Source organism: Haemorhous mexicanus, chromosome 1 (genome assembly GCF_027477595.1).
Source record: "Haemorhous mexicanus isolate bHaeMex1 chromosome 1, bHaeMex1.pri, whole genome shotgun sequence".
NCBI classification, from domain to species: domain Eukaryota; kingdom Metazoa; phylum Chordata; class Aves; order Passeriformes; family Fringillidae; genus Haemorhous; species Haemorhous mexicanus.
In genome coordinates, this window is record NC_082341.1 from 2,363,479 (window position 1) to 2,929,110 (window position 565,632).

The following is a 565,632-nucleotide window of genomic DNA, read 5'->3' on the forward strand; positions in this document are numbered from 1 at the left end:
GAGATTCCCAGGGGAATCTCCCCTGCAGAGAAATAAGGATAAAGGGGTCAGGTTGTCTGTGTCCCTGTCCACTCCAGCTCCAAACTGTTGCAGGAAGGGATTTGGGCTCAATATCGAGCCCACAGAGGTTTCTGGGATCATTGGAATGAAAATTCACAGTCTGGGGGAGTACCTGCTCAGCAGCCCCCACATCCAACCCCAGCACTGGGAATTCCAGGAGAGGAGGAGCTGCTCAACCCCTCTGTGGGACTCTGGAGATCCCCTCTCAGGATTAGTGTTGCTGGAATGGCTCCTGAAATATTAAAAAGTCTTTTTTCCCAGCTCTGCAACTGCAGAAGAAGTTGAGATTGCTCAGGTCTGCTTTTCAAGGCTGTTTATTTTCTCTTATTTATTCCATTCCTTCTCTGCCCTGCTGAGGTCTGTCCAGCAGGTCGGGTTGTGGCACAGTCCCTGCCCTTGGTGTTGGCTTTTTATGCTAAGAACTACCTGTACTTTATTTACAATAATTTTCCAATACCTATCACCTGTGCTAGACAGTCTGTCTCTGCTCTAAACCAATCCAGAAGTGTCACCATCACCAGAAGATGGAGGAGAAGAAGGAGGAGGAGGAGGAGGAGGAGGAGGAGAAGGAGAAGGAGAAGGAGAAGGAGAAGGAGAAGGAGAAGGAGAAGGAGAAGGAGAAGGAGAAGGAGAAGGAGGAGAAGGAGAAGGAGAAGGAGAAGGAGAAGGAGAAGGAGAAGGAGAAGGAGAAGGAGAAGGAGAAGGAGAAGGAGAAGGAGAAGGAGAAGGAGAAGGAGAAGGAGAAGGAGAAGGAGAAGGAGAAGGAGAAGGAGAAGGAGAAGGAGAAGGAGAAGGAGAAGGAGAAGGAGAAGGAGAAGGAGAAGGAGAAGGAGAAGGAGAAGGAGAAGGAGGAGAAGGAGAAGGAGAAGGAGAAGGAGAAGGAGAAGGAGAAGGAGAAGGAGAAGGAGAAGGAGAAGGAGAAGGAGAAGGAGAAGGAGAAGGAGAAGGAGAAGGAGAAGGAGAAGGAGAAGGAGAAGGAGAAGGAGAAGGAGAAGGAGAAGGGGACATGCCCAGATTGCTCCATCTTGCCTCTTGAACCCCCATTCTAAATCCCCAAAATTCTACTTTTTCACCCTGTGACAAATTCACTGAGCCCCCTGCCAGGGTCTGGAGTCCTCCAGGGCAGCCAGAGGGATGTCCTGGGTTCTGACATCCCCCCACACCCCAGCAGCTGGGGTTGGATGTTTTGCTGTGGGATGCAGAGGTTGTGGGATCATGGGTGGGACATTTCCCTCCCAAAATCCCTGCTGGAATCCCTGGGGACTGTCAGGACCCGGCTCCAGTGGCTTCTCCAACCTGCTGCTGCCATCTGCTGCAAGAGACCTCCCTGGGAGCCAAAACTGGGGCTGGAAAACCTTCCCTGAGCCCATCTCGTGGCTGTCACAGCTGGGCAGGTGCCAGTGCCTCAGTTTACCTGCAGGGAGGGTCCACCCTGACCCAAACAGATCCACAGAGCTGATGGCAGCGTCAGCCCCGTTGGGGATGGGCTGCCACAGCCCAAACACGGCATGGTTGTTCTTTCTGGGGCATTCAAATATCATCACTCCCCCTCCAGGAGGAAATACAGAGACTTTCCAATGGGACAAATTCTCCCCTGTGAGGTTGTAACTCATGGAAAGCAAAAAAAGCAGAAAAAGGTCACGTTTGAGGCTGTTTCTCCCTGGAGAAGAGTGGTCAAAACATTCCCAGTTGACTTTTGTTTTTCAACTGCCCATTTGTTTTACTTTTTTCCCCCAATTTTCCATAGTTTCCTACTTGATCTCAAGCCAGCTGGGACCAGAATGTGCCCTCTGGCATTGCAAAGAGCTGCCAGTCGTTATTATTTGGCCCCCAAATTTAAATTTTATCCCGAGAGTTTTGCTTTTGCTTTCATTTCAGTTGGAAAGGGAATAAAAGAAAGGAAACAACAAAAAAAAAAAAAAGGAAGAAGAAGAAGAAATGAAACTACCAAAAGCTTCTCAGAGAAGAGCAAGTCCTGCTCTTGTCCTGCACTAATGCAAAGAGCAGCTGGGGCTGGACCAAGGACTTAAACAATATTTATGATCACAGATTTATGATCTCCTTAAAATGAGGGGAGCAGCCCAAATCATCCCAGCACAGCTTTCAGTTCCCTGCAAACAGGACTGGACCTCAAACCTGGATTTGGGACCATTGTGGGGTACCAGCAGAAAAATCAGGATGATGGTTCCTGGTTTAGGAGATGTTCTGGAAAGTTCTTTAATCCAGCACCTCTAGGAGCAGCTGCTGGAGGGATTTCCAGCCAAGGAAAGTCACTGCTGTAGTTTGTTCCTTGGAAAATGAGGATTTGGGCCCAGACTCCTCCTGGGAGGTGTTGAACTGGAGTCAGTGAGAGCTGGAGCAGGAGCCAGAGGGGTGGAGAAACTTCCAGGGTGACTCAGACTCTGGAGCTCACAGATCAGCAGCTGCTCCTGTGGTGGCCAGAGGGGACTTTCCCTCACCAGAAGTCTGCACCCAAGGAGAGGAGTCTTTCAGGGAACCAGAGGCTGGGATTGAGCATTGTACAGCTGAAGAAATTCCAGGTGGCACATCCCAAACCCAGGTCTTCCACTCTGCTGAAGCCACCAAACCAGGAGAAGAAGACCCCTGCAGCCCTGGGAGGTCATTCTGCCCTGCCCTGGGCACTGCTGGGGTCACACCTGGAGTGCTGTGCCCAGCTCTGGGCCCTCAGCTTGGGAAGGACCTTGGGACACTGAGCACATCCAGAGGGGACAGCGAGGCTGGAGAGGGGCTGGGAACACAAACCCTGAGAGGAGCCCCTGAGGGAGCTGGGGGTGCTCAGCCTGGAGAAAAGGAGACTCAGGGGTGCCCCCATCACTCTCACAGCTCCTGAAAGGTGCCTGTGCTCAGCTGGGGCTGGGCTCTGTCTGCAGCAGCACTGACACAACCAGAGCTCACAGCCTCCAGCTGCACCAAGGGAAATACAGGTTGGATAGCAGGGAAAAGTTTTTCCCAGAAAGAGTGATAAAGTTCTGGAATGGCTGCCCAGGGAGGTGGTGCAGTCCCCATCCCTGGGTGTGTTTGACAAAGCCTGGATGTGGCACTGGGTGCCAGGGTTGAGTTGAGCTGTTGGGGCTGGGTTGGACTGGATGACCATGAAGGTCTCTTCCAACCTGGTCATTCTGGGAATTCTGTGAAGAAAAGCTGTTCCCAGCAGAGCTTCACCTCCAGGCAGCAGCCAAGGGACTCATCCCAAACCCACATCCCCACCACGCTCAAGCCATGCCCAAAATCCACCTGGAAATGGTGTTTTCCTTACCTGGTCATAATTACCTCCAGAAATCTGTGGCTTCAGGTCCTGGATGCTGGCTGCCAGTGATTTAGGAGAGCTGCTCTCCAGTTCAGGGCCTCAGATCTCCATTTTTCCCCCCATTTTCCCATTCTTGCCTCTCACACACTGATGGGAAGAGGTGCTTGGTCCCCTCCAGCCTCTCCACCCCAGCACCTGACCCCTGTGGTGGGCTCACATAAGAATAAAACAGGGAACCAACCTCTATTTTGACAAGTTTATTGCCACATCCATTTTAATCAGTGACCAGCACCTGCTCCCCAGAGCCTGGCCAGTGGATCAGGGAAAGGTGGAGCTGTTCTGGCAGCTCTGGAATCAGTGATAGCATTTTCTGCTGTGTGCCCAGCACCCACCAGGGTGAGTTCATGATTAAAAACCTGATTCATTATATTGCTTTTGTAGCTGCAGCTTGGGCACGGCCTTAAATGTGAATTGCAATCTATCTCTCGAGGATAAATCAGCTGTTTCCCTAGAGATGAGTGTGGCACAAGCCCTGAAAATGTAAAGAAAGTGGGTGTTTTTCCAAGGGATGCAGAACCCCAGGGGACAGATTTTAGGTTTTCCCCTGAATCCCTGAGGTGGGAGGAAAAAGACACCCCAGGACCACGAGGTTGTCCCTTGGCCAGTCCTTGCTGATAGGTCAAGCCCTTCCCCTCTGCCCTGTGGTTTTGGGCAAGGAGATGTCCTGGAGGTGATTCCTGAGCTCCAGAGACCTTTCAAGGTCCTCATTTGTGATGTTTGTAGGTGTCACATGGAGCTAATGATAAATGTGATGGCCAGCTGCTGTCCTTGAGGGCTTTTTCCACCTTGGAATTCTGATGGGTCTCTGGGAACTCCCAGCACTGGCAGATTCCACCCTCCCCTGCAGTGAATGGGAAGATGCTCAGGCTCTCCTGCACCACACAAGCTGTGAGTCCTGGTTATTTCATACCTGAATTTGCCTTTGACTTCAGCAGATTCACCTTTGCTCAGAGGAAATCCTCCTGATCCAGGCTGCTGAGTGAGCCAAGCACACCCCTGCCACCCCGGCAGCTCCTTTGCCCCATGCCCAGGGAAAGAAAGCAAAAAATGTCCTCAGCTTTGGGTCAGTGGGAAGGTGCAAGAAATTTAGAACAGGGAGAGGGATCTCTGCTCCTGAGGGCAGCTCTGAGAGCCCTCAGATGTCACCACGGCAAGGAGAGACTCAGCCCAGGGCCTCTGTCGTGCCTCTGGTCATTCTCCTTCTTCTCCTGGCACAGAGCTCTGCCAAAGGAGGATGGAGATGGCCTGGAAACACTCAGGATCATGTTGGACAGGGCTCTGAGCAGCCTGATGGGCTTGAAGGTGCCCCTGCTCGCTGCAGGGCTGCACTAAGTGTTCTTTAAAGACCCTTCTGACCCAAACTATTCCATTTTTCTGCGATTCAAAGGGAATGAACTTGTCAGGGGATTGCTCAAAATGAGATTAAATGACCCTGCCCTGCTGTGAGTTAGACATTCACCACTTTTTGACCTGCACACCTTTCTCCTCCCCCCAAACCCTCCTCCATTTGATGGTTTGCATAAATTGAATCATTAGCACATAATCAGTGATCCATTAATTCTGCAAGGAAAACTTAGGGATTTCTGAGGGAGGCCTGGATTTCTGCAACTTTTGAATAAAGAAGGAAGCTGGATACACAAATGTTGCAAAACTGAAGGTACAAATAGCAACATTTAGAGATTAATCAGCTTCTCCATGCTCTTTCCCAGCCCAACTCCTCCTGCCTTGCAAACCAACCCTTCCATGCTGGAATTCCCCCCTCCTGCATCCTCAGCCTTCCACAAAACCCACGCTGCCTGAACAAAGCCCCTCAAGGTGACATTTTTCCAGCCTGGAAACAGAAGCTGGACCCCAATCACCACTGCCTGGGAGTTTTTTCCCCTCTCCACCAGGCAGGTGTCCAGTGGGGGGCTGTGACCTGACATTGATGTTATAATTAGGCTGCTCTCCATCTCTGCCCTCCAGAAGGAACAATTCCAGCATTCTTGCCGGCGGTCAGAGTTCACCCAGGGCCAGGGACAGCTGTGACATTGATTGGCAGGTCCCAGGGCAGCCACCATCTCCTCCTTGTCAGGTTTGGGCTTATCAATTAGTGGTTGCACAGCTTAATGAGGTTTTGATGATGGAGGGCGGGCGAGGTTTCATTCCCACCCAGGCAAACACTGTGGCAATAACTTTGCTCCCTCTGGTGTGATGTTCTCTTCCACAGCAGTGACTTCAGAGGGAAAGGAGGAGCCTTTCTCCTTTTTTCCAAGGAATCCTGGCTGGAAAAGTGTCCTGAGTGACAGGCTGCAACATTTAGAGTTTCTGAGGTGGCAGCTTTGCTGGGGTTTCAGAGCACTCTGCTGATGGAGGGCAAATATTCCAGCTGAGCTTTAAAAATCCAGATTTTCTGTCAGGGGGCATTAAAAGCAGGAGGATTCATGCCACAAGAAATCCTGCACAGCAGCGTGGTGCCCTGGGGATGGTCAGACAGCTTTGCCTGATGGAGCTCTGGGAAACTGCTCAGAGATCTCCAAATGGGATTTTTAATGCTCCCGCCTTTGGGTTTAATGCTCCCACCTTTGGTTTTAATGCTTCCACCTCCAGGGGTGGGATGGGGAATATTGAAAATTCCCTCCAACCCATTCTGTGATTCTGTGACAGCACAAAAATCAATCTTTCCTGTCCAAGCCACCTTGCCTGGGTACCAAAAGGCACCACCAAGGCTGCCCAAACAGGGCATCACCCTCATGCCTTGTGCAGGCTGAGCTGGAACAGAGGCTGGGCAGAGCTAAAGAATAAAGCAGGGATTGATTCCAAGGATCTCCTCCATGGATGCACCTTGGGCAGCAGCAGAGCCCAGCCAGGGCTGCACCCAAGATGACCCAAAATGGCCCCAAAATGCACGAGCGCTCCCGGGGTCTCTCCCTGGGATCAGCTCTGCTCCATTGGCACCTTGCAGTTCATTGTCCCAGCCCAGCTTTAGCCCAGGCACTCCCACCCTGCTTGTTTTTCTCTCTCCAGCCCACGGGGTTTGTGCTCCTGGGCTGAGATTTGGCTCATTTGTCCTTTATAGTAAAATCAGGACCCCTGATGAAGGAATGATTGGCATCTGACTCCAGGGCTTTGGAATGCTGAACACTCACTTTATTAAAACTACTCTATATTCAATTACAACTATATTAAAGAGAGATACTATACTATATCATACTTATTACTAAGAATACTAAAGAATACTAAAGAAAACTCGTGACTGTCTCCTGACAGTCAGGATACAGCTTTGTGTGATTGGTTAAGGAAACAAAACAATCTTCAGTAGAATCTAATTATCAAATTCTTTCAGGTAAATAATCTTCTAGCACATTCTACATGTTCACAAGCACAAGAGTAGTAAATGAGAAAATAATTGGTTTAATTATTCTTTTTAATTATTCTTTTCTCTACTGTTCTTATAGCTTCTCTCTGTTCAGAGGGGATGTAAATACCACAGTCCTTGGTGCCCAGCTGGAGCAGGAATTTTGTCTCCCTGCTCTGTGCACAGAGCTCACCATGCCCTGATTTGAAGCCCAGACCCACACACTAAAGCAGCACAGAATGTGAAAAATACAGAAGTTAAAACCTGAGGCATCACCCCACGGCTGCTGCAGCTCCCTCCCAAGGTGCCAGCATCAGCAGTGCTGAGGTGAAACATCTCCTCACTGCCAGGTGACCCTGCAGGCCACAGAGCCACCAAGTGCAGCTGCTTCCAAGTGAAGGAGGACAAAAAATGAGGCAGAGAGAGCTGAGGCAATTTTCCCAACATCCCTGGGGGTGGTGTCAGGAGCACAGGGCTGATCTGCTCCCTCTGCTCTCCAGAGGCTCTCAAAGGTGCTCCAGCTGAGTGGATCCTTCTGCCACCTAAATCAGCTCTGAGAGGAGAAACCACAGTAAAATAAAAGCTCTGGTTGTGAATATTCTTGATTTTTCTGCCTCTCCATGCAGCTGTGTAGAGTTGTTCTTGCTTTTCTCCTCTTCCCACCTTCCCTTCTCTTCCAGGATGGTGAGACATGAGCAGCAACTTTAGATCTGTCATCTTTTCAACAGCCCCAGCCCATCTAGAGGTGACCCCAGGACCACAAATCCCAGGAATCATGGCTATTTTTGGTAGGCAACATAGCAAATTGCTGGAGGGGTGGAGGCTGGTGTAATTTCTCAGCTCCTGAGCATAATTGCAATTCTCACCTCGAGGTGAGAGACTCCGAGGTGAGAAATCCTCAACCTGACAGCAGCCAGGAGCTCCAGGGCAGCAGAAAATGAAGCAGTGCTGGGTCCCCATGTCCTTCAGTCCCTTCCACCCTTTTGGGATGGGTCTCCACCCCAAAACTACTTTCCCATCACCACCAGGAGGTATTTAATGCTTAGACATCTCTGCCACCTGCCCAGGGGTCTCCACCACCCCTTTATCCCAAATATTCTCATCAAGGAATCCTCAACCTGACAGCAGAGCTTCAGTGCAGCAGAATTCAGAGCAGTGATGGGTCCTGATGTCCTTCAGCCCCTTCCACCCTTTTGGGGTCAGTGTCCACCCCAAAACTACTTTTCCATCACCACCAGGAGGTATTTAATGCTTGGACATCACTGCCACCTGCCCAGGGGTCTCCACCACCCCTTTACCCCAAATATTCTCACCAAGGAATCCTCAACCTGACAGCAGCCAGGAGCTCCAGGGCAGCAGAAAATGAAGCAGTGCTGGGCCCCCATGTCCTTCAGCCCCTTCCACCCTTTTGGGATGGGTCTCCACCCCAAAACTACTTTCCCATCACCACCAGGAGGGATTTAATGCTTGGACATCTCTGCCACCTGCCCAGGGGTCTCCACCACCCCTTTATCCCAAAAATTCTCACCAAGAATCTTCTCAATAAAGACAGCTTGCCCACACTTTGGAGAAAAGATTATTTTGGGGGACCCTGAAGCAAGAGCCAATCCAGCCTGTGGTGATTTTCCCTGGGGGAAGATGCAGAAGGAGAAGCACATCCTGGGAAGTGCTTTGAGACTCCAAGTGATATTTTTATAACCTCAGAAATCGCCTTGCACAAACACTTCTTTTTTTCTTTTTTTTTTTTTTTTTAATCCAAAAGGGCAGTGAGAACAGGGTGTAGTTCAGCTGCAGATTTGTCACCAGAGGCTCCCAGCAGGGAGGAAAACTCTCCAGCTCCAGAGGGGCCATCCAGGAAAAGCCAAGGGGTTTTCTGGAACCCTGGGAGCACCCAGAAAATGAGCTGAGCTGCCCTGTTTTGTCCTTCTCCCACATGGGATTTTTTTCTTAGGATGGAGGAAGCAAAGGGGCACTTCTGCTCCCTCAGCTGAAAAAGAAACTGAGGCCTCTTTTCTTTCCACAAATGCTGTGAGTCACAGGGCAGAGGGTTCCAGCTGCAGCCCAGGGATGAATCAGAGGGATGAGACCTCGAGCTCAGCGTCCACTCAGGTCTCCAGAGGATGAGGATAATGAAATCAGATCTCCCTGGTGATGTGCCATGGGTGATAATATGAAATAACCTCCCCTGGGTTGCCCTGTGGCTGGATTTTCACCCCAGTGGGGTGGTGGGGTTGAGCATCTTCTCCCCTGAGTGAGCTAAAAGGAGGAGTTGCTCTGGGTTAAAAATAAAGCAAAAGGGAGAAAAAAAAAAAAAAAAAGGCAAAGCAAAGGAGAGAAGGGTTATTTTTAACTCAGAGCAGCCCTGATCTGGTTCACTGCCCGGGCATGGAGACAGGGCTGTGAAACAGGGGCTGCTCAGCTCAGCTGTGCCCAGGAGGGGGTTTGGGCATGGGGAGAAATTTGGGTTTTTTGCTGTTGACTTGGAAGCAGCTTCCTCCTGTCACAGACACCCAGAGGCACCCAGCTCAGCTCCTGCCCCAGGGCTCACCCAAAATATCCAGCAAGGACAGAGGCAGATCCTCCCCAGGAGCCCTGAGCAAGTGCAAAATCTCCTTTTTCTCCTTAAATCTCACCGGGTATTTTTGGTTCAACTCAGGCTCTCTTACAGCAGGTCCTGGAGGCTGCTGTGTCCCAAACAGGTCCCAAAGCCAGGGCTGCACCAGGGGACAGGGACATCTGTGATCCCAGTGGGAGCTGTCCGTGCCTGGGCATCGAGGTGGGCACCAAGCTGTGCCCTGGAACAGTTCTCCTCTTCCCAAACCCCCCATTTCAGCCAGCTCAGCTTCCACAGGGCAGGAAAACAGGATTCATTTGATTTTTCAGCGTGTCCTTGCTGTCACTTTCTCAGCCCATCAGTGCTGGTGCTGCTGAGTGACCCGTTGGGGAGATTTAATGCAATTTAGGGGCTTTTTAAAGCAAAATAATAATACTAATTTGAACCTGCTCTGCCTGGGGGTGGTGCCTCCCTGGAAGAAGCCCAGGGATGATCTTGCCTCCTGCCCAGGCTCCCTCCTGGCACTTCTCAGCCCTGTTGCTGCCATCTCTCTTGAGTGTGACCCAATTTTTTTTAGGAAAAGAAGCTTTTGGGCTCACTCCCATCTGCCTGTCTGCCTTCTGTGTAATGCTGGGTGATTTCAGCCCTGTTGCACAGGGGATGGAGGTCTTTGAGGTACTCATTTCCTAGGAGCATCAGGGGGAAATCTGGAAATAAGCAGTTTTGGTGGCTTCCTGCTGCGTTTCCAAACTTCCCCTTAACAAAGGATTTAGTATTTAGCCAGGGACAGCACACAACCTCGATTTAGCTCAAAGTTAACCCAAAACAGAAGGGAGATAAACCTAAATTTATTGTGCACAGTTGTTTCTACGCCGACCTCTTGAGCTTTGGAACCATGTGACTTATATTTCCTTTGCATGTGGAGTTAAGCTACTGCTGTGCTGACCTGTTCCCTCTGTGCTGTGTAAGGTAAAACTAATTAATATTAGTTCAAATGATGAAAATTACCTGCTTAGGTAAAAAAAAACAAAAAAAAAAGGAATTTTCCCTCTGTGGGGAAACTGAGGCACAGAGAGGCTGGAGCAGCAGCCAGGGTAGGAGAGCTCAGAGAAGATCTTTGGCTGCTTTGGGAATGGGGAATGGGGCAGGGAATAGAGGATGGTGTAAGGAATGGTGCAGGGAAAGGGGGAATGGGGCAGGGAACAAGGAAAGAATGGTGAAGGGAAGTGGGAACAGCCCAGGAAAAGGAGAAAGGTGCAGGGAAAGGGGGAGTGATGAAGGGATGAGAGGAACAGTGCAGGGAAGAGGGAAGGAATGGTGCAGAGAAGGTGGAGGAATGCTGCAGGGAAGGGGACAGGGTGCAGGGAAGTGAGAACAGAGCAGGGAACGGGAAGGAATGGTGCAGGGAAAGGGGAGGAATGGTGCAGAGAAGGTATGGTGCAGGGAAAGGGGAACGGGGAAAGAACGGCGAAGGGAAGCGGGAACAGCGCAGGAAAAGGAGAACGGCGCACGGAAAGGGGAGGGCAGAGTGCAGAGAAAGGGGAGCTGTGCAGGAAGGGCTGGTACGGTCCCCACTAACCCCATCCCATTGATCCCATCCCATTGATCCCATCCCATCCCGATTCCCGCGGGATCCCGGCCCCGCTCCCGCTCCGCTCACGCGCTGCAGAGTAGGCGTGGCCAACCCACAGGCCACGCCCCCGCGCCTTACAGGAGCTTCTCCCGTTGTGGCCACGCCCCCTGATCTCACGGAGCTGTCACTCCCGCTTTAACCACGCCCACTGCGTCTCCACGCCACGCCCCTCGCGCATCCCGGCCCTGCGGCAGCCCGACTTGGCCACGCCCCCTCGGCGCAGGCCGCGCCCCCCGCTCCCTCCTCGCTTCCCCGTGGTGCCTCGCGCGGGGCGGGCACTGACGTGGCCGCATCGCGCCGCCATCTTGTGCTCCAGGGCGGATCGCGGCCGGGGCGAGCGGGCTCCGAGCGGGACCCTCCGAGCGCAGCCAGACCCACGGCCCGCGGCTCCCGACGACGCCGGTGGGTTTGCCGACACCTTCTTCTTCCCTCCTTTCGAGCCTTTTATCCCCCTCAGGCCCGCCGCGCCGCGCCCCCGCCCGCATCGCGCGGCCTTGGCGCTAAGGCGCGGCGGGCGCTGAGGCAGCGGGGCCGGGCTGTTCTTTCCTCCCCTTTCCTCCTCATTCCTTTTAATTCCTTCTCGCTCCATCTTATCCCTACTCATTCCTTTCCCCCCACCGGAACCAGAGGTCTTCGGGAGCGGCGCTGCCCCATCCGTCCCCCCCTGCACGGCTTTGGGGCCGGGGGGGGAGGTCAGGCCTTTCGCTTCCCTGCTTGTGGGTGGGATGGGGTGGGAAGGGCTGGGATAGGCAGGGCTGGAAAAGGGGAATCGCTCCAGCTCGGCAGCAGCTGCACAAGGCCCCGCTCCGCTCCCTCTAGCGATGGCATTAGACGGGATGGGTTTGTCCTCCCTTCCCCAAACTCGCTCATTCCGGCCCCTGCCCCGCCCGCGGACGGCTCCGAGGAAGGAGAGGCATTTCCGCCCTGTCCTCTCCCCCCGAAAACCCTCGTGGGCCGGGGGAAAGAGCCTCGAATGAAGCCCGTGGGGCAGAGGTTGATTCTCTGTAAGCCCTTGGCTGCTGAGTTGGTGGTTTTTTGCTGGGCAGAGGAGTTGAGCTTTATCGTGGAGCAAACAACTCTTGTTTGCCATCCATCGCCTGGGGTTTGGTGGTGTGGGAGATCAGCTTTCCTTGGCCGAGCGGCTCCCGGTGGGAGGATATTATATTCTCACTGAAAATACTCCATCGTGGCTCTGTGCGAGGCGAACGTGATACTTCGGGGCTGATAAAGCTCGGTGTGATGAAGTGATAGCCCGGCTCTGCCCCAGCACAGCGAGACCAAAACTCTGCCGGGCCATAAAACTGCCCCAAATGTTGTGGTGGTTGACATTGACCTTGTGGCTTTGCCGCTCTGCTCCTGCCAAAGCAAATTCCGCAGGTTGATTAGAGTCGTGGCCAGAGGTCTGGTGTTGAAATCGTAGCTTTGTCAATAACTAAAATTCCCAGTATTTATTGAATACTTTGAGCTTTGTCTTGAGAGGCTCGCAGCACCCCTTTGCAGGGTATTCCATTAACCTTATTTTCCAGGAGGAGAAACCGAGGCAAAGTGGATTTTTCCAAGGTCATTCAGCAATCTTTATTGCTATTTTTGCTGCTGATTTGGAGCGCTCCTGGGGGGGAGAAAAAAAAAAGGAAGTGTGGCTGAAGTGGAGGATTGCTGTTTTGCTTTTATTCATGGGGTTTATAATGGAATAAAATAGGAACACAGCCTTATGGATAAAGGGGTTCTCTGAAAGGAAAGTTTTTGGCGGTGTTTTGATGCCACTGATTTTTCTCTGCTACCAACATGCTGCAGTGCAGGAGGGCCCTGTTGGGCTGCTTTCCCTGTTGGAATAATTGCATTGGGTGAAAGGGTGAGGAAACTCACCTCGACTGAACCTCTGCAACTCCCAACCTCCACAGCTTTGCCAAGTTCGTTGGTGCTTCCTGTGATGGAGCATCAGGAATTAAAATGGCTCAAGCAGAGCCGCCCTCCCCTCAGAACAGCTTTGTGTTTGTGATGTAAATGCTGTTAAAAGTCAAACCCCTGGGTGTAAATGGTCGGTCTGAGGAGCTCAGATCGGTTTCTCGGAGCATTTCCTCGGTTGTGAAATAGTTGGAATGTGGAAGGGCCTGGCAGGAGCTGTGCACCGAGTTCCCTGTGAGTGTTAGTCATGCTGACCAAGTGGGGGGAGAACCAGGCCCAGCTTTTCGAGGCAAACCAAGCGTGTGTGGGAGTCGGGGCTGGATTCTGCTCCTGGGAATTCACCAAACTGTGCTGGGCTCCAGCTGCTTCCAGCAGGAGCCTTTCTACAGATAATTATCAGCTGAGCCATTGATGACATGACTTGGTGGAAGGAGGAAAAGCTCAAAACCCAGGACTGCAGCTGAAATGGCAGTGGTGAAATTTCAAGAACCACCTTTACACATCCCAGAGGCTTTTCTTTCTAAAACAACCTCTTCTTTTTAAAGATGGCCTTTCAAGCAAGAATTCTTATGGATTTCAGCAGCCTTCCCAAGCATCCAGCTTGCTTTACAGTGGATAAATTTGGTGAACGTGAGCTAACTTTATCTGAAAAGGAATAGTTCTGATTCTTTTTTTAGAAATCTCTTGGAAGTTTTGCTCCTGGAATGCTACAGAGCTTGTGCTAGAGCTGGCGCCGTCCTCAGCCATTCCCTTTCTTTAACTGATGAGTAAAGAAGTTCAGAATCAGCTTCCTACTACAGCAGCTGTTTTTTTCTGTGTAATTCAGCATTTTTTCCTTTCTGCTTGCGAGTATCCGATTTTATTCCTTATTTTTAACGCACTCAAACGTCGGAGGGGCTGTGGTGGAGCTTCTGCTGATGTTTCAGTTCTAATAAAACCCTCCTGTCTAGCAGCCCTTGTTCACCCACTTCTCCTCTGCCTCACAACTCAGAGGCTCTGCTTTGACATTTCCCCCAAACCAAAAGCCAATTTCATTGCTGGATGGAGCTCTCCTGTGAGTTCTTGCCATTTCTACTAGGAGTGTAAATGTTGACTTAGTGCCCAGTTCCCAGGAATGAATAACAGGATATTTGGCTTAAAATTGGAGATTTTGAGCTCAGGAACAATTCAGCCTCAAAAACAAAAAACCACCTCAACTGTGCACTGCTTATCTGAAAAGAAATTCTTTGTACCCACCAGTTCTCACACCGGTGTACCCAGTGCTGAACTGGTGAGCAGAAAGTCACAGGCCATTCTTGGGGTTCACAACTTCCATTTTTGGCACCACACTATTTCCTGAGCAGGGAGGGCATGGATGCAGCTCCCTCTGTGCTTTTCACCTGCCAGCTTACCCTTTAAATAAGGTATTTTTCAGCCCAGATATTTTATTTTGCTTTTATTCATGGGGTTTATAGTGGAATGAACTAGGAACACAGTCTTATGGATAAAGGGGTTCTCTGCAAGGAAAATTTTTGGTGGTGTTTTGATGCCACTGATTTTCTCTGCTACAAACATGTCTGCAGTGCTGGAGGGCCTGTTGGGCTGCTTTCCCTGTTGGAATAATTGCATTGGGTGAAAGGGTGAGGAAACTCACTCACCTGTGTTTCCTCTGGGTTGGTTTGTGTGCTCTCAAGTGTTTAAATCTTTGAAATAGTTGGAAGTTTTGTTGTGAGACAGCAGCAGTTTGCTTTCCCTGCTTGAAGGTGAGAATAAGGGAATAGTTCTGATTTGGGGTTTGAGTTTCATCAAGTCAAGCAACCCACTCTGATACTGACTCTTTTTATTCTGGCTGTTATTTTAGGAGTCACTTGTTCTCATGTCTGAGAAATAGGCACGGCCCCAAAAGGAACTTTCCCTCTTTTGTCCTTGTTTTGATCTTGTAAGTGAAATTATTTTCTGTTTTCTGCCACTCCAAGCCCAGTGCTCCCAAGAGAATGTTCCAGCACGTGGGAAATGTCCTGTCTGAGTAAGATGTGTAGACAGGGGGTTGTTCAACCTCCTTGGGTTAATCAAAGGTGCTGGACAAGGAGATTTCCTCTCACCTGGAGTCTCACCTGTGCTTGGCTTGTCCTTCATCTGCCTTAGACATGCACAGTGCTTTTGGAGCCCTTTTTAGTTTGCAAGCCTTTGGTGGCCAAATCCAACAGTTCCTATTTAGATGCCAGCGCAGTTCTGTATCTCTAACTTTGATTTCACTGCTTTTCCCCTCAAATAAGCAGGTTATGATCCTTCAGGACACCTTTTCCATGCCAAACTTGGCAGAAGCACCCCCAGTGAGAGCTAGGAGGAAATGGTGCCAGTGCTCAGTGTTGGTCTCCACAGTTGACACTCCTCTGGTTCTAATGGTTAAAATTATCAAGGAGTTAGGACTAATATTAATGAAGAGCTCTGTGAAGCTGTTGTTGCCATGGCCTTTATTGCAGTGCTGTTTGTGCAGGATAATGAATCACCTGGTGAACAAAGGGCCAGGCCTGCCTGTTGGCTGCTCTCACATGTTACACGTAATCCATGCCTCCTGATACTGATATGGCCCAAAGAGCTCAAATCAAAATGATCTCAGCTAAATTTCAGTCTTAAGGCCCCAGAATTAAAGGGTTTGAGTTGATAGATTTCATCTCTCAGGTTAGCAGATGTGGAAGGGCAGCAAACAGTTTCTAAAAATAGTTGAATGTAACTGTACTGGAATAGTATTGGGCCACCCTGGCTATATATAAAGAGGTGTTTCCAAAATTTGCTGTAACAGAACACTTTAATCTGTAAAGAAATGATTTCAAGTTCAAGAGAACACACCAGTACTGTTCCCTGCTGAGTGGGGGTGTGAAACATTGGGGCTGTACATTAAACCTGAATTTTAGCAGTGTTCTATTCTTGTTGGATCTCTTCTCACATTCTCCTTTAAATCTCACTTTATATTGTTAATAACGAGCTGTCGGGTTAGATTTGCACTTTAAATTATTTGCCAGTTGTTCTTGCATGTTACATCAGTAACAGCTGTTGGAGTTGCATGGGTTTTTTAAAAAAAATGCATTCTCACTTCTTATTTGCACATTGGTTTGGTGATTTCTTGTGTGAATATTTTGCTTCTCCTGATAATTTAATTTAAAACATTCTAGAATGCTGTAAATGACAAAGAATCTTGGTCCAGGCCAACTAGTGACAACTGGCTGGATTTCAAATCAATATTTCTGGTAAATAACAAATTGATCCATTTTTATTCCCCTGTAACTGATAGAACCAGTATGTTAATACCTGGTTAGGAATTATGGATTTGATGCTTTTCTAATTGTTTTAGACATGGAGCTAAAGCTTGGGCCAATGTCAAGTAGATTTTCCTTTAAATTGAGATGGAATTTTGGTAGTGCATCCATTGCTTTTGTAAACAGGCCAGTTTCACTTGCCAAGGTGCCCGAGCAAATATAACAAGGTGCAGGAAGGAGCTGTTTGGTAAACCTGCAGCTGTTGGGGTTTTACCTGTGTTCAATATTTGTCTGATTGAAGCTGTGTAGCTCAGTGTGCCATTGGTGTTTATCTCTCCTTGAAACGGGCATTTAAACGGGATAGGAACAGCAAATATCCCAGAGACAGCAAATGCCCTCTGTACCTCTGTCCCAGCCTGCTGGGCAGGGGAGGACCAGAGGCTTGAACTTGATCTTATCAGAACCATAAAATCCTAGAGTGGTTTGGGTTGGAAGGGACCTTGAAGCTGCACTGGTTCCAACCCCCTGCCGTGTTCATGGCTGCTGGGATTTTCAGATTGCCAAAATGATGGGCCCAGCCAGCTTGATTTTAACACTTGCAGAGTTTGGAGCCTGATATATTCACTGTGGGAGCCTCATGTGGTAAGTGCTGTCTATAGAAGTGAAATAAATGAATTTCATACTGCAGTATAGTTTGACTCAATAATTCATATGGCATCCTCTGCCTTGGCCTCTCATTTTGTTTCTGGTGTGTTTAAAGAAATGGTGTAAACTTCAATGAAACACCATTCCTGTCTCAGGGAAGTTTGATCTCTATGTGGCCAAAAAGAACTTTTCCAGAGGTGGAAAGGTGAGGTTCTGTGGGAATTTCAAGGTGTGTTTTGCTCTCTTTGATGGCTGCACACCCTTCTGGTCATACACCCGTGGGGTTGTTCACCAGGCTCACCCAAGGAGTTAGAGGAGGTCAAGCAGCAGATTGGACTTGTCATGATACCAGCCTGAATGAAACGATGTTCAAATGCATTCATGTACATTGAAATATAAAATTCTGCAGCGTGATGAAGTGTTTAGTGTTCTTTGGCCTTGAGATACTCCTCAGAGCTCTTATTCTAACCACCTACAATTAATAAAAGCAGATTGTTCTTCTTCCTCCTGGGCCATATCACTTTAACAACCACGGGCTGCTGCTATTGCAGACACTCATTCATTTTTAACTCCTCTCTGCAAAAGGCTGCCTGTAAAGGCTGCCTGTTCTCCTAATGGCTCATCTGAATGTATCACTTACTCGAAAACGGGCAGCTGAAAATACTTTTGTTTCATGAAACGAAACTGCAGCTTCCCCATGGAACGTCAGCGCTGCTGTTTACCGATGGCACATTGTGCCTTAGCGAACCTGCCTGACGGGTTTTTAGCGCTGCTCAGGTGGAGTGCAGTGTGTTAAAGTGCTGTAGGACTGCATGGGCAGGGACAGACAGACAGACACTTCAGTGCTGGGGTGCTGAGCTGCCGATTCCAGAAGCTGGAGTTGTGCTGAGGGGAAGTACACACGGAGCTCTGTGAAAATAGTCTGTGCTGTTTATTCAAATCGTTCCCTTTCATACTGAAATCTTCCCACTTAGGCTGATGGATCCCTCTTTTGAAGATGTGCTCAAGCACTACAAGCAGCTCACAAGCCGTAGTCTTTTATGTTTTCAGGAATTTTATCCAGCTTTTGCTCCTAAAAGATCGGTGTGGCAATTACTGACAGCATTCGGGTGGAGGGAAGGAGGAAGTTAAACTTGGGTAAGGAATACAGGTCAGGTATTGGTGAGGCAAGGGGTGATAATGCCTGAAAGATAACAGGGATTTTTGCTTAATATACGAGGAAATTGAGGGCTTTTCAAGCTGTGCACGTTCTGATGGTGCAAGTAATGGGCTGGGATGGGAATTAGAGCTGTGTCCCGTGGTGCAGAGGGAGCAGTCCCGTGATGCCTCAGCTGAGCTGAATTAACCCAGGCAGTTCCTGTGGCAGTGCAGGGAGAGCAGGGTGCAGTACAAGCCATCGAGTGTGAGTTCCTTCCTGTGGGAAGTTCCTCCCTGTGTGAGGAACTTCTGCTCAGGGCATGGTCCCAGCCCTGGGGAGGACAGGGACCCTGCCTCAGCCCCATCCTGCAAAACCCTGATGGGAACCAAAACAGTTTGTGGGAGTTCTGCAGATGGATTTCTCCTGGTTTTTTCTTCTTTTAGACAGCAAGGATTCAGCTACTTTTTAGTCAACTTGTAAACACTCTTTTCTTGCGGGAGTGGGCTGTAAACTATACTGTGCTGCCTATAAAAATAAATGTGACTTTTTGTAATGCCACCTACCCTGAAGTACCAAATAAAGTTACAGACTGGGTTTGGATAGGAGGGATGTGGAAGAGAGCAAGAGGGGAAATGGAAACCAAGTGCTTAAATAGATCTTAACTTCTTAATCTTCACAAAAAGTAAAAATAGGGAGGATGGTGGTATAAAAGCAGCTTCAATGGCAAAGGGCAGGCTTGACCTGGAAATAGCTGCCAGGAAAACAGGGATCTAATGGGATTCGCTGCTGTTAGTGCCAAGTACCAGCAACTTGTTCAGCAGCCTGGACTTCTCCAGTGTGTGGAAAGCTGTCCTGGATGTAAATGATAGGATTTTGCTCTTTTTACTAATTACTGTGATCAGTCCAAGTATTTGATAACCCATTATGCTTTTAAACGTGTGCAAACCGAAGAAAGGCATTCTTTGTGCAGGCTTCTAAGGTTCACTCGCTGTGAAAGTTCTTGCAGGCAGTTTCTGTGAGCTCTGGTAAAAGGTCACAGTTCAGCCCTGGCTGCTGCTTTCCAGATGAAGCAGGAGATAGAGGTGGCATGAGCAGCCAGACAAAGGGAAGCTTTACAGCCTCCCTGCCCTCCAGGCCACTGGGAGCTGTGCTGTGGGCTGGGATGGGAGATTTCCTGCTGTGGAGAAATGGGGACTGCAGCAAAACTGTTTTCTCTGCTTCCTAATTAACCTTCCTGTTTATATAGCCTTCGTATATTCCAGTGGGAGTGGAATATCCATGGTCGTGTTGCAGAAATACAAAAGGAAATGGTGGAATGATAGAACTTTTAAACCTCCCCTTTGGTTTTAATCCCCAGTCTGGTTTGTAGAGGGAGTTGAGTTTTAAAGCTTCAGCCACATAAAATAAACAAATCTTTGACTCGGTTGCTTCAGCGAGTTGGTGTGTGGGGATTGACGTCCTGCAGGAGCCCTGGAGTGGACTCTGAACTTCCCTCTGGAGCTGGGAGTGCTTAGACACGTGCCTTGGTTAATGTTACAGTTTAACTTTTGGGTTAAAAATTGTATCCAGCAAAGCTTCCTAAAGAGGACGGAACTGCTGAGCCCTCTCCCGGTGCAGAGTGGGGAAGCCAGGCTTCAGACACGGCCAGGACATCCCTGGACAGAGTGGGAAAAGGCTTTTGTGGTGTGCTGTGCTTGTCAATCCAAATCTTGCTTCAATGTTCTTAAGTAGATATTCTGTAAAGATAAATAGAGTAGATATTCTGTATAGATACTCTGTTCTCTTTCTAGGGAGAGTTTTGCTTCATGTTATGCTTTAAATTTGGTTTGGTTTACAGGAAACTCATGCTTTGAATGCATTGGCTGTTGGTGCATCTGGTCTGAAACTTGAATTTTCAGTTGGGCTCTGTCTTTTCTTAACCTGACACCTGAGAGCTTCTGTAACCAGCCTCAGGGAGGGTGTGAATTGTCCCTGTGCAGTGTCTGTGAAGCTCCCAGGCTGCTTTCTCCTGCCGTGTATGAGCACAGCAATAGTTCTGCTGGGATTTCAATCCTGCTGTGAACTGCAGGAGTGGGTTTGGGAAGGGGGGATTTGTGATGGGGTGGGTCAGGTCCCAAGGGCACAGGGAAGTGTCAGAGGCTGGAGTGCAGAGGCAGCTCCTGCAGCTCCCAAACAGGAAGCTCCTGCTGACTGAATCACTTTAATCACCCAGGCAGGAGTGTTGGCTGGGAAGGAAGTGCTCATCTCTGAACGGGCTCCTTTAATGTGGCTGTTAATTCTCCATAGTTAACTTTGATTAAATGTGGGTTTGTTTGTGCAGAAGGTCTCCCTCCACTGTTAATGAAAGTAACTGCTCTGTGTTTATGTGCTGTTCACAGCCATTTCCTCGGGGATGGAGAGGAAGGAAACTGTTCTGAGTAGGAGAGAATCCAAGCTGTACTCAGGGATTCCTTCCCAAAAGAAGGACCAGCTATTGCTGTGCTAAGCAAAAATGTGTAATCTGCAGGTCAATTGGGAAAAGTTTGTTTAATGGTGACACTTTTCTGCAGATAAACTATCCCATAACAATGGGGAGCAAAGTACCGGAAGTGGTCAGCTGCATGAATTTTGCAAGCAAAAGTTTGAGAACAGCTAAAATTAATGCTAAAATCTCTGAAAGAGCATTTCAAGCACTTAAAGCTGAGTCATTTCATGAGCACTGAGTTTTGGCACATCTGGTTATCTTTGTGTTGCTTCAGGATGGGGAAAATGTTCAGTGGTGTCAGGGGTGTCTATAAACGATTCACATTATCTCTTACTTTGGGGTTTTTTTTTGTGGTTTTTTTATGTTGTGGTCAGAACACAACTGTTGGTAACTCATGGGTGATACTCTGTTCTTTTTTCCTCCAGACTTCACTGGCCAGTGAGAACATATCTGAACCATGGGAAATATTTTTGCTAACCTCTTCAAAGGCCTTTTTGGCAAAAAAGAAATGCGTATTCTAATGGTTGGCCTGGATGCTGCAGGAAAGACAACTATTTTGTACAAACTTAAACTTGGTGAAATAGTAACTACTATTCCTACTATAGGTAAGAGTTTTGTGTTTCTCTATCTGATGGCTTGGAGATTTGGGTCTCAGCTAATTTAAGTGACTTGTCAGAACAAACTTGTTAAAGCTGTGGTGTGAAGGTGGCACAGCCAAATATTCTGCCATGGGAGGAGATTGTGACTCTTTTCTCACTCCCCTCCCTCTATCAGTCACTTGGGGAACGAACATTTGTGGGCCACAGAAAGACAATTTGTCTCCCAGCTGTTGTGGCATCATGTCAGTCAGACTGAGTAGAGAGGATTCACCTTTTTTTTTTTTTCTCTTTTTATTGGAAGGTATTGAGGTTTGCAGTTCTTAAAACCCGGGGGAGGTTGGGGGGGTTTTTGGTTTGGTTGCAGGAGGGGATTTGTTCCCTTGGGGTTTATTTTTTGGTTCCCTTGGGGTTTAATTTTTGGTTCCTTTGTTTTGTTTTTTTTGTTTTTTTTTTTTTTTTACTTTTGTTTTGTTTCTTTGGGTTTGTTTGTTTGTGTTTGTTTGTTTTGTTTCTTTGAGGTTTATTTTTTTTATTCCTCTGGGTTTTGTGGTTTTTTTTCTGTTCTTTTGGGGTAGTTTTTTTTTTTTGTTCCTTTGGGATCTTTTGTTTGTTTGGGGGTTGGTTGTTTGGGGTTTTTGTTTGAGGTTTTTTGTTTCTTTGGGAGTTTGTTTCTTTGGGGTTTTGTTTGTTTGTTTGTTGGGGGTTATTTGGGGTTTTTTATTTGTTCATTAGGGGTTTTTTTTTTAAGGCAACATAGTTTGTTTTTTGTAACTGCTCAGGTAGCAATTAAATTTGTTCATCGGGGTGATGGTGGGAGCAGAACAAGCTGGTTTTGCTTTGAGAGCTTCAGCACAGGATTCTGCTGGTTTAAACTCCAATTTTAAGTGAACTTTTAGAAGTGATCACAGTCTGAGAGTGCGACCTGCTAAGTACAAGAGTTGTGTTGAAGTGAGATTTGTGCCACAATCTCTCGTTCAGGTTTCAATGTGGAAACAGTAGAATACAAGAACATCAGCTTCACAGTGTGGGACGTGGGTGGCCAGGACAAGATCAGACCCCTGTGGCGCCACTACTTCCAGAACACACAAGGTGAGCCCACACTCCTCATTGCCAGCTTCCCAGAGTCTGAGAGAGCTTTCTGGCTGTCTTCACAGAGTTAATTTGTGGAGGGAAGTGGGAATATTTGTTATTACAAAAGGTGTGTTTGTGTGCTGCTCTGGCTTTTCTTTCTTAAGCTGCTGCAGGTTCAAAGAGGGATGGGGAGAATTCCACAAACCAGTCTTCCTTGTCCTTCTGACTCAGAGCGAGTTCAGGAGTTTGTTTTTTCTTCTGTCAGCATCACAGCTCTGCCCTCACTTCAAAGCAGAGTCTTTACCAAAAGCTCTGCAGCCCCAAGAACTGGGAGTTTGTCACTTCTGTCACTGCTGGGGCCTCTTTCATGTGTGTGTCTTTGAGTCCTGTCACAGCATTTCAGGAGCTGCTGCTCCCTGGAAAATGCCAAGTGGTTTTGTAGAAAGAGTACCCAAGTTGCAAAAACAAATGCAAACCAAGACCAGTTTTCACCAACTTTCAGCAAGAACAGACCTTCTCTCAGACATGAGACTTCAAGTTTGTGTTTATTTTTGTTTGCTTATTTCTAGGTCTGATTTTTGTGGTTGACAGCAATGACAGAGAACGTGTGAACGAGGCCAGAGAAGAGCTTATGAGAATGTTGGCAGAAGATGAGCTCAGAGATGCTGTTTTATTAGTGTTTGCTAACAAACAGGTATGCCCAAGAAAGGTGTTTATGTCTGTCTGAACCCTTGAAAACTTGCAACATCCTTGTGAGTGCCAGATGTTGACGTTGGTTTTCATATTTTCAGTGTGATGATAAATAACTCAGGGTAAATTGCCATTCAGGTATGTTGAAGGGAGAAAACCATAGGTTGAATTCTCATCTGAAAGGAGCATCCTTCTAAACAGTCTTGGCTAAGAGATTTTCAGTTTTAGTGAAAACCAGTTTGATTTTTAAGGTTGACATGGCTCAACTACAGCACCTGCCCAAACTTCCTCCAGAGAGGAATGCTGGAATGGCAGAACCTCCTTGAATTCCTCATTTAGGCTGTTTGAGGGCACTGCTGGTGTTGGTGGAAGCACTGGAGTTTTAATGTGCTTGTGCTGATCTGTGAGCTGGGCTCAGAGTTAGCTGAGAGTTCTGCCTTCTATTGCTTGTGGAGGCCTTGGCAGCTTAACCCCAAATGTTGAAGGCCTGAAGTGTGACCAGGAAATGTCAAGAGGGAATGACATCCTGCTCCACTGATTGCACAGCCTCAGCTGGGAAGGGTGGAAGTGCCACAAGGCATGTCCAGGAGCAGGAAAGGTGGGCTCTGAAGAAGCTGTGCTCAGCAGAGTAGTACTGGGTGGTAAAAGTTGATCTTAAATCATACCCACAGTCACAGAAAGGATACTCCTGAGTGGAAACACGAGTTGATTTTACAAAGTGGGACTTTTAATTCACTTGCAGCAACACACAGATAATATATTAGAATTTGAGGCAGGTTTTACAAAGTTTTAGTTCCTTAAAATACCTTGGATGAACAATCAGGTGTCAGCAGTCATTTGCCTTCCAAGTGTTTTTGGGAGTCCTAAGGTCCTTCTCACACAATTTTCATTATGCTTCAATAATTTTGAAATGTGGACTTGGAATTGTGAGCAGTGTCAGCACTTGGGGAATGGCTGGATGATATTCAAATATTCCATAATGTTGACTTAGACTGGGTTGCTAAACCTTTGAGGCTTTTGTCACTGCGGGGAAATAGCTTGACTATCACAGTAATCCACTGGGGTTGTCTGAAAGAGAAGTTCTGAGAGCTCTTTGCTCTCAAGCTGGTGCTGGAGGAGTGGGAATGACTGTTGTTGCTTCCCTCAGGACCTGCCCAACGCCATGAATGCAGCAGAAATCACAGACAAACTCGGACTGCATTCCCTTCGTCACAGGAACTGGTACATCCAGGCCACCTGTGCCACTAGTGGAGACGGTCTCTATGAAGGACTGGACTGGTTGTCCAATCAGCTCAGAAACCAGAAATGAAACCATAAACCTTCCTCTTCCCTCTTTTTCCACCCTCCCTCTTATCTCCTCCTACTCGCCCTTCGCTTTACTCTAATGTGGCAAACTGTGCTACTTTGTGGTATTGAGTGCCGGAAGCTGTTTTCATTTCTTTTTTGTCACAGTATATATTGCATCATGCTGTAAATGTGGCAAATACAAGCCTGAAAACAGTTAGGTTTCTTATTTAATGTAAATAGTTTTTGTTTCCAATGAGGCAGTTTCTGGTACTCCTATGCAATATTACTCAGCTTTTTTATTGTAAAGAATCGAGTCACTGTTCAGTACCTGGAAGGGAATTCAGTGGGTTAATAACGTAAGGGTTGCCAGTGGTCCTTGTGCAGTAGAGCTGGATTTGATCTTGGTTGGGTTGTGAGATCTGTGAGATCCATTTTGGTGGTTGGTTTTTAACCTGAATTCTGTATTTTTTTAAATAGACAAGGAAAAGTAAAAACACTTATAACACACAGACGTTTGACATCGCTTCTGCTGCTCCAGCTCTAACGTGGTGACTCTTGATTCTTTTGAAAGGGTGAAGCAGTGACTGACACCCAATTAGCTTCATCTGCTTAATGAACAGATCATAAGTAGTAGATCTCTGGCTCTGTCTGTAGCTCGTAGTCTGTGCTCATCTTCGTTCACAACCGTTCAAAGATTTGCTGGGCCTGGTTTAGATGAGCTTTGCAGACTCATGCTAAACATCTGACTTTTGGTTCAGGTGAGATTTCTCGTTTCCATTGAACTTGAATCATTTCCAGAAGTCGACATTTTTAGCCTGTCATATTTGTCAAAAAGTGTTTTGTACTTTTCTTGTGCTTAAACCACTCCAGAAGGCAAAACCTTTCCACAGGAAGCACAGCCTGTCCTAGTCCTAAGCTCTATAGGCAGAAAGTACTGTACTTAACGTAAGAATTGCCATGAAAAACACCAAACATCTATGTATAGTGTCTAGGGAAAAAAACAAAAAGCATGAGAGTTTGGAGAGTCATTCCACTCTGCAAGTATTCAATCCCATTTTGGAACAATCCCATATCTGTATATGTGTGAAAACCCTTGGCATCCCTCATACTGCAAGGTTCAGATTTGCCATCAGAAAAATAAAAAAAAGACCTCTTTACTTTTCTTTTGTATTTTGATAAACACTGAAGAAGCTGGAGCTGTTAAACTTTAACTCGAGGAACTATCAGAACTGGTTTATTTAGTGTTGTGGAAACCTTTATTGCTTTCAATACACAACTAGTAATCAACTGTTTTGTATACTTGTTTTCAGTTTTCATTTTGACAAACAAGCACTGTAATTAAAGCTATTAGAATAAAATCTCTTAACTATTTCATGTTTTTTATGCCTTGCTGTTCATTCGATCATCTTGGCAGAATCATAATTAAATACTTGTTGAATAAAAAGTTTCATGAAACTTGCACTGGTGTCGTGTTGGTTTGTATTATCTTTGTGCAGGGGATCCAAATCCAGGCAGCTTTTTTGCCACATCATGGTTTGCATGAAAATTTGAGGATATCTCCTGTATTTTCTAAGAAATGAATCATTCCTGGTTGGAGCCCTGCAGGTGAAGTGGTGGGTGGGGTTTGTTGGGTTCTACTGGAGTCACTCTGTTGCCTCTGGGGCAGCACAGCTTGAGCTTCTTGAGTAGCCCCATCAGTTCCCCAGCAGGTTGTTCCTCTGCTGGTCCCAGTTAATTACAGGATCTGTCAATTAGCAGTTTCACGGGAGAAAAATAGGAATTCTGCCTTCCTAAGTGCTTTGTTTTGCATTTCCCTTTCTGCAGTTCCCGCTGGATCTGGGACAGAGCTCCTCCTCTGGGTGATCCTCCTGCCTTCCCTGTCAGCTGCAGCTTCTCCTCCCCAGTGCTCAGCTCGGGCTGCCTGCCAGCTCCTGGCTGCTTTCCTGGCTGGAGCTGCAGCAGATCCCCCATTGCACTGGAAAGCTGCAGGATCAAAGGTCTGTCCTGCAGGTTAGAGAGCAAATTCCCTGGGGGGAAACCTGGGACTCCGGGTGGATAACAGGGACTGGGGCTGGAGTACAGGGTAAATAGCACTGGGCAATCTGGGATCACAAACCTCCTGCAGGTCAGGAATCCACCTTGGAATTTCAAGCTGTGAATCAGGATATTTGCATCCCTAATAGAGCAGGACAGCTCTTTATTCCTGTTCTGGGAGGGAATTGAACTTGAAGGGCCAGCTGGGTTAGGATTCTGCCCCTCTGCATACAGAATTTGCTGTGGAAAACAGGGAATGTGGTGATGTTATCTGAGCTCTGCCCTCTGCTCTGGGCAGCACAGGCTTTGCTCTGTCCTTGGCTCTCAGCCTGGAGCTTTGGGCAGGAGGTGGCTCAAGCCCAGGGCAAGGATCCTGCCCAGTGCCCCAGGGAGTTTGCAGCAGCTGGACAGGGAGGCTCTGGGGTAAGCAGGGATGGGGCTGGGCTCCTTTACCCTCTGCCCCCTCAGTTTTGGCTTCCCGTGTTTCAAAAATGATCTTGTTTTGAGTGTGAGACAGGAACAGGGGAGAGCAGGAGAGAGCCCAGGAGAGCTGAACTGAGCTGGGCCAGCAGTGCTGGGCACACCAACACCCTGTCCCTGTGCTGAGGAGCTGGGGGTGCACAGCACCCTGCCCAGCCCTGCCCAAAGCTTGGCACTGAAGGTGGGATGTGGGAGTCCATGAGGGAACAGGACTCTGGGCTTTGTGGGTTTCTTCCTCTGCTTGCTGTGCTGTTCCCACTCTCCCATGGCTCCCTTTTCAGCCTACTGCCCAGTTCCCATGAGGCACAGTCCTGGCTCTGGGATGTTTCCAGCAGGCTCCAGCCAGTTTGGACCCCAAAATCCCATGGAGGTGACCCCAGGCTCAGCCTGGTGAGCACCAGCAGGGGCAGAGCTCCTGGGCAGGGAGTGCAGGGGCTCGGGGTGCCCCAGCTGTGCCCTGGGGATCCCTGGGATGGCTCAGGAGCTGCAGCTGCTCACACCACAAGGAGCAGCCCTGGTGCCAAGGGACTGCCAACCCCAGAAATCGCGTTGGGGTGGGATCACCGCAGGCTGTGAGGGCTCTGCAGCATCTCCCACTGCTGGGACAGAAGGGCTTTGTGAGCTCCTGAGCACGGTGCCACTGGGCTTTTGTCCACCAAGACACACAAACCCTCCCTGTCTTCAATTGCATCATTAATTACACAAATGAGAGCCTTGTGCTTGGCAGCGATGCTCCGGAGCTGCTCGGGACACCCCCTTTCCATTCGGATCAATATTTCTATTTATTGGTGTAAGATTCCCCTCTTTCAGTATGCCAAGAACTTCAATAATCACGTGCTGAGGGTTCCAGTCCTGGCTGGGAATGGAGTTTGCTGCTCCCTGGGGTGGGGGGATGTGGCCAGGGCAAAAGCTTATGGAAGACACATGCATTTTCTCCCCATAAGCTGAGGAATTATTTAGGTGTCCAAGGCCAGGTGGGACAGGGCTTGGGGCAAGCTGGCCCAGGGAAAGGTGTCCCTAGACTGGAACTAGATGAGCTTTGAACTCCCATCCATGCAGCTCATGAACTTAAGGAATCTTTAAAGAAAGAAACTCCTCAGCCACTGCACTGGCAAGCACTCAAGGGCAGGGAAAGAAGACAAAACCCCATCATAATAACAATAATAATAATAATAATCTCTTCCAAAGTCTCTATCCATAAACACGAGGTATCCACAGCATTTTCAGCACCACAGCCAGAACCACCCCAGCAGCAGCCCTCACCCACAGCATCCTCCGTGCTCACTCCTGCCTGGATGGATTTTAGGGGGTGAGGAGAAGGGTGCCCAGGCCCCGCTGCCCCCACAGCTGCTGGTGCTGCCCTTGGGCGGGCAGGGAAGGGGCTGCTGGCACCACAGCCTCAGTGCCCTTTGCCACACTGCCCCGGCACCCGCGGGGCCGCGGCCTTTTTAATTTAATCACTTAAAAAATATAAATCTCTGGAAGATGTCCCTGAAACAACCCAGGCTCTCTCTCAGTCCTCCGAGTCGGTGTCGTGGCGCTGCCGGACCCCGCGGGCCGGGGGGGAGCGGGACCTGCTCCTCTTCCTGCCCTTCCTCCGCGGGGACGGGTGGTGGCCGCGGCCGTCCCTGCTCCGGCTGCGCCGGCGGGCGGGGCTGCGGCCGCCGCTGCCGCTGCTCGCCGAGGATTCCGTGTCGTGCCGCCGCCGGCTGCCGTGCCGCGGCGCCTCCGAGTGCTGCGGCGTTTTCCTGCGGTGGTGCCTGCGGGGACAGGAGGGACGCCAATAAGGTGATTCTGGCGGTGAAAAGGGGATTTTGGAAAGCCAGGAGATGCCAACGGAGCATCCTGATGCCAGCCATGACCACGTGGCTCTCCCGAATCCTTCCTCCCGTTTTGCACTGCTGATGCCCCATCCAACCCAGCTACCTCTTATCCCGATCCGGGGAAGAATCGGAGGATGAGGGGGCAGCATCCTTCTTGGAATGCTTCTCTTTGTCCTTCTTCTTCTCCTTCCTATGTTTCTTCTTTTTCTTGTTCTTTTTCTCCTTCTTCTTCTCCTTTTTGGATTTTTTGCTGCTCTCAGGTCTGCAGGGAAGAGATCAAGCAATGAGAATTCCTGCACTGAGCATCCCTCTGGCTCCAAAAACTCATCCCCATCCCTTTTTCCAGGCACATCCCACCACATCTCTCCTTTGCCAAAGAGAAGCCCACAGAGGCTTTTGGGGATGATTCAGAGAGATGCAAAATAAGCCCAGTGCCAAACAGAGCCATGGAAACATTTTGTAAAATATTTCCCATAAATGCCAGGGCATTTCTGGAGGTTTCCCACCAAAGTAGGAAAAATCCTCACCGTTTCTCCTCCACCTTCTCCTCCTTTTCCTGCTTCTTCTTGGAGACAGATGTCTCTGGGCTGCTGGAGACTTTCTGGTGCTAGGGTTGGAGAGGGGAAAAAATACAGAGTGAATCCATAAGCCCATAGCTTGTAATTGCAAGGCAAAGGGTTTTTCTCCCTTTAAAAATCAAACTTAGAAAAAAAAATTAAATTAACTTTTGGGAAAAAATTAGAATACCCTTAACAGCTGCTTCCAAATTAAAGCCCCACAAATGACCTCTGTGCCAAGAGGACACAGGAAACTCCTGCAGGTCTCTGTGCTACAATACCCAGATGGTTTTTTAGATAAAATATTCCAAGTGAGGGGCACAGCTTTTTGCCTTTTTCCATCTATTTTTGAACCTTCCAAGGACAATGTGACTGGCACCGTACCGTGAAGACCGAGAGCCCCATCTTGGCCGCCTCTCTGTCCTCCTTGGAGAGCATCACCCTGCCAGCACTGCCACTGCAGAGAGACCACAGAAAAAAGCATAAAAACACTAAAATCAAATTGTTGTGAAATTTGTGTGGGATCCTTCCCTCTCTCCTTACCTGGAGCTGCCCAAACCCACCACCCGATCCACGTCCTTCTCGTCCCGCTCGCCGCCGTCCCTCTTGCACACCTCAGCCAGGTCCTGTGGGGAGGGGGGACAGTGTCCTGTGTGTGTCCCCAAAATCAGAGCACAGGGGACACTGGGGGGACGTGTGGTGCCCCTGTTACCTCTTTACTGAGGCCCGTGGGCTGCCTCTTCAAGCTCTTGTAGCCCCTATAAAAACAAGAATAGGTGATATGTGTGTGGGGACACGCGCCTGCTGTTCTTTGGGGATTTTGTGGGGTGGGGACTCACAGTGCTGCCATCATGGCCTCCTGCTCGGCCAGGCGGACTGCAGCCAGCTCTTCCTCCCGGGATAATGGGGGCCCCGTGTCCTTCTTGCCCTTGGCATACCAGGTCAGGTCCTTGCCCTTCTGCCACCGCCCCACCGGCGCCATCAGGGAGTTCCCTGTGGGGAACAGTGACCCCCCCTCAACATCACGGCACCCCAAAACCACACAAGGGACAGGGAGGGTGAGATTTGAGCAGGATCAGCCCTTACCCAGGTAATTCTCTCGCTGTTTGTCTGTCTTGACATCCTCCCAGCTGAACTGGTCCTGGCCCCCCCGGACCCCGCCCCGGGAGGAGCCGAACATGGCGCCGCACCCCGCAGCGGATTCGGGGGGTTCTGGTGACCTGCAAAGAGATCAGCCCCGGGTTTACCCACTCCAGATCCTCCAGCAACTCTGGGGAGGCTCCTGAAGGTGCAGGGAAGCAAATTTGGCCCCCCAGGGGGGAGTGGAGTAACCAAAGGCCTTTGTTGGGGTGTTACAGGCTGGAAGCAGGGCTCATAACCCAGAGGTGGGAGGGGGTGCACAGCTTGGGGAGGGTCCCAGCCTGGGGGGACGTTGCTGAGTGGGTAGGGGGGCTTAGGGCAGCCCCAAGGGGAGTTTTAGAGCCTCAAGCAGGGTTTAGGGCCAGCAGTGGGGCAGTGACAGCTTGGGGGATTCAGGGTCTAGGAAGGGGTTGCAGAGCAAGGAGGGTTCACAGCCTGTGGGGGGAGAGTTCAGGACGAGAAGTGGGAAGGCTCTGGGTCTGCGAGGAGGTTGCAGGGTTGATGGAGGGGTTTAATGGCCACATGGAGGTTCTTGGCTTCAAGGGGGAGGGTTCATATCCTGGGGAGGTTCAGACTCTAGGAAGGGGTTCACAGCCTGGATGGGATGAAAGCTGGAAAAGGGGATCATGGCCTGGGGGTGGGCTGGGCGGGGAGGTTGTACTGCCCGAGAAGAAACTACATGGCCCAGGGTGGGACATTACCGGGGGGAGAGTTTCAGGGTCTGGGAAAAAGTTCAGGGCCGAGGGAAGCTGCAGGACCTGGACGCTGCAGGGCCTGAGGTGGGAGTTTGTCCGTCCCCGAGAAAAGCAGCGCGGGGCGGTTCCCTGCAGCCCAGGCCCCTCCGGGCTGGGGAGTGCGAGGACCGGGCGGGCCCGACCCGCGGGGTCACCCGGAGCCTCCAAATCCCCCAAATGCCCCAAATGCCCAAATCCCAAACCCGCCCCCGCTCCCCTCACGCACCTCCGGCCGCCGAGCGCGCGCCCGCCCCGCCGCTACCACCGCGGGCACCGCCGGAGGGGGGGGCGAGACGGGCGGTACCACCGCGCGGCTCAGCGCGGGGGGGAACCCCGCAGAGCCGCACCGCCCACACACGGCTGTACTTGTGTATATTTATTTATACATTTATTTTTACATTTAAACAATACTGGTGCGTCACTTCTTCCAGAACTTCTTGTAGGTGTCCAGGTCGATGCCCTCGAAGGTTTCCTCCTCCTTGGCCTTAGGCTTGCTGGGGAATTGCCGGCGCAGACGAGCCTTGCGCTCGGCTTCAGGCAGCGTGTTGCTGTCCAGGGGCATCTGGGGACACGGGGGACACGGGATGAGACCGCGCGGACACATTGTGACATCCCTAGGACACGGCACGAAACCTCTGGGACATGGTGTGAGATCCCAGGGACACAGTGTGAGCTCCCAGGACATGGTGTGGAGCCCTGGGACAAGGCATGAGACCCCCAGGGGCATGGTGTGAAATTCCCCAGCACACAGGGTGCAATCCCAGGGACACGCTGTGAGCTCCCTGGACGCATCACCAGACCCCGGGACAGGGTGTGATCCCCCTGGGACGCACCATGATCCCCCCGGGACACATGACAAGCCCTTGGGACCCCCACGCTCCCAGCCTGCCGCTGTCCCCGTACCATGAGGATCTTCTTGGGCTCGCCGTAGCGCAGGCGGACGGTGGAGCCGTCGGTGCTGACGAGCAGCAGCGGGTACAGGCGGCCGTAGCGCTGCCGCTGCAGGTGCCCGATGGCCGCGCGGTTGGAATTACTGCGGGCGCTGGCAGCGAGCGGCAGCCGGGACGGGGCCCCGAGGCGCAGGGCACTGCCGGGGGAAGGGGGGAGAGGGCCGGTGTCACCGTGAGGGTGACAGAAGCTCCGCCCGGTGTCACCGTGAGGGTGAGGGGAGCTCACAGCAGGTGTGAGGGTGACGGCAGCCCCGGCAGGTGTCACCGTGAGGGTGACGGGAGCTCCGGCGGGGCGCTCCCGGTGGGAGAGCCGCCGCTGCCCCATAGGCACCCCGGGCTCACCTCAGCGCACGGCTCGCTGCCATCGCAGCCCCGCTGTGAGGGACGGGTCTGGCACACGGAGCAGGGGACACAGCCTGGGGACAGCATGGCGATAAGGAAAGGCGCTGAGGTGGCTGTGGGGTGACACCGCCGTGTCGCCATCGCTGTGAAGCTTCCACATCCCCTCATCAGCACGGAGCAGCCCCATGACAGCTCCGGCCATGGTATGGCTTCCCCCGGCCCCGCAATGGTTTAGTCCCAGGTCTCCCCCGCCCTGGCAATGGTTCAGCCCCACTATGGTTCCCTCTATTCCCGCAATGGTTTAGCCCAACCACGTCTTCCCCTGCCCAGCCATGGGTCATTTCCATGACAGTTGCCCCCCTCTCCCCGTCATGGTTCAGCTCACCACGGTTCAAGCCCATCATGCCTCCCCCCACACCCACCTTGGTTCAGCCCTACCGCCTCTCTCCAACCATGGTTCAGCCCCACTATGGTTCCCCCCCATTCCCGCCATGGTTCGGCCCAACCACGTCTCCCCCTACCCAGCCAAGGGTCAGTTCTATGATAGCTCCCCCCTCTCCCCGTCATGGTTTAATCCCATCATGCCTCCCCCCCACACCCACCTTGGTTCAGCCCTCCCCCCTCTCTCCAACCCCAATATGGCGCCCGCCACCCCATCGTGGTTTGGACCAACACCGCCCCCTGCCCTGCTCCGCCATGGTTCGACCCATGTTGCCCCCTCCGTTGTCCCCCCAACACCCCCTCCCATCACGGCCCTGCCCGTGCTGCTCCCCCCCACCATCATGGTTCAGCCCCTCGCTCACCCCCCCCCGCCCGGCCCGCCGCGTGGTCCGTCCCGCCGCCCCGCACTCACGTGACGGCGCGCTCCCTCCTTCCCCCCGGGCCCCGCCCCCGCGGTGACGTCAGGCGCGCGGCGGTGGCGGCGGGTGCGCGCGGGGGCTGCCGGGACCGCCCCCCCCCCATCCCCTCATGATCCTCGGGCGGATGCGCGGGGCGGGGATCGCCCGGGCGGGTGAGCGGGGATGGGGCCGGGGCTCGCATCCTCACGGGGACCGCGGGCCGAGGGGCACGGCCGGCCACGGGGGGCCGAGACCCTCACAGGGGCCCTGGACAGAGGGGGTCTAACCAGCCCCAGGAGCTCCGTCACTCACAGGGGTCCTCGGCTGAGTGGCCTCGGGGCGTTCAGCCCCTCACGGAGGCTTGGAATGAGGAGTCCTGGCCGGCTCTGGGGTTCTCAGCCCCTCACAAGGGCTCTTGGCTGAGGGGGCTCAACCTGCCCTGGCGTGCCGAGCTCCTCAGGGGTTCCTCTGCTGAGGGGTCCCGGGGTCTCAGCCCCTCTTGGGGCTCTGCATTGAGGGGTCCTGGCTGGCCTTGGGGTGCTCAGCCCCTCCTGGGGGCTCCGCATTGAGGGGTCCTGGCTTCCCTTGGGGTGCTCAGCCCCTCCTGGGGGCTCTGCATTGAGGAGTCCTGGCTGGCCTTGGCCTGAGGGGGTCCAGCAGGCCCCAGGATGCTCAGCTGCTCAGAGGGTCCTGGACTGAGGGCCGTCAGCACCTCTGGGAGCTCTGAGCTGAGGGGTCCCAGCTGGCCCCAGGCTCTGAGTGCCCCATGGGGGTGTCAGGACACTGAGGTACCGACCTGGGGGTGCTGATCCCCCACAGGACCCCCTGGATGATGACCCCCCCCGCCTGGCCCCCGGGAGGCTGAGCTCTCCCTGCTCTGTCCTGTGTTATCCATATGGGATGGCTGAGGGCATGGGACAGGTCACAGCCCCACGGGGCTGTCCCCAGGCTGGCTCTGTGCCCTTCCCAACATCCACACCGGGTCCCCATGGCTGAGCTGCTCCAGGGTGGCTTTGAGGTGTCCCTGGTTGGATAAACCAGACAGGGATGTGCTTGTGGGGTTTGTGGGCACCGTAGGGTGGGGTGAGGTTAGAGGGCTTTAGGGATAAGCATTGCTCAGGTATCCTAACACACCTGTGGGGAAGTGGATGGTAAAACCCCACCGGTGTGAGCTTCACCTCTCTAGAGGTTTTCCCAGGTGGGTAGACTGGTTTCATCCTCCTGGTGGGTTCAGCTGCTGTGGTTTACAGGAGGACATGGTTTGGGAATAATGGGTTTGGACCTCCCTGATTTCTGCAGTGACCTTGAGTGAGTGGTTTGTGTTCTGTCTGCAGCATCACCACTCCCTGCAAGCCAGGGGTGCAGCCAGTGGAGAGGCTAATTAGTGCTTTGTAGGTAATTGTTTCCAGGAAAAAGCTGGCTGAGCTCCAGCTCTGTACTGCTGTGGGATGCTCTGCTCCTCACAGAATCACAGGGTGGGTGAAGTTGGAAGGTTGGAACCTCCCTGCAGGTAATTCCCTGTCTGTCACAGCAGGAGTCCTCTCCCTTTTTGGAACCTCTCCCAAATCTTTCAAAGATGGGGGTGGCACCTTTATAACAAACCTGCTAAAAATAGGGGGTGGGATTATAATCCTAATCCAGGAGCCCTTTCTCAAGGCTCCAGGGAAACCGTGCTTTAATCTTCTTTTCTTCTTCATAAGGTGGCTTTGCCTTCCCTGTAAAGCCTCTCTGCTAATCAGTTTTAATTTGTTTAACTCTTGTGATGTCTGTCCTTTGCTTCCCTGGTTATGTTGCCACCTGTGAGGTAAAATCCAGGGTGAATTTAGCAGCACAAGCAGACCAGGAGCCATTCCTTGCCTTGGGGACAACCTCCTGTGACCACCTTGTCTTTTTGCAGCTCAGAGGGGTTTATGTGGCTGTTTGTCCTCAGTCTCAGGTGTGGGAAATAATTGTTCCAGGGGTGGAACAAGAGGAGCTTTAAGGTCACTTCCAACCCAACCATTCTGGAATTGTACAAAATTCCCAGTTTGCCATCTTTCCTCCTGTGAGGGCCCAGCCCATGATGGGATTCCATGGGAGGGGAAATGCCTTTTGTTCCCTCTCAGTTTTCCTCTACAGATCTGCAGCAAGAGAAGGGATTCACAAGGGAGGCAGGAGGAAACACCTGCAAGTCTTCAGGTTTATTTTTAGCTGTTTTGAAAGAAGTGAGACGTGATCACAACCCAGGTGTCTTTTCTCTTAGGTAGGAGTATTTTGGGGAAGGAAAAGGGAGTGGAGTGGAGGAGGGGGTCACTGTGGGAGTGGTTTGGATCTGTTGGCAGAAGGAGTTTTCCTGTCGTGGAGCTGAAGTGAAGCTATGTGGATTTGGTCCAAAGAAAGAGCAATGTTCCTGCAGAAGGAAAGTGCCTGGAAGTGTTCCAGGTTGGATGGAGCTTGGAGCAGCCTGGCCTAGTGGGAATTGTCCTTGCCCATGGCAGGGGTGGGGAATTAGATGGTCTGGAAGGTCCTTTCCAACACAAACCCTTCCAGGATTCTACACAGACCAAATCCTCGTGCCTGCAGGGACAGGAGCAGCTTTACTGTTTTCCATAATCCCAGCCCAGCAAGGACTGCCACCCCTCAGCCTTTTGGGGATGTTGGCTGCAGCTTTGCCAGCCAGGAGAGCAGGGAGTGGAGGAGGAACCAGGGGGAGATTAAAGCTCAGCAGGGTTGTTCTCATTGGCCACCTTCAAATTGCAGCTCGTTAATTAAGGCTTTAGGAGCTCACAAATAGCCCGGCTCTGTCCCCAGGAGCCTGTGCTGCAGCCACTGCTTTCCTTGGCTGGAAGGGAGCACAAGGAGAAGGTAAGGATGTGCTGGAGCCTGCTCCCAGCCCATTCCTCTGCCCCCTTCCCAGTTTGTCTGGGGTTGAATGGAATGATTGGAAGTGATTTGGGCAGCTTTAAATTTCTGCTGGTGTTTGCTAAGGGCAGGTGAAATTCTGAGGGAGATGAGGGCAAAGCTCTTTTTCTTCTGGCTGGGATCTGGGACTGAGATTTGTGCATCCAGCACAGTTCTCGTTGGCACAGCTGGGTCCTGGAGGGGAATCTGGAACACCTGGAAATCCAGGCTGGCACCCCAGTGTCACTTTTGGGGTGCTTGTGGAAGCTGGTGTGTGATGGAGCAGCATTGTTTGGGGGCAGATGTGTTGGGATGTCTGAAGGGGATGGATTTGTGTGGAGTGTTTTCCAAGGAATGCTGAGGGCTCACCTGATGAAATTATGTGGGACAGAAGAACTGTGAGGAACAGAGAGAAGAAAATGCTTTGGGTAACTGCTCTGCTCCCTTGTTGCAAGCACTGAGTAGCATTTCCCTGCCGAACATTTAGGCAAAATCTGTGGTTTTTGGAAATTACAGAAGTTTAAGGACCAAGGGAACGGTAGGAAAGCCCCCAAAGGACTGCCTAGAGTTTGTTCAGCCTTCTGCTTTTGGGGTGATGGAGCCTAACCCGGCACCGTGGTGATGAGATTGGTCCTCCCACGATTTCATCTCTTGGATCTCTGAGGCTGCGGCACTCGGAGGGCACTAAGCAAAAAAAAAGAAGAAATAAAGGAATTTCCTTATGGATGATTATCGACCGTGGGTGTTCTCACCGCCCACGCTGCCGCTGTTGGCCCCTCCTCAGCCTTTGTGCCTTAAACCCCGTCCCTTGGCGCAGCCCGGGATGAGCTGCGGTCAGACGAGGATCCTCGGGGAGCAGAGGGAAAAGTTGTGTAATTCTCTGTGTCGTGCTGCCCGAGGGAGCAGGGATTTAGGGCTGGAAACGCGTCCCGCTCCCGCAGCGGGGTCAGGGAGAGGGAGCCCGGCGGGATTAGCCCGCGGCCGCTCTGGTGAGACAGCATTTGGCTTAAGGCTGTTTGAAAAGTGATGTGTAAGGTCAGGGTGACATTGCCATGAGCTAATTTAAAATGGAAAGGCATTATCTGCCTCTTGGCTGGTGGCTCCCCAGGCCACACCCAGCCCGGGAGGCTGAGGAAATGACTTTATTACTTGCTGAAAGTAATTTCTTAAATAGGAAGGACTTGTTTGATTTGTCCCACTGTTGCCAGCACTTCTGGTTTGGAAGCTGCTGATGGGTGAGGGTCTCCGTGGTACCCCCACACCTTTACACAGCATTTCTTCTTTTTCCCATGTGGATAATTAACCTTCCTTCCCCTCCAGAGACACAGGAACATGAAATCATCTTTTTTCTTTCTTTCTTTCTGACTGAAGAAACAACTGCAGCAAGTTCTGTGTGGCCCCGGGCTGCATTTTTTTCACCTGTACCAGGAACTGATCTCTGGATCTCTTTCTTGCCATGAAACACCTGCAGATGGAGTTGGTGCTTCAGGAAATGTGGGAATAAACCCCTGAGCCATTCATGGCAGTGATTGCTCCTGAGTTCAGATGCTGTTGCAAGGATTTGGGGGTTGGTGATAGAAAGTTTTAGGTGCAAACTCTCTTTGAAGCTCCTTTCTCCCTGTGAGAGGGAAGGGACTGGGGCTGTACCTCTGTCCCATGATTCCAAATGCCACCAGGCACAAATAGGATTTTGTTCCTTTTAGAGAGAGTTTTCCTTAGGATTTTGGTCCCAGTGAGACCCAGCTGTGATGGAAAACAGCTGGCTTCAATCATCCCAGTTTAGTGGCAGCTAAATCCCAGTTTCCCCCTTCTTTGGGTTACATCCTATGAGTTTAACCTCAGTCTCCTGAGAAATGTTTCTGCACTCCCCATGCTTTTTATCAGCTCTGAGCTTGTGATTTTGCATCCTTTCAGCTTTTGCTGCATAAATTTGTACCCAAGGGTAAAGGATTGGTGCTGTTTTGAGGGGCTTGAGCACTCCTGGGAATTCACAGGTGCGTTTCCATGGTTGTTTCTAACCAGACACATTTTTCTGTCTCTCCCCAGTCATGCAGGGACCAAGGCCAGTGGTTCTGAGTGGCCCATCAGGTGCAGGGAAGAGCACTTTGTTAAAGAAACTGCTCAAAGATTATGAGAACGTCTTCGGCTTCAGCGTCTCCCGTGAGTATCCAGGGCTGGGCTCTGGAGGAGCTCAGCAGGGCCAGCTCAGAGCTGCCTCTATTTATACATGGTTTCTCATGGCTTGGCTGTGTCCCAGTCTGCCTGTGGGCTCTTGGGGATGTTTAAATCATTCAGGGCACCTTTTACTCCTGGTATTGAGTGGTGAGTCTAAGTTTTGTCTGGACTAGCACCTTTCCAGGTTTAGTGACTCCCCACATCTCAAAACACAACTCAGAGAGGAAACAAAGTTCTTCTGAGTGATTCTTAACTGTGAAAGTAACAAAATCCCCCCACATTTCTGCTTGAAAAGCCATTTGAGATTTCAATGGAGCTTTGCAAGGTGTTTTTATGTCTGTTCCCAATATGTGTTTTATTGTCCCAACACTTTGTGTACTGCAAGTAAAATCTGTGCTTTGAGATCTGGATTCCCTCCGCCATGAACAAACAAAATACTGGATATTTAAAAATCTAATGCTATGGGAGGAGAAAGAAACTTTAAAATATCCATCTTGTATGTGTGTGTGTGTCATCCTATGCTCCTTATTCAACTGCATCTCAACTCACTCCAAACTAAACCTTATTTTCTCCCAAATTGCCTCTTGGTAGAGATTTTTTCCCTTGGAAATCCACGTGCCACTTGGATCTTGGCATTTCTTTGATCCTGCAACACCCATGGGTGATGTACAGAATTTACAGAGCTGGTTTTTCTTTCTTTTTTCCCCTGCAGATACCACAAGGCAGCCGAGACCTGGAGAAGTGAATGGCAAAGGTGAGCCTGTTGCAGTCAGGGCTGTCTCATTGGACTCTCCAAATAATTCAGGTTTTCCAAGCTGGGCTCTCATTTTAGGTACTGTGCTCTGAACTTGATTGGATTTTCCAAAGTTCCAGGTAGTTCTGGGGACATATCTCCAATGGCCACTGCTTTGGGAAGTGCAGCTGCTTAATGAGATGGTTTTAGCTGTATCAATGGCTTGTGCCCAGCTGTTTTCTCATGTATTTGCATATTTAAGAAACAACCAAATGAGGTTTGTTCTTAATTTCCAATGGCGGTTTTCCCTCTGAAGGGACAGAAAGGAATTTCAACAGAAGATAAATACTCCTTTTTAGTTAGTTTGATGTTCCCTTTTATCTCCCTCTCTCTCATCCCATTCTGGTCTTTAATTAGAAATCCTTTCAAATGAAAGGCCTTACCATTCCTGCTGTAATGTGTCCCACACCTGGAGGCAAGGGGGAAGAAGTTCCCACTGCACCAGGAATGGGAAAGGATATGAAAGATGGGGTAGAGCAGCATTTTTGGCCACACAGAAAACTCCAGAATGTTTTGAGCAGATGTTTGGACAGTTGGTGTGGAAGTAGGAAGTGAATCCTTGTCAAAAACAGATTTTTAGTGTCTTCTCCCCCAAAAACCCACGGGTGTAATTTTGACCATGAACTTTACCTTCAGAATGTTAATTTCTGTCCATTTTCCTTTCTCCAGATTATCACTTTGTGACCAGAGAGGAAATGCAGAAGGAAATTGATGCTGGTGAATTTATTGAGCACGCGGAGTTCTCCGGGAACATGTATGGGACAAGGTAGGTCAGCTGTCCCTGCCTGTGCCACAGGGGCTGCAATTGGACAGTCCTGAAGATCCTTCCCAATCCAAACTGTTCTGGGATTCTAGAAAATAAATTCAGAATCTCTCCAAGCCCCTGAGGATGTTCCTGCTCACATGTGGGATAAGATGGATAGTCCCTCATGCTTAGCAGAAGAGTTGAAGTTCTCACCAGTCCTTTCTGCTCTCCTGAGTCATGAGTGGATTATGATAAATGATTACAAAGCTTGAGGCAATTCCCCATGTTGGGGAAGAGGAATTGTCTTTACAGCATATAAAAGTCACCACTTGAAAAACTAGGTGGAGAATTAAGTGCATCTTGTGACCCAGATGGAGCATCCATGTCCATCCAGCATCCTTCAGGAGAGCATGTGGAGTCAGTGGATCTCTGGAGAAGGGGGGTTCTCAGTGCTTTTGCTTTTCAATGAAGATTATTTCCATGTTTGTCACAGAATCCCAGGATGGTTTGGATTGGAAGGGACCTTTAAGATGGTCCCTCCTGCCATTAGCAGGGAACCTCCTGCCATTAGCAGGGAACTTCCCTCTGGGTGGTAAAGCTCTGCCAAGGCAAGAGTTAATGCACATCCCACCCATCCTGTGGCATAGTCACACATGATCCATCCCCACACCTTCCAGCATGGCTTTGCCAGCCTCTCTAGCAGGAGACAGCAGCTCCCTGCTCCACCCAGAGCAGTGGCACTTGGAGAAACTCCTTATCAAGAGCAGAGCAGGCTCTGTCCTCTCCTGCTGCAGTTTGGGGAGCCCTGTGAGGTTCCCCTGCTGCTGAAAGGGACACCCCAACCCCGCTGTGTCACTGTCATATTTAATGAAAAATCCTTTGCCAGGATTTTTCTCCTGAGAAGCCTCAGAAAAGAAATGTAAACAATAATTATCTGATTGCTTGGAACGTGGTCTGGAGGTTGCTCACCAACAGGTGCATCTTGGATTGGTTCCATGTGAATTGTTTTTAATTAGTGACCAATCCCAGTTCAGCTGTGTCTGGACTCTGGTCAGTCATGGGTTTTTATTGTTCATTCCTTTCTAGCCTTCTGATGTCTCCTTTCTCTTTAGTGTAGTTTCAGTATGTAATTTTCTTTTAATATAATATAATATATATCATAAAATAATAAATCAGCCTTCTGAACCATGGAGTCAAGATTCTCAACTCTTCCCTCGTCCTGGGGACCCACGACAACACCGCAACAATTAATAACCACAGCCCTGGGCTCTCTGACCCTTCCCTGTGTGCTGTGTCCCCAGTAAAGGAGCTGTGCAGGCCGTGCAGGCCCAGAACCAGATCTGTGTCCTCGACATCGACATCCAGGGCGTGAAGAACATCAAGAAGACGGAGCTGAACCCCATCTACATCTCGGTGCAGCCGCCGTCCATTGAGATCCTGGTGAGCGCCCGCCTTGCTTTGCCGTTAGCACTTAGAGGTAATCAGCAGCCACGGCTCCCCCTTCCCTCTGCAGGGCCCTGCTCTCAGTGGGGAGGACATTCCCAAGCATATCCCTGTAGGAGTGTGCCACAGAGTGACAAAACTGTCCTTTGTCCCCTCAAAAAGGAAAGAAGCCCAGAAGTTTCTCTCCTTGATTAGGTGAAAAAGCCCCATAGGTTTAGGGGACTTCACCTCAAACTTGAAGATAGCTAACTGGACAGAAGCCAAAAAGTCCTGCCTGGACAATTTAGTAGAAAAAGAAGTGAACAAAGAAACTAATGGCTTTTGTGAGGTGTTTTACCAGGAGCAAGACCTCTGGTACCTGGCTCAGTTTTTCTCTGTTTGTTATTTTGCCTTTTATTAAGCCTTTTTGTTTCCAACACTGCAACAGAAACCATGCTGTTGATTTTTATGCCTCCAAGGGTAGCTGAGCTATCTTGGGTGTGAAATAGACCTCCAAGAGCTTATGGGACCTGGCTTGAGGAGGCTACTATAACATATCTCCACCCAGCCTTTGACTCTCAGGAATAAATCTTCCTGTGTTTTGTTTTTTGAGTCTTTCCTCAGTGTTTTCCTTGCCTTGGTTATGGACTGCATTGCAGCATGGCCAGTCTTTAAAAGCATTAATTGTGCTTCATGCTGTGCTGAGATTTGCCTCCACAGTTAATATTAAACCCAGTGAGGCTGGTTTTGTGCAGTATCTTAAATTCTGTGCCCCTCTGGTCTTACCCTGTGTAAGTGATTGCAGTGGGACTCTTGCAGCAGTGGTTCACAGAGGGATGAGGACACATGAGGACAACTCCTGACTCTCCCCTCTTGCTCTCAGTACATCAGGCAGGCTCTGTTTCTCGTTGAGTTTGTGGAGGAGGAAGCCAGCAGCGCCAGATGCCAGAGCCCAGCAGAGAAATCTCATTTCCAGCAGTACCTGGAAAAATAAATAAATGACAGGGAGGTAAAAGAAATCTGGGACCCTGAACTGTGGGTAGGAGATCTCAAGCCCAGTTTGGCCACTGGTTTGCACTGGGCTGTAAGTGAGGCCCCTCACCCTTTGCAGGGTGTTCTCATGTGCCCGTGGTCACAGACAGCACCTGCCTGAGGGCTGGGGGGGTTTGTGCCTGCAGCTTTCAGAACACTCATTTCCTTCATGTCTCTGTCCCTGGGTTTAGGAGAAACGACTGCGGGACCGAAAGACTGAGACAGAGGAGAGTTTACAGAAGCGTTTGACTGCAGCCCGTGTGGACCTGGAGCTCAGTGAGTCCTTGGAGTGCTGTGTGCAGGGAGGGAGGTGCCTGGGTGATTTGGGAGCTGGTTTTGGTGGCAACATCTGATGTGTGCTCTCCAGCAGCGCTGGCAGGGCTTGCCATGAGCCGAGTTGGATCACTGCTGCATTTCCCACTGCACTTCCTTGGGGGAGGTTGGCAGAGCAGTTCATTAGCAGCAGCTGATCTAATAATAGTACTAAAAAATCATATTAAAATGCCATGGGGCTTTGTGCATGAGAGCTGACACAGGGAAGAAAAATTGTCCTCTAACTCTGTCCTCATCTCCTTTCCCAGGTAAAGAGCCTGGGCTGTTTGACCTGGTCATCATTAATGATGATTTAGAAAAGGCCTATTCTGAATTGAAGGAGGTGCTGCTGGAGGTGAGTCCTTGAGGATTTTCTCCCCCTCATTCCTGGGCCAGATAGGTGAGGGTCTGTTCTCAGGCAGCCACAGAAATGTCACCTCATCCCACACTTGGTCTGCTTTGAGCTGCTGAGGGACAGATTGAGTACAAGTGATGATGGATCAGAGAGTGGGAAATGAATCCAACACAATCCTGAGCTGGGGCAAAGTAAACATTCATCCCTGGGTAGCAGAGAAGGGGATTCCTATTTCTGGAGCTTCCAATTCAAACCTGGCCCTGTCCCTAAAGGTGAGCTCAGGTCCTGTGATGTCATGGAACTGGTCTGAGTTTTTGGTTGTCACCATGATATTTTCAGAAAAATCCCTTTGCCAGGATTTTTCTCCTGAGAAGCTGAGAAGCCTCAGAAAAGGAATGTAAACAATAATTATCTGATCGCTTGGAATGTGGTCTGGAGGTTGCTCACCAACAGGTGCATCTTGGATTGGTTCCATGTCAATTGTTTTTAATTAATGACCAGTCCAGCTGTGTTGGACTCTCTGGTCGGTCTGGGTTTTTATTATCATTCTTGTTTAGCTGCCTGATGTCTCCTTTCTCTTTAGTGTAGTTTCAGTATATAATTTCTTTCAATATAATATAATATCATAAAAAAATAAATCAGCCTTCTGAGAACTTGGAGTCAAATTCTCATCTCTCACCTCGTCCTGGGACCCACAACACCGCAACTGTTGGTCACTCCTGGTCTGCTAAGCTGTGAAACCAGGAGTTGTTTCCCAAAGAGTGGCAGATTCTCAGTCTCTTTCCCTCTCTCCTTGCAGGAAATCAAGAAGACCGAAGAATCCAGGAAGTCCTGAGCCGGCCCTGCTTGGGCGTTTCAATTTTGCACATCATTCCCGAAGCTCGCCACAGCTCTTTATTCCAAAAGACATTCCCTTTAGGCTGCTCCTACCCCCAACTCACCCTAGGATGTTTATATTAAAAGGAAAGAAAAGGAAACCTGCTCATGCTTGTGCTTCTGTTCCCTGCATGTTCAGCACATGCTCCCTCAGGTTTGTGCCTGGATTCTTCGGGAGCTGCCAAAGGGCTGAGCCCTCCTGGACAGCTGTAGAGAAGCTGTTGGGCTGATGTGCTTGGAGGCAGCAATAAATCCCTTTTCCTAGGGGGACTCCTCTGCATCCAGTAGCTGCTGCTTGTACAGGTCTCTGTTCTGAGACCTAGTGAGCTTTGTACTTCATTTCCCAAGTTTTCTTTAGCTTTAATATTGATGTTTTTATGAAACTTCTAAGCCCTTCGGTCCCTCCAGCAGAACACATCCTGAGTGTCCTTGGGTTGGTTTCTCACACTGTGAGAACTGTGGGGACAAGCTTGGGAGAGCTGAGGGTGTTCCCCTGGAGAGGAGAAGGCTCCAGGGAGAGCTCAGAGCCCTGCCAGGGCCTGAAGGGGCTCCAGGGGAGCTGGAGAGGGACTGGGGACAAGGGATGGAGGGACAGGACACAGGGAATGGCTCCCACTGCCAGAGGGCAGGGATGGATGGTAGATTGGGAAGGAATTCCTGGCTGGGAGGGTGGGGAGGCCCTGGAATGGAATTCCCAGAGCAGCTGTGGGTGACTCTGGATCCTTGGCAGTGCCCAAGGCCAGGTTGGACAGGGCTTGGAGCAACCTGGGACAGTGGGGGGTGTCCCTGCCCATCCAGGGGATTGGAACAAGATGGGCTTTGAGGCACCTTCCAACCCAAACCCTTGTGTGATTCCATTCCATGGAATGACCAGTCTGTCAGAGCTCCTGTCCTACAGGGGATGACTTCAGCTGCTTCCCCCAAAACCACACAGCCCACTGGGCCCTGCAGTGCCCAGCTGAGATATTTTCTCACCCAAACCACATCTTACCAGAGAAGATTTGTTTCTAAATACTCAATTTTTGGGTTTTATCCTCTTCACATCTCATCCCTCCAGTTTATCCAGCTGCTCTGCAGTATCTCTTGGTCCAGGTCATCTCCAAACCTCCATCCTCCACTTTATGGGGACAACAAGCAGAAACCCCCCCTTGGGTCACCCTTTTAGTAACCTCGCATTCACAGCCATGATTTGTTGATTATTTTGCTCATTTGCCTTTCTTAGACTGGTTTGATAGATCTTGGATTTCCTAGAAAATATTGCTTCCTGTTGTGGATTTCCCACTGCTTGGTTCTGGAATTGGCTCAACAAGCAGGAGAATCCTGTGTGGATTCGTGGTGTGAACCACGCAGGCTTTTCTTGTGCCATCAAGTGATGGGCTCTGATTATTTTTCCTTCTGAATCGTGGGATTTGGTTACAATTTGCGGGACGCGTTTGCAATGGGAAAAGGTCTCCCCTAGATGGCAGGCACGGCAGCGGGAAGGCGCTGGAGTCGCGGAGCAGCAGAGCGGGAGGCGCAGGACACGGCGCCCGCCTCAGTCCGGGGCTCTGCGGCCACCGAGTGGCACCTGCGGGGCTGTCACCAGATGGAAGTGCCCAGCTGCTCCCTGCCCATCCCTCCTGCCAGCGCCCCCCGCCCGGCCTCGGCTCATCCCGGCGGGACAGGTGAGTGCAAACCCCGCGGAACGGGAGCGGGGGCAGCTCTTGGGAAACGGGAACAGCCGATCCTTTGGATGGTTCGTGCCCCCTTCCCTGGTGAAGGGGAGGGAGGGGGAAGGCTGAGATGTCCCAGCCTGGTGGGCTGTCCCAGCCTGGTGGGGTGCCCTGCTGTAGCTGCTGTGTGTGACGGAGCAGATGGAGAATGCTTGGAAAGCTGGCACTAATGTGAGGTGACAGGATCGAGGTGACGGGATGGCCACTGGGATGGCAGTGGGAAACAGAGGGAATGGGAGTGGGTAGTGGAGCAAGGCTGGTCCCCAGGCAGGTGGCACAGCTGTGGAGCATCTCTAGAGAGTCATTTTGGGTGCCCCTCTCCAGGTTTGGTGTTTTGGAGGGGCCGTGCCGTGCATCGAATCCTGAAGCTGGGGGGGTATGAAGGCACTTGTTGAAGTGAGTTTAATTCCTGCACCCTCAAAAATGGGATGTCTGTTTTGTTAATTGAGTTTGCAGCCATAAATGCCTCTCTGGATCCTTGGGTTTGGTACTGGCTCATCGAGGTACTCCATTCCCACATCCCTGGGGCAGCCAAGGACCACCCTGAGCGTGGCAGGTGTCTAATGCTGGGTTCTCCACATCTGCAAACATCTGCTCCCAGTGCTCCATGTGGGGCTGTGATTGAGGGATCAGACTGGAAAAGTGAGGATACAGGAGCCTTCCAGCCCAGGGCTTGTCTGTGATTAAAGATGCTCCTCCTGGAGGAACATTTTCCCACCCAGATCCTCCAGGCAGGAAGGTGCTGTTCCCCTCTTGGGGTACACCCAAGTGAAGGAACAGGCCTGCTCCTGGCTTACTTCCAGAAATGTCAGAAATAGGGATTTTATATAACTAAATATTCACTGTTCCGTCAGACTGAGATAAATTTGGACAGACTTCAGCTTTTTTCAGCTGAGATGCCTTGGGAAACGTGGCAGCACCTACATCCCTGCAGGAGGAGGATGCTGAGGGAGGAAGAGGAGGGCAGGGAATGGTAAAAGCTGGGATAAAACCAGCCCTGGGAGCTCCCTTGTCGGTGGCTGAGGATATTTTGGAGCCGATGCCAAGAAAATAACAACGCCCCATAGCACTTTTGCTTCAAAGCTGTTGCTTTGCAGTCATTGCATTGTTTTTTGCTGAATCCAGGCTGACATGCTGCTTTCGGGGCAGGATCTGATTGTTTTCCCCCTTTTTTTCAATTGTCATGCCTACCCAAGCTCTTTGGCAATAGAAACACTCCTTCAAGGAGTGAATGTGGGATTTGAACTGAGATTACCTCTGCTCTGACCCAGCAGCACCAGCCCCTGCCTGGGAAGGATGATGTGCAGGGATTTAGAGGGGGCAGGCATTTCCCAAAGCCCAAAACACCCAAGAAGAGCTGGAGCCACACTCCAGGACACTCTGAAGCTTTAGCCCAAGGCCCATTTGCCCCCATCCTGATGAGCCCAGGGACTTGTCCTTGCCATGGTTTTCCTTGGCATCTCAGTGCCGTTAGAGGCAGCTCTGATTTTCAGGCTTCCTTCCATTCCACTGCAGAAAGGCACCGCGGGGCAGAGCTGGCCTGGCAAATAATTGGGCAGCTGGCGTAGAAAATGAGCAAGGAGGGGAAGAAGGAGCAGGAATAACCCTGATTTTCCTGCTTGTCCATCAGCGTCCGCCTCGCTCCGCGCGCGTCTCCCACGGCAGCACCGGGATTGAGCAGCCCAGGTATGGAAGTGTGAGGGGATGTGCTCGTGGTGGGGCACAGGGAGGATGTGCCGTGGGTGTCTGAGTGCTGCCAGAAGTTATCCTGTGAGGAAAAACTCCTGGGATCTTCTGGAGAGGCTGTTCAGCGGGGGAGGCTGTTAATTCCCACCTTTTTTGGCAAAGACAGCTTTCCTGCTCCATCCGTGAGGGAAACATCTTCTAGGAAATCCTCCAGCAGCCTGCAAGGCTTCAAACAGGAGAGCAGGGAGTTGGGGGTCTCATCCTCATCCCTCCACAGTAGAGCCACCTGCCTGTGTTCCCCAATCCCCCAGGGTGCAAAAACCTCTGGCAGCTCCCAGCTGTTCCAAAATGGATAAAGAGCGGTGGAACTGCTGGGAGCAGAGGGAGGTGGGCTTGGGATAGATTTACCCAGCCATGTGGATCCTGGGCTTTTTTCAGGAGGCTGCAGCTGGGCTGGGTGGTGTGATCCATGCTGGGGTATCCTGATGTCCCTTGTGCTCTCCCACAGGACAGGGAGGTGACCACCACGCTCCAGCTGCTGCCACCTCACACTGAAACTCCAGCACCACCAACACCCACCACAGGTAGGTCCCATTACCCTACACCAGCCAAAAACCCTCCCTGGGATCCATGTGGGACTCAAATGGACCCATGCCAGTGTCCCTTGGCCATGGCACTGCTCCTCCAGGGCTTTAAGCTAAATTTGCTCCTCTGGGGCTTTTCTCTGCCTGTGCTGCTGCTGGGAAGGAAGTTGAGTGGGAGGATGGAATTTTCTGCCGAGCATGCCGTGACTCTGGATGCTCCAGGCTGCTCGTAGGAGTTCTGCCGTGCCCATCAGCTCCACGAGGCTGAGAGTGGCCCTGGCAGCTGGCTCAGGGGGCTGTGCCTGCCCTGCTGGGTGCTGTATTTGGGTCAGCCACATCGACTGGATGTGCAACTGTGTCATCCCTGGAGAGCGCGGGACGCCGATCCATAGCCGCGGCCGGCTCCGGCCGGGATGGCACGCACAGCCTGGAATCCTGACTGCCCAGCCCTGCCCAGCCCTGCTCCCAGCCTCCAAAACTCAGGAATCCAGTACAGGCTTGGCTTTTTCCAGCAGCAGCAGCTGTGACTCTGCTTGTCCCGGACGTGCTGCAGCCCTGTAAATAACCAGAAGCCATCTGCAATTCCCATTGTGCCGTGGCAACTGGTACAGCCACCGCAAGGACCGGATGCTTGTGGAGTCAGGGATGCATCCCCCTCCTGACTGATTCCTCTTTGATTCCTGATTCCTCTCTGTCCAGCCACAAAAAGGAGGGAAAACAGGATGTTTTTCTGGATTTTTCTTTCCCCTTCTCCAGAGATGCAAAGAGGGGATAAAAAGAAGGGAGGCAGAAAAGGCAAAATTCCAGTATCCAGGTGGAGCTGGGCAAATATGAATTTATATTCCTCAATTTCCACATAGAGGGGTTTATTTTATTGAAGCCATGTGGGAATAAGACCCCTGGGAGCTGGATCCAGTGGGCACAGGGAAGGTGCCCAAGTCACCAGCCCAGCATTAATTTGCAGATATTCCCTGAAGAATCAGGGGTTGCTGCTCCTGTTTGTATCAATTCTTGATGGAAAACAAAGTGTCCATGTGGTGGGCATTGACCTTTTGGGATGGCCTGGCTCCCTGATGTGGAGTCAGCATGGAGGTGATGCAAAAACTCAAAAAGCCAAGAGCAATGCTCCAGTCACCACCAATGGGAGTGGATATGCTGGGTATAGGATGAGGAAATAGAGGAGATGTATTATTTTTCCTAGCTGGAAGTGCAGGATACATGAGCTGCATCCCTTGCTTTGAACATGGTTGAAATCCTGGGATGCCTCCTGGATGTGGGGGCATGGACTGGAGGGAGAAAACAGCACCCCAGTTTGGGTGGAGAGGGGAAACTGGTGCCACAGCCCAGAGCAGAGGGATAATCTCCCTCCCTGGCAGGGTGGGTGCCTGTCAGGCTGTCCCCTGAGCAGGGAGGGTGATCCCACACTCTCCATCCATGTGGCTCTGGCTGCTCCTTCCTGCTGCAGCCTGATCCTGCCTCCCAGCTGGAAACATCCCCTGCTCCCTCCTCCAGGGGCTGCCTGCCTCCAGCACAGCACCATTTCTTGGCTTCATTTGCCTTTTCATATTTTTTTTTAATATATACTATTTTATTCACCCCATATTCCCAAGCACAGATCCTGCTGCTCCTTGGGGTCATCCCACTGCAGCTTCACCCCACAGCATTGCTGTGGTGGCATCTCTGGGATCTTTACTGGGTTTTTTTTTTGTCTGAAAACCCTGATCCCCTCTGTCCTATAGGGAAGGCATTTCAGTGGTGTTCTTGCAGCAGCTCCTGGTGTTCCCAAAGGCAGGCAGGACCTTCCCGTGTGCATTGTCACCACTGTGGCTGCCACAGATGTGCTGCCTCTCTGGGCCTTGGGTGCCTCTGAGGAAGTTTTGGCTCTGTTTTCTCACCACTTTCCCATTTAAGAGTTGTATTTCTCAGTGAAGTCTCCCTGCTGAGCCTCCCCTTGTGCAGCCCATCCTCCAGCCCTGACCATGCTCCCTGCATTTCCCAGAGCAGCTGGGGCTGCTCCATCCCTGGAAGTGTCCCAGGCTAGGCTGGACAGGGCTTGGAGCACACTGGGACAGTGGAATGTGGTGGCACTGGGTGAGCTTTCAGGTCACTTCCAACCCAAACCATCTAGGATTCTGAGATTCCTCAGCTCCTCAGTATGCTCTTCCCCTGGAAGCAGCATCCAGATGGAAACTCCTGCAAGGATCCCAACAAAATCCCCCTGGGAGCATCCCTCTGTCTGATCAGTGAGCTGTGACCCCCTGTTCTCACCCCAATCCTCCCAATTCTGATGGATTTCCCCCAAGATCCCATTTCCTCACTCTCCTGGAGGAACCTCACCCCAGTGCTGCTGTCGAGGCAAAACTGGGATCCAAAACAAAGCCTCCTGCTCTTCTCCAGCAGGGGCACAAAGCCTTCCAGGAGCTCTCTTGTGGGAAATGAATTTGTGGAAAATTTTTAAAGTTTGATAGAAGGTTTACATAGTATATATTGGTATGTAAATTTTGAGATAGGAAATGTCGATTGAGAAATATTATAGAACAAGGTAGATATTGTTGAGAGAGAATTGGAATTAGAAATAAGTTTTAAAGGATGATTTTATAAGAAAGACTGGGTATTTTAGAGAAATAGAACTTGAAAAGCTATAGTATAGTAGAACTCATGAGAAGTCATTTCAGATGATTAGTTTTAGTGTTTACAGTATAGTGTGGTAAAAGTCAATAAGTTAAGAAACACTTGTAATTAAAAAATAGTTTCTGATTATAATAATGTAAATTATAACATCTGGATTATCTTACTCCACAAAAAAATTAAAAATAAAATTTATTAAAGCACTTCTCAATTACTCCAAGTTTAAAAAAACCCCTTAATGAAGCACTCTCCGAGGAGCAGCAGCCTCTCCCCGTGCCACCAGCCGCAGGAGCGTGGCCGGGGAGGGGACAATGGTGCCATTGAGGGGACAGTGGCACTGTGCTGCCGTATTGTGCCTGGCACAGAAGCCCTGGTGGGGCTGATGGGCTCCTCCTTGCCTTTGTTGCAGGGCTGAGCTGGTGCTGCCGGGCTCTCCCTCCAGCCTGGGCTCCGGGAATGCGCTGAGCAGCCGCCGCTCCGCCGGCTCCTTTTCCTGCCTGTGAAAGGTACGGCCTGGGGGAGCCTGAGCTGGCACTGCCCACTGAACAGCGCCAGAGTTTGGGGCTATTTTATAACATAAGGGTTTGGGATTACCTCTGGGTAATTGGGCATGATAATTTGTTATTATACCAGAACATACTCATTTGTTATTGTGGCATGACATAATCATTTATTATGAAATAACAACAATCATTTGTTATTATAACATAGCATATTAATTTGTTATTATGATATAACATAATGATTTGTTATTATATAGCATAACAGAATTTGTTGTTATAACATAGCATAATTGTTATTATGATATAACATAAGAATTTGTTTTTATGCTATAGCATAATTTGTTATTATGCTATAACATAACATAATTATTTATTATAACATAGTATAATAATTTGTTATTATGGCATAACATAATCATTTATTATGGTATAGCATAATAATTTGTTATTATGATATAACATAACAAAATAATTTGTTATTATGCTAAAACATAACATAATCATTTATTATAACATATATCATAATAACAAATTATTATACTAACATAACAAAATAATTTGTTATTATGCTACAACATAACATAATCATTTGTTATAACATAACATACTCATTTGTTATTATGGCACAACATAATCATTTATTATGGCATAACAATAATTTGTTATTATGCTATAACATAACATAATTATGTGTTATTATAACATAACAATTTGTTATTATGGCATAGCATAATAATTTGTTATTATGATATAACATAACAGAATAATTTGTTATTATGCTATAACATAACATAATCATTTATTATAACATAGCATAATAATTTGCTATTATGGCATAACATAATCATTTATTATGGCATAACATAATCATTTATTATGGCATAACATAATCATTTATTATGATATAACATAACATAATGATGTGTTATTATAATATAATAATTTGTTAATATGGCATAACACAATCATTTGTTATTATGATATAGCATAACATAATGATTTGTTATTATAGCATAACGAGTTGTTATGTTGTTATATTATAACAAGTTGTTATGTTATTAAGGCAGAATAAAAATTTGTTATTATGATATAACATAAATAATTTGTTATTATAGCATAACATGAAAATTTGTTATTATGATATAGCACCACACAATTGGTGTTGTGATATAGGACAACATAATAATTTGGTATTATGGCATAACTTATCATAATAATTTGCTATTATGGCATAACAGAATAATTTATTTTTATGATAAAGCATAACATAATAATTTGTTATTATTCTATAGCATAATAACTTATTATTATGGCATAACATAATAATTTGTTATTATATAACATAACATCATATGTTATTTTAACACAATAATTTATTATTAGATACAACATAATTTGTTATTATGCTATAACATAACATAATAATTTATTCTAATTAGTAAAATAATTTATTATGGCATAACATAATTTGTTATTGTGATATAGCATAACATATTTGCTATTATAACACAACAATTTGGTATTTTGACATAACATAGTGTCATAATTTTTATTGTGTCATTAATTGTAATGGAAGTAGTATTTTTTTTATTTAACTAATACTCTAATTGGTTTAATTGTTTTCATGTTATGTTTGAGGTAAGTTGAGGCAGAAATAAAATTGATGTAAGTAATTTTGTAGGGTTTAAGGCTTGAAGGTGTTATTATAGGTTTTTTTATAATGATGGGTAATTTTTTTAAAAAAAATAAGTTTTTATGGTTTTTGTAGTGGTTTTTATGGTTTTTCATTGTCACCTCCTAAGCAGGATGGGCCTGTCTGGGGGGACACTGACAGGGTGGGATTGTGGATTTGGGAGCAAGAAGAACTGGGGAGGGAAATGAAGTTCCTCACCCCAGGAGGCCGTGTCACTGTTCCACTGATCCTTGCAATATATTCTGTATTTATTGTATTTTGTATATTGCATGTATAAAGGCAGCATTGAGAGCCATGAAAATGATGATTTCTTCCTAAGCCTGCAAAATGTTTTGTATTAAATATCTGCATAAGATACAGAAATCCAGCTCCATTGGGATCTGGAGAATCCCTTAAAATTTGAATCCAGGATTCTGTGTGGAACTCTTTTACCCAAGGCTGAATGGGAGTTTGCTCAGAGTGTGATACAGAGCAGGGCTGAGATTTTTTTTTAGGAGCCTATTTAAGGTTGGTTTTGAGCTGTGTGGTTACAAAAAGGATTTCCCTGAGAATTTTCTTGCCCAAAATTCCTTGAAATCCTCAGATTTGCGCTGAACCTGGGCTTGTGACTGCCAAGGGCAGCAGCAGCTGCAGGAGCAACTGCTGTGGTGCTGCCTCCCTCCTCCTCCATCCCTGAGCATCCCAGAGCTGATTTCCTCTGGCAAACTCCTCCTGGGATCACATCACCCCTGCCCAGTCAGCCAGGCAGTTCCCAGCCTGTTCCTCCCCCAGAGCAGCTGGAGAGCAGAAACACGCTCGAGAAATTAAATTAGGGGATGAAAACTTGGCTGCCCCATCCCAGCTGTTCTGAGGAGCAAGGACATCTCTTAAAATTTCCTTCAGACCAGGAAAAACAAGTTATTTTGAGGAGCTTCACATGGTGGGAGCTGCTTAGGATGCACTGAGGGTTGTGTAGGTTCAAGAGATGAAGAGCCACCAGATTTTAAAGGTTGAGGGCCTTCTTCATGCCAGATTTGCTCAGTTTTGGGGTTTTCTTTAATTGCAGCCAGTAAAACCTCAGTGATTTGGACTCCTGGAAGCCAAATCTCCCCTCACAACACGGGGCCTTTAAGGAAAACATCAATTTTTGTGAGGTCAGCCAGAAAATCATGCGGGTTGGCAAGGGGAAGGAGCAGATGACAACGTGCCAAAGGTTGTGGCCTCTGCGTGGGGCAATTATTTAATCCCTGCTTGTGGCTTTGAGTCAGGGGCAACATCCCCCCCTCTGCAGCAGGGATGTGCACAGGGGGGAGAAAAATCCCTCTGGCAGAGAGCAGGAGGGGCTGGGGGAGGAGGAAAATGTCCCTCTGTCCCCTTCCAGCTGTTTTTCCTTCCAGCTGTTCCCCCTGCCCTGAAACGGGGTTGGGATAGGAGCCTCTGCTCAACAAAAACCATTAAAATTCAAAATTTCAGGCAAAGGCACTTCTTTGGGCATAGAAATTGGGAGGGGGGAAATGAAGTTTTTTGGTGGTGCTGCAGTGTTTCGCTGTAGCTGTGAGGACAGGGAGAGTTTGTGCCAACTTTCCATCAGGTTTGGTGCAGAAAGGAAAAGAAATCCCAAACAAGAAGGAAACATTCTTATCCAGCTGCAGCACCTCCGCTTCCCGCCTTCCTCTCCTGCTCCAAGGAGCTCTTTTTGCTATTTTTAGCCCTAAACCCTTCAAATATTTGAATTATTTGATTTTTTTTTTTTTTTTTCCCCGTAAACACCACTCTGGGCTCTGTTAGAGCGAGCGCGTTGAATTCATCTCCCTGTCCTTTTTTTATGGCGTTTTTCACGCGGGCTGGGAAGGAAAACCCAAAAAAAAAAAAAAAAAAAAAAAAAAAAAATCGAGGGAAGCAAAGGAATCCTTGGTGTGCCGGGAGGCTGGGGTGCAGATCCAGAGGAGTCGTCCCACGTCAGAGCGCGGCGGTGCCGGGCGGGAGGGAGGGAGGGGAGCGGCGCTGGGAGCGGCACCGAACGGGGATCCAGGAACCCTCCGCTGGCCAGGATGGGACAGTTTTGGGAAGGACTGAGCCCAGCGCTTCTCCGTATGTTACTTTCGTGCTTGTTTCGTTTTGTTCTGTTCTGTTCTCCCTCCTCCTCCTCCTGGTGTTGCCGGTGGTTTGTAGCTCGGCGCAGATCCCCTCCCTGAGCTGCAGCCCCGCTCTGCTCCCACCCCGCTCTTCATTTTCCGCCCTTTCCCAATTATTGCGGTGGGAAATGCGTTTGCTGAGACTGACTGTTCCTGTGGTGCCTTTCCTGCCGGGGTGAGAGCCACAACATCCCTATTTGGCATCGCTTTGTGCACGCTTTGCTGGCGCGAATCATCCCCCGGCACGCAGGGCAGTGCGGATCCGTGTCCAGGAGGTTTGGGATTAAACCAAACGTGGTTCAGCTTTTTCCTCACGATAAAAGGAAAGAATTCTTCCCTCTGAGGGTGGGGAGGCGCTGGCACAGCTTCCCAGAGCAGCCGTGGCTGCCCCTGGATCTCTGGAAGTGCCCAAGGCCAGGCTGGGCAGGGCTTGGAGCAGCCTGGGACAGTGGAAGGTGTCCCTGCCCATGGCAGGGGTGGAATGAGGTGATCCTTAAGATCTCTTCCACCCCAAACCATTCTGGGATTCTGTGAAACCCCTCTGTGCTCTGGGACCTCCTGGCCAGTCCCCATCCCAAACCTCCTCTTATCTCAGACCACCCAAGCTGGGGGGAGGAACACCAGATTCTGGTTTTGCTGCTGATCCTGTGTTCCATTCCTGAGGTTTCTGCAAAATTTGGGATCTGCATCCTCCTGGCTTGGGGATCATCAGCTTAGATCCCCCTGCTCCTGCATGCTGAGCTGGGCTGTGAGGCCAGGCACAGCTGGAGAGCAGCAGCCATGGGAGCTCATCCCAGCAGGTGTGGATCTGCAGCTGGTGTCTCTAATCCATGATGAGTTTATCTTCTCTGTAAGGTGCTTTTGGCTTGTTCTTAAAATAAGATCCAAGGCTGTGAGCACCCTTTTCATCTACACATCCCAAACACCTTGCAAAGGCTGTGTTCCCTCCTGTGCAGCTGGGGAAACTGAGGCAGGTGGAGCCTGCCTGGCTTGGCAGCATCACCACCAGTGGGAGCTGAACCTGCTCCCGGATGGCCTCATCTTCTTGGCCAACCTTCCTAGAGAGAAAACTCTCTTTTGGCTACCAAACACCCAGGATGCTCCTCTGGGCTGGGATCTCCAACTTGCATCCCTCATCCCCACCTCAAGCTCCTGAGATGAATCTCATGTGGAGATGCTGTTGAAGTTCCACAGCTTTTAATTGTCTCATCCTTCAGAATCCTAAAGATCTTCCCCATGGCTGGTGGATGACCCTGAGCTCTGTCCCTTCTACCTCCAGATCTCTGCAGATTTAGGAGCCACCAGTGTTTGTCCAAAGAATTTCCTGGAGAAGGGGGCTGGAAGGAGCTCCTGACCCACCCCCCCCTCCTTGTTCATGAGGTGGCCTGGGAGGGGAGGGCATTCCTCTCCCCATCTCCTCCCATCCCAAAAAACCCTTCCCTTCCATCCCAAGCACAGGAGCTGGGCTGAATGAATTTATTTAAGCTCTGCTTGATGGCAGAGAGCTGTGTCCTCTCCTGGTGGGAGGAGAGCAAATGTTCCATGACCCCCCCAAAGGGAAACAGAGTCCCTTAAATCCTGGAAGGCCACAGGCACCTTCTCCTTTCTCCCAAATGGCACAGGAGGGCAACCTGCCCTGTGTCCAAACTTCCTTAGAGAGGCAGAGGGAGGAAATCCCAGCTCCAGACAATGGGAACAGGAGCAGAGCCATGAGGCAGATGGGGAATCTGCTCCTCCTGCAAGCTGGGAGAGTCATTTCCCAGACAATCCTTGGGTCTTGTCCAAGACCAAAATACCAGGAGGGTTTTATTTTTGTGTGTGTGAGTGTCACAAGGAAACCCCTCCTCCCTCAGCAATATGGTGTGCACCATATTCCTGAATGATCCCAGGGCTGGGCAGAACTCTCTTCTCCTCTCATTTATGGCCTGGCTGGAGTTCCTCCACCCAGTGCTCACCCCAGCATTCCAGGGTCAGATTTAAGGCTGCCCAGCTCCCTTTGACCTGCTCTGTCCCTTGGAGATTGATGACCAACCATGAAATCCACGTGGTTTCTGCTCCTTGCTGCCAGGAGAAGGGAAAATAAAGGAGTTTTTGTGGGATTTCTGCACGTTGCAACCTGGGGCTGTAGCAATAGAAGACAGGGAACATGGATAGAAAAGGAGGAGCCCCATGCTATAAATTAATTAAGGCACATGAGAACAAACTTTGCTGGAGCATTTTGTTTATCTTCCTGCCTCTCCCATTTTTTGCTGCTGTGGGTTGTGCCACTGTTTCTCTGGCTGCACTCTCAGAGGGTGAGGATCCCATGTCCCACCCTGAGCTGCCCCTGAGGAATGAAGTTCTCAGGTTTCTGTGGCTGAAATGGCTCCTGAGGTATCAGAAATTCTTTTTTTCCCAGCCCTGCAACCGAAGAAGTCGAGATTCCTTGGTTCTGGTTTTTAAGGTTGTTTATTTTCTCTTATCTGCTACATTCTGTCTCTGCCCTGCTGAGGTCTGTCTGGCAGGTCGGGTTGTGGCACACTGACCACCTTCAGGGTGGAGTTATCTTTTTATACTAAACCTACCTGTGCTTTATTTACAATAATTTCCCAATACCTATCACCTATGTCAGACAGTCTGTCTCTACTCTAAACCAATCCAGAAGTGTCACAATCACAGCAGAAGATGGAGGCCAAGAAGAAGGAGGATAGGACATGCCCAGATTCCTCCATCTTGCCTCTTGAACCCCATTCTAAATCCCCAAAATTCTACTTTTTCACCCTGTGACAAATTCACTGTCATTCTACTCAAACCCTTGTAGCTTGTAACTCCTCACACAAAGTTGGGAATTGTTTCCATGGACTAAAATCCAAGGCACAGGTGTGTTTGACTCCATGCCAAGGTCTCTGAGCCCCCTGCCAGGGTCTGGAGCCATCCAGGGCAGCCAGAGGGATGTCCTGGGCTCTGACATGAAGTGACTTTATAAGGACAAGCCAAGTCCTCGAGCAGGTCAGAATTGCTCCTCTAAGAGCTGCACACTCTCTTTCTTGTGCAGTTTGACTTTTTGCTCCTTCTCCATCCTCTGGGGGTGGATGCCCACTTTTCCTGGCTCCAGTGGGTGTGGAGGATTGGAAATGCTGAGCAAGGTGGGGATCTGAGGGTGACTTGTGCAATCACAGGCCAGCCAAGGCTGGAGGTCCCTCAGAAGGTGCAGATGCCACCAGCTTCCCGTACCAGTGTTTGTCAGGGAGACTTTTATTTCCTATCCACTTGAAATTCTTCTGGCTGCATCCTGTCCTTCCATGGAGTATTTTTGGGATGTTTGTGAGCAACACAGAGCAGCACAGCTTCCCCACCCCCTCAAACTTGGTCCCATCACCCTGATCATTAATGACACTCCACAGCCTCATCCCTGGGAGGTGCCACCACCAGCTGGGCCCTGTCACCATCACAGGGGGATGGCAGGGTGGCACCAGCCACAGGACCCTATTTTCTGAGGGGTTCACACCCAGAATCCCCATTTCCCCAAAGATCAGGTCCATTTTGGCAGAGCAAAGACTGAGGGAGCTCAGCACCTCTGAGGCTGCGTTTCTGCTTTGTGGCGTTATTTTTCACCCCTTTTCAATCCTTTTTTAACTGGCTGGGAGCTGTGCAAGTCTGCTTGGTGTGAAACACCTTTCAAACACAGGGCAGGGTGGCAGCGAGCCCCTGCTGGCTCAGCTGGCAGCAGTGGGATGGAAATGGGCAAAATCACGAGAAAACAGCCCTGAAATGGGCTCGTCCCCCACTGGGGGAGGCATCACTTTCAGCCCAGCCCTGAGCACCTTTGGCTGCTTCCATCCCTCCTCTCTGCCACTCTCTGGATAGAGGCAGGGTTAATCCATGCCAGGACCCCAAATCCTGTTCCCTGCTAGTGCCAGCCCCCAGAGAACACCCAGTTCAAACATGAACCCGAGCTAAATTCCTCCAAGCACGTTTTTATCATCCTTTTTTTTTTTTTTTTTATTGCCGCTGACAATGGCTTTGCTCAGGCTCTGCCCAGCCCTTTCCTCTGCGCTGCCAGACAGAAACAGTTAACCAGGTTGGCTCAGAAATGAATGTGCTCCTTTCCTTTCCTCCCCCTGCCCGTGTCTCCTCTCCAGCCCCGGGGAGGAGCCGCTCTCCAGAGCATCATCAGACGATGTCTCAGTGACCCGGTGGCCTGTGCCGGCACTGCCCGCTGCCCCGGGGCTCTCTGCAGCTCGGGAGCATCGCTTGGCTCCCTCCCTGCACCTCCTGTGCCCCGGGGCAGGTGGGAGCCAGCGCCCACTCAAAGCAGATCAGGCTGATGATAAAAAGCGGGGCTGGAGGATGTGGCATTCACATTCTCTGAAAAATTCTTTCACTCGGGATTTTTCTCCTGAGAAGTCTCAGAGAAAAAGGAAAACTATTTTTATCTCATTTGCTTCTCCTGTGTTGTGCTCATGTGGAATGTGTTTGGAGATTGTTTACCCACAGGTGATTGTTCCATTGCATTCTGCTGGGTGTTGTTTTCACTCTTTGGCCAATCAGGGCCAAGCTGTGTCGAGACTCTGGAAAGAATCAGGAGTTTTCATTATTATCTTTTTAGCCTTCTGTCTGTATCCTGTCTGTATTCTTTAGTATAGTTTGGTATAGCATTCTTTAATATAATACAATACTATAAAATAACAAATTAGCTTTCTGAGAACATGGAGTCAGATGCACCATTCCTCCCTGCCACAGGAATCCCTGCAAATACAACAGGAGAAGAGGAGGGGAGGAGAAAGAGAGAGAGGGAAAAGATGATGCCAGGGGCATTGCAAAGCAATCCCTCCTGTAGACACAACCTCGTTTGATAGCGTGGCTTCTCCTGGGAGATCCCCCAGGACAGGGGACACCACCAGGGCCAGGACCCTGTGCTGACCTCGGTGCCCAGAGCCCCTGGGCTGGTCTGGGGAGGTGTTTAGGGTCCTTCCAGATGCCACAGCCCATTAGCTCTGCCGTGGCTCTGGGGAGAGCTGATGGCTCCCGGGATGCTGCAGCTGCCGGAGCAGCGCTCGGGAGGAGCCGCTCGCCGCTCCCCCAGCCTGAGGGCATCCAGAGCAAGGCTGCCTCCCACGGGGCTTTTCTGCATGCTTGGCTTGCCTTGGTGGGAGGTGGTCGCTGTCAGGCTCGCAGAATTCCCAGACAAAGCGTTTTCCAGGCTGCGGGGCCGCAGGGACACGGGTGAGATCAGCCGCAGCTTCAGCGCCTGCTTGGATGGAGCCAGAGGTTTGCAGAGGATGGAGGCGGCGTGTGCTGGGCAGAGCTGGGCTGGTGGAGCATGAGACATCCCTGCCTGGGGCATGGGGACCTGCCCGGCATCCTGGTGTGAGTGGAGAGGTGAGGAGCTCTGCCGGGAAGGCCAGGAGAGGGACCGCGTGTCTCTGGGATTTTGGGAGAAGAGAGGACTTGTGTGCACTCTCCTTCGGCCCCAGCCTGGGGGATGACCTGGGGCTGGTCCTTCTGTGGGTGGGACCCACGGCAAAATGAGCAGAGTGGGGCTGAACCCTGCCTGGGGGCTGCTCCAGACCCTGCCCGGCTCTTGGGGCTGCTGGAGGGTTTGGCCAAGGCTGTTTCTGCCTGGAGATGCGGGAGAACTCCAGTGGCAAATGCAGGGTTTGATCTCCTGTGCCCATCCTCGAGTGCTGAGGGGGCTCCTGAAGCTGCTGTGTGGGGTGACCTTACCCCTGGTGGTCACAGCACAGAGGGATACCCTGGAAAACAGGAGAGGCATGCGGCCAGCTCCCAGGTTCAGCTTTCTGCAAGAAATTCTGTGTCTAAGGGCAAACACCCGAGGTTTTGTGTGCTGGCCAGGACACGTGTGGGCGTGGAGCTCCTTTATTTATTCCTCCAGGAGCAGAGCTCTCCCGGAGATCCCGGGGTGGGAGGATGAGGAGGAAGCTCAGCTCCAGCTTCCTCTCAATCCTTCTCCCTGTTTGTCTCCCTCCCTCCCGGATCCCATGGCTGCAGAGCCTCCTGGCATCCCACAGCGCTTTTTTAGCCATTGCAGAGAACTGGAATAGTCCTAGTGAGGGCGAGCTCTGATTTATTGGGAGTGTTTTTATGGTGTTTATGTTGGCAGCCTGCAGTTTGTGTACGGCTGGAAATGTTCGCTGAAGCCTTTTATCACCAGGGCTGAAAAACAACAGAGAGCTGATGAAAAGTCCTGTGCTAATTGCAGAGGGGTTGAGTCAGGGCCGGGGCAGTAAAATGCCTGGCTCTGAGGGGCTGCTGCTGCCTGCAGTCCCCACGGGGAAGGAGAAAGGATTTCAGCCATCAGCAGGGTGGGATCCATCCAGGTTAGGCCATTTTGCCAGTGAAGGTCACATCTGGCACTGAAAGGGACAGATTGAGGTGGTGCCTCGGGCTCCTGTCCCTGCTCACAGCCTGACAGAACAAGATGATCAGCAGATGTAGATGTTTCAGCTTGGGAAAAAAAGCAGTTGCTTAAATGTGGTAATTTTTTATAACTCAGATGTGGGGGAATACCTCGTGCTGGTGTTGGAAATGCAGCTCATTTCTATCCCATCACTCCTCTCGCCAAGTCTTTGTAGGATCTCAGTGTCCCAGCTGAGGTTTTAGTGAAATCAGTGTCTTGGTGAGACCCCATCATCATCTGTGGGATTTGGAGTGATTGAACATCATGAGCACCTCACAAGAAACAACCTCCTGCTCTTCATTTCCACTGGATTATCCCTCTCCCATTGGTTCTGCAGAATTAGTCTGAGAGCAGGAAACTTTTTCAGGTGCCAGCAATGCACCTTGGAGCATAGGGAAAGAATTTACCCACCTGCCATAAGAGACCTACTTTAAAATCAGCTCCTGATCCCTCCAGTCATGTCCACTATCCCTTCTCCAGCATCACAGGTGCTGAGGAGCAGGGGGTGATCCATGGGGTGTGAGCAGCACCTTGGTGTGGGGTGGGGAACTCTTAGGGCAGTGCAAAGTGTGAAACAGCAGGAAGGAGCTGCAGGGGGATGCCACACCTTGGGCAGGGTGTGCTTTGGGTCTCCTGGTTCCTCAGAGCAGGTGGTGACATCCAGAGGAGTGGAGGGAAGAGCTGGAAACTGAGATGAGTCCCAGACAGTCCCTGGATGTCACAGAATCCCAGAATGGTTTGGGTTGGAAGGGCCATGGGCAGGGACACCTTCCACTGTCCCAGGCTGCTCCAAGCCCCATCCAACCTGGCCCTGGACACTTCCAGGGGTGGAGCAGCCACAGCTCCTCTGGGCACCCTGTGCCCAGCTCCAAGGAGGGATGACCACCCAAATTTAGACAATGAAATCCCACCCCAGTGCCCTAAAACCAGTCTTGGAGGAGGCCACAGAGGTTTTATCCTTTTGAGGAGACCATGGCACAAGGTCCTGCCTCTGCATCACCCCAGAGTTGCTCCATACCCTCCATACCCAGAAACATCCACTGGGACTCCCCTGCCAGGCAAAAGGGCACTTTATTCCAGGCCAGCTGTTTGGGAAAGGTCCTGGCTGGCACTGGGCACCTCAGTAGATGTGTCCTGCTGGGTGGATCCTGACGAGAAGGGAGGCAAGGAAGGGCACAGCATGACAAGCACATCTACGTGCCTCTAGTCTAGTCACACACTCAAGAAAATTTAAGGAATTTGGTTCAAAGTGTTTTAGTGAGGCAGAGAACCTTCTATTTTAAGAGATTTCTGATATCTCTCAGCCTGCACTGAACCACACAGACTGTAAAGGAGGAGGGAAAAAAAAAAAAAGACACAAAACCAACAAATCCCCCACTTCTGCTACTGGCAGTAAAATTTTGGCTGACACATGTGAGCCTCTGTTAACCCATGGCCCTGTGAACGTGCTGCTCAGGGAGAAACCTTACAGTAGGAGAGTCCATCCTGCTGTTATTCCAAGCTTCCCAAAAACCAGCCAAAACAAATATTTGGAGGAAAGGCAGGGGCTGCCTGCAGGGAGGACTCGGGCAGGAATGCTCCTGCCACTGGGCAGGAGGTGACATCATCCAGATTCCTTCACTGAGGAATGCAGGATTTGGTCTTCCCTGCCAGTAATTGCTTTTCAAAAACAGGCCTGCCCAGGAAAGCAGATTTCACCCAGCCCCTTCCACTGCACAGCAGAGAGGCTGGATGTTCCCAAATCCCCTTCTTGTCCCTAGTTTTACAGGGGATTGTGTGGACGGGCAGGGTGAAATCGGTCATCTCCCAAACCACAAGGGAGAGCACCCAAAATTGCAAAAGTGGGAGCTGGACAGAAATCTGGGCAGGGAGAGCTGGTGGGCAGCAATGACTTCTTGGGGTGGCCAGGCTGGGGCTGGGGGTGTGTGTGGACTTGTGTGCTGGGCAGACTTTGCTGAGAGCTGCAGGAGGAGCCCGTGGTGACCCCGTGGTGGCCCCGTTTCTCAGTCCTGTGAAGCCCAGTGACCACATCAGGTGCTTTTGAATGTAGAACTTCAGTGGTGACTGGAGAGTGTTGGTCCTTGTAGATCCCTTCCAGTCTGGATTTTCTCTGGTTCTGTGGCTGGAATAGGCTGGTGTGCAGAGCATTCTGACCAAGCAGCTGACACCTGGCTTGAGCCAGGGCAGGGGTTGTCCCCCTGCGCTGGCACTGCTGGGACACCTTGAATTCTGTGTCCATGTGTGGGCTCCTCATGACAAGAAGGACATTGAGGGTCTGGAGCACCAGGAGGGGCTGAGGGAGCTGGGGAGGGGCTCAGCCTGGAGCAAAGGAGGCTCAGGGGGCCCTTGTGGCTCTGCACAGCTCCTGCCAGGAGGGGACAGCCGGGGGGGTCGGGCTGTGCTCCAGGGAACAGGGACAGGAGCAGAGGGAACGGCCTCAAGTTGTACCAGGTGAGGTGTTGATTGGATATTAGGGAAAATTTCTTCCCTGAAAGGCTGGTCAGGCATTGGAAGGGGCTGCCCAGGGCAGTGGTGGAGTCACCATCCCTGGAAATGTTCAAATACACGTTGTTGTGGCACCTGGGGACATGGTTTGAGGTGAACACAGCAGTGCTGGGTTGATGGTTGGACTTGATGATCTTAGAGCTCATTTCCAAACTTAATTTCCCTTAATGATTAGTCTGGTAGGGCTAATTCAGCCAGGCCACTGTGGCTGAATTTCATCATATCCATGTAATCCCTGGGAAGTGGATGGGATTGCAGGAGTGGAATCAGAGGGCCTGTGGCAGGTTTGGGGAGGGTTTCTGATGAAGGTAATAAATTTGTGGGTTTGTGTTCTTCAAAGATGCTCCTTCTTCAGGCTTTGAAGCTGTATTCATTTCTTCTCCATGAAGCTTGTTCATCTCTTCTTTTCCATGAAGCTTTTGGCTTCTCCTTTGGGTTGAACACCCCACATGCCATCTCCAGTCCCTGCAGCCCTCCACCCCAGGCTCTGCAGTGGCTCCACAAACACCTCTGGAAATGGATGTCATCAGCACTTCCAGCTGCAGCAGAGGGGTCAGTTCCTGTGGGATGGAGGCTGCTGCCCTCATTTCAATAGGTGGAACTAGGTGTAGTTCAGCTGCCCCCATTTCCAGTCCAACAGGGTGATTTAGTGCCTGGAAAGGCTCGAAATATTCTGCTCCCAGTGCCTGACAGAGGATGGCTGGCAGGAAATGAGCTCTAAGGCAGGGCAGGGTTTGCTGGTTCTCTAATTTCCCGCCAGGTTTTGGAAATTCTTGGCAATGAGATGGAGAGCAGAAGAGAAGGGCTTCGGCCAAAGGAGAAATCCCACTTGGTCAGCGGGATTTTTGGGAAGTGGAGTGAGGAGCTCTGACTGGGCAGCAGCAGGACAAGGGCTGGATCTGCTCAGGTGTGCTGGGAGAAGGCCTGCTCACTTTTGGAGCCAGCAGCCCCAGAAAAGGGGGGAAGGACACAAAGCAGGGCCTGGGGTCATGGCAGGGTGATAATATTGAATTTTGTCATGACAGAAGAGGCACATCCATGCAGGAGGGCTGGGATCAGGTCCCACATGGGACAGGGTGACAATGCCATGGGAGAAACCTTCTGTGGGACATCCTGGGCTTGGTTTGGATGTTGTCCCCCACCAGGCAAGTCCCTTCCCTTGTCATATCTCAGCCACCTTCCACCCCAGGGCTGTGTCTGGTGCTGACAGTCCTGGTCTGCAGGACCCTCACAGCTCAAGGGAAGACAAAACCAAAATTTCCCTCGTTCTCCTTGGGAGAGGGGGAAATCACAGACTCCAATGGTGTGGGGTGGAAGGGACATTAAAGATCATCTGGCTCCCAGGAGGAGAATGCAGGCACCAATCCCATTGCCTCACACAGGCTGAGCAAGCACTCCACCACTGGAGCTAAGCCCCTCTGGGATCCCACAGGGGTGGAATAGGGAATAAAGGGCATGGAACAGGGATCTCCTGCTCATTTCTGCCTGCAGTCACCCCAGAGGCAGCACAGAGCTGGCCAAGCAGCACTGACATGACCTCCAGAGGACTCAAATGGGGGCTCCAAGGCTTTGAGGTCAGTAGGGACCAAAAAAAGCAGCCAGGAAAAAAGATTATAATGGATGCAAATCTGCTTTGAAATGACACAAGGAAGCTCAGAGGCTCAGTATTTGTCACAGCTCAGGGAGTCAGGTGCCACCAGTCAGGTGGGGGGCTGCTCCTCTGGCTCTAGGCCCCCCAGCAGGACATGATTTTGGGGGTTTGGAGCAATGTTAAGTTGTTTCTTCAAGTTTCTCAAAATCACAGATGCTGGTGTGGTTTCTTAATTGTTTCTGTCTGGAGGCTGAAGGGAGGATGACTTGGAGAGGAAGGGAGGGAAAGAACCAGGGATGGAAAGACTGAATTTTCAAGAAGAGCCTCCCACCACTTCAGCTTCTGGCGATGGCCAGGGTCAGTGACTGCAGCCTTTCACTCCAGAAAATTCTCAGGGGGTTTCCTGGAATATGGAAATGTGGTGGGCTGGGTGCCCAGCCAGGGACCACCACAGCAAAGAGGATGGACCTCAGCTCAGCAACAACTGAGACATGTCCCAAAAGCTGCCTGGAGGTCAGAGACTCTGACTTGGCATTTTTTAAGCTCTATTTATCACTAAGTGAAGGAGAATCAGGGTTTTTTTTCCTTAAATACCCCCCTTGCACAGCGTTTTCTGTGCTGATTGCCTCTTTAAGCTTAGCAGAGGAGGCTGAACCAGCCCTGGGCTGGCAGAAAGTGTGGAAGAAATGTGAGCACCAGACTGGGAGCCTGGGAAGGGGCTCCTTGCACGTCATGGAGGGATTTCAGTATTATTGTGAATTAAACCATGACTGCAACATCCTCTCTGTCCCATCCCCAGCCTCACAGTGGAGCTTCAGGCATCCCTGCCTGGGAACCAGACAAATTCACCAGGAGTACCTGCCCTGGCAGCAGGAGCTCCCCTCTTCCCAGGGGTGGTGGAGGGTTTGGGGTGAGCAGGGCAGGGCTCACCTGAGCTGTTCTTTTCTCTAGCAAAACCTGCACCTGATTTTGGGTCTCTTTAAGCCAGGTCTCATAAGCTCTTGGAGATATATATCACACCCAAGAGAGCTCAGCCACCTCAGATGGCATAAAATCAGCAGGATGGCTTCTGTGGCAGTGTTGGAAATGGAAAAGGTTTAATAAAAGGCAAAATAACAAAACTCTTTACAGAGAAAAACAGAGCCAGGGGCAAGAGGTTCTTGCTCCTGGTAAAACACCTCACAAAAGTGATTAGTTCCTTTGTTCTCCTCTTTTTCTGGTGAATTGCTTAGGCAGGACCTTTTCACTTCTGTCCCATTGACCATCCTAAGTCTGAGGTGAAGTCCCCAGGGTCCTGTGAGGTGTCTTTTTACCTAATCGAGGAGAGAGGAGAGAAACTTCTGGGCTTTTTTCCTTTTTTAGGAGACAAAGGATAATTTGGTCACTCTCTCAACAGGGGGCACATTCCTACCTGCACCCACGGGGCTGGTTCTCCCTTGGGAAGATCTCTGAGTCAGGACTGACCTGAAAACAAAGGCAGAGCCCTCCTCTCCCCTTGTCTCAGGCTGCGGATCAGCCCTGAGCGCTGCAGCGTTCCTGGCTCGGGCCCACAGCCACGAGCTGCAGCTTCCCCTCTGAAATGGAAGGGCTCTCCTCCTCCTCCTCCTCCTCCTCCTCCTCCACCTTCCTGCCTTCCCTTCCGCCCCAACGTGCTCATTCATGAAAAGTTCCCAGCTGGATGGACGTGAGGAGAGGAGTTGAGGCAGAGAGGAATTGTTGGCGCGGCTGTTCCCGCGCGCCGGCCAAGGGAGGTCGCGGGCCCAGAGGGATTTCATCTTTGTTTTCACAGCTGGATTCCACATCATCCTTTCTTCTCTCCAGCTTTTTATTGCTGCTCATTCCCCCTGCTGGGAAGCAGAGTGTGTGCTGGTGTGGCACGGCCTGCTGTGGCTGCCCCAGGGGCAGCGAGGGGTGCTGTCCCCCCCAGGAGTGGGGACCTCCCCAGGACAGGACGAGGGGCAATGGCCATGAACAAAATCACAACGAGTTCCACCTCAACATGAGGAAAACCTTCTTCCCGTGGGGGGTGGCAGAGCTCTGGAACAGCTGCCCAGGGAGGGCGTGGAGTTTCCCTCTCTGGGAACACCCCAAACCCACCTGGATGAGTTCCTGTGCCACCTGCTTCAGGTGACCTGGAGCAAAAAAAAAGACTGGAGATGGCACTTGGTGCTATAGTCTGGTGGAGGTGTTAGGGCATGGGTTGATGATCTTGGAGGTCTCTTCCAACCTCATCATTCTGTGATTCTGTGATTCTGTGACCTTGCCTGGGCAGGGGGCTTGGGCTGGCTGATCTCCAGAGGTCCCTTCCACCCACAACAGTTCCAGGGTTCTGTGATTCCATGACCTGCACAGCCCCACGTGTTCATGAAGGACTGAGGCTGGAAGGGATTTTGTGCTCCTGCAGTGGGGTCATGCAATGGATCCTGTCTGGGCAGGGAGGAAGGTGCCATCCCATAATAATCCCCCGAGGACACCTGGCTGCAGCCCACATCTCCTGGCTCCTTTTATCCTTATCCAACCAGCTTGGTCCGTCCTTTGGTAGGACAGGGCAGGGAGCAAGGCTGGGATCATCTGCCTTGGCCTGGAGCGTGATGGGATCACAGCAAACCCTTGGGATCATGGTCCCAGCCTGGGCACACCACGAGTTTGGGGAATGCTCCAGGGTTTGGTGAAGGTGGGCTAGGGTTTGGTGGTATGGTGTAGGGTTTGGGGTGTTGGTGTAGGGTTTGGGGTGTTGGGTTGTTTTTCATGGTGCTGCTGTAGGATTTGGTGCTGCTGGTGTAGGGTTTGGTGTTGCTGGTGTAGGGTTTGGTGTTGCTGGTGTAGGGTTTAGGGGTGCTGGTATAGGTTTGGTGCTGTGGTGTGGGTTTAGAGGTGTAAGGTAAAATTTGTGGTGCTGGTAAAGGGTTTGGTGCTGTGGTGTAGGGTTGGTGGTGTCAGCGTAAGTTTGGTGGTGTGGTGTAGGATTTTGTGGTGCTGATGTAGGTTTGGTGCTGCTAGGGTAAGTTTGGGGGTGCTAGTGTAGGACTGATGGTGCTGGTGTAGGGTTTGCTGCTGTGGCATAGGTTTGGTGGTGTGGTGTAGATTTTTGTGGTGCTGATGTAGGTTTGGTGCTGCTGGTGCAGGGTTTGGCCAACAGGCAGTTGTGGCTCATGCCCATTGTGGTGAGGGGGTGGAGAAGGAGCTGCTGGAGCCCCCCTGGGTGCCCAAAGGACTCCAGCACTGCAGATCTCAGGGTCAGCCTTTCCCCTGAGCAGCAACGTGGCCCAGGGCCAGCTGGCACTGGCTCCATTCCCACCTGGATGCCAGCCTGGGAACACCTTCCCCATGGCACTGCTCCACTCCTGAGGGGGGAGAGGGACCCTGATCCAACCCCCCTGCAGCCCTGCAGGCTTTGGGGATGACCAGGCACATGGTGTCCTTTTGTATTTGTGGGGTGCCCCATGGCAGGAAGGAATGATGGATCTGACTCCATGTTCTCAGAAGGCTAATTCATTATTTTATTATGCTATATTATATTAAAGGCTAATTTATTATTTTCTGATATTATATTATATTTACATTACATTACATTACAATTATACTATACTAAAAAATACAGAAAGGATACTTACAGAAGGCTAAAAAGATAATAATGAAAACTCCTGACTCTCTCCAGAGCCCTGGCACAGCCTGGCCCTGATTGGCCAAAGAGTGAAAACAACTCACAGCAGAATCCAATGGAACAATCACCTGTGGGTGAACAATCTCCAAACACATTCCAAAGCAGTAGAACACAGGAGAATCAAATCAGATAATTATAGTTTTCCTTTTTCTTTGAGGCTTCTCAGCTTCCCAGGAGAAGAATCCTGGGCAAAGGGATTTTTCCAGGAAATGTGACTGTGGCAGTGTCCCATCTTGGCACGGGGGACCCAGGGCTGTCCAGAGGTGAGGCAGGAGCTGCTGACCTCTGCACGTCAGCGGGTGGGGGCCACCTATGTAAACAGGTCCAGGAAGGTTCCTGTCCCTGTTCCAGCCCTCAGATCAGACCCTTCTCACATCAGGACCTGCAGCCCTCGCCGATGCTCCAGCCTGGAGCTCTGGAAGGTACCGTGCTGCTCTCCCAGCCCTGGGCTCTCCTCTGGGCTTTTCTCTCTCATCCTCCTCTTTGCATGCAAACCTGGCTGTGTAATTGAGTCTCTGCCTAATTACTTAAGGGTTATTAAATATTTGCTGGTGATATCTGTGTAATGAAATATCTTGGTGAGCAGAGTGGGAACCTGCCCTGGTCGTGCTGGGAACCTGGCCAGGAGGGTAGGACAGCACTTGTGGAAATGATGTTTCCTTTTTTCCTTACTTTCTGTTGTGTCTGTTATCTCAGAACAGTCTGGCAAGAGCACATCCAACCCATCTGCTGCCTTATTTTCATGCTCGAGTCTCTGCCTTCCCTTCTAATTCCATTTAGGTCTAATTAGTAATGGGGAAAGGGGCCACGAAGTCACACCCGAGTGTCTTGGATCTGCTTTGGCATTTTCCTTCTTGTCTCCAGAGAATCCCAGAATGGTTTGGGATTCTTAAAGATCCCCTCATTCCAACCCCTGCCAGGGAAACCTTCCACTGTCCCAGGTTGCTCCAAGCCCTGTTCAGCTTGGTCTGGAACAGCTCCAGAGATGGATGGGGAGGGCACAGCCTCTCTGGGCAACTTCTTGTTGTCTTCAGTATAGTTTTAGAGTTGGTGTTGAATTTCTTTACCATAAAAATTTTGTTACTGTGAAGAAAATCTGGTGTCCAGGGCTCAGGAGGACATTTTGGTGATTTGGGGTGGCGAGTGTGCAGCAGATTTATTGGGGAGGGCACAGGGATGGGTTTATATGGTGGAGAGAAGGGTTTGACAGCTGTTCCCAGCCCTTGTGCCTGTTTGCACAACACTTGGATCATGGAGCAGCCTCACTGTTTTGGCTCTGTCTGACCTGACAAGTCAGAGGCTTCTCCAAAGCCAAAAGACTGGGAAATAGATAAAATAGATATCCCAGCAATGAGTGCTGGAATCTGCAGAAAGGTTTGGTTTTTCAGATATGATGGTTGGGGTAAAATTTTGTCTTATCTCACAAGTCCTGCTGCCTGAGCTTCACCTCAGCTCCTGCAAGCAGAACCCTTGTGGTGGGTGATGGGTTTGAGAGGCCAGAGGGATGGAGAACCTCTCCTGTGGGGAAAGGCTGAGAGATTTGGGATTGTTCAGCCTGGAGAAGAGAAGGATTCAAGGTGACCTCGCAGCCCTTTCTTGTGGCTAAAGGGGCTCCAGGAGAGCTGGAGGGGGGGGGTTGGACAAGGGATGGAGGGACAGGACAAGGGGGAATGGCTTTAAATTGATAGAAGGTAGCTTTAGATGAGATATTAGGAATAAATTCTTCCCTGTGAGGGTGGGGAGGCCCTGGCACAGGGTGCCCAGAGAAGCTGTGGCTGCCCCTGGATCCCTGGAAGTGCCCAAGGCCAGGCTGGGTGGGGCTTGGAGCAGCCTGGGACAGTGGAAGGTGTCCCTGCCCATGGCTTTAAAGATGGACTTTAGGATCCCTTCCATCCCAAACCATTCTGGGATTCTGTGATTCCATTGCTGGCAGAGCAGGCTGAGCCCCAGAGTGTGACAGCACCCTGAGAAGGTGACACAGCCAAGCAGGACCCTGAAGCTGCTCTCAGGCCCAGCAGCTGCTCCAAACCAGCCCCAGGTGGTCTTTAACCACCTCAGAGTGGTCAGGGGTGTTTAGAGCAGCAGGACATGAGCTCTGCCCCAAGGAGGGTGTAGGACAGGGCAGTCCTCAGTGGTGCCAGGCTCTGGCCAGGGCAGTGGGACCTTCCTGAGAACCAGGCACAGCATGGACCTGATGCAAACACCTGGGCTGCTTTGTCCTGTTCCTGGACAAACTGATGCAGCACTTGGTCACTGCAAGCTCCTGGCCCTGTTAGAGTTGAGAGGTTTCTTCTTTTGGTTGGCAAATTATAGATATTTTTGCATTTGTAAAAAATTAGAATCATAGAATTGTTAAGGATCATCACCAGCCAACCCAGCACTATCATAACCACCCCCAAACCATGTCCCCAGGTGTCACATCCACACAGTTTTTAGCACTTCCAGTGATGGTGACTCTACCACTGCCCTGGGCAGTCTGTTCTAGTGTTTTACACCTCTTTCTGTGAAGAATTTTTCCCTAATGCCTAATCTAAACCTCCCCTGGTGCCCTAAACTTGAAGCCATTTATTCTTGTCCTGTCACTAGTTATCCGAGAGAAGATAAAAACATTAAATAACTTTGGACCATTTCTGGTGGCTGTCCTGGCTGGGTGGGAGCAGTCATGCCATCTGCTGCAGAGTCTGACATGGATGAGGTGTGTGGTGACAGAAGTGACACCATCATTTTTTCCACTGGAACTTCTGGGGGAAAAAAAAGAGTCAAACTCTCAGGGTCAGCAGCCTGGCTGTGACATTGCACAGCATTTTCCACACACAAAACCACCCCAAACCTGTGAGTACTGCAGGTGTTTGCAAGGGGAGATTGGTGAGGAAAGCTGGAGGAGGTGTTGAGCTTTCAGAGAGCCATGGAATCATGGAAAGGTTTGGGTTGGAAGGGACCTCAAAGCCCATCCTGTTCCAACCCCTGCCATGGGCAGGGACAACCCCCACTGTCCCAGGGTGATCCAAGCCCTGTCCAACCTGGCCTTGGGCTCTGCCAGGGATCCAGGGGCAGCCACAGCTGCTCTGGGCACCCTGTGCCAGGGCCTGCCCACCCTCACAGGGAACAATTCCTTCCCAGTCTCCCATCCATCCCTGCCCTCTGGCAGTGGGAGCCATTCCCTGTGTCCTGTCCCTCCATCCCTTGTCCCCAGTCCCTCTCCAGCTCTCCTGGAGCCCCTTCAGGCCCTGGCAGGGCTCTGAGCTCTCCCTGGAGCCTTCTCCTCTCCAGGGGAACATTCCCAGCTCTCCCAGCCTGGCTCCAGAGCAGAGGGGCTCCAGCCCTGGAGCAGCTCTGTCTCCTCCATGCCCTCCTTTGGGTGGGTGCCAAGGACAGAACTGCTCCACCTCCACTCTGGGGGTTGCTATCTCTATGCCCAAGCTGTCCCTAAGGTGCTGCTGCTCCCATCCCCTTCCCTCTTCCCACACTGACACTGGGAATGTGGTTTTCACGCTCCTGAAAAATGGGGGGAAATGTTCTTTTCACCCACTTGGCAGCAGTCAGGGGCCTCACCCAGCAGCTCCTGAATGCAGCTCAGAGGCTGGGCTGAGCTTCCACCCTCTCCTGACCCCTTTTCCTGGGGCTCTTCCAAGCTCCCTCCTAACTCTCCATCTCTGCCCATCCACAGGTGTTAGGAACAACACCACCAAACCCACACCTTGCTGGAGCAGCCAAAAATGTGTCTGTTTCCCTTTTTTTCTCCAGCATTCCCTAACCTCTCCCATACACCCTGACCCTTTTCCTCTGCCCCCACCTGCATTAAGGCACTGCTGGATGGAGGAATGTCCTCATGGACAACAGAGGGAGGAGGAGATGAGCTGTGAACTTTTGCACAGCTCGGGGATGGATTTCCTCTGATTTTAATTGAATTTTTTTTATTTTTTTTCACTCTTTTGTACAAGTTCAGGAAGGTCTAGAGCAAGTCAGGCCTGGCTTGGCTTCACAGGGCTGGCAACACTGAGTGGAAATTTTATTGCTTCCTGTTATGAGAGCTCAGGGAGGCAGGATGGGATTCCAGGAGGAGCAGGGGCAGCTCCAGCTCCAGGGATAACCCTGATGGGTGGGGCTGGAGATGGCCTTTCATCCCCACTGCTCCCCCAGCTACTTCAGGAAAGGGAAGCAAATAGAGGAGGGAATAATGGCTCAATTTGACCTCTGGCTATCGAGGCAGATGTTTTCTTTGGAGCAGGAATAGATGCTGGGGAAAGAATGCTATAAAGGGCTTTGCTGAGCCATGTCCCAGGGCTCCACCTGAGTCCCTTTTGCCACCTCTCAGTGTCATCTCACCACCTCAGACACTTCAGCAGAAAGGTCTCCCCTCCAAAAAATGAATGTGTTTTTTTTCTCAGCACTGAAATTTATCTCAAGAATGTGTCCATCAGAGAAATGTTCAGCTGGGAAGGGCAGGAATAAATTGCTTCTGCTCTCCAGCCTGGGTTTAAACATTTCCTCTGGGCTTTTGTGCTTTAGAATTTAAATCTTGTTGTTATTTAAGCATATCAGATAAGCTTTTAGGTCATTTTCAAAGTGCTTTTACCTTTCTGCAGTCATCAGCCAGCGATATATTGAAGGAAACCTTTCCTGTTTTTCAGCAGAAATGTTATTTATTCTGCTAACAGCACAGGCTTCTGGCTCCGGGCACAAACCAATGCAAACTTCACAGAAATTCCATTTTCTGACCTATCTTTGTGCTAACTGAGGCATAGCTGTGGTCCAAATGTCATGGCAGCTCAGAGCCAGAGTTTACATTTTCAGAGTGCATGAAGGAAAACATCCCTCACCTCGCTTTCAAACACTCTTGCATTATTCAGCCAAAATCCCCACGGGCTTTGGAAAAATGTGTAAGACCAGATTTTCCCTGTTTCATCCTTGCAAAGAGCCAGAGACCAACCACATCATTCTTTTCCACATCAAAACCTTCTTGGGTTCATCCAACAGAGCTGGATGCAGGATAAAAATCAACCTGATGATGAATAAGTAGAGATTTTGTCTTTCTGTCCTTCAAGTGACACATTTGCATCAGGGTTGGTGTCACCAGTGCCCTGAAAAGCCTGAGCAGAGTTTTGTGAAGGAGCAGATTTTAGCAGCAGACCCTGGCTCAGCTTTTTCTGCTGCTTGTAAATTGGTTTTTTTAAAGAGAGTTAAGGTTCTGGCTGAGTTCTTGGGATGCAAGTCCTGATTAGCCCCAAATCTTGGAGAGCACCCAAAGCTCTGTGTGAAGGAGGGAAGAAGTTTGCACAGCTGGGATGGTTTTGTTCAGTCAGGGAGTTTGGTGGGACTGAAAATGAGCCTGGGAGCCCTGGGCTGGCATGGCAGAGTCGTGCAGCACCAGGGCCATTCCCACCTGCTCATCCCTGCCTCAGTTTCCTGAACAGCTTCCTGGGACAGCCATGCTTGTCCCTGATCCCCTCACCCCTGGAATTGTTGGTTGGGTTTCTGTTTCATCAGGAAATGGGCTCCTACTGACCCCAGGTGTGGCCCCTCCAGCCATTCACCCAACCCCTATCTCAGGATGGGGCTTCCATCCTTCCTGGGAGCTGCTGGCCTGTCCCAAAACACTCAGAGGATGTGGCCCAGCCCCAGCCCAGCCATGTCACCGGGGCAATGGCACGGCTTGGGTCCCTGGGGACACAGCTTGGGTCCCTGGGGACACAGTTTAGGACCTTGGGGACACAGCTTGGGTCCTTGGGGACATAGTTTTGGACCTTGGGGACATAGTTTGGGTCCTTGAGGATACAGATTGGGTCCTTGGGGGCACAGCTTGGGTCCCTGGGGACACAGTTTGGGTCCCTGGGGACACAGCTTGGGTCCCTGGGGACACAGTTTAGGACCTTGGGGACACAGCTTGGGTCCTTGGGGACACAGTTTTGGACCTTGGGGACATAGTTTGGGTTCCTGGGGACACAGATTGGGTTCCTGGGGACATAGCTTGGGTTCAAGGGACACAGTTTGGGTCCTTGGGGACACGGCTTGGGTCCTTGGGGACACAGTTTGGGTTTCTGGGGATACAGATTGGGTACTTGGGGACATAGTTTGGGTCCAAGGGACACAGTTTGGGTCCCTGGGGACACAGTTTGGGTCCATGGGGACACAATTTAGCAACTTGGGTCCTTGGGGACACAGCCTGGATTCCTGGGGACACAGCTTGGGTCCAAGGGACACAGCTTGGGGCCTTGGGGACACAGCTTGGGTTGCTGGGGACACAGGTTGGCCCTTGGGGAAACAGCCTGGGTCCCTGGGTATACAGCCTGGGCCCCTTGGGGACATAGTTTGGGTCCTTGGGGATACAGCCTGGGTTCCTGGGGACATAGTCTGGGTTCCTGGTGACACAGCTTGGGTTCAAGGGACACAGCCTGGGCCCCTTGGGACACAGCTTGGGTCCTGGGGTTGCTGAAGGCTCTGGAGGCTCCAGCCATGAAGAAGGGGCTCCTGTGGGAGCTGTGGCCTCTCTCCCACCAGGAAATGCAAATGGAGATGTCCCAGTGGGACACGGCTTGGACCTCAGGCCCAAGGAGCCTGCTGCAGTGGAAGGTGTCCCCAGCCATGGCCAGGGGGTGGAACTGGGGCTCTTTAGGGTCCCTTCCAACCCAAACCCTTCTGGGATTCTCCACAGGGCTCCCTTCACCTCGTCCCATCAGCCAGGCACCTGCTGCTAGAAATGTCCAATTCTCAGGGCTGGCTGGAACCAAACTGGGTAAAAATGAGCCCAAATCCTCTTCCAAACCCATGGATCCCCCCACACCTGTGTGCTCCTGGGACAGCAGCTCTGAGAGCACAGGAGGGGGTGGAGGGAAGGAGGGTACATTGAGGAAGGGGGTGTCAACCCCTGAAGCCCATCTTGAAGGGGATAAAACCTCAGAGTGCCACCCCAGATCCCTTTTTCCCCATAACTGCCACCTAATTGCTGGCAAATAAGAATAATAACACAATTCCACGGATGTTTAATCTATGCAAAAGAAAAATAATATTTTTCAAACCCCAGTATTCCTTCTTAGAGGTGCCTTTGCCAAACTTTCCATCACAAATCCCTTTCCAAGTGGGCAGCACCCACAGCCTCCAAAGGTGAGGATGAGTCCTGCATCCCACCTCCAAAAGTCAGGGGAAAAATGTTTTTAGTGAAGTTAATCCAAGAGGAAAAAGATAAGAACTAAACCTGCTGCTTCACATCTTGCTCTTGCTTGTGGTGTTCAAACATTTTTGCTTCTCAGATGGGAAATTCCATCATCTCAAAAGCTCAAATCCAACAATAATCAATAAGGTAAAAAGATGGTGGTTTTATTTATTGCAGTTTTGTCACATCTGTCTCAACAGAGCGGGCCCTGTTTTAAAAACAGCCTTATCATTTGCCCAAAGATGCATACCTTCATTGCCTTTAGTTTAAAAACTGAGCAAATGAACATCCAAAGGAGGAAAATCAGAGAAGAAAATGACCTGTCAGCACAATCCAGCACAGAGCTTTGTAGGTTTGTGCTCAGAGTGGGTAATTATGGTCTCTCCTCCCCCTGGTGTAGCAGGAGATGTTACACCAGGTCTCATGATCATTGGTGACAGCACTTCTGTATTTCCATAGGACATTTAAATAAATATGTACAGATCACTGCTCTGAAACACAAACGGTGCCTGGGGGAGAGGTGCCTTGGAGAGGTGACTCCCAGCAGCAGCCAGAATTATCCAGAGCTCCATCACACCCTTCCCCCTCTGTCTCCTCTCTTTTATTCCCATCTCTCCTGGCCAGGCATTGAACTGAGGACAGGGGGTGCTGCAGGGGTGGGTTTTTCCCTGAACACATTTATGGCTCTGCCTCCTTGCCTGGGTGCTGGTTTGGTGATGGGAAGCCCTCTGTCCCTGCCAGTCAGTGATGGCTGGAGCAGGAGCAGATGTTGCCTGACCTGCCTGGAGCACAGATGCCCCAGAAATCTTTCCCCAGCCACGAGAGCTGTGTGTATAAATAACCCTCATGGTTAGAAAGAAAAGGGCCTGGAAAATCTGCCTGACCCACGGGGCTGGGGCCACGCTGAGCTGCCTTTTATCTCTGAGCTGAGCCTGGGAGTTGTTCTCAGCTGGTTATTTTTTAAAAACCAACAGCACTTCCCTGCAGCTCTGTCCTGCACCAGCAGCAGCAGGTGGGACTTTGACTTGGGTGGGAACAAGCTCTTGGTGGCCATCCCTGAGCTCTGGGGGATGTCACAGCGTGTGGCTTTAGGAGGGACATGTGCAGGAGGGACCCTGATTGTGGGGGATGCACCCAGTGGCCCTGTGGAGTGACCACGAGGTGACCCTCTGCTGTCTCCAGAGCTGAAGGACCTTGAGGGGAGAAGGTCACTGCCCCAGCGTGCTGGAGGCCAATCCCTACCCCAGGAATAAGCAGGGATAATGTGGCCTCAGCCTGCTGCATGTTCTCACTCTCTCAGTGGGAGATCTCCAGCCCTGGATTGGTTTGGACATCCCCAACCCTTGGAGAGTTTGGAAATCTCCAGCCCTGGGGGATTTAGAGATGTCCAGCCCTGGAGGGGAGGTTTGGAGATCTCCAGCCCTGGGGGGGTTTGGAAATCTCTAGCCCTGAAGGGGGGGTTTGGATATCTCTAGCCCTGGGGGAGTTTGGAGATCCCCAACCCTTGGAGAGTTTGGAGATCTCCAGCCCTTGGAGAGGTTTGGAGAGGTCCATCCCTGAAGGGGTTTGGATATCCCCAGCCCTTGGAGAGTTTGGAAATCTCCAGCCCTGGGGGGTTTGGAGATGTACAGCTCTGAAGGGGAGGTTTGGAGATCTCCAGCCCTGGGGGAATTTGGACATCTCCAGCCCTGGGAGGGTTTGGAGATCTTCAGCCCTCGTGAGAGTTTGGTGATCTCCAGCCCTTGGAGGGGTTTGGAGATGTCCATCCCTGGAGGGGTTTGGAGATCTCCAGCCCTGGTGCTCTCCTCTGGAACCTCCCTGTGTCCTTTGGGAGAGCAAGCTGTCATTGTGCCACGTGCTGAAGTTAAAACATAAAGCCAGGGTTGTGGCAATTGAACTTTTTTAGAGGTTTATTCCCCAAAATGCCTCCCAAACCCTGGTCTTCCTGGCATGGCATATTCCCACCAAGGTGTGTTCATCCCTACACCTCACTCAGCTGACAGGGCTTTTCCTGCCTGTCTTGTGTGACTAATCCCAAACAGGGAATAAACTTATCAGTAATGATAAGTGAGTGATGAGTTTATAACAGGAAACCTCAAGGAATGGAGCTGCAATAAAATGCAGCAGATGCTGCTCCTTGCAAGAGCATCCAGGCAACAAGTTCCAGTGAGCAGGAATTAGCCTTCCAGGTCCATTCAGGCTTTTTGGGAAGCCAGAGCTCTGGATATCCTGCTTTGTTTGCACCAGGGATAAAAGTTCCCGATAACCCACACAGTTTCCAACACCCCCAGTAATCCCAGTGCAGATCTTCCCATGTTTTCTGCCCTCAGGGATTTGATCCTTGCTGGAATTTCTGTCCTGGCTGTCCATTTCCACTCTGAGCACAGCAGAAATGTTATTTATTCTGCTGACAGCACTGACAGCCCGAGCCCTGGTGCTGCTGGAATGGCAATGCCAGAGCTCCTCATGGATGGAGCAGGTGCTCCTTGGACCATCAGGGGGGAGGTTTCTTCTTGGGAACCACTTGCCTCAGGCTTCCTGTGCATCCCCATCCCTGCTATTCCTTCCTGCAGCTGCAAAGAAGCCAGAGAACTCTCTGTAGGTGCTCAAAACCCTTTCCCATCCTTCACCTGCTCTCTGCTCCCTCCACCAGCCTGGAGAGAGGGGAACCACCTCCTTCAGGGACAGCTTTTCCTGGCGGTGCAGCAGAGCAGGACCTTCAGGGCGGGTTTTCCCACTAGCGAGCTTCCCCTCCGTTGTTTTTTTATTTATTTTTAAATTTCTTTTTAAATTATTTTTTCACCCCCAACGGCCAAGCAGCTTTTGCCAGAATGCGTTTTCCACATGTTCCCCATTAGTCACGCTCTCAGCCTTTCCAAACCTCTCACCAGTGCCACAAGCTGATGCTATTAATTTACTCCCGACCGACACAAGCAAAATTCCAGGCGGCGTTCCTAAAACCAGCCCCGGCGGCTTGTTTGGATTTCAAACCAGTGCCATTCTCTCTCCTGGCCTGTCTGTGGAGCACCTTCCCAGCTTCTCCCGAGGCTTGGGGAGGGTCGGGCAGGCGGTGGGGGTCGGGCAGGGGCCGCCGGCAAAGGCGGGGTCTGAGCGCCTTAAATAGGGAGCTCCGCTTGCCCAGCGCTGGAGCGGGCTGGACCGAGCTGCTGGGGCTTCATCCAGGGCAAGGAGGAGGGACTGGAGGCACAGGAATGTCGGTGGAGGAGGGAAAGCCACCGCGAGGAGCATCATGTCTCTGTAAGTAGATTTTTTCCCCTTCCCTGTAGTTGAGGAAGTGTGCAGAACGGACTGACAGCCACCTACCACTGCCATCCAGCCAGCACTGATTTATATTTTTTTTTTTCATTCTTTGGCAAGTTTTAGACTCAGTTTTTAAAGTTTTCCCAGTTCCTACAGCTGTGCCTGAGGTTTTGTGGAAGGGTCAGAGGGTTTTGGGAAGTCATCTGTGGTGAGAACATCTCATTCCTGTACGGAGCTGCTGGTGGTTTGAGCAGTCCAACCCCTCCTTTGTAGCTGTTTTGAAGTCCAGTTTGTACCCTGGGTGTTTTTTACACACTTTGTGTCACCTCTGGAGGTGATGGATGACTGAATGAACGGATTTCAAAGCCACAGGGATGGGGAGTCTTTCTCGGGGAGATAATTCAGCCACATCAATCTACCCTGTAGTTGAGGAAGCGTGCAGAACGGACTGACAGCCACCTACCACTGCCATCCAGCTAGCACTGATTTATATTTTTTTTTTCATTCTTTGGCAAGTTTTAGACTCAGTTTTTAAAGTTTTCCCAGTTCCTACAGCTGTGCCTGAGGTTGAGTGGAGGGGTCAGAGGGTTTTGGGAAGTCACTGTGGTGAGAACATCTCATTCCTGTACGGTTCTGCCTGCTTCAGGAGCTGCTGGTGGTTTGAGCAGTCCAACCCCTCCTTTGTAGCTGTTTTGAAGTGCAGTTTGTACCCTGGGTGTGTTTTACACACTTTGTGTCACCTCTGGAGGTGATGGATGACTGAATGAACGGATTTCAAAGCCACAGGGATGGGGAGTCCTTTCTTGGGGAGATAATTCAGCCACATCAATCTACCATGTAGTTGAGGAAGCGTGCAGAACGGACTGACAGCCACCTACCACTGCCATCCAGCCAGCACTGATTTATAGATTTTTTTTTCATTCTTTGGCAAGTTTTAGACTCAGTTTTTAAAGTTTTCCCAGTTCCTACAGCTGTGCCTGAGGTTGAGTGGAGGGGTCAGAGGGTTTTGGGAAGTCACTGTGGTGAGAACATCTCATTCCTGTACAGTTCTGCCTGCTTCAGGAGCTGCTGGTGGTTTGAGCAGTCCAACCCCTCCTTTGTAGCTGTTTTGAAGTGCAGTTTGTACCCTGGGTGTTTTTTACACACTGTGTGTCACCTCTGGAGGTGATGGATGACTGAATGAACGGATTTCAAAGCCACAGGGATGGGGAGTCCTTTCTTGGGGAGATAATTCAGCCACATCAATCTACCCTGTAGTTGAGGAAGGATGCAGAATGGAGTGACAACCAGCCAGCACTGATTTATAGATTTTTTTTCATTCTTTGGCAAGCTTTAGACTCAGTTTTTAAAGTTTTCCCAGTTCCTACAGCTGTGCCTGAGGTTTTGTGGAAGGGTCAGAAGGTTTTGGGAAGTCACTGTGGTGAGAACATCTCATTCCTGTACGGTTCTGCCTGCTTCAGGAGGTGCTGGTGGTTTGAGCAGTCCAACCCCTCCTTTGTAGCTGTTCTGAAGTGCAGCTTGTACCCTGGGTGTGTTTTACACACTGTGTGTCACCTCTAGAGGTGATGGATGACTGAATGAACGGATTTCAAAGCCACAGGGATGGGGAGTCCTTTCTTGGGGAGATAATTCAGCCACATCAATCTACCCTGTAGTTGAGGAAGGATGCAGAACGGACTGACAGCCAGCCAGCACTGATTTATAGATTTTTTTTCATTCTTTGGCAAGTTTTAGACTCAGTTTTTAAAGTTTTCCCAGTTCCTACAGCTGTGCCTGAGGTTTTGTGGAGGGGTCAGAGGGTTTTGGGAAGTCACTGTGGTGAGAACGTCTCATTCCTGTACGGTTCTGCCTGCTTCAGGAGCTGCTGGTGGTTTGAGCAGTCCAACCCCTCCTTTGTAGCTGTTCTGAAGGGCAGCTTGTACCCTGGGTGTGTTTTACACACTGTGTGTCACCTCTAGAGGTGATGGATGACTGAATGAACGGATTTCAAAGCCACAGGGATGGGGAGTCCTTTCTTGGGGAGATAATTCTCCTACATCATCTAATCCTTCTGCCTGCTGCAGATCCACTCAGATGGGTTTTGTTTTTACCCACACTGCATAACTTTCACACTGCACAGAGGAACTGTGTCTGTGGCAGGTGGAAAGATGCAAAACTCTGTGTTTTGTGCTTTGATGGTTGGGATTGTGAGGAGAGGAGACACAGCCTTCTCCTAGTGCCAGTCCTGCACTGTGAACAAGTCTTTCCTTGGAAGCTTGTTTTGTTTATAATTGATTCCAAAACTTCGTGGTGCACTAACCCCCCACCCAAGCAATTAAAAGATTTGAAATCCCACAGTTTGGTCTCTGTAACCAGTGAGTCCTAAACCCCACTGGAAGTTTAACCAAACTGGTTTTAGGGAGGGGATTTTCCATCATTTCCTTCGGCTCCTGCTCTCAGACACAGTGCCAGGCAGGCAGGGGACACACAGGGGTGTCCCCAACACCAAGGTGTGACCCCACAGAGCAGGGTCCCAAGGTGCAGGAACAGCTCAGGGCTGTTCCCTGCAGATGTTCCTGCAGATCCAGATGTGCACAGAGGGCTGGGCAGCAGGGGCAGTGGCAGGACCCACAGCTCAGGGTGCAGCTGGTAGCCAGGGATGATCTTCTCAAAGCAACAACCCCTCACTTCTGTTATTTTACAAATTCCTTCCCTTTCCTCAGCTCGGGAGATTTGGGAGCACTTCATTGGGTTCTCCTTCCCAAAATGTGTCTCCTAGAGGAGACAGGGGGAGCTTTGCTAACAACCCTGACAAATAGCACTTCAAAGCTGGAACATTTACTCCAAAAGCTGTCACAGCCTTGCTCAGACCCTCCCTGCCCCAGCACACAGCTCCTGGGAGGTGCATTGGAGCTCTGGGAATTGTGTCCATGGGTGACACTTGCAAAGTGGTGAATTATCCTCAGTGTAACCTTCAGCAGCCCTTCAGGGCAGCACTGAAATTTGGATGAACTGCTCTAGGGGACATTCAAAGTGCATTTTTAAGAACAATTTGGGGCTTGCAGCTAATTTTGGGAGCTGGTGGGGGGGTTGGACACCTGCATGGGGCCAGCCAAGGTGGGGCTGCATCCAGCCCTGCCTCACCCAGGCCCGGATGCTCCACAGACAGATGCACCATGCCCCACACCCAGCAGGGTCTTCCCTTCCCAGCCCCCCATCAGCTGGAGCTTGGCTGAGTGCCTGGATTAATTCTGCAAATCATTCAACACCCCAATTTGCCCTTACCTGAATGTGAACAGGACAGAGGAAGAGTTAAATACCCCTCAGGGTGTACCCACTGTAAGGAAGCAAAAAAAGCCACTCAAACAGGGAACTTCCCCATCTCACCCCTGAATAAACCAAATTTCCTCAGTAAATAAAGAACATCTCAGTGGGCATCACTTCCCATGTCCTGCAGTGGCTGAATTACCCCACCTGCACATTTGTACTGACCAAGGCATCACTTTTGGGGCAGGAGAGGGGGATTCTGCTCCCAGCAGCTTCGAGGGTTGGTGGCAGAGAGGAGAATTTCCCCACCTCTCCTTCTGGTTGATGACCCAGCCGTGCCTCAGTTTCCCCAGCCCCAGGACAAGAATAGCACCATCTGCAGAGCTCTCCCACGGGCTCAGCCCAGCGTGTGAAGACTTGGGGGTTTGTGTTCGCAGGGGATTTGTTTGATCTGGAAATAGCAGGGTTAGAAAATTCCATCTGCCTGCTCTGGAGAGCGCTGAGCAAACCAGCCCTGCTTGGCTCCTCTCCTGGGAAGCAGTGGGAGCAAAGCTGCATTCCAGGAGGGCTGGATGTGGAGAACAGAGTGGGGCATGTTTCCCTTCCTGCTGCTGTCTGGGGCCGTGCTCCCACCAGGGAAACCCTACAGCAGAGTTTTGTGTCTCCAGTGGTGCAAATCCAGGCTGGTGTCTCATGGCATCACCAAGCCACGTTGGATGGGGCTTGAGCAACCTGGTCTAGAGGAAAGTGTCCCTCCACATGGAACAGGATGATCTTTAAGGTCCCTTCCAACCCCCAAAAATTATAGGATTTTGAGATTTTATGATTGTTTCCCCCACTCAGCCATGATCACCCAGCATGGAGAGTTCTGGTTGACGCCCACATTTCTTAAACAGCTCTTTTCCCTTCTCTTTTGTCTTTTTTTTTTTTTTTTTTTTTTTTTTTTTTTTTTGGGTGCAGGTGCTTTCCCTACTGCTCTCATCTCTCAGTATCTGTGCCAGTCAAGCAGTGAAATTGCCTCCTGTCTTTAGTGCTGCCTGAGGTCACCCAAGGAACTCGGGCTGAGGCCCTGCTGCACGTTAAGCTAAACACAAAATGCTTGTTACAAGCTCTTCCTCCCCAGCTGTCCAGGTCTCCTAATAAATCCATGGTTTTCTCTTGAAAGCTTCTCAAGGTTTATTTTTGAAAGAGTCTGTATTTGATTAAAGTTTTGTTTTGTTTTGCTTTGTTTCAAGAGGAACTTAAAAGGGCCATCAGCCTGTAAACATAAATATTCCCATTCTTTCACTGATTCTTTGCATTTTTCTGGGTTTACTAATGAAAGATATTTCAACAGGGCAAGTCTCTGTGTTGTGGGAGCATCCTCCACTGCTCCAGCCTTGACCAGCCTTTAAGGGGAGAAATTTTCCCTAATATCCAATCTAAATCTCCCCTGGTGCTGATTGAGGCTCTTTCCCTCTGCTCCTGTCCCTGTTCCCTGGGAGCAGAGCCCGAACCCCCGATCTGTCCCCTCCTGTCAGGAGCTGTGCAGAGCCACAAAGTCCCCTCTGAGCCTCCTTTTCTCCAGGCTGAGCTCCCTACCAGCTCTCTCAGCCTCTCCTGGTCCTCCAGACCCTTCCCAGCTCTGTTCCCTTCTCTGGATTCACTCCAGCCCCTCAGTGTCTTTCTTGTCATGAGGAGCCCAAAACTGACCCCAGGATTCGAGGTGTGGCCTCTCCTGGGCCTCTCCTGGTGCTCCAGCCCCTTCTCCAGCTCCATTCCCATCTCTGCACTCACTCCAGCCCCTCAATGTCCTTCTTGTCATGAGGAGCCCAAAACTGACCCCAGCATTTGAGGTGTGGCCCCACCAGTGCCCAGCACAAGGGTCAGTCACTGCTCTGGCACAAGATGTCACCTCCCATCCCTGTTTTTTTTATCTCCCCCTCTTCCTGCAGGTTCTAACTGAGCAGCCCTTATGACCAACATGAGCTGGAGCTTCCTCACCCGCCTGCTAGAAGAGATTCACAATCACTCCACCTTCGTGGGGAAGGTCTGGCTCACCGTGCTCATCGTCTTCCGCATCGTCCTGACGGCGGTGGGGGGCGAGTCCATCTACTCCGATGAGCAGAGCAAGTTCACCTGCAACACCAAGCAGCCGGGCTGCGACAACGTCTGCTACGACGCCTTCGCGCCGCTCTCCCACGTCCGCTTCTGGGTCTTCCAGATCATCATGATCTCCACGCCCTCCGTCATGTACCTGGGCTACGCCATCCACAGGATCGCCCGCTCGGCCGAGGAGGAGGAGAAGCTCAAGGGCTTCAAGAAGAAGAAGCAGTTTGCCCTCAACTGGCAGGCCGTGCGCAACATGGAGGACGCCATGGAGGCCGACGAGGAGGAGCCCATGATCTCCGACGACGCGGCCGAGCACGACAAGGCCAACAAGGCACAGCCCAAGTGCAAGGAGCAGCAGAAGCATGACGGGAGGAGGCGCATCCAGCAGGAGGGACTGATGAAGATCTACGTCTTCCAGCTCCTCACCCGGGCTTCCTTCGAGGTTTGCTTTTTGATAGGGCAGTATCTGCTCTACGGTTTCGAGGTGGAAGCTTATTACGTCTGCAACAGGGTCCCTTGCCCCCACACCGTGGACTGCTTCGTGTCCCGGCCCACGGAGAAGACCATCTTCCTCCTGGTGATGTACGTGGTGAGCTGCCTGTGCCTGCTGCTGAACATGTGCGAGATGTTCCACCTGGGCTTCGGGACCATCCGCGACGCCATCCGCAACCGGAAAATCAACAGCTTCCGGCAGCCGCCCTACAACTACGCCTACCCCAAGAACATCTCCTGCCCTCCCGAGTACAACCTGGTCGTCAAATCCGAGAAATCCACCAAGATCCCCAACAGCCTGATGGCCCACGAGCAGAACTTGGCCAACGTGGCTCAGGAGCAGCAGTGCACCAGCCCCGACGAGAACCTGCCGGCCGATCTGTCCACGCTGCACAAGCACCTGCGGGTGGCCCAGGAGCAGCTGGACATCGCCTTCCAGAGCTACAGCAGCACCCAGGCCAACACGCAGCCCTCTCGGACCAGCAGCCCCGCCTCGGGGGGCACCGTGGTGGAGCAGAACAGGGCCAACACCGCCCAGGAGAAACAAGGTGCTAAGCCCAAGGCCTCGCTGGAGAAAGGCAGCTCCAGCAGTAAAGACGGGAAGACGTCTGTGTGGATATAACTGTGTCAGGAAGGCGTGAGCGGGGTTTTGATTTTGGTTCGTTTCTGGTTTTCGGTGTTATCTCGCGTTTGTTTCGCAGGGCGCGGTTTTTGTGTGGAAGTCAAGAGTGTAAAAGGAGTTTTGGACCAGTTTAGTCCTGTCTTCCAGTTAACAAAAGACATTTCTTCCCTGTTTCCAACGTGTTCTCCTGCTGGGAACCTCCAGTGAGTAACAGCAAACCCTCCCCACCTCCCAGCCCCTGGCTCAGCAGCAGAGCCCCCAGCAGAGACTGGACAATGTGCTGTGCTGGGAAGAGGAGCTGCTGGTGGCTCAGGAGGGAAGTGAGGCTGACAGGGATCAGCCACCCTCCTGCACGGCAAGGCTCGAGTGCTGCAGGCCAGGCAGTGTTTAATTACTAAACACCCTTAATCAAATTAATTCCTGATCCTTTGGTAAGAGAACCAGTGACATATTGCAGGGACCTTTGTGGCAGGCTCACAGCTGAGGCCTGTCTGGGCTGGCAGATGCCAATGGAGGCCTCGTTGGATGCTGTGAGCCAGAGCTGGCACCCACGTCGGGTCTGGGGCAGGAACACAGCGAATGGACCCAAAACCAGCACAGGGCTGAAGGTTTCATCTTTCCTTCCTCTGCTCCAAACCCTCCGGAGCAGCAGCGAGCAGTGACATTGCATCCTACTGGTGCCTGTGTAGCACTTGCTACAGATGTGATGGGAATTGTTGCAGTTACAGGGTTTTTAACAAACTGCTGCTTCACATCATCAGAAAGTGCCTTTATGCAACCAGGAAAACAAAAGTGTAAAGGGTTGAGGCTCCTTTACTTGCTGAATTTTAAGCAATCGGCGTCGGCAAATTTGTTTTTCTGATTAACTGAGGAAAAGCACTGTTGGCAAATTTGTTTTTCTGATTAATCAAACCCTTATAAATAGTGGCAGGAGGCAGATCTATGCACAGTGGTGTGTGTGTGTGTCCATGTGTAGATACAGACACTATGAACACGTGAGTGTGAACGTAGACATAGAGAGCTAGGTGTAAATGTGATATCAACCCCCTGCTCCTTCTACAGCCTTGCACCTCCCCTGAGAAAACCCAGCTGCTCCAGGGCTGGGGCTGATCTCATCCTGGGCCTTTTAGCCTCCATCCCCAGCTGGGGAACTGGGAGGGGTCCCACACTTGCTGGGGGGGGGGGGCTTTGCAGAAGGCTTCAGTGGGGACAGGACCAGGACAAAAGCAGGAAGTTTTTCCTGAGTTTATGGGGAATTTTTTCAGCTGGGCTTGACTTTGGGGTGGTTTTCATGCACTTAAAGTACTTTGGGTGTGTGTTAAAATCAAGCTGCTGAGCTCCAAGGATCCTACTGTTCTTTGTCAGAGGGTGGTTTCATCTCCACCACAGAGAACCCAGACAGGCAGAGCCTTCAGGATCAAACCTATTGCAAAAGAAGTAACCTCTCCCTGAGCACTGCACTGTCCCTGTGCCAAGCTGTTCCCTCAGGCTGTGCCAGGATTTCTTATCCATGGGATATTCCTGACTTCTCTCTGGACATCCCTCTCATGTCCTTGAGGTCAGCCCCTAACAGCCCTGAAGATGCCTGCTCCCTTTGGCCATTCTTGGGAACAGGCAGGGAATTTGGATATGCCCTTCATCCCCTGGGAACTTTGGCTGAGCTGTGTGATGCATTAGAGAACAGTCCTGGAAGCAAAAAAAAAAAGTAGAATTAAAAGGAAAGCAGAGAAACATCCTACAAGGTATCCAGCAGCAAATATTCAGCTTTGTGGCTTTGTGTAGCTGTCTAGGGAACCTTCCAGGCCTGCTCCTGATCCTGCTGAAGGCATTGGTAAAATGCCTGGAATGCTGTTTGCTCTTGCAGCTCGAGATCTTCCCCTCACAAAAGGGTAAGTGGGTCCAGGAGGAGGATCAGCACGGCAGCAGCCAGCAGTGCCATCCATCCATCCATCCATCCATCCATCCATCCATCCATCCATCCATCCATCCATCCCTCCATCCATCCCTCCATCCATCCCTCCATCCATCCCTCCATCCCTCCCTCCATCCCTCCCTCCATCCATCCATCCATCCCCCCATCCATCCCTCCATCCCTCCATCCATCCATCCATCCATCCATCCATCCATCCATCCATCCATCCATCCATCCATCCATCCCTCCATCCATCCCTCCATCCAGCCATCCCCTTCTGCTGGGAGTTCTGCAGGAAAGGCTCAGAAGGGTCACACCACGGTGGTGTGGAGACAAACATATCCAACTGCTCTGCTTGTCCCTGTCCTGTGTGTGGGAATGTGCTCCCTGCTGGCTGGGAGAGCAGGAGAGGCTGGCTGCTCACAGGGCTGCTGAAACCTGGAAAGAAAAAACACCTGCAGGGCCACAGCCCAGGCTGCTGGGGAGGAGAGAGAGGTGATCTTGGGTGGAAATTTGTTCCCTGTTCTCTACAGCTGTGCAGGGCACCAGCTTGGCCTCTACATCAGTGGCACTTCTCCTTTACTGCCAGCCCTGTGTCCCAGGGGAAACTGTGTGCATTTAAAGTTGTGATCCCAAGGGAGGGAGGGAAACTCTGAGGATAACCATGGCTGGATGCTGCCTGGGTTCTTCTCATTCCTTTTCCATGAGCAACAATCCCACAGCCCCAGCTAAACTTGTGCTTCCCACACGATGCTGGAAGGCAGGAGTGCAGGATTTTGGGTTTCTCCTTCCCCTACCTCCTCCCTCAGCACCACTCATGGCCTGAGCACTTGCTGGTGACTCAGATCTGCCTCTCCTGAAGGTCCCCCCTGAGTCACCACACCAGGGATAGGAATGTGACTCCCTTGCTCTTGCTCCAGGAAAAAATCTTGGCAAATACCTAGCAGTGGGGAAAGCCAGGGGCAGATTTTAAGCCAAAACCCCCCAAAGCTGGTCACAGAGACCTGATTAACTCATTAAACCCAGTCAGTAGAGCAGGGCTGGGCCTGCTGCCCCAGCATTACCCCAGCAAGAGGAGATTCCAGCTGCAGAGCAGCAGGGTGGGAAAAGACCATGGATCTTCTGGCCAACTTGCCACCAGCAAATGACTCCCTGAAGGGTGACATGAACCCCCTCTCTGCAACCCCATGGAGACATGGAGAAGTCTCATGCCTTTAACCTCAGCTTATTTTGGCTGTTTGGAGACTGTTTTCAGACTCAAATGTGCTTTAGGCTGAACACCTCCAGCCCCATCAACCTTTCTGCAAGGGCTGACTTTCTAGCATGGTTTTCCCTGGTGTCTTTGGACCAACAGCAGCCACCTGAAGTCTTGCCAGCAGTGTGGCAGGGCTGCTCCTCATGTCACCTTCCCTCCCTCCTCCTCTTCCTGCACTCTGCTCCTCCCCAAAACCCCACTGCTCCCCTTTCCAGATGTGTGGTTGTGCAGTCAGAATCTTCCTGCCCTCCTTCAAACCCCCTTTTTATTGTCACACAGTGAGCCAGGGGGGCTCTGAGTGACCCTGTGTCCTGCAGAGGGTTTGGAGCCTCTCCCCAGCTGGTGTCACCCTCACATCTCACATGCACAGGCTGTTTTCTGCAGGGAGAGTCAATAACTGCAATATTGATGAGTGCCAGAGCCAGGGCAGAGTCTTGGGGGATCAATAACCCCCTCGTTGGGCAGGGACACGGGGTGACCATTCCCAGCCCTGCTCATCCCTCAGGCCAGGAGTTCTTCCCTGCATAACATCCCATCCCAATGGGAGCTGATCCTGCTTTCCCATGTTTTCCAAGAGTTTTGCCAGGGACTCAAGCACAGGGGTGCATTCCCAGCTGGTGTCAGGGGTGCCTGGCAGGGATGCAAAGTTGCCTGTGATGTCCCAGCCAGCCTGGAGGACACTGCTGATCCTCTGAGCATGGGGAGGAGGGATCCAAGCTCTCCCAGATCCCATCTGGGCCACACACAGGAGCCAGCATGGGTCAGACAGCCCTAGGAACAGAGAAGATTATTACTATTATAATTATTATTATTGTTATATATACTGATTTGCTCACTTTCCCCCTTCCTCCACCACTGTGTGACCTGTAATCCCTTTGGGATGTTGGGTTTCTCCACTGAGTCACTGCCACAAAGGTGACCAAATGCAATGATGACCCTGCAGGAATGACTCCTTTCCGGGCAGCAGCATCAGTCCCTTCTTTCATCCTGTCACTGGGGGCAGGAAAAGGATAGAGCAGCAAAATATTCCCAGCCACAAGCAAAATCCCCACCACAATTGTTCCTAACTCAACCAGCAGCTCGAGGAAATTCATTTCGAGGGTGGAGCATCAGCCACAGAAGAAATGCCAATGCTATAATTAATGCTCTGCTTTTATTCTGTCTTTTCTCCAGGTAGCAGTTTTGTCCACACACAAGACAGGTTTAGCTTTGTGGCTGAACTAATCATAAACGTTGACTCTCTCGCTAAACTTGGTCGGATAAAGTGCCCACACTTACATTTCTCTTCTTACCATTCAGGGCCAGGAATGTCCCACAAAAGCCAGATTACCTTCTTGCTTGCATTGCATTCCACTGGGAAATACTTGAACTAAACTCAAGGCCATAACCAGTCTGTGCTGTTACAAAGTGTCTGGGATTGGTGGGGTTTTTTTTTTTCTTTTTTCTTTTGTTTTGTTTTTTTTTTTTTTTTTTAATGTACTAACTGTACTTGTACTAGAAACTTTTGGAGTATGAGGTCGAATCTGTAAGTATTTTTTCAGTGTAAATGTTACATCTGGGCTGTAGTTAGAATATGAACCACTGGTCAAAAGGGAAAGGGACATCAGTCCAACTCAACTGTGGCTATTCCACATCCATTACTAATAATATGGAATAAAACTTACATTTTGTTACAGTACTTAAACCGTGTGGTGCTTGCTTGAGCAGGGCTCTGAGTGATGAGGAGAAATCCTTCTCCATCCAAGACTGGCCTGGTTTGGCCACGTTTTCCCTGGAGCTCTGTTTTCCCTGCTATGGCTACAAACCATCCCAGAATAGTTTTGCCTTAAGAAGCGTTTGACCTTGGTGTTGTTTGGGATGCCTTGTCTCCCTGATGAATCACTGCAGATCCCTCAGGCACAGAGCTCAGGCTGCTGAGGGAAGCCTGGGCTTTCAAAAGCAAGAAAACTTTGGGGAGTCTGGGAGAAATTGATGGTTCAGGCTGAGCAAACGATGGGAGAGCACTTTGAGAGAGAGCCTGGCTTTCCAAGCACCTTGGTGTGGGCTGCTCCCATTAAATCCCAGACATTGGGCACTCACAAGCCCTCTCCAAATGTCCTCTGGAAAAAAATTCTGGACTCAAACATGCATTTTTTTTTTCTGTTTCTCTGGAGGTTGAGCTAAGTTGACTGTTGTATTTTCTGAGACCCCTGAGGAAAGGAGGAATGATGCATCTGACCCCATGTGCTCAGAAGGCTAATTTATTATTTTATGATACTGTATTATATTAAACAATACTAAACTATACTGAAGAATACAGAAAGGATACAGACAGAAGGCTAAAAAGATAATAATGAACACTCCTGACTCTCTCCAGAGCCCTGACACAGCCTGGCCCTGATTGGCCAAAAAGTGAAAACAACTCCCAGCAGAATGCAATGGAACAATCACATGTGGGTGAACAATCTCCAAACACATTCCACATGAGCACAACACAGGAGAAGCAAATGAGATCAGAATTGTTTTCCTTTTCTCTGAGGCTCCTCAGCTTCCCAGGATGAAAATCCTGGGTGAAGGGATTTTTCAGAGAATGTGAATGCCCCACACAACCCCTCCCATTCCTTTGGAAAGCCACAGTGAACTTGCCAGGGGTTCTCCAGTTCTCTCTGGGGTCACAGCACCCATGGCTCCTCCTCCTGCAGACAGAATTCCAGAATTCCAGCCACAGCATCCCCCTGGCTCCCAATCCCTCCTCCCAGCATGTTGGAATGCAAGCCCCTCAGGGCACAGGGAAAATTTAGGCAGAGGGATTGATCTGAAACCCCTGGAGAAACTGAGATACATGAAGCTACAAAGTGAAATAGAAATATAGATTTGGAATATAGATTTTAGCTTTTAGTAGAAACTTACACTAAGTGCCTTGATCTAAAAAGCTGGAGCAGAGAGCAGAGGCCTTTTTGCTCATAGGCACAATTCTACCATAGTGGTGGTATTTCTACAAGGTTACCCTGGCCCAGACAAAATGCAAGCTTAGCTCTTACCTACTCAAAATCCCACTCAATTATTACTGTTTCACTACTGCTACCATACCAAAAATAACAATATATCTCCTTAGAACTCTCACCTTCGAAAGAGCTTAAAAGAATATAAAATAAAGAGTTTACATATAAAGACAACACAACAACCTGTTCCTTTTTACTCTCAGCTAGAGTAAAACACCCATCACAAAGCCACACCAGGGAAATGCAGGAAGAGCTGTCCCTTCCCCCCAGTCCCCCCAGCAGGAATCACAGAGCCCTTAACTAAGGTTGGAAAAGCCCTCTGAGTTTGAGTCCAACCGTGAACGCAGCACCACAAGCACCAAACCCTGTCCCCAGGTGCCACATCCTCACGGTTTTTAAACATTTCCAGGGGTGGTGATCCCACCACTTCCCTGGGCAGCCTGTTCCAATGCCTGGCCACTCTTTCAGTGAAGAAATTTTCCCTAATATCCAATCCAAACCTCATCCAGTCCAACTGCAGGCTGTTTCCTGTGTCACTTGTTCCCTGGGAGAAGAGAGTGGTGATCACCCTCTTTTCAGAGCAGCCTTTTGGATGCACAAACTCACTTCCTCCAGGCTCAGCTTCCACTTTGCTCTATTCCTGCCTGTTGTACTTGCAATTCCCCCCTGTCAGCAGTGATTTTGCATTGCCCAGGCTGCCACAATCCCTCTCCAAGGCTGTGGGATATTGTCCCAGAAGAGCTGCTATGGTTTCCCACAGCCCTGTGTCCCAGCTGCCTGTGGCTGACCTTCCAGAATATTTCATGCACAGGGGTTGGGAGGAATAATTGCAGCTCACGTGGGTGTTGTGCTTAAAACCCCGAGAAAAAGCTGGAGAAAATGAGTTTATTATGGCAGCATTCCCCTGCAGGGCTGACTGCAGAGGTTATCCCTGGTCAGGATGAGTTATTGACAGTTAAATCCCCCTCTCAAGTGGGAGCCTCGGGCTGTCCAGGCAGTGGTAGAGCAGAGAGTGGAAATCTGAAGGAGCAGGAGGCTGCTGGCAGCTTGTGCAAGCACCCAGGGGCTGCTGAGGGACAGGGAGGGAACCTCTGTCCTTTGTCAGCACCTTGTGAGCTGTGGGAAAGGATGCTGAGCCACCCTGACACATCTCACTAGCTGAGAGGTGGGGATTTGTGTCCTGTCACCCTGTGCCACCAGCTCTGCTTCCACAGACACCCCCAGAAATCACAAAGCTGGTGGGGGTGATCCATCAGGGGCAATATCAGAATGCCAGAATGGTTTGGGTTGGAAATGAACTTAAAGATCACCTTGTTCCAAGCCTCTGCCACAGGCAGGGACACCTCCCACTAGAGGTTTCCCACTAGATGTGAAATTCTAGTGGATTCCCACTAGAATTTGACACCTCCCAGTAGAAATTAAAGTCATGGAAGCTGTGGGAATTGTGTTGTCCCTCTCACCCAAGGCTTCAGGCCCCCCATTTTGAGTGAAGACAGGCACACACTCACTGAGGGCTGGCACAAACCTTCCCAGGGCTCTCAGTGACACTATGGATTGTCTCAAACCATCCCCTGAGCTCATTTAATGCACCAAACTGGCAGAGTTGTAGTTTCTGACACTGAAATTTTTCAATATGACTTTATTAGCCAAAAGATTCTGGACTCAAAATGCATTTCTCCATGTAATAATTCCATGCATTTTTGCATGTAATAACTGAATAACTCCACGAGAAAAGAAAAGCAAACCCAGAGAGAAGGGAACAGAAGCAGTAGGAAGTGGTAAAACAAAGAAAGACTCAAACTGGCTGCCTGACTGTTTCTCATTTTCACTTTGATTCCCCTTGCTGCCCTTTCAAATATCTCTGTGGGGTTTGATACAGCACACCTGTGGTGGTTGGGAATGCAGGGAAATGGCAAAGGGCTGCCTGTGGGATGGCCACTGACCATCCCACAGCTTGGTGGGTGAAGCAGGGATGTGGAACAGGTCAAAAACCCACAAATGTGGCTCTAGATGTGCCTCCATGGTGCCTGTTGGACTCTGGAGTTCCAGCCCAGCTGTGCTTCCAGGTTTGTGACTTTCCCCTTTCTCCTTCAAAAAGCAAACCCAGCTCCTGCTCTGGGCACATTCCCATTTCCAGGGAGAGAAAAGAACCACCCTGGGCATCAGCTCTCTGCTCCTCCAGCTGGCCCAGAGCCAGGCAGGTTTGCCCAGCCCCATTTTGGACACACAGCTGGTGCCAGCAGGCAGGCAGGGCACAATCAGGTGCCAAGGTCACCTCGAGTCACCTCTGCCCACACCTTTATTTCTCCAGCTGCAGGGCCAGCCCCAAATTCCAGCGGGGAATGAATTCCAGGGTGAACACCCCACATGTCTCAGTGCTGTCAGGGCACACTGGGGGATGTGTGATAAGGTTATCACTGTGGGGCACAAGGGGACAGCCCAGCCCTGCATCAACTCAGCACATTTGCAGCTCCTGGAAAATTAGCCTCCCTTCACTCAGGGGTTTAGGACGGGTGGGTTTGTGCTGGAGCTGCCTGTCCTGGAGGTTTTAGTGGAGTCACTGGGGCCAGGAGGCTCCCCCTGCCCAGAGAGCTGCTGGTGCTCGCAGAGGGAAGGGGCAGGATGGGCTCAAACCAAGCAGCAGCCACTGGAAAACCAGAGGGAAACAGCACTTCAGCTCCATGGTTTAACTGGGGGGCTTAACAAAGGGATTCCCCATCCCTGGAAATATTCAGGATCAGTTTGGGCTGAGCAACCTGATGGACTGAACTTGCCCCTAATGGAATGAACATCCCCCTGATGGATTGAACATCCCCCTGATGGACTGAACATCCCCCTGATGGATTGAACATCCACCAGACGGAATGAACCTGTCCTTGATGGATTGAACATGCCCCTGATGGATTGAACCTGCCCCTGATGGACTGAACCTCTCCCTGATGGATTGAACCTGCCCCTGATGGACTGAACATCCCCCTGATGGACTGAACGTGCCCCTGATGGACTGAACATCCCCCTGATGGACTGAACCTGTCCTTGATGGACTGAACCTGCCCCTGGTGGATTGAACATGCCCCTGATGGACTGAACATGCCCCTGATGGACTGAACCTGTCCTTGATGGACTGAACCTGCCCCTGATGGATTGAACCTGTCCTTGATGGACTGAACCTGCCCCTGATGGATTGAACCTGTCCTTGATGGACTGAACCTGCCCCTGATGGATTGAACATCCCCCTGATGGACTGAACATGCCCCCAGATGGACTGAACCTGCCCCTGATGGATTGAACCTGTCCTTGATGGACTGAACCTGCCCCTGATGGACTGAACCTGCCCCTGATGGACTGAACCTGCCCCTGATGGACTGAACCTGTCCCTGATGGACTGAACCTGTCCCTGATGGACTGAACATGCCTCCAGATGGACTGAACCTGCCCCTGATGGATTGAACCTGTCCTTGATGGACTGAACCTGCCCCTGATGGACTGAACCTGCCCCTGATGGACTGAACCTGCCCCTGATGGACTGAACCTGTCCCTGATGGATTGAACCTGTCCTTGATGGACTGAACCTACCCCTGATGGATTGAACATGCCCCTAATGGATTGAACATCCCCCTGATCCCATGCAAGGGACACATGTGCAGCTTCTTTGTACCTGTCCTGGACAGCCCAGGCTGTCTGATGGCAGCGATACAGGGGAGCAAAGGGAACCATGGGGAGAACAGAGGACATCTCACTAAAGCTTTTCTCAATATTCACACAACAGTTATCTTTTAATTGCGAGAGCAAATCGTCTCATTATCCATCTATAACACGGAGAGCTGGGCTGGGCAGTCCCCGACGGCGCCCACACCCGAACCGCGGGACGTGGGAGCGCTCTGGGCTGTTCCCCCGCTGTTCCATGGCCGGGGACCCCGGAGAGGTTCCAAAATTCCTCCTTAGGGACCGCGGGGAGCGCTCTGGGCTGTTCCCCCGCTGTTCCATGGCCAGGGTTCCCAAATTCCTCCTTTGGGACCGCGGGGAGCGCTCTGGGCTGTTCCCCCCCTGTTCCATGGCCGGGGACCCCGGGGAGGGCCGGGGAGGTTCCCAAATTCCTCCTTTGGGACCGCGGGGAGCGCTCTGGGCTGTTCCCCCGCTGTTCCATGGCCGGGGTTCCCAAATTCCTCCTTTGGGACCGCGGGGAGCGCTCTGGGCTGTTCCCCCGCTGTTCCATGGCCGGGGGTCCCAAATTCCTCCTTAGGGACCGCGGGGAGCGCTCTGGGCTGTTCCCCCGCTGTTCCATGGCCGGGGGTCCCAAATTCCTCCTTTGGGATCGCGGGGAGCGCTCTGGGCTGTTCCCCCGCTGTTCCATGGCCGAGGGGGTTCCCAAATTCCTCCTTTGGGATCGCGGGCAGCGCCCGGCGCCTCTCGGCACCGGAGGCGTGGCCAAACACAGGGGGCGTGGCTATGAAGGAGTGGGCATGGCCAGAACATCGGCTGAGTCTATTGGAGGGGCGTGGTCTATGGGGAAAGAGGGCGTGGTTACCGGAAAAGGGGCGGTCCCGCGGCGCCCCGGCCCCGCCAGCAGGTGTCGCCCTCCCGGCGGACACACACAAGATGGCGGCGGCGGCGGCGGCGGGCGGCGGTGGGGGCACTCGGTGACGGCGCGGCCATGTTGGTGAGGGCAATAACGGCGCCCGGGCTGCGCCGGTGGTGCCGGGGCCAGCGGGGCGCGGCCGCCGCCTGTTTCCCTCTGGGCCGGGCGCTGCTGGGCGTGAGGGGCGCCGAGGCCGCCGCCTTCCTGCAGGGGCTGCTCACCAATGACGTCACGCAACTGGTGTCGGAGGGCGACGCCCCCCCCGCGCTGTACGCGCACGCGCTGAACGTGCAGGGCCGCTGCCTGTATGACGTCATCTTGTACAGGTGAGACCAAGCGGCGCAGCGGGGGGTGGTTGGGAGAGACCATTGCAGGGTGGCGGGGGGTGGCTCCTGACATTTCTGGCTTAAATGTCAAAATGTCAAAATTAACATGCATAAAAGCGCTTCCTCCGTGGGTGTTGCCGTCACTCGGTGCAGCTTCTGTGGAACACCGCAGCAGAGAAGTGTGATGGGTGCGATATCCCCACGCGTTGATGTTGGCTCTGCTCTGGAGCCCTGCTGTGAGGGCTGGGGTGTTCTCCTGGAGAGGAGAGAGCTCCAGAGAGAGCTCAGAGCCCCTTCCAGCGGCACAGATGGGATTTTGGGAAGGAATTCTTCCCTGTGAGGGTGCTGAGGTCCTGGCACAGGGTGCCCAGAGAAGCTGTGGCTGCCCCTGGATCTCTGGAAGTGCCCAAGGCCAGGCTGGATGGGGCTTGGAGCAGCCTGGGATGTTGGAAGGTGTCCCTGCCATGGCAGGGGTGGCACTGGGTGGGCTTTAAGGTCCCTTCCAACCCAAATCCATCCTGGGATTGTGTGACAGTGGAAGGCACAGCTGAATGAAGCTTCTCCTCCAGCTATGTCCAGTTCTGGCCCCTCAGTTTAGGAAGGACATTGAGATGCTTGAGCGTGTCCAGAGGAGGCAATGAGGCTGTGAGGGGCTGGGAACACAAACCCTGAGAGGAACGTTTGAAGGAGCTGGGGCTGTTTAGCCTGGAGAAGAGAAGGCTCAGAGGTGACCTTATTGCTCTCTACACCTTCTGAAGGGAGGTTGGAGACAGGTGGGGTCGGTCTCTGACAGAACCAGAGGACACAGTCTCCAGCTATGTCAGGGAAGTTATAGGTTGGATATTAGGAAAAGATTTTCACCAAAAGAATAGTAAAGGACTGGAATGCTCTTCCCAGGGAGGTGGTAGAATCACCATCTCTGGATGTGTTTAAAAAAAGACTGGACATGGCACTTGGTGCTATGGTCTAGTTGAGGTGTTAGGGCACAGGTTGGACTCAATGATCTTGGAGGTCTCTTCCAACCTCATCATTCTGTGATTCTGTGAAATTCCCTTCCCTGTAGGAAAGAACAGAGAATTCCACATGGGCAGAACTGTTTCTGCCCCCAGGAGAAGTGAGGGCAGTGTTTGCTAGGGAAGCCACAGCAGGTGGCTGAAACAGCTCAGGTATTTCTCTGTGGGCACCTGGGTGCTGCTCCCTCTGTGCCATCCAGAAATCTGCACAGAAATTTCTGTGCAAATCCAGAAATCCCTCTGTGGATTTCCACCAGGATCCAAATAAATACCCAATTTTGGCTCCTGCTGCTGTGGGGGTTTGTCTTCCTGACCTTGGGGGTGTGATTTTTTTTTTTTTAGGCTCCACAGGAACACAGCAGAGGAGCCTCACATCCTGCTGGAGTGTGACAGCAGCATGCTGGACTCCATCCAGAAACACCTGAAACTCTACAAGATCCGCAGGAAAGTCACCATCACCCCCTGCCCCGACCTCTCCCTGTGGGCTGTCATCCCTGGGGACACCAGTTCCCTCCCAAAATGTGCAGACCAGGCTCTGCTCCTAACCCCTGACCCCAGGGCAGAAGTCATGGGCTGGAGACTGATTGCAAAGAAAGGAGCAAATCTGTCAGAGATTATCCCTGGGAGCCAAGTTGGAGACGTGCAGGATTACCACAGGCACAGGTATAAACAAGGTAAAGCCAAGCCCTGTTTTGCACTACGGGTTTTGGGAGTCCATGTGCTGATTTAAGGCAGTAATAAGTTATAAACCTTTAATTCTCATGTTTTAATGCATTTAATTTGTTCATTAATAGATGTATTAATTGCTGCTTTGAGTGTTAAAGGCTGCTGGTAGTTATACTTCTGTCTGGTGGCAATGTTTGGGTATAATTTTCTCTTACTCAGATTATGGGGATTGGTCAGGAATGCTAAAAGAAAGCCAGGATTATTAATTTTCTTAGAGAGAAGCTTCAGTGATTGGAGTAATTTTGATTATTTTGGGATGATGCACAGCCCAGGCATTTGCTTGTTGCTGAGGAAGGAAAAGGAAACACCCAGACTTGGCTTCCTAAGAACGTTGTGTCTGGATTTGCTGAGTTAATTCCAAGGTCAGAGAGACTGGACAGGGATCTCAGTCCTGGGAGCCCCAGTGCCTTTGATTTTAGTGTGTCCATGCTGATAAAGGATTAAATTAATTGGGAAAGAGGGAAAGATGATGGTCCTGTGCTGAAACTGGGATCCCTTTGGTTGGAAAATCAAACTGAGAATGAGCCAAACAATTCAGAGCACAAATCCAATGAGGAGCAGCATTTACCTAGATACCTCAGGTTTTAACTTCTATATTTTCACATTCTGTGCTGCTTTAGTGTGTGGGTCTGAGCTTCACACCAGGGCATGGTGAGCTCTGTGCACAGAGCAGGGAGACCAAACAATTCCTGCTCCAGCTGGGCACCAAGGACAAATGAGCCAAATCTCAGCCCAGGAGCACAAACCCCGTGGGCTGGAGAGAGAAAAACGAGCAGGGTGGGAGTGCCTGGGCTAAAGCTGGGCTGGGACAATGAACTGCAAGGTGCAAATGGAGCAGAGCTGATCCCAGGGAGAGACCCCGGGAGTGCTCGTGCATTTTGGGGCCATTTTGGGTCATCTTGGGTGCAGCCCTGGCTGGGCTCTGGTGCTGCCCAAGGTGCATCCATGGAGGAGATCCTTGGAATCAATCCCTGCTTTATTCTTTCTATTCTTTATTATTTCTATTCTGAAATATGAGTCTCTTCAAGCCAGGTCTCATAAGCTCTTGGAGGTCTATTTCACACCCAAGATAGCTCAGCTACCTTAGAAGGGATAAAATCAGCAGGATGGCTTCTGTGGTAGTGTTGGAAACAAAAAGGTTTTAATTAAAGGCAAAATAACAAAACTCTTTACAGAGAAAAACAGAGCCAGGTGCAGGAGTTCCTTGCTCCTGGTAAAACACCTCAGAAAAGTGATTAGTTTCTCTTCTTTTTCTAGTAAATTGCTGTAGTGGTTTGACGCTCCCAAAAAACTCCCTTCCTTTTCAAACCAGGACACTTGCTTAGGTGGGACTTTTTGGCTCCTGTCCAATGAGCTATCCTTAAGTTGGAGGTGAAGTCCCCCAAGCCTATGAGATGTTTTTTTCACCTAATCATGTGACATTGTTCACAGGGGTCCCAGGATGAGGGAAGAGACAAAAAAGTTGACTCTGTCTTCAGAGGGCTTGGTTTATTATTTTATTATATATATTATGTTAAAACTATACTAAAAGAACAGAAGAAAGTATTTCATCAGAAGGCTTAGTGAAGAATAGAAAAGGAATGAATAACAAAGGTTTGTGTCTGACCGAGACAGTCTGGACAGCTGGACTGGGATTGGCCATTAATTAGAAACAACCAGATGAGACCAATCACAGATCCACCTGTTGCATTCCACAGCAGCAGATAATTATTGTTTACAGTTTGTTCCTGAGGCCTCTCAGCAGCTCAGGAGGAAAAAATCCTAAGGAAAGGATTTTTCATAGAACATGTGGGTGACATAATTGAGCAGAGAAAATGGCACCGTTAGGTCGGACATGACACCCACCCACACCCACACATGTGATCAGGGTCTAAGAAGAAAAAACTTTTTATTCTGCGTGTTCCCCAGCTTTTATACTCTTAACAAAGCATGATCTCAAGTCATTAACTACATCACAATAACTTATTCTATTCATTGGTGCAAAGCAATTAACGTCAATATAATTGGCAAAAGTTTTACAGAAATGTAGTAAGGCACCTATACACATCTACTCATGCACGTGGTCTAGCTTACAAAAATTCACATGTATCTTTTCTAATCTGTTTCCATGCTGACAGCCTTGTCTTCTTCCTTGCTATGGATTCACTCAAAAATCATCAATTGTTATTTCTTCTGTTAACTCAGCTTTGCTTGCAGACCAGCTGTCAAGCCCCTCCATGCTAAACTTCTGGGCTTATTTCCTTTTTAAGGGGAAAAAGGTTAGTTTTGTCACTCCATCAACAGGGGGGGCACATTGCTACACTATTCTAGCTCAGTCCAGCCTCTGTTCTAGATCATCCTTCTCAAGGCACCAACCTGCTGCTTTGTTCTCACCCTAGGAATCCCTGAAGGGGTGAAGGATCTCCCCCCTGGAGTCGCCCTGCCCCTGGAATCCAACCTGGCCTTCATGAACGGCATCAGCTTCACCAAGGGCTGCTACATCGGCCAGGAGCTGACGGCCAGGACGCACCACATGGGCGTGATCCGCAAGCGCCTGCTGCCCGTCACCTTCCCGGGGCCCCTTCCCCCTGCTGGCATCCCTGAGGGGGCCGAGATCCTCACCCAGGCAGGAAAACGTGCTGGAAAGTTCCGTGCTGGAGGAGGAGAGCTGGGCATAGCCCTGCTGAGGCTGGCTCACCTCCACGAGCCGCTCTGCATCCCCCTGGCAGGGGACAGGGTGGAGCTCAGGGCCACCACACCCGAGTGGTGGCCAAAAGCTGCTGCTAAGTAGGTGAGGGAGCAGCTTAGGGAGAGGTTGGGGTGGGTTGGGAATTGGGGGATGCTGCTGTTCTGTGGGGAGGGTCCTGCAGGATTCCTCACAGCGAGAACCCAAAGCTGTGGCAGATCACTGGGTTGGATCTGCTGTGGAGAGAAAAAATCCAGGGAATTGCAGCTTTCCCTGAGAGTAATCCCCACTTTTTTAGGGGTGCCTTTTTGGGATCCTGTGCATTTAGGGGGTGCCCTGTGTTGTTGGGTTGGATTCTGGATGGATCTCCAGGCCAACACTCACTCCCTCTGACTGTGCTCTCCCAAGCAGTGGGATCAGGAGTTTCCCTGTTCCATGCACTGATTTTTTCAGTTCAGAATAACCATTCTGAGGTATTATAATTTTATTGGTTCACAATAACCATTCTGAGCTATTATAATTCTGTTGGTTTTTTTGAGTGGAGATCATGCTGCTCTTATTAAGATGTATTCTCAGGCTGAAGTTTTTTGCTGCAAATTGCTCCTTGCATTGAGCTTCTTCAACTTGCTGATGGGGCTGGTGTTTCTTCCCACCACTGGAATTGTGTTCAGGAAGAGGAACACCTTGTGCTTCATGTGTCAGACCTTGATTTTAACTCATCCCAGCTGGGGAAAAAAGGTCTCAAGCCTCCTGTCCTGTCTCCTGCTTTGGTGCCAGTGGAGGGAGCAGAGCCAGTTCCTGACTCCCTTCACTCAAACCATTTTTTAGGAGAGGAAAGGGATATTTTCAGTGCCACATGTGCTGGCTTGGCCTGGCCTTGCTGAGGGAGGATTTTCACCATGTTCTGGCTCTTTCTGTGCCCCTCACCCTGTCCCTGCTGCCACCTGCAGCTGGGGTTTTCTCCATCCATCAGCCCCAGGGTTTTCAGAGCAGCCCAATGCCTGGGCATTTCTTTGCTTCATTTTTTCTGGCTGCCAACACCCCTCTGCTTCCTCAATTTTTCTTCTTGCTGCAACATATTCCTCTCTTTTTCCAAAGCCAGCCTGCTCTGTGCCTCCTGACCCTGTCAAACTGCAGTGATTTATAGGAACCCTTTTTATTTTTGTATTGTAATCAATCCATTGCACAATGAGAGAGCTGTCCAGGTGAGATCCCATTTTGTCCAAAACAAAACCAAAAAAGCCTTTGCATGAATATTTGTAACAAAACCCATCCCAAATCACATTCTGCCTCTGTTTCAGTGTTACTGTGAATGGAATTTGTCTGTAAAAAAAAGCTTATATTGATTAAAATTCTATGGTTGCTGTAAAATGATGCTGTGGAATACCTCATTAATTATTGCCTCTGATTTAAATGGGACTCATCTGAAAGAGAAGATGCCTTTTTTTTTTTTTGCTTGGTGTGAAGACATAAAACAGAATAAATGCATTTTCAGGTTGCTTGCTGACAAGAGCCATGCCTTATCCTGATGGTCAGGTGTGGGATTGGTATCAGAGTCTTTCTGCTGAGAAAATAAATGAAATTGGACCCTTCAGAGGGCACAAAGATGAGGCTGTGCTGCCCAGCTCAGCCTGAAGCAGCCTTTCCTCTCTGCCACCCATTGTGCAAAGGCTGCTCAGAATGGTTTTATTGTCCTGGGGTGAGCAGAGCCTGGACAAACACTGAATAAATTCCTCTGTTTGGGGAAGCCCTGCATCTTTTCTGCCTCAGACACATGTTTCTTTTGTCTTCTTCACAATGTTTGAAAGGTTTTTGTTGGTGCCAGCAGCTGCAGGTGACACAAGGTTAGACATGAGAAGGTGGTGCTGGGGTGAAGAGGTGTTTGATTCTGGAAAACAAAAAAAATGAGGTAGAAATGGAGGGGATGGATGGAGGATAACTCAATCCATGTTATCCTTAATTTTTTATTCTCCCTCATAGTCTTCTCCACCTTTAATGATTGGAGCCAGGTGAATTTGGGGCTGGAGGGTGCAAGAGTTGATTTTGCAGGGATTTTGCCTCCCTGAGAGCCCTGGAGTTATTAAGGCTGGAAAAGACCTCTTGGATCATCACCTCCTACCATTAACATCACTTCCAAATCCACGACTAATCCACATCCCCAAGTGCCACATCCACCCCGTTTTTGGCCACTTTCAGGGATGGTGACTCCACCACTTCTCTTGGCAGCCTGTTCAGGGTTTGACCTTTCCAGTGAGGAAATTGGAAGGTAGGATGGCTCTGCAGGGAGACCTGGAATGGTTGGAGGGATGGGCAGAGTCCAATAAGATGAAGTTGAATAAGTCCAAGTGCCCAGTCCTGCATTTTGGCCTCAACAACCCCTGCAGTGCTCTAGGCTGGGGACAGTGTGGCTGGACAGTGGCACAAAGGGACCTGGGGGCACTGGTCAGCAGGGACTGACCATGAGCCAGCAGAGTGCCCTGGTGGCCAAGAAGGCCAATGGCTCCTGGTCTGGGTCAGCAATGGAGTGGCCAACAGGGGCAGGGAGGTCATTCTGCCCTGCCCTGGGCACTGCTGGGGTCACACCTGGAGTGCTGTGCCCAGCTCTGGGCCCTCAGCTTGGGAAGGACCTTGGGACACTGAGCACATCCAGAGGGGACAGCGGGGCTGGAGAGGGGCTGGGAACACAAACCCTGAGAGGAGCCCCTGAGGGAGCTGGGGGTGCTCAGCCTGGAGAAAAGGAGACTCAGGGGTGCCCCCATCACTCTCACAGCTCCTGAAAGGTGCCTGTGCTCAGCTGGGGCTGGGCTCTGTCTGCAGCAGCACTGACACAACCAGAGCTCACAGCCTCCAGCTGCACCCAGGGAAATACAGGTTGGTGTGGGAACCCAGGGCACCGGGAATATTTCTGTGTCTGCTCTGGGGTGCCCTGACCCCCAGGGCAGCACTGACTCTGACCCTCACTCATGGAGAAAGTTTCCCAGACTCCAAGATAGACTGGAACCCACACAAGTGTGAAATAGATGATAGAGAGCAGTGCAGGTGTGTCACTGGGTGAGAAATTGAGGGTTTGGGATTTTTAGGATGTTGTGGATGGAAGCAAGATGGAGGGCACAGGGTGTCATCCTGGGTTTCTTCTTCATCCTTCTTCTTCCTCCTTCTCCATGGGTTTGGGTGGCATTTTGTAGTTGGGCAGACAAGTCTGCACTGGGGGCTCTGTGGGATCAGTTATGGGGGTAAAAGGGAAAATAATCCAAGTGTCAGCTCTTCATTGGATAGTTTAGTCTTAAAAGGCCTTGGAACAAGAGATTGTGGCCATTTTGTGCCTTCTGATGAAAAGCTGCTGAACTCCCAGCAGTGAGACTGTGTTACTGATAAGAAATAATAAACACCTGAGTGTGACCATGAACTGCTGTCTCAGTGCCTTCAGTCCAGACCCAGAGAAACCCACAGCTGGAACCACCACAGGTTGGATGTCAGGAGAAAGTTTTTTCCCAGAAAGAGTGATAAAGTTCTGGAATGGCTGCCCGGGGAGGTGGTGGAGTCCCCATCCCTGGGTGTGTTTAACAAAGCCTGGATGTGGCACTGGGTGCCAGGGTTCAGTTGAGGTGTTGGGGCTGGGTTGGACTGGATGGTCTTGAAGGTCTCTTCCAACCTGGTCATTCTGGGAATTCTGTGAAATTTTTCCTGAGCACCAACACAGTGCACAAGGGGGGATCTCAGGTGACCTGGTCTGCTTCCAGCCTCAACCCAAACAGCTGGAAAATGTGGGGCCCTTCCTGATCCTCTTTTTCTGTGAGTCTCCACTTGCTGCCTCAGTTTCCTCGTCCTCTGCCTCAGTGATGCTTTCTAAGGGAAAAGAGTGGAGTAAACACTTGGAATAATCTGAAATCCCAGTGGGATAAAACAGGAGTCACTGGCAGAGATTGTGGAGGGGAATACATGAAATGGTTGCTTTAGGAAAAAAATGTCCTCTTTTTTTCTGCCTTTATTTATTTTTTTTTTTCATTTTCTAGGACCAGTGCTTGTCTTCATTGCTGCATTTTTTTTACCTTCTCTGTCATAGTAAAATGCCAAAAAGAATTTGTCTTGGTGTGGTAAAGAGTCCAGAAAAATTACTGCTTATACTTCAGTCTACTCTATTTTATATAAATAGGAATACAAATAGAAATAAGAATATATATAATAAAACATATATATGTTTTATTTTTTTATATATATATTCTACTATATGTTATATATATTCTATATATAATTCCATATATATTCTATATTCTATCTATATATAGAGAGATTTATATTCTATATATATAAAATATATAACATATAGATAGATAGATACTCTACTATTTATAATATATATTCAATATATTCTATAGATATATCTATAAAATATATATGTTCTACTATGTATTCTATATAGAGACATATATTTTCTCTATATATTCTATATATATTCTATATGTTCTACATTATATCTATACATAGAAATATATATTTTCTATTTATATATCTAGAAATACATATAATATAACATATATAGATATTTATATTCTACTATATATATTCTATATATTCCATATATATATTCTATATATATTCTACTATATATTCTCTCTATATTCTATAGTATATCTATCCATATATATATATTTATATATATACATACATATATGTATTCTATTGCAGGTTGTTAAACCACTGTTATTCCATATCAAAAATATAATTACTCTTAGGGATTCACACTGCTGTGCACAGGTTTTGGGTGAGCATCTTCACTCTGGATGACTTTAAGAAGCCCTCACCAATATTTGTAGCTTAAATCAATATTTGGATGGTTTTTCCTGCTGCTGAGGCAGTACTGAGCCCTTTCAGGCCTTCAGGGTGTCCAAAAACTGCCCAGATGAGAGCCTCAAATTGGATTTATTCCTCATGGGCTGCCTTGGTGCTGCTTTTCCAGGAGATTCAATTTCTCCAGGCTTTTCAGGGCTGGAAAATTTGGCAGCTTTCATCCCCTTTTCCTCACAATCCTGCTGAAACCACTCTCTGCATGGCCATTGTGGCACTTTGGATGTTATTTTGAGAGGAGGGTGTAGCTCCTGCTACTTCTAATTATTTCATAGTTTTGGGAGCACAGTTTCTGCTGGATAGGAACAAAGACAAATTTTACCTTTAAATTCTTTTTTCCCAACCCCTTCCCTGTGTGGTATTTGGCTTTTTTAAACTGTGAACCCTTCAAGGAAAAGTCTTGGGTTTTTTTTTTGCTGTAACCCCTGTTCTTGAGCCAGCAGAAATAATTTCTGCCTAAAGTGTTTTTGTGGATTTGTGTCTGGATTTCCTCTCTTTCCCTCTGTCCATCCAGGCCAAAGGAGTGTGGAATTCTGCTGTCTGCTCCCACCACTAAAATCAGAGTTTGTGCTTCAGTGCTCTGCTGCCATAACTCTGGAAATATTTGGGTTTTCTCTGTTTTCCTCCCTCCCTGCCTGAGATTTTTGATCTTTCAGGGTTTTGAGGGAAAAAAAAAAAAAAGAAAAAAGTAGAAATGAATAGAAATATTCTTGTTTCAGTTTTAGATATTATTTTATTCTCCAGTTGTGCTGGCTTGGCAGCTGGAAGCTGTCTGGGCATGTCACTGGAAGTTTTGGGACAAACCAGAGGGGGAACTGTAACTCAGCAAAAAAAATGTTGGGTTTTTAGAGCTGATCTCATTTCCTACTTATTGCTGTGTCAGAAAAGCTGAAGGGAAAAAATTTAATATTTGGAGAAGGTTGTGTGCTGTGTGCCACTCTCATTCTCTTTTATTAGAGCAGTTTTATTCAAATTTTGGTGTTTAGCTTAAATAAATGCATGTCAAAGGTAGTTCTTGTAATTTTTTTGGATGGGATTTTGTGGTTTTTCTTTTTAAATTTAGTGGGAATTTAGCACTTTCTCTTTTTTCCAGTCTCAAGATTAATAATTCCTGACTGATGATGGACTCCACTTCCCAGCAACCCAACTAAATTGCATTTTAACTGGGTTTTGTGTCATTTTCTTCAGAAAGATGAAGATAGATCCATTTGCCATTCCCATTGTCTCTGGATACGTTTATTTGCTGAAACTACATTTGGTTTTTTGGGTTTTTTTGGTAGGGCTAAAAATAGATTGATCTGAGGGGATGGTCAGGATTTGTAATCTCAGGCAAAGAATTGTGGGAAAACCATGATTTTATTAAGGAAGAAAAGTGTGTAAAAGGTGATAAAAATGCAGCTGTCACTGAGAACTTTGATAAAGGGGAAAATGCCAATCAGCTTAGCATGGAAGGAAGCCTTCACTTAAAATAAACTTCATTTTAAACTCTTTTTAGTGCTACTTTCAGTGGGGACACAGGAACAGAAGTGCCACCACCACCAAAACCACGTGAATTCCAGTGAATTATTTGAGATGCCAAACCCCCAGAGATACAAGAGGTGTACAATCCTTTTACTGTGAAATATGATGTCATTGTCAATTTCTGTGTCTATTAAAGCAATTAAAATTTCCCTAGTGGGCTGTGCTTCCTGATTACAGCTTAAATGGGTTTGAAATATTCAATTATATAGTTTATTACTCTATAAGTATTGTACATATACGCTAATCGATATACATGCTTTTAATATATATATATTTTTTTAACATATAAGTATATAAATATAGTATATATACACAAATATATAAAATATAAATATTTGTATTTATACCAAGGTAAATATTATATTTAAAATATATAAATATAGTATATATATATGAATATATCCACTTATATATATGTACTTTAATTTATATATTTTATGTATATACTTTTCTACTGATATTCCTTTTAAATATATACACTTTCACACATATATAGTTTAAATATATATACATATATACACACATACTTTGATATATACACTTTTACAGTTATATAATTTTATTTGTATGTCCTTTTACACATATGTACACTTTAAATATATATACACCTATATAGACATACTTTGATATATATATTTATACTTATCTACTTTTCTAGATGTACTTTAACACACACATATAAATATATATACACATATATATATGTACTTTGTAGATACTTTTATGTATACTTTTAAAACTATATGTACATATATACTTTAAATATATGTACATATATACACATACTTTATTATATACTTTCATAGTTATATAATTTTATATATGTATAATTTTACACATATATGTACTTTAAATATACAGAACTATACATACACACAAACTTTTATATATATGCTTTTATAGTAATTTAATTTTATACATATGTACTATTTCACATATAGATACTTTAAATATATGGAAATATTTATACACATATATATTCATACTTCTATACTTTTATATATGTGCTTTCACACATATCTAAGTATATACACATATATGTACTTTTTAATATATATATACATTTTTAAGTATTTATTTAACTATATTTATTTATTTATAATATTTTTCTTTATACTTGTTTAACTATATATACATATATACATACATACTTTCATATATATATTTAATAATTTTATAATTTTAAATATATGTGCTTTTACACATTTATACTTTAAATACACATATACATATATATACATGCTTATATATATTTATACACTTTTATAGATGTACTTTCACACACACATATAAATATATACACATGCAAATTGCTCTATATACTTTTATAGATATACTTTTTAATCTATATATCTATGTGTAGTTTAAATGTATACATATATACACGCATACTTTGATATATATATTTATACATATATAATTTTATACATATACATGTACACATACACATACATATACATACCTCTCTATATATTTATACTTATATACTTTTATATATATAAAAATAGATATATTTACTTATTGTTATATTTTGCTTTATTACTATATACTTCAATATACTTATATGTAGATTTACTTTTATAAATATAAAATATCAAATAGTCTATATTTGTCTATAACTAGGGGATAGTGATCACCTGAGCACGATTAGTCGCTAATTAGGGAGGAGAAGCCGCATTTCCCAAACCTGCCGGCGCTGCTTTCCCACCTGGGCAGCGTTTCCTCATTAAACGGCTCAGCTCGTTATAAAACCCCGCGGGCAGCGGGATCCTGACCTTGGCACAGCGGGAACGGACCGGAATTCCCAGTCCCGAACCTCGGGGACACCGGGAACGGACCGGAATTCCCAATCCCGACCCTCGGAAGAGTGGGAAGGGACTGCAATTCCCAACCTTTGGCATAGCGGGAACGGACCGCAATTCCCAAACCGCAGGGACACCGGGAACGGACTGCAATCCCAATTCCCAAACCCACCCTCTGCACACCGGGCACGGACCGCAATTCCCGATCCCATTCCTTGGGGACAGCGGGAACGGACCGCAATTCCCAATCCCAAACCTCGGCACACTGGGCACGGACCGCAATTCCCAATCCCAAACCTTGGCACACCGGGAACGGACCGCAATTCCCAATCCCATCCCTTGGGGACAGCGGGAACTGACCGCAATTCCCGATCCTTGGCACAGTGGGCACGGACCGCAATTCCCAATCCCAGTCCTCGGCACACTGGGCACGGACCGCAATTCCCAATCCCATCCCTTGGCACAGCGGGCACGGACTGCAATTCACAGTCCTTGGCACAGCGGGCACGGTCCGCAATTCTCAATTCCCGGTCCTTGGCACAGTGGGCACGGACTGCAATTCCCAGTCCTTGGCACAGCGGGCACGGACTGCAATTCCCAGTCCTTGGCACAGCGGGCACGGACCGCAATTCTCAATTCCCGGTCCTTGGCACAGCGGGCACGGACCGCAATTCCCGATTCCCGGTCCTTGGCACAGCGGGCACGGACTGCAATTCCCAGAGTCCCCGCGCCTCCCGGCCCTGCGGTGACATCAGCGCTCCACGGCCGGGACTGGCTGGGCAGCGACAGCGGCCGAATGTGAGCTCGGCTTTCTCCCCTCTCCTCCGGGGCCTCCCTGCAGCCCGGCCCCGCCGCCAGGGCAGCGCCCCCGGCGCTCCGGGAGGCTCCGTGGCCCGGCCAGCCCGAGGTGACATCGCGGGGACGCGGCGGGCTCGGGGCGCGCTGCGCCCGGCGGGGCCGTTCCCCGAGCCCGCCGCTTTCCCGGGGCTTTCCCGCCGCTTTCCGCGTTGTCCCGCGGCCCCAGGAGGGTGGAGGAGACGCTTTGCCATAGCCTGGCAACAGAGTGCGTGTGGTAACCGCGGGCTGAGCGGGGATCCGCCGCCCAGGGCACGGCAGCGCCGGGGACGGGCTCGGCTCCGGCCGCTCCTTCCCCGCCGGGCTTGGCTCCGGCCGCTCCTTCCCCGCGATTTCTGCCGGGGACAGGGAGAGCAGCCGGGGAATGGCAGGTGGGACCCGACGGCCGCGCGGGTTGGTCTCGGTTCAAGTTTGTTCTGGATGCGGGATGAGGTTTCTGCGCCTCCGGGAGGGATGCTCGGGATGTCTGGAGGGGACAACTCGGGGTGTCCGGAGGGGACAATAAACTCGGGGTTCCTGGAGGGATGCTTGGGCTGCCCGGGGAATAACAAGCTTGGGGTGTCCGGAGGGGACAACAAACTTAGGATGCCCGGAGGGATGTTCGGGCTGCCCGAAGGATTATTTGCGGTGTCCGGGGGTGATAATTCAGGGTGCCCAGAGGGATGTTTTGGGCTGCCCAAAGAATAATTCAGGGTGTCTGGAGGGGATAACTAATTCGGGGTGTCCAGAGGGCTTCCTGAAGGTTAATTCAGAGTGTCCAGAGGGATGCTTGGGCTGCCCAGAGGATAATTCAAGGTGTCCAGAGAGATGCTGGTGGTTTAAACATCTGAAAAACCACCCAGGATACTGATTTCTGCTGATTTTGGTGATGCTGATGTTGATTTCATGATCCTGATGTTACAGTGATGTCTGTGCTGTAACGTTAGCTGAGGTTGTTGTAGTTTAAAGAAAAGCGTGGTGAGTTACTTTCCTAGTAGTGTTCAGATTTCTCAGTGCTTTCAGATGGTTCTTTGATACCAGAGCCTGACAAAACCCAGATTTCTCCAGGTATCTCGTGGTGCTGAGCACTAGAGTCTTCTGGCAGGAGGCTTTAAAAGTCTTTCTCAAAGTGAATAGGAAACTTGGGAATCTTGCTGTCATCTCTCTCCTGAGATGTGCAGTAACTTCACAGCCAGGTAATGACAACATTAAAAACTTGTCTGTTTCTCTTTAGAAACAGTTTAGGTGTTTAAGGGATGTTGTGACAGCATTTTGTTCCAATTTGTGGTCCTGAGGACACCTAATTATGACTTTAATTTCACAAAGTGAGGAGGAAGTCAAGTAGAAAAATGGTTTATATCTCATTTAAATAGTCTAATGAAATTAAGACACAAACTTTTATATAACATTTAGTGTGTCCTCATCCCTGTTCAGGTGATTAAAAAGTTCTGTTTATTTTTCCACATGTTGCACCAGTTTGTAACTTCAAAAAGTTTGGGTTTTCCCTGTTCAGCCATGGATAATTTCAGCATTCTTGTGTGCTTTAAGGTATATTTGGAAAGAGTTTGATTTAATGGAATTTAAACTGTACTGGATAGGTCAGAATGAATTAGGAGAAATATTTTGTAACTCCAGCTGGAATTTTATATTCCTGAACAAAAAGGTTTCTTTTAGTACCAATAATCCTATTTTACAGCACTGGGCATTATCTACAAAGCAGGCACTTGTAGTGCCTTTGAATTATTTGACTTTAAAGTGAGTGGAAGTCCAGTAAAATCTCATTACCTGTTTGTTTAATATTCCCTTGTGTTTCCTGGGACTACCAGGAGATAGTGGAGTGTGACATGTGACAGGAATTGTAAGTGAAGGTGAATTACATTCCCTTTTATTTGCATGGAGCCTGCATTAAAAAAAAAGGTGAAACTTCAGAGTAAAACTTCTAAGTAAAATACTTGGAAATAGTGGGACTGGAGTGTTCAGAGTGCTTGTGGCTTTGGGCAACAATTAGGAGTGTGTAGAGCTGTAAGATCTATCATTAAAAACAATATTAGTAACTTTTGGAAATAGTTTAAATAAATGAATGGCTGAGCAGGGCTTTGTTTCTAAACTATCTGCTGGCAATTTTTTTTTTTAATAAAGCAAGAATTTCAGTCAGTGGAGAGGTTATGAATGAGAAGCATCAATATAAAAGTTGCAGAAATGTTCTGTGTGTTTGGGTGGGGGTTGTGGCTCAGGAAGAGGCACCTGACAAAGACTCACTGCCTTCTTTCAAGGGTGGAATTGAGGAGCTGGTTGGAACCTCTTATCCCCAAAAGCTTTCTGCCATGTAGCTTTGTAAAGCAGATAGGCCTAAATATAAAATATTTCAAAAAAAGATGTGTTAGAGAGAAATGTGGGTCTTCAAGCTCGGCCCCTGATTCTGGAGCTCGTAATGTGGTTGGAAGTTCTCAGACCTTCCCCATTTCCTCCCTGAAATCCCCTTTTTATTTACCACTAGTGCAAGAAACATCTGTTTGTGGCAGCCACAGACAGAAAATCCATTTTTCTGAAGGAGGCTGGAGCACAGGGGCAGCACCCAGAGCTGGTTTTGAGCACCTGTGTAAATTTTAAGCTTCACTTGGACTCCTGTGTGGGTTGTGAATTCCAAATGGAGCTCCTGCAACACTTTGGGAGTTGCCCATGATTTCAGGGAGTTCCTGTTTTAGAGAGATCCGTGGATTGTTGTTTGGGCTTCAGGATATCCATGAAAAATGGATATCCTGAAATCTAGATTTGTGAAATCCACTGCTAAAGTTGCAAATAGATGGGTTGTGGCTCAGAGGTAATGATTGACCAGGTCAATAATGTGTGTGTTGAGGGGTGCCTTGAGAGAAAAAAGCTGATAAAAGGTTGATGTGGTGAGACCCCATTTCTGGGAGCAAAATCCAGGTTGGACATCAGATCAGCCAAATCCTTGGTGCTGCAGGATGGGGGGGATCAGCCACAGTGGGATGTGTAGTCTTTGCTTCTTTTTTGCCAGGGTTAGGATTAAATGTGTGAGATGGAATTTCTTGTTGGGACTCAGATATTTATCAGTTCTTATTTCTGTCACACTCTCACAAACCCTGAGTTCTGCAGCACTTCACTCTCACAAACTAAAAATGGAGCCCCATCTCTCTCCCTCCAAGGCCTTTGAAGGATCAACTGCCCAATTAAGAAATGACACCTCAATTATTTTCACTTTTAACCCAATAACCAGCTACCCATGCCCACAATGGGTACTTTTTATCCAATTACACAAAACCACCCAAACCCATGGAGGAGGAAGGTGGAGAAGGAGGAGGAGGAGGAAGGTGGAGAAGGAGAAGAAGGAGCAGCCTCCACCCCAAAACCTCCACCTTGCTTTATATACATCACTGTATTCTAGACCCTTAAACTCTGAGTTTCCCACCCTGTGATATCACACACTTCTATCCCAACTCCACACCCACAATCCCAGTCATTCCATTTTAGAAGATTTTCCCTGGCCTCAGGTCAGTGCAGTGTTCTCTTGGGGGTCAGTGCCTGGCAGCACAGAAATCTGAAATTCTCAGCAGCCAGGGCTCCAACAGTCTGACATCATCTCCTTCCTTTAGGACAGGAGCAGCTGCTTTGTCAGGTTTGGAGAATTTATCATAACGTGACTGCTGTGAAATTTGCCCTAATTTATCTTAATCATAAAAGCTGCACTGCCACAAAGCTTTGGGTGGCATTCAGTGAAAATGAAGCCTTAGGATTGTGCAGGTGTTGATTCTCTCACCTGGGACACTGCTGTGTCCTGACAAGTGTCACACGTGTGGCAGGGGACAGCCACAGCTGGACAGTCCCTTGTGACAGGGAGGTTGTGCTGTAATGGGTCAAAGTGGAAGAATTTTGGAATCAGAACATTCCAGCTGGAGTGCTCTTGGGAACAGGGAATTGTTCAGGTTGGAAAAGACCTCTCAGGTCACTGAGTCCAGCCCTGTCCCCACGTGTCCTGTTCAGATGCCTTTTGAGCCCTGGTGATGATTCCACCAGGGATGATGGTGGTGGACTCCACCCCTTCCCTGCCATCCTGCTCCAGTGCCTGGCTCTGATAATTCACTTGTGGGGAGCTTTGGAAGGGATTTGAGATGTATTTGATTATATATTTGAATAATTGTATTTGGACACTATGAATGTGTTTGATGGTGCAGTTTATCTTCTTCTACACAGGCAGGAAGGGTGAGCTTGGCTCACGTTGTTACTGCATGGTTCAGAAAGTCACCAGACCCTTAGTTACAAGACTTTTTAAGGAGTTGTTGACTAATAAAACACTGCCAATAGGATGTTTATGCCAAGGATATTTATGTTTTTGATTTAATCTTTAAATATTTTGTCTTATGGACCCATGCCACAGTGTGAGCTTTCTTAGCCAATCATGTTATAGCACACAAACCCACAGTGCTGCATTCTGAACTCCTTGTTTACTTCTGTATCTGCTTTTCTTTTTTTCTATATCTTAAACTTTAAAACTCTAAACTTTCCACTACTTAGCTTAATGTGTCTCTGCTTTAAACTGTAAATCCACATTCTCCCTTCTACCACCTCAGTTTGGAAGCCTTTTCCAAGGTCTCTGATCAAATCCTGGGTTAAACTCTAAGCTTTGGCTCACAGGCCCAAAGTTCTGAGAGTTCTCTGCATTTCTGATTCGTGCATTTAAGTTAAAAACATAAATATCCTTGTTAGCAGTGTGTTATTGGTCAATAACTCCTTAAAAAGTTTGGTACCTAAGAGTCTTGTAACCTTCTGAACCATACAGTAAAGGTGTAAACCAAACTCTTCCTTCCTATCTATGCAAAAAATAAGAAAAATAAACCACATCATCAAAAACAATTCCAAAGTCCTGTCTCAAATTCTGTGGGAATTGACAAAACCAGAAATTTCTATGGACAATGAAGGATTTGATCTGTAGCTTTGGAATAAGCTTGGATTGATGTAAAAATACAATACACAGATATCAAGTAGAAAAATCATAAACTTATGTTCTCTAGTTGTTGGAAGAAAGAATGGGCTTTAAATAAGTGAGAAATTGTACTGATAAGATGGTGAAGGGTTTATAATGTAGGGGTGGGGTTGTATGGAGTGAGCTGAGAGTTCAGAAGTTATAACAGAAATATATTCATGCATGTGAGACAAAAGCCCATTGGACAAAAATATCCACAGTGTAGTAGAAGTGAGTAAAGGTGATAGGTTAGAAAAGCAAAATAAACCTGTGACAACTCTGTTAGTTTAGAAAGTTCTATATTGCCTTGTAATAAAGAAATTGACTACTCTGAGCTGTGGCTCACTCCTCTAAAATCTCACAGCCTCTGAGACTGATGTTTATCTGAGCAATAAATTGTTACTACCCCCAAAATAGTCCCATCCCTTCATTAAAAGCAACAGCAATGATAAAATTCCTTCCAGAATTCCCCACAAGTGAATTATCACCCCTTTGTGGCAGGATGGACTTCCCCATCTGGCCTTGGGCTGGACTGGAGGAGCCAAGTGATGGGGGCTAGAAATGAGTTTTGTGTACAAATGCAGCTTTGGCAGACCTGGTAACTCCTTTTTTTGGGGATTTTTGTTGCTTTTGAACAGGAGAAGTTGGTCCTTAGGAGCCTTGAGTCCTGCCTGCACGCCATGCTGCTCGCTCCAGAGGAGAGAACCTGGCTGCTGATGCCAAGGACGTGGTCCAAGAGCCACCCCTGGGCAGTGCCAGCCACAGGTGAGTCCAAAACTGAGTTTTTACAGGGCAGCAGAAATAAAAGCTTGGCTGAGGGGTTTGTTTCATAGTGAATAACCACGTTACAGAACACCCTCAGCACCTGGAGGGAATGCTCCATCCCAGGTGGAGCAGCTTTCCCTGCTTGTGTCAGAGCCATCCTCTGGTCATGGAAATCCAGCACATCCTCCCAAGCTCTTCTTGTCTTTGTCACACTCACCACAAAGTCCTGGAGAACAACTGTTGGGAGTTTCCAGGGACCCAAAACCCCCCCAGGAAGTCTTTGTTAGTTGAAATGGGTATTTAGTATGAATTAGTATGAAATGAGTATTTAGATGCTTGTGTTAAAGCAAAATAAACAAATGGCCTGTGAGCCTGTGTATATTCTTAATTTTAGTTTGGCAACAGAACCCATGTATCCAACAAGCACCTCATAAATTTATTCATTTTATTTATTTTTTATTTATTATTAATAGTAATAATTTATTCCCACACACCTCTTAAAATTTATTTTATTTACCTTTATTCCCACACACACATCTTTTTCCCCCTCCTTAAAAGGTACTTTTTTTTAAGGTGATCTTGACCCAGCTAAGAGGGGTCTGGCAGACTTGGGTCCTTTTCCTTTGAGAAAGAATCCAGAAACTTTTTCTTTGTCTGCTGAAAAGGAACCTTTCCTTCTGCTGCTGCAACAAATCTTTTTGGTGATGTGAGTTCAGGATGTAGAGGGAAGTCTTCAGTAATCTGCCATTTTTATAGGTTTATCCCTCATATTAAGAGGTCTGAGCAAGTGACCTATTTTCTTCCCTGAATTTATATTTTTACATATTCTTTTTGCCTGTTTACTTCTGCTGGTTCATTTATTGGGAATCCCAAAAAAGCAATTTAGAGATTTCTGGTTTTTGTTTTGGTTTTTTTTTAACTTTATTTTTTTATCCAGTACTTTCAGAGAATCCCTGGCAGTGCACCCTGAATGAGTCAGGCAGTCCCTGTGTGCTGCTAATTAAGATACCCATAGGTGGGAATTATTAAAAATCTTTAAAAAGCCCCAAGACAGTGCTTTTTGTGCTTGTTTTATCCTGCCAAGAAACAAAACCCAAGAATAAACAGGAAATACTTCCCCTGCCAAGGAATGAGAGCAGAATACCCTCAGTGTGGATGTGATAATGCTGCAGTGCTGCTGTTTACTGTTGTTGTCAGGGATGTTGTTGCAGTGCTCTGGGGCAGGGAGATCCTGCAACTTTATGATAACTGATTCTAAAAAGGTTCTTGGCTAATTTTTGTGCTTTTTTTTGGAAAATCAAGAGCTCTGTCAGGTGGGATTTCATGTCAGTGAAATTCTGATTGTAAAATGAAGCAATATTTAGCTGTGGTTAGGTTATTTTTCAGCTTATAAAATATCTTCTCAGAGAACTCTTAATCTGATATGAGCCAGAAGCTCCTCTCACCTCTAAAGAAGAGGAAATCCTTCCTAAAGGTGGTGAGGCCCTGGAGCAGCTTCCCAGAGAAGCTGTGGCTGCCCCTGGATCCCTGGAAGTGCCCAAGGCCAGGTTGGATGGGGCTTGGAGCACCCTGGTCTGGTGGAAGTTGCAGGTCCATTCCCAACCCAAATAATTCCATGAAAATTCCTAAAACTCCTTCCAGGCTGCCCAATGGGCTTCCCCTGCTCTGCCAGCAGCTCTTGGCATCTTGGAATGACAGCCACAAGTCTGGAACTGCTGCCAGGGCTTTGGACAACTCTGGGAGCACAACCCTTCCAGTGATGAGGAGTAACAGGAGAGTGTCTGTCAGTTCTTTTGCTTCTTTTTGCCTGGGTCAGGATTAAATGTGTGAGATGGAATTTCTTGTTGGGACTCAGGTGTTTATCAGTTCTTATCTCTGTCACAGTCTCACAAACCCTGAGCTCTGCAGCACTTCACTCTCACAAACTAAAAATGGAGCCCCATCTCTCTCCCTCCAAGGCCTTTTAAGGATCAACTGCCCAATTAAGAAATGACACCTCAATTATTTTCACTTTTAACCCAATAACCAACCACCCGTGGCTGCAATGGGGACTTTTTATCCAATGACACAAAACCACCCAAACCCATGGAGGAGGAGGAGGTGAAGAAGAAGGACCAGCCTCCAGCCTCCACCCCAAAACCTCCATCTTGCTTTATATCCATCACTGTATTCTAAACCCTTAAACTCTGAGTTTCCCACCCTGTGATATCACACACTTCTATCCCAACTCCACACCCACAATCCCAGTTCTGTCATTCCATTCTGGAAGCTTCTCCACGGCCTCAGGTCAATGCAGTGTTCTCTGGGGGTCAGTGCCTGGCAGCACAGAAATCTGAAATTCTCAGCAGCCAGGGCTCCAGCCAGTGTCCTGCTGTGGAACCCTGGCAGAGGGAGGATTTTCACAAGGTGCAGGTCTCTGTTTCCAGCTGCCCCATCTGGGAGCAGCCTCAGTGTGGAAAATGTCTCAGACACATCTTTCACTGATCTTGCAGATCACAGAATGGTTTGGGTTGGAAGGGACTTTAAAAATCATCTCATTCCCCCCCTGCCATGGGTAGGGACACCTCCCACTATTCCAGGTTGCTCCATCCTGGCCTTGGGCACCCCCAGGGTTGTAGCAGCCACAGCTTCTCTTGGAATCTACATTAGGGCCTCCCAACCCTGACAGGGAACAGCTTTCTCTCAGTGTCTGATCCAAATATCTCCTTTTTTCATTCACAGATACCACAACAATATCCATGTCTAATAGCCTTGATGCTATTTAATTTTGTATATATTTATACCTGAAATATTAACATTTTACTGATGAAGTTGTGCTCATGTATTTCTCCTCAAAAGAAACTTTGGAAGAGAGTTTAAGTACAAAGAACTGCTTGAGGCTTTTGGAAATGGTGAATGGTTTTGGGAAATACATTTTTTGCCTGTTCCTCCACTGTTTGAATGGAAAACAAATAATCCAATATGCCTGTCTGGGCTTTAGATGTATTTTTTATTGTTGTTTTTGAAGGTAATTTATTAAGACCACTGGCTTTCCCAGGATTTGCAGGGGAATAAACTAAATAATTTGATTTTTCCCTCCCCTTCTTTTTTTAAAGGCAGCATTTAATTAATTGATTTTTAACTCTGACTTTCTGAGTGATTTCATCCTTTATTTTTTTTTTTTTTTTTTTTTTTTAGTGGTTCCTGTGTAAAGCCCAGAGGAGAATTAGTGTTTGCCTGGGGGGAAGGACAGGCTCCAGTGTTCTGGAAGCACTGAGCCTTATCTAGGGTACATGAAGTCCCTCTTCTCCTGGGCTTTAGACACATTGTCCTGCACAACTCCCATCAGCAGTGATGAATGGCTCTGAAAATAAAACACAAATCCATTTGTTACAGACCCTATTTTTAATCTGTGCACAAGTATTTTATTCTCTGGCCAAGGAGCAGGAATTTCTCTCTCTCTGCTGCTCCCTGGTAGCCAAACAGGACCAGGGGCTGAGGGTTTGATGCTGAATTCTTGTGGAATTTGGCCTGTTAAGTAAATATTGACAAACTGTTCATATGTTCCATAGTGTTTCTGTGGAATTTTACAGGATATTTGTGTGGCCTCCATGGGGTCCTGGTGCCTCTAATTCTGTTACTTAATAGGGATTGGTTTGGGTGTGAAAAATCAGTTCTTAGCATGTGATAAACTTTCAGTGTAAAGTTTTAATTTATTTATTTAAAAACATTCCTTGCAGGGTTGTTCTGTCCTGCTCTTGGTAGGAACACAAATGACCAGAGAATATTTCTGTCCAACCTTTTCTGAAAATCCCCAGGAAGGGAGATCTGAGTCTGGGACAGCTTTCAGTAGGCCAAGGATTAATAGTGAATTAAATTCAGAGAATTCCAGGTTGGAAGAGGCCTCAAATATCATCTGCTCCAGTCTTTCTTGGCATAAATAACCTCGGGACAGATAATTTATTTGTAATATTCCTTTCTGCACCAGTACTGGGTTACTTTTCTTTACCCACATTTTGCTCTGTGCAGTTCCCAGATGACTCTCCCTTCTTCACTGGAATTTTTGGTGGGTTTGGGCTATAACAGGGATGATGGCTCTTGTTTTCCAGAGGGGATGTGTTTGCCTGGCACAGGTGCATTCCCAGTCTCATAGAGTTGTGAAGGTGCCCCACCAACACCTACAATGTGAAACCTGTGGAGAATTCCTATTACTGTGCAGTAAGTCAGCTCTGATATTTGTATTTTTATGTTTGGAAGACAGATTTGGGTTAATTTAAGGCGAGGGAGGGAACATGATTTACACTTGATCCTTTTGTTGTGGCTGCGTTACACAGAAAAATTAATTTATTTCAGGAAACAAAAGCTTTGCTGCCTTTCCTGCTCACTGGATTAACATGAACTATTAAAGAATATTTCTTTCTCTGTTCCATGCAGGTGAATAGCAGGAGGCAAACCATGGACACCCAGTTGTTCTCCCCATTCCTGGGAGCAGTCCCCAGTCCCCCCACACCCCCAGAGCCCTCCCAGCTGTGCAGGGACTGGCTGGGATGTGCTGAGGATTTTGGATCCCAAACAGCCTTCCAGGAGTGCCCAAAAACAAGGTATCAGCATCCCTGCTGGGGCCTCTGGGTCCCTTTTTGTGTTACAGAACAAATTCTGGATATTTTTTGAGGAGAGTTTCAGGCATCTCTGGAAACTCAGCATGTTTTCTTTGCTCTGTGGTGGTTCTGAAAAAAAAGAGTGTGTGGGTTTTCTTTTTTCCATCCTAGAGCCAAGTGATAGTGACAGAATATTGCCTTTTTTTGGAGGGAATTGGGTGATAGAGACTGACACAACAGCTTTTGATGTTGTGATTTTTGAAAATGCCTTTTTAATGAGCATTTCTAATACCTTACTGCATTTTTTGGATCATTTGCTTAATAAGAAAGACAAAATCTGAGGTGGGGAAAAAGTGGAGTCCACTGGCTCACAAGATGCTGAAAGGAAACAGTTATAAAGATAATGGATTGCAAAAAACCTTAATTGTTTTGCTGGTTTTCAGTGGAAGTGTCAGAGTGATGTGTGTTTTTGAATAAAAGATCACACAGCTCTGGTGTCAGCTGTGAGAGTTAATTTTAAGCAAGAAGTGGCAATTTGCTACTTAAAATATACAGTATTTTCTTAAAGCAGCCTTTAGATTATTGCAAGGTAGCTTTAAAAAACAAAAAAGTTATGGAGTTAGAGTTAATCCATGTCTGCACCCATTCTGGGCCTGTGGATACTCAAAATTCCTTGAGGTCTCTTTAAAAAAAAAAAAAAAAAATAGAAAAACTTTGCTATTTGACCAAGACACAGAAAAGATCTGCTTATCAAATATCAGTCCTGCATTCACAAAACATTTTCAAGAGTCTTTGCACTGCTGAGCATCCTAAATTAAATCCAGGTTTCTTGGAGAGAAAACTGAGCAGTCATGGGGTGAATCTGGGACTCAGTTAGAGGTGAAACTATGGTGAGGTCTGAGAAGGCAGCAGGGTGTGATTCTCACTGAGACTAAAATGTGATTTTTATATGAATTTGTCCTGATTTTATGGTCTCTGTTCATCAGCAAAGTCAGTGAGCAATTATTTGGTAGCCAAGGGGGTTTGGGTAAGGTGGGACCAGGAAATCTCAGATCTTTAGGGACCCTGAAAGGATTCCAGGTGGGGAGAGAAGTTTATTGGAGCAAATAATGAGGATGGAGGGAAGGAGAGCTTTGTAATTAACTTGTGAGGAAGAATCAGGAGTCATTCCAAACAACTCCACAGAAATCTAATCTTGTACCTGAAGTAAAAGGTGGGTTTATTTAAAAATTGTTGGAAACCTTGGGTGTTTACCAGATATATTTAGTAAAATTTTGACCTGTCCAAAAGGGGATTAAAAAATGGTTCAAGTTAAGTATATATGGCTTACATATAATTTTTTTTTGGAGATGAACATAATAGGTTTTGAATTATTTGGTAGTAGGAAAATTAGAGTGCTCCAGACTTTGAGAATATTGATCCTATTTATGCTCTAAACAAGGCAGTCAAGGTTTGAAGGAATGTCCATGAAACAGGTTTTTTTCTTGGAAAGAGAGGAAAATTTTTGCTGCTTGGAAAGTCTCTGGTGAAACAAGAAGGAAAATAATTCTACTTCACTTGGGTTCTAGAATTCACAAATGCAGGAAGGGATTCCTGTGGAGGGATGCTGAGGATACATTAAATTCAGAACTAAAAAATGCTGCTAAAATAAAGGTTTGATCTTCTTTTTGTCTGTTTTGTTTAGGAGAAAACTTTAGGTTTTACTTATTTAAAACTTTTACTTTGGTCTTTTTTTTTTGGGTTTTTTTTTCAGGACACCAATAAATCTTTCTTACTCTGGCAATGGCCCTGATGTGTTTGGGTTGGTGTCGAGCATTTTAGAGGAGCCAAACAAGCCAGAGCCAGTGACAGATTGGTGAGTTTGTTCTGAGGGTTCTTAAAATTTCTCTGCTGGTTTTTATGCCCATTGTCACCCAGATATGATACACATTTTTAATTATTTCAGAGTTGAGTAATGACAGCCTTTTAAAATGTGGAAATGTCTTTACTTCATTTGTCAGTTAAAAAAACCAATACTGAACTGTTAAAAATGCAAATTTCTAGAAGTTTTCCATCAGCTTTACAGCATTTGAAGAGGAAAAAAAAATACAATTAATTTTAAGCAGTAGGGAGTTGACAGAATACAGTGGAATCTGAGATATTGAATAAATCCAAATAAAGTCTGCATTTCTGAACGTGCAGAATAAACAGAGTGGGTGATGAGATTTCACAGAGCACTTGCTCAGCTGCAGTGGGAATATTCCTCCTGTTTTTGAGGAGAGCTGTGCATGGCTGGTCAATAATGTAACACATGATGTGTGAATTGTTTTAAAGCAAGAAATGTTTCAATCTTGATGGGAGGTTGGTTTAACTCTGTTCCAGGAATTCTCTGTCAAGATTGTTCCCCCCTATGTGGGCACCTGATCTGGGCAGCAACGGGGAGTTCCCAGGGCTGCCAGCTCAGCACTGGCTCCACACCAAGGATTTTCCCAACCTGCTGGGCTCCAGCTGCCATCAGGAACCCCTGCAGGAGCCACCTGAGGTGGAGATGCTGCACAGAGGTTTGGGGGACCTTCAGCTCCTGGAGTCTTGGCTGTCTCCCCGTGCTCATCCCGGCAATGCCCCGAGGAACCCTGACCATTCCTCCTTGCAGAACAGCACCACAGCTCCCCAGGAAGGGGTTTCCTTCCCAAGTGGGGGCTGGAACCAGCATTTGTGCACTTATGACCAGGAGAGGTTCAATGGAGGTTATGAAAAATGTGGGTCCAGTTTTAGCCCTTTTTCTCCTCGGAACAGGATGAAAGAAAGCTCCAGTGCCCAGAAGGAGTTTTGGAAAAGAGGAAAAGCTCTGAAAAATTATGCTCATGGACAAACTAAATATTCCCCTGATCTTTCCAATCAGCCTGGTGATAACTCTTGGGATAAAATACCCCAGGACAGCCACCTGTTCTCTAAGAGATATGAGAACTTCCCAGCTGCTCACAAACTGCAGTCACCTGTCCATCCATCCCTCCATTTTTTCAATCCACCCCCTAAGGAAAATACATTTTCTGGAGGAACAGGCAGAAAACCCCAGGAAAGCCATGTGCAAAATGGCCATTGTGGCTTTACTTTGGGGGATGCTTTTAATAATAATAATAATAATGAGTGTAAAGTGAATATGGGCCCTAAGGAAAGCTCTCCTCAAGCAGCTGAATGTGATTTATCTGTGAAAAACGCTGTGCAAAATGGGAGTTACTCCTCATACCAGGGGTGTGCATGGCTGGATGGGAACAGTCTGGCAGTTGCTGCATCTGAAATTCCATATGGAAAACAAATGGCAACGAGCCCCCAGTCCTCATCAGGAGTTTCCACCATGTCTGGGGGCTCTCCCACCCACCAGCCTTTCACACAGCCCTCCTTCTACTCCCAGCTCCTTCCCGCCCTCCCTCCCAGGAAAGATGGGAGGTTACAGACATCAAATGGAGTTTCCAGTCACTTGGGGGTTCCTCATTTCATCTCAGAGAGCCAGAAGCAGATGAGACCTGTTGGGAGGTCCCAGGAGAATGCCGGGGTGAGCAAGGACGGACGGCGCCGCAAATTCCCTGTTCAATTTCCACCTGACTGCCTCGTGCAGCAGAAGGCTGCAGGTGAAGACCCTGCCGAGAAATACCACAGGTTCCCAAAGGGGCAGAGCCAGGAAAGTGGCAGTAAAGATGACAGAAGAGGTAGAAGGAATTGGATCCCTCATTTGGGATCTACGGCCCCAAACCGCCAGCCCTTCAACGCGTTTCCGAAGAAGCACGAGCAGAGCGGTGGCAGCTTGTCAGATGTCATCAATCCTTCTCTGCTTCCTTCCTTCCCATTCATGTCTGATTTTAAACAAAATCCCAGCTTCCCTCCATTTAATCACCAACTGTTTCCATCAGCAAACACTTTCAATTTCCCTCCGCCGCCGTTCCCATTCTCGGACCTCGTTGATCTTTTTCACTACGAGGACTTCAACCCCTTGAGTCCCTTCATGGGTGAGCTGTTCCCTGGGGAAATCCCTGCCCCCTGCTTTGCCTTCCCAGCCCCATTTAACAAGTTCAGACCTCCCAGGAGCCGCAGTGGCCCCGCTAACGAGCTCCACGTCCGCCTGGAGGAGTGTTACGAGCAGTGGAGAGCTTTGGAGAAGGAGAGGAAGAAGGTAAAACACAGCTGGTGATGATTCCTCATAAAGACTTGGCTGGTTTTAAGAGAGAAAGTTTTATGGTGTTTCTTCTTTGTTGGGGTTTTTTGGTCTTTTTTTTTTTTATTGTTGTGTTGGGGTTTTGTTTCTTTTTTTGTTTGGTTTTTACTGTCCATGATACAGTCACAGCTTTCTCTTCTGTGTTTTTTTTTCTTGTTGTAGTAAATCTCTGGCTGTGGTAAGAAAGAAAAGGAAATAACTAATCTGGGCACCCTCTGTGTGTCTCTAGAGAAAACCTACAATATTTTTCTGTTCCCAAAGGGAATTTCAGTTTATGCTCTTCTCATTATGGTCACTTTCCTGCTTCAGACTCACTTCCAGAACTGTTGGCAGGGGAAGGATCTCACTGATAATGAGGGTATTGCACTTGGGAATGAAAACTCTCTGCTCCAAAGAAGCAGGAAGAGCTTTCCCAAGGGGAGTCAAATCCCTGAATTCCCTGCCAGGTCTCAGAACATAAATTGTCCATAATCCCTGGTTCTAATAATGCACGGGGTGCTGCTCCCACGTGTGAGAGGCCTCCTGGTCACTGGATAAAGTCTGAGCAGACTTGACCTGGAAAACCCCTTTTTCTTTCCATCATCAGCTGTTGGGCCTTGCTAATGGACTTCTGGAATTGTGAATGGAGGTGCCTGTGTTGTTCTCTCATGGATACTTTTAAACAAGACTCCTCTGTGCCTGTCTGGCCTTCCAGGAATGCTCTGGAAGTGAGCAAGGGATAAGCCTTGCTCCAGTGTTGGTTTCCTGTTCTCAGGCAGGATTTGGGACAATTAAGTCCTTTGCAAAGACCGACTCATAGTTTTTGTCTCCTGCTTTTTATTTCATCATGAAAGGAGGGTTGTTTATCCTCATACTCATTAATCAAAGGGGCTTAATTGACCCCCTGCTCTGGTCCATTCCAGGTGTTCCAGTTTCATCCCAGTGAGCTGCTCTGGGTTTCTCAGGGTGTTTCATGGTTACAGAATAGAAACTGTTCTCAGTCCTCCAAGCCACAGCCTGGCTCCCATTCCTGCAGCCAAACCACATTCCTCAGGAGGGGATGACTGCAAGGAGAGAGAAACTCCCCCTGGGATTTGATTCTCTCTACCTTGTCTAATCACTCAGCCCTTTCAGCTCTCTGAAACCTGTTCCTTGCAGCTGCTTTGGGGTCACAGCTTACCTGTCTCCTTTCATAAACCCCACTTTTCAGGGATCTCACATTTAAAGCATTCCCACAAGTTAGGAATTGTCTGCAGTGTTAAATAGTGCACGTGTTTAGTTATTAGTTAATTGCTTATTAACTGTAATTCTTAATTACCTGGTGTCATTATATGAATTCACGACCTTTTCTCCATTCATATTTTTTTTTCTGGATGCCTTTCAGGCTCCTCAGGTGATGAATACAGGTGGAGTCAGCTCTTGTAATCCATGTTAGATCAGGGCAGGGACTAAATAATAATTAAATTATAATAAGTAATAATATAATAAATAATAAGTAAATAATAATAAGTGAAAAGAGAAGGACTTCTACTGTGCATATTTGACTTTCAGTACAAATATGCACAGTATGGACTTAGACTTGCCTTGAACTGCAGTGCACCCCTCTCTTCTACATCCATGGTACCCTGGAGAAGGAATGAGATAGGGAATCTACTGCTGTGTGTTTTTTACTCCAGTGTCAGAACTTCCTACCCAAAAATAGGTTTGGTGATGTTTAGTCACTGTCTGTGTTAGACCCTGGCTAAGCCACTCTTTCTTAGTGGAAGTTTGGCTGTTGTGTTAAAGATTTTCTCTGTTAAAGAAAAATATCTTCTGGCTTAAAGAGCTGGTATCAGCTTATGTTAAATGTGATTTTATCCTGATGCACTTGAGCTGTGATTTATGCTGCTGATATCATCTGGTGGGTTTTTTTTTTTAATAATCATAATATGTGACCTTTGAGAGAAGCAGTGAGAGCGGTTGAACTCAGAGGGAGAGCTGAATTAAAGAAATATTTCCTAAGGAAGCTCGAGAGGGACTTTGGACAAGGTCATGTAGTGATAGGTCAAGGGGAATGACTTCAAACCAAAAGAGGGCAGGGTTAGATTAGATTTGGGAAGAAATTTTTGCTGTGAGGGTGGGCAGGCCCTGGCACTGGATACCCAGAGAAGCTGTGGCTTCCCCTGGATCCCTGGAAGTGTCTAAGGCCAGGCTGGATAGGGCTTGTAACAAGCAGGTCCTTTCCCAACCCAAATCCATGTCTAGGGAGTTTGGAATTAAACCAGCAGTGGTTTAGCTTTTCCCTCAGGGAAAAAGGAAGGAATTATTCCCTGTAAGGGCACTGAGGCCTGGCACAGGTTCCCAGAGAAGCTGTGGCTGTCTCTGGATCCCTGGAAATGTCCAAGGCCAGGCTGGACAGGGCTTGGAACACCCTGGGATGTGGAAGTTGCAGATCCTTTCCCAACCCAAATCATTCTATTGCAAATCCATGTCCAGGGAGTTTGGGATTAAACCAGTAGTGCTTCAGCTTTTTTCTCAAGGAAAAAGGAAGGAATTCTTCCCTGTGAGGGTGGGCAGGCCCTGGCACAGGGTGCCCAGAGAAGCTGTGGCTGCCCCTGGATCCCTGGAAGTGCCCACTGCCAGATTGGACAGGGTTTGGAGTACCCTGGGATAGTGGAAGGTGTTCATGGCACAGGGTGGAATAAAATGAGCTTTAAGGTCCCTTTGAACCCAGACCACTCTGGGATCCTGTGATATTTGGAAATATTTTTCTGTCAATGCCCTCAGAAGCTGATCAGGCCCTCACTCCTAATCCGCTTGAAAATTCCAAACAGCGCCAAAACCAGATCGAGCTCATTGCACTCATTTCAAACCATCACACTGACAAATTATTTCCCTTTCAGGCTGAGGCTGACCTTGCAAGGCACTTCCCAGGGCAGCCCATCCCCAGCCCCAGCCCCGTACCACGGCTCCCTGTGAATCCATCCCGCGTGGATCGCCTGCTCGCCGACCAGGCCCGCCAGCGCGCCCGGGTACGCCTGCGGGGGCTGCACCCCTGCACTTCTCAGTTTGTCTGTTTATTCCTCAACAAATCTGGGATTTGTTTGTTTACTCATCAGCCTCAGGGGGTTTGGTGGTTTTGGGGTGGTTCTCTTTGGCTGATAGTTGGAACTGGTGATTGAGTTCCATCCCACATGGATCGCCTGAGCGCTGACCAGGCCCGCCAGCGCACCCTGGTACGCCTGCGGGGGCTGCACCCCTGCACTTCTCAGTTTGTCTGTTTATTCCTCAGCAAATCTGGATTTGTTTGTTTACTCATCAGCCTCAGGGGGTTTGGTGGTTTGGTGGTGGTTCTCTTTGGCTGATAGTTGGAGCTGGTGATTGAGTTCCATCCCACATGGATCGCCTGCTCGCCGACCAGGCCCGCCAGCGCGCCCGGGTACGCCTGCGGGGGCTGCACCCCTGCACTTCTCAGTTTGTCTGTTTATTCCTCAACAAATCTGGGATTTGTTTACTCATCAACCTCAGGGGGTTTGGTGGTTTGGTGGTGGTTCTCTTTGGCTGATAGTTGGAACTGGTGATTGAGTTCCATCCCACATGGATCGCCTGCCCGCCGACCAGGCCCGCCAGCGTGCCCGGGTACGCCTGCTGGGGCTGCACCCCTGCACTTCTCAATTTCTCTTTTTATTCCTCAGCAAATCTGGATTTGTTTGTTTACTCATCAGCCTCAGGGGGTTTGGTGGTTTTGTGGTGGTTCTCTTTGGCCAATAGCTGGAGCTGGTGGTTGAGTATACTCACTGAGAGTCGGAATTGATCGGTGGAGCTCAGCGCCAGGGTTTAGTTGAGGTGTTGCGGCTCGGGTTGGGCTCTGTGGTCTTTAAGATCTCTTCCAGCCCAGTGATTCTGTGAATTCTAACTGAAAAGGTGAACTTTGGGGTGTTGTTTTGGATGGAGTGATATGTTGAGAATAGCCTTTAAAATGGATGGAAGTGGTTGCCTTTTAAACTATGAAGACAGTCTTTTAAATTGATGAAAGTAGTTGCCTTTTAAACTGTGAAGACAGTCTTTTAAATTGAAGCCAGCCAGAGGTTAGCTTCTTGGAGTTATTGATAGAGAGGGAAGTCTAGGTTGGAGGGGTGTCATGTTTTTGATTGCTTTATTGATTTTTCTTTAGGTTATGAAGAAATCTCTAGGAGTTAGAAGTGTTTTTGTGGATGATGAATACAGGACTGTTTGTGGGTGTGAAGTGATTTTTTTTTTTTGCAGTTGTTTTATTAAATTTTCAAGGGTACTTATGTTTTTCTTTGATAAACGTTATTGATTAATTTCAATAGGGTTTTTAGTTTTCTGTGATAACTTTAGAATGGTGGGTTTTGACATGGTCTCTAATAAAGGTCTGCTTCTAGTTTTGCTACCCACTGGGACAGTACATCTTTCTTTTATATGGTGAGAGGTTTCTGTATAATGAAGGGATGTGCTGTTGCTGTTTGATCTTTGTGAGGGCATTTACCAAATTTGGGAGAGATGGGGGATTGTGGGGAATAGTAAAGATAACACTTTCAGAACTCTTTGAAAGCAGGCCTCAGGAGCAGAAAGAGCAGAGAACTTAGAGCAGCTGTAAAGTCTGAAAGTAGAAAAGTTACAATAGTACAGCAAGGACATGAAACAATAGCTTGAGTTTTCTGCCAGGTGCTCGCATTGATAGGAAGAATGGAGAGGCTTTGTGGTGCTCCCCTGCACAGGAACATCTCCAGGACCTTGGAGCTGCACCTGGAAGCCATTCAGGTGACCCAGGCACGTCGGAAGGATGAGATTGGGAATGCTGCAAACCCCCAGAGTCATGGGGGGCCACGCTACAGCAACGAGAAAGGTAATGCTGCCCATTCCTGCTGCCCTCAGAGCTTTTTCAGGGGTTTAATTGTGAGCTTGTTCCACTTAAAAATGTAAATTTGCAATACCTAGCAATTCTTGTCACTTCAGCAACGAAGTTTGCAAATATACTCTTGTTACTTTTTAAGACTTTAAATTACTTTGAGTTCTATTGAGTGGTTTTTTTTTTGTTTTCCTGTTCCTATTTTTAAAAAATTGCTATTTTTTCCTCTCGACTAGAAGACAACTGTGAAAACTCCTCAGTGACATTATACAGCCATAAGTGGTTGTCCTAAAAGCAAAAATGTTCTCGTTTTTAAGCAGGTAGAATTATTTCCTGGTATGGCTAAACTTTCTTTTCTCTTCAGCTTGTAAAATAATTTAAAAAATTGCCAGTGTTGTGCAGAACAATTGTCTACCTCCCCTAAATCACAAACCCACCAGGAATGACATTCCACATTTCCCAAATTCTGTTGAAGTAAAGCCAGAATAACCTGTAGCAGCAGTAAATGTGGCAGTTTGTGGTTTGGGGTTAAAGATGATATTATTTTTCTTCAGAAGATACCTGGGTGTCAGAGCAAAAGAGGAATTCACTCCTTCCTGCTGAAGTGAAGTGGACAGTGAGGTTCCTTTGGCTGCAGAATTGCTGCTCTTGTGATAAACTGAAGAGAGAAGCAAAATGTTTTGCTTTTGCAATTCAGGTGGCAAAAATGAAAATGTAAAAGGAGTGTAAAATGTCATGCCCTTAAAACAATAGTCCTCTATGCAAACTGGCTTTTAAACTTTCATAAGACTTAACTCCAAGTGTGAGTCAGGAGTAGTAGAAGGAAGGTTCTTGGCCAGGCAGGAGAAGTAGGACACAATGGTTAAGTGGATAATTATGATTGGATTTAATGCCAATACAGCATCTAAATATTGCCAACACTATAAATAAGAGCTCTGTCATCTCTTACAAGGAGTTATGGCATCAGCAGGTCCTGGTCCCTCCTGTTGAGTCACAGGTTTTGGTGAGACCCTCTCCCCTCATGAATTCCCAGAGAAGTGTAGGAGCAGCTTGGTCCACTTAGTCCCAGATTTCACCAACATTTCTGTCTGAAAGGTTGCAGTATCAGCAGTTTTGGCTGGAAATGGGCAGGTTTGCAGTCCCTGGCCTTGCAGGATTTGCAGTTGCAAACAAATCCCCTGTGGAGCTGCTTTATGATTTCATTTCTGTGTTTGAGCAGATATTTGTGCTTTCACTCATCCATCCAAAAATCAGTGTTCCCTCCTTCCTGCAAAATCAAAAAACTGCCTGCAGCCTCAGCAGACCAGTTTGCCCAGTATCCACCAGCATTTTGGGCCCTTTTGCAGCATTTTGGACCCTTTATGCACAGACAGTTCATGTGAGAAGTTGCAGTTGTCGTTATGGTGCAGCTGATCCTTGAGCATGGTTTGCTCTGGGCTGTGAGTTGAACAAATTTATACAATTAAAAAAAAAAATTTAATAATGTGTTGGAGTTCTGAATGCTGGGAGTTTTAGACTTTCTGTGCTGCCAGGCACTGACCCCCAAGAGAACACTACATTGACCTGAGGCCGTGGAGAAGCTTCCAGCATGGAATGAGAGAACTGGGACTGTGGGTGTGGAGTTGGGATAGAAGTGTGTGATATCACAGGGTGGGAAACTCAGAGTTTAAGGGTTTAGAATATAGTAATGGATATAAAGCAAGATGGAGGTTTTGGGATGGGGGCTGGTCCTTCTTCTTCAGCTTCTTCTCCATGGGTTTGGGTGGTTTTGTGTAATTGGATAAAAAAAGTCCATATTTCGGACTTTGAGTCATTCGTTTTTGGATTAAAAGTGAAAATAATTCAGGTGTCATTTCTTAACTGGATAGTTTACCCTTAAAACACCTTGTAACAAGAGCTAGTTTGCCATTTTGTGCCTTTTTAATGAAAGGCTGCAGAACTCGGGGTTTGTGAGACTGTAACATAGATAAGAAAAAAAAAACAAACACCTAAATCTAAACATGAACTATCGTCTCAAGTGCCCTCAATCCCCACCTCAACAGAGGCAGAAATGTTTTAACCCAGGACATTCCTCTGACTGCCCTGGGTGACTTGAGACCCTGGCAGGGGGCTCAGAGACCTTGGCACGGAGTCAAAGACCCCTGTGCCTTGAATTTTAGCCCATGGAAACAATTCCCAACTTTGTGTGAGGATTTATAAGCCGCAGGGGTTTGTGTAGAATGACAGTGAATTTGTCACAGGGTGAAAAAGTAGAATTTTGGGGTTTTTTAGAATGGGGGTTCAAGAGGCAAGATGGAGAAATCTGGGTGTGTCCTGTCTTTCTCCTTCTTTCTGTCCTCCATCTTCTGCTGGGATGGTGACACTTCTGGATTGGTTTAGAGACAGACTGTCTAACATAGGTGATAGGTATTGGGAAGTTATGGTAAATAATGTACACGTAGTTCTTAGTATAAAAAGATAACTCTGACCTGAAGGTGGTCAGTGTGCCATAAACCAACGTGCTGGACATATCTCAGCAGGTCAGAGAAAGAATGTTATGGATAAGAGAAAATAAACAGCCTTGAGAATGAGATCCAAGGAATTCCATCTTCTTCTTCGACCTCAGGGCTGGGAAAAAGAGACTTTCTAACACCTCAGGGTCATCTCAACACCAGAGACCTGGTCATAGAAAGAGAAATCACAACCTGGCAATAACATTTCCAGGCTTGTCCCCTGATGTGTTTTCCCTGTTGTTGCAGATGTGCTGGCCCTGGCAGCTGCCCTGCGAGCCCTGGCTGGAGCCACGCGCAGGGCTCGCACCGCGCTCTGGTGCGCGCTGCAGCTGACTCTGCCCAAATCCCCTCCTGCTGGACCTGAAAACCAACAACTTCTCCTGCAAGAGCTTCGTTCTTCAAGCACAAGCAGCCAGGAAAAAAGCAGCCTGGAGCAGGAAAGCAGAGGAAGTGAAAAATCTGAGGAAGCCAGGAAGATTTTGGAATAATCGGCGATAATAAACGGAAAGCCGCGGATGGGGAGGGAAGGGCTCAGGTCCTGCCCAGCACCACCAGAGTGGATTTCATTGGATGTCAGGAAGGGGTTAATTAAAAAAAAGGGTTAATTAAGGTGCCTGGTCAGTGCTGCAGTTGTGGTACTGTGATTCTGGTGTGGAGAGACACAGCTTGTGGGAGTGTTGATGCAGGTTAACATTGCAGGTGTCTGCTGCTGGGAATTGTAATGTTCAGAGGAGCTGAACAAGAGCTGAGCTTTCCTCCTGTGCTTACCCAAAGCTCTGAGCCAGCCAGGACCTGAGCAACCAGAGTCTGGTAGAACTTAATTCTTTTTTTTTTTTTTTTTCCTTAATGAGACAATTTAGGGTATATAAAGGTACTCAGTAGTCATTCAGGGTTTCTTTTATTTTCATTTTTTGCACCATGTGTAGTTCTTTCCAGAGCCAAAGTGATCACTGAGTAGCTTGCACCCCATCACTGTGCCAGGAGCAATCCACGCTGCTGCTGTGGTGTTTTTTGGGACAGGGTCTCTCTGTTTGACAGGAATAATCAGTGTTCAGTGCTGGTTTTCAGAGAGTTTTGTGCTGCCAGTCCAGTTTCCAGCAAAACCAGTGTGAGCTGAGCTTTTCCATAGAATTGTCCACTTTGGTTTTTCCACTAAAAAAGTGGATTTTTGTAGCTTTGCAGTGTGAACTGCATGGAAGTGCACATTAGCAGGTGTTAGCAAACTTGCTCAGGATTAGAAATTAGATTTATTGGTTCCTCAGTGGGGTTAAAACCAGTAACACTATAACATAGTATGCACTTATATATAAAAAAATATTATTTGTTACTAATATGTGTTCTTGGTACTATAATTTTTTTCAGACACATTCCATATTTATTTTAATGCCTTCATTGAGTGTTTCTTTTAAAAATCTATTTTAGTAATATGAAGTTAAATATTTTGCCAAATCTTCAGAATAATGAGATTTAATGATTTACTCAGGAACTCTGTATATTATTATATAAATATACACGTGATGTATAGGGGTTTTTTTGGGAAAGGGATGTTTGCAAAATATTTACACAAAGCTAATTATGTACTAGGTTACCAAAGCTCTTTCACTGATTATTTTTTTGGTGTGGAAGGTTTAATATATTTAATTGCTGTTCATTAGTCTCCATTGTGTGGCTTAGACAATCAGAGTGTGGTTGTTCAGGGTGAAAACTAGTAACGAATAATTCATTCAAGCACTGATCTTAGGGCATTTAGGAATATTTTAATGCTTTAACAACTGTCTCACTGTTCCACAATCTCCTAACATGCACTAATAATCAAGGTTCTTGAGTGTCAGGAGATTAATGAACAGATTTGGAGAGCAGTTCTTGAGTTAAAAGTGAATTAAGTTGGGGATATAAGCAACATTTGAAGGACAAAAATGAAGATTTTTATGTCATGTGGTGTTCGGTGTCAAATTTGACATTTTTGTGGGTAATTATAGAGCTGTTCACGTATATATTTGTACTTGCAAAATTGTTCCAAATGCAGTTGTGTGGTTCTGGATCTGTGGATGTTTCTAGAGCAGATTTTGTCTCAGTTGTGCCATCCTTAACTCTATTGAGGCGTGGAAATTTGTAGCTAAAATTCACCCAGGCCTCACTGTAATCCACTGGGTGAAGTTTAAAAGCAAAAGTAGATAGAAATCAGATAATTAGTGTAGCAAAATTATGGTTTTTCCCCCAAAAAAAGTGAATTCCACTTAAAAGATTTTTTCAAGCCTCAGCCTAAAACACAGGTACCAGAGTTATTTTAGTGTTTTCTCTCTGTGTACATGGGATTTATTTGCACAAACTAATTTAAGAAGGTTCAAGCTGCATTTGTGAAGCTGATTGTACTCCACAGCTTAAAAGTGGAGTTTGCAGGATTTCAGTTCCTGGGTGATTTGGGGGTTTAATTACCCAAATTAAAATTAATTTGCCATTGCTGTGCTGACAGGAAATCAGAATTTCAGAGTCTGGGTCTTGGAGTTTTTTCTGTTTACACAGCCAGGGTTGTTTTGTCGTGGTGAATGTTTAGGGTATAATTGGTTCTTATTGTACTACTCACGTGTTAATTAATGATCTTAATTAACTCATAGTTAATGTGCCTTTAACAATCTCATTTTTCCACAGTGTTAAAAAGCTGTGTGGTCACTTCTGGTTCCAATTTCTGTTTAAAAAATGCGTTTTTAAAGGGTTACACGTGACTGCAATTAGCTCGTGTCGTTAATTATGTTAATTGCACTCAGGAGCTGCTCCAAGCTGGGTTCCTGAGGGAGCTCTGGGCTCTGGAATGTCCCCCTGGATCATGTGCTGGGTCAGGTGCTCCTGCTCATGCCCTATAAATGCTCCTCTTTCACTTGGCCTCACTTTTCTTCACAAAAACTCCAGCTCTTCAAACAAAAATAAGGTTTTATTTACAAAAATAAGGTTTTATTTACAAAAATAAATAAGTTTTACTAATTTTTTTAGTGCTCTTTTCTTTAAAGGACTTGGCCATGGACAGCATCAGACCTAGAAGGAGTTTGTGTCTTCAGTTCCTAATTTCAGAATACTCCACTTCTGTTGTTTTATTCCAAAACCTTTTGCATTTTAAGGGAAAAAAAACCACTTTATTTTGTAAAATAACACCTGGAGTTGTAGTGGCTCTGTCAGTCAGAACACAATTTTTGCTGCCTCGTGTTTAATTTGGCAGCAAGGTACAAATCCTGCAAGTCTTGCACTGAGTTGTTGGTGTGAATAAGCACAAGTAGAATGCTTGTGGGTTTAGGGGGAGTAATTGTATTCACATTTTATTGGCTTCAGGGGAAGCAGAATTGAGGATTTGGATCACATTTAGGCCAAAGAGGTGGTTTTGGCTTGGAGTTAGTTTTGATTTTTAGAGAGAAGAAAAAAAAAATGCCCCTTTCCCTCCTCATTTTGAGAAGCTATCAGGTAAAATTCAGTTTATTCCCCTTTTTTCTACCTCCACCCTTGCAATCAGCTTTCATGAGATTTGATTATTTGGGGTTTTTTGCCTGTTTTGAAATACTTTTAAAATTTTGGGGGTGAGCTGAAGCAGGTGGCAGAGCTGTAGCCAGTCCTGGTGGCAGGGACACTGGACTGCTCCTCTTGAAATAAAAACACTCAGTTGTCCCTTTTTGAGTCAGGATTATTACCAGGGTGCTTTTTGATAGCTGCTAATGAATCTGTAATGCTTTAAAATCCCAAATTGCTTGTCCAGTACAGCACAGAATTCAGAATTACAATTATTTCTGTATTCTCTGTAAATAACTGAAGGGGTTTGGTGATTCACCATTATTAATTCTCAGAAGGGAGGTCAGCAGCAGGGAACAACTCTTAATTATTTCTTTTTTACTTTATTTTTTAACTCTTTATTATTTTTTTTCTGGTTATAGGTTCTGTACCTCTGTTTTTCTGTCCCCACAGGGTCCCTCTGGCAGTGAAGTTGCTGTGATGCTATTTATATAAACTAAAACTCAGAAATTGGGAATTATTTGTTATTTCCATTAGAGCAGCATGCAGGGAGGTTATTTGAGTTCATGCTGCTTGTCCTGCTGTGGCCTTTTCAGGAGTGGGTGACTTTAATTCCCAAACTGCTGCTATTGCATTTTTATCCTTTTTAAACTGAATATTTTTCTTTGCTGCTGGAATTTACCACCAGCACCAACATTTTTGTCTGTCCCTGGGTATGTGAAATTTGAGAGTGGTTTGCCTTAGTCAGAACTGCTGCTCTAGTTCATGCAAAGTCTCTTATGGTTATTTCTTTTGAAGGAAATCCATGTTTGAAGGTGGGGATTTGGTGAGTGAGAGGTTTGGTGAGGGATTTCTTTTTGCTGAGAGGAGTCCAGGTTTTTGCACTTTTCCAGAGCCCAACTTCCTGGCATTGTCTTTGACCTACAGCCCTTTTTTTGGGGATAAAAAGGAGGAAAAGGGAGCTTCAAGAAGGAAGGAGCTCAAATTCTACTGGAGAATTCTCTTCTTTTCCCTTCCATGGTCAGGGAGGGCTTGAGGGACCAGGAATCTTGGCTTGAATCAAGATTCTTTTCCCCTCTGGATGCTGGCAAGGTGCAGATTTTGGGCAGAGTTGGTTTCTTCCTGCCCTGCCCTGGTGGCCAACCTTCCTGCCAGGTGTGTTTTTATTAAATTGAGGGGCCAGGACAGGGCTTGGGGACAGCTGGCCCAGCCCAGGGCTCGAGGTTGTCCCTCTGGGATCAGGATCAGCTCCTCTCCTGGCTGCTGGCAGGATTTAATTGATTTATTATTCCCTGTGCAGTTTATCCATTTATTTTCTAGACCTGGGAGGTGACAAAGAGCGAGGAGAAGTGAGCACAGGATGGGTTTGGTTGTGGCTCATGTCTGTTCTTCCCCCAGGGGCAGAATCCACCTTGGCTCTGTGGGATCTTTACTGAGTCACCATTAAGTCTTAGCTCTGATTCTGCAGGAAGTTGGATTTTGGTTTTCTTGAAATACTGTAAAAATTATGCAACAAACAGACCTTAAGCCTGTATGTTTATTTTTAAAAAATTCTATTTTTGCCTGCTCTGGAAGCTGGGTATTGGAATTTTCTTCTTTTTTTTTGTCCCATTCTTTGTTTGTGAGCTGCATTTTTCACAAATGCTGCGAGGTGGCACAGCCCAAAGCAGTGGGGTTTGGGGGTTTTATTCTTTGTATCTGCATTTCTGTGGCAGAGTATGTGCTCTTAGCTGCAAAACTCAATGTTGAAATCTTTATGGCCACAGTCTGCTACAGATTTATTCATTTATTTTTCCTAATGGAGTCGTTGAAGTGGAAAAACTTTGAATTATTGATTATTTAGTGTTTGTAGATTGAACAGGAGCAGGGGGCACTTCCCATCAGTCAATATGAGGGCAGTTGACTGTGGAATATATATTTGAATTATTATTTTTGAATGATTGGGCTGCTGAAGAGCTGAGTGTGGCCCTGCTTCCATTGAAGCCCCAGCTTTTAAGAGATTTCTGTCTTGATTTGGGTTTGTTGCTTTGCCTTGACTTCAGGAGCTCATTAAACACAAGCTCAGTGGCTCACCTTGAACTTCTGTCAAGAAACTCTGGAGGGATGAGCTCCCAGCCTCTTTTAGAAGGATTCTTGGAATTAGCCTGGATAATTTTGCTTTCTCTCAAAGCTGAGGAATGTACCTGCTGCAGGAATTGGGGGTTTTCTGGGAATTTTTGCACTTTGTTTTCTCCTGTTCTGCTTTGAGGGAAATAGAGCCTTAACCATGCTGAGACCTTGATTTATTATTTCCTGTGCAGTTTATCCATGGCAGTCACCAGCACTTTTTGGGTTTTGGGGTTTTTTTTTTTTTTGGTTTGTAGCACTTGAGATGTCTGATTTTTTTTTTTAATCAATTATTTTTTTGGTAGAGAACTGCTTTGTAATTTTCTAAAATAAAATTATAACTTTGCCAAGCAAATTTATCAGTGCTATAGAATGGAAGGTCCTTACTTTACTTCATTAGCAATACTGTAATCAAAGGTGCAAAATAATTGTTTAATGTACTTGTCTGTGCTGTTAGAGATGGAAAATAATTGGGTTAGGAGCAACTTCTAAACAAATTGAGGAACTAGAGTCATAAATCCTCTTTGCTTGTTGCCAAATGAGCTTTAAAAAGGAAAATATTTGCTTATAGTGTATCTTAAAAAAGCACTGGTTAGAGAGAGAATAAATCAGAGTAAAAATCATTGCCAGACAAAGATTGCTTTGTTTTTTACTGACTAAAACAAAATTTCTTTATGCACAATAGTTACTTAATGAGCATAGTTTTTTCAGAGAATTAGGCTGTTTCCAATATATGGATGGGAAAAATAAGTTTCCTTTTATTTTTTATGACAGATATACAAAGATGAACAGTGTCTATATTTTAATATTACTGTTTGGTGTCTGAAGTGTGTCACTCGCCTGTGTGTTGGTCAAACTCATTTCCTTAAAATGCCCCATTTTACACTGCTAGTGAAATATTACTGAAGGAGATTTTGGTTGGGCCCGACAGAAATATGTGAAATTATAACTTAGCTGAAAAAACTTGTTAATTATGCAAGATTTTCATCATTAATCAATTTAGGCTTATTTGAGTGTTTCTGTAAAACAACTGTGGATGTTTGAACACTGCAAAAATCTTACTTCTACCTCTTGTGTAACATCCTTAAAACTCCCCTTCACAGATGTGCTCTGATGCCACAGGGTGTTGTGCACCTTAACTTGAGAATTTCATCTGCTTTTCCTTTTATTTTATTTATTTTGGTTTTTTTTATTGTGGAACACCAGGATGCCTTGCTATGTCCACCTGTGCTGAACTGATGGGGTTTGTGTCACATGTGTGAGTCTTCAGAAACAGGAGAATTCTGTAATAAGTCATGGCCAGTGTAATTTTCTGGTATTTTCTATGTATGTGGTTGGATTCCTTTTATTTAAACAATCACCTGTATTGTGTGGATGTCCCTAATAAATGGTGACAGCTTGTTTAGATCTACTCACACTGGTTCTCCTGCTGAATTTCAGTTTGGTAATTCTGCCTTGAATTGACCTGTTCTGTGTTCATGACAGAAATTAAAACCTTTTGTGTTTTTTGTCACTGGTTTTATTGCCTTAATTCTGGAAGAATTAATTGCCTTCATTCTGTGGAAGTTTGGGCAGTTGTTGAACTTGGGGCTGAGGGATCTCTTGGATCACACAGAAAATTCAGATTTGCATCAGGTAGTTGAGAATTCAGGGAAGAGTTCAGTGAGGATATTATGGGGGAATTGGGATGAATTTAGCATTTTTCTCAAAATAAATTGACAAAAGTCCCTGATCTGGTTTTGTTGGCAGAGATCTGAAGCAAAAGCCAAGAACTGCACAGGTAACAACAGAATTTGGCTGGTTTGTCCTGTGAAGTTGAGTGTGATGTTCTAAACCTTGACTGGGAAAAGTTCCTTGCTTTAGAGTTTAAAAATCTAAAAACATTTTTTCTTTTCTGGCGATGGGCAGAAAAAATTATTGATATGATTATTTTTTCATTGGTGAAGTTATAAAACTTGTAAAACATTATAAAAGCTATAAAATGGTGCTTTGGATAATCTAAAGATGTAATTTTGAGGTGTTTCCATCTCCAGCTGAGCTGTACACCTCAAATATCCCAGATGATCCCTTCTGAGCAGGTTTCTGCTGTTGCTGCTGATTGGACACGTGTTTTATAAACAAATTTTGGAGACCCTGCCAAGAAGCCTCCTCTTTTTCACTCCTTTTGCAGAGAGAAGGGGATTTCAGAGGAGATCATGAGAGAAACATCCCTTCCCTGGGGGGCATCTCTGCTTCTATGTGACTGCAGCTTGGTTGCTTTGATACTTGTTCCAAAACACCTGTGATGGAATAAATGCAGCTATTTTAGTGGGGCTGTGCTGGCAGCTTGCCAGTGGAGATACTTTGGAAAGCAGGCACAGGGAAATGGGCTCTTCCCAAATCAGTCTGGTAACATCCAGTGGTTTACATTGATTTTTAAATAATATGAACCAAAAGTGTTTTAAGTGCACGTTTGTGTGATAGGCTGGGCTTTGTGAAGCTGTGAAATTCAGTAGTGCTGTTCTGGTTTGAATGATAGTGCCAGATAAAAAATAAAATCTGTGTTTCCTCAGAACCAGCTCCCTCCACTTACTGAGGAGACCTTTGATTTGGACCTGATGAATCAGGTTGCTTAGATAAATATTTAATTGAAGAGTGTTGGGTTGGAAAAGCAGGGAATTTAGATAAATGGGCAAAAAATAGTTTCTGCTGTTGCTTGTGGCACAGAATTCCCAGATCTTTGTGCCTTGGGTAGGTCATGACTGAAGGAGCTGTGGGGGCATTCTGACTTACAGAGAGGATTTATGGTAACACAGATCTTTAACTCTGCTGACAAATGTTGGTTTGGGAAATGGAGATGGATTTCAGAGCTGTGAGAAGTCACTTGGTTAAATCCCAGAATGGTTTGGGTTGGGAGGGGCCTTAAAGCTCATCTTGTTCCACCCCTGCCGTGGCAGGGACACCTCCCAGTGTCCCAGGCTGCTCCAAGCCCTGTCCAGCCTGGCCTGGGATAATCAATAATCTCATCAATAATTAGAAGGTGTAGTGTCCTCTGGGGAGCTTTGAATCTTAGGCTCTGGTGCATTCCCAGTTCTTCAGCTCATCCCCTCCTATAAACCCACAGCTTCCTCCTGTGGGAAATGGATTTGTAGGGAATTCTCCCAGCCTGACAGAAGGCTCACACAGTGTGTGCATTTGTGAGCAAACCTTGAGGTGAGAAATGCTGACTTAGAAATGCCATGGAATGGACAGACATTGCTGAGAGAGGAATGGAACCAGCAACAAGCTTCAAAGGGTGGCCTTGCAAATAAGGCTGGATCCTTTGGAGAAATAGAACAGAGGCATTGGATTGGGACCCACGAGGGGTAATTTTAGATGGTGGCTTTAAGGTGTTTTCAGCACGGTGTGGATAAAGCTGCTAGGCCAAGAAACACTTATAATGTCTTGTAATTAGACAATAATTAGCTCTGATTGTGATGGTGTGAATGATAACATCTGTATTGTCTCACCCTTCACATGAGACTGAAAATGGAATAAAAGTTTTTAAAACACCTCTCAGTTGCCCCAGCTCTGGGTCAGAAAAGGGTTTAATCCAACATCTCCCTCCCAGGAGCTGTTCCTGATCTCTTTTCTTGCTGTGCTGCAGAACCTGCTGAATGAGAGTGGGGGGGATAGAAGGAAAGAAAATAAAGATGGTGCAGAAGGCAATCTGGCCCCTGAGGAGCTGCAGCTGTGCTAATTACCAAAGATTAGGAACAGGCCTGCCCTTAACAGGCCACAGCTGTGTCCAGTGAGGTTGAGTGCTATAAAAGAGGGGGTTAGCTGGTTGAGAAGAGAGCTGGAGTTGGTTGGCTGTGCTGTGAGGAGGAAGGAGTCTGTGCTGCAAGGAGCTGCCCGTGAGAAATCACCAAGAAGGTATGGGAGCTTCCCAATGGCAGAATTCCTTTTTTTCTTAATGGGCCTCAGGGTGGTTTGTCCACTCTTGAAGCAAATAGGGAAGAACTCAAGGTCTGCTGGAGTTTAATCAATATAATTGTACCAGTGTGACCCTGGGAGCTTGGGATTTCCCCCAGAACAGGAGGGACTGTAATAAAAATAAGATAGGTGATGATGTATCAGAAGTTCAAATGGAAATGAGTGGGTTTAGAGGATTGGCTGAATTGGTGGGGTGTTGCTTTCTTCATTCTGGAATCCATAAATCTGTTTTCAACAGATGTCTGACTAGTTGTGAAGGAGATTTTAATGGAAAAGATGGATTTGTTATCCTGGTAGATCCCTGGCACTGCAAAGCTACAGGTGATTCCATTAAAATTCCATGTCAAGGAAAACAAACAGCTCTTTGAGAGGGATTGAAGAGAAGAAGTCACAGCTATAAATGGGGGAAATAAAATCTGGCTCATGTCAAGGTTTTTTATCAGGGTGCTCAAATGACTGTGCTGGTGTCACCAGGAAGGAACAGGGATGGAGGCGTGTCTGGAATTCACTGTTGGGTGTTTGTTCTGCCTTCACAAACCTTCACAGAGTAAGTTACTCCATTCTTCTTGCAGATCATGGAATCCAAGAATGGTTTGGGTTGGAAGGGACATTAAAAATCACCCAGTTCCACCCCTGCCATGGCAGGGGCACCTTCCACCATCCCAGGGTGCTCCAAGCCCTGTCCAGCCTGGCCTTGGACACTCCCAGGGATCCAGGGGCAGCCACAGCTGCTCTGGGCACCCTGTGCCAGGGCTTCACCACCTGTGAGTAAAGAATTCCTTCCCAATATCCCATCTCAACCTGCTCCCTTCCAATCTGGAACCATTCCCTTTTCTCCCAGAACAGGTCCCTATCCCAAGTCCCCCTCTCAGCCCTTGGCAGTGAAGTTTGTGAGGTGGTTCTCCTGCTGGGTGAGGTGGTTCTCCTGCTGGGTGAGGTTGTTCTGCTGTTTGTGCAGCTCTTTCCATCCCAGGGTGGGTGCAGCTCAGCTGAGGCCACTGCTGAGCTGAGAGAACTTTTTTCCCTCTGTTCAGCAGAAGCATCACTTATCACAAGCCAAGTTGCATTTTGCTTTTATCAGAATCACTTCAAAATTCAGGCAGAGTATCCAAGTTAGATTTTCAAGACAACTTCTGGCAGCAGTTGTGGAGCCAAGCTATTCTGGGGTGTAAATGTGTGTGAGTGAAAGCTTTCCTGGGTGCTTAATCATCTTCTAAATGATTGATTTGTGTTCCAGCTGAGGAACATTTAAGGGCTGAACCCTGCTGTGATGTGGAAAGAAATTGCCTTTCTAGGATGATAAATCCCTTGTGCAGGCACTTTGTATTTTTCAAGTGTGGGTGTGCATCCTGTTGGGAGGTAATCACACTAAAGATCTGTGGGTGACACTGACTACAGCCAATAGTTGTATAATTATGTAAATATCCATAATTAAATGAATGGGGCCCTTTGAGGAGAGCACTCTTGAATAAAACCTTGGTGCTTGCTCCTTCTCTCTTTCCTGAGGGATCTTTGTCTGCCTTCCAGAAGGTGATGGAAAAAAACCAACCCAAACAACAAAATATTTGTATAAAGTTCAAATAATGTAAAAAATAATTCAAGGTCATTTTCATGCAAGTAAAATATTTAAGATAATTTTTTTAATATAAAAATTAATTCAAGGTAATTTTCATGCAATTAAAATATTTTTAATAGTTTTATTAATTAAAAAAACCTGGTTGTCAGTTTTTTATCCAAATTTTCCTGTGTGTATCAAGTCTTTATAGCCCCTTTGCTGAGAATGTCACATCTCTGACAGACTGAGCTTTTCATGGAGGCACTGCTGGTACTGGGATTGTACTGGGATTGACTGGATTGTACTGGGATTGATCCCTCAGGGGTGCTGGAAGAATTTAGAGCTTAAACAACACTGTTGGATTCTCCAAGGTGAGTCACAAACAGGATGTGCACTCAGTCTGGAATTCCTGGAAAGCAGAACTCACCCAATAACAATGTGGCCATGAAATCTTTATTTTTGGGTAAAGCAGTCCCTGCCACTGGTCGTGGGGGATTGGCAAAAAAGGAAATGGTTTCTCTGCTGATTCCCAGAATGACCACCAGGTTGGAAGAGACCTTCAAGGTCATTCAGTCCAACCCAGCCCCAACAGCTCAACTCAACCCTGGCACCCAGTGCCACATCCAGGCTTTGTTAAACACACCCAGGGATGGGGACTCCACCACCTCCCTGGGCAGCCATTCCAGAACTTTATCACTCTTTCTGGGAAAAACTTTCTCCTGACATCCAACCTGTGGTGGTTCCAGCTGTGGGTTTCTCTGGGTCTGGACTGAAGGCACTGAGACAGCAGTTCATGTTCACACTCAGGTGTTTATTATTTCTTATCAGTAACACAGTCTCACTGCTGGGAGTTCAGCAGCTTTTCATTAGAAGGCACAAAATGGCCACAATCTCTTGTTCCAAGGGCTTTTCAGACTGAACTATCCAATGAAGAGCTGACACCTGGATTATTTTCCCTTTTAACCCCATAACTGATCCCACAGAGCCCCCAGTGCAGACTTGTCTGCCCAATTACAAAATGCCACCCAAACCCATGGAGAAGGAGGAAGAAGAAGGATGAAGAAGAAACCCAGGGTGACACCCTGTGCCCTCCATCTTGCTTCCATCCACAACATCCTAAAAACCCCAAACCCTCAATTTCTCACCCAGTGACACACCTGCACTGCTCTCTATCATCTATTTCACACTTGTGTGGGTTCCAGTCTGTCTTGGAGTCTGGGAAACTTTCTCCATGAGTGAGGGTCAGAGTCAGTGCTGCCCTGGGGGTCAGGGCACCCCAGAGCAGACACAGAAATATTCCTGGTGCCCTGAGTTTGCACACCAACCTGTATTTCCCTTGGTGCAGCTGGAGGCTGTGTGCTCTGGTTGTGTCAGTGCTGCTAGAGACAGAGCCCAGCCCCAGCTGAGCACAGGCACCTTTCAGGAGCTGTGAGAGTGATGGGGGCACCCCTGAGTCTCCTTTTCTCCAGGCTGAGCACCCCCAACTCCCTCAGGGGCTCCTCATGATGATGATGAAGGGTGAGCTGGAGAGGCAGAAAGAGCAGGATGAGCTGAGTCACTGGCCAAGGGCAGGGCAATGTTTGGGGTGAGGGAATGAGCCCATTTTATCCGTGCTGACACATCTTCCTTAGCTGGAGCCTGGGAAGAGATGGATGAGTGTGGCCATGGAGAGCCCATGGTGCTGCTTCAGCACCTAAAAATGGACATTCTGTGCAGGTAACTCTCTGAAAGGGATGAAGTTTCTTGAGAAAAAGACATTTCAAAAGGCAAATCAGCCACAGACTCCTGGTGTCCTGCTGTTGGCTGAGTGGTTTTTTAACATGGGGAAGATTGGATGGAGCTTGGAGCAACCTGGGGTAGTGGAGAGTGGAAAGAAGGGGTGGAAAATGAGGTTTTAGGGTTGTTTCCCACCCAAACCACTCTGGGATTCTCTGTTGGGGACTTCTGTTGGTGTTTTGTTTTGTTTTGGGTTGGTTGGTTGGGTTTTCTTGGTTTTTTTGGGTTTTTTTTTTTGGTTTTGCAGTGTTTTTCTGGGTATTTTTAATATTTTTCAGTGTTTGTTTTGGTTTTTTGTTTTTGGGTTTTTTTTGCTTGCTTTGTACTGTGATTGTTTATTTGTTTGGGTTTTTAATAGAACTATTTCTCAGGTTGTTTGGGTCCTTTCCAACCCAAACCACTATGGGATTCTCTGCTTGGGTTTTTTGTTTGGTGTTTTGTTTTGGGTTGGTTGGTGTTTTGGGGTATTTTTTTTTATAGTTTTGGTGTTTCTTTATTTTAGGGTTTTTTTGTTGGGTTTTTTTTTGCTTGTTTGCTTCGTGCTGTGATTGTTTATTTCTTTGGAGTTTTAATAGAAGTTGTTTGGGTCCTTTCCAACCCAAACCACAATGGGATTCTCTGTTTGGATTTTTTGTTTTGGGTTGGTTAGTTTTTTTTGGGTGTTTTTTTATTTTTTTGTTGCTTGTTTGTTTGATTTGGGATTTTTTTTGTGTTCTTTTTTGTTTGTTCATGGGCTTCTGTTTGCTTTGTGCTGTGATTGTCTATTTATTTGTTTTTTAAATAGAACTATTTCTCAGGTTGCTCAGAGCCCAACCCAACCTGGCCCAGAACCCTTCCAGGGATGGGGAGTCCACACCTTCTGTGGCCAAAAAACCCATTTTTATACCAAGTGTGCTGTTTCTCTCTGGCAATTACACTGCCCTCAGAGCAAAAGAAGTTGTAAAATGTGCATTTCTACCAGCATGAAATTCATTTTTTTCCTGTAGTTTCCTAACTTGGCACTGGAGAGACTGTAGACAATTTTGGATTGTGGTGCAAAGCAGGTGCAGAGCTTTATTCACTGTGTAGTTATTGAAGGTTTAATGTCAAAATGGAAGGATTGGCCCAACAGAACCACACAGATTTTGCCATCAGAGCCATATTTTTACTGAAAATCTGATTTTGGCAGAGCCCCTTGAGGCTTCAGCCAGGCTTAGACTTTCACCAACCCAAAATTCAGGAAAAGGTTTTTTAACCTTTCATTTAATTTAGTTTTTTTTATTTTTTCAGTCTAGTTCTTAATGCCAGGAAATGCTGCTTGGGTGCAGCTCTAGGAAGATTTGGGGATTACTGGGAAGCAAAGGTGGATTTGGGATCAGCAACTCCTCAGTTGTTTTGGAATTGGCAAAAATCCACAATGGGATGCACAAATGTTCAAACATATCCAGGCAAAAATGTTTGGGATCTACAGGGTTAAATCACAGCAGGAATTTTTAACTTTAGGTATTTTATTAGCAATATAGAAAAAGGTTTAATGTTGAGAGCAGAGAAGCTCAGGAAAGCATAAAATAGAAAGGAACATTTATGAGGTTTTTTGGAAGCCTTGGCAAGATGTGTCACTTCAGCCTTGTTGTTTGTTCCAAATTTATTTGTCCTGCAATTCTAAAAAAAAAAAAAAAAAAAAGAAAAATTAATCCACTTAACCCAGTTCCTCTGTTCTTTTTTAAATCAATGTAATACATATTTTGCCTCTATATATTAGTTTTCTGTGTCCTCCATGACTTTCTCAATTAACATTGCCAGGTATAAGTAAACTTTTTAGGGGAATGTGTTCCCTCGTGCTAGAAGTGCCTTAGGGAATTTCTTGTGAGGTTTAATTCAGAATTAGGAGCTCTTCCCCATCAGAATGAAGTGTGGTCGGAAAAAAAAAAAAAATCTCATTTTCTGTAACTTATTTCTGTGTGTAGTTTTTTATTAGCATTGATTTTTATTTAATTTTATTTTTCTGACAATGCTAGATTGGGAGACAACACATCAAGGTTTTTTAGTTGTAAAATCTAAGTAAACATACTGAGGAAAAATAAATGGTGTCAGCTTTTAAATTCTTGTGCAGTGTCACATGGGGAAAAAATCAAATTAAATTCTCCCACAGAGAGAAGCAGGAATAATATGTTTTTTTACAAAATCCTGCCTTTTTATGCAAAAAATCTCATGCTTCTTAGGAATATTGAAATAAGATGTAATGCCTCAGGCCTTGCTAGTTATTATAATTCAAATAATTTAAACTGATTTCTTGGAGAAAACCCAAGCACAGCTTGTTTTGGTGCCTGTAAACTCTGGTTAATTCTGTTTGGCATCCTTTTATTTCCAACTGAACTGTTCAGATGGGCAGGTTTGGAGCTCCAAAATATGGTTTTCAAGGACAAAGGAAGATTTGTCTGTGTTTTAAAACTGCACAAGTTTCTGTTTCAAACACATCTTCCTGATGTTTGTTGTGGGGAGAAAACACATTCAATGAAAAGCTCTCAGTTTTTATTTCGAAGAGGAGGGGACTGGAGTCGTGCCTGATGATATTTAATTTGTCTTCATCCAAATTCAGGGTGTTTTCCAAGCCTTTCACTGCTCTCTCTATAAACTGGAACTTTATTAGCTCATCATTTTAAGATGCTCCTTTATTTTAAACCCATGACAAGTTGTAGTTCCTGAATAAGTTAATAACTCATTGGGACTGGAGATACTTCTCTCTTTCCAATTTTTAGTGACTTTTAGGGGTAGTTCAGGCAATCCAATTGATGTCAGGAGAACTAGGGCAAAAAGAAAGGAGGAGAAAAGGAGGTTTGGGGGGATTTTCTGGTTCTGCACAACTCCCTGACAGGAGGGGACAGCCAGGGGGGTCGGGCTCTGCTCCCAGGGAACAGGGACAGGAGGAGAGGGAATTACCTCAAGTTGTGCCAGGGGAGGTTTAGTTTGGATATCGGGGAAAATTTCTTCCCTGAAGGTGTTGCTAAGCCCTGGCACAGGGCATTGGTGGAGTCACTTTGCAATTCTGGTACACACAGGTGGTGCCTTCCCAAAAAACCCCCAGGGTGGAGATCATCAAGTCTCTGAGATCTTCCTCAAAGTCACCAAGATGTGAAAGGAAAGGCACTGCTCATTTAATCCCATAAAAATCTACCTGGTGCCTCTGGCAATTGCACAGGGCAGGGAAATGCAAGGTGGTGACATGGAGGGCTGGGGAACAGCAAATTTCCTTTGGTTTGCTCCAAATGGGCACTGGAATATTCCAAATTACTGGTCCTGATGCCTTGTGCAGGCTGGCCTAGAGCAGAGACTGGACAGAGCTAAAGAATGAAGCAGGGATTGATTCCAAGGATCTCCTCCATGGATGCACCTTGGGCAGCACCAGAGCCCAGCCAGGGCTGCACCCAAGATGACCCAAAATGGCCCCAAAATGCACGAGCGCTCCCGGGGTCTCTCCCTGGGATCAGCTCTGCTCCATTTGCACCTTGCAGTTCATTGTCCCAGCCCAGCTTTAGCCCAGGCACTCCCACCCTGCTTGTTTTTCTCTCTCCAGCCCACGGGGTTTGTGCTCCTGGCCTGAGATTGGGCTCATTTGTCCTTGGTGCCCAGCTGGAGCAGGAATTGTTTTGTCTCCCTGCTCTGTGCACAGAGCTCACCATGCCCTGATGTGAAACTCAGCCCCACACACTAAAGCAGCACAGAATCTGAAAATATAAAAGCTAAACCTGAGGCATCAGCTGGGGACAGACCTTGGGGTCTGCTGATGTCCAGTTTGTGGAGCAGTGCCTGTTCAGAATCCAAATCCTGCTGATTCAGAGAGAATCCTGCTGAGAGCTGTTGCTAACACACCCTAGGCACATTCCTGTGTCTTTGGGAAGCCTCTGTTAAATCCTACAGCAGAAACTTTAATCCACCTTCAGAAAAGAGAGGGCAGAACGAGCACAGTGGGCTCAGGGTCTTTAAGAGGGGATGAGTTTTTCACAGAGCTGAACACTGGATAAAGTCCCTCAGCCAATGCACAGGGTGTTCAGGTTGCGCCTTAAATCTCTTTTTCTCCTCAATCCTGTAATCTTATTATTAATTTTGAAAGGATCACAGAATAGTTTTGGCTGTAAGGGACCTTAAACATCATCTTATTCCACCGCCTCTGTGAGCAAGGACAACTCCAGCTATCCCAAATTGCTCCAAGCCCTGTCCAGCCTGGCCTTGGGCAATTCCTGGGGGATGAAAAAAGGTGATCTTTAAGCTCCCTTCCAACCCAAACCATCCTGGAATTCTGTGATTCTCCTCAAGCTCTGCTTGGAAAAATCCCAGCTAAAACTCCCTTTTGCTGCCCTGGTGGTGGTTTTGTGCCCTGAAAAGTGATTTAACACAACCTATCACTGTGTCTTCAGGGCCTTGGGCTATGCAGCACCTTATCTGCTTTGTTTACTGCCAAAAATAAGCATATCTTGCAGTTCACTCCTGATACTTGCACAGAGCTGAAGTGGTTGTGGGGGAGCCTGCTGAGCTCTGCTGTAGCTCTTCGGCCATTAGCAAAAATCAGTTTTCAATTTCAAACACTGTGATTGCCAATAAGAGTTGGCACGGACTCCCTTTTCAGGAAATTGTTTTTAAAAACTAGAAATTTGACTTGTAAACACGGGAATTGTGATCTTGAGCCTCTGAGGTGTGATGGATTGGCTGCTCAGGTGATTTTTGTGCACGGTTTGTATTCAAGAGGCAAAGAGGTGGGGAAACATATAACCCATGTATAACCTATATATATATACATATATATTTTTATATATATATATATATATATATATATATATATATATATATATATATATATATACAAGGTGAAGGGGCAGAGACACTTTTAGGATTATTAACTTGCTGTTGATTTGACTCCTGCCTGGGAGCCTTTTATTTATTTATAAATAAACCTACTATTGATCTGATGCCTTTGGGACAGAATTCCTGTCCAGTGTGCTGATAATTCAGCAGCCCCTCATTCCTGAGTCCCCACACCACATTTAGCTGTGGGATGGGCCCTTGAGGAATGGCTCTGACCCACCTTGTCCCACAGCCTGTCCCCCAGCCCGCCCAAAGCCCCACTTTTGGGGTTTTTGCCCCCTGCTGTTGCTGGGCTGTGGCAGTGAGTCCCTAAAACGCTGCCCTTTTGCCTGTGTGCTGCAGGAAATTTAATCTCCCCGGTAAATGACACCCAGAGCTATTTTGGAGCTGGGCTCTGGAGGGAAGGAGAAGCACGTCAGCGATCTGACTGGAGGAGGACAACCCAGAGGAGGGTCAGGGGGGTGGCACAGCCTAACCCAGGCCAGCAGAGCCACTGCAGGGGGACTTGGGGGGACCTTCTGCACCTCCCTGCTGTCGCTGGGGTTTCTGTTTTATTTCCTGGAGGGGAAAGGGGGGGGGAACCCAAGCCAACATGGTCTCCCCATGTCCTCTGTTCCCCTCTTCCCTCTTCCCCCTCCTTTCATCTCAGTAGAAATCAGATTTTTCTTCCTCTGCCCACAGCTTTGTCCTCCTCAGACTCAGACAAGACTCCAGGTAAGACCAAAACTCTTGGCTAAGGAGAGGTGGGTTTGGGGATGCTGATGTCCAGCAGGAAGTGGAGAAGGTCGTTGGTAGCTGAGGGAGGGGTGAGGTTGTTTTTGTGCCGTGCCTGAGGGTGTTTTGTTTTATGAAACATATTTGGGGATGGAGCTGAAGGTGCAGGTAGTAAATCCATCCTTCCTTTGCTCTGAGTCAAATGAGGATTGTTCTGCTTAATTACTTCTGAGCAAAGATAGGCCTCCAGAGGAGGAAAGTGAAAAAGGTCAGGTTTAGAGCTGCAGACTCTACTTGATACACTTTGTCCCCAAATCTGAGACACCACTGGGCATGGAGAGCCTGGAAAACACATGGAGAGGTGGCAGAAAGGAGCATTTCAAAAAGCTTTATTTCCAGGGCTTCATCTCAGTGCAGCTTTTTTCTTCAGCCAGGACTTTCTTCCTCTCTGAGCTCCTCTCTGGTGTCAAGACAGATTCACTCTGCAGCCCCCCACCCTCCTCCCAAATGGTTTCTCCAAATGGTTCTGAGGGGAGATAGGGAGAGATGGAGCTGGACAGCTGAGGCTATTTTGGGCCCTACAGCTCAATGGGGTGGAGTGACTGTAATGACAATGACGTCCACTTGTTAAAATACAAGGGCTTAGGTCGTGGCTGATTGTCACCAAGGGAATTCTTTGTCCATATGGGAGCTGTGATCCTGCAGCTCCCTCGTGGAGGAAATCACATGGGCTAAACCAGGAGCATTTCTAGCTTTGCAAGTCTGATTTTTTTTTTTTTTTTTTTTTCTGGGATTCTGCTTCTCTCCTGGCCTGTGTGTAAAGCAAAATGCAGCTGGGTGAAATTTGTGATGAAGTTTCTAGATTTACATCGCTCCTTTTCTGTCTCCTGGGTGGGAAACCCCAGAATTTGTGTGTTTTCTCTCCATTTGCCTCCTTTATTCTCAGCCCCACAGAACAGCAGTGAACATCACAATGTGCCCAGACCTCCCTGGTGCTTTGGCCTTTTGCTGTTGTCAGAGCAGCCTTGGGAGGCTCAGAAAAACAGAAGGAAAAGTGGCTGCTGTTGAGTCCTGAGGGGCAATTTGAGGCCTCTGGGAGTTTCAGGGGTGGTTTTGTAGCTCCATCAAGGGTGGGATGTGACGTCCCCATGTTGCAGTAAAACCCAAGGAAGATGAAATCCCTTCCCTGCATGGAGTTCCTTGGAGCTGTTAGAGTGTTGATGGAAAATGATTTCTGGCCAGGAGGTTGAAAGTGGGATGAGTTTTCAAAGATAGGTCTGTCTCCGTAGAGAGGAAAGATAAAAAGTGTTTTAACCATGTAGACCACCTAAGTGGTTTGAATCTGTTGAGGTTTTCATGAAGTGTGTGCTGCTAACGTGGCTGGGAGGTGTCTGAGCCCCTTCCCAGTGACGTGCACAAACCACGTGATTTGTTCTTGCTCCTCGTTGGAATTCCCTAAATGTCTGAACCCTTGTTTGCTACCAATCATTGGGAACACCCAGGTTATTGATAAGGGATTAACAGGGGGAGCCTGAGGGGGTGCAGGTCCCTCTGAGGCACTTGGTGCATTTTAGCCCTACCCTGAAGGTCAGAATTGTCTCGAGCTTCTCCTTTTCCCTGAGGGCTGCTCACCATGTTTAGCACCATGTCAGCCCCTGGCCTGCCAGGAGCTTTCCCTTAACATCTCCCAAAAAATCACCCCTCAAAATCCATCTCCCATGGATTTTGGCTTAGGATGGAGGCTGTGGATGGGAGGGAATGCAGACAAGCCTTACTCTGAGCCCAGTTAGAAGCTCCTTGCAAAAGGCTTCGTGCGCTGCGGGCTCTCTGTGTCCGACACCTCCAGGAATGGATCCCCCACAGAAACCTCTCCCATCTGCTCATCCAGTGACCTTTGGACATGCCAAAATCGCTTCTCCCTCACTGAAGTGGAATTCAGAGTAGGCCAAGCTAAGCCCTGAGCCCAGCTCCCGTGGCACAGATACTGTTGGAAGGGGATAAATCCCTCCTGCCTGGATTAGAGCGCCGGGCCCCGATTTAGGGGTGTCATGGGCAGGCAGCACTGGCTGTGCTGGTGTGCATTTCACCCCCAGAGCTCCCTGTCTGCTCTGGTGGCTCTCAGGCACCCACCAGAGCCCGGCTGATGTCACCCAGCCTGCAGCTGACACCCAACACTCGTGCTATTCCAAAGTTGTCCATTCCCTGGGAGGCTGCTGGAAGCCAGAGGGCAGCTGGGTTACTGCTGTTTCCCCTCAGCAGGATTTTAAACATCAAAGGAAACCCAGACTTCCCATTTGACAACTCATGGACTTCCCTTCCCACCCACGGATTCCATTTCCTGATGTTTTTAGATGGAACAATACAAGCAGATAAGTCGTGTAAACTGCAGTAGTAGCGGTGCTGCCTTGATTTTTATCTGGAGCGTTCATTTCAGGGATGTTCTTTGAAAGCTCAGGATTCAGAGACAGGAGGTTCCTTGTAAATCCTGCCTTTCCTGTCAGGAAAAGGAGTGAGAGGATTAGAATCTAGCATTGCAGAGGAAGTTCAGGAAACATAAAGTCCAAAGGCAAGAAAAACACCTCAAATCAGTGTATTTTTGACTTGGGCAAAGAAAGGCTAAAAGAGGATTGAGGAAATGAGCAAACAGGGTCATGATGGGGCTTAATGTGGTGTTGAAATTTCATGCTTCTGATCTGTGTTTGGACCTTGGTGTCCCTTAGGTTTAATTATGTCCCCAAAGTCTCTAATTTTGCTACTGGAGGCCACCTTTGTCTTGGGAATGTTTTATGGGATGGGTTGCACGGTGCTTTTTGCTCTGAGTCCTGGTTGAGAGGAATGGTGGATTTGTCTTTCCAAACCAGCTGTGGGTCTGCTGGTGGGTAAAACCAGCACTGGGAGAGAAAAGAAACAATGGGAAGGATTCCACTGATTGATGAATGGAAAAAGAGATTTGCTTTTACAAGTAAACTTTAAGTTTGCTGATGAATGAAATTAGACATTGAAGGATGAAAGAGACAATGGGGAAGAAGAACCCCTAAATTCCATAAGAATCAAAAATTAAAAGGGAGGGTTGTACATTAGAGGGGAGTCTCAGGTATCAGGTGTTCTGGGAAGTCTGAACCTCTAAAGTACCTCAGAAATGGGGAAAGAGAGAAGGGAAATGTGGCTGGGAAATTGGGATAAAAAGGGAGGCTGTGACCTCCAAAAATTTGAGAGACCCCAGGGGAATGCCCCATGGCCTCTGCCTTGATTGGAATAAATCCAGAAAGGACTCCTCTGTCTCCTTTTGGACATAAACCTCTGGTGTTTGTAGATTAATTTCCCTAACATGGTGGACAGGATTCTCTTTCTAATCCTTGAATGGAAAGGCTTGGACAGAGAATAACCTGTTCCCCCTGTCCTGTCCCACAAAGAGCTTCATCACAGGCTGCTGACAGCCTGGGGGACAGTTCCCCATGGGGGGACCTCTGCCTTCTCAGAAGGTTTTCCAGGTGCAGATCAGCATGGATGAAGCAATGTGAAACCAACCCAACCCATCAGGCAGCACCGCACGGTGAATCCCAGGAGCCTGGGATGGAGCCAGGCTGGCAGAGCCAAGGGTGTCCAGCCTGGAGCAGAGAAGGCTCCAGGGAGAGCTCAGAGCCCCCTCCAGGGCCTAAAGGGGCTCCAGGAGAGCTGGAGAGGGACTGGGGACAAGGGATAGAGGGGCAGGATAAGGGGGAATGGCTCCACGCTGCCAGAGGGCAGGGCTGGGTTGAATATTAGGAGGAAATTCTTCCTCAGAGGGTGGGGAGGCCCTGGCACAGGGTGCCCAGAGGAGCTGTGGCTGCCCCTGGATCCCTGGAAGTGTCCAAGGCCAGGTTGGGCAGGGCTTGGAGCACCCTGGGATGGTGGAAGGTGTCCCTGCCATGGCAGGGGTGGAACTGGATGGTTTACCATGGGTGGATGATGGGTCTCTAAGGTCCCTTCCAACCCAAACCATTCTGGGGTTCGGTGCCACCACCATCAGGGTTCTCCACCTCCTGATGAGTCCCCCTTCTGAGTGCTCCATCAGGCACTGGACCACTCTCTGGTGGCTCCCAAGGCACTCATTCCCCTGCCATGGGAAGCAGACACTGGCAGTGGTGGCACAGAGTGGGCAGGAGGCCTGGACCAGCTGTGTGTTGGCTCCAGGGCAGTGATTTATTCATTTATCTGACAGCTCTGTGCAGTTCTGCCTCTTTCCCCAAACACAAACCAGGGAAAATCCGAATGAATAAAGACATAAGCAAAATTATAAGTGCTGCCAGTTTGCCTTTGGCATGCTCAGAAATGCCCCAGATGGGAATGTGATCTCTGCTGCAAATGATTCACCACAGAGGGATTACATGGGGAAATGTGACACTGGCAAATGTCTGAGATTTATTGGAAAGGGCATTTGCATTGACTGGCTTTATTCATGCTTTGTTGCTGGTCCTGTTGCTTCCAAGGGAGCTGTTCTGGCACTTGCAGAGAGTTACTTTTTTAATTTTTTTTTAAAATTTCAGAGTTATTGGGCTTTTTTAAAGTTTGAATGAACATGTAACTAATTGAAATCAGAGTAATTATTGAATAAGTTGATTGACAAGTTACACAGTAGAAATATTAAATATTGTCCTTTCAGTACATTCACAAGTCTGTCCTCTCCTGGTCCTAAATCTGTTTATCATCCTAATCCAGTGTGATGTGTTTTATCCCATTTGTAATCATAAAATGTAATTCATCTTGTGCAGCCTAACTTATTAGATGTGTTAGATACATCCACAGCCTCATCCTTGCTGCAGGTTAGGATTTCATGCCTCTCGCTGCATTTCATGCTCTCCACTCCCATAAAACAAGTTTTCTCCCTCTTTTTCAGATGGGGACTAAAGATACAAGAACTGGAGTGTCTATCTCATAATTATAAAAGCAAGCCAGCAGCAGTGCAAGGAATAAACCCTGTTTTTTTTTTCCATGTTAGAAAAATATCTAAAATAATGATGAGCATGCACTGTTTTCAGTGATCCCGGGGTTTTTTCTGGCATCGTGGCCAGAAAAAAAAACCTTATAGAGTGTAAAAAACATTACAGCGTGTGAGGGTACACAGTGAAAGGTGTAGGTAAGAGCAGGGGATGTGGACACAGGATCTTGTATTGGATGAGGAGGATCATCTGCAAACACCAGATGAGTTTTTGGGAGCCATGGAGGAGGGAGGCTGGACTGGAGGCCACTGGGAAGAAGCATCTTGGATGGATTTGCTGCACCAGTTTGGTTCAGGAGCAAAACCAACAGGAGTGTGGTGGTTTTTGACTGTTCCTGTCTCTCAGAGGTACCAGGGAGCATCTGGGGTGTGTTTGTTTGGGCACAGCTTAGCAGGGAGAGAAGGATGCACTTTAGGAAGTGAGCAGCATAAGAGCCAGGCTTTGGGAGCCCTCACCTTGCTCCTCCAGGCCCAGAAAGGTGTCCTGGGGCCCAGGTGATGGAAATGGCACACAGGTGGGCTGAAGGAAGCCCCTGGTTGCTGAGAGGTCCCTGGCAGCTCCTCTCGTGTCTCTGAACCCACCTCAGTGCTCCAGGCACTTGTCCATGTTATGCAGAGCCCAGTTTGATGGAGAAGTGAAACAACTCTATTTTTCTGCTCTTTTTTGGCACTGCAAAGCTGGAAATAACTCAGAGTGATGCATTTATTGGGCACAATAGGAAGCCAGGAAGGGTGAGACGTGGCAGGGTCTCTGAAGGTGAATCCAAATGCTTTGATGGCACAGTGCAGCCTGAAGTTCAAGCTAATGCCTGAGAAATGTTTGGACATGAGCTCTGGGTCTGTGTTTTGATTGTTAACTCCTGGTCAATGCAGTGGGTGGTTCTGCTGGGCTCTCCAGAGTTGAGCTGAGCCTCAGCATCTCCTTCTGAGCATTGAAATGGTCCTTCCCCAATGGAGAAGGGGACTCTGATTGTCAATCAATGGACTTCAGTGGAAATTTCCACTGACTTCAGTGTACTTTGGCTCAGGCCCCAGGCTCCTATCTGCCCCTTCTAACCCTTCATGCAGCTTCTCTGCTTGCAGCTGCACGAGCATTCATGGAAAATGCATTTTAAAGCTCAGCTGAGGGCAGAGCTTGGAGCTAGGAAGAGGATCCAGAGAAGCTGAAACGAATTCACAGATTTCTAGACCAGTTTGAGACCAAGAGAAAAAGATTTGTGTATTGAAGGTAGCCACTTGGCAGAAAGTCAGTTGGTCTTAGCACTGATGGCTGCAAGTCAATCATTCTCTACCCTCTCAGCATTTACTAAAAGTAAATTTTCCCCATTACCTTTTCTCACCCCTCCCAGATTTAGTGTTTGAAAACTGTTTCTTTATTTTCTAAAGATTTGTGGCGGAATAATGAAATTTGCTCAATACCAGGAAACAAAAGCAACCAAAATTGAAATAGTTTAAAAAGGGTCGATCTCATCTAAAAGGAAAAGTCTTTGATTGCTCCTTGTCATTTTGTGTGCTCTGTGGAGTGGGAGATGCAGGGTAGGACAGGACATGGGGTAGATTTTCTGTTAAATGTAGAAAGGTTACATTTGGTTTTGCCTTAGATCTGTGACCCAGATGAAGTTTCAAGTTTGACTCAGTAATGCCATCTGGAATGATAATAATGATCCCAAAATCATGGAATATCCTGAGCAGAAAGGGACCCACAAAGACCATTGAGTCCAGCTCCTAGCCTTGCTCAGGACAACCCCAAGAATCCCACCCTGTGCCTGAGGCAGTTTTCCAAAAGTTTCTTGGGCTCTCATTACAAATACCATTTTGTATTTCTGTGACACCCCTTTTCCAGTGTATGGATTTAATGGTAAACTTGTATTTTTCAACCCCCAGCAGCATAAATGGAATTAAATTTGTAATCTCTTATTAATTTTCATGCACTATTTGACATTTACCTCAGCAAGTACATTGTTATATACACACTGTGCACATAATTATTTGTTAGCCCATCCCTGTCTTGATCTGAAGAAGTGGGAGGGGAGACAAGGAATTGGTAAAATAAGTGAGTTTTCCCAAGGTCATGCAGCAAGCTGATCCAACCCTCAGTCCCTGATGCCATCAGTGATTTGTGCATTAACAAAAATGCACTAACAGGAGCTGGAGGAGGATGGAGAAATGGTGATTTAAGAAATTAAAGCAGGGTTTTGGCCTGCTCCTATGGATTTCTGCTGGAGCTGGGGGGAGATGGTGAGAGCACCTGCCATTGGGTGAGAGAGTGGGTGGATGTGTGGCCAGCAGGGAAGCCAAACTGCTGCAGGATTAAGAAGGATATTTCTGTCTCACTGACTGGGTTTTATTTCCTTTCTGAGTTACAGCACCCAGAGCCCTGGTCCTTCTGCTGTGTGCAGCACTTGGAAGGTGAAAAAGCAGGGATGTGCTCACCTGGAGTAGGACCATTCCCATGGTCAGACAGGAGCTGCCAGGACAGAGGGGTCTGGCATCATGAGGCCAAAGAGGTTAAACAGTGTGAGAAATAGCTTCTCACTTGTCATGGTTTAGGAGGGTTTATTAAACCTTATCAAAAATACAACAGGAGACTGAATAAAGAAAAAAGGTTACAGCGCTAGGAGCAAAAGATTTTCCCTGCCATGTGCTCAGCCCCCTCACAATGGAGGTTTTTCCCTTTTTAACCCTTTAACCTCTCCTAAAGTTCTGTCCATCAACCCCTTCTTCTCTGTTCAGTGGTGGAGATCTCTTCCTCAAATCCTGACTGGAGGTCAGATGTCACCATAGTGACAGCCAGCCCTCCCAGGTGTCCCTCGATAACCATGTGAGGGGGTACAACACAACTATGAAGCTATAAGACTTTTCTTAACCTATATACATGATATTTGTCCATTAATTGTGAGAGTCAGTCATCGCATTATTCATCTATCACAACAGCTTGAAGAGAAATGGTGCACTCAAATCTTCTTGGAACATCTGGTCTAGAGGGTGACATTCCTACCCATGGAAGGGGGTTGGAATGAGGTGACCTTCAAGGTCCCTTTCCAACCCCAACCATTCTGAGATGGAGGCAGTATCTCGATGGGCAGACCCATCTCTCAGAATGTGGTGTCCAGTTCGTTCCTTGTGGTTGCAGAACCAGCCCATCTGTCTCCCAGCTTTAGTGCAGGTCACTTTCTGAGTGCCACAGGGGAAAGGCATCACTGTCTTCCTGCTCTATGAACAGCCCAGAGTTCTGTTTTGCCCAGAGGCTCTGTGGGCAAGTGAGCTGCCTTATGCAGTAGATGGTTAACCTCAAATATGGGAAATCCTCAAGACCAATAATATTCCAAGGCCTTCTCCCCCGTAATGAGAAGGGCTTTGAAAACAGGGGTGTCACAGATGTATTTTCTGAAAAATACCTTTGCTAAGATTTTTCTCCTGAGAAGCTGAGAGGCCTCAGAAAGGAAATGTAAACAACAATTATCTGCTGCTGTGGAATGCAACAGGTGCATCTTTAATTGGTCTCATGTGAATTGTTTCTACTTGATGACCAATCACAGGTCCAGCTGTGTTGGACTCTGCTCAGTCACAAGATTTTATTATCATTCTTTTCCTTTCTTTGTTAGCCTTCTGATGAAATCCCTTATTCTATTCTTTTAGTATAGTTTTAGTATATAATTTTCTTTTAATATAATATATATATCATAAAATAATAAATCAGCCTTCTGAACCACAGAGTCAAGATTCTCATCTCTTCTCTCGTCCTGAAGATGAGGGAAACACCATCACACATGGGGGTTCCAGGTGACAAACACCCTGATCCCACGGGAGTCAGTGATGTTTTCGGGTGCACCCTGTGCCCTGCTCTCTGCTGACACTTTTCTCTGTGCCCCTGCAGGAAGGAAGCCAGGATGGATTACAGCTCGCTCAGTGGGGTCCCGCGCTTCCTGACCCGGCCCAAGGCGTTCATGGTGTCTGTAGGGAAGGATGCCACCCTGAGCTGCCAGATTGTTGGAAACCCCATCCCAGTGGTGAGCTGGGAAAAGGATAAACTTCCAGTGCAGTCTGGGGGGAGGTTTAAAACCACAGAGGATGGGGATTTGTACCGGCTAACCATCTACGACCTGAGCCTGGAGGACAGCGGCCAGTACATCTGCAGGGCCAAGAACACCATCGGGGAGGCCTTTGCTGCTGTCAGCATCAAGGTGGGAGAGGAGACCACAGTCACAGAGTCAGCTCCTTACTTCATCCAGAAACCTTCCAACATCAAAGTAACCCTGGGAGAAGACGCCATGTTCAAATGCAAAGTCCAGGGCAGCCCTCCCCTCTCGGTGAACTGGGAGAAGGACGGGAGATACCTGAGGAACAAAGCAGACGCTGGGCGCTTCCAGATCGAGTCTGCTGGTGACTCCAACGCTCTCACCATCCAGTGTGCCCAGCTGGGGGACAGTGGCACCTACACCTGCCGGGCAGAGAACCTCATCGGCTCCGCCAGCGCCTCGGCCGCGCTGGTGGTGGAAAGGCGCGGCTCCTCCAACCCCGACAGCGGCAAGACGGCCTCCTTGCTGTCCCACCTGCAGAAGAGGCGGGAGGAGATCAGGAAGATGGACATCTCCCACGGGACTCTGGACTCTTCCTCTGCCTACTCGGCGGTGGAGGGGCTGTCCAGCCTGGGCTACGGCCTGTCCCGGGACTACGAGCGCGCGGCGGGGCTGGCCAAGGGCGCCCGCAACGCCGCGCTCGGGGCGCTGACGCGCACCTGCAGCGTGACCGAGGGCAAGCACGCCAAGCTCAGCTGCTACGTGACAGGCGAGCCCAAGCCTGTGATTGTGTGGAAGAAGGACAACGAGGTCATTGTGGAAGGCCGGCGGCATGTCATCTATGAGGACGACCAGGAGAACTTTGTGCTGAAGATCCTCTTCTGCAAGCAGACGGACAATGGGCTGTACACCTGCACGGCCTCCAACCTGGCGGGGCAGACCTACAGCTCTGTGCTGGTCACTGTCAAAGGTGGGTGGATGTGGTTCTCAACAGGGTGGGTGTGCCTGCAAGGACACGCCCTTGGATTAGGGTGGGGTGGGTGGTTTGGTTTGAACAAAATGTGTGCCTCCAAACTGCTGCAGGGGAGTGTGTTAGATGTGCCACACTTTTGTTGCCATTCTGAAGAACTTGGGACTGACCTTCTCAAGTGTGGAGTGACCCTATGGAAGGTGAGTTCTTCACCACTGACTGTGGCAAACAAAGGCATCCTGGACCTGGGAGGTTTTCTAGGAGCATTCAAGGAGCACAGACTATCCAGCAACCCAAGGTGGGAAAGGCTGAATAAAGCTCTCCTGGTGGAAAGGGCTTGGGCACTTGACCTGGGGACAGAGTCCCATTGATGGTGGTTCTTAGGAGAGGCAGTGAAGAGGTGCCAGGTAGGGATGGATGAGGCAGAACTGGCTGTGATGCCTCAGGTTTTAGCTTTTATATTTTTCAGATTCTGATCTGCTTTAGTGTCTGAGCTTCATATAAGGGGATGGTGAGCTCTCTTCACAGAGTAGAGAGACAAAACAATTCCTTCTCTAGCTGGGGACCAAATGACCTTAATCTCAGGCCCAAGAGCACAAACAATGTGAGCTGAAGAGGGAAAAACAAGAAAGATGGGACTTCATGGGCCAAAGCTGTAACTGGACAATTCACTCCAAAATGTAAATGGAGCAGAACTTATACAAGTGGGAGACCCTGTGAGTGGTTGTGCATTTAGTGACTATTTTAAGTTCCCCTGGGGTTTAGCCCTGTCTGGGCTCTTGTGCCCAAGGTAAATCTATTGAAGCTTCCTAATAAATCCCTTCTTTATTCCTGAGCTCCATCTAGTCTCTGTTCTAGGTCAGCCTGCACAAGGCATCAGCTGGGGTGCACCAGATCCCTAAGGCTCCTGTCACTCCTGGTTTCACAGTGATGTAAGAGATCCATTCCCATGCTCTGGGTCAGTGACTGCCAATGCCCTGTCTCACCCTCCAGGCTTTAATCACATCTGGGTTTGTGTTCACCATGGGGTTTACTCAGACGTGCCAATTGTAGTAGTAGTGGAAACCCCTCCCTACAAGATGAGCGTGTCAGGCTGCCTCAGATCCCCTGGGGGACCTACTCCAATTCTAATTACAGTCCAGCTCAGTTTTCCTGTACAGTGACCCACCAGCAGCCTGGTTCTTGCCAGGCTCTTCAGCCTTTTCCCAGCTTGGGTTGCTGGATAATTTGTGTTCCTTGAATGCTCCTAGAAAACCTCCCAGGTTCAGGATGCCTTTTTTTGCCAGTCAGTGGTGAAGAACTTGCCTTCAGAGAGTCACTCCACACTTGAGAAGGTCAGTCCTAGTTCTTCAGAATGGCAACCAAAGCGTGACACACAGTTTTTATGGAATCCCAGAATGGTTTGGATTAGAGGAGATCTTAAGAATCCTCTCATTCCAACCTCCTGCCATGGGCAGGGACACCTTCCACCAAACCAGGTTGCTCCAAGCCCCATCCAACCTGGCCTTGAACAATCCAGGAAGCTCTAAATTTTCCAGCTGCTCTCCCATTTGGCAAAGGGGACAGCAGGCAGTTTGCAACCCAGGCAGCACCTGTAAATGAGCTGTCAGAGACAAAACATTTGGCCACTCGAGTGGTAAAACTCGAGGATTTTTCACTGGTAGCAAAATAAATTAGAAATACAATTAAGTAGGAATTATCTGTGTTTCATACTCATCTTTGAGACTCGCAGGTGTTATTTGATTTTCTGTTTTCCCTTTTATGGAAAGTGGCTCAGTCCCTGTGCCCATCGGTGACACCTGATCTGTGGAACTCACTGGCACTTGTCCCACCCCTTGCTGTCCCTTGGAGGTGCTGAGTGGCGTGGGGAAGGGCATTTGTCCTGTTCCATAAAGCTGTGATTACCTCATGAGCTGGGACTCGGAGCTGAAGATCAATCCTGGCCCTTGGGTGGGTGATCACTTTGAGGATGGATCAAGCTCAGTGCCCTGCCCAACACCTTGCAAAAACAAACCCCCCCTGCTCTGCCTGTGCTTATCTTACTGCTCTCATGGCTGCAACCTGTTCCAAAGGAGGTGGGGAAAGCAAGGGAAGCAGCCAGTCTGGGAGCAGGCACCATGGGAAAGGGTTATTGATCCCTGACTGTTGGCCAGGGCTGCCTGTGAGTCAGGAGGCTGAAGTGGAAATGTTTATGGATTGTTTATTTTTTATGCTGTACCACATTTGGCTCCCTGTCCAGGCCAAGGCTGCCATGGAAAATCTACGTGTGTTGGTTATAATTAGGCCCTGATAAATGACTCTCCTTTGTGTCACCAGAAGTTCTTCTCAGCCCTCCCAAGACAGGCCAGAATGATGCAGGAGATGAAAAAAGCTTTTGATTCTGTTGAGCTTTTAATTCTGTTGTTTGTGTCACTGGTGATGCCATTGGTTCATCTGCTGCCAGGCTTAGGGAGGGAGATCATCTTGCCATGCAAACTTCTCTTTGCTCAGCCATGTAGGAGAGGGTGAATTCTGCAAGCAGCCACCCCTAGAATCATAGGATCAGGATGGTTTGGGCTGGGAGGGACCTCAAAGGACATCTGGTTCCAACCCCCTGCTATGGGCTGGGATGCCACTCACCAGACCAGGCTGCTCAGGGCCCTGCTCAAACTGGCCTTGAACACTTCCAGGGATGGGACATCCATAGAAAGCTTCATATATTCTGTCAATCATATCCTAGGGTCCTAAGAACACAGGAACCCAACATTTGTGAACTCTTTGTTGAGCCTGTGCCTTACAGATCACTGAGCTGGGAAGGAAAAAACAAAACAAAAAAAAAACAAAACAAAAAAAAAAAAAGGATTTTTTTTGAGCTGTTTCTAAATGAGATTTAGTGAATCAGACTTAAACAAAGAAAGGCTACAGGGCAGAGAATCACTCTCCTAAACAAGGAATACTGAAGCTTGATTAGATTCAGAAATGTGTCTGGAACAGAGATAAAATCACAATCTGTGCACTGAGATGTGAGCTGTAAAAGGAATTGGGGGAAATGTGGCCAAGAATAAGCCTTCAACAAATCAAGGAGTGGGGAGGATGGGAGGAGCATAAATAACCAGCTGGGGTTTGCTGGAGGTTTTGGAGATTTCCCTAGGCCATGTGTAAAGTTGTTGAGAACAGAATTCAGGTCTCCACCCTGGGCTAAGGGTCACTGGAGTCCCTGAATAAAGTAACCAGATACTGGATGAGAAGGTTAAAGGTTGCAAGCCAAACAGGATGGAGATGGGAAAAACACGCTGGTGCTGAGGCCACCTTATTCTCCCTCTGATGGGATTTTGGATGGTCACTGTCATGGCAGTCCCATTGGAGATCTGAAAGAGAATTGCAACTTGAGAAATGAGGGGGTAGAAAGGAAATTTGGAAAGCACAGTAACTAGGAAGATCAAAGCTTTTCAATCCACATTTAGCCTGCTCTTACTGGGAGGATTTTCCATATTCTTACCTTTCCTGGATCATTTTCATGAGGCAGAGGGAAAACTTGCCTCTGGAATTATAAATGTGAGAATTCCAGCAATAAGAAAGAGGAAATGTAGGCAAGTGAAAAAGTGAGGTCCAGAGGGCAGATGTGCCTTGATAAGGTTAAGAAAACATTGGGCTTCTTTGCAGGCTGCACCTATTCTTAGTAAAATATGTGTTAGCAGGACTTGCTTTTTAAAAATAACATCCTCTCATTGCCAGTTTGCTTGCTGTGGACCAAACAAAAAAGCCTGTGACAGACTGGAGAAATAGCTCCTCAGGATAAGCAGCAAAATGAGTCTCTGATCTGAGTTCTTGCAGTTTCCTGCTAATTCTGTGAGCTGCTCTTGCTCTGTGCTCCCTCAGTGTTGTGCTCTGCTGTGGCTCTCACATTTTTCCCTGTGGGCAGGTTTTGGCAGCTCTCTTATTTTCTGTTTTATTTGCACCTCTCTGACCTGGGTGTGGTGCTGGTTATGGGCCAGGTGATTTGGGATGCCTGATCTCAGGAGACCTCTGCTCCTTCTGTAGTCCCCTGACCCAAATCTACCCTCTGCCTGAGCAGGCACACTCTAGACCTTGTAAAGAGCATGGAGGGATGCTCAGGAGGAGGAGGAGGAGGCTGGTGGGTTTTGGAACCTCTCTGACATCTCCAAAAGCCCTGGGCTGGGTTCATCCCAGGCTTCAGTTCAGTTTATCAGCTGCTGTAGCTCCAAAGCTCCATTCAGAGGGAGATAAGATGTGTGTGCACATGTCAGCAGGACGAAAGCAGAGTTGTTTTCAGGGGATATCTGTGACCCCAAGCTGCCAAAGATAGCCTTGCACTGCCTTTCCCTGGCTGGGAGAGCAGTGCTGTTACTGCAGCATGCTCCTAAGAGTCAACCAACCCTGCTGTGCTTGAACATTTAAGAGCTTTTTCCTGGAATAGCCTTTTTTTTTTTTTTTTTTTTTTTTACTTTAGGTACTGCTTAGTGACTGTAAAGGGAGAGGGGTTAATGATATGGCCAGCTGCTCCAAGTATGGGAATCCACTTGTGTGCCTCTCAGGTGCAGCTTGTGTTTCTTTTTGGCCCTTGTGCAGGTCTGAGTGTTCCCAGTGGCAGCTCCAGCCCCCCTCCTGCCAGAGGGCTGCATCCTTCTGATCAAAGCTTCCTTGGCCTCACAGAATCCCAGAATGGTTTGGTTTGGAAAAGACCTTAAACTTCATCTCCTTCCAAGCCCCCTGCCAGGGGCACCTTCCACTGTCCCAGGCTGCTCCAAGCCCTGCCCAACCTGGCCTTGGACAATTCCAGGGATCCAGGGGCAGCCACAGCTGCTCTGGGCACCCTGTGCCAGGGAATCCCCACCCTCAGAATAAAGAATTTCATCATAATATCTTTTTTAATCCTGAAAAAAAATCAGGAAAAAAAGAAAAAAGGCTAATCACCATCTGGAGTGTGGGCAGAGCAGATCTGTGTAACCATAGCTGAAGGCTTTTCCAGGCAAGATTTTGTCTTATCTTAAACTGAGGTGTATTTAGGCATAACATTAAAAAACCAATAATTTCCAAGTTGACATGGTTAGTGTCACCTTCCTGTTCCTGGGCATATTGTATGGGCTCCCAGACAAGTTTTACCCTCAGGATAACAAAGGTAGTCCATGGCATTGCTCCCTCCAGGTGTCCTGTCAAGCCTTTATGGTCTGGTACCTTGTTTAAACTGAAAGAGGGGAGGTTTATATCAGATATTAGGAAGAAATTCTTTACTGTGAGGGTGGTGAGGTGGGATGGAGTCACAGAAACCAGCTGGGAGCTGGCACAGCCATTACTGGGAGCTGAAGGTAGATATCAAGGTGTGATCTCTCACAAAGCATGAGCAGTGTTTCAGCACTGGCTAATCCAAGTGTGTGACATGACTGTGGCCCCAGTCCCATGGCCCTGACCACCAGCTGTGCTCTTCAGTCCAGCTCCCCTCTCCCCACTTCAGGGCTGGGGTACCAGGGTGATGTCAGAGCGCAGCTGTCGCTGGAATTTGACTTTGTTCAGCTGATAAAGTGACTCCCCTCCCTGTCGTGCAGCTGCTTTGTGGGTTTGATCTATGCTGGGGTTTGGCCCTCAGCCAGAGCACTGCAGCCCCTCTGCTGGAGGAGGGCTGAGGCAGTTGGGACACTGTTCTCTATTTCTTTTATTTTTGTGGGAAAAAGCTGATAGAGAGCCTTTGGGGCTGGTGGGGAGAACAGACAGCTCCTCCTTTTGTGTTTTCCCCCACATCTGATTGTGCACAGCCACCTCACAGCTCTCTGTGTCCTTTCAGATCGCTCTGCTGAGCTGATTTCTGCAGCAGGACCCTTAAAACATTGGTTCTTGCACCAGCTCAGCTGCTCACTCCCACCTGGAGTTTCTGCCCTGTGCTCTGTCCCATGGCCAGCTTGTTTGTCACTAAACCAGTTCCTGAAGGATTCCTTTTAAGGCCTTTTACTCCAACCTGGCCTTGACCACTTCCAGGGATGGGGCAGCCACAGCTCTGTTGCTGTGATATTTTATGAAAAATCTCTTCACTAAGATTTTTTCCTCTTAAAAAGCTAAGAAGCTTCAACTTCTTTATGTTCTACTGCTTTAAAAGATAATTTAGAAAATTGTTTACTCAACATGTAAATTGTTTTAATTTAATGTATAATCACAGCCAGCTGTGTCAGACTGTCTGAGTCACAAGTTTTTATTATCATTCTTGTCTAACCTTCTAATGTCTCCTTTCTCTTTCTTTAGTATAATTTTAGAATATAATAGAATAGTATAATATAGTATAGTATAATATAGTAGTATAGTGTAATATAGTGTAGTATAATGTAGTATAGTATAATATAATAATATAGTATATTATAGTGTAATATAGTAGAGTATAATGTAGTATAGTTTAATATAGTATAGTTTAATATAGTATAGTTTAATATAGTATAGTATAATATAATATAGTATAGGGTAATATAATGTCAATTCTCATCTCTCACCTCATCCTAAAACCCACAGCATAGCTCCTCTGAGCAATGTGGTTAGGGCCTCACCACCCTCAAGGAGAATTTCTTCCTAAATTCCCATCTAAACCTCTTCTCATCTCTCATTCTCCTTCCTCTTTTTTGCCCTCTCAAGAACCCACCATACCCTTCAAGGCAAAACTGAAGGACCTCGAGGTGAGGGAGAAGGAATCTGCCACCTTCCAGTGTGAAGTGCCCGTGGCTGGGACAGAGACAGCTTGGTTCAAGGAGGAGACCAAGCTGCAGCAGAGCAAGAAGTACAACATCGAGGAGGAGGGCACCTACCGCCGGCTCACCGTGCAGAACGTCACCACCGATGATGATGCTGTTTACATCTGTGAGATGAAGGAAGGGAGCAGGACCATTGCAGAGCTCTCTGTCCAAGGTAAGTGAAATTGGAGTCTCCTCCAGCCAGGTCTCATAAGCTCTTGGAGGTCTGTTTCACACCCAAGATAGCTCAGCTACCCTTGAGGCATAAAAATCAGCGGGATGGTTTCTGTTGCAGTGTTGGAAACAAAAAGGTTTTAATAAAAGGCAAAATAACAAAGGTCTTTACAGAGGAAAACAGAGCCAGGTGCAGGAGTCCCTTGCTCCTGGTAAAACACCTCACAAAAGTGATTAGTTTCTTTGTTCTCTTCTTTTTCTAGTAAATTGCCCAGGTGGGACTTTTTGGCTCCTGTCCAATTAGCTATCCTTAAGTTGGAGGTGAAGTCCCCCAGGTCCTATGAGATGTCTTTTCACCTAATTGAGGAGAGAAACTTCTGGGTTTATTTCCTTTTTAGGGGGACAAAGGACAGTTTTGTCACTCTGTCAAGAGGGGGCACATTGCTATAGGTAAGAACAGCCCTGGGTATTTCAGATTGGCCAAAAGTGTGGGATTCACACGTGAGACTCTGGGTTTGACCTTGTGAGCAGGATTTGCCACTGAAGAGGAGCAGAGCCCCTTGTGGTGTGAAGATGTGGCCAGTGCCAGGGGCTCCTGGCAGGGTATGTCTGGACACAGGGCCACACAGCAGGGACAGGCTGTGTTGCACAAGATGTCACCCAGTGGGAATCCCTGCTGAAAGAAGCTTCCTCCAGCTGTGGCCTGGCCCTGTAGACTTCTCTGATGCCTTGGAGTGGCTGCCTGAAACAGAGGCTGGACAAGATTAAGAGAATAAAAGTGGGTATTTATTAAAGGCCTTCAATAGGCTCACCTTGGGCAGTCAGAAACCTCCAAGAGGGGCTACACCCAGGATGGATGATGGTCATAAGTTTTTCATGCAGTTCTAAGTTTGGTCCATTTACATACCAGGGTTTAATCCTCCAATTACAGCTTCAGGTAATGAAGTCATTTACTCCAAGTTTTCTCCCCCCATTTCCCAGAATGACCAGGTTGGAAGAGACCTTCAAGACCATTGAGTCCAACCCAGCCCCAACACCTCAACCAAACCCTGGCACCCAGTGCCACATCCAGGCTTTGTTAAACACACCCAGGGATGGGGACTGCACCACCTCCCTGGGCAGCCATTCCAGAACTTTATCACTCTTTCTGGGAAAAACTTTTTCCTGATATCCAACCTATATTTCCCTGGACACAGCTTGAGGGGAATTCACTGTTTACATCTCTCGGGGCCTGAGACAGTCGGGTGTCCCTGAGTTTCAGGCTTAGAGAGGAATTGTTTTGTCTGAATAAAATGGGAGAACAGCAGCTGACAGGCTGTGGAGTTTTAGAGTTTTACCCTAAAGCAGTACAGGATCTGAAAAATATAAAATCTAAATCCTAAGGCATTGTCTAAACATGACTCCAAGCACCAGATGTGTCCCCTGGCACTGTCACACCCATCTTGCCCAGAGTCCAGTGAGCAGAGTGGTGACTTTTGCCTGGGAGTGGTGCTGACCACAATGGAAAGGGGGTTCAGCAGCTGTGGTTTGTGGCCAGATGTGTGGTGCAGGCTGCAGTCAGCACCAGCATGGTTTAGATTGGAAAACACAGCTCCAGATCCCTGGGGGCTATTCTCTGGAGTTTGGGAAGGGGACAGGGAAAGGACAAAGTGTGGATGGCCATGTCCAGGTGTCCTGAGTCTGGTGGTAAAGGCTGGAGGGGGAGTAGGTGTAGTTGGCTATGGTGTGGGAGTCTGTCAGTGAGTAAACACAAACCCCAGAGCTGCAGGCACTGGAGGCTGCCACAACTGCAGGATTGATCTTGTCCTGACTCATTTGAAGCCTGGGTATGCTCCTAGTGAAACCACAAGGAGTTCTTCATATATAAATTGTTACAAGACAGCTGGGTGATGCATCCTCATGCAAATTCCTTTTTGTACCACCAGTAAAGAGCTGGGAGTGCACAGAGATGGATACAGAAGGGAAAATTTAGTCCAGAGACATGGGAGAGTTCAGACTGACATCATTTTGTTGCACCTTCTGTTAGGTCTGGAGTAGCCCACCCCTGTGTGTTTGCTCCCAGCAGGACAGCTGGTATTTTTTCACTTGTTTGTGCTGTAATGGTATGTTCCATCCAAAAGAGAGTGACTGAGCCAGGTGGAGCTTTCTGGAGAGAGGGGAGGCAGAGTCTTCCTGGGGGAGCCTTGTGCCTGCCCTGGGAGGGGATTGGAGAGAGCAAGGTGGGGTGGGGACGATGGGAGAGCTTGGCCAGAGGTAAGGAGCTGTGGGATGAGGTCAGTGCTGAGGGCAGAGAGGTCAAGGAGGAGGATAAACAGAGAATCCAGTTTTGACTCTTGTGGTGAAACCTGTGCCTGTTCTGTTATTTTATTGTTATTATTTTATTGTTATTCTGTTATTTTATCAGCATTGCTGTTTATTAAACAGCTCTGGGTGATCTGCCTGGGCCAACCTCTCAGGAACTGCCCTGGAGCTGGAGCCAGTCACTGTTGGTCATTTGGGGTGGTCTCCTTATGGTGTGGCCAATCTTTTCTGTGAATATTCACATCTTATAGCTTTGAGATTGTCCTTGTGAGTGATGATAATCACAGTCACTTGGAAAGGATGTAAATTCATTCAATGTATATTTCTGGTCTGACACTAAGAAGGAACCTGAGATTTTCAGTGTCTTATTAATTCAAATAACTTCTGTGTCTGCCATGTTGGTTATGTGACTTTGATGGAGGTGAAATCCTAAAGGCAGAGGAGAGACCTCTCTGGCTTTAGACTGATCTACTTCAGCAAAGTTGTAATTTGGATTCCCAGCATATATGGGCAATGAAAGCTGTCAAATCTATTTTCTTGCAAGGCCATATATATTTTGTGTTTACCCAGCATCTGGCTCTGCTTGGTAGACAAGAAACCTGAGTGACTGCAGTCAAATAAGATCTGTTTTTCTCTCTTTAAAGGCCAAAATGAGTCCTTGGGGGTCATCTGCTCTGTGTGACTCAGAGCCTTGGAATTTATTTTCAGGTGTCTGCATGGTGTCTATAATATTTTGGCTGGGTGTGGGCTAGTCCTGTTTCAGTCTGAACAGTCCAAAGCTTTTAATATCTGCCATTTGCTGACTATGATTATTTTGTTATCTGAAGGGAACATCATTAAAAAACTCCCACGGAAAACTGCTGTCTTCATCAATGACACTGCCACCTTCTGCGTGGAGCTGGACAACGACTGCCAGAACGTCAGGTGGCTGAAGAACAGAGAGGAAGTGAAGCCCAGCGACCGCATCTCCATCACCTGCTCTGGCAAACAGCACACCATGACCATCCGGGAGTGCAAGGTGGAAGATGCTGGGGAGATTGCCTTCCTGGCTGATGAAAGCAGGACTTCCACCCAGTTCACTGTGACCAGTAAGCTTCTCTTTAGTTTGGCCTTGGTGTTGTTTCTTCCCATGGCACTGTTGTTGTTTTGAGTGCCACTGTGGTAATTTTGGTGTCCAAAAGCAGCTGAAGGTTTATGTCTGTCACAAAAAGCCAACAGCCTGTCTGTAAGTGTAGAGATGTTTGGAGGGATCCAAACAGGACTTCCACCCAATTCACTGTGACCAGTAAGCTTCTCTTTAGTTTGGCCTTGGTGTTGTGTCTTCCCATGGCACCGTTGTTGTTTTGAGTACCACCGTGATAATTTTGCTGTCCAAAAGCAGCTGAAGGTTTGACATCTGCCACAAAAAGCCAACAGCCTGACTGTGAGTGTTGTGAGGTGTTTGGGGGGATCCAAACAGAGAGAATATCTGTGGAGTCATGGAATGGATTGGGTTGGATGGGATCACCTCATTCCACCCCATGCCATGGGCAGGGACAATTTCCATCAGACCAAGATTGTCAGGGCCTTGTCCAGCCTGGCCTTGAACATGTCCAGGGGTGGAGCATCCATGGTTTCTCTAGAAGCAGTGCTGGGGAAAGACCATGGCACAATCTTATCTTACTTGACAGAGCAGTAGCAGCAGGTGCAACATCGTCAAGACTGGACCTGAAATGAAATTGGTGAAGTTGCCTAATTTTATTTGGCATTACTTTGATGGCACTGCGTTTCTCAGGTGAAATCTGATTTATTTAAGACAAAAATACATAAGATTTCTGGCTCTGTTGCAGTTCTGGTTCATATATGAACAAACCACCCACTGCAGTCACAATTCGGGAAGAGTAAATCTTTTCTTCCACCACTGCAATCAGTCAGTGGCAAAAAAAAAATCTTTTATTTAACAAATATGTAACTGCTGAGTTAATATAACTTGGTTTGGGCATTCTGAAGCCATTGAACTAAAATGAGGGAAAAATGAGGCAAGTGTCACATTTGGTTTTGTGACAATTTCTAAGGTATTTGTAAAGCTGTACCATCCAAACAAGCACCTATGCAATGGGAACAATAAAGTTCAGTTTGATTTCAGACACTGCTGTTTAAATGATGAAGAAAGGGTTGGTTCATGGAATAGAAATTATAAGAAGCTGCCTTCCCACAGGTATTGCTGAAGAGAACGCTGCATTACCATTTCTGATGGCAAGGTCAAGAGATCCCATTCCAGGGCTTAGTGTTCAGCTTAATGTTACCCTAATGGGACCTTTGACATCTATCTGTGACCAGCAGTCACTGACAGGCTGGTAACTGTGCACCCCAAACCACTTCTGTGTCTATTTCTGTAAGGAAGGAAAAGCGTATCGCCTTGAGATTTCCTATTTTTACACTTTGTGCATATCAGATTCACTGCTTGGAGAATCCTCTGTGCTATGTCCACGTCTTTTTCAATTAGCTGGGTGAGATTGGTGGTGGTTCTGATATCTTTTATAATGTACAGGCCATGTTTGTGTCTTATTTGTCATCTCGCATTGTTACCATGCCCATTTAAAGATGGGGAAACTGAGGCAGTAAGGAGATCAGTTGTCCCAGAGCTCAGTTTTTAGTTTAGGCTCATCAACAGGCTCCATCTACAGTCAGGAATTCTTGAGTATGTCCTCTGTGTGTTTCACCCACCTCCCACACCTTCTTTAAACTGGATTAATTGCTCCTGAGTGTGCTGTTCATGGGATCACAGCTGGAGTCTGGTTGACTGACTTAACCCAGACACCTTTCAGATAGCCAAAATTAAATGAAATTAATCCTGGCCCATGTCAGTAGAGGTGTAACTAGAGCACCTCAGGTAATTCCTCTTGACCATATCAGTGGCAGCACATAGTGAATGATCCTGATGGGACTTGAGCCTTCTCTAAAGGTTCAAGAGGAATGGAAGGGTGAAAATAAATATTCACTATGCAAATACCTGCAGGAATATGTTTGTAGCCTCAGGTATCATAAAATAGTCACATCTCCTCAATAGTAGGTTCTCATGGTGGGGACACTTTATGTCATTTCCTTTTGAAGTTAATTCCCCAGTCCCTGAAGCTGGTTCTGCATAAATTACTAAAACAAAGATCCCAAATGATGTCACTCTTGGGAGACAAAATTGCAGCTTCGGAGTGGAGGTAGCACAAAATTCAGGGGCAGGACAGATACCCAGATGAAAGAAGCTGCAGGGAACATCCAAGCCTGTGTAACAAGCCGGGCTCCCCATAACTCTTTAAAGACTTGAACAACCTTAGAAGATGGGTAAAGCCATCAGCAGAGTGAAAATAAGAAGCTGAGTGTTAGTCTGCTTTGCTCAGGAGCTGTGAAAGGCAGAAATGTGGGACTGTATCCAGCACTGAAGATTTAAGCCTACAAAATGTTTGTTGAAGATTCTCTGATTGTCTTGACAGTTTAATGTTGTGTGTAGGAATCACATATGTTTAGCTGTGCAATACAAGTATTGGACATCAAAATTTGAACTTGATCTGGAATGAAAATGATTCTGTGATCTTTGTTTGAAACATCCTCAAAGCATCTTCCATCCATTCTCTTTCTTTTCCATCTCAGATCAAGGTTTTGTTGAGGTTTATTAATCACTATGAACTTTTAGTCCAGCCTAAGCTATTTTGGCTTTTCTCCTCTGACATAACTCACTGCTCAGTTTTGTTTTGTTTCTTTCCCTTGCACAGCTCCCAAGAAACCTCCCACCCAACCCCCAGCTGACCCTGTGGTGAAAAATAAAACAGAAACCTCAGTGACACTGGCGTGGTCCCCTCCGAGGATGGAGCGGCCCATCCCGGTGGACGGATACATCGTGGAGCGCAAGAAACTCACCGGCTTCACCTGGGTGAGGTGCCACGAGTCCCATGTCCCCAGCCCCGAGCTCACAGTGAGCAACCTGGCAGAAGAGGCTGACTACCAGTTCAGAGTGTCTGCTGTCAATGCCTACGGACAGAGCCCCTACCTGGAGTTCCCTGGGAGCCTGCACCTCGGTGAGCACGAAACCGGCACTAAACGGGGTGGTCGGACACGTGGGTGCTTTGGAAACACTTCCCGTGGCTTTGAGGATGGAGAAATAGCCCAGCAAATCCTCTTTGCCTTCACTGCTGGTTCTCCTGCCTCATGCCAACCACTGACCTTCACCAAAGGGAGGAAGGAAAAAGTGCAGACCCAGCCCAGTGAGGGTGGTTGGGTTTCTGTGGCAGAGCTGTGGGTGTGTTTGTGTTCCAGTATCCCACATCAGGCTGTGGGGGAGGCAGAGCTCCCTGCTATGGACCTTAAACCCTTAAATGCTTGTTTCCTGCAATGAAAAGAAAACTTGAGATGGCTTTATGGTATAATTTTCAATATATAGACATGAGATATCGATCTTGCACCTGGAGAATATTTATGGGTGATCATACCATCATGAAAACCAAGTTCTAGCTAGTCTCTCTTTAATCTAAGAATTTCTAGGAGAAATTCAAGGGTTTTGCTTTATTTCTAGGGTGCCAATGTGCCCATAGAATCTTTGGGTGCAATGGGATTTCTTCTTCCTTTGAATCACTGCACTAGAAAATACCTGTACAGATGTTGAAGACCCACACAAACTTTGATCATAGCTTGTCTTGTGATTGTGTCATCCTCGTCCCTCGCTGTCTGAACATGCCTGCATTGTCCTAGAATATCTAGAACTGACTCATAGGGATATCTAGAAGTCCCTCCTTCTGAAATCTATGAACAATATTGGCTATTCAATAAACAACACACCTGTAGGGGACTTAAATGTTTCTGGCCTATGCCTTTATACATTTTAGGGATACAAAAAAAAAAAAAAATCAGTAAAATACACTTGTTTTTCTAGACCTGCAAAAACAGGACTCCAGAGGTCAGTTACCTGCAGCTGAAGGAAACAAATCCTTTAGACCAACCATGCATTTCCTTCAGTGCATGAGAATTTTATAAAGCTGCATTAATTAATTCCCACGTGTTGTTTACCCTGACAATTTGGTTCCTAAGATGAGTTATCCTCCATGACAGAGTTGTTCTCAGAGGTGTGTGTTGTTCTTCCCTAGAACCCATCCTGGCTGTGAAGAACCCCCTGACAACAGCTGAAGTTGCACCTGGAGGTGATGCCCTGTTCACTGTTGACCTGACCAAGACATGTTCTGGCACGTGGTACTTGAATGGCAAAGCCTTACAGGAAAGTGAGACCTACATCATCAACAGAACCCAAACCACTCACACCCTGGTCATAAAAAATGTCACCAGGAAAGATGATGGGGCAGAAGTCAAATTTGTTGCCAGCGATGTTGAGACCAGCACCAAGATGAGAGTGAGAGGTATTTATTGTTAATGCTGTCCATCCTGCTCCACTCAGGGGGTGGTTGCTGGGGCTTGAGGATTAAAACTGGGGCTGGAGGCTTTCCTTGGTCTGTGGGAAGCACCTGAAATTGTGTCATGTGATTAATGTGTGTCCTGGCAATGACCTCACATGACAGCTAGACAGAGTTGATCTGGCCAGCTGGTGGTATCTGGACTAGATTGCTTCACATCAGCTCACGAATTTCTGTCAAATTTATGTCATTCACAACCATCTGTCATTGCATTCTGTCACCAAATTGCAACTAATTCACCTAAAGTTGTAATTTCAGCTCTAGCTTTGACCAGTCTCTTTGACTGTAATGATCTTTCAAAAGTAAAAGAGCATTCATTGCTAACACAGCTTTTCTTGTAGGTGTTTTAGTCCATCATGTGTGGGATATAAAGTTAGTGTGCTGGAGCTTGATTTAAGATCAAGGTTTCCTCTATGAAATGACAGTAACATCTGTATCTACCATATTGCAAGGCAAAACATAATGAATTCATAATGAATGATTTCTTCTGGAAGGATGTGTTTGTCATGGGAGAAGATCTCTGCAGAATCATGTTTAGAGTATTGTTTATCAGTAGGAAAAAAATGTGTTGGGTTTTTTTTTCTTAGTGACTCTGACAGTAAAAACAGATAAAGTTTTCTGAACTGAGAAGGAATGCACAGTATTGACATGAGTGTTGTGACAGTCTCACAAACCCTGAGTTCTACAGTACTGTTCTCTAACAAGCTAAAAATGGAGCCCCATCTCTCCTCTCTCTGCAAGGCCTTTGAAGGATAATATGTCCAATTAACAAATGACACACAAATTATTTTTGCTTTTAACGCAATAACCAACCACCTGTGGCTGCAATGGGGACTTTTTTATCCAATGACACAAAACCACCCAAACCCATGGAGGAGAAGGTGAAGAAGAAGGAGCAGCCTCCACCCCAAAACCTCCATCTTGCTTTATAGATATTACTATATTCTAAACCCCTAAACTCTGAGTTTCCCACCCTGTGATATCACACACTTCTATCCCAACTCCACACCCACAATCCCAGTTCTGCCATTCCATTCTGGAAGCTTCTCCAGGGCCTCAGGTCAACGCAGTGTTCTCTTGGGGGTCAGTGCCTGGCAGCACAGAAATCTGAAATTCTCAGCAGCCAGGGTTCCAGCAGTGGGTGAGGGCAGGAACAGGATCTAACACCTTCAGAGGTCTCACAGTCTGCAGCCCACCTGTATCAGGGATAAATTATCATGACATAACTCGAAATAACAAAGCCTCTTGTCCTGGCAGGAGCTGCAGTGAGATTCACCAACAAGACCAAAGACACAGAAAAAGTCTCAGCTCGGCTGAGGGAAGAAGCCAAACTCCAGGCTGAGCTTTCAGACACAGAGGCCACTGTGAAGTGGATGAAAGATGGGAAGGAGCTCAAGGCCAGTGAAAAATACGAGTTCCAAAGTGTGGGGAAGAGGCGCATCCTGAAAATCCGCAGCGCTGCTGAGGAGGATGCTGGAGTCTATGAGTGTGTCTGTGAAGGGGATAAAATGGTTTATCAGCTCTCAGTGAAAGGTGAGTGGCTGCCTGGGCTGCTCTGCACTGATGATGTTCCTGCCCTAAACCTGTGGAGCCATCAAGGCACACAAAGGGACACTCCAGAGGGAGTTGGGTGATTGTCCATCAACATCCAGCCTTGAGAATGTGTCCCACAGCAGGACTGGGGAGCAAATACAGCAACTGGCCAGGTGCTAAGAGCTGTGCTCTCACTCCAATTGGCATCTTCATATTCCAGGGAATGTGGTATAACTTCGTGAGGGTGAGTGGTGAGCAGGGAAAAGGGCTCTTGAGATGAAGAAATCCAGCCCCAGGGACAGGACATGGCACAGGATCCTGTGTCTGTCCCACACTTGCTGTGTGACATCAGACAAGTCACTGAAGAGAGACTTCAGTTCTGATTGTACAAGATCATCTTGGCATTGTGGGGTTTGTTTGTTTGGGTTTTATTTGTTTCTTTTTTTTTTTTTGGTTGTTTATTTGTTTTTGGGGTTTTTTGTGGTTTTGGGGGGATTTTTGGGTTTTTTGTTTGTTTGTTTTAAATTTTATTATTTGTTTGAGATATTTTTGCTCTTTTCTGTCAATACAATGGTGGATAAGAGAAAAGACCTTTCCAGGGTATGCTGGATGGCTTAATCCCTTCCTTTTTACAGGGTGTTCAGATGTGTAGAAAAATCAGCAAGGGGGCACTTTATTTTGGTATTTCTTGAACCAGCACAGTTTTACAGCTGCCCTTTTTTTTTGGCTCTTCTTCCTTTCATGACAGTCTCTACCTTTACCCTGAAACCCACAGCATTAAGCCTCCTTCTTGCAAACCTTCCATCTGTGCAAGATTTTAGGAACTAGAGCAAAGCTGTCTCTGCCTTGCAGGGGACCAGGTTTTACCTAAAACCCCCAGTCTATCCCCAGACTGTTCCTCATGTGGATCATCAGATGTCTGCTGAGGTTCAGAGCACAAAATCTTACTCCAGGCCAGTACAGCCTGTTGTCAGATTGTCATCAAAAGTGAGGGAAAACCAAAAACTCTCCAACAACAGTTTTCAGTCTTAGAGAATCAAGGCATCACTTTATTTCTGTTCAGGATGTGCAACAGAAATAATTTCATCCACACACTGCCTGGGTCATGGGAGGAAATCATGCCATCACACATGATGGTTACTAGATTTTTCACTTATCCAGTCAAAGCCCAGAGAAATTAATTGGGTCAGTGTTCATTGGTCCCAAATTCTGCATTTCTTAGTATTTGGTTTCCTCTTGGTTATTGATCCCTTTGCCTTCAATGCTAATTAGGTTCTCATTTGTTCTCTTATTGATCTTTTCTGAGACCAGGTGTCTCCAACCATGCCAGGGGTGCTGTCTGGAGTTGATGCTCATTAATGGTTGTTATCTTTTTTTATATCTCCTGTGCTACCCCCAGTCTGTTGAGGTGGTAAACTCATCAGGCGTCAAATGATGAGTTCTTTGAAAAGAAACTTCTCACAGTTCTTTGAAAAGAAACTTCAATTCCTTTCCCCCTGGGCAAAGGTAAAAAAAAAACCCTGACTGAAGTTATATAAAAATTTTCACCTTTGCATTGTTCCCAACAATTCTGGAGGGATTTCAGAACCTATTTTTCTTTGAACTGGCAAGTTCAGTCTGTAAAGCTGTTTGAGTTCCAAGTTTTGTCCCACAGCTCACCCCACCTTCCTTCCAGGCATGATCACAGTTCCTGCATGGAGAAAGTCTGAGGTGTTTCATCCTCATGTTCTGCTGGCACCTCACCCTCCTTGGTCTCTGTAGGAACAACAAAGCCTGAGAATATTGTGGGGTTTTTTCCTCATTTGACAACTTGTTTGGTCATTTCAAGGAGCAAACTTGAGAGAGCTGAAAAAAAAAATCAAAATATGACTAAATCTATTAGAGAGGAATTTCTGTCTACAACTGGCACCTGCTCTTGATTTGGTTATTTTTTCCTCTCTTGCTCTGCCTCTTTAGCATTATTTTTTATTCTGACAGTTCTGCCCTCATTTATTTGAATTACGTAATGGATGTTTCCATGTGGTTTTCACTGTGGTGTGCCTAGCAAATGAGTGATCAATGTTATTATTTAAAATAACATAATAGTAATGACATAATAGAACAACATAAAAAGATAATAATAATGATGATGATGATGATGATGTCGGTCTGCATTGACAAGCTGTGATTTAAAGTCTGCTGTTTACAGCTTGATTCCTGGTGAATCACCTTTGGTACCTCTCATCCTTGTGGGATGAGCCTCCCAAATGCTGTACCAACATTTTACCTTCCATCATCACCCCCTTTTATCAGCCCCAGGGAGCTGGGGATCATCTGAGGAGCAGGTCAGCTGTAGGTGGCACGTGGGCATCACGTGGCTGCTGAGGGGCCACTGTGCCAAGCCATGGCCACTGTGTCACTGCCTGGGCCTCCTGCCCAAGCCAGCCAGAAATGCACTTGCCATTTGTCACTGCAGCCCCTGCAGTGCCCCGAGCTCCACTGCCAGGCACCCTCTGACACATGACCTCCCGTGGTGACAAGGGACATCTGAGACGTCTCCTTCAGGCTGCTCTGGGTGTATTTTTCACTCTGGTTTTCTGAGGAAGGGAAAGGTGAATGAATGAACTCATCTCCCTCTTCTTCCTCCCACAGCCTTGAACCTGTGGACTGAGTTTCATTAATGCTGGGGAAAGAATGTCTTGGCAGTCCCTTCCCCTTTTCCCCTTTTCCCCTTGTTTCCCCTTTTCCCCCTTTTTTTCCCCTTTTCCCCTTTTTTCCCCTTTTCCCCTTTTTATCCCCTTTCCCCTTTTTTCCCCCTTTTTTCCCCTTTTCCCCTTTATGTTTCCCCTTTTCCCCTTTATGTTTCCCCTTTTCCCCTTTATGTTTCCCCTTTTCCCCTTTATGTTTCCCCTTTTCCCCTTTATGTTTCCCCTTTTCCCCTTTTTTTTCCCCTTTCCCCCCTTTTCTCCCTTTTTTTCCCCTTTTCTCCCTTTTTTTCCCCTTTTCCCCTTTTTTTCCCCTTTTCCCCTTTTTTTCCCCTTTTCCCCCTTTTTTCCCCTTTTTGTTTCCCCTTTTCCCCTTTTTGTTTCCCCTTTTCCCCTTTTTGTTTCCCCTTTTCCCCTTTTTTTTCCCCTTTTCCCCTTTTTTTCCCCTCTTCCCCTTTTCCCCTTTTCCCCCCTTTCCCTTTTCCCCCCTTTCCCCTCCCCAGTTTCAGTTTGAATATTGGTGTGGGTTTGAATTTTTTGCTTTGAGGCAATTGGTGACTCAATTATTTCACTCCATGTTAATACAATGCCAGATTTATTGTTTATTTTCTGTGCTCCAGTTAATTTTCAGGAATACATTTATTTTCATTTAATTCCTATGAGGTATCCATATAGGTTAATAATTTTATGTAATTTAATTTATCTAGGTTATATTTTAACCTCTTCCAGAGTGAATTTACTTGCCAGGTGGTTACAATATAATGATTGAATAATCTTCCTGGCTTTACCTCTTCCAGAGTGAATTTACTTGCCAGGTGGTTACAATATAATGATTGAATAATCTTCCTGGCTTTACCTCTTCCAGAGTGAATTTACTTGCCAGGTGGTTACAATATAATGATTGAATAATCTTCCTGGCTTTACCTCCAATTTATTTCTTTTCTCACCTCCCTTTAAAATAATATAATACTAATTTATTATTAATATATTTTAATAGTATAATAGCTCTGTTTCCTGGGGCTTCTTCTCCCTGACTCAGCCTCTTGTGCCCTCTATGTGCTCTGCTTTTTGGACATGGGATAATCAGGATTATAATTGGAAATTTGTCTGCTTCTGCTTTGGAATCTAGTGATTAGATCCATAATAAAATGAATAGATTTTGTCTTATGATAAATGAATACCAAATGTAGATGTCAATGCCCATTTTTACTGCTGTGCACAGAATTCTTTACCAGAGCTGTGTCCCTGTTTTGTTTCAGCACTTGCAAACTTTGTAAACAAAGAGAAAACAGGAGGAGTTGTCAAGGCCACTGCTGGGAAACGGGCTGAGCTTGTGTCTGAGACCTCTGAGGCCAACATCATGGTGAAGTGGTACAAAGATGGGAAGGAGATCACAGCCAGCAAGAAATTCACCATGGAAGACAAAGGAAAACTGCACAAGCTTGTGGCTTCGGCTGTGACAAAAGAAGATGAAGGAACTTACACCTGCAAAATCGGGGATGACACCCTTACTTTTGATCTAAAAGTCTCAGGTAAGTTTGTACTGCAAGTGTGAGGTCAGAGTCTGTGTGGGAAATGCAGGATTTTGTTCTTTAGACTTGTCCTACCTTACAAACTGACAGATTTTTTGGGCCAAGGTTGCACAACACTTGGAGAGGTTCTGACCCTTGTTGTGATCCTGGTGCAAACCCAGAGTATGGGCAAATAATATGGTGATGCTGTGATTTATCTGAGTCAGCTCAAGCTTTTTCCAGGGCTGGAGCACAACCCAAAAAACAGCTGGAAGCCACATCTGGCCTCTAATCTTTCAGCTCAGCCTGTGCATCATCTTAGGATCACCTCAGTCAGGGGTTCAAAGTCTTGCTGGGACTCCTTTGACAAGTTTAATTCCTGATTTTGAGTGGTAAACATCTCCTGCTGTTCCCAAAGGACACTGTGATCTCAGGGATCCCTCCCTGTGGTGCTGTGACTCCATCAGTCACGTGCCCATCACACAAAGCACGTGTCTGTCAGGCCAAACCCAGAAGAGAAATGCTTGTCACCACTGCATTCCAGCCCAGGATGGAGCCAGAGTATAAAATGACACAAGAACTCATCAGTGAAATTCAATATCTGTGAAATTCAACTGATTTGAGTTGCATGCTTGTGGGAACTTTTCTCCTAAATGGGGTTTTCTGGCTTGTGCCTGGAGCCTAATTTTTAACCTGGTCCTAAATTTAAGATTGAAACTCTCCTGAAGGCTTCTCCTGGCATGTCTGCAGTACAATGCAATTCAAGAGAAGTCACAACTGAGTGCTCATGACCTGTAACAGAATATCCAGGTTACTGTGATGCTGTCCATGAGCTAACTAAAGACTCAGCAAAGCTGATTAATTTAGGACAGCACTTGTCTGGAGGGATTGCTGCAGGATTTAGTGAGCTGGAGGGAGAGTTTCCAGCTGGTGTTTGCTCAGGTATTCACTCTGCATCTCACCTCCAGTTCTCTTCAGAGAATGCAACATTGTGCAATTTCTCTTGGAGTGTAATTCCCAGCCCCTGACTTTACCCATTGAAAAACTGGTCTGAAACCAGGCTCTGCCCTAACTGCCCCCTCAAAAGGCAATTTGTGCAATCTTGTTTATACTGTCTGATTAGAGCTGTCAAAGCTGTATTGTGGAAGTGTTCTGGTTGTGCTTTTGTCTGAGCATCAGGTTCAGAGGATTGCCTGAGCTTGGTAAAAACTTTTTGCTGGCCATGGGCAGGTTGGGTGAGTCTCATCTGTAACTGCTATCACATGGCTGAGGCAAAGAAAACTGGTGTCTGCTAAACTCCAGAATCACAGAAAGGTTTGGGTTGGGAGCTTAAAGCCCATCCAGTGCCACCCCTGCCATGGCAGGGACACCTTCCACTGTCCCAGGCTGCTCCAAGCCCCATCCAACCTGGCCTTGGACACTTCCAGGGATCCAGGGGCAGCCACAGCTTCTCTGGGCACCCTGTGCCAGGGCCTCACCACCCTGCCAGGAAAGAATTTATTCTTAATACCCCATCTAACCCTGCCCTCTGGCAGTGTGAAGTTGTTATGCTATGTTCTATCCCCCCAAACTTTTTGGTGAGGAAGGGCTGAGTTACAGCCTGGTGATAACACCTTAGCCAGGGCAGCTTCCTCCTTGTTCCATGTGTCACCATAAACATTTTCCAGAGTGCTGGGAAGCTGCACTGCACACTCAGGGGGTGGTCTCAGGGCAGGGAATCAGTCTGCCTGGAGGGTAATGAGACACCCCAACAAACCTCAACAGCAGGATTCTGGAGGGACCACCTCCCTTTGGTCAGCTGATTGTGGAAGGATACGTCAGTGCTAATGAATGCACATTTTAATTAAATACTTTCCTGGCCTGGCAATTGTCCTTGGGGTGCTCAGTGACGGAAAGCAACAGTTGCTGCTAGAGGAAATGCAATGCTGAGCTGAGTTTGGCTCCAAGTGACAGCCCTCAGCCTGCTCTTCAGGCCAGGTGGAACAAAGGCTCTGAGATACCTGACATGCCCATCAGATATTGCTCCTTGGCTGAGGGACAGGGTGTGTTGAGGAGCTTTGCTCATATTTTACACCAAGGTCTCTGTCCTCACTTGGTTGTCTTCAAAGACAGGCAGTCTTTGATTTTTACCTTTGCAAAGAGTGTTAATTGAAAAAAATGTTGTATTGTTGCTGCCTACATGACAAATACCCTGTGTTTGCACAGCCCATATCTGTGCTGCCAGCAGGGTTTGAGCTGAGCTATCCATGCAGGAACCTCCACTGAGCTGTGTGAGCAGCTCTGAGTTCTCTGCTGGGAAGATGAGTTTCAACCAAAAGATAGGAGCTTATTGACTCCTATGTTCATAGAAATGTGGAATGGTTTGGGTTGGAAAGGGCCTTAAAAACCATCTCCTTCCAACCCCCTGTCATGTGCAGGGATGTCTTCCTCTAGACCAGGTTGCTCAGAGCCTTTTCCTAAGTTGGAGAATGTTCTATCAATGAGATTATCCTGTATCTGCCCTGGCCTGCAGAAGAATTAGTCCAGCAGGATTGGTGCTGTGAACAAGGAGCTGCAGGAACGGGCTCAGAAACATTTAAAAAAGACTCCTCATCACCTCTATCTAGTTTTTCTGACTCTTCTCAGGTCTTTTCAAAGCTGTTTCTGCTCTCAGACATCAGCACATCCCCCAGAGCTTGCTTGACATCGGAATCAAGGAGCGAAAAATGAAGTGTGAGCAACTTGAGGGTGTCTCGGTTTGATTTGAAAGATCCAGGAGGATGTAGGGCAGATGAAGGGGATTTCTCTGTAATTGAGAGCAATTATCTGAAGATCAGAGGGGTTTGCACCATCTGTCAGAGAGGCATCAAGAGTGTGTGATAATGGAATAAAGATCAATAACCGCTGTATCCTAACTTTGTACAGATAAACCTGCACCAAGGCACAAACCATTTTCTCTTTTCCACTCCAGATGAAGCTGTTACTTTTGTCAACAAGCCCAAAACGACTCCAGAAGTGTCAGTCAGTCCTTCTGAGAGCCTGGAGCTGGTGTGTGAGGTGTCAGCTGCAGGTGGGGCCGTGGTGTGGAGGAAGGATCAGACCGAGGTGAAGCAGGACCAGAGGACAACAATCGTCTGCCAGGGGACACAACGCAAGCTCATCATCAAGAAGGTGACACAGCAAGACCAAGGCAGCTACACCTGTGAGACAAAGGACGACAGAACAACATTCCAAGTCAAAGTCAGAGGTGAGAAAATGCCAGGAATTCCAAAGGTAAAGGAGAATTCCATTTCAAGTGGTGCCTTTCATCCAGAGGATCATCTCATAATCTCCCTGGGGTGAAAGATCTCAACCCAGATCTCAACCATTGCATTCAAATTTTTTTTTACAATTTTCATAACAATATTTTGTACATATGGTTTTACATCCATGACTGGCTGTGACCACAAAAAAAAAAAAAAAATCATAGGAAAGGATGGAAATTCCTTCTCCTCTCACAATTAGCTGGTGTGTCTGCAGAAAAACTCCCACAAAAAAAAAATGGTGTGAGGGATGTATAGCAGAGGGATGGATAAATGGGAAGGTGTTTGAAGAGCTCTGATTAGATCCCACCCTTAAACATTGCCTGGGGGTTGGAGCAATGTGGTCTAGTGGAACCTGCTCATGGCAGGTGGGTTGGATTGTGATTATCTTTAATTTCTCTTCAACAAACCATTCCACGATTCCGTGATTAGATGGAAAACACTAGAATTATCCCAAGTTGGCTAAAGAAGAATAATGGTTCATGGACAAAAGGATACAGGTGCTGTTCCTTTCTGATTCACTGGAATCTTGGAGAGACATGGGGGGAGAAAAAGAGAGAAGGAGGAGGGTTCAGGCAATGCAAATTGGAACTCCAAGTCCTACATTTAAATCTGTCACAAAACTGTGAGTTTTCTAACATTACCCCAGAATTCCCACCAAGTTCCCATTCCTATTCACCTCTTAGCAAGACAGAGATGAAGGTGCTTTCTTGCACTGATGGCCCATCCTGATATTACCTGTGGGGGCAAGTACAGTGAAATAGGAGGAGCTTGGTTAAACACCAGAGAGAGTGACTGCAAAAAGCTGCATGTGACTGTTGGGGTTCTCTTACAGAGACAGAGGCTGTGTTTACAAACAAGGAGAAGGTGCAGAAAGAGGTGAAGGCTGCACTGTCAGAAAATGCCACTCTGAGCTGCGAGGTGGCCCAGGAGAAAACAGAGGTGAAGTGGTACAAGGATGGGAAACTCATCACCTCCAGCAAGAAGTTCAAGGTGGAGTCGGAGGGCAAATCGCGTCGTCTGGTGGTGGGTCAGGTGGAGAAGAAAGATGCAGGGGAGTACACCTGTGAGGCTGCTGGCCAAAAACTCACCTTCAGGATCGATGTCACAGGTGGGAGATTGTTCATTCTCATCACAGAAAGGTCCCTTAATACCGAAAAATGTACCACACTTTGGGCTCCAGTTTCTGTGCAGCCTGAAGTTTCTTTGAGTAGGGATGGAGATCAATCACTCATCCTCTGTCACATTGATGCTGACAGCTGGACATCTTTATCCATGGGGGTGAATCCCCCTCAGTGCCCCTGGGTGTTTTCTGATTTCCCAGTAATGGAAATATAGAAAGTTTCCATTCCATTCCATTCCATTCCATTCCATTCCATTCCATTCCATTCCATTCCATTCCATTCCATTCCATTCCATTCCATTCCATTCCATTCCATTCCATTCCATTCCATGCCTTTATTAGGATAAAAGTAAGGTTGTCTCCTGGATATGTAGGAAAAATAAGTCTGGAAGAAGTAGGAAAACAGGGCTCCTAGAATGAACAAGGCTTCCCCGTAGGGGTCCCAGTGGCAAATGAGATTTGGTATTTATTTTTCCATTACATTCTGGAACACAGCAATGGGTTTCTTGTGGAGATGGGAATAAGCTGAAATGCTGAGGCACAGGATCATTTTTCTCAGAAATGGTTGATGTGTTGTCCTCAGGCATGACAAAAGCCCTCATCCTTTCTGAGCATTAAAAAACACCAGAGATGTGGAAGTTGTCATGTTTTTTATTTGGGTTTGATCACTTTGGACAGCATCAGCTTGTGTGTGATTTTCAAATGACTTGTCCCACTCCACAGAAGCAGAGGATGCATTTATCAACAAGGACAAAGTGAAGAAAGAGGTGAAGGCTGCACTGTCAGAAAATGCCACTCTGAGCTGCGAGGTGGCCCAGGAGAAAACAGAGGTGAAGTGGTACAAGGATGGGAAACTCATCACTTCCAGCAAGAAGTTCAAGGTGGAGTCGGAGGGCAAATCGCGTCGTCTGGTGGTGGGTCAGGTGGAGAAGAAAGATGCAGGGGAGTACACCTGTGAGGCTGCAGGCCAAAAACTCACCTTCAGGATCAATGTCACAGGTAGGAGACAGATTTTGGGTTGCATTTCATTGGCTTTTCTTTGTATCTGGGTGTTTTTCTCCGTTTTCTCTGATGCAATATTAGAAAAGCTGTTAAATCACTTTCTGATACTGGTCTGAGCTGCTGTTTCAGTGAGGCTGTGTAGGACTGGGCAGATCTGGAGCTGACCTGTTCATATCCTGGTGTCAGCTCCTCACCACCCTGTATATCTCCTTCAGGAAGAACAAGATTTCTTGTTCACTTCCCTGAGGAAGATTTCTTGATATATTCAAATATATTTCTCGATAGCAGGCACCGTGTTAAAAATCTCTTCAGTTTGATCACCAGTGCTGGTATTCCTCCTCCTGTTATGGGTATTCTTCCATGGAAATCACTGCTTTCCTTCTTCTTTTTTTTGCAAGTGATAGGACAACAGTGAATGATCTCAGGTTCCACCAGAGGTTTAGTTTTGATATTAGGAAAAAAGTTCTTAAACAAAAAGGTTGTCAGGCATTGGAACAGGCTGCCCAGGGAAGTGGTGGAGTCCCCATCCCTGGGAGGGTTTAAAAGCTGTGTGGATGTGGCACCTGGGGACCTGGCAGTGCTGGAGGAACAGTTGGACTTAATGATCTTCCATGTTTTTTCCAGCCTAAATGTTTCTGTGATTTCTTTGTCCTCAGTATGTTTTACAAAAATATTTGGTGAATTTCTTCTCAGGCTACAGGCAGCCGTGGACCCCAGCTACATTCTGAGTGATCATTTCTGAATGTGATGTTAAGAAAGGATTTGTTTGTTTTAATATTTATAGCACTCCACCATCTTTACAGCCAAATCCCTCTTTTTTAACATTAAAATTCTTGTCTCATATGCAGAGGTGATCAGAACAGGGAAGCAATTTTCACCTCTGTTTTCTTTTAGCACCAAACAGAGGTTTGGTATGCCATCAGCAGTGTAGAGGAACTGCTGTGTTGGGAATCTATTGACTCCACTCTGTGTGGGGTACCCAGGCTGTGAGCTGAGGCATTTTGGCTCTTTTTCATTCTTTGTGTAGCTCATTCTCCCTTTATCTGAGGGAGCTGCCAGTTTCACTGGAGGATAGGTAAGGAAGGAAGGATAATTATTATAGATTTGAGAGTTGTCTTGAGAAAATTCAATATGGGCATTGATAGACCATCATAAAAACACAGAATAATTTGGGTTAGAAAGGACCTTAAAAATCACCTTGTTCCCATCCCCTCCCTTGGGCAGGGACACCTTCCACCATCCCAGGCTGCTCCAAGCCTCATCCAGCCTGGCCCTGAACACTTCCAGGGATCCAGGGGCAGCCACAGCTTCTCCAGGCAAAAATGTTATAAACCAAATTCATTGTTTGCTGCTGACACTGGTTCCTACATTACTGCAGAGGCGTAGTCAGAAACCAGAAATTCAGTGTTTTACACGTGAACCTGTCTCTCTGAGGGGGCTGTCTGCCTCAGAAAGGTTTCCAGCTCTCTTTCCACGGTGGCACAGGGTAATGTGACCCCTTGCCCTGTGCCACCAGCCTGCCTTAGCTACCGTTGCTGTGTTGCTCATGGGGACAGCTGTAACACGACGTGCAAGTCCAGCCCTGGCTGGAAAATGATCCAGTGTGAAAGTCAGGAGGGATTATGCGTACTCGGAGTGGTTGGCTCTTCTGCTCCAGAAAACCTTCTCTTACTGGTTTATCCCAGAGTGCAGAGGATTTCTGGGTCTTAATTTATCCTGGTGCCATTGCACTTGGAAAGATTTTCAGGGTTCCTGTACTCCAGGGCTCCACTGGAAGCACAAAGCCTTCCCTGCTTAAGGACAGGTTGAAGGTTAGATGGTTAGTGTTGGGTTTTGGGATGCCACTGTAGTTTTTGGTTTAATAAAAAAAAAATAAAAATCAGGTGCTGCACACCTTGGGACTGAGTTGCACACACAGAAAAAGAGCCGATTCTGAAATATCAGTATTTCAGGATTCAGGGTATAAATCAGTGAAAGTTTCATGTCCTGAAAGTATTTTTCCTCATTTCCATTGAATCTTCACTAACCAGTTTCATTTAAGGTTGAAAATGTCATCCTCACTGAAAAGTTGTTTAAATTTTAAATAAGCTTCTAAAAGAAATTATTAACTGGTGTAAATCACTTTGGAAGCTGATTAAAAGTTTTAGTCACACTTCCTATCAGTGTAAAAATGGTTTATATGAAAGGTCAAGAATGTAAAGGACAAGTGAGATGAGTCTGGAATATTTCTGCTCTGCTAACCTGGCATTTTAAATACAGCCCTCATCAACAAAGACTTCTTTTATAAACTATTTTGAATACACTCTGCATATTCACACTTGGAGTTGTAGATGGGAGTTTAAATATTAATATTTTTGCAATCAGTTTTGAATGCAAAGCTTGAGCCCTTTCAGATGTCAGAATGCTGCTGACACGTCCCTTTGAGGGGCTTTGCATTACCCAGCACAGACCATGTGCCTTCTAAATGACAACAGCATCTCCTCACACCCCTTCTGCAGCCAATATAAACAGAGGAGCTCAAATTCAGAGCCCCTGAGCTGGATTCCTGCTCTGTGTTGCTCCCTGCAGGACTCCTCTCTTTCTGTGGACTGTCCAATATTCATAGCAAGGCTGTGGTGTGGCCCAGGACCACGTGAGGTGCCACTGTCAGCAGTGGAGGAACTCAGCCTGAGCTTACCCTTTCTCCTCACCTTCCCAGGCAGCTGCTGCTGCTCGGAGCACAGACGTGATGGAGACAGGAGAAAGTCATCCAGGAGGAGCCAAGGATGGCCCCAGGAGGCTGCAGGGGGTGACTGGGGAGAGGAAGGCAGTAGCACAGGGGATGGAAGTGGCTCAGCACTCCCGAGAACCTCCCAGGTCACAGAATCACTGAGGCTGGGAAAGCCCTCCCAGACCATGGAGTCCCAGCTGTGCCCAGCCTTGTCCCCAGCCCAGAGCACTGAGTGCCATGTCCAGGTGTTCCTTGGACACCTCCAGGGATGGGGACTCCAAACCTCCCTGGGCAGCTCCTTCCAGGGCCTGACCACCCTTTCCATAGGGAAATTCCTGCTGATGTCCAACCTGACCCCACCCTGGCCCAGCTTGAGGCCGTTCCCTCCTGTCTCTTGTTCTCTGGGAGTAGAGCCCAACTTCCCCATGGCTGCACCCTCCTGTCAGGAGGCCAGTTTGCTGGAAAATCACAGAACTTTTAGGAAATAAAAATACACTTCTGTGGTGTTGTAGGTCCCCAGGATGAGGTGAGAGGTGAGAATTTGACTCCATGTTCTCAGAAGGCTGATTTATTATTTTATGATATTATGTGACATTTAAAGAAATTATATACTAAAACTGTACTAAAGAAAGAGAAAGGAGACATCAGAAGGCTAAACAGGAATGAAGAATAAAAACCTGTGACAGACCAGAGAGTCTGACACAGCTGGACTGGGATTGGTCATTAATTATAAACAATTTCACATGCCGGCATAAACAATTCTCCAAATCCCATTCCAAAGCAGCAAAACAGAGAGAAGCTGAAGCTTCCCAGCTTCCCAGGAGAAAAAAATCCTGGTGAAGGGATTTTTCATAAAATATCATGGTGACATACTTCAAATTTTATATGCTGGTTTTTTGTGTAATGTTCAGGTGCTTTTCCATATTGAGAACCATGTCTTTGTCCTGTCTTTGGGATTGGGTTACAAGGTATTTTGTGAGCAACACCCAGTTTTGATCTAAAATAACTGGTAAAATCCTCTAGATAATGTGATAGTGGAGGTGGCAGCTCACCATTGTGCTGCATTTGGCTCGTTCCAAATGTGGGAAGTAGAAATATCATCAAGACGTAAGAGAGAATTTCATCTTTATATTCATTCATTTTTATATTAATTGTAAGAAATTTACAAATGGGGTGGTTGAGCTGTTCATGAGGGCAAGTCAGAGAGGGATGATAATTACATGGACTATATTTTGAGGGTACATTGCTTTATTTATATGATAAATAGAACTGCAAAGCTGGGTTACTTACTAGAGTTTAATATTGAATTATTTCTGTTGGAGAAGACCTTTAAGACCATCATGCCCAATGGTGAAACCAGCACTGCCAAGTCCAAGATCCTGCAGAGCATCCACACCTTGTACAAGTAAGAACTTCTTGGAAAAAGATATTCACATCTTGTATATTTTCCCTATTGCAGAGGCAGAAGATGCCTTTGTCCACAAGGAAAAGGTGCAGAAAGAGGTGAAGGCTGCACTGTCAGAAAATGCCACTCTGAGCTGCGAGGTGGCCCAGGAGAAAACAGAGGTGAAGTGGTACAAGGATGGGAAACTCATCACCTCCAGCAAGAAGTTCAAGGTGGAGTCGGAGGGCAAATCGCGTCGCCTGGTGGTGGGTCAGGTGGAGAAGAAAGATGCAGGGGAGTACACCTGTGAGGCTGCTGCAGGCCAAAAACTCACCTTCAGGATTGATGTCACAGGTGAGAGAATGGGCTTCATCCCTGTTTTACACCCTGAAAAACTGAAATCCCTGTTATCATCCTGAGAAATTGAAGGAGGGGAAGGTTCTATGGCTTGTCAAACTCCATCTCAACGGGCAGCGACCGAGCCAGCACTAAACTGGTGTTGGTTTACCCATGAAATTGTGTCCATGCTGTTAGATCTGTCTTTGTTTTTCAGAAACTGAGCATGCAGTGGAATTCTGTAACCCCAAACTCCGGTCAGGGTGAAGATCACTGGGGAATTTCCCTGGGAATCTTGGGGAGATGCACTGATAGCAAACTGACAATTCACTAATTGCTGGAGAAATTAAAGGGTGCAGCAAATCTGAGCACAGGCATTCTCTTGTGAAAGCTCCTTTCTGGAATATAGTTTATTATAGAGGAAAACTCTATATTATGGCCTCTGTCAACTGGATGGAAATGCCAGAACTGTTCTCAGAAGCAGAAAATGAAGAAACCAGCTCTTATCACCTTAATATTCGAGACAGCTTTTAATCTTGACATCCTTCAGTTAGATCCTGATGAATTTAAAGCAAATTGAAGAGTTCATACATTAGATTTATTTTTGGCCATGGCATGGTGCAAATACAATTGAGGCTGGCTAATTTTCATTCATTAGAAAAAAATAATTTTTTCACATCTTGAGAACAGTTGGGAAATAAAGATACAGACTAGAATAGGCTCACAAAGTTTGTTTTCCCAACACTATCTTTGTTTTGTTGGCAAAGTAAACTACAACTCTAGGCTTGGTTGGATAATTTAATGCTCGTCCTCGTACAGCAAACTTAATTCTAAGAGACCTCATCCACCTTACTGCTGTTGGATTTTGGGATATGTTATTTTCTTCAGATTTTGAAGAAAGGTAGTGGTGGAAATTAAAGCAATTTTGAAGCTGCATCTTGGTCTACATGAGAATGACTCCTTCACTGGCACTTGATGTAATTCAAGTGTAAAAATTCAGTAGGTGCTGGCAGCAGGGAATGTGATTGGGAAATTAATTTCAGCACAATTGAAAAGGTGATGTGTGCATTTGGGAAGGGATCTGTGAATTTTCAAAATCTGCCCTTGTACCCTCAATTGCAGAGGCAGAAGATGCTTTTATCCACAAGGAGAAGGTGCAGAAAGAGGTGAAGGCTGCACTGTCAGAAAATGCCACTCTGAGCTGTGAGGTGGCCCAGGAGAAAACAGAGGTGAAGTGGTACAAGGATGGGAAACTCATCACCTCCAGCAAGAAGTTCAAGGTGGAGTCGGAGGGCAAATCGCGTCGTCTGGTGGTGGGTCAGGTGGAGAAGAAAGATGCAGGGGAGTACACCTGTGAGGCTGCTGCAGGCCAAAAACTCACCTTCAGGATCGATGTCACAGGTAGGAGAAGATTCTTTGGCCCATCGGTCTTTTTCCTAGAATCTTTAGAGAAATTAACATTATTTATAAGTCGTCTTCATGTTACGCTTCAAATTTTTGGAGTACATCAGTGGCATGGCCTAGGATGGGTACAAATGCAAGTTTTCTTCCTGTCTTTTTTGTAAAACATTTGAAATCCTTAAAACAGGGAGCTGAATCCCTGGAAAATTTTGGAAGCTACCTGCCACTGGAGGAAAAAGGCTGTAATAAAGAAGGTACTGATTGTGAATCTCCTTCCTTCTGTCTTGGTGCAACAAGAACAAATCTGCACCACAGCTCGTTCTCAGTGCAGGGTCATTTTGGAGAGCCTGCCCAATGTCCACGCTCCTTTTATTTCCCTTGGAAGTGCTCATTTCAGCCTGAAGGGAGTCATGGAAGTGGGGCTTGATATGTATTAAGGTTTTTAAGGTGTCAAGAAAAGGGCAAGTAAGGAACGATGGTGTCATGGAGACTCATTCTAGTTGTATTTCCCTTCTGGGGCTGTAGAGAGGTAGAATGGATTCAGCTTCTCAGATTCCTCACAGCTTCCCAATCCAATTGCAAGTGGTGTGACTGATGTGTCTCTGGAGGACAGGGGGATTTCACCATTTGGATGTGAGATGAGCTGAGCTTTTCCCAAGGTTGCACTGAGAACAAATAACAGGGTCCTGGATGGGTCATTGCTGGTCTAGCACCTTTCTCACTTCACAAAATGATCTAAGAAGTAGCAGCAGCAGCTGCTGAGAATCAAAGAAATAAATTTTATGGGATTACAATGCAGCATGGAACAGCTTCTTCCTCCTAAATGTGATAGTTTGCAATTAACTTAAGCTAAAACGCGTCCTGCCTTGACTGGGTCCTGCCAGTCAATGCTCTTATGAGCCATAGAGAGATTACTGCTGTCAAAAAACCCAAAACGAGCAAGAAAACCACCACAAGGTCTTTTGCATGTTCTTCTGATGGATTTAGATGTGGACTGTCATGTCAGAGGGGTTTTTTCCAGTGTTTCCTGGAAGCCACAATAAGGAGATTGAGCAAAATCATATTTTAGAGAAAGTCTGGATTTCTCTCTCTTTCCAGAGCCAGAAGTTGTGTTTACAAACAAGGAGAAGGTGCAGAAAGAGGTGAAGGCTGCACCGTCAGAAAAAGCCACTCTGAGCTGTGAGGTGGCCCAGGAGAAAACAGAAGTGAAGTGGTACAAGGATGGGAAACTCATCACCTCCAGCAAGAAGTTCAAGGTGGAGTCGGAGGGCAAATCGCGTCGTCTGGTGGTGGGTCAGGTGGAGAAGAAAGATGCAGGGGAGTACACCTGTGAGGCTGCTGCAGGCCAAAAACTCACCTTCAGGATTGATGTCCCAGGTAGGAGAAGATTGTTTGTGAGAATTCAGTAGAGGCCAATACAGCAATAATTGAAATAACTATTCCACCATTGCTCAGTTGCAATAGTCTTGGTTTTGTTGCAGCCTGCAGGGTTTGCCTGATTTTCTGTGCTTGGCTGCCTGGATTTGTGGAAATGGGAATATTTGGCTTTAGCATGGTACAAGCTCTGTCTCATTCTTAGCAGGTTTAATAGTAGTTAAGAATATAAAGAAAATAATTAATGTTCAGATCCCTTCCATTCTTGTGGTCCCAAAGGGTGATTGTTGTACATTGAACTTCTTGAAAGCAAAGAACCATTGCAGAATCCCTTTCCTGTTAGTCTTGCAATCCCATTTAGAAGATTTAGAGGCTGGAATATGTTTTGTCATTTGCAGTATCAGCAGCGGATTGTAAACAGCACTTTTCTTCTTTTGGCTGTTGTGTTATTGAGATCTCAGTTTTTTGAGATGTCTTACTATTTCTGCCAGGTGCTAAATGCCCCTTTGCTGTGAAATATTCCAAGAAATTGCTTAATGTTTCTGAGATCTTAAGTAAAGGGAATTTGGGAGCTTATAGTGATATGCAGGACAGATGTTCTTTGGGAAAGTTTGAATGAAATACATTTTTATCTGGTGACTTTAAACTGTAGGGTTGATGTCAAGGCTTCTCTTGGCCCTTTCCATTCCTAGGCTCTTAGTTCCCAATTTTCCAAGTGGCAACTCCACCCCACAGAAGGGTAGACACTGCTCAGTGATGGCAATTGGTTTTGGCAAGTGGCAACCTAAATACTTTTCAAACATCTCCACAGAAATCTGTAAAATTAATCTAATTTTAACCCATCAACAATTATTTTCTTCCTTTTCTGTGCTCAGAGCCCAAACCTGCATTTATAAACCAGGAAAAGGTCCAGAAGGAGGTGAAGGCTGTCCTGACAGAAAGTGCCACCCTCATGTGTGAGGTAGCACAGGACACAACTGAAGTGAAGTGGTACAAGGATGGAAAACTGCTCGTGTCCTCTCGGAAATTCAAAATCGAGACCTTGGGCAAATCCCGGCGCCTGGTGGTGGAGCAGCTGGAGAAGAAGGATGCTGGGGAATACATCTGTGAGGCTGCAGGCCAGAAGATGACCTTCAAACTGGAGCCAACTGGTGAGTGCTCACTTTGTGGTGGGAAGAACCAGTCCCTGTGGCTTAGAGGATATTCCTGACACAGCAGCCTTGGCGCAGCCGCTGCCTCACCTGGAGAAACACCACTGAGCTACATGACACATTAATTCTTAATCCAGCAGTGTAGACGTGGGAAATTTTGACTTTTTTGGGGGTCTGGAAATGCTACATAGCTTTTTGCTTATCTCTTTCACACACCATATAGCCTAACCTCTTTCAATGGAAGAGTTCCCCAAGAGAGTTGGAAGAGAGCTGGAAGTAGACGTAGGAAGTTTGCAGGATAGCAATGGAGCTATGGGAAAAGTGACTCAGAAATCCTGGTCTGCTGCTTGTGTGTGCCCCAAAAATGCCTGGTCTTGTGGCAAAAGGTAGTACAGATGTTGGAATCCTGGATGCTGAGAATTTTTAACTTTCTGTGCTTTAAAGGCACAGACCCACAAGAGAACACTGCATTTGACCTGAGGTCATGGGACAGGCTTCCAAAATTGATTGATAGCACTGGGATTGTGGGTGTGTGGTTGGTTAGAAGTGTGTGATATCACAGAGTGGAAAACTTAGAGTTTGGGATTTTGGAATATAGAAACAAATATGAAGCAAGATGGAGGTTTTAGGGTGGAGGCAGGTTGTTCTTCTTTACCTTCTTCTTCCTCCTTCTCCATGGGTTTGGGTGGGATTTTGTAGTTGGGCAGACAAGTCTGCACTGGGGGCTCTGTGGGATCAGTTATGGGGTTAAAAGGGAAAATAATCCAAGTGTCAGCTCTTCATTGGATAGTTTAGTCTTAAAAGCCCTTGGAACAAGAGATTGTGGCCATTTTGTGCCTTCTGATGAAAAGCTGCTGAACTCCCAGCAGTGAGACTGTTTTACTGATAAGAAATAATAAACACCTGAGTGTGAACATGATCTGCTGTCTCAGTGCCTTCAGTCCAAACCCAGAGAAACCAATATACAAGATAGAAAGGAGGCCAAAAAGAAGGGACTGGAATCACAGAATGGTTTGGGTTGGAAGGAACCTTAAAGGTTGAGTTCCAGCCCTCATGCTAGTGGAGCAAATAGAAAACAGGCCATGAGTTCAGCCCATTAATGTCTCCTCTTAATTTTATCTAAGATCCCAAAAAGGGAAAGGGAAAGAATTATATAGGTAATTTTACTTCTAAGAAACAAGCTTTTTATGGGCAGCAGATAAAATATAAATATTTACATTTTCTTTTCTCTGCTTTTTTTCTAAAGAAAAGCTCTGGGTTGCCTGAGAGACCATTTTCTTTCTTCTTACTCAGGAAAAGATTACACCAGTCACAAATATTGAGCCATATTCCCTGGATTATTACAGGTTATGGATGACCTGGTGGTGTGAGTCCTGAAGAGGGAGCATTATAAAACTCCTTTGTTTTATACTTTTTTTTAAACTGCTTTTTTTAACTGCCTTTTTTTTTAAACTGCTCAAGGATTTGAGCATAAAGTTGTTAATTTTCCTGTTTTATCATCTTTTCTAGAACCAGAGGCTAAATTTGAAAAGAAAGCTGTCCAGAAAGAACCTCTCATTGTTCAAGAGCACGAAAGCATCACACTGACAACCTCAGTCACACCTGAAACAGCTGCAGTGAGGTGGTTCAAGGATGGCACAGAAATCAAGGCGAGCAAGAAATGTGTGATCAAAAGTGAGGGGGCATCCAGGATGCTGACAGTGAATGCAGCTGAGAGCACAGACTCTGCCCTCTACACCTGCCAGACAAAGGATGACAAGCAGGAATTCAGAGTCCAGGTGAAAGGTGAGCAGTGCCCAGGTCATGGCCCAGCCCAACAGCTGCACTTCCCTCATGGTGGGATGGAGGTGAAATCCAAACTCTTCTGGAAGCTGTTCCAACCACCTCAAGGCTTGTTGCACCTTGTCTGGATGCCCCACCATGGGCCAGCAAAGTTCTCCAGCTTCCAAAAAAAAGGAAAAAAAAAAAAGTAAAAAAAAAAAAAAGTAAAAAATAAAGTTAAAAAAAGTAAAAAAAAAAGTAAAAAAAAGGTCAAAAAAAGGTCAAAAAAAAGGTTAAAAAAAAAAGTCAGAAAATGTTCAGTTTTTGTCTTTTGCTGGCCAGTTTGGAAGCCTATGATGGGTACTTCTGGTGTTTGCTCCCCTCCTGTTTCTGTATCTTCCTGCAGAATGACAGGGATCTGAAAATACCGCATCAAAGGAATCTGCCTGAATTTCCACATTTCTGGTTAGATTTTGTCTCCCTAAATACTTAGGGCCACTATATTTACATATTTATTTATTCCCACAGTTGTGCAGAACCAGTTTCTCAGAACAGGTTTCTTCTCTTTTCCCCCCTCACGCTTCCCCTTTCTCCTGGATCTCAGAAATCCCAGTGAAGTTTGCCAAGAAGCTGGAGGCTGTGAAAGCTGAGCTTGGTGGCAGCGTGTCCCTGAGCTGTGAGCTGAGCCACGCCAAGGGGAAGGTGACGTGGAGCAGGAATGGTGTGGAGATCAAGGCCAGCAAGCGTTTCCAGATCCGTGAGGAGGGAATCAAACGGACCCTGACCATAACGGGGATCCGGGCTGAGGATGAGGGAGAATATTCCTGCCAGTCCAGGGATGACAAGAGCAGCATCACCATCGTCCCCAAACGTATGTCCCTGATGGTGGCAGTCTGGAGGGGTCCCTGGGTTTTGTCCTCAGCTTTTAAAACCCTGCAAAGCTGAATTTTTCCATGTGTCTGGGGTGACTCCTGTGTTGAGAACAAAATACAGAACTGCCCTCTCAGTGTCAGTGGAACCTCTATTTGTGAAAGACATGATTGTGAGACCTGGCTCAGGTCTCTTAAGATTGACCTTCATATTGCATTTGAGGCTGGAATTCATTTTCCCAAATAAAAGATGGGATTTTATTTCCCCTCTTTTTTTGCTTCTCTTTGTACACAAAATTTACTCAGGCATGGGAAATGTGATGATCCACTTTTGTGATCACTTACTATATCTACTAAGTGTTTATTACTGTATTTACTGAGTTTCCTGTATTTATTTGAGCACAGTATTATGCTGTACTCAAATTGCTGCTTCCAAGAAAGCCATGGAAGCTTTTGGCTGTTTGGAGGTGCTCATGCCATGCCTCAAGGACGTGCTCCTGAATGTTTTACCTCTATCCATCAGCTCCCAGAGTGGTGAAATTCGTCACAAGTCTCAACAGCGTGGTGACTGAGGAAGGAAAAGAGGCTGTGTTCAAGTGCACGGTCTCCCCCAGTGATGCTGTGGTCACCTGGCTCAGGAATGGTGCCAAGATTGAAGCCAGCAAGAAATATGTGATCTCTCAGAAGGACACCAACCACAGCCTCACCATCACTGACCTGACACTGGAAGATGCAGCTGAAATCACTGCCAGTGCTGAGGGTGTGGAGAGCACAGCCAACCTCAGAGTCAGAGGTAAGAGGTGGCAGTGCCCCTTTGACAGGCTGGAAATGTCACCCTGCCCATGGCAGAGGCTTGGAATTAGATGGTCTTTAAGGTCCTTTCCAACCCAAGCCATTCTATGATGTTTTATGTGGCTTTCCCTCTAATTAATTATGTTGGCAGCTGGGAATTTCTGCTTTAGCATCATTGAATAGGAGTGCCCAGAATGCTTTGGGGTTTGGAGGTACACAAACCACTGGTTTAATTTTCTTTCAAAGCCTGTTTCTGGATCTTCCACATTCCTACTAATATTTCCTCTCTTGCAGAGGCCTCAATCTCCTTCAAGAAGAAGCTGGAGCCCAAAACATTTGAAGAGAGGGAGACAGTGACCTTGGAGGTAGAGCTGACCAAGCCTGCAGAGGTGAAGTGGATGAGGAACAGCATTGTGCTGAAGCCCAGTGACAAAATAGAGATCAAAGCTGAGGGAACAAAGCACACCTTGGTGGTCAAGGACATCTCCTTTGCAGACCGGGGCTTCTACTGCTGCGAGAGCCCTGATGACAAGACCCAAGCCAAGATCAATGTGGAAAGTGAGTTCAGTGACCCTCAGTTCTAAAAATACCCTGGGCAGGGTTTGGTGGTGGATTCTGGTCTCTGCATTGTCATGGGGACACGGGGACGAAGCCAGTCAAATGAGCAAGAGGAGGTGAAAGCTAAGCCATGAACAGAGAATGTCTGACTGGTTCCTGTTGCCTCCATCTCATCCCACCAGCTTTGACCTTTAAGCTGCTTGAAAGATTCTTCTCATTCCTTTCTTTCTCACTCCCTGATATCCTCTGTGTTTTTTCCTGGGTATGTTTTTTTACCAAAAATCCCTCTTCAGCCATCCATTGCCCTGATTTTTCTCTGCAAACCACCTCGTTCAGAATGTCTCTTTATATTCAGTCAAGGTCTAAAAAATTACAAAAGCAAATCTTTTCTCTGAGAGTGCTTCACTCTTGGGTAAATGAATGGTGCCTCATCCATAGCCTTGTACTTCTGTCCCTTTCCTACATCTTTTTTGTAATAATTGTCACAGGATATTTGAAAACAGGATTTAACTACTCAAGGACTGTCTGATTTTGTCCATAAAGTCCTTGCCACCAACTGGTTCTGGGCTGGTTCTAAATAATAGGTGAGGAAGGACTTGAAAACAGTCTTTTGGGTGTTTGATGTCCTGCAAAGTGGAAGGGAACAATCTCTATGGTGCCAGGAAATAATTGACTTCAGGTGCAGCGAGAAAGAGCTAGGTTATATTCTAAAAAAGCTTTTTTATGGTCAGATGACTGAATAGGTTGTCTGGAGAGGTCTTGGAGGCTTCATTGTGGTTTTGGTTTTTTTTTAATTGGCAACTGTTAGCGGTGGTGCAAGTTTAAACACTAAATCCATTTTACTGGATGACAGGGCATGGATGTCTTGTCACAGGAACAGGTAATATCCACCCAAACCATGGATGCTTTGGCTGCCAGCCTGTGAGGTGTCAGCATTTTTGCACCAGGCATGGATTTTATTTTCCTTTTAATATAGCTTTTTCCTCCCATCCTTGTTTTATCCTAATTGAAGGACTGCCCAGTATTGCCATGGACTTATTTGTCTTTCTTTTACTAAAATATGATAGACCTCAATAGAAAAGGAGCCAGTGGTGTTTTCTGTGATATTTGGTTGACCTGTTTGTCTCCTGAAAGCATCCATTTAAAAAATAGCAGCTGTGTTAGCATTGTGGTCATGGACAGGTTTTATTTCCTGTAAAAGTGGTTGTTTAATTGGCAAATACCAACTAACTGGCAGGTGCAATGGGGAAAGAATCCATTTTGGAAGTCCTCAGGCTGTTTCACAGGTGTGAGATCTCCAACTTTTCCATGTTACTTTCCAGTGAGGCAGATCAAGCTGGTGAAAGGCCTCCAGCCCCTGGAGGTGGCTGAGAAAGGGACTGTCACCTTCGAGGTGGAGGTGTCCCACGAGGACGTGGAGGGGACCTGGCAGAAGGATGGTGTTCGTCTGAAACCTGCACCCAACGTCAGCTTCGGTGTCCTGGGCAAGAAACACTCCCTGACTCTCTCCTCAGTGGCTCTGGAAGATGCAGGACTCATCTCCTTCAAAGCAGAGGGCATTAACTCATCAGGGAGGCTCACTGTGAAAGGTACACGGGTACAGGAGGCTCCAGCCCTACTTGGGGTGGATGCAATTGCCTTCTCCTGACCTGGAGAGCAAACTTAAGAGGGCAACAAATTTTCCTGGTCACTGCAAGGGATGTAAAGCACAGTAATGTTTCCTTCTGATGCCAACTGGGTCATTGTGGCATCACTGTCCACAGGACAATGACAAAGTAGGAGGGAATGATAAAGTGTCCAAACCAATACAAATTTTATTTATCATGGAAACCTACCCATCAGTGCTTGTGTGACTCCATTCCCCATTTGTCTTTCTTTCCCAGAATTGCCTGTGAGGATCAGCAAACCTTTGGCAGATGTCAGTGTAACTCAGAAGCTCAAGGCCACATTCGAGTGTGAGCTGTCCAAACCCAATGCCAACGTGAAGTGGTTCAAGGTACAGCACTTAATGGATTGTGATATTTTAATTTCTGACTTCTCTGGAAGGGAATGGGAGCCTTTAATTCTACTTCCAGGGAATATGAGCCTGAGCCTTTGCAGTAAAGCTCTTAGCATTGCTCTCTTGTCCTTATGTTCATTTACTCTCCCAATTTATCACTCTCAGGTTTTTATGTATTTATAAATTGGATTGAAAGGTAAACTTTTCTATTCTTGCACAGAATGTGAGCACTGCTGTTACAGATTGGCAGTCTTGTGCTTCCTTCCACACCAAGCCGTATTCACCCAGGATTTACAGCCTGTTTGGGAAATGGGATATAAAGGGAAGCCTCATCTTCCTTTGTCAGTGACACTCCAGTTCCTTTTCCCTACAGAGTAATTTTGGGGATCAGCTCTGGCATTTCATGTACTTCCCTTGGGGCACAACTTTCCTTAATTTGGGGTAACAGCAGTTCTTCAAGGTGGAATTTGGGCTGGAAGTGTCACCTCATTTCTGACCTCCTGCCATGAGCAGGGACATCTGCAACCAGATCAGGCTGCTCAGAGCCCTGTTAAACCTGCTCTTGAATGTTTCCAGGGATGGGGCATCCACCACCTTTCTGGCCTACCTGTGCCAGTGTTTGGCCACCCTCATTCTGAAAAGCTTCTTCCTTATTTCCAGTCTAAATTTGACCCTCTTTTAGTTTAAAACCATTTATGTCTGAAGGGACTCACTGCCAGCCCTGCATGGTGTTTTAAGCCTTCAAAAAAGGTGTTGGAGATCATCCAAAATTTCTTCAGCTATTCCAACTTCCTGAAATCTTTGTCCTGTGATGAATATTCAACACATGTTCCTTTAAACACAGTTTTCCATTCAGTCCCACAAGAAGGATGAAATAAACACAGCTCTGAATGTCTGTTTTGCTCACTGCAGATCTACAGGAGTTGAGGGTGATCTGCTTTGATCTTTTCCCCTTCTAGGATGGGAAGGAGATCCGGCAAAGTAAAAATATTGGGATAATCTCCCAAGGAAATAAGAGAAGCCTCATTATTCACAAGTGTGAATATGAAGACCAGGGAACCTATACATGTCAAGCAGCTGAAGACAAGACATCAGCTACTCTAAAGGTTCATGGTATGTTTGGCTGAAGTAGGAAAATACATTTACTGCAGCATTTTTGGCTCCACAGCAAGAAATTCTTTGTGGAGTGTTTGTTTTTCACAATTGCTCATTTTGGTTATGTTTCTCTTCCTGCTGAGAAAATGCTGGCAAAGCTGTCCTGTGCTTGCTCTATCCTTGCAGTATTTTTGGAAGAGGTCCTAACTCAGTTTTCCATTTCTCATAAGTGACTTCCATTCTCTGGAATCTGAATGGTGTTTCTGGATTGGCACATCAGGAAATACTCCACAGCCTGGCCTGAAGCAGGGGTTCAGTAGCTGGTGCTGATGTTGTTTAGTAGCACCATTGTCACAGGGGTACTTTGCCTGGACAGGGACTGGGCAAGCCTTGGCTATGAGCTCAAGAAGTGCCCTCATTTTTAGGTTCTAAATGCTAAGGAGAAGGTGGTTATTTCTGCCTGCCCCTCTCCTTTCTGCTCGAGGCAGTTTTTCCACCTGAGTGTTGCACTGAGCAACTGATGAAGCACCAGGTGTGTTTTGTCACCAGGCTCTGAAACACCTGAGATAAGCTCTGAGATAAAGGCAAGTTACTCAACAGACAGCTCTGCTGTGCCCTGGCAGATGCTATTTTCTAAAGGGGCATCTGAAAAGCAGATCAGCTCTTTCTTAGTGAAAGACAGAGCATCTTTCTCATTGCTTACTAGATGCTGTCCTCATGTGGCCACTTGGGTTCTGTAGTATCTTCATGAACATCTGCCCCATAGACTCCCCCTTTTCTCCCTGGTTTTGGGGTTGGGATGGGTTGTTTGTTTGCATTTCAGCTCTGCTCTTGAGGCTGACTCAAGGTGTATCAAGACCTTCTCGTTCAGAAAGAAAGGGCTGCACAGATAAATAAATAAATAAAGTAGCACAGATAAATAGATCAGTTCTGCCAAAAAGAGTGCAAAGGTGCAGAGTAAAAGAGGATTATACTAAATTCCAGAGACTCTGTAAAAAGATATCTCCTATGTAAAACAGAGGAGAGCGTGCAGAGAAGTATGAACGAGGCAAGTTAATAATGACCTAGGATTGTAGACTTGTGTTTAGTTTTTCTTGGCAAATTTGCTTTCATTCATATGTGTATTTCTTTCATTAATACCTGCATGAAGTTCCAGCATCCATAAAATCCTCTTACAATAAGCTTCAGCCAGAAAAATATTCACTATGTTGAAGAGATAAACTACCAAGGAAGAAAGGCTGGTCTAGAATAGAACACAATCCCCTTTTTCCCATGTAATTATGCAAAAAGTAAACACACCATACTCACTTATGGAGAAACCCCCAAGTAAATATTCATCTTTATGGCTTCACAGCCCGAGATGTCAAGATTGTAAAACCACTGGAAGATGTGGAAGTGAACGAATACGAGAGTGCATCTTTCATCTGTGAGATCTCACACGACGAGGTGGAAACCCAGTGGTACAAAAATGACAACAAGCTGAAGACTTCCGACAACATCAAAATGCGGCAGGATGGTAGGAGGAAAAAAATGGGGATTTTGGTCTGGAATGGTTTGGAAACCCAGGGCACTGGGAATATTTCTCTGTCTGCTCTGGGGTGCTCTGACCCCCCCAGGGGGGGACTGACTTTGACCCAGACTCCAGGACAGACTGGAACCCACACAAGTGTGAAATAGATGATAGAGAGCAGTGCAGGTGTGTCACTGGGTGAGAAATTGAGGGTTTGGGGTTTTTAGGAAGTTGTGGATGGAAGCAAGATGGAGGGCACAGGGTGTCAGCCTGGGTTTCTTCTTCCTGCTTCTTCTTCCTCCTTCTCCATGGGTTTGGGTGGCATTTTGGAATTGGGCAGACAAGTCTGCACTGGGGGCTCTGGGATCAGTTATTGGGGTAAAAGGGAAAATAATCCAGGAGTCAGCTCTTCATTGGATAGTTTAGTCTTAAAAGACCTTGGAACAAGAGATTGTTGGCCATTTTGTGCCTTCTAATGAAAAGCTGCTGAACTCCCAGCAGTGAGACTGTTTTAGTGATAAGAAATAATAAACACCTGAGTGTGAACATGAGCTGCTGTCTCAAGTGCCTTCAATCCAGACCCAGAGAAACCCACAGCTGGAACCACCACAGAGTGGGGGTGGGTTGGAGGAGGGGCTGGCATGGGAGACTAGAAAATAGGGTTTTGCTCTGGGATATCTGAGCTGTGTTTGTGTGTCTGTTCCCAGGAAAAACGTATTCCCTGACGTACGCACGCGTCCAGGTTGAGGATGCGGCTGAGATCAAATTCGTAGCAGAAAAGGCAGAATCTCGTGCTCAGCTGACTGTAAAAGGTAATTCTGCTGTTCGTGCCAGCACTGCTTCTGCTCTCTCACGTTAAAAACCCATTCACTTCCCTCACTTTGCATGTGAAGGTTAAAAAAAGTCCTACAGTGTTCAGAGAAAGAAAACCTGCCTACTTTGCTGCCTGGTCAATATCAGCTGGGAGTTTATTTTGGCTTAATTCCAATTAAATTCTCTCAGGAGGTTGGATTTGCACCTTTTGACATTTAAAGCTGTGTGTGAAATTTGAGGGACAAAAAGCTGTAGCTTGACTTTTTCTTGCATTTTCACTTTTTGGTGTATGTTATAACAAAAACTAGCATTTTTTGATGTGTTTAACTAAAACAACGTGATAGAAGGAGAGAAAAGGAAGATGTTTGAATTAACGCACTGCTGAGGAGCTCAGGAAACTGGAGATCAGAACTTGGATTTGCTGTAGCACTGCTGTGAGGTGTTGAGGAAAAACCACCTGTTACTCCTGCTGTTCAGCTACTCCAGCAGTAAAATACAGAGAAAAAGCTTCCCTTTAATTAACTCTTACTAATTAAATTAGTTAATTGAGTGCTCAGCATAGCAGTAATTTGGATAGTGACTCCTTTCACCATCTAAATTACCGAACATAAAAGAAATATTGTTAATGATCTTTTATGGCCATACTGATTGCTCCATTTTCCTTGCCCTCCTAGAGCTGCCCGTGAAAATCGTCAAGCCCTTGCGGGATAAGATCGCCCTGTGGAAGCACCGGGGGGTCCTGGAGTGCCAGGTGTCCCGAGCCAATGCCAAGGTCAGGTGGTTCAAAAAGGACGTGGAAATTCACCCTGGTGTGAAATACGAGATCGTCAGCGAGGGCGTCTATCGGAAACTCGTCATCAACGACGCCGACTACGAGGATGAGGACACGTACACCTGTGATGCCTTCGATGACAAGACCAGTGCTAATTTCTTTGTTGAAGGTAGAAAACCTCTTTTTTTCACCCCTAGGATGCACTGGGAGGAGGATGGGCTGACTCACTTGTTGTTTGCTTTGGAAAGAATGGGTCTGACTCACTTGTTGAAACACAATCCTGCTTAAAAAAATTTTTATTTAATGTTATTTATTCTGAAGCCCATTGGTGTTTAATCCTTTTACACACTGGAACATGCTGAAAAATAATTATCTGCTATATTCTCCTAAGGAAAATGAGGGAATTCCCATTCCAGAGACATTTATCAAATGTATCAGATGAAGTCTGTTTTTCAGAGGAATGTTGCAGCTTCTTTTATACACATCTGCATTCCAATGAACCTTCTTTTCCATTTTACAGCACTACTTGTTTGATACCAGGATAAGAAGGTGACTTTAGAATTAGGACTAGGAATCAGGAGATACAGATTCACTTTCTGGCCTCTGACCAGCAATATGTGTTTGCTTTCATACAGAATAAAAGATGTTTTAAGGCCTTTTGAGTTCATAAGTGCAGAAAAGATGTCTTGAGTGTTCAGGCTGATAATGGAAAAGCTTTCATGGCTACTAAATCCCTGCTCTCTTCTTCCACCCAGAGCAAGCCATTAATATTGTAAAAGAATTGTGTGATGAGGATGTGACTGAGCCTGAAGAAGCCAATTTTGAATGTGAGACATCCATTCCATCTGTGAAACCTGCCAAGTGGTTCCTGAAGGGAGCAGCCTTGCAGGCTGGCAGAAACATCATCATGCAGCAGGAAGGCACCCTCCACAGGCTGACAATAATAAAAACAAGTGTTGATATGACAGGCACCATCCAGTTCTCCATTGGCAAATCCAAATCCACAGCAAACCTGCTCGTCAGAGGTAATGAGGTTTTTTAATATGTATCACATGAATCAGAACCAAGACCTTCCCTCTCACAGAAGCTGGAAAGTAATTTGTCATAAATATTCTCTGTTGTGGGCTGGGTTCTTGGAAATGCTTGTGTACCTGGGAGATCTGTTTAGCTCCCAGCTGCAAGTTGTTGGGAGAATGCTGGATGCACCAGCTGAGCCAGAAATGTCTTAGGCAGGGATCTGATTCAATGACTTTGGTGTCCCTGGTATTCAAATCTGTCAAGCTAAAACTGGTTTCTGTTTTATTTTTATTCTCTTGACTTTACCAAGGAGGACAAAACAGATGAAATTTGCCAGGAGAGTTTATTTTGTCCCATTTATGAACCAGACAAGTTTGATAGCTCATTTACTTAATTCACTTTGTCATTGACTTGATGTACGACAAAGCCTCAAGGCTTTTTATCTTCTGCTGTCACCATGGTAAATCTCTTCAATCACGTCCTGAAGTCCTTGTTTTGTCTTTCATTTACTCTTACTTGAATGAAAACCTCAATTAGAGAGCAATTCAGCAAGCACTGAGCCAGAAGTGGACCATGAATTTGGTGGTTAATACACAGTATTATCTTACAGAAATCAGATTTTCTTATGGATCATCATGCTGTTGTAGCTTCAAACCACATGAGATCTCTTAGAGACACTTGTAGCAGGACTGAGCAGTTTACAAAACAGAAAGTCAAATATGTTAAATTAATGGGCATGAAATACAGATTAAAACCTTCCTCTTCTTTAGATTGATCCATTCTTCTTCCCCACCCCTGCCTGGCAGATTACCACATCCAGATCACCAGGAAGCTGGAGGACAAGACCGTCCTGGAGCGACACTCCGTCATCCTGTCCTGTGACTTCAGGCCTTCCCCAAAGCACGTCAAGTGGTTCAAGGGCCAAGTGCTCATTGAGCCCTCAGAGAAGTACAAAATCAAGAGGGACCAGTACTCAGCAGAGCTGAAGATCATGAAGGTGAAGCCCGAGGATGCTGGCGTGTACAAGTGCAGGGCTGGCATCGCCGAGACCGAAGCCACGCTGAGCGTTGAAGGTACGGGAGGTTTGCAGCTGCAGGGCTGGCCTGGTGCTGGTCTTTATGATTCTCTGTTTCACTCAAGGTTCCTCCTCCTGAGGAGAGGTAGATTGCCACAGTTATCTTCTGGTTTTATATAAAAGCAGTGTCACAAGCAAACTGCTGATTCCACAATCCTGAAATCCATCTCTTGCTGGGAAGTTGGTAATGCGTGTGGGAGGGCAGCATCTGGGTAAGGCACAAGTTAACATTTGTCAAGGCACATCATTGTCCATTTCATACAAGGAATTAGACCTCTGGGGCTTTGACCTAAAAATATCCTTTATCTTAAACTGCTACAGGCCTCCCGTTCTGGTGATCTTGGCAGTGGTTTTCATTTTCTGATGTCTGAGTCAGCTTCTCTATCTGCCATAGTTACACATTTGTATTGTTATACATCTGTATACATTTGTCTACCTGCTATAAATGTATTTTATAGCTACTATTATATATCTGAATACAATTATTCATAGTGATGCTCTACCCCATCCGGGCCCTGAACTGTTTTTAGCCAGTTCTTCCCCTCAAGTGACACTGCAAGAAAAGATGTTCACTGTGTCACTCCTAGAAAGACTTGGTGCTGAGCTACAGAATCATTTCCAAAAGTCCAGGGAGCAGCTTTTGGTAGCAGTTTGGCTTTGCAGAGGTTCTTCATTGAATGTGTTGTCAGACATTGAAATTAAATACTCAGGGCAGTGGTGATGTCAGCATCTCTGGAGGGATTGAAAAGTTTTGGAGATGTGTTTTCATGGTGACCCTGGCAGTGCTGGGGGAATGGTTGGACTCAATCTTAGAGGTCTTTTCCAACCTAAATAATTCTGTGACTCTATTCTATCCAAACCAATATATATATATTAAAAAAAAATAATAATCGAGTAACAGTCCCAAACCGTCTTCTGAGTTATCTCATCCTTGAAAACAGAATTCCATTCTCTTTGCAGAGAAGCTGCAAGGAGAAATCTCTGCCCAAGGACTGGGAAAGAAATGAATCAAAATCCTCTTACTCCCTAAACCTGAGCAACTTGCTTAACCTCTTTGTAACACCACACCTTTATGGCCAAAATCATTGTCTTCATCTCATCCTCTGTGTCACAGTTTCCCTGGAAATGAGGGACAATTTAGTTAAAATGTGTTTGTGTGTGCAGTGACAAGCACACAGGGATTGGAGCTCTGGGGGTTGCTTAAGGTGACTGTAACATCATTTTAGAAAAAAATTACTTATTTTTGAATAAAACACAAACAAAACCTACAAACTGATTTATATATAAAAAGAGAATTGACTGTTCTAGAAAATTTTAATTAGCCTTTTTGATTTTTATTTTCCTGTTGGAGCAAGTGCAGAACCAAGTAAGCGAAATGTGATAACCAAAGGTGTGCAGGAGACCAGAACAAATCATCTACTAAACTCCATGAAATTGTTTGTGATAACAACTGATTTATGGTGGTGGTGGTGTGTGCAAACCCAGGGCACTGGGAATATTTCTCTGTCTGCTCTGGGGTGCCCTGACCCCCCCCAGGGGGGGACTGACTTTGACCCTCACTCATGGAGAAAGTTTCTTAGACTCCAAGATAGACTGAAATCCACAAAAGCGTGAAATAGATGATAGAGAGCAGTGCAGGTGTGTCACTGGGTGAGAAATTGAGGGTTTGGGGTTTTTAGGATGTTGTGGATGTAAGCAAGATGGAGGGCACAGGGTGTCATCCTGGGCTTCTTCTTCATCCTTCTTCTTCCTCCTTCTCCATGGGTTTGGGTGGCATTTTGTAGTTGGGCAGACAAGTCTGCACTGGGGGCTCTGTGGGATCAGTTATGGGGTTAAAAGGGAAAATAATCCAGGTGTCAGCTCTTCATTGGATAGTTTAGTCTTAAAAGCCCTTGGAACAAGAGATTGTGGCCATTTTGTGCCTTCTGATGAAAAGCTGCTGAACTCCCAGCAGTGAGACTGTGTTACTGATAAGAAATAATAAACACCTGAGTGTGAACATGAACTGCTGTCTCAGTGCCTTCAGTCCAGACCCAGAGAAACCCACAACTGATTGCTCTTGGTTTCCCTCAGCCCGCAACGTAGAGGTCCTGAAGCACCTGCAGGACGTGGAGATTGAGGAGGACAGCTCTGCTGTGTTCTCCTGCGAGCTGTCCCACGACGACGAGGACGTGGAGTGGTTCCTCAATGGCACCCTCCTCTACACCAACAACTTCAATGACATCAAGAACGTGGGCAAGTGCTACACTCTGACCATGAAGCAGGTGAAGCCCGAGGATGCTGGCACGGTGACAATGAAGTCAGACAAGGTGTCAGAGACCGTGCGGCTGAAGGTGATAGGTGGGTCCAGATCACCTGAATAGAAATGAGAGGTGCAAATGAGCCATTATTTACCAAATCCATGGGGATTTGGTAAGCAGGATCCAATCCTGCTTAATAGATAAAAAACATTGAGCTATTAAATATGGGCCATGAGGATGGTGAAGGGTCTGGAGGAGAACCTTGAGAGGAGCAGCTGAGGTCACTTGGTTTGGTCAGCTGGAGAGTCCTTGTTGTGGTCTTCAACATCTTCATGTGAGGGGAAGTGGAAGGGCAGCTACTGATCTCTTCACTCTGGTGGCCCGTGGCAGGACTTGAAGAAACAGCTGGGCCTGAGTGATGGGAGGTTTAGGTTGGATTTCAGGAAAAGGTTCTTCCCCCAGAGGGTAGGGGGCACTGGAAAGGCTCCTCAGGGCATGATCATGGTCCCAAGGCTGCCAAAGCTCCAAGAGTGTTTGGACACCGCTCTCAGGGACAGTGTGGGGTTATTGGGATGTCTGTGCAGGGACAAATGTTGGACTGGATGATCCTTGTGTGTCCCTTGCAACTCAGGATAGTCTGTAATTCTGTGGTTTTTAATACATCAGTTCTGGAGCTGGATTCAATCAGCCATGAGAAGACAGTTTACTCTCTCCTTCATATGTCCGAAAGCCCAGTCACACAACTGAGTTTTTGTGGTTTAACACATTCTTGGGCACTCTCAGAGAGTGTGCAGGTGACTACCAGCTGAGTGGGGCAGGTGACATGCCTGAGGCTTGAAGTGCCATCCGGAGGGAGATGGACACGTTCAAGAACTGAGAGCATGTGAACATCTTGAGGTTCAACACGGCCAGTGTGAGGTGCTGCACCTGGGTCAGGGCAGCCCCTTGTGTCAACACAATCTTGTGATGAAGGGATTTGGAGCAGGATGAAGGATTGAGAGCAGGATGAGGGAATTGGGGGTGCCAGAGGGTGATACTGGTTTAGGTTCTGCACTGGTGTCAGCAATATTGCCAAGGGTTTATTAATGTCTCTAAATATTTGATAGCAACTGAAAGTGTCCCAAACATCCTGGTTGTTCTCTGTTTTGCCTCTTGACCCTCAGAGAAACCTGCTGTCTTCATGAAATCCTTGGATGATGTTTTCGGTGAGGAGCGCGGAGTGATCAAACTGGAATGTGAAGTCTCCAAAGAGAAGGTCAAACCTGTTTGGAAAAAGGATGGTGTGAAGATCACTTCTAGCAAAAAGTATGAGGAGATTCAGTCTGGCAAGACCCTGTGCCTCCTTATCCATGACCTGGAAAAGACAGATGCAGGGTTATACACCTGTGACATCGGCACTGATGTTGCCAAATCAAAGGTCAGCGTTCAGGGTAAGTGTTGTAGACAGTGGCCTCTCAAGGTGTGTTAAAAATATGGGTGGGCTTTGTCCCTTGGGCTCTTAGCTGTTCCTCGACAAATCTCACATAATATTGAGATGTCTGAACAATTCCTGTTAATTTTGGTGTAAGTATATCTGGGGTTTCTAAGTGAAAATCAGGTGTCAGGAATGTAGAGACAATATTTAGTTCCTGAACATCCCTAAAGTACAGGAATCCTCTCAAAAAAAGCAAAAATTTATCAAAAAAAATCCCAACTAACAATAAAAAAATCCCCCAAGCAGCCTGTTTCCTATTTTGAGCTATTGACTCAGAGTCCATGGTAGGAACACCAAAGCAGGACAATTTCTGTTGAGGAACCCAGCTGTTCAGCCTGTCCTCTAATCTTTGTGTCAGCCTGAAGGACAAAGAATTGTTCATGGCTTCCAAACTCATAATGTTAATGAGAAAAAAATTTGAATTTGTCTGGTTTGAACACCGGGAGTAACAAGTCAAAAAACTCAGACATTTCTTCTATCAGCATGGAGGAGAACCACATCCATTGTCCCAGAGGCTTCTTTTCTGACAGCTTTTCTCTTCTCTAACTCATTAAATCTTTAATCTTCCCCACTGAGCTGTTCTTCATTCAATCCTTCCTGAGAACAGCCATGAGATTCACATTTCTCTTTTTGTACAACTTTGAGATGATTCTGAGCCTGAAAAATCCTTCCCATGTCACAGCCACCTGTAAGGAATACAGTGGTATCCTGCCAATCTAGCAGATAAACCCCTCTTATGAGTTAAAAATGCTATTACTCTACTTGTGTCTATCATAAAAACATTTTTGATGTGTATTAATGTAATTTTTGTTCTCCAGAACTGAACATTGGCATCACCAAAAGGCTCAAGAACACTGAAATCCAGGAGGGAGAAGATTGCACTTTTGAGTGCATTTTGTCCCATGAAAGCATTGATGACTTCAACTGGACCCTGAATGGGAGAAAAGTGGAAAGTGGGGGGAGATTTAAAGCCTCCAATGCAGGTCGGAAATACACACTGAGTATCAAAAATGTCATTCCTGGTGACACTGGGGAAGTCATCTTCACTGCCCGTGGTCTCACCTCCAAGGCTTCCCTGCTTGTGAAAGGTAATGGGATCAGAAAAGTCCTGGGTGTGTTTTCATAAGGTTTTTCAGCAAACACTTGTTATGGTCTGAGTCAACAACAACCTTCCCTGTGAGCCTTCAAGAGCTGAGATTTTCCCTTAAAAAATCTCCTTTCCCTTCCCTGTGAGCCTTCAAGAGCTGAGATTTTCCCTTAAAAAATCTCCTTTCCCTTCCCTGTGAGCCATGAAGAAGTGAGATTTTGCCTTAAAAGCAAGTGAAATGCTGAAGCTTTTAATAGATATTTGAGAACTGACTACAATAGGTAGTGTGTACAGATAATTACAGCCCAGACTGTGCATCAGAGATAATTTCACCCAAGGCTCTCGGGTGGTCAGTGGAGAGAAGAAATTAGTGATTTTCAGACATGTTTCATAATCTGCAGTTAGTCCTTTTCCATAGAATCAGGAAATCCCAGAATGGTTTGGGTTGGAAGGAACCTTCCATCATCTTGTTCCAACCTTACACAGATGCCCAGAGAAGCTGTGGCTGCCCCTGGATTCCTGGAAGTGCCCAAGGCCAGGTTGGACAGGGCTTGGAGCAACCTGGGACAGTGGAGAGTGTCCCTGCCCATGGCAGGGGATGGAATGGGATATCTTTGAGATCCCTTCCAATCCAAACCATTCTGAGATTCTATGATTTGAATTGCAAAAACCCCAGCCATATAGAGAAGATTTTCATTCAAAGATCCCTTTTTTTTTTTTTTTTTTTTAAATTAAATCTCTGCAGAAAAACCTACTGAGGTTGCAAAGCAGCTGGAAGATAAAACATCACCAGCAGGGCAGGACATCAGCCTGAGCTGTGAGTTGTCCAAAGCTGATGTGACCATCAGGTGGTACAAGGATGGCAAAGCAATCAGGAAAAGCCAGAAGTATGACCTGCAGCAAGAGGGGACACGGGCCACTCTCATCATCCGAGACTCCACGGTCAAGGACAGTGGGGAATACACCTGTGAGACTGAGACCTCCAAAACAACAGCCAGGGTCACAGTGCAAGGTCAGCTGAAGGGAGCAGAGGAGCTGGCAGGTTCAGAGGTTGGGTGTAAATATCTACAATCATAGATTTCTTCTCCTCTATCTCCCTGGGCGGGATAAATTTTTAGTTTTAAAAAAAACTTCATTGATTAAAAACTTTTAAAAAAATTAGGCATGAAAAAGCACCTTTTGGATGCTGAACAATTGTAGGGGCTCTGTAACAAGTCAATCAAAACTAGCAATTTGAATTATTCAATTTTGAATATGAATGATGACAGTTGTTTGCAAGAGGAGACCTCACCAGTCCATGGACCATGGCATTAAATTTACCTGGTATTTCAGCTGCTGTGTCCTGTGACAGGAGGAGGACCTGGTGATCTCAGAATCATTCCATCTGATGGGATGAGAGAGAATGGTCTCAAGTTTTAGATTGGATATAAGAAGAAATTCCTTCATGGAAAGGGCAGTCAGGCATTAGAAGAGGATGCCCAGGGAAGTGGTGGAGTCACCACTAGAGGGGGGATTCAAAAGATGTGTAGATGTGGTTATTTGGAATATGGTTTAATTAAGTTAATAGGTGGACTTGGTGATCTTAAGGTCTTTTTCAGCCTAAATGATTCTATGATTTTTTTTTTTTGATGATTCTATGAGTTGGAGCAGAGAGGATCCAAGATGATTCTGGATGCTCAGGACTAGTTTGGGTGACAAATCTGTCTCGGTCATTTTTTAAAATTATTTCTTTTTCCTTCCAGAAAAACCTAATTATTTTGTCAAGGAACTCTCAGACCTGAAAGTGGATGAGAGTGGAACTGCAGTTTTTGTGTGCCAGAGTGAGAGAGCTGCATCCTCTGTGGTCTGGAGGAAAGGCATCGCTGAGCTCAGGGCTGGCAGGAAATACGAGATGACACAGAAAGGACAAGTCCTCCAGCTGACCATAAAGAACCTGGAGAAAAGTGACAGTGACACTTACAGCTGTGACATTGGGGACGCCCAGTCCAGAGCCAAGCTAACTGTGCAAGGTATGGATGAGAGGAATGTGATTTACATCCCTTTTCTGCCATGGGAAGAATGCACAGGCAGAGCTGTATCTCAGCAGGGCGGCAGAGCTGCTGATTTCTGGTTCTGCCTCACTCAGGATGGCAGGAACACATGGCCAAAAATATGGGAATGTAGAGCTGGACATGCAGAGCAGTTGGAAGCACTTATACCTGGAGTATTTTGGGTGTCATTTAAAGGCTCATGGGAGGGGAGAGATTGATGTTCCTGTGTGAACATAAAATGGATGTGGGTCACAGTGCCTGCTGTTGGATGAGGGAAAATTATCCTGCCTTCATGCTTTTCTCCATACCCCTTGATTCTTCTTCCCAGGAGTGGTTCCTAAAAGGTGGTGGAAAAATAGAATGGTCCATAGAGTCATGGAATGGTTTGGGTTGGAAGGGACCTTAAAGCTCATCCAGTGCCACCCCTGCCATATCAGGGACACCTTCCACTGTCCCAGGGTTATCCAAGCCCTGTCCAGCCTGGCCTTGGGCACTGCCAGGGATCCAGGGGCAGCCACAGCTTCCCAGGGCCTCCCCACCCTTACAGGGAAGAATTCCTTCCCATTATCCCACCTGACCCTGTCCTCTGGAGAAATGATTCAAGAATAATCAGATGGAGGTGCAGCAGCAGTGTCCACTTGCTAATTGTTGCAGTTTTTAAAGACAATGGGGTAAAGTCAGACTCCTCCTCTGATTATCTGCTACAGCATCCTCAAGAAGCAAAGAAATGTGTTTAATCCCCATCATAATCTCAGGCTCTGAGCTGTCTGAATTCCCTCTGAGGTTTTTAACACCAGCTTTTCTGAATGAAAGAAACACTTCTCTGTCACAAATATCAAAGTAAAAACATCCCTGTGCTGGTTTTATAAGTAGGAGGAACATCAGAGATATTTCTGTATACAGTGCTAACCTTATTTTATATATATTTATAGTGAGGTTTATCTTTGTATGTCTGTTTATATTTATATATTCATTTTTAGTTAGGAATGTATCTATCTATGCAGGGATGTATCTATCTATACAGGGAGGTTTTCAGGGCAGATGTGTTGGGGTTTTTTAAACAAATCCACACTCAGACATTTTCTCCATTTCCCGCTGTGTTGGGGTTGGGCTGAACTCCAAGAAAGTGTGGGATCAGTGGTCCTATCCCATAGAAAGGGAATTATTTCTGCTGTAGAAAACCAGCCAGGTTGTCAAGGGAGAGATCATTTCTTGGTGATGTTTAGAGCTCAGTAATGCTGTCAGAGACTCCAACCTTTCCAGGGATTTCATTAGGAGAAAATTTACAGCCCTGGATTTGCATTGTACTGGCTACTTGTTCTGCTTTATGTTTTCTGGTGCTTTAAAGTTGTCTTTGCCCTATTTTTGGTGTGTGTCCTGTATATATTCCTGTGAGTGGGTTTTGTGGTCAATATTGGGGGAATTCTGTTTCAATCTTCTCTGTCATGAAGATGTTTCTCACTTTAAATTCTCACGTGGGAAATCTTGGGAGCTTTCCCACGTTGATTTTCACGCCAGAAACTGAAGATTGCAGTAATTGATGTATTTATGTTCCTTTCAGGCCAGAAAGTGCTAATTACAGAAGACCTGGAGGATGTCACTGTGTTAGAAGGAGAATCTGCCATGTTCAAGTGCAGAATCTCTCCCGTAGACTATAGCAGAGTGCAGTGGTTTTTGGATAAAACCCCACTCCATACCAATGAACTTAATGAGATCCAGTCCCAGCCTGGTGGATATCACCTGCTGACGCTGAGAAAGCTCTCCCTGAAGGACTCGGGGCTCATTACATTTGAAGCTGGTGATAAGAAAACATCTGCCAGTTTGGTTGTTAAAGGTAAATCCATCATCACAACTGCAGGAGAGGAAATGATGAGTGGAAATAAGCGGGGTTAATGGGGGTAGGTGGAAAAAAAAGCAGCAAAAATGCTTCAAATTTAGCACCATCATTGTATATCTGTGCATTTTCAAGAAAAACATTAATTATTTAATGAAATTATGGCTGGAGAATGAGCTCTTTGTAATCCTGGACAGCTCTTGGAGTGTTTATTGGATTTAGATGGGAATGTTATAATGCTGTGATGGTTCAGTGGATGCCCCACTCAGTTTTCCTGAAGCTGATAAGGTGATGACTCATGAGGAGAAATCAATTAATTCAATGGAAAAAGAAGGGGTAACCAGTAAGTTTTAATTTTTGTTTTCATTGTTTGAAAGGAACTATTGCATGTGTTCTCTACTATACATTGTGGACAATGGATTGTTTTCTCTGGAGAAGTTAAACTGGGGTAAAACTGCAGTGTTTGGTAGCAAAGATAAATGAATGAAATGAATGGCAGACAGCCCAAGAATGTGGGATTGGAGAGATGTCTCCTTACTGGAAATAAAAATGCTTCTTGTGGCCCAGATGTTAAACACACAGTCTCCACTGTGTCAGATCGCAATCTTATTTTTCTCCAGAATAACCACATTTATTTAGAAGAACTTTTTTTTACAAAAGTTGAAAATTTGGCCAAATTTTTCTAAGCTGCAGAAATGCAAATGGATTCCTTTTTCTTGAGGAAAAATGAAAGGTTTTATTTGCAAAAAGGCTAATTTTTTATGTTTTTCAGCAGGAATATTTTCTTCTCAGTTTCTCCCAGATATAATTTAACAGTTCAACAACACTTTAGAACATCACTGGTACCTTCCTGAGGGCTTTATAATCACAAACACCAAATTATCTGTTATTAGCCCTGACCTATAGCTTTCATACAAGCAATCTTGGATCCAAATCTCACAGATTACTTGTGATCTGAGAATCCACAACTCTTCTGAACCATGTCAGATGTTTTTTTATATGAATCTGGGGAAGCCCTGTGTCTTCACAAAGGACCTGGTTGACACTGAAGTCGCTGAGGGAGAGGATGTGAGCCTTCAGTGTGAAACCTCCAGTCAGACAGCCCTGAGAAAGTGGTGCAAAGATGGGAAAAGCCTTAGGAATTCTTCCAAATGTAACATCAGGCAGTCAGGGTTTGAAGCCAAGCTTGTCATTCACAGGGCTGAAGAAAGAGACAGATGTGAGTGTGAGGCTGGAGCAGCCAAAAGGGGTGCAGTGATTAGTGTCAAGGCTAAGAACTTTTGGGGTGATTTGGGTCCTAACACTGAGCCCAGAGTAATTAATGGGAATGAAAAACATGAAACTACACTGAGAAGGAACCTTGTGGTGTGCACTGAGGTGTTCTCATCAAGTCATCTAGAAAAGCTGCCAGAGAGGTGACAGAATGTGAAAGAGGAGAGTTCTTCATCTGACCTGGCTCTGGCTCTGAGGAGCTTTAGTGCCTTTGAGAATCATGGAATTCTAGAATGCTTTGGGTTGGAAGGTACATGCATCATCTCATTCCAAACCCCAAAGAGAGAGCAGCAGAAGAACACCCCAGGCTGAGAAGTAATCCCCAGAAAGGATGGATCACCTCCTGGAGCTGTCCCAGTGATGCCTCTCCCCAAGGAGGGAGCTCACAGCCCCACCTTTGTCTGTGCAATTGCTTTAGGCAGCCAGATTTATTCAGAGCAATGCACTCAAAGAGCATCACTGGGCAGGAGGTGCTCTCCTGCTTGATAGGACATGGGGAGATGGTTTAATGTCAAAAAGGGTTAATTTAAGTAGATGTAATATTGTGTTTGGGTGGTGCCCTGTGGCAGGGAGGAATGATGGATCTGACTCCATGTTCTCAGAAGGCTAATTTATTATTTTATTATACTATATTATATTAAAGAATGCAATACTAAACAATACTAAAGAATACAGAAAGGATACAGACAGAATGCTAAAAAGATAATAATGAAAACTCCTGACTCTAGCCAGAGTCCTGAAAAAGCTTGACCTTGATTGGCCAATGAGTCAAAATAATTCATAACAGAATCCAATGAAACAATCACCTGTTGGTAAGCAATCTCCAAACACATTCCAAAGGAGCAAAACACAGGAGAAGAAAATCAGATCATTATTGTTTTCCTCTGAGGCTTGTCAGCTTCCCAGGAGAAAAACCCTGGATGAAGGGATTTTTCAGAAGATGTGAATGCCACAGATGTAATTAAGAGATTTTTTGCAACAAGGGTGGTAAAACACTATAGGATTTTGCCAGAGAGGTGGTGGATTCTCTTTCCATCCCTGGAAACATTCAAGATCAGGTTGGATGGGGTTCTGAGCTGCCTGGTCTGGTTGAAGATGTCTTGGGTCATGGCAGGGGGGTTGGAATAGATGAGCTTTAAAGGGCCCTTCCAGCCCAAAGTATTCTATGGTCCAAAGGGCTGTTGTCTTAGGTGAGTCTTTTAACCTTGAGTTGGGCATAGGTTGGGTCTCATCCAGGTCAGAACCAGGCCCACCAAGTGTCACCTTATAATTGCTCCTGCCTCTGTGAGTTAAACCTCTCTGTGAGTTAAACCACTGCCCTGGGCAGGCTTGAGCAGGTCCAGGGAGGATTTTACAGGCACAGGCTGTGTTTATCCAGACCAGAGGATGTCCTGTGTGCAGCTGGGGTTGCACACCTGGGAGGGACTGATCAGAAGCTGTGTCTGGACTGGGGAAGTCAGCATGAACAAAAAAAGCATCTGGGTTGCTGGAATGGTCAACCTGAATGCCAGAGCACCAAGTGGGACGCCAGGCTGCTCACAGGATTTTTCTAGAGCACAAAGAACCCCCTTGAGGCTGTGCAAGGAAGAGAAGACCTTGATGATGCAATGAAGAAGAGCTGGTTGTTAATGACCCTGATTTTCTGTCTTTCTGTAGCACAAGGATATTTTCCCACTATCCATTACACACAAAACAAAGATCTGTGTTGACTCCAGCAGGACCTGGATGAACAATTTTCTGTTAGAGAAGAACCACATTTTTTATGCTCCCACAGCAGCCCCATGTTTCCCTTTGCAGAGAAGGGTGTGGATGGATGTAGGATTTAAACACGTGGATTCCTGTTAAGGAGTCAGGTCATAAGGATGTCTACAAGGAATTTCACTGTTGGAAAACTTTCCTTCATCTGTCAGAGTCACATCAGAACAGCAGAATGCAGAAATAGAAAAGAGAAATTCAGTAGTCATGTGACACTGAGTGTCCCAAACTGAAGGTAAAAGGGAACAAGAAAATAGGGTGTAAATTTCCAACAGCCACAGGTTTAGTGCATCACAGGTTGGTAGCTGACTTGTATATTCTTAAGGCAGCATAATTCAAGAATTAATTTATTTTTTCCTTATCTGAACATTTCAGATAAGGAAATGTTGAGTTTATTTTCCCCCAAAAGTGCCTTCCCTGCACTAGCTCACCTGAAAGCCTTGAATCCCAGGCTGTGACAGAGCCTGCAGGGGGATCTCCACAGGGACCCCTGTTCAGCTGTGCTTCCCTCTCTGTGTTTGCTCTGTGCTGGTTTTAAATCTGTGTTCATGCTGGAAAAAAAAAATACACTGTAGGGTTGTTTTATGATGAGAAATCAATACTGCTGGTCACGACAGAAAGTGCTTTGCCATTCCTCTGTGTGCTCTGTGTTGTGTGTGAGTTGACCTCAGTGAAGTTTTATGTTTTTTGTGCTCTGAGCAGCCATCAGCAGCACAGTTTGTGTCATGAACTGCAGTGCAGCATCTGCCACTGATGTTAATAATGAAAGCAGTAGGAGCAGCAGCACCTTCAGCAGTGCAGATAGTGGTTAAAAAGAAAAGAAGCATCTGGTCTCGGGGTTTGGGTTTTTTTCTGCTGTAAAGTGCTGGCAGCCAGATGTGAGATGTCAGCATCTGTTTACTCTTTGCTAATGCTTTTTCATTCCTGTGGTTTTCTGTCTCAAAAACAAAGTCTGACTCTAAATGAGAAAAGTAATTTCCAGCCTCACATGTTTCTTTTAACATTTGTGTTACTCCTTTTCTCAGAAACACCAGTTCTCTTCAAGCAAGAGCTCCAAAATGAAGAAGCCAAGGAAGGAAAGCAGGTCAGGCTGACCTGTGAGCTCAGCAAACCTGGCACCCCAGTGAAGTGGATGAAGGGAGACACGGTTCTTTATGCCAGTGAGAAGTATGAATTTAAGCAGCATGGGACTGTGGCAGAGCTCATAATTCGAGATGTGAAATCTGTAGATGCTGGGGACTACACCTGCAGTGCTGGGGAACTGAAAACCACTGCTCGGGTCAAAGTGAATGGTGGGTACAGTTTGAGACATTGCCACACTTAATCAGGTGCTAAATAGAGCTATTAAACAAAAATTACACAACATTTCATTGGATCTATTAGACAAAAAATCACATGACACATCGTTTTCTTTGTGGCAGCGTAATCTTTAATGAGTAAAATTTAAAAGTGATATTGCACCCTTGTAGGCACCTGGATGTATTTCATTCATGTGATTTCATATTCTGGGTCTGGGGTTTTCAATCTGTAACTGTCCACTGGGGGAAAAAATAGAAAATTAAGTGCAGAGGATAAATCTTCTCTGTGCTGTAGTTCCTGCCCTATCAGCTGCTTTACATGGCTGTGATTAAAGCTGGAGTTGGAGGTGGAGATCACTAGTACTGGAGTATAAGGATGTGAAAACAGGAATCCAGTCCCTGGAAAATTGAAGGTGGACAAGTAATTAACAGACTCCAGACTCCCCAAAACATCCTTTCAAAGACTCTTAGGTGTCATCTCCACTCTCCACTGCCCTTAAACAAATGCACTGCCTTTAGTAGTGTGTGCTGGAGCGGAAAGCTGGAGAAGCATAGGAGATGTGTGTTATTTCAGAGCCCTGCAGGAGCAGGGAATTCATTAGCTGATGGTGCCCAGAGGAATCTGAAAAGGTCCTTTTGAAAAATAAAAGAAACTTGCCCCACATTTCTAGGAATCCACAGTGAGATGGTAACATCAGAGAGAGAGATATATTCCTGCTCCCAGGCAGAATCTCCTTGTGCCACACAGCCAATGGAGGGCCTGGGGCTGCTCTGCTCACATGGAAAAGGCCTGGATTTAAGAGGTGACAGCTCTCATGGGGGGACTTGATGCAGAGCAGATCAGGAGGGCCTGTCCTAACCCCTGGCTCTGTGTTCCAGCTGTGCCTGTGCTTTTCAAACAAGCCCTGGAGAACACGGCTGTGGAAGAAGGGAAATCCGTCTCCTTGCGCTGTGAACTCACAAAAGCTGATGCCACCACCGTGGTGTGGAAGAAGGGAGAAGCCACCCTCCAGGCAAGTGCCAAATATGAAATGAAGCAGAAGGGGACAGTGGCAGAGCTGGTGATTCATAATGCAGAGCCAGAAGATGCGGGAAGATACACCTGTGACACTGGAGACCAGCAGACCACAGCCCAAGTCAAAATCCATGGTAGGAATGAGACACCTGCTTGTGACCATTTGTTGTTGTTCTTGCCATGGTCCTGCTAACCCTGGGCACTTTCAGAGAGTGCTCAGGAGAACAAGGATCAGCCCAAACAAAAGGCAGCTCTGGCTGGGTCCATCATGTTCTTTGTTTATTGCGATGATAACTTCGTGCTAAAATGTATCAGTCAATGGTTCTTGATAAAATAATATCTTTTCTTCCCTATGAAATGTCTCTTATGCTTTGGATAGAGGTGAATGTCCAAGGTCTAAGCCAAGAGGTAAGAAGGGTCTCAGCTACACCATTTATTGAAGAATATTCTGTTCTTCTTTCCACTTTCTCAACAAGTTTTTACATGTCTGTGACCAACTTTGGGCAGCAGAAGGATAATTATTTTGGTATTCTTATTACTAGGAAATAATTGTTCTTTTCTTCTTTGGTCCAAAACTCTTGTTGCTACTGTAAATATCAGCAGACTCCTGGAGGCACAGGTAGGTCAGAACTTCTTTGCTGTGTGTGCCAAGAGAATTTGAATTTGTGTTGGCTTTAAGTCCTTGAAGTGTGAGGTCACCAGGTGGTGACGATGCGCCTGCAGTAAACTGAGAATGCTTCACTCCTCAGCTGCGCCCGTGCTCTTCAAGGAAGAGCTGAAGCCCGTGGAAGCTGTGGAAGGTGGGACAGCCACCCTGAGGTGCCAGCTGGGCACAGAGGCCCCCGTGGAGTGGAGGAAGGGGCAAACTCTTCTCCGGGCCAGTAACAAGTACAAGATGAGGCAGGAGGGCACCGTGGCTGAGCTGCTGATCCACGACCTGGAGCCAAAGGATGCTGGAGACTATTCATGTCTAGTGGGGAACCAAAAAACCACAGCAGCTTTGTCAGTGAATGGTAAAAAGGCAGAAATAACCTGTGAAACTCTGGAGTGTTTTTGTCCACCTGTTTCCTCCTCCTCTCTGTACATTCCTTCACAACAACTTCCTTCATGTCCTGCCTCCACTGCTTCCTTCCATCCTCTTGCTGGTGTCACTCCTGTCCCCAGTCTCCATTTCATTGTACCCCATGTTGGATGTGTGTGTGTTCTGTTGTCTTCTCACCTTCCCTCTAGTGAAGGATGTTGTCCTGCATGTGTGTTTTTCTGAATTAGCACGGAAACATAAGATTCCTTAGGATTTTCTGTTTCAGAGGGTTCATCATGTGTAACGATGAGAATGAGTTTGTCTCTCTTTATGCATGATCTCAGCCAATCAGGATCATGGTTTTGTTGATTTCCAAAGGATAATTCAATAGAGAATTTCTTTTACCACCCATGAAAAAAGACAGGATGTGCTTAAGTATTGTATTTGTGGGGTGTCCCGTGGCAGGAAGGAATTATGAGCTCCATGTTCTTAGAAGGCTAATTTATTATTTTATGATACTAAATTATATTAAAGAATGCTATACTAAAGAATACAGAAAGGATTCTTATAGAAGTATAAAAGGATGCTTAAAGGATACTTAGAGAAGGCTAAAAAGATAATAACAAAAACTCCTGACTCTTCCCAGAGCTTTGACACAGCTTGGCTGTGACTGGTCATTAAGTCAAAACAATTCACGTGAAACCAATGAAACAATCACCTGCTGGATAAACAATCTCAAAACACATTCCACATGTGAGCACAACACAGGAGAAGCAAATGAGATAAGAATTTGCTTTCCTTTTTCTCTGAGGCTTCTCACCTTCCCAGGAGAAAACCCTGGTGAAGGGATTTTTCCAGAAAATACAACTGCCACACTTAAGGGGTCAGGGTGTTGGAGTAAGACTTAGGTAGACATGCAACAAATCCTGACTCAACCTCTGAGCAGGTCTAGGGTGGCAATCCCTGTCCATTGTGCATCTCTCAGCCCTGCCAGTCCGTTTCAAGCAAGAGCTGAGGAACGAGGAGGCCACGGAGAGCGGGACGGCGACGCTGCAGTGCGAGCTGAGCGGGCCGGGCGGCTCCGTGCGCTGGAGGAAGGACGGGAAGGAGCTGGTCCCCAGCGGGAAGTACCAAACGCGGCGGGAAGGGCGCTTTGTCGAGCTGGTGATCCAAGACCTCGACCTGACGGATGCTGGGAGCTACACCTGTGTGTGTGGAGAGCAGGAGAGCACAGCTGCTTTGAGAGTGAATGGTAACCCTCCCACCCACGTTTCTCTTTAAATCCCAAACGTATCGCTGGCCGATACAAATCACCAACAGGATGGGACTGCTGGGAACGGGCCTTGAGCTGTTTGATTTTCCAGCATCACTCTCATTACATGGTTATGACAATGGGAAGATGCCATCAGCTCACATCCCAGGCAGCAGACAAAGAACTTAATGTTACAACTCACTTTATAAGTTTTTTGACCAATCACACAAAGCAAAAGCACACTGACAGTGGTTCCATCCAACCACTCTAAGCACAGGTACCTTTGGTTAAACAATGCTTATTTCAAATACAACACCTGCTTGTGAGCCTTAAACACAATGCACAGAGCTCCATTATTAACCCTAGAACTCCCTAATATCTCACTAGATAGACTTTGCTGCAGCTCAGGGAGTTATTCTAGACAAGCATTAATGCACAGACCATTGTTCTATTTGTCCTTACTTTTCTACTTCTTACACAGTTTTTCTGCTGACCAATCTCATGGCTACTGCTCAGCTCCAATCACAGTTCTGCTGTCTCTGAGGCTGCCTTTTGCAGCTTTCCCAAAACCCTCTGATTTTAAGGATTCCCACACAAACCTAGCAGTTTTGGCAGCATTCCTGGTCAACAAGAGTGTGATTTCTTAGGGTTTTTGTGTTCTTTTGTGGCTCTGTAGTGCCAAAGACTCACCTTATTAGTGAATATTCCCTTGTGATTTATTTTTTTTTGCCTTGAGACAGCCACCTGTATGTTGTACATTGTTTAATTTGTTTCTCTCTCCTCTAGGAGGTTTTACCCCCTTTTTCAATTGTACCCACCTAGAAACAGAGCATTTTTCATTGAGTGTACACACTGCAGCCCAGTAACTCCAGTTCATTTCATTCTGGTGCTGACTCCTTCTCTGTTGCTGTTGCATCCTTCAGCCTTGCCTATCCTTTTCCAAGAAGAACTGATGGAGAAGGAAGCTACAGAGGGGGAGGCGGTCACTTTGCACTGCAAACTGAGCAAACCAGCCCCAGTTGAGTGGAGAAAGGGGAATACGATGCTCAAGCCAAGTGAAAAGTACAAAATAGAGCAGGAAGGTCCCTTTGTGGAGCTGACAATCCAGGATTTGGATTTGGCAGATGCTGGGGATTACAGCTGTGTGTGCGGAGACCGACAGACTACGGCTGCTCTGGCAGTAAATGGTAAAAAAGAAATTCTCAGCGCATGTTCCAAGCCAGCCTCTGTAATTCCAAGATCTCTTCCTCTCTTACTTCTGCTTCCTCTGATCCCTGTGTACTTCCAATCCTCCTTTCTGCTGATTAATCTTCCTATCCTTTCTTCCTTCTCTCTTTTTCTTCTTTCACCTGACACCTTCTTGATGTGCTTCCAAGGTGCTTTAGTCAAAAGACAAGTGTAGAACAGGTTCCCAACAGAACACGACCTCCCTAGTCCAGAATAACTTCTTGTTTAGAAGTTTTCCCATGGCAACTGATCTAAAAGTGGGAATAATATTGAATTTTCATCACTTAGACTGTGGCACTTGTTGCTCCTAAGAGGAACAAGTTTTCCTCAACGTATGGTGCTACACAAGGACAGTCTTAATAAAAAATAGCTCCTGCTATTCCCAGCTCTTTTTTTACCAATTTTGGCTTAATACTTCTCAAGCAAATATTTTATTTCTGCAAAAACCTGACAGCATGTTTGCAACTGCTCTGCTTTAAGGGACTCTTGTTTATAAAAAATCAGACAGTGCCATGAATCAGGCCCTTCTGCAGAACTCCTGCTTTTCTCAAAGGAAGCAAAATGCTCTGGGTCTCATATTGAAATACAGCCTCTAATTTAATGTCTTTGATTTTATGGTGTATAAAGTAAAGGGTAGTTGATTTGTCAACTAATTTGCAGAAAGACTTGAATTTAAAGAAAGTTTTAAAGGGTGAAGACAGAAAAAAAAAAATTAGACCGAATTACCTTTTGAAGTGTTAACCCTTTTGAAGGGTTAGAGGCTGGAGAAAAATTGTGGAGGAACTAAATCCTGGAGGAGACCAAGAAGGTCTGGTGGCTCCAGGGAGATAAGAGAGGGATTGAGTCATGGATTCAGGCTTTCCCAGGGTTGTGATGCCATGTCCGTGTTTGCTCTGCAGTCCTGCCTGCTCTTTTCACCAAGGGACTCGTGGACAAAGAAGCCACTGAGGGTAAAAGTGTCTCCCTGAGCTGTGAGCTGAACAAGGCTGCTGCTAACGTGGAGTGGAAGAAGGGCTTCAAGACCCTCAAGCCGAGTGACAAATACAAAATGAGGCGGGAAGGTGTCGTGGCTGAGCTTACAATCCAAAATCTAGACACGGCGGATGCTGGGAATTATTCCTGTGTGTGTGGAGACCAGCAGACCATGGCAGTTTTAACAGTTCATGGTAAAACAAACAAAACAAGGCACATCCTGAAAGTAACTACCCTGATTTCTCTGTTCCTTTGGGCAGACCCCTGGTTACCCTCCCATCTCCTTCAGCCAGACCTTTATCCACAGCTCACCAGTGCCAGTGAAATGCATCCATTGGCACCCATGCAGCTGGAATTTGTGGCACGAGAGGGATATTGGTGTCCAAGCTCTGAGTAAGGCCACCAGGGTTGTTGCCACTCTTTTAATTAGGGGCCTTCATTTTGATTTTCCCTTGAAAGGTTCTTTATTAGACTCCCCGTTGTGCTCAAGACAAAAATGGGTTGCTTCAAAGGGATTATGTCTTAAGGATTTTAAGGTTTTGTAAATTTCCAAAAGGTTAGGTCATTCTGTGGAATCTTATGTCTGTACTCCATTCCTGAGACAGCAAAGTGCTTTTATGCTTACAGCCCAGTTTTCATGGAATTCATTTGGTGTTCTGTGTAAAACAAGCCCAGAACATTTAAAGGACAATCATTCTCAGGGAGAACTTTGATTTTTACTGAACCTGACATCTTTGAAAGGGTATGTCAGTTCAGGTGAAAATGCTTGTTTTCCCACCATGTATTGAAATGAATAACTTCATTTCAAACTGACATTTAAAATGAAACTCCAGTGTTTCATTTTTAAAAAAAATGTAAAATGTCTCTTTGTTTGCTTAAGTATGTGGAAACAGCAAACATCCTCCCATTGTGGTTTAAAATGTCATAAAAGAAAACCATTTTCTTTCCAGAAATTTCAAATTGGTGTTTGTTCTTTTTGATTGAAATTTCACAGGGAAAAAAAATGGTGTTTTAATCTCTATTTGTATTGATTTGTGTAAAATACCTCTATGGATTACTGCAAGCATTACATCCTCTCCTGGTGATGACATTTCTTTCCCAACACTGATTCATGGAGACCCATGAGAATCTATTCTTGTGTTGATAAATCAAGTTCAAGATAAGAGGGGAAAAGGAAACTTAAGCGTAATTTTAACTCTTTGGAGTGCTACATCTCACTGCTGATATTGCTGTCCTTCAGCTTTGCCTGCATTTTTCAAGGAAGGGTTGAAGAACAGGGAAGCCACCGACGGTGCCACAGCCACTCTGCGCTGCGAGCTGAGCAAGGTGGGCGTCCCGGTGGAGTGGAAGAAAGGGGACAAGGCACTCAAACCAAGTGAAAAGTACAGGATGAGACAGGAAGATACAGCTGCAGAGCTGCTGATCCGAGATCTGGAGGTGGAAGACACAGGAGAATACACCTGTGTGTGTGGAGACCAGAAGACCTCGGCTGTCTTGACAGTCCACGGTAAAAAAGCCGCTCTCCGTTGGGATAGCAGTACCCCAAGGAGATCCCTTTTCTCTCTCCCTCCCACTTGCTTTGGTGTTTTGATTCTGCAGCATTTTCCTGGTTGGCTGGTGCTGTTCCATCCCATCTCCCACTGTCTGTCAGTTTGAAATTGATGGCTTTGTATCAGAGTAAAGAAAAGCTGTGAGAATTTCTCATCCCAGGGAGCAAGGGTGAGCAGACCTCCAGCAGAAGATTGTTCTCAGGGGGTTTCTCATTGTGTCTCCCTGACATCAGTGGATTTTCATGCCTAATCTGAAGGAAAGTTCTTTAAATCTGCTGAGCTCAGTCAGTGAGAGGTTGTCCCATTCAGGAATGAGTGACCACCCTCCTCTTCTGCAGGATTTTGGTATATTCTGCTGAGAAAATGGTACTTATAGAAATCCCCACTCCTCAGCATTATTCTGCAGGTCCTGGCTTAGGGAATAATGGGGGGAATTTTGTTCCTGGCTTTGCCATGGTGAATGGTGATGAGCTCTGGTTGCCCCTCCAGAAGGAGCAGCTCAAGTACAGCTCCCATAGATGGAAGAACAGCTTTTATTTAAGAACAGCTGGCAAGGACAAGGGGAAATTGAGGAGGCAAAACTATTCCCCAGATTTTCTGCATACTTTTTCTTCATCTTCTTTCTCCCAGCTGGAGGAGTTTCTATTCCTCCCCTCTTTTGACCTATCATTTTCATCTCCATGCAAGTCACTTCCATTTTATTTTAGTGGCACATCATAAGACAACTTGTTGAATGCTGCTAAAAACCCCTGTAATCCTGATATTGGTGACATTATGTTCTTGGAAATCTTGGGTTAAAGGGGCACCTGAAGCTATATTACTGGCTTTTTTCCTGAACCAGAAATATAAATGATGATGTTAGGAAAGGCAGGGGTCTCCAGCAGTGCTGTCACCCTGGCTGATGATTTTAATCAGAATTCAGGTCACTATTGTTCAAGATGGATTATTTCAGAGTGAAATAGGTAGAGAGGAGTATTGGAATCAGCTGTGAAGAGGTGAACATGAACAAGTTAATGTTAGAAGCAGGTCATGATGGAATTATCCCAGTGGGATCCTGCAGTAGTTTTCTGTTGGGGGCAGCTTTCCAGACTGATTTGTTTTCCTGTAACGGTGAAGGACTGGCCACAGGCCCCAGCCCCGAGTTCCCCAAGGTCTGGTTAATGGTTTTGATGTCCTCTCTGTTTATGTTACACCCCATAGCTCTGCCTGCACTGTTCAAAAGAGATCTTGTCAATGTGGAAGGCACAGAAAACAGGACGGCTGTTCTGCAGTGTGAGCTGAGCAAACCCGCCCCAGTGGAGTGGAGGAGGGGGCAGGAGGTGCTCAGGGCCAGTGAAAAATACAAAATGAGGCTGAAGGACACCACTGCTGAGCTGACAATCCACAGCCTGGAGGAGGGAGATGCAGGAGATTACACCTGTGTGTGTGGAGACAAGACAACCACAGCTTCCCTGACAGTGCATGGTAAAATATCTGGGTTAAGAGGAATTTTCTGCATTGTCATCTGTGATCCTCCTGTGGGATCACAATCTGCTCTTGGTCCCTTCTGTTATTTTAAGATGTTGTGGCAGCTGTTCCAACCACTGGGAATATCTTCCACTGAAAGCCCTTCCTTTGGGACTGATAAACAGCACCACAGATTCTTTTGAGTCCCTGTTCTTTCCTGTTGATGGAAGCTGGAAGTGGATGACGAAAAGCTTGATGAAGTCAGAAATAGCACTTTGGAATATTTTAATACATTAATTTCTTTAGGTTATATCACTGATATTTCACTTGGTTTTCTTGGGTGAAGTTGAGAAGTGATGAAATTTTAATTTGAAACAGCGTGGTGTTCATTTTAATTCTTAATCTGGTTTTGAGAAAGAGCTGTGCATAGCTCCTTGAAATCTTGGGATCAACCTTCTGTTGTTATATCTCAAAATGCTTTTAAAACATACCTCCAGTACTGATATTTTAGTTTTACAGATTTCCAAATCAGTGAGAGCTCAGGGACTGAGACTGGTGTGGTTCTCCATGTTATGCCATGTCTCATACCATTAAAAACACCCTCTGGTTTATGAATAAGGTGTTTTCCAGCTGTCCAAACTCACTCTTTTATGGTTCTCAGAGTTGTTATAAATCAGCACTGATTTCCAAGTCATTGTGAGATCCTGAATGTGGTGTCTTGCAAGGCACAAGTCAGGGATGCCCCTGAAATCATCCTTTGCTCCCAGGTTCTGTACATTCTAAACCATTTTAAAGTGTTTTAATTCAGTGGAGCGGTCAAGACACAGTGTTTGCTCATTTTTAAAGTGCTCTCTTTCACCTGTGATATTCAGCCCTCCCTCCCCACTTTAAGAAAGAGCTGAAGAACGTGGAAGGCACAGAAAATGGCACGGCCACTTTCTGCTGTGAGCTGAGCAAAGCTGGAGCTGCTGTGGCCTGGAGGAAAGGAGACAAAACCCTGGGGACAAGTGACAAGTTCACCATGAGATGCCAGGGCACGGTGGCTGAGCTGGTGATCCATGATTTAGTCCTGGCAGATGCTGGAGATTACACATGCTCTTGTGGAGAGCAGGAAACCACGGCTGCGCTCAAAGTGAATGGTAAAAATCAAAAAAAGGGAAATGCATCATAAATTAGAGATGGTTTTCAAAGAGTCTTTTGGGTTTTTAAGAGCATGGGAGTGTCAGCTTTGAAAGTGCAGCTCTGTTTATGATGGATTTAGCAAAATCTGGTTGGACATGGGAATAAATTCCTGGATGCTTTGGGCAGTGTCAGGCACAGGTTGGAGGCTCATGGCAAAAATTGCAGATATTAGTCCTGGTGCTAACTCATTTTTTTGATCCCTACGTTCAGCAGTAGGTGCTGAGGAATGGAAAATCACATTATTGTGATGTTGGTTGTAAAGATGTTGCAATCATAAAGCTGAGAAGATTTTTTGATGAAATGTTTTTGTGACTGTTATCAGTATTTCAGTATAATAGGGTGGTCAAGCACTGCTAGACCACTGTAGGAGGTGAAAATAAAGAATAGTTTGGGTTGGAAAGAACCTTTTCAAGGTCCCTCATGGAAAAGTGAAACTGATGCCTCAGATATAGGTTAATTTATGAACTTTTTTAGTAACAATTTGCATTTCCATAGAATTTAGATGCTTTGGTTAGGCTTTATTTTCCATTGTAGCAGGCAATATCCAGGGTAGGTCTCAGTCATGCAGGTCTGAAGTTGAGACTGATGTGGTTCTTCACTTCATACCATGGACTTCCCCATAAAAAACCCTCTCTGACTTATGCATGAGGTGTTTTCCAGTCCCATGGTTCTCAGAGTGGCCATCAATCCTGGTGGATTTGGTTAGGAAAGGCTTTGCTTATCACTTGCGCTTGGCAGACCACACGCGATGGTTACTGGAGCTGCTGCCATGGTCCCACATTCTGCTCCTTTTGACCCCCCCAGCCCTGCCTGTGCACTTCCAGGAGGAGCTGAGGGATGAGGAAGCCACAGAAGGTGCAACAGCCACCCTGCAGTGTGAGCTGTCCAGGGCTGCCCCCGTGGAGTGGAGAAAGAAGCACAAAGTGCTCAAACCCAGTGAAAAATACACAATGAGGCAGGAGGGCAGCAGAGCCCAGCTGCTGATCCATGCCCTGGAGCTCAGGGATGCTGGGGAGTACACCTGTGTGTGTGGAGAGGAGAAGACAACAGCAGCACTGACAGTGCACGGTAAAGAGCACGGAAATGGGACATTGTTGGGTGGTGGCTGTCCCTCCTCCTCTGCAAGCCTCAGTACTCACACACCACAAGTTCTTCCTCTAATCTTGCCATCATTAATGCTGTTTGTAACAGGCTTCCTTCTTTTTATTGTGGTTTTTGTCTAATTCTAACCACGACTGCAGTTCCATTGATTTTACTAAATTTCTAAATTTTTCCCTGTTTATTCTCCTTGCTCTTGTTGGTGCAGGGCTGTGTTTCTTTGTAAAGGCTGAAGGATGTCACAGATTTGCCTTTTTTTATTCTGTTTTACTCACTTTCAACTTGAACCTAGACAGATGGAGCAGCAAGAACACTCATAGCTCTTTAAAAGAACAATTTTATTTCAAGTTGCATCGGGATTTGACAAGTAATTTTAAATAATGGAAAGAAAACTTGGTTCAGTGTAATTTTCTCTGTAACTCTGACCAAGAATAATGTTGATTTTTATGCAGGTACTACAGAATACTCAGCATTAGAGTAGGAGAATATTTCACAGCCCTCAGCCAAATTAATCTGCAAACTTCCCATGGAAGAGAGGGAAACTTTATTTTCGCTATTAACACAGGACAGTCAGAAGTAGTTTAAACCTCTTTCTTAAATGAAAATCCATTTAGTCTGAATTCAGGGAGTTGATTTCTTTGCTTTTCTGCCCATCCTTGTATTTGCCAATACAGCAAGGATTGCTTCAGTCTTGAACTTCCAATTTAACCATGAAAAATAGAATTGAAATGGACTTGGGCTTGAGCCCCAAGTCACCCTCATTACTGCCAGAAAGTTCTTTATATCAACAAAAGTCTTTCTTGAACCTGCTTAAGTAATTACTTCTTATAGAAGCACAGAAATATTTGTATAAAATTTAAACCAAGAAGTAATGTGACACTCCAAGCTACACATCTCAATTATGAGGATTTATTTGCATCAGGCTTGACTTGAATTTGCTCCACAAACTGTTGTAACCCCAAATCCCTCACTGCAGATCTTCTTCTTCTTGTATTTGTGTTGTTGACTGTTCCTAAGTATTTTCCATCTGCCCTTGCTGAATTGAAGCCTATTTTGTCACAGCTACTTCATACAAATCTTCTATATCTCAAGCCAGTTAAAAGAAGTGGTTTTATCCTTTCTCCCTTCCCACCTTGAGATCATCTTCAAAATTAATGAAACTTTGCATTTCATTGTCCAAGTTGCTACAGAAAATGCTGAATAATCCTGAGCTCAGGCTAGTGAGAAACTCTGCTCAATTCATTCTTTTATTGTGAGTGTAAACCCCAGTCCAATATCCTGTAACTGTGGTTTTCAGATTAGTAGCACTTCCCTTCTGTAATCCCAGCTATATCAAAGTTAAAACTTTACTGAAATAATAATAAAATAGAACATATAATTTGTCCTTCTGTCAAGGAAGCTTAATCTATACCTGGTACAATAAAAGATTACCCTGGTCCACTCCTTTATGAAGAGTAAAGCTCTTGGCAAATCTGAGTTTTTCAAAGAAATAAGTTGAGATGGCCATAATTCCTTGGATCCTCTCTCTGCTCTCTCTTTTTTTCTGTGACAAGCATTATGAATGGGATTCAGCTTCAAGACTGAAGAGTATTCCCAAATCCCCATTTTTATCAGTGGAGATCTGTCAAACTCAGACCATGGGAATCAAGGACACCTCCAGCTCATTTTAAAGCAGGCATTTACATTTGGAGCTCTGTTGGCTCCACTGACTTCACACAAGTGATTTTTCTTTCTTTACTCTCTGGGATTTGAGAGTCTCAGTTTACACAGCAAGAACTTTATGTGTAAATTTCAGAGATATATTTTTCACCTCTTAGTTTCTGCTTTTTCCATACTTGAGGAACATCAGCCACTCTTTGGTTTCTCCAGCGTCACTGTCTGAAATTGCACTTTAAGAATTCTAGGACAAATTTCATCACACCAAGCTGCTTTGAGAAGATGTTTGTTTAAATACTCTCTAATGCTTTTTGGTTTTCTTTTCCAAGTCAGAATTTCTATTACTTCCTTAATTAAAACTAACATTTAATAATAATGAAGGAAAAGGAATTAAACACTTCAGCTTTCCCCATGTCCACTCATCATCAACTTACATTCCTGAAAGAGAGGCAGACCAGCATCTCCCCTGTTGTTTTCCTTCCTTCTAATGTATTGACATTAATGTCTGCACAGTTATCCTCCACATCCTTATTCTCAATTATTTCTTTCCTGCTGGTGAGGGTCAGGAGTTGGAGACCATCCTCTCAATCTCTTTCTTAGCTATTTTAAATCCAAATGTGGTTCCCACCCCATTCCAAAGACTTATGGATATCATCCCATCCTATTGCTTCCACATATTGCCACATTTCCATGGAGCCTTACAGTCTGAATAATTCTGTTTGTTGTTCCAAAAGGGGCGAGGTGCCAGGAAGCACCTGAACTTCCTGGGGTGAGGGAATTATGGCAGATTTCTGCAGTGGCTGCATCATCCTTCTCTTTCCTTTTTATTCCTACCCAAGCACTTTCAGGATCTCTCTCTAATTCTTCTCTTCAGTCTTATCCTAACTCTGGGCTAGGTCTGAGGTCATCCTTAAAATGTGAATTAAAAGGTTATATTTTTTTTCCTTTAGCTTTTTTCCTGATCATGGTGTAACCTGTTGTATTAATCTTCTAGGCTGGGTTATACTGAGAAAGTTGCAGTTTTGACTATACACAAAGTTTCCCCGTTTCTGCTGTTTATTTTCCATACATCTCTAAATCAATCAGCAAATTCCTTTAATATTTGCTGAAAGAAATGACAAGACCCTTTTTGTCTATAATACAAATCAGCATTTTCCTTCTGTGAGATGATTTTCATGTCAGTAAAAGGCAGGCGTAGATATTGCTGAACATTGTTCATTTTGGTGGTCAAGAGCTGCTTGTCATGAGAACCTTTGGTGCTCTGTTCCTCAGCCCTTCCTGCTCTGTTCAAAGAAGAGTTAAGAGATGAGGAGGCCAAGGAGGGTGAAGCAGTGACTCTGCACTGTGAGCTGACCAAACCTGCCCCAGTGGAGTGGAGAAAGGGACACACAGCCCTCAAACCAAGCGAGAAATACAAAATGAGGCAGAAGGATGTCACTGCAGAGCTGGTGATCCACAGCCTGACCCAGAGTGATGCTGGGCACTACACCTGTGTGTGTGGGGAGGAGCAGTCCACAGCTTCCTTGGCAGTACATGGTAATGACCAACTCCATCTGGATGCCATCATTGTTGGGATTATGGTTTGAATTGTTTTTATCAACATGACCATTGTCATCTGTGCACAGTTCCACTGAGTCTGACCTTGTGTGGCATGACCACAAGGGTGAAATTTGTGATTTAGGGGTAAAACCTTTCCTCAACTCCATGCACAAAGTGGTTTTAGGACCTAATTCCTGAAGCAGATGTGAGGTCAAGCCTGAAGACACCTCCACACCTAATGCCTTGTGTAATCTGACCTAGAACAGAGGCTGGGCAGAGCTAAGGAATAAAGCAGGGATTGATTCCAAGGATCTCCTCCATGGATGCACCTTGGGCAGCACCAGAGCCCAGCCAGGGCTGCACCCAAGATGACCCAAAATGGCCCCAAAATGCACGAGCACTCCCGGGGTCTCTCCCTGGGATCAGCTCTGCTCCATTTGCACCTTGCAGTTCATTGTCCCAGCCCAGCTTTAGCCCAGGCACTCCCACCCTGCTTGTTTTTCTCTCTCCAGCCCACGGGGTTTGTGCTCCTGGGCTGAGATTTGGCTCATTTGTCCTTGGTGCCCAGCTGGAGCAGGAATTGTTTTGTCTCCCTGCTCTGTGCACAGAGCTCACCATGCCCTGATGTGAAGCTCAGACCCACACACTGAAGCAGCACAGAATCTGAAAATATAAAAGCTAAAACCTGAGGCCTCACACCCATGCCCTCACCTGCAGGCTGTGTTTGCTGCTCCCTTTAACCCTGTTCCCATTGCATCCTCAGTGCTGCCTGCAGGCATCCAGGAGAGCCTGAGGGACGAGGAGGTGACCGAGGGTCAAGCGGCCACTCTGAGGTGTGAGCTGACCAAAGCTGCCCCCGTGGAGTGGAGGAAGGGCAGCACTTTGCTCAGAGCCAGTGACAAGTACAAAATGAGGCAGGAGGGCACGGTCAGGAAGCTGCTTATCCAGGATGTGGAATTGAAAGATGCTGGAGAGTACACGTGTGTGTGTGGAGAGCAGGAGACAACAGCGGCCTTGATAGTGCATGGTAAAAATAATATATCTGTATTATTGTGGGGTTTCATGCCAGCTCATTGATATTGGTTGTGTGTGCACCTGTGGCTGAATTGTTTCTTTAAGTCTGTAAACTCTCTGTAAGGTCTGGTTGTATCCAGGCTGCTTTTCTCTTTCTGTCTTTTGGTTTGTCCAATGTCCCAGAATGATGAGGAAAACACCCTGTTTCCACCCTAAAGTGTTCTCTGCTTCTGTACCACCCCACCCCTCCTGTCACCCGTGTGCCACATGTCATTTTTAATGTCCTCTGTGCATTTTGTGACCTTCAGCCCTGCCAGCCCTTTTCAAAGAAGACCTGAAGGACCTGCAAGCCATGGAATGCCAAACAGCCACTCTGCGCTGTGAGCTGAGCAAGGCTGCAGCTGTGGCGTGGAAGAAAGGGAACAAAATACTCAGGGCAAGTGAAAAATACATCATGAGGCAGGAGGGGACCCTGGCAGAGCTGGAAATCTGTGACCTAGAGCTGCAGGATGCAGGAGATTACACCTGTGTGTGTGGGGAGCAGCACAGCACGGCCTCTCTGACTGTGAAGGGTAAATGCAGATTAATGTTCATTTTCTGTTCCTCTGAAACCCCCATGGAGTGTCCACCTGTCGTTAACTTGTGTCCAGGTCTTGTTCAGGTGTTTATTTTTTGTCTGGTGTTGCTGAAAAGGGAGCTGAGCTCAGGACTGTCTCTCCCTGCAGACACACTGCTGTGTTGTAGGTTTAAGGGAATTGCACTCAGGAAATGTTAGAGCAGATGAGATGTCCTGTCCTGTGAGAAATCCTTTGAATTCTACATTAAATCTTGTACTTTGACCTGTCATCTCAGCACTTCATGTCTCACTGCTGGATTTGGTTTTTCAGGTCTTTGTGATGTCTTGTGCAGGCTGAGCTAGAGCAGAGGCTGGACAGAGCTAAAGAATAAAGCAGGGATTGATTCCAAGGATCTCCTCCATGGATGCACCTTGGGCAGCACCAGAGCCCAGCCAGGGCTGCACCCAAGATGACCCAAAATGGCCCCAAAATGCACGGCCGGGCACGGGGTCTCTCCCTGGGATCAGTTCTAAGTGCCCTTCAAAGTTCAGTTTAAAACTAGGAGCAGTTTTATTTGGATGTCTGTCTGCTTTTGTATAGACAGGCCTGTGACAGTTTAATAAAAACAAACCAGAAACTAACAGCAGCCTCCAAAAAATAGCATTTGTGTTGGTAAAACAGTTTTGCATCCAGCAGTGTTATTTGTGAGGGCTGTTGATCTGAGGTCTGTTATTTATTTTTCACAATAAATAACAACAAAAACCCACGGAGCTGATCCCTCAGGGTGACTGAAACCACATTACTCTCAAAGAAAGACACTTTCAGAGTTTCTGGACTTGGTCATGTCTAAGAATATTGGTAATAGGCTGAAAAAAAGGCAAGAGGAGAAATAATCTCAAAATAGAAATGTGGGGTTTAATTCTGGTTTTCTGCTGTCCCTTTGTCCATGCTGCATCCCCCAGCTCTGCCACCACTCTTTAAGGAGGAGCTGAAGGACCAGGAAGCAGAAGAAGGTGGAGAAGTGTCCCTGCTCTGTGAGCTCTCCAAGGCTGCTCCAGTGGAGTGGCAGAAGGACCAGAGGATCCTCAAACCGAGTGGGAAATACAAAATGAGGCAGGAAGGGCTCAAGGCAGAGCTGGTGATCCATGAAATAGCTGAGGAGGATGCAGGAGACTACACCTGTGTGTGTGGAGAGCACCAGACCACAGCTGTCCTGACAGTACAGGGTAAAGCCATCCCTGACCTCCTCTCTCCTGGCTGGAAACCTCTGTCCTCTACTCTGAGCTGTTCAGTTTTCCACATCTGTCTCTTCATCCTTTTTAACTGAACTTCCATTCAGTTGAAAATGTTCCCTGCCCTTCCTCAGCTGCAAGCTGTGGGAATTGGAAAATACCTGTCTGCATTTCTCTGTGCCATCTTTTTCCTTTCCTTAAACACAAGCCTGCTCTCCTTTCTTCTTTCCCCTCTGCCATTCCTTTCCTGCCATGTTACCCCACTGTTCTTTGGTCTTTCCTTTCCTGCATTTATTCTCTAAACCACAAATCTGTTTATTCTCTGCCATTCCTTTCTGGAATTCTCAATAACAACCTTTTTAATACAGAGAATAAGGAATATCCAGAATAAGGCTCTGTTAGTTATAATTTCCTCTGCACTAAGTTGTGTCCATTTTGGGTTTTGTGCCCATCACCTCTGTCCTGATGCCCAAAGGCAGATTTCCATTAGAAGACTGATTTTTCTAAAGAAAGAATAAATTCTTTCTGTGACCTCCTTCTGGTCCTCCTTTGTTGGAAGAACCATTGGCTGGTGTTTCAGCTTAACACTGCTGGAATGGGAAATGTGCTAAATCAGGGCTAAGCCTGTTTTCTAGCCTGGATATTTTAACTAAGTCTCTAATACTGGACACTAATTTTGAGATCTGAGAGATCCAACCTTGTTGAACAGATGAAATATCCCATTATCCCACCTAGTTAATAGAGGGACATTCATGAAGGTCACCACATTAATTTCAAGGATGCAAGTGGCAATGGGCACAAGAATTATGTTAAACGGGAAAAATGTGATCTGAGACAAGAACCCAAGCTGGAATTCAGCAGCTGGAGATTTGCTTTGGGGTCAAGAAGAATCTGTGAGTCCTGGATGCTCCTCTTTAAGGATCTCTCAAGGAAGAAGGAGTGAGCTGTGCCAAGTCAGAGCACAGCAGGGAAGCTCTGTGAGTAGGAAAAGAGAGTGCAAAGCCATGAAGTTTGTGGAAGACACCAGGACATGTGAATTGAGGAGCTCAGAGCTGGTATTCTGCTTTTTCTGAGGAGAAACCTGGTAGAAAGCAGGTGTAAATCTGTTGAGGACAGTGCAGCTTTGCTGTAGGAAGCCAGGGTAAATCCAAAATGATTAGGATGTCTATTCCCACCAGGATATTTTCACTTCTCTTTCCTCTCTTTGTGGCTGATGCTCACCCTTCCTTGACAACTTACCTCTGTCACCTTTCCCCTGTCCTTTCCTCACCCCTCCTTGGAGACACCCTCAGTTTGTAACACATTTTACCTGCATCCTTCAGCTGTGCCTCCGTTTTTCCAAGAAGAAATGACCAGCCAGGAAGGGGTAGAAGGTGGAACAGCCACTTTGCACTGTGAGCTGAGCAAAGCCCCTGCCCGTGTGCAGTGGAGGAAGGGCCAGCACATCCTCACCTCGGGCTCCAAGTACAGCATGAGGCAGGAGGGACGTGCTGTGGAGCTGCTGGTCCATGGGCTGGACCTGAGTGACAGTGGGGACTATTCCTGTGTGTGTGGAGACCAGACCAGCACAGCTGCATTAACAGTTCATGGGAATGTAATCCCTGGGGGGAACGTTCTCCCAGCCTGCCCAAATCTCTATGGTCTGCTCCTGTCCCTTTCTGTGTGCTTGGGCTTTTTGTTCCTTTGGACTCTCTGTGCTTCCTCCTTCTGTAGAATTGGGAAAAACATTTCCTGCTGGTGTTTGTCCCCCTCAGCTCTGCTGGTTCATCTCACTTTCCTTGCCCTGATCCAGTGTCCAGGGAAGCTGGGGAAGTTTTTCCATCGAGTTCCACTGACCTGGATCAGGGCTTGGTGCTGCCCCATGAAACCTCTCCCCCAGGACACACCAAGCTGCATTCTAAGGAAAACTCACCCTCTCTGTGGTAACTCTTTAACTCCTCAGTGCTGCCTCCAGAATTCAAGAGGGAGCTGAAGGACCTGGAAGCTGTGGAAAATGGCACAGCTGCTCTGCAGTGTGAGCTGACAAAACCTGCTGAGGTGGAGTGGAAGAAAGGGCAGGAGGTGCTCAAAGAGGGCAGAAAACATGAAATGAGTCAGGATGGTGCTGTTGCAAAGCTGATTATCCATGATCTGGAGGAGGAGGATGCTGGAGTTTACACCTGTGTGTGTGGAGATCAGCAGACAACTGCCACGCTGACAGTCAATGGTAAAAAAAATAAAGGGAAAAGGCTGTAATACTTTCTGAAAATTAAAACAACAACTGTGGTTTAGTGTTGCTTAAAGAAAAGATTGTAAATCATGAGGTGTGCAGAATAGCCTGGTCTATGCCGCTCATGGAGTGGCCAGGCAGAAAATGGGAACTGCAATGCAGAACTAAGTACATTTTTTCTGTATTTTGCTGTCAGAATAATCAAAATCTCTCCTGCAAGTGGCCTGCCTTAAGAGGGAATCTGAACCCTTAAAATTCCCTGCCCTAAGAGGGAGTATGAACTCTTGAAAGTCTGTATATTAGGAGGGAATCTGAACTCAGAAAATTCCCTGCTGATCTTCAGAACACTTCCTCAGTGACTGGGGCAGCACCCTGGCTGCTTTTACAGCTTATTCCATTTTTAGACCATAGATTAGGTTCTATATATTTCATGGCAAATCCATTTCTTCTTGCTCTGCAGATATTCCTCTTACTTCTCTGGGCAAATAGCTTCATAGCTTGAATCTAGAGCATTGAGATTTAGAGACATCTGGAAAAAATCTCTCTTTTGGTGCTTTAATTTTCCCTCTACTTCCTTTTTCCCAAGCCCCATCTGCAGCAGGTCCAAGTCATATTTCTATTTTATAGCCCTACCAGCCCTTTTTAAACAAGAGCTTCAGGACACTGAGGCAGAAGAAGGTGGCACAGTGACCCTGAGGTGTGAGCTCACCAAAGCCAAGGCTCCAGTGGAGTGGAGGAAAGGGGATGTCACTCTCTACCCTGGTCTGAAATACGAGCTGAGGCAGCAGGGCTGTGCTGCTGAATTGGTCATTCATGACCTGGAAGTGGAAGATTCAGGAGTTTACACCTGCGACTCCGGACACCAGCGGACAACAGCTGTGCTGGCCGTGCACGGTAGGCAGTGGTGACCCTTGGCTCAGGAGGAGTGCAGTGAAAGGAGCTTTTCCTGGTGACCTCTGCAGCCTTTGATTTGTTTTGTTGCTGGTCCATGCCAGAATAAACGTTCTTCTTGGACGTGGCACACAGCAGAGTTGAAAGGTTCTTCTTGCAGTGTCTGGAGTGATTAATGGCAGTTAAAGCAATTGAATAGGTTGGGTTGGAAGAGACCTTAAAGATCATCCATTTCCATCCCTCTGCCATGGGCAGGGACACCTTCCTCTAGACCAGGTTTTTCAGAGGTCCAACCAACCTGGCTTTGAAGGTTGTCGTGATGTAAAAATATGCTGAACCCTCCTGCCGTGAGTGCAGGGAGTGTGGATATGGGATATGGGAATGGGATAAGGGATGCCTGATTGGATGTAATCCTGCCTGGGATGGTAAGAGATGCACCAATTAGGGGAAAAGAGATTTCTAGGGGATATGAATGTGCTGCATTGTTACTGGAGGCTTTGAACTTCAGGTGCAAAAGCTGACTCCAGACATCTTGAATCCACACCTGAGTTCCTTCACTCCTTGTACCATCCTTGACTGATATCTGGATTTTCTCTCCCATTTATCTCTTCCCTGTGGTCTCTTACCAAGAGATCAATATTAACTTGACCTTTTATACATTGATAGAAGCCTTACTTGGGGCAGAAATTATCTATTTAATATTGCAAACTCACAGACTTCTATTAAGGGACAGGGATCTCTGTAAGAGGGGCTGTTCCCAGTGATCTTTGCCTAAAGCATCCATAGCTGGCATGGAAACTCTTCCACAGGAAAATCTGACTCCTTCAGACCCCAAACCAGGCCATTCTGATGACCACTAAGAGCAGATCTTTCCTAACTTTGCCTGTCCTCACCTCTTGGTTCCTTTAGTGGCTCAAGAAAGATTCTGCCAAGAACGAGAGCTGCATATTCCCCAGGATTATGGAATCATTAGAACAAGCCATACCTGAAGGATGATGGTAGGACTGGATCCTTCTTGCACTAAAACACTCTTGAAACGTTTTCCTCTCAAATTTTCCAGCACTGCCCATCACGTTTAAGCAACCTTTACAAAATGAGGAGTTTGAGGAAGGAAGCACAGCCACGTTCTGCTGTGAGCTGTCGAAAGCCGATGCTGCAGTGGAATGGAGGAAAGGAGGTGTGGGGCTGCAGCCCAGCCAGAAATATGAAATGAGGCAGAGGGGATGCCTGGTAGAGCTCTTGATACACAACCTCAGATTAGAAGACACAGGAGAATACAGCTGTGACACGGGGGATCAGGAAACCAGGGCAGCTCTGAATGTGAAAGGTACGTGGTGTGAGCTGACTCCTCAAGGAATGGGTTCCTCCAACAGGCAAAAAACCCATTTCAATAGGAATATTTTAAAATGCATTATTCTTATTCTCTATCAATATTTTCCTTTTCATCTGATATATTAGGATTTTTTTATTTTTAATAAGAATGGAAGAGGATGATGCTTTGTTCTTCCAGTGCTGTGTTTGAGTTTTAGGCTCTAATAGGAAATACTTTCAAGCTTTGTGCCTGAGGAGAAATTAAATAAAAAGCAATGATTTAACATAACATCTGAACATTTCACACAACGTGTTGTTTGAATATTTAAAAAGAATATTTTCTTTCAAATGCTGGAAGAAGAGAGACAACGACATTCCTGACCTCTCAAGGCTGTCCACGGAGTTTTGAAGTTCTTTGCTCTTGAGGTCATTGCTAGATCAACTGAGGGATAAAGTCCTCCAATGAATTCACAACTGGGAAGGATTTGAGTGAAGGAACAAAGGAAATAAATGTTATGGGTGCAGATGGCTTCTTCTGATGCAGCAAGATCTCCTAGCTGTGCCAGGAAAATCAGAAAAACATGGATCCCACCTAGGAATATCACAGTGGAAAGCAGATTATCCTGTTCTCCAGGAGTCAGTCTGTGTTAACCAGGCTTCACTAAAAGATCCTGTTGATCCTTTTCTTTTCTCTTTTAGCTCTGCCAGTTCTTTTCCAAAAGCAGCTCAAAGATGAGGAGGCAGAAGAAGGAGCAGCAGTGAAATTCCAGTGCGAGCTGACAAAGGATAACGCGGCCGTGGAGTGGAGGAAAGGCACCATGGAGCTCTTCCCGTGTGCCAAATATCAAATTAAATTGAGTGGGCGCAGAGCTGAGCTTGTGATCCATAATGTAGAGCCAGAGGATGCCTCTGATTACACTTGTGACACAGGAGACCAGCAGAGCACTGCAGTCCTCAGAGTGAATGGTTAGCATTGCACCCACCTGGGCTGGAGGAGCAGAGGCGTTGGTGGAACTGTATGAAAGGTGTTAGTTAATCCAAAAGTTAACATAAGGAGGGAAAGAGCTGCCCAGTCATAAAGCAGGGCACAGAGAAGTGGATCTGGTGGGACAGGGTTCCTGTTTGAGCCTGTAAAGAGTGCAGTGCACTGACCCCTTCCTCTGATAAGATAAAAGCAAGGAATTCTGCGTCGTGGGGATTTTGAAATACTAACAAAACCTCTTTTGGCACTTTGCAACTTTGCTGGTTCACTTGAATCAATAGCAAACTCACACATCACTTGAAAAAGCATTTTGAGGTTGCTATTTTTAATCTCTCTGTGAAGATCCTGAGAATGCTGGGCTTAACCTAACCAGGAATAATGTCTGTGATTGGTCACAGAATCACAGAACGGGTCACAGGTCCAACCTCCCTGCTCAAACAGGGCCATGCCAGCACCATCTAGGAAATGTTTGTGTTTGTCTCAAAGCTGGGTGGAATTTGTGGCTTTGATCTAAGCCATAACCTTTCAAACAAGATAATTTTTCTGACTGACTCAAAAAGCAGCCATGGGGTCAACTATGGGGAAAGAGCCCAGTGGTTGCTTTACCTGTCTCACAGCAGTGTTTTTACTGGAACCACAGGCACTGAGATTCCTCTTTTTCCAGCTGCACACACCCCATGGATATCCCCTCCTTTGCTTCCAGCAGTGGCAAGCTGTTTTCTGAGCTGTTCTATGATCTACTTCAATAAATGTCCATTTGTGCATCATCTGGAAAGACTCAGTGATGATGATCTGGGTCTTAAAAAGACAGCTGAGAAATCAGAAATCAGTTTAAAGCTTTACATTATTTAGCTGTTGAAAATCAGGAGTATTTCTGTAAAAGTCAAAAGACTTACACTGGTTTAAACAGAAAGTGCCCGGTTTTTCTTAGTCAAAACCTTTGTGTGTTGGAGTTTTCAATATGCTGAGTGGATGCATAAATGGTGTGATGTGGATGCTCTGGACTTTATGGGACATAAAAATATTTGGGGAACTTTCTGATCCTCTGGATATATGCAATATACGTCTGCTTATAGGGAAAAAAATGAGTTTATTATCATATCACCACCTAATGCAAAATTTTTGCTGCAGCACCAGAACCCAGGTGCCTTGTGCTGACTTGTGCAGACCTGGCATTCAAGCAGAGAGCTGATGCATTATTTATTTCTTCTCTCACAGCCATCAAACCCCAGCTGAAGCAGCAGCTGAGGAACGAGGAAGTGGAAGTGGGAGGAACAGCCAGGCTGCGCTGCGAGGTTTCCATCAGCAAAGCAGAAGTGGAGTGGAGGAAGGATGGAGTCCTGCTGCAGCCCAGCTCCAAGTATGAAATGTGGCAGGATGGGACCCTCCGGGAGCTCCGTGTTCACCACCTGCAGCCTGGGGATGCTGGGGAATATTCCTGCAAGGCTGGAGACCAGACAAGCTCTGCCAAACTCACCGTGAAAGGCAAGACCTGTGTATTGGAACTAGGAGATTTCTAAGATTTCACAACGTGATTGAGTTATATACACACATATGAAATGAGTTATTGTGTGCTGTATTTGCAGGGAAATGCCCTGACAAAGGCAGGGATGATGCATCTGACTCCATGTTCTCAGAAGGCTAATTTATTACTTTATAATACTGTATTATATTAAAGAATGCTATACTATACTATACTAAAGAATACAGAAAGGATACAGACAGAAGGCTAAAAAGATAATAATGAAAACTCCTGACTCTCTCCAGAGTCCTGACACAGCTTGGCCCTGATTGGGCAAAGAGTGAAAACAACTCACACCAGAATGCAATGGAACAATCACCTGTGGGTGAACAATCTCCAAACACATTCCACCTGAGCACAACACAGGAGAAGCAAATGAGATAAGAATTGTTTTCCTTTTCTCTGAGGTTTCTCAGCTTCATGAGAAAAAAATCCTGGGCAAAGGGATTTTTTCAGAGAATGTGAATACCACAATTGTGATCAACACGGAGCATAAGAAGGGTATAATTTAAACAATTATAAAAAATTAAAAAAAATTAAAATTTAATTACATTAATAAAAATTAAATTACATTAAAAATTAAGTTTACAATTAAAAATTAAAATTAAAAAATTAAAAAATCTTGTGGTCAATGGATGCACCAAAGCAAAGATTGACTTGGTGGACAGGAGAGGATAAGTCAGCTGTAATCTGTGACTCATGGCTTGGAATATTTACTTGACATCATGTGCATGGGACTGAACAGATGGTCCAGGCCCAGCTTCCAGTCATGTGGCAGCTGCATCTGGCCTTAATATCATTGCAGAGCTTAGGTTGGACCACTGGTGTGGAACAAACACCCCCAGCATCTCCACGGGCTACTCCCCATTGTAGGTCCCCTGCACATCACACCCAGCTGCAGCATTTCTCGTGCAGATGGTGACCTCAGTTGGAGGAATATCCACTGTGCTTGCTCAGAGGGACACTGGGCTGATTTTTGAATGGTTTGACTCGATGATTTTGGAGGTCTTTTCAAACCCTAGTGGTTTTATGATTCCTTTGGTATTCCCCAGTGGGTTTGGGGTATTTACAGCTTCTGCCTGCTGGGGATTGTCTGTATGATCCTTGCACAGGTGTCCAGCTGTCCTGGAAGCAGGACTCAGGCAAACTGCAGGGCAGAAGCTCTGTGCTCACACCACCCCAGTGAGTCCTGCTGGGAGGACCAAGCCAGCCAGGGCCTCAGCCAGTTTGGAGCATCAGCATGGAGTAAATGCAAATCTGCTCACAGAAATACAAGAGAGAGGGTCAGGTTTAATGTTATCCTGTGAAGATGTCTAAGTGTAAATGGAACAAATTTCAAAATCCTGATTTTGGCACCAGCATTCATGCTTTGTTCACCCAATCAAGCATAATTAAAAAAAACCAAAATGCAACGTGTCTCCTATCAAGGACAAGTGGTAAAGCCACTACAATTGACAAAAGTCATTTGTCCTGCTGCCAAGTACACTGAAAGCAGAGTTTGAACTGGGGTTTGAGAGGCTGTGCAGTTCCAAATGATGCACAAATGGACATTTATTCAAGTAGAGCATGGGACAGCCTCTCAGTGTCCCCACCCTTGAAGGACTAGGTGCTGAGCAACCCGGGCTTGCTTTGAGCAGTGCTTGGAGCAGGTGACTCCCAAATCATGTTTCCATGATCTGATCCATGCCTTCCCTTTCATTTCCCATTTCTGCCTCCTTGCAGAGCCTGATGTGACCATTGTGAGCGGCCTCAAGGACGCGGCGGTGGCCGAAGGGGACGATGTCACCTTCAGGTGCCAGGTGTCCCACGAGAACGCCAGGGATGTCGAGTGGAAGCTGCAGGATGTGGCTCTGCAGAACAACGAGATGAACGAGATCTCGGTGGAAAGGGGCAAGATCCACACCCTGACCCTGAGGAAGGTGACAGAGCAGGACATTGGCACCGTCACCTTCCGGGTGGGACCCCACACGTCCACAGCAGAGCTGACAGTGAAAGGTGAGGGCTCCCTGTGCTGTGGGAACAGGGGGTGCTTTGCTTGTGCTGGCAGCAAATTCAAGGCCAAAATTCACCCCCTGTGTCTTGGGGGTGCCTGTGCTTCAAAGCATCTGAGGCTGGAATCACCAGGGATGAACAGGGGATGTTTCACCATCTTCCCAAAGCTCACTGATTCCTGGAGAAACTACTAGCTTGGATTCACTTCTCAGGTGGATAGACCTGGAATTTTCATTGCTTCTACCACCCTTTTAGAATTCTAGAATAATTTGGGTTTGGAGGGACCTTTAAAAGCCATTTGGTCCAATCCTTCATCTCCAACCAGATCAGGTTGCTCGGGTCTGTTTTTTCTCTTTTTTTTCTTTTTCCTTTTCCTCTTTTTTCTCTTTCTCTTTCTCTTTCTCTTTCTCTTTCTCTTTCTCTTTCTCTTTCTCTTTCTCTTTCTCTTTCTTTTTCTTTTTCTTTTTCTTTTTCTTTTTCTTTTTCTTTTCTCCTCTCCTCCTTTTCTCCTCCTTTTCTCCTCCTTTTCTCCTCCTTTTCTCCTCCTTTTCTCCTCCTTTTCTCCTCCTTTTCTCCTCCTTTTCTCCTCCTTTTCTCCTCCTTTTCGCCTCCTTTTCGCCTCCTTTTCGCCTCCTTTCCTCCTCCTTTTCTCCTCCTTTCTTTTCAAAATCCTTCTCTTTCCCAAGAGGAGAAGCTTCTTTTAACCCCTCAGTAAAGGACACAGAAGTCAGAGGACTTTTTTTAATACTCAACCATTCAGCTGTCGCTTTAACACCAAGACAAAGGTGCCTGGAAAACAAAGCAAGCAAAGCAAAACAAATCCTTTGCTTTGTTTGAATTTCAGTGCCACCTCCAGTCTTTGAGGAGAAACTGCAGAGCAGGGAAGGGCAGGAGGAGGACACAGCTGTCCTCTGCTGCCAGCTCTCCCAGCCCAGTGCTGAGGTGAAATGGGAAAGGGGCCCTCAGGTGATCTCTCCAAGTATGAAATCAGGCAGGAGGACTGATAAATCAGTGCATACTGTAAAGATTTATCACTAAAAACCAGAAGGCTCTGGCAAATACCCCTGTGATAACAGAAATGAACAAACAACAGCCACTTTGACTGTTAAAGGTGGCTTGTGTTGGGATTTTTAAGATAAGAAACTTGCTCCACTCCCTTAGTGAGGCTCTGCCAAGAGGATTTTTTTCTACTGTCCTTGATTTCAGATGTGCTGTGCTGTCAAAAGCAGCTGAGTGCTTTTGCTTTTTTGTCCTGTTGTGTCTTTAGCAAAGAAAATGCAGGGACCCAAGTGTGGGATTTACTTCCACACTTTGAGACCCTCTCTGGTCACTCAGACAACCAGGGCTGGAGCTAAAATTAAGACAGGACTATTTTTGATGCTTAATCATCCTTTGAGCAGCAGTTCTGCCTGGAAAAATGGTGATCCAGGTGAATTTGTTCAAACTTGGACACAACTCCAGCTGGTGAGCAGGGCACCTAAATGCTTCCAGTGCCAAAGGTCTTTAAAATAGATGTAATGTGACAATATGTCTGTTTTTTTTTCAAATCTGATACAAATACAATATCAAGGTGACTTTTTCTGAGACACACGATCAGAAAAAACAAAGATGAGCCAGGATATTGTTAAATCCCACCTTTTGAAATATCCCTGAGGGCTCTCCCAGGAAGGGCATGCACCTGCCTGCAGTCACACTGACTCCACAGCTCAAGGATATCAGAATATTGGGGCTGTGAGCAGGTCCTCTGATGGCCAATTTGTGCCTCTGTGTGTGGTCTCAGCCACTCCAGCACTCCTTGGCAAAAATTCCAAGCTGAGGAAGCCTGTGCAGTCACTCTGTAAATAGCAATTCAGCCAATTGGCTGGAAAAAAAAAAATAGATATATATATCTACACACACACCAATAAGTGTGGAGCCACTGTGGTTCTTCCATGGAACTGGTCTTGAGGAGCTAAACTTCTACATGTGGCACTTCATAAATCCACCCATCAAAACTCCACCTTGAGCCACCAGTGATGCAATCAACACAGAGACTGCCAGGGTTCCTTTCTCTGCTGGTCCAGTTTTCAAATAAGGAATCTTAGAGAAAGATGTTTCTCCATGCCCTCTCCCAAATGCACAAGAACTTGGACACCAGGAGAAGGCTTTTGAGGTCTGGTTTTGGTGTCCATTTGGAAATACATGCACTGAGATGCTCAAAACTCTGTATCCATGACAATTCCTGTGCAAGAAGGAGCATAACCCTTGAGGTGCTCAGTGTATGAGCACTGTATGCAGAGTCCAGTGATTCTCCAGGAGTGCAGAGTGCTTAGAGCTCCTGGAAATCCAGCACTGTTGGAAAATACCCTTTTCCTGACCCAGAGTTGGGGCAACTGAGATGAGTTTTAAAAACTTTTATCCCATTTTCAGTCTCATGTGAAGGGTGAGACAACACAGATGTTATCATTCACACCATCACAATCAGAAGTCAATTATTTCCTAATTACAAGACATTATAAGAGTTTCTTGGCCTATCAGCTTTACCCACACCGTGCTGAAAATGCCTTAAAGCCACCATTTAAAATTACCCCTCGTGGGTCCCACTCCAATGCATCTTCTCCAAAGTATCCAGTCTTATTTGCAAGGCCATCTTTTGAAACTTCTTTCTAGCTCTATTTCTCTCTCAGCAATGTCTGTGCTATCCCATGGCATTTCCAAGTCAGCATTTCTTGTCTCTAAGCATGCACATACTGTGTGAGCCTTCTGCCAGGCTTTGAGAATTCTCTACAAATCCATTTCCCCCACAGCACCCTCTGTCATTCCTTGTTTTGCTTTCAAACTAACTTTGGAAATGAGTTTGAACCAAATTTAGGATGGCACCAGAGTTTCATCAAGCACAAGGCTTAGCTACACGGTCAGCAATGACACATGACCTTTTCTTTTTTAATTTTTCTTGATTTAGCTTCTCCAGTCACCTTCACACAACCACTCCAGAACCAGCAAGCTGAGGAGGGTGGCACTGTCACTCTGAGCTGTGAGGTCTCCAAACCCAGCACCCCTGTGCAGTGGAAGAAGGGGGGGACAGTGCTGCGAGCCAGTGACAAATACAGGATGCGCCAGGACGGGGCCGTGGCTGAGCTGACCATCCACAACCTGAGCGAAGCTGATGCTGGGGACTACACCTGTGACACAGGGGACCAGCAAACCACGGCAGCAGTGCAGCTGAAAGGTGGGGAAGGGCTTGGCACAGCTTGGCACCACACACAGCGTTGACTAATTTGGCAGCTAAATCTTGTCCTGAAACGGGGATCTCAGAGATGAGAGAGGTTTCACAGGGCTAAGAACTGTGTCAGTTACCTCTAGAAATGGGTCACTGGACACTGCTTCTGTGGTTTAATGATAATTAATTTTCACCCATGGGAATCTTTTGACAATTTTTTCACAGCACACAGGTTATGATTATACACATGTTAAGCATTTATTGTGCACGCAACACAGTATAACTTGCAAGCTTTTAATACTCGTGCAGACATGAATCATGCATCTGTAGCATTGTAATATGCTGCTACATGCCTGTGTACCTATATTTTCATGAGTTTAGAATCACAGAATCACAGAATGGTTTGGGTTGGAAGGGACCTTCAAGATAATTTAGTTCCAACCTTCCACCATCCCAAGTTGCTCCAAGAACCGTCCAGCCTGGCCTTAGACACTTCCAGGGATCCAGGGGCAGCCACAGCTTCTCTGGGCACCTGTGCCAGGGCCTCACCATCCTCACAGGAAGCAATTTCTTTCTAACATCTAAGCTAACCCTATCCTCTTTCAGTTTGAAGCCATTTCCCTTTTTTCTGTCACTATCTACCCCTATAAAAACTCCTTCTTCCTCTTCTTTTATAAGCCCTCATAATCCTTCTCTTCCAAGCTGAACACCCCCAGATTTATTATTTAGGGCCTCAAATAACAACAACATAGTGCTGTCAAGAAAGAGCCTAACGACATGTTTAACCCAGGAAGCATCACTTAGAAGTAGATCTCAACCTCTGTTGCCCTTTCCATGAAGAAGCAGCAGCCACCATCGTGGAGGGGCTGAAGGACGTGGCCACCTACGAAGGAGAAGACGCGGTGTTCGAGTGCAGGCTGTCCCGGGAAACAGCTCAGGATGCCCAGTGGTTCCTGGGGGATGTTCCCCTGCAATCCAACGAAATGAATGAGATCAGAGTGCAAGGGACACGTCACAGCTTGATCTTGAGGAAGGTGACCCTGGAGGACTGTGGGTCCGTCACTTTCAAAGTGGGGCAGCATTCGTCAGCAGCGCAGCTGAAGGTGGAAGGTGAGCAGCCTCCCAGGAAGAGGGGTTGAGCAGGTACTGGCAGGCACTGCCTTGACTTCTGGAGAGGCATATTTGGGATTAGGGAGCCTTGGAAATCTTGGGAGATTCTGCTAATCTAATTTAGCAATTTAGAGAGGTACATCTGAGCCAGTCGTTCCAGTTGTTTCTATTGTACGCGGAATGAAGATTAACATCCTTTGATGTTATTTAATATAATAATTAACATTAACATCCTTTGATGTTATTTAATATAATAATTAACATTAACATCCTTTGAAGACCATCCAACTACGCAGCTGATCACATGTCACAGTCAATGCTGAAGAGTGTCACGAATATACTCTGGACTAAGCTCCTACTTATGATGCTTTTAGATCATATTTACAAAAAAAAGTCTGAAAGCTCTGAAAAACCTTTCCTTTAAGATTTATAGAACGATTTTTGAACGGTGGCCCGCACCAATGCCTTGTGCTGTTTGTTCCTCTTCGACCTGGTTCCAAATGTAACCACAGAGCCCCAGCTCTGCCCTGGGGGTGATGCTGGGTGAGGATGCTGCAGCAGTGCTGGTCCCCTCTCCCCACAGCTGCCCCGGTCACCTTCGTGAAGGCTCTGCACAACCTGGAGCTGCAGGAGGGTGGCACTGCCCACCTGTCCTGCGAGCTGTCCAAGCCTGATGTCCCTGTGGAGTGGAAGAAGGGCACGTCTGTGATCCAGTCCAGCCACAAGTGCAGCATCCAGCAGGAGGGGAAGGTGCACACGCTGCTCATCCGCGACCTGAACCACGCCGACTCCGGGGAGTACAGCTGCCACACGGCTGCTGGCAAGACCACGGCCAGACTGGAGGTCAAAGGTAGGGTTCCTCTGTGCCCAGCAGTGGTGAGAGGAGGGAACATTGATTTTTAGAGATCTCTACTTCAAGAGAGACACTGATCAGTGGAGCAAGTGCAGCAGAATCCACCAAGTCTGTCAGAGGGCTGGAGCACGTGAAGGACATGGACAAACCCTGTTGTGATAGGACAAGGGGTGATGGTTTTAAACCAAAAGGGGGACAATTCAGAAAAGGTATAAGAAAGATTTTTTTTTTTTTTTTTTTTTTTAACAATGAGGATGGCACAGGCTGCCCAGAGAAGCTGCGGTTGCCCCTGAGTCCCTGGAAGTGTCCAAGGCCAGGCTGAAGCACCCTGGGACAGTGGAAGGTGTCCCTGACAGTGGCAGGGACGTATATCTGAAAAAGATGATAGTACCTTCTTATTTAAACCATTCTGGGATCTAAGTATAAGCAGAGGCGAGGGCAGCTGATTTTGATGACTGGATAAGAGAAAGTGGAAGGGAGACCTCCTTGCTCTCTGCAGCTTCTTGGTGGAGATCTACAGAGGAGAGAGGCACAGAAAGAACTTTCTTGGAGGGTTAAGTAAAGAGATGACAGGCAACAAGTGCAAGCTGCAGTGAGAGAAATTCAGATTAGAAAAAGCCAGACTTTTAACATGAAGGGGTGGTCAGATGTTAGAACTGAGATCCAGAGGAGTGGAGGAATCTCCATCCATGGGGTTCTCCAGAAGTCCCTGCAAGCCTTAATTATTCTGCAATTTGTCTCTGGCTGCAAGATCTGAAGTCTTGGATTGTGACCCCAGATTTATATTCTGTATATATTCTAATATAATCTACATATATTATTCTCTATATTAATAACACTGTATATAATATATATAAAATTCTTTTTTGTGTATTATTCTACTAGTCTATGTATTCTATATATTGTATATTCAATATAGTCTAATTTTCTAATATGTTCTATATATTCTAATATATATTAATATATATTATATATATGCACATATGTATATTTTTATTTTTTTGTATATATATAAGTTTATTTATTTATTTATTTAATATTTTTATGGGTTTTGAGTGATTTTATGCCCTTCTATGATTTTATTTTAAGTTTGGGAAGCTGTCTGGCCTTCAGTGATAATTACTGAATTTCGAATTCTTTGTGAAAAGAAGCCTGGGATATGGGGAGAGAAATTTAGCTCACATAGACTATTCTGATTAATTATTATTATTGTGCTGATTAACTCCCCTTCCTCCTCCTCCTCCTCCTCTATCCAGGTTTGGCATCCCTGCACACTCTCCTTAGGGAAACCCAACCAGAATTGTCCACGGACTTCGCTAACAGCTCTCTCCATAAACCATAAACCACTTAACCATAAAACACCCCTCTGTTTTCTACTTTTGCCTCACCCGTTTCTCATTCCCTCCTGGCCAGGCCTGCCCGTGCTGTTCCAGCAGTGGCTGAGGAACGAGGAGGTGGAGGAAGGGCGCACGGCCGCGCTGCGCTGCGAGCTGACGCGGCCGCCCACGCGCCTGCAGTGGCGCAAAGGGGACACGGTGCTGCAGCCCGGGGACAAGTACGAGATGCGTCTGGAGGGGACACGAGCTGAGCTCCTCATCTACGGGGCCGAGGCTCAGGATGCTGGAGAATACACCTGTGACTCGGGGGATCAGCAGACCACGGCTTCGCTGCAGGTCAAAGGTAGGTTGCCTTGCAGTTTTATTCATTTTGTGCTAATTCTATGTCCTTTAGATTAGATCACTCTTGTGGGTTTAGTCACCATAACAAACTCCTGCTCAGAGCATGTGGTTTCAGAGGTTAAACAGCCAAAATCCCATGTGCCAGCTGAGGGAACTGGGTTTTTTTAACCTGGAGAATAGGAGGCTTGGGGGAGATGTTATCACTCTCTGCAACTACCAACAGGTCAAAGGACAAGGATTGTTTGACCATCCCTCACAGTGGGGACCCTGGAGTCATCCAGGCCAGGCTGAATGGGGTTCTGAGAGACCTGGTGTAGTGGAAGGTTCCCTGCTCATGGCAGGAACTGGATCTTTAAGACCCCTTCCAACCCAAACCATTCTCTGATTTAGTTTGAAAAAGATCTCTGAGATCACTGAGTCCAACCATTAACACAATTCTGCCAAGTCCACCACTTAACCATGTCCCCAGGTGCCACAGCCACAGGGAAATTTTATTGCCGAGTTATCACTGGCACTCTGTGAAATCAAACTGAAGTATTTCACCATACCTAGGACAAGTCCATTTTAAATTGATCCATTGTATGTCTTAGTGCCTGAGCAGCCCATGAATTGTCACTATTCACCTTTCTTAGTGGCTGTGTTTTTTGATTTTATAGTTTTATTAATTTTGTATTAAGAATTCTTTTGGTTTGGATTTCACAGTTTTATTCATTTTGTACTAAGAACTGTATGGTTTGGGATTTTACAGTTTATTCATTTTGTATTAAGAATTCTATTGGTTTGGATTTCACAGTTTTATTCATTTCATTCCAAGAGCTCTATGGGTTTGTGATTTTACAGTTTTATTCAATTTATGCTTAGAATTCTAAGTCTTTTAGATTAAATCACACTTGTAGATTGTGAGTTTAGTCACCATAACAAACTCCTGCTCAGAGCATGTGGTTTCAGAGGTTAAAAACCCGAAATCTCAAGTGCCAGATGAGGGAACTGGGTTTTTTTAACCTAGAGAAAAGGAGGCTTGGGGGAGATGTCATCAGTCTCTGCAACTACAAACAGGAGGTTGTGGTGAGGTAAAGGTTGGTCTGTTTCACAAGTGACAAGCAATAGGATGAGAGGAAATGGCCTCAAGTGGCACCAGAGTGGGTTTATATTTGGTATTAAGAAATCCTTGCTGAAAGGGTGGCCAAGCATTGTCACAGACTGCCCAGAGAAGCAGTGGAGTCACCATCCCTGGAGATCTTTAAAAGATGTGTAGATGTGACACTTGGGGATGTGGTTTAGTGGTGGATTTGGCTGTGCTGGGTTAATGGCTGGACTTGATCTTAAAGGTCTTTTCTCACCTAAAGGATTCTGACTCAGTGTTGTGCTTGGTGGTGTTGTGCTGTGTGTGCTTCCACTGAGAATGGTGAGTATGGCCATGGGAGGACCTTTAGAGGTCCAGAGCAGCACTGGACACCTTTGCAGCACCAGCAACTGATTCCACGAGTGGCCAGCAGGCAAAGCTGTGGTCCAGAAAGAGGGGAGCAGCCCAGCTGCAGAAGTCACAAGCAGGTTTCTCACCTCTGAGCGCTGTCACTGATGCAGTTGCTTCTCCACCGCAGTACTGCCAGTGCTGTTTAACAAAGAGCTGAAAAACGTAGAGGCTGAAGAAGGGGGAACAGCAGTTTTGCACTGTGAGATCTCCAAGCCGGATGCTCCCGTTGAGTGGAGGAAAGGAGGGGTGGTCATTCAGCCCAGTGACAAGTACGAGCTGAAGCTGAAGGGCAGCGTGGCTGAGCTGATCATCCATGGTGTAGAAGCTGATGACTGTGGGGATTATACCTGCAGCACTGGATACGAGATCACCACAGGGTCTGTGTATGTGCAAGGTAAGGTGGTGGAACATGGTGGAAATGCTCTGGTTTTCTGCCTGGATTTCTTGCTCCAAAATCTTTGACAGTAACTGGCCAAACAGCAGAAAGTCCATTCATTTCTTTCTTGATTCCGGGCTGAGGTTTGACCCATCTTTTGAAGTTGAACTAGTTTAAAGTACTGGCCATACTGTGTCTCAGAACAGGTGGTGGTACTGCTGAAAAACTTGGAGCAGTGGTCATAAAAATACTGCAATTCTTGTTAGAACTGATTGCACCTTCTATCATTGCTGATAATCTTATTACTCCTTTAAAGCACCCAAGAGAACATTTAAATCTTTAAGTACCTCCCTGACTCATTCAATTTCTGCAGATGGCTGGAAAACACAGCAGGGCCAGGCATGACCAGGGCAAGGAGTGGAGTTTCCTCCCAGTGAAATGATGTTTGCAGACACACACACTGCTCCTACAAGCAGCTGGAGGGATGGAAGAAGGTTTCTAACCCTCTTCAAGACGATTTTAGTTCTTTTTTTCCCCTTGGAAAAGCCCTACAAGTTTAACTCTCCTACAAGCAGCTGGAGGGATGGAAGGTGGTTTCTAACCCTCTCCAAGACAATTTTAGTTCTTTTTTTTACCCTTGGAAAAGCCCTACAAGTTTAACTCTCCTACAAGCAGCTGGAGGGATGAAAGGTGGTTTCTAACCCTCTTCAAGACGATTTTAGTTCTTTTTTTCCCCTTGGAAAAGCCCTACAAGTTTAACTCTCCTACAAGCAGCTGGAGGGATGAAAGGTGGTTTCTAACCCTCTCCAAGACGATTTTAGTTCTTTTTTTCCCCTTGGAAAAGCCCTACAAGTTTAACTCTCCTACAAGCAGCTGGAGGGATGGAAGGTGGTTTCTAACCCTCTCCAAGACAATTTTAGTTCTTTTTTTCCCCTTGGAAAAGCCCTACAAGTTTAACTCTGCTGGAGCTGCTCTTGGGCTTGGGTTAGCTCTGCAGGGAGCGAGCCGTGCGCGTTTGTTTCTGTTTTCCTTTGGCACCTTCTCTTGCTCTGTCACGCAGAAGAAGCAGCAGTGATAGTGTCTGGTTTGAGGAGCACAGACGTCTTTGTGGGCGAGTCAGCCACGTTCACCTGCGAGCTCTCGCACCCGGGCGTGAGGAACGTGCAGTGGTGGCTGGATGGGACCCCCCTCCACAACAACCTGGTGACTGAGATCTCTGAGCAGGACGGCAGGATCCACACTTTAACCCTCAATGACGTGGCGTGCCACGACTCGGGCACTGTCACCTTCAGAGCTGGCTCCCTTATATCCTCAGCTAAATTATTAGTCAAAGGTATTTCCCTGCCAGCAAGAAACACGTGGCCACCTCTGGACTTGCTCCATGTGCTGGTGCTTCTGCCTTCCAGGCTACCCTTACTAAATCCTTCATGTGCCCTGCAACCCTCCCACTCTGCAAGTCACCCTCTCTCACCCCCAGAATTTTTTCTGGGTACCACCACATTGATTTATTTATTTTTGACCCTCGCCCTCAGGTGGTTTTGGATTTTACAGGTGAGGGAGGGTTGCAGGGTCAGGGCTGCTGCTTTCACCTGACATCAGAGAAGAGATGAACATAAACATCTGTGGTAGCACCTGACTTTATATCCCCACTTCAGCTTTTTTTTCCATAATACTGTGAAATCTTGCAGGAGTGGTAATTCCCAAATTTCCCACTGTGCTGCTCCACAGCTGGTGCTGAGCTCAGCATGTTCCCAGGACAGGATTTTGGGCTGTTCCTGGAAACCAATGGGTGTGTGACATTCCAGTAACTCAGAGACAAAATGTGCCTTGTTTTTGAAAGCTCATCCCTGCACTGGCAAAGCTTTCTGGTCTGTTGAAGAAATATTTTTCCCATTTGGTAAGGGTAGCCAAAAGCTGCAAATAACACTGAGCTCCAGACTTGATAAAGCAAGCTCCTTCCCACCCAGTCCTTTTATAGCTGTGGGGAAGATCTGTTGTTTTTCAGGCAAAGTTAAGGCTTATTCCCTGCTTGGAAAATGGATCTATAGAGATATAAAGAGTTAAAATATTTTTATGTAAATCTACTCCTGTGCTTTAACTGGGCCAAAACAGGAATGATCCACAATATGGAATTGTAGTCAGTGGTTGATGTCTCCTTCTCTGCACCGTGTCCCTTGTACATTCAGGAAATTTGGTTGTCTGCGAAGATAAAATGTGAAATCACTTCTTCCTGATAGAGAATGATGCAGTGACAACACAGTGGGCAGACCCCACAAGTCCTATGTCAGTTTGCATCCATTTTCAGAGACAGAACCTGGTTCTGAGATCTCCAGGCAAAAAAAAATCTGGTGGACCTAAAACATAAATTTAAAATAAATGCATTGTATGGTATTCTGCTCAGTGAATGAACAGGTCCTGAGATATTTCCATTTCATGGAATCACAGCATCATTGATTTTGGAAGAAATGTCTGGAGATCATCCAGTCCAACCCCAGAGCTTGTGCAGGTGCACACATGTATGTGGACATTTTGTGCTTCCATGAAGCCAAGATTCCTGAATTGCAAACCTGAATCACACTAGCAGTATTTTATAACTGGGTTGGGATAACCCCAGTTACACTGTGCTCAGTAACACTTGATTTCACAGAAAAGTGAAACACTTTTAAAACTCCAACCATTCTTGTATTGACAAATTTGTACATTTTATTTTGTCCACAAATTTAAGCATAAATCTTTGTTTGAAATACATTTCAGTCTATCAAGCCATCCATGTCTTGTTCTTCATCAAGGAGCAAGCTGACTTTGTTCCTTGTGCCTCATTCTCCTGGTTTAAGGCACGTGGATAATTTGATTTATTATGCAACAAGGGAGATCTCAGCTTTCCATGCTGGGCCTCCACAACATCACTGCCCTACGACTGCATTCATTCCATGACCTGGAGTGATGGTTCACAGGTGATGGGGGGAGGATGGAGAAGGGTGAAGGAGCTGCTGCTGTTTCCCAGCTCCTCTGGGCAGGTGAGAATTGCAGGTTCCAGGGCACACATTGGCACCTCAGTCCTAAAGAGCTGCACAGGTGAATGAGGCCACCAAAGTCCTTGTCCTGGCCAACTGTGGTTATTAATAATTAATAACTGTGGTTATTAATTGTTGAGGGTCTCCAGGACGAGGTGAGGGATGAGAATTGACACCAAGTTTTCAGAAGGCTGATTTATTATATTATGATATATATTATATTAAAAGACAATATACTAAAACTACACTAAAGAAAGAGAAAGGAGACATCAGAAGGCCAGAAAAGAATGATAATAAAAAAACAGACTGACCAGAGTCCCGACATAGCTGGACTGGGATTGGTCATTAATTAAAAACAAATCACATGGAACTAATCAAAGATGCACCTGTTGGTAAGCAACTTCTAAACCACATTTTAAGCAATCAAATAATTATTATTTACATTTCATTTCTGAGACTTCTCAGGAGAAAAATCCTAGCAAAGGGATTTTTCATAAAATATGACAGTAACAGCCAACAGCAAGGGGACAGTGGAACCAGGACCTTCTCCAGTACCACAGGTGATATTTTCTGTGAGAAACCCATTTCTACATCTTGTGGAAGGGGACGAGGTTGTTCTCCCCAGCTGCACAGACACCTGCTGGTTTCTTCAGTCAGCAAAACATCTCCAAGATCTTCCACAGAGGCCTCCTCTCCATAAACACACATGGCAGAGGGAACCTCAGTGAGTGGGATCAAGCCTTGCAGCAGGTTTCCAAACGGTGTTTGCAAAGCTCTCTTTGCTCCCCAAGGTCTGCCAGGAGCATCCCAAAGGCTCAGCCTGCTGCAGCAGATTCAAGAGGAGCATTCCAGATGGAGATCCTGTTGGATTGTCCCAGCTGGCTTGTGAGCAGAGCAACTATTTGAAGAATAAGGATATCACAGAATGTCCTGAGCTGGAAGGGCTCCTCAAGGATCATCAATGTCACGCTCCTGAGGATATCCCAGCTTTCTCTGACTGCCATATTTTTATGTCCCTTTGCAGCCCTATCCTATATATTATTTTTAAGTTGACATAATTGTGCTAGGAATGATGTTTCAGAGAGACTTCCATTTTCAGACTGCATTGAGATTTTTCCTTTTGACCTGCATACTGCATTGTAGATGGATTATCCAGTCCATCTGGAGTTTGACATCTCAGGAGGGACTCTTGGCTGCTTTGGGAATTCACAGTATTTTAGGTCAGCTATATCTACTGCGCCTTGCAGCTGCCTCACAAGAAGCAGAACCTGGGTTTTAAAAGTGCTTAAGAGCAGCCTCATGGATCTCACCACCTTAGAGGAGCTGCATATCCAGCTGCTGTCAGCATTTTATGGGCTCTCAGTCTGAGATGTCTGTGGTTTATGATCTCTCAGTGATTTCTAGATGAAATACTGGAAAGGAAATCCTATTGTTTTTCTCCAAATAATGTGTCTGCTGCAGAGAAACACACAAATAATCAAAACAATATTAATCTGCTCCTGTGGAGTGCCCTTTTTTTGTCACAGTTGTCCTGGATATTTGCTCCCCACATGAATTTTGACAGCCAAGACCACCCCAGGACAGGAATGAGAATCTGCATTTGGGGACTGTGTTTCTTTCTGATGAGTAGTTATATCTTAGTCACACAAGGAGCTTCCAGTAGGGTTTGTGGTATTTTCCTATTGCTCTGTGAGGTTAAGAGTTGCAGGGAACCACTCACTCTGCAGTCCTCTGCATCACACTTCTGCTCCACATTCCAGAAGCAGAAGTGTTTCCCATCCAGTGCTTCCCAGCCTGGAAGATCTCAGAAACACTGGAAGAAACACAAAACTGGAGAAGCAGTCCAAACTCAGGACTGTTCCAGCACAAGCCTCAATTCCTGGTGGCCCACATCCCAGTGTCATGGTCATGTTCTAATGCACCAGGCTGGCTTCCATCCTGCTTGATGCTGACACAGGCACGGACTAAACTGCTAATCCCCCTGCTTGCACTGCCACTCTGCTTGCTCCCCACGGGCTCTGTGCTTGGCAAAAACCCTCCAAGGGGTGACTTCCACGGGGATCCACTAATGCATGTCCTTCCTGACGTGTTGGTTAACAGATCCCACCATTGAAGTGGTCAGTCCCATGCAGGACATAACTGTTGATGAAGATGGCCCAGCAGAGTTCATATGCCAATATTCTAGGCCAGTGCACGCCATCTGGAAGAAAAATGATCAGGAAATACATGCAGATGGGCAGCGAGTGATTGTCGATCAGGACTGGAATGTGAGCATGCTAAAAATTAACCCCACGGTCCCAGAAGACACTGGCATCTATTCTTGTGAAGCTGAAGGCATTAAAGTGATGGCTACACTTGATGTTCAAGGTGAGGTCTTCCAGCCAGAGAGGAAGACTACCATGGGTTCCAAATAAATGAGGTAGAAAAACCATGGCAAGGCTTTTGCAATGAGGGACACATCAGATACCTGCTCTTGGTGTTTGCTCCAGTGCTGAAAATGAGGATAAAAATAATTGGGGGATAATGGGAATTGAATGTGAAACTGCAGGGTTATCTTATTTCTAATTAACACTCACTCATTACACCACTGAGCCAGCCCACCTCTTCTGCAGTGAGCTGGAATGGGATGTGAGGGTGATGGGATGTGTCCTGCTGAATTGTAAATTCACAGGTGTATTGCTGGTCCAAAGGAATAATACAAATTTTGTTTTGTTGTTAAAGAGCACTTTTTACATAAAGCCAGTAACTAACGGATAGTGTGGAATTCCTGAGTAAAGGAGTTTGGTAATTTACCTATTTCAAGCAGTGATCCCTCAGGAATTACCTCCTCACTCAGCACTCACATTTCTGGAGACCCTGAGGAATAATATATACAAAATTAACAAAAAGTTAGGATTTTACATGGAAATTTCTTTTTTTTTTTTTTTTTCCTGCTGCATAAGGAGTTCCTGGGTTTGGTTACCAAGTGAATTGGTGTGATCAGCAACAGCAGGTTCTGATTTCTGAATATTTGTGGCTATTTTGCCTTCTTGCTTAACTGCAGTTGGTTGTCAGTGCAGAAGAACAGGGTGTTATTTATTATAATGTTTTCTACATTGATAAGCACTTTCCATGGTAGGGATTTAAAAAGATTTTAATGAACATAATCCAAAAGCATCCCAGAGGAGGTAGGGTTAGCAATTGGCTGCTTTCCATAATTAGTGAAACCAGTGCTTCCAAAGTACACAGATAAACAATTTGGGTTGTTCTAAAAAAATTTATGCATTCTCCAAGAATAGTCTGCAACCCCCTCATTGTTCTTTGTAAGTATAAATCTTATAAAATTCAAAATATTTTTAGTAATATAGAAAACCAGAATAGTTGGAAAAGACCTTAAATGTCATGTAGTTCCAAACCTCCTGCCATGGCAGGGACACCTTCCACTGTCCCAGGTTGCTCTAAGCCCCATCCAACCTGACCTTGGACACCTCCAGGGATGGGGAGTCCCACAAAACATCTCTGGGCACCTTGTAATTAGTAATAAGTTAATAAATATCTGGTGGCTTGTGCTTTTTGGGTATGTTTGTTTGTTTTTTACCATTAAATAAATGCCTCAGTTTGGATGATTTTTAACATTTTATTTATTCTTACTAATTTTTTTTTTTTTTTTTTGCTGGGCACGGTTCCAAATGATCTGTAGAGATCCAAACAGGGATGTCTGGGTTCTTGGTTTATAACACAAATCATGCTGACCATTCTGTGGCATTTGTGCAAACTGTATTTACTCAAGCCTTGTGCATGTCATATGTCCCTGTAGCAGCATGAATTATACCCACATGCACCAGCCCACATTTAATTTGGCATGGAGCTGATTGCTTCTGTCCAGGTGCCAGCTGATGCATGGCTGGAGTGTGGAGCTTTGTGCACGTTTCTGACCCCACAACTCACCACACAGCATGGGAAAATAAACCTAAATGGCACAGAGCTTTTACAGTAATTCAGAAATTTACTATTCAATGTAATCTTTGATAGAGATTTTGACTTTGTGTGTTTCCTAGAGGCAGAATTATCTCGGATAATTGTCACTATAGCTTTGCCAGCCATAATATTCTCTTACCTTGGCTTTGCAAGGAAAGCAATGAGATTTATCATGAGCTGTCAGCGGGTTCACATCTCCCCTGTCATGATGATAATTGTGCTGTCTGGGAGGTCTTTGGGAAACTGTCATAGGACAAAAGGAATCTGATTGCACTTTATCTGCCTGAGCTATGCCTTCCTATTGACTGTTGGCCTGATCCATACAAATACGTCCATTCTTTGCTTTATTAATAAAAAAACCAGGTTTTTGGAAGAAATCTGGGTGAAATGCTGGAGGTTTTAGATGAAATGCTGGAGGTTCTAGAGGTTTATCATTACTTTTAAACTGTCTTTAAATCTTTTTATTGTAATACTTTGTTAGAGGACGGATTGCAATCAACAATTAAACCTACAAGCACAGTTTATCACATCCACATTTTTCCAGCAGCTTTGCAGCAGTGGGAACCATCCAGTGCTCCGAGGCTGGCTAATATTCAGAGATATATGGCCAAACAATTAATAGTGTTAATTGTCCTTCTTTTCTAGCCAAGAACAGCATTGTCCAGGGCTTGGAGAACGTGGAGGCTGTGGAAGGAGGGGAAGCCCTGTTCGAGTGTTACCTCTCCAAGCCTGAGACCTACAATTACAACTGGCTGATTGATGATGAACCTGCCAAAACCACAGAAAACACTGAGATGGTTTACTTTGAAAATGGACTCAGGCATATCCTGCTGCTGAAGAATTTAACTCCCCAGGACAGCTGCAGGGTGACTTTCATGTGCAGCGATGCAGTGACCTCAGCCTTCCTCACAGTGAAAGGTAACTCAGGTGCTTGGGCAGGGGAAATCTTCCATTTCTGCTTGGAAGGGGGAAAGAAACCAGGGAAATATGATGAGTAGCAGCAAGGAAATGTTGCATTTGTTGTTTGTCTCTTATCTAAATGTTCTTCCTACACAATAAATGGTTGGGAAAGATCTCTGAGATCATCAAACCCACCACTAACCCACAGAATCACAGAATGCAATGCATTGGGGAGGACCTTAAAAGTCATCCAGTGTCACCCCCTGCCATGGGCAGGGACACCTTAAACTACCCCAGGTTGCTTCAAGCCCTGTCCAACCTGGCCTTGGGCACTTCCAGGGACCCCGGGGCAGCCACAGCTTCTCTGGGCACCTGTGCCAGGGCCTCCCCACCTTCACAGCAAAGAATTTCTTCCTAATGTCTTATGTAAACCTATTCTCTGTCCATCTGAATCCTTTCCTCCTTGTCCTGTCACTCCATGCTCTTGCAAAATGTCCCTCTCCATCTTTCTTGTCCACTCCCTTCATATACTGGAAGGTGCAAATTAGGTCATCCCAAAGCCTTTTGTTTTCCCTGAAAAACAAAAATCTGAAAAAAATCCAATTCTCTCACTCCTAAATGGATGATGCTTTACAATTTCCTTGTTTTCTTGCTCTGTAGGATGTGAGATGGTTTCTAAGCAGCCCCACTTGGCACTGAGTGAGCAGCAGATGACTGTCTCAGAGCTGTCATGGTTCTGATGAGTTTGGTTGTTTATAGACACTTCAGGGCTTCAGAGAGGAGGGTTTTATCAGCAACAACATTATCTCTGCATCCTTTTACTTTATGCTATTACAGGAGACCCCAGTGGGGACCAGAAGCCCTTTCTGTATGAGAAAATATGATTAGAAAAGCAGAGACTAGTCCCCACTTATGGATTAGATAGAGTTTGGAGCAACCTGGTCTGGTGGAAGGTGTCCCTGACCAAGGCAGGGGATGCAACAAGATGGGCTTTGAAGTCCAAACCAAACCATTCTGTGATTCTAAACCTTCTGTTGTGGCAATGTACATAAACCTTTAATGATCTCCTTGCTCTCCAAGGCCTGGCTGTTCAGAGCTTCAGCACAAATATTCACAAAATCTCCTGATTGTTTCTGTAACTGAGGCCTTGATCACTGATTTCAATCTACAGGGTGGCGCCTGCAGTTCCTGCAGCCCCTCACGGATGTGGAAGTGTCTCTGGGGGAAAAAGCAACATTTAGCTGTGTCCTGAGTGAAGCTGTGCCAGTTCATGAAGTGGCCTGGTACAGTAATGACACAGAGATCCAGTCGGGGGAGGACTGGGAGGTACAAGCAGATGGAAACAAATACAAACTTATTCTGAAAAAAGCCCAACTGCATCATTCTGGAGAGGTGACCTTTGCTTCCAGGGAGGCCATTTCATCAGCCAAGCTTTCTGTGATTGGTAAGTGTGTGTTGTTCCAGCCCAGGGGCACTCAAAATCTCACCCTTTGGTACTGACCTACAGCATTGAATTTCCCAGTCTTTGTGCTGATTCTTTCCAAAATAGTGTTCCTAGGCTGAGAAGATACTACTGGCAACTTGCTCTTTGACCAGAAGTAATCCACTTCATCAGAAGAAAAATATATCATTAGGCTAGTGATGGTAGAGATGCTCCCCAACTTTCTTTAGCTGCAGTCTTTTGTAAAATGTAACATAAACTCTAATGGAAGTCAGTATTCTCATGGCTCAACTTCACTCTTGGCAAACGTGGACACAGGAGGGAGCTGAGCTAGAGACCATGCGGAAAAATCACCCAGAATAGCAGAGGAATCTTTGAAATCTGCTAATCAGCTCAGGTGCAGGGCAAACAGTCTTCCAGATTAATGAGTAGCATTATAAAACCCTCAAGTGGGGGACACCCAGAAAGCACACACCTCCTGCTTCAGAGACACAGAGTTAATAGTTAAGTAGAGAAGATATAATTCTGTAATTCCCTCGTGGAGCAGGCTGGATGATGCCATCAGTGTCCATTCCAGCACCCAGGATCTGGCTCCTTCCTGCAGTGGGACAGGTGGGTGACCCAGCAGTGGTCACACAGCACCATCCCAGTGATGGTTATGAGATAATTAAATGTATTTTGGCTGTAGCTGAGGTGTTAAAGAGTCACTGATGGACCATCTATACTTTAAATGATTACAGGCAATCTCAGTCTAATGACTTCTGAGACTTAAGGGATCTCTGTTACACACTGCAGTCGTTTCCACCACAACAACAAAAAAAAAAGTGTGATGGATTTAAATAATCTTTTTCTAATTTTGGGTACTTACATTTAATGAACTTCAAAATAAAAATACAATCTTTCTGTTGACAGATTTTTCTCTAACAAGTTTGGCTGGCAACAGAGAAAAGATTTTATGTTGTTCTTGTGGTGTCCAGAGTTAAAAGAACCTGCTGTTGACCATATTTGCCTTTAATTCTTTGGATTGGCATATCATGGCAGGTCATTTACATCGTAAATGTCTTGAACTCAAGACTGAAAGAATTATTTCTGTTTTTTAGGCCAAAGTGTAATGTAAGCAAGGAACATTTTCCAGTGTGCTGAGTGTAGGGATTGGGATTAGATGATCTTCAAGGTCCCATTCCAGACCGTTCTATGATCATGGACAGCAGGGCACCAGATCATTCCCATCACATATTTATTTTTTACTGCCTGATGCTGTGACACATACTGCAATTACACAGAAGTGGAGTGACTCGTTATTAAAATATTTGAGTTATTCTTTAGTCCTATCATAACTTGATTTCAATTAAGGCCAGACTTAAAATAAACACAATCAAGGCTCAAATGTGCTTGGAATTTTCAGTTAAATTCCTTGATAATAAATTAAATTAAGTAATTAAATAAATTTTCAGTTAAATTCCTTGATAATATGGACTGTGTAGGATTATCTTTATCCTAAGCTTGGTGGGACAAAGAGGTTAATTATATATACACAAGAGGTTAATTATTTGAGATGAGAATTGGAAAATGAATGTTTGTCATTGGCAGCATAGATCAGGGCAGACAAGGATAAATCAGTGGTGCACAGGCACAGGTTGTGACTTTTTGATGACTTTACACTCAGCTTTACAACAAGGAGAATACTCAGTCCATTGCGCTTCCATCCTCACAGCTTGCAGAAGGCTCTTGTGAAATTGGAGCCTCCTTGAGCCAGGTCCCATAAGCTCTTGGAGGTCTATTTCACACCCAAGATAGCTCAGCTACCTTAGAAGGCATAAAATCAGCAGGATGGCTTCTGTGGCAGTGTTGGAAACAAAAAGGTTTAAGAAAAAGCAAAGTAACAAACTCTTTACAGAGAAAAACCAATCCAGGTGCAAGAATTCCTTGCTCCTGGTAAAACACCTCACAAAACCCATTAGTTTCTTTGTTTTCTTCTTTATCTAATAAATTGCCCAAGTGGGACTTTTTGGCTTCTGTCCAATTAGCTATCCTTAAGTTTGAGGTGAAGTCCACTAAACCTATGAGATGTCTTTTCACCTAATTGAGTAGAGAAACTTCTGGGCTTCTTTCCTTTTTAAGGGGACAAAGGATAGTTTTGTCACTCCGTCAGCAAGGGGCACACTCCTACACTCTTGGGTGTTTTAGGATGGAGTGTTCCTGCTCACATCATACATCACAGCACCTCTGTTGTGCCCCCAGCCCTCCCCGAGCCACCCGAGGCACCACAAGTTCTGAGTCAGAGCAGCCACTCCGTCACCCTGTCCTGGCACAAGCCGCTGGGTGACGGCGCACAGCACATCCTGGGCTACAAGGTGGAGAGGAAAATCCCAGGAGTTGGCTGGCAGTCCTGCAGTGAGGGCCTCATCCCAAACACGGAGCTCACGGTGGATGGCCTCACCCCGGGGGAGCCCTACAGATTCCGAGTGTCGGCCGTGACCAAAGCGGGGGCCAGCGAGGCGCTGCACTTCCCCCAGACAGTGCGGTTAGGTGAGGATGGACACAGGCTCAGCAAGGACTGCAAGCTCCTGCAGACCCTACATTTTGCATGGCATGCCTGCTTCACCCATTCCAGGCATCTCCCAGTGCAGTATCTTTCAGTGCTTGGCTGCCAGCACAATAGAGGAGGAAGAGCTTGGGATAAAAAAAGTCGTTCTGGGCTGCTGTGAACAAAAGCTGCTGCGTTTTTAGCACTGTTCTTTGATTCCCTCCAAACTGCATCTGGCTGTCTTGCAGCCTGCGCTGCATCCTCCACGGGCTGGCCCCTCACCATGGGTTTCTTGCACTGCACCCATGTGTTGGCCATGAGTGTCTTTTCTTGTGGAGTTAGGACAGAATGAGTGAAAAAGGGCATGCTGGAATGTGTTTGGGGTAACCAAGACTGTGACCATGAGTGGGCAATGTTGTCTTCTTCACCCATCTTTCTCCTTCTTTTTTTGTTTTTTATGCATCTTTTTAAGAATCCCCACAAGGAAATGCTGGGGGACACAGTTTCTTTGCTGTCTGATGGTGAAACTTTGGAAGCTTCACTGGGATGGGGAGTCTCTCTCTCTCTCTCTCTCTCTCTGAGTCTTTTCTTGCAACTCTTTCTTCGGTATCACTCATCTAAATTCCTCAAAATGAGCATAATGATAGAAAAATACTCTTTTGCTTAAGGTTTAGGTGCACATTGACATTTTTTTCTGCAACAATAACTGCTGCCAGTGCTGGACCCTGATGACTCTGCACATGCTGACTTTGTCAACAACAAACCCAAAGCATTTTGGGCAGCAATCGTCTCACCATGGTGAAATGTGCAGAAAAGAGGGTAACCTTGAGGGTTGTGCTGCTTTTGGGAACCCAGAATCCTCTTTTACATCCTAATCAACATCTCTGAGTTTAATGTGTTTTTCTTTGAGGTATCATGGTTCTGCAAACAGCATTCTGTTGGTAGACCTCCTTCCAAAATAAAGAAAATGCAGAGAATTTTTTGGTTAAATTATTTATGCTTTTTGATAATTCTTACTCTTCCTAAGATAGCATAAATATATATCTATTTTTTTTATTTGAAGGCAGACATGAATGCCACTTTGAATCATCTCTTTTCATTATATTTATTGTTTCTTTTTTTGTCTCGCATCACAACTTCTTCACTTCAAAACATTTAAGATATCTGTAGAACATTTTTTATACTGATGATGGGTAAATGAAGACCAGCAAACACACAGGAATGTGGAAAATGCAACCAATTCTGCATGTATGTGTTTAGATGGAGCTGGTTTAAGCACTGGGAGAGCTTGGAAAGTTGTTTTGATATTGTCTTTGGAAGTGCACACTTTGGATGCTGCCAGTCTTTCTTTTTTTTTTTTTTTCCTTTAGTTATCTACAACAGCTGAAAAATCTGTAAATGATGGATGGGTTGCTTGGATATTTTATGGAGTGGAGTGCCTTAAAGCCAGATGATTGTTCTTTGTGTTAATTAATTTTATTTTTGTAATTGCAGAGCCTCCAGTTACCATCACTCAACCTTTGGTGGGAGGATCTGTCTCGGAAGGGGGGGTGGCTCGCCTGGAGTGCACATTATCAAGTAAAACTGAGGAGAAAGTGACTTGGTTCAAGGGAAAAGAGCAAATAAAAGCTGGAGGGAGATACGAGATCCTCTCTGATGGAGTGAAGCAGATACTCATTATCCGTGGATTTAAACCTGAGGATCAGGACAGCTACACCTGCATGGCTTCTCCAGAAGTCAAATCTGTTGCCAGCCTGTGTCTTGAAGGTACAAAGTGTGCATTCCTGAGGTGATAAATCAGGTCTGGTATGGACATCCAGGGCCATCTCCACAGCTTGGACTGGAATTAATTTTCTTTTACAAGCTATGATAACAATCCACAAGGAATTTTTATTTTCCTGTTTGGCATTGCCCAGTATGTTCCTGCATCCCAAATAGTTTTGAGTTGCTCAGATTAGAGTTTCTGGAGACAGATATTTGAGGTGTGACATTATTGTCTCTACACAAGTTTTTGGTGCCTTTTGAGATGCTTTAGGGTATTCTGTGAATGTTCCAGACAACCTGGAGCATCTCAGAATGGACTGGGTAACATATAGAGGCACGTGAATGTGTCCCAGACACCTTCAGACTTAGGCACATCCAACCAAGCAGGAGTGTCCATGTGAGATGGGAGTCTCAGCTCCCAGCGCAGCCACTGGAGATCTTTTCAGGAAAGACAGGGAAGCCCTGCATATCTGGGAGATTGGATGAGCCTGGGTAGCTTTCCAGACTCCACTGGCAGTCTTAACAACTGCAACATTAAAAAGGCAGAAATCTATTGGGTTCAAATGTGCAAGGAATAAACAAATTCTAAAAAAAGTTGTTTGGGAATGTTGTAAGTGCATGCATAGAATCACAGGACTGTTGAGGTTGAACAGGCTTCCTGAAGAAGGAGTGGTTCATCCTCCTCCTCGAAGCATGGTCAGCTAGGACAAGTTCACCAGGACCAGATTCAGTTGCATCAACTTCCCAGAGAGGGTGTGAAGTCTCCTTCTCTGTAGATATTCAAAATCCATCTGGACACTGAATAATGTGATCTAGGGGACTGTGTGTGAGCAGGGAGGCTGGACTAGATGATATCCAGCCATCCCCTCCAGCCTTCCCCATCCTGTGATTCTGTAGATTCCCATGTTTTTCTCAGTATGATGCTTAGTTAAATGCCTCCGAGACTCTCCAACGTAGAACATTTCCATGTGTTTTTTCAAAACTCACAGATATTTAACTTCTCATCTGTTTCACTCCCTGCAGTTCCCACAGTGTCGATGCTGAAGGAGATTGCCAGGGAAGCTCCCCCTGCCAGCCAGGCTGAGGAGCAGGTGGATGGACACATCCAGCCCAGCCTGCCTCCTGAGGCTGCCCAGGAGGGAGATCTGCACCTCCTGTGGGAAGCCCTGGCCAAGAAGCGCCGTATGAGCCGGGAGCCCACCTTGGATTCCATCAGCGAGGTGCCCGAGGAGGATGAGAAGCTTCAGAAGCTGAGGAAGGAGGAAGCAGAGATGTCTCACTACTACTCAGAGGAGTACTCCACGTGTGACGAGCTGGCCAGGACAGGAGAGGCAGATTTCTCTTTCACAAGCTCTGATGACGAGTCTAGAGCTGGGACTCCTTCCCTAGTGAACTACCTCAAGAAAGCTGGGAAGAAGAGCACCAGCATTACCAGCAAGGTTCAGTCCACCTCCACAGCAAAACTATGGAAACAGTGGGAGACATCCACTGTGGAGACCACTGTGGCCACCACGGCTGCTCAGCCAGCTGAACCAGAGCTGCCAGATTTAGACGATCCCTCCATGAACAAGGCGGCTGTGAAGATCCAAGCCGCTTTCAAAGGCTACAAAGTCAGAAAAGAGATCAAGCAACAGGAGTGCCCGGTGTTCACCGAGACCTTCAAAGATTTCTCTGGAGAGCCTGGAAGCACCCTGCACCTGGAGTGTGTGGCCCACAGCAAAACCGACATGAACGTCCGCTGGCTGAAAGACGGCAAGGAGCTCTCGGATGGTCGCTACTACCACATAGACAGCTACAGTGATGGCACCTGCTCCTTGATAATCGCCGGCCTGGACAGGAAGGATGCAGGTAAATACACCTGTGAGGCATCCAATAAGTTTGGCAAGGTCTCACACAGCGCTAAGGTGGTGGTTGGCACTCAGGAAGCTCAAGCTCTTGCTAAGGAGAAGCGGAGTAAGCAGAGCACCGACAGCGAGACGGAGAGCTCGTCCGGCAGCGAGCTGGACGACGCGTTCCGAAAAGCAGGAAGGAGACTCCACAGGCTCTTCAGGGCCAAGATCTCCACGGAGATCTCTGATGTGGAGGAAGAGCTCTTTGTCAGCGCAGACGAAGGGGACATAGACGTGGTTGACCACCAGACGTACCGTGAGGATGACCAGTACATCTACATCAAGTTTGAAGTCATGTCCGAGGCCAAAACGGCTGCCACACGGTTCAGAGAGATGTTTGGCGCTCTGGGAATTCCAGTGGAGATCGACATCTTGGAACAAGGCCCGAAAAAAATCGAATTGCGCATTGGGAAGGCATCACCTCCCACCCTTGGGAAGTTTCCACCTCCAGCGAGACCTCCACCACCTTTGCTGACTTCTGACACAGGTAGGGGAAGCAAATCCTGCCTATTCCTTGGAAAAGACAGTGGGAACAGGTCGAAATGTAATTTTTTAACTCTCAAACAAGTTGTTGGTTTTTTTTTTTTTAACTTGGTGCTGATATTTTTATGAAAGCTTTGCACTTTTAGAAAGAAATAATGACTTTTAATTCTTTTTCATTTTGAGGGAGAGGAGGCACACTGGTGGGGGGGTTACAATTATTGCCTTATCTGTGAAGTCCCTTTTCATGCTTGAAATGTCACCTACTGCAACATGACCATAAATACTACGATTATTGTACTTAAATTAATTATGTAGGGTTTAGAATGGTTCTGAGGGAGACAAGATATTTTGGCAAGGATAGGAGCAGGGATAATATATAGTTGGCAGCTGTGGTATTGCTGTGCTGATCTTTGCAATGCTAGGGAGTTTCTTGACTCTTTTCTAGAGAAAAGATATTATTCTGCAATTAAAAAACTGGAAACCAGAAGTCTGGGCTTCAGGAGTCTAAAATAGGTTTTAGATAAAACCAAACTTTTCTTCTCTCTAACCACCCCAACTTCAGCCCCCATGTTCATGACCGAGCTCCAAAACCAAGAGGTCCAGGACGGGTACCCAGTGAGCTTTGACTGCATCGTCATTGGCAAACCCCTGCCCACGGTTCGCTGGTTCAAGGATGGCAAAGCTATTGAGGAAAACGATCACTACATGATCAACGAGGACCAGGAAGGGTGTCACCAGCTGATCATCACCGCCGTGGTGCCCACGGACATGGGCGTCTACCGCTGCCTCGCCGAGAACAACATGGGCGTGGCTTCAACCAAGGCTGAGCTCCGTGTGGACTGTAAGTCTCAAAATCACTGGAGAGAAAACAATCAAAAGAGTTCTGCTGAGACCTGGCTAATTTATTTTTTCCCAAGGAAAGCACCATTTGATGCCGTTGAGTCGGGGATGGAAAGATTCCAGTTTTTAGGTGGATTAGGAGGTTAACTTTAGTGAAAGTAATGGGTCTTTTATAATGTGACTTGCTAAGGTGATTCTTGATTGGTCTCAAAGTAGAAACATCTCACACTATTAGTGACTATGAATGGCACACTGTGAAGAACCATAACTATAACAATGGTTACAGAGACAGAGATAATAATTGTCTTAATTCTTTCCTCTAAGATTCTCAGGCTCAGCCTGGGAGAAATTATCTCTGTTCTTTCTTCGTCTGAACTGAGAATCTCCACACTATTTGCATTTTAAAGGAAGATGTTTTGGCTACAAAATTTTCACTTGCAAACTTCTTGGGTTTAGCTGGGTTTTGCTAACTCCAAGGCGAGGTTCAGAGCAAAGCTTTCGGGGTGGACAGAGGTGTTTTCCATAATCCAGGGACACGTGGGATCCTGCTGCAGTACAATATAAAATCCACCTGCCAGTCACTCCAATTAGTCAGGGAACTAAAATCAGTAAGAACTATTTTAACAAGAAAAATAATTTCAAAATTCAGAGGATTCAGACATATCTTCTTTCATTTAACAGTGACCAGCACGGACTACGAGACAGCAGCAGATGCAACAGAGACATCATCTTACTACAGTGCTAAGGAATACATTTCAAGGTAAAATATGGAACTTTGGCTCTTACCTGTGACTCAGTGAGATCAGTCTGTGTATTTGTGTCAGGGCTGGGTTTGCTGTGTCGAGCAAATTTAATGCCATAAAGGAGCATCCAGCCCAGCTGAGATGCAATAACTGCAACAGCTGCACATTTATCATGGGCAGAATTGCTCTGAAACCTTCAGGCAAGCTGGGGTATTTCCTCAAGGAATCACTGTTACTTTTAATGTCAGGTGGTGCTGAGTCTGTTCTCAGGATGCCAAAACCCACAGACTGAATTTACCTAAAAGAGGTCATTCTGACTCCAAACTCTTACCTGGAGTCCTGATTTTCCTCTTTCTAATCCCAATTGCTGCTTAGCCGAGAACAGGAGGAATCCACCACTGAGGAGGAACAGTTGCCCCAGATCTTTGATGAGCTTCATGATATTCATGTGGCACCTGGAGCATCGCTGGCTAAATTTCACCTGAAGGTGAAAGGTGAGTGGATCCCATGGTATTGTCAGTTTTCCAGGTCTGATATTAGGTTAGAGTGCTGGACAAGGTTTTCCAAGGTGTTCTCCTGCAGCTGTGACCCCAGGCTGAGCACCTTGCATCACTTTTGCACAAATGTGTTCATGCTGCTGAACGGGGACTGTTGGAGCAGACTCAGGCAGATTAAGCCTCATTTTGTGTCCATATATCCAGGCATAATGACAGGCACGTGCTTCTGAAAACTGAATTCTGGATGTCTCTGAGCACAGGAGCAATAACGAACAATAATCTTGACATTATTATAATAATCCCTATTAATAACTATCATTATATATTACATATATTTATATAACATAAATAACTATATCTAGTATAATGCATTAATATTAATCATAATTATATTATAATATCAATAAAAATAAAGTCAGTCTCCTTTATTCTCTTCAATAAATGAAGCAGTTATGAACTTGCTTTCGTCCATTAAGGGGCTGCTCCTACAATGTAAAAACTGCAAAAACATCCCTTTGGCATTGACTCTGGTAGGGAAAGGTAGGGATTTTCCTGTTTTCTCCTGTTGCTATCTATAAAAATTATGAGAATGCATTTGGCTTCAACATTTCTCTTATTGAACCATTCAAATCAGACCTAAGTGTTGATTTTTCAACCTCCAAGGCGTTTGCACATGCAGACAATATGGGGAGTGCCAGAAACTGAGGAGACAGCAAAGAATTTTAACAGATAAATCGAATTTAATGCCTTTTTAAGCATTCCTAATTGGTTAAACCCTTGAAACAGGAGCCCTGTTAAACCCTTGAAACAGCAGAGGATCTGGCAGTTTGGAGACGCTCCCAAATCAGCGCTGCCAATGAATTTTGTTCTCTGTGTCTGTAACTGCTCCTCACAGGGTACCCTCAGCCTCGTCTCTATTGGTTCAAAAATGGGCAGCCCCTAAAGGCCTCGGACCGGATCCTCAAGACTGACAGGCAGGAATTCCACTCCCTGGAAATCCGCGACGTCACCAAAGCAGACGCTGGCCAGTACTTGATATTTGTCATCAACTCTGCTGGCTCTGCCTACTCCTCAGCCAGGCTGGTAGTCAAAGGTGAGTGTTGCTCTGTTTTGGGCTGTTTCAGAGGTTCTTGCCACGTTGTATAGTTATTTTTTACTGAGAAAACCTCTCAGCGTAACTCAGGTGAGGTAGGGAAGTCTGTAGGTAAAAGATGATGTGCTTTCCTCCTGGTCTTTATTTATTCACCCATAAATTTACTGTTTAAGAAGATGATGATGCCACTTCCCTGTGGTCTGTCTCATAAACAGGTATTTTATTCTCACCCATCTTCATTAACCTTAAAAGTTCATTTCATTAAAACTTAGGGGCTCTTACAAATCATACCCATATTTCTGTGTAATATCTCCACTGGAGTCACTTTGGGAGCTTTTTTCTGCAACTCCTGGATTGACACTTATTTGTCATGTTCTTTTTTTTTTCTTTTTGTGTTCCAGATCCTTATGAGAAAGAAGAGCCATCCAAAACAGGTGAGAGAAGTCCCAGCAGGTGAGAACAGAAGCCCCAGGAATTTTTCAGTCTAAACTCACTATGCTTCATCAATAATATTATTTCCAGATTCCCATGAGCAGCTGATACCACCAAGATTCCTTGAAAGGTTTACAAATAAGAAGGTGAAAAAGGGTGCAAGCATCACGTTATCTGTGAAAGTGGAAGGTAAGTCAGCAGATACCTCATCTCTCTGAATAACACTTGAAATGTGTCATTTCACAACACATTCTTCTCTCTCTGCCCCAAGTCATTGCAACCTCAATTCCTGTATCTGAAGTCTGGGATTCTACTCCCAAATTACATTTCTTACAAAGACACTTCACAGTACTATCTTATTTTTCTTCAGCTCCATGGTTTTGTATGTTAAAATGGGGATAAATGACACTTTGTAGTACGATGCACATTGACCATGAATTGTATGGTGATTGACAATTTTGGTTTTATGGAAAGATTTGATGCATTTATGAGCATGATGTAAAATGGTTTATCCTCCATCATTGCATATTATGCCTGTTATTGCTGGGAAAGTATCAGAAAATGGATCAAAATCAGCATTTATTCACAGCAAGGCTCATCATTTTAAGGGAGGAACACAAAGGGGAAGATTAAAGCTTATTGCACCAATTTCCCTTTAGGACATCCACCACCAACAATCACTTGGATGAAAGAAGAGTCTCGGGAAGACATCCTGTGGATCAAACCAGACACTCCTGGGTACAAACTGGCCAGTTCCAACATGCACCACAGCCTGATCCTGTTGGATGTCAAGAAGAAGTACAGTGGAGCTTACACCTGCATTGCCACCAACAAGGCTGGCCAGTCCATCTGCACTGCCAACCTGGAAGTTGCAGATGGTAAATCTTTGCTGCAACACAATCAATTTCTCTGTGTTTTTCTTTTATGCAGTCCCTAAGGGAAAAAAAAAACCAAACTAACAAGTGTGACTGTTAAGGAAACTATCCAATCACACCCAAAAAAATGCATTTTCTCAAGAGCAGCCATGATTTTGCTTGTCTTGCAAATGGTTACAATCTTTACTTTTATAATATTTCAGAGTTCTGACTGTGTCTTGTATTAACAGCAGCACCTTTTCTGTATAAACAGAAGGCAAGTCTAAGGAACAACCAAATTAGGTACAAATTTAAAAAAATGAAAGGCAATGTAAAGTAACAGGGAAAAGTCACCTTTTGAAAAATTATTTTGAGTGCTCCACTTTGCTGAGGTATTTTGTATTAGAGTTATTTGATTTTTGTAGAGCTTTCCAAGGCCTCTTTTAACACACTAAGATGGGGGAAAAACAAATATATTCTGGAAATTGGAGCAGAGCTGTGAAGGATTCCATTTTCCTGTTATCCTGCCTTGCATCCCACACTTTTATTGTACCAAGAGCTGCAGGAGCATAACTTGAGCAGTGGGGAGAAATGGGGCAATTACATATTTTCCATGAACAGGGAGAGGAGGGAGGAAACCATTGCCACCACAGGACTGGGAATACATATCCCAGGTCAGGAGCTGCTGCCATGCTCCACATCTAGAAAATGTGCCTGCACTGAATAGCTAAAAAAGGACATTCTGTGCCTTCTGTCCTCTAATGACTAACCCCAATCTTGCAGTGAAAGAGGCTGAAGTCCTGACCCAGGAGCGTGTGATGGTGTCAGAAGCCATCATGACCACACTGGGGTAAGTGGTTGGATGTGTGGGAGAAGGGGGACGTGTTCCTCAGTCAGCTCTCCTTACTGCCCATTGTATTGCAACTTTTAACTCTGCTTTATTTTCTTTTCCAGAACTATTCAGTCCTCTGAAGGTAAGAGAAGCTGTTTTCTCTCTCTTCTTCCTGTCCTCCATATCTACAGCTGAGGCTGTCAATGTATTTCATGTATCCACTCATTTTTGTCCACTTTTCTTGAAATTGTCTGAAATGCTGGAACCTTTCAGGACTGCTCACTGCTCAAGGGTGAATTATTTGGATGAACTAAGAGCAAGCACAGTTTTAAAAACAGGAGAAGGGAAGAAAATTAAACCTTCCTTCCACAGAAGCTTTTATTACTCAAAAAGAGATGAATTTTCAATGACACTGCCAGCTTAGTAACAAATTCTCTTTCTTTCCAGGAGACCTTGAAGCTGGCAGAGAAGGTGTGCCTAAAAGCCCTATTTCATTAGCTGATGTTGGCTCAGAAGAGTTCTTCCAGAAACTTACCTCACGCATCTCAGAAATGGTATCTGCAAAAATAACTCAGGGTAAGGAATCTGGAAAACACAGTTTAATTATGGTAGGGAAAAAAACCCTCTTTTTTTAGGTGTTGTTTAATTTTAAGTGAGATTTATGCAGCAGGTTTTGAGACAGTCATTTTATATAAGCCAATGAACATTTGTCAATGCTTAGGGGTAAGAAATTTAAGTAGGAGTCCATCCAATCTGCACATCTCAGTCTAGAATTTTGAACTAGGAAAATAGCTATTACAGTAAATTTTAAAAATATAAGTGTACTTTGCATATCCTAGGTATTTTAGTTCCTCAGATATTCATCATTCCTAAATCAGAAAGCAATCCTGTTTTCTGTACTTCCCACATCTTCAAGTTTTAGCTCACAGTGGAATTTTAAAATCAAATTAAGGTAAAAACTCTGTGCACAGCTGTGCAGTAATGCAATGATTTGTTGAGTTGAATTAAAAATGCTGGTTTGTGTCTGCCCTGGTTATCTTGTAGAAAAAGTTTAACTTGGAGGAAAAATAGAGGCATTAACTCTCCAACAAACATTCTTGCAGTGTAGTGGCAATACATGCAGTAGGCTTGCAACACCAAAACATCCAAATTATTCATTTAATCCTAAATATCAATAGGAAATCAATAGGAAATGAATGGTCTTCCCAGGAAGAAGAAAAATTATGATAGATTTGGTTGATGTTTAAATTGGGAATACTTATTTAACACTTTGCTGTTGCTCTGCTCTTCAGCTAAACTTCGAGTACCAGGTGCAGAAAGTGATGATGAGTCAAGAACTCCCTCTGCATCTCCTCGCCATGGACGGTCCAGACCTTCATCCATTGCTCAGGAATCCTCCTCGGAATCTGAAGATGGGGATTCCAGAGGGGAGGTATGACATCTCTATGGACAACTTGGATACAAGGAGAAAACTAAGCTTAGAATGACCAGCCTACTGTGGTGTAGGGATCTCCATCCTCTTTCATGATGTAGTTCAGTTTTTTCAGGTGCATCTAGTAGTTAAATGTTGTGTCTGTGATACAGAGAACAGGGGATCAAATTCTGATGCTCTCCCTGTGATCCTGAACAAGTGGCTCAAGTCAACATGGTCAAAACATGACTTGGTACCTCTTGCTCTCATGGCTGAACTTTAGGAAGTCAGAACTTGATTTTCTGTGGCCTTGGATAAAGTTGGCCAGAGGAATCTTGTTGGGTATTGCTGGCCAGGGGCTGTGTACAGATCATGAACAGGACAGGACTGTTGGGAATGGGCCTTGAGCTGTTTGATTTTCCAGCATCACTCTCATTCCATGGTTATGACAATGGGAAGATGCCAGCAACTCACCTCCCAGGCAGCAGACAAAGAACTTAATGTTACAACTCACATTAAAAGTTTTTTGACCAATCACACAAAGCAAAAGCACATTGACTGTAGTTCCATCCAACCACTCTAAGCACAGGTACCTTTGGTTAAACAATGCTTCTTTCAAATACAACACCTGCTTGTGAGCCTTAAACACAATGCACAGAGCTCCATCATTAACCCTAGAACTCCCTAATATCTCACTAGATAGACTTTGCTGCAGCTCAGGGAGTTATTCTAGACAAGCATTAATACACAGACCATTGTTCTATTTGTCTTTACTTTTCTACTTCTTACATAATTTTTCTGCTGACCAATCTCATGGCTGCTGCTTAGCTCCAATCACAGTTCTGCTGCCTCTGAGGCTGCCTTTTGCAGCTTTCCCAAAACCCTCTGATTTTATGGATTCCCACAGTTGGGAAGTTCTTAATGAGGAAAATGAAGAGCACAAAGTGACTGTAGTTTCATGCCTGCAGATCTTTGATGTCTACATGGTCACTGCTGACTACGTGCCTGCGGCGCCGGACAAGGAGACCATCACCCTGAAGGAAGGACAGTATGTGGAAGTCCTGGATTCAGCTCATCCTCTGAAATGGCTGGTCAGGACTAAACCCACAAAATCGAGTCCCTCTCGACAGGGTTGGGTGTCTCCAGCTTATCTGGACAAGAAATTAAAGGTGACTGATCATTTTTGGTTTTTTCGCATTTAAAATTTCTTGTTCCTGTTGCAGTTTAGAGTCATCCCTTTTGCAAGGAGTGATGGCAGAGGAGGTTGTTGAAGGGGTCTGGAAGAAGGTTGTACTTTTTCATGTTTTTATTAGACAATATTTCTGGTCTGTGCAGGGGTTTCTGGGTTGGAAAGACCTAAAAACTCTGCAGTACAAAAGAAATTTCACACTGATTTAGTAATTGTTGAAGTAAACAGGACTGTGAACACATGAAAGATATTCCTGAGTGTGTATAGATAAAAGCACTGTCCACTTCCAATAATTGTTTTAATTTTTTTCCTAATATTGTAGTTGTCACCGGAGTGGGGAGCAACAGAAATTCCAGAGTTTCCTGGAGAGTTTGTTTCTGAAGATGAATACAAAAGGAAGCTAAGGTGAGCTTATGTCACTTGGCATTTGAACCTTTGAATTTTCCTGCCTGTTGAAACACTTGTATTTTGTGATTGATTTCAGCTTAGGAAAATTCCAGGCAATCGAGATCACAGAATCCTAGAAGGGTTTGGGTTGGAAGGGACCTTAAACAGTATCTATTGTCAACAAATTCTATGGGAAGGGACTCCCTCCATCCCTCCATCCATCCCTCCATCCATCCCTCCATCCATCCCTCCATCCATCCCTCCATCCATCCATCCATCCATCCATCCATCCATCCATCCATCCATCCATCCCTCCCTCCCTCCCTCCCTCCCTCCCTCCCTCCCTCCCTCCCTCCCTCCCTCCATCCATCCATCCATCCATCCCTCCCTCCATCCTTCCATCCCTCCATCCCTCCCTCCATCCATCCATCCATCCATCCATCCATCCATCCATCCATCCATCCATCCATCCATCCATCCATCCATCCATCCATCCATCCCTCCCTCCCTCCATCCATCCATCCATCCATCCATCCATCCATCCATCCATCCATCCATCCCTCCCTCCATCCTTCCATCCCTCCATCCCTCCCTCCATCCATGTGATGCCTTAAGAGGCTCCCTAAAAAAGAGGCTAGACAGAGTTAAAGGAATAAAATAGATATTTATTAAAAGGCCTTCAAAGGATACACCTTGGGCAGTACAAAAGCCTGGCCAGGGCTACACCCAAGATGGACCCTGGGTCACAAGTTCTCACACTTTTATAAGTTTTGGTCCATTTATATACTGGGTTAATTGTACAGTTCCAGCTCCAGGTTATGCAGTCCTATCCTCCCAGATTGCTCACTTCAGTTTGCTGTTGTTTGTACTTTTTGGGCCTGAATCTGCAATGGTGTCCTTGGTTCTGGGGCTGGAAAAGGATTGTTTTGTCTGACTGAGCTGTAAGGAGAACTTGCTAACACTTTATATGAAGTTCAGAGTTATATACCAATGCAGTACAGAATATGGAAAACATGAAAGCTAAAACTTAAGTCTTCACATGCATCCATCCATCCCCACAGGGGATCTTTCAACCACCCCAGGAGTCAGTTCCTCTGATCATTTTAGGGTTTTACAGCCTAAAAGCCTCTCAAGGACAATTGTAATGATTTTTCTGTGATTTCTTTCTGCTCCTCTGTCTCCCCTTCAGTGTTCTCATTCAGGAGCTGTTGATCTCAGAGGAAGATTACATTCAGGATTTACAATTCCTCCAGACTCATCACCTTAGGTACACTGAGACCTGTCCCAGTGTGCCAGGAGCTGTTGCCAGTCAGAAATCCACCATCTTCAGGAATATTGATGACATTGGTCGCTTCCATTCCAGGTGGGCATTCCCAAGTGCCTTCAGTGGAGACCAAAGAGTAGCATTAGTAGTAGTAGTAGTAGTAGTAGTAGTAGTAGTATCATTATCATTATTATCATTATTAGCATTATTATTATTATCATTATTTCATTTTTTTATTTTTTCATTATTATTTTATCATTATTATTATAGTTATCATTAATATCATTATTATTACTGATACTATTAATACTTTTATTATTACTTCTATTATTATTATTACTACTATTCTTACTATTATTCCTGATGTGGAGCACTGGCAGTGCTGAGGTGCAAGGGAATTGATGCTCCTTTCAGGAGGGTGAATGATGGCATGGCTTAAATCCTACCACAGGGTTAGGACTTCCATAATCCCGTCAGAACTTCAAGGCTTCCTGTGTCCAGCTCATTTCTTACTCTTTCAAGTGAATTTAACTGAGAAATACTGAATTATGTTAAAAAAGATCTTACAGGCACTTCAGTGGTGCTGTCACAGAGATATTAATCCACGTAAAACTGATGTCAGCATCCATGAATATCAGGACACCTTCCACTCTCCCAGGGTGCTCCAAGACCTTCTCAACCTAGTCTTGAACACTTCCAGGGAACCAGGGGCAGCCACAACTTCTGTGGGAAATCTGTGCCAGGGCCTCACCACTGTCACAAGGAAGAATTTCTTCCTAACATCCCATCTAACCCAGCCCTCTGTCAGTTTAAAGCCATTCCCCCTTCTCCTGTCCTCCAGGCTGTTGTCCAAAGCCCCAGCTGAGAGGAATGGCATTGTGCTGGGCACTTTAATCCTAATGTGGCAACATCCCTTATTGCCCTCCATCATTTCTGCCTTGGTTTGAACAGACAGGTGTCTGCTAAGGAAGGGAGGAGCCTCCCTTGAAACGGAAAATGTAAAACCCTTCCTTCCAAACTGTTAAAATCTTTGAAATTAAGGGGCTCTCAGACCAAGATATGGGAATAGGAACAACAGTTCTTTACTAGGAAAATTAAAAATATGAATGCAATAGTACAAATAAAGAAAACAAACACTGACAGAGTCAGACCATGCCCTGTCCCGCTGTGTGTCAGGGTGGTGGCACAGTCCCATCCCAGGGGGGCTCAGGGTGGTGGCACAGTCCCATCCCAGGGGGGCTCAGGGTGGTGGCACAGTCCCATCCCAGGGGGGCTCAGGGTGGGGGCACAGTCCCATCCCAGGGGGGCTCAGGCTGGTGGCACAGTCCCATCCCAGGGGGGCTCAGCCCTCCTGCAGTGCCAGCTGTGCTTCTGCTGGAGCAGGGATCCTGCACAAGGGGGGAGTTTTCCTCTGCAGCTCCAGGGCTGCTGGAGATGGGCCTGCTCTCCCTCTGGGAATGCAGGGCAGGAGAAAGCTGCTCCTCTGGGAATGCAGTGGGTAAAGGCTGCTGGGCTGTTCCCAGGGCAGACTGGATCCAGGTAGGAATGCTTGGCTCCTCCCCTGGGCGGAGCATCTCCCATGGGATGGTGGAATTTGATCAGCCCTGCAGGGACACTCAGTGGCCATGGACAGCAGAGATCTCCTGGAGGGAGGATTGGCTGTGGGAGAGGTAAAGAAAACTGCCCAAGGAACAGCAGAGAACTGCCCCAGCTCTGACAGATGGCAATAAAATACCCCCAAAACCCATATTTTACAATCCAGGACAAGTTTCCCACAATAACCTGTGCTCACCTGACATCTCCTGATTCCCAGCCTGGCAGCTGGGGCTGTTTTTAGCCTCATTCCAGCCCCTTCTCCTGAGAGGTGCTGTGCTCCTGTCCCCACAGTGTGTTCCTGAGGAGCCTGCAGGGCTGTGACACTGACGATGACGTGGCCATGTGCTTCATCAAGCACGAAGCAGAGTTCAACAAGTACATCCAGTACCTGGTGGGAAGGGTTCAGGCAGAGTCCATTGTTGTCAGCAAAGCTGTCCAGGAATTCTACAAGGTGAGGCAGGAGCCAAAACACCTGTGGGAAATTCATCCTGTAACTGCATCAAGAAATGTCATTATTTATCATAAATGTTAACCTCGAAAGTATTTGTAGCATCTTTTGTTAAATATAATAGCAAAAGCCTATTAACTTAAAATTAATTAAACTTTAAAAGTTATTGAAACTAAAAATTTTTTTAGTTCACTTTCTAGCTTTTTCTGGTAATATGGCCAATTTGGGAACATATTTACATATGCTTATGCATTAATTAATATTATAAAGATTATGCAGCCGTGAATGTGGCTGTGTTTATGTAATTATAATTAAGGGACATTTTAAAGGTCACCACATTATAAGACCAAGAGAACCACATAAATCATAAATACAGATAAGCAAATCTTATTTCTCTGCTCCAGCTACTCAGGATTTTTTCTACTGCTTTTTAGAACAACCTTTCCTTGTTATTCCATGTATTTTTTAGAGATACACAGATGAATATTTAACTAATGAAGATCCCTCACAGCCACTGATCCCACCACTGCAGCACTACCTGGAAAAACCCATAAACAGGATCCAGCAGTACCAGACAATAATTAAGGTAAAGAGATGTTGTTACAGATTTATGTTCTGCTCTTTGAAGCTTGTGCAGAAAATGATTTTTTTTTTTTTTTGTTTCCTATTTCTTGGCTTCCCTGTGATAAAACTACAATTGAAAACTGCTTGAGTAAATAAGAGATTAATCATCACCAGTGGTGGGGTTCTCTAAATAGTTTTGTAAGTGTAAATCCAGGTGGAGGTTCACAGAATCCAACCCCATAAAGTTCAGTGAGCTTTATCTTTAAATATATGTAAAAATAATATCATATCATATCAATTATATTGGATGACAGGTATAAATTTGCTTCAAACTCAGCTACATTTATGTTTTAAAAATAAGCCATTTCCATGTCTAAGATAATGACTTACCACTTCTTTTCCTTTTATGCTGATACTATAGTAAGATGAAATTCTTGTTTTCTGAAAAGCCTTGCCCCATTCTACCACCCTGAAATATTTTGTCTTTCAGGCTTGCATCTGTCCCACTGTCTTAGATGATAAGCAAACATTTCAGAGCAGCATTTTAAACATGAGAAATAGCACTAGGATACTCAGGAAGAAAATAATCATGGCAAAATATTTACATATTCTAGTGTTGTATAAATGAGCAGCTTGAGTATTTTGAAGAGGTTTCTACTTTTGAACACAGTTTTGCACACAATACCAACATTTTTAAGGGTCACTTGGAGGAGAAAAGGCATTTTCCATGCCTTCATTGCTGAAAGAGAGGAACAGGAAAAAATGTGGGAAGAACAGGGAAAAGGCCTTTTCACTTTTTTTTCTAGCCTCTGTTTTTATTAATCTAATGTTGACTCAGCATGGCCAGATGAATTTCTTGTTCTCTGCTATTGTGAGGGTAAGCAGAAGAGAAATGCAATGGGTACATTTAGGATCACTTTGGAATTTTTGGTTTTCAACCACCAAAGCCTATCTGGTGTTTGTTTCAACTTTATCTTTGCTTGGCATCAACTGATGTCAGGAAAAGCCAGTCTGGTCAGTCTTTAATACTTTAATACTGGTTATTCTTTAATACTTTATTAATACTTTAAGGAAATATTAATACCAGTATTAATACTTTAATACTGTTTATTCTTTAATACTGCTGAGTAGGTAGGAAAGAAAAGACTTTGTTATCTAAGCAGTTTGTGGTGCAAAAAAATGGAATAAAAGTTGCTGAGATGAAGGAGACAGAGCAGGTATTGACAAAATCTTTGGCTCTGAAGGAACTGCTTATTTTCTCTCTGATTATCCACTAATTTTTTCCTTCATTCGCCCACAGGAATTAATCCGAAACAAGGCCAGGAACAGCCAGAACTGCACTTTGCTGGAGCAGGCCTATGCCATTGTGTCTGCCCTCACCAGAAGGGCAGAGAACAACCTGCACGTCTCACTCATTGAGAATTACCCAGGGACCTTGGAGAGCCTTGGGGAGCCCATCCGCCAGGTAACTGCAATGTCCCAGCACTGCTGGCTCCCTGGGGGCCTTCCCCAGCTTCTAAGGAGCCCTAATTCCTGGGAGAAAATGCTTTAGAAATTCAATTCTATTCTATTCTATTCTATTCTATTCTATTCTATTCTATTCTATTCTATTCTATTCTATTCTATTCTATTCTATTCTATTCTATTCCATTCCATTCCATTCCATTCCATTCCATTCCATTCCATTCCATTCCATACCATACCATACCATACCATACCATACCATTCCATACCATTCCATACCATACCATACCATTGCATTGCATTGCATTGCATTGCATTGCATTGCATTGCATTGCATTATCAATATTATGTTAATTATAATATCTCATTACTATATTAATATATTACTATAATATTACTATATTAATATTGTAATAATGTTAATGAATAATTATGTAGTGGTTATCATGTTGTTATATAATTGATTTTTATACATTTATATTATATTATATAATTTTACATTGTATTACATTACACTACATTATATTACATTACACTACATTATATTACATTATATTACATTATATTATATTATATTATATTATATTAATTATATTATATTATATTATATTATATTATATTATATTATATTATATTAATATGTTGTTATTATATCTCATTACTATATCAATATGCTACTATATTATTGCTATATTAATATTGTAACGTCAATATATAATTTTATATTAGGTATTATAATTGTTATATAATTATTATTACATATTATTGAATTACTATATGTTATATATTACATTTACATATAAAAATATACATTACATTACATTGCATTGCATTATCTGAAAGAGATGATTTGCTTATTTCACTTACTGCTATGCAGACATGGGTGGTCTGGCACCACTAAGGTTTGAAACACCAGAGCAGGGATGCTTATGGAATAATTCACACATAATGCAGATTTTTGCCTTTATGACCTGCTCATCAAACAGGAAAATGTTCTGGGCCCTACATGATCTAAAAGGGTTTTAACTCATCCTCTCATATATTTGGGAAGCAACACGGGGCAGCTCCTGGAGTTACTGGCATCAGCAGACCCATGTGCTCCCCCAGGTTTATCCCATGATCCAGGTGTGTGGCTTTTTAGGTGACCCAGCTATTAGGACACTTTAACCTAGGACCTCCAGCATCCTCATTCAAATTCCTGTTTCTTTATAGATTTACTGTGTTCTGCCAGGCAAATAGTTTATTCTGTCTGCATCCAAGATTTTCCATGGGAATCACAGTGTACTGCTGAGTGGAATTGTAAGGCTAAATTACAGTGACAGTGTGGTGGGCATTCACTTCTCCACATTTAGGCATCCAAAAACTGTCCAGTCACACCCCTCGAGTGTTTACTTCTCTCTAGAGATGGCAGGGGAAACCCATGTCCCTAATTGAGCTGTGTGTCTCAAGCTGTGTGAATTGAATGTCCTGCTCTGGTGACGGTGACCAAATCACCATATAAAGTGTCTGTGCAAAACACAAAATACAATTTTCCTTTAATATTTCCAAGACTGTTTCTACCTGACAAGGGCTGTCTATTTTCCTGGCACCAAATAATACCATTTAAATGTCCATGAATGACAACCACTGGCTGTGCCTGATGAGTCACCTTCAGCATCAGAAACCATCTGCTGTGCTTTAATAAACCAGAGATACATCAGGGCTTGATGTAATAGGAAACATTTATTATCTGGGCACTGAAAAATGATGGTGAGACATAATTGTGGTAATTATTCCAGATATATCACTGTATGCTCTTCCTTCTTTTTCCTGTCAGGGCCACTTCATTGTGTGGGAAGGAGCTCCAGGAGCTCGAATGGCATGGAAAGGACACAAAAGACATGTTTTCCTCTTCAAAAATTATATTGTGATCTGCAAACCAAAGCGAGACACAAAGACAGACACCTACAGCTACATCTTCAAGAACATCATGAAGGTCTGATCCCTTTATCCTCACATCAATCATTTCTCTGTCAATTAGAGCTTCAATATATATCCAGCTTGAACGTTCTTCTAATCCTTCTGAGCTATTCCTTTGCTTCAAAGACTTTTTGAAGCACAAGTAGAATCTACATTTATCCCAAAATATCTATTTTAAGCATGTCAGAAACCATCAGAGTGGACTCCTACCATGCAGCAAGGAGAATATAAGCACAAGCATTTATTTATTTCTGTTACCTCATTTAATTAACAGCATACATATATTACATTTATGTGGATTTTGCTGCCTAGAATATTTTCCTGCATTTGTAAATCTCTGGTTTTGGCAGTCTGTAATACTGGGAGTAAATTAGAAGGAATCTTATTTGCTAAATTCCATTGGATTTTCTCTGCTGGTTATGTCCTTTCCAGACACCAATTCCTGTTCAGAAATGGGAAAGTTCAGAGGATTTGGCCCACTCATCTTCAGACATTCGGGGTTAAAAGTGCCAGAAATTGAGGAAAGTGTTTTCACAAGGCAGGAGATGCTCAATTCCAATAAAAACCAGCCAACCAACCAGAAAGCCCATGGAGTTCTTGACCAAGCCCAGCCAGGACTTTCTGAAAGTCCTTATCAATATTCATAGGCAGATTTTATTTTCCAAGGAAAAAAAAAGGAAGCATTTCCATGCTTTGTCCAGAGACTGCCGGCTCTCTATTTTTTTCCATGTTGCCTGGGTCCAGCCCTTCAGGGCCAGTGTTTTCCACTCTTGGTATAACTTTTAATGCTGGACATTGTTTTCCTGAAAAACTAGCCCCACAAAAATGTCAGTTTGGTAACCAGAAAGTCAAATATAGCAGGGAAAATAACTCTCAAAGTAGCTCTGATTGCTCTTCATCCAAAGCCAGGTTGCCTTGCTCACTCGATCTGAAAAATCTTTGAAAAAAGCGCAAATTACCCCTTTTTTCTGTTGGGAATTCCTTAAAAACACAGGATTTGTGGTGACTTTCTTACCCCTTTTCTCACTCAGCTGAACAACATAGATGTGAATGACCTGGTGGAAGGGGATGACCGGGCCTTTGAGATCTGGCACGAGCGAGAGGACTTGGTGCGCAAGTACCTGCTGCAGGCGCGGACCGTGAACATCAAGAACTCCTGGGTGAAGGAGATCTTGGGCATCCAGCAGAGGATCAGCGAGCCCATCTGGAGTAAGTGTGGCACCAGACAACCCAAACCTCACGGGTTTTCTTCTTGGATGGTCTCCTTGGTTCACCAGACAACCCAAACCTCACGGGTTTTCTTCTTGGATGGTCTCCTTGGTTTGATGCCTTGTGAAGGCTGACCTAGAACAGAGTTCTAGACTAGAGACTAGACAGAGTTAAAGAATAAAGCAGGAATTTATTAAAAGGCCTCCATGGATGCACCTTGGGCAGCACCAGAGCCCAGCCAGGGCTGCACCCAAGATGACCCAAAATGGCCCCAAAATGCACGAGTGCTCCCGGGGTCTCTCCCTGGGATCAGCTCTGCTCCATTTGCACCTTGCAGTTCATTGTCCCAACCCAGCTTTAGCCCAGGCACTCCCACCCTGCTTGTTTTTCTCTCTCCAGCCCACGGGGTTTGTGCTCCTGGGCTGAGATTTGGTTCATTTGTCCTTGGTGCCCAGCTGGAGCAGGAATTGTTTTGTCTCCCTGCTCTGTGCACAGAGCTCACCATGCCCTGATGTGAAGCTCAGACCCACACACTAAAGCAGCACAGAATCTGAAAATATAAAAGTTAAACCTGGGGCGTCAGGTTCAGGAAATTATAAAAGAGGAAGAGAAGCTGTTTATGGTCATTAAATGTGGGAGCAGGTCCAGGAAGGGGATTCTATCCCTCTGCTCTTGTGGGATCCCACCTGCAGTGCTCTGTCCAGCTGTGGGGTCTCCAAAATAAAATGGACATGGAGCCGGTGCAGTGAGTCCAGGAGAGGCCCAGAAGATAATCTGAGTGTTGAAACACCTCTGCTGGAGGAAAGGCAGGGAGAATTGGGTTGTACCCTGATCCAGAGTCCTACATACCCAGTACAAAAGACCCTGTGACTTCGCTGGGTTCCAGACTCTTTACTCAATTCCTGGCTTACACTGCTCTATCTTTGCACTTGGGTTTACTTTGGAATTTTGTCTGGTCATAATGTTTCATCAGTCTCAGTGCCATTTGAGATTCCACCAATTTGCAATCCACAAAATCTATCAGTAGGGATATAAGATCTTTCTATTTTCCAGGCATCAGCTACAAATGGTGTCCACTGTAGTGTAAGGATATTTGGCATCTTCAAATGCCAGAACAGCATTGGGTTTAGTCCATATACACTGAAAACAAGTCTGGGCACTTCATTTTGTGTCTTTAGTAAAGTGTTTTAGTGAGGAAGACTATCAGAATAATTTTGTATGGTTTCATATGGTAGCAATGGGTTAAAATAAATGTTGGAACAGGTTGCCCAAAGTTGTGGCTTCCCCATCCCTGGAAGTGTCCAAGGCCAGGTTGGACAGGGCTTGGAGCAGCCTGGGAGAGTGGAAGGTGTCCTTGCCCATGGCAAGGGCGGGAATGCAATGATCTTTAAGGTCTCTTCCAACCCAAACCACTCTATAATTCTATGGTTCAATAAAAGCATAGATTTTATTGTAAGGACACCAGAAGAATGCTGGTTTGGATACCCAGGCTCTGTTTTATTTGAGGAATTGCCTTAACAGTGACAGATGTGTGTTGTCTGAATAATGGATGTGCTTATTAAAATCATGGTGTAAAATAATTCCAGATCAGCAACAAATTCCCTTTTTTTCATATGGTCTAACTTTATAGCCAGAAACAGACATATTACAGACTGAATTTAGTCTGAGACAAGCAAGGAGAGCATGTCACCTATTAAGTCTTGAGCTGCTAAAATTTCCTGTTCACTTTTTCCATTCTGAACCTCACAGATTTGCAGAAATTCTTCTTATCTCACTTAGCAGCAGCCATGCCATGGACAGAGCCCCTTCCTCCAGCCTAACACGCTTCCTCTGATATTTCAGTCCCTCCAGACTTTGAGGAAGAACTGGCAGACTGCACAGCTGAGCTGGGTGAGACAGTCAAGCTGGCCTGCAAGGTGACAGGAGCTCCCAAGCCATCCATCAGCTGGTACAAAGGTATGAGCAGCAGGGCATGAAATGCACCCTCCAAATGTGCTCCCTGTCCATACTGCTGTGATAACTGGGCTGTGGGTTGATGTCTTAAGGAGCTGGAGCTAGACAGAGTTAAGGGGAATAAAGTGCAGATTTATTGAGGAGCCTTCAAAGGCCACACCCTGGCAGTACCCAGATGGCTCCAAGATGGAAGCCAAAGAGGGCTTGGTCATGAGATCTCACATTTTTATAAGTTTTTGTCCATTTGCATATTAGGAATTAACTGTCCAATTAATGGCTTTAAATTATGAAGTTTCATCTTCCCTGCTTGCTTTCCTGCCTCCTCTTTCCATGTTGTTCATGCTTTGGGCCTGAAGTTTGGAGAGATTGTCCTTGAGTCTCCAGCTAGAATGGGATTGTTTTGTCTCCATCACCCTGTGAAAAGATCCCAGTAACACTTAATATAAAGCTAAAATCTGCATACCAACACAGAACAGAAAAACTTAAAACCTAAGGTTTTAAAAATCAGGATTTTCCAAGAGCTGATCCCTTAGAGATACTCAAGTCTAGAGATTGTGATTTTGGGTGTGCTCCTTTGGCTGGAAAAGCAGAATTATCACTGCACAGAATGTACTCTGGGAGAATTTCACTTTTAAATGAGGAGTGGTGATGTTTGAGGTCCTTCAACAGTACTTTGCCCTGGATGACGTTTCATAGAGAGCTGGGTGAAGATGAAGAGCTGATTCCTCAACTCCCAACACCAGCTGCAGTAATACAGCTCTCAGCCCTCTAGGGACAAAAAGCTGGATGAATTCCTGAGGAGGAAACTCTCAGTAAGCTATTTTAAAAGAAATCATTTCCCTTTCAGATGGAAAGCCCGTGGAGGTGGATCCCCACCACATTATAATAGAAGATCCTGATGGTTCCTGCACACTGATCTTGGACAACCTGACAGGGGCTGACACAGGACAGTACATGTGCTTTGCTTCCAGTCCTGCTGGGAATGCCAGCACCTTGGGAAAGATCCTTGTTCAAGGTAAAGTCCTGCCCAGATGCAGTATTTTAAGGGGGTCTGCTATGAAATGCCTTAAACTTGTACCAGCCATGGTGTGACCAGCAGGAGCAGGGCAGTGACTGTCCCCTGTGCTGGCTTGGGGTCAGTTTTGAGATTCCCATGACCAGAAGGACATTGAGGGGCTGGAGCGTGTCCAGGAGAGGGAACAGAGCTGGGGAAGGGGCTGGAGGACAAAGAAGGGAGCTGTGGGAGCTCAGCCTGGAGCAGAGGAGGCTCAGGGGGTCCTTGTGGCTCTGCACAGCTCCTGCCAGGAGGGGACAGCCAGGGGGGTCGGGCTGTGCTCCAGGGAACAGGGACAGGAGGAGAGGGAACGGCCTCAGGCTGGGCCAGGGGAGGTTTGGATTGGAGATTAGGGAAAATTTCCTCACCAAAAGTGTTGTCAACTACCAGAACAAACTTCTCAAGGAACTGGTGGAGTCACCATCCCTGGAAGAGCTCAGAAAACAATTAGATGTGGCACCTGGGGATGTGGCTGACTGTTGGCCTTAGCAGTGTTAATGGTTGGACTCCATGACCCCAGAGGTGTTTTTCAGCCTAAATGATTCTATGTTTCCATGATGTTACAAATATTAAGACATTCCAGAGGTTCTGTACAACATATACTGGATAATATTGAAAAAAATATATATATACAGGTGCAGGCAGTTGTTTTTAGGTAAAAAAATTTGGTCTTTAGTATCCTTTAGACCCTGTGAAAATTATCTGGTCAGGAACATGCCCTTGCTATCTGTTCATATTTCCAGCTACCAGTCCCATTTACCTTTGCTTTTTGCAGTGCCCCCACGGTTTGTGAACAAGGTCAGAAATGCTTATCTTGTCGAGGGTGAAGATGTCCAGTTCACCTGCACTGTGGAAGGAGCACCCAGGCCTCAGATCAGGTCAGTCCTGCAGCTCACATGGGAACAAATCCTTGTTTCCCATTTTGCATAGTCAGAAAAGTCATTTTGAGTTTATGACCCTTTCTTTATGGTGTCTTCTACCTTAACCCCATCCCAGTGCTGGCTCTTCATGATCCAGACATTCCTGAGATTCTCAGCAATTAATTCTAGCTAGAATTTGTAAGGAAATACCTGCAGATGGACCCTGAGGAGGACCCTGTCCAATCTAAAGCCCTGGAAAACATTTTATCATTGTTTATCCTCCCTGCCTTACACCTGACTGGATTTTATCAGGTATTCAGAACAAAAAGCTCAGTAAATCTTGTCTTGTCATCATTTAAAGCCCTTTTCCAGCACTGAGATCTTCCCAAGATCTCTTGGGAAACACCTCATAAATGTGTGCAGGTTTAAATCCAGGTGTGATCTACCCACCTGCAGCCCTCCCTTCCAGGATCCAAATGTTTGTCTGAGGATCAATTCTGGAGTTGTTTGATGGATGGATCAATGATCTTGGAGACCTCTTGATGCTGCATAGTTTTCCCTGGCTTATGCTCCATGTTTTCCCACCCAGGTGGTACAAGGATGGGGTGCTGCTGAAGGACACCAGTAAATACCAGACTTTCAGTGAACCACGCAGTGGCATCGCAGTCCTGGTGGTCAAGAACCCTTCCAATGAAGACATGGGGCACTATGAATGTGAGGTAAGTTCAGAGATATTTAAATATCTGACATCTGAAATGGTACAGGCAGGAGAATTCATTTTACTGGCAGAGACCCATGGCTGAGGAATTGCTCATAAGAATGTTATGGATAGTCTTGAGCTAGATCTGGATTGTGAAAAAGCTCCAGAATATTCTGATCTGACAGCTTGTTGGTACAAGTAAGAGTTGATGGAGCTTGTTCTGAAGCTTACACTCAGATCTAGATCTCTAGAGGAAACTCTTACATAATTTGTGGCCATTCCAATGTGATATTTTGTTTCTGGATTGTCTTTAAATTATGACTAAGAAACCCTCCAGGGGAAAAAAAAAAAAAAAAAAAGAAATTAGGTCTAAACAGAAGGATAAAGCACTGAAATCTCTGTTTTGTTTAGCAAGCATACATGGAAGTAGCTGATAAATCTTTAAAAGTGTAAGATATTTTATGAAAATTAGTCATAGTCTATGCATTCATTATAATAAAACATAAGAAGTTCTGAGGGCTTGGCAATAAAAGAAATTGGTGTTGGTTTAGGAAATTAGTGTGGGTCAGCTGCTCCATGGTAAATGGTTCAGCTCACAGAAATATTTAGGAAGTTTGATATACTTTAAAGAATTCTACTGGAGTTTTAGCAAAGCCAAACTACCTTGCATTTGCCATTGACTGAGATCCTAAGGTCCAGTATTCCCTTGGTTGAGTAAAACTCAGAAGTTATTGGATGATAAACAAAAAAAATCCTCTTTTTGGCCACCTCAGTGTGAGTGCAGCAGGACTCTGGGCCTGTAGGTAGAGACAGAGTTACCCCAGGAGCAAATCCCAGGCTGCAAAGCAAACACCCAGTGATTAGGTAAATAAGTTTTCAGATGTGCTGTAAGTTGTCTGTGTGGATAATTTTTGTTAAAAGACCACGAACTCCATCGAGCAGCAAAGTGTCCCTTCAAACTCCAGCTTGGCACTGTTCTCACACCTTCACCCATTTCTGCCAGCACTGAATTTCCAAGGGTAGCACAGGCAGGGTTTTATCATAACAAAAATAAACCAACAAAAAACACAACTGTGTTTCATTTGGCACTGCACCATTCTCTCCAGCTGATGAACAGATTAGGGTCTGCCAAGAGTGGAGCAGAGCTTTACCACCACAGCGCCGCAGCCCTGACCCAGGAGAGGAGAGGAGACCAAGCCATCACCATTGAAGGTACGACCCTTGCCCAGCTCTGTACGTACACCAGCCCTAAAAACAACAGAATTCCAGTATTTTTTGCCATCTTACCCATGTTGGTTGTTGGTGTCCATGTACCTGTACGTCTTCTGGAGATGTGCATGGGCACAGGGCAGCTCGGCTCTGTGCCCATCATCATCTGTTGATTTCCAAGCCTGGAAAATCAACTTCATATAATGTGGATGCATTATATGGAAAAGGAGGAGCAAATGAAGGGTTTGTCACGCCACCACTAGTGCAAAAAGAAATGTTGTGTGTTGTTGGAAGACTTGGAAATGTGTGTCAGCCTGGCAGAAATGTTACAGGGGCCACTGAGTAAAGGTGGAGGTGTGTTGGGATTGTTCCTGAAATACCACTGAAGGACATGGGGAAGGACTGGGAAAGCAGAACTGACAGCAGTGTGTCCTGAATGATTAGTTCATCCATTATTTAGGACTGTCCAGGGATAGCCATAGAGCCTGTTCCTTTTTTTTTCCTGCCAGTTTCACCTGGGTTGGTAGGGCAATAAGAATTGATTTTACACCCACCCAAAAACGCATCTTTCTTCACAACTTTTAGTCATTACTGCCCAAAGTTCCAGGGATTACTGCTTATCTCAGGGATTTCCACACAGAGTGTGTTAGTGCTTGCTATAAACCCATCACAGCCCAATTTAAATCCATGGCTACATCTCCCTAGGGAGCATTCCCTGGCTTAGGGAATTGATTCTTTGTGCATCTTGTAAATGTCCTTGTGTGGCTGAGTGTGAACCAGCCAGTCCTGTCTCTCTTGGACAGCTCAGGAGGTGATACAGCCAAGGGACCACCTTTAATAGGTAAGGGACAGGTTTGGAGGGCAAGAGAGAGGACTGGGACAGGCACAGGCCTTTCCATGCCAGCAAACCTTGGTTTCACAGGCTTCTGTGGGGGCATGGTCAACAAAAGCCAGAGTTTTACCAACAGCTCTAGGACCTTTTTTCCTCAGCTTTCCTCACTGTCTTGTGATAATAACAGGAGTTCAAGTGTGTTGATCCCAGTTCAAGGGCATAATTGACATTATCAACTTCCATTAAGAGCCAACATTCTGACTCATGAAGCTGCTGGGCAGAAAATGCTGGAATCTGGAATAATATTCAGGGATAAATGATCCTCGACTCATATTTTTTCATCATTTTCTACAGTCCTGTGCTGTTGGCCCTGTTTGAGACAGGACCCTGGTCAGGCTGAACCTTTGGGCCAGCCCTCTGTAGACACAAATGTGTTACATTAAGAGGATTCATCCACAGTAAATTGTCAAGATTAGCATCCTGATCTATGAGTTTTCTTGGCTTCATTTTAAACATGTTTTCCTTTTAGTTCTTTCCCAGAGCCCCATCAAAAAGCATTACAGGGAGGATGGTGTAAGTGTAGAAACACTAGAATTTTTTCAGCCAAATAAACCTTCAAGTACTTGAATTGTTTTTCTTTTCTATGCCCCAAAGAGAGAAAAATAAGTTGTGTGCAGGATGTAGAGGAGCACAAATAAATCTCTGTCAGGGTGGTGTATCTTGATGAAGTTTACTTCAGGCAGATGTTATAAAAGCAAACAAGGGTTGTATAAAATTTTAGGAGCATTTTCAGCTCTGGGGGTTGCAAATGTGTGTGTTCAGCCCCAAATTTCTCATCTGCTGTTATTCTGTAATCATAAACAACAACAAAAAAGGAAATCATTGTGAGCTTGGTTACAGAAATATAATTGGAGTTTGCCTGGAAGCTTCAGAAATGTCATGAAATAAATTTGTTCTGTGATGTGTGCAATTGCTTGAACTCAGTAATAGGGGAAAAAAATAGATCCCTGAGTCATCTCCAGGGCAAAACAGAGGGAGATCTGCTTCAGGCCAGTGGAGAAAATAGGCTCATCCATGGAGCAAGAGGATTGTTGTGTGCAGAATGGCACCAGGGATGAATTTGGCGTAACGCTCCTGACGGAGGAGGGAACTTGCTGCTTTCTTGAGAATCAGTAACCAGCCTTGATCTGCCTGGGCAAAAATCAGGTTCATCTGGCAAAGACCTGGAGGACAGGTGGATCTCATCAAGGCTCTTTCCATCCTCACAATCCTTCCTGTTTGTGAACATGGGATTACTTGTAGCTTCACCAAGAGGACAACATTACTGCTCTCACAACAGGAAATAGATCCCGTGTCTGCTTCCTGGCTCACTGCACCCTGGGTCTGAGTTTCACCTGATTTATCTCTGTTCCTGTGAAATTGCCACTGTCTGGGTCTCATGAGGCACCCAAGGGCAACCATTTTAGTTTTTATCCTCCTGCCTTTCTGTACTGTTGATTCTGCTGAACCAAACCCATGGTTTGGGACACCATTAGTCCAGTGGTTTATGAGCCCCTGACCTGCAGCTGGTGATGGTGCTCAGTCCAAGACCATGGGTATCAAAGCCAAAATTCTTTGGTTTAAATTCCCATTATGGGGTTTTGCAGGTCCTTTGGATGGACCAAATCCAAAAAGGATGGAAACCACTGGGCTAAGGGATCCCTTGTGAGCTGAGATCTGCCTTCAGCCACACCTGGTCACTGCACTGAAGTCAGTGGAGGGTTGCTTAAAAAAATCCTCTGTCTGTGGATATTGGAGGAATTTGAGACACTTTAAAAAAAGTGTAGCTGAAAGAAGATCCTTCTCTTTGACTTCCAGTTGACTGTGTCTGCTTTGCACCTCGCTGCTTAACCTGCACACGGCACACCTGGGCTGATGTGCTCTGGCATGTTCTGGTGTGATTTATCCATCCAGGCTCACTAACTTGATTATTTGTCAAGAAAAGCAAAGCCCAGTGCCCTGGAAAGGTGTTGCACTTCCATATGGATGGGCAGTTCAAGACCTAGAATGAGACCATCAATACGAGGGGAGGAGTCAGGTACAGGAGTGGAGACAAAGCCATAAATAAAATTTCCCAAAGCAGCTACAGCCAGGCAGCAATAATTCCTTCACAGATTTGCCTCAGATTTCATGCAGAGCCATGGGCAGGTTCTTCAGGCACGTTGTAGCAGCCACCTTGTTAAAAATCACCAAAATACTTTTGAAGTTCTAACAAGGAAGATTTAAAACACAAAGGAGCATCAGATCTCTCAGTGTTACTGAAGAAATAGGGCAGAGGAGTTTGCCCCCTGTGGGATGTTCCCTGATAAAAGTGATGATTAGGGTATTTACCTCGTTATTTTTATTCTCATATCACCTTGGTTCAGTCTCATTTTTGGCCAGGCCACAGAGTTCCCAGTACAAATTCAGGAGAATTTGCCCATCTGCCTTTGCAGCCGTGTCAGTCACTGCAGGAGTGGAGCCTTTTCATGGTTTGGGTTTGGGAGTTTTTGTTTGTTTGTACAGCTTTTGGTGGGGTATTTTTGAGAGAGAGATCCCATTTATATAAATAAAACTACTCTTACATTCATGAGTTGAGCCACCAGCCCTGTAGGGATTTCAGAGATCTGTGGATGTGGCACTGGGGACAGGGTTTAAGGTGGCAGTGCTGGCTTAACAGTTGGATTCAGTGATCTTAAGGGTCTTTTCCAACCTCAAGGATTGCAAGAATTGCTCATTTTAGGACTACTTTTAGCAGTTCTTGTCAGCTTTTGCAGATTAGCCTCCAAGTAGCAGAAGGAGGTGAAAACAGAGCAGTGCTCCTCTGGTTCACATCAGCATGAACTGAGCAGCAGAAATAGGTTTAAGCTTCTGTGAGTGGAGAAAAGAGACTTAAAAACTGTAATAAAGGCCACAAATAAATATCCATCCATCCATCCATCCATCCATCCATCCATCCATCCATCCATCCATCCATCCATCCATCCATCCATCCAGAGCAAGGAGAACTCACTCATCCTCAGTGTTCCATCACTTGTAAGCCAATGTTTTAATCTATTAACCAAAGAGATGTCTGGGCTGTCCCTAATGCTTACAGCTTTTAACCTGCTTATCAGGGGCTCCTGCTTTGCAAAGCTGTTTGCCTAAAATGCTCTTGAAAAGTTGAAATGATAAATCCTAAAAAATGCTAAAAATGGATGCAGAATATTTTCCTCTCGGGGAAAAACAACAGGAAAAAACAAAACAAAACCAAAAACAAACAAACAAAAAAGAAAACAAAACAAAAAAAAAGAAAACCTAAAAGAAAGAAAAATCCCCAAATTTTCTCATCCTACTTTCGTGTGGTTCTATCCTTCAATATAGGATTGCTCAAATCCTCCCTCACACCTTGGACAGCACATATACAATTTATTAAATGCCATTCTCAGTATTCTCATCCCAGGCCTGCTGAATTTTTGAATATTGAATCTCTTTTGACATCCACTACAAATAGAAATATCACAGCTGGTGTCATTTGGGAGGAATTCAAGAACAGACATTAATAGAGCAGCCATTAAAGGGACTTTTTCTTACAGACTTTGTGAGATTGAGTTGAATTTGTTCAGCTATTTAGTTTATATGACTTAATTCTCATCTAAATACATTGTTGCTGTTATACACCTATTATCAGGTGTATAATCCAATTAATTAAAACATTTCCATCTTAACTTCAGAATTTTTACTCATATGCTTAATGAGTATGGATTAATCTCATTTAATGAGACTTCTAAAAGTTATTTGAAAATTGCAGAATAGTAATTTAAAAATTCAGTGAAAATCTCTAACCTGAGTGTGGTAAATTGTTTGAGCACTCAGTTCATCTGCCATCGCTGTATTATTATAATTCCACCATTTAAAACAAGGTTTGAGTTATTAGAAAAAAATATTAATTAAGGATAGGTAAATGGGTTTATTGTAATTGTGTCCAGGGATAAATATTTGAAAATAATTTTGCTCTTTACTGACTCAGGCAGTGTAAACTCAAATTTCCAAATAGATTTTGTTTAAACTCACCCAGTTCTGCAACAACTCCTTTGAATCTCTGGGAAAAGATTCCAGATTTTTACAGGCATAAACAAGACAAGGCTCTGCAAAAAACCCATGAGCTCTAGGTCAGAAATTAACATCAATATTTGCACAAAATTCTTTTTCATTATGGTCAAATTTGTGGTTTTACCTGAGGCAGGGAAGAGCCCTTGGAAGTGAAGTGGAAGGAAAATTAGATTAAAGTATGCCATTTAATATTGAAAATGTATTTTTAATTTTCAGTCAATGCAGGTTTGGGGGCACCATTGAAAACATCAGCACTAATCACTAGTTATTAAGCAAATAATACAGACATTCCAAATTCCCTGGGCAAGAACTGTTTGTGATTTTATAGAGATTTTTAAGAAGCAGTTCACCTAAATTGCACTGACTGAAAATTACCAGAGCTTATTTATTATAGGCTGGCTGGAAAACTGAAAACCAATTGCTGGAGATTAAATACTGGGGTTTTTTGGATATTTTGCTAGTTTATTAAATAAAAAGTGGGCTTGCTGATGGGTTTTTTTCTAGATCTGAAATAGGTTCAGCAGTTCAGAGTGTGCTCAAAGTAGTGTTGGTCAAAGAGTATCTTAATTTTATTCCAGTGGAGAGGATGGGAAACCTGCTGAAAATCTCAGTTAGTTCTTCAAACAGGAACTTTCTACTTTTTAAAAAAGGCAGTTTTAAGGAACATTTGCAACACCATGAAATCTTAACTTTTGATCTTGATATTCATCAACAGTTTCCAGTTGGTTATGGGAGAAGGGTCAGGAAAAATTGCAAATTAGAGCAGAAAAAAAAGAGATGGAGCAGACACTGGGCTCTCCTGGTTTCCTAGGATTTGGGGTTTGTTTTTTTTTAATGCTGGTTTTCTCTACTGATGATAATGGTATTAGTTTTTATATTTATCAGTTGGATTTTGCATCCAGTCCATAAAAGTTTGGCCACAATCCAGTGTTTGGGGAACTCTTTTTTTTCTAGGAAGTGAAATCCCAGCTTAAAGAATTTCAGCTCTCCAGGATTTTCCAGGTTGAGGCATTTTCAGGTTTCTGACACCATCACTACCTTGTTATAGGATAAAGAAAATTTAAATAAGGACCTTGTCTCCTAGCTTTGACCTACCAAACAAAAATGGTAGAATAAACAGTTTTTGCCAAATAATTCTCCACAAAATATTTCATTTCAAAGCCAAATGATCAGAGAGCATTCTGGATTCTCATTCCTGGTCAGCAACACTAAAGATGATGCTGGAAACAACCACAGAAAGCATGGATGGGATGGTACAGTTGGTTATTTTTCACTCCAGTTTATGTTGATGAACTGAGCAAAGATAATTTAATCATTTCAGCTTTTGCCTTTCTTTAACCCCATGCTGTTCATACTGTTCTCTTTGTAGTCACTGAGCAAGAGACTAAAGTGCCCAAGAAAACCATCATCATGTAAGTGCTGATTTTTTTTTTTTTTTTTGGGTAACATTTGTGGGTTTTTTGCCTTGCTGCCTCTGCATGATCCAATAACAAGCTTGTGTCCATTGGCCATGCAAGTGTGTTCATTCCCAGATCCCACAGAATTCTGTGCCATGTCAAGTGACCACCTCAAAAAAAGTCCTTTTGGTCTTTTCCAAAAATAGCAGCACTGGTGTTAGACACAGCCTGGGACAGTTATTTTTTGATATTACACAGGAAAAATATTCCTCCTGATGCTGGTAGAGTTTCACAAGAGCTGGGGAAGGTAGAGCCTGACTTTCAGTGTTGAATGAAAAAATAAAAACAAGCTGAAAATGGTTTACCTGAAAATATCTACCAATTTAACAAATATCTCAGAACTTACAGTGATTTCTTCTGGCTTTATTTTAAAGTTTTCAGGAAAGGCTTGTATGATGAAGCAGAAGGAAGATGAATATTTTTATCCCCTTCTATCTCTGTATTTCTAATATAAATAATTGTCCTGATGATTTGGTCTTTTTAGATACTTTGAACCTAGCTTATACTGGATGCCTATAAAATACAAAGAATAATTACTGCAAAAAGCAGTATTTTCTCAGTCATACACAGCCTAAAAGCCAAGCAGCCATTAAAATCTTAATTTATCTTCTCAAGCACCATAGAAAAATACATAATCAAATTGTTTCATGTGCTGGAAAGGGGAACTCTGACCTGGGTCAGGATTTCAGAGCAGCTCCCAGACACTCCAACCATGTCCTGAGGGCAGGAAGGAGTTGTGCAATGGATATTTTAGGGAAATGCCTTCCCTCAATTGCTGCACTATTCTAAAATCAGCCCTTGACTTGGACAAGAGGCTTAAGTGGATGTATTTTATTGTTGTTAGACATAAAATTGCAACTGAAGGATGGTTTAGAGTTGCTTCCTTTTTGTCCTTTTTATTGAAGTCTGTGAGGATTATTCATTCAGACCCATACACTTGGGTCTGAAGGAATAATAATAAAATAAATAATAAACCACTTTTGGAGGCAGTGGTTTATAAGTTGTCTTCCCTCCCAGAAGTTGCAGATAAGCTCAGTTAAATTTCCAGCCATTAGATCTTTTTGACCCTGCAAAAACCAGAAAATAGTGTTTTTACCTGTATTACCTCAGGATTCAGACTGGGACAACTGAACAGAGAGTTATTTATTTTTAATATTTCACATTTGGAAATATTGTGAGAAAGTTGTGAGCAGGAGGGAATCTCAGAGCCAGTCCACATCTAAAACGTGGTAAATCTCATTTTACCACATTTCTGTGCCTGTATCTGGAGCAGCAGCATTAACACTGGTGGATCAAATAATATTCATTAATACAAAATACCATCAGTTAAGTTGATTTCTAAATTTCTGAGATCTCAGTTCCAAAGGCTGTTGTTCAGGACAGCTCCAGGAGGGATTCCTAAATCAAGGGCTGCAGCCTCAAAGGAGTTTGGTAAATTTAGGAGTGGAATCTCAGGCAGAAATTCCCCTCCTTTTGTAGTCATGAACCTTAAATAAGAGTGGACCTCGGCTGAAATTGGAATAGTAATGGGGGAAAGTTTGGGAATAATTCTGAAAGGGCAGATTCCAACTCTTAATCTGTAGGCAGCTGATGAACAGAAACAGCTTTAAAATTACTGTCAGAAAATAATAGATAATTGAGAGATGGGATTGAACAATGTCTATATATGCAAATCCCAGATCCCAAAAAACCCATTTTAACTTTGCAACTTAGATCATGGTCTGCTGCAAGCACCCAAGGATTCATTCTCATCTAAAATGATTTAATTTTGTGCAATTCAGAAAGGCACCATGGCCAGTAGGAAGGCTCTGCACAGACCTTAAAGGTCTATGGAAAAACTGCAGAAAACTTAGAGAAAAGAGTAAAGCAGTGGAAATGAGCAGAAAAGAGGGTGCTCTGCAAGGAAATAAATCTCCCAGTAGCTGATCCAGTCCTGGACTCCACCATGTCCTCAAAAGGAGAGACTGATGGTTGAAACAAATCTGATCTCCAGAGCAGAAGGAAGAAGTACAAGTTTTCAAAAATAAGACCAGAAGATGAGAAAGGCTGCAACAAAGCCAAGAGGATTAGTCTTCCATGGTGGCTATAAACAGGTTCTCCATTCTCAAGGGCAAAAGAGCAGAGATGCCTGAGGAGCAGAGGGGATGGCCTTCAGCTCCATGTGGCTGTGACTGGAGAGTGGTGAGGAGGAAGAGAGGAATTAAAAAACTGCTGTCTCTATTCTTAATCTCAGTTCAGGCCACTGTTTGACCATTCAGTTAATTCTTTGTTTTTCACCCCATTCCTTGGAGGTAGGGACAGAATCTCAACACAGAAACAAAATGAGTTTTGCTGTGATTTCCACTGGAGCACATGTGGAGCATTGGCTTCCTTGTGCTGGCCAGGAAAACACTGGCAGAAATGTATTTACCTAAAATACAGGTAAGAAACACCACAGGAAAAACGTGCAGGAAAAACTGCATGCTAAGTATGAGTTTAGGCCTTGGATTAGAAGGGACTTTTAAATATAATCTAGTCCAACCTCTTGCTGTGAGCAGGGACAATTTCACCTTGATCAGGCTACTCAGAGCCCATCCAGCCTGACCTTGAATGTTTCCAGGGATGAGGCATCTACCCCCAGCCCAACTTCAGTCAAAAAATCTAAAGTAAAGCCAGCAGAAATATACTGAGAAATCATAATTATGTATCCCAGTTTGGCTTGGTATTCCTGTGTCTATTGGAGGCAGTAGGATCAGGCTGTGTCTGCACTAATGGTATTGTGAAGAGTAAAAAAAATTCATTTTGGCATGGATGACTTTTGCAGGAGATGTTCTAACTTTCTTTTCCTGATCATCCACATTTGAAGGTTTAATCCCTTTCAAAGTAACTGTTCTGCATGTGGAAATGCAGATCTCTGGTCTCAAAAGAGGCTGTAATTTAAAAAAAAGAGAGATATGTTGCATTAATTAAATATTATTAAGAAGACACCGACCCTACAATGCAATAAAGGGCATTTAGCCATTGAGGTGGATGGAATTAGGATTTCAGCCAAGGATACTCAGGAAAAGGTTCAAATCTTTAAGTGTTTAAAATTTTGGGGAGGTCCAAAGTAGCAGAGTAGGTGATCAACACAAGCACATGAAATACAGCAGCACCCAGCAGAGCATCTCTCAGCTGGACGTGCTCGTTGTGCGCTCACACCTGAGGAGTTCATGGAGCTGGGGTTTTCCCTGGGGAAAAGGGCACTGGATCAGGGGTTTTCCCTGGATCAGGGAGAGGAGACGGGCATGTGGATGTGTGCTCTGCGTGTGTGTCCCTCCCAAAATGACTGCTTCTCCAAAAGCTGCAATGCTCACCCCAAACTAACCCCGCGCGGCGCCTCGGCTGACCGCGGCATGTGCTGGTAGAGTGGGGCTCCCCAAAAAGTTTCATCTTCCCGCCAACTCCACCCCTTTCTGCCACCAGAGAGGAGACCATAACCACGGTGGTGAAGAGCCCAAGACAAAGGGGAAGGGTTTCTCCTGCACGTTCCCCTTCAGGTCATTCTCCTTCCCGCTCCCCGCGGGCGGAGCCGGCTCCAGAGCCGGTTTATGTCTCCAAGATCAGGCAGCCTGTCCACAGACACGACCAGGAGGCAGCACCAAAGTCTGCTGCTGTTCCCAGGCTGTATGTCACAGAACACGAGGACATGCAAGGGGCAGCGGCGAGAGACGTCGTTGTGGAGAGCATAGTGGAAGAGAAAAAGCCCAAGTGGGTCGAAGTGGAAGAAATAATTGAATTCAAGGTGAAAAAGTCACCAAAGCCCACAAGGAAAAGAGGTTCTTCCCCAGTAAAACAAGAAAAAGATGAGTCAGGGGTGTTAACGTTCACTTTTCCCAGCTCAAGGCCGAAGCGCTCCCCAGAAGATGATCCAAACACAAACAACTCCAACAATAAATTGGTGGAACAGTCAAAGTCTCTGCCCAATGAGGGGCTCTCTGAAGGTGACATCCAGCCTCTGGTGTATACGACCGAGCAGGAAGGACCTCAAGTCAGCAGCGAAGAGAGAAACTCCCCGTGTGGCTCCGAACAATTAGGAAGTGATTCATTTATGGATTATGGGACTGAAGGAAAGAGCTGCCCTCAGGAGCCACGTGCTGACTGCGGGTCAGGCACCGCCTCCCCTCTGCTCGCCTGCGGGGGCGAGCCTTTGGTCTTCAGTTTTGGGACAGCTGCTGGAGACCAACACCAAGTTCTGTTCACCCCAGTGAGTCCAGAGGATAAGGAAGGGCTCGATGAAGTGGATGTGTCTTGGCCTGTTGGAGAGGAGGTGCCTGAAGTAATACAGGACATCCTTCCCGAAGAGGACAATGTCATCGTGGACGAGCCAGAGGAGCCACACACCGACGACATCAGCACCCGGGACCGCAAGATTTTAACCCACAACGGCAAACTCTTAACTCTGGAGGACCTGGAGGATTACGTCCCTCAGGAAGGTGAGACCTACAGGTGTGAGGATCAGAAACCCACGGCGGAGAAGCCCTGCGAGATCTCCGTGCTGCAGACGGAGATCAACGAGCCCACCATCGGCAAGCCAGTGCTGCTGAGCCTGGTCAGGCCCGTGGTGCCCGAGCCCAGGCAGAGGTTCTTCAGCCAGTATGAGGAGCACGTCCCCGGGGCCGTGTTCCTGTCAGCATCTAGGGTGGCTGGCGTGCAGCCCTCGGGCCCCTCCAACATCTCCTTCCGCATGAGCGACGCCCGCGCGGCGCCTCCCGGCCCCTCCTTCACGGTGAAGCCCTCGTTCTGCACCGAGGTCCAGCGATCCGCAGACAACGGGCAGTCCAGCTTCAAAACTGAAGTTTCCACCAGAACCCTCAGCTACGGGACTGTTGGCGAGCCTGTCACCTTGCACATCAGCACAGAAGACCTCTCCCAGAGCTGAGCGGACACAAGCGTGATTTTTAACACCAAAAAAAGCAGCTTTATGTTAAAAAAAAAACTAAATATATCAGAATTGTTGTAGGAGAGGGGAATGGGAGGCAAAGATTACAAGGGAATGTATTTAAATATGATGTGTCAAGCTTTTCCAGTCTTAAAGGGAACAGTCTGTCAGAACAGTTTGTAACTTTAAAAGCTTTGATCTAGGTGAACATGTATCATTCCATAGTGGAGCAGTGATGGGAGGTTTAGGAAAAGCCTGATTCTTCTACCTATGACAGAAATATAGATGAAGAAGTGTGGGGGTTTTTTGTCCATGAACTTAATAATTTTTTCATGTGCCAGTTTTTGGTGTGGCAAGGAGGTGAAAGTATCTAAGCTTTTCAGCATCCTTCAGTAGCCCAGGACAGGGGGTGTCTCCTGTCACCGTGTGGGCCCAAAGGTCATGAAGCTTCACTGTGCTTTGACTCTGCTCTACACTTGTGACACCAATTAGCTCTACCAAAATTTCTTCATAAACCTTTCAAGATGCACAGTCTGGTTGCATTTTTTTAGCCTTCTGCCATATCATGAGATATACAGTAGATATTACATATACCAGGGATTCAAAGGGCTGCTCAGGCATTTTTTTGGTTGAAATCCCAGTTTGACTCTAGTCGGTGGGGAGAGTCCCACTGTTGTGAGGAAGCAAGAGTTTTGTTGTTCTCTTCTGCTTTAAGTGAAAAAGACTGTCTTTTATAAATGACTGATATTTTCAAGTCCACTTCCTAGTTGTCTGATAATGTAGGTTTCATTATTCTGCATTCTAGTGTGGTGGATTTATAAACCATATCTTTTGAAATATAATTCAGTTAACATGCACTGAAAGATTAATGTGCTGCACAAAATAATTTCTGTATCTGCAATCAAACATTAACAAGTACAAAGAACCACAAATGTGGTCTTCAGAGGACCACAGATGTAGTCTTTGCCAATAAATATGACTGGATGAGGATTTGTTCTCCTGAATGTGCCAGTGGTGAAACATTCCTGCTAACAGATTAATCCATGATGTCCCCTATATGTGATAAGAGGAATTTACCACTGAGCTATGGCAAAGCAGCAGGAGCACAAAGACTGATTAAATTTTAAAAAAAGAGAGAAAAAAGAGCTTTACCATAACTATTCAGTTGAAACATAGATCTGTTCCAAATATATTGGGCTGCCAGTTGCAATTGCATCATTTTACTGTAACCAGGAAAGTCGAGATGCCTCCGAGAGGGATTGACTGTGGGGTTCCTCTGGAGCTTTCCAGCAGGAATGCTGCATGAGGGGGAGGCTGGGGTGCACTGAGCACAGCCCATCCCTGTTGGCTTCACCAAAAATAAATGGATGTAGCCCAGACCTCCAACAAGCTGCTCTGAAAAGAGAGGAGCTCCCAGGCCCAAATCTTGGTGCCAGTTGGAGTCAGATGGAGCTCACTGATCTCAGCAGGACCCTGCACTGGCCCTCCCTGGTGACAGAGACGTGGGGTGAAAAGTCCCCACACCCTGTCCCAGCTGAGCTCTGTAGAAGTGTTCATTTGGGGTTTAGGGAAACCAGAAACGCTCAGGCACAGCTGAATTTCTAAGCAGCATGAGGAGAGAGGGTGGAGGGAGTTTCTGCCTTGGGAAGGAATGGATGATGTTGGCTCAGGGTTTCCCAGCCAGCTGATATTGAGGAGCTTGTTTTGGAGGCAATATTCCTGCCAACAGGGAATTAATTCACAAAAGGTGCTTGTAGAAAAGTTTTTTTTTTCATTCTGCAGCTGCACCTTGTGCTGACTAAAATGAACATATTGATTTCACAGCCTTTCACTTTCAACATCCACTCAGGATGTCGTGTGCACTACCTTCATGATATAGGATGCTTTTCCAGTGGTGAAGGAAATCAAGCTTCCTTTATGGTACTATCCCATTTTTTATAACATCTCCTTGGTTTATACTGTTTGTTTTATAATGAAGCAATACGATGGATATATATATTAGTGCTTTTTTCATATATTGCACTGTACATTGGAGAGTAACACACACACAACAGGGAAATGCTTTCAAAGCTGGAAATATTTCTTTTATTTTGAGCCTGATTCTGATCACAGTTATTCCAGTATCAATCTTGAATAATTCCACAGAAGGAAGTGGATTTTATTCAGATTCATGAAGATACTGCTGAGAAAAGATTTTGCCCTGTGATTGTCTTCCAAAAATGTAATATTCAAACAAAAGATGATGAGGATGTGAAAAGGAATGTGGAGGTTTCCTCCTGGTGTGGTCGACACTCAGGTTTTTCTAAAGAATCTCTAAGGCTGCACTTCAGATGGTCATAAAAGAAATAATTATACTTTGATTCATTAGCACAAAGCAATTAACATCTGTTTACATTTTCTTTTGATATTTAAGCAAAAGAGAATCAATTGAAGGGAATTTTTAAAATCCTATGCAGGGCTTTGTTCAAAAAGTGAAAGGTTTATGAAAACTTAACGTATAATTTCAAAATATTTTCCTAGAGGTTAAAAATTATGCTTGTAAGTGATTAAACTGTGTAGATAACTAATGAGCTGTGTGGGGATTTATTTCCTGTAGATGAAAAGATGCAGCTGTATGAAAGATTTTAATACAGTGAATGTTTTACTGGAATTCCTGGAGGTAAATGGGTATTAATAAAGTGGAAACTTCAGTTTGCTTGAGATACAAAAAAGAAAAAAAAAACTACAAAAAAAAGTCAAGTGCAAGATATGCTGTTAGATGCTGGGTTTAAATCAATAAATGTCTTGCATCAGCTGTCACTGGACTTGTTGGGCTTCTGTGTTCTTTGTTACAGCACTTGATATTCCATCAGCTCATCCTCTTCTCCTGCTGACTTCAGCAGGAACTGGGTTGCAGTCCAAGAATATTAATGCAGTTGGGCTCTGGCTCCTTTTTTATGGACAGTTTCAGGAACATTGAAGTGAAAAAATCCAGTTTTAGGGATATTTCCAGCTCAGGAATCTTGAATGATTCACATCCTCTTGGGTCCTTCTCTGAGACCGAACTGGAGCTTCAAAAGATGTGTCAGTCTTGAGTTCCTGGGGATGGGCTGAAGTTGTAGGGTGGAAAAGCTCAAGGCTGAGATTTTAGAGGTGGGAAAGAGGTTGTCCATCACAGGGCATCATCCTTGTGGTGTTTGTTAGGTCTGTGTATCTTGGGGGATATTAAAGTTCCTCAGCCTGAATCACTGTGCAAAAGAAGGAGGTGGTGTAGTGTCCCTTGGGCAGGGAGGGAATGTTGTTAGAGCGTGGAAGAGATCAGTGATTGTATATAACCTCTAGATCTATATCTATACACCTGGGGATATATTTCCTAACTGAATGTTTCATGCCTTTCCAATCATTTCACTCATTGGCAGCTGCCCAGTTCACAGGACAGCACCAGCTGGCAGAAATCACAGCAGGAACACCAGAGAATCCAGGTCTTTCTCTAGGAAAATATTTAATGTCTTCCAGCCAGCCCAGTGCTGATGAACACTGATGGGCAGTCTGGGACATCATGTGAGACAATCTTGCTTTTTTCCCATGGTCAGATTCAGGAAATAAATATTTTGTCACCATCATGATCATTGAAAAGAAAAATCAAGTGAGAGGTCTTCATCCACACATAGCCTTTAACTTCATTTTCTCAGGTCTATAATGGGAATTGACTTTCTTGAGGCAAGGAAAAGAACAGAATCAAAACCCCTACAGGGCATGCTCATTAATGTCAATGACATTAAACAAGTCAGAGCTGTTTATTCCAAATGGTTTGTTTTTTTTTCTCAAACCATGTGATGATTTGAGTTTTCTCTCTCGATTGGTGAGCATCTGCATCATGAACGTGATCATTGTCTTAACCTGACCTGCATTTTCTCTGTCCTCATGATTACATGGGGGCTTCCCTAGGTACATCCATCCCTTTGTTGTGCCTTTTCAGGATTTGTGGGAGGTTTATCAGGCAGGAGATTGGGTGAGATGAGCTCCTACAGTCTGTGATCCCATCCCAAGCCATCAGAAATATTCAGGCATTGTGAAGCAGGACAAACACATCACCCTAGAGCAAGGAGTGGATTTTCTGCCAGACTTTGATGAGAAAGAACAGCCCTCCCTTCATTCCCCTGCCCTTCTCCAGAGTCACTCATGAGGCTGATTCCTGTTCACTCCTTTTCCTTGCCTGTGAGATAACATCTTCCTTCATGTAGGGTCTGTATCAGTGCTATGGGTTCATTTCATGGTCTCACCCAGTGGCTGGTTCTTCCCCAGAGGGTGCTGGGCACTGCCCAGGCTCCCCAGGGAATGGGCACAGTCCCAAAGCTGCCAGAGCTCCAGGAGTGTTTGGATAACACTCCCAGGAACAGGCTGGGATTGTTGGGGTGGCTGTGCAGGGCTGGGAGCTGGACTGGATGATCCTTGTGGATCCCTTCCCGTTGAGGATATTCTGTGACTCTAGGATTAAAAAAGGTATTTCTGACAGACCAGCCAATGTCAGGTTGAGCTGGGAGATGGATCCTTTGTTCCACTGTCTGGGAACCAGCCAGGTGTTCACACAGGTGGCACAGTGTCCCCAGCCTGCTGAGACACAACTTTCCAAAGCATTTTCTGCCAGCCCTCTTATTTTAACCCTCAGCTACACTCCCTCTTGCTGGAATGAGCATTTCTCCATCAACTCCCTTCTCTAGGAGAAGGTGGCAGATATTTCCATGGGTCAGATGGTGCTGCTGCTTTCCTTTTTGCCCTGAAGAGAGAAAAGCTGTTGTTCTTGTCTGTAGGAATGAGTTCCCCCCAGTCAGAGACGGAGACTTCTGTGCAGGCGTCGCTGCAGCGCGCTGACAAGGAGATCAAGACAGCCCTGAGAAAGCTGCTGGACTCGGCGTCACTGCTGGTGACTCTTCCCCCAGGCATGAGAGCAGATGGTGGCCTTGGCCTTGTCCCTCCTGGCTCTGCTCCCTCAGAGCCCCCAGGGGCAGCAGCCGGGCCCTCTGTGGTGGTTCATGAAGCCAGCACCCAAACCCAGACTGCTGGAGGCCATGGTAGGTTTGCTGTGAAGCTGGGAGATGTCCCCCGGGAGTTGGGAGACAGAAAAATACTGAGCATGCCAGTAATGATGTTTTTAAGCTCGTTTTTCTGTGTCGTTGTGTTTTGAGCAGATGAAGATTAACAGAGAGGGCATTCAGACCATGGAGGGTGGGTTGGGGTTAGGCCAGATCTAAGTTTGGGGCAGATCTTTCTGGAAGCAGGAGGTGTTTGAAAACCATGGCTGAAATAGAGTTTGGTTCATCACCTGCCCAAAATTAAGGCATGGGGGATCTTTTCCACCTTTGGGCTTTTCCCCTGGTTTTGCTTCAAGTACTTTTGGGGGAGAAGGTGGGGTGAGATCCCTCCTTGACATTCAGAGAATAATTTGGGTTTTGATTTGGTGGAGTGGGTAAGGAAGGTTTCTTTATTTTATTGTTCGCTATAAACAATCTGGAAATGTCTTTAATGTCCTAAACCACCTGTCAGAGACTTCCAGATGGCTGGGTGCCTCAAGTTCACCAGCATTTCACTGACCCTGGAGCCTGGACAGACTCCTTGCAGCTTCTGAGTGACTAAAACCAGCTGTGTATGTGGCTGTGTCTTGCCAGCAGAACAATTATTTTGTCTTTCTGTTGTTTTAAAAAATCATGGATGAGTGACAACCCTTCCACTCTTCCTCTGCTTCTGCCATAAGCACTTGTCTAAGCTGTCTCTGTGTCAATTCAGAATAATTGTTCTCCACCACTGTTAACTCAAAGGACAACGCCAAGTAACCTTCAGCCCTCAAACTCCAGATAATTCCTTAAAAAAATAAATATTCTTACTTAGCAAGAATAAAAGCTGTTCATGGAATCAGACCCAAAATAACAGCATAAAAATATGTCAGGGCTTTCAAACCTTTTTTCCTTTCTAGTCACAAATCATCTTTGGAAATAATCCTCTGGTGAAGTGGGATGACTCAAAAATCCTAAGTAAAATGTCACCTAACATTATTTCCTCAGTCACAGCTAAAGAGAAAATACAACAAGGAATGAGATGGTTTGGCAGGTCTTTCATCTGTGCTAAACTAAACCTGGTATGGGAATTATTTTAATCAGATGGAGACTTGACACCCCTCTCTATGTTCACATGCCTCAAATAAAAAGGAGGTAAATATTTCAATAGTGCTGGTGATAGGACAGCACAATCCCACAACCTGGGATCTCTGATCCAGTAAATCCTTGAATAACCATGTTTTCCACCCCAATGGAGCTGTTTTATGTGATTTCTAGAAAAAGCTGTTCTTTTCCAAAACCAGCCAGCACCAAACACCCCTAGAGTGCTCCCAAAAATATTCCTACCTGCTGGGTGGAAGACTCCTCTGGATTTAACTTTTTGTCCTTAAATGAAAAAGGAGATGATGCACTTTATGTCAGCACATAATTCCAATGGTCAATATCAAAAGACAATCAGGTACTTCTGGAATGTGAGATCAAACCAGATTTTGAATCTCTATCCGATAAAATAATTAATATTAAAAGAAGAAAAATAACTGAAACGGCCATCAAGCTGCACCATTTTTTGGTTTCATCAAGCCCCATGTGCCAGACCTTGTTCTCTTGTAACTCAGAGCTGAACAAAGACATTTTCCAGTGGAGGTGCAGCAATGCTGATGCTTAAACATCACCAGGTCCTCTGTAAGAGTCCATATTAGCTCCATATCAATCATATTGATATTGGGCTCTTTCTCCAGGCAGCTCTGACACAACCAGAGCACACAGCCTGGAGCTGCACCAAGGGAAATACAGGTTGGATAGCAGGAAAACGTTTGTCACAGAAAGAGTGATAAAGTTCTGGAATGGCTGCCTGGGGAGGGGGTGGAGTCCCCATCCCTGGGTGTGTTTAACAAAGCCTGGATGTGGCACTGGGTGCCAGGGTTCAGTTGAGCTGTTGAGGCTGGATTGGACTCGATGACCTTGAAGGTCTCTTCCAACATGGTCATTCTGGGAATTCTGTAAATATCCTCAGCCAGGACCTGCTCTGACCACAGCTCACATGGATGTGAGCTCACTCATGTCCCTGGTGCTGTCTGTGATCACAGCAGTGAGTCAAAAACTGCTCTTACACAAAGCTGAATGGAAGAATTCATGTGGACTAAGCTAAGACTGGGTTATTCCCTGGAATCCATTTCAGGTCTGGACTTGGCAGTGCTGGGTTCATGGCTGGACTTGTTTTTAAAGGTCCTTTTCAACCTGGATGCTTCTGTGATTCCATGACTTCCTCACAGCCATGAGCTGGAACTCAGACATGGTTAAATTATGTCCCACAAAGGCTGTGTGAACCCACACTATCCTTCCAGCTCACCTGGATTTCCCTGTCCCTACCAGCTGCCTTCCACCTTTGTCTGTGTGCATTTCCTTACAGAGCAGTCAGTTTAGCCCAGTCAGCCAAGTGCCACCACTCTGGTGCTGCCCAAGCCCTTTGTTTCATGTGCTTTTTGCAAAAGTGCCAAACTCTCCTGTAACCTTCAGTGGCTGCACCCAGCTGAGGTCAGGTGGGCTCAGTTCTGGCACGAGGCACCCCAGAGGTGGCTCCAGAGGTTGGCTCTGGGTTTTGGCTGTGGTCTCACGGGTGGCATGTCTAACTTGGCCAATTTCTGCTGCCAGCCAAAGCACAGAGGGAGGTTCCAGCTAAAGAACCAGGGGTGCCAAAGCCCAGCCCTGCTCCTTCCAGGGAAGAGGAGGCTGCTGGAGGGGAAAGCACTGGGGAACGCACTGTTCCCATCGACAGGTGAGTACCCACCTCCATTATCCAGGATATCCACCTGGATTTCTGACTTTGGTGCAAGAAAAGCAAGTCCTCTGTGGTGGATCCAAACAGTTTCTTGTAGGTTTGTCATTATTTTCAGAATCCTGGTGACAATGCTTTGTCAAAGAAGGGCAAAAAAAGTGTTGGAGAGAAATTAATCCCCCCCCGCCAAACCAAAGTTCTTCCTGCATTAATTTTAAGCAAATAACTCTTTGTCTGCTGGTTAAACAGATCAATGGCAGGGTGTGATCCTGCACCTCTTGTATGTGGCTATGCCATGATCTTTTCTCTTGGGTTTCTTGAAAGAACATCCCCAGATGCAGGGGCAGGAGGCTGGTACAGGAGAGAAGGAGACGTGGTCTGGGACGTGCACAGTGAAGTTTACATTGAGACCACAGAAAGAACTCGTGTGTATAAGACTGAGGAGAAGACTCCAACAAGTAAGACCAAACCCTGTTTCCCTTTCCCAGTCCCATGATTCTCACTGTCTTCTCTTTTGGTAACAACTCCCAACTGTTTTTTTTTTTTTTTAATTTAAAATTTTTAAATTAATTTTTTAAATTTTTAAAAAAAAAATTTTTTGAGTGGTAACTGTTTATTAAACAAAAAATAATAATTAAGTGTGAAGATAAGAAGCCTAAAAGTAATGTCAGCATGAATAACCCCAAATACATTGCTGTTATACCTCTTGATTTGACTTTAAACTGCTGTTGCATCCTAAATGACCTGTCCTATAAATCCCATTGAGTGACTCCACCTCTGTCAGCACACTGGGAAAGATGCTGCAGTGCTGTGCATGCAACAAATGCTCTTTTCTCACCAGGTCCTCCCTACATGCAAGTGACAATAGAGGATGTGCAGGTGAACTCTGGGGAACGTGCCAAATTCCAGGCAGTCATTGAAGGAACCCCTCAGCCCACAGTTTTGTGGTTCAAGGTGAGTGCAGACTCTTCTCTGGCTGAGAGTGAGGACTGTAGTGCACAATTCCACGGGGAATTTCTTCTGCTCTTTCCTCCCACACCTCTCCCACTGACTCTGGATCATGTCTGCAGAGTGTGTGGAACCAGCTGTTCCCACTGGAGCAGCACCTGTGCATCCCTCCCTGTGTTGTCACCGTGTCACCCTGCAGAGAGGGTGATACAGGGATGGTTTTGGGGACCAAAAAGAGCAGGAAGAGAAATTGTTTCTACCTGAGTGCCACTGAGATGTGTGCTGCAGTCTGGGGCAGGAATGGGATTGAGTGGCTTATCCCAATTGTCAGTGTGACTTCCAGGCTCTGTATCTTTCCTGCAACAAATCAGTGTGACTAAGGACAATGAATATGCCATAGTAGGGAGAGAAATTATTTATTATTCCTTACAACATTGTTGTTATATCTTGCTAGAGCTTCCCTTTCAGGCTGAAGAGCCCCAATCTGCTGTCAATTCTCATCTGGAAGCTCTTACAGAGGACACTGATGACGATGGACCAAATAGTGCCACACCATGGGCAAATCAAGCATTTATCAAATGATGCTTTGTGTCTTATCCTTCACTTCTTCCCCAATAATTTCTTGTATCTGATACCTTTTAAATCCCACCAAGCACTGAGCTGGTGCTGCTGTGGAGTTATTTACTCTAACTTAAATTTTTGTTACAGTTTAATATGGAAAACCTCAGAAACTGAGATTTTATGTGGGAAAACAGGATTGCATCACTTCCTATTTATGGTATTATACACATATATGTACATATTATTATATATTTTTTATCTCACATTTTACTGTCATAGGGACCTTTTGCAAACACTCACAATCTGCTCTTTATCACACACACTCCATCCTGCCCCTTTCTTCTTAGCAAAAAACCAGAATCACAAAACCATTAAGGTTGGAAAGACTTCCAAGATCACTGAGTCCATCATCTGACAGAATACTACCTTGTCTGGTTGACATCCAGTTGTTTCCTGAACACTTCCAGGGATGGTGATTCCACCACTCCCCTGAGCAGCATTTTCTCCATGAGGTGTGCTCACACAAACAGTCTGTGCTGTAGCTCTGTTCCCATATCTTGCTTTTGAAGTGATGCCTTGTGCAGGCTGAGCTAGAGCAGAGGCTGGGCAGAGCTAAAGAATAAAGCAGGGATTTATTCCAAGGATCTCCTCCATGGATGCACCTTGGGCAGCAGCAGAGCCCAGCCAGGGCTGCACCCAAGATGACCCAAAATGGCCCCAAAATGCACGAGCGCTCCCGGGGTCTCTCCCTGGCATCAGCTCTGCTCCATTTGCACCTTGCAGTTCATTGTCCCAGCCCAGCTTTAGCCCAGGCACTCCCACCCTGCTTGTTTTTCTCTCTCCAGCCCACGGGGTTTGTGCTCCTGGGCTGAGATTTGGCTCATTTGTCCTTGGTGCCCAGCTGGAGCAGGAATTGTTTTGTCTCCCTGCTCTGTGCACAGAGCTCACCATGCCCTGATGTGAAGCTCAGCCCCACACACTAAAGCAGCACAGAACCTGAAAATATAAAAGCTAAAACTTCAGGCATCAGAAGAGCAGAAACATCTGTTCCATCTTGGCTTTTCCAGTTCCAAAATGTCATTTCCTTCCCTCAGGGCACTTCACTGCTGACAGAGAGTGACAGAGTCCATCAGGGGAAGGAAGGAACAACATATTTCTTAATTGTGGACAATGCTGCCCTGGAAGATGGTGGTGTTTATACCTGTGTTGCCAAAAATGCAGGAGGGGAGGTTTTGTGCAAAGCAGAGCTCGTCGTACGTGAAGGTAATGCCACCCTGTCACCTGTGAGGGCAATGCCACCCTCTTTCCTGTGAGGGTAATGCCACCCTGTCACCTGGGAGGGCAATGCCACCCTCTTTCCTGTGAGGGCAGTGTCACCCTGTCACCTGGGAGGGCAATGCCACCCTCTCACCTGTGAGGGCAATGCCACCCTCTCTCCTGTGAGGGCAATGCCACCCTCTCTCCTGTGAGGGCAATGCCACCCTCTCAGCAACAGGAGTTGCCTCCACTGCCATGGCAATGTGTAATTTGTTGCAGTCATGTTCTGGTACCTGTATGGAATGTGTTCTGTGTTCCTGTGTAGCATTTATATATGGCCAGTACGGCAGGAGCCAGGATAAAACCAAATCACAAAATCCCAAAATGGTTTGAGTTGGAAAGAACCTTAAAGATGCTCTAATTCCAGCCCCCTGCCATGGGCAGGGACACCTTCTACTATCCCAGGTTCCTCCAAACCCCGTCCAACCTTTACACTTCCAGGGATGGGGCAGCCACTCCTCTGGGGAACCCCAAAATTCATTTTGACACATTCTTATCAAACAACTCCACTTAATTCTCCTTAGAAGTTTAGAAGACCCCTCTAATTTTTCCTGCCTAAATTGTCCTGTAACAACTTTTCACACTATTAGCAAGGCATTGTTGTCTGAGTATTTACCCTTTTGTTTTTCTTCATTTCCAAAGCTAAGAAAGACCAAGAAGGAAAGAAAGTGGCCACCAGGAGAAAGCTCCACTCCCATTATGAGGTTAAGCAGGAGATTGGGAGGTAAGTGAATTTTCCAACTCTACAGCATCACTGCCAGGGAATATCTCACTGCCCATCTGAGCTGCTGAGGCAGAGGTGGGTCCTGAGAAGCTGGAAATAAAGGCAGAAGTGGGATGTCACTCCAAGGTGTGCTGGGGCAGCTCCAACCAGAAAAAACATCCAAAGGCTCACAGATGAGTGCCTGGATGTGGCCTCTTGGCAACAGGAGCATCCCAAGCCTGTCACATCTGGTCTGTGCAAGGGATGCAGGAGCACCAGCACGAGCCTGCATCAGCTGCAACAGCTTTTCCCTTGATGGGAACACGTTGCTTCCCTTTGGAGACAGCCAGGAGAGGGCAACAACACCTCACACACAGCAAAATGAGTTTCTGTGCTGGAGAACTGAAGCACGGAGCAGCAGGGAGCTGTCAAAGGCCAGGCTGGGGGGAAATCTCTGCCCGGGTCTGATCGGGGATTGTCCTTTGATTCCTGCACAGGGGCTGCTTCAGCTTCGTGAAACGGGTGGTGCACAAAGGGAACAGGGTGTCCTGTGCTGCCAAATTCATCCCTCTGCGGAGCAAAACCAAGTCTAGAGCTCATCAAGAGAGGGATATTCTTGCCTCTCTGTCCCACGACAGAATCACCAGGCTCCTGGATGAGTTTGAAACACGAAAAACACTGATTTTGATTCTGGAGTTGTATCCTTTTCTGTGCAGTTGGCTGAAGAGGCTGGGGAGTACTGAGTAGAGCTCATTTATTAAATATCTAAGTAATTAATAATTTTTTTTTTCCTGAGAGAAAAGGGCACACACAATTCTTCTGTGCAGTGCAGGACAGCACAGCTCTGTGAGAGCTCCACTACAGTCATCAGCTTCTGCTGGCTGAGAAAAATCAGACTTGTATATACAAGTGTGAATGAGCCACTAAGCACCAAAATTAGTTTTTTGTAACATCTGGAAGTTACGAGCTCTGATCCAGTCCAAGTGAGCATGAGGGAAATGCACAACAAAAACCCCAAAATCAACAGGCAGATTTTAGCAGAAGTGACACCAGGTTTAGACCAGCCCAGTCTCTGCTGCAGCAGAGGCTTTCATGATGATCCCATAGCCTGAGATCACCTCGTGAACTCTGCTGTTGGCTGGATGGAGGAAGTTCCAGAGTCAAAATAAGCTTTTCCATGTGCTTCTGTTGTCCCTTAATGCCACTGTCAGATGCTCCAATGAAGAGCTCCTGGACCGTTTATTCAAGAAGAGCGTGGTCACTGAAGCTGAGGTAATTTCTCATTTGAACCAACCCAGAGTTGGTTCTTTCTGCATTTTCCTTTTGGACTATGAGAAATGTCTCTGAATCAGTGACAATCCATCACAGCAGAATCAGCCTTTACAATGTGCTCCTGGCAATTTTCATTGCTAGCTGGGTTTCTTTGGGGAATAACTACAAACAGCCAGGGGGGTTGACCACCAGGATTGCATTCAGAAAAAAAAAAAAAAAAAAAAAAAGATGATATTTGCTCTCTTGTTAATAATTTCTTTGCTATCTGTCATCTGGAGCGCCTATCTCCACTTACTTAGTACCACTTTATCCCCCTGTAACTGTATTCTATCTACTTCATTTCTGTCTTTAAAAGAAAAGATGAAATTATGGTTTCTAAGAGATTTTTTTTTACATCCTTGGTGCTAAAAGTTCAAAATGTTTCACATCTCTCATCTAGTAGCTAGGTGTCCAATATTTATTGGTAAAATAATTTTTTTTTTTAGAAATTATGAGGGAAACATCATAGAATGGTTTGGACAGGGAGGGACCTTTAAAGATCAAATCTTGGTGAAATCAGGGACTCTCCCATTTACTCTCCCTGTTTAATAATTGCTTATTTATTAATTGTTTAATAATGGGCTCAATTCTCAGGTCAAACTGTACATCAAGCAAATTTTGGAAGGAATCAAATATCTTCATGACAACAACATCCTTCATTTGGACATCAAGGTAATCAGCAATGACGTGTTGGCCAGGGATTGGGTGTTCTCTGAATTATTCTTGCAACTGAAAACACTCCCTGCTCTCAAGAAAAAATTCCCCTTTTATTTATTTTTCATTCAACAGCCACTGAACATCCTCATGGTTTATCCTGAGAGGGAAGACCTGAAGATCTGTGACTTTGGGTTTGCCCAGAGGATCACACCCGTGCAGCCCCAGTACAGCAAATACGGCTCTCCAGAGTTTGTTGCCCCAGAAATTGTTTCCCAGTCACCAGTGTCAAAAGCAACTGATATCTGGTAATCTCTCATTTTCCCAAAAAGCTTCTCCAGGCCCTCAATGGCCTGAATTTCCATTAGCTGTTAATTAGTAAATGGAGCAGTGATTATAACACAGGAAACTGAAAGTGAACGCTGACAATCCAAAAGCCATCAAGGCTCTTTTAAAGCTCCTTCTAATTTTTTTCAGCCATAATTGAACTCTGACTGCTAATTAATGCAAAGGAGCATCTTAGAGGAGATGATCTCTATTCCAGGCAGCAACTAGAAGAAATAATCCTAAAGAGCTTTCTAGAAAAGGCAAAAAAAAAAAAAAAAAGGTTAAAAAAGGAATTATTTTGAGTCTTTTCCTCTATCTGTGCTTTAAAAATTAAGGATTGCTTGAGAATAATTAAAAAAATATTGAAAGGGGGAAATGAATGGAAAAAACCAATAGCTTTTGGGATTTATTATTATTGAAAGGTGAGGAGAAGGTGATCTTGCTGTGTCAGGGTGTCTAGTGGCAGGAAGAGGGGCTTGAGAAGGATGGAAAAATAGTGACAAAAGTGACATTTGTGTTCTCTCTCTTCTCAGGGCTGTCGGAGTCATCACCTATTTAAGGTAAATAAATCTTGGAAACATTCCCTCAATAAGCCTTTGTCCATCAGAGCCCTCCAGCACTTTCAAGTGAGGGATTTGAGTGGAGCATTCAGTCCTTCCATAATAAGGACAATTTATTTGGTGGTTTCCTCATCTCCTGGTTGCTCCTCACAAACATTGCAGGTCCCAGGCACGGAGCCCCTCAAGTATTTAAAAACCCCATGTAAGCATTTGTGCTTCTGTCATTTGAACAGAAAACAGAAACCTAAAACCTGTCTCCTTTCATTTTGTGGTGTTCAATAAATAAGCCTCACGTGCAAGTCTCCATTTGCTGGGGAGAACGACAGGAAAACTCTCCTAAATATCCAGAACGGGGAAATTTCATGGACCATTCCTGATGTTGTTCACTTGAGTGAAGATGCAAAGGACTTCATGAAAGGGATCCTGCAGCAGCAGCCCAAGTGAGTGCCCTCCTGTGCCTCCCTCTGTGCAGAGCTGTTGGTGTCTCAGCAGGCACGTCCCAGCCCATCATTTGGTTTGGAAAGTAGAAAGCTGAGTGAGATGTGCTGCATTTTTCCCCAATTCTTCCTCATTATTCCCCATTACCCAACCCACAACTCAGATATTTGCCAAATTGGCCTCTCCCTGGTGTGGTGATGTCTTTGCCTCCTCCAGGCTGAGGAGTTTCTGGAATGACACAGACGAGTGGGAAGAGCACAGACTGGTATGGAGGGAATTAAATAACATTGACCACATTCATTAAGCAACTTCAAGTACAAAAATTGGCTTTAAGGCATATTTACAGGCATTTGATTTTAATTTCATTCCTACTCACTCTGCCTGCTGCCGAAGCTGTTTTCATTCTGGCCCCCTGAAGAGGCAAAGGCACTCTCAGAGCTGCTCTGGACATTCTTGAGCTCTGCAAAGAGCCAGGAGCTCTTCCTGAGCATCTGTGGGGAGTGTCAGACTGAAAAAGGAGGATGTTTTCCCCTCAGGGGAAGGAAACCTTGAGTTGGAAGCTGTTGTGTGTTTTTTGGCTTCTGTGCTCCAAATCAGCATCCCAAGGCCACAGCCCTGAGTGTACACGGGTGTCAGCATGCAGCAGCACCTTCAGGAAGATCTGTGATTGCTGTTGGAGGGGATTTCCTACTCAAATTCAATCTGTTTTCTTACCAGATCCAGGCCAAGTGCTTTGGACTGTCTCTCCCACAAATGGTTCATGGTAAGTTTGTCCTGGTCCTTTATTAGTCAATTTTCCACAATATCCAATCTAAACCTCCTTGGTGCAACCTGAGGCCATTCCCTCTTGTTCTGTCACATCAGTACAGAAAGGAAACTGGCCTTGCAAGACCAAAGTTTGTATTCCAAAGCCTTAAATCACTAAGGAAAACAGTTAAAAATTAACAACAGCAAAAAGGATTTAATGACAGGTATTGAACAGGGCTTGATTTAATCACTGAAAAGCTGATTTTGTCTGCAATTTAACTATGAAAGAACTGCAGCATTTGATCTACTGTAACTTTCCTAAATTAAACAATTGTGTAAAGAGAGAATTCTAAAAAAAAAAAAAACAAAAAAAAAACCACAAAAACGCCTCAAGAAATGAAATCAGGATTTTTTTAACCAGTGGTTTTCCTCTCATTCCACCTGGCAGCACAACATCCCTCTTGAAGCAGCTCATTTCATTAACACCAAACAGCTCAAATTCATTGTGGCTCGGAGCAAGTGGCAGGTGAGTTGCCCTAATCTGTGTTGACTCTGTTTAGTTATATCTATTTTTAATTGCTGAATAATTTAATATTATAACTGATGATTTAATATCTGAACATTTGAAAAATTTTTGGGCTAGGACAGCGAGCTCAGCAGAGATCTGAGTGTAGCTGGGAGTTGGGAAAAAGCCCAGGAGAGATGTAAATGTCAGGAATTAATTATCCAGGCTTTTACTGCCTGGAAACCCATGCAGGAGCCTGTAAGACACAAGGTTGTGTTTAAGTTGGGTGCCCTCAGCTGCCTTTGCAATCAGAGCTGAATTACAGACAGGTGCCAAGAAAATGTCTCTTTTCCTGAAGTTCTCTCAAATAATTGGATTGATTGCCTTCAGAACATGCTAGTTTCTCTCTGCTGGCTGGAAGGAGAGGCCCAGCTTCAACTGAGATGCCCCTCATGGCAGAATTTAGAGCAGAGGAATCCCATCTCCTACACTTGGTAGGTTTTCTGCTGGCCTAAGTCACTGTAGGTTGTATTGCAGTAAAAGGATTTAAAGCCATTTACTCCAGCGAGTCTCTCATCTGATGTTTTCCATCAAAAACTCCTTTCCATCTGTTTTGAGTGGCCAGATTGACTTTGGAAATCTCAAACAGAGTCCTGTTTCCTCCCGGTCACCAACGCAAGTGTGTTCCCTAAAGCCAATTTAATGTCATGTCAGTGAAGAGGAAGATTTGGAGAGAAAATGAGGCCTGGATTGGTGACAGGTGCAGAGGGTGGCAGTGCCTAATCAAACTCATGGGTATGGTATTTAGGGGTGCAGGAGCTCATTTTGGTGTGTTTGCTTTCCATACTCCCACCACGTTCCCATCTCCTTCTGCTGTGTTGTGTTTCCTTCTCAGCGCTCCCTGATGTGCTACAAATCCATCCTGGTGATGAGGTCCATCCCAGAAATCCTGGAAAGGACCCACGACAACAGCTCCCTGGCCATCTCCCGACACCTCATTGAGGAAAGCACTTCATCCAGCACCAGTGGCTCCTCTTCAGACAACGAGAACTCGAATTTCCCCAAAAAGAGGCACTTTGGCTCCACCCCTGAACTGCACTTGCCCGTATTTGATGCCCCGAGCCACCCCGAGCCTCTGAAACGTGCAAGTGAATGGGAGCACTCCAAAAGCTCCATCCCACCAGTAAAACCCATGAGGAGGAAATATGCTTCAATGAAAGCTGAGGTGGGGGATAGATCACCCACAGAAAGCAAAGAGCTCATGGCAAGTGTCTTACAGGAGAAAGAGGAGAGGCTCCTTCCCAGCCTTCGGGGAGAGCCATCCCAAAAAAGTGGTGCTGCTGAGCCTTCATCCCTGAGGGCTTCCATGGAAAGCACATCACTTGTGCATCAGAAAGAAAAACCAGACACACCTTTATCTGAAAAGGACAGAGGTGGAGAGGCAGGGGACGGGGCAGAGAAGCCATCTGCCTGTGTTCCCAGGCAGAGTGTCATTAAAAGCACCTTCTACAGCCAAGCAACGGAGCTGCCGGCAAGGCCGCCTTCGTCACCAGGCAGGGAGTTCAGAAGGCACCTGGACAGAGCCAGGAGGACTTTCCGGAAGGCTGGGTACTCAAAGGTGCCCCTCAGTGGCCTCCGTGAACCTCTCCTTGAGCAGTTTGAACTGGAAGAAGAAGAAGAAGAAGGAGATGATCGCAAAGAAGGTCTGCTGGGATCCTTGACCAAATCCGCATCGTTTGACACGGCCAGGAAGCCCCCACACCCTGCCATCGCTGGTGGCAGCCGCAGCCGCTCCCTGGATGACTACAGACTGAGAGCCTCCAGATCCCTGAGGGAACAAGAGATTTTGGAGGAGGACTGTGATGTGTTATCCCAGGAAAGCTGCCCTGAAGGCAGCGATCACTGCGACGTTTCCGCAGGGCCTGGCAAGGGATGTTCTGCGGGCACGGCAGAGCAAGGGGACACCAGGAGAGCCAGCAAGGATTGCTCAGGAGAGAAACCCTCTCCCTCCACACACTGTGAGGGGAATGGGTGCCCACCTGCTCTTATACAACAGGTAGAGGGACTTCCAGTGTCACCTCACAGGAGTGAGAATAGGAAGCGTTTACTGAAGAAGTCAAAAGCCACCGAGATTGAGGAGGACGTTGAATGTTTGGAGGGCAAAAGCCCCATTCCAACTGCCCAGTGCTCAGATGTAACAGCACCATCAGCTCCAAAACACGAGAGCACAGACGGTAAATCTGCCTCTGGCCGTGCCTCTGACTCTGCTTTTCAGGAGGGCAAAGAGTTCATTTCAACCCTCACACAGTCACAAACCACCCCAAAGTCATCCCCTCCAAGTGAGGGAGGTGTGTGTCTGCCTCAGGAATCTGCTCCCACCTACACCCACCCAGATCTAACAGGTGGAAGCTTGCTTGTCAAAAGGACAGCCCCAGCCTCACCTTGGAAAGACAAAAGGCAGAAACATTCAGATGAAAAGACTTCTGCTCGTGGCACTGCTGAACCTGAACTCATGGAGCATGAAAGCTCTGCTGCTCCAACAGAACAAACAGAAACTGAATCACTTCCAGTATGTAAAGACAAAAGTGAGGAAATTCCTGGGAAAAGTGTTCCAGCAGCTACTGTCACGCTGGGCAGACAGCCAGGTACCCTCACAGCTGGTGAAGGTGCTCCTCAGAAGCTGAAGACCCATAAAGATGTGAGATCTGCTGTCCTGGAAGATGCAGAAGCAGCTGTTACAGGAATCACTCCACCATCAGGCCACAGTGATGAAAGCCAAGCACACAAGAAGGCTCCTGTTCACTTAGACACAGCAGCAGCCATCCTGAAGGGAGAGCAGCTCGCTGTTCCCAAAATCCCACCACCAGGATCAGTGCCAGCTCTGGTCTCTGATGGAGCACAGCAGGCTCTCAGCAAGGAGAAACTTGCTGCTCTGAGGAGTAAAAGCTCAGCTGTCACAGGGGTTGTTTCCAGTTTGGCCCATGAAGGAGCTGAACCCCAGAAGTTTCCTGAAGGCCATGGCTCAGAGCCTGCTGGTCTGGAGAGCAGACACCCAGCCAGAGCTGAGTCCTCCCAAAGCACTGCCCTCCCTCAGGTCTGGGAGGGTGAAAACCAAGAACACACAGAGGTGTCAGTTCACAGGGAGATGAGATCTGTTGTGACAGCAAGTGGAAGCCAAGCAGCTGGACAAGCTGTGGCTGCTCCTCTCCCCAAGACTGGACATGGGGTGCTTGAGCAGCACAGGGCTGGGATTTCGGATGGTCTGGAGAGTGGCAGTTCAGGTGCATTAACTGCTTCACAACCAGAAATTGCTCCAGCTTCAGCCTATGAACTGATATATGAGGAATATCCAGAGGGTTATGGTGAGGGTGGAGGCACTGCCTTAGAAAGTGGAAGATGTGATGCTGGAAAAGCTGCCCCACCAGTGCTCCGCAGGGATCATCATGGCCAGGAGCTGTCACACCACAGATCTTCTTTTTACAGTGACGAGGAGTCTGCTGTGCTGGAGGGCTTGGTGGATGAGATGGTTTCCCTCTCTGAGGAGATGAATGTTTGGGCAGAGTCAGTTTCTGGAGAGAAGGGAAGCAAGAGGCACATTTCTCCTCACAGAGAGATGTCCTACAAAGGCAGCCAAGCACACATGGATACCTCCTTCCCTTCTGTCCAACAGGGTGGAAGAGGAGAAGTCGCTGAGCAGGATGACCTTGCAGAACCCTGCCTTGCTGTAAGTGAGGAGCCAGGAGTCCTGGAAGAGCAGGGAGCACAGACAGTTCCTCATGAATGTGAGCACCTGGAGGACTTGGCATTTGAGACCTCCCCTTCCAGCCCAGAGAGCCTTTCCTCCACAGAGAGCTTGGACACTGCAAGAAGACACATCCACGTGCCAGTGATCAAGGACACTGGCAAACACCCAGAAGTTTCTTTGGTGAAAATCAAAGACCTGTCAGATGAAACACCCAGTCATGGCAGCGGGCCCCAAAAATTTGACATCTCAGAAGTGGAGCCAGCCTATTTGAATTTCTCGGATTTATATGACATTGTTTATTTCCCATTTGAGTTTCTGAGTTATAAGAAGCCTTCACCAAAACCAGTTCCTAGACGGTTCATGTTTCTTCGTGAAAGGGCAAGGTCCCCTCCTGCAGGACATCTCCATAAGGATAAAAGACTGTGCATCAGGGAACAGGAAGACAAGAACAGGAAGAACCGTTTGGAAATATCCGAGGATTCAAAGGCAGCTAACTTATTAGCCATGGGGAAAGGGGCAGAGAGCCATAAAGAAATGTATAGCTCGCAAAAGGACTCCAGTGGGAAGCAAAAAAGCTCCTTCCACAGCAAGCCTGGACTCTTTAAGCCATATGCAAGGTCTCATTCAGTGGAGCAGTCAGTGGAGCAGAGTCTGAAGAAGAAAGTAAAAGCTTCTGTTGCCCACATTTCAAGAATCCTAAAAGGAAAGACATCTCCTGAGCCAGAGGAAGGTAATTATTTCCCCCGGTTCCTTCACAGATTTGCTGCCATAATTGGGCTCTGCTACAGCTGCCCTTTTTTTCCCCAGCATGTTTGAAGCTGTGGTTAGACTGGAATTGCAAATCTGGCCATGGCAGGTTCTGAATTCAGCAGTCTCCACCATCAGGTCTCTGTTACTGGCTGGCTTTAGTGCAGAGCCAGCTGGGTTAGTCCACTGATGGAAGGGGCTCAAATTCCCTGTTTGAGGTTGCACAGAAGCAGACCAGGGCTGGGTGATGCTTTCCTTGCTGCTGTTGTCATCTGACCGTGGTTAAAGTGACTGGGAGAAGCTGAAGTCACCCTGGTTACTGGACACGGGGGTCTGTCCTTTCTTCTCTGCCATCCCTGGATAGTCCCTGTTCTCCAGGACACTGTTCTGTTTGCAACAGCTGCCACAGACTTCCCTGTTAATCAAAGGCTGGTTAATAAGGGAACCTGTGACTATTTATGTGTGAAGGCAGAACTGTCACTGCAGACAGATGCCATGGGGAGAAGGATGGCCTTGAATGACTTCTCATCCTTTCTCACAGCAGAGTTTGGTGAGCTGGGAAGTGAGGCAGCAGAAAAGGAGCTGTTAATAGGGGCTGAAGGATCTCTGAAGAGGAAATCAGCACTCCCTTCATTCAAGCTACCAAGCCTCATCCCAAAGGAGAAAGGTATTGCTGTGGCAGGAGTCATTGGTTTGTTTTACCCTCAGAGGGTGATTCAGGAAAGAATTGTTTCATCCCTGGCAAGTTTCCCCTTGGCTCCATCAGGAGCATTTTCTGAGGTCACATTACTGTCCCAGCATTTAGCAGAGCCCAGACAAACACTGGGAAGGGCAGCTGTGGGAAGCTGGCAGCCCCTAGCCACTGTGGAGAAACACAGAAGAAAACCCGAGTTCCCTCTTTCCCATGGAGATAGGAGCAGATTTGATGCTCTACAGGGTTTTTTCTTCTTCAATTTCCATCTTTCCATCTTCTTCTCTCTTGTGTTGTCTTGATCATAGAATCATTTAGTTTGAAAAGACCTCTAAGTTTACTGAGTCCAGCCATTACCCCAGCACTGCCAAGGCCACCACGAAACCACATTCCCAAGCATCACACATCTGTTAAATCCCTCCAGGGATGGTGACTCCCTGGGCATCCTCCTCCAGTCCTTGATAAAACTTTCCATGAAGATATTTTCCCTAATATCCAAACAACCTCCCTTGGGGCAACTGCAGGCCATTTCCTCTTGTCCTATTTGATACCCTCATCCTTGAAATTCCATAATTCAGTTTTGTCCCCACATTTAGGTTCGGCCTGAGGAAAACCCTTGCTGTGACAGGGTCTCTCTCTCCTCTGAGCTGTTCTGCTGCTTTAGCTGTACCAGGGCTGGGCAATGCAGATATTCCCCATGGATTTTCCAAGATTTATCTGGATCTGTCACACTACACCCATGGCTGAACAGGGTTCCTTCAGCTGTGTGCTCTGTGCCCGGGGGATTCTCCAAATGTGGTCAAAGGAATGGGACACCATGAACCAGAAAAGTTCTTGACACCATTAAAAATGCTCTCTGATGTCCTGCAGGGATTTGTTTTTGTACCAGGGCTGGGCAATGCAGATATTCCCCATGGATTTTCCAAGGTCCATCTGGTCTGTCATACCCATGGGTGAACAGGGTTCCTTCACCTCTGTGCTCTGTAACAGGAGGATTCTCCAAATGGTGGTCAAAGGAATGGGACACCATGAACCAGAAAGGTTCTTGACCCCATTAAAAGAGCTCTCTGATGTCCTGCAGGGATTTGTTTTCCACCAAGCTCTCCATCCAGGCCATCCTGAATCCCCCCTTTGCCTCCTCTCTGCAGCCCCGTCGTTCACTGAGGAGCTCACGGACCAGGCTGCGGCCGCCGGACAGTGCGTGACGCTCTCGTGCCGGACTGCAGCTCACTCCTCCCTGCACATCAGCTGGTTCAGAGGTGACACTGCCATCCCTCCAGAGAGCCCCTGACCCTCAGGACAGGGCCTGAAAAGTACACCTTGGTATAATTTGCAGGGTACTTATGTCCCCCATCTCCTGCTTTCCAGATGGGACACCTGTCCAGGGCAGCAGCCGGATCCTCATCTCCTCCACGCTCAAACACTTCCAGCTGTTAACGATTCTCTCTGTTAATGCTGAGGATTTTGGTATTTACACCTGCGTGGCCACAAACTCTCTGGGCTCAGCATCCACCTCTTGTGTCATAAGAAAAGCAGGTGAGAGAATGAGTAGCTACAGAAATTGGTATTTAAGTATTTCTGCCCCCAAAAATGTAACTTATCAGTATCTTTGAGCTGAGATTTCTGCACATGGGTGCAAAAGAAGATCTCTCCCTTGCTGTGGTCCACAGCCTGTGCAGGGTTCATTCCCTCTTCTTCACTCTTTATTTTCTCTCCTGGATTAAGAGCCACTCCAAGACAAAATCTTAGTACTGACTTTAAATTAGGGATGGCAAAATTGCTGTTCCACTAGCTGTCTGTATATGTATGCATACATAAAAAACATACACATACTATATATATATATATATATATATATATATATATATATATATATAATATAAATAATATATCTGCAGCTGAGACATGCAGGGTGTAGAGTTTTGTATCACAGCAGTGCTGCTATTAACACTCATGGGGTTTGTGCCTCTTCTCCACAGAGGTTCCCCCCAGCCCTCCACCCCCTGACATCGTGGAGGTCTACAAGGATGGAGTACAGGTGGTTTGGAAACCTGTGGAAACCAACACCCCTGTCCACTACACTGTCCAGTGCAAGACTGAAGGTAAAGGGCTGTCCTGTTGCTTTGCAAGGAACATCTTGGTTTGTAAGATCTCTTTACAAGCTGGAAATTTTATTGTTATTCAGAAACAGCCTGATTTAACTCCCCAGTTTACAGTTAGGAATGGGATTCATACAGCTATCATTTAACAATCTAAAAGTTAGGGGTTGTGCTGGTTAAATCAACCTGGAATTTGCATATTCATAGGTTTCAATGAATTTGCATATTCATAGGTCTCAAGGCTTTGCTAAAGTGTGAATCAAAGGAGGCTGTGTGGAAGCTACAACCAAAAAGTGAGCAGCTACAGGAGAAAATTCCTGGTCTGACAGGAGCTCTGAGTAATCTGACAAAATTAGACACTAATGAAACAACATCATCCCAGGCTCAGGCTTTCTGTATAGTCTTGGAGAAAAATCATTTATCAAACAGACAATTTGTCCTCTGCTGAACAGCTGTGCTTTCTTTTTCCATTGACTATGGAGGAAGCTTAGGGCAAAGAGCCAGGACAAGATAACCAAAGTCTGACAAAACTGCATCACCCCTTTGATATTCTCTTTTGAGGCTTGGTCCAGAGGCTGGTGAAAGTCAGTGGATCATTTAATCATGGAATGGTTTGGGTTGGAAGGCATCTTAAAAACCATCGAATTCCAGCCCTCCTGCCATGGCAGGGACACCTCCCACTGTCCCAGGCTGCTCCAAGCCCCATCCAGCCTGGCCTTGGGCACTTCCAGGGATCCAGGGGCAGCCACAGCTTCTCTGGGCACCCTGTGCCAGGGCCTCAGCACCCTCTGAATAATAAATTCTTCCTGACATTTAATCTAAGTCTCTCACAGTTTAAAGCCCTTCCCACTCATCCTGTCACCATCTGCCCTTGTCAAAAGTGGATGTTTTCCTGTTTAGTTACAAAAGCTTTGTATCAAATCCCCAAGGCTGTTCTGTCCCTCTTGGGGTGGATTTGCTGTTGTTATTATGAGTGTGATGTCTGATAGCAATTCCTGCTGCAGCCACACAAACACAGCCTGGATTCTGCTGCTCCCTGTTCCTTCGCTTAATTCTCCAAACAAACAAACAAACAAACACACACACGATCCCTCCCTTCTGGATTAGCATGGGCAGCAGCTCTCTGCCCTTTCCCTCTGGAGCTGGTGTGAGTCACTTTCCCTCCAACACCACTTTCTTTATCCTTATTCCTTTTGACACAACTGCAGGAGACATTTTGGGGAGGATACAAACACAAGTTCTTCCAATTAGGAAGGAAAATGGGAAACAGCATCTACAATTTTCCACTGTGTTCTGTGGATTTTGCAGGAACTTGCAAAATCCTGCTCTCCTGAACACAGGAGGATTAGGATAACCAGGAATAAATTTCTTTTTTTACCCATTATTTGAAAACAGACTTTTTTGTGCTGTTTCTGCACATATTTTTCTCTATTTCTAAGCTCTATCTGCTCCTTCTTGCACAAACAGCCACTAACCTGTAAAATCATTGATACCTTGGGTTTGGATGGGGAATTGCTGCTTATCCAATGGTTTGAGGCTCTTTGCCAGATTTTATTTGCATGGAAGGATGGGTTTAATCTCAGGGAGTTGCAGGGAGTTGGGTTCAGCCTTGAGCACAGCAGCAAAACAGGGGGCACACCATGTGGGAGGAATGCTGATTAAATGTTTGCTGTGCATTTTTTCCTTCCTAACTTAGTCCCATGAACAATGAGTCCAGAATGCACTTAGAATTCCAGTTCCATGAGAAATCATCTGAGTTTCATAAAAGCTGAGTAAAATCCCCATGTTTCAAACACTGGGTTTTCTGGGATGGTGTTAGTGGATGGTTCTGTCCAGGAATCCTGCACATCATGGTCTCAGCTGGATTCAAGACAGGGCCAACAGGAAAAAAAAAATAGTGATTTATCTTTTGTTTGGAGTTCTTGATGTATATTTCCAGTAGAGTTTGGTGGCATAAATTCAATGAAGAGAAAAAACACAGGAAAATGTCACCACTCCTCTGGAACAATATTGGCACAATTTAGAATCAGATACAAACCAGCTGATTTTAGAGAAGAATGACACAGGTAGAGCCCCAAAGTTGGCCATGGTAAGTTGGTTTCTCCACATTCCCAGCACATAAATCAAGCTGGTGAAAAAAGAAGAGAAACAGAAAAAAAACAAACAACACAAAAAAAAAAAAAAAAAAAAAAAAAAAAAAAAAAAAACAAACCAAAACCCCAAATCTCAAAAAATCTCCAAGCCATTGTGACCACCTTAAAATGAATCCTGATTTCTTTTCTCTCTGCTCTTGGTTCAGATGGGGAGTGGACAACTCTTGCTTCTGACATCACTGACTGCTGCTACTATGCCAGAAATCTCCCCCAGGGCTTCACCTACAGCTTCAGGACAGCCTGCAGCAGCAAGGCAGGGATGGGCCCCTACAGCCAGCCCTCTGCCAAAGTGACAGTCACTGGCAAGGATCAGATGGGTAAGACCAAACACCAAGAAAACTCTGGGATTTTCCTGCATCAAACCTGCTGCATCTTTTTAGCTGTTGACCCAGAAGCCGAGAGCAAGTGAATCAAGGCCAACTCCACTTGGCTCAGGATTATTCAGGGCTTTTGCATCTAAAATTAAATTATTTTCTAATTATTTTCTAGTTCTGGACACAGGGGAATAAGTATAAACATATTAAAAACCTCAATAAGATAACAACAGTGTAAATATAAACAATGTGTAACTACATAAAATTTAATATGAAAGAATATAAAAGCAAATGTTTATTATTTATTAAAATAATGTGTAACAAATTTAATAATAAAATAACAACCTGGGAGCTGTAGATTACCTGTTGAAGACACAGTTTTGATTTGAGATTATGAGGAAATGGGTCTTGTACAAAAAATGTTTTACTGAAGGCATTTATCTACTGATACAGATCCTGCACTGGTGAAAACTCTGGACTTGCTTATATTACAGACTAAGTCCTAAATTCAGTAGTTAACTTTTCTAGAATTTTCCATTGGGAATTACTGTCCTTCTGTGGTGAATTTTCCGGCTGTGTTTTGTCTCTGAAGTATTGAAATCTTGATTTACTATTTTTGCCACCTGCTTGACTACTTTGTAGTGCACACATGTTTTTAAAATCAAGAGGCCCCACAGCAAGCATATCCTCATGGCAAGGGAAATGTCCCTTCTGTAAAGAAACAGAAGGATGGTCTAGCTGGAATTTCCTCCCAATGGAGAGGGTTGCTCTGTAAAAATCGGTTCACAGAGATATTTTTAACTCACCCCAAGTCCTCTGCTTTCCTTTTTCTCAGGATTTCTTATCATATCTCAGCTTTTCCAACCAGATGCTTTAAAGGGATGCTTTAGTATTTCAGGGAGTGCTTGGACACAACCACACACCAGAACCAGAGCAACGAGTTCCAGCTGCTGCTCTGAAATGTCCAACCACAATTTTTCTAATTGCTTCTAATTTCTAACTAGAGTTTCTAATATCTTGACAGTTTTTACCATATCCTGAGGATTTACTGTGTGAGAAAATAAGAAACAGTGGCTAAGAGGTTTGATACCATAGCACACAACACAGAATCCATCTCATTCTGTCTGCAGTGGTCATATCAGGGAATTTTGGGGTGGACAGAGCAGATTCTGCTGCATTCCAGTAGGAGTGGGTACCACAGCTGGGACACAGAGTCCCCTGGAGAAAGTTCTGCTTGTTGTTGTTCACAGATAGCAGGGGAGACTCAGAGAGGCTCCAGTTTCCACACAGAGCTGCTTTCCCATGTAAAGCCTGTCCCCTTCTCCCTGCAGAGCCTCGTGCTGCCACGCAGGAGTTCCCATCAGCTGCCCCTGAAGAAGAGAGTGAAGTGATCTCACCTCCTGAGCCCTTCCCAACCTACCAGACCTACGCCTTCCAAACTGAGATCAAAAGGTAGAGAACCAAACTGAGTTCTTAATGACCCAGAAGGAAATCCCACATGTGATGGAGCAGCTCTCCTACAAAGAAAGGCTGAGAAAATCGGGGTTGTTCAGCCTGGAGAAGAGAAACTTCAGGGTGACCTAATTGCACCTTCCAGTACCTGAAGGGAGCCTACAAGAAAGATGGAGAGGGACTTTCCATAAGGATTTAGGGACAGGACAAGGGGATGGCTTCAAAGTGAAAGAGAGTTGATTTAGATTAGATATTAGGAGAAAATTGTTCCCTGTGAGGGTGGGGAGGTCCTGGCACAGGCTGTCCAGAGAAACTGTGGCTGCGCCATCCCTGGGAAATACTCAAGGCCAGGTTGTTTTACCACCCTTACTGTAAAAAAAAACTTCTTCCTCATATCTGGTCTAAATCAACACTCTTTCAGTTTAATACCATCCCCCCTTGTCCTGTCACAACAGATGTGCTGGGCAGGGGGGCAGCCACTTGATTTATCATTAAATAAGCCCAGGGCTAACTAAGTTTCTTGTTCTTGCTGCATCAACCTTTGCAGACACCACTGCAGTCAGGGTGCTGGGATTCAACTTTCTCTGCCTAGTAGACACTGACAACTTTCTGTTGCCAACAGGGGTAGTTCTCTTGCTCTCTCCTCTCTCTCCAAAGGAGTTAAGCTCTCACTCCTGTAATTTAAAGTGACTGTACAGTTTAAAGACACAGGAGGATGTGCAAACTGTGACAGTAGATGCAATAACTCCCCACCAGGCACAGATGAAAACCACGGCACGGGATCCTGGAGGTTTTAAAGAACAGGAGAGAAGCTAAACGTGCCTTTGTGTTCCTTTGCACCAGGGGCCGATTCAGCATCGTCCGGCAGTGCCGGGAGAAGGTGAGCGGCAAGACTTTGGCCGCTAAAATCATCCCTTACTGGCAAGAGGACAAGCAGGCTGTGCTGCTGGAGTACCAGGTGCTGAGGAAGCTCCACCACACCAACATAGCCCAGCTGAAGGGTGCCTACGTCAGCCCCCGGCACCTGGTGCTGATCCAGGAGATGTGTGTGGGGCCAGAGCTGCTCCACTCGCTGGCGTTACGGTAAGAACACGAGGGAAGAGCTTTCCAGGCAGGGCTGCTGTTGGGAGGAAGATACCTGCTGCTTTCTCCTGACAAACTGGATCATCCCTCTCCATCTCCTCCACTGTGCTGACATTGCACACAGGATTTGTAAAGTGTTTGTTCCGCATCTTCTTGTGAGATAAAAAAATTCCTTGAGTTCCCTAGAGAGGGACAACTCAGGGCAATCCAGCTGAGATGCTGAAAGTTTACAGTGGTTGATATGAAACTCTATTGGTGCCTTGTGCAGGCTGCCCTAGAGCAGAGGCTGGGCAGAGCTAAAGAATAAAGCAGGGATTTATTCCAAGGATCTCCTCCATGGATCCACCTTGGGCAGCACCAGAGCCCAGCCAGGGCTGCACCCAAGATGACCCAAAATGGTCCCAAAATGCACGAGCGCTCCCGGGGTCTCTCCCTGGGATCAGCTCTGCTCCATTGGCACCTTGCAGTTCATTGTCCCAGCCCAGCTTTAGCCCAGGCACTCCCACCCTGCTTGTTTTTCTCTCTCCAGCCCACGGGGTTTGTGCTCCTGGGCTGAGATTTGGCTCATTTGTCCTTGGTGCCCAGCTGGAGCAGGAATTGTTTTGTCTCCCTGCTCTGTGCACAGAGCTCAGCATGCCCTGATGTGAAGCTCAGAACTACACCCTAAAGCAGCAGAGAATCTGAAAAATATAAAAGTTAAATCCTGAGGCATCACTGTCTCCCATAATGTGATACATGAAGGGTTTCCTTACACCAACACCTGTTGACTCCAACACCATGACATGGAGGTTACTGATGGTCAGGAAGATTTGTTGTTTCTCACAGTGGCACAAAATGGATCTGCTGAAATCCTGTGATTAAAAAAGAGGGAATTTTGGGCATCAAATTTGCTTTCTCTCTTTCAGCTCTACAACATCCTGTTGTTGCATCTGTAAACCTGACTCACAGGATGGACCAGCCTCTCCACACAGAGAGATTTGCTAAACTAGAGTTGTTTCTTCTTGACTCTCAAGGGTCTGATGGGATCAGACACCCAGGGGAGGGTGACAGTGGGTGTAGAAAGGCATTTTTGGGCATGCAGACAGGACACCTGTGTTTTCTACCCCCCTTCTCTCACCAGGACATCATACTCAGAGGTGGAGGTCCGAGACTACCTGTGGCAGATCCTTAGTGCCACCGAGTACCTCCATGCCCACAACATCCTGCACCTGGACCTCAGGTCTGAGAACATGATCATCACTGAGCCCAACCTGCTGAAACTCCTGGATTTTGGCAATGCACAGTTCTACACACCAGACAAATTTATTACCATGGACAAATGCTCGGACTATGTGGAGACCATGGGTGAGTAGAGCTCAGTCACAGCGACCTGGGGCTTATCTGTAATCTGTGATAAACAGAAAGACACAAACATTGGTCAAGGCAGCAGGTGGTTTCACCAAGAAAAGCCTTCCAGGTGCTGCTGTCCAGTGCCAGTGTGAGTCTGTGGGAGCAGTGAGTGGTGACAGCTGTCCCACTGCCGACCACAGGGGACAGAGCTCACAGCAATGCCACCCTGGCTGGCATCCATGTGTCCATTTATCCAGGGATAAAGCATTGCTGCCATCTGCCCAGAGGTTCTCATGGTTTCACTGCAATCAACATCCATGTGGAAGCTCCTCAACCAGCTCTCTCTCCTGGGAGCTGCCTCTTCTTCCCTCTTGGGAAGGCAGCAAAGCATAAAAGTATCTACTGCCTTTGTGCTGCTCTCAGTGTGTTGGAGAGGAGCTTGTCTCACACAAGTTTACTTTTCCAGCTCCAGAACTGCTGACAGAGCAAGGAGCCCTTCCCCAGACTGATATTTGGTCTGTTGGAATCACAGCCTTCATCATGTGAGTCAGTTGATTGCTCCCTGTGCTGTTACTGGCTTTAAAATCACAGTTTCAGATTTTAAATCACAGCCTTCATCATGTGAGTCAGCTGATTGTTCCCCACCCTGTGAGTGGCTTTAAAATCACAGTTTCAGAGAGTTAAATCTCAGCTGTACCCCTCCTTTGGCAATGCCTTGGAAAGCTGGGGGATGGAGGGGATGGATGGGCAACCTGCGCCAGGGCTTCAATGCCCTCACAGGGAAGAATTTCTTCCCAATATCTAACATAAAGTTCTTCTCTTTTAATTTAACACTGTTCATCCTTGTCCTGCCACTACAGGCCCTTATCCAAAGTCCATCTTGAAAGCTCTCTTGGAGCCCCTTTAGGCACTGGAAAAAGGTCTCCCTGAAGCCTTCTCCAGGATGAACAATCCCAATACTCTCAGTCTTTCCCCAAAGTAGAGGTGCCCCATCCCTCTGCTAACCTCGGTGGCCTCCTCTGGACTCACTCCAACAGCTCCACATCCTCCTCCTGCTGGGAGCCCCAGAGCTGGAGGCAGCTTCATGTTTTCAATTCTCTCCTCCTGGGGCAGGTTGAGTGCCAACTACCCCATCAGCTCGGATGTACCCTGTGAGTTCCTGAGAACAGCCAGGAAGGGGAAGCTGAAGCTGGCGCGGTGCTACGCGGGTCTCTCTGGGGGAGCAGTGTCCTTCCTCCAGAGCACTCTGTGTGCAAACCCTTGGTAAGAGGCTGCTGCCCTCCCAGCAGCACAGCTGGGGCACATCCTGGGTGTTGCCTCTTCCCTCCATTTGCAAGGAGACTCCTGTCACGGACATATTTTCTGAAAAATCCTTTGCTAGGATTTTTTTCTCCAGAGAGTCCGAGACAGCTGGACTCTGATTGGCCATTAATTAAAAACAAGCAATGAGACCAATCAAAGATGCAGCTGTTGCATTCCACAGCAGCAGAAATTATTGTTTACATTTCCTTTCTGGGGCCTCTCAGCTTCTCAGGAGAAAGGATTTTTCATAAATATGTCTGTGACAGCCTTCCCATGCAGCACAGACCCCTGACTGACCCCTCACCTCTGTCTGTCCTAGGGGAAGGCCCTCAGCCTCCGAGTGCCTCCAGAGCCCCTGGCTACAGGAGACAGGTCTGGACAACAGGCAGCAGGCACTGGTCACCTTCCCCACCACCAAACTGAGGAATTTCCTCATGGAACGGGAAAAGAAGAGAGGCCTGCTGTGCTCCAAGTATGGCCTCATGATTGCACAGTGACATGGATGTGGTGACAGATGGGACTCTCCTCCCTGTGCCCTCCTGCACTGGGTGTTTTACCAAACCCTCCTGCCAAGCTGCTCTCTGCCCCACCCCAGTGTGTTTTGTCTGTGTGTCCTTCCTGCCACGGGCTGTTTCTGTGTATGTGTGACTTGTGGGGGGAAGTGGGACACTGGACAGTGAAGGCAGCAAACCCAATAATGACCTTGTAACATGCAGATTTTGTACCACTAAGAGACTTTGCCACTTTGAAGCTGAGCTGCTCTTCCCTGGGGAGCAGGGACACATCTACCTGGAGATGTGGCAGCAGAGTCCCCGGCAAAGGCTGTGTTTTAATTATTTTTAAAAATCCTGAAATGTCACGTTCCTCCTTGACCTTGAAACCCTGCTTTCCTCTGCAAAGGATGGTGTTGGCTGTGTCATGGCTTTGTACTCATAACTTCAGTGTTCCTTTGAGTTTCTCTGCAGTGATTGATGTATCCCTCAATTCCCCATATGAGCAGCAGTAAGAGGAGGCTTTCCCAGAGCTGTGTCTGGCTGTGTTTTGAGGAAGGTAAAAACAAGAAAACAGTTCCTAATACATTACAGTTCAATACCAAAAGTGAGGCTGTTTATCCAGGGATGATCCTTCCCAGCAAGTTTAAGCCATATTTTTCCAAACCTGAAAGATGGAGCATCATGACTCGTTCTCTTGCTGAGCACGCAGAGCAGGAATTGTGACTGAGAGGAGAGGAGCTTTCCCTGTGCTGTGGAGAGCAGGCACCAACTCAATAGATTGTAAAATTTGGAATGCTGAAGTATGCTAGAGGAGAGAAACCCAAGGGCTTAGGGCCAGACTCTGTGCTCAGTTCTCTGGGAGGACAGTTACACAAGACAGACACTGCAATGAGGGCTGCCCCCCAGCAAACCTTTCAGGACTCTGCATCCTGTCCAATTTAACTTCTCTCAGAAATCCAGTCAGGTTTTTGTTGGCACAGGCTGGTTCTTTGCTCTTGCTGGTGCACTTTGGGATGGAAAGGTCAGTGCCAGGGAAAAGCCTATCTAAACATAAAAAACATAATCATAGAATAACTCATTTGGAGCTTTCATGCTCTTCCATATATGACTTTTCCCTTTTGCTTCTCACAATTGCATGCATTTGAGCATGTCTGAGCTCTTTTATAGACTCAACACTGTTTGGTTAAGTAAACCATTCTGATGAGCAAATAAACCAGGTTTTTCTGCTGAATCATTGTTATTACTTTTACATCCCTTCCCCAATCCCAATCCACATTTGTGCAGCACACACCTCTCAACTCTGACCCAGGCTCTTTGTGATAACCTGTATACACTGTCTATTAGCTGGGAACCACTTCCATGCAGGACATCCACATGAAAAATCCTTTTCCTAGAGCCCTGGAAGGAGGACATCACCTGGTCAGGATGGGATGATGGCTCTGAGCTGCCCAGCTACCCCAAGGAATTCCTGGGCATGGTTTGGAACTTGCATTGACCAGAATGTGAGAAGGGCTTCAGATGGATGACAAAAAAATAGGTGAGAGCTGTAGCTGGAGCATGGAAGGAGTGAAAAGGTGCTGGAATTGTTAATGGAAATATCAGCTGTCTCAGTCAAGCCTTACAGGTAGTTTTTTTCCTTGGTCCTGCCACAACTGCTTGATAGTTTCTGCCTGAATTTCCACCACCACCATGAGGTCAGGGCTAATGACCAGTCTGGCAGGCTGGGATAGTTTGCCATTAATATGCAGTTACAACATCATCCTGCCCTTTCCAGGACAAAGCAGAATCTGGATCTGATGTTTGGACACATGTGAAAATGATTGAGTTTCATTCCTCAACCCCAAATAATCTCCAAAGTTCAAGGTTAGTGTCAGCATTAAAATCAATCCACTGTTCTCCACACAGGAGAGGCTTGGGTTTAACTTCTGTAAGCAAGTGGTGAGAGTCCTAATTGTTGAAGGGTGATAAAGCAAAGCAGAGCTTGTAAAGCAAAGTTTTATCCTGCACTGATTCAGCAGATAAAAAATATGTTTGAGGACTATAAGGTCACAGTGGCTGTAGCCCATGAGGGATTGAGGTTGCTCTCTTTGGAGGCCTCATCAGATACAAGAAGGGAACCATAAACAAGACAAAATTTCCCCAAGGAAATTCTTACAGCCCTGGAGAGGATATTTGCTGCTCTCTGACCTTTCAGGGGTTCAACACAAGCTGATGCCATCCTGCCAATGATACTTCATGTGGAAAATAAATTAACAGGTGCAGGGTGTGCCCAGACAAGTCTAGGGACCAGTCAGTCACCTATTTGCACCCAACCAGCCCTTTTCATCCCCCTACATCTCAATTTTCCTCCCTAAATCACCTAAATCCTTCCTTTATCCCCCTTTGCTTCCTCCCTCAAGCACATTATTATTTAAATTCCTGTGCATTCCCAAAATGCTCTTCCCCTACACAGCATAGGCACCTCCCCTGCCTTGACACAATCCCCCTTATCCCAGGTGGTGATCCAGAGAGCTGTTCCTGATGACACATCTCCATGGGAGTCATGCTGGGACCATGGGGCTGATGTTCTGCTGGGGCAGCCCTGGGAGCAACCTGGGCAAAACCCTCATTCCTTGGAAGCCCTGAATTTGAATTCTCACCTGCCAATCCCACCCTGTGCTCCTCCTGGCTTTCAATGGGCTGATGGCCCCCGGGATGGGGCTGGGAGTAGCCTGGCAGGGCACATTTTGTCTCTCTGTGCAGATTACCCTCTATCCCATAACCAACACAACACACACAGCAGCACACGAGGAGGAGGAGGTAACAACAAAAGCCATGACAAACATTGAGCAAACAAGATCATATCAGTGTTGCCACTGCATGGATCTGATAACCACGAGATCAGACAATTTGTCCCATAGGTGACACCAGGACAAACAGCACCCCAGACCTCCCCAGGTTAGAAGCGCGGCCGGTGTCTGAACCGAACGTCGCGGACAGGCTGCATGGTCCCGAATCCCCAGCGGCTGATGTCTATGGCTGGGATCTCCTCCTCCTCATCGACCAGCTCCAGGTCAAAGTGACTCAGCATCAAGAACACAAACAGTTTCATTTCAGCAGAAGCAAAGAAGCGCCCGGGACAGGTGGAAACTCCTGCCCCCCAAGGCATGCTGACAAATTTCAGCTTCTTCCCATTTCTGTAGAAATCTTTCCTGGTGCTGTCTGGGTTTACAAAACGGTCGTACTTAAATTTGTGAGGCTCCTCGTGGATTTCTGGGTTCATCTGCACGGAGATGTGTGGGAACAGAGCCACCCTGTCCCCCCTGCGGAGGGTGAACTCTGTCCCACTGCTTGTCCTCAGGGAGATGTCCTCGAGGACAGCTCTGACCAGCACTGGGGCTGCCACCAGCCTCAGGGTCTCCTCCAGAGCACTGTCCAGCAGAGGAGTCTGGTTCAGCATGTCCCTAGTGACAGTAACTGTGGGGCTCCCTGCCTTTACTTCTTGCCCACTCTCCCTCAAGACTTTATCCACCTCATCTCTCACAGCCTTCAGAGCCTCTGGGTGCTTCAGCAGATACAAGAGGAGCCAGAAGGCAGTCGGGCCTGTGTTGCCTTGGGATGCCCAGAGGAGCATGAACATGAAACGCTCCCTCATGTACTCGGGGACACCGTTTTCTGCCAGAAGTTTCTCTTGATCACTTATCCAGCCACTGATATTGTCCTTCTGCCAGACCTTCTTCACAGACAGCATGTTCCAGAAGTGTCTCTTCAGCCGCTCAGCCTCTCTTTTGTCCTTGGGAGGCAGCAGAGCAAAGGCCAGGCGAGGGAAGAGGCGGTCGTACTTACGAAACTCCTGGAAGAGCTGGTTGGAGTGGAGGCGATCCTGCTCTTCAGCTTTTTCCTGGCTCCCTGCCCCTTGGGGTGGCTCAGTGCCATACAGAGCCAGATAGCCAGCTCTGAAGACGATGTTGTAGCAGTAGTGGAAGAGGTTTTCCTCCTGCCACTCTCTCTTCTCTCCTGAGCTCAGGTTGAAAAGCAGCAGCTTCCGAAAGCTCTCCATGGTGGCTTGTGTGAGGACAGTGAGGCCATCTCCCATCAGGTGCTTTGTGCTTGATGTATGAACTATGTTATGAGTGGCTTCGGTGGGCTTGAAGCCAAAAGCCTGCACGACCAGCTGAGTTGCACTAGTCCTAAAGTCCAGCTTGGATCGCGATTCCTTCACGATGGTGCCAAAGGAGAAGGGATCCATCACAAAGGTGAAGTAATAGCCACCGATCAGCACTGTGAAAACATCCCCGTGTTTGCTTTGCATCCTTTTGAGAAACTCTGAGCTGTCCTTTCTGAATTCCAGCAGATGGCCCAGCCAGGGAATGGTACCTTTGTCCAGGGGTGGCTCATTGGGTCTCTGTCTCCGAAACACACCCAGGACATAGAGCCCACCGAGCAGTGATGACACCAAGGTACAGAGGAGAACCACCCAGAGCACCATGAGAGCTCTGTGTCCATCCAGGAGCTGGGACTAGAAGCAGGTTGGGGCAGGAATGTGCATTTTATCCCCACCCAGCAGCTGACAGACAGAGGCAGAGCTGACAGCCTCTGTCCTCATTGGCTGTGTTTGCCTTGCCCCTGCAGAGTGCTCTGCTCCGAGGTGAACTCGTCACTGGATGAACAGAGATTTTTAAGGTGGAAGGTATGTTGGAATCCTGTTGGAGTATCCATGCTGTATTAGGGGGATGGGTTTTGGCATGAGGCAAATTCCCTTCTCTAGGCTGCACAGAGCCCAGATTTTATAAGGAAAATGTTCAGAGAATCCCACTCTGTGATTTTTGCCTTTAAGACCAGGCTATGGAGACCCACTGAAGAAAATGAAACCAAGAGTGGATGTTGGAAATGCTACTGGAAATGAGCACTTTTCTCATTGAGGACTGAGGGAAGGGGGTCTCAGCTGAGCTGATTTGGTCTCAAAAGCCAAGAGAAGGAAAAGTCTCTGACATTTTGGTGTTCTCCACAGCACATGTTGTCCCAGGAGTGATTTTCCAATGAACAGTGCAAGTGCTACTGCTCTGAGTGCAAAGCAAAGCAGCTGAGCTGCCCCACGAGTGAGGAGAGCTTGAGCCACTGCATTTGCTTGGCACCAGAGGAGTCCAGAGTTTCCAGATGCTCCATCCAGCCCCTGGCTGGGAAGCAGTGCCCATAGGGACCACAGCACTTCTGCTTTACCCACTTCTCCTTCTGCTTCTCAAAGTCCCCTGTTACCTCTCTCCAGATGGGGTCTGGGGACAATGTCAGGGACCCCTTGTCCCCTGGCATTGCTCCTCTGGGTGGTGCCACTCTGATCTACCCAGACTGCCACCACAGCCTGTCCCAGCCACTGGTGTTTGGACCTCTTCTCATACAGGATGGTGTGTGACATTAATTCTTCTCTATTCCCCACTTTTGCTCTTCCCTAGAGCATCCATCAGAAGTTTTCCACAGTCCCAAGAGCCTTCCTCTGTCTGGGATCACAATCTTCATCTTTTTCACAATCTTTCATCTTCAGCTTCCCAGCTGCTGTCCCTTCTGTCCCTTTCCACGTTCCCTCTAGTGACCTGACCGGACGAGTGAAGGCCACATCATAGCATCAGCTAAATATTTATTCTGGCTTTGTTTTTTTAAAGAAAGGAAAGCTCCCAACCTTACCATTTTGGAAAAACACTGTAGCAATGTTGGAAAGAAAAATAACAGCAGTGATCAACTCAAAGCCCTTCTCAGTCCTGTAACCTTATGTAGTAATAAAATTAATGTGATGAGTGCTCTTAAATTAATAATTTTATTTTTACAACTCTAGGCAACTTTCAGACTTAATAGGTTTTCAGGGTGGAAAGGGACCATTTAAGGTTCAGGAGCATTTGGGGTAAATAATGCCTTTAAATAAAATCAGCAGACTCAGAACCTTGAACTTCAAAGCTGCACTGGGTAACAAGGATCGACCATCAGCGCTCTGTGCTCTTCTGTGCAGGCCATGCTCTCACTCTTTTGTATTTCAAAGCCAATATTGATGTTACTGGTGGTACCCATGGATCTTTCACCTTGTCAGACCAGATCTTGGAAGGAAAATACCTCCACCACTGTTCTGCTGAGCCCCTTTTTATCTCTTTCTCACTGATTGTTACTGGTCTGGACTTTGTTCTGCTCAAACTGTCCCAAATCAGCTGATGATTGAACTGATCTCTAACCAAGGCTCTGCCCCTTGGAGAGCCACAGTTCCCTGCTCAGCAGGTCCATGTGGCACAGCTCATTGTGACAGAGAACAACTCAGCTTAAAGGTGTCCAGTCCTTCCTGTTTATCTCCTGGTAGAAAACAAGATTATCCTGGTTAAATCATCTGGCAGATGGTAAGAGCCAGGAGAAGCAAAGCCAGGCCTTGGCAGTCTTTCTGGCCTTATGGATGAGCATGGAATTCCATCCATGGAAAGCCCACGCCAGGGAGGAGGAGAATCTCTCCTCAAGTTTTAGTTTGCATTTTTTAAGGCACAACATTGAGAAATCTGATCCTTTATTTGCTACTGCCTCACATACTCCAGATGGGAACTGGGTTTCTTCCACTAGTGTAAATCCTGGACAATTATTTCGTAATAATTCCACTTGCAACAGAAACAGATCCCACATGTACTTTTCCAATCCCAGTATGGAAAGTCCTCATCTCAAGGCTGTTGCTAGGATGAACTATCTGGTTACACAGAGCTGTGGGCTCACACCAACTCCATCACAGGCAGGACAGAGGGCTCACACATAATGTCAATAATGTAATTAATGTAAATATTTATAAGGCATTCGTGATGCTCAACATTTCTATCTCAGCTGCATATCTGCTGCAAGATGGGCTCGTCTGGGAGTCCTGGATGGAAAAGAAAGCGCCTCTCCTGAAAATGGCCTGAGGGATCTTCCACAAATATGCCCTGAACCGTTTCTTCACAAAAGCATAGAGCAAGGGGTTGAGACAACAGTGGACAAAGGACAAGCTCTCCGTGATCTGCAGGGCATAGTCCAGTTTCCTGCTGCTTTCACAGCTCCTGATCACACCGACATCTTGCAGGGAGTGGAGGATGAGCACAACGTTGTAAGGACACCACAGCACAAAGAAAACCCCCACCAGAGCAAGGACTAAGCAGAGAGCTCTCCTGGAGCCAGGTATCTGGGAGGTGCTGAGCACACAGGCAATGCGGGAGTAGCAGAAGGTCATGAAGAGGAAGGGGAAAAGGAATCCCAGGGTATTTTGAATCACCCGAAAGACAACTTTCCAAAATAAGTGTTGCTGGCCATAATCCTGGGTGCATATGATGGTTTTGTTGTGAATTTGCCTTGTGCTGGTGAAGAGGCCATCAGGAATGGAGAGAGCTATGGAAAGGATCCACATCACCAGCAAGACGCGGATGGAATTCCTCCACTCCGTGGAGCTGTGAGGAGACCAAGCATGAACTATCTGCAGGTACATGTCCAGGCTCATGCAGCTCACAAAGAAAATGCCACTGTAGAAGTTCAGAGTGTACATGGCATTCAAGAATGGGCACAAGATGTCCCAGGTGACCCACTGAGAAATGTACAGAGCCCAGAAAGGAAGGGTCAGTAGCAGGAAGAAGTCTGAAACCACCAGGTTCAGCAGATACAGCTCAGTCATCTTCTTTTTCTTCTTGATGTACATGAGGAGGACAGTAAACAGGAGAGCATTCCCAGCCATTCCAACCAGGAAGATCACGGTGTAAAATGATGGCAAGAACACCCTGCTGAAGGACAGCACCTCCTCTTTGGTGCACAGGCCATAGAGCCCATAATCCTCCTCATCCAGGTACTCATACGGGTACTCACTCGAGTTGGTAGCATCCAGCCACGTGTCTGTGGTTCTTGCTGTCACTCCTGAGGTTGTGTTCGACCAGTGGCTGCCTAGGAGCAAGGAAAAGGATCAAAGTGTTGGTCCAATTCACACAGGAAGCACACAGCATATTACAGAGGGCTTTTCTTTAGCTCACAGAATCACAGAATGGTTTGGGCTGGAAGGGACCTTCAAGATCATCTCATTCCAACTCCTGCCATGGCAGGGACAGCTTCCACTATCTCAGGCTGCCCCAAGCTCTGTCCAAGCTGGCCTTGGACACTTCCAAGGATCCATGGGCAGCCACAGCTTCTCTGGGCAACCTTTGCCATGGCCTCACAGCAAAGAACTTCCTCCTAATATCTGGTCCAAACCCACGCTCTTTCAGTTGGAAGCCATTCCCCCTTGTCCTGTCACTCCATACTCCTGTAAAAAGCCCCTCTTCATCTTTCTTGTAGGCTCCATGCAGGTACTGGAATTTCATGGGTTTAAATTTCTGCCACTGTCTGGTGAGTATTTTGTGTCCTGAACAATGTGGCCTTTGCCTAAGTATGGGGACAGCTGTTTATATGTACATATTTTAAAAAACCAAAACCAAAACCTAAAATTAATTCTGCTTTCCTTACTCAGACACAAAAATGAATGAGCATGGTTTCCTCTGACGTAAGTCACTACTTCCTCTTGGCACCACCACAAGCTTTTAGTGAAGTTTCTGCTCTAAATTACAGGAAATCCACCACCACAGCTCACTGTGAGCTGCTTATATTCACCTGGGTCACTACTGAGAAAGCAACATCTCAATTCCTGGTAAAGGAGAACCTGCCACCAGCACCTTTATGTCAGTGGGGCTGTTCCCAGAGGGGAAATGCTGAACATCTCCCTGCTCCTGGAGGACAAAGACCCCTCTCCATGCCAACTCTAGGACAACAAGACATGGATTCTGGTAAAAGGCATTAGTAAGTGGAAAATATAGAATTCATTGGATCCTAGAGTTGTTTGGGTTGGAAGGGACCTTGAAGAACATCTTGTTCCAACCCTCCTGCCCTGGGCAGGGATACCTTGCATTATCCAGGCTGTTCAAAGACTCATCCAAGGTAAGGGCATGTAGGCACCAGAATCCAGTCCTGAATTATGGTGACAGGGAGAGATTCAGCTGGAAGAACATTGCTGGAATCACTTCTGCATGAGACAAGGCATGAGACAATCACAGCAGTGGTCACTCCCTGGAACTGTGGGCGTCACTGTTTAGATGGCTGCAGCCCAGATTTATGGAAATGGTGAGTGATTGGGAGCCTCCCATTTTTGGGATCTGATTTTCAAGAAAAAAAGCTGCCACTGAGGAGCCCATTTCACACAGCAGGAGATGGGATTTGCCCGGTGCTGTTGGCACTTTGAAGGTTAATGAGGAGACTAATAATAGAGGTTAATCTTTTGGCAGCAAAACAAAAAAAAGTTTTGCAAAAAATTCTGTAAACACCCCTCTACCTCTAAAGCAGACATTTTTTCAGCCACGGCCAAAGCTACCCATCTTTTACCTAGGACTCATTTTCCAGCAATCCCAAACTGCTGGCTGCATAGCACCAGTCTCTCCTCAAGGATCTGTTTGTCCCTGCAGACATCTGCTGGGTTTAGGGATGGCTCCCTCCCCACAAACACCCAGGGAAAGGGATGCCCCTCCCTCCCAGAGCTCAGAGTGGGTGTGCAGCCGTAAGGGGTGAATCTCTGGACATACTTGCTATGGTCCCATGACTGAAATTGCTGAAATACCCATTCCAGGCAGTTCCAGGCAGCTGAAAAGAAAAGAAAAATGGGTTTGAGCTGGACTGAAATGTTTTTGAGCCGTCTCACAGTTCTTTGGCAAGTGCTGCAGAGTACTTCAGACAGAGCAGTGGGAACGCAGGGATCTGCCATGGTAAAGTGCCACAAAAAGACTTGTCTGGGAATGAGCATTTAAAAATTTCTTTTCTGTGTCATATTTTGGAGGAAATTCACCATCAGCTGTGACTGCAGGCCTTTGAAGGGAAACCAAAGCTGCATACCCTGCTGATCACAGCAACACCCAAGACTCATAAACACCTTCCCCCTCACACCCCCTCTGCCCACACCAGGACAAACCATTCCTGAAATTTCATTTGAGGTCTCTTCCAGCCCACTGAGATGCCTTTTCTCCCTCTGCCACATCCTTTTCCCTCCACATCAGCCCAGCACTGGCATCCACATCCCCAACCTGTACCTCAGAGTGGAAGGGAGGGCTGAGCTCAGGAATTAATCCCAGCCCCAAGCTGGCTACCCCTCAAAAACACAAGAGAGCCTTGCCAGGTTTCTTGTGTGGCCTTATCTACAAGCAAGAAGCAGAAAAGGCACTTACAGGAGCTTCTTCTCCTCTTTCCATCCTGACAGAGGCTTCAACCAGGCTTTTAGGAACTTCTTTTGTTTGTGCAAGAGGACAGTCAGGAAATGTGAGCTCAGCATACCCTCCCTGGTTTTGTTTGTTTTCCTGCTTTTTATCATTCTCTGGCAGCTCTGGAAGAATGATCTCCACCCTGTGTTTGAGCACAACATGTGCAGCAGCTCTCAGGGCTGAGCCCCTGCTGTAAAAAATCCTTGTGTTTTCCAGGAAATTTGATGCTGCAAGATCCTCATCCCTGGCAGACCAGAAATGGCCCCTGCCAAAGGCACTTCTGATGAAGTGGTTTATTGGAGGAGTTTTGGGGCATCAGCATGGGTGAAGTGTCACACTCCTGCTTGTTTCCTCATCTCACCAACAAACAGGGCCATGGGAACACCCTGGCTGTGCCAATCCCAGTGCATTTTATTCACCCCAAACCAGCCTGGTAAAAACAGGAGAGCAGAGGAGCAGATGGCCACAGCTCCACATCCACAGGGATTCACAGAGAGAAATCTATTATTTTTACCAATTTCCATGTTTGCCACCATCAGCTGCTGCAGCACTTAAAATATACCCTCTAATAAATATCTATTACTATAATATGTGTGCAACACACACATTAGCAGAGAGCAAGAAGCCACTCATAGAGCTGAGACACTGGACACACATGCAAGGAAGCTGCAGGTGACAGAGGTTTCATTAGGCCAGCAATTAAAATGAAATAAGTTTTTGTTTTTAATTGAGTTTCTGCCCTGAAGCAGAGAATTAAATATGCCTCTGAGAGTCACTGGAGAAAGTGGCCTTCACTGTAATTTATTACAAGATTTTAACTCAATTTCAGGGCTGGTAATTGCATCGATTTTTTGTTTCCTTTCAGACTGTGGGGCCCTAATGGCTTTGGCAATTAAAGTAACCAGATTAGGGGTAATGGGCAGCACATTTAGAGAGATGCAGGCTTGTCTGAGCCACTTTATTTTGTGCTGCCCAAAATGCCACATGTCGGTAGCAGAGTGACCCTGCAGGAGCAGCAGCTCTGCCTTCCCCCAGCTCGGAGATGGGGGGGTACAAACAGCACACAGGAGCACTGGGCTTAGGGACAAAAGGATTTATCTTTGCTGTTTTTCTCTGACAAGCTGTTCTCAGATTTAGGAGAAGGTTTTAAGCATCTTTGGGATCCCAGTGGAGTCTTCTTTCTCTTCCAGAATATGGTTTAAGTCAGGAGCAATTTCTAGGCTGTCTTTGGGCATCAAAATCCTGGCAGAGAGTGGAGGTAAAACGAGGTCTGCTTGAAAGCTGAAATATGGGAAAACACAGTCAATGACATAACTCAGCAGCAAGAAAATCAGGCTGAGGGGAAGCCAGAGAAGCTGTGGCTGTGCCATTCCTGGAAGTGTTCCAAGTTGGATGGGGCTTGGAGCAACCTGATCTGGTGGAAGGTGTCCCTGCCCATGGTAGGGGGTGGAACATGGTGAACTTTAAGGTCCCTTCCAACCCAAACCATTCCATCATTCTGACATCAGGTGGGAGCTCTTCAGCAAAGGACTAAGAGCCCAAATTTCACAGAATCTCAGAAGTGTTTATCACTGGTTGGGGGTTTATGTACAAATCACAAACAGGATGGGATTGCTGGGGAACGCCTCTTGAGCTGTTTTATTTTCCAACATCAGTCTCATTACATGGTCATGACAATGGGAAGATGCCATCAGCTCACATCCCAGGAAGCAGACCAGCAACTTAATGTTATAACTTACTTTAAAGGTTTTTTTACTAATTACACAAAGCAAAAGCACATTGACAGTAGTTCTATCTAACTACTATAAGCACATGTACCTTTAGTTAAACAATGCTTGCTTATTTTGAATACAACACTTGCTTGTAAGCCTTGAGATACAATGCACAGAGCTCTATTATAAAGCTTAGAACTTAATATCTCTAGATATACTATTAGAGTTGATACTACATATCTCTAGATATACAATAATATCACCAGATATACTTTTTTGTAGCTGAGGGAGTTATTTTAGATAAGTGTTAATACACAGACCATTGTTCTATTCGTCTTTCTACATCTAATTTTTCTGCTGACCAATCTTATGGCTACTGTTTCACTCTAATCACAGTTTTGCTGTCTCTGAGGCCTGCCTTTTGCAGCTTTCCCAAAACCCTCTGATTTTAAGGATTCCCACAGTGTTTAAGTGGGAAGGGACACTAAAGACCATCTTATCTAATAGGGAAGATGTGAGCTGATGTCTTTACAAACAATTCCAGGGGGAGGGGATGGCAGTTAATGGCTTTGAGATGTCTCTACCAACTTCAGCCGCGGGTTTGTTACAGAGCCCGGGCAGTTTGACTCCTGAAGCAGCCAAATGGGGCCGCACAACCCTGAGTTTCTAAACTTTGGGGTAAATAACCTGTTCCAGGGGGGATGTGTGGCAGGCGGTTCGGGAAGGCTGCACCTTCCTGGTACCTCGGCCAGAGGGGGAAGGCAGAGGGCACCGAGCGGCGGAGTTGGGATAAAGGAGGCTGCGCCCTCTGGAACAGAGAGAGAGAGAAAACCCCGCGGGGATGTGCCCCAGGGGCCTCTCTCCCTTTACTGAATGAAGCTGCAGGATCCTCTGCCTCCTGTATGGACACTGCCTTTTCCCAGCGGGGTTTTCTGTACAATCCCACCCCTGCCATGGGCAGGGACACTCTCCACTATCCCAGGCTGCTCCAAGCCCCATCCAGCCTGGCCTGGGACACTGCCAGGGATCCAGGGGCAGCCACAGCTTCTCTGGGCACCTGTGCCAGGGCCTCATCAATTCCCAGGGAACAATTTCTTCCCAATATCTAATCTAAAGTTCTTCCTTTTTTCTTTAAAACTGCTCGCCTTGTCCTGTCACTCCGTGGTGGTGCCAACGGTCCCTCTCCATCTGACTCCACTTCACAGTGTGACAACACGGCAAGTTTTTGAAGCGAAAAGCAGACAAGCTGCAGAACCACCAGGGAGTTTTTCCGCCCTGCAAACGATGCCGGAGCCGCTGTTTTCCTGGTTTTGGGGCTAAACCACACCCGGAACCCCCGCCCGGCTCTCGGTACCGCCGAGGCGCAGGCCGGGACTGAGGCCGGGCTGGGCCCCGCAGCGCCCCCTGCCGGCCGCCCCTCGCCACCGCCTCCCCACCGCAATGCGGAGCGCCGTGCACTAACGTCACCGCCCGCCCCGCCCCCGCGCCCGTATAAGGAAGCGGTAGTCGCAGCCCCGCTCCGGATTGGCTGTCGGCGGGCGCGCGGGCGCGGGGGACGCTGGGAGTTGTGGTCCCGGCGGAGGGGCGGGGCGGAAGCCGCCAATAAGACGTAGGGGCGGGGCCGGGCGCGGCAGACGCCGGCCGGTATCGGATCAGCGTGGTGAGAGCCGGGTCTGGGTCTGGGTCTGGGGCGGGCGGGACCCGCGGCACCGCCGGGGCCACAGCCCACGTTCTGCAGTGCGGTGCGGGTGCTTGGGGCTGGAGCGAGGAAGGGCTGCTATGTGGGGAAAAGGTGACTGGGGCAGGAGAGGAGCAGAGGCCCCGTGTGGGGACGTGGGGCAGAAGGCCGGAGTGCGGTGAAGGTGCCTGGGGCCGCAGTGGGGAAGAGCCCCCATGTGGGCTGCGGGGGCCTGGGGCTGGAGTGGGGAAGGATCCCCACGTGGAGCTGGCAGGCGGAAGGCAGCTTGGGGGTACCCAGGGCCTCCCCCTTGCCGGGAGGGATGCTGGGACCTGTCACCTTCCCACCCATGGTCCTCCCTCGGTGTCCCTCCCCCGCGGGTGGCACCGGTCACACAGGTGCCCTGACCTCCCTGTTCGGTGTCGGCAAGGTCAGGGCAGCCAGGCTGTGTGTTTCACCCAGTTTCTTCTGCCCCGTGCCCGTCTTGGTTTGAGCTGAAGGTCACAGAAACTTGCCGTGGTGGATGAATTGTTTCACTTTTAATATAATTTTCTTGTGTAAATCTCACCTCTGGCTGTCTCCTCCTCTGTTGAGTGATGGAGAGCTCTTGTTACCTTCTTTGAATGAGTCAAGCTAAAATTATAGTTTACATTCAGCAAATAAGAGTGGTTATAGCACGGGCCAAATCCTAGAGAGATAGAGAGACCAAAACCTTTTGCCTTGCAGAGCAAATGATTTGAGAACCAGTCAGTCTGCTCACATGGGTGTGCTCGAAATGCTGCGTAACCAGGGAGCATGGCCACCTTTGAAATGTCTCTTCTGCCTAAGGTTACTGGCGCCTGCTTAATGAAATTCCTCTTGGTTTATTCTGAGAGCTTGGAGCCTTTCTAAGTGCCCCTGAGCTGTGTTTTGCTGTTTGTGGCAGAGCTGAACAATAGCAGTAGAGATTTTTCTAGCAGGGCCCTCTGTGGTGTCACTGGCAGAAATTGTCACTAACTGAGTGAGGCTTATGCTGAGCACTGAGGAGGGAAGAGGTCTTGGTGTAATCCATGCAATTCCCAACACAAAAAGCTGGGAAGTTCTGGAGGATGGTCTCACTTGGGTGATGATGGTTCTGTGAGTGGAGCCCTTCTCAAGCTGTTACTGCTTTTTATTTTCTTTGGGGGAAGGTGAGGAATCACCTGTGGATGACTTCTTCTGATGTGACTTCTCCTCCTGAGTCTGCACCCATTGAAGGCTTCAGGACTTGCTCAACTCCTTGGTAGTGGCTGTTCTCCATCCCTGTGTTCTCCACCAGGAATTTGGAATTCTGTTGATGTGGGATAGGTTGTGGTGACTGAGGAGCTGCTAGGCAGGGCTGACCTTGTGCAGTAGCTCGTGCTTCCCAACCCAAGTGCTGTGGCTGCTGCTCTTGGCAGGGAATGAGGGGGGAGAAATGAACTCTGCTGAGGTCAGAGCTGCCATAAAGGACCAGCCTGCGAAAGCCAAGCAGAGGGGTGAGGCATGGAATTCCTAAAAGGAAAGGCAGGCAGTGACCAAAGCTTTCTGTGGCTGCCTGTGAGCATGGGAGGGGGTCACTGCCATGTCTGGATAGCAGAAATTTGTTACTCTCCTACTTTTTTTTTGTTTTGTTTCATTCCTACCTCTCCTGGTAAGCACAGTCCTGCCTCCCAAGGCTTCACTTGAATTAAACCATCTGTCCACGGTGCCTGTTATTATATCTCATTACCTGGATATTTGTGATATGGGATTTTTTTTTTTTTTTGCCTAAAGATTCTCTTTATTTGGGGTTTCCAAAACCTGAAGAGAGGTTCTTTTCTTCACAGCCACAATGTCACCCAGCCAGGAATCTGTTTACCCTGACTATGAGACAGAGACCAGCCAGACCTCGAAGCTGATAAAAAAGTTTAAGGAGACGCCATTTGTGCCCATTGGTGAGTTCAAAAATGGAGAAATGTGTTTGCACAATTGATATGGGAAACACCATTACTGATCACCTTTCTTCTGTAAACAGGAAATTACTTAGAAATTACCTCCCCATAATAGTTGTCCTAAAAGAAAGAGGGAAATTAATGAGGTCTATTACCTTAAATTAAAAAATCAGAACCTACAAGTATAAGAAAAAACCCCAAACCAACAACCCTGAAAGGCTTTTTAGGTGAGGCTAGAAAACATGTGAAGATGATGTTGTCAAGTGATTAAGGAGTGTGTTGTGTAGCTGTTCTGGAGCACAGTTCCTGGGAATTATGTGACCACTACAAAGTTGCTTAAAAACTGTAAAAATACAAACTAGAAGGATTTTTAAATTACAGCTTGTCTGGTAAATGTTTCAGGCCTCTGCTGCCCTCACTTAGGTTAAAATACATTTTTTTAGTAACTTCTGTGTTACTCCAGCTTGAGGAAGTTGTTCAGTTCTCAGCCTCTCTGTTGAGACTCCCAAAAAGTATCTGAGGAGAGCAGGGAGACACGTTTTGATTTCCAGCCACCTTAAATAGAGAGCAGCAGGGTCACTCGGGGTGAACTGTTCTGAGCGTTTGCCAGCACATTTCCGTCACTGCTTCCGTGCTCGCTGCACTTTGTCTCCACCTTGCTGGGCTGTACCATGAACTCCAGGAGTTCCAGTTCCCCGAAGCAGATTGGCAGAACTCACCTTTGACCTGTGTCAGAGCTGGGCTGAAGGCCCTAAAACTATTAATTGGTATTTAATGAGAGTGAATTAAGTGTTTACACCTTTCTGGTGGCACTGGTAATGCTCTTGCTCAAGGAAGACAAACTGCCCGCGCTTTGCTCAGTAAAATATACACAGCTCTTAAAACTTGGCATGCACCTATGAACTGTGCAAATAATCCTAAAAATGGAATGAAATAGATGGAATTGGAAAAGGTTGTGCATTTCTCTGTGTATTCTGTGAAAGCATCAGTGTTGGAGCTGGCAAAGCTGGGGCTGGTTGCTCTTCTGAAGGACTATCAGTGAATTCTGACCCTGGGAAAGAGACCTGGCGGAGCCTCCCTCCTCACAGCTTAGGGACAATAACATGTGACTTGTCCTGTCCTGGTGGCACCCGGCCAAGTGTGACAACACCCAAAATAGCAACTGCAGCAGGCTGGTGGATACATCAGGGAGCATCCACACACTGGGAGTCCTGAGCATCAGCTGGGTGGGGATCTTGGGTGTGAGTGTCCGTGCAGAAAAGGAGGTGTGAGCAGCCCTGGTTCTGTCTGAAAAATATCCAGGGAATTCTCACACCTTGAGCTGTAATGCCAGAATCCTTTGGCATTTTAATGCTGATGGAAGTCTCTTGCTCTTCCCTGCACTCATGTGTGCATTGAATGAGGTGGCACTAGAGTGAAATCAGGGCTAGGATTTATCACTACACAATACCAGAGTGATTAGACCAAAACAGCCTTATTTTAGGATCAGACAGAATGTCCTCAAGTTGTGCCAGGGGAAGTTTAGACTGGATATTAGAAAAATTTCAAGGAAAGGGCTGCCCAGAGCAGTGGTAGAATCACCATCCACACAGGGATTGAAAAACTGTATAAATGTGACACTTGGGGACACGGTTGTGGGGGTCCCACTTGCCGGGGTACTGGTCGTTGGTTTCTCTGGGTCTGGACTGAAGGCACTGAGACAGCAGTTCATGGTCACACTCAGGTGTTTATTATTTCTTATCACTAAAACAGTCTCACTGCTGGGAGTTCAGCAGCTTTTCATCAGAAGGCACAAAATGGCCACAATCTCTTGTTCCAAGGGCTTTTAAGACTAAACTATCCAATGAAGAGCTGACACCTGGATTATTTTCCCTTTTAACCCCATAACTGATCCCACAGAGCCCTCAGTGCAGACTTGTCTGCCCAATTACAAAATGCCACCCAAACCCATGGAGAAGGAGGAAGAAGAAGCAGGAAGAAGAAACCCAGGATGACACCCTGTGCCCTCCATCTTGCTTCCATCCACAACATACTAAAAATCCCAAAAACCTAAATTTCTCACCAAATCCCAAAACCTAAATATACCTACACTACCTTCTATAATCTATTTCACACTTTTGTGGGTTCCAGTCTATCTTGAAGTCTGGGAAACTTTCTCCATGAGTGAGGGTCAAAGTCAGTGCTGCCCTGGGGGTCAGGGCACCCCAGAGCAGACAGAGAAAATATTCCTGGTGCTCTGGGTTTCCACACACAGTTTAGCAGTGGCCTTGGCAGATGAGGGGGAATGGTTGGACTCAGTGATCTTAAGGGTCTTTTCCAACCCAAACAGCTCAGTGGTTCACAGGCTGTTTTGTTTAGGTGGGTCCCTTCATTCCTGGTGCCCTGGATCTCCACTCAGAGGGATGCTCTCGTTGCCTTGCAGGGATGGCTGGCTTCACCGCCGTGGTTGCCTACGGGCTGTACAAGCTGAAGCACAGAGGTGACATGAAATTGTCCCTTCACTTGATCCACATGCGTGTGGCAGCCCAGGGCTTCGCCGTGGGAGCCCTGACGTGTGGTACGTATGGAATGGGAGCTGTCCTTGGGAATGCCAAACCATGGAGAGCCTCCTGGATCTCTCCAGTGGATAACAGAGCTGGCATGGCTGGGTGGAAGCATCCAGAAAGTTTATTGCAGGATGTTTGTGCTCCTTACTGGTGCTCAGTGAGCCTTGCTGGAGTAATCTGATTTTATGTATTTAAGTATGTAATTTCAGAGTAGCAGTTTTGATTATGTCTAGATGTGGAATGTGAGGTTCTGCATCTCTGCCTCTTACAGACAAAAAAAAGAAAACATTCACGTGACATTAAATATGTTGCTGTTTCTGCATTTAATGCATTGGAAGATCTACAGCATGTGTAGACCATGGTATTACATATTTATATATATATATTTATATTTTTATATATACATGTATTCTATATATATACATACATTGTATACAATATATAAACATATATTTTATACAGTATATATGTATATATTTTATATCTATATTTATATGTATGTATTTTTTCAGGACTGGACTTGTGTCTCTGAATGTACAGGGACACTGTGCCCCTGATCTGTACATCCCAGGTCTCCTCTGTGTGTAAATGTCCATCCCATGAAACACTGTTTGTCTGTACTGGATTCCCAACAGGAACATCAGAAAAGCTTGAATTTGGCCACAAAATCAACCAGAATTAGCTCAGGATCTGCATTTTTATAAATTGTATCTTTTTATACCCAGTTTCTCTGTATATGAAGAATTTTGTAGTGTTTATTAAATAAATGCAGCTGAGGAGGAAGGGAAATGTTGTCTTGCTGAGAACTGGTCAGATTTTGAAACCCATTATTTCTAATTTAACACAGTTCTTTAATTGTGCTTTTTTTTCTCTCCTGCAGGGGTGCTGTATTCCATGTTCCAGGAGTATGTGGTGAAGCCCAAAGAATAGTGGGAAGCTGTCTGAAATCCCTGTCCTGGTGGTGGCCTGTGTACTGCAGCTCCAAAGCTCCTATTGAGGGGTTCTTGAAGAAAACAAATAATACATGGCATTAGAGAATTGTTCTTTTTTGTGTATGGTACACTGTGCTGAACCTGGCAGCCTCAGAATGTGACCTGTGGCTATTGGGATCTGGGTCTCTCTGATTGATGCCACCACATCCCAGTTTTTAAGGGATATCATGGAGTGCAATCCCTCTATCTTCCCCTTCAACTCAGTCCTAAAACTTCCTAAATCAGAAGAAACTGATTTCTTCTGCTGTTGTTACCCAAACCCATGATGTCTGAACTGGCTTCTGTCAGGGAATGTCAGGAAAGCCTTGCTGTCATTTTCTATCCTCTGCCTCCAACTTTGTAATTTAGAAGCTTCCTGTAGCACTTAATGACTTCTAAAGTATTGAGAGCTATATAAACATCTATATTTTTTATTTAAAGCATAGAGATAAGTATGTCACAGCTATTTAAATGTTATATTTATTCATTGTTAACGAAGACACAGGCTCCATATTTTTGCTATATCAGACCCTTGGATTATGGTATTTTGTAACTTTATTTAGGGTGTTCTTCTGAGTAACATCTAAATGTAACATTTAAAATACAGATTGTGAAAACTAAACTTTACTTTGGTGGTTTAATGCTTTTAAAGTGTATGATCTAGCTGATTTCTGCAGTACTGTTCCCCACAGAAAATTTTAAAACATTTAAATCTGGAAAGCCCTCCCCATCACCTTTGAGGTATTAAAATCCTTGTCTGTGAGTTATTTTACGCTCAAACTCCTTGTACAACAGTAGTCACGAAAATAAAAGCCAATTTCTAAAAAAGCACATATTTTCCAGTCAGCTGACATTCCATGGTGACAGTATCAGATGTTACCCGTGCAAGGTACAAACTGCACCTGCCTCTCTGTGACCTGTATACAACAGGGGGAGATTAGACACGAATAAAAGCAAGCAGTGGAGGTAATAATTGTTCGCCTATGGATTTGTTGGAGGGGGGCTCCCATCCCCAAGAGAGGGATGGCGTGAGCAGAATAAAAATCCCCTGAGGAGGGAAAGTGAATTCCCAGCCTGGTGCTCTCCATGACTCCCACCTGCTATCAGCCTGCTGCCCTTGGCTGCTCCCCCACAGATGGGGAGGGGCTCCGGTGCTTTTTCCTGTTCCCACCGCCGCGAAGGGGGGAGGAAGGAGCCGAGGGGCCGGGATCGGTGCGAGAATGGCGATAGGGAGCGCGGTGTGAGGGGCAGCCATCATGGCGGCTGCGCTGAGGGGAAGGGCGCGCGCGGGCTCCCGTTGCCATGGGCACCGCATCGGGCCCGCAGCGGGAGCCGGGGCCGCATCTCCGGTCCCGCCGCTGCCCGGCAGGAAACGGGGACAGCCGGGGACACCGTCCCGGTGCCACCCTCCCGCTGCCCTCGGGAACGCGCCTCGGGTAGGCCGGGGGAGGTGAGGGAAGCGCGGGCAGGAGTTCCCGCCATGGGGGAACAGCGCGGCGCCGCCGGGACCTAGCAGGTCCTGGCAGGTCACAGGGGTGGTGACAATTACAGCTACATGTTTGCAATTAAAATATATAAAAGGAAACACCAGAAATTCTGCCTCGAAATGGGCGAGAAATTCTTTCTGCAGAGCAATGGAAAGGTCTGGCTAGGGAGGGCGTGAAGTCTCCTTGTCTGGGGATATCCCAAAGCCACCTGGGTGAGTTCCTGTGTCACCTGCTCCAGGTGACCCCGCCTTGGAGCCCTCCTGGCTGGAGCCTGGGATGGTGTAGAGGAGAAATTCGGGAATATTTCATCACTGGAAGTGTTGAACCTTGTGAAAAATGCGTATTTTATGATTGGCTTTTCGCAAATATTAAAATGAATATGATATGTGTTGTGTCAGAAAGTGATGCTGTATTAATTTTTTTAGTAGTGTGTTAAATATAGTTTTAGGTTATAACAAAATGTTAAAATTGAAACTATGCTATGTAAGATACTTTTTAAAGAAAGGACTCACAGTGAGATAGCAGCCACAGGACACCTGAATCTTTCAGAGTAAGAGAATTTATTGCTCCATTTTCAAAGAAACAAACTTCTTCCTGCCTCACTCAGCCATGAAGATGCTGTTAGGATTCAGAGGAAGAAGCTGACACTGCCCAGACAGAATCCTGTGTTTGAATGGAATTTATGCATCATGGATGAGATGTATGAATATGCAACAGGCTGTTGCTTTTAAGGGTTAATCCTTTGTTAACCTGTGTCCTTTTTCAGGCTTATGTTGCCCCAAAAAAGGTACCTGGACCATCCATAACTCTTTGTTTCTATTGTCTCATATTGTCCTAATCCAAACTGTCCAAATTACTATTACTCTAATTATATTACTATTTTTATAACCATCTTATTACTACTAAACTTTTAAAGTTTTAAAAACAAATGATTGGCATTTTTCACAAACCTTTCAGTGTGGAGCGCTTCATCCCTGGAAGTGCTCAAATCCCACGTGGATGTGGCACTTGGGGACAAGGTTTGGTGGCAGAGCTGGGTTAATGGTTGGGCTGGAGGATCTGAGAGGGCTTTTCCATCATAGCATTGTGGGGTTGGAGCTGCACCTGGAGTACCATGCACATGTCTGGCCTATAGATAAGTAAATAACTCCAGAAGTTATGAAATAATAAATTAATCAGCAGTGCAGTCTAAGTAAAGGAAATTCTGAGAAAAATCATGAAGCCTAAAATAGTTACTCTACTAAGAATTCTGGGATATTTTCAGAACAGAAACTACTGTTTGAAGATGTTCTTGCTTATCTTTAAGGTCAGTAGCTAAACCTATCAAGAGATCCAATCTAATTATAAATTGAATTATCAACCTGAAGGTTACTGAAACCAGAAAAGCTGTCTAAATTTAATATCCAGTTTGCTTAAGTAAATGGAATGGACTCCTTATCTCTGTAGGCTTTTTCCAAATCTCAGAATCAGCTTTAATCAATTGAAATAATTTTCCAACCTCACTGACTCAGTAATTCTTTGATCCCTCATGCCCAGAGCCCTGTGGGCTGTGCAGATTCTGCTCTTTGCACCTTGTCCAGGTGACTCTCTGCCCATAAAATACACAAAGGGACACTGCCTTTAGCTGCATTAATCAGGATAATTGGATTTCCCTCAGTGTGGGAAAGGCCCCGTGTTAATTACTCAGTGCAGGGTGTGCCTTTGGAGGTATTTATGTATTAGTTTTCCTAGACCAAAGGTGCAATAGGGTTTTTTTGCCCACAAAAAATGTCAAACAGAAGGAGAAAGGGGTTGCAGTTTATCAGAAAACTGTCTTTAGCCATCCTAAGAAAATGTGTGGGTAGCAATATTATTATTTAAAAAATATATATTCACTATATATATATATAATATATTATATATAGTATATTATTTATAGTATATATATTCACAATATATTGTTAAAATTAAATATACTTAATTATGAATGTATTAAATAAAATATACTTAATAATGAATATATTATTATTTAGTTATTTAATATTATCACTCAGTGATTAGAAATTTGCAGGAAAGGTGTAAGCCACGCTTTTGTCTTGCCCAAAGAGAGCACAAGGAAAAAAGTATTTTTCTTTCTCTCTCATGACCCCAAAAAGGGAGGGATTTGCACCTTTCCTGGACGTGGGCAGGGAGGCTGGATGGTCCCAAACACTCCAGTGTGACCTGGCTGCCACATTGGCTGGAATTTGGCCCCAACCTGCTCCTCTGTTAAAATGTTTATTTAAACAGGTCTGTTTAGGAACATTTGGAAACGTTGCTTTTTGAATTCTGGAGTGAAAAAGACCCAACAGCTTTTTTTAAAAGGGCTGTTTAAAAGCCATTTATGGAAAAAGGCACTTGAAGCAAGGCTGGAGAGGAGGAGGAGGAGGTGGGAGACTGGGCAAGGTCAGTGAGGAAAGCTGCAGAGCAGCTGCCAGAAGGGGATGTTTTCCAGAGCAGTGCTGATCTCTGCTCTCTGTCACTTCTTATTTTCCTCTCCTTATGCTTTTAGTAAACAATGGAGCCAGAGGTAAAAGTGAATGAAGATTTCAAAAGCCAGTTTAAGGCTTATCAGGAGCAACAGCAAAGGCGGCTGAAAAGTTTGATGGAGGCCAAGAAGGAGAAGCAGGACAGGCAGAAGAACACTGGCAGCACAAAGGAGACTCTAAGAGCCCTGAGTGATCTAAACCTGTTTAAAAAAGGACCTCCTGTAAAGGAAGATGCCAGCAAAAGGTAAAGGTCTGGCAGCACCATTCCTTCAGGAAGTCACTGGAATGTATTTTGCTTATGATCTCATGAAACTCAGTATTACTAAGCTGACAGGAAACTTTCTGTCTTCACACACTGGGCTTTCATTATCCTGAGCAGATTCTCCTTGTCCATAATTATCCTCAGGGCATTGTGCTGTGCTTTTTAATGTCAGTATTTTACAAATGAAGGGGCAGCCAGGTACTACCTGACACAATCCAGCCTTTTGGGGTCACTGGCACCCTCTGAACTGCTGGTTAGTTCCTGCCTAGCTTTAAACTAATAGGTTCTCTACAGGAATAATTTCCAAAGATGGACACAGGCAAAGCAGCTAATGCACAGGCTTGCAGTGGAGAAGTTTTCCCTGGGATTTCTTTGCAATATATCCTTATTTGTTGGATCACAAAATTACCAGGATATTGGGCGTTTTGGTATAGATCTCCCTTAATCTTGTGTTTTCTTTTGAGCTGAGTACTGGAGCAGAGATTTAAAGCCCCAGCTGAGATAATTTCTCTTCCTCCCAGGACACAGTCAGCCTTTCTCTCTGACCCAATTAATACTTCTCCTGACTAGAGCAGGTCTGGGGCTGGACACACCCAAAGGTGTCAGCACTGCTGCCTATGGGAATAAATCACATGGACTCCATTTCTTCATGGTGGAAAAAGCCCCTTTAGTCACATAACTCCTTTTTATTCAGTTTTACAGACCTCCTGTGGGACTCCAACTGGTCAGTATTTTACTTGCCAATTACTTATTGGTTAGCACCAAGTTGTTATTCTGTATTGATTGGTCACGCAAACCCTCGGGGTGTAGTGTAGGAAAAGTTGTTTGTGAGAGATAGTTTTCATTTTTCTAACTGTGTAAAAACAGTTTATACAGGTGCCAGTTGTTTTTCACCCAGGAATAGATTGTTATGTTAATGAACTGCCCACACCAGGATTGCTTTCACATGGGAACTTGCTAAGTATTAAATTTGACCAGACCAGTGATTGATTTTAACAGAGCAGGCTTGGTTTTATGAAACCTTTCTTTATGATTTTTCTGCCTTTCTGCAACATCAGCTGTTCAGGGCTTTGCTCTGTGGTAGTGGGGAATCCAGGTTAAGAAATTCCTTCATGCACTGGTGCCTCACCAGAGCTGTCTGATTTGCCAAGCCCCCAGTCTGACCTCTACCAGCTGTCCTCTTCCCTTCAACATCATTTTCTGATAATCTGTAGAAGATTATGATGGAAATTTGATTTTTAGAAAATTCCTGTGAGGCTGATTCCCATAGTTAGATGTTTGGCAGAGGAGAGGGATTTAGGTGCTCCCATGGCACAGCCTGGGCAGTGTGCAGAGTACAGGAAAGCCCCGTAGTTCTCTGCTATTTAGAGTTCAGTACTTTAGGCCTGAGTAATCCCAGACTTTTTATTTACCTCTGTTGCTGTGTCACTGACTGTCAAAAGTCCCTATTTGACATGGCAGGTGTGGCAGATAGATCTGGATTGTCCTTTGCTTCTGTACATTCAGCAGAGGAGTGGTTGTGAGTGATCAAATCCAGGCAGGATTTGTTTTTGGAAGGGATTCGCCAGGATGTTCTCTGCAATATTCCCATGACAACACATCAGAGGTTTGTTCCAGGATCACAGGACTCCACATGGCCTGCAGTGACAGTGATTTGAGTTTGTCACTGTTGTTTATAGCAGCAATCAGAAAACATTCTCCTCTCAGAAGTCTCCCTTCCTCTGAGCCTTGGGAATTCTTTTTTCCTTCCTCCCATCCTACTCCCCAGCCTTGTTTAGACAAGTGTTTAGCTGATATTTCTGCCTTTCTGTTATGTTCTCTCTGTAACTTTATCCTCCCTTCTCTGGTGTACTTGAATGTATCTAAGTGACTCTCCCCATCACGTGGAGAATCTCTATCAAGAGTTGGGAAAGACACAATTTGACAAAATTTAAATTAACTCCTGACTTTTTTTGGCCTGAACAGGACATGCAATTTGGGGAAGCCCCTGAATTCCAGGCAGAGCCCTGCTCATAAGCTCCACCTGGCTTTGATTCCTTGAAGGAGAGTGAAAAGGGGCACCTCTTACAGCCCATTTCTTTTGGCTCATTTTCTGTAGCCTCTGTAACAGGGAGAGTCACTCTGGGATGGGGTGAAGGCTCCATCTCTGTGCAGTTGGGATTTCTCTCCTCCTCTAAGTTCTTTACCTCAAGACTGGACTCCAGCTCTCAGAAGACTTCACTGCTCAGGTGTGTTAAGAGTTTAGAACCTTTTTTCCATGTTAATCCCCCCACTGTTCAAAACCTTTTGGTTCAGGTGTCTCTAATTGGATCTGAGTTTTGTTGCTCACTCCTCTGAGTGATTCATGTGGGAATAGCTCAGTTCTGCCTCTCCTCTGCTCACATTGCTCCTTGCTTTCTTCTCCTTTGTGAACAGCTGCCTTTGATCTCCCTTTGATTTGCAGCTTTGAAACACAAGTGCGTTTCTTAATTATGCATTGTGAATCCTCTGCTAAACTAGCTGTGTCGTTTATGGCAGTGCCTTAAGGGGTCATTTATTCTGCCCTGAGCAGATGGAGGGTGCATTTAAGAGGTCTAGTGGGTGCCAAGACCTTGCTAAAACTTTGGAATAAAAAAAATGAGATGGTTATTGAGACATCTGACTTGGTTGTGTCTACATGTACCTACTGTAACAACTGGGCTTTATCCAAATCACATCTCCAAAGTGTAAATATTTAGGATTAAATAAGAATCTAGGAGTCAATTAATCCAGCTGATTTAGGTGTCTGGATAACTGAGATGCTGTAGGTTATCAGGCACTTCCACATGGGAATCCCAGGACACTGGAGACCTGCATCTTCCACCAGCAGCAGCTGGGGTCAGGTGGGCAGCCCGAATGTCACCTGTGTGTGGGTAATTGTATTAAATCCCAGGTTTTCTCAAGGACCCCGTGTCAGGGAGCTCAGATATTTCTGAACTCCCACAATTGGATGGAGCCCCTGAGGCCACAGCTCCTGGATTTTATATTTGAAGGACCCATCACATCAGGGCCATAAAGAGATTAAAGTTATTAATTCTCTGGATGTCTTAGAGAGATGAAACCTTTCAGTGTTGCTAAATGTCCTGAAGAATAGGAGAAGCAGGGCTGTTTCTTTCCATTCAGAGGGCTTTTTTTGGTATTCTCTGTTTCTAAATGAATTCCAAGAGGCACCATTAACAATACAAACTGGTGCTCACAGGGTTCCAGGAGAATCAGCTGAGGATATGGGAAATTGGTCTTTTATGGATTGCTCTAAAATACTGATTTTTAAAGAATCCCAGGGGCAGCTTTATAGGCAATGCTCTGTTGGCTTCTCTTGGCTTTGTCAAGTATAGAAAAGAAAGCCTGAATGTCCCAGATGCTGAATGCTGCCTGATTTCCTCTGAAGAAGCAGGTAAGTAACACTGAGATGACCCTATTTGGTAACCTCAGTACACCTGTTCTGTGATGTTTTACCCCAGACAGCTCAGCAAAGTGCAATTTTAAATTTTTTTTTAGAAGATGCTATCTGAATAGATCAGATAATCAGCTTGTGTTTTTATCTGAGGTTTAGGACATTCTGCCTAATTCAATAAACTCACTCCTGATAAGCTCAGCCCATCTATCATGCAGTTGTTTCATTATTTTATTTTTAGGAGCACCTACTTGTGCATTATTTGCCATTATGGTTAATTTTTTCCTAGTTTCCTTGAGACTGAGAATGAGCAGCTGCAGGATCAGCTCCGAGAGCTCCGGGATGAGAACTGCAGGCTCTACAGACTGATGGCAGAGAAAGATTTTGAAATAAAGGAGCTCCAGAAAAGAGTCCAGGAGGAGAGGTTGGCTCTGTCAGGTAAACACAGCAACTCTGTGTTCTCCTCATGTTGGTGTGCTTGATGCTGATGACCAAAAAGTGTCCCTGAAAAGAATAGTGCTCTGTTAGGGTACACAGTGATTTCTGTTCCTCATAAAACTGCTGGCTTGCTATTATTGGCACAAAAATAATGATATTCTGTAGAATTATTATTTTGGAAAACTTCTGTTAGTGTCAGAGAGCTGTGCTGCAGCTTTCTCTCCTCTGTAGGGTTAAATTTCTTATTCAGGCTCCTTTTTTTTCTGCCTGAACAGGGCACAGGCAGGATGCTGGATGAATGCAAAATTCAGCTTCTAAAGTGATTTTGGTGGTTTTTGACAAGTGAACTGTGCAGGCTGCACCTCCTCCACTGGGTGCCACTGTTGGTCAGGACAGCAGTGATGACCAGGCTTGAAGAGAAGGGGGAAGCCAGCAACGAAGAGAACTAAACATTAAATTCCACCTTAATCCTTGATTAAGCAGCTGTAGTTTGTGTTTAGGAGAGGTGATAATCTCTTCCTGGTCAGGACCAGGAGCCAGAGGTGCTGTTGCAGCTTCTCTGGCTGATGCCAAGTCCTTACCTCTGTTTTCCCTCTCTGCATTGTGGCAATTCCCACATTTCTTGGGAATGAAAAGCCTAGGGTGAGTGTGTGCAGTGCATTTGAAGACCAGATATTTAACATGGAAGCAGCAACCTGGCTTTGGTTAATTTAGTATTTACTGTGATTCTCAGCAGCCGTTATTTATCCTGAAAACTGAGGTAAAAGTAGCTCCTAGGTGGGAGGGGTAACACAAATCACACAAAGGAGTGAGAACAGTGCTTTTGAAAATAATGAATTGCTTTAAAGTGCTTTTAAAAAAGCACTTTAGATGCTTTTAAAATAAATTCTTTTAAAACAATAAATTATCTTCTTTACAAGGTTTTTAAACAGTGGCATAGGAACAAATTCTGTTCCCAGCTGTATTCTGTGTGGCCCCATTAATGTCTCTGGGGCTGCATGGGCCTCAGCATTCACTTGGGAGTGGTCTCTCCCCTCTCATCCCACCCCAGTCCATGAATATCAGAGAAAAGTGATTTCTGCAAAGCTCTGAAGGAGGATGAAAGAGTTAAGAGCAATGGCAGCAGCCAAGTTCAGTCTTCACACCCCCACCAAGGGTTTGTTGTTTTAGGCTCATGTTCCTTGCTGAGCTGGAAGTTCCTGTGGACATTGTTTGCCATGACATTGATTCTGCACTTGTACAAGAGCTTTGCTACACCTGTGTGGTGTTAACCAGGTGACACAACAGCCAGGCCTGGGGTTTGCTTTGTTTGTGGCACTAATCAAACCCTCCCTGATGAGGGAGCCAGTGACGTGGCTAATTAAAAGAGCAATTAAGAGAGTCATCCAGTGAAGCTCCCTGTGCAATCCCTAGGGAGTTATAAATAGGCACAATGAAATTTCCTGGACCTTGTCCAGGACCCAGCTGTAATACTGTGCCTGACCTTTGAGGACTGATGTCTAGAAACGTTCACACCTCTGTTCCAGCAACTCCTCCTGTAGTAAACAACCAGGCAAAGCAGTGTGTTGCCTTTTCCTGTGATAATGTCAAAAAATCCTGTTCCCAGCTGTCCTTCCCACCAGTGAGCAGGAAACACCACTGCCCTCTCTAGGTAAAAATGTGCCTACAGCCACCATTAAATCTCAGTTTTAGTGTGTCAGGTAGATTTCTCCTTTTATATTTCTCTATTGAGTACTATTTGCTTTTTATGAAATATTCTGGGCTGGACAGGATTTGGATTTATGTATATAAACATTGCCACAGTGTGAAATGTGGCTGTGGTGTGCTGCTGAATCAAAGGACCAACCCATCCAGCTGGCACCTCTGACATTTCTTCCCTCACTTGTTCATTGGAGTGCCTGGCACAGCTCAGAGAGGAAGGGATGGGACAATGCAAGTTCATTCTGACAGAGAACAAAAGCATGCTCTGTTCTGAATCCTGCCTGTGAGATGTCTCTCTGCTTTGATGTGTCCTTTCAGGGGTGTCTGGTTTAGCTGGAGACGTGGCTGCCACTAAAATAGTTGAGTTGGCCAAAAGGAACCGGGAGGTGACTGCTGAGTTTGAGAGTGAGAGAGCCAGAGTGAAGCAGCTGAATCACAGAGTCAAGGAGCTGGAGAGAGAAGTGAGGCATTTTTCTTGTTCCTTTTGCATAATAAAACATGGAAATCCAGCCTCTGGGATAGAAAATTAGTTTGGTTCATGTTCCCATGTTGAATTTGCTCTTAAATCTGGGTTTGCTTTGGGGTGTGGTCATTTCTGTCCATGATGTTCCCTCAGCTGTTTCACCTCTGCAGACAGGAGGAACTAGGAAAGAATATCCCCAAATTATAATGAGCCAAGGATTTATTAAACAGCAATTAGGAGTGTTCATTTGTAGAAGCTCAGAGACTTTTCTACCGGTTTGTCAATGCTATTTCTCTTATTATTTATTTTTTGTGAGGAGAAGCAAATTTCACACCTTTATGCCTTACATTCCCACCTTGTTAAGACCAGTCACTAATTAGTTCTTTATTCTTCTAAGCTTTTGTTATCCCTGTAATGAAAGATGTTTTCTGGAATAAGTACTTACAGAGCTGAGACAACACCAAACTATATCATATAAGACAGCAAATCTTCACTCAGACAGATTAAATTTTCTACTTTACTGTGACTTTTTTCCAACCTTTCACAGAAGTAATTTTACTCAGGTGGCTGCTGAATTGGAAATGAGATGTCCTGATGTCAATATTTGCTTTGTCCTTTGGCTACTGCTCCTCTTCCTTACACAGCATTGGTGATTTTTTTATTATTATTTTTATTTTTTTCTGAACTTTGCTTTCTTAGAAGACATCAGTTAAATGAATCAATAGTGCTGACAGCTGCATTTTGACTCAGTCTTTCACCATCACTTATTATCATGAGTCATGCATCTACCTGAATTGCACCCCAGCTACCTGAAAGATCAAGAAGTCATAGATTAAATTAAATTTTGCAGAACTCTTGCATAAATCCACAGTGTTCTGGTCACAGGGGTCTTGTCAAACAGTTGGCAGGTTGGCAAACAAGTATCAGGTGTAGTTTGGTACCTACAAAATCACACAAGTAGTGGAGCAATTCATGAATAATTTAAGGAAAAATCAACTTGGTTCCTCTCCCCTCCTGCAGAAGTGGAATGACCATTATTCAAACAGAAACATTAAATATTCTCAGATTTTGGCCCAAAAAGAAAGGAGCACAAACATTTCAGGAAGAAGATGAAGACGGAAATGATGTGTAAAATGAAAGCAAGGTTTGGCACTATGAGCTATCAAAAATGTAGAGTGATATTTAGAAAACACTGTTATTTTACTTATTTTTAGCTCTTTCCTTGCATGAAAACTGAAAAATCTGTAAATCATAAGTATTTTACCACGATTATTTTCCACTAAACAGAAAGGAAGGTGTGGCCACTGAACAATCACTTGGCAAAGGGTGGCCCATGTAAGCAAAGGGATGTTTGCAGAGAATTTCCTCAGAACTGGAGCCAGCAGCTGCCAGCTCCAGCTGAAATTCCTCATTATCAGTTCATACAAAACTTTATGAACTGGATAGAAAGAGTGATCCTAACCCATGAAAAAGTGTGAAATTAGAGCTGGCCCTTAGTGAGTTTTTCCCCAGATGTCCCTTTAATGAAGGAGCTCTTCCTCAGAGCCTTCTTTAATTCAGGCAAATAATCAAGATTTTCCACCCACCTCCCAGAATGAAGTCCCAAACTTTTACAGCTACACTTTCTGGCCTTTCCAGCCCCAAATTCCTGCACTCTCATCTATTTAGAAATCTTTGCAACAGCAACATAGGGCATGATTCAGAGCAGGAGAGGTTGTGTGTCTGTTTTCCTTTGCTGTGGCAAGCAAGAGGAGACAGAGTTTTCATCCTTAAATAATAAATTAAGTTATTTAAAGCAGTTTAAAAATGCTGCTTTAGAGCTCCCAGCTAAAAAAGGAGGTTCTAAAAAGAACCTTAACACCATTAAATCTCAGTTTTAGGGTGTCAGGTAGATTTCTCCTTTTATATTTCTCTGTTGAGTACTATTTGCTTTTTATGAAATATTGTGGGCTGGGCAGGATTTGGATTTATGTATATAAGCTTTAATTTGAGATACTTTTGGTGATAAAATACCTCAGAAGTCTCCATACTTGAAATTTGATCCCATCTCAGCAAGTCAGAGACATATTCTGAAGTTATTCCACTGTAAAATACAACCTGACTATTTGGGAAGCATTTCAGAAAAAAAAAATGCTTTCCTACTGATAAAAAACAGTGTTAAAAACAAGGTAAAATAAGATTTTTTGGGGTTTTTTTAGAGTACATAAACATCCAAGTTATACTTTTTTGCTGGTTAGTACTACATGGAGGGATGCTGTTCTCTGCATCCATTCTACACTAACAATGGGGTTCTTTTCCAGCTACAGGCAGCTGCAGAAAAAATCCATTCCCTTGGTGGTGATGCTGCAGGAATCAAGGAATCAGCTCTGAAAAAGCTGGAAGGAAACTTGGTAGGAATTGTATTGAAATGAGGAAATCAGCAGCTGATACTCAGCTCCTTTGTAGAAGTTTTGGGACCAAATTCCCCTCTACCCCCTCTATGCCCTAAAAATCAGGTCTTGAAAAAATAATTCAGTGGTCCTGATGGATCCATGGATGTTAATCCCTTCAGTTTTGCCCTGAGGGTTCTGTTGTCACCAAGTGCATTCCTTTCCTCCAAGGCTGAAAATCCAGAGGTGAAAGCACTGCAAGAAAAATTGAGCACAGCCAACGTAAAAGTGACAGAATATCGAAACCAGCTCCAGAATTTGAAACAGGAACTGAAGCTGACCCAGAAGGTACCACTGCAGGGAGCAGTCTGGGGCTGGGACCCCTGCAGGAGGTTCAATCTTGGGAAATTGGGAGGCTTTTGGCCTTTGGTTGGCCCCCATGAGCTGTTCCAGTGGAGCAGGGAGGTGAGGAAGACACAAGTAGAGGTTGGAATTGAAATGGTGCTCCTGGACACAGGGATGTCATGTCTTGCCTCCCACTGTCCATTGGACACAAATCCTTCTGAGTTTTCAAGTCCCAGATCAGCAGAACTGTTTGTGACATACATCCAGGTTCATTCCTCCTTTCCCATACATTTAATTATCTGTTTACTTTTAATGTAGGCTCCAGTGCCATGGGAATCAATGGGATTAAAGGTCTTGCTTGAACTAAAGCATATGTTTAAAGAGTTTGTTGGAATGACATCCACAATAACCTTTTCCTCTGATTCATGATGGATTTAAGTGTTATTATGTGCTCTGATTCTCTTTGGTTTCCCTACTTTGTGTAGGAGACCTGCAATGCAGATCAGAGTAGAGAATATGGTCCTAAAAATAGAACTCTGCTGACCTTTTTATAAATAATTTAAATGCTCTTCATACTAAGTTTAGCTGTGTCAGAATTTTGCAAGGGAGATTGGTTCAATTCCTGGTGTGTTTGAAGACAATATCTCTGCTCTGCTCCTGGTTAGTTATGGGTAAATATTCCTCATATCAAAAATAATTGTGTATATTGAAAACTGCTTGTGCTCCCTGTTAGAGAGAGCTCCTTTTCCTTCCCTCCCTCTCCCCAACACATCCTTTTAAGCCTTATTTTTGATGTGAATCCCTTTTCCCAGATTTTAGCCAAAGAAGTTGGGGAAGATGTGAATATCCAAAGTCTCTTGACCAATTCTGGCAGCTGGCGCGGGCGAGCTCAGCAAATTCTCCTTCTCCAAAGCAAGGTGAGTTACAGCCCTGCACAGTGCCTGTAACACATTTCAGCTGGGATTCTAAGTAGAGATATCACCTCAATTTAAGGTAAAAGTGCTGTTAGTTCTTCATTAATTCTTAGCATCTCTGGGTTGATGTGTGCACATCATGTTAATGACTCTGCAGCCCTGCAAGCTTTGGTATTTCAGCTGGGAATCTTTCACATCTGTGTCAAAGGAAGGAGTTCAGTGACCTTGGAGAGCTGTGGCAGCCTAGTTCAAGTCCCAGGGTGTTTTGAAGGTGCCTCTCTCCACTGAGAACAGAGGGAGCCCTGTCAGTGTCTGTGCTCTGACTTAGACACCTTTGTTCAGTGCTTGGAGTCAGATGGGAAGAATTGAGGCCAGATCAGGTTTTCAAGTTGTTCCCTCAGGAGCTTCAGTAAAATCTTTAACTCTTGAGTCTTCTGAAGGGCAGAGTTTAGCTGAAATGTCAGCAGCAGGCAGGGAGGCAGTTCTGTCTGCATCTAAATAAAACTTCTCTCAGGCAATTTGATATGTAATTTTCCTATTTTCCTGCTGTTCAATTATATGCCATCAAACTGTGATTTTTTTTGCATTCTGACTGAGATTTTTAACCTCTGCTTTTCCTTGAGCAAATTCCAGTTCCCCCTTTTATCCCTGCCTGGGGTTCATCTGACCACTGTTCCTACTGTTCTCTTTCTGATCCATACTCCTGAGGCCCCTTCTGTAGTCAGTGGGGATCTTGTAAATCCAGTCACTGGATCAAAAGTGAGGCAGGTTCCTCCAAGGCAGGGCAGAGGAACTGAGCTGTGGAAGTGCCCAGTTCCTTCCACTGACTATCAAAGCAGCCTGCAGTGAGCAGTTGACAAGCTGAGTTCCCTTGGATCCACACAGCAGCAATTCCAGTGCTCTGGAGTGCCTGCCTGGCCTCCAAATGTGGCCCCACAAAGGCACTGGTCTCCCATGTGTCCCAGATCTCCATCCTGCACAGATGCCCTAAAATCTGCATGTTTATTAGCAGCTAAATTTCAATTTGAAACACCAGACACTGCTAGTGTTAGTTAACCATGAAAATATCAAGAAATAATCTGAGCTGCATTTGGCTGTATCCTCTTTGCCCTGTACCCCTGGTAAAGCTCTGACTGAGTTGTCTTTATTGTGCCATAGGTTCATGAGCTGGAGCATAAACTGAATCACCAAAAGATCAGAGCTTCACTGCTGGAGATGGATGAGGGGTTGCTGGCATTTCCTGATCCAAGGAAATTGTCAGTCCAAGAGAAGAACTTGCTGAAGATTCGCAGCTTGGAAAAAGAAAAGAAGGAATCTTTGGAGGTAGAATCCTGTGAGCTGACAGAGTCCTGTTTGGGTGTGGAGCAGTGTGTAATAATTTGTCCTGCCTTCAGGGTGTGTTACACCCTGCCTAAAACCATTCCACAAACCCACCTGGTGTGCTGGAGGAAGCTCTGCCCCTCTTCACAGCCAAGCCCTGCTACAGCTGTACCCAAACTCCTCAGCAGCCCTCTCCCTCCTTGGCCAGGTGTGCATTTTTCATCCCAAATACAGACATCCCCTCACACCTCCTGGATCTGTAGGGCTCTGGGCTTCTCCATTTGAACAGAATAATGGAGAGTCAGAATCCAGAATAATGGAGAATCTACCCAGACCACCTGGATTCCTGAGCAGACAGACCCTTTCTGGATGCTGCCAAGCAGGCAGCCAGTAGCATTTATAATTTCTACTTCCCTAGGAATAATACAGTATTCCAGTCCCATTTTTTAGATTCTTCCAGGTAATGTGGGATTCTTTTTGCTCACCACAGCACCTGGGACTTGGTGATAAGTTATAACTTTCATTTCCTTTTACATCACTGCAGAAACTCTCTGAGCAACACAACACTCTCCAGAAAAGCCATGAGGAATTGAAAAAAAAACTTGATGCCTCAAGAGCCAGGAACCAAATGCTGTGTGGAGAAGTGAAGATGCTGAAGGGACAGATTGGAACCTTGCTGGAGAAAGGGAAACACGATGATGAGCTCATAGATGCCTTGCTGGTACAGTCTGTGTTGGTCCCAGCCCTGTTCCTCTAGGTGATAAAGCATGATGTCCTTTCATGGCACACACAGCCTTAGGGTGTACAGGAGCCTGATGGATCCAACTGTGACAGCCAGAGGTTTCCCTGTCAGCTGAAGTCCTCCTGCATTTTGGATCAGGTCATGTGGGGGCTGTGAGACAGCACCAGGTGCGACAGTGACAGCCAAGTGGCCCTGAGCTGCAGGGACTGGCAGAAACATTGTGCAGAAGGATTGAAGTAGGTAGAGGAAGGGCTTCAGTCCTGACCCAAGGCCTGTGTTCTTTATTCTGCTTTCAGCTCCACTGGTAGATTTTTGTTGGTTTTTTTTTTCCTTAGAGTGCCTGCAGTCCTGTAGGAATTTTTTTGTTTGTAACAAAGCTTCTATTTATTTTGTTACACAGCCCACAACACACAAGCTGAACCATGAGCACTAAACCATGTGCACACTCACATGCAGGAGCTGAGAGGATTTGGCCTCTTCAAAACCAGGAGTTTTAACAAAGGCTCAAAGATGCTGAGAAAGAAATAAATGGCTCCTGTCATGGTCCTGCCATGGCTTTAAACAGCCTTCCTCAATTAAAATAGCAAATTTATTAGAGAATATGCCACCTCCTAGCAGGGTTAATTCTGCATTTCCTGATCCAACTCCTCACTAGTTTTAAACCACTCAGATTTCCCTGCTGCTGTGGGTAGACACTTCTGCTTTGTTTTAGCTCAGCTGCCATTCACCCTTCTCCCACCAAGGCACTGTGGGTGCTGACCAGCTGATTAGGGGTGCCAAAGAACACTTGGCACTTTTTCTGAGTATTCCCACTAAAATTAGTACAGAAAGATGCAAGTTTATTTGGGAAGGGATGGTTAATCTCTTTTATCCCTTCTATCACAAAAGCACTTTACTTGCAGGTTGTTGGCCTGACAGAACAAACTGCCTGACAGGTATTAGATTTGTCAGTGTGGGAAAAAACCTCCAAAACTACTGGTGAAGCAGCCTGGCCTTGTATCTGTCACCCCACAGTACCCTCAGCTTTTAATATCACTATCACATGATCTGATCATGTTCTAATGCCACAAAAAGCACATTGAAATCTTGAGTTTCATTCAGTTTATGGAAAAAGTCACTTCTTTATCAAAGGCCAGCCTTTCTTGCTCTGTTTTCTGCTACACTGAGCAGCAGAGCTGGCAGCAAATTGAATCTGACTATTGCTTAGGTCAACATAACAAATCAAATTGCCAAAGTGACACAAAGTGACACCCATTCCCACCAAGGAATGGGCTTGGCAGGGCAGGGGCTTGCCCTGCCATTCCTAAATGGATATTTGTCTTGGGGGGGTTTAAAATAATCATTGTGTTCAAAATAAAGATCTCACCTGTTTCTATTTTACCAGAGCCAGCAGAAGCAAATGCAGGAGATCTTAAAGGGCCTGAGCCAGAAGAAGGATGAGAACAAGGACTCTGAGCAGACGATGGACCCTGAGAATCAGAAACAAAGTGTCCTGATAGATGAGCTCAGGCAGTTGGTGGCTGACAGAGAAGCAAAGGTTAAAACTCTAGAGGAGGAGATTGGGCAGCTCACACATCAGGTAAGCAAACTAATTAGAGGAGCACACTTGGTAATCACTTCAGATCTGCTCTTCCATTTCCTTGTCCCTTGTTATCCGAGATGGCTGCTGCCTCCAGACAGTGATTCCTGTCCTCCTTGACAGTCTTTCCTGATGGGATGATAAAGCAGGAATTCTCTTTTGTAACTCCTCAGTCCCTTGGTGCATAACTTGAGGCAGTTTCAGCAGCAGCAAACACAGAAATACCAATCACATCCACACATGGGCCATGTCAGGACTGTCACTGACTGACAGCAGGACTTGGGGCTGCACTGGGGACCCCTCAGTGCTCAGCACCCTTGGCTGCTGGAAGGAGGAAGCAACCAAATGTGTCACACCAACATCAGCAGCTGCTGCTGTCTCACAGTCAGGATTTGTGAAGAGTGTTTAGGCACTCATTCTCATTGATCCAAAACCCTCCTGGGGTTATGGTGAGGTTGTGAATCTCCCAAATACCTCAGGAATGGGAGCTGGAGCATTGAACCCAGGATGAAACCTTGGTTAGGGACACAAACCAGCTGTGCTGGCAGTGCTGCTGCTGCACTGTGGGTTATTAGTGCACTCTGATTTCATATGAAACTGCCCTTTTTACTGACTTCTGCTTTGTTTCCATCCTGCAATGGATGGGAATTAAAGCAAAGCTTCTGAGGAGGCCCTGTAAATCAAAAGTTCTGGCTTGCTTGTAGCAATAATCAAAAGCTGCTGCTTTGGCATCGGTGCAGCTGTTTTCCTCTGAACTATGTAATTGCTTTTTTAACATGCTCCACCATTAACAGAAGAAATCTGCCCATCCATAGGACAAGTCAGGAGCTGCTCATCCACCACACTCTGAGCACTCAGGATCACCTGAGGCTGGAAGGACAAAATCTGCCTGGTAAGAAGATCAGAAAGTCAATATTTCAAGTTGTTTGAGTAATCCAGGAGCTTGGTTTTCCCAGGGAGTTTCATCAAACCACAAGTGCTTTGTGCCAACAGCTGTGGCAGCCTGTTTGCAATATATGGGAATCTCTAATCACATTATCTCTTGGACTTTTGTCCTGGAACTGAGAAGGATGTACAGACTTGCAGACATGACTAGATTTGGCATGGTGGTGGTGCAGCTATTTCTCCTCCTGCAGCTCAGCTAATGTTTATGTGGTCAGCTTAAGTGCCTGGGAGTCTTTTCCCTTATGAGACACGGGGCTTCTAACGAGATTTCTGTGAGCAGGGTGGGGAATGAAGGCAAAGTTCCATTTTAGGTAAGCACTAAATCACTGGTGCATTATTTAAATCAATAAATGCTCTTTGAGTAGGATTTACATGCAGAAATGTTGAAAATACACCACATCATTTGTTCTTACCAAACACCCTCTTTAAAGCCTCACCGAGGACTGTGTAAATTACACTAATCTTAGTGCAGCAATAAATCTGATTTGTGTTGACACTGATGTGACTCTGGGTCACTCTGGCTGTGTAAAGGGACCATGGTACCACAGCAAGTTATATCCTTTCCTGTTAAATTGCTGCTGAGTTTGTTGCTAAAGAGTTCATGGTCTAATTGATAGTGAGGATTTGAGACTGGTCTGATGGGGATGGGGAAAATTTTTCATCAAGGTAGAGTTACAACTGATCTCTTCTGTGTCATTTCCTACCTCATTACTTTAGATACCCAATTTGGCTTTAAAATCAGCTGAGTATCCCTAAGTAGAGCATTACCATAAAATTTAGGAAGAATTCTGAGTTTTGAGTTGGAGTTAAAACATCTTTAATTTGAAAGTTTCTGCACCCTTCTGACTGTTTTAATTCTCCCCCTTCTAACTCTGCAGAAGTTTTGCTCTCTTGGAGCAAATCTATATTTTATCCCCTTTTTTTTCACCTCACATGTCTGCTGATGGTAAGCAGGAACCAAAGCTGGGTAATGGCTTTGTGGAAACCACTAAGTGCAATGCATAAATTATTGCTTGTGTACAGGGCCAAGGGCTCTGTCGTGGAAAGAGCTGACGTGTCAGGTGGGCAATGAATGATCCTGAAAAACTCTGAGAGCTGTTAATAACTTGGTCAGCAAGGCTCATTCCTTCCAATAAATTTAATATGCTGATGAACTCTCAATTCTGTTTGGCTGTAGTGAATCATCTTTTCCTATCAGAAAAGGTGAAGTGAAAAGCTATAAATAGATGCTAAACCTTTTGGAGATGGCAGAGTAAAAAATCTGCATTTTTAGACTGGGCCAAGGCTGTCAATATGAACCTTAACTTGATTTTAGGATTAACCACTCCTAGCCCAGAAGGCACATCTATCACTTGCACAATTCTAAGTCTTTATCCTCTTGTTAGCTACAGCTAAAGTAAGGAAACGTGGGGTAAGTCTGCAGGGACTTGGCTTTGGGCAGCTGAATTTGTGTTGAGGAAATGAACACCCCCTGAAATGTGGTGTCCCAAACAAATACCTCCTGAAATGGGGTGTCCCAAACAAATACCTCCTGAAATGGGGTGTCCCAAACACACACACCTAAATGGGGTGTCCCAAACAAGCACACACCTAAATGGGATGTCCCAAACAAGCACACACTGAAATGGGATGTCCCAAGCACACACTGAAATGGGATGTCCCAAACAAGCACACACTGAAATGGGATGTCCCAAGCACCCATCATTATACACCAAACTCATCCAGGCTGGCAGTGATACTCCAGTGTTATCAGCTGGCTCCTCCTCTTACAACAGTGAACCTGACAGATCATCCTGAGGGTTTTCACAAAGCAGATTTCATCAAGCTGTGTGAAATACATAAAGCTGTGTGAAATATATATTTTAAAGGGCATTGGGAAATCCAAGTTGTGCCCTGCGTTGCAGAGCAGAGGTCGCTTTGTTAGGAAAATCTGTGACATGCAAACACCATCAAACTGCACAGAGCTGGGATTGCCTGTGCCAGTGCTGGGTGAAGGTGTGAGGTGAGGGAGCTCTTCCCCACAAAACACAGACTTTGGGGAAGGACTGCCCTGTGTGAAGCCCTAACCCCACTTTCCTCCCCCCAGCACAGTGTCCGCGATGGGCCATGTGCTCGTGGAGTCAGCAGCCTCAGAGCCTTTCTTCCTCATCCCACCTGGAAGGTGGGTATATCAACTTCATTATCAGCAAGGGAGGTGCTCTGCCATGCTCTGCAAGCTGCTGAAAATCCTTGTCTTACCTGCCTTGTTTCTGTAATGAAAGCTTCTTGCACCATCCCTCCTACCTGAAGCTGTCTAAGAGCTTTAACATCTGATTTCTCTTCTTAATTCTGTAATTGACTGCTTGTTTGACACCAATTTTTTTCCATTTTTACTCTCAACCACCAAGATTTCTCCTGCTTTTTATTTCTTTTGTTCTAAAGAAGGTCTTCCTGAAAGCAGAGAGGTCAGAGAAGTAATGAACTGCATAATAATGGGATGCATGGGAAAACTGCCCCTTCCTTTCAGCACATTTTGGACACAAGAACAGCCATTGTGCACGTGCTGCCTGAAGCCTTTCAGAGGGAGAAAATCAATAGCAGGGCATTTAATAGTTCAGTGTAGCACTTGGGAGATGGAATCTCCTTTTACTTTGGCAGTAGCAGTGGGAGGAGAGTCAGGGATAATGAATTGATCAGAAGTGGAAGTTTGTTTTCAGGGGTGATGGGGAGGGGAAACATCCTGGCAGCAGCTTTTTGATGACACTCCTTGTGACTTTATAGCCAAATATTTCTGTTCTATGTATTGCAGTCTTGAGATGGGTGCTGGGGGGAGGTAGTGAGCCTGGCTCTGCATTCTGCCTTCACCTTCAGACAAGTGTACTGGAGATAGTGCTCAAATCCTGCCTTTGTTTCGTTCCTTTCATTCCAGAAGTGGGAACCAGACTCTCTGTGCTTGTGCTTTCCTCAGGTCTGCTGGCACGCACAGCTTGAGCTGGGAAGTGCTGCTGGGAGAGCTCATAACACAGAGGACTCTGTGCCAGGCTGCTGAAGAGGAGAGGGAAAAGCTCCTGGAGCTGGTGGCTGTGCTGCAGAAAAGGTACAGCCTCATCATGCCAGCAGCATCCTCTGTGGGCTGCTGGGACCAGGGAGCACTGCAGAGTCTGGGATGTGCACTACAGTACATCACACACTGCCATCCTTGCCTTAAATAGGGGCTTTTCCATTTTTTTCTGCTCAATTTCCCTGCCTGGCTGATGATTCATTCTTTTTATTATTCTTTTAGAACAAAGGGCAGAAAAAAAATGGAGCCATCTTCCAGCTTGCTGCACCTAGATAAAACCAGAATTGCTGTATTTGTATATGCATGGCTTTATTGAGGCAGCAATATTATTCATCAGTAGTAAATACTGTAATTATTGCTAGAATATTCTCTTCCAAAGCTTTTCACATTCTTTTTAAGTTCCATTGTATCCTTTTCTAAATGAATTTATTCTGGTTTTACAGAGGTATAGCAGTGATTTCTTTTTTTAAATTTTATTTTCCCTGATTCAGTTCAATGTAAGATGATGCTAAAAGCCAACCATGTTTTAGGAGAGAAGGGAAAGCAAAGTAATTTTTTATTTGACACCTTTCAGCTACTGGTTTTTTTCCCAGTATGTGTTCTTTGATTCCCAAATCTGTATTCCAATATTGCAAGTATATTCCTGTCCCTGTGCTTATCAATACAATAAGCACTGTTTGCTTACTTGCTCTAATTTACCACAGTTATCATTCTCACTTGTATCACTTTTGTCCTGCATAATCACAGTCAGAAAAAAAATAGATTTTTTTTCTTTTAGAACTGTGGAAAAGGTGCTTTTAAAGCTAAATTCTGGAAATACATGCTGGGAAAAATCTTTTTCATGTTTGTAAGCCCAGTGACTTTAATAGAGCTGTGCAGTCAGATGAGGATGGGGCTGTGAGTGGTAACTGAAGTGTGGCCACCACCAATATGGGGTAATGAAAAACAGAGTCAATGAAATGCACAGTTGCTTGTAAAATGTGCCATAAACTGATGATTCAGCAGCTCCACAGTTATCACACATTTATCAAGCAGGTAACATAAATTTTATGAGACTGTGTGCAATAACTCTTAGAAGACCTCAGGGTAATATAGCACCAGTAGATTTCAACGTGAATATATTTTTAAAAATCATGTTTTCCTCCTCTTCCCTCCATTGCAGGAGTGTAACAAAGTTCAGGTAACACAAATAATGCTTAAATCAAGAGAAGAGCCCTGGGAATTGTTATAAGTGGGATTTTTCTACAGCATTTTACTTTAAATTATTCCTATTGGCAGATGATTCCATTAAAAATCCCACAGATCTTGCCATTTTTCCTCCAGTTTTTGTGTAAAGTGGATGCCAGAGGAACACCAGGGTCAAATAAAAATTTAGTGAATGCAGAACCACTGAGAGGAATAAAATGTCTCAGAGCACATCACCAGCCTGGGAATTCACTGCCACAGGAGGTCGAGTCTTGCCTGCAGCTACATTTTTAAACCAGTGATATAATTTTATTAGAGTTGTAATAATTTTTTTTTAGTTATGCCTGCTAGGAGAGAAATAAACTAATCAAGTCTCTTGATTCAGAGAGTAACCAGCTTCCACCCATGGGGCCAGGAGGGAAATGCTCTTTTTCAGTCCAATCCAGTGAATCAATCTGTGCTTCTGTTTAGCTTTAAACTCCTTGGAATCACTTGGTGTCAGTCACTGCCCCACTGGCAGCATCTGTGGGTGCACATCAGATTTTTGCAGTTAATTTTCTGAGATGTCATTCGGGATGGAGAGAGGCAATTTGCTTTTTTGTGATGTAACCACCAGTTCATTTTCCACCCTCTCCCATCCATGGTCATGTCTAATTGCCAAGTTTATTAAAAGCAGAAGTTTCTTTTCTTCCTCTCAGATAACTGACGCAAATGTTAGACTGTTGTTATAAACTATTTGCCTTCCAAGCTTTCCCAGAGTGGCTAAAATATTAAGTTTATTATTCCTGTAATAAAAGATCTCTCCTCAGCAATCTGCAGCTTCCTTGCTCATCTGAGGGGTGAATTCACACAGGGAGCCAGAATTAAGGGATCTGAGCAAACAAACCCATTGTTTCCAACTGTACTCATTAGTTAATTCTCTTTTGCATATTTAGAAGATGTCACCTGATACAATTTCACTGGGATTTCTGCCTCTGGATGCATGGAAAGTTCTTTCCCTTCTATTGAGAGCTCTGAAGGAAGAAGCAGGATTCAGTACCAAGACAGATTTGACATAGACATGACACAAATGAGCTGAACTCTTTTTTTCAATTCTTTTTTTTTTTTGCCTGTCAGGGTGGAGGAAAGCAGTGACAAAGTCTTGGAAACTGAGAAGAAGCTCCAGGAGGAGCAGTGGCAGAGTGACAGCTTGGAACAGGAGCTTGAAAAGCTGCAGGTAGATCCAGAGAGCAGCACAACTGCCCAGGAGCCTGCCCTGAGGAGCGGAAAAGGTGAAGGGGAGCCCTCAGGTATTGTATTTGTGGGGTGTCCCATGGAAGGAAGGAATGATGGATCTGACTCCATGTTCTCAGAAGGCTAATTTATTATTGTATGATACTATATTATATTAAAGAATGCCATACTAAACTACACTAGAGAATACAGAAAGGATATTTACAGAAGGCTAAAAAGATAATAATGAAAACTCCTGACTCTTTCCAGAGTCTCCACTCAGCTTGGCCCTGAGTGGTCAATAAGTCAAAACAATTCACATGAAACCACTGGAACAATCTCCAACCACATTCCAAAGCAGAAAACACAGGAGAAACAAATCAGATAATTATTGTTTTCCTTTTTCTCTGAGGCTTCTCAGCTTCCCAGGAGAAGAATCCTGGGCAAAGGGATTTTTCCAGCCACAGCCACGTCCCCTATTTCACCTCTGGCCTTTATGGACAGCAACAACATTCAGGCTCCACCTGCCAACCCAGCCCAGTGCTTGACCTTGCACGTGGTGATGGGACCTGCTCAGAGCCAGCAGCAAGGGAGGAGGCAAAATCCTGGCCCTTCTTCACTGGAGAGGGTTTTCCCACAGGTCTGAGGGGGGCCAGGATTTTTGCAGAGCGTTTCCATGGGATAATTCCAGGAAAAAAAGCTTTTCCCTGCTCTGTGCTGCCCCCAGGCCCTGAGCTCCCTTTGCACTCGTGCCTGAGGGATTCAGCTGAAGGTTAAGAGCAGAATTAAAGGACATATCCCAATTTAAGGCCTGTCAGTGCCTATGAAAAACTACTGCTGGTGATGAAGTAATTAGATCTGGTGTAATTTATTATCCCATGAACGTGATAATCTCCTGCTATAAATATGAAAGCCTCCCTGGCGTAGTTAAAGAAGAAGAATTCATGGTGGATGTTAAATTTTTATTTCCCTGATCAGATCCTTTTATTGCTTAAGGACTCTGATTCTGTAAAGTGTCTAAACCAATAAAATGGCACATATTCTTAAGGAAAATTTTCCAGTGGTTTCCCTTTTTATGTGTATTTTCATAAAGTAAAAAGACTTCAAATACCAGAAGATGAACAGCAGGGAGGGGAATTTCAATTTGGCAAATGTTGGGGTGGTGTCAGGCTGAGGTAGGGTGACCACAGGGACCATAGGTCTCATCAGAAACCTTTTCTGAGCCCTTCAGAGGAACCTTTATACTGAATGGAGACTGAATGGGTGCTTCCAACCTGCTTCTCTCTGTAAAACATGGATTTGTTCCTTACAGCAGGATTGCTGTGTCCTTGGAAGGGGCTCCAGCCCACACTGACTCATTCTCATGTGGTTTTTTTATGAGCACTGATTCTTAGAGTTGTCTCACCTGTATTAGCTGAGAGCAGAAAAATTTAGATCCCAGAAGTGTGGGAGCATTTTGGTGCAGTTTTGTGCAGAATTTAACTGAGTTTCTTTCTGAGTGCTCAGACTTTTACACAACCTGGTGAAGTGTTGATGTGTTCTGTTACCAAATCTTCCCCTGGCAAGCTCCAAGACAGACAAACTCTTCAGGTCCTGAGGCTTTTTGGTCAAGTTTTGTTGTGCTGTATAAAGTTTTAGTAACTCCCCTCTGCTGGCTGGCATTTCATAGCCAGAGGAGGAAGCTGTTTTCACCAGTGACTGATCCCTTCTCACTAAATATTTAGTTCATTAATCTCCTTGCTTAAGGACTAAAAGCAAAAGTAGAAAAGGATTGGCTGTAAAGCTAATAAGGAGAAATCCTCTCTAAATCCATGAGATGAGTAGGTAACAATCTATTCCACTCCCCTGCTTTGATGAGAGCTTTGTGATGTGCCAAACTGGAGTTTGTACAAGAACCAACTCTACAAGTCTGTAGTACACCTCTTCAGCAGAGCATGCAGCTTACCTCAATGCTTTCATGCCAGTGGTTGAGGAAAAAAGAAAAAATGAAAAGCTTGAATACAAAATAGAGACCAGAGAACCTGCTAATTAACATAATATTTTCCTTTCTTTCTGAAAGTACAAAATTGTAGAGAGCTGATCTAATTGCTAGTCTAATGTTTCTTGTCCCTTCAATTCAAGGGAAGTAGATAATGATGCTAAGGAGCTGCAAACAACCCAGTTGTGTTTTAAAATCATTCAGGCTTTTCATTTTCTGTGCTTTTTTTCCTGTTTTATCCAAATTCCAAATTATCAAAGAATAATCCCAGAGGAGGGCTAGGTAAGTAACAGCAGGTTTTCCTCAGCCCTGTAAAGCACAGCCTCAAGATCAAAAGCATTTTTTAGCTGTACAATGCAGCCTTTTCTTCTCATTTGTTTTTGTCAGAGTTCAGTACTCTCCAACCAGGTTCTTTCAGATAATTCCACACAGGGAGAATTTAGTGTTTTAATACCAAATTTGAAGATATTTGATGTTATAAGGGATATGAATTGGGAAGAGGGTTACAGAAATGTGCCAACGTGACAACACAAGCACAAACCAGCAATTGCAGTGCTCAGTAGGAGCACAGCACAGATTCCAGCCTGGCTGTTCCCTGTCCTGGTGCTGGATTCCCAGTTGTAAGGACTGCAGCCAGCTCCAGCCTCGTGTTCTCTTCATTTAGCTGCTTTCTTGATTTTTATAATTTATTTGGTGCTGAACCACATAAATCCTTCCCTCATGTCACCTGGCTCCAGGTAGGGAGTGCTGGCTATTGATTATTTTAGAGAAAGCCATTCATTTACATTGGCTAAAATGATTCAGCCTTCTGTCTCCAGCAGAGATCACCCTGCAGTCCCTCAGGGCTGGGATGAGTTCAGCATCCTCTGCAATAGCTGTGCTCCCTTCCTGCACTCCTTCCTGACTCCCTGCACACTTCTCTGCTCCTCCTTCCTCTGCAGGGATTCACTGGTCACAGGTTTTGCTTCTCCAGTCCCAGCTGTAAATTTGAATTACATTTTCTCTATCACCCTTAAAAAAATGCTGATTTTTTTTTTTTGGGATGGCCAGAGCTGCATGTTTTAGGTAGACTTCTATTTAGTAAAGCATTCCTGAGGTAGAACCTTGGTTTGAAGTACATCTTGAAGTACATTTAACCTACATTTTGTTTATGCTGAGGATCAAAGTGCTTTACAAAAGTTGTTTCAATGGGTGCCACATGCAAACTTTGTCCCAGACATTCAGGAAGCCACAGTTGTCATAATCTGAAACACAATTACAAGATTAACATCAAATTAATCCTTTTCAGCTGTTTGTAACCTCTTGTTTTGGTCACTTCAATATTTGGAATTCATTGTTTTTCTCCCTCCATATGTAGGCATGTATTTATCTCTGAAATGTAAATTCATCATGTCTTCATTTTGCTGGAAGGAAATTAAACTAATTCTGTTATATATTTATGATACGTTATGGATGTAGCATAGAATTTAGGAGATTAAATATTTGTTTAAGAGATTTGAGAGAATAAATTCAGTGGTTTTTGACACTGACTCAGCATGCTGCCAAAACTAATTTGCTGTTTTACTGAACTGCATTCTGTGGTTGAATCTACAGCCCAGCCCAGCCTCCCCTTGCATGAGAGTGACAGAGAGGAGCTCTCTTCATCCCTGTCTGAGCTGCCCCTGGAGTCTCCAGTGGAAGAGCTGAGCAGGAGGTGTGTTCTCCCTTTCTCCATGCTGGGATTACCCTGTCCTGCCTCAGGAGAGGAGGAGCCAGTGCTCAGTCTGCTCTTTCTCAGGGCTCTGGGTTTCAGTGTTCCTTCCCCAGAACAGAGGTGACTGTTCTCAATTTGCTTTGAAGCTCCCCAGCTCACAGGGAGGTTTTTCCTTTTGTTTCCTTGCAGGCTTGGCTTCCAGGTGGATGAGAACAAAAGTCTGAAGGCTGCTCTGAAGGAGACTGTGACAACCAAAGGGGATGATTTTTAACTGCACCAAGTCACAGTGGAGGAAGTGAGGGATAGGTTTGCAGAGGCTGTTGAGCACCATACCAGAGAAGAGTTAATCCAGATACTGCCAGTCCTTTGGGCTGCAGAGCAGGGACAGAGCCCAGGCAGCAGTGTCATTCTGCAGCCTCAGATTGTGTAATTTCTTCAGCGTTTGCAGGAGAGGATGAGAAGCAGAGATGAAATACAAAAAATGAAGGTTTTATGTGTCAGCACTTTCTGTCTCTGAGGCTTGGCAAGCAGGGCTGGTGGGTGTTGTTTGGGAAGCTGCAATTCTGCAGGGGGATTTGGGACAAAACCTTCCAGGTTTCAGCACAGTGTTCCCTGGGAGGGCTCGATATTCAATCTGCTGCTGCCTTTATCAGCTCAGGAAGCAATTTGCTGTACAAAAGCTGGGCCAGCCCCCTTCCTTAGAACAAAACAAGCTCTGTTTCTATCCCACACTGCTACCTGCCTGTCTCAGGCTTTCTGTAGCACTTCAGTGCTCAGGCACAGGATTAGCCTGACCTGGACCGTCTGCAAAATCAGCTCTGGGTGGGCTCCTCTCAACAGTCCAAACCTCCTCCTTTGCTTGAACATATTGGCAGCAGTTTTCTGAAACTCCAGTGAGTTTCCACTGAAGAGCTGTGCAGATTACCCCTGCAATGAGTCAACCTACCTTAAATTCAGCTCATTCCATACAAAACTTGCCATCCAGGTTATGAATTCCCTGTTTCTGGGTCTCTGCATTCATCCATCAGGCAGATCTTGTTTTCCCTGGGAAGAATTGCTGTAAAATGCAGGCAGGTCTTCACTGCAGCAGTGCTGGGACTTTTGGAGCTGCTGCAAACCCTGCCAGCCCTGTCCTTCTCTCCTGCAGCACAGTGAGGACACAGAGTGCAAGCTAATCAGGCATTGCCATGCAGCCTGCCAGTGCAGAGCAGCCTTGGGGATTCCAGGCAAATGGAGAGCCAGGCATTTTTGTACAGTGCTGCTTTGTTTCTCACTTGAAAGTCTTGAAAGCTTTTCTTTTTTTCTCCTTTGCTTTGTCAGCCTCTTTTTATGAGCCTGAAGTTTGTCAGGCTTTAACCCCAGCCAGCACCACCTGTGCAAAGTGTATTTTTGGGCATGAAAACCACTTCTCCCTTCCCCAGCACAGGGATTTCATCCTGACTCCCCTGTGCAGAGTGGAAAAAAGCAGAGCAGGAGTCACTCCAGATGCACTGTCCCTGTCTTTTTTTCCTGTTTAGGTTCAGAAATGTCTCTCTTCAAAAAATGTCTCTTTTCAAACAGTTCCTGGAGTCCCTGATGGAGGAAGTCAGGGAGCTGGGGGTAAGCTGGGAGTTAGCAGGGAATTAACCCTCCCTGTGCTCATGGGGCTGCTGCACTGCCCTAGAGCTCAGCCCAGCTCTCTCACAAAAAGCAGGACCATCCATTGCAATATTTTTCCTGCCAGTAGCATCAGAGGAAAAAGCATCCTGTAACCCTCAATCATCTCTGGACATAAATTGAGGAATAAATCCTGGGTTGAGAGGAGCCACAGCTTTGGTTTCAGCTCCATCCTGATGCCTCTGTAGAGGAGAGGAATCCTCTGGTGGGGATTTTAAGGACCTGCAGGAGTGAGCAGATCCCTTGGAAAAGCTGCCTGAGCAGGAGCAGGACTGTGGGAGCTGTGCAGTGCAGTGGCTGCTAAATTCAGGCTGTAACTTGGGGCTGCAGGTTCTGATTTCACTTACACAGGAGTGTGAATCAATAATATTTTCCCAGGAGCAGAGCAGAGGCATCTGCTGCCCTTCCTTGTGCCCTGTCCCAGGGAAGCTGTGAAGATCAAACCTCTCTCCAGGAAAAGGGCTCTGAGTCAGCCCCTGAAGCACAGGGAGGAAACTGGGATCTCACAGAACACACATGGCTCTCCTGAAAACCTCTTCTCAAGTGCTGCAACACTCATTTCTTTAACCTTATGATTGTTTGGTGCTGCACAGAAGCATTTTCTCCTTTTTTCTGCACCACCAAATGCTTATCACAGAAAGAACCCAACCAGTATAAAGCAGTTTATTTAGGCAGCCTGTACCTGTAAGGAGCTGCTGCTCATGGAAATGTGCAGTCTGTCTCCTGTCAGAGTGGGGCCTGCAGAATGTCCAGGGCTTCTCAGTATTTTGAAATTCACTTCCCCAGAGTGACCTGGCTTGAATTCTTCCTGTGCTGGCTCTTGCTGGCTCCTACTTTTCAAAGGATGAGACCAATTTTCTTGCAGCATTTTGCTAAATATAAGAAACCCTGGCAGACCTTGGGAGCAGCAGCCCCCTGCACCCCAACCCATCACTCAGACAACAAAATTATTGACAATATTTTTCTCTCTTCCTGAAAAATCCCCACACTAGAGATCCTCAGCCCCAGGATCTCTCCAGCACACATTTCTTCCAGGGATACAGCTGATATGAAATCACCACAAGCCTCTGCTTCCCTTGGAACTTTCAGTGGGTTTTTTTCCTTCATGGATAAACACCAGCCTCTTAAAATTCTGTGTTTCAGTTCAAATTTGACTTTCTCTGGCTCCAGTTTGCAGCCAGCCATCGCTTTGCCTCTCTCAGATAAAAGCACTGTGAGTGTCCAGCATTTCCTCCCTGGGACAGCCCTCATCCAGTGAGAAGCCATGTCCCAGGCAGCTTTTTGATAAGCTCTGAGTTTTTTCAGCCTCTCACTGCAGCTGATGGTGGTGACAGGCTAAAGGTGACATCTCTGGCACAGGCTGGTGGGTACAGTTAAAGTTAATTTTACTGCCAGCATTTAGTTATGGGCACTCCTTGTTAGGATTTGGGCAGTTCTTAACTCCAAATATGAGTTCTCCAAACACTTGGGCTGAGCCAAAATCTGTCTCCTGCCCTGGAGCTGAGCAGAGCTCTTCCATGGAACAGCCATCACGTGCCTGATGGATGCATCCCATTTCAAAGTACAGCTGAACTGCTGGGAATAAATGATCTCTGATGAATTGTCCTCTCCTTTGGGCCTGTTGCCAGCAGTTTACCTGCAAAGAGCTTTCCAAAGTGGCTGTAACATGAATTAAGTTGCATGAGGGTGGTTAAATGTAGACAGTATTGACACAGGAGAGCTCTCCCTGCCCTGGGATCTGCTTGGACAAGGGGCACAGGATCAGCTGGGGGGTCAAAGCCCATCCCATGGGAATTCAGAGCTGTGGATTGGGGCTGTGGGTGGCTCCTGCCCTCCCTGAGGCTCCAAAGCAGGACAGGGATGGCAGGAGGAGATGCATTTCAGTCCTTGATGTGGGAGAAACGGGGAAGGAGCTGATGGCAAAGGGGAACTGAGTTGGAAACTGCTTTGCTGACCCCCCCCCCAGCAGCCCCAGCCATCAGCTGCCATTGCCCTGCAAGGCACAGTGCAGGACAAAAGGGAAGAGGTTCAGCTTTAAATGGAAAAACACTCTGGCAGAGCCTCTGTGCTCTAAATTAAGCCACGACAGAGCCAAGAGGGGTATTGGGTTTCTCATTCCTCCCTTCATCCTCTCCCCTCCAGCTCCTGAGCTGGCTGCTCCCATGGGACAGGCTGGCCTCACTTACAAATGCCACCTAAATCCCTGGGATCTCCACTTACAGCTCCAAAACCATCCCAGGCAGGGATCCTGGGCTCAGAGCAGCTCGTTGGTCAGGGAGAAGAGGGATCTGGGGGAGGCAGCAAGGAGCAGAGGGGTTATTCCAGCCTGTCACTGAGCTAGCTGGGGCATTTCTGGGGAATGGGAGGGGATTGTGAGGGGAGGAGCTGGAGGCAGCGGGGTCTGACCTGATCTGGGTGAGGGGAGGTGTGGGAGCTTCTTCAGAGCCTTCCCCTGGGGTGGCTGCAGGTTTGGGAGCTTGGATGGGTCAGTGGGTGCCATGGGGGATGGGCAGAGCCCTTCTGGGGGTGCTGAGAGGGGTCCTGGAGGTGGGGATGGATGGATGGATGGCTGGATGGATGGATAGATGGATGGATGGATGGATGGATGGATGGATGGATGGATGAGGGATGGATGGAGGGAAGAGAGATGGAGAGATGATGGATGGATGGAGGGATGAAGGGATGGATGGATGGATGGATGATGGATGACAGAGGGAGGGAGGGATGGATGGATGGGTGGATGATGGATAACAGAAGGCTGGATGGATGGAGGGAAGAGAGATGGAGAGATGATGGATGGATGGATGGATGGATGGATGGATGGATGGATGGATGGAGTGATGATGGATGAAGTGATGGGTGGTCACATCCCTCTCTCCTGAGCCATCCTGGTGGGATTGGCATGTTCCCAGTGATGTTTGCACGAGGAACCCAAAGGGACAACCTCAGGCAGTGAAAATAATCCATGTGAGGCCTGTGAGAACCAGAGAGGGACTCTGGACAAGGACATGGAGTGCAGGAAAATGGAGAATGGCTTTAAACTGACAGAAGGGAATAGGTTTAGATGGGATATTGGGAAAAAATTTCTGGCTGTGAGAGTGGTGAGGCCTGGCATAGGGGCCCAGAGAAGGTGTGGCTGCCCCTGGATCCCTGGCAGTGCCCAAGGCCAGGCTGGACAGAGCTTGGAGCAGCCTGGGACAGTGGGAGGTGTCCCTGCCCATGGCAGGGGATAGAATTAGAGGAACTTTAATCCCTCCCCACCCAAACTATTCAAGGATTCTGTCATTAAAACCTTCTGTGCTTCCCATTCAAATTTCTGCTCCAGCAGCAGCCAGGGGCTTTGTTTGGTGTCCCCAATAACATTCCCAGTTTGTCCCAAGGCTCCCTGAGATAAAGCCAAACACCTTTCCTGGAACCCCACCACCTTTCTCAGGCACTAAAGAGGGGCCTGGCCTCAAATCCTGTGCCACAACTTCCAGCAACCCCCCAAATATTTGAAAAAATATCACTTGAAGCAGCTTAAAGGTATAAAGCCATAAAACACAGAAATGTCCTCAGAGCAGAGGAAGACACCCTGGTCAAATTAAAAATAAATCCTATTATATTAGAAATCATGAGCAAGGAGGAGTTTAATTTTTTAAAATATCTATAAATTCAAGCAAAATTATTTTTATCACCACAGCTCCCAGAGCCTCATGAAAAAGCACTGTCCAGCCCTTTGCTAGTGTTGCACTTTGGATTCAGCAGGATCACAGATTTCTCAGGATTAAAAATAAATAACAAAGAAGGTGAAAATCTACCATCTGCCTGAAACTCTCTAAATGATGCCACTGCCCAGGGGGAGCAGCACCTTGGGGCTGTGACAAAAAACCAAAAAAAAAAAAAAAGGAAAATTAATGGATTTGAGGGCTGCCTTTGCTTTCTGCATGGATTGGGATGGGGAGTGGTGGGTTTGGGAGCCAGGGGGGTGACATTGATCTGCCTTTCCTCTTTGCCTCCCTGCACCTCCCCACCACCACACCAAGCCCATGTCCATCTGTGTCCTCAGGCTTCTTTTCCCTCCTTGCTGGCCACAAACCCCTGCCTGCCACGGGCACCGGGAGATGGAGGAATTGGGAGGAATTGTGTCCCGTGCTTATCTGCACGGATCTCTTAATTAGCCAGTCAATTACAGCAGGTCTGGGAGCCCCCGGGCAGGGATGGAGCTGCAGCAGCAGGATCAGGGCTGGGCCATCCGAGGGGCTGCATCCACATTGTTATAAATAAATATTATAACATTGGCCTTTCACAAATATTTAAATGGCTCCTATATGGATAATGTTAAAGTAACTTTGTTATAAAAATATAGTTTTTATTTTGTTGGACACGACAGTGAAATAACTGATAGAAGTATATTTGTGTTAAAATTCCTGCTTGGTTGAGATACCATTCAATGGACATATGAAGAGGACCCCTACTTCTGATATGCCAACTATCAAACTTACCATCAGTAGAAAACATAGACCAAAGCCCAAACTAAAGGTGATAACAAGAACAGACTAAAACCACAGCCAAGAAATAAACACACTCTGAAAAGGCAGACCCGAGGAGGAGCCCTGCTAAACAATTCTTGGAACATGTAAACTAGTTTGGGGGAAAGTTTAGTATGCATAATGGTGAATATGTAACAGGCTGATGCAATAGAAGTGGTATATAAAGGGTGTTTCCAAAACAGCAGGTGTGCTCTTGGCTGAAAATCAAGCACCCAGCCATAAATCTTTGCTTTATTGTCTTTTCCTCCTCTCGTCCTTTATTAAACTTTTAAATTTTTACAGGAGACTGGACCTTGTTTTTTGCAAGATTAAAGCACCTCGTTAGGTGCTGGAAGTGTCACCACACAGCCCTGGCTGGGGAGAGCCTCTCTGTGAGCACCAGGTGAAAAACAAAACCATGCTAAAAAGCTTTTTTGTTCACAGCCAGTGCAACAGCAGAGCTGGGCTGATCCCAGGGCTGCAGATCCTCCCTCCCAGAACACAGCACCTCACCCCTAAACAAACCAACCACCGAGGGATTTATAAAATTTTATACAATAAAACTTTATACAATATAAAATGATTAACATATAACATTTTTATAAAGTCTCTGCCTTGTTTCTCAGGCAGCCCAGGGATGCTCAGGGAGCCAGCCCCAGGGTGAGCTGTGCCCAGATGTGCTTGGTGACAGATGTGGGCACTGGGCACGGGCCTGGCCCTGAGGCTGTGCTGGCCTCTCCTCTTGGCTGAGCTGTGTTTGCCCACCCTGAGATAACAGAGGCCACAACCCAGCCCTGCCCCTTCCTGTCCCCTGCTGGGGGTGCTGGAACACCCCAAAGGTGTTTTGTGGAGATCCCAGGACCTTTAAGGTCAGAAAAGAGCTCTGAGATCACCGAATCCAAGTGCTACCCCAGCACTAAACCGTGTCCCCAGGGTGCCACATCTACGGGATTTTTGGAACACTTCAGGGATGGTGATTCCACCTGCACTGTTCCAGTGCCTGACAACATTTTCACTGAGGAGATTTTCACTAATATCCAACTTAAATCTCCTCTGGCACATCTTGAGGCCGTTTCCTCTCCTCCTGACGCTTCTTACCTGGCAGCAGGAGATGCTGCAGCTTCCAAGCCTCACTCAGGTTTAAACCCTGCCCAAGCTGAGTGGGAACCACACTTCCCTTTGGCTCCGTGCCTCAGTTTCCCCATCCCCACACAACGATAACTTCCTTTGGAACAAGGTGATGGGGGCAACCCCTCCCTTGCAGGGCTAAAAGTGGGGACCCAACCCCACCCTGGGAGGGAGCCGGTCCCTGCCTGGGGCTGCCGAGCCCCGGGGCTCCCAGGGCCGGCTCCCCTGGCTCGGGGTGAGCTTTGGCAGCCAGCACGGGTCCTCTCAGCAGCTGCCGTGACAGACAGCTCCCGAGCCACCCCCCTCTGCAGTGCTGCTCTAAAATAAAAATACCTCCCGCCTGCTCCGCTCCACTCCCAGCCAAACTTCCTCCAGGGGCAAGCTGGGGGGAAGGCAGCCCAAAAATACCCCTGCCCCCCTCCCCGAGCCGGGCTGAGAGATGCTCTAGGGCAAATCAGCCGCCCCCAAACCCTCGGTAGTTGTCCCCTCTCTCTTGTCCCCCTCCTGTCCCCATCGCGCTGCCGGACGCTGGATCCCCGACCCTCGCCCGCCTCCCCCCGCGGCCCCGGGGCTCAAGGTCAGTAGCGGGGAGCGATGCGGGTCTGGGGGGGCCACGCTGCGGCTGGTGACACGCTGCTCCCGCTCCTCGGGGCTTTCTGTCACCTCTGCGTGTCCCCAGCGCCCGGCCGGGGGCCGGGGAGGGAGCGGGGGGGTGAGGGTGGTGAGGATGGTGAGGATGGTGAGGATGATGCCGTCCTGCTGCCACGGGGGCTCTGCTGGGACCCCTGAGCCTCCCTGGGCAGCCCGGAGCGATCAGGAGTTAAAATCATCCGAGGGGTCCCCGCCAGCCCCCGAGCCCCTCGCAGGGTTGGTCACCGCCTGCCGCCCGCTCCCTCGCCAAAGAAGAAGAAAAAAAAAATGAAAAGAAGCTTTGGAAAGCGAGGAAAGGAGGAAAAAAAGCTTTTTACAGGCACCTCCGTGCGCGCCCTCCCGCCGCAGGGGCACCGCAGCGCGGGGACAGCGCCCGCCCGCAGCGGCCCCGCACCGGGGGTGACCGCGGGGCCACCCCCGAAATTCCCCCGGATGAACCCGAAATTCCTCCCGGGATGAACCCAAAATTCCCTCTGGGATGATCCCGAAATTCCGCCCGGGATGAACCCGGAATTCCCTCTGGGATGATCCCGAAATTCCGCCCGGGAAACGCGTTTGGTCCACGCCGGGGGGAGATGGGGTCACCCCGCATCGCTGCCAAGGACCTCCCCCACCCCCCGCTTAAAAACCTCGGCGTCCAAACAAAAAATAAACGCTTAAAACTAAAAGAATAATTTTAATATTATTTTAATTTTAATAATATTTTAATTTTAATATGGAGTGGTTTTAATAACCGCAGAAGCTTTTTCAACGCGGCTGCCAGAGCAGAGGGTGACCGGGCGCCTTTTGCGCCTTAATCCCTTCAGCGCTCTCAGGGATGGTGGCGGGGGTGCCAGCACCGGGGTGTCCCTGTCCCTGTCCCCCGCATCCCGCCTGCTCCTGCTCTGGCAGCTGCCGGACACAGCCGGGGAGGCTGCGGAGCCGCAAAGCACGTCGCGCCGAGGTTAATTAGCCACGGAGGAGTAATTAGCCCCAGGGCTAATTGCTGCTGATGCCGCCAGGAGGCTCAGCCGTGTCTGCGGGGTCCTAAAGGCTCCTGGCAGGGGAAATTTGGGATGACGGGGCTTAGGGAGCCCCCCAAGAGGCGGAGGTTGGGCAAGGTGAGCAGGAGATGGAGAAACCCATCGCGTCCCCTCCATCAGAGGTGTCTCCGTGCTCTGTCCTGGATCCCCTCCACGGATCCAAGCCGGAATTGGAGGAGGGGACACCAGAGACACGCTGGAGGAAGCCCATCCCGGAGCGGCTCTGAACATCGGGATAATGGGAAGAACGGGAACACCTGGCCCCAAACCCTGGCTCCCGGGTGGGGCTTGCAGGAACCTCTTTGCACCTGAGTTGTGCCCCAGGTGCGAGCCTCTCCTTCCCTTCCACCCTCAGGGAAGCCCACAAGGCAGAGCTGGGGAGGAGCAGCAGGATTTTAGGGTGTCTGAGGGACAGGAGGGCAGGGGAGCTTTCATCCCCGCTTCTCCTCCCTCTCCTCTCTCCCTTCCCCAGGTGTGGATCCCTCCCTGGTGCCGGCCGGGGCTGTCACCTCCCACCATGGGGGTTAAGGCGATGCTCCCCAGCTACGAGCTGGGGTTTTATGCCCTGGTGGTGACCTGTGCCGTGCTCTACAGCGGCAGCGGCATCTTCGAGGCATCCAGAGGTAACGCTGCCCCCTCATCCCCCGGGAGGGGCCATGGGTGTCATCCCCCGGGAGGGGCCATGGGTGCCAGGCTCCTGCTTTTACAGCTGTTGATAGCACCAGCAGATGCCCGGCTTTAACTGCTGCAGAAAACAGCTTGGAAATCCTTTTTAAAGGGATTTTTGCCTTAATGTCCCTTTTTCCACGGCTCAGGGTAAGAGGCTGTGGGATGTCACAGGTCTCCAGGTAGTGCCACACCAGGCAACCACCACCACCCTGCCCATGAAGGGCTGATTCCCTTTTTTGTTTTTTTTTTATTTGGTTTGGTTTGTTGTTGTTGTTGTTGTTGGTTTCGTGGGGTTTTTTGTTGTTGATGTTTTTGGCTTTTTTTTTTTTAATGTGTTTGTTTTGGTTTGGTTTTGGTTTTGTTTGGAAGCCCACAAATCAAAAAACTTTATGGGATCAGCCAGGCAATGTGTAATGAGAAAAAGGCTTCACTGAAAAGACCTGCTGTCACTGGTTCTTCTGGTTGTCCATGGCAATGAGGCACTTTTGGGATGGGGTGTTGAGCCCTGGTGGCTCATTATCACAACGATGAAGGTTCTGGGCCTGGCTTGAACACAGATCCTGCTTCCCAGAGCTGTTTCTCTCCCTGTAACTCTGGTTCTTTTGCAGACAGCATGAACAGAAAAGCCTTTCGGGACGGCATAAAGCCAGGCTGGCACTACTTTGGCAGGAAGATGGTGAGTGAGGAGGGGCTTGGGCTTTTCTAGCTACAGAGAGCCTGGTCAGTGGAGAAACAGAGCTGGGTTTTCTGCTACTGACACATTCTGTGAGGTCCACCTGACTTGTATTTTTCTTCCTAAAGTAGTGGGAAAAATACCAGCCCTGCTGAAGTTTTGTGAAGGCTGACCTAGCAGATACTAGGCAGAGTTACAGAATAAAGCAGGGATTTATTAGGAGGTCTCCATGGATGCACCTTGGGCAGCACCAGAGGCCAGCCAGGGCTGCACCCAAGATGACCCAAAATGGCCCCAAAATGCACGAGCGCTCCCGGGGTCTCTCCCTGGGATCAGCTCTGCTCCATCTGCACCTTGCAGTTCATTGTCCCAGCCCAGCTTTAGCCCAGGCACTCCCACCCTGCTTGTTTTTCTCTCTCCAGCCCACGGGGTTTGTGCTCCTGGGCTGAGATTTGGATCATTTGTCCTTGGTGCCCAGCTGGAGCAGGAATTGTTTTGTCTCCCTGCTCTGTGCACAGAGCTCAGCATCCCCTGATGTGAAGCTCAGACCCACACACTAAAGCAGCACAGAATCTGAAAATATAAAAGCCAAACCTGAGGCATCACTGCAGGGCTGTGGATGCTCCACTTTGAGTGCACTGGAACGAGCGACCTCTGCACGTCCCTCCTGGGTTTTTATATCTGAGCTAAAGATCTCAGGAGCCCTTGGGTGGAAAATGGGAAGAAAAAGCTCTTAAAGTTGTGGAGCTGGGGGCAGTAAAGTTCCTGGTGCTGCTCCTGCAGGACGTGGCTGATTTTGAGTGGGTGATGTGGTTCACCTCGTTCAGGAACATCATCATCTTCGCCCTCTCAGGACACGTCCTCTTCGGCAAGATCTGCTCCATGACCGTGCCACAGGTGAGCAGGGCTGTGCTGGCGTGGATTTGAGAGCACCAGGGGTGGCCTGGGATCTGTGGAAGGGTCTCAGGTTTAGTGTTGCTGAAATGGCTCCCAAGGTATTAAAGAGTCTTTTTCTCTAGCTTCACAATCGAACAAGTCAAAATTCTTTGGCTCTGCTTTTCAAGGCTGTTTATTTTCTCTTATCTGTTCCATTCCTTCTCTGCCCTGCAGAGCTCTGTCCAGCAGGTCGGGTTGTGGCACAGTCCCTGCCCTTGGGGTGGTGTTGGCTTTTTATACTTAGAACTACCTGTACTTTATTTACAATAATTTTCCAATACCTATCACCTATGTTAGACAGTCTGTCTCTACTCTAAACCAGTCCAGAAGTGCCACCATCACAGCAGAAGATGGAGGACAAGAGGAAAAAGAAGGACAAGGCATGCCCAAATTCCTCCATCTTGCCTCTTGAACCCCCATTCTAAATCCCCAAAATTCTACTTTTCACCCTGTGATAAATTCACTGTCATTCTACTCAAACCCTTGCGGCTTGTAACTCCTCACACAAAGTTGGGAATTGTTTCCATGGGCTAAAATCCAAGGCACAGGTGTTTTTGACTCTGTGCCAAGGTCTCTGAGCCCCCTGCCAGGGTCTCAAGTCCTCCAGGGCAGCCAGAGGGATGTCCTGGGCTCTGACAGAAGGGATTTTGGGGGATGTTCTGGGCTCAGGGCTCCCACCACGCTGACCCCACCGCTCTCTCCCCAGCACCGGGCTGTGATGTACATGATCTATGGGCTCCTGGCTGTGCTGGCCAGCATGGGGCTGGTCTACCTGATGATCATCCTGTCCCACTGCCTGCTCCTCTACTCGGTGGCCCTGGCCAAGCAGAAGTGGCTCTGCTACGTGGCCGGGCTCTGCTGCCTCGCCTCCTTCAAGGTGGAGCCCTTTGGCTCGTGGCAGGTGGGTGCTGTGCTGGCCGTGTGTCTGCCCCATTTCCAGCCCACTGGTGTCCATCTCCTCGGGGTCATCCCCCAGGAGGGGCAGCCCCAGGCCCTGGCCATTTCTCCTGGCTGCATCTGAGCCCTCACAGCATTTTAGAGGGAAGGGACTGTTGAGGTGTGAGCTTGGGAGTAATCCCACAGTGCTTGTGTCATGTTTTGGTGGCTTCATGCTGTTCCAGAACAAAGGACATCTGAGTCCTTCTTGCTGCCCAGGCAGCAATTTGTCAGCCTGTTGCTGCCCTGTGCCTCAGTTTCCCCAGCTGTAACACAGAGTTGGAATGAATTCAGTGATGCCCATCTCTTAGGTCACAGCCTAGCTAAGATTTCATCTCACTGGTGGGTGGAGAGAAGACCAGGAAGGACTTTATCAAAATATTCAGTCCCTCAGCAGGACAGTGCTGTCTCTCCCTGCCTCCAAAGATGGGTTCCCTCCCTCTCCATCTATCCCAAAGCAATTGGCTCTGCTTTACTCTCTGGGGACACCTGTGACAGGGTCACATTGTCACCCCAGACCAAAGCTGTGTGACCAACAGCTGCTTGGTGACATGGCCAAGAGGATCTACCACTTCCTGACTGCTCTGAGCTGCAGGAGCCAGCTGGGAAATCGAGCCCCAGTTTTCTCTTTCCAGCTCATTAACTTCAGAGACAATTGTGTCAGAGCATAATTAGAGGTTTTCCTTGAACTGAAAACTAAACTGGCAGAGGTCAGGGTTAGAGGAGATGTTAGGAAAAAAATTCCTCACTGTGAGGGTGGGGAGGCCCCACACAGGTTCCCAGAGAAGCTGTGGCTGCCCCTGGATCCCTGGCAGTGTCCAAGGCCAGGCTGGACAGGGCTTGGAGCACCCTGGGACAGTGGAAGGTGTCCCTGCCATGGCAGGGGTGGCACTGGATGGGCTTTAATGTCCCCCCAGCCCACACAATTCTCTGCTGCCCCAGGAGTAGTGTCCCCCACACAGCGAGGCAGCACAGAAGGGACACCACGTTCCTGTTGGTAACTCTCTGTTTCCTGCCCAGAGTGGGTTTGTGACGGGAGCTTTTGATCTCCAAGATGTCCTTTTCTACGGAGGCTGCACCTTCACCATCGTGCGCTGCATGAGCTTCGCCCTCGAGAGCTCCGAGAAGGAGGAGGGCATCTTCTCCATCTTCGACCTCCTCAAGTACAACTTCTACCTCCCATTCTTCTTCTTCGGGCCTGTCATGACCTTTGACCAGTTCCACGCCCAGGTGAGTGAGCCTCAGGCCAGGCTGGGGCAGGATTTCTCCCCAGAATTTATTTGCTTGGGGTCAATGTCTACAAAAACCCCAACTTTTCCCACAGTGGAGATGCAAATGGTTGTAGAACTTCTTGTGGTCACCTCTGGTCTGTGGCTGTGCATTTTTGTGGGGAAGGGCATAAACTGATGGATTTTTAACCTTCTTTTTTGGGTTTTTTTGGTCATTTTCACTGACCAATTCACAATGGAAGGTCGTGCTCTGATGTCCTTGCTCCCTGGGCATCTGCACTGCTCTGTGCCTCAGTTTCCTTGTGCTGTCACCCCAGCACCTTCATGGTGAGGGCCACTCGTGTAGAGCCCACCCATGGGACCTCTGCAGGCTGTGACAGCAAGGACATTTCTGTCTCCCATTTCTATCCAGCTGCCTCACCCAGGGAGCAGGAGCTTCCAGAGGTGGTTTGTGTGTCTTTAAAGTTTTTTCTCAGGAAATAAATAAGATTGGGTGGGAGGCTGAGCTCCAGCAATCAGGGGCTCCATGAAGTTCCCTGATGCCCCAAATCTTTGCCTGTTCCACACAACCAAGGGTGGTTTTGGATGAGCAGACTCCAAACAGAACTGGAAAACACCAGCAGAAGCCTGGGCTGGGACCTCTGGAGCTGTTCCACAGTCCAAGATCAAGGAAACCAGCAGTGCTGTGTCCCCTGTCACTCTTCCCACCTCAGCCTCCTCCTGCACCCAGGATCAGCCTTGGCCACCAAAGCAAGCTGGTGATGCTGGCAAAGGGAGGTGTTTGGGCAGCAGTGGTGCTGTGGAGGATTCCCACCACCTCCACCCCCTGTTCCTTTTGCAGAAGAACAGCTACACTGAGTTTTTGGACCCAAACTGGGAACAAGAATGTTTTGGAAAAACATTTGTGGATTCAGAAGAAAAAACAGCCCAGGGCAGGGGAGAGCAGCCAGAGCCTCATGGGGAGGAGAAGACTGAAGGCCCACCAGCCCAGCACCTTCTCTCACACGTGGAGCTGGTTTTGGTTGCCTGAGAAAGGGTTTGCACTGGGATGTTTCCTCCAGGATGAGCCATGATCCCCGTCCTGCTCCTTGCCTGCTCTTCACCTGTGGAATTAACAACTTCATAATGCCTCTTAAAAGGAACAAGAGTCCTCGGGTCTTACTGGGCATATTAAAAATTATTTTTAGACCCTGAAGGTCATAAGGTCAGCTCTTATGTCCCCGTCAGGGATGCAGCCAGGTACCTGCAAATGGGGACATGAAACTGGTCATGTCTCCAACCCCTGAACTCCCACTGCTCCTGCAGTCACATCCAGGGGAGTTTTATTTCCTGCTCCTTTGCACAACCCCAAACCAGGCTGTCTAAAGCCACTTAAAGAGCAATTCCCCTCTCTGCTGCTTCAAACCCCAAAGGCCCAAGGATCAAGTCCCCAGCCCCTCTCCCCTGCCCCGGGTGGGGGTCCTGGCTTGGCCTGGCCACCACTGCCATCTCCTGGCTACATCCCCCCTGCACTGCTGGAGCTGCAGCTGGCTGCAGGGCCGAATTCTTAATGGTCCAAGAGCAATCAGGGCAGGAGGCAGGTGGAACCTTTCCCCAGGGTGGGATGTGTGGCCTTGTTAGAGATCAGATCTGTCCCTTTGGATCCTACTGGTCCTACATCCTGGTGGAGCTCTTGCATCCCTGTGTGAGATGGGAACTCATCTGTACCAGGGCTTGGCCAGCCAAATTTGGGTGGGTAATCATCTTTTTTACTGAGATCAAGGGAGAAAATCCCCCTTTCTAGGGTTGGAAGTGTTGGTGACACAGCTCTGATCCCAAGGGGGTGGTGACCAAGTGCTGGCACCACACACAGATGTGAGGATGAGAGCAAACAACTTCGAGTTGCACCAGGGAAGGTTTAGACAGGATAATAGGAATAATTTCTTCAGGGACATGGTTGTTAAGCATTGGAGCAGGCTCTGCAGGGCAGTGGTAGAGTCACCATTCAGAGATGTGTAGATGTGGCACTTGGGGGCAGGGTTTAGTGCTGGGTTAATGGTTGGACTCAATGATCTTAATGGATTTTTCCAGCCTAAGCCATCCTGTGATTCCACGGAAGGAAGGTTCTGTGCCCACCTACACATCTCCATGCCAGACCCTGTCCTCCCTCAGCTCAGGGTCCAGCGACCTCTTTGTATCCTCAAAAACCTGGTACTTAACAGGCACCAAAAAAAAAAAAAAATCTGGTAAAGGCTTTAATTCTCAGGAATCATCTGGATTTGACAACAGGGCTGGTGCAGCAGCCAGTGGATTATGCAGGGAGAGCTCCCACCTCTCGCAGGGAATAAAGAGGAAGTAATAACCATAAGAGGATTTTGAATAGAGCAGCGATTTTACGGCGATGCGGGGAAGCAAGGACATGGCTCTGCCCCGTGTAATCCTGAGAGCTCACTCTGCTGATGGGTATGTGACAGCAAGCAGGGATGTGGCAGCTCCTGGAGGCACACCCCAGGCCCTGTTTGTGCAGGACACAGCAGAGATGAAATCCCCATCAATCAGGTCCCACCAATTCAGGACAGCCCCTCGAGCAAGTCTCCCTCTTGGTTAGAGCAGGAGTCTGCAGCAGAAGCCTCAGCCATCATCAGTTCTCCTCCTCCTCCCAGATGACCCTGGACAAAAATACACCCTGGCAGAGCTGTCAGGTTGGGATTCCAACCCTGGAATCCATCCTGGAGATGTGAGGGGTGCAAGCATTTGCTCCTTCTTAGTGCCTTTTGGAAGGGGTTGTCCTCAAGCAAAGCTGATTTCCTGAGCTCATCGCTGCAGAAAGAGCACGAAACCCTGGGAGTTCCCTGGTCAGAGTGGATTTAGCCCACCTGGAGTCCCTGAGGACAGCCAGGCCTTTGTCTGACCACATACCTGCCCTGCTGGGAAACCCCTGGGAACAGCAGGGTGATGCAGCAGGGACACCCCTGCTGTCCTCAGCCCTGCTGTGGGTGGGACGTGTCCTGTTCCTTGTGCATGTGCTCACCTCAGCCAGCCCTTGGGAATTCCTTAATCAGTGGAAATTTGGGCCACGTAGTCCACGGTGTGACCTCTAAAGGAGAATGATGAATCAATCCCTGTTTGGGCCTTGACCATCCTTGTGGATGAAGGAACAACGCCCATCCTGTCCCTGGGCTCAGCCCTGCCCTGTTTGTCCCTCCTGCAGGTGAGCACCCGAGAGCTGAGGCGCAAGGACGACGAGATGAAGAGCATCCGTGTCAATGCCCTGCTCCACGTGGGGGCCATCGTGGCTGTGGACATCTTCTTCCACTTCTTCTACATCCTCACCCTCCCTTCTGACCTGAAGTTCGTGAACCGCCTCTCGGACTGGTCCTTGGGTGAGTGGCTGTGCTTGGGCACGTTCACCCCTGTCCTCAGCTCCAAGGCAGTGGGGAGTGATTCAGATCTCCATCCACCCCCCCTTGAGAGGCTTTGGGAATGCCTGTGTTGGATAGGTTTGAGTAAAAATCCCCTCATCCTCACACTGGCCATGCCCAGAGCTGGTTGGTGGCCCTGGAGGGTGGGTTGGAGGTTGGGTGGCCCTGGAAAGCACACGGTGCTGGTCTGGCCTTTTCACAGGGTAAATTGGTTAGTTTGGGGTTTAGGAAGCTGAGCACCAAATTATTTTTGTTGACTTTGGACTGGGAGGGAGCTCAGCACCTCTAAAAAATCAGCAGGACAAAGCAAACCACGTGCAGCAATGCAAAGCCTGATTGCATGTAAGGGAAGTTGTCCACAGAGTGGTCAGACTCTGGGAGAGGTGCCCAGAGAGGTTATGGATTGTCCCAAAAGAGTCTATTCAACTCTTACATGGACAGTGTCCAGGGCAACATAATCTCTACCTAAAGCTGGGTGTTCTCCAAGCATGGCTGGGCTAGAGACCTCCAGAAGGCAAATTCCCAGGATAAGTGATGGAAGCAGCACTGGCAGCTGGAGGGAGGGCTCCAGATGATCACATCCATGTCTGATGGCAGCATTTCAGACACCACCACACAACAGAGGCCAAGCAGGGGCTGGAGGAGCCTCCTGTCTCCCCAGAGTGGCAGCTCAAGGCCGGGATAAAATCCTAATGCAGCTGGAGGAGCACTAATATGGATTTAGGGTGTCCCAAGAGCCCTGGCTAGATGGACCCTGTGTTACTCCAGAGGGAGCTGAGCTCCTCTGACTGGACTGACCATGTTGGGAGTGGTCAGATTTTCCCTTAATCTGGGAGCTGGATCCCACCAAGACAGGGGCATTTTAGCAGCTCTTTGCAGAGGCATTTGAAATCTTTACTAGCTGTCCCTGCAGGGTTGGCTTCCCAGTGCCAGACACCTCTCCAAGTCAGAGGTTCTGACCCTGGCTCTGCTGTAGCATGGACATCCATGGCCAGAGGGAGCTGGGGTGGGGGGAATTTTGATGGAGGTGCCAATAAAAGCTCAGAGGGTAGACCTGAGTACTGTGGTGAGTTCATCAAAGCCTAACAAGCCTCAGAGGGAAGGCACAATGATGGAATAAATTACAGAATTTCTTGGACTGCTAGGACCAACGAGCAATTTACTCCCTCATACCCCGAGAAGAAATTGCCCTTTGGTTCAAGCCTCTTAAAAAACTTAGTTTTAAAAGATTTGCTCTGCAGAAATCCTGATGCATTCTGTGTTCCTTTTTCCCTGTTTGACTCCCATTTTTGCTCCAGCTGGCTTGGCCTACTCCAATCTGGTGTATGACTGGGTGAAAGCTGCTGTCATGTTTGGGGTCATCAACACCATTGCCAGACTGGACCACCTGGAGCCACCCCAGCCCCCAAAATGCATCACCATGCTCTACATCTTTGCTGAAACGTGAGTGCCCTGAATGAAGAGTGTTTGAGCTGGACAGGACCTGCGTGGAGGGGAGGACACCTGGGCTCTCCTGGGCAGCTGGTCTGTGAGCTGGAGACAACCTGAAACCATCACCTAGACCTGGCCAGAACCCAGGGAAACATTCTTAGGTGGGGAGAAATAGATAAGGAGAAAAATTAAACCACGTCTCTAGTGGCATCTGTCCAAGGAAGGAGCCTGGAGGACTTCTGAGAGCAAGGTCCATGATGTGCCTTGCCAGAGGATTGGGTGTTTTCTCTGTTTGAACAGGTTTTTATTGTCATTGTGTGTTTTAATATGTTCATATCTTCTTATTTTTAGGCATTTTGACAGAGGGATTAATGACTGGCTGTGCAAGTAAGTGTCTGGTCAACCACCTCTAGTCTGGTTCATCCATCCCAGAGCAATGAATCATCACGTGCTGTTCATCCCAAAGCTGGGACATCCTCTCTTCTGGATAAATCCCTCTATTTGCTCTGTTTAGCCCCAAACCCATTGAATTAATTGCAAAAGAACTTCCCCTCCTCCAGAGCTGGCAATGAAAGAGTGCTGTCCCAAAATCCCTTTAAGTCTGGTGGGTTTAGGGTTCCCTCAGAGGAAGAAGAGCCAGCTTTACATTTCTCCAGGAGGAAAGGGGAGCTGAGTACTGTAGCTCCATCTGCATCTTCCTCAGCCCTTCAGCTCCCTTCATCCATGAGTTCACACCAGCAAACCTCTACTAAGGAGAGTGGTGGCTGCTTTGTGGCAAAATCCTGAGCACCAGCAAGTCTGAGAGACCCCAGATTTTACCTGCCAGAGCAGGGAAGGTGGATATTTTGTCCTTGAGTATTTATGGGTTTGTAGGAACACAAGTCCCAAGCAACTGAGGCACAGCAAAAATCAATTTATTGCCAGAACATCCCTCCTGTTTTACTGGGATGTTCTGGACTGACCTCTCTGTGAGGAGCTTGGGAAAAGGAGCCCCAGAGGGACTTCCAGGACTACAGGGAGCACCAGCCTGTGCTGGTGTTCACAGGGGTCCCAGGAGGAGGGAAGAGATGAGAATCTTGACTCCATGTTTCAGAAGGCTGATTTATTATTTTATGATATATATTATATTATATTAAGGGAAAATGATATATTAAAACTATACTAAAGAATAGAAGAAAAGGACTGACCAGAGAGTCTGAGACAGCTGGACTGTGATTGGCCATTAATTAAAAACAACCACATGAGACCAATCAAAGATGCACTTGTTGCATTCCATAGCAGCAGATCATTATTGTTTACATTTCATTTCTGAGGCCTCTCAGCTTCTCAGGAGAAAAAATCCCAGCAAAAGGATTTTTCATAAAATATGTCCGTGACATTAACCACCTTCCCTGCCGTTTTAGGTACGTGTATGACCACATTGGAGAGAACCATGACAACATCCTGAAGGAGCTGGTGGCCAGCATCACCACCTTTGCCATCACCACACTCTGGCTGGGGCCCTGCCAGGTCGTTTACATCTGGTCCCTTGTCAACTGCTTCGGCCTCAACTTCGAGCTCTGGGTGCAGAAGTTCTTCCAGCTGGGGCCCTTTGCCAAGCTGGAGGTGAGGGGATGGGGACAGCTCCAGGGGGCTGGGGACAAGCTCTGCTGCTGGGAAATGTCTGTGCCTGGAGGGAGCTCACACTGGGTTGGGATTTTGGATGAGGAGGAAGAGTAGAATCCCTGAGGATGCCATGGGGCTCCTGCCTGGAGACCTGGAGGTTTTGCTGTGGCCTTCAAAATCATGGAATCATTAAGGCTGGGAAAGACCAGCAAGTCCAGCTGTCTAGCCAGCTGGACCACCACTGTGGTGGTGTTCACAGAGGTCCCAGGAGGAGGGAAGAGAGGAGAATCTCGACTCTGTGTTTCAGAAGGTTGATTTATTATTTTATGATATATATTATATTAAGAGAAAATGATATATTAAAACTACACTAAAAGAAGAGAAGAAAGGATTTAATCAGAAAGCTAGCAAGGAAAGGAATGATAAAATTTTGTGACTGACCAGAGTCCCAACACAGCTGGACTGTGATTGGCCATCAATTAAAAAAAACCACATGAGACCTATCACAGATGTACCTGTTGCATTCCACAGCAGCAGAGAATCATTGTTTACATTCCATTTCTGAGGCTTCTCAGGAGAAAAATCCTAGGAAAAGTATTTTTTATAAAATATGTCCGTATCACACCACCATGTCCACCACTAAACCGCATCCTTTAGTGCTGTATCCATGGGATTTTTTAACATTTCCAGGGATGGTGACATCCCCCTGGGCAATCCTTGGTTTCAGCTACTGAGCTGTGCAAGGGAAGGTCCTGGTGCTCTGTGTCCCTTCATTCCATGCACTTTGTCACCCACCCAGAGCAAACAAACCCTGTGCCGCTTCACAGGGAATTTAGATTGGGGTGGAAATTCCAGAGGGAAAACAGAGGTCCAAGAGAAGCAGGAGTGCATCTCCAATGAGGCATCAAAGTGCCACAGATGGACACAAAATATGAGATATCTGTCAATATCTGTCCTTGGGGATACATCTATGCATATGGGGAATATCTAGATATAGGGAGAAATGTTTATATATTTCCTTATGGGATTATTTTGTTCTTCTTGTTCCACAGAGCATCTTGGCATTCTCAGTGGTTTGGATCTGTTTTCTTTTAAAATCAAGTGTTTGGATGCTAGAAATTATTTTAAAATAATAATAATTTAATAATAATTTAGTAATAATTTAAAAATAATTGTAATAATTCATGCCCTGTCTTTGTTTGGAACCAAAACTTCCACCTTGAAAACAATTATCTTCCTGTTGGAATCTGAAATGCAAGAAACTCTCAGAACTTTAGACCTGTTAATCCAGCCTTAGAATTAAACTCAAGATTTAATCTAAAACCTTTAAGAAACCTTCCAAACTTAAATACTAAAACCAAAAATATAAATTTATAATTTAAAACAAAACCATGTTAAACTAAATTTTAAAAATTTAAAGTTTTAAAATTTAAAATATAAAAAATTTAAAATAACTACAGAAATTAACAGAAATTAAAATACTCTACTATACATTTATATATCATACATATAATATATATTTATATCAGTATATATAATTTATAATTTATATAATTCAATATATAAATGTATATTATATAATTTATAATTATATATAATTTATATATCATTATATATATCAATTAACTAAAAAAAACTTACTCTATAACAGAAATCCATAAAAAAAATTTAAAATTAAATCCAAGACATAAATATCCTTATTAACAATATTTTTTAATCAATAACTCCTTAAATTTTATAAATAAATCTTTTAAAAATCTTATAAATCTTTTAAACCATATTATAACAATATAAACCAAATTCACCCTTCCTACCTATAAAAAATTAAATATAAAATATATAAACCACATATAAAAAAATAAAACACAATCCAAAAATCCCATCTCAAATTCCTTCCAAAAATATATTCCTTCCATTAAAATATAAAAATATAATACAAATAAATATATAAAATATAAACCACATATAAAAAATAAAATACAAAAAATAAACCACAATTCAAAAATCCCATCACAAATTCCTTCCAAATAAATTATCACAAGTTCCTTATTTCTTTTTCCCAATTTAAATCCTGGAGGTCCTAAATTAGTTAAAGATCTATTTTGAATAAAAGCCGTGGAGAGCAATCCTGCCGTTTGCTCTCCTGGTTGAACTCCTAATCAGATTAAGGCTCTCAAGGCAGTGAAATCCCCTTCCCTGCAGCACCACAATTCCCAGCCCTAAGTAGCCTGGGGGCTCACCGTGCTCTTTGAAGGCTGCTCTAAGCTCCATCCCTGCTCCACTCACAGCAGCTGATCCTGGAGATTATGTGCCACTGACAATTCCACTCTGCTGCTGTCATTGGCTTTTGAGCTCTTTTTTTTTTTTTTTTTAATTCCTAAGAAACTATTTTTATCAGGAGCCAGGAGTGATTTGCATGTAATAATAATCTAATAATAATCCTGGATATAACAGATTCTTCTGCCTTGAGGAGTGGCAAGAGGTGGAGAAAGCAGGACTCAACCATTTCATTTTAAAGAGGATCCGAGAGAGCTGCAGAAGGACTTGTGGCAAGGATGTGGAGGGACAGGAAAAGGAGAAATGGATTTAAACTGACAGAGACAGGGGTTAGATGAGATGTTGGGAAGGAATTCTTTCCTGTGAGGGTGAGGATGCCCTGGCACAGGTTGCCAGAGAAGCTGTGGCTGCCCCTGGATCCCTCGAGTGTCCAAGGCCAGGTTGGACAGAGCTTGGATCTCCCTGGGACAGTGGGAGGTGTCCCTGTCCATGGCAGGGGGGGAATGAATGATCCTTAAGATCCCTTCCCACCCAAACCCTTCCATGTGTCTGTGATTTTACAATTACCATGAAACTGTGTCTAATATCTTGCCCCTACCCATGGGACCCAGCCCAGAGTCCCTAAAGCAGCAGAGCAATTTTGTCCTTTCCTTGTCCTTTCATTTGTTCATTCCAGAGGCACTAAAAGCTGCTCTGATTTTTGCCTCCTCTCTGGAATCCCAGCTGGGGTTGCCCCAGTCACCCCCTTTTCCTTAGAGACCCTTTTCCTTCTGCTCCTCTCTCCTCCACAGGCCAAGCTGTCAGGGGCCATGTCTCGGCGGATCAGGGCAGCTTTTGGGGCTGTGAACTTCTGGGCCATCGTCCTCTACAACATCCTGGCCCTCAACAGCCTGGAGTTTGCTCTGCTGGTGACCAAGAGACTCCTCGTGATGGGTAAGGTGCTGCCAGCCTTCCCCACTGAGACACCCCTGTCTGAACTGCTATGGGAGCTGAGGACTGGCATCTTGAGTCCTTTTGGGTCCAAAGTGCCCTGGCCACTGGCTTGTGATGTGGCTGCTCCAAATGGCCTTAATTCTTCTGCAAAAAGTGGTTTCTTAGCCCCCCCTGCTCCTCACTGAGTGTTCTGGTGTACCAGCTGCCTGCCAGGTGTGCTTGTACAGCTCCTGGCACAGCCTGAGCCTGGTTTAGCCCCCCTGGAGAACTGCAGAGGTCACGTTCACCTCACCAAGCAGGGCTCAGTCCCTGCCTGTGAAATGTTCCCCTTGCTGGAGAAAGGGATTGACTCCTCCTGCCTCATTTCCTCTGCTCCAGCAGACACCCTGCATCATCCCAAAGGTGACAGGTACAAACCCTCATCCTGCAGTCTGTAGGTGTCTTGGTTTGAACAGACAGGTGTCTGCTAAGGAAGGCAGGAGCCTCCCCTGAAATGGAGAATGTAAACCCTCCTCACCCCTCTGAATTGCTATAAATTTTAAATTAAGGGGCTCTCAGGCAAAAAAATATGGGAGTAGGAATAACAGTTCTTTGATAGGGAAGACAAAAAAAGGATAAAATAAACACTGCAGTAAACTAAAACAACACTGCCAGAGTCAGAACACACCCTGACACCCTGTGGGTCCAGGTGTTGGCAGCAGTCCCATTGGAATTGTGGCTGCAGCCCTCCTGGAGAGTCAGGGGTGGTTCTGTTGGAGCAGGGATCCTGTAGAAAAGGGTGCAGTCTTCCTCTGAAGGTCCAGTGGAAGAGGCAGCTGCTGTTCTTCTGGGAATCCAGTAGAGAAGCTGTGCTGGTGTTCCAGAATCTCCAGATTATATCCGGGTAGGAATGTTTGGCTCCTCCCTCTGGGTGGAGCATCTCCCAATGGGATGCTGTAGTTCTTATCAGCCATGCAGTGACATTCAATAGCCTGTTATCAGCAGGTGTCCCCTCCCGAGGGAGGAGTGAATGTGATCACTCAGAGAGAGAGATAAGGGGAATTGCCCTCTTGACAAAGGACAACTGCCATACAGATCCATCCTGCCTTGCAATCTGGGACAGTACATTTCTAATCAGTGCATTGTGGCACTGTTCTGAAGCCTTCTTGAGCTGCCCAGGGTATAAATAGCCCTGAGGAGCCCTCTCTGGGATGGGGATGGATAATGTCACACTCGTTGTGCCAGGAGTGCCTGCCCGCTGAGCTGGCTGGCTTTTGCTGGTTGCATTATTCATTGCACAGCTCCTGTTTTAGCAGGAACAAACCCTGGATCCACCCCTGTGCTGTGGAGACCAGATTTGTGATTGCAAACACCGTCAGACCCTTCTGAAGAGGAGGGAGAACTCCGGGCTCTGTCACTGACGTAGGTGACAGAAATATGTATTTTCCTGGGTGGACACTGTGTCCCCACTGAGTGCAGGACAAGAAGACTCCAAAACAGCACCACAATGCACTGATTAGAAACGTACAGACTGCAGGATGAGGATTTGTACCTGTCACCTTTGGGATGATGCAGGGTGTCTGCTGGAGCAGAGGAAATGAGGCAGGACAAAGCTGGTGCTGATCCTCAGCATCAGTGGGGCCCAAAGCTTCCAGAAGGTCACAGTGCTGAGCAACGATGGACATGGGCAGGTTCAATGGGCAGAAAGTCAACCATAACTTCTGAACTTGGGGAGCAGAAGGATTTTTGGGGGTAAGAGGGGCTCAAAACCCCTCCAGCATGTCCTCACTTCAGTTGCAGTCCATGGTGCCTTGGTGGGCTCAGCACAGCTTCACCTAAAATCCAACCCTGAGGATTTCCCTCTTGGTGAAGCTGCAGGGCTGGATCGACGATGAAAAATGTCACTGGCCACCATGAGCTTGTGGGACCTCCCAAGCCCACCTGAGAGGCAGCTGTGCTGGTGAAGAACTGGCCTGGTTAGACCAGCACAGCTGCATGACCAGGTCTCCCTCCCTGCCCTAGGTTTCCCTGAGAGCACCTTGTCCATCTGGTTCATCACCTACTGCGGCGTGCAGCTGATCAAGGAGCGCGAGCGCATCCTGGCCCTCCAGGAGGAGGAGAAGGGGGACAAGCCCAAGCTGGAGTAGGGGAGGAACCACAGGCTTGCCCTGAAGCTTCATCTCCCTTCCAGCCACTGCTGCCAGGCCAGGCTCTGGCCAGGGCTCTCCAAGCCCTCCTGACAATCAGACTGCTGTAGCTCATCCACGTAGAGGTCACCTGGAAGGCACAGGTCACCCCCTTGCTGCAGGGAAGATCTTCCATCAGGCACAGCGGGTGTTTCACGGTCTCCCCAGGCGTGGCAAGATGCTGAGGCAGCTCCCAGGATGTTTCTCCCATGCCAGAGCCATCCCCATTGTTTTCCTGACCCTCTGACAGTGTGCAGGCCCAGAGATTTCACCCCCGCTTCCCTCAACGCTTGTGCACCAGCACTGGGCTCCCCCTCAGCCCTTGTCTCCCAGAGGAGACTCTCCAGGCCCCCTGGCTGGAGGTTTTAGGGCCCTGCACTGCTGGATCTGAGACTGCTGTGGCCACCACGACCACCCTGCTGTGACATGTGTCCTGGGACTCAAGCCAAACCCCACCTCAGATTTTTTACATGCCATGGACAAAGGTCTAAGCTCACATTCCTGCCCATGGCTGAGGGGCAGAACGTGCTGTAGCCACCCCTTGCTCACCTCCATCCCTTTCCCCAGCTGCCTTTGGTGTGCACAGCCCAGCTGGAGGGCTGAGTGAGCACATGGCTGAACACATTCAAAGGAGAAAAACCCCAAGGGAAGGGCAAGGAGTGGGGCTGGGTGGTGGAGGGAAAGCCCATGGGAGACTCCTTGGAGAATTAGACTTTGGGAGCGTGTGAAACACAGTGCCTTGGGGGAAAGGTGGGTTTGTGACACAGAAATAGCTCTCTTGCACTTTAGAGTAACTCTCAGTGGCCTTAAGTCTGAGTTCTGTCTGTTTGGAGGCAGGATCCACACCCCTCTGCAGTGGGCTCGAGACCTTGGTGCATCCCTGTGGGGGAAGCAGGATGGGCTCCTAGCCAGCTTTCAGCTCTGCCAAAGTAATTTGTGAAGTCCCTGGTAAATGTCTCTTATTTATGTAGCCAATAAATGTTGGATAATTCTGGCACCTGCTGCTCATCCCTGTTAATGCTGCTGGCTGCAGGTGACACCCCTGGAAATGCCTGAGATGAGAGGACAAGGATCTGTTTGCAGGCCCTCACCTGCCCCCCAGAAGAGTGACACAGGACATTTGTGACTTCAGCACAAACCCATTTGTCATCACCAGACAGAAGGTTGGGCTGCAGCTGGATTCATATTCACCTTTATTTTGACTCTCCTTTTGTACATATCTTGAGCCTGTGGCCAGCAAACCTCACCCACGTGGGTTTTGGGCTGGAAGCCAGGTTGGTTTTACTTTTGGGAGCCTGACCAACAATGCTGAGAGTAAGGGGCAGGTATTGTGCCTTGGTGGCATCTTGTCACATCCCTTTTTGACACATCTGTCACTGCTGGGATTTTCATTGGTGTTTCTTGGCGTCTCCATTATTTCAGGTTTAGTTTTTCCATCCAACCAGCTCTGCCACCGTGTGCTTCCTGCAGGGTTGGGTTCATCTCCTGCCCTCTGTAGGGGTGTCCTTGCACAGGTGGCACCTCCCTGAGGTGCTGGCACCAAGGGCTCTGTCACTGGGGTGGCTCAGCTCGGGTCTGTGGCTGCCTGGGAGGACAGAGTCACCTCCCAGAGTCCAAGTGGGTGACTCACATGGCAAAGCCCAGTGACTCTGCACTGCCCTCCTGACTGGGACACTTCAGGAGAGAAAATAGCCCATTCACTAAGAGTCTATATTTACCCAGCAGCTGCATCTGCTGAAGCTGCCAGAAGGAGCTAATCTTAGACATCAACCCAGCCAGTGATCTGTTAGAGACAGTTCACGGGAGAATTTAGGCTTTGCCCTCCTTTTCCAGGAGTTATCCCTTCACCTTTTGCTGCTCTGACAAGCCCTGGAGGTCTGAGCCCCCTGGTGCTGTCTCAACCAGCTCAGCCTTGCACAGGTCACCCTCAGCCTCACTGAATGCCTCTGTAGGATGGGATTGATCCACTGCTCCATCCCTCATCTCATCCCCTCTGGTTACTGCCTGCCCCTTCATAAAACTCTACCAAGAAAAGCAATTTTTTTATTGTAATTATAAATCCCACTTAACATCCTTACACTGGACACTTTCTTGTTTATCCTGACATGGCTGAAATTCCTTCATCCATCCTTTTGGTTGTAACATTTTATGTTGGTGGGAGTGATCCTGCAGCACTGCATGCCTTTAGGATGTGTGTCCTCACTGTTGTGGTTTAATCCCACACAGTTTCCCTCTCACTCACTGCCCCTCACCCCATAAGGAGGAGAATCAGAAAGAAAAGGTAAACAGGTAAATCTGTGGAGGTAAGAACAGTTTAACATTTGAAACAAAATGTAGTGATGATAATAATGACAAGGAGAGGAGAAAGAGCAACAGAGCCCAAGAGGAACAAGTGCTGCACAACAATTGCTCATCACCCACTGGCTGATGCCCAGACAGTAAACTGGCTCCCTTCTGGGTAATTTCCACAGTTTATATCCTGGAAATGATGTTCTGTGGTATGGAATATCCCTCTGGCCAGCTCAGGTCAGCTCTCCTGGCCATGCTGCTTCTCAGCCTTTGGTGCAGAGTGTGAGAGGTGGAAAGTCCTTGACTCAGGGTGAGGATGACAGCAGGAGCCAAAATATAGGTGAGTTATCAGCATTATCCTCATCCTAAATCAGGAAAAACACAGCACTGCAGGAGCAAAATGACCTCTCCCAGATGAAACCAGGACCTCCACCCACTCCCATGTCCTGGGGGACTGTTGCCCACTTGGGGACACATTTAATGACTGTGGGAGTCCGCTGGTCATTGGAAATCCCTGGCTGTGGGATCTGTGGGACAATGCACCCAGGCTCTTGGAAAACCAGGGCTGCTTCCCCAAGCTTCAGAGCTGCTCCAGCTGCTGGGCAAAGCCACTGAAGCCCCTGGAGTCCCCAGGGCAGGTTTGGGACCAGCACAGGGCCCTTTCCCTGGGTGAGCCACCAACCTGGTGCCAGAGCTCCTCTGGGAAGGGCTGCAGCTGAATTTTAGCAGTGGCACCCCGCGGGGTGGGGGATAAGGAATCAAAACTCAGCTGGCAGCACAAGGAAAAGGAAAACAAGGCAGGGCTGAAGGGAGATTAAAGGCAGAGGGAGGGGGGGAAATCCCAGCTGGTGGTACAAGAGCACAGGATTAAACTTGGGATGGCACAGAGCTGATGCAGAGGGGGCAGAGAGGGGAGGAAGGGGGTGTCCAGCCCCAGATGTCAGGGAGCAAAGATTCCTGACGTTCCACCCACTTCAAAGATCGGCACTCGGAGCTTGATCCTGGCACAGATGAGCAGCACAGGAGAGCTCATGATGTGAGCTCTGGAAACAGCTTGTGATTATTTCCCTGCTGTATTGGTACCTCCCAGATGCTGCTGGAACCACACCAGTACTGAAGGGTTTCATACTGGTATAGCTCCCTCCCTCTTCTAGAGACAACCATCATGGCAATTTTTATAAACACATCCCTGACAGGATAAGGGGTTGTGTGGCTTTAAACACACCAAGAATAATGGCTAATATTTTTTCATAGACTTAATTAAATTGTTAATTAAATCTGTGCCATCACTGAGTGTCAGACAGCCCAGAGGGTCCACAGCAAGAGATAAAACAGATTCATGTGCAAGTTTTACTATGGGTATAAATAATTATAGCTACTCTGCTCACCCATGTCTGTCAAAACTAATTTGCTTGTGAGCTCTGTGGGAATACCTGGACCTGGCCTGGCCATTTGAGGGCCCAGGGGACTTCCCAGACATCCATGGGTAGGCAAGCAGGACACAAAAGCTGCTGGAGAGCTCAGCCACCCTGGAACATCAGCTCCAGGCCAGGCAGGTTGTCCTGCTGTGCCTCTAGACTTCATCCAGAGGGGAATGAGGAACCAGAAGGCCTGAGCAGGAGACCCTCAATTTACTAGAAGGTATTTGTGTTTAGATGTTTTAATCTGTGAGTTTAAGCCCACTACTGCATTTCCTTTATTTCTGTTCTGCCTCAGACACTCTCTGTCACCAGGATCTGGAGAAGATGGATTTATTGGTGCCAAGGTGCCCAGAGACTGTGCCACTGGGGCTCATCTGCATGTTTGACAGTCACAGAATCAGTGAGGCTGAAAAAGAGCTCTGGGGTTGGCTCCAACCTGTGGTTGAACCAGATCATGGCCCTGAGTGCTGTGTCCAGTCTTTCCTTCACACCTCCAGGGATGGTGACTCCACCACCTACTGCAGGTGGAATAGCCATTCCTCTCCCCCAGCCCTCAAATCTCCTGCTTTAGTGAGGATTTTAAAGGAACTTCCAGCACAGGTCTCATATCCCATACAGGGCTGTAAATAAACACCTCAATCTCCATTTCCCACCCCTTTCCAGACCCCTGAAAAGTGACTCCAGAGGAGAATAAAGGACAAACCTGTGGAGCAAAGCAGGCCTGGGTGGGAGCTGGCTGGAGCTGGGGGTGCCACAAAGCCCACACAAGACCTTCCCTTAGCACATCCTTCCATCTTTGACTTCATGGCCTATTTTTAGCACAGCTAAAGGTCCAGCATTTTCAGAGCATCATCAGGAGGAAGTCCCAGCCTTGCCACCCATGACCCAAACAGCAAATTGGGCTGTTAGATTCACCCAGAGGCCTCTTCCCAAACCCACGTGTCCCCCGTGGTGTCACAGCAGCCAAACCTGCTGCTCTCCCCGCGGTGACTCACGAGCTGACAGACCCTTCCTGAATTCCTGGGGCTGGAATTACAGCTGTTCCCTCGGCCCCCCTCCCTTCCTCCTTGTCCAATGTGTCATATTAAAGGGTGATCGGCTTACACATGCTGCACTATGGATTCCTTAAGCCCTGCAGTGCTGTGTCTATATATAAAGCCCCGAGCTGGAAGCTGAAGTGCACAGACAGCTGGGAGCGTCGCGAGCGTCTCACATTCCCGGTGTGCCAGCGGTCTGGAAGCCCGTGAGGCTGTGAGCTCTGCTCTGAGCAAGTTTCTTTACTCAGGTTTAGGTACAGCCACCAATCTTTATCCATAAAAGAAGGATTGGGGCAAAGAACGAGCGGTTATTCACCACCATGGGTTTGCCTCTTGATCAAGTGGAAGAATTGCGTCTCTACCAGCAAACTCTTCTCCAGGATGGACTCAAAGACATGTTGGACCACAATAAGTTTCTGGACTGTGTCTTAAAAGTGAAAGGAAAGGAGTTTCCCTGCCACCGGCTGGTGCTGGCAGCCTGCAGCCCGTATTTCCGGGCCATGTTCCTCTCAGACATGGAAGAGAGCAAGAAGAGGGAGGTCAGCTTGGAAGATGTCGACCCAGACGTCATGGGCAAGATCCTCCACTACATCTACACCTCCGAGCTGGAGATCACCGAGCAGAACGTGCAGGACATCTTCTCCGTGGCCAACATGTTCCAGATCCCCTCCATCTTCACCGTGTGCGTGTCCTTCCTGCAGAAGAGACTCTGCCTCAGCAACTGCCTGGCCATCTTCCGGCTGGGATTGATGCTGGACTGCGCCCGGCTGGCCGTGGCCGCCCGGGATTTCATCTGCGACCGCTTCGCGCTGGTCTCCCGGGACGAGGAGTTCTACCAGCTCTCCCCCGACGAGCTGATCGCCATCATCTCCAGCGACTCGCTCAACGTGGAGAAGGAGGAGAGCGTCTTCGAGGTGGTGATGAAGTGGGTGGGGACCAAGGAGCGCGAGAGCCGGCAGAAGGCCCTGCCTGTCATCTTCGAGAGCATCCGCTTCCGCCTCATGCCCGGCGACTACATCAGGGACCACGTGGAGAAGCACGCCGTGGTCAAGTCCAGCCCCGAGCTGCTCAAGAAGCTGCAGATGGTGAAGGACGCCCAGAAAGGCAAGTTCACCGTGGTGAAGAAGAAGAAAGTGAAGAAGAACAGTGAGAATCAAGCAAAGGAGGATGTTGTCAATGGAGCAGTGGATGAAGGGGAAGATACGGAGGAGGATGCTCTCCCTGGGATCTTGAATGACACCATGCGCTTTGGGATGTTCCTCCAGGACCTGATTTTCATGGTGAGTGACAGTGGAGCAGTGGCCTATGACCCCAATGCCAACGAGTGCTATTTTGCCTCCCTGTCTACTCAAATCCCAAAGAACCACGTCAGTCTGGTGACCAAAGAGAATCAGATCTTCATTGTTGGAGGACTGTACTACAACGAGGACAACAAAGAGGATCCCATGAGCTCCTACTTCCTACAGGTACTACCTTTGTCTTCCTTTTGTTTCTTTGACCACTTGGGAACATCCCCAAACTTTAGCTTGCATGCAAAGCCCATAATATTTGTTGTCATGTGATGTAAAAGTGAAAGTTGTAAACTAAGGAGAATTATCTGGGTTGCTTTACTGGAGATTCTTTTCTGTTTATTTTTGAGGTAGATGCCACTGAGGGGTTGGTTGTGGTAGTTGAGGAAGAAGGTTTGAAGGAGTAGGAAATAGGAATGAGCCTTCCTGATTCAAATCCTGAGGAGAGGATTGTTTAGAACAGTGAATTGGGCCCAGCCCTGGCTGTCACAGGGTTCACAAACTGGGAGGTTCGTGGTATCAGACCTTGCATCCCCTGCCTTCCCTGGTTATGAGCCCCAGGAAAACCCACGGGTGATGCTGCCAGGTGCTGAAAAAGGAGCAGCAGCAGCTGCAGCCACAGAGCAAACACCCCAAGGACACAGGGCATATCCCTGCCTCCCAACACGTGCCCCATTCCCAGTGCTGCTCCTGTCCCTGGAGATGGGCTTGGTCCAGCTCAGAGTCTCTGCCTCAACTATTTCCATCCTGAGAGGGAAACCACCACGAACTGTCTTTGGGGATACCCCTCAGGGAAAGTGGCTGCTCTAACTCAGCAGTGACCCAGCTGTGACTGGATTGAGCTGTGCAGGCAATCTGAGCCCCAGCCTGGGCTGCAGCCCAGATTTCTTTCCCTGTAGACAGCTAACAGAAGGCTCCTGCCCTTCCTGCTGACCCCAAGGAATCCAGTAAACCCTCTATTCTTCCTCCCATACCCAGAAATCCTTTTTTTGTTCCTCTCCATGGCTCAAATCTTCTGGGAAGAAACAATAATGTGTCTCAGGCTCACATCTTCTGGGAAAAACAATAACATCTCCAGGCAGAAAGGATAAAATGAGGGTGGTTGCCAAGCTGAGACACAGAGCCCTGATCCCTGCCTTGACCCATTGCTCTCATCAGTGGGGCTGCACATCATGCAGGGACCAGGCTTGTCCTCACCTGGAAAGGGGCAGGGGGTTGTGCAGGCCAGGTGAAGTCCAGGGAGGAAGAAACCCCAGCCCTATGTATCAGGAGGGAGTGGGAAAGCTGAGAAAGTGCTGGGGGTGTCCTGTTTGAGATACAGCCTGTCACACTGTCCAGTCCATGATGACAGAGAAGTGGGCAACCCCATCAGTTACCTGTGAAGACCAGGCCAATGAATTCAGCCAAACCTGTGCCTAAAGATCAATCTTCCCAGCAGAGGAGGAGCAGGGTCCAGAGAGGTCACAGAACTTCAATCCCAGAATGGCCTGGGAGATCATTCTTTGGAATCTTGAGAGGGACCTTGATCATCTCCTAGTTCCAAACCCCTGCCATGAGCAGGGACACCTCCCACTAGACCAGGCTGCTCAGAGCTCCATCCAACTTGGCCTTGAACACTTCCAGGGGTGGGGCAGCATCCTTGGAAACATTTAATATTTGACTGCACAAAGCCCTGGGAAACAGCTCTAACCCCAAACCTGCGCCCCTTTGAACATGTGGGTTGGATAAAAAACCTTTGGTGGTCCTTCCCCCCAAAGTACTCTGTGGTCCTAAGCTGCAAACAGCAAGATTTCTCTATTCAGCTCCCAGTTTGCCACTGACTCAGTGGCAAATGCCTTGAGCATCGTGGGGCCAGTTTCAGCTCTTCCCCACAAGAAGGGTCTCTTCACACATCACCACGTCACTTGTGCTTGGGAGAATCAGACAAGCCCTGGGACTGGAGAGTGCCATCAGTTTGCAAATGTTTAATTTTTTACATCATTGTCATTATGTAGCTCACAGTTGCTGTATGAGCAAGAGAGGATTTGAGCCCTTTTTTTCAGCTCAAACAACACATTTAGAAGTGCAGCTCTATGACAAGCCACTGTGCCACAGCTCCCTACACCTTCTGACTTCTTCTATCCCCCCAAATTTCACATTCCCCCTGCTGAAGCCAGGTGCATTAGGTCAGGGATAATTTAGATTTAAGGACAGGCACCAAAATATAAAAATGCTGATAAATCCCAGGGGCCTTGCAGATTTTGGCAGGAGCAAGATGATTCCATTGACATTTCAGATGGAAAAGGGTATCCTTTCTTTGTCACTTGCAAGATTTATGACTCGAAAACAATGCTGAATCCATCAAGAAGCAGGAACTATCCTGATGACTGAACTGCTCAGGGTTGCACTATAAATAACACATGTGTGGACCACAGCTTACAAAGAGACAAAAACCACAGGCACCCAGCTGAGGGCGAGTCTTTGGAGCCAACCCATCAGGCTGAAGCTCCTTGGCCTGAGCCCATGGCAAACAATGCTCCAGGCAGTGCTGCGTCACAGCTCCATCCTGCAGCCCCACAAAATTGGCTGCAAGACATCTCTCCCTCCTCCATCAAGATATAATAATTTTTCCCCCAGTTCCCATTAAGCCACAGTGCTCAGAGTCTCCAGTCTAAGAATTTTTCTCTTTTTTTTTACATTTTTTTTTCTTTTTTTTTTACATTTTTTTCTTTTTTTTTTTTTTCACATGTGGGAGACGAGGCAATGCTTTGATCTACAGATGTCCAAGGATTTGGTGATCTGAACCAGCAGCTTGCTCATCTGCCAGCTGGGTCTGGCACACTTTATCTGTGTGGCAAACATTGCTGGCAGCACCCTGTTACCTGGCAGAGATGGAAAATGCCAGGATGAAATACTGTGAGGTGTTCTATGCATGAAAAAGTTCAGGAAAATTTCTAGGATTAAAATGCTTCCATTCCTCCAGTCCCAGAATTAATCCATTTTAAGTGCAGCAAGAAGTCTTTCACCCAAAGGTGACCAAGCTTATTCCAAGTTCCAGGTTAGAAGAGGAGACTCAGGAGAGAGCTTATCACTCCACAACTCCCTGAAAGGAGGCTGGAGCCAGGTGAGGTTGGCCTCTTCTCACAGGCTACCAGGGACAGGATGAGAGGACAGGGCCTCAAGCTGCACCATGGGAGGTTCAGGTTGGACATCATGGAGAATTTTTTTACTGAAAAGGTGGTCAGGCATTGAGATGGGCTGTCCAGGGAAGTGGTGGAGTCACCATCCCTGGAGGTGTTCAAGAAATGACTTGATGTGGCACTCAGTGCCATGGAATTGACAAGGAGGTGACAGGTCAAAGGTTGGACCCAATGATCCCAGAGGCATTTTCCAACTTTAACATAATTCTGTAAGGTCCAGGATTTGATGAACAGAGCAGAACATGTTGCTGCAGACCCATCTCTGCTCTTATGCCTTGTCATAAAAGGTCTATCATACAAATTGTGACTTGGGTTTGCTGTCAGATCTCCCATCCTGCTCCAGCTGACACAGGCACAGGAGCATTGCAGAGAGTGCTGCTGGGGTGACCAAGCTGCACATGGGAACACACTTTGTCCTCCACCTCTGGACCCTGCCTTTTGCTAATCAAATGGGCACACACTAATGACCATATGTTCCCTTCCAGTACGACCATCTGGATGCAGACTGGCTGGGGATGCCCCCCCTGCCCTCCCCTCGCTGCCTCTTCGGCCTGGGGGAGGCAGAAAACTCAATTTTTGTGGTTGGAGGGAAGGAACTGAAGGAGGGAGAGAAGACCTTGGATTCAGTCCTGTGCTACGACCGGCTGTGAGTGTCCCCTGTGAGTGTGGGGTGGAGGGGGCTTGGAGGAGAAATGGAGCAGCTGCCGTGGGTCAAAAGGTTTGGGAGAAGGGTTGGAACTCTGTATGAGGATGTTGGGCTTGGAGGAGAAATGGAGCAGCTGCCATGGGTCAAAAGGTTTGGGAGAAGGGCTGGAACTCTGTATGAGGATGTTGGGACTGCCCTCGAGCTGTGCCCTGGGGCTCTGAGCTGTCCCACTCCAGCTGCTCCCTTTACTGAGCCTCCTGGAGAGGGAAGCCTTTATGGGGATGTTTTGTTATCTGGGATTGATATTAGTAGATGTTCATGTGAGACATGTACAGAGGTGTCTTTTTCTTCTGCTAAATCTTCTGCTCTTGCCCATTGATTAAAGGATCAGTGACATTCACTGTGGTCTCAACGAAAGAGGTTTGAACAGAAAAGCTTGTTTTTAAATTTTTCAGATGTGTCACAGAATGGCTCATCCTGATTGATATCAGGCTTAATATCCAATTATTTTTGGACAATGGGCTCTGACCCATGCTAGCTCATGAGCTTTATTTAAAAGGCACCATCCTGTTCTTCTCTCAGGAGACAGAAACGTCCAAAGCCTGCTGCTCTCTGCCCCAAAGAGACAGAGCAGCAGGCATCCACAAGCCTTTCCTTGGTCTATATTTAGATGTGTGCACTTCCAAGTCTGTTTTACAGGCAGAGATTTGAAACCAGTTCCTTTCCCACAGAGCAGGGCATTTATCTGCCCCTGCAGAGTCTGGGAAAGAATTTGTCTGCCCCCACTAAATCCTTGGGGGTGGTTTGAGTATCAGTTTGAAGCTGGTAGAGATGTGATCAGCACCACTCTATCTCTGGTTTTATTTGGTTGATATTATTCAGATTGACATGGCTGAACATGAGCCAGCCATGAGCCCAGGTGGCCAAGAGGGCCAGTGGATTGTATCCATCTATCCATCCTGGATGTATCAGCAGGACCAGGGAAATGTTTCTTCCTTTGTGCTGGGCACTGTGAGGCTGCACCTCAAATCCTGCATCCAGTTTTGGGCCTTTCATGACAAGAAGGACATTGAGGGGCTGGAGTGGCCCCCGAGAAGGGAACAGAGCTGAGGTAGGGCCTGGAGCACCAGGAGCAGCTGAAAGAACTTGGGGGGCTCAGCTTGGAGAAAAGGAGATTCAAGGGGTCATAATTGCTCCCCATCCCTACCTGAAAATAATCAAGAAAATAATGGATATTACCATAAGTACTCTGCTTATTTTACTGTCACCCTTTTTTTAGGATCATTATTATTACTATTATTTTTAGGATAATTATTATTATTATTTTTAGGATCATTAGACATTTATTGTCTGAGCCTGCCCCATTGCAGACCTTGTGTTTCTGAGACTGAGTCCAGCCCTGTGCTCACCTCTAGGTCTGGGAAACGCCATGCCCTCTAGGTGTCATCCAGCAAGCTACAAATCCTTTTGCTTCCCATCTTTTTCTGACCCATCTTTTTCTTCCCCATCTTTTCCAGGTCCTTCAAGTGGGGTGAGGCTGATCCCCTTCCCTACTCAGTCTATGGCCACGCAGTGGTATCACACAAGGACCTTGTCTACGTCATCGGGGGCAAAGGAAGTGACAAGTAAGTCAAAAAGCAAGAGAAAATCAATCCTGCAATCCCCCAAACCAGTGGGAGTGCAGAGCTGGTACCTCCTCAGCCTGGTTTAAGGAGGGCTGGATGGGATGGGAGATGTGGATCCTTCCCTCTCTGCTCACCTCTGTGCCTGCAGCCCTTTCCAAAACCTTAGGAGGCCAACAGGGACATCAGGAAGATGTCCTGTCTTTATAGGAGAGAGAATGTATTGCCCCACCCCTGGAAGCAGGCTGGAGGGAACTTTGAGGGAAACTGGTCCAGTGGAAGGTGGCCCTGCCCATGGGGGTTGGAATGAGATGCTCTTTAAAGATCCTTCCAAATCAAACCACAAAACAATAAATGTCACTCCTACTGGGAGAGGCATTGAAGAACAAGAAGCCCCTTCACCTTTAGGGTATCCTGTCTTGGGCTTGTGGAGCAGAGTGGTCACCATAGTCAAATCCAGATGTGTATTTGCAACAGGAGGGAAAAACTTCATCCACCCTGACCCCATCCCACCCTCCTGCAGGAGACGAGCTCAGCAGGAAAAGCCTCTCTCAGGAGCATCACAGTGGCTGCCTTGCAGGGCACAGATGTGGGTGTTTGCAGAGCAAACATTCCACAGCCCAGCAGGGACTGGTCCTGCTTGGAAGGGCTATGGTCTGAAAGGTGTGAACATCCTCACACTGCCCACCTGGCCACAGGATATTTTGAAGCATCACGGTGGATCAGGAGCAATAAATCAATGCCTTGAAGGCTGTGAGAGGTCCTAAGAGGCTGCCTGGACCTGTATCCAGGTGTGTGAGCACCAAGCTGAGCTCTCAGGACTCTATCCAAAGCAGGCACAGCTGGAGGGGATGTACTACACACACAGGTGGTGGCTCCAAGCATGGACATCCTTGGGTGCCCACCCCACAAAAGGTGTGGGTTCCTCCACTCACGCCCCACCTTCTTCCCAGCAGACACCCCCAAACCCCTGCAGGGCAAAACCAGCCCTTGGAAAGCCATCAAGGCTCCTTTTCCCTCTCCTTTTTCTCCAGGAAGTGCCTGAAGAAGATGTGTGTCTACAACCCAGCCAAGTTTGAGTGGAAGGAAATGGCTCCCATGAAAACCGCCCGCTCGCTGTTCGGAGCCACCGTGCACAAGGACAAAATCTACGTGGCAGCTGGTGTCACTGACTCTGGTTTGACCAACTCGGTGGAGGTCTATGACATTGCCACCAACAAGTATGTCTTGAGTTGTGGTTACACAAGGAGTAGGTGTAGGTGTAGGCTCAGCAACTTCCAACCATCCTGGAGGTGGTTTGTGGCTCCTGATGTCAGTTCCTCCAGTTTATAAACCCATGGTAGGGGAGCTGGAGCTGGATAATCTTTAGGGTCCCTTCCAACTCAAGCCATTCTAGGGTTCTATGGCTCCTCAGAGAGCTGGGCATCACCAAAGTCACTGTGGTTGGGCTGGGGATCATCTCAGGCTTGTCCTCAAAGTGGTTTCACCCACCCTGTTGTCCTTGGGTTCCCTGGAGCTTCACCCAACACAATAAACCCTCTGAGTTTGGGTGTCTCCTGCAGCTGCTGCCCCAGCACTGGGACATACTGGCCCATGCACCCAAAGCAAAACAAAGTTGAACAATGATGATGGGAACAGTTTCCCTGATAACAGCCAGGGTATGGTTCCATCCCACCTAGACCTGCACAACTGGATCTGTCCCTAGTGAGCTCAGATGTTGAATCCTGATTTGAGGCCATCCTCAGCCTGGGGGTGGCCAGGATGCTCTAACTTTGGGGAATGTTTGAAGGAGCTGGGGCTGTTTAGCCTGGAGAAGAGGAGGCTCAGAGGTGACCTTATTGCTCTCTACACCTTCTGAAGGGAGGCTGCAGGCAGGTGGGGTCAGTCTCTGACAGAACCAGAGGACACAGTCTCAAGTTATGTCAGGGAAGGTGTAGGTTGGATATTAGGAAAAAAATTTTCACTGAAAGAATATAAAGTACTGGAATGCTCTTCCCAGGGAGTTGGTGGAATCACCATCTCTGGATGTGATTAAAAAAAGCCTGGACATGGCACTTGGTGCTATGGTCTGGTTGAGGTGTTAGGGCACAGGTTGGACTCGATGATCTTAGAGGTCTCTTCCAACTTCATCATTCTGTGATTCTGTGATTCTGTGATTGATTCTGTGATTCTGTGAACTTGTCCCCTCTCTCACGTGGCAGGTGGGACACCTTCCCTGAGTTCCCCCAGGAGCGCAGCTCTGTCAGCCTGGTCAGCCTCTCTGGGGTGCTCTACCTGCTCGGGGGCTTCGCCACGGTGGAGACCGAGTCGGGAGAGCTGGTGCCAACGGAGCTCAACGACGTTTGGAGGTACAAACCTTCCCCAAGGGAGCATGGGAGAGGTGTTAGTAATGAAATAGATAATTTCTGCCTTTTTTCATGCTGTCAGTGTGAGATGGAGGTTGTCACCCCAGCACCAGGCTGCAGCGCTCAGCACTCAGTGTCTGGGAATTTTGCCCTGTGCTGTGCTGGAGGGCACATTGGTGCTTCAGTGATCTCTCCCAGCCTCACGCAGCAACAGACCAGGGAAAACTTGCTCCTTTGGCTTTGTTGTGCATTGACATTTTGCCTGGAGCAGGTTCCAGACTCCCCTTTGGTGTGGAGCAGCATCTGTGCAACCCCTCTTCTCCCTGGGAACAGCCAGTGCTTGGGCTGGGAAGCAGAGAGTCTGGGTTGGGAAGCAGAGAGTCTGGGTTGGGAAGCAGATAGTCTGGGCTAGGAAGCAGATAGTCTGGGCTGGGAAGCAGAGAGTCTGGGCTGGGAAGCAGAGAGTCTGGGTTGGGAAGCAGAAAGTCTGGGTTGGGAAGCAGAGAGTCTGGGTTGGGAAGCAGAGAGTCTGGGTTGGGAAGTAGAGAGTCTGGGCTGGGAAGCAGAGAGTCTGGGCTGGGAAGCAGAGAGTCTGGGCTGGGAAGCAGATAGTCTGGGCTGGGAAGCAGAGAGTCTGGGTTGGGAAGCAGAGAGTCTGGACTGGGAAGCAGAGAGTCTGGGTTGGGAAGCAGATAGTCTGGGCTGGGAAGCAGATAGTCTTACATGCAGGAGGAGTAGGCAGAAAGCACTTTAGTGACAGCTGCTAGTGCAGCATTGGCTGCTCCTGTCCCTCAATTCAGTGCTCTGGCACCCTCAGCAGGATCCTGCTGTCCTTCACCATGGATGTCCCACCTTGGTGCCATCAACCCAACTCCCAGAAGAAAAATATCCCCTCCCCTGCAGGACCATGTGCTGATATCCACATCCCCCAAAGCAGAGCATGCCAGGGCTGAAATTCATGCAAATTCTTGTGGCCAAATAACTCCTGTGGGCTGCCACCCCTATGGAGAGCGGCTGGAGGGAGGGAGAGGAGACCTTTCCTCACCATTGTCTGCCTGCCTCTCCCCAGGTATGACGAGGAGCAGAAGAAGTGGGAAGGGGTTCTCCGGGAGATCCAGTACGCCTCCGGTGCCACGTTCCTGCCCGTGCGCCTCAACGTCCTGCGCCTAACCAAGATGTAGTCAGGAGTGATGGGTCCTCTTTCCACGGGCTGCTGGGGCAAGGAGGGATGGGGAGATGCTTCTCAGAGATGTGGCATCTGGACACTGCCCAGGACATTGCATCTGTGATTGGTAATTTTTTGGATATGTGGGAAAGAGGGGAGAGTATCTGGAAAACCTCCCGGGAACTTGAAGGTGCTCACAAGGTAATTTAAGAGGGGATCAGGAGCCTGCAAGGAGCTGGGAAAGACTGAGAAGCACAAAAAAATTAGTTAATCCAGTCTCAAGAGACAGGAAAAATAGATCATACATTTTTAAACATATTTTTCCATGTTTTTCCCCATCATTTCAACTGCTGTTGGATCCCTCCAACAAACAGGGGATGCAGAAAGTGAGGACTAAGATGACATTCCCCAGGGAAAGGCATCCACAAAGTATTTCCCAGCCTAAGGTGTCTGTGAGCACTGTGTTCCTTGGAGAGGAGAAGGAAGGGTTAAAGCCAAGTGGTACAGGAGAGACCAGATAGAATTTGATGAGTTCCTGAGTGAAGGGGTTTGTTGGGATGAGATAGTTAAAGGAAAAGATCATGTGAGCAGCAGAAGCACTTTGGAAGATGTGATGAAAAGCAGATAATCTTAGTTCTTTGCCTCCACCTTGGCTTTGGAGTGATGAGAGCTGGGAGCAGAGTCTCAGGACGGGAGGAGTCAGGGAAGTTGTAGGGTGGGAAGGGGGAGAGATGGACAGAGGATGCCATGTGTGGTCGCCTCCAGCCTTTTGGGATCCTCATCTTCAATCACAGATCACAATGTCCTCACCTATGGATGGACAAGTGCTGGTTTTTAGGGAAAGGTTTTATATTTTTGCTGTATTTCTTATTTTTCATGTTCAGATTTTTTTTTTTAAAGAGTATTTTACTTTGCTAAGATCTCAGATGTGTTTGGCTCAAAGAGAGCTTCTGACTGAGGAAGAATTCATATTTATTTTAAAGTTGTCAATAATGAAATTTTGATAGAGACATGACTGTACTGGCAGCAGGAAAAAAGATCTGTTAGAGCAAAAATCTCCTGATGCCCACACTATCTGACCAGTGGTTTATTTAAAAATAAATGTGACTATTCCAAAAGAAATCCCCTGTGTCTGCACATTGATAAAGCTGAAACTGGTCCTTCACAGCAACCAAAGACAGGGACTAAGCACAAGCTGTGATGGACACATGCAGCAAAACAGCCCCATGGAGAGCCCCATCTTTTCTTGTTATTTTCCCTCATGTGAGAGCTGAAATTTTAGGATCTGCATTCTTACAGCTCTTCCCTATGGATGTCACAACCAGGAGTTTACCCAGACCTAGAAGGAAGCTGGATGCCTGCACTGACAGGGTGAGAGGAAATGGCCTCAAGCTGTGCCAGGGGAGGTTTAGAGTGGACATTAGGATGAGGTTTTTCATGGAAAGATTAAAAAGCATTGGAAAAGGCAGTACAATCCTCAGAAAAGAGCTCCAGTGATAGAGTCATCCTCCCTGGAAGTGTTCCAAAAATGTGGATGTGGCACTTAGGAACATGGTTTAGTGGTGAACATGGTGGTGGTGGGTTGGTGGTTGGACTCCATGAGATTAAAAGTCTTTTTCAACCTTTACAATTCTATGATTCTGTGATGGCATAGTACCATTAACAGGGTTGACAATCAATAATAATTCAAAAAAAAGAACAAAAACAAACCTTGTAAAATAATTGCCTCAAAGTGGTATGAGAATTCTGGTATCACAAATCTAGGTCAAAAAGCAGTTGTGGAGAAACTGAAATATGTTTGGAAGGAAAGAGAATTCAAGGGAAGTAAAGGAACCAGAGTCTTGTTCTGGTTTCATTTGAAGGATTTAGGAAGTTACAGGATAAGCTCCTTAGAGGACAATCACATCAGAACAGTAATGAAATATTTCAAAAGAAAAAGAAATCCAAGGTGACTGGCTGTCACAAAGTAGCTTAAAAAAAAAAAAAAGGACAAAAATCTTTGAAACAATCAAATGTGTGAAAAATGCACGAAAAAGAAATAAACACCTTCTGCCTAGTTCTGCAGAAATTCATGTAGACAATTCCCCAGCTAATTAAAGATGACTCTTCCAAATAGCTTCTGGCAGAAAAAAAGAGAAAAATTCAGAAAAAAAGATCTTAAAAAAAAGTCCCTGCATAGAATAATCATTTTAAAAAGTCATTTATTGCAGTGTCAAGATCCCACCTCCTGCCTCCAGCAACACCATCCCTGGAATTGTTCAAGGAATGAGTGGAAGTTGCTCTCAGTGCTCTGGTCTGGCTGACAAGGTGGTGATTGATCAAAGGTTGACTCAGTGATCTTGAAAGTATTTTCCAGCCTTAATGATTCTGTGATTCTGTGACCTTTGCTTCAGCTCTCCTTGCTGAATGCAGGCTGGGAAGCTGTTGATCCTAACAGAGGTTTAATCCCCACCACCTCCTGCCACATTTCTTGGCTCTCCTGGAGGAATTCTGGGATTTTTGAAGCCAGCAGGAGAATGTTGCTGACTTTCCACGAGTTGTTGTGATGTGGTCCCTGATAAAGGCTCAAGACCTTTCAAATAAACTGGAGTTCAGTGCTCATGTGTGGTTCACATCCATTATAAAGCTGTGGAGAAGCCACCACTGGCACAGGGCAGGAAACTATAAAGTAGAAAAATAGCTGTTGTATAAAAATACCCAGAAGAATGTGAAATATCCCACTGTTTGAGCAACAGGAGGCAAATCTCAGCACAGGCTGGTCCGAGGAAGGAGGCAAAGCTGGACATCGCCAAGTGAAGGTGTGGCCTGGGGATGTTCCTCCACATTTCCAAGAGGCTGTGTCAGTTTAAAGGTTATCACAGATAAGGAATGCCACCAGGAATGCTCAGAGAGACATCACTCTTCCCTGCTCCCTGGTGTTTTCCTGGCTCAGATGCAACAGCTTCAGAGGCACAGGTCCCCCTACAGATAACGACAGTGGCAAAGACTACATCCAAAGGCTGAGGGAAAACCATCTCTTCTTCCATTATCTTCCCAATATCCATGCTGATATTGCTGGTGACGTTCCCCCTGCTCCATTTTAAATTAATAAAGGCACTGGGTGCTTTTGGATGTGCTCCTTGGTTTCTCCTCTGCCAACAGAGATCAGAGAGCCCCTGATCAAGAGTTCACAGCAACCTGATGGAGCCAGTAGGACCAGGTGCTCAGTCCTTACCCCAGGGCTGTAAGCACTGAATTCCTTCTTCCATCCACCCATCACCCTTGCCTGAAAAGCTCTTTTTTTGTTGGCCCCACAGCAGCCAAGTTGTCTCACACACACACGCACACACCTCCCACCAAACCCGACACAGAGCCTGTACATGTGAAGCAGTGGCAGCAGTCAGTATTCCACAGGATTCCTCATCCTCCCCATCTCTGACTGCTCACATAGTTGCCTGGAGAAAACCCTTTTAAATGAAGAGTATAAAAAAAAAAAAAAAAAAAAAAAAGGAGGGGAAGAAAAAGATAAAGCAAAATTAAGGTAACAAAAGAAAGTGGTGGAGCTTTCAGGTTTCTTTTATAAAAGACAAATAGTTTATTGATTCAGTCCTTCCACTTGCAACCTCTTTGGTAACAGTCATAACACTTCCAGACTGGGAGAACGCAGTGGAAAGGCCCAGTTCTGACCTCTCACCAGTTTCAGAGCTCAGCGAGCCCCAACGTGCCTTGGTGAGAGGCCAAAAGCAGATTTCAAAGCATGGCCAAGGACCTGGCCTCGAGGGACAACCCAAACCAGCCTCCCTACCGTGACTTGTTGCGCTCATGGGCAGCACAGAGCAGCCCCAGCACCCCCAGGCAGAAGATGGCTTGGAATGGGGATGTTTGACTGGGAGTTGTGCCCTGGGAGGTGGCTTTGATGAACCTCTTGGGACCTCCTGGACATTGGGCAACAGGACCATCGACGAGGCAAGACTCGCCCGTTCCTGCGGTAGACAATGACTTGCCTCAGCTGGCCCCACGGGGATGGACTAATCCAACCATCTCAGCCTCCCCCTCCTCACACCATCCCAAAGAGAGTAACTGCTGTACTTGGAGTTAAAGATAAACATATATTGATTACACATGGTCATAAAAAAAAAGGTAATAATAATAATAATAATAATAATACATTTCCTAGAACATTACTTAAGACGCTTCCGAAAAGCATCCAAGCTTCCCCTCCCCTCCCCGCCTTCCCTTAATCTATACAGAATAAAGTGCTTCGTTTAGTTTGTTCACACTTGTAGAGCCACCAATACACTCTTAACTTGGCATTTTTGGGCAACTGATACTGAATGCCGTAAAATAATTCAGAGCCAAACACCAGGCATGAGAAACTAGTTTTGAGGCAAGTGCTTGGGGGTTTCATTCATTTCCTTCAAGTTCCATGCTACAGAGGTTGTTCTTATTCCTATTTTTTTTTCCTCTCCATTTTTTTTTTTTAATTATTATTTTCTTCCTTTGTAAGTCCAACCCAACTCCCGTCGCGGTTCCGTGTCTCTAGGCAGGGCTGCGTGTGGGGAAGCTCTGGCCGTCCGTGTGAACAAAGGGCGTCTGTCCATCTGTCCTTCCCTCCTGACTTCAGGCAAACCAAGAGTCACCTCAGAGGAGTTGTCTAGCAGCGGATGCTCGTCTCTATTGCACTGTCACAGCCATTCCCACCCATCTGTCCATCCATCCATCCGTCCATCCATCACCTTCCCACCGCGCCAGGGTTATGGCTGTGGTCCGAAGGGCCAGCCGTGCCTCGTGGATACGTGAGGCGAACTGGTCTGTGCTACCAGGCTCCTGGGATATATAAACCAAAAGTGACCCTCCCCCACATGATTCCCTCCCTCCCCAAAGTTCAAATGAAGGGTGGAAAAAAAAATTCCGACCCAGGTGGGTTTGGGGTTTGGGTGTGTGGGAAGAGCTGTCAGCTGAACGTCGCGCTAGGGCATATTCAGGAACTGCGTAATGGAAATCGAGCCCCTCTCCACCCTCGTGGTCTGTCAAAGAAGGGATGTGAGAGATTAAGGTGCAAGAGTTAAAAAAAAAAAACAAAAAGAATTTTAAAAAAAAATTTAAGTAAAACATAAAAAGCTTGAAAACAACGGACCCAACTCTCCCTGCCTGCTGCCCTGTCTAACCCCAAGGGGTGCAACAGTGCGGGCCGGGATGGGTCCGGGATGGACGAGGCACTGCGGGAGCGACTCGTCTGAGCTCTTAATACACAAACGAAAACCAGACATGGAGACACACTGGGGCTGAGCCAGGGTGTAGACAAAAGGGCTTGGAGGCCTTGTAGGACTCCTGGGAACTACCCAGGCCTTGGAGAGGGGAGGGAGCAGCAGGGATCTGGTTCTCCAAAGTGCTGTGTGCATGGTCACATCTCGACGTCTCCAAGTGGCTCTAGGAGCAGGCTCTCGAAGGGGATCGGACGTGGCTGGGATCAGTCACTGGGCTTTCCACTGGGCTTCCAGCCTCAAGGAAGTGCTCTCATCTCACAGAGATGTCCAAGGGGGGCAGGTCCTCACTGGGAGAGGATGAACTGGGACAGGAATAGGGAAAGCCACCTCCAGGTGAGTGGAATAAGGGAGCACAATGTTGGCGTGGATGTTTACGTGGGGGGAAGCCTATCAGTTGATGGGCTCCATCACAGAAGATCATAAAATAAGGTGAGCCCTCCTCAGGGCACAGCGCCCCCATCCTGTCTCAAGGCTGAACATGAGGGGAAAGAAGCACAAGGAAGCCCAAGGGAATGGGATCTGGGAGGCAGCAGAGGAGGAGACAGCATGGACCACTCCAGCACCTCCATGGGTTTCACTGAATGCTTCCTCAAAGCAAACATCTTCCAGTATAGGTCATGGTCCCCTCAGCCAGCCAATGGCCCCAAGAGCCCTCAACCCTCACAGATGTGTTTGAGGCTTTGCACCATCCCAACGAGCCCCAGGGTCATGGAGGGGGCAGCAGAGAACCCTTTGGAACCCACCTGAGAAGGTCAATGAGGTGAGGAGGCTCTGCCATAGCAACCTCCTCGTGCATGGAGCAGATGGAGATGAGGGAGAGCTCACTGGTACTGAGAGCCACGCTGGGGATCCACAGGATCCCAGCCACCACGAAGATGAAAAGGACTTTGTGGTTCCAAAATGGTAACATCAGTCAGCTTTCCCAAGATGCCGGACACCAGTGGGGCACCACTCAGCAGGAGGTGACACCAAACACCTCAAAGAGCACTCAGGAGAACAGCAGATGCTGCCTGGTCCTGTCCCCAACAGGCTCCTGCACGTCCCCAGTCAGCAAAGCCCCTGAGCATGTGTCTGAATCCTCCCATCTCTGCAGACACAGCCCCAGTGCTGCCCAAGTGCTTTGCTGATTTGGTCCAGAAGAGGAAGCACCAAGGCTTTTCACAGAGCCAGATGTGGCTCCCTGTCCCCAGCACTCTGCTGTCACCCAGCACAAGCTGCATATGAGAAGAGGCTCCTGCAGCCCACTCAGTGACCTCTGTCCTTCTTACCTACCAACACAGCTTCCACCACCTCCTCCAGGACCTGACCCACGCTGGCTTTAGAAGCACAGGATCAGCTGGAACACCCACCACCTCTTGCCAGCCCTTCTCTGCCCATGCTGGGTGCTCTCTGGCTCCACAGGGGACACTTCCCCAGGCAGGGACCACACAGCCATGGTTGGGACAATGCATGGCACCCTGGGGCAGAGCACAGCAGTGAGAGACCCTGCTGGGACCTCAGTGCCCAACAAAAAGGTGACAGCAAAGCCTTCCTCTTCTCCTCAGCCTGAAGCCAGCCATATTATTATTTGTAAGTGAAACCAAAGACCAGCTCGACTTCAACATCTTCAACAAGCACTAAGCAACACCACAGGGCATCACCAAAACAACCACAACCCTCACTGGTCCCCTCTGGTCCCCCCAAACCAGGACAGGGCAACGGATGCCAGCACCACAAGGAGAAGCGAAGCTTGGGAGAGCAAAGCAGGCACCAAACTGGAGATTGGGACACCATCATCCCCAGGCTGAACGTGGTCCTGCTTTAGCTCTGAACCTTGCAGTGGGACCGACCTGGAGCTCACCCATCCCTCAGGGCTTTGTTCAGATTGTTAAGGCACTATTCTGGGCCGATTCTGCTGAGAAACAGAAGCGTCCTGCTCCTCTGACCCAGGCTACCCTCCTGCCAGTCCCAAAGGTACCTGAGCTCTCCCAGGAACAGCTCCCCAGCTCCAGAGCATCCCCAGGAGCCCAGCTCCTGCTGGGATTAGCAGAAAGGGCACACCAGAACCCAGCTCCCTTAGGGCACCCTGGAACTGAACCAACAGCGAGTTGCAGATGCCCTGAGATGCAAGGTGGGTGTTTGTGCTTTTGCCTGTGGAGGAGGAAAACCTGCTGTAGGGAAGGAAGACGTGTCGAGGGCCGCTAACGAGGGCATGCTCATGGCTTTCCAATGGGGACACCTGCTCGCTCGCCACGGGCCACTGGGGCTGGCAGTGGCGGGCTCCCCTGGGGTGCCCACCTTCCAACCCCGTGGGTGAAGAGCCTGACTTGAAAGACCAGCTTTACAGTACAGGGATTCAAGCACCACTAACTAGGATTCGGCTTCGAATTATTGATGCACCGGCCAGCAAGCTCAAGCCCGGATATCCTGCTCCTCCCAGCCTCACCAGCATCCCAGCAGGAAGGTGATGCCAGCGTGTGGGAAGATGAAACTGAGAGTGACACCTTTTACCTACACCCTTACGGACGGACGGCGGTTTCCCCCCAACACCCACGTTCCTCAGGGGGAGGCTTCCTCCTGCTCCCCCTCTCTGCGGAGAATGACGGGTGAGAAAAAGGAATAAAAACCCAAAACAACCCCAAAACGAGGAGGAAGGGGGGGGTAGAGAGCAAGCAAAGCCTTGGCTCCCCGGGGGAAAGGCGTTCCCGAAGGGCAGAGCAGTCCGTGCAGGCGCATGGCCGGGGTGGGGGGGAGGGCACCTAATTGTTGTTTGAATTTATCCTCCCCGCGGGAAACAGGGGAGGGGGTGGTGGTAGGTGAGGAGGAGGAGGGAGGGTCTGTGGAAGAGGATGGAGCAGCGGCAGGGGCAGGGGGGAGACGCCGGGGCCGGGGGGCAGCGGAGCCGGGCTGGTGGCGGGTTGGGGGACGGCTGTGTCCGAAGCCAGGGGGTTGGTGACGCGGAAACATTTCTCCTTGTGGGCCTTGAGCATGTTGGAGAAGCGGAAGCGCTGGCCGCAGACGTCGCAGGGGTACGGCTTCTCCCCGGTGTGGGTCCGGCGGTGCCGCTTCATGTTGGGGCGGCTGGTGAAGCTCTTGCCGCAGATCTCACAGATGTAGGGCTTCTCCCCTGAGGGTGGGAGGAGAGGGGGAGAAGCTGCTGGTTAGGTTGGGTGTCAAGAGACTGGGGAGATTTGATGTCTCGAGATATTTTGGGGTGCATGCTTGTGCCTTGCCCTGGTGAGGCAGTGAACGGCTCCACATGCCAGCCCTAGAGCCTGTATCCCAGCCTGGCAGTGTCTGTCAGTCATGGCACACAGGGAGGCAATGCCCCATTCTCCCCTAATCCACCTCCTGAGGGCCAAATGACCAAAGTCCCACGGGGGAGAAAGGCCTTTGAGGACCAGGGGGTATTTAAAGCCAAACACCAGACCATCATGTTCATCTAGACCCTACCTTTTTCTTGGAAGTTCTGTGTGAACCCAGGAGTTGGGTGCCACCAACTACCTATATGTGTTACCTATATGTGCTTTTCCTGTATCTTTTCTGTCTTTCCCTCCTTCTTCTTCTTTTGATTCTCTCTCCTTAGAATATTTTGAGTAGCTCAACATCAAACGTGTTAAATGTTTGCTAAGTTGAATGGGCCAAGTTTAATGCTGTGAGAAGTGTTTTATGTTGGTTGAATGCTGTACTAAACCTTTTGCCAAAGTTCCCTGATTTTTCTCAAGTTTGCCAGCAAACCTTTGAGTTGTTCTGACTTCTTGAGAAGACCTTGTTGGTATTTCTCCTGTGTGCCCAGCTCAGAGATCACGAACCATTGTAAGCCCTTCCAAAAGACTCGTTGAATAAATTGACTGGGGCCTTACCAGTGCTTCCCAAAACCCCATCCTGCCACCCTCCCAAAGATGTTACCCCCCATGCCATCAGTCTTTCCAGGGAGAGCCTGACTGCAGGGGCCAGGCAAGGGGCGGGTCTCACCCGTGTGCGTCTTCATGTGCTCATCAAAGTACTGCTTCATGTTGAAGTCCTTGCCACACCACTGGCACATGAACTGCTTGTGGCCGATGTGGATGCTCATGTGGGAGCGCAGCTGGTACTTGTACTGGAAGCGCTCGTTGCAGTTCTGCAGGGGCGAGGAGTTGTTGATGAGCACCCAAAATATCCCCACATTCCCCTCAAATCACCGGCAGCAAGAAAATCTCGTTTTCTCCCCCCAAGAAACCCCCCCAAAACAGGCTTTTTGGGACATACCCAGCCAGGTTTGCAGGCTGGATGGGTGCAAAGTCCTGGCAATCTGTTGGGGACAGATCCCAGCATAGAACAAGTTTCATCACAAAGTTGGTGGGACTCTCAAACCAGGAGGTGATGCAAAGTTTGGAAAAGCGTGGGATCATCCCTACAGCTGCACTGCCACACAGCGCAGTGGGAGCCCCAGGGAGTGGAAGATCTCTCCCCAGTTCAGTGTTTCTGCCTTACCTCACATTTGAAAGGCTTTTCCCCGGAGTGCTGGAGCGAGTGGACCTTGAGGGACATGCTGCGCTTGAAGGACTTCCCACAGGTCTCACAGGTGAAGGGCATGTCCTTGGTGTGTGCTGGTGGGGACAGGGGCAGGTCAGCAGCCTCCACACACCTCCACCATCCACCTCCCCACACCCCAGCTCTGGCTCCCAGTGCCCAACCCCAGCAAACTCAAAGCACTTCTGGAATGTAAATGGCAGCAATGGTTCAAGCATTTCCCTTCCAAACCCCCATTCTTTTGGATCTCTTTGGTGGCTCCAGGCCCAGGGACCCAACCACTGTTGTCACATGGAAGTTGCTTTTCAAAGCCCAGCACTGGTGTGGTCTGATCCTTTTACACTTCAAACCTTCCTCTGATCACTTCTGATCAATAAAATAAATGAGATTTCCCAGCACGACGTCCAAACCCAGCACTGAGCAGACATTGGTTCAGCATTGAGTATCAAGCCAAATTTCAAGATGGAGACGTGAGAAAGCTCACCCAAGAGTAAGCCAACATGACAGCAACAGAAAACACCTTTCATTGCCAAACTGATGGACCAGCACCCCCAGCAAGGTCTCCCCGTGGTGCCTCCCACACTCACCAACCATGTGTTTGCGCACGTGGGCCATGGTGTAGAACTTCTTCTCGCAGATCTCGCAGGAGAACTTCTTCTCTGCATAGCCATGGACGATCTTGTTGTGCTCGTGGAGAGACCAGAGCTTCTTGAACCCCTTCCCACACGTCACACACTGCAAGGACACAGGAGACAGTCAGGGAAGCAACTTCATCCATGGAAAAGGAACGTTGTGGTGAAAGCTACAGCTGATATCAAAAATCGTAACTACCAGCAAGTCTGATATAGACCTTGTCACTTCAAAACCCCCAAATTTCATATTTCTATCCATGGGATGAGCAAGGGGCAATGACCTTCCAGGGAAGGATGTGGAATCTTCATCAAGGGCTGTATCAGGATTTGGATAAGCAACAGCTCATGCCCTATTCCCCGCTGGGAATTTTATTCCTAAATGAAGATCTTACATAAAATATCCTCACCCTCCGTGCATTGGAAATTTGAAAAAAAATATGAAAAGAAGGAGAATCCCTATCCAGGGCAGTACAACTTCAGTCTTCAGCAGATATAATGGATACTTCATCACTGAATTAGTTTTTCAAGCAGATCTATGATTCCATGATATCCAAAAGGACCAAAATGGACCCAAACCACCAATCCATCAGCAGAAGAACAATGTGACACACAGTCTTCTTTAAAAAGTTAAGATAGAGAACTACTTCAGCTCCAACAAGTTCAATGTTCCTCTGGAAGCTCCCAGGAAAAGCTCCAGCTTCTGTGTGAAACCTCTTGGAGGCATGTGAGACCAGTTCAGTGGTCAGGGAAACACAGGAGAGAGATTTCCACCAAGGAAACCATGCCAGGAGCCAAGGGTTAACTCCTTCCTCTTTACCTTTCCATGGCTCACATTCCTCTTGGTCCTCAGGGATAAAACCATCCCTCCTCTCCTTGCAGATCTGATGAGAAAACTATTCATGCCTTGAAGGCATCTTGCAACAACGTGGCTGAATTGTACCAGTGAACCTGGGCAGGGATTCCTCCACTTCCCCTCCTTCCCAGAGCAACAGAGGCTCCTTGCTGGGCTTCAAAAAAATTCTGCTGTGATACCATTGAAAACACATCAGTATGCTGTGAAGTCACTGTATTTTTCTACACATATTTATATTTAGGTGCCCCAAAGGGAAAATTAGGGTCACAGAGCCATTCCCAAGCCTCATCATCTTCATCTTGCCATGCTCAAACACCAACATGAGCAGTCCTCCAAGTCCTGCTGTTCCCAAGTATGTATTTCCATGGATCAGAACAGCTTTATGCCTGTCTCAAGGGATATTTCAGTGCAAATTCAGGACTAGAGCCTGATATCAAAGACACATCAATATCCATTTTCTCCACTTAAAATGAAAGAGGCAGGGGAATTTCAAAATGAAAGGTAGAGGGAAAGCAGCAGAGGTAGAAAACCCCCAGGGCTGGGACCAAACACTCTGGAGGACTGAGCTCTGTGTCCTCACTTACTGCTGAAAACCATTGCTCAAAAAATAAGGAAGTAATGTCCAAACGAGGGGGAAAAATGAGGATATAAATTCTTGTAGGTTAAAAGGAAAACCATACTGAAGCTGGCAATAAAAAGAGTTTGAGGGACAGCTCAATAAAGCAAAGGTTGAGTCACTTTTCAAGTGGTAGAGGTAGGATGCACATTATGGAGATGGGGAACGAACACAGGGAGCAGGATGGTTCTTAAATCTTAAACCTTTATGGATGAAATTTGGGGACAAGACAGGGAAAGAAAGCAGCAGACCAAACTGAGAAAAGGTGGATAGTCCCTCCACGGGTCTGATTAAAACACAAGAAATAAAAACTGTTACAGGCAGAGTGCTGAAAAAAATTCCTTTTCCACCCAGACATAATTCCATGAGATGCTGATAAAGCTATTAAATATTATAAGAGCAAACTGATTGGATTTGGCTATTTGTAAAATTAAAAAATGCTTAATTAAGTGGGAGACAATGATCCCTTTTTCTGCAGAAGGAGGTCACTATACAGGCAGTTCTGGTTCATCCTATTCCAAAATGATTTGGAAAAGGGATAAAAAGGAGAGGGTAAAACAAAAAACAAGCAATGAGGTGACAGCCCCATGTTATCCACCTGGAAAGCAGAGGAAGCTGAATAAACATTCTGGTAAAACTCCTTTTTAACTTTTTTTGGTTAGGCCCTGAAATAGCCACCACCACACAGGTATTGGAGCCACACTCATCCATTCTGGGAAAAAGCATCCAAAAAAAGCAAGCTCAATGCTGTGAATTTGTCAGGAAGATGCACCAGTGACTGCTTCACCCATGAGCCAAAACTGTTCCTGCTTCTGCGCTCCCTGCTTGCCAAGATCTGCCTCATTCCCCATTTTAGTTGGGATGCCATCAGAGAAGGGCTCCAGTAGCACTTGGGTTGTGTTCCCTCCATCAAGGAGGGCTGTCAGATCATTCAAATTGCTGGTGGGAAAGGTGATGGGAGAAGCTCTCCATAAATGGGTATATTTGTAATTATTAGCAGCAGCATCCTGTAAAACAGCTCATCAGGAATTAGGAGATGGGAATTTGGAGGGATCTTCAGGAACACACGTTTGCTGCTCTGATTGGCTGCCTCCCTATCCCCCCAAAACTGCACTGATTTAACAAAGTCAATTTGCCAACACAGGATCTCATTAGCACAGGGGAAGACCACACCAAGCCCGAGCCATGCGTGGATGGCAAACGCATTCAGAAATTTGCTAATGCACACAAAAAAAGCACAAAAGGCAGATTAAAACCATTTTAACTCCTGTCAGCAAATCTTCAAATTAAGCTAAAATGGGTTCAGCCTGGATGGGAATGCTGGAGTGTGTCTCCATCAAGGGCTCGCAGTGTTTTATCCAGATTAACTGAATAAACTCAAAAGAAAAATTACTCCTCAAAAATTAACTCCGAGTTTCCACCCAGGCAGTCAAGGGGAAGCCACAGCCCTGTGGCACAAATCCTCTAATTCCAGGCCACTGTGGGACCCTCCTGAGTCTGAATTCATGTCATGGGTGAAGGAAGGTTCTCTCCCCATGGCCATGTGGTGCTGGTTTTGCATATAGAAGAAAAATCTCAAATCACAAATTCTCAAAATTCTCAAAATCTCCAATTAACAACCAAAACCACTGCACATGTGCCAACTGCAACATCAATATTATCTGAGCACGAGCCCATCCCATGGTGTAGCTGGATGGGCTGACCTCCGTGGTGCTTGGGATGCCCTTCCCTCAGTGGGATGTCCCACCGTGGTGGGATGCACCTCCTTTGGTGGGATGTCCCCACCTTGATGGCACATCCATCTCCTTTGGTGGGGTATTCCCCCCTTGGTGGGACATCCATCTCTAGCGGGACGCTCCACCTTGGGGCAAGGCATTTCCCCCTTGGTGGGACGTTCACCCCGGTGGGATCCGTGTCCTGGATGGACCCGTGCTCACCTGGATGTTCTTCTCACAGTCGGTCTGGTGGTGCAGCAGGAGCTCGCTCTCCAGCAGGAAGCGCTTCCCGCACTTGTCGCAGATCTGCATCCGGCTGTGCGTGACGTTCATGTGCTTCTCCAGGTACCAGCGGTTGTTGAAGATCCGGGGACACTTCTTGCACGGATAATGCTGCTTCTCCTCCAGCTTCACCTTCTGGCCCAAGCCATCTTGTTCTTTTTTCCTCTTCCTTCCCCTCTGGCCTTCTTCTTCCTCTTCCTCCTCCTCTTCCACCTTGGCCATCTCCTGGGACCTGGTTGCCATGGCAGGTTTAGTGGCTTTGGATGCCCGGCTGCCCCTGCGGGGCTGCCCGCTCTTTTCCCTTTTCATCTCTGAGGCATCTTCATCATCATCGTCCTCCTCTTCCGTTGTCTCCTCCAGATCTTCCTCCTCACTGCGCTCCTCTTCCTCATCCTCCCCCACCTCCGCATCCTCCTCCTCTTCCTCCTCCTCCTCCCCTTCCTCATTCTCCTCCTCCCCGTCCTCCTCCGTGTTGCGCCCATCCCCGTCCGGCCGCCCCATCACGGCCGCCTCGCTGGCTGCCGCCTTCCCCTCCGTGCCCTTGGAGACATTGAGGGTCTGGTTGTTGAGGTTCACCTCCACGATGATCTGCTCCCGGTTGTAGGAGCCCTGGCTGTCCAGGTCCTCCTCGGACTCCTCGCCCTCCATCTTACAGACAGCACCAGGACCTCCATCCTTCTCCTCCTTGTAGTACTGCTTGGCCGGGCCGGGGGGGAGCGTCCCGCTGCCCGTCCCATCCTCCACCCGCACCGAGAAGGGGTCGTTGCCCTCCCGGGCGTAGATTTTGGGGTGGGGGGCGTCCACCTCCTGCTTGATCTCGCAGTAGTAGGGTGGGGGTCCGGCGCAGCCCTCGGCGGGCAGGGCCATGTCGGTGGCCAGGCTGAGCGAGCGCGTGTCCAGCAGGTCCTGGCAGGAGGACGCGATGTTGTTCATCTGCAGCACGGCGGCCGCGTTCAGCACGTCCTGCACATTGCAAGAGTTGACGAGCAGCTTGGAGGTGTAGATGAAGTTGAGGATCTGCTGGAGGCCCTGCGAGGTGAGGGCCTCCAGAGAGAGCTCCACGCGCTGCAGCTGCTTGTTCTGGGTGAAGAGGGAGTGGAAGAACTGGCTGTAGGCTGCCAGGACCCCCTTGTGCGCCGGGAAGATGCTCTTGTGCTGCACCAGCACGATGTCCACGTCGCACAGGTCCGGCTGAAAGAGGCGCTGCTCGTTCAGTCTGTCCATCAAACACGTGAAGTGGAGGGCTACATCCTCCACCAGGGAGTACTCAGCCGAAGGGTAGTCAGTCGTTTTTTCGACTATCAGCTGTGGGGAGGAAAGAAATAAAATCATTCAGGGCTCTTTCTCCCCCCAAAAAACACCCTTCTGGCCATTCCATGCATCTCCAAATCGGAGATGTCACCTGAGAAGTTCTACTGCCAGCCCCAGCTTGGAGGTGCCAATCAAAACATTCTGTTACCTACCCCATCTTGGAGATACTAACCATGAAGTTCTACCACCGGCCCCAGCTGGCAGGTACCAACCAAAACACTCCATCACTAACCTCAGTTTGGAGATACCAGCCAAGAAACTCCATCACTAACCTCAGTTTGGAGATACCAGCCAAGAAACTCCATCACCAACCCCAGTTTGGAGATACCAACCAAAACACTCCATCACTAAACTCAGTTTGGAGATACCAACCAAAACACTCCATCACCAACCCCAGTTTGGAGATACCAACCAAAACACTCCATCACCAACACCAGTTTGGAGATACCAACCAAAACACTCCATCACCAACCCCAGTTTGGAGATACCAACCAAAACACTCCATCACCAACCCCAGTTTGGAGATACCGACCAAAACACTCCATCACCAACACCAGTTTGGAGATACCAACCAAAACACTCCATCACCAACACCAGTTTTGGAGATACCAACTAAAACACTCCATCACTAACCTCAGTTTGGAGATACCAGCCAAAGTGCTCCACCACCAGCTTCAGCTTTGGAAGACCAAGAAGCTCCACTACCATCCCCAGTTTTGGAACATCAAGCAGCTCCACCACCAGCTCAGCTTGAATACACCAACCAAGAAGCTCCATCACCTGCTTGAGTCCAGGAGACTCAACCAAGGAGGAGAAGGCCCAGTGAAAGGGCAGGTCAGGGCCACACCAGCACCCACTGATATCCCTTCAAGGCAGGTAGAAGGCACCATGGCCACCAAGGAGGTCCAAAGGCAGGCTCAGGTGTCCACACTCACTCAGAGATGTCACACAGGAGAGGGGATGCCTTGACCTCTTCAACCAGATGGAGATCCAGGTGGGTATTTGGCCCAGGCAGGAAGCCAATTTTAGGCACCTGCTGAGATGGAACCCCCTAAATAAAAGGAAATTAGGATTTTATAGCTCCCTGCTTCTGCAGATAATAACACAAAGCCCAATATCCTCTGATATTCCTGAATTATGCTGCGTGCTCTCGCTCATGACAGCAGCTCACTCACAGCTGGATTCATGGGCATGATTTATGCACTTTTTAATGCTCATTTTCCAGTGCCTGGGGAAAGGCACTACCTGGAAAAATTCAAATTAGGGAGCAGCACCCCCAGGCTGGGGAATGCTGTGCTGCCAACCCTCCCCAGGCTGAGTTCTCTGGGTATTTAATCCAACTCCCACATATTTCACATGGTCCAGACCATCCCTGGTGTTCACACCCTCTCCTGGTCATAGCTGAGCCCCAGGATGAATCTGCCTGCTCCATCCCAATCCAAGGGATATCCCACGCCCTAAATCCTGCGTCCTGCATGAAAAGAAGGTGGGATACACCCAGACCCCATAACAGCCTCTTTCCTGACCTTTGTAGGATGTGACCAAGGACATGGTGCAGAACAGTGGCAGAGAGGGAGGGTTCAACCTGCCAGGTTTATCCTGCACCTCCTGCTCCAAAAACAGATTTTCAACTCCCATTTTTTCTGGAACAAATGGCAGCTCTTGATCAACACACAAATTCCAGCAAGACATGTTCTGTTTATCTTTTTTTTTTTTTTTTTTCTGGTGAGCCAAAGGCAAAAGGACACACAGACAGAAATGTTTAAATAATAAAAAAGAGTGTTTTCTTCTCTGTTTTCCCAACAAGCAAAAAAACTTCTTCCCCCTCCCTGCCAAATTTTTTCATTTTCATTGGATTTCTGCTCCAAAACCAACCCGTCCAACCAATAGGGATCTCAGTTTTGCATGGTCCTGACAGCCCTGGAGAATCCCAGCAAGTGCTGGCACCCAGGGAAAACATTGAAAAACCAGTTCTGCTCCAAATTCTTGGCTCTGAAGCTTGCAGCAGGGCAAAGAGGTAGGAAAAGGGTTGGGTGCTTATACAGTCTTATATAATTTTTATAATTGATATATATTTAATATTTTCAATATTTTATGCATTCATGCTTATATGTAGTTAAACTACTTATATATAAAAATAGATAAATATATAAACACATGAACATTCTTTATATATGTACTTGTTACAAAATGCTGCATCCCAGCTGGAACATCCATCCACCTCACCATTTCCCGAGCCTCTCGCGACTGCCAAGAACATTTCGATGAGATCTTGGATGGTTCAGCCCCCCAAGACACGTAGAAAATAATTAAGGATCTAATAAATATCAAAAAACTGAAGAGACAGCAGGAATTCAGCAGAGCAGCTTGCTGTTTGCCAGGTTCTCTTTTGAAAAAATAAAACCTAAATCCATTTTTTCCTCCTGGGATCCATCTCATTTAGGACACCCCAAGCTTGGCACAGGCGCAGCCGCGAAGGAATAGGTGCAAAACAGGGGGAAACGGGTCTGTGGGGCGGCATGGCCCAGCCTGGAAAACAAAAGGCGGCTTTTTTTTGCCCTCCGGACGGAGGATTTTTGGCAGAGGGGGCTGATCCCTCACCCAGCGGCGCTCCTTGCCAGGCGGCTCTAATCAGTCCCAGCAGCGGCGAGGACAATGCGTGTCTTGGCCGCGTCCCGCCGGTGACTTCAGCCCGGGCTTGTCAGCGGGAGCCTTTTGCTCTTTATTGCTCTCAGATGCTTTTCGTGAGCTTGCCCCGAGCCAGAGCCCCGGCCGAGACGAGAGGCGCCTGCCGGGGTGAGATCCCCAAAAAGACCCCGACTTGCCCCAAAATGCCCCTCCGGCAGCTGCCGTCCCTGCGGCTCCGGCGGAGCGGAGCAGCCTGACTAATGGGGATTAATGGCAGGGTTAAATCCAGGGCTCTTCCTCTGGGAAAACGCAAATATTTGAAATATAGATCCCTTTTAATATTTCTTATATTAAAAGTACATATTCAAAAAAAAAAAAAAAAAGAAAAAAAAAAAAGGAGACGAAGAAGAAGAATCACGAGTTTTGCTCTTTTCCACCACCGCCACCCTGTGATGTGGCTCTGTCCAGGGCCAGGAGCAGGTCACCCATCCCATCTCCATCCCCTGCTGCACACCTGGGCAGCTCACCGGATGCACTAAACCACGGTGAACCCGAAAACTGCGGGGTCCCCCAGACACTGCCAACCTCGAAGCAAGGTTCTGGCATCATCAGCGCAGAAAAACACCCCGAAAAAATATTAGAAAGCAGCGTGGCCGTGAGTCTGCACCCCGAGGGGCCGGGGGCGCCTCCAGCCAGCCCTCCCCGCCCTGGCGCTGCCCTCCAGCTCTATTTTAAGGGTTTTCACGTGGTGCTGCCAAAGTCCCATCCCAAAACAGCCTGTGGGGCAAGAGGACGGCCAGAGGATGGGGAGGATGCTCGGGGAGAGGGATGGGGGTTGGATGAGCCCCGAAGGCAGGGGATGGAAGGAAAGGAGGAGTGAGGAATGGTGGTGGAGGGAGATGCTGGTGTTCACTGGGGCAGGGCAGCCTCTCTCCAGCCAAACCACCAAAAATCCCACCACAGGAGGGGGAGCCCAAGCTCCATTCCCACCCACACCCTGCCACGTGCCTCAGTTTTCCTAAACAGCACCACCAACACCTGCCCACCTGCCCTGAAAGGGGTTTGCTGCTGGATTTAAATCGATGTACCATGACAAAAAGCACTTTCTCTAAGCAGCATTGAGAATGAGATCCCTAAACGTTCCTACAGCCCTAAACCTCCCCAAAGGACCAGAAGGTTGGGCCACTCTGGATATATTTAAATACTCAAATCCTCAGTCCCCCAGAAGATCATCTCTGACCTTCACCAGCCTCTTCTTTATTTAATTAATTATTTGTTCATTTCTAGCGCCCTCATCACCACAGCATCAAGGACCATGAGTAATCCTTTCCCACATAAGCACAAGGACAGGGGGTTTTAGGGCATAAAATTCACATTTAAGTGGTGACAAGACCAGCTGCCTGTGGACCACTTTCCATTCAGCACAGAGTTTGGGGATTTCTTTAAATTTTTCACCCTCAAGATGTACCAAAAAAAAAAAAAAAAAAAAAAAAAACAAACCAGAAGCAATCTGCTTTTCTGTATCATTTCCAACCACCAAAGCATTCATAGTTGACCTTCAGTATTAAATTGCATTAAAGAAAAGTGCTTTAATAAGGAGCTAAATACAATGTCAGCACTTGCTCCTCAAAAAAAAAGAAGTCCCCCATGCTCTCTTCTCAATTTGGACATTGCTGCACTTCAGAACAAAAGAGCTGGGCTGGAACTATTTAATGTCAGAACTTGCCTTTTGCTGAAGAAAGAAATAACGTTAAACCCCCATTTTTACAGATTAAAAATCTGTTAAAATTTCAGACGACACAAAGGGGCATCCTCACAAACCCCAAACACTCGCGCTTTCGGTTTTAACCCCCACCCTCCAACAACCTGCCCTCTGCCTTCCAAACCCTTCAGCCTTTTCTCTCTACTTCTGAGGCCATTAGAAGATTTTTTTTCAAAATTATGTGTTTTTCCCACAGCTCCCCAAATTAAGATACACTGGCCCAGCACGAGCAGCACTGCCCGGACCGTGCACATCCCAACCACCCATTCCTGGGGCACAGCAGCAGGAGGAATAATAATAATAACAATCCCAAAGCTCCTGTCCCTCTCCTGTCACCAGACCCTGGCATGAAACCTTCAGCCTTCTCTCCCTAGTTCTGAGGCCATTAGAAGATTTTTTTTCGAAATTACATGTTTTCCCACAGCTCCCCAAACCAGGATACACCAGCCCAGAACGAGCAGCCCTATCTGGACCATGCACATCCCAACCACCCATTCCTGGGGCACGGTGGCAGGAGGAATAAACCACATCCCAAAGCTCCTGTCCCTCTCCTGTCACCAGGCCCTGGCATGAAACCTTCAGCCTTCTCTCCCTAGTTCTGAGGCCATTAGAAGATTTTTTTTCGAAATTATGTGTTTATCCACAGCCCCCCAAACCAGGATACACCAGCCCAGGACGAGCAGCCCTGCCTGGACCGAGCACATCCCATTGTCCAACCACCCATTCCTGGAGCAGAGCCGTGCCTGGGGAGCTGGCAGAGGGATAAACCACATCCCAAAGCTCCTGTCCCTCTCCTGTCGCCTACCTTCACCGCTCTGCTGTCCCCTCCCTCCCCGGGGAGCTCTCCGTGGGTGCTCTCGGCACGGGACCGCGCTGGGGGTGGGGTCTGCTCGCTCCTCCGACGGGTGTTTTTATTTAATTAGAGAGGGTTGTCCGGAAAAACAAGCAGGAAGGGAAAACAATAGCCCGGCCACAGCCCCGCCTGGCGAGGCGCCGGCCGGCACGGCCCCGAGCGCCCGCCGCCGGCATCCTGCCGGCCGGGATGTGCCCGTCCCGCTCCGCAGGCCCGAGGGATGCTGCTGACACCATCCCGAACGGTGATTTTTATTTCTGTGTTGCCTAAAAGGCTTAAGGGTGCCCAAAGCAGAGCCAAGATGAGTAGGTGAGGGGAAGGGGCTCAGCGATGCTCCCTGAGCCTGGTTCATCCCGGGCCACCCCAAAAAACATCTCCCAGCCTCTGCTGGGTGAAGAAGAGCATCAATCCAGCTGTGGGGCAGTCAGATGCTTCACAGGCTTTTTTTTCTCCCCCTCCCTTTTGGTTGTTCCTAATTTTTTATTAATGATATCCAGCATTTACAGGCTTTGGCTGAAGGATGCTTTTCCCAGGGAGTCGGTAGCAGCACCAGGCCCAACAGTGCAATAGAACAGGGACTGCTCCTTCCCCCTCCCCTGTCTCTCTGCAGCCAAGAGGACACCTTTGCAAAGGGGAAAAGGTTCATTTGGGGTTTTTTTGGAAGCGCCATGGCCACCAGCACCGTGGGGAGGGGAGCAGGATGAGCTGGGATGAGCAACACAAAACTTCACCCGCTGGGAGCAGGCACTGCATTCCCAACTGCACAGCCCCACAGCCCACAGAGGGTTAATGGCTTTGTGCCTTTTTTTTTTATCTCATATTTTTAAAAATTTTTAAACTCAATCAGCTGCTCTGGGTGCTTTTCTCCTTTCCTTTTCCACACAGAGCTGGAAAGCCACTGTGACATTTCCAAGGATGGATGGGTCAACCCCACTGTCACACGCCATCCCCAAATCATCCCAGTGAGGTGATGCTGCTCCTGGGGGATGCCACCACCATGATGGCATGGAGGACACTGTCCCTCTGTTCCACCAGGGTGACAGTGAGGGCAGTGCCAAGCCCTGGGAGCCCATCCCAACACGTGGGAACTGAGCACCATCCCCTGCTCAGGCACAGCCTGTGCTGCAAAAATACAGAGGCTTCAGCAACACCACATTATTTTCATCCCAGGACAAATCCCAATCCCTCCAGGAGAGCAGAGGCACCAAAACCTGGATGGAAGCACCTTTCTGAGTGTCCCTGTCCCCTCAGTCAGGGCTGAAGGAGGTGTGGCTCAGTCAGACCCAGCAAAAGCTCTGCAGGTGATTCCAGAGCCGGGCAAAGCCAGGTCTGGAGTTAAATCCTGAAGGGATAGTGGGGGATTCCAGCAGAGCTGACATGGCCCTGGCAAACTCTGAGGGCAGACAGGACAGCCAGGCCATGAGGCACCACCAGTGCCTGGCACAGCCAGTGGCACCCAGCTGGTGGAGATGTCCCCAAGTCACCAAGTGGGCACTGGGATGGGATGGGATGGGATGGGATGGGATGGGATGGGATGGGATGGGATGGGATGGGATGGGATGGGATGGGATGGGATGGGATGGGATGGGATGGGATGGGATGCTGCCTTCCAACTGTGGGATGCAGGAGCACCCACAGAGTCACTGCTGGGGTGGAAGAGCCCAGGGCACAGGCACACACACACATGCAAAGCCACCGTCCCCCTCCCTCTCCTGCCCGAGAAAAACAAGCAGAGGGAAGGAGAGGGAGGAAACGAGGACAAAACCCAAGGCTGACCTCCCCAGCTGGGTTGTCAGCCAAGAGGCTGCGCCAGGGGCCAGCTCCAGACCACTGCCCTGCCCAGGGGGGACATTCCCCCAGAGAGCCCAGGGATGTCCCCACTGCCACTGAGGGAGGGTGTGGATGCAACAGGACAGGCGGTGCTCAGAGCCCCCCACAGCTGACAGGAACCCCAGGAACCCCAAATTCAGTGCTGGGAGCAGGGATGGGGGCAGCAGGGATGGGTGCAGGAACGAGGATGGATGGGTGCAGGAGCAGGGATGGGTGGGTGCAGCAGGGCAGCCACCATGTCACTTGTGCAGAGCCCAAAGGCATCGTAACCCCAAGGCACCCCACTGCCATGTGCAGCCAGGGATGCAGGAAGGGGCTGGGATCCCCAGCAGGATGGATGGAGGGATGGATGGATGGATGGATGGATGGATGGATGGATGGATGGATGGATGGGGGGGATGGATGGAGGGATGGATGGATGGGGGGATGGATGGATGGGGGGATGGATGGATGGGGGGATGGATGGATGGGGGGATGGAGGGATGGAGGGATGGATGGATGGAGGGATGGATGGAGGGATGGATGGATGGATGGATGGATGGATGGATGGATGGATGGATGGATGGATGGAGCCTCCTCCCAAGCACTGCTGAATGAGGTTTCCAGCATCCCCTGCCTGGTACCACAGTTCCCATCCCTTGGGCAGCCACCACGACCTTCCAGGAGGAACAGCAGCGTGGTGGGATGTGACACCTGCAGGTTTTGTCCACACTCAGCCCTCAGTAAAGCCCAAAACCACAGCATTTCCTAACCCAGCCACAAACTTGCCAGAGAGATCCAAGATTCCACCTGTCCCAGCATGCTGGGCAGGACTTTCCATCCCAGAGCATTTCTCCAGACCCTGGCTCTGACCCCAGGGATGGTCCCCACCTCCAGATCCATCCTAACCCAGCCTTGACCAGGGCTCTTTGGGAAGCACCAGCCAAGCTCCTCTAATCCAGCCATGGAATGGTTTGGGCTGGATGGGACCCTAAAGATTATCTTGTTCCAACTTCCCTGCCATGGGCCATCTTCCTTCAGATCCAGTTGCCCAGATCAAGGATCTGGATGCACCAGATCCTTCCTGCCCAACACTTCTAACATTTTTATGAACATTTATTTTTATCCTTATTTTTATCACCATTTTTCCTGTAGCTCGGGGAGCAGAGCTTTAACTCAGACAGGGTGTCAGCAGCCCTGGCTCCAGGCAAAAGATGTAATCATAAAAATAATAATAAAAGAAGACAGTTTGTTGTAATTAAGTCTTCCACCCATCACATCTGGGCCACCATGGCCAGTCTTTCCCCATACCCAAAGGCATCCCAGTTTTCACCATCAGGAGAGGTGGGTGAACACTGAGTTGGCTGCAGAGGGGACAGCAGCCCCAGAGGACACGGGGACAAGCCCTCAGGTGTGTCCCCATGCAGGAAACCCAACGGGGCCACCCCTGCCCTGCACAAACCACCCCAACAACACAACCCATTTCCCTTTGAAATAAGGGAAAATTAGGGGCAGGAGGCACAGAGCTCATCCTGCCCACCAACACCCATTCCTCCAGTTCTACAGGGCCATCCAGGATGCAAACCACACCGAGGAGCTAGACATCCACATCTCTGGGGCCAGGCAAATGTGGCAGCAAATTAAAAACTTCATCCCTTGCTCTTCCTGGAGAGTCACTTTGTCAGGGCCATCACCAGGTCCCCTCTATAAAGGCTTAAATGCAGCAGCGTGGGAGAGCCCTCAGTTTTCTCCTCCAGGAGGGAGCACAGGAAAATCAGCAATTCCCCCCAAAACCTTCAAAGACCCTCTGATGTTTTGACACATTCAGTTCATCCTCAAAAGGTTTGGGTTGTTTTCTTGGGGTTTTTTTTTCCCTCTTATTTTTCCACAAGCAGAAAAACCCGCATCTTAAAAACAACCAATATTCCATCAACTCTCGGGCAAGCGACCTCCCGTTTCTCCCTGTCTTTTCCAAAGGATCCATCTCCAAAGGCGGCAGCGGGTTATTTTTGTGGAGGGGGTGCCAATGTCTCCGCTCCAGACGCCAGAGACACGAGCACAGGGCCGTTTATCTCGCCTGCTGATAAGCGAGCGCTCCGTTAATTCCTGCCGGGGAGAACAAAGCTCCGCCGTCATCCCAAGCCCAGGTGGCAAAGGGGACCCTGCGGCCACCCCGGGAAAAGCCCCCGGAGCGGTGCTGAGCATCCTCAGGGAAACTCTGCAGCTGGAGGCAGAATGTTTGCACCCAGCGAGATTTCACCACAGATCCAGAGGAAAAAAAATTAAAAAAAAATTTAAAAAATAATAAATCCTTTCGTGTCTTTCCAAGGAGGAATTTTGCTTTGTAAAGCAAATCTTCCTCTGGTTCTTGCCCAGGCAGGGTGTGGAAGGAAGGTTGAATTCCCAACTTTTCCCCGTCTTCCTCGCTGGGGTGGGCTCTGGGTGTCTCCAGCTCCACCTCAGGGCTCGAAAGGCTCCCCAAAACACCCCGGGGTGTCCCCTGGTCCCTCAGCATCTCCTCTGGCAAGGGATGCAGGCGCAGGATCCAGCCGGGATTTCACAGGCCGAGTGAGACAGCCCAGCGCGAACCCAAACCCAATCCCGGCCACTTTAACCCCAGGATTAATTAACCCCCTCGCTCGGGGGGCGCCGAGCCCCATCCCACCATCCCATCCATCACCGTTCCCTTATTTTTCCAAGCTTGCACTTTCTTGCCCTTTCCAAAATTCCACTCGGACGCTTCCCGGGGCGGCAGGACGGGCACGGAGCCAGCGCTGGGGCAGCCACAACCCCGCACTTTTTGGGATGGGGGAGGCTCTGAGGCACCGGCAGCACATCCCAGGGGGATTTCCCGTGGATCTTCCCAGCTCAGGCCTGCCCTCCGCAACTCCATCTAAACCCCCCCCAAAAAAACTCCACCGGCCGATAAAATAGGTCACTGCCGCAGGCGAGAGCCCCAGCTCTGGTGTTGTTATTATTAATATTATTATCATTATTTTTTAAGAGCAGCGCTGGAAAATCCCTTTTTCAGAGGTGGAGGGGGGGATGCTGCGCCCTCCCTGCAGCCTCGCTCCTGCGGGATGTTAGGGAGCGCCCAAGACGCCCCCAGACCCGCCGGGAAAAGGGGGCCCACGACGGGAACCAGCCGTGGAGAGGGGGGGGGAAGGCGGGCAGGAATTGGCAGAAGGATGGAGTCATCCGGGGAATGGGAATGGCCGAGGAAGCGGCAGCTCGTGCGCCCCCCCCTCCAGCGGATCCTCCGGCCTGGGGGGCTCCAAAAGTGTGTGCGTGCCCCCAAATCCTCCCAGGGACCCCCGAGCCGGGCCGGGCTCCTCCCAAGGGAAGGCTCAGACCCCTCCTCACGGCCCTTCCGCACCCCCATCCCCCTCTAAAGCGCCCCAAAGCTGCTGCTGGGGGGGGGGGGGGGGGCGTTTTTAATGCCATTTCCACCAAACCCAGCCCGTCCTCGCCTTGCAGGAGCGGGGACCCCCATGCACCCCCCCCCAGCAAAGCAGCACCGGCTCCAAACCCGGCCGGGCTGCGCTTTTTGTACCCCCCAACCCCCCCCCAGAAAATATAAAAAAGAACCCAGGGCCCCCTCCCCTCTCCCCCCAGGCGTGGATGCAGCATCGCCCATGCAGCCTCCCCCCCTCCCGCATCCACCTCCGCCGCCCTGGCCGGGATTTGGGCAAGTTTCGAGGCCTTTGGGAAGTCGGCAAAGCCCCGGGAGAGCGAGGAAGCGACGGAGGAAGGAAGGGGAAGGGAGAGGGGGGAATAAAAGCGAGGAGAAAAGGGAGAAGGGGGGGCGGGTGGAGGGGGGGGGTTCAGGCTCTACCATTTTGATGCAAAGGTCTCCGCGCTGAGGAGTCCCGGTCCTCCTCCGCTGGCCTGGGGTTTGTGCTCTCCATGAAAAAAACAAGGAATTGGTGGGTTGGGTGGGTTGCTGGTTTGGTGGCTTTTTTTCCTTTTTTTTTTTTTTTTCCTTTTGGCCGCCTTATTTCTGTTTTTTTTTTCCTTTTTTTTCGCCTTTTGGTGGAGGAGGGGGGGGAAGGAAATCACCGCGCCAGCGCTGCTTGCATCCCCGTCCCTCTTTTCCTTTTTTCCCCTTATATTTCCCTTTTCATCATTTTCCTCTCCCCTTGCTCTATTTTTTTTTCCTCTTTTCCTTTCTTCTTCTTCTTTTTTTTTTTTTTTTTTCTAAATTTAATGTTTTCCTCCTCCTCCTCTTCACCTCATCCTGCCCATCGCCATGTTCGCCCCTTTTGGGAAGCCGGAGGAATGCGGAGCGGCGGCGGCTCCGGCTGCCAAGAGCCCCGGGGCCGCTGATTGGAGCCGCCGCATCAGCTGGGGCCGCGGCTGCCCCTTTAAAGCGACAGCAGCCACCGCCACCCCCACGAGGACACCCCCCTGTCCCCTGTCCCCGCACCCCGACCCCTCCGCCACAGCCGCTTCTGCAGCGCAGCATCCCCCGGGAGCATCCCCTGGACCCCGCTGGGCAGGGGAAACTGAGGCACGCACAGCCCCTGCCCGACTGCATCGAAACAGCCCCGGGGGTTTTATGGGGGGTTGTAAAAGCTCAATTTGGGCTGTGGTGGAGTCCGTTTGATTAAAATGGGATTTTGGGGGTGTTCTCCCACTGTTTGGAGGAAACGGGGATTGCCCACCCGGTTGTGGTTAAAGCGCGTTTGATTCTTGGGAGCATCCTCTCGATCCTGCTATGGCAGGGGAAATTGAGGCACACAACCTCTGATCCCCTCTCCAAACCCAATAAAAAGACCCCAAGGGTTTTTGGGCCCATAAAACTTCGATTTAGGGTGCCACGGAGTAATGTCCATTTGATTAAAATGGGATTTTTGGGGTGTTTTCCTGCTGTTTGGAGGAAATGGGGATGCCCCCACCTGGATGTGTTTAAGGCTCATTTGGAGCATTAGTTGGGAGCATTCTCTGGATTCCACTACGGTTGGGGAAACTGAGGCACACAGCTCCTTGCCCCTCCCCAAACCTGACAAATAGACCCCAAGGCTTTTTGGGGCACATAAAACCTCACTTTGGGGTGTCGTGGAGTAATAGTGATTTGATTAAAATGGGATTTTTGGGGTGTTTTCCTGCTGTTTGGAGGAAATGGGGATGCCCCCACCTGGATGTGTTTAAGGCTCATTTGGCGCATTAGTTGGGAGCATCCTCTGGAACCCACTATGGCAGGGGAAACTGAGGCAACACAACCTCTGATCCCCTCCCCAAACCCAATAAAAAGACCCCAAGGCTTTTTGGGCACATAAAACCTCGATTTGGGGTGTCGTGGAGTAATGTCCATTTGATTAAAATGGGATTTTTGGGGTGTTTTCTTGCTGTTTAGAGGAGATGGGGATGCCCCCACCTGGATGTGTTTAAGGCACATTTGGAGCATTATGTGGGAGCAACCCCTGGATCCTGCTATGGCAGGGGAAACTGAGGCACACAGCTCCTTACCCCTCTCCAAACCCAAGAAAGACCCCAAGGTTTTTTGGCGCCATAAAATCTCAATTTGAGGTGTTGTGGAGTAACAGTAATTTATTTAAAATGGGATTTTTGGGGTATTCTCCCCATGTTTGGAGGAAATGGGGATGTCCCCACCTGGATGTGTTTAAGGCAGGTTTGGTTCTTGGGAGCATCCTCTGCATCCTGCTATGGCAGGGGAAACTGAGGCACACAACCCCTCACCCCCTCCCCAAACCAAATAAAACGACCCCAAAGCTTTTTTGGGGACATAAAACCTCAGTTTGGGTTGTAGTGAAATAAGGTTGGTTTATTTAAAAATGGGATTTTGGGGTGTTCTGCTGTTTGGAGGAAATGAGGATCCTCCACTGGGAGGGTGTTTAGGATATATTTGGTTCTTGGGAGCAACCTCTGGATCCTGCTGTGGAGGGGGAAACTGAGGCACACAACCCCTCACCCCCTCCAGCAATAAGGCCTCAACATTTTTGGGGGGCTTGAAACCCCAATTGGAGGAGTTATGAGGCAACATTAATTATTAGAAAAGGGGATTTTGGGCACGTTCTCCCACTGTTCAGAGGAAATGGGGATCCCCCTCTGGGATGGTGTTTAAGGAACATTTCCTTACAGCAGAGGGATCCTCCAAACCCCCTCAGGACCTGTGGGACACAGCCAGCCCCCAACACCCTCCAAAACAAAGCAAAGCTTTGTCATTTCACCCCCAGCTCTGCTTGGCTCTCCCTGATGCCGAGCCAGGGGTGGATTTTATCACCCCAACACCCCCAGCCTCAGCCAGGAGCTGGCTCCCCAAAATCCTCGTTCTGGGTGTTTGTGGGGGCCCTGTGCAGAGTCCCACGGTGCTCCCCCACCTCCAGCACCAGGACAGGCTCTGCCCCAGGCAGGAAAAGCCCCCCAGGAGGGGATCCTCTGATGGTGACCTTGGTGATGGTTGTGTGCCTCAGTTTCCCCCTCCACAGCAGGATGCAGAGGGTGCTCCCTAAAGCCAAATGTATCCTAAACACCCTCCCAGTGGAGGATCCTCATTTCCTCCAAACAGCAGGAGAGCAACCCAAAATCCCATTTTTAAATAACCAACCACTACAACCCAAACTGAGGTTTTATGTCCCAAAAAGCCTTGGGGTCTTTTTATTTGGTTTAGGGAGGGGGTGAGGGGTTGTGTGCCTCAGTTTCCCCAACCATAGCAGGATGCAGAGGATGCTCCCAAGAACCAAACCTGCCTTAAACACATCCAGGTGGGGACATCCCCATTTCCTCCAAACATGGGGAGAACACCCCAAAAATCCCATTTTAAGTAAACCACTGTTACTCCACAACACCTCAAATTGAGATTTTATGCCTCCAAAAAGCCTTGGCGTCTTCCTGTTGAGTTTGGGGAGGGGTAAGGAGCTGTGTGCCTCAGTTTCCCCTGCCATAGCAGCATCCAGAGGATGCTCCCACCTAACGCTCCAAATGTGCCTTAAACACATCCCGGGGGGGACATCCCCATTTCCTCCAAACAGCAGGAGAACACCCCAAAAATCCCACTTTTATCAAATTACTGTTACTCCACAACACCTCAAATTGAGGTTTTATGCCTCCAAAAAGCCTTGGGGTCTTTCTGTTGAGTTTGGGGAGGGGTAAGGAGCTGTGTGCCTCAGTTTCCCCTGCCATAGTGGGATCCAGAGGATGCCCCCAACTAATGCTCCAAATGTGCCTTAAACACATCCAGGGGGGGATCCCCATTTCCTCCAAACAGCAGGAGAACACCCCAAAATCCCATTTTAATCAAATCACTGTTACTCTACAACACCTCAAATTGAGGTTTTATGCCCCCAAAAGCCTTAGGGTCTTTCTACTGAGTTTAGGGAGGGGTAAGGAGCTGTGTGCCTCAGTTTCCCCTGCCATAGCAGGATCCAAGGGATGCTCCCAAGAACCAAACACACCTTAAACACATTCAGGTGGGGGATCCCCATTTCCTCCAAACAGTGGGAGCACACCCCAAAAATCCCATTGGGTCATTGGGATGGTGACCACCTCCAAAACCCATTCCTGCCCCCAACCCTCCTGCAGACACCACCCAAAGTTGCATGTGGATCCACACCAGCCTGAAAACAGAGCAGCACAGCAGCTCTGAAGGGCACTGGGGGCATCCCCAGAGCCTTGGGCATTCTCATCCCACCTTCCCAGCTCCTCTGGCTCCCCCAGCCACTCCCAGCTGCAGACACCCTTGTGGTAACGTCCTGCACTTGTTTAGACTCAGCCCTGGTTGCTGTGCTCAGTAACTCCTTCCAGATGTGAGCAGCTCTTTGCATAACGTCCCCGTGGCCACGTCCTGCCTCTGCTGGGTTCATTGCAGAGCTTTTGAGATTTATTTTTTCATTATTTTTTTTTTTTGTTAATGCTCTTTCTCGTTCTCAGCCCTGCACAGCTCCAGAGGAAAAAAAATTCCTGGCCAGTGCCACCAGAACATGGTCCCTGTCAGAAAGGTTTTTGTGAGATGAGTGTTCGGCCTGTCTGACATCTCTCCTACCCTGGAAAGTTTTCCAAAAAGCTACATAAACTCCTGGAAATGCAGCCAGTGCTGGGGGTGAGGGTGAGATGAGGCTGGAGGTGGGAGACAGGGATTTAAGCTCTACCTCAGGGCCCAAATCCCTGTGGCCTTTTCATGGATGTGGCACAGGGGACCAGGGAGCTCCAGAACTTGGAGTCCTCATAGCTCTGGGACATGGAGGTCTGCAGGGGTGGCCAAAGCCCTGGTGCCACTCTGAGGGGCTCACCAAGAGGTTTTTTGGAAGAAGCTGAGCCCACCTCTCACATGGAGATGTGGTCTTGGCCAGGTGCAGTTTTCCTTCCTGGTGAGGGAGAAGCTGTTCCTGCTGGGGCCACCAAGACAAGGGGAAAAACCTTGGAAGGGGCACAAGCAATGACACGCTTGTGTGAAACCCTTTCTTTTGAGCACAGAAATGTTCCTGAGACACAAAACACAGGTGGTGTCCTGGCCACAGCCACCCAGGGGCTCCGTGGGGTCTGCTGAAAGAACCTCCTGAGGGTCCCTGCAAATCCCACCCCACCCCACCTGGTGAGATCCCACCCAGCCTGGCCTGGGGGCTTTGTGGTGATGGTTCATGGGGCATGGGGGTGACTGATCCCTCGTTGGAGCTTCTTCAGCTGCTGGGATTGCTGGCTGAGGGTAACTCCAAGCTCTTGGTGCCTTCATATGAAGTTCTGGAAGTCCTGGAGTCTTCCTGGAAGGCTGTGGGCTGGGAAATGGCTCTGGCACAGCTTGCACAGCATCACTGACTGTGAAAAATGATGAAGGGAAGGTGAACAGGGTCCAGAGTTCTGCTCAGTTCCTGTTAGGGAACAGGCTCTCCAGGAAGGCAAAGTTCTGGAGAAACTGGCAACAAGGGGCACATGGAGTGAGCTTGTTGACACAGAAGTGTTGGTTCTCCTCCCTGGGACTTCCCAGCAGCGTGGTGGCCACAAAAGGGACATCTGCAGCTTCACCTCTTCCTTGAGGAGGAGTTTCTGTGGTGTCCCCCCTTCCCAGGCCATGAGATGGCAACTGCAAGGTCACAGAGGGTCTTAAATGAAAGATCAGCCACAACAACACTGAGGAAAATGTTTAGGGAAACCAGGAGAAGTTCCTGTTTCCTTGGTTCAATTGACAGCTGGTATTTCCATTTGCAGTTCCATGGTTTCAGACTTCCCCAAAGGAAGTGTCATCAAGGACAAGGGACCATCAAGGACAAGGCACCTGAAGAAAGCTGAGACCCTGAAAGAGCTCAGGGAGCTTTGGGTTTGTGAGGAACCACGCAAGAACCTGGAGGTGTTTGTGTAGATGGGGCACTGGGGACAGAGTTTGGTGGTGGATGTGGCAGTGCTTGGCTGTTAAGGGTCAGACCTGATGACCTTGAGGGTCTTTTCCAAATTAATGGTTCTGTGCAGAGCCAAATGGACCTGGAATGATGAATTCCAAGGTGGAACCATGGCTCTGCCTGCCTGGGATTCCCTGCTTTTACAGCTGTGCTCTGCTGAGCATCTCCTCTAGGCTGGAATTCCCGTGGAGAGGTGCTCCAGGAGATGGTGAGAGGAGGTTCTGTGGTGTCCCCCCTTCCTGAGTGGGTCAGGGCTTGGGCAGAGCAGGAGGGAAGAACCCTCCAGATTCCCCTGGGACACAGGATGGAGGCTGGGGATGTGGTTAGGGACGTATCCTGGGCTTGGCCAGAGGTTTTCACTCAGCAGCTGGTTTTCTGAGCAGGATCATGGAAAAGAAGGGATCAAATCAGGCCAAGGGAGGGAGAAAGAAAGAATAAAAAATAGGGGCAGCAAGAACATTCCTGGAGGCTCTCTGGCCTCTCTCCCTCCAACCTCCTGAGAGGAGCAGGAGGAGGAGGGAGACAAAACAAAAGGCACAAGAAAAGAAGGAGCCAAAATAGCACTAACACGAGGGTTGTGAGGTCCAAAGCAAGCAGTGCTGGGGCAGGCCCCTTCCCAAAAACCCGTCAGCCCTTGGAGGATCCGGGGGTCCTGCAGAAAACGCTGCCCTTTTATGGCCAGGCGAGGAGGGCCGAGCACAGGATCCTGCCCTACTAAGGGAAAACATCTCCTGCTCAGTGTTTGCAAGGAGAACACCCACAGTGAGTATAGACAAGCTCTCAAAGGACGACTGAAATACTGCTGCTCGTGTTGACCCCGATTCTTCTCTTCTTTTTTCTTTTTTTTTTTTTTTTCTCTCTCTTGGAGTTCTCACTTCTGCCTCCAAACTGGGGAGGGAGGGTGGAAAAAAAAAAAAAAAAGACATTTAAAAGGAAAAGTGATGATCCAGGCAGGGCTGGCTGGGTCCAGGTGAAACCCTCCCATCGTGGATGGGGAGCAGGTTCAGGAGGGTTGGGTGGGGAGGGGGGTGAAGCCCCCCGAGCTGCTCCCCTTCCAGCAGTGGCTGTGCTGTGTTTATCCTGCTCTGGGCTGGTGTTTATCCTGCCCTGAGCCTTGGAAGGGCTGTGATCCAAGCAGGGAAGACGTTGTTACTCCACTCTCAAGCACAACGCCTGTGCCAAGCCCATCCATCCACTGCTGCAAATCCCAGCCCTGGCTGACCTAGGATCTGCTGCCTGGGATGGAACCACCACCTCCCAATGCTGCAAAAGCCTCTCCACCCCATGGCAGGTGGTACTTTCACCAGGAATGACTTATTGCCTCTGTTTGGCTGAGGCAGGGAGAGGAATCCATACTGCAAGTAAGACCCTGACTCATAAAAACCCCAGTGAATTTGTATTTTTCTGTATTTTTCATGCACCCAAGAATTTATCCACCCACGGTATCTTCTGGATCTGGCAGCAGCCAGGTTTTAATTCTCAGAGGAGCTCATGTTGGATTCTAGGCCTTTTTTCCTACCAATTTTGTAATCAGCAGGTTTAATTTTATGTTTGGTAACACCAATGATAGGAAGTTTTACCTTTGAGTTAGAGCACAGCGATGAGAAGATCCAAGAATTAATGAAAAAATGCTTGGAGAAGTGAATTTGGTTTGGTGGCCAGGTTTTGGTAGTGGGGGGCTACAGGGGTGGCTTTTGTGAGAACCTGCTGGAAGGTTCCCCCATGTCCAGCAGAGCCAATTCCAGCCAGCTCCAGGACTGACCCAGCCTGGCCAAAGCCAAACCCATCAGAGATGGGAGCAGCACCTCTGGGGAAAGCAGATTTAGGAAGTGGGAAAAAAAAACCTCTGCAGCTGCAGACAGAGAGAGTGAGGCCTCAGGTTTTAGCTTTTATTATTTTTCAGATTCTGTGCTGCTTTAGTGTGTGGGGCTGAGCTTCACATCAGGGCATGGTGAGCTCTGTGCACAGAGCAGGGAGACAAAACAATTCCTGCTCCAGCTGGGCACCAAGGACAAATGAGCCAAATCTCAGCCCAGGAGCACAAACCCCGTGGGCTGGAGAGAGAAAAACAAGCAGGGTGGGAGTGCCTGGGCTAAAGCTGGGCTGGGACAATGAACTGCAAGGTGCAAATGGAGCAGAGCTGATCCCAGGGAGAGACCCCGGGAGCGCTCGTGCATTTTGGGGCCATTTTGGGTCATCTTGGGTGCAGCCCTGGCTGGGCTCTGGTGCTGCCCAAGGTGCATCCATGGAGGAGATCCTTGGAATAAATCCCTGCTTTATTCTTTAGCTCTGCCCAGCCTCTGCTCTAGCTCAGCCCTCACAAGGCATCAAGGGCAGGAGGATATGTGAGAGGAACAGCCCTGCAGACCCCCAGGAGGAAGGGCAGGAGCTGCTGCAGGTGCTGGAGCTGCGATTCCCGTGAAATTCCATGGTGCAGCCCCTGGAGAGCCCCTGCAGCCCATGGATCCACCTGCAGGACATGGAGCAGCCCATGCTGGAGCTGGAGGATGCTCCAAGCACCATGTGACCCCGTGGGGAGCCCAACTGGGGCAGGCTCCTGGCAGCACCTGTGGGTCTGTGGGGGAATGAGCCCCCTCTGGAGCAGGCTCCTGGCCCACGCTGGAGCTGCATCCATCACAGCCCAAACATCTGCCCAGCTGCTGGACTTTGAGAAGTACTTCTAGGCTAGCAGAACTGGAGCCAGGTGGGGCTGTGCTGTGTCTCCTCACGCTGCCTGACTCAGCGTGGCTTCAGTGTCTGTGCATCCCCGGCTGTGTTGGTGTTGGCAGACATCGGCTCGTTAGCGGCGAGACTCGTTAGAACTGGGGCCCTGGGGGATGTTCTCATGGAATTCTGCAATGGTTTGGGCTGGAAGGAACCTTGAGATCCTTCATTTCCTGCCCCCTGCCATGGCAGGGACACCTTCTACTATCCCAGGCTGCTCCAAGCCCTGTCCAGCCTGGCCTTGGGCACTGCCAGGGATCCAGGGACAGGTGGGTCACCTAAATGTGAGGGGATCACAGAGCAGCTGCCATGACCCTGCTTTTGGAGCTGGCTCTGCTCACCCCTTTGGATGAGTTACAGCAGAGCATTGCCAGGTCTTCCTTTTGGGTGGAAAAGGGCTTATTTGAGAGTTATTTAAGAGCAGGTTTTACAACCAAGGTCTGTGCTCTGCAAGACGAGCTGAGCCAAGCCAAGCAGCCCAAGCCAAGTTGTCCTCACTGCTGTTGTGTTGGAGGAACAATCTCTATTAACAACTTGACTTGGCAGTTTCAACATTTTTGGGGAAAGAAATATTTTTATTCTCCCACCAGGCCTTTGTCCAGCCATTATTGGCTACTGCTTTCCTGCATGAACAATTTAACCCCTGTGATGTTCAGGGCACTGGGCAAAAGTAAATTTAGTAAAATTTAACCTTTTCCTCATAAAGCACATGGATTCTATGATCTAGGTGGGAAAACCACAGGAGTTTATTTATTTCTTTTTTTTTTTTTTAACCCTTCACAATACAATTAAAGAAACTATGTTGTCACATGACTGGAGGAAAGGTCCTTTTGTTGCTGAAAACTGGTGGAAAAGACAGAAAGCAAGAGATTTCAACAGCCATTTCTTGGGATGGATGTGGTACAGCAGAGATTGAGTCCAGGGTTTTTCAACATCCTCACCCACAACCTGCAGGAGCAAGAGCAGCCCCACATCTCCATTTCTGCAGGACAGAGCTTCTGAGGGCATCAAGTGCCACAATAAGGGCAAGAAACTCCAAAAGGCTCTTAAAAAAATGGAAAAAGCTGAGAAGAAATTTCGAATAAGCTTTGTTGTAGGAATAGATAAGTAAAGCACCTGGAGGAAAAAAGATCTGAACAACTCTGGTGCTATGCCAAGGCTGGGACTGGCACCACGAGCTGAGATCTTGGACTGCCCCCAGAAATCACCGGCTCAGCGCGTGGCCAAGGAGTGTTCAAGGTGGCAGCTAAAAAGAGACAAGAAATTGAAATTTCTCAGCGTGCCCTGCACACATCCAATGCTCAAGGCTTCACTTTGCTGCTGCAGGAAACCCTGGTGTGCTCTCATTTTGATAACCCTGATCTCCAAGGGGAGCGCGGTGGTGTTGGAGAAGAAGAACAATCAAATGACCACTGGGATGGGGCAGCTGCTTTACAAGGTGAGATGGCAGCTCAGGGTCGTTCAGCCTGGAGAAGGGAAGGCTCCTGAGAGCTTATGAACCAGGGGCAGCAAATCCTGAAGGTGATGAGGTCAGTGAATGTGAGGTTATTATCAAATTATAGAGATCATAGAGTCCTATGGTTTGGGTTGGAGGGGACCTTGAGGTGTCACCAAAGAGGAGGAAAATTTCCCAAGTGTTCTGTCCCCTTGAGAACCCAAATTCCTCGAGGAAGGGATGTTGTGTGGTGCAAGCTGTGGGGCTATCTGTACTGGCCAGCAGTGGTGAAAGCACTGAAGAGGAGAAAGCACTGAGGGCCTGTGTGCTCCTCAGAGATGGCACCACAAGTGAGGAGAAAAAAAGTTTCTCAGTGTCCCTGAAGAGTCTGGAGCACTTTGAGGGGACAAGCAGGAGCTCATCCAAGAAGCCAAGGAGAACTATTCCAGGGAAATCCAGTGGTGCCTCCAGCTGATCCTGGACTGTTGGATCCCAGTGGGCTGTCATTCTTTCACCTCTCCTTCCTGCAGTATTCCCCCAGTGAGGAAAGAGAGATACCAGAGTGTGGTGCAGATGGCATTCCCAAACACAGGGGAGGAAGGGGCTGGACAGTCTTCCTCAGACACCTGTTGTCTTGTTTTTTAAAAGTTTTTCTAAGCCTTCTGTTGTTTACATTCTTGTAACAATCTTTCTCACACACTTTATATTAGTAACTTATTGGTTTGCTTTCTTTTATGGAGGAGGAGAGATTTGATAAAATGCTGGTTTGTCCAGTGTCATTGGAGAGGTGGCACTGTCCAATCCACTGTCACTTTTGGAAATGTATAAATGTTGGAGTCAGAAATTAAAAGTGCTCTTTTTACCCTCAGAAAGCTGCCTGTCCACGTTGAGTTATTCCATGTCCTATAGTGACAGACACCCCACCCAGAAACCCCTGAGGGAGCTCCTCCCTGAGAGGACCAGAGCTGCCTGGGACAGGGAGAAGCTGGTGGAGTTCATGGTGAAGACCAAAGGGGCTGAAGAGCATCTCCTGGGGATCTTGAAAAGTGGGAAACTGTCACCATGATATTTTATGAAAAACCCCTTTGCCAGGATTTTTCTCCTAAGAAGGCTCAGAAAAGAAATGTAAACAATAATTATCTGATTGCTTGGGACGTGGTCTGGAGGTTGCTCACCAACAGGTGCATCTTGGATTGGTTCCATGTGAATTGTTTTTAATTAGTGACCAATCCCAGTCCAGCTGTGTCCAGACTCTGGTCAGTCATGGGTTTTTATTGTTCATTCCTTTCTAGCCTTCTGTCTGTATCCTTTCTCCTTCTTTAGTGTAGTTTTAGCATATCATTATAATATTATAATATAATATAATATAATATAATATAATATAATATAATATAATATAATATAATATAATATAATATATAATATAATATAATAGAATAGAATTGAATAGAATTGAATAGAATTGAATAGAATATATATAATAAAATAATAAATCAGCCTTCTAAGAACTTGGAGTCAGATTCTCATCTCTCACCTCGTCCTGGGGACCCTCACAACAGCACAACAGGAAACAATCCTGCTGGCTGAAGAAATTCCTGAATTCCAGCCGGTACATTACCTGTGTGGAGACTTATTTGGAGGATGAGGAGCAGCTGGACCTGGTGGTTGGGTACCACCAGGTGTACAGGGAGATGGGACACCAAGAACCTGCACCAGATCCTGGGGGATGGCACCAGATTCATCTCAGACGTGCTGTTTTACCTGAGGCCATCATCTGTGCCTTGCTGCTGTGGATGACACTGATGATGAGAAGGCAGAAATACATTAAAGAACCACCTGTGAGCCAAAGAGAGAAAGTTCTTTGATGAGCAAGTCCTGGGAAGCAAAAAGCCCAAGATGGAGCCAGAGCCTGTGGAGAGCTGAGGAGTGGCCGGGGCTGTCCTGGGGCCAGGTGTAAATACCCAGAGGTGATTTGTATAAAACGTGGCATTTTTGTAAAGTCTGTGTGTATATTCCCAAATCCTCTGCTCCCATCTGGCTCTCAGTCCTTGCTGCTTCCCCTGGCCTCGCTGTGTTCTGGATCCTCATCCATCTGTGCCCTCCTGGACACCTCCCACCAGACCAGGAGTCTCCAAACCTGGTCCTGGAGTGTTACCTCCCTTTTGCCTCTGGAAATGACCAAGGGTTTTGATGAACTCACAGAAAAATGGGGCAGGCACTGTTGCAGACTCTCCCAGAGGCAGCGAGACGCGCTTGGATCAGTGCTCAGCACCTGCAGCCTTCACCAAGAAATAAACACTAAACTTAAATCAGCAATAAACTGCCAGAGACTCCCAGGGCTGTGCAGAGCTTCTGCTGCTCCACCAATTTCCACGTGGGTTCTTTTAGCCACACACCCAACCTGGGAAGGGATCTGTGGCCAGTGGTGCCTGGTGGCCTCCCTGCTCCTGATAAAACCAGGGGGTTCCTGGCAGGGAAGGCTCCTGGGGGTTCCCCCTTCCTGCCTTCCCTTCATGGATCTCCAAGGGTGGGAAATCAGATTGGTGCCCAGAGCTGCCACCTGGATCACAAAGATTTGGGTTCTTGTTTTGTTATGTCAAGTAAAATCTCACAGAGGAGGAATCCAGGTTTGCTGAAACAAAAACATTCCCTTTTCCTCTAACTGAACCAGTGGAATGCTGGTTTATTGCCTCTTCTGAGGCAGTGAATTTTGGGAGGATTTAATTGTCTTTTTCTCATCTAAACTCCCAATTTAATCCTGCCCAGCTCCCTGCTCACCTTTGCTGGAGCTGTGGCACATGGAAGCAGCATCACCAAGAACTAATTAACAATGAATAATGATAAGTGATACATAAACCCCCTGATTAGGCTTTCTCTGTGATAATGAAATGGGATGTCCTTGCTTGACCAGTAAAGTCCAAAGGTAAAGAAGCAAAAAGGGCTTTTGCAGAATATCCACAGATGTTTAATTCAGCTGCGTGGTGAGGTGTTCAGGCCCCAGGCACATTCAGGGTCCAGCTTTTTTCCTCTCCAGGTTCCTGGGGGCTGACTCTGGTCTTGGGGCAGTACAAAGATAAGGGACAATCAGGGAGATGGGAAGGAGTGGCTCAGGAACAGAGGAACAGAGATAGGAACAGGGGAAGGAGCCAGTGGGGTGTAATTTAGGGGACACCCCAGAGCCTCCACATTAAAGCTCATCCCCTCCTGGACACCTCCCACCAGACCAGGAGTCTCCAAACCTGGTCCTGGAGTGTTACCTCCCTTTTGCCTCTGGAAATGACCAAGGGTTTTGATGAACTCACAGAAAAATGGGGCAGGCACTGGAGCAGACTCTCCCAGAGGCAGCGAGACGCGCTTGGATCAGTGCTCAGCACCTGCAGCCTTCACCAAGAAATAAACACTAAACTTAAATCAGCAATAAACTTCATCCCTCATCCAAAACACAGTGCAAAGGGGGATGGAGTGGCTCCTGTGTGCAGAGTTAAGGGTGGGGTTGCTGTCACAGCTCTGAAGGGCGTTGGGGTCACCCCTGGGTTTGCCAGGTGTGGATCTGCAGGCTCTGCCCAGCACGGGGCTGGCAGCTCAAAGGCAGCTTTGCATATCAAAGGAGAATGCAGCAAGAAGCAGCTTTTCATTAGTCAGGAAGTCACAAATTGATACCTTGATTGAAATAATTATCAAGAATTACAGGAAATACCCAGAGATGCATTTATATTCAAGAGAGTCTCCAGGGAGTTGGGGAAACTTTGCCCTAAATAGGAGTTTCTGCTCAGGGATGCAGCACAAAATGAAGCCCCACCTTTCAAACCCCCCATTATCAGTCCTGCCTTTTACCTGGTTTCTTAGAACAGATTCTTACTTCTTCTTCTTTAGATATTCCTGATTTTTAAGGCTGCTGTGGAAGTGCTGGAGTTGCAAGCAGATACCTAGGAACTACAATAATTTCACTGCCCCTTTGTGATCAGTCTTACACTGATCTCTCCCCTCTGGCTTTCAGGTCCCTGGAATCCACAGGATCCATCAAAACAGGAGTATCCAGAGAAGCTGTGGCTGCCCCTGGATCCCTGGAAGTGTCCAAGGCCAGGTTGGAACACCCTGGAGTAGTGGAAAAGTGTCCCTGTCCATGGCAGGGGGTGGGATGGGATGATCTTTAATGTTCCTTCCAACCCAAACCATTCTGGGATTCTGTGAAATTGGTAACATGAAAGACAAGAAACCATCCTACTCTGGAAATATTAATATACTGGAAATATCCAGTGAGTTTTCCTCCCCTGCTTAAGCCATGTTATATAATGACCCAAATAAACAAACAAACAAAAAAAACACACAAAAAAAAACCAAACACAAAACCAAAACCAACCAACCAAAAAAAAAAAAAAAAAACCACAAAAAACCAAAACCAAACCCCAAACAGAAAAAAAAAAAAAAAAAACCAAACAGAAAAACAAACAAATAACCCACAAAACACCCAAAAAACCAAACAAAAAATAAAAGAAGAAAAAATCCAGGATGAAGATCCCACAGAAATAGTCTGATTTATGTTAGTGCCAAAAATCCCCACTAACTGCTGGTATTTGTGCTGAAATATTGAGCAGAGAAGGTTCCCTGCCCATGGCAGGGGGGTAGGAGTAGATGAATTTTAGGGTCCCTTCCCTAACTCTGTGATCCTAAGGACACAGAGGTGATGTCAAGGCCTCAAAGAGGTGTCTCAGGGTAGAAAGCTCAGGCTAAATTCAGATAGCTCAGCTTTTCAAGGCTAAATTTACAGTGGGGTTTACAAACACCAAGGCTCCAAGGGTGGGAATGGAGAACAAACCACGGGCACCTTCTGCCACGGTTTTGTAAGGCCCAAATCCAGAAGCTGAAGCTCAAATGAAGCTGAAGACACCAGCCAGCCCCTGCTCACATCCCTGCAGCTCCAGCACAGCTGGAAGAAGGGAGATGGCAGGGACAGCTGACACTGAGGGGCTGGAGGAAAGCAGTGCTGGAAGGAGGGAACATTGCTCACAGCAGTTATTTGTGATCCGCCAGGAAAGCGAGGAGATACACAGCCTGGGACTCCCTGGGGATCTGTCCCAGGCCTGGTACTGCTCAAAATATTTTTTTAATAATTACTTGCATGAATAGAAAATGTGCTTCTTCCAGCTGCAAATGATAGCGAGGCGGGAGGGACTGGGAGCGCTCTGGAGGATGGGCTGGGACTTCAAAACAAGCTTGGTGCAGTAGAGAATGAGACTGGGAAAAAAAAACAGTCTGCAATTTAGGAGAAACAAAGGGAAAATGCTGCTTGTATAAGAGGAGCTGGGCTGCTGGGGAGGGAATGGGCGAGCAGGGATGAGGCAGAGGCGTCGCAGCCCTGCCTGGGATGGGCAGCCCTCCTTGTTCTGAGGGACAAGCAGCAAACCAGGAGAATGTTGCCAGCAGGACACGTGGAGAGGTGATTTAGATGCCTGTGGATGCAGGGACCCTCACCAGGAGTGGGTTGTCCGCATAGATATGGGGATTTGAGGAGGTTATGGGCTGGTGGTGGAAACCAGGCGTTGATCAATCACAGCAGCTGGAAAAGGAAATCCAAACAAACTCACCCAAACTCCAAAAACCCCTCAGGCTCCCCCAGAATAATCAAAGGACTTGGAGTCATGTATTGCAGAGAAGACCAGGTTTGGGCAAGAGCTACCTTGCTACCTTAGAGCTTTCACAAATATTTTAGGCAGTCTGTTCCCCTCTGTTTAAACTTTTACAGGGACTTGGAGTGACAGGACAAGGGGGAATGGATTCCCACTGCCAGAGGGCAGGGTTAGATGGGATTTTGGGAAGGAATTCTTCCCTGTGAGGATGCTGAGGGGTTGGAATAGAATTCCCAGAGAAGCTGTGGTTGCCCTGGATCCCTGGCACTGCCCAAGGCCAGGGTGGATGGGGCTTGGAGCAGCCTGGGATGGTGGAGAGTGTCCCTGCCATGGCAGGAGTGGGGCTGGATGGGATTTAAGGTCCCTTCCAACCCAAACCATTCTGAGAATCTCTGATTTTCTTAGAAGGAAATAGGTTGTTCTCTTCCTCTCTGTGACCAGCAGTGATGGGTTTATGCAACAGAAAAGGAGCTTTAATTTAGACAACAACAACAGCAACAACAACAACAAAGTCGGAGATTTTGTCTTGGTTTGTTTTTTGGATTATTATTTTTTTTTTAATAAAGTGCATAGTAGTGCATAGTTCAGGCAATTTTGGTTTTGGCAGTCCAACTGCTCAATATCAGCCCTGAAAATTTTTTTGTAGATTGGTTGGATAAGAAGTGCTGTGATTTGTACAGCTGGAGTTGATCCTGACTCTGCAAAGGAGGAAACTGTGCAGAGCTGAAAAGGCCCCTTTTTGCCATGTTCTCTGGCACAAACTCCTTGTGAAAGGTGTCAGTTCAGAGCTATTCGTGGAAATGAAAGATGAGCATGGAATCTATGCAGCTTCCTGCAGAAAGTCAGCAAGAAATCCATGGCTGAAGCTGGATTTCTCCATCAGTATGTGGGTTTTGTTGCAGAGAGCAGTTTTGATAAAACAGATTTGTTTTTTCTTTGTTTTTCCTCCTGGTTTAATAGAAGAGAGGTGTAGTGCTACATTCCTGAAATCAAAAATCACACCAGAGACACGACCAGGCAGCCTGGGCTGGAGATGATGTGAGCTCATGTTCCCAGATTCTGTACTGCTGACCAGATTTTCCTCAGACAGCTCTCATTTGTGTAATAACCAACCCTGCCAAGCCCAGAAGGGAATCACATCTTCACAGCAACTTGTGAACTCTCAGGAGCAGACAATTGTCCCAGATGATTTTCAGTGGCTTTGGTGGCACAGAGAAACCAAAATGCACCTCAAAGTCCCTGCAAGGGCTCCCACTCACCAGCCCTGTTTCCCACAGATGGGAACATCGAGTCCTTGACATCCTCCCTCTCTCTTGGACTTTTTTTTTTTTTTACAATTTTTCATGTTTAAAATGAACAATTGTTTGTCACAAGGGGAAGATCTGATCTTTGAAGAAGGGAGAGGTAAGGCCCAGGGTCTAGAGCCCATGGGCTGAGGGGGATTCCTGTTTAGCCAGAGGTGGAGGACCTGTAGGTCTGCATGGAATATGAAATTTCTAACATGGTCCCTAAAATTATCACAGAATCCCAGGATGGTTTGGGTTGTAAGGGACCTAAAAGATCATCCAATCCCACCCCTGCCATGGCAGGGACACCTTCCACTATCCCAGGCTGCTCCAAGCCCTGTCCAACCTGGCCTTGGGCACTGCCAGGGATCCAGGGGCAGCCACAGCTTCTCCAGGAAACTTTTTCCAGGGCCTCACCACCCTCACAGCCAAGACTTTATTCCTAATATCCAATACAAACCTATTCTCTCCGAGTTTGAAGCCATTCCCCTTGTCCTGTTGATGCCTCAGGTGTAGGTTTTCTATTTTCAGATTCTGTGCTGCTTCAGTGTGTGGGTCTGAGCTTCACATCAGGGCATGGTGAGCTCTGTGCACAGAGCAGGGAGACAAAACAATTCCTGCTCCAGCTGGGCACCAAGGACAAATGAGCCAAATCTCAGCCCAGGAGCACAAACCCCATGGGCTGGAGAGAGAAAAACAAGCAGGGTGGGAGTGCCTGGGCTAAAGCTGGGCTGGGACAATGAACTGCAAGGTGCAAATGGAGCAGAGCTGATCCCAGGGAGAGACCCCGGGAGCGCTCGTGCATTTTGGGGCCATTTTGGGTCATCTTGGGGGCAGCCCTGGCTGGGCTCTGGTGCTGCCCAAGGTGGGTCCATGGAGGAGATCCTTGGAATCAATCCCTGCTTTATTCTTTAGCTCTGTCCAGCCTCTGCTCTAGCTCAGCCTGCACAAGGCATCACGGTCACTCCAGGCCCTTGAAAAGTCTCTCTCCATGGTTCCTGTAGCTCCCCCAGGCCCTGGGAGGCCACAGTGAGGTCACCTTGGAGCTTCTCCCCTCCAGGCTGAACAATCCCAGTCCCAGGTGCCAAACAGTGATGCCACCTGGGGAGCAGCAGCTGCTCTGTGCCGGTGACACCAGGTGACACCAGCAGATCACAGGGACAGCCCTGGGCAGCCCCGATCACAGGACACCACAGGGACAGATCTGTCCCCTCTAGGGAGACACTGGGAATAAGGGGAATGAAGTGACAATACGCTATTTTATTATAGAAAATGGACATAGCTCCACAAAGTTTGTTTTAAAACATCTCTCTTTATGCTGAAACATCCATCCCTCTCCATGGAACGGGTTTGTTCTCATTCTTTCTCATTCTCCTGCTTCTGAAGGCCCACAAAGCTCTGCTGATTTATTCACCTCACATTCCCAAGAGCCAGGTGTTTCTTTTGGAAGTGCAGCAATCCTCGCCCTCTCCCCTTCATGAGGACCTTCCCAAACCTCCTCATGGTTTTTTAATGCCTTGAGAAGGCTGACCTAGAGCAGAGGCTAGACAGAGCTAAAGAATAAAGCAGGGATTGATTCCAAGGATCTCTTCCATGGATGCACCTTGGGCAGCACCAGAGCCCAGCCAGGGCTGCACCCAAGATGACCCAAAATGGCCCCAAAATGCACGAGCGCTCCCGGGGTCTCTCCCTGGGATCAGCTCTGCTCCATTTGCACCTTGCAGTTCATTGTCCCAGCCCAGCTTTAGCCCAGGCACTCCCACCCTGCTTGTTTTTCTCTCTCCAGCCCACGGGGTTTGTGCTCCTGGGCTGAGATTTGGCTCATTTGTCCTTGGTGCCCAGCTGGAGCAGGAATTGTTTTGTCTCCCTGCTCTGTGCACAGAGCTCACCATCCCCTGATGTGAAGCTCAGACCCACACACTGAAGCAGCACAGAGTCTGAAAATATAAAAGCTAAAACCTGAGGCATCATTTTCATTTGCCAAAATTCATTGGGGTTAAATTATGTGGATATTGCCCAAGTGGGTGGTCAAGGCACCAAGGAGAGGGGAAGGACTTTCCTCATCCTCCCTCACAGGGTGCACCATGAGCTGGAAGAAAAAGCAACCCCAAGAGGGAGAGCAGCCCCTTCCTGTCTGCAGGAACTAATTAAGGAATTTTGCAGCCTGAGGCCAGGAGTTGGACATAATGGCAGAGTGGGAGCTACAAGTGTTCACAAGCTGTGTTGAGCTCAGAACTCTCCGTGCCAGAATCACAAAATCCCTAAGGCTGGAAAACAGCTCCAAAATCAAGTCCAACCATTACCCCAACACTGTTCACCACAAACCCTGTCCCCAAGTGCCACATCCGCACATTTTTTGAGTGCTTCCAGGGATGGGGATTCCACCACTGCTCTGGGCACCTCTTCCAATGCCTTACCCCCCTTTCCATGAGGAAATTCTTCCTGCTATCAAATCCAAACCTCCCCTGGCCCAGCCTGAGGCCGTTCGCTCTGCTCCTGTCCCTGTTCCCTGGGAGCAGAGCCCGACCCCTCTGGCTGTCCCCTCCTGTCAGGGAGTTGGTGACCCACAAGAGCAGAGCCACAGGATCCTTCCTGAGCCTCCTTTTCTCCAGGCTGAGCCCCTTCCCAGCTCCCTCAGCCTCTCCTGGTGCTCCAGACACTTCCCCAGCTCTGTTCCTTTTCCCTGGACACGCTCCAGCCCCTCAGTGTTTCTTGTGCTGAGGGGTCCAACATTGCACACAGAATTCCAGGTGCAAAGTCAGAGAATCCCTGGGATAAGGACATCACTTTCCCTGGCCTGCACCCCATTCTTGCAAGGACAGATGTGTATGCCACCGTGGTCACAGGAGTGATGGGACACCAGCTAGCAGCTTGGTGACCTTACCACTCTCCACAGCTTCCTGAAGGGTAGTTGGAGTCTGTCACATTCCTACTTTCTGGAAAAATCCCTTCACACAGGATTTTTCTCCTGGGAAGCTGAGAAGTCTCAGAGAAAAAGGAAAACAATTCTTATCTCATTTGCTTCTCCTGTGTTGTGCTCATGTGGAATGTGTTTGGAGATTGTTTACCCACAGGGGATTGTTTCACTGGATTCTAGTGTGTTTTGACTCAATGACCAATCATGGCCAAGCTGTGTTGGGACTCTGGAGAGAGTCAGGAGTTTTCATTATTATCTTTTTAGCCTTCTGTAAATATCCTTTCTGCATTCTTTAGTATAGCTTAGCATTGCATTCTTTATTATAATATAGTATCATGAACTAATAAATTAGCCTTCTGAGCACATGGAGTCAGATCCATCATTCCTGCCTTCAATCGTCTGGGGGCAACCCAAATTCAATAATAGTCAGCTGGGGCTGGGCTCTTTCTCCAGCAGCACTGACACAACCAGAGCACACAGCCTGGAGCTGCACCAAGGGAAATACAGGTTGGATAGCAGGGAAAAGTTTTTCCAGAAAGAGTGATAAAGTTCTGGAATGGCTGCCCAGGGAGGCGGTGGAGTCCCCATCCCTGGGTGTGTTTGACAAAGCCTGGATGTGGCACTGGGTACCAGGGGTGAGTTGAGGTGTCAGGGAACAGGTTGGACTGGATGATCTTGAAAGTCTCTTCCAGCCCTGAGATGATGTGATTCTGAGGTTCCTCGTGTGACTGGAGGGTGCCACCAGAGCAGCCACTCCCAGGCTCTCACAGAGCCCACCCAAGTAGTGCTGAGTGCCACGGCATGGGTGACGCTGGCATCTACAGGCTACCAGGATCCAAGACAAAGGAACAAGACAGAGGACACTCATGTGGACACCAAGGAGGCTTTATTCCTCAGTGGGACCAGGGACAAGTGCCAAGGAAAAAGGGTCCAGACATCTCTTGTGGTGGTTCCAGCTGTGGGTTTCTCTGGGTCTGGACTGAAGGCACTGAGACAGCAGATCATGTTCACACTCAGGTGTTTATTATTTCTTACCAGTAAAACAGTCTCACTGCTGGGAGTTCAGCAGCTTTTCATTAGAAGGCACAAAATGGCCACAATCTCTTGTTCCAAGGGCTTTTAAGACTGAACTATCCAATGAAGAGCTGACACCTGGATTATTTTCCCTTTTAACCCAATAACTGATCCCACAGAGCCCCCAGTGCAGACTTGTCTGCCCAACTACAAAATGCCACCCAAACCCATGGAGAAGGAGGAAGAAGAAGCAGGAAGAAGAAACCCAGGATGACACCCTGTGCCCTCCATCTTGCTTCCATCCACAACTTCCTAAAAACCCCAAACCCTCAATTTCTCACCCAGTGACACACCTGCACCTCTCTCTATAATCTATTTCACACTTGTGTGGGTTCCAGTCTGTCCTGGAGTCTGGGAAACTTTCTCCATGAGTGAGGGTCAGAGTCAGTGCTGCCCTGGGGGTCAGGGCACCCCAGAGCAGACACAGAAATATTCCTGGTGCCCTGGGTTTGCACAGCTCTTATAAAGGGAGTGGGTGTAAGGGGTGGAAACACAAAGCAAGCAGTAGGGGAAAGCAAGGGGAGGAGGATTGCATCCAACAGAACCAATAGGGACCACACGGAGGAGGGAAGAAGCCCCAGGGACAAATAATCTGCTAAACAGGGGACAGAGTGACACAGAACTTTCTGGAAGGAGATAGGGGTGGTTATAGTGACAGACAGGGAAGGTGGGCAGCAAAGCTGGGATTGACATGGACATTTAAGGACATGAGGGGAGGGACAGGGGCATTATCTTGAAGGACAGCCAAGTGGCAGGAAAAGTAGGGAATAAACAATTTAGGGGGAAAGCATTCTGAGGGGATGAAATAGGGGTACAAAGGATCAAACCATTTCTTTAACTAACAGAGAATAGCTATCTTTTGTAATGGAAACAATAAAACTTGTAAAAACACACAGCACCACGGACAGATACATGGCAGAAATATCAATTAATCCCAAATTAATGCAAATCCCTTCTTTGTGCGTCCACCTCCAGTTCTAATTTTATGCAACAACAAATGCAACCACCAATTCCTTATACAGAAGGAGAAGAAATGAATACAGCTTCAAAGCCTGAAGAAGGAGCATCTTTGCAGAACACAAAGCCACAAATTTATTACCTTCATCAGAAAACCTCCCCAAACCTGCCAAAGGCCCTCTGATTCCACTCCTGCAATCCCATCCACTTCCCAGGGATTACATGGATATGATGAAATTCAGGCCTGGGTCCCTTTAATTGCTCAGATGATTTGTAAGCAGTTTTAATGTACCAGGTGGAAAATCATTCCTGTTTCACCACCACCTAAAAAAGCATTATGCACATGGTTGTGAAGCAGGGGTGGAGCATGCAGAGTTTGATTTCCTCCTGATTTCAATCCCAGGCAGTGTTCCCTTTGGGAATGACAGCAGATGGGGTTCCAGGGTGCAGCCCAAGGTCATCCAAACACGGTGCTCTGCTCTGAGTGGGATCATCAGGAACCACACAAAGCCAGAACAGAAATTTAATCCACTGCCACAGACCCAGGGATCCTCAGGAAGAGCACTGGGAATGCTCCTTCCCCTCGAGTTCAAGGACAAATGGCCCTTGTTTGGAAGTGACAGAGTGGGAAGGGAATCTCTTGGCACAGAGAGAGTGCAGGGAAAGTCTGTTTATGCTGTGGCTTTGTAAATCTGTGATTTATAAGTAGTTGTTGGAGAGGCAGATGGGTCATTTAACGTTGTCTCATTTGAGGCAAGGCACTCACCTACAGCTGGAGACAGAGCCACTCCACAATATCCTGTGGATAACCCATTCCCAGAATAACCCCAGACCTGCCCACCAAACCTTGCTTAGAACCTTTTTTTTTTTCTTTTTGATGAAATCACTCCTAACTGAGCACTAATTTCACCTCATTGCAGGATTTCAGACCTGTTTCAATCCTGAGCAGTCCATGCTTGGGTGTCACCACTCTATTTTTACCCAGCACTACTCCAGCCCTGCCTCCACAGCCAGCTCAAGGTGACAGCGTGACCTCCACAGCAGCAGCACCTGAGAGCAGCCCTGGGATCCCCAGGATTGACTCCTGCAGGGAACACTGCTCTGGAAGCATCAAAAACATTGTGTTCTTGAAAGAAAGGCTGGTGACTACTTCTAACACCCTGCTGGGGAGGGGATTCTGCCCCTTCACCCCACCCTGCAGTGCTGTGTCCAGCTCTGGGGTCCACAGAGGGCCATGGGGATGTTCCAAGGGCTGGAGCCAGGCTGGGAGAGCTGGGAATGTTCCCCTGGAGAGGAGAAGGCTCCAGGGAGAGCTCAGAGCCCCTTCCAGAGCCTAAAAGGGCTCCAGGAGAGCTGGAGAGGACAAGGGATGGACGGACAGGACACAGGGAATGGCTTCAAACTGAAGGAGGACTGGGTTAGATGAGACAATGGGAAGAAATTCCCAATTTTCTCTGCAATGGTACAGGTCTCCCAGAGAGGCTGTGGCTGCCCCTGGATCCCTGGCAGTGTCCAAGGCCAGGCTGGATGGGGCTTGGAGCACCCTGGGATAGTGGAAGGTATCCCTGAGATCCCCTTTAAGGTCCCTTCCAACCAAGTCACTCCATGACAAGTTGGTTTAAGCTGCCCTGTGACACAAGAGCTTGTCCAACACTCCCCATTTCATCTGCTCCCCCTCCAAGGTTAGGCAGTGCCAGCTTATCCAGAGCACCCTGAACACCTTGGAAACACCAAGGAACCACCTCCCCTCATCCTCCTCACCTCATGCCAAAGGCAGTATTTCCACTGCAATCCAGTTTCTGTGGAACAGAAGGTCTGAAAGCCTAATGCAGCAGTCTGCAAGTAACCACATCTGCTGCCCTGGGCTAACAGCACAGCTCCAATATGCTGAGGGAAGGGTCTGGGAATGTGCATTTTGGGAAGGGAGGTTCAGCAGAGTGGATAAGCTCAGCCCATTCCCAGATTTCCATGCAGATCTGTTAAGAGTTTCTTTTCATCAAGGAGAGGAGCCTTTTATAGATCTTGAGGAAATGGTGAGACCTCAAATCACTTGGAAATTTCAAAATATTTGTTCCTCCAATGACTATTATGTAAACCCAGAGTCCTGCTGAGGAACAGCTCTCCTATGTAGGTCAAGAAAAGGAAAAGCAACTTGGGTCTGAGTCTTGCAAGGGACAAAAGTGGATTCTGAAAGTGTATTTTTAATTTTCCTGCCTGTTTCCTTCAAGTAGCACCACGGATTTCTCCGGATGTAGAGAAAACAGCATTTGCAGATATGTACAAAAGTTTATTTTACAAACAGCAACTACTTTGGAATAACAAAATTGCAAAAACATAGAGCAGCGTTAGAAAACCAGCTCAGGGGGACATTTTCCATCTGAAGCACAATTAAACAGATTTCACTAAGTAAAAATACCCCCAGCCCTTCCCTCAGCCCCTCCCCAACCATTCTCTACCTGATGGAATTTCTTCCTAAATCTCTGACTAAAGATATGCAAGACTTAGTGACAGTGCAGTAATTTTTGATAACTACAGTTAATTGTTTCTTGTATTTCTTCTTACCTTTTCCTGGCTTTAAAAAGTCAAATCAGATTTGAAATATGGTAAAAATCTGATCCTGAAGTAATATTTTCACTAATAGGTATTGAATAGCAATGGTTATATTTGTATATTTTGAGAGACCATGAACCCTCTAGTTCTGTTTTCTTAGAAAGGGGAAAAAACCAAGACACAGCTGTACTGAAAATGATGAAACTACAACAAATATCATTGAAATATTTGTTCAGGACTCTGAGATGGCTGCTGCTGTTAGAAACAAGTTTGTAAATGTATCCTGCCTGGGGTATTAAATGCATTTAATGCTAAAAAGCATCAGAAGTTTGACAAAGGGTGGAAAGGTTGCATGCAAACACTTTGTCACTAAACTAGTAAGTGTAGGAAAGGGGTAAGAGCAGAGATTTGGGTACTTCTGGAAAAGTGAAAAACCTCCATGGCCAATTCAGTGTCAGGAATGTGCTGTGGGTGGGCAGAAATGCAGGGAATCATCACCATCTCCCTTTGAACTTGCTTTTCATAAGTGTACCAAAAAAAAAAAAAAAAATCAAATTTGGGGGAGCTTAATTCAATCGAAGAGAGAAGGAATTGATGCCTCAGTGAGAAATTACTGCTTTTAATTTTCAAAGCTACTGGGTCCTGATGAGATTAAGAAAAATAATTTCCAATATTTGAAACTGAGCAAATGAAAGCATCTCCAGATACCACAGAAAGTCAGTAATGGAAACTGTTATGGTACAACAGTGCTCGTTAGCTCTCATCAAACTATGCTGGTTTTGTCACTACAGACCCCAATTTCCAGGTTACATCGTGCCATTAAAAAATCTGGCTCTCAGAACACAACTTTCTAAACACCCCCAAAAATTTTACAGATTATTTTAAATCAACTGAATCAGAATATTGCAAGAATTACTCAATGGTCTTCAGCTTGAATCTATTTTTTTTTTTTTTTTTTTGCAAGCCATTTGCCTGTAACTTAAATGTAATTTTTGGTACTAAACTTTACTTTGAAGGTATTGTTCATGCTTTTTATGAGGCATCCCAGTATTTCTGTAGTCCTGCTTTAACAAGATATAGTTCAATATCTGCAATATCTGATATTCCCTATGGTGAATGGGATACAGAGCTTTTATAAAGGAACCTTTATGGCTGGTTTTCTCCAAAAATTATCATGTCAGTGTTTGAAAGAGTGCTTTGGACAAACTCATGACACACTCATGGTTTACAACATTCAAAATGTGTTGAAGGATGCCAAGCACTGTAATAGGAACTGAAATCAAAGTCAGGAAGTGTTTAGAAACACATCTTTAGTCTCTGAAGGACACTGCTGTTCATCACTAAATTCATAAAAAGTTTAGACAGGTTGGATATTAAGCTCCAAACTCATTCATCATACTTTTGCTCAGTGCTTGTCAGCTTGACAATTCCCACTGGGCATCAGCTCACCTTTTCCAGCAGAATTCCAGAACACCACAGTTCAGGAGGGATTAAGACAGAGTGGCAGGCTTTGTTTTCCTCACCTATATCCTGTACAGAATGCAATAATCAACAATCAAGACAGAATGGAAACAGCTTCCAGCAATAAAAAAGCATTTTCATCAACTAGAAATGGCAGCCTTTTTAAGAAATTGACTTCACAGTTTAATAGTTGCTAGCACATCTTTCCTAAGGTGTTTATAAACAGACTTGAAGACAGTCCTGACTGCTGCACCCAAAAAGTGGCAGCAGCAATTCACCTAAGTGTAATACATGGCTTGGAAAAGCTGATTCAAGGAAACCAAACTGGGGTTTTTTATTATTATTTTGTAAAAGTTGCATTTGACATAAAAAAAATAAAAAATAACATCAGCTGTCGAGCTCAGTCCTTCTCTCTGTAAGCAGAGTTGAGTTCACTGTTAAACGGGAAAGTTTCAGCTAATTCAGCAAACAACCTTCACTTGTGACACTGTCAGAAGAGTTTTTTTGAATATAACACTGAAAAAATTCTGGAGCAGAGTTTCCATCCTCAAAGGAACATTCTCAGCTGTATCTGCTGCTCTCACTGGGGCTCCTGTTGTTGGAGTAGCTGCGATCGCTGTCGCTGTCGGAGCCGTAGGACCTGCAGGGAGAAAAAAAAGGATTTAAATGCCCCAAAGCTGCAGTCTGAGCTTCAAATTTAAAACTGCATCATGTCAAAAAATTGTCACAGGTAAGAAAACACACCAGTCTTTTACAGGATTGTATTTCTTTTAAGTGAAGGATTCATTAAAGGATACTCAAAAATGGAAATAATCATTAAATTCATACGATGAAAACTCTGTAGAACTCAAGTCTGTTTGTAACTTCTTGCTTTCTCTGTTACAGCTAAAAACCATCCAAAATTAGTGGTTTTATGAAAACTAATTGAGCTGAGTGAGAAGTGTATTTTAACAAGAGGAATTTTACACCGCAAGCATTTCTCAACTAGGGTAATTTCACAAATCCTTGATTGATAATTTTTATTTTCTTGTTTGAAGGAGGGTCTTAAAACTTCAGCCCCATAACCACAACAGAGGTGTGCTTGTGAGTCTGCAGTGTGGAAATTGTATTTAAAATGTTTTGGCTCCTCCAGACAAATTCCAAGCTCAGCACCTGGCCAAATGTCAACACAGAGCCCAGATGGTTTCAGACAAGCCACAGGACAAGTTCAAATTACACAGAACAAGCTTTCAGAGATTTTCCAGCCCCCTGCCTGTAAGGGAAGCTTTCTAAGCGAAAGGTGAGCAATTCCTAATGCCACACTGAAGCTCCTCAACATAATAAAGCAATGGTTTTTAAGTTTATTTCCACATTCTTCATTAAATCTCATTAATTTTCCCTCCAACACAAGATGAAAGTTGTCTTGTGCAAATGGGTGAGAGCAAAGTCCATTAAGAGTTGGTATAAAAATTCATATGAATTTTTATACCAACTCTGTGAAAAAATTTAGATGAAGAGAGAATGAAAATGTACAGTAGTCTTAGAAACCTGATTTATTACTAATAGGGGGCATATTAAAAGGTATAAAACAAATAATCAGTGATATTAAATGTATCTACAACTCTCCATATCTCTGATCTCTGTGAAATGTGCTCACTTACACTTATATAAATCCCCTGGACTGAGAAGAATAAATTTTATTCTAAATTCAGCAGATTTGCAGGTAAAAATATTCTTTCAAAATACATTCTACAAAGTTAAAAATTAAATCTCAATTGCAGCAAAACTTTTAATTTCCCTTCCAGATTGTTTTAGATCCACTTCTGCAGCATAACCAAAAAGAATTTACCATACAGTGGAATTCTTTGCATACCAGGCAGCTTTTACTCCATAAGAGAGCCCTTGAGTTAAATCTTGTGAGCTATGTGGGTTTAAAAAACCACTTGATATTATTTAAAAAATACAATAAATCAAATCATAGAATCATTAAGGTTGGCAAAGACCTTTGAGATCACCAGGCAAACCCAGCCCCACTGTCTTCACTATTAAACCACATCCTCAATGCCATTGCCCCAAGTTTTTAACACTTCCAGGGATGGGGAATTCATAATTTCCCTGGGAAAAGATGCTAATTTTGAATGCATGGATACAATGAACTGGAAATCAACTTGTCCTTATCCTGGCTGCTTCCCCATCCTCCTATTTGAAATGTCAGAACTTCCGATTTCCTCGCTCACACGCACGCTCTGATTTTAATTAGAATTTGGTGAATTATTACTTTTGCTGAGTGTATTTCTTATTCTTATGAGGAAAAAGCAGCACTCTGGCCTTGTTAAACACCCTCTGTTTGTGTTCAGCAAATCCTTGTGCACCCAAGCTGGGTCAGACCCACCTGGATCTCCGGTCGTAGCTCCGAGATCTCCGGTAGCTGTCGCTCCTCTTGCTCCTGCTCCGACTCCTGCTGTAGTAACTGTCATAGGTGTAGGACCTGCTTTAGAGGGAGCAAAAAAGTAATACTGAATTCACAATTTCTGGTCTAAAATGCTGGTTTAAAGGATATTTATATAGAGATATGAGGGGATGTACAGAAATCACTGTCAAGGATGTGGCAAACAATTCTACGCTTTATGAAGGTTTCAACACAAAAACACTCTTTAAAGTAGCAGTAAAAATCTCAATTTTTATTAGGAAGGACATAGTAAGCCTTTAAAAGCTTTGTGCTGTCCCTTGTTTTCCTAGTAAAATTCTTCTTTGCTGATACTTCTGAAAGCAAGCCAAGCAATTCCATTTATAACTCAATATTATTTAAAAAAACAAAAGCAAATGTGTTCACTACTACTTATAGCATTACCTACAATTGTAATGCCAGGATGGTCTGGTTATTTTTAGCTTTTGAAAGTGTCTTGTGTTCATTTTGCTTTGATTCAAGTTGCCATCATGATATTATAATAATAGTTTTAAGTACTACAGATCCCTGGAAGTGTCCAAGGCCAGGCTGGATGGGACTTGGAGCACCCTGGTCTAGGGGAGAGTGCCCCTGCCCATGGCAGGGGGTTGGATCATCTTAAAGGTCCTGCCTAACCCAAACCATTCTGGGATTTTATGAGATAAAAATAATCTTTAAAAGTATTTTTATAAATAAATATGTATTTAGATAAGCATTTGTATTACAGTATGTATAATAAAATAGGGAATATGTGAAATATATAATAGTCTCATAGACAATAATTATATAATAAAGTGTATTTTAAAGAAATGCAAATAAAAGTACACTTGTACTAAGATGATTTGATGGGCAGCATATTTCTTGCAAGAGTTTGTATAAAAGGACAATCTGATGCCTCAGGTTTTAGCTTTTCTATTTTTCAGACTCTGTGCTGCTTCAGTGTGTGGGTCTGAGCTTCACATCAGGGGATGGTGAGCTCTGTGCACAGAGCAGGGAGACAAAACAATTCCTGCTCCAGCTGGGCACCAAGGACAAATGAGCCAAATCTCAGCCCAGGAGCACAAACCCCGTGGGCTGGAGAGAGAAAAACAAGCAGGGTGGGAGTGCCTGGGCTAGAGCTGGGCTGGGACAATGAACTGCAAGGTGCAAATGGAGCAGAGCTGATCCCAGGGAGAGACCCCGGGAGCGCTCGTGCATTTTGGGGCCATTTTGGGTCATCTTGGGTGCAGCCCTGGCTGGGCTCTGGTGCTGCCCAAGGTGCATCCATGGAGGAGATCCTTGGAATCAATCCCTGCTTTATTCTTTAGCTCTGTCCAGTCTCTGTTCTAGCTCAGCCTGCACAAGACATCAAATCCATACCTGGATCGACTGTGGTGCCCATAGGAACTGCTCCTGGATCGGCTCCTGCTGTAGCTCCGACTGACAAAATCAAAACCACAGAGGGGTTTTTAGTCAACAGAAACCAAAAGTGCTGAAGAGGGCAGGGGAGAGAGGGAACAAGAGGAGGAGAACATGTTTGGCACTGTTTCCAGATGGATGAACTCACCTACGGCTCTTGTAGCTGTGGTAGGAACTACTCCGGCTCCTGGAGCGATCTCGGCTGTACCAGCCCCGGCTCCGGCTCCTCGAGTAGCTCCTGGACCTACAACCAAGGACAGCAAGAGAGAACACAGCTGAGGAGAAGAGCAGCAGAAAATGGGAACCAGAAGAAGTTCCCAATCTTTAGCTTTCTAGCTAAATATTTATACTTGCTAGGTGATATGGCCACTGAGTTAATCCAAGGGCTGGAGCCCCTCTGCTCTGGAGCCAGGCTGGGAGAGCTGGGAATGTTCACCTCGAGAGGAGAATGCTCCAGGGAGAGCTCAGAGCCCCTTCAAGGGCCTAAAGGGGCTCCAGGAGAGCTGGAGAGGGACTTGAGACAAGGGATGAAGGGACAGGATAAGGAGGTCACTTCACACTGACAAAGGGTGCCCAGAGAAGCTGTGGCTGCCCCTGGATCCCTGGAAGTGTCCAAGGCCAGGCTGGATGGGACTTGGAGCAGTCTGGGATAATGGAAGGTATCCCTGCCCATGGATGGTCTTTAAGGTCCCTTCCAACCCAAACCACTCTGTGGTTCTATAACACAGGGCTGTTAAAAAACACAACCTGGAAAGCATTCCTTGAAAACATAGGAACATTCAACTGGCCAAGGCCGGCTGTGGGAGCAGCACATGCTTCTCACCTGTATGAATATGTAGAACTTCGGGATCGACTTCTCGAGTGACTGTAGGATATGGACCTTGTTCTGTGTCTGGATTTAGACTCAGATTTACTTCGTGACCTGCTGAGACTCCTGGAAGGGCTGTTGTCATCTCTGCTCGGAGATTCCTCCTCACTGGAACTTTCTTGGTTCCTTGGCCGACGATTTAGCCGGGCTGTTTTCCTCACTTCATCAAAGAGAGATCCAGGCCTAACTTTATTTTTTGCTTTTATTTCAATTCTTAAACCTGCTGGTTTAGGCTCTGGTGCTGATGCTACATTTTTAACCTCCGTGGCTGTACTGATTGTTGCTGGTTTTAAGTTACCAACACCTTGCAAAGGCTTCCATTTATTGTCTATCATATTGCTTGGTGTATTTTCAGAAATTTCACTTTTTAAACTACAGTCTTTAGCACCAGACACAGGGGCAGAGTTATTTTCTTGCCTTCCTGTTTCTTTTTCTTCTTTAATATTAATAAAGTCTCTTATGTTGTTTCCCAGTTTGACAGCATCTTGCTCAGGGGTCTCAACCTGCAACTCTTTTTTAACACCAGTACTTAAAGGTTTAGCAGTGAGAATGACAGGAGACAAAACATCCACATCCACCTTCCCCGGAGAGTTACGATCCGGAGTACAAATCTCCATGTTGTCATCTGTCTGAATAATATCTTCCAGCCCATTCTGGTTATTTTCTTCAGCTTGTTTAATCTCACTCTTGCAGGCAGCCACGCTTATTCCTGAGTTTAAAATACCAGTTGAAGTGCTTGTTTCAATGGGCTCTTTATTAAGGTTGCTGCGATCTGGTGAGGCCCCACATGTGGTGTTTTTATCTAAAAGGTTTTCATTCACACACGACTTTTCACCATTTCCCACTTTATCTGTGACTATTTCATCCTTTTCATAAACTTGTTTTTTATCCTTTATGTCCCTGCTAAGCAGCTTTTCTTTTTTATCATCCTTGGTGACCGGCTTTTCATTTAACTCATCATCCTCTTCTTCCCCAAACTCAAGGGGGGGCTGCCAATGAAACATTTCTTTTCTTTTCTGGACTTTGTGTTTTTTCTCCTTTTTGCCTTTCGATTTTTCTTTTGCTTTTTTGGAATGTGATTTTTTAGGGGTCTTTTTCAACCCATGTTTGTGTTTTTTCAACTTGCCTCGAGCGTCTGCTGAGCTGGAACAAGAACTCTCAGACTCAGAAGACGACAACTGTTTGCTTGTCTTCCACGTGCAGTCAGAACCCAAAAAGCCCTCTGAGGAATTGGATTGTTTCTTTATCCTTTTGGTAACACTAAGCTCTGTGTCAGACCCTGAGGTGGCCTCTCCTTCTTCTTTCCCAGAGGAGGGTCTGGAATCCCCCTTGTTATGCTTTGCCTCTCCTCTTTCAGAGTTCGACTCCGAGTCCCATTTGCTACCTGAGTAGGATTTGCGTTTTGTTTTTGCACCACCTCTGGGCTGCTCCGAGCATTTCTCCTTAGCTGCTTTCTTTTTGGAGTGATCAGAATCCCGCTCACCCTTGGCTTTCTCCTCCCCTCTCTCAGACCCTAAGCTATTTTTATCCTGTTTCTCAGCATCCCCTTCTAACGGAAAGCGACCTTCTTTTTCTTGGACCGCTTTGGCTTTGGCAGAGCGCTCGCTGTCGGAGGACAAGTCTGAGGATGACAAACTGTCACTCTCCTTCAACCCTTGGGAAGACTCATCGTAGTCCTTTGGGTGCTTGTAAGGCAAAGTGCTATCAGAGCTCGTTTCCTGCCTCACTTTGAGGGCCCGAGCTTTGGGATCACTGGATGTGGATTTCCTTTTGCTCCTGTGCCTGTCCTCATCGCTGAGGGAATAGTCGGACGTGGACTCGCTGTACCCCGACCTGTCACTGCGGTATTTACTCGGGGACGGTGACCTGCCAGAGGAAGGAGATTTTGTCCTCGAGCTCGATGGGCTTCTAGACCTTGAGTAAGATCTTGAGTAGGAGCGGCTTCGAGAGGACCTGCTCCTGGACCTGGGCCAGCTCTCCGAGCTCCTGTCGCTGCGGCCTTTGGAATAACCGCTCCGATCGCTCTCGGAGCTCCTCTCCTGCTTGCGATAGGAGGAGGAAGTGTTGGCCTCCTTAACCACCACTAAATTGTAATTAGTTTGGGTGGGAATTAAGTGGGTTGTTTTAGCTTTCATTTCCTGAATTCGCTCATACGATGGCTTCCAAGGTTTCTGCCCAGGTTTCCACCTTGAAGGTGGGGGACTGTCACTTAAGGGTATGACAGGGAGGTTTTCTGGGACAACTGGTGGCACGATAACCTTGTCACTGGGCAGGATCACTGCTCGGACAGGCTCAGCAGTCTTGGTCAGCTTGGTGTCATTTAACCGTGCTGAAATATTTCGTGGAGAATTGGGAACAGTCTTTTGCTGCCTGGGTTTAGAACTTGACCGCGACCTACTCCGAGATCGTGATGATTTAGAGGCTGATCTTGATCTAGAACTTCTTCTGGAGTAAGATCTTGATTTAGATCTAGACCTGGATCTGGACCTGTAGTATGATCGAGACCCTCTGCTTGATAAAGATGACAAGCTCTGGTCTTCCTTATCAGATTTAGACCAGTCCCTCCTGGATGAACGCCTGGAAGACAATGAGGAAGAACGAGATTTCCTCTCACGATCACAAGATGATTTTGTCCTCCTATGGAAGGAATGAGAGGATTCTACATCTGATGAGGCTGATGTTTTCTTTTTCTTTGTTTGCTTGTGCTTCTTGAAATGCTTCTGCTTTTTAGATTTCTTTTTATGCTTCACCTTCTTCTTCTCCTTCCTGTGCTTCTTGTGATGGCTGGAGTATCTCACAGTGCTCAGATCGGCATAACCATTATGGGACCAAGACCTGGATCTCCGGGATGCACTTCTCTCATCCCATCTGCTGGTACAGGGGTCACTCAACCTGGAAAACAAAGAAACCTCAGACTAAGTGCAAAAGCTTTAAAAACCTTTAGATAAATTAGGTATTTTTAAACTTTAAATGAAGTAAGTTTACATAAACCCTAGCAAACACTTTATTACCAGAGAATTGCTTTGAGTTCCTTACACTCATTTTAAGATGTAGAATTGCATCACTATCAAGAGCTACTTCTCCCTAAGATATAAATCAGCCAACACAAGCAAGTTTTGCATATTTTAGGACTTGTGTAAAGAGATTTAAAGTTTAAATTGCCTCAGTCTGCAGGACTTCGACCTCTACAAAACAGGATCTTTAAACCCCACTTAAATAAAAAAGAATAATCTGAAACATTTGCAATTATGCACTATATAATATTTTTAAGTTTTCCTTTTAAGATTTATCCCCTGTAATTTGGCAGAAGCTCCTATTTAGTATCAAGCCATCAGGAATTCTGGAGAGCTGACTTCCATCCATCACACAGTTTCAAAGTGCTGAAAGAACATACAACTAAAACAAATAAAGACTTAGTGGATTTGATTGTTTTACTCCAAAGAAACTGTGCAATCCACTTTGAGGAGAAGGAAATCACTGAATCCTTAAGGTTGGAAAAGATTTTTAAGATCACCAAGTCCCACCACCTGGTTCAGCACTAAACCATGTCCTCAGGTGCCACATCCACATTTTCTGAGCACTTCCAGGGGTGGTAACTCCACACTTCCCTGGGCAGCCTGCTCCAGCGTATTCTGTGAAAAAAATAATTTCCTAATATCCAATTTAAACCTCCCCTGGCACAACCTGAGGCCATTTCCTCTCATCCTGGAACTGCTGTGGTTACATCCACACAATCAATGAGGGCTTGCCAAAGGCCAGGAGATCTCAAAGCTGTGGTGCTGAGGCTCTTACTTGTCTCCTTTGCTCCACTTCTCGCCGCTGGGTGCTCGGTACGTCCGCAGCCTCTGCATCTCCTCCTTCCAGTGGGGAGGGGTCTCGCTGCTCTCCTCGTCGTCCGACTCGGAGCAGGAGCGCGACCGCGGCGGGGTGTGATAGCGCTGGGACAGCAAACACACACAGCTGCAGCAAGGCTTTCCTGCACAACTACTGCATCTTTCATTCTTTTTATATAGACTTTGAAGCCTGAGAGAGGCCAGCAGCTCAGCCAGCTTTTGGAATCATGAAAGGAAGAATCAAGGAAGAGGCCATGGATTCCAGTTTGGAATAACGCAATTACTGCAGATAACCACCCTTGTTTTTAAAGCACAGATGTTTCACTTCAGTCACTTTTCATGGTTTGTAGGAGCAAAGACAAACCCCATTTCAAAAGTTACTGCTGTTCAACTCTTCAGAAATAGGAATCCAGATTAAGTCACTTCAAAGCAATTAAAAAAATAAGAAACTGAACACAAAAAAAAAAATCACAAAAAAACCCCCAAACTCTTTCACAAAAAAGAGCAATGAAGCTTCACATTTAAAAAATTATGCTTAGGAAGAGCATTTAAGTAGGCAACAAGAGCTACTTGTGCAGCAGAGAAAGAAGAACTCTGCTACTGCTAACTCATTTTCCATTACCCAGTGGGATACACACTTAGGTAAATTCTGGGAGGAAATCAGATACTCCTTGACTCAATAAAAGCACATCTGGATTTGACTCAATTATTTTGAACCACTTATAAAAGCAATAAAATGGGGCAAAAAAAAGTGTTGTCCCCCAGAATAAAATCACAAAGATGCATGTATTTATTTATCCAGGTAATTGCAGGAGGTTTTAAAACATCTTTCTTATATTAAAAAAAAAAACAAAATCAAGATAATCTGAGCTTCTCTATTGTTTCAGCTGAAGCAATGACTACTTAAAAACAGCTTTTACAAAAGAATGGCCTCAAAGATTGCAGGGTGTCATGGACCTCCCTAATTCTCCTATTTTATACTCTGGAGTCTCATGGAACCTACAAACAAGGATTTTGAAAAACATCACACCTGGACAGACACTGTGCTAATAAAGACTATAAGAGATGGAAGAAAAAAGTGTTTCTTCAACTGCCAGCCCTAAATGACATCTTTTTTCATTCTTAATTTTGCTGAGAAGGTGCCAAAATGATGAAAAAAAAGACAGAAACCCCAATATCTGGCAGAAGGCAATTCCAGTCTGCTTTAAGTTATTTTCCCCCAAGTCTTTATTTACATAAGTATTCCCAAACATTCCATTTAGGCATTTTTTTTCTCCAAACAATCTTTAAGTTAAAAGACAGTAACAGGAAGGATGGAAAAGAAGTGTTATAAAAATCAACTACCTGACAGGATTTCAGTGCTTTCTAAACTGGATCCTACAACATGTAAATAAAGTGTCATACAAAGCCCTCCAGGGAAATTCAAAGCTCAAAGTCAGGGATGTTACTCTGGGTGAGAGGAAATAAAGAAATAAATAAAATTGTCACATACTATTGTGCCTCTTCCTTTAATTTTTCGTCCAGATTTAGAGACTGATGGTTTCTGGTCAGTCAGAACTGGTGCAGCATCAAGAAGCTTCCTACATAAATTAATAAAGTATGAAGTTACACAGCAAAAAACACAATTAACTTACAATTAGTTTAAGTTAAAAATGAGAAATATTCATCATCTTCTTTATTTTCAGACAGAATTCAGTGGTTTTTTCAAGAAACAAAGCAAGAGAGTTCTGCAACAAAAGGCAAATCAACATGTATTTGTTTTCAACCAAATGTGCAGCCTGATCTCTTGACACAGAAATTAATGCTAACAATGAACTTGCAAAACACTGTCACAAGAGGTTAACTTGTGTTTGGGGCACAAATCCTGAAGACAACATGGGCAGAAGAGTTTCAGGATCCCAGTTCAGGATAGGTCACAGGTTCTAAAGCTTTGCTTCTTTCAGCCTATGTAATATCCCCAAAAGTAGTGAGGAAATCTTTGGGAACATGAGTGCTGTTCCAAGGAAACACTTACAGGAGACTGTACCATTAAGGGTACAACAAACAAACCCAGCACCCAACAAACCCAATACTGATTTTAGAGCTAATCCACTGTACTGGATTGGTTCAGCTACAAAAGCAATGAAATTCGACAGTGGAGGTGCAAAACACATTTGAAACCATCTTGTGAACTTGTGACTTCCTTTGTAGCAAAAGAAGAGCATTTTCTCTTATTCTCAAACATTGCTAAAGTCATGAAATTCCAGGGGATTGATTCTGAACAAAGTTTCTTCATCAGTCTAAGAAAGGTGAAAAAAATCACCTCTCCCAATCCCAAGTCTCCCTTGCAATCAAGTATTTCCAGTGGTTTGCACTGCACGATTACTTCTGAAATGATTCATTAATTGTTTTTAATTGAGTTTAACACCTTAAAGATCAATGAAATCATCTCAAGATCTCACTGAAAACCCCTGGCACAGGTCACAAGGAAAAGAAACTGTAAAAAGGACAGTGAAATGACCACATGCAGCAATCCTGACACTGCAGTCAGCAGCACCAGGAAGAGAATGTTAACAGGAATATTTCATGCACAGATTTCAGCAAGTCAGAATAAAAAGCTCGGAGTTCCTTACGGTTCAGGCTCTACATTGACAACAGGCACATCTCTTCTGAGCAAAAATCTATTTTCAGGCACTGGGGGGATTTCTTCAGGACGTACCACGGGCTTGTCCCGCTTGGTGCTAAGGTCGACTTTGTCTGTGACATCGCTCTTGTCAGAAAGGCTGCTGAGGGAAAGAGCAGGGTGAGAAATCACAGTTACCTGGGAAATCCCTTGTCCAACTGGGTGCCAAGACAAGATGCATCAAACTTAAAGTTGGCTTAAAAACCAAGATGTGTTTCACAACCTATTTCAGGCTAAAGGGAGGATGGGCCATTATTACTGGAGAAAGTTCAGTTCTTGCTTTACAGCAAGTAATTCTGCTGTTCATTTACACCTTGTGAGATATTTTTAAAGTACAATCAAATATATGTACAAAGTTCTGCAATTTGCCTAAAGTCTCACTTTTACACAGGTGTGTTGAGCCTTGAATAGTTTCACATGGTGGAATTTAATAATTTCAATATCACTCTTGCTTTTATCTACAAAGATCTTCAATTTCATGGAAAACTCAACAACAAGCTCAGCTTTAAGGCTGTTTATAAAATCATGTACCAAACCCCAAACTTAAAAGCATTTTCATATTTACTGCTTGAGCACTTCATGAAAACCAAGCAGAATTCCCCAGATTTTACTGCAATTGTAGATTTTAGAGACCAGTCACCGTCTTTGGCTTGAGGTTCGCTTGCACCTTGGGTCTTCCTTCTTCCTCTCCTCCTTCCTTCGTTTTCTGGACTGTTTGGTTTTAGCTCTTCTTTTCCTCTTTTTCCTCCTGCTCCTTTCATTCTCAGCCTCACTCTCAGAGGAGGATTCTGAAGAGCTGGATGCACTGGAAGAGGACTCTGAGGCTTCTGAGTCAGAGCAAACTTTCTTCTTCTTCTCCAAAGCTTGAACAGATATTTTCAATTGACACTGTGCACATGTGTGTGCATGTAAAAGCACAAAGCACATCATTTTATGAATGTATAAATATATAAATGGGCCATTTTAAAAAAGCTCTGTGAACTTTTTCACAATATCAGAGAATCAAAAATTCATCTGATTGTGCCCAGTCTAAATCCATGTTGGTATTATACAAAGACAGCAAAGACAGACTACACAGGTAATCAAAGGCCATTATAGTAAAAAAAACTAGGTGCTTTTGGAAACAATGCACAGGTTGCAAATCAAAGATTAAGAACAAATTAGTTGTTGTCCCAGTTGTGTATTTTTTATTTTTAAAACTCTGTTATTTCCTCTTTTCTGCATCCTCACACTTTCACACTAGAGCTCCTCTTGACTTCCTCTAAAGGACATAAATTACCACCCTATCCTGAGGAAAATCAGAAGTTAGGTAGAAAATGCAAACTTGTGACCCTCCACTAATTCACAGAGACTATCCAAACATATATTTAAGATCCTTCATTCTCTATGAATCTTCATGAAAAGGAAAACAGACCTTGACCACATATATTGCATATATTAATTTTAGAGAATCTTAAAATAAACCTCTGGAGAGTGCACAAAATCCAACTTTAGGAAAAGTGCATTTGTGTCTCCCTCTTTCAAACACAGAAAAATAACTTTTCATTCCTTTTTGAGTTTGTCATGTCAAACTCTAAAATGAACTGGGGACAAATGTTGAGGACAGAAAATACTATATTTTTTTTGTTCTGCCTTCCTCTCCTACACCAGGACTTACAATTTGCAGGCTTGCAAGAATTAAACAAGATTCTACACGTCTACCATAATGATTTTTAGCAGTTGGTGGAATTGTAGTACTCTCTCTGAGAACATGAGTGTTGGATTAAGCCCTTTTCTGACCCACTCATTTCTGTTTAAACTTCTGATACATCATCACCTATCTTATTTTGATTACAGTCCCTCCTGTTCTGGGGGAAATTCCTGAGCTCCCAGGGTACAATTATATTGATTAAACTCCAGCAGACCTTGAGTTCTTCCCTGTTTGCTTCAAGAGTGGACAAACCACCCTGAGGCCCACGAAGAACAAAAGGAACTCTGCCATTCAGAAAGTTCTGTAGCACAGCAAGAAGAGAGATCAGGAACAGCTCCTGGGAGGGAGATGTTGGATTAAATCCTTTTATGACCCAGAGCTGGGGCAACTGAGAGGTGTTTTAAAAATTTTTATTCCATTTTAAGTCTCATGTGAAGGGTGAGACAATACAGATGTTATCATTCACACCATCACAATCAGAAGCTAATTATTGTCTAATTACAAGACATTATAAGTGTTTCTTGGCCTAGCAGCTTTATCCACACTGTGCTGAAAACGCCTTAAAGCCACCATCTAAAATTACCCCTCGTGGGTCTCACTCCAATGCCTCTTCCCTGTTCTATTTCTCCAAAGGATCCAGCCTTATTTGCAAGGCCACCCTTTGAAGCTTGTTGCTGGTTCCATTCCTCTCTCAGCAATGTCTGTCCATTCCATGGCATTTCTAAGTCAGCATTTCTCACCTCAAGGTTTGCACAAGATGCACACACTGTGTGAGCCTTCTGCCAGGCTTGGAGAATTCCCTACAAATCCACTTCCTCACACATGAACATCACTAATTTGGGACTACTGAATTAAAGCTAATGAATAATTCTGGGAACTCACCATCCTTGGCTGACCTGGTGACCAGCACCCCGCAGTCAATGACTCGCACGTCTGCGTAGGGCCTGCTCGCCGTATCGGTTTTGAGATTTTCTATCTGTTCTATGACTTCAAACCCAGAAATAACCAGCCCAAAGACAACGTGCACACTGCAGAAAGAAAGTATTTACAAAGTAGAAAATGTCTGTGAGTCGCAGGGATGATTTTCCAATTAATTTCACATTTAAAAAGTCAGTCTGAGATAGACACATTGAGCTCTTAATGCATTAAATAAGGTTTTTTAATGATTTTAAGTTGAACATTGACAACAGTGCTAAGATTTTATGCAAGGTGAAACAAAGATCCACTCTGACATCAAGTACTTCCCTCAAACTGAAGCAGTCTCCTCTCCTCAACAAGGGCAGGGTAAACAGATTAAAATTCCTAACCCACCCTTCTATTTTTGCAGTTTTGTGCAATAGAGATCAAGAGCCCATCTATAAACATGACAGAACTCCTCCCCAGAGGAGCTGAATTTATAGATCTCTACAAACCCAGGATACAATTCCCCCCTGGCATTGCAGGGACAGTTAAAATAAAGGAATCCTTGGTTTTGTTCTATGGTACCACATTTCTCTTTCTGTCTTCCATTTGCCCCATAAATTTTAGGGATAAAAACAAGCCCCAAAAGAGATGACTGCTCAAATATATTAAATTTGGCAATTCAACTCCCAGATTTATGGGCTGAGGGCAGTGAGCAGTTTTAAAGAAATAATCCTAGGATTTAAGACAATTCAAGTTTTTGTCCAGCTTTAGGAAATAAGTTGTGACTTGAAATTTTTATAGAACTGAAACTTTTGTTTTCCATCTCATCCCATTGTATGATTTCCACAGAGTTAAGGATTTGTTTCCCCATTGTTGTCTACTTTCAATATAACCCTCAAACTTCAGCAATCATTTGAGAAATACGAAAGGATTCTTACCCATCGAGATGAGGAGCAGGTTTTGTTGTTCTGTTGGACAAACAGCAAGATGGGAAGATGGTAAAATAAAATAAAATCAGGGATTCAGATGAAGTAAAAGAGGAGAATGACACAGAAAAAAAAAAAAAAAAGGTGAAGGTAAGACAAAAATAGTGAAAAAACACAGTTAAATACATGGAATTAACAAATTAAAATTACAGATTATACACAGAGGCTTTCTTAAACTTTTACATGGTGCTTGTTTGAAGTTTAGCTAAGTGTGCATACTGAAAGCTGTACCAAGTACCATTTCATGCATGCAGTAAACAATTTCCAAGTGTCTTTAAATACACATTTAATGTAACTTTATGATTTTTAATCACAGAGAAGATACAATTTGGTGATAAATTGTAAAGGTGACCAGTGGGATTTAAATGTTTCTGAGCTTGTTAGCTTCTTAGATTGCAAGGTCACTTTAAAGACAGTTTATTTTAAAAAAGAAGAGTTATGATATGTGAGAGATTCTCTGCTTCCCCTCACCTCCCACCACTTCTTTCTCACTCCCCATTTACCTGCTTGGCCCCCTGACTCAGAACACAAAGCAATATTTGTGTCTTAAATCATCAAACACTTCAGCTCAAAACCTCACAAGCTTCCCAAAATCAACAGCAGACATTGTGTGCCACCTACACTTCACTGATAAATGCAGATTTCCTCCCTATTTTTCAGCTGCTCACATTGAGCCTGAATGGAAAATGCAACTGCCTTTTGTACAAATCTTTTGGATTCTAATGCTGTGAATCCTTTTCCAAAAGCAAACTAAAGTTGCTTCTCCAAGTGAGCCTGAATTCCTGCTGCACAGGGGATCCTGCTATGCAGGAATATTGAGTCAAGAACATCAGAGCTTGCTCAAATATTGGGGGAGAAATAAAACAGAAATCACTTCGGAAAACATTATTTCTCTCTCTCCTTCCAAGCACTATTGTGCTTTTAAAGCCTTCTTCCAATGAACTCCCCTCTCTAAAATAAATAATCAATCACAGGTGATTTTTCTAGATTTACAATAACACAGATTTGGTATAAAAAAGTCAGTTTTTCACTGCAAGAATAAAATATTACTTCTTAAACACTTCTTTCCCCTCGAGTTTTAAACTATTAGGTCACAAAACCCTGCAGTGCTGAACACATCCCAAAAGGTGGAACTGTGAATCAGGAGTGTTTACACTCTTGATTTTTTTTTTTTTTTTTTAAGCTCCAAATGTCAACCAGCCCACCTACTTCCTTAATACTGAATAATACAGAAAGTTTCTTTGGGTTAACACAGGGGAATAAATGCTATTAACACAACATTAAATTTCTCAATAGCAGTGGGTGTTCTTTGATTTTTCCTTGCTAACACAGCATTTTGCTACAAAAAGAAAAATCCTTATGGCTTTTGAAGCTCTTGAAGCAAGAGTTAACTGCATTAACAACCTGCTGCTAAGTAAACAGTTTAAGTAGCTTTAATTATGAAGCTGATTTAAAGGAGTGAAAAAAATAGAAGTAGGTTACTTCAATGAAACCAATAGTAGTGAAGACTGAGGGTTTAGAATTAGCTGGAAACAGCAACAGGCTCAAAACCAGGGCTGGGGAGGCTGCAGGTGCTCCTGCCATGCTGCAGCAGCATTGGAGACTAATTAAGCAGATCACCTAAGCAGGAGCTGCCTTTGGACTGGTGCTTACTGAGCAGAGGAAGGGGTGGTTGGTGCATTAAAACCCATGCAGAGGCTGCCCAGCTCCCCTGGCAGTCTGAGAGGTAAAATGGACAGGGTTTTGTCCTTGTTCACCAAGAGAGAACTCCAGGAGAAGCTTTGTCCCACAGAGAAACCTTTCAGATGCACCACAAGGACTTGGGTGACTGAACAACTTCCCATTGAAAGCAGAGCCCCAAATCCTTGTGGTGCCTTTGAAAGTTTTCTCACCTCGGTGTCAGGGCTGTAATGTGACATTTATTCTGCAAAGGTGCACTTTAAAAAAGCATTCCAAGGTTTTCTGCATCAATCCTTGGATATTTGCTTTGGCTTCAGAACTTAACCAGGAGCAAACCTACCTCCTGTCTTGGCACTATGGAAACCTAAAGCCATGATGAGTTCATCCCTCCAAAATAATACTTTATTAGAACATTTCTATGTAGAGCTCTCATCATTTAAACCATTCAAAATCTGCCTTTTAATAGACACTGTAATGCAGGTTATTTACAGAAGGACAAATACCTTTCTTCACTCAAGTTTAAATTGGTTTAAGGTACTGCTGAAGAGAAAATCATCTTTTTGATAAAAGCACGTTCTCACCCACCCCCCCAAAGAACCTCAGGCCTAAGAAAGGGTTCAATGCACATAACAATATGATCAGAAAAACAAGAAAGAGAAAAACAGAAAGAAAAGGAAAGGACACAGCCTTAGAGGAATGAGACATTACCTTTGGAGCGCACGATGTAACACTGTTTCTGTAAATTTTACACAAAAATGGCAGAAATAAATTGTAATACATTTTCAGACAAAACTGAGTCTATGTTTTATTAAATACAAGTTTAAAATTATTATTAATCAAGTTGTATGCAGAAAAAGGATGCCTAAGAGAGGGCTCTAAATTTTCTTTAGAATACACTTTGAAAACTAAAGTTCTCCTTAAAAACAAAAAGAAAACTCGAGACAAAACCTGCTTGCAAAACTGCAAAAACAAACAGTTAGAAAGAGATGCCCCCACTCCCTTCTAAGTCTCAATCCAGCAAAAAATGCCCAACTTGAAGCAGATGAATAAGCAATTTCTGTGGGTTTATTCACATGCTTGCAGCTCCACAGGGGGTCAGAGGTTCTGCTGAATCCATTCCTAAGCAGGAACTCCCAGGCTGGCACACAAATTTTGGATAAACAGAGGAAATGTGAACAGCCAGGAGTTCCCAACTTCAGCCAGATCATAGTTAGCTAACATCTTCCTCCTACCATGAAGCTCTTCTACAAGTAAGAAAAATCAGTGTTTTCTCTAAAATATGTGCATTGATTGCTTCTGCTCAGAATTTCAGAACAAAAAGCACATTGCAGGTGCAAAAAAAGCCCAAACAGCTGCAGCAGCTGATAGTGGATTTTACCCTGGTGTAATTCTGAGCAGCAGCAATGTTTGAAAACTGCATTATCAGCTGAGCTCATCCACAGCCCTCCCTCCACCCCCAACAAACTATCAGTGATTAATTATCTCTTTGGTAATGATAACACATTAAAGTCTCCTGGGAATGTTTTCATTTTTCCATAAACTTTTGATCAAGCCAATGGGACCTGCTTGTGTGAGAAGTGCACGTGTACCAATAATGCTCAAAGATAATGCAACATCAGCCCCTTCCATCTGACATTTTTTCATTTTTGTATTAGTCAACTGTTTAATAATTAGCTCAAAGTATTTCATTCACAACAACAACAACAAAAAAAGGAAATTATGGAAATTATTAACTGTTGATTAGAAAAATACCAGGTTTGGGACACCAAATAGATACGAACTACTTTTAATGAGCTGGTAACATTCAGAAATAATTTGTAAAATCAAAACAAGAGTACTCTCAAATTATTTTATCCTTCATTTAGCAGATCAAAGTAGTTCCTTTGTTTCAGTTTAAGAACTGGGCATGGCACCACATGTTAAAACATTTTTAAACCAAAAAATCCTATTTAGTTCTGGGCAAGAAAGCAGAGCTTGAGAGACACATTAAACCAACAACACCCTCAATAAGGAAAAAAAATAAATCTGTCAGTAATAGGAAATCAGAATCAAGTTTTAAATAGCTGTGGAACTGAGAGACAAGAACTCCAAGCATTTGAACTGATAAGGAACAGAATCCAGGACTCCTCTTTAGGTTGCACTAAGGGCTTATTCCTCAGCAAACTCCACAGCTGAACTATAATTAAACAATTATGACACAAAACTTCCCTCTTTTCACAAAGAGGTTACTTTGTTTTCCTTCCTATTCCTGCTTTACTCTTTCTTCTGCAGGGGCACTCGTGGTTTGCTACAAATGTAGCTTGGCAGATTTGGTGTGAGAGGGGAAACAGAGCTGAGCAGTGATCAGGAGTCTCATTAATGTTACTTTATTCCCTCATTTTCACCAGAGCTGCACTATTCTGTACTGGGAGTTCCTCACTGGCAGGTGGGGGATGGCCACAGGAATGATGGACTGGCTCCGAGGAGACAAGAGATTTCCAGAGAAAGAGAAGGGAGCACATGGCTCCAGAACATCACCCAAAGGAATCCAGCCACTGAGCTGGAAAATCCAGAACAGCCCTGGGTATCAGCTCTGTCTGTGCTCCCCCAGGAACTAATGCTGATGTTGGCAGCAGCAATTCAAAGCAGCTACTGGAGATACAGAAAAAGAACATTCTGGAGTAGCTCCTGCCAATCTCTGCCCCATCCTAGGGATTCCTAGCTCAGGACCCACATGGAAACAGGACAGTTACAGATTTACACCCCCACATGGGTTTAGAACACTTGTGAAATCACTGAGGGTTCTACAGGAAGTTATTCACAAAAAAATCACAGTGGGCTCCCTGGAAACACCAAGAGCCAATTTCTAACCTGGTGCCTTTACAACTCTCTCCAACACAGGCCTGCAATGAACTGCTACAAACCTCTGGGTAAAGAAAACTGAAACTGCAGTATTTTACAAATCTAGAGGGATTGTCTCTGGATCCTTTCTGCTGGACTGCAAAATGCTGTGTTCCTCCAGAGCAAGGAATGTTCCTCAGGCACATGAGAACAGACTTGGCCTAATTACAGCACATGTGCATGGAGCTCACAATCCTCCCTCAGCTACACTTTCTCCTTCCCACCCAACTGTTGCTCCCACTCAATTAAGGGGAAAAAAAGGGGAATTAGTCTACAAGCACTAAACCCAGCACTTCTGATACTACACAGACACATTTCTGCCTCCTTCCACCTCTGCACTGTGCCACTCTCCAGCACACTTGGATTTCAGTCCATGCTTTTCCCTGAAGCCTCCTAACCTCACTTCCACTGCCTTTTCCATGCCCAGCTCTCACTGTTGCCCATAAATCCTCCAAGCTCTTTCATGCCAGAGAAATTGCTGACTACTCCAAGAAAGCTGATGATTTTTGAGGATGGCTCAGATGCCTGTTTACATTAAGATGAGTCTGGAGATTCTGTTTCAAGTAAAACTGTCCACTTTAAATCAATTTTTAGGCATTGCAGCCTTGTGCCTGGTTTGCTGGTGCAATATGCCAAGGAGACACTTGCTGCCTGATTACTTCCTGTAAAGACTCATGATTCCAAATAAACTTTTCTCTGGAGAGCAGAGAATTCTGATGAATTAACAGAACTCTTACAGTCAGGATCCTTGCTATTATTTTAGCCCTACTTGGATAAGCTGTTATAGAAAAGAAAATCACTTATTTGCACTCCTTATCTGCCACACTAGATGTGTACAAGATACAAAGTTCTCATCCCTGAGAACAAATGCAGAGCTCTAAGGAAGCTCAGATGAACTATCTCCCTTTCTAGAAATTTAATCAATGAAATGAAATATATACAAATATTAAAGAATAAATCTGAAGGCTACCACTGAATATTGCCTTTCACACACTTTTCAGGTTAAACATTTGAAGAATATTTTACCTAATGATAAGCTACAGAGAAACTGAGCATTACTGGGAGTCTAAAAAACACATTTTAATTTCAGCTCAAAGTGTAAAGGAAGAAAATATTTTATTAAAGAAAAGCTCTAGAAGCACTGTGTATTCCCTAAAGTAATCAGCCAAATGCCACCCAGCAAGACTAACTGCTTTAATAAGCTGCATTCTGAAGTGAAGGCACAAACTGCCTAGATACAACCTTTAGGAGCTGTTTCCCACTTGGAATCCTGATTCTCTCCCCTGGCTCCAGGGCAGGCTGGTGCCTTTTCAGACATTAGAGGTACCCCAGAAATCTGCATGGGAAGGCAAGAACTCCAGAGCATCCTCCTCCTGAAGGCCACAGAAGACACCCCAGGAGCCTAAACCTAAGCCTAACCAGAGCTAAACCCAGCTCTGGATTCCTGCAGGCAGCTCAGGGGAATCCAGCTCACGTGGAAGTTTTTAGGTCTCTTACTCTGCCTCAATTCCCACTGAACTCACACTTCTCCTTTAAGTGATTCTATGAAAAAAAATCAGAATTTTTCAAGGAATCTGCATCTTTCAAAATACTTCAGTACTTGATTAAAGTGCTTTTAAATAATCTTCACTTATTGGCCTGTATTAATTATAATTTAGTATCCAACACAACCTTGGGTTGTTTTGGTGTGTGGGGAGAGACAAGGTGTTTAAATCTGATTGAACAAGCTGAGCCTACCAAGCATCAGGGAAAGAAGATGACTTTGGAATCAAATGCAGGAGAGAAAAGAAACTTTAGAGCCCTCAAATGACAGCTGCTTGACTGATGTGACATCATTAGGTTTGCATGTTTAATGTTCAGATAAGCTTAAAAATGGAAAATTAAGGCAAGAGAACCCAAAGGCAAGTCATCAAGTAAAAAATAATGAAGCAATGCCTTCAGAGAGCTTATTAAGCCATGGAGTTGTATTTATATAAACTGTTTTCCATATTAATGTGCACACATATCCTTTCAGATTTATTGTAATGAAGCATAACATGTAAAATATCCTTTGAAGGGAACAGAACACAAGCTTTTGGAACAATTTTATCTCTTTTGAATGTCTAAACAGTGGTAAGTGTGAGACTTTCTTTTAGGTTCCTCTGCATCTTCCATTTTCAGGACATTTTTTAGGAAAAGACCTAAAAATGTTTCTTATCTGAACTACATCATATCATACTGAAGATCTTTTTCAGGCAAAGAAAAAAACCCAAGATTTTTGAGGACAATTTACTCCTTTACTGAAGACAGGGAAGCGCCATTCATTCTTATCCCCCAAGAAAGATGGCAAAGAAAAAAAGACTTTTTCTAGTTAAGGAACTATGCTAAAATTGACTTTTCCAGTGATGTTTCACAAAGTATGTCCAGACTAAAGTTATCAACCTGCTCTTTCCAAATACAAACTGGTAAACATTAACAGGAGGCAATTTAGAAAAGGGAGTTTAACAAAAGGAATAATCACATCAAAGTTTGCAAGCTTAAAAAAAACCTGACACTCAACCTAAAATACAACTGCTTTGACCAGGAAACCCTCAATTTTCAGACCTGAGTGTTTTACTTATGAGTAAAGGTAAAAGTGTTTTCCGTAATTTCTAGAATTTAACAGATTGTGGTGACTAGAATGGCATTTTTTTAAAGGTAATGAAAGAAAAATCTGGTTATCAGCACATAATTCTACATAGTGTTGGTATATGCACAAGTTAACAGAGTTATGATGTATTAAAAAAGCATGTCAGGAACAAATACTCAAGAAAGATTAATAGTAATCACAATTATCAAATAGAAATTCTCACTCATTCTCCTCCTGAAAAAACAACAAACAAAACACCCCCCGAAAGCAAATCATTAATCATCATATTTTGAGAGCAGAACCATACAAACCACCTCTAGATCTCACTCCCCCTTACATACAATGCTCATCACTGTCACTTGCAGATCATCTGATGAGATTTGTGCACCCACAAAGCAAAGAATTGATTTCCTGGCTGCTAAGAACTGAACATAAATCATATTTTTAGGGGGGAAAAAGCCACAAAGGAAGAACATCCATGGAGCACCAGCTTTCATCTAAATGAATGCCACAAAGAAATATTGATCTCTACCAATTCCTACTGCAGGTGCCACTCAGTCCTAGCCAGGATCAGATGGAGAACATGGATATGGAGAATTTAGCAATACCATCTTTCTCATGAACAGCGCTTCTCTGTGTAAGAAAAGCTCCACTGTGGGATCACTTCTACTCACATGAAAAATTGGGAACCATTGGTATGTTTCCCTCGGTTTGCCATTGACAAAAGGAACGCTCTGTCATGTTTGAGAATAAAGTTTTCATCTGTTTGAAGAAAAAATATGTTTGTCAGATTTTCCCTGGCAAGGGAGGCAGGCTGTTTTCTTAGTAACTTATGGATGCTCTAAGGAGAAATTCTGCTGCTGCTGGAGAAACGGGAACAGGTTGGAGGAAAAACAACAATCAGGTTTAAACAAGTCTCTTCAAATTACAGTTGAGACAAAACTTTGTTTCTTAAAATGGTGCAGATATAGTGCAAACATTTCTAATTAAAAATAATTCATTCATTATGAGTGTCTTCAATAAACATTAGATTATGGATTTAAATCCTGAGTTATTTGGGTAAGAACAAGGCTGGCAGAATTATTGACATTCTAAAACAAGAATTAACATACGTGATGCTGTTATTTACACTCCAGGTGGAAAGGTCAGGAGAAAAAGCTGTTTATTTCCCTGGTATAGCACACTAAAAGATGCCATCTCTACACTCAGAACTCAAACTAGACAAACAAAACTCAAAACTAGAAATCTCAAAGCATAGAAGGGAAAAAACCTCTCTGTATCTAAATCTAAGTATAAAAGCTACTAAGAATAAACTGAACGTGCATTTTATATTGCAGTGAATTAAAGAGGAGTTCTGGTTGTACAGCAGAATATAAAACCTGATCTTCTCCAGGTCATTTCCAAAGACAAAAATACTAATTTGAATGTACAAAGCTATTAATTTTTAGATCACATATCAAAACACAATCCTGCATATTTAGCATTCACCAAGAGAAACAAACCCTGAGTAACTTCTTAGTAAATGGATCTGTTCAAGCCTTCCCTTGACTAAAAACTTCAATAGCCCCACATCAAACTGTGCCTCTTTTTTAAGAGAAACTTGGTTTTATGCATCTAGCCACAGCTACTTGCAACACACACAGAACCAGAGGCTGTAAATAAATATATTCACTGTCTTAACACTTGAATATCAGTAACCACCTGTGTTTTTAAAGAAATAACTGGATGTTTTTAATCAAATAATTTTAAAACTCACCATTTTCCTTCCAACAGATTTTTACAAGAGGTCATTGTACATTTATTTATCAATTCTTTGCAAGGAAAATGACTTGTGTAGCATAGAAATAAAGTCAGAAATGAACCCTAAGCATACAAACCTTGAGCAGGGAAGGGGAGGAAAGGGGACATTAACAAAAGAAGAAATCACTGTTTAGAGCTGGAACTACGTGGATTTTCTCTCAGAATAAGTCATTAACCCTCAGAAAGGTTAGACACAGAACTCTTTACTCCTCCAAGCAACACAGATATCCATCTACAAAGGGACTTAGCAGTTGTCTATATATTTACCAGGGAGGGGACAAGGGAACAGAGTTTGAATTTGTGTTACTGAGCTTTTGTCTCTTACCTTTTCATTTTGCAAAAGACCACATTCTCTATAAACAAAAGAATATGTTGACAGTTTTAGGCAGGAAGATAGGAGTTTATTCATGAATAAAGTTGCCTAGCCTCCATGCTGAAAGTCATGTTTAACCAATTATGTTAGCCTTAATTAATTGTCAATTTAAGTTAAATATTAACAAAAAACTATGCGAAAGTCATGCATATAAAAGGAATTCTCATGCAACATTAGTTTCATGCAAAAGGTGATCTATGAGTGAACCTGCTTTCATTAAGTAGTTTGGGAATCAAGACTTGTTTATCTCAGGACTGAACAGAGAATCTGCAAAGACATATTTGCTCTTACCTTTAAAATAGCCACCATAAATAGATTCACCTCCTTTTCCATTACCTACAGATGAAAAAGCAGCAATTAAAACTTTTTGTTTCATTTATACAATAGTTGTCCATAACATTCCACCAGCACTTGACTCTCAAAATAGGATATTCCCTTCTCAGGCTCATTTGATCAGGCCCAGGATTTCAGGACACAGTGAAAACAGACATTTTGGTAAGGACAGGTATTTCAGGAAAGGAACTAAAAATCCAGAAATCCTTCTGGAGACATTTCTAGCTCATTCAATGCTTTATTATCAATTTTAAACTTATTCAAACAGTTAAATTCCTGTGCCAACAGAACATCACCAGGGCTGCCTCTACTGCAGACCCAGAAGTGAAAAGCAGTTCAGACTAGAGTCTGCATTTGAATTGTTTCAATAAGATGGAATATCATAAAACCCTCCAGTGAGAAGTTTTTAACACACTTTTCCAAACAAATATTACGTCAGTAGAAACATTTTAGACCTTCAGAAATTAACAATGAAATGGGTGATCTATGCTATACTTCACACAAATGAAGTATTTTTATGGCATTGTAATACTTTCATGTATTTTCTGAAGTTATGAACACATAAATGATAACATTTCTGTTCTGGTTTCAAACTTGGCAGTTTTAAAAGCCCATTTTACCTTCACTGAAGTCCCCACCCTGAATCATGAAGTTTTTAACCACACGATGGAATGTGGTGCCTTTGTAGCACAGCTTCTTCCCAGTTGTTTTGCCAATTCCTTTTTCACCTGCAAGAAGGTGAAGCAAAAACAATCTACAGATTGTCACTGAACAAATTCCAAGGGCTTTCCCTCCCTAGTTCTAATGGACACGGCAGCCATAACTAAAAGATAAGATGTCCTCCCTGATGGCTTTTCACCATCCTGAAGGGGGATCTTTACAAGGGGACTCTGAGGTGAAAATTAAGTTTTTTATTAAAAAATTTTCCTTTCCCCCTCAAGAAGGAGCGGGTAAATCTACTCAGGGTAATTTATAAAAAAGAGTTCAGGATAATGGGGGGGTTAGCCATTTTCTGTGGGCACAGTATCCTTTTCAAACCACTCACACATCTGGATGTGCCAGATGATTCCCAGGAGAAAAGCCAGGAAAATAGGTTTCAACTCAGATCCAATGTGACCCACACTTGGAAAAGTGGGATTGAGCTACTCCAAGCTTCCACACCTTCCCCAATCCATGCAGTGTCTGGCCACCCCTTTACAGCAGCTGCAGATCAGGTGGGCTGGTGATTTTTGAGTTAGTGGTCCCACAACCTCAAGTTTCATTAGCACTTCTGCCAAAATTCAGAAGAGAAGCTGCCCTGGGCTTGTGGATGAGGTGAAAATGACTGGCAGGGCTGAGGTTCTGGGCAGTAGGTCCATGAGGGATTTATACTGGTCAAGAGACACTGACTGGAGCTTCCCAGAGCAGGAGAGCTGGCAGAATGTGGCAATTAACAGTAAAAGGTAATAATAATAATAAAAATAATAACAACAATAATAATAACAATATTATTATTATTATTATTATTATTATTATTTTACACTGTGCAGCAGTTAAAGCCCCACATTATCCACATGTACAGGAGAAGCAGTGTACTGAAAGACAAATTAACAGAATAAATAACCCAAAGTTCAGTTTCACCCCATCACTGGTTATGGAATAGGTATTTGACACTGGGTTAGAGGACATTTCACCAAATATTCTGCACTCTCAGAAATGCAGATACACTCATTACCCAGAGCCAACACTCCCCTGCTGCAGTCTACTACTCTGCCACCCCAAATGACCTGCCAGCCTACTCATCCCAAATTTGCCATTCCAAGCCCAGCACTGCCAGGATGAGGGCAAAGGGCAGTTTTGTGGCACAAAACCCACTCAGGGCACTGCTGTTCATCATCCTTCACTCATGGAATACAAGTTATTTACCTGGCTCTCCACACCCATAATCCCAATCCACACCTCCTCCTACCCCATTTTTGTTTTCCACGTGAGTTATGCAAGCAAAGCTGTTTATTACAGGGATGGACACACTCCTCCCCTCTTTGTACAGCACTGAAAATCTCTCATCAAACACCATCATGGAATATCTGTCTGCATGTTTGGTCATGTCTCAGGATGTCCCTCAGGGCTATGGAAAATCCCCTCAGAGAATGGGATCCTGCATGGCACTTGAGCTGGTACAGTTAATTTCCTGTGCCAACAGAGCATCACCAGGGCTGCCTCTACTGCAGACCCAGAAGTGAAAAGCAGTTCAGACTCCAGAGGCTGCATTTGAATTGTTTCAATAAGATGGAATATCATAAAACCCTCCAGTGAGAAGTTTTTAACACACTTTTCCAAACAAGTATTACATCAGTAGAAACATTTTAGACCTTCAGAAATTAACATTGAAATGGGTGATCTATGCTACACTTCACACAAATGAAGTCTTTTCCTGGCATTGTAATACTTTCATGGTATTTTCTGAAGTTATATATTATGAACACATAAATGGTAACATTTCTGTTCCATTTCAAACTTAAAATTAAAACTCTTAAACAGAGCTGGTGGTGAGATGGGAGCTTTGGCTGTGGCCAGAAGTCCCAGTCCCTTTTCTTACCCCCCTTTAGAGTACTGCCAGGGCTCTCCCAGTCAGGTAAAAGACACAGCAGTTGTTCCACTGGCAAGAGCTGCAGCACCTCCCTAAGTTCAGACACTTTCACACAACATCCAACACACTGCTCTTGAGCTCAGCTTCTCTTTTGTTTCAGGCCAAACACCAGCCTTGCTCTTTTTGCTCTAGACATGCATGAATTTTCTCAGGAAAAGAAAAATCACTGTCTTTGAGCCCCATCTTGCCCAAGCAGCTCTTTCCATGCCCTGCAAAGCCCTTGGAAATGGGATGGCAGAGGAGAATTGGCTGCCCTGGTAGCAGCTGGACTGGCAGCTCAGTGTGACCCACTGTGAATTGGGTGCCAAGGGGTGCCCGTTTCAGATCAGAAGGGAATCAGCTCCTGACAAAGCACCGCAGCAGATGAGCCCAGGTTTGTTCCATAGGTGGGCAGCATCTGCAAGGCCAGCTGCTAGAATTTAAAAGCCTCTCTCACTGGGCAGAAAGAACATTTCCAGGGGCCAAATCTACTTCTGCAGCAATGCCAGGATCACCCAGTCCTCCTCCATCTGCCAAAAATACCCTGCCTTGATGATGGCCTTATGCAGATGAAATGGTCCAGAATGGGACAGCATCCCCTCTCCATTGTAATTTATCTTCTCAGGTGGGCACAGGCCTTGCAGATGGCTGTGGTTTGTACTTGTATAAACAAATAATTATTAACAATAAAAATCCACTGTCAATAAAAATGTTATTTATTAACAATAAAAATCTGAAATATCAACTACATACCCGAGCACAAGCAAAGGAAGTTCTTACAAGTCTTTGGACAAATGTCTGAGAAGAGCTGAAACATAATTCGACCAACTAGAAAACAATTTAAAAAAAATAAAATTAGAGCTTTAGAACTATCTGGAATAAAAAAATCTGCATATAAATCAATCTGTATGTTCTAAGATTGTAATTTTCTGAGAAAAGGTTATTTTAACAAGCAGAATAAGAAAACACCTTAAGTATGCATATATTAAAACACACAGCAAGAAAGAAGAATAACAGAAGAGTAAAAAATAGACAATAAGTAATAACATTCCATCCAATTTATCAGAAGACCTAGAGATTCCATTGTGATTTGAACCTGGAAAGCCAAGCTGATTTACTAAAATAGTTTAATCATGTCAGATCTTTTCCATTTTGAAATGATTTCCCATAAATACAGGTCCTCAGAGAGCTGGAGCAATTCCCTCCCCAATTACTGTGTTTATACAAATACATTAATAATCACATTTCCACAGTTCTCCCTGTGATCATTACCTACAAAGTCCAACTGGCTTAGCTCCATATTGTGCTGAGGATTACAGCTGCATTGGCACTCTTGGCCTAAAATCCTTCAGTTTAAAAAAAACCCAGATGAATCAAACAGGGAAGATGAAAGGCAGGCAGGACTAATGCTCCACTTGCCAGACATTATGAACCAAATATTTTCTCTTTGCTACTAGTGGTAGTTATGTACCTTCCAGATCTTTTAAAATACTGCTGAAAAGTGGCTGAATATAAAGAAAACTGGTTTAAAACTGATTTACATTTTCTGTTTTATTTTCCAAGACACTGGGATGTAAAGTGCTAAAAAAAAATCCATGACAAACTGCTCCCAAATGTATGAAATCTTTAAAAAATACATAATTAATAAAGAAAAAATTGGTATCTCTGCGGGTTGTAAAATAATCCATAGCAGCCTCACTGTTGGGCAGAAGTACAAGGAGACCAGCAATAATCTGTCAATGAGCACTACACTCTAGTGGTGCACACTGGTAAGACTTCATTTTAAAAAGTAACTACTCCAGGAATAACTTCTCTTGTCTTTCCTTTAAAGAAAAAAAAATTAAGTTCAAATGTATTTCATTCAATACTTTAAAAAAAAAAAAAAAGAGAGAGGCTCCTAAGAAACTGCATTCAATTTTAAGGCTCTATCCAAGTATATGCAATTACAAGATGGTGAATTGTTGGTTCAGAAAGGAAGAAATAAAATAACAGCATCAGTACTTGATAATCTTAGATAAAAATTCAAGATGCCTTGAGCTGTTGAAAGGTCTCAATCTCATTAACTGCAGCAAGAATGTTCTCTAAGCATTCATCACTACAGCAGGAAAATCCAAAGGAAATGGGTAGGGAGAGTGTCCAAAGAATGAAGAAATGGAGAATATTCAAAGATCCCCCATCAAACAGCAGCTCTGTAACTACCACTAGGACAGGATGGCTATTTGCAGGTGAAGAAACCACCTAAGCTGTGAGGATTGAAGATTCCTACAAGGAACACAACAGAGAAGACAGTTTAGTTGAGGAGTTACCAATTTTCATTCTAGCCCAGGAATTCAGGAGAACACAAGTCCCACTCCCATTCTCTGCTGCACAAGCACTGAACTGAGCAGTGACTGAATGCTCCAGAGAGCCATGTGCAGGTTGTGCACAATCATGGAAGAGAACCTCACAATGGTTTGGGGTGGGAGGGACTTTAAACTTCATCCAGTCCCAGCTCTACTGCCATGGGCAGGGACACCTTCCACTATCCCAGCTTGCTCCAAGCTCTGTCCAACCCGGCCTTGGACACTTCCAGGGATCCAGGGGCAGGCACAGCTTCTCTGGGAACCTGCACCAGGGCCTCAGCACCCTCCCAGGGAGGAATTTCTACCTCATATCTCATATAAACCCATTCTCATTCAGTTTAACACCTTGTCCCACTGCTGCATGCCCATGTGAGTCCCTCTCCAGCTCTCCTGGAGCCCCTCTAGGTCCTGGAGAGACTCTAAGATCTCTCTGGAGCCTTTTCTTCTCCAGGCTGAACAGCCCCAACTCTGTCTCTGCAGGAGAAGATCCCTCCTGCATTCACTGTGTGAAATAACACACGACACTTTCCAGGGAAAAAGCTGTCACTACCCCCATTCTGCTCTCAGCCCAGCTGCTGCTTCACCAAGGTGCCAGCTGCCAAGTAACTGAGGGCTGTTAGTCCCTGCAGGCCCCAGAAGGGACTGGTACTCTGAGGCATAAATTGCAGAAGGATTTTGCTGCAAACCCACCACATTTAGCACCTGAAGCAGCAGACACCACCACTGTGGTGTTCCACTGAAGAACTCTTATGTTCTTGCAGATGACAAGGCAGAAGATGGAAGGAGGCATTCATAAGGAAGGCAGCAGTTTCAGCAGTATTTTTCACCAGTGCTTTGTCAATAACAAGTCTGCCAGGTGCTCATAAAAGCACAGAATGATTCCTGCTGGAAGGGACCTTAAATCATCCAGTTCCATGTGCAGGGACACGTTCCACTAGATCAGGTTACTCCATGCCCATCCAGCCTGATCTTTTTATGCCCTTTAATCCTACAAATTGTAATGCACATCTATCCAAGATCCAAAGATGACAGATCCAGTTTATAAGATGAGGGCTGTATAAAACCTGGAGCACTGCTTACCCAGCTCCATCCAGCCACACAAAATGCTGCTGTCTGCTCCTGAGACACAAACCACACACTGTGAATCCATCTGCTGGGTTACTGGCTGCATTTTACTGCAACTGCATGAATACCATTATCACTGAGAGGTTGTATTTTCCACTGACAAACAGGCAATGAAATGTGCCAGAGAAAGATCAAACCCATTTTCACACCTTGGTCAAAGATGCAGGAAAGAACAGCTGCTAATAAAAAAAAAATAATAGAAGCATGTATGATTAGCACCTACAAATCTTTCTCTTGCCTCATCCCTCACCAAAAAAAAAAGAGAAAAATCTCATTTTAAACTTGGAACTGAGGTATATGCTGATATAGCACAGCTAAAAAAAGCATTTGAGATGCTACTTATTTCCCCAGATTTAGACACCTCTCCTCTGAAATGATCCACCTTCACTGCAGACAATTTCCAAAGCTTTCTTCAGCTTCATTTCCTCGATGCAAAGGTTAAGTGATGTGATCAGGGAACAAGTTCTCTGTGACTAACCACAATATTTGAACAGTAAATTAAAATAAACAAACAAAAATCGCTAAAAAGTCAATCAAGTAAGCAAAAGCTGCTCACAAACCTACCAGAGTCCTCAGTTGGTTTTAACCAAGAAATGAGCCTGCACAGACACCTCAACTCCAGGCTGAAGTAAAAGAAGTAAAAACTGCTGGGATTGCATTTGCCTATTATTTATGAAACAATAATTTGATAAAGTATTATTTGTAAACAGGCTTTGAACTTATTTTTTAAAGAATCAGAGTAAGTGGTGAAAGCAATATGTACATCATTTCAGTGATGCATTATATAAGTGATGCCTATATAAAATCTGTTTGGAAATCTGATGAAGCACTCTCTGCAGCTAACAAGCTGTACCAATTAGAGAAACCAGAAGGCAAAATGACCAAAAATAATCCAATTTCAGAACTCTGTCTTCAAATTAAAAGATGAATTTTTTTTTCTTTTGTTTTGGAACTCCTTAACAATTTTCCAGGTGAGGAAGAGCTAGTACTTGATTCAAATTAAGTGGGAGAAACTCAGGGTACGAATGTCCATGCCATACTGAAATAAAGGCTCCTGCTAGCAAAGTTTATTAAAATAATCACTGGTTTCAAATGTTTATTGTTTCAAAGGTAAATCTTCTAATTAGGTGCTTAACCTTTTGGAAAAAACCTTTGGAGCTAAACACACATTGTTTCAAGTTATTTTCCAAGTAATATGAAGTGTTTTGCTACATTTTATTACGTTTGAACCACACAGGTATCGAGTTCAGCTACACACTCCCAAAACAAACCTGGCTTTTCAAAACTCTATCTACTGGATTTTATCTTTTCTCAATTTCTTAAGAGTAAACCAAACAAGAGATATTTTTCCCAGCCTATCAGCAGGAATATCCTGCTGTAGGAGAAAGCAGGGATCACAACCAGTGAGACAACGATGCACAGCCCAGGACGGCTGCCAAGGGCCCAAAGGCTCAGACAGATTTGCATACAAGTTTAAATAACAGCTCACTAAAAGGACCCTATTTGAATTTTATTAATTTGTTTATCCTTAAATCTGTCAATGCTAAGGCATATGAATTTTAAAAAACTGCTTCAAAGTAGAAATGTGGCTACAGTTTTCAAGGAAATAAAGCCTCAGTGTGGAACGAGAACAGATTTTATTTAAAATAAGAGTTTCAAGAATGGATGCCCGAGTTGCCCTGAGCAGGGATCTGCAGCCCTGACACATTAACACTTTGTTAACACATCCATGCCCCACCTGCACCCTTTGCAAGGAAAACCTCCATAAACTTCTCTCCCTGGCTCTCTAAGCCCATTCTTCACAAATACCACCCGAAGTTCCCTCCATTCTCCACAAAACCAAACTTATTTCAGTCCTGCACACAAACATTCCCTAGGTTCAGTTTCCCAGGGATATGGAAGTGAGAGGCAGCACTTGGCCTTCTCCTGGCGGAAGAGGCTGATCAGTTTTTCTTTTATTTACTGATCCAACTTGCTCCAGACCTCAAGGTGAGACTTCAAGGTATTTCATCCTGCCCTGACAACAACTGCACATGATTATTCTGAATAAAATTTTTATTGAATCAATTCCTTTCAAATCTCCATTTCCCACCCCTCAGAAGGGTTTTCTCCATGTGGGATCCCCCTTGGCTCCTGCTGTCCCACACACAGTGGTTGCCCATGGGCTCATGGACAGCCAAAGTTCTGGGTTCTATTTTCTGCAAATAGACAACTTTTTCCCTTCTAAAGACTAAAAGTTGATGTGGAGCCAGTTGAGAACAGTTTCTGTCTTTAGGAATTTAACAAAAACCTCACAAGGCATCACCGGGTCTACCACTGGAGGCAAAGGAGAATGACTTATTGCAAGGTTGCTCCTTTCACATAAATTCATAGCAGCTGAAATCCCAAAATACACCAAACTTCAGGCTAAAGGGACCAGAAAGAGAGAAGTAAGGAAAGACCAAACTGGCTGTCCTGGGAAGGGACACATCCCAGCAATGAAAGAAACTGAAGTGGAACAAATCAATGAGCCAGGGGTCAAACAGTAACAGAAGACAGGAGGAAAAAAAAAAAAAAAGATAAATTATTCTATGAATAAGAATGAAACAAAGCGAAACTGAGGAAATTTACCAAACTTCATGATGGATGAAACCAGTCAGGGGGTGGGGTGAGATGTGGGAAAAAGATCTTGGATGGCCACAGGAGCTGCCAGAGCAGCAGACTGCATCTGTGACATCCTAGTGGGACATCTGTTCCAATTACCACGGTACCTGAAAGGCTGCAGCTTCACACAGATTTTGCCTCACAGAGTAAAGACAGAATTATTTAAATAGGCATCTGCTTCCATCCCAAAATTCTTGGAATACTGTAAGCAGTTTAATCCTGTGTGCATACTCAATGGTGGGGGGCCCAGAAGAAAGGAGGAGCACTGTTTGTGCCAGTATCAAAAGAAATGCTTCTTCCTGATTTGTTTTCCATTTGCCCTTTAAAAATTATGAGCCACAACCTGCATTCATTAAAAAAATGCTGAACAGGCAACTTATTTAAAAGCAGACTAAATTTAGCTCTAAAAACCACCAAGCCAACAAAGTTTGCCCCACTACAAGAGGCAAGTACAAGCTGGCACTGAGTTTTATTCCAAGATTCTGTAGCTGTAATAAAATAAGGACACAAAAGCTGTAATAAAGCTTCTGGAAGCACAGCCAAAACAGAGCTGCACTCCTGCATTTTCCAAGGGATCTTATTAGAGTAAAACTGACCTGACTTTTAATTGCTACAGGTATTCTGGCACACCCTGGGCAAGCAAAGCCTGGAAGGGCAGAGCCAAGATTTGGCAGCTGTGTGGGGGGAATGTTTTTGGACTGGAAGCAACCTACAGTGTAAAAAAAAGGAGACAGTTTTGTGTTCTGCAGGCAAAAAGATGCTTCCAGTGCTGCAAGAGGCATGTCCCCTTCTCTCTGCATTTTGTGGAGATGTTGGTTCAGCTTTTCAGTGCACACAAGGTGGGGCAAGGCCTTTTTTCTTGGCTAGCAACAAAATGCAGGGCTGTCCTGCTGCCCACTTCTCCTGAAATGCAATAAGCCTATCATCTGATTTATTGAAGTCAAAATAAGCAAAATGTTCATTTGGAAATCTGCTGGCAGCTTAAAAGTTAAAATGAATACCTCACTAGTGCCAGCAGGAGAGCACATCTCTCAGAGTTAGTGCCTGGTGTCATCTGGAAACACTGATTTACCACTTGATTCAGCTTTTGAAGGTCATCTTAGAGCTAAGAGAGCAACGTTTAAGCTTTTTAAATATATCCTTAAATCCTGAGCCAGAGTTGCATGGTGAATTAATAAACAGGCACCAGAATAAAGCAGCATGACCAGACAGCACACAAGTCCCAACACCAATTTTACAAACTGATATTTTTCCTGCAAAAATCCAAGCCATGAGTCAGGTGTAATGAAACCAGCAGGGCTCCAAGTTTGATGTGCAGCTGGGAGATTCCTGTTACTTCCAAAAGAAAATAAATGCAGACAGACACAAACAGAGCCAAAGCCCTGGGTCTGCTCCAGGTAACCCAAGCTCTGCACCAGCAAGAACACCAACACTGCAATTCCTCCCTGACAGCTCTATCAGTCACCAAACTCAAATTGGTTTGGGGGAAAACGAGGTAATCCACTTTCACTGGAGATGAACAGCTCAAGGCTGAGGAGGGGACGAGGCAGGAGGAGAGATTATGAAATGGGAGCAGTAACCTGTGCAGGGAGAGCAGAGAGAACAGCACAGGGAGAGATCCTTCAGGTGGAGTCAGAACAAAAAAAAAAAAAAAAACAATCCAAAGAAACCCACACTAAACCTAAAAAGATTAACAGCAAATGAGATTGAGAATGAATTGTATTTGCTCTAAATCAATCCCATCAAACTACTATTCCTAAGTGGAAACCCACCCAACCTGAAACAGTTTTAGTTGTCTCATTCCATAGTAGATTTCACCTGAAATTAAAGCAACGGAACACGTTAAAACTCCATTTACATCATCACTTATCTCCTCACTGGAAGTATTCAGAAACCAAAGTGCCAATCAAAATAACTCAGAGAGGAGTTACAACAGCAACAGATTTACAGATATGCCCTATCAGGTCTCTGAAGTTAGAACAGAACCTCTTTTCTGAAACTGTGGTGAAAATAAAACGCTAAAAAGGGTTTCAGTTGCATCAGAATGAGGCTGAAATTTGGAATCTCTGAGATATAAGCTCTCAATTCAAAGATTTTCAGAGAAACATTGAAGCGGAAAATGAAAGTGAAAGCCTAATGAAGCCATCACATACATTCATTTTTCTAGAGACAAGTGGTAGAAAGATAAAGCACAGAGTACGTGTGAGACAACTAATACGCATTGATAAATGCTCGTTCAAAGAGATGGGTGAGAAAATCTCCACTCCCATCTTTACAGAGAGGGGGAAAACACAAGAGGGAACCAAGCTGCTGTTCAGCATTAAAACTCACAGCCTACTGCTTCTGGGCATTACACCTGCACAGGGAAACTACGAGTTAAAAGACGGAATTATTTTAATTATTGGATTTTTTTTTAAACAGGCCAGCTGGTGAGGTGTTCTGTGCTTCTGTGATTAAATGCCCAGTTCTACATTTACATTCAGAAGACGCATTTTGAGAAAGATTTAGCCCAGATGACCTCCTAAGTTCCTTCCCAGTTATAATTACTGCATCATTAAAATACTTATAGGAGTAAATACATAGTGTGCCCACAGCCTGCCCTGATTTTCCACAGTTTACAGAAGTGGCATAACAAAAATATAATAGAAAAGGTATAATACATCACCAGACGGCTTTTTACCTTCAGAACAGCGTTTATCAGCCCTGCCGAACCTTTACATTCACGCGTGCAAATAAAAATCGATCTCAAGGGGCAATGAGGAGCATCCAGCACCCCAGAAAACAGCCGAAGTTATTAAAAAGTAACTCAGAAATAACGCATCAATGGCCAAAGTCGCTGCTAGCGGCTTGGGCCCATTATGCAGGCAAAAATGTGATTTAAAAGCCCCGAACACAGCCTTACCTGGCTCCCTGTTGATCTCTATCTCGAAGAAGCACTGGGGCCGGTCCTGCACCCCCATGGCCGCCCCTCGGCCTCGCCACCTGGACACAAAGCACAGAAGGAGCCCCCGCGGTCCCTCCCTCCCTCCGTCCCTCCCTCCTCACCCAGGGCTTCAATTACAGCGGGGCGGCTCCGCCTCAGCCCCGACCCCGGCGGCGGGGGGAACTCGCTCTGAGGGGAAGCGGTTCCTGCCGCGAACACGCAACCGAGCTCCGCGCCGTCAGCGCGGCCCATCCCCTCCTCCCAGCCGCTTCCCAGCCCGGCCCATCGCTCCCTTCTCCCGGGGTTTTACCTGGCGGCTCCGGCGCTTTGTCCCCTCACGGCGCGGCCCCCTCAGCCCCCGCTGCCCCCCCCGCCCCGCCGCCAGGCGGCGCCGCCGCCCCCGGCCGCCATTACCCGCCCGGCCTCAATGGCCGCGCCAGGCCACGCCCCCTGCCCGCCCTGCCCGCCGCGCTTTCCCGCCCTCTGCGTGAGGGGCCCGGGGGGCGGTGCCGTGAGGGAAGGCGTGAGCGGCCTCCCCCGTGCCGCGTTTGAAGTGATGGGTGTTTAAATAATAATTATAATAGTGTGAAAAAGAAATCTAGCTCTTAACTCGTGCTTTGCCGCGGTGGGCGGGAAAGAAACTGGCGCCGTGAGGGGAAGGGGGCTTCGCTCCCTGCTAGACATGGCGTGACCGAGCTTCCCCGCTGCCGCGTTTAAAACGATGAATGTTAAAAAAATTTAAAAATCCAACTCTTAACTCATGTTTTCTCCCTATGGGAGGGGTAATTGCCTGTAAGTGGTGGGCTGTGAGTTTGAATCCTGGAAACAGCGGCTCGATTCCCTCTGGTGTTTTACCCTCTCTGTGCAAATTGGAGTGGGAATTTGCTTGCTCCCCTCTTTGAAGGCGGCTCGGGGAGGAGGAAGGGGCTTTACAGAATACATAATGAGAATAAATAACCTTTGCAGAATAAATACACTGCATAAATAACCTTTACAGAATAAATAACCCCCATGGTCGGGGTATCTCACTGCCCTGATCCCTCACCCTTATGACCGTGCTGAGGGATCCCCCCCAGTTCCTTCACCCCATTTAATTTGACGTGTCTAAGACAACTCTCCACAAAAGAAAAATATTTTTGCGAGTATAAATAAGCCCTCAGAAGATTATGGATGGAAAATGATCGTTGCGATGAATTCCTCATTCCCCCTCAGGATGAGAATGTGGCTGCTGCCAGCCCGGGGTCATCCTGCCTCTTGCTCGGCCTCAGTCTTAAAAACTCCAAAAAATTGAAACCAAATACATTTTAGTGATTGCAGCAGGCCATAGGTTATTTATTCTGCCTTGCCAATGTTGGACCGTGCTGGAGTGTAGAAGTGGTAACGAGAAATTGAAGCGTCAAAGTGTTTAGGAAGGAATGTTAAAACTGTAAATCCTCAGCCTAACACATCCTTCAGGCAAAATTACTTCACACCAAGGATATCCAGAAGCTTAAACCACTTTGGTTTATTAATTTAATTTATATAAATCCTCTTGTAACAGTACCTGTAGTAACTCCAGAAAGTTTTGTTTCTTTCTAAGCAGGAAGGACATTTAGTCCTCAGCACTCAAAAAACAAATTATTTCCAATGTTTCCCAAAAGTTGTACAAACCAGAACTCTGCAGTAATTTTATCTGGCAGCAGTATCTGCAATTATGTCCTTGTCTGAGGAGAAATTCAGAGGTTTTAGATGAAAAAATAAAAACCATTCTGAGAATAAAGTAGCAATGCTGAAATCACAGGATGTTTTAGCAGTTGGGCATGCAGCAAAGTGGGATTGTTTTAGATGTAATTTATCTATAGTTTAATGGTTGCTGTCACGATAATGTTTGAGGATCTCTTGAAGTTTTAACAGCCAGACTCTGTCATTCTTTATTAGGTCTAATAATAAATGATTGTGCAAGTGGTCCCTCAGGAATTCTGTCACTGGAGTTGTCACGCTGGTTTGCTGGTCCTTGGGGGGACACTTACGGGGTAAGCTGTCAAAAAAATGAAAAAAACAAAGTGAAAAAAAAAAAAAGGAGCAAGTCTGGTCCTCAGTTCCTCAGTTATTTGGCTGTGAAATGCTCTCATAAAGTAGAAGGGTGTTATCTGCCTCACTTTTCCATGGTAGCTGAGAAACAAAGCTACTGAGTTGCAGGAGGTCTGCAGGAATTCCTTACCAGAATTAAAATTTGAAACCACATCTCCTTGATTTCTTTAATCTTCAAATAGATTCTGGATTCCCTTTCACCTGCAGTTTCTTGCTTTTCTGTCTTCATGAATGAACTTGCTAGAGGCAGATGAGCAAATAAATAAGAGAAAGTCTCAAAAAATACATGGAAATGTGCTGCTTGCTCATGATGAAAATAGCAAAGATTGTGAGCAATAAAAAAAAAAGAAGCTGATTTCAAGCCCTGATTATTTTAATAAAAAAGCAAATTGGAAAGAAGTTCTGATCACTTGGGAGATAAGCTCCTAAGATCATGTCTAGGACAGAGCTGATAAATATGCAGCTTGGTGGAAGAAAGAGATAACCAAAAGAAGAGTTTCCGAAGCACATCTGAAGCTGATCTTTTGAAAGATGAAACACTGAGTTACAAATGAAGATTTTTTTTTTTCCCCTTGTGTTCCTCTCTGGGAGCTGCTGCAGATGCTGCTCTGGTCACATCCTGTGTCCATTGAAAGCAGTGACAAAGTGCCCTTTGATGGCAGTGGCTCTGGGTGTAGGATGTGTGAGGGGCACCACACTCAGCACAATTAAGAATAATTGCTTCTGTGTCATTCTAATTTTTGATAAGCCAGAAGTTTGTAAAACAGCCTCCTTGAATTTTCCTGATTATTTATTTTCCAGTCCAAGACACAACTTCTGAGCACACCGAGATCCACGGATCCAACTTTATCCTATCTCAAATTGACTTTAGAGATTTCTTGGTGGTACAGTTCATGCCTAAGAATGCACATTGACAAATTTTGGCTGGAAGCTGCATTCTTCCTGATACAGAGCCCTCTTGGTCTGGAAGGTTGAAAAGTAGGAGGCTGCAAAGCTACAGAGCCTGCAGGCACTTTGGGGTAAAACTGCTTGAACTGGGGCACACATTTTAATTTCCAAACAGTCTTTGATTGCCTTAATAACTATTAGTCTCCATGTGGCCATGAAAGCTTGAACTAATCAGCTTTTGTTTAGGTATTTGTAGGGGCTTTTCCTTATCTTTTTTTTTTTTTTTTTTTTTTTTTTTTGCAAATTCCATCTGTGGAACCTGAGACTGCAATGAAAAACACAAGTTGTTGGTAGAGGGTGAGAAACATCTAGTGCCTGAGAAACCTCTGCTCTACTCCTTGGTGCTGAGTATTTTCCTACCTAGTTTGTTACTCAAGGAGGAGAAGGAATTTCCAACAAAGCTTTTCATTATCTGGGTCATTTGGGTTTGGGGCTGATGCTCAGAATACTTTGGTGAGACAAATTCATGGCTGCTTGTTCAAAATCTCACTCTTCACTGTTCCATACAGATTCCGCTCCAGGAAGGAGATGCAAAGTGTTGACACCAGGAGAAGAATTGACTCAGAGCTGTTCACGGGGGTCACTGAGGCTTTGAGCATTGAAAGATAAAAAAAGAGCTGGAGAACTCTACATTTAAATTAAAAAAACTTGTTACCGAAGAACAGATGAGCACCTGGAGTGTTTCCTTCAGTCAGTCAGTCATACAAAGCCATTTCTTTGGTATTTGTTACAAAAAGTAAATATTGCTGTCTGGAATAACTGAAAAGGGGCTTTAATTATGCCAAGCCTCAGTGCTGAGCACACTTGAAATTAAAAGTGAAAGGCACTTTATCTGAACAGCAAAAAGGGGCTTCATTAAAAAAATCCCCAGGTCAGCATTTGAGTTTAGAGAGCCAAAGGGGAGGAGATAGCACATCTCAAGCAAAGCTTTTACCCAAGGACTTTTTCTGGGAAGGAGCATTGATGTGGGGACACACTTGGACAGGGTACAGGGGTATCTGTAACCTCAGACATCCCAAGGCTGCCTGTGGTTCTCTTCACCCAGGCTTCCCTTTCCCCTGGGATTTCCTGTGAACCCACTTAATACCTGAACCACTAACACACTTCCTGAAGGATTACTGAGCATCCCGCCGTGCTGGCCTGAAGCTTTAGGAGTGTTTTCATCCCTGGCATGAGTAGGTGGCCCCATCTGCTATCCAGGCAGTAAACAGAATTTGTTAATGACTGTCCCAGCGTGATAGAAATATCAGCAACTCATTAATCCATTATGTGTGAATTGCTTAATGGGGCAGGGAATATTCCTGTGCTTGTGGCTTCTTCAGGTCTTGAAACCCACATTTCATCCCAGCTGCCGCAGGGTGATTCCTACTTCCACAACCTTCCTGTCTACCTACATGCTTATTTGCACCCATGCCTGCATTAGTATGAGTTCTCCCCAAATAATTTTACAAAAATAATACAATTTTAAAAATATTCTACTGTGTGTAGATAACAGGGTTGATGATTTTACATCTCCTTAACTAATAAATGCCTGATGTGTGGGTTGGGGTCTTGGGAATGTCTCAAGATCACTCTTGGCCTGATCCCAATCCCAAAGTGATTTTATTTTTTTTCATTTACTTCAGGGTATATAATTATAATTCAGAATTATGAAAAAAACTCCCACCCTGATGTCTTGCTAGCACTCAAAACTATTCTTTATGCAAAGGCAGAAGTGTATTACCTCATATCAGACATGATTTACCCACTCAGTAGCGTTTAAACTAGGTCAAAAACAAGAAGTTCGTTTCTGCAGTGTATAATTAACCAGTGAATTTGGGAGATTGTGGAGGTTAATGATGCCATGTCTGGTTCTGCATGTGGAATCTTACGTGGAAAGCCAGTAAGTGGGACATGCTGCAGAACAGCAGCACAAGGGAGTTTTTACCCTTCCCAATAAAATTAGACTGTTTGTGTTACTGTGTTCTTGCCATCTCCCATCTGTCTCCCCGTGCCTCTTGTCTTTCCTATTAAATCCTGAGCTCTCAGAGTGGGTGACAACGGAGAGCTTTTGGTAGGGACTTTGACAACCTCTATCAGTCTGCTGTCGGGAAAAGGGATAAGGCAATTTTGCCTAAAAGCCTGCTCTTGTTCAGAAGCGACACCAAGGCAGAGATTAGAAATAAAAAATGGTACTGAGCAAGTAGAAAAAGAAAATTCGTGTGTATTGCTGGAGGCAACCACACAACCCTGTAAGAGGCTGTGATATCCCCAGGATCACTCCGATTGGAACTAATATTTAATTAATACCTTTTTGAGGGGAACATGGCACCATGATTCCTCTCCCCTAGATTTTTCCCTTTCTTTTTTCCCCCTGAAGTTTAATTTACCTTTTTGCCTTTGCATTATTAAAGATGTGTAAATCCAGCTCGATATTCTCACCCAGCACCATCTGAGAACACTCTGTTATGCAGCTTGAAACGCTTGAATCTGAGTCAGCTCAGGTGCTTCAGAGCTTGTTAGCTTTAGCTCAGACAGCTTCTGCAGCTCGCAGGAGGGATTGTTAATTAGCTGAGATGCAAATATAGGCAGAGATTCGGGGCCCTGCCTGTGCTGGGGACCATCAAAGCAGCTCTGCAGAGCGGCAGAGATTCATCACTTTGCTGTGCTGAGCCAGAAATGACTTCACATAGTGCTGGTGGGACACCTTGTCACTGCTGTCCCAAACTTCTCCTCCAGGGGTGTGACATGTGGCACAGAGAGGCTGGAGCTGGCTCCAGGCAGAACCAGCTGAGCTCTGCATCGCTCTGAGAACCAAATTGGCCCTGGAACAAGTGCAGCTCCATTTGTATGCACTGCTGGTCCTGAACCATTAAATCATATGGAAACCACGCTGACTCCACACAAAGCCGTGTCGGGAATGGATAAATCCATACAGCTGCCACTGCTTTAAAAATAAAGAATTCAAGGCACAGCTTGAAGGGAACTGGGTGAAATGTAGTGGCCCCTGTGAGCTGGGAGGTCAAACTAATTGATACAGTGCTTTGTTCTGGTGTTAAAGCAGTGAATCTGCAGCTGAGGCTCCAGAGCAGAGCGATAATAACAGCAAGAGCAGTGCCAGTAAGGAAAAGCTGAGCAGTTGGCAGAGCCGTGGCTGCAGCGAGCTGGGGAATTCACAGAGGATCTGAGTAGGCAAAAGGGAACAGCTCCCTGCTCTTGAACCTGAGGAAGGAACAGAGAATCCTGGTAACAAATGAGGGCACAGAAAAATTCAGGTCAGCAGGCAAGGGAGATGATTCTGCCCCTCTACTCTGTCTTCGTGAGACCCCACCTGGGGGTGCCCTGTCCCGCTCTGGAGTCCTCAGTGCAAGACAGACATGGATCTGTAGGAGCTGGTCCAGAGGAGGTCATGGAGATGCTCCAAGGGCTGGAGCATCTTCTTCTTCTGGAACCAGGCTGGGAGAGCTGGGGGTGTTCACTTGGAGAACAGAGAAAGGTCTGGGGTGACCTCAGAGCCCTAAAGGGGCTCCAGGAGAGCTGGAGAGGGAATTTGGAGAAGGGCCCAGAGTGACAGCAATAGGGGGAATGGCTTCAAACTAAGAGAGGGCAGGGTTAGGTGGGATATTGGGAAGGAATTGCTCCTTGTGAGGGTGGGCAGGCCCTGGCACAGGGTGCCCAGAGAAGCTGTGGCTGCCCCTGGGTCCTTGCAAGTGTCCAAGGCCAGGCTGGACGGGGCTTGGAGCAGCCTGGGACAGTGGAAGATGTCCCTGCCCATGGCAAGGGGGTTGGAAGATGATGATCTTTCAGGTCCATTCCTTCCCAAATAATTCAGTGATTCGATGACCCTGTGAAATTCTGGCTTGTGGGCCCAGGCAGGATGGATTCCTGCAGGGAGTTCCAGCAAAGTGGGCGGTTTCTGTCGGGGAATGAAGGATTGCCAGAAATCCTGGGTTGGCACAGTGCCTTCAGAGAACAGCAGTAATAAAACACTCTGTGCCTCCTGGTAGCAGTGCTGGTAATACCCATCCAGAGGAATATTGATGGTGATATAAATAAAGCTCTATGCAATTACAATCAGCTAAGGTTAGGAAGGTATTATTTTTCTGGCTTGAACAATTAAGTGCAGTGTGTGCACTTATGGATAGAGCAGGTTGGAAGAAGGGAAGGATTTATATTGTCTTCTGAAACATTCAGCACTGGCCACTGTCAGAGACAGGAAACTGCATTGATCTGTTTGGGAATGACAATTTCTCTTTCCTGCAGCAGCAGCAAAATATCTGTGCTGGGAGTTCAGTGCCTCACTTAATTTGATACTAAAAGATATCTTGGTGGACAGAGATATATAAAACTCTGGCAGGATGTAGTGAAAATCTTATTTATGCCTCTGCATAGGAAGAGTTTGCCTTATGATAAGATAGGAGCTTAAAGTACAATCTGAATTTAAACATGTAAATAAAATGTGAATTAGGAAGCAGCCAAACTCCAGCCTGCTTGCTTCCAATGCATGACAAAATTTCCCTCCCAGTGCGAGAAATTAGGATTGGCCATGTGAGAAACCACACAGAGATTTCAAAAATCATATAAAAGTTTGAGTGGGATCAGACCTTTTAAAGATCATCTTTTGCAGGTGTCATGTAGGTGAGGTATCCTGTACCTGCAGCTGATCAAATTGTGTTCTTGTCAGTCAAAGACAGATAAATTTGCTTTTCTGTTGGAGGATTATGGATCAGCTGGAAATAATTTCTGTTATGTTCTGTTTCTACATCACCCTATTAGATTTAGTCCTGGTGCTCAGATCTGCCAAGTGTTTGTCCAGGGGATCTGCCTGGCCTTTGGGACAGTAATAATGAATAACTAAGCCTTTTACCATCACAATAATAATGAAGTTTTAATGGTGAATTAAGGAACAGAATGAGGGAAAATCCAGCCATGAAGCTGTTGCTGCCAGGTGGTATCTAACTAGACAGTCAGATGTGTTAATGGATGTGGGTAAATGAAGGAGTGATAAAATCACACAATGTCTGTAAACATAAATCAGGATCAACACAGGAGTGGCTGCACAGATTCAGCCTCAGCTTCTAAGGCAATAAACAGTTGTAAACCTACATATAGGTTTGTATATGAACCCCAAACTGGAGATTCCAGAGAAAAGGAGGCTCAGAGGGGACTTTTGATCTCTACAATTCCCTGACTGGGGGCTGCAGCCAGCTTGGGATTGGTCCCTTCTCCCAGGGAACAGTGACAGAACGAGAGGAAATGGCCTCAAGTTGCACCCGGGGAAGTTTAGACTGGATATTAGGGAAGATTTCTTCATGGGAAGGGTGGTCAGGCATTGGAACAGGATGCCCAGGGACATGGGAGTGTCACCATTCCTGGAAGGGTTTAAAAGTTGTTTAGATGTAGCACTTAGAGACATGGTTTAGTGGTGGCCTTGGCGGTGTTAATGGTTAATTTTGATTTTAGAGGACCTTAACAACCTAAACAGTTCTGTGATTCCATTCTGTGACTCTTTCTGCTTAGGCTTTTAGGTCCTGGCTACACTAGAAAATGTTTCAAGTGCTTGCCACTTCAGTGCTGCTGACCAACATCTGCAGAGCTGACCAAACTGAAACCCACAGAACAGGAAAAGGTTTTGAGTGTAATTTCTGACCCAAACACTGGATGCACCTGGGTCTAGTTAGAACATATGAGCCAATGAAAATAATTGGAAAACTTCTTTAAAGGGTATTTAATCACATCTCCATGGCCCCATTTTCTCCTGCATCCCTGCTAGCACTGACAAGTAAGGTGTGGCTGAATCAAATCCTCCTGGTGCTATAAATGTGAATAATGTGTCCTTTAATTCTGAGGTGAAAGCAATTTATTTCTTGAAGTAAAACTGTGTCTCTGCCTTAATTTTCTTCCTGTTTTCCTGCCCGAGCACCACATCAATCATTTTCCTTCTCTAAAGTCCACCTCAGCCATTGACTTGTCTCAAACAATTGTAGGATGAACCCGCTGTCAGAACCACCTTCTGCTGCTTGGCCTGACTGAGCTGCCACTGACCCCTGGCAGGAACTCACCCTCTCTCCACCTTTTATTTGCTGTTCTACTTACAGGGAAATGAACGGGAAAACCATAAAAATAATGAGCATGTAAACAACTCTGCTGGGGAGCAAACAGCTCTGAGGAAGAGCCGTGAAAAATCACACAGAGCAGAGAAAGCCTCCCAAGATAAATGGGACTATTTAGGGCAGCCAGACAGTAATTGCAGCATTTGCAAAAGTCAGCATGAATATGCCACATTATTCCCAGCAAACATCATGTTTGAGGGACACAGCTCATTTTCTGTTCCTGAGGCTGGTGATTTTCTTTTGGTTTGTTCTCTCCCTAATGGAGCAGACTTTCTGAATAATTTTCCTGGTGCTTTGGTGTCTCCCTTGCAGTTTTATGGGCTGTTACCAGCACTGGTGGTATCTGATGTGTGAAAACGGAGACAAGTTAATTTGGATTAAATGTAACTGGAATGCTGTAGTGCCACGGTTGGATGAGCTTTGTCCTAGAAGGGAGGTTTCTGGAAGGAACAATATTTGTGAGCAAAGGCATCATTTGCTGAGAGCAGTGAAATGTGGGCTCTTGGGAAGAAAATTGAGAAAACAACACTGAAACCCCCTGTAAGGCTGAGCCTGGCTCCGTGACTTGTGGGATTTGTGTAAATGTGAGCACATTGTCATTTTCTACATCCTTCCCTGCTTAATACCCACTAAATATTTGTTCTGCAGGCTGCAAGGGTATTGTATTTGCAGGGAAATGCCCCAACAAAGGCAGGAATGGTGCATCTGACTCCATGTTCTCAGAAGGCTAATTTATTACTTTATAATACTGTATTATATTAAAGGATACTATACTATACTAAAGAATACAGAAAGGATATTTACAGAAGGCTAAAAAGATAATAATGAAAACTCCTGACTCTCTCCAGAGTCCCGACACAACTTGGCCCTGATTGGGCAAAGAGTGAAAACAACTCACACCAGAATGCAATGGAACAATCACCTGTGGGTGAACAATCTCCAAACACATTCCACATGAGCACAACACAGGAGAAGCAAATGATATGAGAATTGTTTTCTTTTTCTCTGAGGCTTCTCAGCTTCCCAGGAGAAGAATCCTGGGCAAAAGGATTTTTTCAGAAAATGTGAATGCCACACAAGGGATGTGTGGGCATTGCTCAGGAAGCAGCTCTGGATCAGGCTGCAATGAGGTTTTAAAGGATGTGGCAGCAAGATGGGGAAGTTTCTGGCCTTGGCACAGGTTGTCCATGGAAGTTGTGGCTGTTCCACCACTGGAAGTGTCCCAGGCCAGGTTGGACAGGGCTTGGAGCACCCTGGGGTAGTGGGAGGTGTCCCTGTCATGGCACAGTTTCTGTGGTATCTGGATACATCACCTCCAGATGCTCATCCCCCCAGTCCAACCCCAAAGGATCATAAACCCAAATTAAAGCCTCTAAGATTTTTAAAGCAAAGACAGCTGGGGTGCTTTCTTAAGAAATGCTTGCAGGGATTCATATGTTTGCTTTACTCTCCTGTTGTGATATCTGCAAAGTACCTTTGCTCTGGAAAGGATTTTCCTTGGTTTCCCATTATCCCAGAATTTTGAACCTTAAAACCTCATATTTTACACATTGTAGTAAAACACGTCCCTGAAAATGTTCCAAAAATGGGTGGATGTGGCACTTGGGGACATGGTTTGGTGGTGAATGGGCAGTGCTGGCTTAATGGTAGGACTTGATGATCTTAGAGATCTTTTCCATCAAAATGATTCAGTGGATCCATGAGACAACTCAAAGGTTGCATCCCTGTGGACAGGGACATGAAGCAGGGCTGGAAGGAGCAGTAACTGTTCCTCTCTCTTTGGATGAGCAGGGTGTGCTACTCCAGTACTGTCACTCACTGCAGGTGCCACAGTTCCTCCTCCTGTGTGAATCCTGTCATCAGGATTCATTAAACAACAGCATTTTAGGAGGGCTGTGAGCTCTGGTGCTCCTGGCTGCTGCTGCCAGACCTTAATTCCCTCTCTAATTATCCCTGGCCACTTTTGATAAGCTTTTTTTAAATTTGCAGCTCTCCATTACTGTGCATTCAGCATGAAGTGTGTTTGTGTGGTGGATGATGTTGTTACTCTAAATCACTAATTCTAAGAATCCCCAGGGGGAAAAAAGGTTCTTTGAACATTATAAAACTGCGTATTTGCCTACTGCTAATTAGTCAAACATAACCTGCAGTCTGAATCTTCTTGGAGACTGGGAAGAATAAAAATACCCTGAGAGCAGGGGAAGGGTTAAGAAGAGAAACTCAGGCTGTGAAATTGAAATATTCCTTCTGGCTCAGAGAAAGCAAGAGCACTCATCAAGCACAGAGGCTCTTTATCTGGTGTCTGACAGTGCCACAGGGGACAGGAGATGCTGCAAACCAAGGTCGTTCCTGCCTCTCTGAAGTGCTGCATTCCTACATGCTGGCACTGAGGGAAAAGCTGGACCCCCAGCTCAGCCAGACTGGTCAGTGACACAGGTCAGGCAAAAAAAACCAAAGCTGGAAAAGGCAAACGTATCAGCACCCAAGTCCTCAGACAGTGAGAGCTAAAAGGGATGAGGAAATTGTCCTGTCTGACTTCATTCGGGATTGGATTTTCCCCCAAGTATTTCACCCTACAGTCTCTAACTTGTCATGTAAGAGGGGGAAGTAAAAGTCAGCAACCTGTGGATGGCAGATACATTGAAATTCTCCCTTTTTGAGTTGGGAATCAGAGGAGAAAATGAGACAGTTTTTAGAATCAAATCTTACAAAGAATTAAGTACATATCCACCCCAAGGACTACATGCACACCTACAAACCAGTGAAGATGGTCAGACACTGGTGTGGACACACACTTCTCTGTGGCTGTACTGTGCAGGTGTTGGCATCACTTTGGGATGCTGTTGGCATCTCCTGACTGACTCGGGCTCTGAGAGAGCCACGGACCAGCAGAAGGAAGGAGCCAGCCTGTCCTGTGGGGAGAGCAGGAGCACAGTTCAGCTGCATCAACAGGAGCCCTGCTCTCAGGTCAGAGGATGAACCCTGGTATTTACAGGTAGAGATACTGTCAATTAGCTAATTTGTGGGGTAGAAAAATGGCTGAGCTTTTAAACCATGTCCTGTCAGTGCTTTCAGCTACCACAGCACCTCCTGAGGAGGAGGAGGAGAAGCAGCAATGATGGAAGAACTGTCATAACATTTATTCTGAATGACCTGTTAGTTCCCAACACCTAAGCTTTCCAGTATGAAGAAGTTGACAATTTTTAAATCATGAAGGTGCTGTGAATTATAGGGGGAAATGGAAGAGAGAGAGGTAGGCTCTGTTTTAAGGAGCACAAAGCTGCAAACAGCTCCCTCACTGTCCCAGACAGCTGGAGAGACTCCTGGCCTGTGTCTGGACCTAAATGTTAATGCAGCATGACAAGAGGATGTACAGGGAGAGAGGAGACCTCCTCGGGGCCTTGCATGCACTAGTGAGCTCTGCAGCCTCCTCTCTTCCCTGGGGTTGTGGCTGCCTGTCCTGGGGGAGTTCTGATGAGGTTCTGCCATAGCCTTGGGTCTTTCTGCTGAGCTGTGAGTGTGTGGGAGGACCTGTCTGGGGTCTCTTTCCTGTATTTCAGGAGCTTCACTGAAGCTCATTCCCTTGCCTGAGGGATGCTGAGGTCTCTGTGTCCCCCATATTTTGCCTGGCTGATCCTGACCTGCTCCTGTCTTCCTGGACCTGCCTCCATGCTCTGGATTTGTCTGGCATCTGCTGGACTCTTGTTCACTGTCACTGGACCTGCTGTGCTCCCCTTGCCCAGGTGCTGTGGGACCAGGCCCACACTGGGAGGCTCTCAGGGGTTCTCACCTGCATTTCCATTCCCCTCCAGGTCACTGCCCCACCTGAGTGCCCTGGCTCTGTCCTGCACTCTCAGGGTTAGGTCTCTGCCTTGCACACAGGATTGTCCCCTCATTCTCAGCCACAGTCCCAGATGGATGAAGTGACTGCCAACATCTTTCATAGAATCACAGAGTGGCCTGGGCTGGAAGGGATCATCCAGTTCCACCTCCTGCCATGGCAGGGACACCTCCCACTATCCCAGGGTGCTCCAAGCCCTGTCCAGCCTGGCCTTGGACACTTCCAGGGATCCAGGGCAGGCACAGCTTCTCTGGGCACCCTGTGCCAGGGCCTCGGCACCCTCAAGAGCCAAGAATTTCTTCCCAATATCCCATCTCACCCTTCCCTCAGGCAGTGGGAAGCCCCCTAGTCCTGTCACTCCAGGCTCTTGTCCCAAGTCCCTCTCCAGCTCTCCTAGAGCCCCTTTAGCTACTGGAAATTGCTCTAAAGTCTCCCTGGAGCCTTCTGTTCTCTAAGTCTCTCAGCCTGGCTCCAGAGCAGAAGTGCTGCAGTCCTCAGAACATCTTTGTGGCCCTTTTAGAGGGGACAGCAGGGGACAGAAGCCCTGACACTTCATTGAAGGGGACAGAAGCCCTGCCATGTCACTGCCCTGCTGGCTGCCCTTTTGGTGTGATCCCAGCACAGCAGAGCCTCTTGGGAGCATCTGCAGAGCTTTGCACCCCAGACTGGTGGCCCCTGGACACCTTGAGGTGAATGTGCCCTCTGAGGGACGATATCTGTGCACCAAGCATTTCACACCTGCTCCTCCACAGCGGGACCTTTGTAACGTTGTGGGTGTAGCATTCACATTCCCTGAAAAAATCCCTTCACCCAGGATTTTTCTCTTGGGAAGCTGAGGAGCCTCAGAGAAAAGGAAAACAATTCTTATCTCATTTGCTCCTCCTGTGTTTTGCTTGTGTAAAATGTGTTTGGAGATTGTTTACCCACAGGTGATTGTTCCATTGCATTCTGCTGTGAGTTGTTTTCACTCTTTGGCCAATCAGGGCCAAGTTGTGTCGGGACTCTGGAAAGAGTCAGGAGTTTCATTATTATCTTTTTAGCATTGAGTAAATATCCTTTCTGTATTCTTTAGTTTAATACAGTATTCTTTAATATAATATAGTATCATAAAGTAATAAATTAGCCTTCTAAAAACATAAAGTCAAATTCATCATTCCTGCCCTCATCGAGACATTCCCGACAAATACAATGTGGTGGGAAAGGAGGTGACTGTCACAGCCCTGAGCGCACCAACAGGTTCTGCAGCCTCCTCCCTGCCCCTCCCAGCCTTTAGCTGCAGGTGCTCGGGGTCAGCCCTGGTGCAGGGCAGCTGAAACCTTGGAGCAGGCTGCTATGGAAACCTGAGAATTCCTGCTTGGAGTTTTTGCCCATGAACCTGCAGCCCTGGGCTTGAGGGCTCTGTTTCAGCACCATGCCCCTGGTCCTTGCCTGAGCTGGGGTGCAGATCTCGCTCTGCTTGCCCTGCCTTGCCAGGCAGCTCTTCCTGGCAGAGGGAAGTAGGAAGTAATATAATAAAATCAAAGCTTATTCCCATTCTGGTCACTTAAGGATCACAATGGTGGGATTCTTTGCCAGTATAAATGTGTAATTGATTATTAATTCCCTTTCCAGAGGCATCATGCCCTGTAGTCCCCGTTTCACATGGACTGTAAATGGACACAGAATGAAACCTCAGTGATGGGGCTGCATTTAGCAGACAGAAAGCACATCTGGTTTATTGCTTATGTTCTTCAGGCTTTTAAAACTCAAAGTACTCGGGGCTCCCTGCTGATAAAAATATTCCGAACTGCTGCTTGACTCCAGGGTGAACGTAACGTGAAACCTCCTCAAAGCTTAAAACACTCTCACCTCCTCCTGAACTCCTCCTTTGGTTGCACCGCCTGCCCCGGGGCTCCGTGACAGAGCTCACACGGAGGAGTGGGTGAATCTCCTCTTATTTCTGCCTTCATTCTCTGATCTGCCCTCACCAAAACCACCGTGGCAGAGCGGGACAGGGATGAGCAGCAGGGTGTCAGAAGACTTCAAGCAGTTGTGTCCGTTTAAGCACCTGTAAAAGCTGGGCAGAAAGTGAAAAGCTGCTGGGAGCAGCCTCGAGGATGCGGCTGCTTTCTTTGTCCTTGGAGCGTGAGCCGGGGAGTGGAAGAGGAAACCCAGAGGCTCCGGGTTTGCTCAGCGTTCATGGCACAGGGACAGCAGGGGCAATGGAAATTACTTGTATGTAAGCCATGATAACATGGCAAAGACAGGAGAACTCAGAGTAAATTCATCAAAAAAAAAAAAAAAAAAAGCCAAAAACCCAAACAACAGACATAGAAAAGAAGGTCAGTGTGGATTTGCATATTTCAATATTAATACAGAGGAAGAAGAGATGTTTCTTCATGCTGTGGGCAGCTGAACCTTAGAACTCCTTGCCAGAAGTTGTGGATGGAGAAAGCTTTCCTGGTTTGAAAAGGAAATGAAGACAGTACTTTAGAGAGTCCTGCTGAGGATTATCAAGCAGAAAAATCACATAAGGCTCACAGAATTCTCTGGGATGAGAGTAGTTGGAAGCTCTAGCTCATGTGGGAAATATCACCCATCCTTTCTTTGACATATGCTTCTAGATCCTTTTGAAAACTACTTACACAGTCCATCTGAATCAGTATCCCTGTCCTTTTTATATATTAACAAGAAGCCATTAACATGAATATTAAAAAGCAGAATAATTATTCAGTGATTCTTTCCATGTGAAGTTTAAAACAAACCCTATATCCTGAGCACATTTAAACAAGCCAAGATGCCATTTCTTAAAGGCATGGATGCATTCAGTGCAGGGAGAGCAGTCAGACAAATAAACCACCCATGTGCTCATCAAATGCTCACAAGATTGAGGATTTGGATTACAAGTTATGACATGTTCTTCTGCAATAATGTACAGCAAATAAAAGGATTTACCTCCTGCTACAGTATTAAATCAGTTCTTCTAGAGGTTAACAAATCTGGTTCCCAAATTCTGGGAAATGGAAATTTAAGGCTTTATTTCCTAAGTTACTCCATCATGGATGTTTTGGGAAGGAATGAAATGAGCATTATGATGTGATTTGGAGACTGTCATTACTGTGTGAATGTAAATCTCAGCCAGGGTCTTACACTGATGTGCTGGTGACACAAAATGTTTAATGACATCTCTCATGACATCCTGTCACCCTTCTGACAGTGTGAGACAGAAATGTGGCTGCTACAGAAGGTGCTGAGCTACCTGGTCCTGCCAGCCACTGGCAGAGCAGTGTCATGATCCACTCTTGTGGGTGAGACTTCAAACCTCCTCCCAGAAAGTGACTGATATCTCCTCCTGCACCTTTTCATGGAGGCTCTGGTTCCTGGACAGGTGTAAAATGGGTGTGCTGAGGTTTTCATCTTACACTCCTCCCCCACTTTGCAATGTTTTGGGTTCACTGTTTGCATATCTAAGGCACCAGAATCCCAGAATGGTTTGGGTTGGAAGGGACACTAAGCTCATCCTATTCTACCCCTGCCATGTGCAGGGACAACTTCCACTATCCCAGCTTGCTCCAAGCCCCATTCAACCTGGCCTTGAACAATTCCAGGGATCCAGGGGCAGCCACAGCTTCTCTGGGCACCTGTGACAGGGGCTGCTCAACCTCCCAGGGAAGAATTCCATGCCAATATCCCATCTAAACCCTCAGATACACAGCAGTGGTTTCACTCCACTACTCAGACACCCACAAGGTGCATCCACATAACCATAAATGAGCATTTGTGAAAGGCATAAAGCCTGCCAGAGCTTTGTCTGTCAGACCAGGCTGTACCTTTCCCTTCAGGCAGAGCTGTGTGCTATCACTTGAGTAATTCACAATTATTTACCTTGGAACCAGCACTGTGGCCTTTTAAACCCAGAATTAGTGTCCAGCCCTCCTGCTCACTCAGGAAGAAGTGGTGAAGACATTTGAGCTCTAACAAGCCATCATGTCTATTTTAACACAACCACCAAATGCCAGCTTGGATTCATCCAGAGAGCTGTCAAGGGTTTTGCATGTCAGTGTGTTCTCTTCTAGTTTATTTAAAATTTTAGGGAAAGTTCCAGTATTTGACATGCTCTGTTCTTTCCCAGTTATGGCTAGGACCATTAACTCTTAAAAAAACCCCAAAGGCAAGCAATCTAATAAAGCATTCTTTTGTTCTGAGGCTGGCAGGATAATTCAAACACGAGGTCAGTCAAAAAATCACATTTTCCTGAGTGCCCTGGGGAGCTGAGTAGATGAGTGCCCTGCCTCTTTCTAACCCCCAAGCCATGGCAAGAAGTGAATTTGCATTTAATACAGCCTAAAACCCATTCAGTGAAACAACTGCAAGGTATTTTCACAGCAAGGCCCTGCTCATGATGGCTGGCATTTCCCCTGCTCCCTGAGGATTTAGGGAATAATGCCTGAGTTTGTGTGACCCCCTTTGGCTGGGCTGCCTGACCCTGCATGTGGCATTTCTAAAGTGTGCTGACCCCACTCCATAGCACCCTGAGGAAGGAAACCTTTAAAAATATATTCCTATTTTATATGCATAAACCATGCAGCCATTTCAGAATGTACTCTGGGTTTGGTTGTTTTGTGGGTTTTTTGTTTGTTTGTAGTGCTTAACACAGATTCTCCCAACACTCCAGTATTCAGTGGTGCAGCTTTATTTTTATGCCTTTTGCCCCAAATACTCAGTCCATGCTTTTCTCTACAGTTTTTTCTTTTGACATAAGGATTTTCTGCTTAAAAATGGAAGCAAAGATTGGCTTCAAATTCCCTGGCAAAGCTTCTCATATGGAATACAGATTGTGTCAGCTTCTCTGGCTCAAGCCTGTCTGCATGTAAACTTGTTTTCTTTGGAACTTCAGTGGTGCTCTGTGCCTCATTGTTCACATTCTTACAGCTGGGGTTGTGGCAAGGGAAAAATCAGCTTTTTGTTTCTCTCCTGTGCCACTGGGTAGATCATTGCTGATGTGTAGATGAAAATATTTTTTTTTCATTATGAATATTTGGACTCAGCAATCAAACTGAAAGTGTTCAAAGTCAGGTTGGACAGGGCTTGGAGCAACCTGGGCTAGTGGAATGTGTTCAAAGCAGCAACCCTCAGCAGGGATGGTCAGACTGTGAAGCAAGGCAGGCCTGCAGCAGTGGGATGTGGAAGCTGTCAGAGGAACAGCAGAACACCAGTGGCTATTCACTGCACGTGGTGCTGAGCAGGGCTGCTATTGCTTAGAGACAGCAACAACTCAGATAACAGCTCCACATCATGGCTTTTGAGTTCAGAGCTCCCTTGTTCAGCAATGATTTATTGTTTACTCTTTTTATTCTGCTGGTTTTTCAGATGAATGTCCTGTGAGAGCACTTTGTGTTGTGGTACTGCTGCAACACCTGCAATGCGAAACACAGAACGATGTCAGAGGATGGTTTGGGTTTGGGAAGATTATTAAAGATATCCAGTCTCATCCCTGTTGGAACCCTGGTTACTGAGAATTTTCAACTTTCTGTGCTGACAGGCACTGACCCCCAAGAGAACACTGCATTGACCTAAAGCTGTAAAGAACACTTCCACAATTGAATGATAAAACTGAGATTATAAGTGTATAGTTTGAAATGTGTAATATCACATAGTAGAAAACTTAAAGTTTAAGGTTTTAGAATATAGTAATATATATAAAGCAAGATGAAAGTTTTAGGACCGAGACTAATCCTTCTTCTCTACCTTCTTCATAGGTTTAGGTGGTATTGTGTAATTAGATAAAATTCCACATTACAAGCAGTAGTAGTTGTTAGGTTAAAAGTAAAAGTAATCTAAATGTCATTTCTTAATTAGACAGTTTATCCTTAAAAAAACGAGATAAGACTCCACTTTTAGTTTGTTAGAGTGAAGTACTATAGAACTCACAGTCTGTGAGACTGTGATATAGATAGAAACGAATAAACATCTAAATCCAAACAAAAAAATACCATCTCGGGTATTTAAACCCAACCCTGTGCCCATCCCTATTCCCACACCACATCCTCATCTCTATCCCCGTCTCCAACCTCATCCCCATCCCTACACCCTGTCCCCATTCCCACTCTCATCCCTAACCCCATCCCCATCCTCATTTCTGATAGGGAAGATGTGAGCTGATGTCTTTACAAACAATTCCAGGGGGAGGGAATGGCTGTTAACGGCATTGAGATGGGGCTTAATGTCTCTACCAACTTCAGCCGCGGGTTTGTTACAGAGCCCGGGCAGTTTGACTCCTGAAGCAGCCAAATGGGGCCGCACAACCTGAGTTTCTAAACTTTGGGGTAAATAACCTGTTCCAGGGGGGATGTGTGGCAGGCGGTTCGGGAAGGCTGCACCTTCTTGGTACCTCGGCCAGAGGGGGAAGGCAGAGGGCACCGAGTGGCGGAGTTTGGGATAAAGGAGGCTGCACCCTCCGGAACCGAGAGAGAGAGAGAAAACCCCACCGGGATGTGCCCCAGGGGCCTCTCTCCCTTTACTGAATGAAGCTGCAGGATCCTCTGCCTCCTGTATGGCCACTGCCTTTTCCCAGCGGGGTTCCCCTACACGCCATCGCCATCCCGAGGCACCCCCAGCCCCGTTCTCAGCTCGGTCCCCAGTCCCGTTCCCAGCCCAGTTCCTCTCCCTGGTCCCAGCTCGCTCCCCACGTTCCCAGCCCGCTCTTCAGCCCCGTTCCCCAGTCCCGTTCCCATCCCGCTCTCCCGGTTCCCATCCCGCTCTCCCGTTCCCAATGCCGGTTCCCATCCCGCTCTCCTGTTCTCAGCCCCGTTCCCACTCCCGGTTCCCATCCCGCTCTCCGGTCCCAATCCCGGTTCCCATCCCGCTCTCCCGTTCCCAATGCCGGTTCCCATCCCGCTCTCCTGTTCCCAGCCCCGTTCCCACTCCCGGTTCCCATCCCGCTCTCCGGTCCCAATCCCGGTTCCCATCCCGCTCTCCCGTTCCCAATCCCGGTTCCCATCCCACTCTCCCAGTCCCAGCCCCGTTCCCAGCCCGCTCTCCCGTTCCCACTCCCGGTTCCCATCCCGCTCTCCCGTTCCCACTCCCGGTTCCCATCCCGCTCTCCCGTTCCCACTCCCGGTTCCCATCCCGCTCTCCCGGTTCCCATCCCGCTCTCCCGTTCCCAATCCCGGTTCCCATCCCGCTCTCCTGTTCTCAGCCCCGTTCCCACTCCCGGTTCCCATCCCGCTCTCCGGTCCCAATCCCGGTTCCCATCCCGCTCTCCCGTTCCCAATGCCGGTTCCCATCCCGCTCTCCTGTTCCCAGCCCCGTTCCCACTCCCGGTTCCCATCCCGCTCTCCGGTCCCAATCCCGGTTCCCATCCCGCTCTCCCGTTCCCAATCCCGGTTCCCATCCCACTCTCCCAGTCCCAGCCCCGTTCCCAGCCCGCTCTCCCGTTCCCACTCCCGGTTCCCATCCCGCTCTCCCGTTCCCACTCCCGGTTCCCATCCCGCTCTCCCGTTCCCACTCCCGGTTCCCATCCCGCTCTCCCGGTTCCCATCCCGCTCTCCCGTTCCCAATCCCGGTTCCCATCCCGCTCTCCCGGTTCCCATCCCGCTCTCCCGTTCCCAATCCCGGTTCCCATCCCGCTCTCCCGGTCCTCCCGGCGCTGTCCCGGCGCTCCCCGCGCGGCCGCTCCCGCCGCTCCTCGCTGGTGAGGCGGGCGGGGCCGGCGCCGGGCGGAGCGGGGGCCGAGGCCGCGGGGCCGCCGGGGGACGGGAGGTGAGCTGCGGTGGAGGGTCCCGGCTGGGCAGGGGGACACCCACCCTGCTCCGGAGGGTCCCGGCTGGGCAGGGGGACACCGACCCTGCTCCTCATCCTCTTCCTGTGTCCCTGTCCCCGGGGCGGGGCGGTCCGGGATGTGTGGGGGGAGCGAACTGGGAGGGACCGGCGTGAATCTGGAGTGTGGGGGTGTCTGGAGGGATTGGGGTGCTTGGGAAGGCGATGAGGGGAGTTTGGGGATGTGGTGGGGAGCGAGGGGATGTGTGTGTTGGGATATAGGATATAGGATTTGGGGGTTCCTTGGGGTGCCTGAAGGGTAGAGGAGGAGGAGCCGTGGGTTGGGGATGGTTTGGGATGAGCAGGGATAACGTGAGCGTTTGGGGATGGGGTAAGGTTTTGGGGTGTCTGCGTGCTCGGGGGATGTGTGGAAGGCCTTGTCAGCACAAGGCAGAGCCCCGGGTGGGGGCATGGGTGTGTCTGCTTTCGAGGTGCCCGGGTTTATTGAAGAGTGTGGGAAGGGGGTTCTTCTGGGGATTTTAGGATGCTTAATGCGGGGGAGGAGAGGTGTGAGTGGGGTGTAGTTCTGTATAATGTGAGTAGAACAGGATGGAGGTGGGATGGGTCCTTAGGTGGGCTCCTGAAGGGACAGGGATGAGCTGCTGGGCTTGGGGAAGCGTCAGGATTGAGGAGAATGGGGTGGGTGGATATTTGGGAACAGGTGAATGTGGTGTTTCTGAGAGATGAAGGTGGGGCAGAGCCTCAGAGCGTCACAGAGTTGTTGCAGTGTGGTTTGGAGGATTGTCTGTTGGAATAGTGGGATTGATGTGGGAGCTGGATGCTGGGGTTTGTGTGTGCTTCATTTCTGGTAATCCACAGGAGTGTGTGCAGACAGATTTGTGATGGTAAGGGCTTTTTCCACATGTTTCCCCTTGGGGATAAGAGTAAGCCTGTAGGATTTATAGGAGCCTAAAAGCTCTGGATATGCACAAATCCTGTGTTACATTTTGAGATAGCAGCGTGTTTTCAAATTGCTTTTATTCACTGCTCAGTCTGGAAGGTGGGTCTGGGGTGTCTGTAGCTGCTCAGCACTGCTGGGGGCTTGGAGGCAGCTCAGCTGGGAAGGATCAGGTGGATACTGGTGCAATATTAGAAAATGAGAAATTTAACACTGGTCTGGATTTGTTTTTTTATATATCTGAGAAGAAGATAAACTCCACTTTGTGATCCCTCAGGGAGGTGATAAATCTCCCTCATGAACCACATCCTTGTTGGGTGAGACCCAAAGCAGCACTGGAGCTGCAGCTCAGGTTTTGTGTTTGATGAGTCAACCTGAATCTCTTTCATGTTCATCCCACCTGTAGCTGTCCAGGACTCCCTCTGGAGATTACCTGCCTGAGGAAGGATGCTTTAGGGCAGTAGTTGTGGTCAAATATCAAGTTGTCATGTGTCCAAAAAATTTCACATTCTGCTTCAGGGCCATGGGAACATCCACTAAAGCTTTTGGCTCTTCCTTCAGCAGGAAGGTTAGAGCTGGACAAAGCAGATAGGGTTGAAGCTGGACACCTCCAGAGAGCAGGGAAATGTGTCTGAACAGGGAAAGAATACTTGAGAGAAATCCTGGTCACATATTTTGGGAGCAGTGTGCCACTCTTGGAATGAAACCTGCTGTTGCTGGTGAGATAATTTCCGAAAGAACCAGGTTTTTGATACAATCTCCTTTATGAACCCTGCACTACTTTGCATTTGCTCTCACAGCCTTTTGAGCAGATTGTTTTCTAAGTCCAGGCAATCAGGCAGGAGTTTGTTGAGCATTTGGGGAAGTGTGGCCTGGTGAGTTGGGTGTAATCTTCTTACCCAGAGGAGCTTGTGTAACACACAGTAAAGTGCGGGAGGTCTGATTGAGGCTGCCCAATAATCCCTGCTCAGCCAGGGGAGAGTTGGCTGCTCCCTGGGAAGTGAGGGAAGGGGGAATTGTGCTCCAGGTCACTTAGATACATTGAGGAATGGTTTATTCTAATATTGGGGGTGTTAATGTGAGTCTTGCACGAGGCAGTTGTACTCTGAAGCATTGTTGGATGTACAGGTGCTTCAAGAAATGAAAAAAAAACAACTTTGTTCCTTTCAGTCCTGAAGTATAACCTGTTCTTCTGAAATAATTGCTTGAAATACTTCCCAAGGTTCTGCTTTGTGCCAGATGCTGCCATGATGTTATCACTTGTGAACTCTGCAAGATTTGAATGCAGAGCCTTGAGTTCATTGTCCAAGTTCAGAGCCAAGGTCAAAGAGCTGCCACGTCCTGGCAGTGGCAGATCTTTGGGCTGCTGATGGTGAGCAAACAGAGAGACTGCAGGAGGAAAGGGCAGCCAGGATGACACAGTGACAGCACTGAGCCACCTGCCTACAGGCACACCTTGATCAGCTGTGACACTTTGTGCTTGGGCACAGGTGACGTGGCAGAACTGGCTTGCAAGTAGTTAAAATTCCAAGGGCATTGCCATTGGTGGCTGTCACTTGCCAAAACCACACAGCTCTGAACATCTTCTGATGGGAGAGCAGCAAGGGCTGTGCCAAAGGGAAACCCAACACCTCTTTTTCTGAGGAAGGAGAGTGGATTCCTTTCTCCAGTGAAGTCTGGTATTTAATTTGGAAGTTTTCCTGGATCTTTCTTTCCCAGACCAAAGGATCCCTCTGACGGGCAGCTGGCAGCATTAGGCACTGCAGCAGGAAGGTTTGTACATCTTGGAAAGTTGGAAAATTCTCTGTGTGCAGTTGGTTAACTGTAGGTGATGTTATCCTTGGTGATTAATAAAAAATCTGGATATTTAAATTTAAACTCTTGCTGTTCAGGGCGTAGGGAGCTGAGTAATTTCATGGGCTGGGTAGGTTTTAGAAAATGTCTTTGATTTCTCAGTTTGGTGCTTTTTCATTGTCCTGATCATCTTCTGGTTGTTTTGGAGTTATTTTGGAGCTAAACTTTGCAACATTACCAACCCTTCACTCTAAAACTGCAATTCTGAGGAGCAAGTTGGCTGTGTTAAAGTTAATATTTCTGTTAAAGTTCATATTTTTTGAGTTTGTTTCACTTTCATGTGAAAATTGTCTACACTGTTTTATCCATGCTTATGGGCACACTGAAGATTGATGGGATGTTTCAAACTGATTTATAACAATCATGATTATCGTTGAAATTTTTTGATGTGTGTTGGAGTTTGTGAGCTTAGTTTGCTTTCACAACTTAAATGACAGCTGGAAGAGAACTGTCAGAGGGATTGTGGAAAAAAAATCACATCAAATTCTTTAATCTCTGTTTAAAAAGTTCAAGATAACACTTCTCAAGAGATGTCTGATCTTCTGTAGTTTTAATCTGCTTTTCTAAGGAAACAAGTTTTGTGCCATTGTGCTTTCTGCTAATTCCTCTGATAATTATCCTCTGATAATTGCAGTTGCTTTAACGTGCTGGCACCTTGGACAGAGGGATGATTCCCACAATTTCTGTGGGAATGGTTCCTGTGGGGTAGAAATGGGACCCTCTTAGTGCTGCCTGTGGCAAGAACTCAGCCCTTATCAGACATCAGGAGAGTTTGTGGTGCCTGAATTAGAGATGGTTTTGCTCTCTGGACTTCTCAGACAAGAAAAGCTCGTCCTGAAGAGCCACATTTCAAAGACACTTTGAGCATCCTAATGAATTGTGTCATACAGGGCTGGTCAAAGCAGTTGTTTTCTCTATCAAAAGTTTGAGTTCACAAAGTATTTTTTCCCTTCTTTTTATTTCCCCAATGCTTTATTTATGTAGTTTGCCTGAAGCCAAGTAAATGCCTTTGGTTTTCCTTTTTTCCCTTTTTTTGATTCCTTGAGTTGTTTTTGATAATCCCTTAAAATCTGCTGATTTAGAGCTGCTCTTTTACTGATATAACTGTAAAAAATTATGATTGGGGCATCATAAATATTTTGCATGTCATTTCACAGCATCTTTGAGTCTAGAAATGACTCTGTTGGATAAGAAAATGAGTTGTTTGTTTTCCATCAGGCAGATCACTTCCTAGGATTTATTTTCCCACTGCACAGGAGATGTGATGGTAAATACAGGTAATTAATGAAGTTTTTAAACTAATTTTTAATCAGTTCTTTCTGAATCTCTTTCAGAGATGATATGAAGTGCTCTTAATCCTCTGACACCGTGCCCTGGATCCTCATGGTATGTCTGAAGGACACATCTCTGCATGTTCTGAATATGCCAGGTGAAGCCCAAGAATAACTTTCCACAGGAGTTTGTGACCTCTTAAAGAGGAAGAAGTCAAGAGAGGGCAACTTTTATTCTATATTTAGCCCTAGGTGAGTCTGTAAAAAGAACCTGATGGGCTCTAGCCTAAAATTTATTTTTGGATTTGTGTGTTACACTAGAAAATAGAGAAGTGCCATGCTCAGGCAGCTTTTTGGAGCCTCAGTGGAGATGCAGCACATCAGTGGGATGTGGGATCAACACAGCAGCTTCCACAAACACCTGGGAGAGCTTTACTCAGCCTCTCTGAGGCTTTGAGCAAAGCAGGAGGGGAAACAGGAATATTTTTCAGATAGATAATTGTCCTATAAAATCCCCTGCCTCATCTTTTAATCTGAGAGGCAAGAATTGGGCACAGCCATGAGTTTTGAGAGCAGTTTGGTTTCCTTGCAGTGGCAGAGGTGTCACCAGAGGTGCTGTTCAGTTCCAGTGGTGAATTCACTCTCATCCTGCCTGGCATTTCAGAATGAACTGACTCAAACCTTTCATTTCCAGGTTGTCCTCATGAATACTCCCGTGGAGAATGTCCATGATCTTCTTTGCCTGTGTGGTGAGGGTGAGGGATGGGCTTCCCCTCTCAGCCTCCACAGATTTCCATCTCAACCAGGACTTTCTGGAGTGCAGGAAGAGGCTGAAGGCTCTGTCCTCCATCCTGGCACGGTACCCCAGTCGGGGCACGGCCAAAGGACGTAACCTCAGCATCCAGTGAGTCCCTGCTCTGCTCTGCTGGGCCTTTTTGGCTTTCATTTTTGAAATATTGCTCTTGGGGCTTAGAATTGTATTGAAATAATGCTATGGCTGTGGTCTGCAGTGCCTGATTCCAGCCTGAAATTCCACACTGCTTGTGTAGGATGGGAACTCCAATGACTTTGAAGCTTATTCCTCAGTTCCTGCTCAATGTAGTAAGCATGTGCTTAGTTATATATTTATATATATATTTATATGTTCATATGTTGTATTTTGTATTTTAATTTTTATAAATACACTTACATTACTGTTATTTGTTTTATACTGTATTATGTTTAGACAGATTTCATTTTACACTTACATTTATACATATAAATACACAAATATTAATACATATTTACATATACATACACAAACAATAATTATTCATATTTAGTTATATATTGTAAATACATACACAATATTTATATGTATTTAGTTGTATATTTCATATACATACACAATATTTATACATATTTAGTTACATATTTTATATACACACAGAGTATATATATTTAGTTATATACTTTATATATACAAAATACTTTTGCACATTTAGTTATATATTTTATATACATACACAATATTTACACACATTTAGTTATATATTTTATATATAAACACAATACTTACGCACATTTAGTTATATATATATACACAATATTTATACATATTTAGTTACATATTTTATATACATACACAATATTTATATGTATTTAGTGATATAGTTTATATACATACACAATATTTATACACATTCAGTTACATATTTTATACACATACACAGTATATATATGTATATATAGTTATCTATTTTATATATATACACAATACTTATGCACATTTAGTTTTATATTTCATATACATACACAATATTTATACACATTTAGTTATACATTTTATATACATACACAATATTTTTATGTATTTAGTTATATGGTTTATATACATAATATTTATACATATTTAGTTACATATTTTATATACATCCACAGTATATATATATTTAGTTATATATGTTATATATATACACAATACTTATGCACATTTAGTTATATATTTATCAACACCTACACAATATTTATATACATTTAGTTAGAGATTTATGTTTCTTATTTATATATATTTTGCTCATGTTAATTTTAATTTTGGGTAGCAAAAATGGGCAGTGCTTGTTACTCTTAGCAGTTGGAGAATCATGGATTTCTACCCTTTAAGAAGGCACCAAGTACCTTGGAATGATTTAGTTTAGGAGAAGAAATTTATTAAAGAAATTACAGAGAAAGAAATGAAGAAATTTGTTTAAAGAATTTTAGCTTGTGGTTGCATTTCTGGTGAGCAAATGGAAGAGACCTTTAAGTGACCCTAAACTAAAACAAAGCATCCCTGTTTGTGGGGAGTAAAAATACACGAATTTCCAGCAGAGATTTTAATCTCAATTCCTTTTCTCTCAAAGCCAACTTGTGCCCTTTGATGCCAGCAAGTGCTGCAGCTTTTAATCTGCTGTGGTCTGTGCAGCAGCTCAGCCTGGCTCTGGAATGAGAGCAGTGCAATTGGATCTGTGGCAAAAAGGCCATAAATTATGGACAACTTGGAAAAGGTGCTTTTAGGCAGGCATGGTGTTGATCCCAGCTGGGAGCTGGGAGCAGCAGGAATTTGGGGAAGCTCCCCAGTGGAACTGGGCTGGCAGAGCCAAGCAAAACTGTAAATCCCAACTCCACAGTACAGGAAATAAATAAAAATGAGGTGAAATAGAAACCGTGAGTGGGAAATGAAGTTGGGGTAAAATATAGGAACAGGAGAAAGGAGACAAATTGTTCAGTTTCAAAACTTGGGTGTTAAACTGATTTCCTGCTGACAAATGGCTGGGCTGCAAGGGAAGATGTCCCTGAGAAACCTCCTGGAAGGATTGGGCCATCTGCAGGTGGAAACTTTTACATAAATATGGATTCAGTGTTAGAGGAGCCCCTCTTAGAGTAGAATTTTCATTGTGATATAGCAGGAATTCTTTGAAAATCTTGGGTTGTGCAAATTAGCAAGTATTTCTTGCTTTTAATATGATGTTACCATCAAGGGAAGGAAGGAATCCATCTGCTTCCTGGGAACAAACTTCCTTGCTTTTATTTTTTTTCTGCATTTTCTTTCAAAATTGGTTTTCTGACCACCTTGGTTTTTATTCAGGTGATTTAAAGCCAGCCTGGGAAAAGAATGTCCTCGAGTTGTACTGATGTACCAATTTAATACAGTCTGGGTTGTGCTCTTCACTGTGCTCAGCCATCCTGGATGAGTTAAGAATAAATAATTGTGTAAGAAAAAATAGATCTACAGGAATTGCAGGACTTTGACAACAACAAAAATCCCTTTTTTTTTTTTTTTTGCAGTCTGCTCTCTCAGCTCTGTCTGTACATTTTGTTCTGACAGAAAACACAGCTTCATCCTCACGTTCAGCAGGACTTTCACCTTTTTATGTTGATGTGATTTTTTTTTTTTTTTTAATTTTCTATTTCAGTTTCCTTTCTTCTGGGGATATTGCCTGCATGGCAATCTGTTCCAGCAGCTACTCAACCATCATGGCCTTCTGCTTCCTGGAAGAGCTTCGCTGGGAATTTGCTGCTTCCTACAACACAAGGAGTATCAATTCAGCTTCCAGACCATATGCTTTTATTGAATTTGGTTTGTAACTTTCTTCTCTAATAGTAAAAATCCTCTCTCTGCCAAATTGATGGTGTTAAACAACAACTCCTGGCTAAAGGCTGATGATGAAAGTGACTCTGGGTGTGCCTTTGCCTGCATGTGGAGGAGGAGATCTTAATGCCTTAAACTACTGAAGTGTTTGGTTTGGAGTTCCTGAGTGTTCATCTGTTATGAACAAAATGCTGTGGTGATTGATGAACAGGCAGAGAAAAAAAAAGAAATTGATATCTCAGACACTTTTGAACTTAATTAAAAAAATCTGACAAGTGTGGACAGATGAGTACAGGAAAAAAGGGAGACAGAATAGATTATTATGGGCAGCTTTATTTCTGGCATGACTTGGAGTCAGAATACTTCAGAACCATGCCCAGAGGTTCTTTTTTAGCCTGAAATAATTGGTTTTCCTGCCAAGTAGCAGCTGCTCTGCTGAACCTCACACCTTTGAAAGACACAATTCCCTTGCAGTGAGAAAGCTTTCTGGGAAAGGATAATATCCTGCAGTGAGTTTGCACACTTCAGTCCAGATTTCAGTAACAGTGTTAAACTCAGGCTTAAAAACTTGAGAAATCCATTAGGAAAGCTTCTTTTAGAGCCATCTTGGATTTTGGGTGGATTCCCTGCAGGGCACATTACAGCCAGGATGTAATTTTATATTGAGATCCACATTACTCTCTTTTTTTTCTTTTTTTTTTTTAACTTGGGAATTTCTAGCCACTTTTAATTGCATAAAGGTTATTTTTTAAAGAAAAAATACTTTTCTAAAATAATTTTTACTATTTATGAAGTTACTGAGTGCCTCATATTGCTGTGTGGTTATTTATTTATTTATTTATTTATTTAATCATCTCCATTCCTGTGTTTGGATCTAAGATGGGCTTGATGCTCAAGATTTTAATATTTTGTTAGGCAGTTACAGATCATTTTTATTATTTTTTTAGAGTAGATTTTAGAAGAAATCCTTTCCTGTAAGGGTGGGGAGGGTTCTCAGAGAAGCTGTGGCTGTCCCTGGATCCCTGGAAGTGTCCAAGGCCAGGTGTGATGGGTCTTGGAGCAGCCTGGGATAGTGGGAGGTGTCCCTGCCCATGGCAGGGAGTGGCACTGGATGATTTGAAGGTCTCCTCCATCCCAAACCTTTCTGTGCTATAAAATACCTAAAAGAAGTATTTTTGTTCCTTAAGCAGCAATGGAATTTTTTGAAATGAAATGAAGAAATTAAAACAATCAAATCGCCACGGTACGATAAAATATCACCACAATTAGGGTTTTAACAACACTAAGGATTAATTAACCAGCCTTTCAGAGGTGACTTGAGCAGCTTTTCCTGCTGTTTCAGATAACACCATTCAGAAGGTGAAACACCATTTCAACAGCAGCCGTGGCTCCAGGGCCAGGGGCAGCTGGGAGAGGGTGGAGGAGGAGCTGAAGCTGCAGCCCCCAGTGCAGCTGCAGCTGGAGGCCACGGAGCTGCTGAACGGGCTGAGCAATGGAGGGCATGCAGGAGGCCATGTGGAGGTTGGTAAGTTACTTCTCCACCAGGTGACAGGAGAGTTCCTCACCCTCACCCTACGCTTTGTTGCCAGGTGGCATGCTGGTGGATGTGAAAAACACATTCACTCTTTGTTCTGGTTTGGAAGCAAAACCAGTGAGAGGCTTCAAGTCAGAAATACAATTTATTAGGAAAAGGGAAAAAAAACCCCAACAAAATACATGCAATAATACAAAAGAAAAGCCATTGACAGAGTTAGAGCACAACCTGACACCCTGTTGGTCAGGTGTTGGGAGCAGTCCAGTTGGAATGGTGGCTGCAGCCCTCCTGCAGTGTCAGGGGTGGTTCTGTTGGAGCAGGGATCCTGTAGAAGGGTGGAGTCTTTCTTTGAAGATGCAGTGGAAAAGGCAGCTGTTCCTCTGGGAGTCCAGTGGAAAGGCTGCTCTGGTGTCCCAAAAACTGAGATTATATCCAGGTAGGAATGCTTGGCTCCTCCCTCTGGGTGGAGCATCTCCCAGTGGGATGCTGGAATTTTTATCAGCCATGCAGGGACATTCAATGGCCCATTAACAGCAGATGTCTCCCCAGAGGGAGGATTGGTTTGTGGAAGACATAAAGAAAACTGCCTGATGAACAGAAGATAACTGCCCCACCTCTAACAGATGGCAAATGGAATACATTCTGCCTTGCAGTCTAGGACACTCTCCTGTGAAAATGTAAAAAGGTTAATGGAGACAAGGACAATAGTGCAAGGGTTATTATGGCTGGGTGCATCTTTGCACTGAGCCAAGAGCACCCTGTTATCTTCAGGGCTACCCCTTAAATACCTTTTAATTACATCAGTTCTTTGCATATTCATAGACCCTTATGCATAGTAAACTTTTCCCCAAACTAGTTCACATGTTCCAAAAATTGTTCAGCCTGGCTCCTCCTTGGTTCCACCTTTTTAGAGCATGCACATTCCTTGGTTGTGGTTTTAGTCCTTTTTTATCACCTCCAGTTTTTGGGGTTTGGCCCACTCTGCATTCAGAGGGCGAGTGCTGGTGGTTGGCAGATGTGTCCAGGTGTGCTCATCCTGTGTGCACTGGGTGTTACCCCATCCCAGCAGGCATTTTAACACAAGCACACTTACATCAGCTGTTTCACTGAGCTTAATTAACAACAGAAATAAAAACTATATGACAAAGTTACTTTAACATGATACTTATAGAATCTAGTTTAATATTTACAAAAAGCCAATATTATGATATTTATCTATAACACATATCAGCTATTTTCACTACTATGTCTGAGCTTAATTAACAACAGAAATAAAAACTATATGGCAAAGTTACTTTAACATTACACATATAAAATCTAGTTTAATATTTGCAAAAAGCCAATATTGTGATATTTATCTGTAACACATATCAGCTATTTCACTAGTCTGTCTAAGCTTAATTAACAACAGAAATAAAAACTATATCTATAACAAAGTTGCTTTAGCATGTCACATATAAAATCTATTTTAATATTTGCAAAAAGCCAATATTACAATATGTATCTGTAACAGTAGAAGTGCTGCAACCTCCCTCAAAGCATCTCCTTCAGAAGCTGCTCTGAGTAAGGCCACAAGAGCCATTTCAAGTACATGCACACACACACACCACACATAGCTCAGGGGAAGAAGGACAGGAAGGGTCTTTGTGTGATGTGTTCCAGGAAAGGTTTATGGCATCCACCATGCCAAAGGAATCAGGGACAGAGGCAAAACCATGTGGTCTGCACAGGCTTAAGTATGGGGTCAGTGACTGGAGGTGACCAAGGGCAGCAAGCTGCAGGGGGGATGAGGATGAACAGTTGGGGTGGGCAGGGTCAACTGGCCAATGGGGGAATTTAAATAAAATCATGATAATTCAGAGGGAGGGGGTTTACATTTTCCATTTCAGGGGAGGCTCCTGCCTTCCTTAGCAGGCACCTGTCTGTTCAAAATTAGAGATTTCTAATGTAGGTTGGCAGCAGTGCTGCAGAGCACCATGGGGGAAGTCCTCTCTTTCAGCCTAGGTGGGGAAAACTCCATCGTAGATCTTTCCAGGGCAAAGCTTGGATTATTACTTTCCTTCAACTCCCCTGTTTTTTCCTACTGTGAAGACTTCCCCAGTGGATTTTTGTAGATACTTGAATAAACAGGGAAACATGAGTAAAATGATAAAAACAACAATTACAACCCACAAAATCTGTTTGGCAAAAGATGAAACCCATCTTGTCAACCCCATTGTCTGAAAAGTTCTTTGTTGTAATAATCTGAGTTCTTCTCAGCTTTTAAGTCCTTTACTTGCTCCTTCAGCTTCTGGATGTGGATAGATGTTGAGAGTGAAGAAAGGTTGAAGCAGCACATCTTTTCAAAGTCCTGGCAGTTATGTCCATGGGCAAGCAGTGAGAAGTCTTTTGCTGCTTGGTTTTATAGTGTTACATGCTTGGTGTTATTGGCATTTGTTAGCAGCTCACTCAGTGCCTGGAACATGGCAGTGGTTTGCTTACTTAGCACTTTTAATTTTCTTAGCATTTTTTAAGTTTTTCCAGCAGCACCCTCAGGGGCCAATACTGAGGCTGCTATTTTCTTTTTTCTACCTCAAGAGTCAGTTTTGTTTTGGCAGTTAGATTTAAATTGATGGGCAAATTTGCTGTGCTTAATTTTTTGGTCATGAATTATGGCCCACAGCACATGGCAGAAAAACACATGGGGGTTCCTTGTGTACCAAGAAATGTTTGTTTACACTGTGTGTGTGAAACCAAAAAAGGTTTTTTCCATCATAGTAAACAACATATGGGCTTTACATTGCAGCAGGTATGCAACAGAGCTTTGGAGACTGCTGTGGAGTCTTTTTCCAGCCTTACAGCTTCCTCTCTGTATGGAAAATACAGGCTGGGCTTGGTATTTTCCATGTGGAATTCTCTTCTCTTCAGATCCTTGTTTGTTCAAATTTCTAAAGAAGTTCCACTGATTCATTCATTGCTGGTTGCAAACTCATAATGAAAGATCTGTAATTACAGTCTGAGTTTCTTCAGCTTTGAGGGAAAAGGAGATGAGAAAAATATGAGCTGAGGGTAACCTCTTGTTCCCACATTGTCTGGCTTGAGGTGTTCTCCCCTCTTTGCTTTTTCTTTTTACCTTATTTTTTTATTTAAATTTAATCCATTTGACTAAAATTCTGAAAGAGGCTTTGTGTATCTGTATAAACACAGAGGCTTGTCAGGGTTTTTTTAAATAACAAAACCTGATGTTTTACCTGCTTTTGAAGCACCAACCTCTAATTCTTTATTATAAAAATGGTTGTGTTTCAGCTGCACAGTCAAGGTCCTGCCTACCTCCCCCACAAATGAAATCAGAGAATTATTTAGGTTGGAGAAAACCTTGCAGATCATTGAGTCCTACCAGAAACCAAACCCTGCCAAGTGCACCACTAAGCCATTCTCTATTTTAATCCTGTTAGCACGGTGGTTTAAATGCAGCTGGAGTGCCATGAGTGTATATTTCCTTTTTTTTGTTGTTGTTCTTGGCTTATGAAACACTAATAAAATTAAGTTTCAGTGGCTCAATCTTATTGTTTCTGATAGATGAGCTGGAATCTAATTTGACATAGGTATTTTAAATTAGAGTATGGAAGGGCACTGGCCAGGAGGAATTAAAAATAGAATGGAAGCACTTTATTTGCCAGTCAGATTTGTGAGTGCTCCTCAGAGCTGTGTTTGAAGGTTAAATCTTTTCATGTTATGACAGGGCTTAGAAATTCTTTGCACTTTTTCTTTAAATTTTGAACAGCTTCAGTGCCAGTAAATATTTGTGATCTACTCTGTGTCCACAGATCAGAAATATATTTTCACTTCCCTCTTATTCCTAATTGCTTTCCTTTACTTTCCATCTGGCTTTTTATTTCTGGCTGTTCTCTCTGGTCTAACCCAAATACTCTCACAGATTGTTCTGCCTTTATTTTAAGGCTCATGTTTATGATCATCTGTTTGCCTCTACTGGAGTCAGCTTTCCTGGCTTGTGTCTCTCTCCTCTCATCATCCCCTCCCAGCTGAATCCCACTTTGCTGCTCTAAGTTTAGCTGTGTGCACAGTGTTTGTTCCATATTAATGTTATTTATACCGTGGCTCTGCTCTACAAGAGGCTGTTTGAAATGCTGTGGCTGCAGGAGAGCAGGATTGAATTGTGCCTGCACTCCCTGGTGCAGATTGATTGATCCAGGGATGATCCAAACATCCCTTCCTCACATGGCTGGAGCTGCTGCTGGCCTCTTTGGGGCTGGCTGAGCTCATCCTCTGGCTCTTCAGTTTGCTGTGAAAAGGGCCAGAGAAGTCAGGGCAGCTTTGTCCTTGTTAGTATTCTTGAGAACAAGAGGTTTTTTTCCCCTTGTTACTTCCATTCTTTCTGCTGTTTGTTCTTTCCTTGTGTGAACTAAACCCTTCCCTTGCACCCTTGATCAGCCCCCCCCAGCCCTGGCTGCTGCTCAGAGCCTCCCTGGTGTCAGTGTGGGCACAGCTGCTGCTGCTCAGAGGGCATGGGGCTGGGTGCAGGGCACAGGGGGGCTCTCTGTGGCCAGGGAGGGTTTGCACATCACAGCTGCCTCTGGGAAGCAGCAGAACAACTTGTGCCACTGCTCTTGGGAGCCAGCTGGTGAATCCTGCAGCTCCCCTTGGGGAGTGTTCTTCATCTTCCACAGGCACACAGGGAGTCCTTCAGAGGCCTTTTCAGGGGCTGCCTTTGAAGCTGTCTCACTCTTTGCCTTTTGTGTGCTTGTGTTTCAGTGGAGGCTGTTGGAGTGATTTCATTTCTCACTCCTGGTGCTCTTTCTGCAGAGCTCTGAGTGAGTGACTCAGTGTCCAGCCTTGTGCTGTGCCTGCAGGAGGCAGATCCAAGCTGCTGCACACTCTGGTGTCTCCCTCCAGTGAAATGGCCACAGGCCTCTGCCAGAAAATCCTTCATGGGCAGAGGTTTCAATTTCTTCACTGTGTGAGGGTGTTTGCAGTTATTCTGCACATGTTCAAACCTGCTGGTGCATCACCCACAGCTCCCAGATGTTTCTGTGTGGATCTTGTGCTCTGAAGTGCAAAACTTCTGTGCTTGAGGAGGCAGAGCCATGTGAAGCCTAATTAGTGTTTGTTTGTGCTTGTGCAGAGTGGTGCTGTCTTGGACTGAGTGTTTGTACTCTTCTTTTCTCTTATTTAATGTAATAGACCATTCCAGTATGAAATTCTCTTTTTAAAAATATGACTGACTTCACCCAAGGAAGTGAAATAATTTTCCCTTAGCAGGACCCATCTCACTTCTCTGCAATTTCAGTTTGTGAGTTAAACCTCAGAATTTAACAGCACAAATAAATCTGCAGCAAACCCTTTCAAGCCCAGTTTTCACAGATTCTGAACCCTGAGCAACTGGATGTTTTAATCTCCCCTGCATCTGTGACAGCAATTCTTTTTATCCTCCTGGACTAAAAAAAAAAAAGTAACTTTTACATAATATTTCATGCTGCAGAAGCAATATCTTGAGACCTACATTGTTCTTCCCTAGGGACTGGGACCTCTTGACACGTGTGGTTTGCAGATTCTGCTCAATGGGTGACATTTGTATTTGATAATTATAATTTGTTTGAGAGACATTTATGCCTATGAAGTAAACCTTAAAAATTTGAGGAACTGTCTTTATTAGGAAATATCTGTGGGGGAGTTACACATATATATAGCTGCAACATTATTTAATTAATCAAAAGTAGGAAGTAGGAGTAGCAGGAAAAAAATAGAAGGAACCTGAATTCTGGGGTCAGGGAATGAATAAAGATGCTGCTACAAGTGCTTTGTAAATGTCACTGTGTAGCAAAAGAAAAGCCAAATTACCTTTGAGTGACAGAGTTACACCATGCTGTCTGTAACACCCCATAATGCTCCCTGAAGTGACACACATCAAACTGAGCTGATCCAGTTCCTTTGGAGCTGAAATGATGGGTGTGTGAGTGCATGCCAGACAAATTAATTACAGAGACACAGATGAAAGGTGCTTTACATCCCTATATTAATTTGGCACCAGAGTCTTTTACATCCATCTATAAAAATCTAGCTTGAAGGAGTAGGCAGGAGTGTTTTCCTCTCTGAAATCATGTGGTGGCTGTTGTGGTGATTCATCTGTCACTCAGAGGAAGCCAGAGGTGCAGTTTATCTGTAATGGTCAGATAAATAGATAAATAGTCAGAGCAACAGGATCTGGGTACACCTGGGCACAGGGAGGAGATGGTTTCTTTGAGGGCTCATTCATTCTCTCCTGTGTCTTGGGTGCAGGAGAACATCTGCATTTGATCTCTGAACTGCAAATTATCACTTTTTATGAAACTAACAGTGTCCCTGTGGTGATCCAAGGGCAGGGATGAAATGTAGGTGAGGATCAAGGTGTGGAATCTGTTGTTGAACAAGTGCAGGAAAACTGGAGGTGTGCTCTTGGCCAAGCCTGAATTAAAGGCAGCACCTTCCAAAGCTAAACACACATTTATGGTAATTACTTTGACCTTAATTAGGGATGTATCAATGAGATTATCATGCAGAAGTGCTGTTCAGCAGTGTGGGTGTTAAGTAGTAGCAGAGAAGGTGAGAAAGGAAGGAGGCAGATAATTCACTACCTGTGAAATGGGGGCAGCCTGAGCCCTCAAGTGGGATAAAATGTTTAATTACTGGTTAAGGAGGACATGAATTGCTGCCTTGCTGTGGTGGGTGGCTGAAATCTAAGCCCTTCCCCAGACCTTTGGGTGGTGAAGGCCTCTGGCTTTTCTCCTGACCTGAGGAGTGCTGAGCATCCTCATCTGCTGGAACAAAGAATTATCTATTTGAACCATAGTAGAAGACATTGATGCCAAATAGGTCAAGAAAAATCTGTTGCTGACCTGTTTAAAAATACTCCAGAGCTCTTGATGATTTCTGGATGTGTGAAGAACTGAATAGTGCAATACAACAAAAAAAAAAAAAAAAAAAGGGGGGGGGGTTTCTGTTCATAATCAATCTTCCCTGGAGCAAGCATGGAAGGTTTTGAAAGTGTTTAAAACCACACAAGGTAATTGTGGGGTTTTCTATTAAAAGATTGAAAGTAATAGTGCAAACTTTCACTAATGCCTGCTTTTCATTTCAAGTCCCTGCTTACAGAATGCAGCCTGTGACCCCCCTGGGGATTCTGTCACTCGTTCTGAACATCATGTGTGGAGCTCTGAACCTCATCCGAGGAGTTCACCTGGCAGAATATTCCTTTCAGGTAAGCCTGAGTGCTCCCAGACCTGAGAATGAGTGAAGGGCAGAGAGTTTTTGGGTACCAGGTACAAGGGTGGCTGTTCTGCCCCTCAGCTGAGCACACATCTCTGCACAAGAAGTGTTTTGTTTCTGCAGGGAATGTACAGTTGGTTACTCACCTGCTACACCTTGTGAATTTTGATGTACATCACAATATTCTGCATTTTATTCTGTTCTATACATGTTTAATTTTTGAGAAATATTTTATTCTTACCAGGCTGCCTGGATTTTTTTTTCTCCATTCTTGCATTTTATTTTAGATCCTTTTCTGTATTTTTTTAATAAACATGAGACTGTAAACAACTTTAAAAAAGGGAGGAAAAAAGTGTCCTGGTTGTATCCTGACACAGTTTTATTTAGCAGGAACTGTCACATAAGCCTCAGTTTTGGTGTCTTATCCAATGATATTGATCTTGGTGTTTGACACTGTTACAGTCAATCAGCATAAACTGGGATGAGAGGTTCTTGACTATATTTATAATGTTCTCAAATATCAAGCAGCACTTGCTAAAAGCTGTCCCTGACGTCGTTGTCACTTCTTTTAATCCCAACAGGAGGACCATGAAGGAATTGGAAATGTGATAGCTTTTTTTCTACCTTTTCTAGCCTGTGTTTTTCAGGTATGTTAACTGCAAATAAAATTTTTTGCTGATTATTTTGCTGTTGCAATTCACAAGACAGAGCCATTTCCAGCCAAGCAGAAGTTTTTAATATCCTACCCAGGTGATTCCACTGAGTTATTCCAGTGAAGTGGCACAAAAGCAGTTCAAGGCACATTTTGACCCTTGGAAAATTGCATTTGCAGGCTTTTTCATTGCTTCCAGGTTCTGACAAGTCAGAGGGGGCTGGGTGTGATGGATAAATGCCATCCTAAAGATGGTTTATTCCCAAAGGGATGGACACATCTTCCTGTCAGTGTCAGACTTAGTGATGGGCTTTTGCAGCACAGCCACCTTGAGGACTGAGCAAATATTGGACAGCAGCATTATTGAAAATGGTGTAATTTACATGAAAAATCCTGAATGGATTTTACACATTGAATCCTAGTGGGTCCTTAATGGGATTTTTCCATATTTTCCATATTGTCTGTATTTTCAGTTTTTTCCATAATGGGGTTATTTCCTCTGACCTTACACAGAAGAGTTTGAATGAGGAAAATACAACATGTTCCAAATTGTTTTTTCTTGAAAGGTTCCTTGAATTTCTAAAAAATCCCACAACCTTTAACTTGAGAGCAATATATGCTGGAAAATCTTCAACTTCTAGCCTGGCATTGCAGAAAGGTGCTGCAGTTTTGTTTTTAGGAATAACTGATGCCTACAGTGTATTCATTGCCCTTGCTGCTTTTAGATCATAGTTTGGGGACCACTATCTGCAGTGTTTGGTGGATTTATGGCATTATTTGTTGTTTTATGATACAATTTAGTGTCTTACACCTTTGCTCATGGCAGAGCTTTGGGGTGAATAGATGAATTTAGATCTAATAGATTTATTTTGGTCTAATAGATGGATTTAGATCTAATAGATTTATTTTGATCTAATAAGTTTATTTTGATCTAATAGATGAATTTAGATTTAATAGATATATCTTGATCTAATAGATATATCTTGATCTAATGGATATGTCTTGATCTAATAGATATATCTTGATCTAATAGATGAATTTAGATCTAATAGATGGATTTAGATCTAATAGATTTATTTTGATCTAATAGGTTTATTTTGATCTAATAGATGAATTTAGATTTAATAGATTTATCTTGATCTAATAGATATATCTTGATCTAATGGATATGTCTTGATCTAATAGATATATCTTGATCTAATAGATGGATTTAGATCTAATAGATTTATTTTGATCTAATAGGTTTATTTTGATCTAATAGATGAATTTAGATTTAATAGATATATCTTGATCTAATAGATATATCTTGATCTAATGGATATATCTTGATCTAATAGATGAATTTAGATCTAATAGAAGAATTTAGATCTAATAAATTAATTTAGATTTAAGTACTTGATGCAAGTTGTTTTTCACAAAGGAAGGCTCTGTGCTGCCTCTTTCCCTGTGAGTACCTGAAGCCAGGAAGTTGAATAAAGGAGAATTCTCTCTTCTCCTTTTGATTTATAGCAGCTTCTCCCCAAAAGCTGTGCACACCCTGCACTGCTTTCCACGTGCTGACCTCTGCCTGTGGCATCAGCACAGTTGGAAATTGTGACCTGAGCTGACAAAGGCTGCCTGTCACTGCCTGAGGGGAAGAAGTGACTCCTCTGTCAGCACTGGGAGCTTTTCATGTTCTCCTGTGAGGGTTTAGCCCTTCACATGCTCAGTGGATGGGTGCCAGGCAGCAGTTGCCAGCTGGATCCCTGGTTTTGTGCAGAGTTCAGTGCTAACTCTCCCTCTCTGCTCCTTTTGCAGTGTTACCTGTACCTCTTCTACAGCTCAGCCAGGAAGGTGAAGACATTTGTGCTCCTTTTCTGTGTCTGTTCATGCAACATCTACTTGTATGGATTGAGGAACCTCTGGCAAATCTCCTTCCACATAGGAGTGGCTTCTCTTTCCTCTTACCAGATCCTGACAAGGCAGCTCCTGGAGAAGCAGCCTGACTGTGGTGTATGAAAAAAAAAAAAAAAAACAACAAATTTAGGGTTTGCTACTCTGTTTTTACAACTCCTTTTTTTGTATTCACCTGGCCAGAAATAGCTCAGAGTGTTTTTTAACCATCCATGGCAATGGTTATTGCAAGGAGAACAGCTCCAAGCAACCTGGGCTAAGTAGGATCCTGTAATCATGTCCTGCACACTGCAAGGGGTGCAGCTGTGTTTCACATGGTGCATGGTGGAGCTTGTCAGGTGTCACCACAGATGGAAGTTCTTACCATCAGCAGGCTTTTCCTCCTTGGCTGCCACCATCCAGACAGCATTTTGCCATTTGTCTCACTGGCTCTGTGACAGCTTGGCAGGTCAGTCTTGCCCTGCTGCTGCAAATACTCCAGTTGTGTAGTAAAACAAGGGTAAAGTGATGGGTAACATTTCTGTCTCTAGATTGTCTTGGTAAATGTGAGGAAAGGGGTTGTCTGCTATAATTAGGTGAGTGCAGAATCAGTGGGAAAAATGCTGAGGGTGAGTTTCAGGGTCATTCTTCTAGGTTTGGAAGGACAGGGAAAGGCTGTGGCTCTTTTATAAACCATAAAGTCTATAAATATCTCCTTGGCTGAACAGCACATTCAGTTTAGTGTGTGCTCATGGGTTAATTGCAAATATGCTTGGGGCAGCAGAAAATAATCCCAGGGGGTGTAAGTGATCTGTCAGCTCTTGTGGCCTTTGTTTCCCTGGCTAAGGTCACTTTTTGGATAAGGGCAATTCCATGTTTGCTTGGCCTCTTGGGTAATAAATCTTCCAAACCTATTTATGACAGGCCACTGACTCCTTCACCTTTTTTTAATAAAATGAAGAGCTGGTGGGTAGAAAGCCATTTCCAGGAATGGAAAGCAAGAGCAGGTTCTCTTTGTTCTGTAAAACACCTGTGGTTAATGGTGGTGAATTCTTACACTCAGATTGAGTTTCTGGGTGTGCACTTGGAACTGGGGACTGGAATTCCCAACCTCTGCTGCACTGGCTCTTCTGCTCTCTCATGGATCCAGGTGCACAGGGGCATTTTAGGGCATAGATGAATAATTTAGGCTGGCTGTTAAAAAAATGCATAGCAGTTTGATGCAGCTGTCCTTGAGGGCTTGTAGAGATTCAGACTGTAGGTATGTTATTGTGGAATTATGGTCCTAAAATTTCCTTTTATTTTTTTTTTTTTCCTTTCTGATCATCCCCATTTCTTTCACCAAAGATTTCTTTTTCCTCTCACAGAGTCTCTACCTCTGGTTGCAAAGAGATTAACATGCAGCAGAGTTGTCTTTTTTTTTTTTGCAAGAACACTTGACAAAATTACTTGCTTTTATCTCAGTGAGTTTTCCTGGAATCTCAGGATGCAAACACAAAGATCAGACCACAAATTTGTGGTTGCTGAACTTTGGAAGCACTTCTGGATGCAGCTGACTGCAGCAGCAGCATCCATGGGCAGCTCATTCCAACCTGGACAGTTTCTAGGACATCAGGGGACTTAGTGCCAGAGCTTTTCCCAGGAGGAAGGTGTAGAGATTTCTTTTTCACTGCTCTTACTGGAACAGCAACGTGATAAAAACCTCCAAAGTGTGAGGAATAGTCTGGTAGGAATGATGGAGGAATATTTCAGCCAGGCATTTAAGGACACAGCTCGAGCTGTGTGCCATGAGGGAAAGGTTTTCTGTTCTAAGGGAGGGGATTAAATTGGTTTGTCTGTCATTGTCCCAGTTTTCTGTCAGGCTGCAAGTGGAGAAATGAAGCCACAATTCAAGCACTGTCCCTGAGACACCAAGATGACCCCACAGATGTGAGGGGTTTTGTGCTGCTCTTAATTTTCATACTGTTCACTCCCAGTTTTCCCTGGTAAATTACTTCTGGAGACTGCAGGGAACTCAGCCACTCAGAGTTTGGATTACAAGTTTAAAAAAAAAAAAATCTGCAAAAAGAGCACCCCAAATATCTGACACTAGAAATTTAACAGTTTAAGGATATTTGATCTGGTGACTGGTGGTGTTTTCCAGGAGCATCAATTGATATCAACCCCCTGGATTCCTGTGGGGAAAGGATGAAGCATTTTATACAGACAGACAAATCTTCATGAAAAGGACTTCAGGACAGGAGCCAGCTCCCTGCTCCTGCCTTTTTATCCTCACTCTGGCTAAAGAGTCCAGAAGAGCTTTTCCTGTTTCTCCTGGGCTTGGCTGAAGCCAGCCCACACAGAGCATTTCCAGAGGGCATTCCTCAGAGCTGACTGGAAAAGTTGTAACATTCCTGCTGCTTCCCCAGCATCCAGCTGCTCTGTCCTGAAACAAATCCATCCCTGAGCCAGGGGATGGCAGCCACAGCTCTGCAGAGGAGTGCTACAACAGGGGGTCTGGATAATTGTGCAATTAGCAGAGTGGAGAAAGGTTAATTTCAGCTTTTTTTGAATTGGTTCTCCTAAAAACGTTTCAGTAAAATCAAACCAAATCAGTTGTTCAGTTCTGCCTTTGCCTAAACTTGTATTTTTTTGCTTTGTGGATTTTTGGGGAATGTGGCTGAATCTTCAGGTGTTTTCTACCCAATGACAGAGCTCTGTTTTGGGGTTGGTCTTAATCCCTTTGCAACCTTTTATTTTCCTGAAATAGGTGTAAACCATATTAAGGAATCTTCATGGATTAGTCTGTGTGCACTTCATAGGTTTGGTTGGGGTTCCAGGATGAGGCAGAGCACCCAAAATTTGATCTATTTTTATTTTTAATTTGGTATTTATCCCATGTCCACACAGTGTTTATACAGTTAAACATTTTCTCTTGGCAAAACAGCACCAGGAACAGAATAGTTTACATTGATCTCAGTGCTTTAAGATTTGATAAAAAAGAATGACTTGCAGTTTGAGAACACAAAATCTGACTCATAATGTGGCATTTTTCCTGTACTGAATCAAATCCCCAAAGAGAAATCCATCCCTTTTTTCAGCTTTAAACTGGTTAATGTGGTTTGAATTGCATCTTCTTCATTCTGTCACTTTGCAAGGGAAGTCTTTTGGAAACTCTTCTCCCCCAGCAGCTCAACACAAGCAAATTGGCAAAGAATAAACTTCAGAATAATTTCCAGGTTTGCTTAGTCAGTGCTTAGTCACTTTATGAAGCTGGTAATTCTCTGGGTTTTTTTTTTTTTTTCCTTTTTCCCAAAGACCTGTTGAGTTTGTAGAAGGTGGGCTGGTACCTTTTTAGACATTTTTGCACTGTATTAATAATTGAACCTGTGTAAATGTGTATAAAATCATTTTGCATGTATATGTATATATGTACATATATCTAATAAATGGCTTCTTTTGTAATGGTTGTCTTCATGGAGTGTTTGGAATTTATTATATGAGAAACAAGGTTAATCAATCATTTCATTTTTGCAGGCACCTTCAGTGATCCCTGTGGCCAATTCATCAGCTGAACTGTATAAACCTATTTATAAACACATTTATAGAAATGTAGTTATCCAGGGAGGGGATTGCAGGAAGCTGGGATAGAATCCCTTTGTGGCTTTAACAAGCTTGCTCTTTATTTTCAGAGACTCTCAGAGGCTTTGCCTGCAAAATTTGTGTGTTGAAGTGGTGAAATGAGATGTGACACATCCCAAAGGTGCCTTTCCAGCTGCCTGGCAGGGACAGGGGGGATGTGGCAGTTTGCAGGTGCATTTTTAGCCTTAATGAAAACAGGACTGTTAATTAGTCTGTCCCTACTAAGAGCTTGTGGACTTTTTTTGGGCAATTTCAGCCACCTTTGCTAATAGCTCTGAAGACACCAATTCATCAGGGGTTAATGTGACAGAAAATTCAGCTTTTCCCTCACTGGGATGGGTTTATGTGTGGGAGAGATGCTTTGTGTGACAGGACTCAGAGGATTCTTCTGAATCAGGAACCAGAAAATACAGCAAAAATCAAAGAGCTGGAAGAAAACAGGCTTGTGGAACTACTGGTTTCTTCCCATTTTTCTGCTCCCTGCTTCTCCACAGGGTATCTAATGGCTTCAGGCTGACAGAGGGCAGGGTTAGATTAAATATTAGGAAATTTCCTCACTCTCAGAGGTATCCAGAGAAGCTGTGGCTGCCCCTGGATCCCTGGAAATGTCCAAGGCCAGGCTTGGAGCAGCCTGGGACAATGGAAGGTGTCCCTGCCCATGGCTGGGGTGGCACTGGATGGGCTTTAAGGTCCCTCCCAAACCAAACCACTCTGGGATTCTGTGACAAAAGCAGAACAATTCTCAGAGAGAGGGAGCAGCCCCTGGAGTGAGGAGAGAGGCAGAGCAGGGCGTGGGGATCAGGAGGAGAGAGCCTCATTCTTCTGAACTGCCCTGCCCTTTGAAATCCAGATGTTACTTTTGTTCTGTAAATAAATGATTGCTCCAAGCATGTTTCTCCTCAGGATGCCGGTGGAAAGGAACAGCAGCCTCTCCCTTTCTTCTGTGGTGAGGGGAGAAAGCAATTATAACTGCCTTTCTCTTTTGAAGATGCTGATAAAAGGAGGTGGGAGGATCAGAGGGTCCCTGTGCCGAAACAGAAACAACTCCTGAGGTGATAGAAATACATGGTTTTATTTTAAACAAAGTAACTCCACTTCTCCTGGCTTTCAAAGGTGACCCAGTTGCATGGAAAAACTGTTTGTGAGAGGGGGAAGGAAACCATGGCTGCAAAAGCAGGGACAGGCAGGAGGTGGGGACAGGTGAAGTGTCCCTCTCAAGTGGTCATGGCTTTAAAAGCCCTGGGCCACTTGTCCTAAGCTCAGGGCATGGCTTGGAGTAGCCTGGAGTAGTGGGAGGTGTCCCTGCCCATGGCAGGGGATGAAATGAGATGATCTTTAAGGTCCCTTCTGTGATTCCCTTGGGCCACTTTTCTCCAGCTCTTGGAAGAATCCTTTACAAAGGAATTAAATGGCAACACCAAACAAAGAGCCCTAAAAAGTCTTTGCTTCCTGTTCTCACTTAAAACACACAGTAAGCAAAACACAAAATGCCTTTAAAATTCCCTTTGGTGGAATAAATGTCTTTTGATGTAAGAATGGTAAGGAAGGCTTGAAATAATGACCATTAAAAGGTAAAGCACCAGTCAGTACAGCAGGGAAGGCTGAGATTAATCCTTTCATTATGCAGGGGGAAAAAATTAACTGTTGGAGCCCTGGCTGCTGAGAGTTTCAGATTTCTGTGCTGCCAGGCACTGACCCCCAAGAGAACACTGCACTGACCTGAGGCCCTGGAGAAATTTCCAGAATGGAATGACAGAACTGGGATTGTGGGTGTGGAGTTGGGATAGAAGTGTGTGATATCACAGGGTGGGAAACTCAGAGTTTGAGGGTTTAGAATACAGTGATGGATATAAAGCAAGATGGAGGTTTTAGGGTGGAGGCTGCTCCTTCTCCTTCTTTCTCCTTCTCCTTCTCCTTCTCCTTCTCCTTCTCCTTCTCCTTCTCCTTCTCCTTCTCCTTCTCCTTCTCCTTCTCCTTCTCCTTCTCCTTCTCCTTCTCCTTCTCCTTCTCCTTCTCCTTCTTTCTCCTTCTCCTCCTCCTCCTCCTCCTCCTCCTCCTCCTCCCTTCTCCATGGGTTTGGGTGGTTTTGTGTAGTTGGATAAAAAGTCCCCATTGCAGCCACGGGTGGTTGGTTATTGGGTTAAAAGTGAAAATAATTGAGGTGTCATTTCTTGATTGGGCAGTTGATCCTTCAAAGGCCTTGGAGAGAGAGAGATGGGGCTCCATTTTTAGTTTGTGAGAGTGAAGTGCTGCAGAGCTCAGGGTTTGTGAGACTGTGACAGAGATAAGAACTGATAAACATCTGAGTCCCAACATGAAATTCCATCTCACACACTTAATCCCCACCTTTGCAAAAAGAAAAAAAGCAAAGACTCCACAATTAACATCCCAAATCCCTTTTTTCATGGGCACTTGTAGGGAAATAACAGCCAAATCAGGCTCAAAGTTCAGCCCTGGAATGCTTTAGTGCCCACCAGAGGGCAAAGCAAGCACGAGGCTTTCTCTGGGGAGCTGCCACCTCCTCCTGCTGTGGTGGCCTTGGGTGGAGCAAAGGGCACAGACCTGGCCTGGTTGGCCCCCAAATTTTCCTATTTACCTATTTAAATTTTCCTATTTACCAACCAAGCTGCAGTGAAGGTGCTGAACAAAGCTGTGCAGGTCCCACCAGAGCCCCCTGTGTTTGGGGGGGTTCAATGTGCCCTGAGTGCTGCTCAGAGGAGGTGACAGCACAACCACAGCTGCTGAGGGGACAGGGACTGGGCCAGTGGCACTCCCTCACCCTGGGATGTGCTGTCTCTGCTTTAGGTGTGACCCAGGTTTATGTACAGGTGGTTACCTTTGCCAGGTAAGGGATGGGACCAGAGGAAATGGCCTCAAGGTGTGCCAGGTTCTCCCTCAGCATGGGGAGGGTTGGGTTACATTTTAGGAGAGATTTTTTTACAGAAAGGGTGGGCAGGCACTGGAACTGGCTGCCCACTAAGGAAGTGGTGGTTGAGAAACACTCAGGTGATCCAGAGCAGGACCCTCTGGTGCTTGAGGTATCCCAGAGCTGGGTTTTTGGTTTGGACTCAGAATCCAAAATTCCCCTGAAGAGTCACAATCACAGGATCAACAAGGCTGAGAAAGCCCTCCACGGATTGAGTCCAGCACTAAATCCTGTCCCAAAGTGCCACACCCACAGGTTTTTGAGCACTTCCAGTGATGGTGCCCTGTGCTGGTGGTACTGAAGCTCCTGCTTCACATCTGGCCCATGTTTAAGTAATAAAGTGATTTTTCTCCTCTTTGAAGTTTCTTCCTGGTTTGTTCTGTGGCTGGAGGGGGCAGGTGGGGAGCAGCAGCACTTTGTGGTGAATACACTAAACCCAGCATTGTTCCCCCCATTCCCAGGGCTCCTTGGCTGTTCCCTGAGCTCACACAGGATTTCCTGATCCCCCCCAAAACATGAACAGGTACATAACACTCCCCTATACTGGGGGTGTGCACCACACCTGGAGTGCTGTGCCCAGCTCCATTCCCTCAGCTTGGGAAGGACCTTGGGACACTGAGCACATCCAGAGGGGACAGCGAGGCTGGAGAGGGGCTGGGAACACAAACCCTGAGAGGAGCCCCTGAGGGAGCTGGGGGTGCTCAGCCTGGAGAAAAGGAGACTCAGGGGTGCCCCCATCACTCTCACAGCTCCTGAAAGGTGCCTGTGCTCAGCTGGGGCTGGGCTCTGTCTCCAGCAGCACTGACACAACCAGAGCACACAGCCTCCAGATGCACCAAGGGAAATACAGGTTGGATAGCAGGGAAAAGTTGTTCCCAGAAAGAGTGATAAAGTTCTGGAATGTTCTGCCCGGGGAGGTGGTGGAGTCCCCATCCCTGGGTGTGTTTGACAAAGCCTGGATGTGGCACTGGGTGCCAGGGTTTGGTTGAGCTGTTGGGGCTGGGTTGGACTGGATGACCTTGAAGGTCTCTTCCAACCTGGTCATTCTGGGAATTCTGTGAATAACTCTTCCCTGGAGTGCTCAAGGCCAGGTTGGATGGGCCTTCAAGCAGCCTGGTCTAGTGGAAGGTGTCCGTCCCTTCCCTGCCTCAGAACTTGATGGTCATGAAGGTTTTCCCCAAGCCAAACCATTCTCAGATTCTGTGATTCTATGATAGTAAGGAATAATTTGATTTAAATAAAAAATATTGAAACAATCTTCAATTCTTCTGAGCTTTCTGCTTCTCCCTTTTCCAGGCACTGGGAGGCACCAGTGCACAAGGCTGGGAAGGAAGCTGAGGGGAACCTGCCAGATTTTCTACCTGCTCCTACAAATGCTGCACTTTTCCCAGCAGATTTTGCTGTAGGATTCCTGAAATGGAGATCAAACACCCTGGACACTGTAGGATGATCACTTTGGGGCTGCAAATCTGCTTAACTGGCAGGGCTGGAACCAGTTTGTCAGAAGGGAAAAAGTCACTGCAATTTTCATTCAAACTGATACTTCCCTCTCAGCCTCAATCTCCATAAAAGTCAAAAAGAAAACATCCTGAAAATGAAATATTTTGTTCAATTCAAGAGAGTTTTTGTCCATAAAAGCTTAGAAAAAGCAACAGAGGGCTCTGAGCACTTTTATTTGTTAGTTTGGTGTCTTTAAGGAACAAACCTCACTCTTTGTGCTGGATAGAAGAGCTCCTGGTCTGAGCCCTGGGGTTTGTTCTCAGCTTCAGGGATTCAGGAAGGGACTGGAGGGTTTCTGAGGCACACATCCATCCTTTCCTGGTCCTTAATCCATCTGCAGAAACTGCCTGGAGAGTTGAGGTTTGGAAAGGCCTTGAGGCAAAGCCTTGGTTCCAAACCTGCTGATAAATGGGCAAGGGGTGATGCTGCCCTGGCAACCTCGGCCAGAGGAGGTGGCACAGAGGGCCAGGAGCAGGAAAACAGGATGGACTTCCCTCAGCTCCATGCCATGGTAAATTTGCTGCTGTTGAGGTGTGAGGGGGAGGAGAGTCCTGTTTGCATCTACAAGAAGTTGCCTACTTCTGGTATCACCTGCAGCCGGGAAAACAAAAATTCCCAACCACAATTTTAGGGATTTCTTTCAGCAATTTCTTTTCCTATAGTGCTTTTTTGGTTTTTTTTTGTTTGTTTGTTTTGTATCTCTTCCTGGGGAGTGCTGAGCTGTCATGAACCACATCTTCACTGGCAAAGAGTGAAGCACTGCTGAGGCACCTCCAATCCTGGGGTCAGTTTTGGGAATAAAGGACATTGAGGGGTTGGAGCGTGTCCAGGGAAGGGAATGGGGTTGGGAAAGGGGCTGGAGCAGCTGAGGGAGCTGGAAAGGAGCTCAGCCTGGAGAAAAGGAGGCTCAGGGGGGACCTTGTGGCTCTGCACAGCTCCCTGAGGAGTTGGGGTCTGGGGAGGGGGTCGGGCTCTGCTCCCTGGGAACAGGGACAGGAGGAGAAGGAACAGCCCCAATTAGCACCAGGGGAGGTATAGATGGGATATTAGGGAAAATTTCTTCATGGAAAGGGTTTTCAGGCATTGGAAAAGGCTGCCCAGGGAGGACTGGAATCACCAGCCCTGGAAATGCTCAAAGCAGTGTGGATGTGGCACCTGGGGACAGGGTTTGGTGGTGAACCCAGCGCTGGGTTGAGGCTGGACCTGGGAAATCTTTTCCAGCCTTTGTGGTTCTGTGATTCTGTGACTGGAACTGGCAGGTCCAGCCTGGATGTTGGATATAAACTGCACCAGGAGGGAAGTGAAGCTCTGGAGCAGCTCCCACAGGATGAGGTTTCTCCATGCCAAGCCTGACCCATCGTGGCTGGGCAGAGCTGATGTGCCCCAGTGCTGGTGCCAGTCCTGCCCCGAGCCACAGCTTGCACTCCATGCCCTTTCCAGCCACATCTCCCTGAGTTAATGCCCCTTCCAACCACATCCCTGGGTCTGACAGACCTGTGGCACCCTGTGATTTAATGTCCCTGCCCACCAGCATCTCTGGCATTTCACCATCCTGGGATTGAGGGTTCTGGATGCTGCTCAGCTGCCTCACAGCACTCAGGGCCTAAATGAGCACAGCATTCAAAAAATCCTCACCAACAACCCTAAATCAAATTTTTCTCCCTGATGGCTCTCTTGACAGAAATTGGACATCAACAGAATTTAGAAAAACTTTTATTTTCCCCCTGTTATCAGGAATCTGACTCAATAAACTGTCAATTTACAAGTCTCTGATAGGTTTATGGGAGGGTTAAAATAACCTGACACCACCAGTGCCTTCCAAAGCAGGAAGGAAGTGTGATGGGGATAGAAATGTGCTGTTATTCCCATATCTTAAGGTAATTACCTTTTCTGATGATAGAGACACATCTGCCTCAAAAAAAGACCTAAAATTACTTTTTACTGCAGATTTGCATGACTGTATCTCCCCATTCCTGGAAATGTCCAAGGCCAGGTTGGACAGGGCTTGGACTAATCATGGATAGTGGAAGATCTCCCTGCCCATGGCAGGGGATTGGAACCAGAGGATCATTAAGGTCCCATCCAGACCAAACCATCCTGGGATTTCTGGTGTTTCAGTCACAAACAGAAAAATCCAAACTTGTCTTTAAGAAAAGCAAACTTGAAATGCTGCAATTTTCATTCAAACTGATACTTCCCTGTCAGCCTCAACCTCACTAAAAGTCAAAAAGAAAACATCCTGAAAATGAAATTTTTGTTCAACTCAAGAGAGTTTTTGTCCAGAAAAAGCCTAGAAACAGCAACAGTGTGCTCTGATCAAAGAGTTTAATCCCATAAAGATTTTAAAGGCAGGGTATAACTGCTCTCAGCCCTTGTTCTGACAGTCTTGAGTCGTTAAAATTCACTGCTCAGTTTTGTGGAGACCCCATTGCCTTTTAAGACTGACTTAAAAATTTAAGTGCTTAATAAATTAATGATTGCAAATTAAGTCATCCTTCGGTGCCTGGTCAGTTGTGTAGTCCCCAAATCCATTGATGTGCTGAGGAATTATGGGCTTCAGTTGGTTCATTATGGCACCTCCTGCTGCTTTAGGCACACTTGGGATGTGGGCAAGAAAGGAAAAGGCCTTTGAGAATATTTTTGACCCAGGTTATTAAGCAGCTCTTCCTCCTGGATCAGATCTTTCCATCCATCACTGCCAGGGAGGAAAATCAATCCTTTTTATAGCAATGAGCATATTCAATAATGCAAAAGGTCAGGGCATTAAACACAGTGTGGAGGTGTCTCCAGTGAGTGATGGGCTTTGCCTTTTCAAACCTGCAGTTTGGCAGCTGGGGCACCTCCTGCACACCCACCTCCCTCAGGAGGGTCAAAATTACACATTTCTATTCAAACTCCACACCCACAATCCCAGTTCTGTCATTCCAGTTTGGAAGCCTTCTCCACAGCATCAGGGGGTCAAAAACCCCATCCCTCAGGAGGTCAGAAAACACCAACCCTCGGGATGGTCAAAAATCCCCATCCCTGAGGATGGCCAAAAATCCCCATCCCTCAGGAGATCAAAAACCCCATCCCTCAGGATGGTTAAAAGCCTCATCCCTCAGGATGGCCAGAAACCCATCCCTCGGGATGGTCAAAAAACCCCTGGTGTGAGAGCTCTTTTCCCTCTGGAATCCACTCTATTCACAAGGATTTATATCCATCACTGTATTCTAAACCCTTAAACTCTGAGTTTCCCACCCTGTGATATCACACACTTCTATCCCAGCTCCACACCCACAATCCCAGTTCTGTCATTCCATTCTGGAAGCTTCTCCACGGCCTCAGGTCACTGCAGTGTTCTCTTGGGGGTCAGTGCCTGGCAGCACAGAAATCTGAAATTCTCAGCAGCCAGGGCTCCAACAGTTTTCCTTGGCCTGTGGATGCTGAATGCAGAGATAACTTTGGATTGCAAACCATTCCTGCCAGGGATCAGTGAGCCCTGCTGGGGAGTGTTTGAGAGCTCAGCAAAAATCAGGAGAAAAAGGAAAACGTGCAGGTCCTGGGTGGCCTTTGGCTGGTGGGAGAGTTGGTCACTGCTTACAACACTCCAAGAGAAATCAGGATGTAAATGTGGGGAAGAGGGAAGGAAAGGTGAAGCCTGAGGAACTTCAGAAGAGGAGCTGGAGTCAGGTTAGGAGGTGTTGATGTGTTGGATGAGATGAATGGAGATAGAGGACACACTGAGGAACCTGAGCTGCAGGAATGATTCCAGAGCCCCTCTGAGCATTCACCTCCTTTCTTTAATTAGATTTCGAGATAGATTTCTAAAACTCATCCCACTGAACCCAGCTTACAGCATAACTCCATTTGACAGAGCTTTTCCAATTGGAAGACTTCAACTGCTCCTATTTTGGAGTGAGCACCCCAGGGATCATTGGAGAGTTCCATGAACCAAAGGGAGGCTCTGGCACAGCTGAAGGGACCTGGGATCAATTCCTGCTCTCCAGGAATTCCCTGTGTGACTCCACACAGATTTCAAGCCATGCAGAAATCAGTTTTTATGGCCAACCAGTGTTTCTGAGCTCAGGGCAGTGAATTGGAGAATTTGCACTCCAGGATCAAATTCCCTTGGGATCCACAGATCCCACACCAATGTGAGACTCCTGTCATCCCCTCCCAAGATATGGGGATTTCTCACTTTCTCTGTGCCTCATTTCCTCCTGCATCCAACAGCTGCAGAACCTTTTGGTTGAACTGTGCTCTTCCAAAGAAAAATTCAGAAACATTCAGAAAAAATCAAAATGCCTATTTTGATGAAATTTCACTCAAAATGACCAGACAGCTTTTTGGAACTTCCAGTGAAAGAAAGAAAAGTGAAACTTTTCTTACAGCATTCCCCTTCATTACTCTGGGATCAATTAAACACCCCCCAGATTTATTTAAAAACCCAATAAACAAACCACCTCAGTTTTTTTTTTTCTTCTTTTGTGTCATAACAATATTTTTGCAGGCACACCTGAACAGAAAGGAATAATCTGATCTCCAAGCAGATATTCCTCTCTTCTGCATCTAAAGCAGGACTTTCAGGAGTGCCTTTGAGCTGAGTGAACTTAGGCCAGGTGTGTTTTAATGGCATATTTGGCCAGAGAGAGGCCACCCTTTGTGGCTGCAGAGTGGATGGGGCAGAGTTTCAGTGCCCAAATGCCTCGGGGCAAAACCCACAGCTGGAGTGGCAGCAGATGTGGTTGTTCAGCCTCTTCCCAGGGGAGCCTCCAGCTGTTCCTGCCATAAAATGAACTTTACACAGGCAGGGAGTGATGGGACAAGGAGAGACAGTTTTAAACTGGAAGAGAATGGGTTTAGATGAGATACTTGGCTGAAATTCTTTTCTTAGAGAGTAGTGAGGCACTGGAACAGGTCAATCAGAGAAGCTGTGGCTGCCCCTGGATCTGGATCCCTGGAAGTGTCCAGGACAGGCTGGATGGGGCTTGGAGCATCCTGGGATAGTGGAAGGTGTCCCTGCAGGGGATGGGGCTGGGTGATCCTTAAGGTGCCTTCCAACCCAACCCATTCTGAGATTCCATGATTCCCTGGGTTTGCCATTCTAGCAGTATCAAAGTGGGTGGATGCACTGGAGGGAATTCCTTCCACAGCTCATCCTGATTTTCACCAGGTTAGGACTTAGGTGATCTCCTTTAACCCACGAGAACCAAGTTAAGCTGGAATTTCTCATAATTTCTTCTCTCCATTTTAATTGTTTCATATAAAATGTTGCTGGGCTGCATTTCCCTCACCACCCCCCCAGCAGAGGAGTAATTACATTTATTGGAAACGCTTCCTGATCACATATTCATTTACCAGCTGCTAAAGGAAAATGAACTGGGCAAAGTGCCACTGGAGACTTGGATTCACAGGCTGGGGAAAGCAAATGAAAGAACTGCTCAGTGTGCATTTGCTTTCCCTCTCCAGCCATCCATTATCCTCCTGTTCAGCTGATTTAGGAAGTTAAAAGGCAGTCAGGGTGGCAGCATGTGATACTTTTCAGCACGAGCACAGCTTTGGGGCTGCCAGATTTACCTTTGGCTGCACTTTAAAGGCCACTAAAAATATTCCAAATTCACATCTTAAATATGATGCAATAAATAAAACCAGAACCACTGCATTATTATTTCTTGGTTGCTCTCAGTCACTCTCATTGGTGCTGCCATTGACCCATTTTCATCCTCCCTGTCATTCTTCTCCCTCCCTCCCTCCCTCTATCCCAGTATCTCTTTTCTGTTTTCTGGACCCCACAATCAGCCCCAAAACACTAAATGCAGAAACCCCCACAGGTCACAGAGACACCTCTGACACCTCCAAACCCACCATGGAATGGTTTGGGTTGGAAGGGAGCTCAAAGATCATTTTGTTCCAACTCCCTTCCCCCATTCCAGGCTGCTCCAAGCCCTGTCCAGCCTGGCCTTGGGCACTTCCAGGGATCCAGGGGCAGCCACAACTTCTGAACCAAACCCCAAGCTTATCTGTAGGTATCCATAAGAAATATATCAGTACAAGATTGGCCAAATCCACCAAGTCTTGGACAGAGATTTCATTCCAAGAACTGCCAGAGACCCCAGGAACATGAAAAAAACAGCCACAATGAGCAAAATAGTCAAAATAATACAGTCAGAAACCCTCCAGTGCTCAGCTGGGAATATTTTTGCAGGCTTCACCCTTTTGTGTCTGCTCAGTCATGTTCACCACCAGGGAAGACCAATAAAATCTGTTGGAGCATGAGCCTTTGGAGTCAAATAGATCAACTTGCTGCATGTAGAAAATCAATGGGCATTGATTTTATGATATTTTACATTGCCCCTTCCCCATGCTGTGCTCATTCCCCCCGGGCAGGGGCAGACAATAAATGATTAATTAATTTGATTCCCACTGTTTCCCCATCCCATTATCTTGTGTCTCAGGAGGTCTGATAAACTTTTAACCCTACCAGAGTACTGTAGGTGTGAACTACTTGCTACGTGCAAGTTGCCTAAATGTCTGGTATCATTAGATTTGGGGTGTTTCCCTCTCATTTTACTTTTGCCCTCAGTATTTATGGTTTTATTTCAGTCTGAAGGTTTGAGCTCACCCTCTTTGGACTTATTTAACACATGAAGGGAAGGCACTGGTTAAAAACCTGGGCTAGTGGAAGGATTAGAACTGGGTGAGCTTTAAGGTCCCTTCCATCCCAAACCATCCTATAATTCTGTGATATCTCTAAAGAGCACGGGAGACTCCTCTGATTTTAAATTTAAAAGTTACTTGACAGTCTTTCCATCATTTTGCACCTCGGGTGCTCTCTGACAGTGTGGATGCAGTGTGGTTTTTATCCAGAAAATTAGACAAAACCTGTCAGTCTGAAAACGGGTTATAAAACTCATAAAATGCAAACAGAGTGTGTAGTACAGATCCTAGACAAGCAGACACTGGGACTGGATGAGAAAGGCTCAAATTACTTGAAGAGAGCTTAACATAATTGCTGGTTTTCTTCTGCAAAGAGATTTCTACAAAGCACACAAAAGCAGCTCTTAAAGAGAAATGATTTGTGGCATAAGTGGTGTGACAAACATCTGAATATTAATGTGGTTCTGGTGAAGAGCCCTGCAAACGTGTGTCTCTGAATGTTTATGTTCCTTGAGTTGTGCACAGGGACATTCAGGTGTCTGGATATCCATTTTTGGTTTTTGGAGTAATGTGGTGGTGTTTGAGGGTTTGAGGGAGGAGATGAGAATCTTGACTCCATGTTTCAGAAGGCTGATTTATTATTTTATGATATATATTATATTCAAAGAAAATGATATATTAAAACTATACTAAAAGAAAGAGAAAGGAGACCTCAGAAGGCTAGAAAGGAAAGGAATGATAATAAAACCTCGTGACAGACTCAGAGAGTCTGACACAGGTGGCTGTCATTGGCCATTAATTAAAAACAATTCACATGCTGGGTAAACAATTCTCCAAATCACATTCCAAAGCAGCAAAACATGGAGAAGTTGAAGCTTCCCAGCTTCTCAGGAGAAAAGATCCTGGCGAAAGGATTTTTCAGAAAATATGTCTGTGACAGGGTCTCTTGTTTGAGGTCTCTTGTTTGGCCCCATGGTCCAACCCAGGAGGTTGGGGTCTCCTGTAGGTTGTGGTCCAGTCCTGTGTGGACATCTCAGGTGTCCCAACCCTGAATCATGGAACCACAGCAGCCCAGAATGGCCTGGGGCTGAAGGAACCTTAAAGCTCATCCAGCCTCACCCCCTGCCATGGGCAGGAACACTCCCACTGCCCCAGGGTGCTCCAAGCCCTGTCCAGCCTGGCCTTGGACACTCCCAGGGACCAGGGGCAGCCACAGCTGCTCTGGGCACCCTGAGGCTTTGAATTGGCCTCATCATTTCACGTTCTTCTGCAAATGTGATTTATTTCTTGAGTCACCACATGCAATAAGTGCCTCCCTCAGAGCACAGAGCTCCCTTTCTCCCAGGAGTATGGATGCAGGGTGACCCCAACGTAGGGAATAATGTGCTCTGACTCCATGATTCAGAAGGCTGAACAAATGTTATACTAATATTATAAATTTTTTTTTAATTATTATATGTTAATTATATATAATAATAAATATATAGTATATATAAATATATAAAAGATATATAAATATAAAATAAATTATATATAAGTAGATAGTATATATTATATATTTATTATTACATTATAAATATATAATATATACTAAATATTTAGTATATATTAAACTATACTAAATATTTTAAATATTTTAATATTTTAAATTTTTTTAGTATATATAGTATATATTGTAATTTAGTATAATATATACTAAATTACATACTAAAAAGATATTATACCAAAGAATGCTAAAGAAAAACCCGTGACTGGAGAGAGCCAGGACACAAGTGGATCCAACTGGCCGAGGAATCAAAACAACCTTCACCAGTGTGAATTAAG

At 46.2% G+C, this 565,632-nt stretch overlaps 17 protein-coding genes and 1 long non-coding RNA gene across 55 annotated transcripts; 11 read left to right on the plus strand and 7 right to left on the minus strand.

Moving 5' to 3' along the window:
* Positions 1-11,155: 11,155 nt before the first annotated feature.
* On the plus strand, positions 11,156-25,406 carry ARF1 (ADP ribosylation factor 1). Its single transcript, XM_059838151.1, has 5 exons — positions 11,156-11,314; positions 20,726-20,905; positions 21,878-21,988; positions 22,540-22,664; positions 23,808-25,406. The coding sequence occupies exons 2-5, from the start codon at positions 20,758-20,760 to the stop codon at positions 23,967-23,969; spliced, it is 546 nt and encodes a 181-aa protein (XP_059694134.1). The 5' UTR covers positions 11,156-11,314; positions 20,726-20,757; the 3' UTR covers positions 23,970-25,406.
* A 2,214-nt stretch (positions 25,407-27,620) lies between these two features.
* C1H1orf35 (chromosome 1 C1orf35 homolog) lies at positions 27,621-30,993 on the minus strand. 2 transcript variants are annotated; one of them, XM_059838098.1, is made up of 9 exons: positions 30,942-30,993; positions 29,928-30,061; positions 29,681-29,834; positions 29,554-29,599; positions 29,385-29,467; positions 29,226-29,298; positions 28,812-28,891; positions 28,388-28,546; positions 27,621-28,221 (listed from the first exon to the last, which is right to left on the minus strand). In XM_059838098.1, exons 2-9 carry the CDS (start codon positions 30,019-30,021, stop codon positions 27,975-27,977), a joined length of 936 nt encoding a protein of 311 aa, XP_059694081.1. In that variant the 5' UTR covers positions 30,022-30,061; positions 30,942-30,993; the 3' UTR covers positions 27,621-27,974. The 2 variants fall into 2 exon arrangements, with proteins under 2 accessions (XP_059694081.1, XP_059694089.1); XM_059838106.1 differs by lacking the exon at positions 30,942-30,993 and adding an exon at positions 30,683-30,703.
* Positions 30,994-31,076: 83 nt separating this feature from the next.
* Positions 31,077-32,906, minus strand: MRPL55 (mitochondrial ribosomal protein L55). 2 transcript variants are annotated; one of them, XM_059838173.1, is made up of 4 exons: positions 32,861-32,906; positions 32,008-32,081; positions 31,619-31,802; positions 31,077-31,277 (listed from the first exon to the last, which is right to left on the minus strand). In XM_059838173.1, the coding sequence occupies exons 2-4, from the start codon at positions 32,028-32,030 to the stop codon at positions 31,134-31,136; spliced, it is 351 nt and encodes a 116-aa protein (XP_059694156.1). In that variant the 5' UTR covers positions 32,031-32,081; positions 32,861-32,906; the 3' UTR covers positions 31,077-31,133. The 2 variants fall into 2 exon arrangements, with proteins under 2 accessions (XP_059694156.1, XP_059694146.1); XM_059838163.1 differs by lacking the exon at positions 32,861-32,906 and adding an exon at positions 32,811-32,858 and having other exon boundaries at positions 32,008-32,080.
* Positions 32,891-43,537, plus strand: GUK1 (guanylate kinase 1). Of its 4 annotated transcripts, XM_059838127.1 has the most exons (9): positions 34,968-35,088; positions 35,586-35,690; positions 37,773-37,886; positions 38,614-38,655; positions 39,364-39,460; positions 40,741-40,879; positions 42,085-42,169; positions 42,475-42,560; positions 43,360-43,537. In XM_059838127.1, the coding sequence occupies exons 3-9, from the start codon at positions 37,775-37,777 to the stop codon at positions 43,393-43,395; spliced, it is 597 nt and encodes a 198-aa protein (XP_059694110.1). In that variant the 5' UTR covers positions 34,968-35,088; positions 35,586-35,690; positions 37,773-37,774; the 3' UTR covers positions 43,396-43,537. The 4 variants fall into 4 exon arrangements, 3 of the variants coding, with proteins under 3 accessions (XP_059694102.1, XP_059694118.1, XP_059694110.1); XM_059838119.1 differs by lacking the exons at positions 34,968-35,088; positions 35,586-35,690 and adding an exon at positions 32,891-33,019; XR_009485283.1 differs by lacking the exons at positions 34,968-35,088; positions 35,586-35,690; positions 43,360-43,537 and adding exons at positions 32,976-33,019; positions 41,745-41,870 and having other exon boundaries at positions 42,475-42,493.
* A 10,667-nt stretch (positions 43,538-54,204) lies between these two features.
* Positions 54,205-86,325, plus strand: GJC2 (gap junction protein gamma 2). 3 transcript variants are annotated; one of them, XM_059838184.1, is made up of 2 exons: positions 54,205-54,312; positions 84,108-86,325. In XM_059838184.1, exon 2 carries the CDS (start codon positions 84,128-84,130, stop codon positions 85,376-85,378), a length of 1,251 nt encoding a protein of 416 aa, XP_059694167.1. In that variant the 5' UTR covers positions 54,205-54,312; positions 84,108-84,127; the 3' UTR covers positions 85,379-86,325. The 3 variants fall into 3 exon arrangements, with proteins under 3 accessions (XP_059694167.1, XP_059694186.1, XP_059694177.1); XM_059838203.1 differs by lacking the exon at positions 54,205-54,312 and adding an exon at positions 68,792-68,938; XM_059838194.1 differs by lacking the exon at positions 54,205-54,312 and adding an exon at positions 78,812-78,924.
* A 9,778-nt stretch (positions 86,326-96,103) lies between these two features.
* Positions 96,104-107,350, plus strand: IBA57 (iron-sulfur cluster assembly factor IBA57). The gene is made up of 4 exons (XM_059838215.1): positions 96,104-96,431; positions 97,787-98,118; positions 100,549-100,940; positions 107,176-107,350. The coding sequence occupies exons 1-3, from the start codon at positions 96,181-96,183 to the stop codon at positions 100,938-100,940; spliced, it is 975 nt and encodes a 324-aa protein (XP_059694198.1). The 5' UTR covers positions 96,104-96,180; the 3' UTR covers positions 107,176-107,350.
* A 2,395-nt stretch (positions 107,351-109,745) lies between these two features.
* LOC132323237 (uncharacterized) lies at positions 109,746-138,801 on the plus strand. 3 transcript variants are annotated; one of them, XM_059838236.1, is made up of 9 exons: positions 109,746-109,801; positions 115,457-115,583; positions 119,672-119,780; positions 119,997-120,163; positions 121,914-122,015; positions 122,522-124,307; positions 127,211-127,339; positions 128,997-129,177; positions 131,919-138,801. In XM_059838236.1, exons 4-9 carry the CDS (start codon positions 120,018-120,020, stop codon positions 132,158-132,160), a joined length of 2,586 nt encoding a protein of 861 aa, XP_059694219.1. In that variant the 5' UTR covers positions 109,746-109,801; positions 115,457-115,583; positions 119,672-119,780; positions 119,997-120,017; the 3' UTR covers positions 132,161-138,801. The 3 variants fall into 3 exon arrangements, with proteins under 3 accessions (XP_059694219.1, XP_059694210.1, XP_059694228.1); XM_059838227.1 differs by lacking the exon at positions 109,746-109,801 and adding an exon at positions 109,808-110,229; XM_059838245.1 differs by lacking the exons at positions 109,746-109,801; positions 119,672-119,780 and adding an exon at positions 109,808-110,229.
* An 11,081-nt stretch (positions 138,802-149,882) lies between these two features.
* OBSCN (obscurin, cytoskeletal calmodulin and titin-interacting RhoGEF) lies at positions 149,883-336,138 on the plus strand. Of its 9 annotated transcripts, none has more exons than XM_059838258.1 (97): positions 149,883-150,108; positions 158,964-160,075; positions 166,688-166,957; positions 170,085-170,345; positions 173,004-173,306; positions 174,369-174,635; positions 175,947-176,222; positions 180,166-180,438; positions 183,368-183,643; positions 184,534-184,809; positions 185,545-185,820; positions 192,753-193,031; positions 193,904-194,179; positions 195,689-195,964; positions 196,545-196,811; positions 197,333-197,602; positions 197,896-198,159; positions 199,482-199,748; positions 200,043-200,155; positions 201,118-201,271; positions 202,608-202,769; positions 203,471-203,575; positions 204,251-204,517; positions 205,104-205,373; positions 206,172-206,438; positions 208,514-208,780; positions 209,844-210,110; positions 210,973-211,242; positions 211,987-212,253; positions 212,984-213,250; positions 214,833-215,105; positions 219,158-219,424; positions 220,310-220,579; positions 242,803-243,069; positions 244,829-245,101; positions 248,040-248,306; positions 249,138-249,407; positions 249,991-250,257; positions 251,674-251,940; positions 253,541-253,807; positions 254,850-255,122; positions 258,904-259,170; positions 261,406-261,678; positions 262,832-263,104; positions 265,343-265,630; positions 267,123-267,395; positions 268,416-269,768; positions 270,327-270,605; positions 271,286-271,364; positions 271,723-271,841; positions 272,740-272,937; positions 273,339-273,371; positions 273,460-273,558; positions 274,029-274,247; positions 275,007-275,073; positions 275,178-275,197; positions 275,503-275,631; positions 276,348-276,487; positions 277,435-277,635; positions 277,978-278,060; positions 279,232-279,405; positions 281,194-281,353; positions 281,820-281,936; positions 283,215-283,379; positions 285,195-285,353; positions 286,369-286,546; positions 288,389-288,502; positions 289,347-289,514; positions 290,329-290,431; positions 291,003-291,132; positions 292,220-292,325; positions 308,412-308,672; positions 311,304-311,427; positions 311,752-311,885; positions 312,269-312,381; positions 314,031-314,199; positions 314,896-314,977; positions 315,454-315,654; positions 316,168-316,228; positions 316,862-316,939; positions 317,057-317,229; positions 317,782-317,808; positions 318,096-318,248; positions 318,964-319,009; positions 319,442-319,519; positions 320,394-323,973; positions 324,532-324,657; positions 325,830-325,940; positions 326,050-326,217; positions 326,661-326,783; positions 329,080-329,250; positions 330,579-330,699; positions 331,543-331,782; positions 332,903-333,126; positions 333,578-333,653; positions 334,225-334,374; positions 334,733-336,138. In XM_059838258.1, exons 2-97 carry the CDS (start codon positions 158,977-158,979, stop codon positions 334,908-334,910), a joined length of 24,048 nt encoding a protein of 8,015 aa, XP_059694241.1. In that variant the 5' UTR covers positions 149,883-150,108; positions 158,964-158,976; the 3' UTR covers positions 334,911-336,138. The 9 variants fall into 9 exon arrangements, with proteins under 9 accessions (XP_059694241.1, XP_059694251.1, XP_059694259.1 ...); XM_059838268.1 differs by having other exon boundaries at positions 324,535-324,657; XM_059838276.1 differs by lacking the exon at positions 308,412-308,672.
* Positions 336,139-337,731: 1,593 nt separating this feature from the next.
* LOC132323290 (7-alpha-hydroxycholest-4-en-3-one 12-alpha-hydroxylase) lies at positions 337,732-340,262 on the minus strand. The gene has a single exon (XM_059838332.1). It carries the CDS (start codon positions 339,373-339,375, stop codon positions 337,846-337,848), a length of 1,530 nt encoding a protein of 509 aa, XP_059694315.1. The 5' UTR covers positions 339,376-340,262; the 3' UTR covers positions 337,732-337,845.
* A 151-nt stretch (positions 340,263-340,413) lies between these two features.
* ACKR2 (atypical chemokine receptor 2) lies at positions 340,414-345,240 on the minus strand. Of its 2 annotated transcripts, XM_059838354.1 has the most exons (4): positions 345,104-345,187; positions 344,468-344,525; positions 343,794-343,914; positions 340,414-342,806 (listed from the first exon to the last, which is right to left on the minus strand). In XM_059838354.1, exons 3-4 carry the CDS (start codon positions 343,798-343,800, stop codon positions 341,689-341,691), a joined length of 1,125 nt encoding a protein of 374 aa, XP_059694337.1. In that variant the 5' UTR covers positions 343,801-343,914; positions 344,468-344,525; positions 345,104-345,187; the 3' UTR covers positions 340,414-341,688. The 2 variants fall into 2 exon arrangements, with proteins under 2 accessions (XP_059694337.1, XP_059694327.1); XM_059838344.1 differs by lacking the exon at positions 343,794-343,914 and having other exon boundaries at positions 345,104-345,240.
* A 3,159-nt stretch (positions 345,241-348,399) lies between these two features.
* HIGD1A (HIG1 hypoxia inducible domain family member 1A) lies at positions 348,400-354,596 on the plus strand. Of its 3 annotated transcripts, none has more exons than XM_059838373.1 (4): positions 348,400-348,508; positions 350,353-350,460; positions 352,880-353,014; positions 353,884-354,596. In XM_059838373.1, exons 2-4 carry the CDS (start codon positions 350,358-350,360, stop codon positions 353,931-353,933), a joined length of 288 nt encoding a protein of 95 aa, XP_059694356.1. In that variant the 5' UTR covers positions 348,400-348,508; positions 350,353-350,357; the 3' UTR covers positions 353,934-354,596. The 3 variants fall into 3 exon arrangements, with proteins under 3 accessions (XP_059694356.1, XP_059694348.1, XP_059694365.1); XM_059838365.1 differs by lacking the exon at positions 348,400-348,508 and adding an exon at positions 348,613-348,640; XM_059838382.1 differs by lacking the exon at positions 348,400-348,508 and adding an exon at positions 349,710-349,787.
* Positions 354,597-360,333: 5,737 nt separating this feature from the next.
* CCDC13 (coiled-coil domain containing 13) lies at positions 360,334-382,057 on the plus strand. The gene is made up of 15 exons (XM_059838397.1): positions 360,334-360,458; positions 361,932-362,080; positions 364,100-364,242; positions 366,545-366,634; positions 366,845-366,961; positions 367,771-367,875; positions 369,031-369,195; positions 369,737-369,913; positions 371,319-371,513; positions 372,329-372,405; positions 374,545-374,619; positions 375,406-375,534; positions 377,800-377,972; positions 381,467-381,566; positions 381,756-382,057. Exons 2-15 carry the CDS (start codon positions 362,011-362,013, stop codon positions 381,835-381,837), a joined length of 1,698 nt encoding a protein of 565 aa, XP_059694380.1. The 5' UTR covers positions 360,334-360,458; positions 361,932-362,010; the 3' UTR covers positions 381,838-382,057.
* A 7,144-nt stretch (positions 382,058-389,201) lies between these two features.
* On the plus strand, positions 389,202-407,786 carry HHATL (hedgehog acyltransferase like). 2 transcript variants are annotated; one of them, XM_059838407.1, is made up of 12 exons: positions 389,202-389,438; positions 391,007-391,157; positions 391,812-391,879; positions 392,660-392,773; positions 393,519-393,713; positions 394,769-394,978; positions 398,168-398,339; positions 399,677-399,821; positions 400,161-400,196; positions 401,213-401,414; positions 404,483-404,624; positions 406,626-407,786. In XM_059838407.1, exons 2-12 carry the CDS (start codon positions 391,052-391,054, stop codon positions 406,748-406,750), a joined length of 1,515 nt encoding a protein of 504 aa, XP_059694390.1. In that variant the 5' UTR covers positions 389,202-389,438; positions 391,007-391,051; the 3' UTR covers positions 406,751-407,786. The 2 variants fall into 2 exon arrangements, with proteins under 2 accessions (XP_059694390.1, XP_059694400.1); XM_059838417.1 differs by lacking the exon at positions 389,202-389,438 and having other exon boundaries at positions 391,026-391,157; positions 391,816-391,879.
* A 3,885-nt stretch (positions 407,787-411,671) lies between these two features.
* On the plus strand, positions 411,672-422,904 carry KLHL40 (kelch like family member 40). Its single transcript, XM_059838458.1, has 6 exons — positions 411,672-413,002; positions 416,490-416,650; positions 418,168-418,275; positions 419,307-419,492; positions 420,474-420,620; positions 421,687-422,904. Exons 1-6 carry the CDS (start codon positions 411,857-411,859, stop codon positions 421,796-421,798), a joined length of 1,860 nt encoding a protein of 619 aa, XP_059694441.1. The 5' UTR covers positions 411,672-411,856; the 3' UTR covers positions 421,799-422,904.
* Positions 422,905-425,332: 2,428 nt separating this feature from the next.
* ZBTB47 (zinc finger and BTB domain containing 47) lies at positions 425,333-448,300 on the minus strand. 3 transcript variants are annotated; one of them, XM_059838436.1, is made up of 6 exons: positions 447,816-448,300; positions 435,558-436,922; positions 432,107-432,254; positions 431,481-431,596; positions 430,983-431,127; positions 425,333-430,134 (listed from the first exon to the last, which is right to left on the minus strand). In XM_059838436.1, exons 1-6 carry the CDS (start codon positions 447,816-447,818, stop codon positions 429,767-429,769), a joined length of 2,145 nt encoding a protein of 714 aa, XP_059694419.1. In that variant the 5' UTR covers positions 447,819-448,300; the 3' UTR covers positions 425,333-429,766. The 3 variants fall into 3 exon arrangements, with proteins under 3 accessions (XP_059694419.1, XP_059694429.1, XP_059694411.1); XM_059838446.1 differs by lacking the exon at positions 447,816-448,300 and adding an exon at positions 442,124-442,211; XM_059838428.1 differs by lacking the exon at positions 447,816-448,300 and adding an exon at positions 437,562-437,901.
* Positions 448,301-471,616: 23,316 nt separating this feature from the next.
* On the minus strand, positions 471,617-509,803 carry NKTR (natural killer cell triggering receptor). 11 transcript variants are annotated; one of them, XM_059838501.1, is made up of 17 exons: positions 509,752-509,803; positions 509,421-509,500; positions 501,162-501,236; positions 498,421-498,528; positions 497,759-497,803; positions 495,969-496,056; positions 488,079-488,108; positions 487,120-487,265; positions 485,188-485,410; positions 484,498-484,647; positions 483,378-483,465; positions 481,845-481,990; positions 478,008-480,944; positions 477,333-477,428; positions 477,146-477,205; positions 475,733-475,828; positions 471,617-474,001 (listed from the first exon to the last, which is right to left on the minus strand). In XM_059838501.1, the coding sequence occupies exons 2-17, from the start codon at positions 509,476-509,478 to the stop codon at positions 473,923-473,925; spliced, it is 4,425 nt and encodes a 1,474-aa protein (XP_059694484.1). In that variant the 5' UTR covers positions 509,479-509,500; positions 509,752-509,803; the 3' UTR covers positions 471,617-473,922. The 11 variants fall into 11 exon arrangements, with proteins under 11 accessions (XP_059694484.1, XP_059694466.1, XP_059694477.1 ...); XM_059838483.1 differs by having other exon boundaries at positions 475,733-475,831; XM_059838494.1 differs by having other exon boundaries at positions 484,498-484,650.
* Positions 509,804-527,048: 17,245 nt separating this feature from the next.
* Positions 527,049-530,368, minus strand: LOC132323416 (uncharacterized). 2 transcript variants are annotated; one of them, XR_009485337.1, is made up of 2 exons: positions 530,177-530,368; positions 527,049-527,788 (listed from the first exon to the last, which is right to left on the minus strand). It is a non-coding gene; the product is annotated as an uncharacterized LOC132323416 (long non-coding RNA). The 2 variants fall into 2 exon arrangements; XR_009485338.1 differs by lacking the exon at positions 530,177-530,368 and adding an exon at positions 528,707-529,160.
* On the plus strand, positions 530,032-552,566 carry SEC22C (SEC22 homolog C, vesicle trafficking protein). Of its 4 annotated transcripts, none has more exons than XM_059838578.1 (8): positions 530,032-530,132; positions 534,276-534,464; positions 534,907-535,116; positions 537,647-537,810; positions 539,165-539,347; positions 546,472-546,590; positions 547,180-547,245; positions 549,048-552,566. In XM_059838578.1, exons 3-8 carry the CDS (start codon positions 534,935-534,937, stop codon positions 549,246-549,248), a joined length of 915 nt encoding a protein of 304 aa, XP_059694561.1. In that variant the 5' UTR covers positions 530,032-530,132; positions 534,276-534,464; positions 534,907-534,934; the 3' UTR covers positions 549,249-552,566. The 4 variants fall into 4 exon arrangements, with proteins under 4 accessions (XP_059694561.1, XP_059694579.1, XP_059694571.1 ...); XM_059838596.1 differs by having other exon boundaries at positions 530,057-530,132; positions 534,276-534,327; XM_059838588.1 differs by lacking the exon at positions 530,032-530,132 and adding an exon at positions 530,734-532,860 and having other exon boundaries at positions 534,276-534,327.
* Positions 552,567-565,632: the final 13,066 nt, after the last annotated feature.

Coding starts and splice junctions, on each gene's coding strand:
- ARF1 (XM_059838151.1), top strand. CDS start 20,758: ATGGGAAATATTTTTGCTAACCTCTTCAAAGGCCTTTTTGGCAAAAAA. Junction 21,989..22,539: donor CTACTTCCAGAACACACAAG/GTGAGCCCACAC, acceptor GCTTATTTCTAG/GTCTGATTTTTGTGGTTGAC. Junction 22,665..23,807: donor TAGTGTTTGCTAACAAACAG/GTATGCCCAAGA, acceptor TGCTTCCCTCAG/GACCTGCCCAACGCCATGAA.
- C1H1orf35 (XM_059838098.1), bottom strand. CDS start 30,021: ATGTTCGGCTCCTCCCGGGGCGGGGTCCGGGGGGGCCAGGACCAGTTC. Junction 29,600..29,680: donor GAGGCCATGATGGCAGCACT/GTGAGTCCCCAC, acceptor TTGTTTTTATAG/GGGCTACAAGAGCTTGAAGA. Junction 29,468..29,553: donor CCACGGGCCTCAGTAAAGAG/GTAACAGGGGCA, acceptor CCCTCCCCACAG/GACCTGGCTGAGGTGTGCAA.
- MRPL55 (XM_059838173.1), bottom strand. CDS start 32,030: ATGGCAGCGAGCCGTGCGCTGAG. Junction 31,803..32,007: donor GCAGCGAGCCGTGCGCTGAG/GTGAGCCCGGGG, acceptor TTCCCCCGGCAG/TGCCCTGCGCCTCGGGGCCC. Junction 31,278..31,618: donor AGCCCAAGAAGATCCTCATG/GTACGGGGACAG, acceptor CCGTGTCCCCAG/ATGCCCCTGGACAGCAACAC.
- GUK1 (XM_059838119.1), top strand. CDS start 32,977: ATGATCCTCGGGCGGATGCGCGGGGCGGGGATCGCCCGGGCGG. Junction 37,887..38,613: donor CTTCGGCTTCAGCGTCTCCC/GTGAGTATCCAG, acceptor TTTCCCCTGCAG/ATACCACAAGGCAGCCGAGA. Junction 39,461..40,740: donor GGGAACATGTATGGGACAAG/GTAGGTCAGCTG, acceptor CTGTGTCCCCAG/TAAAGGAGCTGTGCAGGCCG.
- GJC2 (XM_059838184.1), top strand. CDS start 84,128: ATGACCAACATGAGCTGGAGCTTCCTCACCCGCCTGCTAGAAGAGATT.
- IBA57 (XM_059838215.1), top strand. CDS start 96,181: ATGTTGGTGAGGGCAATAACGGCGCCCGGGCTGCGCCGGTGGTGCCGG. Junction 96,432..97,786: donor TATGACGTCATCTTGTACAG/GTGAGACCAAGC, acceptor TTTTTTTTTTAG/GCTCCACAGGAACACAGCAG. Junction 98,119..100,548: donor CAGGCACAGGTATAAACAAG/GTAAAGCCAAGC, acceptor TTCTCACCCTAG/GAATCCCTGAAGGGGTGAAG.
- LOC132323237 (XM_059838236.1), top strand. CDS start 120,018: ATGGACACCCAGTTGTTCTCCCCATTCCTGGGAGCAGTCCCCAGTCCC. Junction 122,016..122,521: donor CCAGAGCCAGTGACAGATTG/GTGAGTTTGTTC, acceptor ACTCTGTTCCAG/GAATTCTCTGTCAAGATTGT. Junction 124,308..127,210: donor TGGAGAAGGAGAGGAAGAAG/GTAAAACACAGC, acceptor TTTCCCTTTCAG/GCTGAGGCTGACCTTGCAAG.
- OBSCN (XM_059838258.1), top strand. CDS start 158,977: ATGGATTACAGCTCGCTCAGTGGGGTCCCGCGCTTCCTGACCCGGCCC. Junction 202,770..203,470: donor CATCAAAATGCGGCAGGATG/GTAGGAGGAAAA, acceptor GTCTGTTCCCAG/GAAAAACGTATTCCCTGACG. Junction 311,886..312,268: donor TGAGGAGAAGACTCCAACAA/GTAAGACCAAAC, acceptor TTTTCTCACCAG/GTCCTCCCTACATGCAAGTG.
- LOC132323290 (XM_059838332.1), bottom strand. CDS start 339,375: ATGGTGCTCTGGGTGGTTCTCCTCTGTACCTTGGTGTCATCACTGCTC.
- ACKR2 (XM_059838344.1), bottom strand. CDS start 345,127: ATGGAAAGAGGAGAAGAAGCTCCT. Junction 344,526..345,103: donor AAAGAGGAGAAGAAGCTCCT/GTAAGTGCCTTT, acceptor TTTTCTTTTCAG/CTGCCTGGAACTGCCTGGAA. Junction 342,807..344,467: donor CAGTCATGGGACCATAGCAA/GTATGTCCAGAG, acceptor CCTTGCTCCTAG/GCAGCCACTGGTCGAACACA.
- HIGD1A (XM_059838365.1), top strand. Junction 350,461..352,879: donor GACGCCATTTGTGCCCATTG/GTGAGTTCAAAA, acceptor GTTGCCTTGCAG/GGATGGCTGGCTTCACCGCC. Junction 353,015..353,883: donor CGTGGGAGCCCTGACGTGTG/GTACGTATGGAA, acceptor TCTCTCCTGCAG/GGGTGCTGTATTCCATGTTC.
- CCDC13 (XM_059838397.1), top strand. CDS start 362,011: ATGGCAGAGAAAGATTTTGAAATAAAGGAGCTCCAGAAAAGAGTCCAG. Junction 364,243..366,544: donor TCAAGGAGCTGGAGAGAGAA/GTGAGGCATTTT, acceptor GTTCTTTTCCAG/CTACAGGCAGCTGCAGAAAA. Junction 366,635..366,844: donor AAAAGCTGGAAGGAAACTTG/GTAGGAATTGTA, acceptor CTTTCCTCCAAG/GCTGAAAATCCAGAGGTGAA.
- HHATL (XM_059838407.1), top strand. CDS start 391,052: ATGGGGGTTAAGGCGATGCTCCCCAGCTACGAGCTGGGGTTTTATGCC. Junction 392,774..393,518: donor GCTCCATGACCGTGCCACAG/GTGAGCAGGGCT, acceptor CTCTCTCCCCAG/CACCGGGCTGTGATGTACAT. Junction 399,822..400,160: donor CTCTACATCTTTGCTGAAAC/GTGAGTGCCCTG, acceptor TCTTATTTTTAG/GCATTTTGACAGAGGGATTA.
- KLHL40 (XM_059838458.1), top strand. CDS start 411,857: ATGGGTTTGCCTCTTGATCAAGTGGAAGAATTGCGTCTCTACCAGCAA. Junction 416,651..418,167: donor GTCCTGTGCTACGACCGGCT/GTGAGTGTCCCC, acceptor CATCTTTTCCAG/GTCCTTCAAGTGGGGTGAGG. Junction 419,493..420,473: donor TATGACATTGCCACCAACAA/GTATGTCTTGAG, acceptor CTCACGTGGCAG/GTGGGACACCTTCCCTGAGT.
- ZBTB47 (XM_059838428.1), bottom strand. CDS start 437,705: ATGGAGCTTCTTGGTTGGTGTATTCAAGCTGAGCTGGTGGTGGAGCTG. Junction 432,255..435,557: donor ACTGTGAGAAGAACATCCAG/GTGAGCACGGGT, acceptor GTGTCCTTGCAG/TGTGTGACGTGTGGGAAGGG. Junction 431,128..431,480: donor AAAAGCCTTTCAAATGTGAG/GTAAGGCAGAAA, acceptor TCGCCCCTGCAG/AACTGCAACGAGCGCTTCCA.
- NKTR (XM_059838473.1), bottom strand. CDS start 509,478: ATGGGGGTGCAGGACCGGCCCCAGTGCTTCTTCGAGATAGAGATCAAC. Junction 497,804..498,420: donor GGGTGGGGACTTCAGTGAAG/GTAAAATGGGCT, acceptor TTTCATCTGTAG/GTAATGGAAAAGGAGGTGAA. Junction 480,945..481,844: donor AAGTGGAGCAAAGGAGACAA/GTAAGAGCCTCA, acceptor TTTGTTTTCCAG/GTTGAGTGACCCCTGTACCA.
- SEC22C (XM_059838578.1), top strand. CDS start 534,935: ATGTCCATGATCTTCTTTGCCTGTGTGGTGAGGGTGAGGGATGGGCTT. Junction 537,811..539,164: donor ATATGCTTTTATTGAATTTG/GTTTGTAACTTT, acceptor CTGCTGTTTCAG/ATAACACCATTCAGAAGGTG. Junction 539,348..546,471: donor AGGAGGCCATGTGGAGGTTG/GTAAGTTACTTC, acceptor TTTCATTTCAAG/TCCCTGCTTACAGAATGCAG.